Source organism: Falco punctatus (assembly GCF_963210335.1).
Source record: "Falco punctatus genome assembly, chromosome: 6".
Taxonomy (NCBI): Eukaryota; Metazoa; Chordata; class Aves; order Falconiformes; family Falconidae; genus Falco; species Falco punctatus.
The window spans coordinates 39248377-39756127 of record NC_137585.1 but is presented as its reverse complement, the minus strand read 5'-3'; the positions used below and the strand labels follow the sequence as shown (position 1 = coordinate 39756127).

The following is a 507751-nucleotide window of genomic DNA, read 5'->3' as shown; positions in this document are numbered from 1 at the left end:
GAACACACAGCACATAGAGATCCCAGCCAAACATCAATGCCTTAGTATACCCTCTGTATTTCAATATATAAGATATTATAAAAACACACAAAAAGATACACTGCCTCAGCGGACCTTGCAGTCAACTTTGATATGATCTAGTCTTGCTTCTGAAGCAGTTCCAAGCACTTTTTGTGCTCTTTTGTAACACCACATGAGAGAAAATGCTGCATACGCAGTTGGATTTGTGTTGAAGGCAGTGTCCCATGATAAAGAATACATGAACATCTGCCGCTAACATCCATTCATTAATTAATGTTTTAAGTACCTTAAAGGTAGAAAGTGCTATATGATGATATGGCTTGTTGATGACTTACAATGAGTGTATTAAATGAAGGTCTCTGCTAATTCACGAAATCTCAGAATTAATCTTTTCATGAACGATTAAGATATTGGAACATTTATTCTACAGGTAAACAGAAAACAAAATCTGGCCATTCGTTTCTAGCACATCAGCTGTAAGATGAATTAATTTCTTTAAATTAAACAGAAGAAAAATGAGTTAAAACAAAATTAAATGCTTAGGAATTTTACTTATTGTGTCATATATTTTTTTTACTTTTTTTACTTCTAACAAATATCTTCCATTACCAAATAGTGAATCACATTTCATTGGTAACTAAAAGCACTGTTGACAGTTTTCAGTGGATGTAATTGGGAGCAGGATCAATTACTGTCTGTGACTCTCTGTCAGATGGCATGGATAACAAAATGCTGACTGGTTTAATGACCTGAAGTACACAAAGCATGCCATTAATCTGAAGTGCTAGCACAATAATTTGCTAATTTCAACCACAACTAATAAATTCACTATCAGAGAAAAGACAGTCTCTTGCTTCCTCAGATGAGACCTGCATTTGAGAAAAGAGCAACTCAGTTTCATTGTTTTTCATCACTGAAAAAGGAACATTTAGTTTAAGGATTTCTATTTATTAAAAATGGTTATCCGATTTATTGTAAAATACGTTGATTTTGAACATATGTGAGAATAATATAGACACAAAAAACATGCAAATGAATTTTGATCATTTAATAAACTTTGTTTGGGGGGGAAGGGTAAAAATGGGCTTCATTTCGCAACCTCATCATTAGCAATATCAAGAAGGGGAAGCAGGAAGACAAACATTTTTTCATTCTAGGACAGGACTGAGCATTAATTTCCCCAAAGAGCCTCCTCAAAAGTAATCTCTACAATTTATAGATCAATGTTAACAGTTGCTCCCATTTCAGAGAGTATTATCTGCATTGATTCATAACTTTGTATATTGTCCTACTAGAGTTGTTGATGAAGATGTTTAATTTTTTTTTCTAGATTTTCTAAGCTTTTGTCTTAACAAAATTCTAATTTTCAAAGTTAATCTGATTCCTTTTCATAGGAGCATTCAAGTCCTACTTCTGGAAATATATGGGAAGAAGTAAACATGCTCCTGTCTTCAAATAATATGCTGCTGTCTTTCTGTTAGAAAATTTGTGAGCATCCCTGCATTTCATACCTACAAATGTGAAATATTTGAGAGTAGAGATTAGGTACTGCTTGGCTTTAGCAAAATATGGTTTTTTGCCTGTCACATTTTTGTTTTGTCTCCCAAGTGGATCAAACAGCCTAGTAAAATCTATTTCTTAATTTACATGAGCTATGAATTCTCTGGGGCTTAGGCATGCTGTCCCTGAATGCACCGACAACAGCAACTGTTGCAGTGCTGCACACACACATGCACATGCTCAACACCAGTCCGTCGCGTGACAAAAATGTTGAGCCAGAACAGACTTGCAGAGGGCGTGAGTCTGCTAGTGGTGATTTGATGTTCTGCTTTAAGACAGTAACAAATTGGGAGGAAAGGGAAGTTATGAGGCAGCTGGAAAGGCTTATGGAAAGGAGATGGTCAGTGTCAGGTTCACTAGGGAGGGGTGGGGGGTGAGGGTGGGGGTGGTTGTTTCACATGGAGTTGTTAGGGCAGGTGGCTGAGTCCACTGTGGCACCAGCCAGGAGGCAGACAGCAGCTCCACTGTGTGTGCAACTACAGACATTTCTGCACAGGGTTGTTACATCAAATCATTCAGTAACCACATAAAGTGAACTGACGGTAACAATTATGAAAGTGCCCACATTAGGAAGTGGCAGAGAATATTTCCACCAGAACTTCCTTCCAACAGAAAACTAAGCTTCCTTAACTAAGCAGTACCACTGCTCCTCTCAAAAGCATTATACTTGTCCTAGACTAACAATTCTTTCCCAGATAGTTTTTACTGAAATTAATTCCGGTACATAAAATCAATTATCCAACCTATGTAAAGGAGGAACTTTCTGATAAGTTATCATTTTAAAAAATGTGACTATGTAGTGAAGTCATGATGTCATTTCTTACAATACTTGAACAAGTGAAAATACAGAAATTCACCTCCCTGTAGAGATTTTATTATACAGAAAAATAATGTTATTAATAGTGGTGATACTAAGATTAGGATAATTAATAGTACCCTTTACTGTTATTGATAGTTCTCTAAATTATATTGATAGTATAGAATTGCAGATTGATGTGTTACTGTGATAACTAATCATAGTTTAAATAAAAGAAGTAAAACCTCTAAAGATTATTTTAGAGGCAAGTGGAGGCAGCAGGAGTAGAAAGAGTATTTACTGGTTATTATAAAACATTATTTGAATGCAAATAAAAAAAAATTATAAATCTATTTTAAAATGATTAAGTGAAAAGCCTTGACATTAATGGCAGAAAGTTGAGAAGCATTTTGAAATTTTTTTCCCCTATTTGCTCACTGAGATGAAAATTTCTGGGTCTACAAATACATTATTCTTAGAAAGGAATGCTAAATATGATGAGAACTCAAGTGTTCAGTTAAAAAAAAAATCATGGCTTTTAAAAATAACAACTTTCAATTCCAATCTCCCTGTTTACATTCCTTTAAAATTTTGCAAGAGAAAAAATTGCATTATTAATGGTAAAACCAATAAAGAAATCTGGTTCTGGTTTAAAGGGACAATTAAAATATTTCTGATGAGGAATCTGGATGTCTCAAAAATCATTGCTTTAAGAATATACATCATAATATATTAACACAATTGGTGTAGTATATGAAAATAATTTATTTATATATGCCTTAAATGTCTTTGGCAGAGAAAATAACCATTGCAGTAGTCACTACATGTCATCCTTCTTGCAAGTTGTACTGCAAAGTAATGCTAAAACTTGACCGGAAATTAAAAAGTCATCACCTCCTCGAATAACCTTTCAAGACAACGCCCCCAACATCCTTTTTCTGGCTTGAAAATGCTTTTCCTGAAACAGCTCTTCTTACAGTTGTATGATTAGTATAGTAGCAATGACATAGATTGTAATTTTCTAAACTGTGAGCCTCATTTCTCAAAAATAAAAAAAAACCCCTCACTTATCCATCTTACCTCTGTTCTGATGGTAACACAAAATACTATGGCTATAAAATAAACATGTGTAAAACCACCCTCAGACCAGTATTCTCGGGATCTGTGTCTATATCTAAGATCATGCTGACCCTTCACATAGGAGACACAAGTGCAGCCTAAAAAGATATACCTAATATAACTTAAATTTAGCAGGATATAGCAATCAAAAGTTAGCAGCTCAGATTCTGTATGGGCATATGAGGACATACTTTCAGAAACTTAACTACAGGTATAACTTTTGTGGAATTAATGTTTCAGCTAGCTAGATGAAAGAAAGCTTAAGTATAGTTATAGTTGCTGCAATCATGCCCCCAGTTGCAACGCAGACATAATGTAAGGCTTCCTGAGGAGAGGTAAATCAGGAATAAATACATTTGGTTTCTCGGATATGTTTCAAGTAATTAACAATTATAAAATTTGCACAGTAGGACTGCTGCTTAAACATGATATAAGCTCTTCTACTGTGCTACAGCATTTCTCTCTGCAAAAGGGAAAGCAAGGCTAAGAAGTTATTTTAAATTAGAAAAAGAGAAGCTAAACCAAGAAACTAAACTAAAACACTTTCAGACAGCCACAGATCAAATCATTTGTGCAATTTCAAACATTATCTTGAAAACAGAGCTAGGAAAATTTCCTTTTCTTTCTTTGATTTTTGTCCTCAACAGAAATCTGAATGACTTGAATCAACAATTTTTCATGCCACAAAATGCATAAACATATCTGCCACTATGATTAGGTTTATAGTTGCATTAATTTGTACAATCATATCTATTACTGATACTAATACAATATTTTTTACATTTCCTTTTTCTAATCACACAGAGAACAGTACAACACATACAAAAAATCTTTCTGTAATAAATATAATGTACAATGGAATATAATAGATTACTTCACTGTTTTCAGTGACAGGTTAAAAAATGATACACTAATTTCTTGTTTCACACATTACTTGATATACTTGAGAAGTTCAAAGAACAAAAATGAAGATGATCACAGCCTGCTCCTAATTACTAACTAATATTTACTACAACTGCACAACAGATGTATATTAGTAAGATATGCATGTTACCTCTGTGACAGATGAAGCTACAACACCCTTTTCATTTTAATTCAAAACTGTATGGAATCATAGAATCATAGAATCATTTAGGTTGGAAAGGACCTTTAAGATCATCATCTCCAACCATTAACCCAGGACTGCCCAGTCCACCACTAAACCATGTCCCTAAGAACCACATCTATGCTTTTTCTAACCACTTCCAGCGATGGTGATTCCACCACATCCCTGGGCAGCCTGTTCCAATGCTTGACCATCCTTTCAGTGAAGAAATTTTTCCTAATATCCAAACTAAACCTCCCCAGGTTCATCTTGAGGGTCTTTGCTCTTGTCTTGTCATTAGTTATCTGGGATAAAAGACTTCCACCACCTGGCTACAACCTCCTTTCAAGCAGCTGTAGAGAGCGATAAGGTCCCCCCTGAGCCTCCTCCTCTCCAAGATAAACAGCCCCAGCTCCCTCAGCCGCTCCTCACAGCACTTGTGCTCCAGACTCTTCACTGGCTTCATTGCCTTTCTCTGGACACGCTCCAGCACCTCTATGTCCCTCTTGAAGTGAGGAGCCCAAAATTGAACACAGTATTTGAGGTGCAGCAAATGGTATAGGATATAGGATGGTGTAGGATATAAAAGCCTTGGGACATCTTTTGTGAGACAGCACTTCAGGCTATACATAGTGTAAAACGTCCATTTAAGCAGCTTAAAATCTAAAATACACTCTCTGTGTAACAGTGCCTTCTCCCTGACTGCAAGGAGTTCAGTTATGAGGCACCTAGAATGACTAAAAAAGAGGTATTTTAACACACACTAATTCATACAGGATGATAAGGTGATAAGAAATAATGAATAAACTAAACAAGGCAAAATTATTCCTTGCACATGCCCAAGGTGACAGATGTTGTTATGTCATGTTTAGCAGGGGTCTGATCCATTATCTTCCGAAGTCAGTGAAAATTATCTGGCTTTATTAAGACTGAATGAGACTCACAGAGCACTATGGACTTTTTAATATAATATTAGGTCACTTCGCCTAGTAGTTAAATTCATAAAAATTCCTTTCACTGTAAGAAAAAAAAAATAGTTAAGAAGCACTCTGCTCTTTGAAAGAAATCAGATCCCTGCAGTTATTCAAAGGTATTTATAAACAATTTTGTGTAGTTTTATGTACTTCCAAATACCAGCTAAGGTCATATAGGTGTTACTATCACTATCTTGTGCTCATAAAATACTGTTCTTCACAGTCAATTATTCCAAAAATGTTAATTCTTTTGAAAATAAAGGTGCCTAATCTAAGTACCAGCAGCAAACACAACACCCCAGGAAGATGGACATTAGTAAGAGTTGTAGATAGATTAACATTGATACAAAAGTATCATCTGACTGTGGCTTCCTTAGGATCACCTGGATGTTTTGTGAAGAAACCAATTTTCCACAGAGGACACAATTTGGTCCTCCATTAGATTGCCATAATTTAGTAAAAGAAAGAACTTAGAAGAAATGAACTGCATGGATATTCTGTGTTAGTTTCAATTTAAGGGTATGTGTCTATGCAGGTAGATGTAGAACATGATGGACTCACTGCACACACACTCTGAGCCAGCTGGAGTGCACCAGCACGGTCTGGAATCCATGGAGACCTTACAGCACGGAGCCATGCTTCAGTCAGTGAGCTCATCCCAAGTAACAAAATAGAGGATAAAGTGAGGAGAGGGATCTACAAGGAGGACAAGGAGGTATATGCATATGTCCACACCCAGATCCCATGTAGGGTCTGTAGTACCGTCTAATACTTACTGCCTCAGGGAACTACACCTCTCCCAGAACCTCAGACCTGCTCCAGAGCTTACCCTCAAATTCTTCCTTCCCAGAACTTTCAAACCACAGTCTCCTCTATGCCCATGCCTCCTTCATTCAACTTAATGCACATGGGGCCCTACTACTTCTGTCTGAGTTCCTAGGCTTATTTAGCCTATCTGAGAGCTACTCAGCTGTCGCCAACCCTTCTTACAATATGTCCTCACAATGAATCATCCTATGAAAGACTCTTCCCATATTTGCCTGACTGAAGCCTTTCCATTAAGAACCTTGTGTATCTTTCATTCACATCTATGATCCTGGAGCTAATTCACAGAATTGCATTACATATTACCATGAACTCTATACTAAGTAGAAAAGTGTGTGTCCTAATAATACTGAGATTCCTGAAGAAATGTCAGTGACTTAGCAAAATGTATGGATCCCAAGACATATTTGATGATCTGGGCTTCAGTGATTCCAAAGGAGATGGAAGAAGTTAATGGCAGAGAGAGAAATCACAGAAGAATACAAACTGCAATACCTGTTTTTTTTAGTAAGTGCCTTAGTTTTAATAATATGTTGCAGAAAATTTCTTATATTCCTGGATATACTGCACTGAATTCTAAATTCTTCCAGTTTTTCAGATGTATCCTTTCTTCCAGACAATGCCTCCTTACTTATTCACCTTCTTCTCTTTGACTAAATGTCTGTGTTCTATTTAGCCACTCTTCAAACTACAGTCCTTAGCCCTACAAAAAATCTGCTATTATGAGTTTTGAACAGTAATGGGACTCAATGCTACAGCATTTCTTCCAAACAGCCTCTGATTTACAGCACTCGGAGAAAGGAATTAAAAGTAACAGATCTCTATGTATATATACTCCTACTGTTGACTTTCCCTCAAGGCCTTACATAGTCAGAATTTAATTTTGATGTTTCCAGTTGTCATCAGGACAAAAATATGGCCTTTTTGCTACAGTCTAAGTATTATACTGGGACATCTGTAGGTTCCCTTCCTTTTTTTTTGTAGGTTGAATCTTTTTTCCCATTGATCCTTTTGGTCTGCAGATTCTTATTCTGAGTAAAAGAAAATGTAACATTGGGGATCTGCTTCTTATCAAAGCCATTCTTTCACTTTTACTGCTAAAGGCCTTTTGTGATCTCTACAGTAATTTAGCTTAAATAACAAGCATAGCTGTTCAAAGCAATATATTTATTTTCTGTTATTCACAATGCTCTTCTCACTTTGGGTAACATTACAATTTTTAAACAAAGTTTCTAAATTTGGGGTTAAACTAAGAATAGATTAAAATTTCACAGTGTGTCATGTTTGCAATTTTCTATTTTTTTTTTTTTTTAGTGATTAATACAATGACCAAACTGTCTTACCTTCTTTTAGGTTGCCATTTAATCTTTTTTAGTCATTACTCATACATTAAAAATAAACAGTCAATATTTATGTGTATCCTGAGTGTGCTCTTATAAGGAAAGATTAAAATGTTCTCTCAGGAGGTCTAAATGATTCTGTAGGCAAGTTATTTTTAAAAAATGACATATTTTTGAGTAAGTGGAGATCCTGCTACTGTGGGAATATTTGACTGCATGCAATCTTGGCATTGATTCCACCCACTTCAGGCAGTTATTTATTATAATGCTTATCAGTGCACTATAGCTAGCTAAGGGCAGAGTTTCCTTTGTTTGCCTAATGCAGTAGAAACTTTTCCATCTTCATTTTTGTTTTAATATAGCAATGAGATTACTAAAGAAACTATGCTTTAGTTCTGGAAGCTATGGAAGTACATGAATAGGCTTGTGATGTAGATTCCAACCAAGGCATTTTCTGTCCTGCTACTGAGCACTCTCAACTGGAATATACCAGTAATTTTTATGCATATGAAACAAAACTGACAGTAGGGAATGAGTTATCTTTGAAACTGATGAAATACATATATACACATTTACACAATCTTTTATCAATAGTATATACCAGTTTGTAAAGATATCAGTCTAATCTGCTCCTTCCACATTAGAAGCAGGGTTAAAAATTGCATACATTTTGTGCTGCAATCCAAGTGATATGAAAACAGAAATAAATGCAAGTAGTAGTTTTTCTAGTAGTGGATCTATATGCTGTTTTAACTTGTAGCTGGCAAGACAAAAAACATGTAAAATGGAATTTTTGATGCTCTGATAAGCTTATTTTGGTTTCTGCCCTGTCTGCTGGTAAGAACACACCCACACAGTTTGGCTCATTACCTCCAAACATGACTGATTCATTTTTGATGGAAAAAAAGGCACAACACTACATTAGTCAACTGAAGCTATAACTGAAAGAAAGTAGAGCACATGAAAGACTTGCTTTGAATGCCCAGATAAATCCACTTGACTTTCACTAGTAGCATGTGACAAAGCTGGCAAATACTCTCGTGCTAAAAAAGCTTAAGACATGCATAAGCCTTTGATGCCTTATTTGTCAGAACAAGTAGTGGAAAATATTATCTGTTTCAGAGTGGGAAGGTGAACAGCATGAAATGTGATGAGTTTGGTTTGCTACGGTTATATGTGGCTTTTATTTAGTGAGTTACAGTAAATACAAGCTCCAGAAATTTTTCTTGACTTCAGCCTAGCACAATCATTTCTGTCCACCACAGGATCCTGGAAAACAGCCTGTAGTTTGCGTTGACTGTATTAATTAAGCAACCTCTTAGAATTTACAGTAGTACTTTATTTTTTCATTCAGTGTTACAACAGAAAGGTTATTGAGGACCTGACTCACACAAGTGAGATCAAAGCTCGGGAAATAAAATAAATTTTGGTACAAAATCATGACAACAAAAAAGCCCAATAACACTTAACAGAAGAAAAGAATCACTTTAAATTATTAGTATTTGCAGATGCAACGTGCAATCCCATCTCAGCTGAGAACTAACACAGGTGCTGTCTCACCAGAATTACAGCTGACTGCTCCAGGAATGCATCGATCCAGTTGGCCTGCATTCCCAGTCAATGGAGAGAAAGAGAAAAAGAAGTGCTTCTGAAGACCTACAGAGACAGATCCAGTTGTGCTAGGCTGACCCTGGCTGGACACCAGGTGACCACCAAGCTGCTCTATCACTCCCCTCCTCAGCTGGAAAGGGGAGAGAAAATAGAACAAAAATCTTTTCAGTTGAGATAAGTACAGGGAGAGATCACTCACCAACTACTGTAATGGGCAAAACAGACTCAACTTTGGTAATTTAGTTTAAGTTATTACCAATCAAATCAGAGTAAGATAATGAGAAATAAAATAACTTCCCCCACCTATCCCTTCTTCCCAGGCTCAACTTCACTCCCAATTTTTCTCCCTCCTCCCCCCAGCGGCAAGGGGACAGGCAATCGGGGCTGGGGTCAGTCCATCACATGCTGTCTCTGCTGCTCCTTGCTCCGCAGGGGACGCTCCTCACACTCTGCCCGTGCCCAGCGTGGGTCCCTCCATGGGAGACAGCTCTCCACGAACTCCTCCAGTGTGACTCCTTCCTACAGGCTGCAGTTCACGAACTGCTACAGTGTGGGTCCCTCATGGATCACAAGCCCTGCCAGCAAACCTGATTCAGAGTGGGCTCCTCTCTCCCCAGGTCCACAGGTCCTGCCAGGAGCCTGCTCCAGCACAGGCTTCCCACGTGGTCACAGCCTCCTTCAGGCATCGATCCGTTCCAGTGTGGAGCCCTCCATGGGATACAGGTGGGGATCTGCTCCAGCCTGGGCTCCACAGGCTGCAGGGCACAGCCTGCCCCACCATGGTCTTCACCACGGGCTGTGGGGGAATCTCTGCTCCAGCGCCTGGAGCCCCTCCTGCCCCTCATTTCTCACTGACTATGTGAGCTGCTGCTCTCACATAGTCTCTTAATCCTCTCTCTGGCTGCTTTTGCCCACCAGCTTTTCCCTTTCTTAAATACATTATCCAGAGGTGCTACCACCGTCACTGACAGGCTCAGTCTTGGCCAGCAGTGGGTCCATCTTGGAGCCAGCCGATGTTGGCTCTATCAGACACAGGGGAAGCTTCTAGCAGCTACTGACAGAAGCCACTCTGGTAGCCCCCCCAACTACCAAAATCTTGCCATACAAACCTAATACATCAGTCTGTCTAACAGAGCTGCTTGCTTTTTTTTTTTTTTTTAATTTTTATACTGCAGATGTATTCAACACATTTTTTGCTTAAACCTTAATATCAGCAGAGCTCTACTTGTGAGACAGGCAATGAGTCTGTCCAAAGCAACCACCTTTAAGTATCAACATCTGATGTTAAGTGCCAAGGGAACTATTAAACAATTAGGAAGAGTCCTGGAAAGTAGATGGACTGCATTGCTACATAGAACTATGAGAATCTTGAAATGGCTCTAATTTAGGCAGGATTTAGCTTTAGGATTTAGGATGAAAATCCCAATATACACTACTTTGACAATCGTTATGGGGATTCCTGGGAAAGAAAGTTGAGATAGTGGTACACAGCATTCTGAAGAATTTTACTCCTAATGACACTATGTTGGGACATTTCCTTTTCAGTTACTTCTGTCTGTACTCCTTCTCTCATTATGAATTTCAGAAGCATTATCTTTGATTAGATGTACTTATACATCTATGCTAACTATGTATGTTAATTATACAAATAAAAATATTAGTGTATTAAAGAAATCTACAATGTTACTGTGAGAGTATTTTTTACTGTGATTTATGCTTCTTCCACCAGCAGTTCATAATTTTTCACAATGTCTTAACAAGTCTTCTAACTTCTTCAGCACTGCAGTTATAATACTGAGTTGTATAATATACCAGCATTGTTAAGGTATCTTGCAAACCTGCATTGAACTTCTACCTAATACAGGTTTTCAGGTCTGTTTGTTTCCTGCTTACCTTTCAGCCTGGCTATAAGTCTGTAAATAGCTGTGGATATGATTTAAAATCTGGTTTCTAAATATCAGCAAAAGCAGGCCAAGCTTCAGGCTTTGTCATAAAGGTTTAGGTAGGATTGACTGGAAAATATTTGTTATTAATGAAATTTACAGCTTATATTTTGATGCCAAAATGGCACAGAGTAACTGCTCAGAGACGAATTCTGTCTTTAAGCAGCAAAGGTATTTATTTTGTGCAACATTGGGAGCTAGCTGATTCGCACTGGACAAACTAGCTCCAAAGTTTTCAGTGAAAAGTTAGGTATTTTATATAGTTTTCGTGAGAGGTTACACAACATCTTTACATACATACTCACTTGATTTTGACATCTAATCATTTCATTCACAATAGGTGGGATCTAGGTGGAACAGACCTTTCAATTTTCTTTGTTCAACGATTTCCTGACTTGATGGTCTCCTTATCTCCTTCAGGTGCCCACCTTATCTTTCCTAATTATTCAGAGTACATTCCTTTCTCAACACAAACAGAGCATCACCCAGAGCATTGTACCAAGCTCATCCTGACTAATCTTTTTATTTTAAGACCTTGTTCTGTCTCAATTTAAGCACTCAAAGAAATGCAATTATTGCAATTCTGCATATCGTGATCTCAAACCTCCTGTCACCTCACAGAACTGCCATCTCTGATTTAAGTGTGCAGTCCTGCAAAACTATACAACAACATGCCTAAAGGGAAAATCTGGAAGCAATGATTTATCTGCCTAAACCAATCATGAATTGGATGCTGGAAAACAGAGGAACTTAAGCGTCTACTCTCTGTTAAAGGTCAATGTCTAAATCTAGCCAGATCGGTGAGATACCTTGGTAGAAATTATCTTTTATTAATTGTCCAGAGATTAGGTTTCTGTTAAGAAGAAAACAACATTGTGTGTAACAGAATAGCCAATATCTTAGCATTTCAAGTTCCTCAGCTAAGTAACGTAAAAGTCAGTGTGAAAATCCTATTTCATCCAGTTGTACACAGGACTTCATCACCAAACAGTGCTAAAAACATTGGAGGTCTGGATAGCACAAACCCTCTTTCAGAGGCCTTTCCTCTCGGACTCTTCAGTGTTTTCAAATACTTACATCCAAAAAAAGTATTTAGGTCTCAGTTACATACACCACAGGTGAGGACTCTAGCCTCTAAGGTATAGTTCTGGCCCAAAGAATACTTTATTGGTTACGGAAAATGGAAGAATTTCAACATGAAGACAGATTCTCCACCTTCCCATTGATGTTCACCTTAAGAGCATTTGCCTAAAATACAGGCTCAGGTCACTACATCAGGCAGACTAGGAATCTGATACCAAATCTCTCATCTCAAAAGGGGCTCATAACTGATGTAAGCTTTTGCCCAGAAGCCCTCTCTTGTATAGGTTACACTTCACAAATAAGAGGTTTGACATGAAGCTCTGGCAGGACAGGGCTCTGGTCCTCAGAGGTGCTTGAGCTACGCTATCAGTTTCACTTAACAGGCTGTGGGACAGCATCAGTGTTTAGGTATCTTTCCACCTGCTCACTGACATATAGCCACTGGTGCACATGTCAGTGGTGAAGCTAGGGCCCTTGAAAGGTAAATTAGATCTTAAGTATTTTGTAAATCTCATTCATAAATTGAAATTATTCCTGGGCTTGCAGAGAACAGGAATTTCAGAGGACTTTTTTCCATCTCTTCATCACTGTTTAGAGGATGATGACAACAATATGAAATACACTTTTAATCAACCTGAATGGTGGTATCCAACTAGAATATATCAGAACATATACAAAACACATTGAATTCTATTAAGTTAATACACAGAGGACATATTATGCTTTTCCACTTAATGGACACTTTAATTTTTTTTATCCTTAAATGTTCTGCAGCTATGGCCCTGCATGCAACATTCTCCTTAAATACTAAAATATAAGTTTAGTAAAATTAAATACTTTTTTTTTAGTTGTATGCCTTTTTGTATGGGAGACTTGTAAAACTAATTTAATTGGAACTGGATTTTTGGATTCCTGCCCACAAAACTGACGTGTGTAAGTAAAATTATCACCTTCTCTCAGTTCAATGAAATAAGAATGGGAAATTTCTTAAAATCTCTGTAAATTATAAAAGGAGTTTTTTTCAGCTCTGCTATCATCCACTGTTCACATTCCCCAAAGCAACAGAAAATGACAACCAAACACATCCAAATAAAACCATTTGTACAATTCATGAAAACCTGTAGAAAGTGACTTGCTCTTGAAATAAGTAACAGTTTTCCTGTGATTAAAAAATCTACTAAGCAGTTCTGATTTCTATTCCAAATCACTCCCACACACTTACAAGGAGCCTGCTGTATTTTTCGAACTGCAGAAGATACTAGGATTTATATTTCTTCCAGCTGCACATGAGCATAAACCACATGGAGCCAAATTTCTTTTTATTACAACTCTTACTAATGTAAGGGAGTTACCTACTGAATAAAATGTCTGTTGCTGGTTCCAATTCTAAAGTACACCAACACGGCTAAAAGAATAATTACTTCAATGTATTTAGTAATGAAACTTACTTAATCTCATAACCTATTAATTTAATATTTTTTTTCCTGAAGCCATGGAAAAAACTCTGCATTATAAAGTTTAAACATGGAAAAATTACCCCCCTTTAATACAGGTATAGTTCTTTGTTTCAAATCACTTTCAAAATTTATTTTTAGATCCAGTCTTGTTACAGCCACAAGTATTAAGAGCCCTTCATATAATCTCATTTTTGATGTGATTCAGCTGAAGATGTAAGATATAATTTTAGTTAAACCACTGCAAATTTTATATCTAGAAAAGGCCTATGCTCCCACTGTTAAATATTTATTATTGGTAATAGTATGACTCATGAAGATACCACTGCTTGGTCATAATTCCAAGTGAGAACATTCATGCTTTCTCATTCTCCTTCCAACCATATCTAATACTTTCTAGTTTTCAAGCATTATTCATTTGACATGGGATATTAAGTAGTGACAAGAAATGTAATATCCACAGTGTTATTTTTACAGAGGTATTTCCAAGTCCACTGGTCATTTCTTAATAGGCCACAAAATTTGGCTGAATCACAGGTTATTAGATCACATATTTATTTCTAAGAATTTAATTGGCTTTTACATTTATTTTTATTGTTCTTGCTGGAATGACACTATTTTTGATAAATAGTTTTTTCATGAGGTTGTTTGTTTCATTGCCATTTGTGTTTGATACTCTGAAACCATTTTTTTTGCAGCTTTCCCAGTGTAAATTCAATTTTCCCTCACGGAAGTTACAGCCAGGAAATGGTTACACAGATATTCCAAAGATGGAACCTTTCCAAATTTTCTTCAAAGCTTGAGATGAAATATTTCCCTGCATGCATAGAGTAGAAAAAAGAATAAAAATGTCTGTAGGTATTTGATTGATGTTGTGTTTAAAAATGAACAGCATCCTTCATACCTCCAGCCTAAGGAGCTGTCTTCCTAAGGGAATAACACAGCACAGAGCAACACAGGCTGCACTCTTCAATGGCTGCAATGATAACTAAAAAGCTTTTCTTTGGTGTGTAAGGAAAAAAAGTCCCATTTTGGGATGTAAATACTTCATTTATATTAGACTATAGAAAATAAATAACCCTAAACCACCTCAGACAGAAAACATAATGCATTGAACTGCTTTTACCTTTTCTATGTACACCCATATCATCTTATCTAAAGATTTACAGTTTTAAAAAGAATGATCTGGTACCTTCTTGAAGTAAAATATATCAGCTCAGTGCTAATAGCACCTTTATTCCTGGGCTGCATTAGGAAACAGGCAGTCTCATGTTGTCACAATCATTTGTTTCTTCTTTCCTTTGTTAGAACTTCTGTTTTTCTTTCTTTTGTCCATTCTTACTTCATGTCTTTTTCAGCTGTGCAATTCACTTCTATATTTTTCATATTCTATATAATTATCTTTTTTTGCATCCTGCTTTTTTCCTTCAGTTCTGTTCTCAGTCCATCCTCCTGACTAGGAAGCTACACAGAGTTGGTATCATCCAAAGCCAAGTTCTGTAAATGTAGCAACAAGGAAGGCGACGCTGTTGTCTCCACAGCCCGTCAATGCTAATACAGCCTAATAGATGTCAGCACAAAAGAAGAGTAGAAGAAAAAGTAAAAATACTTATATTAGAAAGACAACCTGTTTTCTGTTTTTGCAGACATGATAAGGATGGATTTGGATTGTTTGTGATTATTTGAAAACGGTTTTCCTGATCCATACTAAAACTTTTCTATTTAATATGTAACCTTCTCTCCCAAAAGAGAGGACATCATTCTGTTCAATTTCATTATAAAGTTTGAGAAAGTTAAAAAAATCACAAAGAGGAAATCTGTCCAAGGCTTCATTACTGACTTGGTGGTTTTAAGATGATCAAAATACCTATAGTGCTATGCTCTAGCACAGTGCACACCACCACTCATTAAGGCATGCTAAATAAAGATGTGTAATTAAAATTGTAATGCTACTTTAGAAAAACGAAGAAGAATACACATACATATTTCCCAGAGGTACAACAGCACTCCTCAATTGTCCAAAACACTATTTGGACAACTCTGAACTCACTCTTTTGAGGGGCTTGATCATTCAGGTTTTTTGAGATGAGGAATATGCTCCTTGTACAGCATGTTATCTTTATCTGTGTTGGGAACTGTTTGGGGTTTTTTGGGTTTTGGTGGGGTTTTTTTATTTGTGTTGGTTTTTGGTTTTGTTTCTCTTAGTGTACCACATAACTACTTCATGGGAAAATACAGTATGATGTAAAAATTAGAAGTGGCAATGAATGCTTCCTCTGCATAAACCCCCCTGAACAGACCAACCTACTCCCAAACTTCAGACAACTAAAACAAGTTGTTTCTAAAGGAATGAATTCTGATACCACTACATGTTCTAAACATGTAATTAATTCACAATTAGACTCATCATCTTCAAGAAGGTGCCACAGTAGTTATTGAAAAAGGATGTCCAAGCATAATCCAAGAAAGAGGCAAGTGTGGTATAAAAGCACATGCAAATGAAATCCAAGCCCTGTAGCTGTAAATGTCATCTTGTGTTCAGCAAAATTTGAATACGAAAGATTTTGTTTCCTGCTCTATCTGCTGTCTTGGTGCAGAAGATATATACATGTACTGGGAAGAGATGATTAATTTGTTTTGAAAAGTGATATATCCAATGCGTTATTTGCTGACCATCTAGAATCATATTCTGACATGCTGAAACTCCTGCTGATTAGTATTTTACTTTGAGAACAGTTTCATTGATTTTTGGTCTGGCCCTGAGTCCAGGAAAAAGTGCCTAGTCTGTTTGCTATTTTCATCACTTTACAACAGTGATGGAGAATGAAGGACAACTCATATGTCATTTGAAAAGAAGTGATGTTAAGTCAGCATGTTTCTTTCTGCTCTTCTCCCATTTGCTAAAGAGTCACAAGAGCATATTTAGAATTTTGAAATTTGAGAACCCTTTCTTAGACTCTTTTTCTCAAAAGACAACCATAGATAGGTATCTGAAATATATCCCCCCACCCCCCTCCAAAAATCAGAGCAGCTGCTACTATTTGAGATGCTGGGTTGATGCCTGCAATGAAGGACACAACAAAAATGAAAAGGAATTCACAGTGATGCAGATACAACTTATTTCCACTGTAACCATGGTTTCAGCAGTGAGTACTTCTATTGTTAGTACACCATTTTAAAGGCAAAGAGGAAAACAGCAGGTCTTTCTGATAGCAAAACAGATTTGAATCCAACATGACAGAATCTCTTACATAAGGAAGACACAAGGCTTAAGGGAATGTATTATAGTTTTCATTATTGCCAGGACATTCCTGAATTACTGAAAAAAATCACATGCTTGAAAACACTATATGCCTTAACTGATTTCCTAATAGTTTGTAGAATACTCTGAAAATAGGAAGACTGCATAATGCAGTGAAAAGCTAAAACAGAACAATATATGCAGATAGTTTCTAGTACGACCATTAGTATTGTATAAGCTTATCAAATATTTTCTTTCAGTCATTTGTTCTAACAAGCAGTTTTGGATTAATGTAATGAATTTAAACTACATTCATTCCTAAACAGACATTTATAGCAAGTCATATTAATATATTCGGAATATATTTATGTTCCTCTTGAAATTTTATCTGAAACTTCGAACACAACATTTTTAATCTCCACAGTTGATATCTACTTCTGACAAAATTGCAAGGATTAATGCAATACAGAATGAAAAAACCAGTGAAGGAAGTCGTCAGAAGAAAAATAAACACACAGGAAGGCATCTCTATTTCCTAGAAATAATGACTACAAGATAATTAAACTTACTATATTGAAGGCTGAAAATTCAAGCACTCAGATGACAAGAAATTCCAAAAATAGACAAAAAAATACATGGGGAGTATTAGCATAGCTATATCTTACTATTCTGTATTTTTAAAATCCCCTACATACATATAAGTATTTTATATTATATATAAATATAATTTTATATAATATATATAATATATATATTATATAAAATTATATATATGAAATATGTATTATTATATATGTAAGATTTTAAAATCCCCTACATACATACAAACATCATATAAGTATGAGTTACTTATAAATATAATGGGTCAAGAGAGTCAACTCTCTGAAATCAAATAAAGTTGGGGTAGTAACTTAGCAAGAAAGTTTTATCCCTTTACATAGCAATGAAAGTGATGACAGACTCTGCCAAAGTAATGTGTTTAGAAATTCTGCCATAGGATTTTCTGTTTATCATCTGCAGAAGAGGTCTGGGCTGTGGGACAAACAGCTTACATAAGCCTCAGAACTGCTGACAGACAGACAGACAGACAGCAGTGTCTCTCTTGATTTTACACTTACACTTTGGAGGTGATGTTTAATAACATATATGATGTATCTTTAGGCCACTCTACCTGCTGTGGAATTTACTCTTTATACAGAGAAGTGAGGACAAAGGCTTAACTACTTCCCATGCTATTTTTACTTTCTTCCCTTATTCTCCCAGGTTGAGATAGCAATTTTGATCTCCTTGGAACTGTTCCATTCAGAAGTGCTGACCCACGTTTAAAAGGAAGACAAAACAATATGAAAGAAGACATTTATGTACTCAGTGCTTTTTGGGTTTTTTTTCACAAGCATCATCACTATGTCCTTATTCTGTCTCTTTCTACCTCTCTACTCAGACGTCCTACTTAAAGTACAGGTTTGACATGCCTATCAATCCAAATCCCGGAGTCATAAATTTGTATGAGAGTAAATTTATTTTTAAACAAAATATGAAACTCTCAGGTTCCATTATGTTGCAAAAAAAGCCTTGAAAACACAACGAATGTAACAAATACAGCGATATGTGAAGCAAACCTGAAACCAAAGTTCTGAAATCTGTCACAATCAGACAGAGCCAGAGAGGAGAGCGGGGACCTCACTGCCCTGTGCCCTCTGCCACCCCACACTTGTGACAGTGCTCCTGAGAGCTCACACCATGGACGTGCATCCCTTCAGCTCAGTACATCGCTAGTGCTAGCTGCACAGGGACCTAGCAACAGTGTGGCAGTGGTGACAGGGGAAGATAAGATGCCTCTCTGGAGGGAAAGGCAGAGAAACGTCCTCAGGCGAATGCCGGGCTTGCCCTGAGAGGGTTCCTTCAAGAGCCATTGACTTTCATTGCATGTCAAGGCCACAGAGGGTAGCCGTAAGGAAGCACTGGGTGCTGGCTGAAAGGATCAGTGCTGGGATCACAGGCTGACATACACGCTTGGTGACACCTCACTTGCCACAGCATACCAACATAGGCTTCTCCCAAGCTCAGTCACCTCAAATGCACCCTCACATTAAAACAACAAGAAAAAAGCAAGAAAAATGCATGTACTTCAGCCTCTTAGTTTGTTCCCCATTTAAGTGGCTCACTATTTAAAGCATTCAGTCTTTGTGTACAGTCAGTGTGAAGTTATTTGTAAAAATAATGTGTGGTAAATTGGCAGACAAGTACTGTTTAAAATATAGACAATCTGTTGAGTGATTTAGGATAGCTGCCATAAAATTTCATTTCTTGCATTATAATATGTTTAACATTTTATGCAACATAGTACTTCAAGAAAAATTATAAAATTAAACAGTAAAGATTCTTTGAAAATGCCTTCCCTGCAGGGCAGAGCACACAGTGCGACTGTCAGGGCACAGTGGGGCAGGGCTGGGGCAGCAGGGACTCCCACCCGGCGTGGCAGGGTACGGGGTGGCACCAGGGTCTGTCCCAGCCCCAGCCAGGAGTGGGGCAGCCCCAGCACCAGGCATCAGGGACTGGCCGAGGCTGGGACAGGACAGGGGCCCACGGGTGGCCCTGGCTCAGTGGGCCCATGGCCGGGCCGGGCTGTGGGAGCTGGAGACCGGCCCTGCTGGGGCATCGCTGGGGCAGGGGCTGATGGCCCCGGGGGGCTGCCATGGGGTCCTGGGCCATGGGCAGGGGAGGGGAGCCTCAGGGAGCGGGCAGGGACAGTCAGGGCTGATGGTGCCCTTGGGGCCTTGGTTTATTGAGCTTTCAAGGGAGGAAGAAATATTTACAAACAGTACCATTTTCACCTTTAAGAAAAGAAAATCTATAATTTATAATCTCTCTCTATATAAAATAATAATATATATTATCTATCAGATCTATTAGATCTATTATGTATCCATTATATCTTTTATATATATTTATTTATTTATATATATATATTATATCTATAAATCACAGAAAGAGATCTTCAGTGTGCTTTTCCATGGTGAAGTTGATAGTATTGTGATCTAGTGAGTTTATGAAATAATAAGGTTCCACTACTTGCACTGGGCTAGGAAGATTGCAGTTATCTTTAATATCTTTGTGGCCTGAGGGCCCTGACAGCAGCTATTAACAAATGCTGGTAACTTTCTACCGAGATACACCATTCCTTAAAATTCCAGAAAGACTCAGAAAACAATAATCACTTTCTACTCTCAGAAATTAATATGGGAGTCATCATACCAAGTTGTTCAAAAACACATGAAGAAAAGAGAATACCCATTTTTTTTGTAATTAATAATTACATAGACATAATGAATGATTCATTTGAACATCTAAACACCGTGAAATCCGAAGTCTGTTAAGGCTAAAACCCATGCCTACGTAGAGCCAGAATTCCACCCCAGTTCTTCACAACAATATCCAGCACACAATGTAGTCTCTTTGTGGTGTTGTCATTCTGTATTAAAAACTACCTCAAGAAAAGCAGCAATTACTTTAAGAAAAGCATTCTTACTTTATTTAGTTAACCTCAATAGGTTTGATTTTTAAGGAAAGTAAATGAACATTTTTATTCCGATGTTTATTAGTTTGATCTTAAATAATAAACACAGGGGGAGAGAACTTTTCAGGAGCTTTCACTACCTGCAAACTGTTTGGCAAAATACTTAACGTATTTTTGAGATCTGCAGAAACTTTCTCCATGTTTAAGCCTATGACTTACTATTGGTTAGCATTGACTCCATTGTTTTTCGTGTTCCACATGTATAGGTTTTCCTTTGTTGGTAAAATATTTTCTATGCCAAACTCGGTTTTTCTTAATCTTTTTCCTGAATGTTTTTCCCCATGTGCATCTGTAGCATTGAAGACCCATAGCAGGGCAGTTCTCAGCTTTGTAAGATCTAATTGGCCTCACCTACTCTTTAGGTCTGAGTTAATTGTTACATGAAGAGAAATTGTTTCTGATGAGATTCACACAAGAAAATGAGCTAAGGACAGTTTTTCTATGCCAAACAGCAGGAGATGCTTTTAAGGAAAACAGGGTTTAGTCTAGTATTTTAAAGGGGCCATACAGCATCATTGGGTGACGCCTCCCAATAAATATTTTTAAGTCAGGGAATGGGGAAAAAGCATCCTGTGCTTTGTCAGTGCTTTGAACACTGAACTCTGACGCTAGTAGTAGTCATTGTCTTTATCCTTTCTCTCCCCAGCAGAAGGAGAATTATGACAGTCATCTTTTTAACACAGCTTTAATTAAATTGGAAAATAAATGACTAGTTTTATTAATCACCCTATGAATGATAATGGTCGGGTTTTTTGTTTCTGGGAATGCTAGGTAAGACATGCTCATTGGTTGACTACATATCTCTTTCGATTTCCTGTCTGGTGTTTGAAATAATTGTTACTTGTGCAGAGCTTATTTTTACTTCAAACTGTGTATTTTTCTCCTTTGCAAATTTCAGATAGTCTTTTTCCTATAATTGGAAAGATTTCAATCTTTTATTATAGTTATCTGTGCGTTAGATTTTATTTTCTTTTATCTCAATAAAGGAAGATAGAAATGGACTACATGGAAGGAAAAGGTACAGTTGCTTTTTAAAAAAAATATTAATAATCAGTAATAGCTCTTAAGAGTAATCTTCAGCTTTCCAGTTACAAACTGGAAAATTACTCTTGCCAAAATGAAATGAATGCTAAAAAATTAGGAACAAAAAAAATCTCCAGGGTATAATGGAGACATGGAGAAATAGAATGTGAACAAAAGATAATTTCTTAGGTGTGTAAAAATTTTATTCTAAAATGGAACTTCTATTGGTCACATTTTATAATAAGATCTGCTCATTTTCATGTGTTTATATTGAAAAAATACTTAAATAATATTTGGGATTTTGATAAATTTGTCTGGTAATTTTCTGGAGAATACTTAGTGCATTGAGATTTTGTAGGCATGATTTTTTTTAAAATTCTCCTGGGGATCTGTTGGTAGGTGTGTATGTGTGTGTGCATGAAATGTGACAAGTCTCCTTCAGCTAGGATCTTGAGTTCTACAAACAATGGCTTTTTGTTCATATCGGCTCTTCTGCTTGCCTTTCCTTTCCTTCTTCTGTTAACTAATGGTAGCAGAAGTGTGAAGCTTGTCATGCATACAGATGTTAAGAAATCTTTGCCATGACTGAAAATAGTTTGGGAGCAACAAAATAAATTGCTAGAAGCAATGTACATAATTAGCAGCAAATATGACTCACATAAAGGGTAAAACTTAGAAATATTGCAGATACATGTATTTCTCCCTACTACTAAATTTCGTCCATTACTATTTTCTACTGTGAATTTTTATCCAGGTAATTGAAAAAAATTGAATTAATATTTTTATATTTTTCATTAAATATAATGGACATTAAATAGCACTAAAAGTGAAGCAAAAGTAACATATTTGACAATAATATATTACGCCAAGTGTGTTCTAGAATAGATTACCTTTTGTTTAACGTAATCCATAACAATCTAACATATAGACAGCAAAATAAAGAGTAGGCTCAACATAACGGAGTTTTATGTAAATTTAAATTTGTACTGCTACATGTTTAATGGCACCACAAGCACTCATAGTTCTTTGTTCATGGGTGGCTGATGATTCATGTTACTGTGTAAGTAGAGAGTACAGAAAAGAGCAAATCTAAGAGCCCTGTGCTGATGTGCAGTCTGACAAGGGGAAGCGGCTGAAAACTACCAGCCGTGTTGCAATGTACTTAATGCTGTTTGGGCTACATGATGAAACACACTTTTCGGCAAGAACAGTAGCATGAAAGCCACTTTAATTTCTCTCCTTTTTTTTTTTTTTCCTTTTTTTTTTTTCTTGTCTGTCATTTTTCTTATTATTTCAGATTCTTTTTCAGGTATATTTTGTGGATAGCAAACTCAACAGGTACATAATAAAACAGTTTGTGTATGAAAACATGTCAATACATGACCTACCAAAACAAGGAATTAGTTTTGGCTTTTTCTAGTCTCACACCTTCCACTGTTTTTCTCTTATTGATGACTGTGAACCTAAGCTTGTGCCATAAAGAAGATGTATGGTTCATATTCTGACTTTTCTTTTTCAGTTTTACATTAAGTAAGAAAATATTTTGTACAGATAGAACTTTCAGTCTCCTTTTTGTAGCAACAAAACTGGAAATCTCTCCAAACTACCTGGTTGTTAGCTGTTAGAATCCACATTGAATAAAGAATCCAGTTTCTTTTTCTTTTCTCTCTCATTTGTTTTGTTTTTGTTTTTTTTTTAAGGCCTGATTTCATAATTGGCCCCAATTACTAAACTGAATGAATTTACATTGTCCAGAAAGCAAGAAAACTACTTTCTTTTCCTTTTGCTTTAATGTAATTCCTTTAACAAAGACAAAAAAAAAAAAAAAAGAAAGACTAGAATAGAAAATGAAACAAAACAACCCAAGCTTTAGAACAGTGAGAAAGAGCCAGTACATGTATATCATGTATATGGTACAGCTAAAAAATACCTTGGTGGAAAAAGACTTAAATTTATTGCTAATTTTTGTATCATAAACATACGAATTATTTGTTTTTAAAAAAAACACTAAAAAAAAAGTTATTTTGCAAATCTGTGATGAAGATTTCCCAGCCACAACACAGCCCCATAAACAATTCAGCGTTCTTTGAAACTTTTTACACACAGTAGGAATGAACAACAGCAGATATTGGAATGCAGTGCTGGAATCTCCCAAACTACTGCCTTTTTCTATTGACAAAGCAAGGTTTTATTCTGTTGGCAACCAATTACCTTGTGAAGCTCTTTCCTAGCACCTGAAGTTACCATTCTCTTCACTGTACCAAAATCGAAGTGGGCATGCTTTGGCTACACATGAAAGCGAATCGTTGAAAGGTGGGGAAACATTTTTAAGGTAAACAGATCATTTTTTGTAAAAATCTGTTTAACGTTCCAGGTAAGGTATGTAACCTGTACAGTTCCTTATATCCCATTCTCTAGTATAATATTCATGTACTTTTGAAGTAATTCACAAAGTGCTTTCACTAACAATTGTTTTAACTAGCATCTCTTGTGCATTTTTCTCTTTATCTTGTCACAGACAGAAGGTGCACAATGAAGTGTCTTACTTCAGCATGTTTTCATCTGTGTCTTTGTATTGGCATGTTTATACACTGATACATTCAGCAGCTAAGAAAATCCTGTGAGGGTCCTTCATTTTGCTATTTTTGCTAGGTAGATAATATTTTTCCCAATAATGAAACATTCTGTTGTAATAAAAGAACATGTGTCAAACCCCAAACTTTAATTAATCTAAACTACAGACATCCCAAACCCCCACGGAATATTTAAAAGTATTGAGAATCATAACTTGTTTTAAAATTCTGTATCCCCATGCTTAAAATCTGGAACAAGGAGTGTTTATGTTTGCTTTCTCTGAGTAACTTACCTAGCTGAGGAGCCATATTGCATGCACCACAGTGCAGTATTGCATTTTCCTGATCATACAAGGATTTTTATCTAAATGAACAGCACTTTTGTAACAAAGCTGAAAGATTATTAAAGTCTAAGTAGCTGAAGCTATCTCATTGACATTACACTGAGTAGAGTTTACTAGCCATTTAGTGATGGAATTTTTGATTTGGATACTGCTTTCCATGGGTTTAGTGTAAACAGGTTCCGTTCACATGTGTGAAGGAGCCAGGCATGACCTGAAACACCTGTGAGATGAATCAATGTCTTGGTATTTCCAGACAGAGAGGTCATTCGTATTTACCTTCTTATCTTTTTTGGGTTCCTGATGGAGCAAGAATCTTGGAGTAGAAAGGTAGACTAATGGTGTCAGCTAGTTTGTCATGGTGCTGGCTATGATGTCTGTTTTCTTGTCAATGGTGTTATAGATTGGATTGTTTCTTAATGGTAAGATTCTTCATCAGCACTAGTTGTGGCTCATATTCTTTACTAATTCCTCTCGTCAAAATCTACTTTGTGGTCTTCATGCTTGGCTTTGGAATTAGTTCCCCCTTTAACTCACACTATGTAAGGAAGTGGATTACGAATTGAATGACCTTTAAGAAATGCATTATGATCACAAACTTTAAAATGTTTAAAGTATTTTTAAAATCATGATACATTGTTTCTTGGTCACAGTTGCACTTTTGATAGTTTACATGTTTTTACATTTCCATGGATGAAATGGAAGCTCCTTAACTGAGCAATCTGCATGGGACATGAATTTCTCTCTCACATACCTGGATTTCAATGGCTTTTAAAAACATCACGGTTACCCACTCAGATCTGTTCCATGCGCTTGGCAAAGACCGATTCAGACCAGTCTGTAAAAACCCTGAAACTAGACAAAAGGAAAAACTATGCCAGAAATGGGAAATTTTTTTCTTGCCTTCTTGCCTTTTGCTTGCACCTGTATATTAAAGATAATTAAAATAATAATTAAATTGTAGTCCAAGAAACTGATAGCACAGCTAGCTACTCTCAATACAGCTGAATGCCATTTTTATTTTTTTATGGTAATCATGTTAGAGTATTTCAGTAGCAGACTGAACTAAAATGTTTACTCATATCTTATGCCATTTTAGTTGTAAGCAACACTTCAGCTGAATAGCATGAGATAGAGTGGAAAAAAAGCAGAATGACTGCTCTTAAACAATGTTCCCCATCTCAGATCACACACACACAAAAAGTTCCTTTTCAGTTTTCAGGTCTCATATACAACACCATGTGAGTAACTGGGATTTTCAAGCAGGTCTTATATCAGCCCTTAAATCACGTCTCCAGAAAAAGCAGCCTGAATGAGTATAATAAGACCAGAAGATTCTGGTCCAATCAACCATTTGGTAAGCCAGGAACTAAAGCCTGCTCTGCAGATCAGACTGAGACAGAGATAAAAGCTCTTCTTTCCCAGCTGAGGACTTTCAAGCTGTACTGAGAAGCGCTAACTATGCTATCAAGCTCTCAGGCTTGTCTTTTATTGGTCTTCAGCTGACTTAGAACAATTCACATCTAAGCTAAAGGTATGTCCCTGTTCTAAACTTTCTCTCTTCCCCCATCAAATGTGTGCAATGAGAGATTTTTAAGGTTATCATGATGATTTTTGAGGCCATGTGTGGAATAGTTTTTTTGTGTGAGAAAATCAAGTTTATGACAGTCTTCTAGTGAAACACAGCAATCAAGTTATGGAAGGTAAAGCCCACAGCTGAAACAGGTAAGAAATGTAAAGTGAGGAACTACAGAGGAACCTTAAAGCTATGATAATATGCAGAGAACCTTTGGGAAATAAGCATGACTGTAATTGTAAAGTACAATTGGAATTATAATTCCAGTTACATTGGAATGTAATTTATTCACACGATATTACATTTCTTTTTTTCCAGTCTCAGCCAAGATCCTCTGAACTTTATTTTTGCACTCCTCTCTTAGTCTGTAATGACTTCTTTATCAAGGGAAGACTAGCTCTAACTATTGCAGCTTTTTTTTTTCTTCCTATGTAACATTTCTAAGACAGGTTCTCCTTTCTCCATCTTTATCTAAAAATCTTACGCAGGCCTTCATCGTGCTGTAGTAGCCATTGGCAGGCTTTAACAAATGAAGTGTTACATCACTGATATTATTCAAAACAGGGTTACAGGAATCACTTTCCTTTCTTATTGCCTTGACTACATCACATATCTTTGCAACTATTACCTGCTCCTCAGTTTGCACTGTATGTCTTGAGAGTAAGGCAAATCTCTTCCAAGTTCTTCACCTCCCTGTATCATCAGTTATTCCTTGAGAGTGCAGTGGTGTCAGTTCCCTCCTTTATCTTGTTCATAACAAAAGGTTTCATATATCTCCCCGTTATCTTAGTTTGTGACAGCATGTGAGAAAGACCCATGGCAAGACTTACACAGGGGTAGGAAGCCAGCTTTCAGATGTGTCTTTAAGGTATTTTTTATGTCATAAGATTGTATTTTCTATTTTGAAATAACCTGGAAAATAGTAAGGAGGACTTCCTATGGTAATAAAGAGTATAGTTCTCACTGTACTCTTCCTACCTGTCTTTACTCGCTTGATTTATCTCCTAGAAGTTCCCTGTGCTCAAACGCCAGCCAGCTGAAATGCAGCCAGCTGACAGAGACTGGGCATTTCTCACTTTGGGAGTAATGAATAGATTTGGTTGTCATACCTGGAGCTTAGATAAGCAAACTGTTTTGGAGATCTGATGGTCAAATTTGATTCAGGGGAAACTTGAGTTCATTATTAAATGGTACATTCAGCATCTTTCACTACTGCAGTTTCTGTAAAATATATCATTATGCTTTTATGCTCTTGATCAAATTTTCCATGCAGTTAAGATCTACCAAAAGATGCCCTCTGCTGTAGGGAACATTACCTTATTATGGCAAAGCCCAAAGGACTTGCTCTATCCCCGTTTTTGTGGTTCCTCCATAGTTCCTCATTTTCTGTTCTTTAGAGTTTTTCCTTCTTCTTCTTCCATATCATTGACCTCAAAAGCCTACATGCTTGAATAGAAGGAGACTCCTGTTTAAATTGGTACTACAAAGCACAGGCAGTAATTAGCAGCTTCTGCACTAAGCAGTAACCTCTGCACTGTGAAACACAATACTTAGCCGCTGACTCATCTGTGAATCTGGCAAAGGAGAAGCTAAGGGCAGCAGGTCAACTAGGACCGTACTATCAGTAGCAAATAACAGTCTTTCTGTGCTGGGTTTTTGCTTTAGTGATTGAAAGGCAGTAGAGAGGATGGGCATGAGGAGCTGAGAGGCCAACAGATCTCCCAAAGTATTCCACAAATGTTTATAAATCAAATTACTGTGAAGGAGGCCTGTCTGCTACACAGCCTTGCAAATAATTGACTCCTCCAGTCCATGGAACAGGGACTGGAATCTTGTCCAAGGAAAGTGCTGAAAGCAACCATCTTGGGTGAACACAGTCAGTGAGCTCAGATCTCCCACATACTTGGCAAATGCTTTTATCAGTAAGTTCCCTGAAAGAGGGGGAAAAAGGATGTCATCAGTGACACTCAGCTTTATCAATACTTAGACAAGTTTCCATGCATACAGATGCTGTTATAAAAAAGTGCTGAATCTGAAGCTGCAGATCCTAATCTGACCTACGTACCTTATTGTACAGAGAGTAGTGTGTTTTAACTCCAACGAAAGGAAGAAAACCCTCAATTAATGGAAAAAACCCATCAGATATGCCCTGCTTTGAAGAAGTTCATACTAGCCAGCCTATGTGGCTGCTTGCTGAATGTGCTCGCTCTCACAAGCACTTTCTGAGCTGCTTAGTTTTTCCTCACTCATCTAACTCAAAGCTCAGATTTGTTGTGATAACTACGTGTATAAGGCTCTGATGGATGATGGATCTTGCCCTCAGCTACAGCCTGACTGTCAGGCAACTACTCTAATGGCTTGTATGCTGAAGATAAATTACACCAGGATAAGAATCTGAAATGGCCAAGAAAAGTGACAAAAAGCCACTTGGAATAGTGGCACAGTTGTAGAGGAAGAGGTATTTTATTTTGGCTCTTCTAACCCACGCATTGCACTGTAAGACCAAGCTCTGGCAACACACTGGGGTGGCACTGGTACTTCCCTTGCACTTTGTTTTTCTTTGGGTTTTTTCAAATGTTCATGTTGGCAACTCTTCTCAGCTATTTGCCTTCTACTACTGGTGCATCGTCTGCACGTTTACATTTTCCACAGTACTGTGTCAAACCTACTGTGAGGCCAGCAGAGCAGCAAACATTGCTGGGCCTGGACCCGCTGCTGGCTGTGGCTCCCCCGCCTCCGAGCCGCTTCCTGAAGTGGCCGGGCGGGACCCGCTTTGGGCTTCTGAAGCAACAGTCACCTCACGGAGGAACCTCTTTTTGGAATGCGGGAGAAACATAAATACTGAAGTACTTCTGTCAAGAAAGAAGCTTGCATCGTTGACACCTGGACATCATCCTCAAACTGGGATGAACCTAATTTTGAACCAACACGCTGAAAACCGCGCTTTAAATGGTCTTCTAGTACTCATTTATTCGCGACGCCCAGCTCCTCCAAGCAGCCCCGCCACCGTCCCGCCTCCACACCCCTCCATCACCCACCCGCCTGGGGCGGCGTGGGCCGGCGCCGACGGGCGAGAGGGCGCACCCCGGGGGCCGCGGCCCCCCACCGCCGCCCGGCGCCCCCCCTCCCGGGCCGGCACGGCGCGCTACACAGCCGTTGGGCCGGGCGGGTCGGGGGTTCGCGCGCGGCGCCGGGCGGGCAGGGAGCGGCGGGGGGCGCCCCACGGACGGGCACGCGCCCGCCCGTCCTCCCGCTGTTCCTAACGGCCAGAGAGGAGCGGCCGCGCTGAGGAGAAAGCGCCGTTCTCCGTTTAGAATCGCGCCCTAGGGTCCCTTCTCCCCGTCCCCCGTCCCCCCCCGCTTCTTTTTCTTTTTTTTGTTTTTCTTAAGGAGTGGGCGTGAGGGAATCGGGGCCGTGCGAGCTGCGAAGCAGCAGTACCAGCTGCATCTGGGGAGCCGCCTGCGTGAGGCAGCGGGAGCAGACGTGATTACTTCAGAATTTATTTAAGGACTGGTGGAAACCACTGCAGCGGCTTCCAGGGGAAGTCCCCACCGAGGAGGAGCGCGCCGAGCTCAGCAGCGCCCGTAGCGACTCCCCCCGCCTCCACCCCCGCCTCTGCCGCGCCCGCCGCCGCCCGCCCTGCGGCGGGGCCGCCCGCCCGGGCTTCGGACAGGGGGAGCGGGACGCTGGCCCGCGCCCGGCGTATGCAAGTGCGTAATATTAATTACACGCCTAGACTATTCAGATTAGAGCATGTTTTGCCACTGCTTTGTCACGGTCGGATTACAGCAGATGATACGTTTTATTACACTGTACATTCGATTAGATGAGGCGTACTGGCGTTTGCCTGAACTCTTCACATGCCAGAATGCAGCAGTTCGCGCTCGTACCGCGCTCAGTACAGGCATCGCCGAACAATCGGCCCGGCCAGGGCTGGGGCAGCACAGCGGCCGGCGGCCCGTGGCGGGGGCTGGCGGCGGCGCCCCCGGGGCGGGGGCGGGGGGCGCAGGCCGGTGCGCAGTGTGCGGCGTGGCGCACGTGCCGTGGGTGACCTGCCGGGGCTGTCCCCGCTCCCAGTGCCGCGACGCCGGCGCCACGGCTTCTCTCTGTACCGCCGAGATCAGGCTCTACACGGTGTCTGGCCAGCCTGTAGGTTCCTTTCTGTAAAGCAGAAAACCGCGTTCGGTTTTCATCACGCAGGCAGTCGTTCGTGCGTGTGGACTTCAGTCACGCACAGTACCGCACTTAGCTTGGCAGGTATTGAAGAACCAGAGATGCCAGATATCGCTCAGTTAAGTTCAAAAAAAAGATGGGAAATAAAGGAAGGATGCTTTTGCCCTGGCCACTCCCCCCGTAATCGCTTGCCTCCAGCTGCAAAGATGCTGTTGCTGGAAAGGGGCTGCTGGAGCTTTAAGAGCCGTCCCCCCCCCCTCCTGCTCCCAACAATGGTCTGAACCGAGCTCTGCTTCCCAAAGCAAAATTTGTAATATGCCATTTTCCCATGGATGCTTCTCCTCCTGGCTGCTGACGAAGTGACCGAAGAAAATGCTGAGGTGCCACGCAGCCAGTCTTGCCGGAGGACGGGTGCAGGGGCTTGGGGTTTCTGGGAGCAACGCCTGTGTCACCATTGCTAGGAAGACGGTCCAGGAGGGCTCGGCTGTGTGAGTCCCCGCTCGAAGCCGGTGGAGACTGCGGTTGTTATTGATCAAGTGAAAGAGCAGACGCCGAAATAAAAGCCACTAGGTACTGAACGTTCTGAGTTAGACATTCCCTTCTTAGCTCCGATACCCTCTGGGAGGTGAGGTGCAAATGCAAAATCTTGCTGTCTGCCTCTTGCTGTAGTACTTGTGTGGTATTTAAATGCATTTCTGTAATGGGAGTTGGGGAATTTCAGACTAAAAGATGTGAAACCAACTTCTTTTTTTTTGGTGCGGTTGAGAGAGATACGAGGCTGGAGGGATGACATAAAGAATAATAGTTGAAATGAGTGCTTTTTTTATGGTACTGTGTTGATCACTGCTCCTGTGTGGAAGGAGTGCAGGATGCTTCTGTTAAAGGTGATATCATAGTTTAAGAGGAGACTGGCAGGTAAGGAGTTAACTAGGAGGAGGAATATGCATGTAATGCAACTCAGACAATAGGAAGGATTTTCCTTATGGAATTACACTGTGCTGCCTAAAGAACAATCTTGCCGAGAACATCTGAGAAGACATAATTGCAGTAAGAAATTATTTTATCAGCCACCGTATCTATTTAACGATGGGGGGGGGGGGGGGGGGGAAGAAGCTTGTAGATGCAAAATATCTGGAATGATCCAATGAAAGGAGTTTTCAAGCTGATGTCACTGTGGACAGGCTAGAACGTATGGTAGTTAGATTTCTACTTCTTTTTCTGCAGCAAAATTACAAGTAACTTGAAATGACTCCTCAACCTTGGTGTGCAAACCAAACATCTGAGTATACAGAAAACACGCTTTTAAAACCAGTTATGGACAGAAAGGTGAGGGAATGAAATTAGATTCACATCTAAGGTGGTAGCCTTCAAGGTGAGCAAAATGAATGCTTGTCCAAGAGCCTTTGTCAGGCAAAAGCCAAGTAGTATTCAGTCTTCTCCTTCCCAGAGCTTGCCCAAGTGAAAGAAGTCCAGCTGGTAAATTTTTCCCAGGCTACATGAGATCATAGAGGTGTTTGTTACAACGTTCACTTAAAAAAAAAAAAAAAAAAAATCCAAGTCTCTTGGACAATTGAAGTAACAGGCAATGTCAAATAGGGTGGGGTCCAATGAGAAGATGAAAACTTTTTTCATTTTCCACCTTTATAGGATAAGTACTACAGAAATTTCAAGTAGTTTTAGAAAAAGTCAGTATTGAGGATGCATGCACTTTTACACCTGGTCCATACATGGTTATCAGCTTCTGTAGATAGAAGGTAATATATGAGAATTGCTATCAATGTAGTTGTTAATGGAGTAGCTGCAGAAAAGGAGATTTATATAACACTTAACCAAGGGTGGGCATATCCTGTGCTGTTTGTTGCAGTTTTTGTGCATTCACTCATCTGGATGCAGAATTTCAAATTGAGCTAATACTGAGTTTACTCTTGATGGAGACATAGTGCAGCTAATGCTATAGATTTGCTGTGACATTTTTTCATACAACCTGAAAAATCTTTAATGCAATGACAATGAACCACATTCTTACCCTCTCTCATAGAACTGATCACTTCAAACAGTTGTTGCATTTTGCCAGGTCAATGTTGTGTGGTTAGAGGAGAAACCTGTTCATGATTTCTCGCAGTACTGTAGCGCTGGTCAAGTCACATCCTGCATGCTCCCTAGTCATGTGTAACATACATTTGTGATTTTTATGCTCCTGTTTGGAGGTAGTGAAATGATAGGATGTTGATAGCTTGCCTATGTTAGTGACTTTTCCAACCATTTACACTGATAACAAACACACTGAAGTCCATGGTAGAATTTCCGTGAATTTATGCAGTTGTTGGATTAGGCTCCATGCAAATGATTGGAGAAAACACTGAACTAGGAACCAATCAACCTGGAATATATTTTGCAGTAGATGGTGTGGCAGATACACAGTGGACAAGGAGAAGAACTTTAATGTGGTGCTTCACAGGCTGCCATTGTGTATGGCTATGATACCTGAGCACCTCAGGTCTAGAGCCACTATTAAAATAAGTGCTTATGCTTTGTTTCAAATTGGAAGACTTCTAAAGTTATTACATTGCCTAAAAGTCTTTTTCTAGGGAGCATGTATGTGCTATGTGGATTTTAAGGGAAGCAGTAATTTGTTAGTATCCTGCTTTTCCTTCAGAACCTCTGAGAGGGTTTGGGCTAGTTGCAAGATGCTACACAGGTTCAGTATTCATTGCATTCTATGAAATTTTTGGGTACTTCATGTGCTCCCTGAGCAAGGGAATTGCTCATGTCTGCTCCATGGCTCCTGATGAATCTAAGAAACAGTGTGTATTAACAGTAAAATGTTGGTGACCTAAAGTAAAACGTATTTCATTGAGGGATTGATTTAGTTACATTCAGAATACTGGGTAAAGTGGTAAACTTTTTACTGCAGAGATACTAAGTTCAATATCAATGGAGCTTTTGTTTTTAAAGAAAGGGAAACATTAAAAACTTATTCTTGTTGACTTAGATCAGTCAAGCACAGCTTTAATTAAGATATATTTTATAGGGCAAGTCAGCCTTTTTCTGGCAAGGGAACACTTTTTTTTTTCTTTGAATAAAGAGGTATATAATACATGTTTAGGTATTAAGCATATGTCACCTTGTTAAACGATTTCCTTCCACTCCTTCCTCTTTTTTTCAGTCCTGGCTGTATGAGAAGTATTGCACAGAATAATGTACTTGTGGGTTTATTCTGTTATCATGGACTTCTGTGGTCTTGAAGATATGGGACAGAATTGTTTAATCTACCACTAGCAGTTACTAACACCCACTGAAAGAAATTCCAGCTCCTGGATGGCTGTGTCCCCTCATATATAACTCAGCATGCCTGCTGTCATCATCTGACAGGGTGAGATGGCAGCCGCTTAGTAGTGGGTTACTTCTTTTGTAGTTATATGACCTGTTCTTCACTTAACCCTGAGGACCAGCATGGTTAATGGTCTTCATTATCTGTTCCCTCTCTACTTCCATTCATCCCCTAACTCCTTTTCTAATTCAGTTTTCTGGGGGCAACAGCCTGCAGTTCTCCTCTAGTGGCACAAAGAGCTGCTTGCTGTGCTAGGTGCATGGTTCGGCACCACTGCTATAATTTAGGGTTTGAGGTACCAAATTAGGAGACTAAAGGTACCAAATTAGGAGACCAAGCTGAATGCCTGAAGTAGTACTCCTTCATCTTTTCCTCCTTATTTCGTGTGTCCAGACGCTTGGTAAAGAAGTGCTTAGTAAACTACTTCAGTGGGAATTGACTCAGTGTCTGCAAAGCTTACTCCTGATAGCTGGTTACAGATTTCTGAGTATACTCAATTCAACACCATGTGTCTTTCTTTTCAGAAGAAAGCAAGCCTGTGTTTCCTGTGTTTCTTGGTTCTTCGGTTTAATCGAGGGTTAGATTGTTTGATTGATTTATTGAATGTTTTTGAGAGGATGATGTTAAGAAAGCTTTTTTTTTTCCTGATGAGAATACGATGTAGTCAGATTTTTATTTCTCATTAATGGCATAGTCAGAAAACTTCCTAAATGTACCAAGCACCTTATTCCTTTATGTATTTTGTAAATATTGTCCTGGTAACAGATTATGACCTTGAACAGGAACAACTTCAACATTGGAATTCTGGGCAAAAATATTTATTTATATTTATTGTCTCTTCCCTTTAGATTCTAGAAGGAGCATATACCACATATACCATATACTACTGCCATACTGTATATATGTGTTCCCCTGCCAAGCTACACTTCAATAGCTTTTCAATCTTTATTCTAGAACCAGTTTTTCATTATTTCCTTTACTGTGATTCACTGGGTAGGTGGAAAAATACAAAGCATTGAAATCTTTCTTCCAACCTTTCTTTAGTTTAAGCAAATTGATCGGTGAGTAAAACCAAAATGTGAGGCCATACAAGTTGCATTACAAGACTTCTCAAACTTTTAAATTTAAAATGTTCTGAGACATGGCATTTTATCATCCAATATAATAGTTTATTTTTGTGTGTTTATTTTCTGACAAAGTATAGTTTCCTACATTTCCAAAAATAGGCACAGAGTTTTGTTGAAATTTGATTGTCTAAAAAGTACGTGTTCATTTCTCATCCTCATGTGGTTATGGTTGGTTTTTTTCATGTCACTCAGAGATTAGGATTTTTAGTGTAAATAGCAATATCTGAAAATGTGGCTATACTTGTAAACCCTTACAACTGAAGTTTATTTTTTATTTTTTAATGACAGTTTTCTTTACTTGGAAGACTTTGACAAAAGTGTATAGATCCCCAAATTCTCCACAAGGCAGGCCATCCCAATTAAATCTTTTAAAAAATTTTTTATGAATGCAATGAGATGAGCCACAATGTGGGGTTTTCTGGGTTTTATTATTATTATTGTTATTTATTTGTTTCAAATTTTTCTCCAGTCTTATTTAAATTATATTAAATTTCAGAATCTCTCTGGTGAATGAGTGAATTCTTTGAATGTAAAGCTTTCTCCAGGCACATGGAATTATTGAGTATGAAAGGGACCTTTGGAGGTCATCTGTGCCAAACCCTTGCCCCGTGCTGGGCCACCTGCAACGTAAGATCAGATTACTCAGTGCAGGTTTGGAAAATAAAAAGAATATTCAGTGATCACTGTAAATTTCTGAAGTTTAAGGCAGATATTTATAGACTCCAGTTTTGGTTATATTTTTTCACATTACCTGAAAATTACAAGACATGTTACCATTGCAGTTAACAATTATGGCAATAAAATTCAAACTTTCTGTTGTAAACCTCAGGGAAGGGATTTTGGTGCTTCATGCACATTGTTGTCTTCACTCATCTTTCCTCTGCTGTTACTGTCAGCTCTGAATTCTTCTTCCCTAATAGGACTCATCAAAGTTATGTCACTGTAATTGCCTTGTAGTAGATGATAGGAATGTATTGATTAGTGAAAGGAATACTACCCTGGGATAACTAAAATCTTAATATAGGAGCTGGCACATGCAGACTGAATTCAGAGATTAAAATATATGCACAGACTCAATGAACATATTGTTGCATCTGACTTTCCGTGTGCACATGGAGTTGAATGAGGAACTAACAGCTTATTACACTGTATAAAACAAATTGAGAAGAGTAGAGGGCTGGAAAACTCCCATCCTGATTGTTGATCTTTTGGGGCTGACTCTGGTTATATAGTTATATGCGGCCAGTTTTATGGCAGGGCAGCAGAATTTCAAAGCATTGGCTGATACAAACAATTAGAAAATATGGAATATCCAAATATCAGTTTATGACTGTATTTGGTCTGCCTGATAGTTTTGGTTTAGAAGATCAAGTCCTATGAGCCTAACCAGTCTTTGAAGCAGTAAGAATGAAAGGCAAAAGGGAAGTTTAGAAATGTCCATTATTTAACCTGCTGAGGTCTGTTCCAGGTAGAATTGATACCTACATGAATTAGTAAGAACTGCGTACTTGAGGCAAATACTTGCCATATATGCATGCATCTGTTATTGCTGTATAGAATGCATCTGACCTGTCTATATGAAAACTGATTCATGCATATATAATGAAATGTATCTGAGATGTATCAAAAGTTCTGCACACTCACAGATCAGCCACAAAAATGCATGTGGCATGGTAGGTCTAAAATGTAATAGAAGTGGGCCTGCCATTAGCCTTATTCTGAGCCTTTAAGAACTGCAGCATTGAATGTGGCTGTGTCTTCCCTATAAATACAATTGAAAAAGCCATGTATTTTTCACAGAAAGAATGACTAATTCTGGTTATTTTACAAGAGAGATCACTTTCAGTGTCTAATGGTTGAAATCCTTCCTGTATAAAATATACTTTCACTTAACACTGATTTATGGTTAGTGAGGCAAGAGTAGGTAGTTACAGTAATTCCTTCTGATTTCAGTGTATGAAATAGTTGATTATATTATATAAGGTTAACAGTTGGACTTGATGGTGTTAAAGGTCTTTTCCAACCTCACTGATTCTCTGCTTCTATGAAACCAGAGTAAAAATTGTTGGGGTTTCGGCATTTTTTTAATCACCAAAATTTGGTTTAAAATTCAAGGCTACATAGAAGGAAAATCAGAAGTTGCTCTCTTTCCCTGTTGGAAATTTAAAAATGTGATTAAAATTACTCAGGTTATGACCACATTAGCAAACAGATCTAACTGTTCATAGCAATACTATTTTATGTTTTAATATGAACCCCTCAGTTTGTTACCATCTGCATTGTGTTGGTGTGGTTCTCTATGTGCTTTTGGTGTGTACAAACTGAATTCCTTTCACCTGTATCTAAACTGGAAGCTTACTTTAAATCTAATGTCCTGACCCCATGTATGAACCCCATTATCATGTGGTTAACCAAAGGTTGTCTAACACGTGCACACACCTTCAGAAGGCTCTGGAAACTTCAAGACCTTGTAACTCCCTGACGTTATTAATTTCCTATATAAAGATCCAGCCGCATATGTGCACTCTATTTGTCCTCAGCTGCCAGTCTTCCACTACTAAATTGTGATCAGGCCGTTTGCTGACAATCTTCCTTTACTTTTGTTGGTTTGAACTCCTCTCTGTGCTTTACCTACCTTAGCTTTTGTTGCAGACTCTCATGATGAACCTCCCTTTTTTCCTTTTTTCTTCCTTTTAAAATTCATCAGATATTCTCATATTTTGATTCCTTCCGGCTGTCAAGCAGAAGATTCATAAAGGTTGCAATAAGGTCCTGGGGAAGTGGCTCTATTCTTGAACATGTGCTGGAAGAAGGCCAGCATTTCTTGGGAACAGTCTTAAATGGTGGCAGCCTCAGGACATTGAAAGCATCCCATCTGCTGGCAGGTATAAGAGTGATAAATGCCAGATAAAATTAAAAAAAAGGAAAAAAAAAAAGAATGCTTTTCTAAAGGCAAGAAGACACAAATCATAGTAAATCAGAACAGCATGACATATGTGTCTTTCACAAAATGCTATAAGAAATTTTTCTTTGGGAGCCCCACAGCAAACCTGCAGTTGTTTGAAATTTTGTTCCTTTTTTCTGGGTTGATGAACTAGGAACACCCTGAGAAATCGAGCTCACTTCAGAATTGTTTCGGGGTTCTTGTTGTTGGCTCCCTCAAAAGATCCATGTGAGGACATGGCCCAGGATTCCGTTTTTCCCTGCTCCTTACTCTTGCAGGTATCAGTGCATCCCTTTCTGGCATGCTCTCCCAGCATTTCTGATCTAGTTTAGGGTAGCATACTGCTTTTCTATATTCACCTCCAGCTGAGGGTGGGAAGGGGAGAGGATGCCTGTGGTTTCAGTGGAATCATGGCATTGATCTCTGAACTGCTGGAAAGCAAGGTACATCATCAGTCTGACTGCAAGAACTGCTGTACCTTCTAAAGGTTCTCCTGGGGTTGTGAGCTATGGCAGAAAACTTCCAAACAGCAACTGCCTACAGCAGGAACTCCTCACCCATTCCCTGCCTTCTCTGAGGTCTTACTCACAGCCCAAGTTTGTTACTTGTGCCGTGTTGGGATAATGTAGCCCAGGCTTTCAAAATAAGCATGCTGCATGGACCACTTCCCTCCCAGAATGCAGCAGCTTAGAGGGAGCAGATGTGGTAATACTGCCATGAACATTCAACTCATGGATTCCATTGCTGCCCCACAACTACCTATATCTATGGCTTCCCACATCCCCATAATGACTACAGAGGAGATTTTCTATCTAGTTTGGATACGAAGTGCTAAGGTAGCAACAGCTCTCTGCACAGAGGTTTCCTTACTTGTTCCTGCACGCACACCACCAGCATGTGTCAAAAATTGCACCACTCTCACTCTGCCGCTTCCTGTGAGCAGTAGTAGTGTCTGCTGTGCTGTTCAGAACATAAACTTGATCTGCATGTGCAGGACATTGGAGGTAATTGGTTGAATGATGCAGGTTCACCCATGAGAATCCCCTGGGGCAAGAGGCATGCCTCATGAATTCATGAAATGTTGATGATCATGAAGCAGGAAAGGATCAGTGACAATCTGAATTGTTTTCTTTGGTCTTGGAGAATGGTTCTTGGAGAACCTTGGTCTCTGGCCACCTGCTGCATACTGAAAAGTTAGGATTAAATTCAGCAAGTGGCAGATGGGCTTGGATGTTTTAGTTATGCCTTTGCTCACTGTGAACTTGACCATCCCAAACTGGTTAGCCATGAGTGGGGTCTGGGTGGAGACACTCAACAGAGCGATGTCCACTTCCCAAGTGAAATGTACTCCCACATTGTTGGAGATTCGTGGAGGCAGGACAGTGGCTCCCCCTGCTGGTAGTCCCACATCTCAAGATATCTGCGGACTCTGGACAAAGTAGTTAGATAAGCAAGAACTCCCCCAAAACTGTTCTGTCTTTGCAGGGAAATTGAAGTGTAGGAGGATGGGTGCTCATTTATTCAAACTGTCTTTCTGCTGATGCAGCTGCAGTTTAGTTACTCCCCATCTGTGGTGCCTCACAGTACACACTGGCCATATTCACAAGAGGAGGTGGTAGGTACCATGAAGGTCTTGCACCATGGAGTGGTGCAAATGCGTTTAAACTTGAAGTTTTTCATGGTGATGGAGGCACTGATGTATTTCTCAGTAAGAAAGGACAATGTAGTGCTTCCTAGTGAAGCCTACAATTTAGGAGGGACAAAGGTTTCTGGAATAGAAAGTTTTGAACCTCATGAGTAATGGAAATATGCAGCATCAGATCGGATAATCCTGGGTAAATAAACCTGACCTAAATATATTTGAGATGTGAGGATCTTCTCTGTATCACTTCAAACTATTAACTGCTTCTCTTGCACCTAATTAATTAAGTGGATAATAGCCAGAAGTAACCTTTACTTTGCCTCCAGTCTAGAAACTTTAGAAACAGGATCAAGACCTACCTGAAACCTCAGTAATGAAGCTATTGCCTGTGAAGGCTATGCAGAAGTAGCTGATAATTCACACTGAAATACCAGTGTTTGGTGCCAGCTTTGCTAGTTACCACATCTGCTAAAAAAGTGAAAATTAAGGATACTAAGTTCTGCCTGAACATTCAGGATACGATCAAGGCCAGCTAATCTTAGTGAAGCTATGTAATTTTCTCAGTAAATCTTAGCAGCAAGCAGTGTTAGCACAAGGATTTCTTGTGACTTAGTGATAGTAGGAGGAGTTGGTTTAAATGAATTAAGTACAGGTGCCTTATCTCTTTTGTTCCCTGGTGTATGTCCTGTCTTTAAGTTACATTCTGTAACAGCTAGATCTTCTGTTTTTCATAAATTCCACTTTTACAAGTTTCATTTCCCTACTTTGGAAAGCAGCCCAGATTTATGACTATGTAGAGCTAATCCGTAATAGTATTGAGACTGAAATGGTGAGAATGTTACCTGATGCCGCCTTGGGCATAGTGATCACAAAATGATCGAGTTTATGATTCTGGAGAAGTAAGGAGAGAAGGTCAGCAGGACTGCTACCTTGGACTTCTGGAGGGCAGTTTGGCTTGTTTAGGAGCCTGGTTGGCAGAGTCCCTTGGGAGGTAGCCCTGAAGGGCAAAGGAGTCCAGGAAGGCTGGACATTCTTCAAGAAGGGAATCTTAAAGGTGCCAGGAGCAGGATGTCCCTATGTGCTGAGAGATGAGCCTGGCATGAGATGAGAGAATGGCAGCCTGGCTGAATAGAGAGCTTTGCCTGGAACTCTGGAAAGAAAGGAGAGTTTATGACCTTTGGAAGAAGGAGCAGGCAACTCAGGAGGACTATAAGGATGTCATGAGGTTATGGAAGGATAAAATTGGAAGGGCCAGAGCCCACCTAGAACTTAATCTGGCTACTGCCATAAAAGACAATAGAAATGTCTCTATAAATTCATTAGCAACAGAAGGAGGGCTAAAGAGTATCTCTATCCTTTATTGGATACGGGGAAACACAGTGAAAAAGGATGAGGAAAAGGCTGAGGTACTTAATACATTCTTTGCCTCAGTCTTTAATAGTAAGACCAGTTGTTGTCTGGGTACAGAGCCCCTTGAGCTGGAAGACAAGGATGGGTAGCAGGATGAAACCTGCATAGTCAAGGGGGCCAGTCAGCGACCTGCAACACCAGTTAGACACACACAAGTCTATGGGGCCAGATGGGATCCACCCAAGTGTACTACTGAGGGACCTGGAAGAATTGCTCACCAAACCACTTCTAGTCATTTATCAGGAGTCCTGTCTTAACTGGGGAGGTCCCAGTTGACTGGAAATTAGCAAATGTGATGTCTGTCTACAAGAAGGGCTGGAAGAAGGTTCTGGGGAACTACGTGCTTGTCAGTCTGACCTCAGTGCTGGGGAAGGTTATGGAGTGATCATCCTAAATGCCATCACATGGCATGTACAGGACAATCAGGCCCAGTCATCATGGGTTTATGAAAGGCAGGTCCTGCTTGACAAACCTGATCTCATTCTCTTGCAAGGTGATCTTAATGGATGAGGGAAAGGCTGAGGATGTGTCTACCTAAACTTCAGTGAAGCCTTTGACTCTGTTTCCCACAGCATTCTCCTGGAGTAACTGGCCACTCATGGCTTGGGTGGGCGTACTCTTTGCTGGGTAAAGAACTGGCTGCACGTCGAGCCCAAAGGGTGGTGGTGAATGGAGTTACATCCAACTGGCGGCACGAACAAGTGGTGTTCCCCAGGGCTCAATATTGGGGCCAGCTCTGTTTATATGTCTCTGTCAGTAATCTGGATGAGGGTACTGAGTGCACCCTCAGTAAGTTTGCAGATGACACCAAGTTGGGTGGGAGTGTTGATCTGCTTGAGGGTGTGAAGGCTCTTCAGAGGGGTCTGGACAGGCTGGATCAGCGAGCCTAGGCCAGTTGTATGAGGTTCAGCAAGGCAAAGTGACGGGTCCTGCTCTTGGGTCGCAACCCCGTGCAACACTACAGGCTTGGGGAAGGGTGGCTGGAAAGCTGCCTGGTGGAAAAGGACCTTGGGGTGTTGGCTGACAGCCGACTGAATATGAGCTGGCAGTGTGCCCAGGTGGCCAAGAAGACCAACATGATCCTGGCTTGTATCTGAAACCGTGTGACCAGCAGGACTTGGGAAGTGATTGCTCCCCCGTACTTGGCACTGGTGAGGCCGCACCTCAAATAGTGTGTTCAGTTTTGGGCCTCTCACTACAAGAAGGACATTGAGGTGCTAGAGCGTGTGCAAAGAAGAGCAACGAAACTGGTGAAGGGTCTAGAGAACAAGCCCTATGAGGCGTGGCTGAGGGAACTGGGATTGTTTAGTTTGGAGAAAAGGAGGCTCAGGAAGGACCTTATTGCTCTCTACAGCTGCCTGAAAGGAGGTTTAGCAAGATGGGGGTAGGTCTCTTCTCCTAAGTAACAAGAATAGGACAAGAGGAGATGGCCTGAACTTTTGCCAGGGGAGGTTTAGACTGGGTATTAGTTCACCGGAACAGTTGTCAAGCATTGGAACAGGCTGCCCAGGGATGTGGTTGAGTCACCATTTAAAATATGTGTGGATGTGGCACCTAGAGACATGGTTTAGTGGTGGACTTGGCAATGGCAGGTTAACGGTTGGACCTGATGATCTTAAGGTCTTTTCCAACCTAAACTACTCTATGATCCTGTGATTCTATGATGGCACTCTCAACAGTGCAGGTGTGTCAACCACATGTATTGTAGACAGAGTTCATGTCTGGAAGGTCCACAACAAACTCCTAAGTAAAATATTTTTAACTTCCAGTAGATGAACCAAAAGCACCTTGATCCCACTTGTTGGGACAAAAGGCTTTCAATAGTTACTACAAGAACAGAATTTCCAGAAATTAACTCTTAATTATTTATAAAGTTGTCTGCTGTACTTCTAGTCATACTAGAAAGACAATTTCTGATTCTTTGGGTGACTGTCATTGGGTAGACATCATCTATTATTAACACAGTCTTTTTATTTTTTTAAAAAAGTCTGAGCTTTGAGATCTGTCATGTCTTTGGTTGGTTTTTTGGATTTTTTTTTTTCCCATCTGCTGGACCCAGTATTTCACAGCATAAGCTTCTCCACATGCATGAACTGAGATTTAGAGATTTATGTAAGAAGCTTTATAATCAAAGAATTTGACTAGATATTATTTACTCTTCTCATGACTTCTTTTAGGAAACCACAGTGATTCTTTCCTTGGTAATACAGTTTGCACAAGATATCACAGGGATGGTAATTAGAAGAGAGTTTCTAGTTCTTGACCTCTTACTAAACGAGCTCACTGGAGAATAATTTCCCGAGGGTGGGAATAACTAAACAGAAAAATAGATTAACCTGGTATTGTTAAGGCAGTATGATACTGGATCAATGGTTAGCCTGAGCTGTACTGTAGAAATGCCTAGAGCAGGAAAAAATCTGGCAATTAATGGCAGCTATTGGTGTCAATACCAACAATTCAACAATGACATTAAGTGAGGGGAGAAAAACAGTGATAAAGGAGAGTACAATTGCAGAGGAGGTATTTGCTGTCATTTTAAGAGAGCATTTTTTGCAAAGCTGTTAATTTAAAATATTCTTTTACCTGCCATCTCCTTCCAGGCATTCTTCTCTCACTTTGGGAAGCACATTCAGTCTTTACTGTGTGGAATTAGTCACTGTATTTAATCCCTCTCTATCGACCATCTGATTAACATTCAAAGCACAAAGTTGAAAGAGGGAACAATGCAATAATCTACTACTGTGTCCATGTGACAGTTAATTCCTCTTATGAAGTCCCCTCAAACATTTTTCTACTGAAGAGCTTTTCCTTGATTTGTTTTTTTTTTTAAAGAAATGATGTGTGAAGTGATGCCAACGATAAACGAGGACACCCCGATGAGTCAACGGGGGTCCCAAAGCAGCGGCTCGGACTCGGATTCTCACTTTGAGCAGCTGATGGTGAACATGCTGGATGAAAGGGACCGTCTCCTTGATACTCTTCGGGAGACACAGGAAAGCTTGTCACTTGCACAGCAACGCCTACAGGATGTCATCTACGACAGAGACTCCCTCCAGCGACAGCTTAACTCAGCACTGCCTCAGGTATGCAATTTATCAAGATTTTTTTTTAGGTTCACCAGTTTTCTGCTTAATGTCACTTACTTTAACCCTAATCAGTATTTATTCCTTGAGGCCCAAATTCTGCTCCCATTGAGGTCGGCTGCAGATCTCCTATCAGTTTAATAGTAACCTGGTTTGACCTTTTGGGGACCTGTCTTCTCTTAAAAGTTGAGAGTAGGAGTAATGCTGTTGACTTCAAGGAGAGCAAGATGAAGGCCTGTAGCTACTGGTTCTTTTGGCTGTTGCTCTAGCATTTACAACAGATGAGGGATCATTTAAATTAAAGATCTAATGGTGGCAATGAAGAAAAAAGAATGAGGATGTGTCCTGCAGACTCTATTCCAGATACGAGTTTCTAACTAGCGTTGCAACAAATAAAACTAGCTTATGTAGGTTAAATAAGGTACTACACAAAACCACAAACACAACTGATTATTTTAAAATAATTATATAAATTTCATTATCTAAAATTACCTTGGTATTTTTTAGGAATTGCAAAAATAATTACTTCAGTTAAAATAATAATATTATATTAATTTCAAAATTATATATCAACATAACATTATTTTTCAATATACCAGAACTAAAAGCAAAGAAACATCTTAGTTCAGTCTGAATATCTGTCCAAAGGTTTGAAACATACCATGGTTCACAATGCAGTTTTTCTCCATGTTATTTTCTTTATGTTTCCCAGTTGTCACATACTAGAGAATTTGATTGTAGCCATGAGGGCCTGGATGTGCTTGCCTAAGCAAAGTTGTATACCTATTAGACAGTGATTAGAGAGGAAGGAAGAGAGATTGAGCCGTGTGGTGTGAATAAGGAGGTGGTACGGACGGATGAATTGAATGAATGAGAAAGTTCTTAAAGACAGAAAAGGAAAAAGGCACCCACTGAAGCAGGGACCAGAAGCAGCTGCGCTAACCCCAGCAGGTTATTGGAATATCTTGGGGTAGGGCTGAAAAAGAGAGACTGAATCATTTGAAGAATAACGTTAGCAGCTTCAGTATTAGCTCCAGGCAATAAAAATGACTACACTTGGCTCAGGTCAAACAAAAAGGAGTAGTTATGATCTTGATATACAGTAAAATCAAGGGTTCTTTTTGTTTTTCTCAAGTGTGTGGGCAGTTGAACTTCTTTTCCAGTGGTGTCTCTTTGTAGAAGCGTGTAAAACAATAAGTGAAAGACAGCATAGATCATTTCTTCAAGGACTTACTGCTAGAAATCTGAAGAAGAGAGGAAGTTCTGCATCTGTGAACCCATATTCGGTGTGCCGTTTGGTACAGAGGCACTCTCCACTCAGCCCACATTGAAGTATTTCTGTTGAGCACTAGCAGGTGTCTAAGCTGTAATGTTTCTTTGTGTCATGTAAGGAAAACTCCTGCTAAAATGCAGAAGACTAGCTAAGGAAAATAATATTCAGCATAAATGTGATACAGAGTCTAAAAGAAACAGAAATTCCAAGGAACTGGATATTTTAATCTTTATTTTTTGTGGTAAATGTGGGTGATTTATGTTTTTGAATGAAAGTCAGTAAACCCCCTAAAAGTAATTAATCTGTAAGGTGAACACTTTGCACTGCCATGTAGCATTACGAATGTATATTTCAGGTGGTGTTCATCCATATGACATCTGAGTGGAGATGTGAGTTTCCTGTGTGAGAAACTGTGTGACACACTGCTTACACTTTAAAGCAGAACCAGATTTTTTTCCCTTCAATTAGGTTGTCTAGATCTTCATGTAAGTAATTAAATTCTGTAGTAACTTTTTAATATTTGTATATAAGTACAGAACACTGGCCTAGTAGTATAACATTCTGGTAATACAGACTTCCAAGAAAATAACTTCCATATGACTGCCATACTATTTAGCTTCCTATCTGGACTTGAGATATTCTACATAGTACTTTTATCATTGTCTTTTTTGCTTATGGTTTCATGAATGGCAAGTTTACATTGCTATCTGCCTAACATAGCCCTATGACAAAATGCTACCCAGTACTTTTACCGTGAAGAGGAAGAATTCTGTGTTGAATCGATTTAAGAGAATACACGAATGTATGAGAACTACATGATAATTTTTAGTTACAATGTGACGTCTAATGAGTCTTACTTTATCAAAATATGATGGTTTTTAGCTCTGAATTTCTTGAGTAGTTTTCAAAATTAAATTATTTCTTAGCATTTACATAGTGCTTTGCATATAGAAAGTGTGTATTGACACAGTTATATTCCAAAGCTTTTTTGTTAGGATGTTGTTTTTATTTATTGTCTTAAACAGTTAAAAATATGATCTGGAAAAATCATTGCACTTTTCATAAATAGAATCTGAACAAAAAGAAACTGCTTGAAAACTGGAGTAATGAATGAGCCATTGAAAAATCTTGCCTGATTTGAAATAGGAAACAATTAATAACCTTAAATATGAAGCTTGAGCTATTAGTTATGCTGTTAGAGCTACAGCTGTTAATGCTGTAGCCAAAATGCAAAGTAAGACTGTAAATGGCTCTGAAGTTTTTATGCTGATCTATACTGCAGCAGAAAATTGTTTAGTTAACTACATCTTTCAGATTTGACTTACAGATAGTTGTCTCGCTAACTGCTTCCACTGAAGTAATTTTTCTTTCTGTTAGATTAGCAGTCTTAACTTTATGAACATCTGTGTTTAACTGAACAGCTATGTTTAAGGAAACAAGGAAAAAGTGAGCAGGCAATCACAGACCAGTTAGCATATAATAATAAGAGAAGACATCAAAACTTATTTTGGAGAAAAAACTAGTAATAAGTCAAAAAGTTAAAAATACAAAAAGGGCTCACCAAAATTATCTTTATACAGAAAAACTCAACAGTACTCTTTGGTACCAGAATTGTTAAACAAGGGAACTATGATATTGCTAAAATAGACACCTTTTGAAGTGGCCCCATTTAAATTACTAGTAGATGTGAAGCTAGGAAGAAAAAGTAAGATAATTGGTAAGGTGAGCAATAAAAGTGAGGGAAAATTTTTACTTACAGTAGACATTGACAGGATGAAGGAGGCTAGTAGTAGCAGTTGATTAAGAATGTGTTTTGAGATCAATTTTTGTTAATTTTGGCACAAGAAGGAGAAGCATGCTAGTGGAAATTTTGGACAACACAAGTGTTGAACAGTCAATTAAGGAAATGAATGTGATAGTACACAAGAACAAAAGTAACAGGTGGGATGATATTGCATGGTACAAAGATGAGGGCCCTACATCTATCATTTAATAACAAAAAATTTATGTTCTGACATTTTAGGTAGCAGTAGTAGAGAGGAAAAAATTATGTTCATATATGCTTATACATGTTATACAACAGTTGTAGGCAGCCAATGGTGTGTATCATTCTGAAATACATTATGTAAGAGATTTATATTAGATGTAGATAAGTATTAATGCAGTTAAACCAAGGGGTAGTTTGAACCTTATTGTCTGGGTTTTGGCTCAGTAGTGATTAAGAGTCAACATCAAGCTGGAAGAGATTCAGAAAAAGACTGCTAGAGAAAAAAGACAGTAACGCCTTTTGCATGAAAAGACAAATTGAAGTTTCTTACTTCTGGGCAAAACAGAGTTGAGAGGCAATATGAGTAATTTCATAAATTTTCTTGGAGAGGCAGGAAGATGGAGCAACTAGGTAAACATGAAATAAATGGTTTAAGCCAAAAATAATGTTGATGGAGGAAAAAATGAATGTAGAATGCCATGAATAAAGATACATCATTCATCAGAAGTTCTTGAATTATCAAGGAATGACATTCAGAATCCATCTTTCTGAGACAAAAACAGGGTGAAAACTCCAAACTGTTTTCAAGATGGCATTGGTGTGAAAGACATTATATATCATAGTACCTTTGGTTAACCTCTGAACTTGACCCAGAACACCCCTTCCTGTTCTTTATTTCAGACTCACAGTGGTGAGATTCTACTTTGTGTGGGATCATTCACGCAAAGAATGAAACATGAGACTGAATAGTTTTACTGAAACTATGAGAATTATGTGACAGTAAAGTTGAGAAGTGTTCTGTGTGTTGTAATAGGTCTTCTGATATTAAGAATCTGGTTCACAAGTAGTCTTGTTTATTCTTTCCAAAGCTGCCTTTTGACAGTGGAAACCTCTAAGGAAAGTGTATTTGGGTCTGCACTGCATGTTCCCTTAGAACAGGAGTTTATTGTATTTAGGTCGTGACTCTTGAGTCCAGCAAAAAAATAATAATTGCTGAATACAATACAACTCTACTCTAATGGTGAAACATAGGAACTAAATACTTAGCATTACAGTTTTATTTTATTGGAGTAAAATTAGGTCTTTTACTGTAGCATAAAAAAGTGCTCTACTAAAAAGCTTAGTAAATGTAGTTAGAAACTAACTCCTGTGTTAAGTGGTAGAAAGAGGAAAATGTTCAGTTACCACTTTCTGAAGCACATTTCATCATAATCTTTTCTAAGATGGATTGTCTAGAAAGTCACCTATATTAGTTGCCTTGTAAACAAACACTGAAAAAATGCAATTTATGTCATTGTAAGACTTACAACAATCATAGGAATTACAATAATTATAAATGTACTCTGATAAACAACACTGAACTAGGCTTGTTTAATGGTTGTTTTATTGTATCTTTTAGTCTTTCAAAAATAAGTTTCAAGGTATGGGAGATGCTGAGGTATTATTTTTATGAAGATGTTCATAGGTCATCACTCTCTAGTCAATTATGTGTGTTTTGTTCATTAATAATGTACTTGCTCAGTGATTTACTTGGAAACTAATCTAATATTCACAGAATCACAGAATGGTTGAGGTTGGAAGAGACCTCTGGAGGTCACCTTGTCCAACCCTTCTGCTCCAGCAGGGTTACTAAGAACAGGCTGCCCAGCACTGTGTCCAGATGTCTTTTGAGTATCTCTGAAGGTAGACTCCATGACCCCTCTGGGCAACCTGTGTCAGTTTTACTCACCCTTAGAGTAAAAAGTGTTTCCTGATGTTCAGGAGGAACCTCCTGTGTTTCAGTTTGTGCCCATTGCCTCTTGAATATTACATTACTGGAAACGGGCATAACAGGCCTCTAGCTGTGCATGATGATAAAGCAGAACGAGTTTGCAAGCACTTTAAAAGACTTTAAGATGCTAAAATGGATCCTGATGATTGTCAAAGTCAGGACAATTTCTCTGATAATTGTTAGTCTCTTTCCCCTGCCCTGCACTGGGAATTTAGCTAGACATCACTTTGCTCATTATTAAAGGATTGATGAAAATGTGTAAGATCTTTTCACTTTGAGTGAGTTACTTTCAGTTTGAATCTGGACTAGCAACAGAATTATATAATGGGTGATTCTGAGAAAATTACTAATTAAGTTTTCAAATAAAGTTGTTTAATTTTCAATTTTAATGTTTAAATAATTTCAATAAAAATACCAAATTCTTTTAAAGTCTTTTGAATAAAAAGAAAATATCAAAATTTTTTTTACAAAATTTAAAATCAATAATACTGCCACAATTTTTAAATTTTGTGCTTATTTCATAAAATCAGCATTTTAAAATTTTAAATGTTGCTAAAGAGTTTTTACACTTCAGAGTCCAATGAGCTTAGAGAAATGCTGTTGCAAGGCTGAAAAGCCTGTGATAATCACAATTTGTAATCAGACTTCACAAGTAAAATATTCTTCCAATTGAAAATGGTAGATAATGACCTGCATTCTTTGATTAGTTCTTTGGTATTTACAGTCATACATTAATTTTGTTCAGTCTTTAAATAAAAAATCTGGTTTTAGAGAAAATTCATAGATAATGGAAATGTCATGCCATCACTAACATTGCTGTAGTTATGCTGATATTTTCAAGTGGGTAACAGATGTTGGTACATAGGTTTTGTTACTTTAAACAATACATAAAATATCTAATTCTTTATTTACCAAATCTTCCCTTCATGTGTTTTGATCTCCTTTTCTGTGCAGTTGCTGGATTTTTGTAAAGAAGGTCTAAGTTCTGAATGCACTGAGCATTTATGCTAGCAGATTTTTTTTTTTTTTTCATGGCTATAACTCTTTTCATGTTCTGATGATTGGAATCTGCACCTATGCTCTGTCTTTCATGGTACAATTCATTCTGACTAGTAAAGCTGTCAAAAAGTTAATAATTCAGTCTTAATCATATAGCATCTCTATAAGAAAATGGGAAAATTAAGCCCTTCAGAAAAGGCATTTCATTCTGAAAGATGGGTAGGGTGAACCTGGAAATGCTCTGGTCTTGGTTTGTTTAGATAGCTAAACAGACATGAGGTTGATTCTTCTGTGCATGTGTATAAACCCCTAAATTTAAAGTGGACCTTTTAAAACTACAGCAGTCTAAATATGCTCTTCTTTGGTAGAGATCATAGAATAATTTATACTGAGAGGGACTATTGGAACTCAAGTGGTCCAAATCCCCTGCAAAGCAGGGCTAGCTACCCAGGTCTAGAAAGAGTGTGTTAACTGAAATACATATTAATCGATTCCATAGAATCATAGAATAGCTTGCATTGGAAGGGACTTCTGAAGGTCATCTAGTCCATCTCAGACAGCATCCTTCTCAGAGAAATCGTACAGCAATAATAAACAACTCTGTTAATACTAGCTAGCAAAAAAAGGTATAACTTTTAATTTGAATAATTATTTAATAAAAAATTACAACTTTATGAAAGACCTTCTAATATTACATGTAAAATAGAACAATTGTCTTGCCTGTTTCTATGCTAGCCTCTTTAGAATTTTATTAGAAGTATCTTTAGTATGAATTTTTAGAACAGACAGGGAAATATCCAGTACCAGTTCAGAATTAGTCACACTTTTTTTTGTCTTAATAAGGAACATGGAAGGGAAGTGGCTCTTTAATCTTTCATCTATGTTTGTTTATTTTTTTAATTTCCCACAACTTTGAGTGTATTGTCATTCCAGTGAATCACTCTGGTTACAGTTCTAATGAAGTATAAATTCTTCAAGATGTTGCAAAAATATTTTTTTTCTCTCTTAAGAAATATTATCATTAGCACTATTTGAAAATCTGTTTTTTTCTGGATATAAATAGTAGAATTGTTTGGGGTATGGGACTGCAATGCTAAAAAGAATCCTATGATGTCTGCTAGTAGCCCATAGATTTCAGCTAAACTCTTAATTGCTAGCTACAATAATTCAGTAATAAAAACTAGTAATAGAAATATACTGGTAATCATTAAGGTTTTCTTTCATCTAATAAGATACCACTTATTTAGAAATGCTTACTGGAGGCATGATAGAAGGGAAAATCCAAAGAGGGAAATGTAATGACCTTGCTTTATTGAACCATTTTATGTAATTTGATCAATATTAAGCTTTAATAGGATTGTGATTAAAGAATTTTGATGATAGCCTTGCAGTTTCTTTCAGTACTGATGAACAATGAATGTTTTACTGCCAGGGACAAGAAAGGTATAGGAGGACAACAGTAAGTCAGTAGGGCCTTGTTCTGAGGTTGTATTTTCTGTTTATATGTGCATGTGTATAGTGCATAGATACAAAAGAGTGGTATATATATATAGATACATATAGTGACATGGATGCAAAAATAAAATAGCCCACCAACACACCCACCCATCCCCACCCCAAATAAATCTTGTCCATTTAAGATTGAACACTTGCTATGTAATTTCACGTATTTGCTGTTTGGTTAGACATAATAGTTTGATCCACAGAGTTGTTCATCACAAGAACAAGAGCTGTTTTAAGAAGATGGAAGGATGGCTTTTCTCCCCATTTTATTTCTTTCTGGCTGTGCTGAAGAACATGGAGTACCAATGATACCCTGTATATTTAAATGAATAATCAGTACTTTTCTTTTTTGTTTAAGTACTGAAACCTCTTGGGTTTTGTACAAAGGGCTTTTGTAGGGCCTCTATCAATTTTCTTTATCTGGCAAAATAAAACATTTTTTTCTCAGATTTCCACAGAATAATTTAAAAAGAATTTCAAGAAGTGAAATAGAGATCCTGTCCTATGGGTCTGAGGGGGAAGTTCCAAGTTTTCTGTCTCATAAATCCAGTGAGGCACTCAGTAATTCATATGTAAATATTAAAGCTTAATCCAGTGCTTGTTGCTTAGCTCTAGATTTCCACTGTCTTAGAGAACAGTTGTTCAGTCCACCAAATAAAAATATTTTCATTTTCAGACATTCTGAATGCATGCAGTTCCCACTAAAGTAAGTGCAAGTAGCAATCTTCATGACTGCCAAAATCAGTTTAGATTGCTAAATATGAAAGTAAATATTTTCATAAAGAAATTGGAAAGATGCATTTTTTTGCTAGTTATTTCAACTGTTCATATCATCTGAAGATATTAAGGGAAGTATATTGATATCTATGCAGAAGACTAGATATTAAACATAACTATTAAATTAATTCTAATAGACTAAATATAGAGGTAAGTATATTTTGTTACAGGATTTAAATATATGATTGAGAGACAGAGCATCTGGAATTCAAAGGAGACTTGTCATTACTGAGTTACAATGCTTTAAGTGGAATACAATGCTGAAATACTAGTTTTGTCCAGCCTTAGAAACATTTAGGAAAAATTTCAGTGTTACCTTCCTCAGTTACTTTCAGAACATGTGTACATGGCTTTCTTTTTCTACATAAAAGAAATTTTGTTTGCATAGTATTAAATACCATTTTAATTAAGGTTGACAATTCCTAACTAATATCTGTCAAAACAACAAATCAGTGTTGTAAGTAGGACAATGCTTTAGCTGGCTTCTTTCTAAGCTTTTTTTTTTTCTTCTTTTTAATCTGCCAGCATATTCCCAACAGAGCACAATCATAGGTGTAATTGTACATATAAGTAACGACTTGAATTCTTTTCAAGTATGAGTTTATTTCCTTTCTCTTGTGATGTTCTGTGTATTCACTAGCATATTGCAAATATTTATAAGCAGGAGATTTTCTCTTGAAAGCTGTGGACTTTGTAATAAATACTTGATGACTGAAACAGACTGAGGTGACAGTCCAGCAGAAGAAAAAAGCTGAGATATGAGGAAAAAGACAGAAACATAAATATGTAGAGAAGGAGGAGCATGTGTTGAATGCCTGAAGCTAGCAACGAGAGACAGTACTCCCATTTCACTCTATGTCTGCTTCCTAAACATTGCTATCAGTTATTTTAGCTTGAACCAGGCACATCAACTGCTACATTAACTATTGATGGCTTATTATCTGAATGCATGACTGAATATGAGATAAAAATACAATGGTGCTGGTCAACAGAGTGGAGCACAGATGGTTATCCATAGTCCTTATATAGTCATGGGGTTTTTTTCTAGTTTTTGTAACAGCTATAGTCATGTCTGTCAGTGTTTAAGAGCCATATGGACAATGGCCTTATTAATATTATTTAACTTGGTCAGTCCTGAAGTGGTCAGGCAGTTGGACTAGATGATCATGGTATGTCCCTTCTAACTGAACTATTCTATTCTGGTCTACAGAGGAAAAACTGGAAAAAATAAAGCGGTTTTGTATTTATAAATTTATATTTCTAAACCACTCTGATGGGATGCTCTTTGCTCATTGCCTTGAAAGTGGATGGTAGAGGCTCAGCCATTATCCAAGAACAGCACATCGAGACAACAATGCAAGGCAAAACTGTAGCTTCTTGAAAATATTTATTCCTCCCTTAATAATTTTTCTATTAAAAGCAAAGAAAATGTAGAAAATATAAGAATCAGCTTTATAGAAGTGTCATATTCAGACTGTTTTCTATAGTAACAAATATTTGCCTATATGAACAGGTGTTTGCTCAAAATCATAAAATTCTATTAGGGACATGATTTTTTTTCTAAAGCACATATAATTTAGCTCTCACGGAAGTATGTGTAGTTTTCCTGTTGACTCTGAAGAAAACAGGCTTGCTTGTATTGTTGGATGTGTATCTGTCACATGATCCCCAGGAATCTGAACTTTTATGGATAGACGTTACGGGCCAGGCAGAGCAGTAACCTTATTTTATATCATATCATATTTCTACAGACTACTTAAGATTCTGCTCCAAATCATCATTTGCTGAGTATATCTTATCCTGTAAGTGTTGGCGTTTTTTTAATTAGGATCAGATTATGGGGTTTTTTTGTTTGGTTGGTTTTTTTTACATTATTATTGGTCTTCTATATTCTTTACCATATAAAAGTTCTAAAAAAATCCCCAATTAAACTGTGACAGTCAATTTGTTATGACAGTCAATCATCTGTCAAAACAAGTAATACTAAATAAATCTTGGAGACCTACAGTAAGGTCCTCTGTTGCGGGTTGGTTTATTTGAAATGATGAAGTACCAAAATTACAGATTTGTTTTTTTTTTCCTAAATGAGGGTTTTTCTTGTGAGGCTCTAAGCAGAAGGGAACATAACGACAAATAAAAGGAAGGATTAATAATGAAAAGGTAATGGACAAGTAGATAAACCATACCTGTGCATCAGAGTGGTAGAACTCATTAAGAAGGATAAAGGAAAAGACAATCTGGTCCTAGGCCAGAGTTCATGGAAGTATGGAAGTTTTTCCATTTATTTCAATCAATGATAGACTAGCCCTTAAAGAGCGTGTAGTTAAGGAGCAAACTGAGCAAAGTAGCAGAGAGAGGCTGCAAATCTGTTCTCGTAATTTTTTCACTAGCTGTTTGGCATTGAAGTTACATTCATTATCAAATAATTGCATTGCCTGTTTAAACAAGTGCATACAATAAAAAACAGCCCTGAAGTTTTATAAGAAGAAATTCATCCCGTGTCTTGGAACAACCTTCCTGTCTATCATTCCTTTGGAGCCTGATCTGCCTGAATAGCCTGACACACATCTACAGTCTCAAGGGTTATGCAGAAGACTGGGAAAATTCATGAGAATACATTGCTTCTTGAAATGCATGCAGTTATTTCTGGAGTTCTTTGGACAGTGTTTTAGACGTAGCCTAATGAGTTAAGGAAGAAATGTGCAGGGACTTCTGGAAAACATTTTGGTTGATCATGATGCGGCTTCTAGAAAATTTTTTGGTTGGGCAAGACCATTTGTGATTGTTTTAGCTTGCCTAGCTAAGCAAATGTGAATATTTGCACCGTGGCCACATCAAAAGTGCTCCTTGACATTGTCATATCCTGACAAGTTTTATGAGAGTAGTTGAGTCTGAGTGCAAAACTCTGCTTTTTGGTTGTTTTGGTTTGGTTGTTTTTTGTTTTTTGTTTGTTTTTTTTTTTCTGTTACAATGACAACTACTGTATAGGCATTGAATACTGAGATAAGTAGTATATTCAGAAAATAGATTTTCTGATCTTCTGAAGAAGAGGTTACTCTTACTTTTGTACTAATAGTAACTGTGCCATCTAGACAAATGTGTTTTAGAGATGGAATTTGGAAATTATATTTATACATTAAGTTTGTGTCTTATACTTCCTTTGCTTAATAGCATGAAATCCTTCATTGAAAATGCACAGAATGAATACCCAGGACACTAAGAAACACTGAACACATTTGTAATGTTTTCTTTACTAAAAGGCAAAGGATGAATACTATCTCACATAACTGGTGTGTTAGCACATTGTACATCTTTGGTAAAAAAGCACAGAAGACAGTATTTTTGAATTAATGAGCACTAGATAGATTTAATTGCCCATATCCAGTTAATTTGCCATTAGCAGTAAAATCTTGATATCAGAATATGCCAGGAAAAAATGAAGTATTTCAATAGAAAGTTTCTTATTGTTCAGTAATTACATTCGTATCAAATCCAGATACCTGACTATTATTTGAGTTGATGTTTGTATCTGCTATAAACTAACACAACTTATGTCAGCCAAAACACAACAAAAATTCTAACACTGTTTATTTGGAGAATAAATCAATTGACTTGTCTCTTTTCTTTTTATCCTGTTTTATTGACTGTTCAAGTAAGTTCTGAGGCTCATTTTCCTTTCCATCTAACTCTGCTTAGTCTCTAGGCTGTAATACAAATTTAACTGTCTCCTGGATTAAGAAAGAAATGTGTATTTATTTTTGTGTGGTCCCACTGATCCATTTTCAGTGTGTACCACCACTACTTCTGGCCACAGCTGTGGCATGCACATATGAGCATACAGTCACAACGTAATAATATCTCACATGTATTCTATAAATTCCCTACAGAGACCCAGTATTTGGATCCTATTGGTGGATTTCAGGAGGTATTGTTTGCTGAAAATAGTGATTTCAAGAAATCTGTTTGAAATTTCAAAAAACTCTTTCAAGAAGCACCACAGTTTCTTATAAAATTGATCATTTGATGCACTTACAAATTCTGAGAAAAAGTCTTCAGAAATAATGCTGTGCATGGGCAGATGGAAACTTCTGCATACTTTGTAAGGATCAGTGAAGATCATTTGGGAACCTAAATTTAAGTCTGAAAGTTGATAATCTGACTTCCGAAAACAAATGGTTACACAAGATCTCAAATAACCTGAATCACGCTTGCTAAAATGTGTACATTTGCCACTAAAAATATCACTATATATTTCTAACTTCACTATTTCAGCTGGTTACAGTTCTTTATAATTTAGTCATGCTTGAATCTGAACCATACACTTAACAGTTATTTTCTGTTTGAATACGTCCTTGATAATTTTGCTTATTAATTTTGTATTACAGAGCTATGATAGCTAGAATTGCAAGAAGATCAGTAACAATTTAAGGTAATAAAAACATCAATGTTTTGATCTATGTTAGAAGGTACAGAAAAGTAATTTTTTTGTTGTTGGTCATTAGTTGTATTCTTGGACATTATAGAAAGAGAAATGAGAAGGATCACTTTTGCTCTGGACAGAATAAAACAGAAAGTACTTGTCTCCTAGAAGAATACTAGCAGATAGGTATGAAACAACTAATATGCTATTTGTCCTAACCCAGTGCTGCATTGTTGAGTCCTTTATGTCTCGTAAGTCCATCATGTTTCTTTATTTTCTAAAGTAAATTTTGTATATTACCTAATTCATGATGATATGCTAATAATCCCCTCAACGAAGCAACAAAACTGTTTCTTTTTACTCAGAACAAAGAAAGAGTTTACACTTGCAAAGGTTTTCAGATGTGTTTTAAAGGTGCCTACCAGATGAGAGTAACATTCTTATTTCTCACTAGTTATTTGAACATACAAAAAAGTACTTTATTTAATATGACACTGAACTGAATGTAAGGCTGAAGTTTTCTAGGCCTATACATTAAGAACTGTTCTAGTTTTACAGGTTTTTTTTTAAATTTTTTTCATAGATGGAAGAATTAGTCCTAGGTATAACATATAGGCAAGTGTTGCCCAGTTCATAACCCCGTGGTGTGCATTTCTATAGTGCACACACACCTGCTGCTCACAAAGAGATGTCCAAGCAGAGGCCTAGTGAGAGGAGTAACAACAGGACAAGCTCTGTACTGTGAGATCTCCAGAATGCTCTCCCAGACTTCTATCATTGCAGCTGAGGTCAGGTTTTCAAATTCAGTTTCTATGTTACCCTTAAGATAGAAGTGTTTGTCTTCCAAAACTGGTCCAGTCACTTTTGAGCCTATGTAAAATTTTAAAAAATCATAGCATGGACTTCCTCCTGCTTTTTTTTTTCTTTTTAAATCTATCACTTAGGATGTCACCAGCCGATATCCTCACCTTCACAAAGACCTCAATTATATGAAAAATCAGTGTTGCTATCACAATTTCATCAATAAAGAAAGTATTTAGATATTTGTAAACATGCCAAACGTACATGAATATACTTGTCTGCATGCAAGCAATGAAATAAATGAAATAATTAATACCTGTTATTATTAACTACAAGCTACTGATGCAGATGCACTTAAAAATCTGAAAACAGATGTGACCAAGTCCAGTAGCAAGTTAAATTTAGTGGACTCATCAATTCAAGTATTTCCTGCAAGTAAGAAGGAAAAATTAAAAGGTATTGATACTGCTAAATGCAAAATACTTTTTGGATTCTCTTAATGACTCTGCTTCTGAGAAGAGCAAGAGCACATTATACATTGTCCTTGCAAAATTGTTCTGTTGTCATTTTTTGCACAGAATATCATTGAGTAGGAACATAACCTGCCTACCTCCTTTTTTCCATGAGTCAGTTGTGACTCATGACTATTGTACATTGTCCTCCAAAAGTGAGTTATTTGATGAGTATGAAGTTGCTACATATGAAGAACTGTGGCACAAGTCAAAGTCACAGTAGATATTTGAATATTCAGAGGGAAGGTTGTACCTTAACAGAATGTTAAATGGCTTGTGACATTTTCTGGTTTGAAAAGAATGATGCTCTACATGCCGAAGATAAGTAATGTATTTGGTTTTCTGACAAGGTGACCATTGTATAATGTAGTAGTAGAAGTTACATAGTTTAGTTATATTGTACCATTGGTAAACTTCAGGATCCTTCTTTTAATTTCTATTAGTGAAATCAGTATTATTATTTAGACTGTTATCAGAGATTTAGGTTTCTTTCCCCTATGTCCAATCTTTTTTCCCCAAAAAACTTCTGCAGCTTGTTGCTTCTGAAAGCAATTTTTGCGCTCATAATATACACAATTGTAGGAAGCAATTTCAATTACTCATGAGAGTAGGTCTGCATGAAATATAGATAAAACACTGACGGCTGCACATGTCCAGTCTCAGATATACTGCCATTACTGTTGCTGTTCTTGTAGTAATAATAAATGTGTTCAATTAACTGAGAATTTCTATTAAAATTCGGTTGCTACTGCACAAAAGTTTCTACTGATTTTTATTTAAAAAATTCCAAAATTAATCTGATTGTGTAGTGATCTTGTAAAGTGTAATTTATAATTTAAAACATTATTTTAAAAATCATTATATTTGGGATTTTCTACAAAAGAGAAACTGTTTTAACTATTACCAGTCTTTATTTCCACAGTTTTAGAAGAATATTTTGGAAGCATTTAATATAAATGCAGCTTTGAAAAAATAGTTTACTGGGAAAAACTGCAATTTTGTATTAGGAGCAGAGGTTGCATTTTATGAAGAAAGAAATGATTCCTTAAAAATTATTGTTTTAACAGCCAGGCCTATTTTTCAGAGCATTTAATTACTGGGATATTTTTTTGTTAAGAAAAAACCTAACATTAGAAAAGTTAAAGACTTTTTCTTACATACACTGAAAAATTTCTGAACACCTTAATGAAATGTTTGTAGTTTCCATTTAGGAATATTATTCTGTTTTGATTTGCCTATTTTAAAAGAAAAATATTACTTTCAGCTGGGATTAAACATTGCAGCTGAAATGAAAATAAGGTTTTGGCAATTTAGTTTTTGTTATCAAGAAAAGTAGGGAAAAAACCCTCTGTAGCGTAGAAGGTAAACACAGTTTATTGGAAATTAAAATTTGCAAACAGCAAATGGCTAAACTTTAATTTTAAAGCAATGAAATCAACATGAATATGTTCTGTTATTTACCATTGTCTATTTCACTGAATTCTTCTTACTTGTGTAAGTATGATGATTTCAGAAAGAAGAGTAGCTAGGAGTTTGGCTAGCCAGTCACATTCCACTTTTGGTAATGATTACTTTAGGAGGATGTGCCACATATGTGTTGTTTTTTATTTTGTTTTGTTTTGCTTTTAAATGAGACATAAAATAGATTGATATTTCTTGAAGGTGTACAAATTCCTATCTGTCCATTTCTCTTCTGTTTTACTAAAACAATGAATGGTGGTTATTTTGCCTTCCAATAAAATTATGTCTCTTGTTAACTTTCTTCCTGGAAAACACTTCCTGGGCAAATGTCAATTCCAACTTTACTTGGCATTATTCAGTGGTAGGGTTGATTGCCTCTGTTCATAGCTTGAGAGAAAAAGAAGAGGAAATACTGTGGTGTGATTTGATCTTTGTAATTCTACCTTTTTTTTAAAGGCAAAGTATTTGGAAATAAGGAGGGCATGCTTCTATTTAATTAGCTGTTGTTCTGTGGTTTAAAATCAAATATGTTTCCTCTTTGTTTTTTTAATTGAACTCAGCCTGTATGCCCGTATAAATTTCCAATATTTAGATATTTTGCACCTAGTTTATTTAAGAAACTGTCAGTAGATTATTTAAGGAGCTTTCTCTGCCCTCTACCATCTAATCAGTCTAGTCTCCTAACCCTTTTTCTCCAAAAGTAATTAGTAGACTACATTTGACATGAGTGGATTTATTATTGAGTCAAATTCTAATGGGAAGTCTTTTCTACAACTACTGTGGCACATACAAAGCTTTTGTCTTGGAAATCTAATTAATATTCCGTTTCAGACTTCAGAGACAATTGGCCTTTAGGACCTTCGGGAAATGGATAGGGTCATTTCTCATTGAACTTTTAGTAGAGATCTTCTGAAGATTATTTTACCACATTCTGTAAACCTGCAGTTCAGTGAACTAAAGCAATACCTTGCAGTTCCTTCCACATTTTGGTCATACTGCCAACTTTATTTCTCATTTAGTAACTGTGAGGTACTCAGCATTACTGAGGACTTGAAGAGGAAGGAAGGAGAACAGATTATAGTTGAAAGGTTTGCAACTTCAGCAAAGCGATTGGAGTCCGTTGGGAATAATGCATAGGATGTTGTCTTAAATTTTTGCCTCATAGCATTTTTGTAGGGAGCTTACTTTCAATTAATTGAAGCAGGTTGCCAATTTACATCTCAAAATATAATATGAAGTTTAATGCAACAATGTTTCATACTTTTTCAGTGTTCTATACCAGGGTAAAAGATTATGGAAATTAAAATGCAATCTTTCTACAGAGCAATTTACTGGTTTGTTGTTGGGGTTTGGTGTTTTTGTTTTTGTTTTTTTTTTAATTTTTATTACAACCTATTCTTGGTAGGAATGCCCCTGAAACAATTAAATTTTTCATTTGTCTAGCTGTCCCCTATAGAAGATAGCTCTTTTCCGTCATAGTAAACTGCTCTGAAAAACTGAAAAACTTGTATTTTTTCCTATCTTGAACACATAGATTTCGCTTCCATGCTTATTTTCATTTTAAATTTTAAAGTTTTGAAAAAGTTAATCTGCATTTCTACGGTAGGAATGAGGGGACAACCCACTGTAGATAATTTCTTACTTTCAGCTGGTAGAAACATTGCAGGAAAATCGAGAGTCATCTTGCAGCTGCAGTTAGTCAGTGATGAACAGATTGCCTTTGTAGATTGCAGATACTCTTTTCTTGTTCTAAACTGTCTACTGTCTCCTGCAAAGTGAAACTGAAGACAGTGAGGCAGTGCATTTTTTTAAAAGGAAAAATGTCTTAAATGTCCAAAAGCCTATAGGTCTCTTGTATCATATGAGTAATCAAACTATTGACCACTTCAAACAATGTTGCATCATTTCTATTTAGTTTTTAAATTACACTGATTTTTAAAGTTACTGAAACAAGACAGGTACCTAATTAGAAAACACAGGGGTTTTAATTAGAAAACATAGAGGTTTTTTTAATTAGAAGAGTGGCCGTATTTTGAAAGAGCAGCCTTCTATGGAATGTGTAACTTGTGCTTACAGGATAAAAGTACACATATAATTCTTCACGGTAAGTTACAGATAATGTGACTTTGTACTTCTACCTACGTATTTACTAATTTAAATAGAGCAGTGAGGATGGCAGTATTCACATTTACTTCTACTAGTTCAGTCCAGAGGTAGTTTGAACATTAAAAAAAAAAAAAAAAAACCCAAAGTGAAACTTTGTGCTTGGGAGTCTGTACTTGGGATATGAGTGCAGAGCAAGAAAGTGAGTCCAAGACACTAGACTGTGATTTAGAAAAGCTCAGGAGTACATAGGATTGCCTCTGATGCCCTATGAAACCATAGGTCAGTCACGTAAATTTGCTGTTTGTCAAATCTCTGAAACATTTTCCTTTTTGTTTCTTTATCTTTTTTAATGTTTCTTTACCTTTTTAATGTTTCTCAGGTATAGCCCAGGCTTTGATCTAACTAGTCACTTATTTCTGTGTCACTCAAGGAAATGCAATCTCTTCATACACCAAGATGCAAATTATTTTAGTTTCTTAATATTAAGCTCTTCTAAGGTATACAGTAGTCTTCCAAAGAGATCAGCAGAGTGGTATCCACGTGTGCTGTGTGAAACCAGGCTGCAAAAGTATTTTAAATAAAACCTTGAGCTGGCTTTTGGAACAGACTGTGTAGACCTTCCCATATCACATTTGAATACCTTTACTTGATACAACAAAGGAGCAAAGTTTTACTAAGAAACCTGTTATAATAAAGCTTTTAAGTTACTTTTGAAAGGGGAGATGGGGAGCAAATTAGTGTTAGCAAATAGGGAAAGGTAACCTGTGCAAAACCAGGAAGGTTTAATGCCGGTTCTGGATGACACTAAGTGAAGCTGATGCTTCTGATTTATGCTGCAGGCAAATGAGCACTGTAGGGTTTAGGTTATGGAAACTACTCAAGAGATAGCTAGGAAAGCAAGATTTGTATGTCATAGCTTCCTTGGTTGGTTCATTGCACAGCTGAGTATTTTGAAAGATATACAATACATTTTGGAACATTCAGTTTTGCAGCAAGTACTAATATTTGTGCAGCAGTGACTCTGAAGGAATGGAGCTCTGTATCTTTTATTAATATATGGTAATGAAATAATTTCAGTTTATAAATCAATACGCATCTTAAATCCATCTTTATGACCACAGGGAAATTTATACAGCATATAATTCCTACTTCATATTAATACTGATTCAGTCATTGATGCCATTCAGGTTTATAATAGGGCTAAATAAGTCTTTGCATTACTTACTATCCCAGTATGGGTGTATACTTTTCACATGTTCTTCCTTTCATCAAGCTTTCTCAGAAAAATGCCACTTGTTTTGAAGACAATTTGCAAACGTCTTTTCATTTCACATCTTTTAACTGTTCCATTTAGATGTCCATCAATTTTCTGCTTATTTTCAGACTAGAGTCTTAAAAAGAGGGAACTGTTTGCTGTCTTTTCTTAACATCACTTACTTCTAAGTTTAGGTGTGTAAAATTTCTAGCTGCCTTAAAGCAATAAAAAAGAGCCACAGATATGATATGCTGAAATAATTGAGTAACTGTAATAAAAAGCAAAGCTTTAGCAGCATTGGTTAATGCAAAACTGTGTGGGAAAATAATTTGCATTCCTATTAAATGGGTGCATTTAACATACTAACTCATTTTCCTGATACACTATCTTGCTAGATTTCTATGTTCTCTCACTCAGTATTCAAAAGCAATGCAAAAAATATAAGATGAGCTTTCGAAGTTATATACTTGTGTCATTTATATAATATTTTTTGTATTTTCAATATTAGCAGTCTTCGTATTTAGTGTGGTTCTGTGGTGTATGTACTGTAGATTTTTTTTTACCTTATTATTTTTTAAAAAATACATAATGCTGTAGATGTTTTTATGATATGGGCATATCGTGCCAGGGTGATACGAGAGCTGGGGGCTCCCAGGGATCCAGAGGTCCATCCCAGTCCCAGCCAGGAATGGGGCAGCTAGGGGTCACTGAGGCAGCCCCTGCCCGGTGCATCAGGGACTGGCCGAGGCTGGGGCAGGACATGGGCTCATGGGTAGACCCAGCTGAGCAGGGCAGGGCTGTGGGGAGCTAGAGGCAAGCCCTGCTGCAGCATCACTGGGGCAGGGCTGATGGCCCCATGGGGGCTGATATGGGGTCCTGGACTGTGGGTGGGTGGGTGGGGAGACCTGCAGGGAGGGATCAGGGACAGTCAGGGACAGTGGTGACCTAGGGGACCTGATTTATTGAGTTTTCAAGGGAAAGAGAAAAATGCTATCATTTTAGCCTTTAACAAAAAATTCTTTAACTGTTACTCTGTAATTTACAGAAATAAAACTTCAGTGTATTTTTGCAGGGTGGAGTTGATAGTATTGTGATCTGGTGAGTTTATGAAATACACTACTTGCACTGGGCTATGAAAGATTGCAAATATATTGTGAAACGGGAAAACCTCTTTATTTTGCCTATATCAATGTCTCATGCTTTGGGATTAATATATTTTTTGTGCATTTATCCCCACATTTGAAATACACAGTTCAGAAGGAATTTACTAATCAAGTTTTTCCACTGAGTTATATTCAAAAGCTATGATTTTGCAGGTTACAGCAAGTGGTAAGGTCTTCTATTCAGCCCATTTGTCTTCAGCGGGCTTCAAATAGCTGGTAGGGCAGTGCTCTTTTGAAGAAGCAGGGGGCCTTGGGGACTGCAGATAGGTAACATTCTTAGAAGTTTAAGAAAACTTGAGTTCTGCCACCCAGAGACTTAAAAATTTGGCTGCCTTTTTAAACTCTGCTAGCAGGAAGATGATGAGCCAAATTATATGTGCCCAGGTGACAAACCAGTATAAATTAGTGTGATTTGTTATCAATACCCAATTAGGTCATGTTTGGTTTGTTAGAGATGACAATTCTTACTGAGATTTTAAAACAAAAAAACTTTTCAACTGAGTCTTGAAATTCCTTCATATGGGATATAAATTAATCATTAATATACAAGTGAACTTGATCACAAATTATCTTATCTAGTGGTTTAGAGCTTAATGATTTGGAGGGGTTCCTTTTACTATACTAGAGATACTTCATGTAATTACTTGACCGAAGGCACGTAATATACTTAGGTTTATTAACCATATATGATTTTTACAGTCTTTGTTACTTCAGGGTTTTAGTGGTTGTCTAACATGCAGAAAAAAGGGCGCTTCCTTTAATAAGGAAAAAGAAAATCATAGGGAAAAATACAGTATTATTGTCCCTATAAATGATGGTTAATGCATACTTCAACACTTCGAGATAACTGCCCTTCCCTTCAGAGCATTTATGTTGGAGGGATATGGTCTTAATGTGACAGCCCTAATTATAGAAGTGTCACTTCTGGAAATTAATAAAAAATTTCATTAAGAGTTCAGTGCTTGTATTTGTGAAGATTGTCTAGCTAATTTAAGTTACAAAGGTACAGGATGCTATTAAGAAATTGGAAAGCAGGTATAGGTTAAATCGCTTGAGAGGCTGGGTGATTAACCTAGTTATAAGGCTCATACAGTCATTGCTGCTCCACATAACAGCAGTCAGATGGGCATACATCAGTAGGGCGACTTTGTGTCCTGGTGGGACAGATTGCCCTCATTCTTTGGGGCATCTGCAGCATCCCTGTTAGTTTCACTGACTTTAAAAAATGGCCTAGATCCTTAAAGGTATCTTTTGCCTAACTGCCTTTTATTTCTCAAGGAGGTTAAGCTTCATATGTACTGTTAAGCATAGACAGACTTGTTAACCAAATCTCCAGTCTTCCTCTGTGAGCCCTGTACCTCAACTTTCACATCCACTGGCTTCAGTGAAATATTCCTCAGTGTGCCAATAACAAGCTCAGGGTGCCTAGCAGCTGCAGTCTCTGCAGCCAACAGCCTATGCTGCTGCAAGTTCTTGAGCAAGGAACCTTGATTCTCATCTAAGTCATTGTCTGTTTGGGGAGAAATTAAAAACCTGTAATTTTGCTTCATTGCTTTAATGCTAAAAACTACAAACCTTTTATAAAGTATAGGTCTCTAGAGTACCATATGTTTTTTTGTTACATTTTTGTTTTCTACAGGCTGGCCAACCACCTATAATTGGCTGATTATAGGCTCAAAACTGATGCTGAATTGCATGTGAGAGAGGTCACAGAAAGAGCGCAGTATTATGCTGGCTGTTCATCTCCTTTAGGTAGAGTTATGCAAATATAACTGCACTCTGTCATCTTTCTTTTGAGTAGATTTATTTCAAAAGAAAGTGGTCTTTTCTGATCTGTAATCATGACTTAGCTTGTAGTTTAGGTAACTTATTCTGTGACCAGCCTCTAAGGAAATGCAGTTGCATGTAAAGTAAAACTAACTTTTGGGAGTAGTATCATCTGAACTTGTTTTCCTAACTTTCGTGGGCTTGTAGTAATACTCACATGAAATGGAACCAACTAAAAGGAAAAAAAACAAAGCAAACCACAACAAATAATCTAGCTCACCACTAATGAACAATTTTTCCATGTCTTCCTTCTCTCTAGAGGGAGAACTCGGTATCAGGAGTATATAACTACTTCTCATAATACATATGTGTACAGTTGTAACAGAAACATGCTAACTGGACTGTTAGCATTGTAGAGCGCTGGTGAAGCAGTAAGTTTTTCTCAAAAGCTTTTGAAGTATAGGCTTAGGTTTACAATAACTGTTAACTGAGTGTTATAGATTCTGAACTGATAATCTAATTTGTGAAACACATTACCACGCTGGATATGGTCATCAAAGTCAACCAGAAGATAGGAAAACATCTCAAAGCAGCATCTCTAGTAATTTTTTTTTCCCTAGGCTAGGGTGGGGAGCTGAAGTCACTAGGTCAGATGTGGTAACATGCTAATGTAAAATGCATCAAAAAACACACTGAGAATTTTTTTTTTTTTAATTAGTGGTTCATTAATAAGCCAGCTCCCATTTTCAAAACCTATTGAAATTATCTGTGTTTTAGATGCTAGAAGGATATTTTAAACAGGAAAAAAAAAAATTATTGGATTGAGATTAACCTTAATCTGTAAAAAGAAATACAAGACTAAGATTTCTGCTTTCTAATGGAATCCCTATAGTCTCCTAACAAGACCTAGAAGTTGATGTACAGCTAATTCGGATGAGGTAGAATTCTTTGACTACAGTCAGTGATGACAATACATCATTGGTGAGATAGTAAGAAAAATTGCCAGGGAATTTTTTTTCAGTTAAAGTGCTTCTTATTGAAAAGGAAAACTTCAGCTTTTTTCAAGGTTTCCTCAATAAAAGTTTACATTGGTTTTAAAAGCATATTGCTCCAAAATATTGGGAAAGTAGTAAGAGGATGAAATAATATGAAGTTATGTCAAATGGAATTGTAAACTGGCCATATAGCTAAGAGATGCTTATTGAAGGATACTTTACTTAACAATGAAAAATTAGAAAATTACATCATGCATTCTCAAGTACTTAAAATGAAAATGTAAAGACTACAGTTGAAAAGTGACATCTGTTTTGAAGTAACAAATGAAGATTGCAACTGATGGTGGAATATGTAATATGGTATGAAATAGGATTTTTTTATTACTATTTTAAAGTAAAGGTAGAAGGGGATCCTGTGGTATGGTGGTGCTTGATATTGCAAAAGATAAAAGGCTAGAGAAATCAGATAACCATAAAATTTAGAATGCACATGAACTTTGAATATTCATGAAAAAAAATAATGATTTGGGGTTTTAGACTGGGAGGGTTAGTCTGCATGCAAGTAAAAGAAATGTATCAAATAAAAAGAAATTAAAAAAAAAGAATGTAATGGAAATACCTGGTATAATACAAATATTCTGTTGAAAAGAATGTGTTACAAAATCATGTATAATAAAATGCAGCTAGTATCTTAGCAACTAGATGAGTGAAAATCAGAATAGGCGTGCAAATTTTTTTTTTTGATTGTTTATGATGATACATTGTGGGTAGGAAAAGGAATCAGAACTTCTTTCCAAAAGGTTGTTACATTTCTTCACCTGCCTAAAATGATAAAAATCTCCACCCTGAAGTTCTGCATAACAAAATGATGTTTGTTGGTCTAAAAGGCTATGTAAGGCTTCTGTAAAAAGAGAGATTTTGCAAAAATAAGGTCCATCAGTAATAATACTTTGCACAAAATCAAACATTCAGTTCATACACTGTGAGGTGGAATTGCTTTGAGAAAGGCCTACAGGGGGAAGACAGTAAAAGTAACAAGTGAACTAGAAGGAAGTCACACTGATACTTAAAGGCACAACTTAAAGCATTACAAAACAAAAATAATGAAAAAACCCTGATGCGTAAAATGGTTCCTTTGTGGATCAGTGGTTCTTTCTGCTGTTGATTTGTAACCAGTTTGGTTTCAGGGCCCTGAATTTATTAATGTGTTATAATGGTAGTCTGCATACACGTTTCCATATTCTATTCCTTTTGTTTCTCTGTTATAAATTATGTATCGGTATTAATAAAATAAAGCTTTTCTCCTTAGGCCGTATTTTTAACACAGTGTGAGGACAGGAAAGTGGTGAGTCTGTCTCATGCACCAACCCTGCTCCTGCCATCCTATTGTACTTCATGTGTGCTTAAAGCAAATCCCATGGACCTATGTATAAATAGAAACAGCAGCTTCATGAAGTGTTCAGCCTCATTTCTTTCTTTGTGATAAATGAGAATGTGACCTATTCCAGAGACACAAAATTGCCTAGTTTAGGAGGAATGATTTTGAAAATTAAGTAATTTTTGATAGTTTCATCATTTTATTCATTTTATATTATTATCTTTGCTTTTTATGGAAGTAAAAAGGTTTCTGATTTGACACATTTTATTCATTTTAAAACTGACTGCAGAAGTAGCGGACAATCAAGAAATGAACAGAGGGATATTTGACATTACTGATTTGTATCTCAGCCTCACTGAGTGCTTTTCTTGTCAGACTGTTGATTTACTGCTTTCAACCCACATCAACAACTGTGTGACACAGTTACCTCCAGGTCCCTTTAAATTGTATATATCTGAATGTTCTTTTTTAAAATAAAAAGTGCTTCTGGCACATAATATATAGATATACTCCAGTGCAGATAAAATTTTGATATATTTTGGTTTGAGAGAAAGTTCTTTGCATAAAAAAAGCAGAATCTGCAAATGTCATGATGTATTAATTAATATTAATTAAAAAGTGGCTGGTGATGGAGTAAAGAACCAATGATAGAAAGTGATTTGGAATGAAATCACAGGTGCTTTTTTTTTTTTTATTTTTTACTCATTTACAGAAAACAGACTTCTTGCATCCAGCGAACTCTTGGTTTGCATGTTCTTGAAAAGTGAAAAGGTACATGGCAGGCTAGCTACACCTGAGCAGTTCTGATGTCAGGGAGAGGGAGACAGTAACCAACTGGCAAGCAAAAAACAAGGTGTGCAGCTGGGTGTGGGAAGATGCTTGGTGGGTGGCTGGTTGCAGACTTGCTGCCTTGTTCAGGGAGAAAGCTGGCTTAGCCCGAGTCACCACTTTGCAGAGACTGTTAGATGGGTTTCCACTGTCAACAGGGTGGTTTTGCGCTCAGTGTACTTGCAGATAAAGGAGTTTTGAAGTGGGATTCTGCAGCACCTGAAGTTAATTTTTCTTGAAGAAGTTACATAAAAGTAGCAGGAGGAATAATGGAGTGGTAGTAAAATGGTTATAGCTGTTCTCATCTTGGTTATAGAGCAAACTTGTGCCTCTCCGCTGGCTCCTATGGGACTGGTTACTGAAGCCTGAGTAATAAATCAGGGGTGATGTTGCCATGAGAGCCGGAAGATGCTGCTGGAGATCTGTTAAATTCCTTATGAACTACTGGATGGTGACATGGTAACATGGTGTCTTGTTGCACCATTGTCACACTTCTGCAACAAGTTAATACCTCCTCTGACTTCCCTCCCCCCCCACCCCCACCTCCTGAGTACTTCCCTGTGCTAATGGTCTCTTTGCTTAATCTCTCATTTGCTTTCTTGTGACAATGCTGATATTATCATTAGTTTAGATTAATTTAACAGTGCTCCGTGCTGATTTAACTATAGTTACTACAATTTTTTTAATAAAAGTTCTTAGGCATGATTTTTCAGGTATAAATCCACAACCCTATGCTTTAAAAGCTCTTGTTTTTATTCTGACCTTCCTTACAGTAAAGCCAAAAAAACCCCACCTATATCTGTGTTCTGTCAGCCTTGTAAGTGACCTTCTAACTTGTGGAGAGAACTTCTTATTTCGTTCCCTGGGGAAGACAAATTACCCATACCTAAATTTCAACTGCCCTTTTTTTAATGACTTATTGATCATCCCAATAATTTGCCATTCTTTATGTTAAACTTGTAATTAAAAAATCTCGATGAAGTGTTGTTTCTGCTCAGAATCATCAGACAAAATCTTCTGTAGGACTATCCAACTCCATTATGCTGGCCTAAAACATGTCTAATTCTAACACTAGCTGGCTATATGCTGGTGGCAGTGAATTCAGAAACGTGTTACTTCCTTTTACACACAAAAGAATTCCATTAGAAGAAGAAAAGTAGTATTAGGATGTGCCTGTCTGTCTCTTTCTTTTCTTTTTCTGTTATAGAACAGTTGTTAGCCTTGCCTCTAATGACAACAGTATGGATACGTGCACACTCTTAAATTTGTTACTTCCAAAATGTGCTAGTTTCTTTTTTAATTTTCAGTTTTCCTTAAGAAGGACATATTCAGTTACCTTAGATTTTCTTCTTATTGTCTGAACATAATGTATTTGTTTCGTGCCTTATTTTAGTCAGGCAGCAACAGCTGTCTGCTTCCAATGGTCTGTAGAAATACATGCATTTTTTTTCTAATATCACCTCTTTTAATATTTGAAATTAGTATTAATGTTTAATATCACCTTAAGAAGCTAAAGCCTTGTAGTCGTATGTTTATGCTACCATTGAATTTCTGAAAGAATTAAGTATTTGGGATTTTGCTTACTGGTGCAGTTTCAAGTGCTTTTCTAGAAAAAACATTTGCTCCGTATTCAGTATCTAGTTCTCTGGAAATAATTCAATAAGCACTGAAATGTCGTTGTGGAGCTGATGCAGGTTCTACAGTTTTACATTGTATTATTTTGAATATGTGCCATGCCCTCCAAAGTTGTTTATTTTATTCTGTATTGTCATTAAGTTATAAAACTCCATTAATTAGCTTTATTACAGTAAGACCTTTACATAAAGTAAACTGCTTTGGATGATGATATAGTGAGAGGGCAAATGGAAGGGAGATAAATTTTATGTTTTAAGTGACTGTTCCTGTTAAAGGTAAGTATAGATTATTCTCTGAATTTATCCTTACAGCAATCTAGTATTAACAAATTAAATAATGTAAAAAGCTTGATTAATCTGCTGTGCAGAAAAACAACTCTAAACTTAAATTCTGGTCATTTTGTTACATTTTTTCTATCTGTTTGTTGTAGAAATTTGTATTCAGCTGAATGTACCACCAGGATAACTTTCTGTAGTAGTTTAGTGAAAGGAGGTTTTCTTACTGTTCACACTACAGCTATACAGACCTGTAAGTAGTGAAGTTAGGTTGGTATGTCTAATAAAAAAGTAAATCACTGTAAGTTTCCCTCTGGTTCGTAATGGAAATATTGGGGGATGCTAATTCTGATTTTTATATTGAAGTGGTTCTAGATTTGTATTTTGAAAATATCATGCATGCTGCCACTGAAGGTAGTGGGTTGATGCACACCTAATATCTTGTTATGGAAAGTACAAAAGAAGAGAAATACTTAAACTGAACTGCAGGTTTGTAACAATGATACCTAATATGAAAGAGTCCAGTGAAAATAACCTAAAGAAATGTTGAAGAGAGCTTTTGGATTTGGCAGCCTTTTTCTTGTGCTTCCTCAATGTGGTAAGTAATGGACTCATAATTCCAAGGTTTCTCCATTTTGGACACTGACATAATTTTTCATAAGGGTTTGTGGTTTTTTTTTTTAGCCATGTAAAAATAGGCACTTGAAGGTGTTTCTATTGACTTATGTTGGAGTCTAGAGTTCTGATAATGAAGCTTTCTCACAGAATGTAGGATGTTTGCTATCCTATTGAAACATACCACTTAAAAGATTGTTAGTGCTAAGCAGCAACCTGCATGTGTGTTATCAGGAGGTAAGCAAATAAAAATGCCTTTGTGAGTATATGGCTACATGTTTTTTGTTTTGCCCTTTTGTTTAGCTGCCTGTTGGTACATGGGGCAATTCTGAAAAGACTTGATTTCCCTTTTTGATTGTTTTACACTTAGAAATCTCGGTGATTTCTGGTGTTTTCTTCAATGAAATCAGCCTGTGCTTTTACCTCCAAACCTACATTGATACATTGAAATTTAAAGAATCAAATACTGTCCTGCTGCTTGCAGTGAACGGGTGGGATGAACAATGTGTTCAGCTCTTATTAAAGCTGATAGCTTTTTGCTGAGGAGGACCATATCCAAGAAATTTCTTCCTGGGGGGAGTGAGGCAGTGGGAAGAAAACAGGAGGGTAACATGTCTTAGACTCAGTGGCTAAATAAAGTTCTATTTTTCCCTTTCTGTCTTAATGTGCAGATTATGCATATTTGTATAGCTGTGGACAGTGTCGGTTCTGAATGATCAGGGGAATGCAGGTTGTCTATTTCAGTGACAAACTTCATTCTTTCCCTGTAGTGTATTACATTAAAGTGATGAGATGCGTAGTTTGTCTAAACTATTCTTGTTCTAATAAGGTACTATCCACAAAACTTACAACAGGAAGAAATTGAACCATTTTGTCTCCAACTGTCTGCCTTTCTTACTTTAACAAGATGGTTTAACAACAAATAACAAATAAAAAAAAAAACCCACTGGGCTTAAAGGTACGGTAATTTGTTCCTCAGTTCCTGGTAGGTAGCTTGTCTAGCATATCAAGTTTCTTAGATGTCGGTGAACTGAGAACACTCAATAGTGCTCAAAATCAAAACCAGTAGCATTTTACCTGAGGCTTTTTACTTGCTCTTGTTCTCTGGTTTCTTTAACTATGGGAGGGTTTTTTCAAGGCCCATGTGTGTTTGTATGTTACGTATATGCACAGCAATTATCTTAAATTCTGGCCCTGATCAAAATTACTGTGGATACATCTATTCAGCTATGAACATATTTAATCACAGACTGGTTTTGTCTGTCTTTTTTCACTTGGATCAGGAATTGTACACTCTGTTCCTCCTCACATCTAGTAGTATTTTAGTCATCTGCTCATTCCTACTAGCAGAACAGACTTATTTCCTTAGGAGAGTCTTTGGCTGCAGAGAAGAATGGTCAGCAGCCTGTGCTGTGTACTCCATGGCTGTCAACATTAAATCAAAACTCACTTTACTAAAAGCAAATCAGATGGGCAATTCAGACACTTTGGGTCCGAACTCAAAAAGACCTTGGAATTTTTTATTGTTAGAAATCGATAATGTCTCAACAACAACAGCAATAAGTGATTGAAATTAATAAACCCACTGGATAAAGCTAGAATCATAGAATCATTTAGATTGGAAAAGACCCCATTTAGGTTGGAAAAGACCCTTAAGATCTTCGACTCCAACCATTAATCAAACTGCCCAGTGTACCACTAAATCATATACCTAAGCACCATGTCTACACGTGGTCTTTTAAATACCTCCAGGGATGGTGACTCAACCACGTCCCTGGGCAGCCTGTTCCAGTGCTTGACAAGCCTTTCAGTGAAGAAAGTTTTCCTAATCTCCAATCTAAACTCCCCTGGCACAACATTAATCCATTTCCTCTTGTCCTATGGCTTCTTACATGGGAGAAGAGACCTACACCCACCTGGCTACAACCTCCTTTCAGGCAGCTGTGGAGAGTGATAAGGTCTCTGTTGAGCCGCCTTTTCTCCAGGCTGAACAGCCCCAGTTCCCTCAGCCGCTCCTCATAGGACTTACTCTCTTAGACCCTCCACCAGCTTCGTTGTCCTTTGTACATGCTCCAGGACCTCAGTGGCTTTCTTGTAGTGAGAGGCCCGAAGCTGAACACAGTATTCAAGATACGGCCTCACCAGTTTACCTTATGAAGGATGGAGTGAGTGGCAGTATGTGTCAAAGCCTGATGGTTTTGATTCCCTAAGGAATGCTGAGAAGTTTGTAAGCACTGGAATGCAGCTTAATTTTATTTCTCTAATACTAAAGTCATTCTGATTATTTGTTTGGCATGCAGTATAAAGTGCCCTGTTTCCCTTCTTCCTGCACATCTAAACTATAGCTTGTTTTTTGTTGTACTTCAGAAGCACTAGGTCTATCTGTTAACAATGAAACATAGATTATCATGGCCAGAACTTGTCTAAACAGATGACACACAAGTGCAATTTTGTTTGTTGAAGCAGCTGGGGTTTTTGCATAAGAGAAGAATTCCAGCTTCCTTGCAACACTGAAAAGACACAAATTGCAATGTGGTGGTTCTGTTACCTTCTGAAATTAATACATTTTGACATAATATTTGCATAGATTCTAATGTCCTATAAAGCATAAACATTAAATATCTAATCATATGCAAGTTATGCTATGCTGACTGGAAGCAAAAAGTTACATAGCAGATGCTCTGCAATATGGGAATTCATAATACGCAATACTGAGCACTTCCTGAGAGGTGCATGAGTTTCCTCACTTCCTACTAAGTTCTTTTTAATGCATTCCAACTCTCACAACTTACCGTTCATGTTGTTCCTCTGTTTAGCATTTCTTCCTATCCCTAACCTTTTTATCTTGGAGATGCAATGAGCCTTGAAATCTGATTTTATATGTAAAAATTTTAAAGGGTGATGTACACTGACATAGGAAAGCAGATCACGATTGTCTAGAAGACTGGAGATACTTCTTGTCTTACTTACCAAGTTGTGTGCAAGGGATACAAGTGATAACTGCCAATGTGTTTCACACACATCATTACTCTCCCCCTGCCAGCCTTTACATGCCCACGACTTCCAGTTTGTTGACTTAGTAGAGAAGGTTACAACAGGATTCTGTATGTGGAAGTTAAAACAGGATTAACTACAGCTAGCAAATAGGATGTAGATCTATTTAGATTCAGAGCTACCAAACTACCAAACAAATAACGAAGAGAAATTATTGTGTGTCTCTTCAAACTGAAAGAAGACAATGTGTTTTAAACAGAGGGACAGTATTAATATGGTGCTAATAGGACTACCAGACAGACCTTAGAAATTCAGTCTTGTGGAGGCAGGGTAGTGGTGGTCAGAAAAGGTCACCTAGTACAATGTCTCCGATTCTTCACGGTTCAGACTTGATTTCATTTAATCAGGAACTGTTTCATGCTTCATTATAGTACTTGACTTCTGGTGAATGAGTAACAGATTTGAAAGGTGACAGGCTCGTTCAATGTTTGTGATGCCATTGAGAGAAGCTCTGACCCAATAGTCCATTCCAGTCTAATCACAGGGTCCTTTCAGTCTAAGGGTGTAGAGTAACAGTGAAGGTGTGGAATGAGCAATGAAGCTTCATGGCTGCTGTGAGATAAAACCAGTGCAAACTGCACTGCAGACGAAGTAATTAATGCAGCTATGTCATATACTGGCTTTGCATTCTTCTCCCCCTAGCCCTCCTTGACTATAAATTGCACTGACAAACCCAGAAGCAGAGATACAGGTCGCCTGTATGCTTCTTGGCTCAAAGGCAGGAAGTCAGTTTGAACCAGTGTTCTCCTAAGTGGGAGGTAAGGGATGATCATATACATATGAAAACACTTGTGTTGATTTTGATGCTGCCAGTGTGGATTATTTAACAGCTGTCCCCCCGCCCTGCAGTCACAAACTACAGTTGTGCAGAAATTCTTGATCTACATCTTATTCTTCAAGGAGTGTGTTTAATTAAGAATTAACCATATATACATATCAGCGCTTGACAGATCACTAATTTTATCAGATGTAATTCTCTCTCCTACACACCCCCCACCCCTTAATTGTTCTGTACCTTGTATTAGAAAGAGATACTGTTTAGAGCATAATCCAGGATTTCTTAAAGCAACGGTAAATAAACTGAACCTTTGTGTGTACAGTAGAGATTTACTGAATAGGAGACACTTAACTTATTTCCTAACTATGAAAAGTTTGAGGTTTTGGGGTTTGCTTTTGTTTTCTTTTTTTGTTGGGGTTTTTGTTTGTTTTTTTTTTTTTTCCCCCCCAATAGAAATGGCTACATACTCCTCATGCCTTTCATTTATAATTCTAAATCATACTTGTCAATTAAAATTTGCTGGATCACTTAACATCAGCCTTAACTGTTTCAAGAGTCACAGGTCTTACCCTTCTTTCTCAGCTTCCAGTGGGTGAATGCCATAAACTGGGTTAAGAGCTCTGAGCAGCATTTTTTATTCTCCAAGATGGTTTCTTTCCAGTTGATCTGTTAAATTTACCCCCTAATCATGGTGGCTGGGAAACAGAATGTGAGTTGGGAATCAGGGAAAGTTGTGTATGCATCTGTCTTTCTGCTCCTCATTTAAGAATTCTCATTAAGAATCTATTCTTCATTTGAAATGAACTTTCTTAATTAAGAAAGTTTCAACTCTTAATTTAAAATTAGCTTTCTTAATTTGCATGGTGCTGCTTTAGTTATAGTTGTCTGAAAATAGTATTAAAACATTATTTTTCATTGCATAGAGTTAATTGCTATATAATTATGTTAGATGTTTCTTCTGTAAGCTTCAGATAAAAAGTAAACGTGAGTTTGGGAATTGCTTCATTTAAAACAGAAAATTTTAGGCGCACTCTTCTGCTCCATAAGCTACTTAAATCTTTCTTCTCTGCTTCTACTTATTATGTGATCTTAAAAAATTTACCTTAGGCCTCTCTCATCCCACTGGGAATAGTAAGGCACTAAAGCAAAGGGAAGACAAGTCAATCGCCACACAAAATGGAAGTGTATCAGTAGATAATGCTAGCCCTGTCAGTTCATTTTTGTGGAATGAAGGGTTTATGTGACAGTGTTCATCACTGATGAATGCTGAAATATAGACAATTTGAATTTGGGCAGGGGAAGAGAGAGAGAGAGGCTCAGACTATATCTGGCCTTGTTCATTAATATTATTTGTAAACCTAACTGGGTTTATTCCTTGGAAAATGTTTCATAAGGTCTCACTTTTTTGAAATTGTTGAATGGTTATTGTATTTCTTGGTCTTTAACTGACATTTCCTGGTACATCAGTTTTGCAGATAAACCAACCTCTTAGTCAGGAAAATGCATTGACTGCATAATATTTATCACATTGTAAGAACAGATTGGTGTTATTGTCAGTTTTGCCTGACCATATGCTTGGACTTGAGCAGACTGATATATTCCCTGCCTTCTTAATACGTTATATGTAAAAGTTTTAATGTGGAATACACTACAAATTAGGCAGGGAAAATTCTGAGGATTTTTTCTAAAGACATTTTAAACACAAAAGAATTATTGAAGTCAGGTAACCTCAGCTCATGTAAGCAGCTTGTAGGGTGAAGCAGTTGGATTGGCTGTATCATTCTTATTTTCTATGCATGCCCCTCATTTGTTTACCAGTAACAGACCTGGAAGTATTTTTATTTATTAATCTTTTACTGTCATGAGCCATTCAGCATTGTAAATAGTTTCATGTTATGGAAGAATAGAATGGCAACTTTGTCAGTTGTTGGCTCCACTATGATTTGAGTACTTTGTGTGTATTGGTGTATTCTCCCACTGACAAATGAAATGGATTTGCTGCAGAAACTTTCATATTTAAAGTAGATCATAATATTTGAAGGTGAGTTTTATTTACTTCAGTATAAAATTGTGTCTTTATTTCCTTATCCTGCATCTGTTTCACTATTAAAAAGAAATAGAAAATCAAAAAATCTTTAAAATCAGTAATTTTTGCTTTCCTGTAGAACTGTAGTTGATTTTTAAAGACTAAAGATTCAGGTTCTACATTCTGTGATCACCTGTTGTTTGATTCCTAGGTTTGGGGGTTTTTTTACTGCTTCTCCACACACACACCACCACCACCACCCACCCCCAAACCTTCCCTCCCCATTAAATTAAGGACTGATTATGGTAAAGAGGATTCCGTTTGAACTTGTATAAAAAACTGTGGAATCGTTGAGGACAGAAGAGACCCCCCCAGATTACCATCTAGTCCAATCACCCTGCTCAATGCAGAGTCAGCTAGAGCAGGTTACTCAGGGAAGGTGATTCTTCAGCCCCTCTCAGCAAACAGTTCCAGTGTTTTTATCACCGTTAGAATACCCCCCCCTTTTTTTTCCCCTCCTTATGTTTAAACAATTGTTTGTATTCCACTTTATGCCCATTGCCTTTTGTCTGTTCACTGTGCATCACTGAGTCTGGTTGCATCTTCTTTTCGCACTCCTGTTCAGTATTTATACACATCGGTAAGATCCCCCTGAGTATTCTCTTCTCAAGACTTAACAATCAAACTTTGAACTCTAAAAAATAGAGATATTACTGTTCATGTGTGTACCTTAGAATTTGCAAGTAACAATTTCAGGGAAAACATGATATTTTCATCTGTTTGGTAATTTTCTATTTGGCATTATGCCTGTACATTGTGGCTGATGTTTGCACAGCTGTTAGGAATTGCTTATAAAGAGACTTGCAGTAGGGACTCTAGCTCATAATGTTAGATACATAAAACTAATCTTTTTAAAATCTACAGATTTTAAATCCAAAAAGATAAAAAGAAAATCTCTTTAAAGTATTTTAAAGCCCATCCTTAGTAATGTTATTTCATTATATTCTATGAAGATTTTAAAAAACACATTAATATTTGCTGTGGAATTTAGGGATACTACTCACACCTGCTAGATGCTTTGCAAAGAACAAGGAGCTGATTTCTACACCAAAAATGTGCTATTAAGATAGGACAAGAGGGATTTAACTTGCTGGTGTTGATTGGCAGAAGACAATATTGATCATGGAGGAAATCCAGGTGTTCCCACTTCAGCCCTTACATAAGTTTTTTATTCTTACTGCAACAAAACAGAATTGTATTAGTAGATTTGATGGGAAGTAGTAAAGACACAGACATTTGTGGGGAATTCCTTTCAAAATGGTTTGTGGGGAATTCCAATTCAAAATGAGAAATAATTTCAGATGAAACTCAAAGATGTAGATTATAGAACATCACAAATAAGCAGAGTTTTGTATTGTGGTATGCTTAATGGTCAGCTGTCACTGAACCCCCCCCCAGAATTCCAGTTAGGAATTTGGGTAGCTGTTTTACTAGTCTGTAGTTTGGGAGAGACAGAAGTCAAGAAAAATCATTCCTTTTGGAAGATAAATGCATCATGAAGCAAACTACTTTTCACACTTCGGTGCCCAAGAGAAGTGATGTGGGGGTTTTTGTTTTGTTTTGTTTTCCTCCTAGTTTAGGCAGTCTCTGTTATGGTTTTGTAGCCCAATTTAATGGATTGTTTTCTGTTGCATTCAGTCTTCAATTCAGTGTCTGGTATTATGGGATTGCTAACTTACTTACCAGTGGGTAATTTCACAATGTATTTAAGACGCTTCTCACAAATAAACATCAAAAAAGTGAGCGTGTGTGGGAAGGCTCAGCTGAAAACTGTGTCTGAATGTATTTGGTGTGCATATGAGAAATGATTAGAGAGTTTCAGGAAGAAGCGTTTCTACTGATTCTGGGACACTTTATTTTTAGTTTGATAACTGAATCATTTCCAGCCAAGTGGTGGAGGCTCCCTTCCAGTATGTGTTTCTTGATGTCTTTCTCATGGATACTCAGAACAGAAAGGGGAATTTGAACATAAAAAATTCTTTCCCAAAATGAAACTCAGAAGCAAATCTGGAACTAAGTTCCTAGTTCTGTACGCTGGTGGAAAGGGATGGTTATATGTGATATATCCTTAAATTACAACTCAAAGTGAAAGAAAAGTACAGTGTAAGGACAATCCATAAGTTGGTGGGGTTTTTACTTACAGATGTCAGTGTTCGTTTTTATAAAAGGAAGAAGAATTTGTATTCACAAACCAGTTTCTAATGCTATTACATGGTTGTGAGAGAGAAATGATTAAGCAGAAGAACAAAGAGAATTAAACATTAAAGGCTGCTGGGTGTTCTGTTTCTGTAAACATTTCTGAATTAAATAGCATGCAGCTTTTCAAAACCAAACTGTTCTAACTTCTAGGCCAGATAGTGACAAAACTTAGTGAGATTTAGATACCATATTTGATGCAAAGTTCAGTTGAATTACATGTGTAATGAGCTGCCTTAGGGCCTGATCCAAGACCACTTTTGAACAACCTGTCACATCTCTTAAGATGTTTTGGCAAGAACAGCCAGATTGAATGAACACAGATTCCAATCTATTGGAGAACATTGTAATTAGCATTTCTGCAATTTGGCCATAGATTTGAATTAAGCCCACACTATCTTTCTGTTATTTTCAGTGACACACTTATCTCTGCTCTGTCCTTTAGAGTTGTAAAAAGCTTTCAACCACAGAGTGGGCTCAGTGGAATATTCTTTTGCCTTAGCAACTTTGGCACTAATATAGGGAAAAGCATCAGAAGCAAGAAGGATGGAGTTGCAAACTCTTGTACTTGAGCTGTAGACAGCCCTGCTACCCAGGGGAGCCCGGTATTTCCTGCTGTAACTTCGATGCGCCAAAAGCCATTATGAGCACTGGAGCACACAAACTTAGGAGCATGCAACGACCTTGGCTCTCACCTCCCTCAGGCCTTTCAGAAACAGTAATAATACCATACAGTGTGAGATTGCCTTGTATTTCTGGAGCCAATACAGGCACCAGCTGACCTTGATGAGAGCAAGTGGTGCTCATAATGCAGATCTGAGGCAGGGAAGTAGAGGGCTCTAGACTTGTTTTCACTCTCCATCCTTATCACTTAATACGTTAATCTATTCAAGTGCTGTCAAAAAAACCCATGGATTTAATCCCAGAACTTTTTAGTTCTGCTGTTCTATCTGTAAGCTATGTTCATTTGAATACGGGAAGACAGGCCAAACACAAATGAGTATTATGGGAACTTCCTCATCAAAGTTCCATTGTCCAGAGGAAAGTAAGTTCAGACACCCTCTATGGGGCAGATATGAAATGGTGTCTTAAAAAAGGCAATGATCAGATGTTTGTTTTTCTTGCAAACAAAAAAGAAGGAAAAAAAAATCAATTTAACTTCAAGAGTAATTAGAGTGTAATTAATTAAGAGTATGTGAATTGTCAATCATCTGCATTTTGTACGTTTTTTTGGATTTCTGTGTCTTTTTTCGTTGAGAATCAAAATATATTGCCTCCAGTTTTACTTGTCCAAAAATGTAAGTAATAAAAATTGAATGACCATAGCCTGCTGAAATATCTCAGTGTAGGTATGTTCATACCCAATGAAAAATAAAGGACATTATATTAGAAAGGCAAACAGCCATGAATAATCAAACAAAAGTCTTCATGTATACTGGGACTTAATCAGAGTAAGAGAAAGAAAAAAATCATTAGCAAAAGAACAGCTGGCAGAAACACATGTTTATTCTTTATGTCTCTCATGAGATACACAGCTTTCTTCTCTTACTGGAAAAATTAAACTGATGCTGTCATTTGTAATAAAAACAGTTCGTGTAACTTGAATTAATTTGATGTATATACAGCAAGATAGTAAATTCTTTACAGTTCTTCAGGATAGTAATATCTATTAATAAAAAAGAACACTTACTGCAAGCCACATAGTGACAATTGCATACCGGCTCTTGTAGATGATTTTTTAAAAATGAAAATCTGGAATAAGTATATTCTTGTTCCTGTCTGAAGCAATATGGTGTAGGGAGGTAAAATTATTTTCTCACAGCTTAGTGATTGAACCCTATTCATCGTTTCCTTAACCTATTCCACTTTAGTTACAGTCCTTCCCCGAAACTGTAAAATATGCTGAGACTGTGATTTTATTTTTTTTTATTTCTAAAGATCTGTGAACTTATTTTTTGTAAATGGTCATGAATAGAGTTTCAATATTGATAATTGAAGTGAAGGATCACTAATAAAAGACATTCTCTGCAGTGTCTGAAGGCTGTGATATTTTTCAGTATTAAAAAATTAAGAGGATATATCCTCTCTCTTTCTGTCCCTCATCTTTTAGTAGATACATAAAATATAATTGAAGATGCTAGTAAAGTGAGAAGTTTACTCTCTGTAATTTCTGTCATGTTCCCCCAAGATGGAAGAGCATGCTTGTATGAATAAAGTTTCTATCAAGAATTTATGATCTGGAGGGTGCAACTTACTGGACTGGTGGTCAAAATTGTCAATTTTACATAACATAATTTCCCTAGAGTCCTGCTGATTAAAGAGAATACAAACTATTTATGTACTTAATGTTTATTTTGTACATATTTTAAGGATGAGACGGGAAAATACTTCAGGAATTATTAATTTATCCTTCATTATTTAAAGTGGTATGACTTTTAATTACTTACGTTACTGTGCGTGACTGGGCAAAATCTAACTTTCATTTTTCTTTGCCCCAAAGAAAACCCCAAACACCTCCGAAATGCTGATTTTTAAGTCATTATGCCTCCTCAGTTTAAAATGCATTCTTTACTAGAAAGCAACTTAGTTATAAACGTTATTACTTTAGAACAAAAAGCCTTCCAAGGGCTATACTACATGACTGAGGATCCACTAGTGGACTTGCTTCCGCTCTGCCCCATCTGTTTTGCTGGTTATAGTCTGCCTGCATAATGCCAGTTGCTCTTATGAAAATACAGTTTAAAATTCCCCCAAAAGTAGAGAAATCAAGTCCTGAGAGTACTGTAAGGTTGGGGACCTTAGATCACAAGTGACTTTTAAGTCCCAGTCAGTGTTTCGCTGAAGCACTAGAATAACACAAAGCAAATGTCTTATAAAGCTCAGAAACATTAAGCAGTCTCATCATTACTGAGTTGAAGAATGAACTCTAAAGTATGCCAGGGAATTTATGTTACAAGTTTAAAAGCAAATATTTTTTTAAAAAGCTGTCTACTTTTGAATATGTATTTTTGTTTACTTTCTATCACTTTTTCCACTGGTAAATCTAGTATTTTCTTTGTAAATGGAAAGTACTTAGAAGAAGGTGGATATGGAGTAGATATGTAAGACTTGAGTTTGTTTTCAGGATAGAAACAGCATGATCCTAAACACTTAAGATTCTTAATCCTATCTGTGGTATTTCAAAAATTATATTGAGAAGTGATCAGTCTTTAGCAAGTGTCATCTCTGTGAGAGGAGCAGAACTGATGATTGTCATCATACTTGAAGCGTAGTCAGGATAACTGTCTCCCCTTCACTCCATCTGTCATGACATTTACATACCTGCAAAGGGCAAATGTACATACCCCCAGCATATGCAAAAATCAGGAAAAACCACACTAGACTGAATAAGTTGGTTTCAAACAGAAGCAAACCAGGCTTTAATTACTTCTTCAAACTTTTTTTTTTTTTTTTTTTTTTTTTTTTTTTTTTTGCAAGGGTTAATCTTTTGTTCTTTACTTTGGTGTATGTTTGTATTTCTTCTCAGTTTTTATGTACTGAATGCCAGCTTTCAATCATATTTAAGGTGTTTTGATGAGACAAGTGCAACAAGAAGTCCAGCCTGAGAGGCAATTTGAAGTAAATTACTATTTAAAGATGAAGTTAAATGTCCTACCTGGGCAATAGCCACTTTACAAAGGAGAGTGATATTTTTCTACCATATTACTGTGAAAGCAAAGATGTGAAACCCTTCAAGACAATTGGATGTATCTTGGTAGATTATTTTTTCAGGATTGTAAATGCCATTGCTTCCTATTGATACTTGAAAGTGAGGATGATACTTAGTAAAGATTCAGCTAAAGAACTTTTGCCTCTTGCTGAGGCTTCTGGTGTTTTAACTGCATATATTTCAAAACAAACCATTTAAAGGGAGTTTGTTGTTTTTATTGATGGGAGGCAAGATAGGTATCCCATTCTGTCCTGCTCTCCTTTGGAATTATTAACTCAAAAATTTCTGAAGTGATTTTCAGCACATACTTTCAAAACGAAACATTTTGGTGAAAAGAGCAAGTATGGAAACACGCAACTGCAGATGTTAATTTCTCCCACAATTATAAAATGGGAGAGGGTAAAAGAGCATTGTTATTAGAGGTGGTTTAATGTTGTTTGTCAAAGGCATTGTTCAACAAATTATTTGTTATTGCATAATTTGAAACACATATTTGATTATTTCTATAGCTCTTTGGAGGAAGTTCTCAAATTATTCAGTGAATTACAATTATGTAAATTGAATCCTTTGGCTGATTCTTTTTTTTTTTTTTTTTTTATTTTTCCCCTGCTATTTAATTTGTTTCATTAAAGAAAAAAAAGAAAAAAAATATTTACATCCTTATTTATCAGGAGCTCCCAGGGCCTGTTTGAAATACATAAAACTAAAAATGCTTTATATCTCCAAACCATATTGTCAGTGAAGACTAATAACAACTGTTTCTTACAGTGGCAATGGTTTAGTTATTCTGATTCTTAAAGCAGAAGAAATGGACTGGTTAAATGATCTTTCCAAAGACACATAACTGAAGTAAGACCTAGATCTATGCACTAACTGTTGCTTTAAAAAGAGATCCGAATGAAAGGCAGAGTTTTTTCAAGTGTAACCTTTACTTTAAAATACTGTCATTTTCTGGCAAAGGTAAGCACCATGTTAGTGCCTCTGATTTCAAATGTTGTACAATGCGAACAAATATTAGATTATTCACAACTACTTTCATATAATATGAATGAAAAGTAAATAGGCTAAGATGGCATGCATATGAATCACTGAATCATTTAAAATTATTGTTCCTGTAAGTGGAGACTTTACCAATTCTTCTCTGCTACAGTCCCTTCCTCATCTGTGCCCTTGGTCTTTCCAAGTTGCCTTGTTACTATGACCCCACCAGTCTGCTCCTGTGCAGAGTGTTTGTCACGTGTTCGATAATTTATTTATTTTTTCTCCTGAGGAAGGTAACTTTTGGCATTTGATGGAAATTCCTCCTGGCTTGTTGGACAGTCCTGTACTGGGAAAGGCTGACTTCTTCATTTCCTGGTAGCTCTCCACCAAACTGATCTCTTGGTCATGTGTAGTTAGACCGTGCCAGGAGCTGCAGGCAGAAGAGCCTGTGTAGCATCCCTGCTGCATAAGCATTCGGGGGATCGTTTGGGAAAGGTACTGGGTGTTCAACTTTCTTCCCTGGCAGTTACCAGGAGCTTATTTTTCCTTCTCAAAATATTTCTGGCCATAGCTTGGCAGTTTCTTCATTGAAAGAAGAGTATCATCTTTAACAGTTCAGATTTGTTGGAGGAGTTAGCAGCTCCTAAAACTTGGCTTTGAAGGCTGACCATGAGTCTGTTAAGTCCAGCAAATATACTACTCAGAGATTTCAGTGGGTTGTATGAAACATCTGGAATGAGTGACTGCTGTTGTGGCACAAGCCAACTGGGGGTTACCAATGTACTGTGATTTAGATATGTCTCTTTCCAACCTTTTGTTGTCAGCAGCTGTTCCTGGGGTGCAGTGAGCCACTGTCTAGCAGTACCCAGAGCAGGATCTGCTGGGTTTCCATCACAAATCACTAGGCAGAAACTGTTGGCAGTGAATTGCACCTTTCCTTTGGGTCTACCATCATGGCGTGGAAGAGTATTATTCTTGTGTAGGTGGAGAGATTCCTTCTAAAGACCAATTTGTCTTCCTAACAGACTAGGTGAAATTTGTGGCTGTGCCAAAACTGCAGTGCTTTCTCCTAGTCAAAGACATGCCAAGAGAGGATGCTCAAGGGTAGGATTTCATTGTAGCTAATGTTTTGGTTTTGTTGTCAGACAGAGATGAATTTCTATTTAAAGTTGTGTTTCCAGTGGTTTTTAATAACATGTAATGTTTGGGCTACTCTGAAAACCGTGCTGTTTTCTTCCAAATAAACATTATTTGCTATTTGGTCATAACTAATAAACACATAGCTGAGTTATTGGGAGACATTACTGAGAATTACACATGATTAGGGATTTTGTAGTGCTGTATTTTTCTTCAAGTTGGTGCTTCATTAAATGCATTACTTCAGGATGCAATTGCTTTATGCCTTTCTACTAGAGTTCAGGAATACATACCTGCAACTTTGTCGTTGTGGGTAACTTAGAAATACTGTTACTGCTAAGACAGTATAATATCTTCACTGCATTTGTATTACTTTGGTATGTCCTGTGTTTTCAGCCTGAGACATTGATTTCTTATATTTTTCCAAATGCAACTGAAAATATGCACTTCCAAAAGAATTGTAATTTTATTTGCTGCTCTGCTAGATTATACTACATGGATTGATCTACCTTATAGCTTAATAAAAATAAGCATGAATTTGGTTTGGTAGTCTGCCTACATTCATTTTGCTTTCAAAATAGATAAGAAAATTAACTATTGGTTTGAATACATGTATTTAACAGTGTGGTCACAACAATCAACCCATTACAACAAATTCAACCATAGTCCAGTTTACTTTTTATACACATTGGTGTTTATTTTAAGTTTGTGATTTTTTTTAAAGAATTCTTTTTGGTTTTATATCTTTCCTTGTTTCCTTCTTTCAGTGTGAGTTTTAAAGACTAAGTAGATACTCATGCAGAAGCAGTGAAATTCCAATAGCTTTTGCAGTGTACTGTCTCTGTATGTGACACTTGTATTTAGTACATTTTAAAATACCTATGCCCTGATTATGTATGGAAATACATTTTTAAGTAATTATGAACTAATATGTATGTACACTGTAAAGGTAGTACAGTATGTTCTGAAAAATACATAAAAACTGACATGGCTTTTCTGCTGGGTTGTTTTGAGGGGTGAGGTGGTGCTGGAAAACCTCGGTGTATACTACACTTCATTTGTTCATTTTTTAATGAATATCTGAGACCTTCTTAAATTGTGCATATTTAGATGAGCTGTATCTATAACGATGTTTCTGTTGCCTTCTCCTTTGAAGAAGATAACTATGGAATGATACTATAATGGTTGCACTTCAAGGATTATTAAATTAGTTATGAACCTGTGTGTTGTTTTTCTCTTTAATCTTTTGTCATTTCCTAGGTATATGTATGTATCATATCAAATGAGTATTACAAATGGCTTTCTCTTGTGTTTTGTTTTAGCAACGTTCCTTGTTTGGCTGGTGTAAAAACATGTTAAAATAGATTCAGTAGTTTTACTATTCAGACAAGCTTTTTTTGCCTCGTGCTTAGAAAACACTTCCTTTTTCTCCTGCAAAAATTGTTAGCATCACTGTTACTGTTCTCAGTTATGCAACAATGTGGTATTTGAAACCTTACCATGTACTTTTCAGAGATCAATTTTCAAGCGCTAACATTGTAGTAAGACACTACCCATCCAAATATGCATGTTTAGTATATAAAAAAGCATGTATAAATGGGTAACCTAGAGTTTATACTGATAACATGAAAAACTAATGTAAGACCATTTTCATCCAGTGCCTGCCTTTGCTGTGGTTGATATAACTGCATGTAAGTTAAAAGTTTTTGGGAGGTACTGATAAATCCGTGATACTAAGGCCTCATTCTTTTTTTATAAGAAATGATGTCTTATATCATATAAAATTCTATCATATAAGAAATCAGAGTCTGGATGTCTTAAATCATATAAATTCTATATCTAGTGAAAAAAATACTGGGTACTATTATTGGGAGGGGGAAAGAAAGAAAGATGGAATCTATCAGGATATTCATTGTTAAAATTGTTTTCCTGTGAAAGCTAGGAGGTATGTGATGTTCCCAGACCTCATGTGACTAAAGCATTGGTACAGGGAGAGGACTATTTGGTTAAAAATAAATTACAAAGAGCTGTACAGCAGAGTTCATTAAATGTTGACTTTCTTTTGTGTTTTTAAACAGTGAAATGGTGGATAAGAGGATATTTGAAACTATATTGAAACTATCTGCTAGATTTTTCATCCAAAAATTCAAATTTTGATATTTCACTTTGAATTAAAAATATACTTAATTAGATCCAAAACAAAAGCTTGTTTTAAACAAAGGGGGTGTGTGTGTGTGTGTTTGGTTTGTTGGTTGCCTTTTTTCTTTTCAATTTAAGGCAGTTTTGGGCTAATGATGATTAGGAATGGACAGGCAGATTTTTCTTAATGAAGATTTCTGTCCTTCATTTCTATAAGTGTAATGAAAAAAAATTGTTTTCTATGATTCCCACTTAAGTTTTGTTACATGGCCATTTTGAATATTGAGAAAAAACATTAAGTGTACTCACTATACATCATTCAGAATGCATACATGCAATAACAATAATGTTTCTGGAATTAAGATATTTAATTGGGTAGCTAACTATAGTTGGTATTTTAGAGTAGTTAATTTTAAAGCTTCTTGTGTGGTTTTAATGAAACCAAATGCACTGGCTTTTCTTGTCTGATGGGTGCTTGTTAACTCTGGACAAGTATACCTGGAGCTCCCCTCACACCGGTGTGAGAGAAAGCTGTTTCAATGTAGGACTAGTGAGGATTGTTTTAATAGGAAAGAAGGCACAAGGTGAGGCCTAGGTTGCTAATTAACCTTAATTAGGAGCAATTTGTTTATAATCAAAAGTTTTATAGCCTACTTTTAAGTACTCCAGTTCTCTCTGTGGTGGCTCTTTTCAGCAATTTCACCAGGTGAGCCCTGTATAATGCTTTGAATGCATGTTGTATCTGAATGTCTGTGCATGTGAACATCTGCAGAGTACAAAACCTTCCATTCCACTGAAGGTAAACTATTTTTTTGTAGTAGTAACTGCTGCTATGCTGCATTTTTTATTGTGTTCTCTGTTACAAAGTTCACATCAGCACTGTACAAACATTTCAGAGGTAGAACTAGACTTGGTGCATGCTTATGAGTTTCAGTAAAAAAAAATAATTTTAGGTAGTTTACAAAAGGTATTAAAAAGTCCCAAAATCTTTTGAGTAAGGACTCCTGAGTTTTTACAAGGTCTGAGATTTGGGCTGTGACTTTATTTCTCTTCTTGTGATGTTCATTTTTTTGCACTTTCTACTTGTGAAGTTTGTAGTAGTGTCTTACAGAGGGTACTGGAGACCTTTTGAAAGAACAGTAGCTAACAGAGAACAGTAGAAAACAAATGCAAAGACAGTGAGAGGGATTTTGGAGCTACGTGTAATCTGGCATATGTCATATTCAGATATAGTGGTTTCCATCCATGAAAATTTTCTTGACGGGATTGAGGATGCTATGCTTTTATAGAAATTCTTTCTTAAAGATATGGGGTAAATATTTTAAGTACCAGATGTGAGGTACTGTAGGCACAGAAAAATGAAAGGGCATGTAAACTGTAGGAAAAAAGCTTGAAAAGAAATACAATACTTTGTGTTATATCAGAGGAATGAGACCTGAAGAGACTGTTGTATTTAAAGGATCCTTTTTTCTTTTCATTGATATCTCAGTTATCATCCTGTTAATCCAGATATAGGCGAATGTCTCAATTATCTTGATTCCTGAAACCAGAAAATGCAAGCCAAGGAACAATTTACTTACCTGAATTAAACTGGAAGGAAAACCAATAACAGCTCTTTAGCACTTAAGTTACTGTTTTAAATTCAAAACTTATTTGGGAAAGTAAGAGTATAATACACATTTTATGGTAAAAGCAAACATGGTCACAAAAACATATACAAATATTTCTTCTCATTTTACAAATGCTTTCATTTGAGATGGCACTGTAGTGGTCTGTCTGGTGCACAGTAAGAAACCCTGAAATGTTTCACCAAATAAAAATAAGAAATTAGGCTAAGGTTAAAGACTGGATAAAGTTGTATGCCTCTTTAGGGTTAGTACTGCCATTCATATTGCTACTTCCTTTTTAAATTTTCCTAATTGCCGTACCTTAAAAGCATGGGCTTTCATCAAAGTGTTTTTATGGGTGGAGGTGAAGGAACAGGAGTTAAGGCTTCTGGAGCTGAGACTTTCTGGCAGCAGATTTGAGCTTGCTCACCCTATGTGAGCTGGAACAATCCCAGCTGGTAGAGAGCATGCAGCATGATTCCAGGCAAAGGAGCTGAACTGCTAGCTTAAACTTGGTCCCAAGATGCTGTCCTTGATGTCATTGTCCTCTAGAGAAAGGATTATCGGAACAGGAGTCATTGTAGTGCCCAGATCAAGACACCACCACCAAATTGCAGCAGTCAGTAAGCGCACGCAAGAGCACTTCCACTGGGAGAAACTGGCATGACACCCCACCGCACCCCTACCCCCACCCCGCCCACCCGCTGCAGTGATTCCGAAATCCAGTGTCAGCATGGCTGAACCTCAGAACGGACACCTTGCTTGAGGTGGAGCTGTCTTTTACCCTTTCTTGAATCATAGTTGGAGGAGCCTGCAAGAGGGAACAGCCTTCAAGCAGATAACTTCTGTTACAGTGCACTTACAGCCAGCGAGATAAACAATGTCTAGCCCCAGATCTTCTCATAGGGATAGATGTCATCTCTCCCTCCAGACTGACCGACCCTCACACAGTCTTACTCATATGAATGTTTGTGCATGTTTTAAAGTGAACTTAAGCTGCAGAGGAGGGAACTAGTACAGCCACAAGTAGATGGGAAAAGTACTAATGGAAATGTGAGCCAGCAAGTTTATTCTAATGCCTCAGTCTCCTTCTTAGGAGGAGAATTGTCCATTACAAGGTTTGTAGGCAGACAATTAAAACAAGGTGGCTTTATGGAATTTCCCCATCCTATCATGCTTTCAAACCCTTGAAGCGCTCTTTATGTTATTGAGAATTCAATTTATTTCACAGTATGATTTAGTCTCCCCTGTTTCTTTTAAGGAGGATAGAGTAGTATGTTGACGTAAAGACTGTGAAATATTGCAATTCTATGTATGGACCATGGTGTTATTGCAGCACAGAGTAGTAAAATACAGCTTTTCAGTTTTTCCACTACATATTCAAGGGAATCTCTACATTTTTAGGTGTATCACTTGTGTTTGTTCATTGCTGCTATGAGGCTGCAGGGTTTCCATTACTAACCCATCCGTGCTGCTTTCTCCACTCAAAATTCCTTTCTGTCACATCCCCATTCAAAATGCAGAGCTATATATTAAAGTACTGGTCTGTCTATTCCTGCTGATTGCCCTTCCTCCCAACCATTATATTTCTGTTGATGCAATAACTCTCACCTCAGGTGACCTCCTGGCTATAATAAATGGTTCCTATACAAATGAGAAAGTATTTAAAAAAATATTTCCTCACTGTGCTCTTTAGTCTGCAGAAGTCTGTAGTAATGCTGATTTCCTTGACTGTGAAACCCCTTGCATTATAATCCATTGGAGATCATCAGCAGTAAAGAATTACTTGTTTTCATCCTTTTCCTTCTGTAATCCCTTACATGCAACAACGTCCACAGACAGACATGTCAGTTTTTGACCTAAGTAAACAAGAGAAAAAGGCAATTAGGAAATGATACGACAGTAGCCTGCCTCTGGAATATGCCACTTAATAGAGAAATGCTTCAAAATAACAATTCCCTCTACTCGGTCTGTCCACCTACAGAAACCAGAAACATAATGCTTGCTTACTGAGTGAAGAGATTGCAAAGGAATTCTCTGTAGCCTTGTAAGATGAACTGGTGAATTAAATGCCACGTCTTCAATTACTCGAGAGATCAACAAACTCACAGGCAGGCAGGGCTAAAAACATGGTAGTCCAGATACTATTTCTTTGCCATCCTCTGTCTGAATAGATCATATATGGTCTAGTTTTAGGTAAAGCAGTACTCTCTACCAAAAGTCTTCCATATCCTGACAATAATTTTAAACATTGACATGGTGTTGAATTTATAAGAATTTCAACATACAGAATATTTTTAGTTGTGTGGTTGTTTTTTTTTTTTTTTAATTGAATGAAAAAATGTCATAAAGCTTAATCTGATTTTAATGTATCATGTTTGTGTTAATGATCTTTTGTTCAACTTGCAGTTAAAACCTAAATATTGGGGAGTGTTGGTTTTCTTTGATGGCCTTCTGGAGGGACAGTTTCAGGCATTGATAGGGTACTGTCAGAAATTCATACGTTATCCCAGATCAGGGGTCTGCCTGTCTGGAATACCAGTAGATGGATATACAGATACGGAAAACTGACTGAAGATTTGAAACTTTGGGTGTCATATGTATCACAAATGGTTTTGTTTAAGATAAACATTTCTGTCAATAGCTTTTGAAGAAAGAAGAAAATAAACCAAACAAAAAACCACTTTCATTTTTTAATTTGCTATAACATTTTTTTCTTTTCATTTGACGGTAGAAATCAGTCACAGATATAACTACATCTCAGAAGATAATTTTGTCCTTTGAGGCAGAGGATGTTGAAATTGATGTTATATGCATTTTTCCTCTGCATTTTCTATGTGTGTGTTTTCTACGCAGATTTTTACTGTGGTAATAAATTATCAATATTGTTGCCTTTCAGATCTGTGTTCTTTATTTTTGGCAAGGCTCAGGGGTACTTAAAGAGATTAAACAGGGCAATTATTAAGTAAAGTCTCTCGACACTATCTGTCTCGCAAATTATGTGTGCTTCAATTTAAATAAGAGATATGAAAACCAAGTTTTTAATATATCATAGTACCATAGAACATGATGTAAATGTGTTTGAGCAACATGATGGTATATTGAAAAAGGGAGTAAGAGTGGACATGAAGCAGCAAGATTGCTATGGGAAAATCTATTCAATCTTTTCATTGCATGCTTTGTAGCCTTTGAGGAATTGGTGACCATTACATGGGACATCCCTGAATTTGTGTTTCTTCATTTTTTGGGAGGATATGAGTCCTTTCTCCCTGCCCTGGATGTGGAAGGCCTGATGCTGCAAAACATCAAATGAAGTAACTGCAGTTCTTGCAGTGCTTAAGAAGTATAAGGAAATCATTGAACACAAATAAGATCCCTTCTACGTCCTAGTAAGTCTGACAAAATTAAAGAATGTAATGAGAGAAAAAAAAAGCTTCAATTTACAGAGCTTGGTCAGTTTATAAGATTATATAAACTGCTTGTCTTCATTGGCGCTAGGAGATGTGTCTTTCTGGCACAAGCAGATCTTGCGCAGTTCCATATTTTGCAGTAATATAGTTGAATTTTTGTCAACTTTTTTTAGGGCCAGGAATTGTGGTGATGGTTGCTTTTATTCTGTCTTCTTTTTTTGCCACCAGGGAAAGGAAATCAGATTGGTACCTAAATAAATAACACCCACTGGAAAGAAATATGAGGTTAGAAGTAGGAAATATTTTTTTAAAAAGCTAAAATGGATATTATTTGTTACTGTTTGAATTGAGGAAGCATATATAATGTGATTAAGTCTATTTAGAGCTGTTGTGTAATATTTCTTATTTATTAAGCTTGAAAAAAGAGTATAAATAAAAACTATTGCAGAGAATTTTGTAAGAGCTTAAATCGTTGACTACTCAGTTTTTACCGTGTCATGGTTTAACCCCAGCTGGCGACTAAATCCCACACAGCCACTCGCTCCCTCCTCCACAGTGGGTTGGTGGAAAAAATCAGAAAGGTAAAAGTAAAAAAGTAAAAAACCTCATGGCTTGAGATAAAGACAGTTTAATAGGTAAAGCAAAAGCTGTGCACACAAGCAAAGCAGAACAAGTTAATTCACTTTCTATCAGCATGCAGGCGTTCAGCCACCTCCAGGAAAGCAGGGCTCCATCACACATAACAGTTACTTGGGAAGACAGTCACTCTGAGCACACACCCACACCCACCCACCCCCCCACCCCCCCCTTCAATCCCCAGCTTTATATGCTGAGCTTGATGGTATATGATACAGAATATCCCTTTGGTCAGCTGGGGTCAACTGTCCCAGCTGTGTCCCCTCCCAGCTTCTTGTGCATCCCCAGCCTCTCGCTGTGGGGTGGGGTGAGAAACAGAAAAGGCCCTGGCTCTGTGTAAGCTCTGCTCAGCAATAATTAAAACATCCCTGAATTATCATTACTTTTCAGCACAAATCAAAAACATAGCCCCATGGTAGCTACTATGAAGAACATTAACTCTATCCCAGGCAAAACCAGCACAAGCCGTTATCTCCTCCTATGTCTGAAATTAAGTCTGTTTTAGATTATTACCACTACTTACTTTCACACTAGTAAATACAAATAACACAACTTCAGTATTTTTAGCCATTAGAACCATAACATTCCAGCTAATTAAGGAGACAATTTCGATAAAAGACAGAGTATTCAGTTCTGTGGATGTTGCAGCGAATATGTTGCACGGTTGAAATGATGTTAAAAAGCAGTCGAAACACAAAATAAATCCTTTTGTCGCATTGTTACATTGCTGCTTTTTTCCTTTGAAAAATTGAAGCCCAAATATCAAAGAAACAGAGTAGACAAAGGAGAAGAAAAATACTGCATTTAAGGAAGAAAAGAAGGGACTGTGATTACAGAAATTAATAAAAAGCAATCATACTTCTTGCTGTGCTATACTTCAATGAAATTGCTATTGTCATTTTATTCTAAACTTTTGGCTTTATCGAAGTTGTGCAAAAAGGGGGCAGTGCTTTATTAAGTCCAACGGTTGCACTTACACCCACAAAATGGCCAAATAATACTTTGATAGAGAAATCTGCATTGTGGTAGTTTAACCATTGTTTAAAGTATTTTCCATGTAAGCAACAATTAATATATTTAGGCTTTTTATTTTGAAAGGTTTATAGTCTTTACTGTGGTTTGTGGGAAACTGAAAATCTTATTTCGCTGTAACTTTTCAGGGGAAAGAGAAGCATAGGAACTGTGTGCTCCTCTGTAGACTCTTTCTGTCAAAACACGAAGTATTTTGTCCCAAATGTTGTAATGTGTCAGGGTTTTTTTGTTTGTTTAGCCAAATGAAAGAAATATTTATGTATTTGACAGATGTATTTCATAAATAAACATTTCCATTAGAGCACACCCATTTTCATTCCCATCCATAATCTCTCTGAATTTCTTTAAATATGCACTGGGGTCCGACATGTGCCCTCCCTAAGTAGGTACATTTATTTCACAAAGTCACAATGTATTTTTGAAATACATTAATTCAGATGTAAGAATTATGTGAATTATGTGCACACAATAAACCTTTTGCAGAAAAGAAATCTGTGCCTTGTACAGCAGATGATGTTTACATGTTTACTGTGACACAGAGGTGATTGATTTTTAAAGAAGGGCTTCATCTGCTACTTATTTGGATGCATTTTTTTCTTTTAAAGTGCTAAAATTATTACCGCATCAGAAACACTTCTTGTGAGCATTATGATACAATATTCACATGGAAAACTTGGTGCCGTCTTCAACACACTTTTATTTAGTAAATAGGACATAAGCTTCTGAAATTGTTTTTTGTCCTATGCATGCCCCCTTGTCTATTTAAAGAATAAAAACACAAATTATTTTAAGATTCAGATAGCAATTAAATACTGTGTGTTAATATTAATGTATTAAATAGCCTTGGAGCTGATCTAAAGAGTAATAATTTCAGTTATTTCATACTAACTTGATTTTTCAGGGATGTTTCTAGTTTCTGAGGGGAACCAGAAAAAATATTTCCAAATTCTATTCTGCAATCCTATGTGAGAGATACCCTGCAAACTAAGTACAGCTGAAGGATGCGCTTTGTTTCTCCTTTTATACTTTGATAGCTTTCTTTTGTTGTGCCTTATGTTTTACTTTATCATAATCAATTATCTTTGTACCTGAGCATGAATTCTGTAAGCTCTTTCAAAATTCCTTCTAATGTGTTAATGCCCTTTTAAAATAAAATCAGTTATTGTGGATATGCATATAGTAAATTACTTAAGTTGTTAATATTTTTCTGCTTTAATTTGCAAGCAATTCTTTCCCAGTTTGTAACAACTTTCCTCTAGTTTGGAAGAGAGTAATGGGAGCAATATTTCTGTCTCACTTTCCCCCCCAGTAGATAATTTTAATTATGAACAAACAAGTAATATGCTGCAGTGGAAATTCTGAAAATACAGATTTCTACTGTTTTTTCTAAATGTAGTACTTACTTCTTTAAAAGAGTGAAATACTGGAAATCACGGCAAAAGTGTCTACTTAACACGTACACTCATACACACACTTATTCTTACATCTGAACTATCTGGCATTTAGGCGAAGTATTTATTGTACCAAACTTTGTTAAAGTGAAAAAAGATTATTTTGTGGTAAACAAATATTCCTCTGCATAAAAGCCACCAAAAGGTAATCTTGTATATGATGAAGTTACGATGATACTGTGTGTTCCTGATCCTCAGTTAGGCAACCATGATTTTGCAAATAATTATTTAGAAAGAAATTTGAACTCCTGATTTTTGAGCAGTATCTCTGACGCTTCATCTCAAAAGTTCTGCCAACCTTCTTTAAGGTCCTGGGCTTTTATCCAATGAACTTCTCTGGTCTTGAAAAAATGTGATAGACTAGATTTAACTGCATTTGGTGACTAGCCATAGAGGAAATTGCCACTGTAGAAGACAGAAGTTTACAAGCAGTCCAGTTCATACATAAGTTAAAAAACAAGAAACCTCTTATGTGCCCTGAAAGACTTTTAAGCATAGTTTGCAAGTAGAAATTAGTAGTAGAAATTAGTTAATTCAAATTTTGAAATAATATATTTTGTAAAAAGACAGGTGATTTTTTTTTTTTTTTTTTGCTTGACCCGATATCTAAATATTACATGATCTCTTCACAGCTGGGATATTATTAGACAATCTGAATTGTACCATTCAGGTAAATAAAAAAATCTGCTTTTCTCTGCAGAGAAATAAATTGCATATTTTATGATACAGTGAGAAATAATAGTATACATTTATAGTGTGTTTAGAAGTGATTTTTGACAAAAGTGGGAAACTGCTGTTGAGGTAAGCAGCTTCCACTGAAATTGAATTTCTGATCCTCTGCTTGAAAGCCAGCTGTTGCCAAAATGCAAAAAACCTGGGATCTAATAAAGCAAGTGACAGCCATTATTTTAATCAAAACACTTGGCAGAGATAAAACATTATAAATAAATGCAATATATATAGCAAAATCATAAATACCTACTAGGAAAACCAGATACCTGGTAACCTGGTGTAGATATGAAATGCTGCTTGTAGACTGTCACAGAACCTCAGGTCCTGCTTTCAAACCACCGATTCAAGAGAAGTTCAGGTAATTCAAAACCACTGCTATGAAGTCTAATTAATGATAGTTTCACAGGGCATTGAAGTGAGGATTTATGTTTGGCTGTAGCTCATGTTTGTTGGTGAAACCTGAAGAGCATGAATAGAGCTAATGGATTTGGAACTTCCAAACTCTTGGCAGCTCCAGGAGGATGCTGTCCTGTTGGCAGAAGACTACACAGTGATTGAAGAGTCTCTTTAAAAATAGACAGAATGCCTGCAGACTTCAGCCTGTATTTTTAATTTTGATTGTAACATATATTTAATCTTTCTGTCCTTTTCAGAAAGACAGTCTGACAGAACAGTGTTTCTGTGGATGCTGCAAAGATCATGTGATACGCATTTACAGGAAACTCTGAAAACAAGGATAACTTTACCTTAAAATATGTCATGTCTTAAGTATTCAGCAAGACTTTGTCAGAGAAAATTACTTTCTCCCCTCCCCCTCCCCTGACCTCCCCTGCTTTGTGTCTAATTAGTAAGTGATGATGAAATGCAAATTATGAGTTAATAAGAGATATCTTATGCCAACTATAGCAGGTCTTAAAATTCACTAGCATTTAACTAGTTGTTTCTTTTCTCCATTGCATCCATTATCATGTACAGTATTTGGAGTGAATGTAAGGATGGATAAATATCAAGTGCTAACTTAATAATACATAACAGGAATGATAACACTACATGTGTTCACAGACTAAGAGCTTACTTGAATTTGTCTTTTAAGTAGCATAAAAGCAAGAGTACCATCTCTAGATTTGCCGTGCTCTGTAAAGATAAATTAGATGTTCTTTCTGTGTTGACAAATATAATAATGAAACACATCTGGTTTAGCTTTGCAACTTCTAAAGCCGTCATTAGATTTCTTCCTCTTATTAACAATAATGATACTCAAGATCAAATTTGCATAGAGTTGTCTGCAAAAAAATTTAGTAAGTTCAGTCACTGCCATAATATGGATGCGTGTTACTCATGCATCTGCATAGTTTTACAATAGGCAGCGATTACTAAAGTGATCCTAAGCAGATTATTTGTCCTTAGACTCTTTGTTTTAACACCTTACTGCCTCCAAAAAGATCTCTGATATGGGTTTAAGGAAGTTAAATCATATAGAAAAGACATACTCTTTCTTTCAGTTTCCTGAGTTCATAATAGAATTTTATAGCTCTGTTAAACACACCTTTACTCTTCCACTTAGTGGCCTTGTGTTTTGATGGGAAAATCCTGAAGTATAGACTTGCACAGGAAGTAAACCATCACTGATAGACAGAAAAGTTTGGGATCTGAACATTCTAGGGACTAAAATTGTAACCTTTCTTGCAAATCTACACTTACAGAAGTACTTCAGTGTTACTCAATAATTAAACTGCTTAATTTTAAAATTAAAATATTTGAATTTATTACACTTCAAAAAATAATCAGTTATATATATTTTGAATTTTGTTTGCAGAAATTCAAAGTGTTTAGTTTGGAAAAATGTTAATGGAGTATTCAACAGCAAGTTCTGTGTGACCTTTCTGCTCAAAGTTCAAGTGAAGTAAATGTTGAACATCTGTGTTCATATCAAATGGTTTATTTTCACAAACCTTTTTTGGACAGAAGAATATCACAGAATCACAGAATTACAGAATGGTCGGGGTTGGAAGGGACCTCTGGAGATTCTAGTCCAATCCCCTGCTAAAGAAACTTCACCTACAGCACGTTGCACAGTCGTTTCCGGGTGGGTTTTGAATGTCTCCGGAGAAGGAGACTCCACAACCTCGCTGGGCAGCCTGTTGCAGTGCTCCATCACCCTCAAGGTAAATAAGTTCTTCCTTAATTCAGAAGGAACTGCCTGTGTTGCAGTTTGTGCCCATTGCCCCTTGTCCTGTTGCTGGGCACCACTGAACGGAGCCTGGCCCCATCCTCCTGACACTCACCCTTAAGATATCTGTAGACTTTAATAAGATCCCCCCTCAATCGTCTCAGAAAATTATAAAATCCCCCTCTACCTAAATGGAGAATGAAAAAAAACCAAACCATTTTTAATCTTCTGGAGCAGTAGTGTCTCTGTTCTTGTATCTGCACAGCGGCATGTGATATACATTCACAATTTATTCTACTGCCCTCACTCCATCAAACAAGGTGTTTACGTTTTTCTCCACTGACATTATTTATTTGCACTTAAGTGATCAACAGCTGGGTTCTAATCTTTGCAGGAATCTCAGCGAATCAGTGCTTTGCTTATGCAGCTTGTGTATATAACACTATTCTCTACATATGTAGCACATGCTTTTTGCAACTATGAAGTGTGAGGTATACTTTGTGCTCTTCATCTGCACATACCATTTTTGTTTACTGTCTCTTCACCCTTATTCTGCTGTACTAATGCACATCGTGATAGTATAGAAAAGTCCTCATTCTATCTTAAACAAACCTCTCTTCTTGCAACCATCTGTCTTAATCTGTGCCCATTCTGTGCATTGTAAGCAGTAGAGTTACCTGTAAAATAAACCTCCTGGGAGTTATGGCTGTAACACAAATTAAATTAAAAATTAAAAAGGAGAGATATTAGTGTAGAGCTATTAGTGCTCTTGGTCTCCTCTTCTAGGCTCCCCATATGAGAGAATCTCTCCCAAAATAATTACAGCACTCTGAAATTGCATAAAGTTCATGACTTAGCAGCTAAATCTGCTACAAGTAAAGGAACTGCTAAGATTATTTTAAATTATATTGGCATTTCTGCTGTTACTGTTGCCTGGAGTTTCTCTCAGAGGTGTACAAGGAGTTTAACTCCTGGATGTAGTTTAGTCTAAGAGAAGTCTGAAAACATATTAGGACATATCTCTGACCGGCCACCTAGAGAAGGGTATGCACAGAAAACAGCCTGGTCAAAAGAGGAAAAACAGCCTGCAGCCAAAGAGGAAAAATGGATTTTTCACACTGATACTAACACAAGAAGCTGATGAGCTGCTCTGTGCTCATCAGTCTATTTCCTTATGTGAACCCATGTCCAAAGGGATAATGGTAATTTCTGCCTTGTCAAATTCTCCCCTTCTTCCTGATTATCTTTGCACCACTGATCCAGTCATCTGACATTCTGTTGCAGATTAATTCCCCCCTCATGGCTTTTTTTTTTTTTTTTTAAATGGAGATAAGGTATGGCTTCAATACAGAAATACGTGTTGAATAAGCGCAAGATTATAATTTCAGAATATTCCTTTATGGCCAAATGCTTTTATATCAGCAGAATGAAAGCAGAATTAAAAGGGAAGTAGGAGGGAGACAAATTAAAGGACGTGACTAGGAAGGGACAATGTGATGGCGAAATTGTGTTCTGGATAAAATTTCAAGAGGATGGAAAGTTGCTCTGGTTGTGTCACTTCCAGGATACTCCATGAAAGGATTAAATCACCCGCAAATATCAACAGTTTTGAGTGTTCCACCACTGTGAAAGGAGCACACACAAGCATTGAATTTTCAGTTATGTATAATTTCTTATTTCCTGTAATCAATCAAAGGTGAGTGATGTCAATTAAGAAAATCAAGCAAGCTGTAGGCAATAATATACCTTAAAAACCTAGAGCAACTCACTGGTATTAATCACTGAGGAGAGTAAGACACAAATACAAAGGTGAAGCATGGATCTTCACATTCCATTTTTATGCATTCCTCTCACCAGTAGTATCCAAAAAGCTCAAAGAGAGAGAGACACACATGAAGTGTGGAAGAACTGGAGAAGGCCTGAATAACTGAACAGCTCCATAGATTATTGAGAGACTTGGGGTTCTTCAGCCTGGAGAAGAGAAGGCTCCAGGGAGACCTTATGGAAGCCTTTTGCTATATAAGGAGGGCTTCTAGGAAAGATGGAGAGAGACTTTTTACCAAGGCCTGTAGTGACAGGACAAGGGACAATGGTTTTAAACTGAAAGAAGGTAGATTGAGATTAGATATGTGGAAGAAATTTTTTTATGATGAGGCTGGTGAGACACTGGAACAGGTTGTCCAGAGAATTTGTAAGTGCCTCATCCCTGCGAGTGTTCAAGGTCAGGTTGCACGGGACTTTGAGCAATGTGATCAAGTGAAAGATGTCCTTGCCCATGGCAGGGGGGTTAGAACTAGATGATCTTTAAAGTTCCTTTCCAACCCAAACCATTCTGTGATTCTACGATTATTATGAGTGCTAGACATACCACAATAATTTAGCTGTATTGTTACAGCTCAATACAGTAGCGTATAGCACTGAAATTCGCAGGATAGGTGATGCAACCATCTTTCGGGACTTCAAGCACAGCAGAAACTAACTGAAAAATTAGATGCCCTTTGAAAGCATTATCTACACATAGGAACTAACTGTGTCTTTTTCTCTCATGTTGGTGGTATCCAACCAGGAAAATACCAGATGTGTTAGTAAGCTCTGTCTCCTGATCTTATTGTTAAATCTTCATTGTGTAAAATCTTCACTGTATGTAACAAAGCTTTTCACCTTTTAGAGGAATTCAAGTGTAGGTATTGGAGAAGAGATTTAAGGATCAACAAGTATTAGTTCCATAAACTCCAGATGGAAAGAAGGCCCATAGCTCTTCTTTGGAATGTAGAACCTTCTCCTTTTCAAATACAATAGTTTAATTCCAACCAGAACTTTTTTAAACAAATATGTATTTTAGTCTTTCTTGGGAAGTATTCTTTAAACACATTAGAGGAGAATGATTGTATTTTTACCAAATTTTTGGTGAAGATACCATTGATAATAAGTCCTATCAAAAGGACCAAGCTGAAGATTTAATTTAAAAGTTCAGTGCCCTAAGTTATCATTCCACTAAAAGGGCAGCAGTTTTTACAAACATGTTGCTTAAGAGCTTTCATCTGAAAATAATTAATTACGAAGAATAAACACTACCACCCAAGAATGATAATAGGACTGTTTGCTTGCAATATACAGTAGATAAGGAATTTAAGGTAGTGAATGTATTGGTATAAAAATATAAAATGAATAGCCAAGTTTAGTGTCTTGCACAGGAAACTTGAACAGTTATGAAGATCTCACAGTTTGCATAGGCCCTCCAGATTTTGAATCCTTTTCTAATTAACCCTACTTTTCTGTAATCATCCCTACATGCACCATGGCATCTGTCAGATAAATCATGCATAGTATTGGGGAAGGTGAGAATAATTAAGTTATTAAACTATCGGGAATAAAATATTCCATGCATTAGGAGCACTGTGCTTTGTCCCAGTGAAACAATACAGTTATGAATCGAATGCAAGAGGGCGGTGTGAGATATTCAGCGTGGGAGATCCTCTAAGGACATAGGCTATAATAACTCCTGCAGTGAATCCGGGATGTTAGTTCTGGCCAGCAACAGCCACGTGTTGACAGTTCTAGAAAATCTCTAAGGCAGCCCATAGTATCAGCCCCAGAGAATATGGTAGGGGAGGAAGCCCTTTGCAGATCCTCTCCAAGTTTTTTTGTGTGTGCTAGAACTTAAGGTATTTTGCAGTTAACACGGAAGGTTGGGTTCATGTGATTCTGCTATGATTCTTAATTGTTAAAAAAACAATTATAGCTTTTTTATTTTGATGTTTTTCATTTCCTAGAGAGATTTGTTCCCAAACATGATGAGCCAAAGCCATGCTCCCTATGAAGCTGCTAGTGCTTGCTTCAAGCCAAACTAGTGATTTGACTGACATTTCTCTTAATAATAAAATAAATTCATTTTACTGTATATTTACATTAAATATAATTTTATTTATATTTATATTATTTATATTTAATGTATACTTACATTATAAATAAGTTAATACATTACATGAAAGGATTGTGAATACTTTATATGTTATGCATGAAGAATTGTTTCAATAATCTTTACTTTTCCAGTTATCCCACTTCCCAGTGGGAGCTGGGTATGTATTTCTTTTTGAACAGAAATAAAAAATATTTCTACTTATGTATGATCTTCCTGATTTTGAATATATTTATAAATACACACTTATAAGGGGAATTTATAGAGTATCAAAGGAGCACATAATTTATTAAAAATAATGTAATATTAGTTATGAAATCTGTATTTTTTTGAAAGAAAAATACAATTACATTTCTAAACAAAGAACTTAGGAACAGCTTGAAGCCTCCTATCTGGATTAAAGTAATTGTAATACGTAAGTACAAAATGTAAGGCAATGTTAGACACAATCATCAAAACAGAAAATATGCCCAACATGAGGAAATTTTTGATTACTTCCTTTACATGCTCCAGACTCTTGCTTCTCTTCTTGTAAAGGACTTGCATTATTATTGCATTACTTAAACAAAAAATCATATTTTTATAACTGATCATCACAGGAGAATGGAGATAGTAAAATGCAGTTATATTTGCGTTCCTGCTGCTGAATTGCATATAGATATGAAGGGAAAGCAAGTTTGTACCTTTAAGACACAAACCCAAACTGGGAGAAGCACAGCCACATTACCTCAGGGGAAATGCAGGGGGCATTGTGTGCCTCGAGGACTGAGAGACGAAAAGAACACCTCATTCAAGAGGAAATTGCTTAGAGCAATGCCCTGAGAAAGGTGTCATCCACCGCAGGAGGAGATGGGGGAGAGGAATAGATTGCTGTCTCTAATGGCTTGCATTGTTTGCAAGGCTACATTTCTATTTGTGCTACAACTCAGTGATCTGAGAGCTCCAATACTTACAGCTATCCTTCTGCCCGTGTACCTTACCTTTGACAGTGCCCTAGGAATGACTCCTGACTGTATAAGAAAAGGATGTGGCATGCCCTCCTCTGGTATTGGATCTCCTCTGTCATCAACAGCGGGTTGGAAGAATACAACAGGGGTGTTATAATTTGGGGGAAATTCACAGTATGACTGATCAGATTTTCTTTTGACATTTTAATCATCGTAAAGGCTCATTGCTGCTTTGTTGCACTGAAACCTTTGTTTCACTTTGTTGCACCGAAACCTATTCATGTAATAAATACTTGTCATATATTTGAAGGATGACTCCTTTCCCTGAAATTAAGCTTGACTAAATGTTGAAAATGCTGCAGTGCTATCAGTTGGCAAATAGGTTTGTTTCTCAGGTGCTCTTAGACTGTACAACACATTTATTTTCCAATACCATACGGCACTTATTTTAAAATCAATAGTGTGTATTTTCTTGACACTTAACTGCTAATGGACAGTTCATTTGAACAGGTAATTACTATGATAACCAACTTAATATACTATAGCTTTTCTGACAAATGGATTTCAGAACAATTTGCAGTGGATTTGGTAAATACTGGCAGGAAAAGAGATTAATAGCACATAAGCAGTTCTTCAAAAGTTGATTACTTGTAAATGCGGTAAAAAATCTGAATAATTCTGCATGACATAACACAGCACCTACTCTGTAGATAGTCCTGTTCAAGCTACTGAGACAAGTAAACCAAGTAGATTTAATTTTCAGACATTGCTAACAAACTTCCTTATGAAAGTCACATAGGAAAGGGTCCTCAGACTGGGTGTCTTAAATCAGCAGATAGATTTTTGAAACTCAGGCTTAGGTGTTACTTCGTAGTTAGCTGTGTCTTGATTTATGAGTTGCATGTCTACAAGCACTGATAAAGAAATTTGGGCTTTATATTTTAATAACAAGCCAGACATTATTTCTAGAACTTGACATTTGCCATGAGCATTTAAGAGCAGTTTTAATCCCATTGTTTCTGTATGGTACTTTTTTTTTATATATATCCTGGTTAATATGTGTCTGCTTTGCAAAAATATGTACACAACATACCTCTTTTCTATTTGCTTCTTGTCCAAAACAGCTTTAGCACAAATTAGTACATAAATAGTGACTATTATTAATGTTGGCATTAGTCTAGGATAATTTGTTATATCTACTCATCTATATTTTGCATGCTGATCATGCTGAAAATCAATGAAGCATGTGAAATTGTAAACGACAAAGTGGAAGCATTTGCAATTCTATCCACTTCTGCTCACAGACTAGCTATTTTAATCTTCAAAAAATAAAATCCCCATGATACTGAAGGCCAACAATATGAGGTCTAGCCATGTGAAATTTGTCATGCCCACAAATGGAGATTTGTACCTGTTGTACCAAAATTTCACACCAAGGGTTCAAATTATAAAGTAGCTGTAGTGATGTGTACCCATTTCTGTTGTAGATGCTTTGCACACATTTATTTATAACCACAGTGTTGCTTGTGTAGTATGTAAGTTTGTATTGGTAAAACAAGAGGAAAGAGAATGAAGCAGTGTGGCTGAATTGTTCAGGGTCACTTTTATGAAGTTAGTAGCAGAGGTGGGACTAGAAGTCGACCATTTTTGTAATTGTGCTGCAAAGCAGTCATTCCCAGAATCCTATCTAGGTGATCATATCTACCTTACATTACAGTGTCTTTCCTAAAGGGCATTGAACTCTAAGCTTGATTAATGGTGACACATTACTTTCTGTGACAGGAGCATAAGCTCTGAATGAACAATTATTTAAATGTTCTCAGCAGAGAATCATGCCCTCGTCATCCATGCTTGATGTACCAACATGGTCTCCTGACTGTCTACGCTTTTGCCCATCTGTTTGGATGGCATAATGCCTGTTCTCAAGTAGGTCATTACCTTGCCGTAGGGCATGTATGCCAGGCAACAATGGCTTTCAGTAGAAGACTGCATAACCCTGAAAGTGCCTCCACTTCTGCAGGAAGTCCTTCCTTTGGTGTGGGATTGAATCATTACTTCTTTTTATATACTTTCCTTCAGATATTGTAAAGCAGTATCTGAACAACAGGGAAAGGAGAGAATGGCCTAATGTGATGGAAGCGAAGCAAGAAAGCATCTTTCTTAGTTTTTATCTCCTATGAACTCTGAGAATAACAGTATAGTTGTTAATGTTTTAAAGTATGGAACCTGCCAGGCCAAGAGGGATAATCTGGTATGGTGTCTGTTGCATTAAGTTTCTCTGTCTGCTTCTACTCCACATATTCAGGCCCCTGATGCTGAAAAAAAGGGGGACATTGGTCAATGCACAGACCTCTGATTTCTCAAGACCACACACTGTAGGAGGTATAACATGGAGAACAGACTGTCTTAAAATAAATCTCATCCAAGAAATGACTGAGGATATGTACATAATTTTAATTAGTCTGACCTTAGGACTTGCCTTGTTTATATCTGATATGTAAAAAGGCAGCACACAAAATGTAGTAATGGAATTGCTATGTCTTATGACTTGCTAATTGTATGAATGCTTATCTATAGACAGCAACATACATATGTCTTTGCAGGAGATAGTGAAATGAGTAAAATAACTTGTATATGTTTGTCAGTGTTGGTCTTCTCTCAGTAGACTAGACAGGAGTCGATATCCTGAGCCTAATGGCAGTTGTACCCTGCAAAATACAAGCTAAGCTCTTTTAGGTTATATTAAATAATGATTTAAATTTTCTGTTACAAAATATTTGAGATGCTGTCACGTTTATTATATTTCCAGCCAGTGTATACTAGCATATCAATATAAGCATGAAAATAGTTAAAATTGTGGTTCAGTTTCAATGGCCGAAAGTCACTGAAAGGAGTTAGACTGGGCATCTGTCCTGGTTTTCCCCCTATGATTTAAGATCTTTGTGGTTTTCTCAGATAGATACTGATTGAAATTGATATTACATTAGTGTATTCATTGCAAAAAACCCCCAACAACACTAAAAGCGTTTGGAGTTCAAATACTGCAGAAAACTCCATACAGGTTATAGCGCACTAATTCCATGAAATATAAGGGAATAAGCAAAGTGTCCTCTAGTGTAAAAAGCTTAGCAATGCCTGGTTTTGGAGCAGGTATTTTATATATATACACACATATGAAACTGTCCACTCTATTTTTGATCTAGTAAGGGCATGGATAGAGCTGAACTTTCAACATTTTGCTGATAATTCATAACTGATCTTTTCACTAGCATGTTAGTCTGATTGATTGATTGATTATAAAAGCAAATTCAGACCCACCACCAGGAAAAATCAAACAAAACAAGAGTAAGTAGCTCCAAAACAGTATTAGGCATATGCTGTCCTAAAGAAACATCAATTTCCATTATAAAATACTGCTGGTCTTTCTTTGAAAAATGTCAGTTTTGGTGGCCTCTGCCAATCTGTTGTTTCTTCCTCTCCTTCCGGCTTGCTCCATGCCATAAAGCTTGAGCTGAAGCTGCCAGTGTCGTTGCCTGTCTAGAACAGACGGAAGTTTGGGAAGAGCTAACATCACCAAGGTGTGTACCTAAGCTTCCTCATACATACTTTATAATTGGTCAGCTTGTTCATTTCTACCTGCAAGCCAAAGCAATGTTTTAGGTAAATTGGCCAAGTTCTCCATATGAACAATGGATACATAATTGTATAAATCTTCAGGTGCACAGTCCAAAGCACTTAAACCAAGAGCCCGAGTCTCAAGATTAATTTCACATGTGGTTTTGCTCTGTATCGATGCATCTGCATGCTGGCCTGGAAGTCTTAAGACAGCTGGTAGGAAATGTTTGTTACGTATCAGATATTTCTGTGCACACATGTGACTCAGTGTTTCTCAGAATTATTCAGGTCTCCAGTTACCTTCTGAGATGAGAGGCTATTATTTAGTAGTCTAAAGACTAGAACAGGAGATCTGGAGTCTTGGTTGTGCTCAGCTTGGATTCATAACTGTGTCACCCTAAATGAATGACCTAGCCACCAGACTGCCAGCAGCTGTCATTAGGCCCCTCAGCATCCTGCCCAGAGAAGCTGCGAAACTCTGCAGCCACAAGTGCAAGGACCTTTCAGCTGGAGTGCAGCACAAGTCTGGTGAGACCAGCCAGCTGGGAAGGGGCAGCCCAACAGTTCCAGCAGCTGGTGCTTGGGCTGCTGGAATCACATAGCAAACCACTGAACTAACCTTTCAACCAAACGCCTGAATTTCTTATAGTGCCTTTGTACCAAGGTTCATCTTGCTGACCTTGTTTCTGGAATCTCGTATTGTTTTGCAGTCCCAGCATCAGCAAGAGCCAGGGAAGGAGCTCTCACACAGAACAGGCATTTGCCTGGAAGTTAAGGCTGTCTTCTTGAATTGGGAGCTCTGGTTGTCTGTTGTCTGTTAAGACAGCCTTCTAGGCTGTCTTAAGTATTTTTACCATTAGGACATGACTTCAGTAGAGTCACCTTATGTTAGTGTATTGTTTTGTCCATATACTTCATATACATCTAAACATTTTTTCAGGAACCTGCAGATGAAATCTGGCCTTCCAATAATGAAAAGAATAAGGGACTAGGAAGTGCTGAGTCCTTGGAATTCATCACAGTATACCTCCATGAAACAGAAAACTGTTAGAGAATCAAAATCAAGTCAGAGTGAGTGATATAAATAGTTCCCCTGATGATTCTTCAGAGCTGCTTCAAAACCACTTGTCAAGCTTGAAGATATATGTAGGGGTTTGGATATTCTCAGAGTAGTTTAAAAGGACTTTACAAATTACCCTTTTGTCTGCTTTCTCTTGCCATATCCCAGAAATAACAGCCTTCAAAGAAGCCCAAACCGTTGTGCTCAAAATGTTAGACCAAATATTTCTTAACAAAATTCAGGAATGTGTACTGTAGATGTCTCAGGGTGCCTTAATAGTGTGTGGTCAGTAATGATGGCCTGTTGCAGCCCAGGGAATTGTTATGATAGACCATAGGAAATTAAACAGCCCACTCTGAAGCACTACGGGAGAGCTGTTTTCTGTCTCGGTTGTCCTAATAAATGGTGGGCTGCAACAGATTTCCCAGTTTCATCAGAACTTTCTATAGGTTTATCTCTCTACAACTCTAGACCACCCTCCTTTAAGCTTATGATTAATTCAAGTTACATAGTCTGGAGGTCAGTCTGCAGAGGAAGATCTATAGAGGAAGCCTTGGGAAAAGTAGCTGGCTAAATGTTAAGGTTAGGGACTGTGAATAATCCTCTAGTCTTTTCATCCTAAATTTAATCCTTTCAGTGGCAGCATTATAATAAGGGCCACTTATGGTTTGCCTTGCACTCCTGTTATTAATACTAAGTAGGAGCCAGCCTTTTTACAGATCTTGCAACTTCCCAGTCAGCAGGTCTGTATTTATGGATGCTATTCTGAGATACCTAATTTCCTGTGCACTCTGTGAAGCCTTGGTGCCTAATACAGGGTTTTGGATTCCACCCCAGTGACCAGGTGCCTCCAAGTTACTTGTATAAGCGCCTGACACTTTTTTTTTTTTTTTTTTTTTTTGGGGTGTGTGTGTGTAGTCATTAAAACAGTGAGTTAATCACTGTTGAAGTTCAAGGTGTTATGTCCAGTGACATGAGGCAGCTGCATGTTAGGAAACAATAAGGTGAAGAAGTTCCTGATCAGAGATAAACAAATTTTACATGAGGAAGCAAAAAAGCTGTAAGTGGAATTATTTTACTTTAAAAACTTCAGAATTGTAAAAATCATAGTACAGGTCAAATCTACGCAAAAGTGTGTCAGCCTTTGTTTAAACATATTATTAAAGAGATTTAATAGGAGTAACAGATAACGAAAGCTTGAATTGAAGAGCAACTCCTTTTAAATTAGAAGTATTTCACAGAATGTTGAAACTTTGTGTAGAAATCTGGCCTGAAAATATGCAGTACAGGTTTTGGTTAACACCACATTGAAACATCTGAAATTAATCAGTATTGATAATAAGGATTCTTGTAGATAATAAAGGAACTATTGTTCATATTACAGGAAAATCAGTCAGGCTCCTGAAATGGAAGCTTAATCATTCCTGGATTCACTGGGTATGTGATAAATCTGGTAAAATGTGATTTAGTTTCATGAAAATCATTCAGACCAGGTTGCTGGTACTGAAAATCAAAAGTATTCAATCTGTAGCCCTCTGTGGCAGAGAGCTCTTTGCAGTAAAGGTCAAGTATCCATTCTGAAAACTGTCCTACTAAGTGAAACAACTCATGTTGTTGATATTCAGTAGCTGTATAAAATGGGGAAAAAATAATCATGCTGTCGTTATCAAGAAGCAGCAGCACAAACAAAAGCTTCTTTAAAAATGTAGGTTAAATCAAAACTCAGCAGGAAGGAGGTCTTTTATTTGGTCTTCCTGATACCATCCCTGCTACTTATGTTGCCTTTCCCCTTCTGTGCTGGAAGTGATGAAAGTTACAAGGTGAATCCCAATGTGCTGCATCTTTGATTGCTATTTTATTATATGCATCCCGTTTTCAGGATATTTTTTCCTTGCTGTTTATCTCTCAGCTAAATTTGGAAAGCTCTCTGCAGTCTGGTGTTCTGTTGAATGAGCTGGCTGCCTGAATAGATACGTGATGTGATTTTGCATTAGTTAGGGACTGTAAAATACTGTTCTCTGGCTTAACAAGGGCTTCTTTACATATATTAAATCTTGTCTCCTCATATCATGTGAAAAGGCAAACCTAACCAATAATCCATTTTTTAATTAATTTTCAGATTTAGCAGATAACTCATTTGGAGGTAGGGAGGAAGGGGAGATGCCTCACACTCTAAAATAGTGAACTCAGGACGTTGTTAGAAAGTAAGGCTAGAAAGGGACCACGAAGATCATCTACATAGATCTGCCCATCCTAGGTACAGTTCCTAGGTACTACAATTCCTCCTAGGTACTGTCATATGTTGTGTCTGAAGTGGCTGAAACCTCTTCATTTTAGAGACTTAGACTGAATATACGAAATACTGTGGTAACTCTTTGATTTTTCATTTCTAAACAGAGAAGTGTTCTTGCATCTTAATTCTAGTCTCATATGTATACACTACAGCGCCAGAGACAAGAATGAAGCAAATGTATGTCATATTTTTTATTTTGCCCTTTTTTTTCCCATGACCAAAATTAACAAAATGCTCAGTTAAATTTCATATACATTTTCAAAGTTGTCCAAGCTTGAGTTCACAAAGACATACAATTTCACAAGCTTTCAACACAAAGCTGCTTCTGCAGAAAAAAATAAAGCCAAGCAAAACACAGGGCTAGAGAAGAGATGATGAGCAGGAGCAAATGATAGAGAAGACAGAAGCAGGGCAGAGCTCCGAGGCACTTGAGCTGTGAGGATCTTGCTTATGATACAAGAGTGAATCGGAGATGTCTTTGCCTGCCTCTCTGGCTAAGTTTAAAGAGCTATGCTTTTGAAGTCCATACATGGCTCTGAGGGAGGTGCTTCTGGGAATCCTCTAATCTGTTCCTTTCTGGTCATACATTAAGCATCTTGTGAGAATGCCCTCATTTCTAGTCATCTTATTTTGAGAAATACGTAAAATACTGCTTTCCTAGTATTTCATTTCAGATACCATTCCAGTAATGTTTCCTTTATTAAGTGAAGGATCTGTCATATAAAAGTCACAGTTTTATGTAATGTTGTTGCAACTCTATAGTACAATAGAAACAAAATGAAAACACATAACTTTTTAAAGGCATCAGTTATGACTACCACTGGCAGATACCCAAAAATTCTGTAAAGGAAACTGCCACATAGCTACCGGCAGCTCATAACAAGCATACTGAAATCTTTGCATAATATTTCCAATTTAAATATGCTGCTTTTAACATCTGGAAGTAGTGCTGAAATTACTTTTCCCTGAAATTTTTGCAGGACAATACATAGAATTTTCCTAGTCCATATTTGCTTTTCACATACTTTTAATAAATAAGTTTATTAACAGGAATGTTCAGAATATGAGGAATTTTATTAGTTATGCAAAGTGAATTTTGTAATAATAATTTTAAACATCATCAGAAATTGATTTAAGTTGTGTAAAGATGTAAATGTGTCAGTTCAAAACAAGGGATGTCAGATGAGAATACTCATCCATTTCCAGAAAAAGCAACAACCAAGTGTTGTTCATAAAAATAATTAGAACCCCACCCAATATTAAATAAATACTGAAAAAACCTTCTTTTCACAGACTTCCAAAGCAGCAATATTATGAGTGAATAATTGTTCATTGTGTATTAGTCACCCTGCTGCAGTAATTATTATTACTAATAATAGCTGTCTCAGAATGTTTGGACCCTGAGTTTGGATTAACTTTTCCATCAGCTCATCAAATAAAAGCCCTTAATTAGGCAAAGACTTGGAAAGAATCATTAGAAACTGTTGATTAAACACAGCTAGGACTTTGTGGAGAAGTTCATACCTTTTTACTGTCTGTTCCAGAGCAAGGGCTACCCCAAAGTTATGGGAGATGTATTGTCATTTTCCCTGTGTGGTAGCTGTAGCATTTCCCTTATCCTCTCTGGCTTTTGTCCCAAACAGATGTTCACAGCATCTCACAGGATAAAATTGATACTAGTAGTATGAGAGTTGTCTGCATCACACTGTATTGGAATTATCTTCTAACCAAACATCATGGTTAGGAGCAGTATAACTTCTCATCGCATCATATGCAAAACAGCATCCCAAGTGATGTTTAAGTATTAAAGATTTCCTGTGCATCATGGCATACAACAATCCATGCATCCCCCACCAGCCCTGGAGGAACAGATCTATCCAGTTACTTTATCCTTGTAAAAGGCACTTGCAGTTTGAGGAGAAAGGAAAGTGAGAAAATGTGTGAGTGAAGGAGAATAAAGGAGAATGGTTCATGGAACTTTTACTTTCAGCAGTAGAAAAATAATTTTGTTTTGTTTTCTTTTGTTTTGTTTTCCAAGTCTCCAGAAAACAATACTTAAGATTAGAACCTTAACTTTAAACATGGGCCTGTGTTTGATTTCAAGAGTATACTATCCTAATAAAAAAATGTTTGTGTTTTGTGGTACAGCTTCAGACTGTTCTGTATTTCTGCAATTAAAAAAAAATAAAACATTCGGTTTTCATTGTTCCTCAAAAATACGGAAAAAAAAATATTTGTACTACCTTCTTGTAGCTTCCTGCTCTCTCTCCTTGCTCCCTGTTTAATTGGTTTTCTCTTGCCCTCCCCAGCTGCTTAGAGGCTGTTCTGTCCCTGTGGTTTTGCTCCCTGTGGCTTCACGCTCCTGACTTGCTCTCTGCAGTTCTCTCCTCTGCTGCTCTGCTTTGCGTGTGAGCCACAGCAAACTGTCATGGGCAAATCTCAGAGAACATTAGAGGCTGGGATTTTCGTTTTTTCCCCTTGCTGTGCTTACATGTGGAAAAGCAAGAAAAAAAGGATGGGGAGCATGTAATGATGTTTTTTCTATTTCACTCTCTATCCTGTCTAAATGATGATAAAGATTGTGCTTGTATGCGCCTAAAGCATAGCACAGTCAGGATACAGACAGCAGCAGTGTATTGAAACTAAATAAATGAGATAAAAGTTTCTCTCAAAATTTTTCAGTGATTTCCTTTAAAAGATTGCCATAAATCCCTATTTGCTTCATAAAAACAACTTTTGCTGCGTATCTGCAGCAAAGTTGCAGAAAGACTGTCTTAACACATTGCCAGAGGGTTTTTCTGGCTGAGCCAAACCATGTTCATAGAAGAAAATTGAAATTATAATCATATCGGGAGATTCTGTGATCCATGCTGAAAGAAATTACATTTAAAATGTAGCATTTATGTTAGACAAACCTATTTCCACTGTTGATATTTTTATTGATACTATATTTCAAGATAAATGAATTGAACTTAATTTCATAAAATGTTTGCTTAAATTTATTGAGAAGCAATAAGGTCCTGTGTGCTTGCATAAAGCTGTCTTATTTCTAGTATATTTAATTTAAAATGAAATAACACCCAAAACCTGTCTATAAAATAACATTCCTGCTTCGAATTTTTGCTTATGAATAAACATACTTCTCAGACATCAGCAATGCTCATTGCAGACAGTATAATAATATTAGGTGGAAATCTGGTTGCCAGAATACATGGAAAATTTAACTATATAAACTGTCATAGATTAAGGCAGGAAGTGACAACTAATTATTATTTCTGTGATTAATCTTTGCAGTTCAGTAGTGTAAAAAAATCTCAACTCTACTGTGCTGCTATATACATCTAACATGAAGACATGGGACTAAACCTTAAGTCTGAATCTTCCCACCCCAGACTGGAACTTTGAATTCTGATTTTCAAGAAGATTTAGTAATTTATCCATTGATTAGTTCCCATGTTATTGTTTACACCTACTATGAATCAAAATGAATTGAAATTACAGTCTCAACAAGCATTTTGATGCTGATCGTCTATAGATGCAGTTGGACACAGCTCTGATGTAAATGGGGAAAATGAGCATAGACCTTGCGGTGGGGATGGCCCTTCAGTAGGAAACTTCAGTTCAACTTGGATTCCTCTCCTAATTCATGCTGTCACTGAGCTGCCAGCACTCCTGTTTACAAAAGCATTGCTTGATTTCTCTGTTATCTTGGCAAATCTGCGAACCGGCTGAAGCAGCTAGAGACCTGCAGTGTCAGCACAGTGTCAGGGGGTTGATGGGGGCAGCAGGGTTATAAAGTCCCGTTTCTCTCCCTCAGTATTTTCTGCATACTGTAGCTACAATGTTGGGAAGTTTTCCCGCCAGTTGAGTGCTCTTGGTACTGGAATTGAAAGCTACAGGAAACCAGGCACCTGCAGCATTAATTATTGAGACATTTACAGCTACTCGGAAAACTTCTTTAGCTTCCTGGCCCACATCAATGCTGTAATTTCAAACAATTACTGGGTCATTCTGTTCACTGAACTAGTCGGCTTAGAACTAAGGAAGATTTTAAGTTAGCTGAAATTTGAGATACTGCAACTCATTAGTCATCTTGAACATTATTGATCAGAAAAGGATGTTGTAGTAAGCTTCCTGACATCTGACTTCTTTCAAAAAGAAAGGCTGAGCCACCAAAACACAATTCCCTTACCAGCAGGAGGGAGAGTAAAACTGCGAACAGCACCCTGTGGCATCAGAGGCAGTTGGCAGCTCTCAGCAACTGGCAGATGCTTGGAGCAAAGCTGCTTTCTTGAGGTCATGGAGGTACTGGTTGCATTCAGTGTTCAAGTGGGCATTTGTAATGCTCGAGACAGGTGATAATCCTTTCACATGCTGGCATCGTTTTGATACTTTCTTTGCAGGGAGAGGGGACAGGCAGAGAAAAACAGCATACATGATGGATAGAGCATACTGGAGCAGTTTCCTGCAGAATTAACTTAATCCGTATTTCTCTTTACCTGGGTCCACCGATACAAGGATCAGATTGTTTTGTGCGCGTTGATGCAAGTTAGAGCCATCACAATAAAAAAGAAGTAGAAAGAGGCTTTTCTGTGTTTTATTTTTGCTCTGGATTACTTAACTCATTGATGCAAGTGAATCTCTATTACTATTTTTTTTATGAGGTCACCAAAGAGAAAGGTACAAGTCTGGTTAGAGGGAACTATGCCTGGGCAGAGAGGATGCAACTCTGCTTATTCCAGCAGGCTGCACACATTCCTACTGCTCTTGACGTGGAGATGCTGTGAAGAGAAGTGGAGCCAATCCTTGGTAGCATCAGAAGTGGAAGACATTGGTCTGTGGACTTCTGACTCCCAGTTTCTGTCCTTGCAGCTGCTTGTAAGCCCTATGAGAAGGAGATGGTCCTGTGCTGAGCCCTTGCTGACATCCCAAGGAGTTGGGTGCCTAGTGTTAGTAAGGAAAGAGGATAACATGGGGGAAGGTAGAGGAGGGAGGAGGGTGTTTTTTAAATGGAAAAAGAATTCCTGAAGGCGCACTTGTCTCCCAGTCTCCCTAGCTTCCCCAACACCTACCGGGCATACTTCTACTTCACATTCCTATAGCAGTGTTTTACCCATGTAGCTGAGAAGTCTTAAAAGTATCTTTTAATTCTGCCCAGTACCTGCTTTCAGTGTTGTGCAGTATTATTTGCTGTTTAACCTGCTTTTTCATAGCACTTTAACAAAAAAGTAGACTTTTGGCTGTGAAGATACGATTGCTACAGTATCTGTGTTTGTTACCAATTAGAGTTCAAGTTTATTTGTTGGTAAAAGAATTTTTCACACAGCTAAGGGCAGTTCAGGTCACAAGAGGAAGATTATTTTTTTTCAAGGAAAACAAATGTCAACATGTGCAAATGTTAAGTTAATGAACATGGGCTAAAATCAATAAATATAATATGACATATCCCTCACTGGACCAGAGGTTCCAGTTCCAGTGATGTTTGCACAATTCCCACTGAAGCCTGTCTTTTTCATCAAAAGTAGAACTTTACCTATCAATATTTTACTTTACTATGTATGCTTCTATTATTTATCTGTTACTGAAACTCACAAGTTTACTGGATTTGTGCAGACCTCATTCTCATAAGATTCAGACGTGTAATCATCTTACATTTCCCAAGCAAGGAAACAAAATGAAGAGAGATCAAAATCCCAGTTTTGACAATTCCGCTTACCCTGTAGAGTTCCTGACTCTGGAAGTAAGTCCTGTTGCTGCCAATGAAGGTTTTCCACAGAGCGAATCACAGCTGTTACAGGCTTAAAGGGCATGTCTGAGTCTTTCTGGAACCCATCTGAGCCAGCTCCTTAGCGATGGGTTCAAAACCAGCAACAGCAAATGGACTCCAAGTTCCTGATACTCAGTCTGATACTTCGAAACCAAGCGGCCTGTTTCCATCACACGGTTTTGTAGGCAGCCTGTGTTGCCTGTGAAAGGTGTGGGGTGAAACTCCCCAGGACACAGGAGAGCTGCCCGCGGCTGCTCCCTCTCAGCTCCACAGCCCCAGCACCCCAGCCCCATGCCTCGACCCCTGCTGCTGCTGCTGCGGGACCAGTGGCACCCTCCCTCTGCTTCCCGTAGCTGTGCCGTGGTGAACATCATCTCGGGAAGTGAGGGACAAGGCACCTTTCATGTGATCTTGGCTGGATTGCCAAGAGGTCACTGGCCAGCGCTTTAAATCCTGTTCCTGCAAGAAATTTAGCCTCCTTGCAGTCATTTCCTTCGTTGTTTACCAGTCAAAACGTTTTATTGTCCAGGCTTCGGCGTCTTATCATTGAAAATACTTGCATAGGTAAAATGGAGTTGAACCTCATAGTTCCTTGGCATTTTAACGTGTTAGGCACATCGAAGTGGGAATTTTTTTTTTTAAGAAAGAGCACCATCTCGTGGAATACATGTTCCGAGCGTGCTGAGCGGCCACCGTCCTGCTGGGAGCTGTGTGGTTGCTTGGGCTTTGCAAATTTCAGCATCGGTAGTCTTTAGAGTTGCAGTGTTACTGCTGAGAATTAAGGAAATAAGAAGAATCAAAAGGAGAAGGTGAGATAACACATTTCTTTTGTATTGTCTTAAGGAATAATGAAGACTAATTTGGAAGCATAAAATTAATTTTGGTTCATTGAAGCAGATAAATGTCAAGATTAAGTAAGGAGATACTTCTATACATACTCTAGGATGACGGAGTGACAAAGCTATAATTGAGGTTAATTCCTGAGAATACAAACTTGGTGGTTATGATTCCTGCACAGAAATTATTTTAGACTGTAAGTTTAAGCTATACACTTGCATATAATTATTTGCTATACCAAGGCAATGGCCTTAAAAGGGAAGCTATAGTACTGTCCTTTGCAGTAGAGCCTGGATTTAAGCCTATAGTTCATTAATTGTAGAGCAGTCGCTTCTGTACTTCACTATAAAGTGAAGTGCAGACTTTTTAGACCTTCTGTTAATGTTTGATATTTCTCTGTACCTCTCTGTACTCTCTGGCCTAGTTTCACACTTTGTTTTCCAGAGTCATTAAGCATAAAAATGACAAATAGAACTGCTACATTAAATGGAAATGAGTTGATAAATTGACTCTATTTACATAAACTGATCAGTTTACTCAAGCTGTCACTTATTTACATAAAATCTAAATAAATCAGCACTCAAAATTTACATTTTAGTACACTTTTTTTCATGTGTATGTGGCACTCTCAGGTTGTCCAGTGTAGTTGCTAGGTCTTTTAAAAGAGAGCTGTTAACATAAGAATGGCTGCTGAAATCAGGACTGGTATTGTGTGCTTATGATCAAGTCTTTGTCCTGGCAAGATAGCATCATCCACCAGGCAACGGCATCACAGACACTGATCACTTGCTATGTCAGAAATAAAGCATAAGGAGCATAAAAGTATATTGCTTCAAAACTAAATACAGAATTTCTTTTGCCATCACTTAATAGCAGAAGAGATTCTCCTATGACTAATACTCTGTTGCACTGATATTATTTTAACGTTTTATATATATGCATACCTAAATATATATATAAAATACAGACATACATTTTCAGATGTATGCATATATAGACATATATACATCTCTGCAGAATAATTCCCTAAAGTTGATTCAATGAATAAGTGGACAGATTTTTATTTTTATGTCTCTTTCCAACATATAACAACCTTGCAGTAACTTTTGTTGGTGGAAATGCAGTTCAAAATGGGTATAACTTAATGACTTGCAAAAGTACTCAGAAGTTGTGTTTCCAGAGCGGATTCATATTCATGAAAATAATTTTTATATCCCTATTAAATGTCCTAGTCATTTTATGCAGCCATTGATTGTTACTGTTATTTCATGTCAAATGGTGTGTGTTTAAAGCAAGTAGTAAATCAGACTGAAACACACACTTTCATATGTGAATCGCTCTTTAAGCAGAAGATTTCCTGAAAATTTCCATTTAAGCTTTTGAAGGAGTCTGATGATTTCCTGAAAAACTTCAGACTGTAGTTTTATTTTTAGAAAGCAGCTTGTTCTTACAATTGTTGAAAGGTAACATGACTGATCATGGAGATACCTTTGTACCTGTTCAGGAGAGACAGGGAACTACTGGAGAGGGTCCAGCAGAGGGCTACAATGATGATGAGGGGACTGGAGAACCTCCTTTTTGAGGAAAGGGTGAGAGAGCTGGGGCTGTTTAGCCTGGAGAAGAGAAGACTGGGAGGGGACCTTGCCAATGCCTGCAGGTATCTTAAGGGCGAGTGTCAGGAGGATGGGGCCAGGCTCCGTTCAGCGGTGCCCAGCGACAGGACAAGGGACAACGGGCACAAACTGCAACACAGACAGTTCCTTCTGGATAAGAGGAAAAACTTTATTCTGAGGGTGACATAGCACTGGAACAGGCTGCCCAGAAAGGCTGTGGAGTCTCCTTCTCTGGAGACATTCAAAACCTGCCTGGACACAATACTATGCAACCTACTGTAGGTGAACCTGCTTATAGTAGGGGATTGGACTAGATGATCTCCAGAGGTCCCTTCCAACCCCGACCATTCTGTGATTCTGTCCTGGTAAGTGTGTTTTATCTGTGCTCTGGTAATAGCCGTGTGTGTATTTAGGATAAAAGTGTACATTAAAGCCTTAAAATTTGGTGTGTCTACCTCCGGTGAACACAGATCAAAATCAGCACAAGCCATACAATCCACTTTTATCTGAGAGATCAGTAAATGACACTTTTTGACCAAGTATGATAGAAAATCACAGGTGCTGCCTAGTAGAGGAGACTGGAGATCTAAGTCTGGTATGCCCTTTAACCATGCTTGGGGATACATACTTCCACAGAAAATGCAAGAAATTTTGAAGGAAATTTTGACTATCCATTTACTAATAGAAATTGCCTTTTTGTTGGTGGGGTTTGGGGGATTTGGTTTTGTTTTAAAACTTTGAATTAAAGATAAAAATTAGCATTTTGCACTTGGGTAAGCTATGATTTTTTTCCAGGGTTTTTAAAGATCTGTTTTATGTTACAATTCTAAATGTCCTGTGTATGTAGGTAAATTCTTCAGTTCTTTAACTTGAACTTTACAAAGTGCTGGAAGTGAGAACTCACAGAAATAGGCTGCACATACTCTAAATTCTCTGGGTTTGAATGGCTATTCTAATGGGTTTGGCATTTGTTACCTTTCCCTTTTTAGTTGCTGCCACTTTGCAGTTTTGGGGAGAATTTTGTATCTTTTATTTTGCTCAGAAATCTATCAGAACATGTTCTGAAATAAATGCCTGCAGCAGCTTCAGATATTGTCACCTCTCTACTTGGTGAAAGATACCTACCCTTAGTCTGGGTCACCTCATGTTTTGACAGAAATTAAGATGTACTTTTATCTCAGCCACTGCAATCACAATCCAGTGCAGCAGTACAAATCATTTTTATTAGCTATTAGTTTGAGCTAATGTTGCAGCCTATGAAGTGTAATGTGTGTGAGTGAATTTCTGTTTGTGAAAAGGGCAGAATACTGTAAATGTGTGTTGTCATGACCAGACAGACTTCCCACCTGCTACTCAGAGTGGGGAATCCGCTCCACTGGTTATGGGCCCAGGCGGTGCAGCCAAACACTAGGACTCACAGTGGATGTATCGATCTGTACACATGATAGATTTCCAGTTTAATTAGACATTCAGAACTGTTGTTCTACTCTGTTAGTCACATTTAAACTATATTTGCATGCAGCTGTCCCACAGTATTCCTGATAACTATGTAGGAATAGATTAGTATTGGAAAACAAAGAGGAGTAATATTAATTTATATCTACATCAAATACACCAAATGGTAAGCCTTTCCCAGAGCTGGTGGGCATAGTTAAACATAGCCCTTCCCCACTAGACATATTGGAGAACTTGTAGAAGCCTTTGATAATTTTGAATGACAGATTTTCCTGAGGTATAAAGATAGCCTTGCATTCCTGGTGTTTTCTTGATACATTTGGTTTAAGCATGATAACAATGATAACAAAAAAGATTCCTTGCAGGCATTCAAGTTCTGTCCACACAAGGCCATTTGCCCAGGAACAGTTGGCCATTATCTGCAGGGAGAACAGAACACAGCATCTTACTCGGTGGACATTGGACACCAGCTAGGTTAGAAAGAAGGGAAAATCCATCGGGTGTGAATTCAATGTGACTTTCCCGATTAAACTTTTGCTTCCCAGCCATAAATATTTTTTTGGACTAATACCCTTGGTACGTTGCCAGTGTTAGGCATTTTTACAAAGACTGGTTGTCCAGGATGAAAAGGAGTAGGATATTGTCCTGGCTTGGGATTTGTTTCTAGAGTAGGACAAGGAGCGTGGGGGCAAGGAGGCTCTCATTTTTGGACAGCCTCCACCACCTCCAGTGTTTTTCTAAATATACTGTCGTTGACAAGTGTAAATACCATTTGGGATTGCAAGTTTTGGCAAATTGCTTCACTAAGACATTTGTTATTTCAACAATACCATTTGCCTGAGGATAATAAGGGGTATGAAAATTCCACTGGATACTCTCCTCTTTGGCCCATTCTTGGACTACTGTGGCTGTAAAATGTGAACCATTATCACTTTGAATTTCTTCGGGTGTAGGTAAGGTACTGAACCAATCCTTTAAACACCCGACGGTGTGATTTCCAGCAGCAGCAGCAACAGCTGTAGCCATGGTAATACCAGATATTATTTCTAACCCTACTAATATATGTGTTTTCCTCTCAGAAGATCGTAATGGACCTACACAGTCAATTTGCCAGGTATGCCATAGTGTTTTCGAATTACTGATATGTAAACGGGGTGTCTTACTCAGAGGGTTTTATTGAGACATAAACAACATTGCAGGCAATGATTTGTCTGTGCATATAACTTTTTTGTGACTGGCCAACCTCGTGAAATGTCTTCCTGGTACAAATTAAGTAAACCAGAATGGCCACTTCTGGTGTGTAAGCACTCCAGCAAGCATTCCCACTCTGTTTCATCTTCAGCTACAGTTGCTGTGTGTATTCATGTGAGTTCATCTACTTGTTGGTTGTATTGGGCAGCTATGGTTTGTGAATGATCATATTCTTTTACCCATCCTATATGTAGTGTTTTGCTTTTCCCTACCTGGAGAAGCTGTTTCCAACTATCCGTTTGCCAGCCTGGTTCACCTGCCAATCTTTAGCTTCCCAATGTCCAATCCATTCTGTGGCCACTTTGAAAACTGCATAGGAGTCAGTATAGATACAGTCAGCCTCCTTTTGAACAACTAGTAGAACTGCTTGGAGTTCTCCTACCTGTGCACTACCTTCTGCTATTTCTGTTAGCACCCCTTGGGTTTTAATTTGTAGTGCCTCGGCTTTATATTTCCAGCGACCGTTGTCTCTATAAGCAGAGGCATCAGTAAACCGTACCCCAATCATATCACTGTATGCTGTAATTGGTGAGGCCTCTTTAATGGAGTATGGGGTGTTAGGTCGAACATGAACTATTACATTCAGATCTATGTCCTTTTGTAGTTTAGAAATCTTAACAGGCCCTTCTTGAATAGGCATTGGTTCAGATATTCCTTCAAGGTTTGCATACAGCTTTCTTACAGATGGCTTTTGTGCAATTCCAGCAGGTGGTGTGTGCTCTTTTGTACCACATCTAAGAGGTGGAAAGGTCCCCATATAATCATGTCTTGGTGGTATGTAACTGTTCAACCTGTTTTAGAGCTCTAACTAATGCCAATAGACCCTTTTCTAAGTCCGAGTACTGAGTTTTGGTAACCCTGAAAGATTGTGAGCTAAAGCCAATTGGTTTGCTGGGCCCTGTGGTCCCTTCTCCCACATACTGCAGCATGAGCTGTGTTCACTAAATCCCCGTTCTACATGGAGAGGGTGTGCCAAATGTACTAGTCCTAAATGTTGAAAAGTTCTTAATTCTGATACTAAGGTTTATAACGCCTGATCGTGGAGATCGTTCCAGTCCTATTTATTTCCTTTCCTCAGTAGGTTACCTAGACATCTTGTGATAATAGAGAAACCTGGGATATATGTTCTCCAGTGCCATAATTTTCCCAGTATCTGCTGTAGCTCCTCAACTGACTGGGGTATTTTCCCCTTTTCAGTTTCAGTTAGGGTGTCAGGGGGAAATGACACCTCTCCCTTTATCCACAAAACTCCCAATAATTTTACTTCTTGCCCAGGTCCCTGTTGTTTGGAAGTATGAATATTTAGGCCTAGAGTCTCCAACTTGTTTATTATTGCTTTCATGCTTTGGCCTACTTTTTTAGGATCATCCCCAGTTATCAAAGTATCATCAATATATAGATACACGACAATATTCAGGGGATGTTTAATTGTAGCTAGTGCCTCAGAAAGTGCACTGTGGGGAATCATAGAGGAGTGTTTATACCCTTGTGGTAACCTGTTAAAGGTGTATTGGCTGCCCTTCCAAGTAAATGAGATTTGTGCCTTATCTTCTTTGTGTAGTGGGTTCATAAAAAAGCATATCTTTAACAACTACTTCCCTTATCATCGTCAGAGTCCCAAATGTCTCCATCCCATACACTTGTGACCAACTTTTGGATCTCTGTGGTACTGAGTGAAGGTGGGATTTGAGAGACTAACAGGTTTAATTTGTCCTGCAGTTGCCTTTCTCTGTTTTTGGCTGCAGCAAGGGCTATTCTTAATTCCTCCTTTTCCTTGTGTGCTGTGCTTAACTCTTTTCTTACTGCCTTATTGGTGGCTTCCAGACTTACAGTCTGTGTCCAACAACTGACTGCTTCTAGCTTATAATTTTCACACCTTTGCTTTTCTTGTCTGAGTTCCTCTGCTAGCAGTGATAGTTTCATTTTATCTAATTCCGCACATATGTCTCTGTATGTTGTGTTGTTAGGGGCTAGTTTCTGTTCCTCAGGAGCACATGACAAACAAGCTCCCAAAATGGCACAAATTATCCCTTTTCCCTTGCCCTTCCTTTTTTTCTGCTCTTTATGGAGCACTTCTATCCTATTGACAATGTTATGGGGGTTTGTCCAATGATTTTTGGCCCACAGCATCCTCTCCTCCAAGGGCTGACACATGTATTTTTGTAGGGGTTTGCTTAGAGGCATGCTCGTCCTACTTCCAGTTTTCCCGACTTCACCCTGGGTACCACAGGAGTCAGGGTATGGCGAGTCCATGCTGGTTTTATGTAGAGGTGGATACACCGGTCGCGCTTTAGCAATGCCAGTCCACAATTTATTAGCACTATTAGCCCTCTTTCATCCTATGGAAATTTGGCAAGAGATGGACACCCTTGCATTCTAGCTGTTCCTCAGAGATTCGAGGGGCTGGGGGTGGCTGGATCAATCTCTTGATGAGGTGGTTGTGGCACTAAAATAGAGGTTTTGCCTAACATCTTTCTTTTGATTGCCAGTAATGGATTCAGTGTCTGCACAATTTATAGCACTCTATCCGGGGCAATCCTGCTGACTACGCCAATTTTCTGTTGTGACCTGACAGGCTTCCCACCTGCTACCCAGAGCAGGGAATCCTCTTCACCAGTTATGGGCCCGGGGGGTGCAACCAAACACTAGGACTCACCGTTTGATTAATGTGATTACTTTAATAAACACCACAAATCAATGCCCAGAAGCAAACCACTATCCCTATTAATATAATGGAGGCAGTGATCGTATGTTGATCACCCTTGACAGTATTATAATAAGCAGCACACAGAAAGGTAAAAAAATAGACTACAGAGTTGGTTAAAACATAGTAAGCTACAAGCGACTATGTAAAATAAATAATGTAAATTAAATAGACATAAGACTGGCTCAGAGGGAAAGTGCAGCATGACACTGGTCGGGAAGCTGAGGCTGGCTGAGAGGGAGCTCCATCGAGCGCTCTCTGAGTCGAGATTTTATATGCTTGCAGTCAGGTAGGCTTTTTGTATGGATAACTTTAATAGGCAAGCCTTTTTTATCAATTTAGGAACAACAAAAAGGTGTAACAACATTGGATGTGTGCTCCCCCTTAGCCAATATGTAGTTTTTATCTTTAGGGTTTTGTTCCCTTTGAGATGGAGGGTGTTATAACACATGCACAGTAGGGCCTCAGGGCCTCAGAAAGGAGAGACTACCCGGCCTGCACCCAGCCCGGGTCTTTTCTTATGGCTTCAGTGGCAGTTTCCCTTCTTCAGCACTTTTTTCGGCCGCCCCACCCCCCAACAACAGCCTGAACCTCAGAGGTATACATATCACTTTCTATAGTTTAAGAAAATCATTGCCTTTACTCACATATGTTCATGTTTAAGATGTGTGAAAAGTTTCTTAGTGTTAGGAACAGCTTTTTCTCTTTCGGTTGTATATGTGATGGGTGCCTGCTTCTGAAATCACACATCTAAATCCATGTGCCCGGAATCTAGCAACCACAGCTCCGCTGGAGACAGAAGGAAGGTAATTTTATCTTTATTTTGTCTGAGGGCTTTTTCTCCCGTGCCTCCTTGTTTCTTATTTAGAGGACTGCTTGAAGGTTTGTTCTGTTGTGTTGTCTTTTTCTCTTATGTATTCTGCAGATGTTGCGTAATATTGAGATTTCAGCGTGCACAGCAAATATACAAAAACAAAATTAGAAAGAAAACTCTTTCTTGTTCCCCTCCTTCCCAAAATATAAAAAAATTCGAGTTTCTATAATGATCCTGGATTTGTAGAGTTACTCAAACCCATAAAAGACTGTGGGATATGTATTCCTACCAAAAGTAGTTGTCAGCTTCCATTTATTCTATTTATCAAAGTCATTTCAAGAATCTGGCCCTGTATTATGTAATTTGTCAGGATTCATACTTGTCCAAAGAGGCCATTAAAACAATTACATGCAAGCTGACAAGAAAGCTATGTTTAAACATTCTACATGAAGCACTTACTTTTACATATGCTCAAGGAAATTTTTACTTGCCAAAAGCTGGGTCAAACTTTCGGGTGTGTTTTGATGAGGTGAATGTTAAGGTGGTGTCTGTTATTTGGTGAACAAAAAAAAAAGCAGTCATCAGCTGCTTATATTTAAGTCATACTCTTTGTGTGGCCAACAAAACACAGATTCCCTACTATACTGTGTGTTACCTTTGATAAATTTCTGTAGATTCGTGCCAGCCCTGGCAAGCACGGTCCCTGGTGCCACAGCCTACTGCTTCTCACTGTTAGAACCTTGAGTCGATAAGCTTCACTTTGCCTGTTCTTGTATAGAGCAGTCTTTGCCCAATTTTTTTAAAATCACAGTTAGTTATGAGATCCATTTGCTTTCCAGTGGTGCCCACAAGTTCTTTACCCTGATTATTCTTCTGCAGGCAGTCTGTGATTGCAGCTGGGCATTTGAGAGCTTTAAGAATATATGTAGAATACAACACATCTGTACATGTTTTATGCGTAAGTTGATTACTTCTGGCTCCAACACAGCTACAAGTCTAAGGAAACTGCATCTAACACAAATCATGCAGTTTCAGAGATCCCCATTGCTTCTGTTTTTTTAACATTCTCAGGTAGGGATCTTCGCGTTTCTTATTGGTTGCTGTAAGTTTGCTCAGTTCTGTTTGGCCTGGTTGGGTGCTGTGACGGATCCCCCTCCTGGGCCAAACTGGTCATGCTCCATTTGATCCCGTGACTCAGAGAAAAGGTGACTCCCACCCACATTTGCTTTCCTTCTCATGCGGTCTCATTGTATTTTGCCACCCGCTTGCAGAGGAGAAAACTTTCTGCCACATCACCAGTCCATCATTTTGCTTAAGGTTACTGTAGGGATATAGGAATCAAGATTGATGGCAGCAAATGGCAGAGTCTGCATATTTTGATACTCTGTGATTGAATAATTCCACAGTAAGAAATTCAACAAGAAATGTCAGCACTGATCTTTCCTGCAAAGAGAAAATTTTTGAAACATACTCCTAATGCAGGGACAATTCTGAGAAACTTTCAGTCTCATTGCACTTTATAGCACTGTCATATACAAGTAACATGGTACTACCTCTAGAGAACAGACATGATTATGTCTTTTTTACTGTGTATATTGCATGAAACAGAAGCACATATCATTCTGTACAATTTTTTCACAGGGGTTACGAATACTTGTCCCACTGAGGTGAGCTTTAAAACTCTTTCCAGTAAGACTATAATTTATAGTTGCTTTTTTAATGAGTTCAGTAGTCTCACAACAAACTAAGGACAATTTATGAGAAGTACTTGGTATTCCTAACTATCAGTGATTTTGGCTTATCTTAAACCTTTACCTAAAGTATGTACTATAGACTACTGCTGGGAAAAGTTGCTTCTCTGCAAAGATGTTTGCAAAACTGAACCTCTGTAGAGAATTATCATGAGTTAATGTTTGGCCTTTTGACCAAACTTTAAAATATACAGAAATTAAGAAAACAATAATCTAAAATTATGTCCCATATTTTTCTAAATTAAACATTTTATGTATGTATTAAAAATAGTTTACATTTTACCTTACTGCCTTTTTGCTTGAATGAGGCAACAAACCTATTTAATTGTGGTAACAGGCATAACACTTCAAAGGACCTCTGATTTACTTCCTCTGTAATTGCCTTCTGCTTCCATTAGAACTGTTTATCACTAATTTTAAGCTATACATAACACAAAGGGTTTCTAAACTTATTATAACTGTGTGCATTAGCTATGGAAGGACTATGAATTTGAATTAACTAAAATGTTGGCATGCCTTTTTGGCAAAAAGAAATTAAGATACAGCTTGAAGAAAAGTTTTAGTTTGTATGTAGTTTGTATTTATCACCTCTCCGTTAAAGTAATAATGAAACAGTAATGGACCAGTGACTGAGTTAAAGCTTTAATAGTTAATATAAAGCTGCCATGCTGATACCAATGAGTCGGGGGACATATTCTTAACTTTTTCCTGTTTCAGTGATCACCACCAACAATTATGGTTTGAAAAATCTGCATTATATAACAAGTGCCCATCTCTAAGCTGTGCATAGATTCCTTTTCCAAGAAGCACGACCAGTGGAGAAGCCCCAAGATACGTAATTTTTTCCAACATTATCCTGGTTCCAATGAAAGACTTTACATCTCCCCAAAATTAATCTCTCTCCATTTCTCTCAACCCCTTTTTCATTTACTGATGACCTGAAAAAACATCCTTAAAAGATCTCCCCCCTGCTGTGGAAGTCTGGGAGAAGACCCGTCGAGCAGCGCAGAGCAGCACCCCGCCAGCACTCGTGCCCCCCGTAACAGCAACAACCCCCCAGCAGCAGCAGCACCCCACCAACTGCCCCACCAGCAGCCGCCCCCCAGCGGCAGCGCTCGCAGGCGGCGGGCCGTGCCGTGCGGTGCCGTGCGGTGCCGTGCGGTGCCGTGCCGTGCCGTGCCGTGCGGTGCGGTGCCATGCGGTGCCGTGCGGTGCCGTGCCGTGCCGTGCGGTGCCGTGCGGTGCCGTGCGGTGCGGTGCGGTGCGGTGCCGTGCGGTGCGGTGCGGTGCGGTGCGGTGCCGTGCGGTGCCGTGCGGTGCGGTGCCGTGCGGTGCGGTGCGGTGCGGTGCCGTGCCGTGCGGTGCGGTGCGGTGCGGTGCCGTGCGGTGCGGTGCCACTGCGTCCTGCCTGACAGCAGGTGGCAGCCGCTGGAAGGGGATCGGGCTCGGCGCGGCTGTCGCCGTTCGTGGTGCTGCCGTTTGGGGCGTGCGGCCGATTTCAGAGCAGTCAGCCTTTCGGCTTCTCAGACCTGAAAACGAATGGGTTGCTTTCGTGCTTCAACATAGCACCTTTAACTAGAAATAATGCCTTATAATGTCTATCATATATCTATATCTTACAGTTTATCGATGGTCACTTTAGGTTTAAATCTTGCATAAGATGCTGTATTTTGCTAGGAAGATGTCTGTTTTCTTCGTGCCATTTAACGAGTAGCACTTGCCAGGAAGAAAATGAATCGTGCCCATAATTCCTCATTTCCATGTTCATTAAAATGAAAACAGGCCTCTAGCGCACCAGTGTCAACTTGGCTGTTCTTACCCTAAAGATTTAGTGCCTAAGTCCGTGTTAGATTTGTGACATATATTGCTGCATATTTGAGAAATCACCTGATTCACATGTATTGTGATGTTAGATGTTTGTAGATACCCGTTAACTGCATCCTGCTTGACAGTGATTAGAAAGTGGGCCCTAAGTTTTAAATAGGATATGCATATACTTAAAGAAAAGCCTACTTAGTGACTGAGGGGCCACTTTCTAATCTCAGATACATAGCATGGTCTGCCTGTTTACTGTACTTGGAAAACCATGATACTGAGCAGAGATTAGCCTGGCATTAAACCTTCTGCAATAAATTACCTGTATGACAATAAATATTTTAAAATAATTGGTTGAACTGTAGAGGTTTGGGGTTTTTTTCTTCTTTTTAAGTATATCAGCAGCTCACTAAGAATTTCCTAATACCTCTATTTAAAAGCCAGTATGCAATTGATGTGACCTTTGGTAGGATGATTCACAGGTTATTTCTGCATGAATAGTTTGATACCCACATGTGTTCTGCTTGTATCTGTAATTGCAAGTCATACGGGCATAATTAGTTTTCTTTCAGAAGCAACCCCAATGCAGTGGGGATGCTGCATCTTTCACAAAGGGTGAATTCCTTTAAAGTATCTTCCTTTTTCCTTGTTTTCTGCTTTGTTTTCCTTCCTTTCTTTCTGAAGACACATCCGCATCTTTCTGAAGGCATTTTCAACACTGCAAAATCAGAAAAGGCTGATTTTTAAAATGCCTCAAGTGGTAGAAACCCAGTGCAAGACATAGGGGACAGAATTGTATTTAAATATTTGTAAAGAGTGTGACACAAAATTTGCATCAGCACAGAAGCCAAAACTTTAAGCTTTCTTTTCCCATGATGTCATCTTTCAGCAACAAGAAACAAAAAAGTATTCTGGATTTTTGGCTGGAACCTTGAGAGAGGCAGCTATTCACCCCACACAGTGCTGTTGTACTCATGTGCTGCTCCACAAACCCCGCCGCCCTCTGCTGCTTCAATAGTATAGAAAAAGACTCCCTCTGCTACCACTTTTATTAGCTGAAATAGAAAAAGATACAGCTTCTTAACATTCATTGTGCCAGACAATTCCTTTAAACACCTATATGTACATTAAGGTGCTCTATACTGAATTGCAAGGAAAACCCAATGCAAGAGGGGTAAGTTCTCAATTGAATGGTAGCTGAAGGGGTTATTTTTTAGTGGTAACTGTGTAATTAGTTCACTGTTATTCCTTCATCCTTTTGTTTATGTAGCCTGGTTTCATGGAAAAAGCTCCTCATCTCTCAGTCTAAGCCATTTTTTTCCTTATGTCATCTTTACGATATCTTTGACCAATATTCTGTCAGCAGAAACACTGTTCTTGAGGCAGCCTTTGCTTTGTAACAGTTTTGAAATGTACTTATAGAGCATAACATTTGTTAAATGTAGCCTAGTTTATTATAATTTATTATGGGGTGCATTTGCTAGTTGTAGTGTTCAGAGAGAGAGAGAGAGTGTGCGCGCGTGTGTGTGTGTGTGGTATTTTGTGTATCAACTGCAGTACTTTCTTGTAGAGGAATGGAGGTGGGTTAATTAGCATTGATAATATACAGCTGTGGGCTGGCTTCAGGGCCGGTGGGTTGATCAATGTAGATAAGGTGCAGCTGTGGCTGGTTCTGTTAGGTGGTTGAGAGCCAATGAGAGGGCAGCCAAGGAAGAAGCAAGAGGAGCGAGAACACATGTCCTGTATGAGGTGAGATGAGGAGAAGGCAGCAGAGTGACTGGTATGATGAGTATGCTGGTATGAGATGGTAAAATACCTTGTTGCAGCTTGATAGTTTGGAGAGTGCTGTGACACTTTCTTAGTACTTTCTTTTCTCTGTGATGCTTCCAGGGCTGATGTATCACAGTCTAGAGAGCAGAAAGGGCTGCACAGAGCTGTACCGTTTTGGACTTTTCTGTGGATAGTAACATGTCTGAAGAGCCATAGGCACAACTTCTGTGTTCTGCCATCTTCAGAACAAAACATCAAATGAAATCTGAGCAAACTATGTTTTAATGAAGGTGGTATTTTTTTTATTGTTTCTGTAAAATCCAGTTCACTAAATCCTGGAGAAGCTGATAAGCAGAAGAAAGAAACCCCATGTTTATCAATGCTTAAACCAGAAGACTTGCATTGTATAACCTACCAAATCTATACAACAAAAACATTAATGTTGATAATAACTCTTCTGGTGGAAAAAGTCCAGTGTAGTTTTGACAGCAGCATTTTTAAAGATGTTGTAGTTAATTGATCTTTTCTTACATGAATGAGCAAAAACTTTCAGTGCCCTGAATTTAGCTACATTATCCTAGCTGAAACTCAGGTCCTAAATTCCCAGCCAATCATGAAGTAAATTATTATGAATTCATATGTATTACAGCTATAAAGACTTGATTTAGGAAATACTGAAAACCGTTACATCATGAACATCCTGTCAGAAGTTGTTTACCGTTATAACTGATGCAGAACTTTTTGTTCTGTACCTATAGATTTTTAGGACAATATTATTCACTACTGGAAGTTGTTTCTTTTAATGAAGAACTGATTACAAAATAAGAACTTATCAGTGAACACTTTTCATTTAGCACAGCTTGGCTGCCAGAGGAATACCTGTGTCCTCTCACTTACAATAGGTGCCGAGCACCCATCATTTCTGTGGAAGGTGATAGAATGATGAGGATGCTCAGCATGTATTGGAAGGGGCCTGTGGTTAGCAACACCTCCTGGCAATCATTAACTGAAACAAAAGGGGGAGAAAAAACAGGTTTTAATTAAAAATTGCTTCTCCAGAGTCAGCTGCTTGTAGCTGCGTATTGCTGAAGGGTGAAATCATTTGTGAAACAAGCAGACTGAAAAAAGAAATTAAGTTAAAAAAACCCTCAACTTCTGCAAGCAGAGATGCCTACAGTTTTATGCAGTACTTCTGTCTGCAAGATTCAATACGATCTGTACTGTGGTGATTAAATCAGGAACACTTGGTGGAGGAGTATGTTGTCTTTTGGACTCTGCTGCGCCACTGAGTACAGCTATTCAGATGGTGGAGTGTGGCAAGAGAGCAGAATGACAGAAAGGCTGCTTTCTGGCTAAAACAGTTGAATGCCCTGCTGCTTCTGCTAGACTACTTGTGTGATTTTGGTCACACAAACATAAGTCTTAACAGACAGTCAAGAGCTGGTCTTGACACATGCTCTCCGTTCTTAACTCTTGACATCATCTAAGGTTTGCAGGTCTCAAGAACTCCCAGTAAGAATGTCAGAATTTCTTTGGTGATGTAATACTGAAATAGCTGAAAAAAGTTGTGTAGGTATGTCATGTTGGATGTAAAATTAACTGGCATTATTTGCTGCAATTTGCCAATGTCACTCAATTTGAATTACTGATATGTACTGGAAACTTAAAAACAGCCTCATCTCAAGTTGTACAGAAGAACTGAGACTTTGAATGATTGAGATGCAATGACAAAATAGAGAAATACAGACTTTTCTGGGTGGGTGTTAGCAAGACCAAGTTAATTGTAAGACCAGGTCTTATGCAATTGAATACCTTTTCATTCAGAGCGCACCATCAGAATGGTGAATTTTAAATATTTTACATTCAATTTAAAATATGTAAAATATTTTTTAAACCCTGTCGGGAGAAAACAAAAGATATCAGACCACAAAGGAGTGTCATCATCCAGAGTAGTTCGTTATGCTAAATCTTAGGAAATTTTAAAAAGTCTGGAAATACATTCAATTTAGAAACTTTTCATGAAGATTTGTCCTGACAGGTCAAGAAAACAAGCCAACCTAAAAGCATTATGCAACTGCTGCTTTTTTATTTCCATAAGGTAATAAATACCTCCATATCACATGGATTTGATGCTTAGAATAGAATACATAAAAGGATTAAAATTATCAGAAGGAAAACACAGACAGGCTGGACCACTGGGCCGAGGCCAATTGTATGGGGTTCTACAAGGAGCAGTGCCGGGTCCTGCTCTTGGGTCACAACAACCCGGTGCAACACTACAGACTTGGGGAAGGGTGGCTGGAAAGCTGCCGGGTGGAAAAGGACCTGGGGGTGCTGGACAACAATGGCTGAACGTGAGCCAGCAGTGTGCCCAGGTGGCCAAGAAGGCCAACAGCATCCTGGCTTGTATCCAAAACGGTGTGGCCAGCAGGACTTGGGAAGTGATTGTCCCCCTGTACTCAGCACTGGTGAGGCTGCACCTCAAAAACTGTGTTCAGTTTTGGGCTCCTCACTACAAGAAAGGCATTGAGGTGCTGGAGCATGTCCAGAGAAGGGCAACGAAGATGGTGAAGGGTCTAGAGGGCAAGTCTTATGAGGAGCAGCTGAGGGAACTGGGGCTGTTTAGCCTAGAGAGGAGGAGGCTCAGCAGGGATCTTACTGCTCTCTACAGCGTAAGAGGTGAAAGGAGGTTTTTATTGAGGTGGGTATCAGTCTCTTCTCCCAAGTAACAAGTGATGGAATGAGAGGAAATGGCCTGAAGTTGTGCCGGGGGAGTTTTAGATTGGATATTAGTAAAAATTTCTTCACCAAAAGGGTTGTCAAGCATTGGAACAGGCTGCCCAGGGATGTGGAGGAATCACCATCCCTGGGGCTATTTAAAAGGCGTGTAGATGTGGCACTTAGGGACATGGTTTATTAGTGAGCCTGCAATGTTAGGTGTATGGTTGGACTCAAGGGTCTTTTCCAATCTAAATGATTCTGTGATCCTATATGGAATCTTTTATGGAAGACGGTAGCAAACCTTGGAATTTAAACGTTAGAATGTAGTTTATATGTATGGCTGTGTCCTGCAAGCCCTTCTGTCCTTCCCAAGGAATGCAATAGACTTCTGCTTCTGCAGGGCTATTTCTACTGTCTATGACGTAAGAAGTGCTATTTCTTGACCCAAACATATTCTGAAAGAATTAGTAGTTTTCAAAGGATGCCTTGAATAGGAACATCTTTCACCTTCTTGACCTGAAAAAAATGTGAAATGTTTTTATCACATATAGTAATTCTGCTCCTTTATTTCAAGAAAAGTCTCATTCCCTAAGAATAAGATCAAACATCTTAAAACTGAGCCAAACAACTTAAAAATCAACCAAACTACCACCAGCCCAGGAAGTTGGGTATGTTGCTCTTTGGCTTGGCTTTGGATCATTACATGATGATATATGATACACATTTTTCAGCCGTTTCTTTAGTACCTTATGCAACTGTTGTGGCATAGTTTTCAAGTTTTTTGTTATTTTTTCCTTTTTTATTTTTAGCATGTTCTTCTCATGTTTTAACAGCTTTATGTCATCCTTTTTTAATATTGCTAATACTTAGCTTTTCTAGGAATGTGTGCTTGTGACATGATCCCTCTTGGCTAGACCATGCACACTGTTGTATAAATTACATGTAATTTACATTAAAAAAGCTGAGTATTCTCCATGATCAGTTATTTTCCACACTGAACAACTGTTCTCCTATTTTAGGACTGAAATTTGCATCTGACTTCAAGATACTTCTAAGACATAGTCTTCCTTTGGTCAATTTTATTTCTCTATCATTAACTTTATTCACTTGAGTTCTGACATCTGATTACAAGGCACATGTAAACATTGTGCAATGTTTTATTTGTATCTTTATACATTTGGCTTTTCTTGTGGGTTCTTTGAAAATAGGTTTTCTCTTTAACCGGAAAAATATTGTATTATCTTTTTAATTTGTATTCTTTCCTGCTTTATCTTCTCATTTTTGAAGATTACTAGGATATATTAGTTTCTAAGTACTTGCTTGAAATACAAAATATTTTCTGTGCTCTTGACAGCTCCTATATACCTTGCATTGTATTGGTTTGATTTGGTTTTTTCTCCTGCCTGTCTGTTGGGTTTTGTCCCTTTGCATTTTCTGTATTTCTGTTATGTTTCTCATGTGCTTTTTAACTGCATAGTGCACATTATGTGCTTTGTGCTCTAGTTTGAGACCTCTGTGTGTGTTTCTCCTTGTTTGCTGCTTGTGGTAAACTCATACCTGAATCTTGAGTCACCTTTCATATGCTGTTTCATTAACTGTAGTGTCTTCCAAATATTCTGCATGGATAAGCATATAAAAAATTGTGAAGTTTTGACAACTTACACCTCCCCATTCTTTCAGGCTTTATTTCAGACTATGTGCGCTCTGTTTTGAGGAGATATGATTGCAATATGTCTAGATAATTAACTTGTGCCATGTTTGTTCCAGATGACTTGCACATAAAGAGCCTTGAAGAGTTGGCAGTACAGCTGCCAGGAACCGGTGATCTTCTATAGACAACACAGGCAGAGCACATGCTGTTTTACATCAACAGCTAGGGATAACTAAGTGAATTAAAGATATCCATCATCTATGTGGTACTAATCTGCATTATCTCCCCAGTTACAATGTTGTATTCTTCAGTCAGAAATGCAACTACTACACTGCATCCAGTATGATTTATCTTGATTGAAGTATTAGAAATAACTGATTAATGTTGCTCATTCATATCCGATCTTTAAATATTACTATAAACACCAAATGTTTTTCAACAGCAAGACTGGAAATGCATGAAATCTTTTATTATATGCCATAACTTTAAACCTTCTGGAAAGGCTTAGTATGTTTATACGCTAGTAAATCAAAGAGTACTGGGAAATGTTTGTGGATGGTCAAACACAATCATCTGTAGTAATAATCTGCTGGCGCAGAACCTGGCACTCTTTTCATTCACAGATTTACACTTTTCCCAGGCGATTCCTAAGTATGGTGTGGGAACAGGGCTGTTGCAGGGACCATTCCCAGTAAGCAGTTTGCATGCAGCCTCTTTGGACACTTCTTTGCATGCAGCCTCTTTGGACACTTCAGTGTTGACTAGCATATTTGTGTACTCTTCTGTGCCAGCTGGCCACAACAATTGGGAACTTTCCCAAGCACATTTAGTTTACTGCTATAAATAGAGCTTTCCTTTCCCCTCTAAAGATTTCACAGCCTCCATACCAACTTTGCTACCTCTTCTGTTTTAGCTTTGACAGGTTATGCCTGCTTCTTTCTTGCCCAGTTAATGTCTCCAGTGACTCAGTGAGCAGCACCAGAAATGTGCTGTAACAGTGAAACAAAGTAATTTTTTGGATGGGATTGATTAGGAGGTTGATCTTTGTCTAAACTGAAGAAAGAAACAACTGAGCTGAAAAAAGAGTCTGTGAAAGGGTTTCCATGAATCAGATTTGTGCTTGTTGAAAGTTACTGATAATCATAAAAGCTTATTTTTAGCCCTCATGAAAAAGGAGAATTTTTAATGATGCAGCTTGGTATAACATGGCATTTTTAATCTAACATTCAGTGTTCCACAATGGACAATTTGTTCTCTAATAACTGTTTACCATTTTACCTTTTAGATGCATTAATTGCAGAAATGAAATTGCAGAAATTATGAAGAATTTTTCAAAATTCTTGTAAAGCAAATGAAAAGTTCACCGGTTAATATGTGAACAGTTCAGAGACATATGAAGCAATAAAATACCTTGTTTAGCTTGAACAGAAACCAAGTTCATCTGTTCAAATATTATGAGGCGGAGTGTATGTAGTGGAAAATTATGGGGAGATATTCATGAATGAGTCATTTGGAATTTAAAAAAAATAAAATCACAAGTTTTATTTAAATTGTTGACTCATCTCTGATTTATTTTCCCAACTGTTCTATCTTGCTTGTCTGTCAAACCGCATCCATGGGTATTTTAGTTTTTTCAGTCAAAAAGGGAGTGCAATCGTAGAAAACTGTCGTTTACTGAATCTACTTTCTTGGTCAGTGTCCGAAAGCTTTCAGTTACAGTTTGTGTTTGTGCTTGTCTAACTTGGTTTGTATGCCACCTGTTTACTCTGAGGTGCAATGTTGTTCAATCTCAGCAAACCACTGTTACTGCAATTTCAGTGCTGTTTTCCGTGTGTCAACTAGAAGGTTTGAACTCTTGATAAATGGATGGGAGTAGGAGTAAGATAAAATGTTTTCTTTTGATTTCCGTCTGGATGTATGGAGAAGGAGCAAGACATATTCTGTCATGGTAAGCTGCTATCTGGACATGTAGACGCAGATAGTGAAAGTAATTAGGGATAAGAAGGAATTTTTAAGTGAAGAGAGGCTGGCAGGATTAGCATTGTTTGGTTAAAGAAGAAATAAACCACAACATATTTAAGTAAAATGTAACTGCTCTAGAGGAGCTGCACCAAATATATCTATTTTCTTAACAGAATAGAGGCCAGTGAGTGGAGGTGAGATGAAAACATTTAAAACTGATGAAGTCAAATTATATTCTGTGTATTATTTTTCCATGGGTCTTTCCCATAAGATACTGTTAAGAATACATACTATGTCAGACTCAGGAAGGACTAAACTTTTATATGGTTAATACAAGTTAAATCTGTGGTTGGCTTGCACCATTTTTTTTTTTCCCAAGTGCAAATTCTTCCTAATGCACTTCAGTTAGGAAAATTTTCTACATATGACAAATACTGTGATTTTACTCTTGTATTAGCCGTAGGTCCATATATTTTATATACATCTGAAGTTCATTATATGAACATTAAATAAGCACAGTGAACATGAAATAAGCACAGATATAGTCCTAGGAATTAGGAACTGCCTGGCCTGATGTTGCTATGTTAGTTAACCTTGTAGATGTGATTTGTTTGTGTCACATTATCTCCTTTTAAAAAACGTGCATAATTTTGCAGTTAATTTTGCCATGCTCTGTAATGTTCTATATCTTAGTCTAGAATGTTAATCTTGCATGTGATTATAACAGCAGGCTGAATCTGGCTAAGACTGTGAATTTGTTGCTGTGAATGTTGCTTTTCACATCATTTATTTTAGGAAAGTACAACAAGCCATTTTCAGGTTTGGGTTTTTGTTGTTTGTTTTTTTTTTTTTTTTTTTTGTTTCACATAGTTATAGGAATAGTGATTTCTAATATAGTAAATTTCCCTCAGGTGTACTTAACCAGTGGTGGGGCTTTTTGTCCTTGATCATAATATTTTCTTGTCATATTTTGATGACTTGTTTAACATTCAGTTCATGCTCCCAGGGTAGGATTCACTGCACCTAACTTCAGACACCTACAGTGTAGGCATTGCTGTCTTTATTGCCTCCCACCTCTGTGGTGTGATTCATTTCAAACTAAAATAGACATCTAAAATAGGTCAGAAGCAGTGCCCCTTGAAAGTGCCTGTCTATTGACTTTAAAGGGAGCCTGCAGTAACACACAAACTGGCACTTGTGCTCAAATAAAGCCCACCAGAAGATGCTGATGTTCATTCCTGCCATTGCTTCCTTGAAAGACAGACATGGAAAAGCTACCTTACATGCATTGGTTAGGAGCTTTCAATGTGGGGATGTAGTCCTTGCTTGACAGCAGCCACATAATTCTCAGCTTTCTGCCTGGTATCTCTCCACCTGAGGCTCTCTGTCCATGAATAATACTCTTTGTTTGATCTAGCATCTTTATAGTCTTACTGCTAAGCTTTCACTATTTTCAGAATGAGCTATGAGCACAGAACACCTGGCAGTAGTCATCTGCTACCATGCAGAAGGGACAAGATTCTGTTTGAAGATGAGAGCTGTACTGTGTCAGTACCACGGTGTTTAATTTAGGTTTGACTACATTTTTATGCTTTTGTCAAGTATCTATTTTTCCTGACCGTCCAGTCCGAGTGTATGTTTTTAGACTGTGATCTTTAATAATGACAGTTCTTTCTTCAGTTATTGGCACACACATTTCTTAATTATTGATCCATCTTCATCTTAATTTTCTAGCTGGAGATATGGCTTAAGCCATAAGAATGTTAAGAACATATATATTACACTGCTTATAGTTTTATGGCACTTTTTAGACATATGGCAAGATATATCGTGAATAATGCTGCTTAGTCAATTGCATGATGATTATAGAAAGGTATTTTTCCCCCTTTTTTTGTCATCTAGACTGAGTGCGGAAAAGGAATAAAAATACTTTTGTTTTTTCTATGTCTTATAAATACTATGTTACTTAATATCCAGTCCCATTTTTTTTTCCAAAAAACATGTTTAATAAAGAATAAAGGTGGCTACTAAGATTAAGACTTAGTATTTTTTTTAAGATTTAGCATGCTTTGAAGCCATTTAGCCCAAAGATTCAGAAAATGGTGTTTTTATGCTGTTGCCTTTCAACTTTTCTGTCAAAGTTTTCAGAAAGATAAATACAGTAATTGAAAACCAATATTAAATCAGCATTAATCAGCACAGCACATTGTATGATTACCCAAGTCTGAATTACGAAGGAAAAAAAAAAAAATTATTTGAATTCACATTTCCTAACACTGGAAAAGTATCTTTCAGCTGTATTTGTATATCATAATTTTCTTCCCAGAAAAATGCAACGTTTGCTTCTACTAAATGGGTATGCAGTTGCTGGATCGTTCTGTATTTTTATAATAGCTTGTAAGGGGAAATGAAAGTTTGCTGAGTCAAGAGCTGGAACAGCCATTTGCCCTCAGGACAGTATTGACTGTTTTGTTTTATAATCCCATATCTTTTCTGTGTTGGAAAGATGATTTTTAGACCGCATCACTACACAAACACTCCCACTGACTTTTGAAAGGGAAAATGGCATCAAGAGGTTAAGGACAACTGCAGAGGAAATAGGGTACATTTTTAGAAGGGACACTCTTTCTGCTTTCTGCCATCACTGCTTATCTCTGTAAGGCTGTATGTATGACAATGAAGAGATGTGCACTATAGCAAAGTCTTGCAGTCTTTTCAAGCTAATATGTTATTATTGATTTGTGGTATGTACTTCTAGAAAAAAAAAAGTGTTAGAAGGTTTGCATCATCTGTAGAAGACTACATTTTGTGAATAGAGCTGGAGCAACAGGTCTGACATATTCAGACTTGGTCAGTTACTCCAAGTAGTTGTCCTGTTACATGTACAACAGTGAGACCTGATGTTCAAAATGGCATATAATAGCATCAGCAGGGATGAAGTGACTTAGGAAGGCTGTTCAAAGACTGACCATCCTTGAAAATTAGAGGAAAGATGTCTTCAGTTAAACAACCTAATTAATTACTGCTTTTGGAAGTATGACTGCAAATACTGTTGTCTTTAACAGTCCTTAAGCAGATTCCAATTCCAAGGGTTGTAAACCAATTCAGAATCATTGCTCTACTTAGCTTCAGAACAGAAAAGGTACTAGGGTAAATCTACTTCTGGGAATTTTATTAGTGTCAGTGATATTTGAATTCTTGCACAATGTAAAAGAAGGCATGATTATGCAGTTTTATGGATTTTATTCTGGTTATTCATGTTCCTCCAGTTTATGTTCATTTCAATCAGAAATAAGTTCAGACACTATGGAAGTATTATGAAATTTTAATCGAGACAGAAAACAAACAGACCTTTTTCTGCAAAGGCCTACTGATATCCACAGCCCTTACTCAAGTGAGTATTCACAGTTCCCATGTAAAATACAGGACTAATCAGTTGTGAATTTTAGCTTTTGATTCAGACCTTTAAGTTCTTAGTCAAAGTACCAGTTTAGCAACCTGCATCACTCATTAAGACAAAAGATATTTTCCAGATGGAGCAGAAATAAATGACAAAGACGGTTGCCTTGGTACAAGCTTTCCTGACAACCTTTATTGTCTAGATATAATTCTGCTACTCATTTTCATTAGTAGTTTATTCTCTGAATAGTTTTTATACTTGTAGAACAGGATACATCTCACTGTATGTAAAGACTGCAGAATAGATATAAAATACATGGAAGGAGTGAAAATGAATAAAACAATGCTGTCAGGAAGAAAAAAATCTTTTTTGAAGGCAGGAGAGGCAGGTTAGAGAGGATGCCTATTCATAGTGTGCTGCGCTAAATTGTAGTGCTTGAACACATTATCTCAAATGTGTATCTTCTTTTGTTTCTCCATCATAGGCCCTCATCCTGTTTTTAACCTCATAACATAAGATGTTCATTTAAAAAGAAAAAAACCTCTCTGCTGAGGATGATACATAGACAATGATTATCCTCTCCTATGTACTTTCATAACTTCTCTCATCTTTAATGTACTGTGATCCTTTGCAGTAATTGATGTGATTTAGATTCTACATTTACTGGTAAGAAACAACGCTTATTTTGCCAAGTGCAGTGTAAACCACTGTGTATAATGTTACAATATAAGCAACTGAAGGGATGTAAATAACAAAAGTGATACCTAAGTGATATGACGCAGGGTGAAATAACAAGCTGTTTTCATTATTTCTTTGCAACATCTGGGATGACATTAGTTTCAAATTTTTTGGTCTTGATTCATCACAAGTTAATGTTAGATTTGACTGGAATTTTATTGAAAATACTCCAAAATGCAGTCACTGCTATGATTCTACATTAAAAAGTATCTTTAATTGCAAAGAGCCTCTAGACTTTTTCATGAAATATCTAGTTATGCCACAAAACAGAAACATAGTAATTCCTGGCATGGAAGTGAATGGCAGACAACACAGGTTGTATACTAAATATAAGTAAGTATCTGTGCTTTTGGCAGTTGAAGCCCAAGTCATGGAGAAAAGCGTGTATCTTTTCAAATCAGGTAAGATACAACTTAGTGTAACACAGATAAATCTTCCCTCAATTTTTGTTTGTTTCATTACATATTCCTCAACTCTGCTATCCTCTCCTCCTTTAACTTTCACATTATGCTCAATGTGCAGAACACTTTTCTATGTTGAAGCATTATGTTTTCATTCAGTTTCTTTTTTAGATTCACTCAGTGAGTCACTGTCACCAACACAACTTAAAAATAAATAAAACCCAGCATTTATATCAGGTTCATTTCAGTTACCTAATAAGCTTCTGTCTGTGTACAACCTTGATTTACTGGTGGTCAAGTTACTCAGAGAAAACACATATCCAGTGCTGAGAAATTGAAGTGTTTTAAGAAAAACAAAATGGAACTTTGGATATTTCATCACAGCTTTGTTGAACCATGTGGAAAGTGAATCAGGTATAGAACTATTTAATCAATAAGCCTTGAGAGCGTGAAAATTTCTCACACCTGTGATGACCAGAATATTGTAGGCCACTGCTGCACAAGAGTCCTAGCTGTGGTCAACAATTGCCTGTCTACAATGCACAAAAGGAAGGGAAATTTTGCTTCTACTCAAGTAAACAAATTGCAAAGTCAAGCATTTTGGACTTATTTGCATTGTGGTTGCATTTGGTGCTTGTTGATTATGGACTGCATACTTGATAAGTTGTAGAACACTGGATTAGCTCCTGTATTCATAAACTCACTTAGACATTGAGTCAGTGATTTTAATTTTAATGATGTGTTATAACATAGAGATAGTGTTAGAAAATGAATTCTGAATTTTGCCATTTAAAAGATAAATTGTTATGAAATTTTGAAGTTGATTGGTCAATATTGACTCTGTTTTTTTGAAATTAATTGCAATACTTGGTAAAATGTCCCAGTATACACAACAAAGCAAGGGTACTTCAAAAAGGAATTACATTAATATTTGCATTTCTTCTCAAAACTTCAGTCACTGTACTTGTGCTTGAAAGGGAAGCCGTTGCACAGAATACACCTGTTGGGACATGTTTTATCCTCTACTATTGCTGGCATACAGTTTATACAGCTAACAAGATACTTTGTTCTACAGTGTACTTGCTTTCATGGGTTACACAAATCTCTGTTTGAAGATAAATTAGGGCTCAGAAGTACATACTGACTTGGTACCAGTACTTCCTGTAGTAAGACGTGCTTCCTTGTACAAACATTGGTATTTGAATATTCAAGATACAAAGAACAATGATGGAAAATGTTGATAATCAGCTATTAATTACAGAAACAGGATGAGTAACAGACTTCACTTATCAATAAGATTAAACTGATCTATTTCTACAAGTCTCTCATTCTAAAAGTATTTTCTGTTTGTACCAAAAGGCTGAAAGGGAGCAAAAACTTCCTTGAACTGTGTTTCACTTTCCTTAATTCTCCCTCCCACTTTGCTTTCTGGGAGCTATAGGAGTTGGGAAGGGTTAGTTTCTGAAACTTGGTATGTATGAGTTTTATGTGTTCTTTAAAGTATATTAACTTGTCAGAGAAAATGTTTTTTGCATTGCTTTTTTGATGGAAAAATGGAAATACTTTTGGTAGAACTTCATTAAATGAGTAAAAGGAATTGTAAATGAATTTGGATGTGAACAATTAGATGCAATGTAGATATTCACTGCAATTTGATATGTAATTTGAATATCTTTTGTCTGAACTGTGGTAAAGGTTTAACATCTTTTCAGCCACAAATAGTTGGAGATCAGAGCTCTTTAAACATTGCCAGTTTTCAGTTTAAACCAAATTCAGGGAATTTTAGCCAGATGAATAATGTATCCTATAATACTCCTATATTGATGTCTATGACAGCAGATATTAAAGAAACATCAGTTGAAGTACAGTATTATAGATTTTAGCAGCTTAGTAGGGTTTCTGTGACTGTGAAGTAAAAATGGTGCGGTCTAGGTTTAATGTCAAAGCTCTAACGTTCTGAAAATCACACGCTGTCTCTGCTCCCGGAGGAAGGCATGTTTCTTTAACATGATTTTCCATGATAGTCAGAAATGAGAACAGTTTGTGATATAAAGTCCATGTTTCTGGATAATTACTCATCTAATTTAATAAGTGTTGGTGATATAAATCTTAACTCAAAACATCTGCTTTTCTATTGCACTACATATTCTGAAGAGAAACTATATCACACAAGCACTAGCATATTAAAATGCTAAGTGTGTTTGTCAGTTTTAAAAAGTGCATCTTGTCTCCGCAGTCAGATTTCAAAGTACTTCGCATAATGGTCTGATTGAATACATACACAATATATATACACACCTTTTTAAATGTGTAACTTAATGATTTTTCAATACATATATATCTACATGTGTCAACATATATTTATATTTTTGTATCTACTATAAAAGATAGTAGGCTATACATCGAAAAAGAACACCAGTTTTTTACAAGAAATTATACCCACACAAAGTTTTGGAGAGGGACATGTAATTAAAATGAAAAGTCAACATAACACATGTAATACAGATTCAGAGCTTGGTAAGTAATACATTCAAAAGTAATTGGAACTAAAGCCATCTCAGGAGCATTGCCTCATCTCATACTCTTATTGGTTTACTTTTTATAGAGGAGATTTTTTCCTCCATTACAACTCTTCTACTTCATGTAATAATTAAATCATTCATTGGAAGACACCCTGGAGCAAGTATTTGAATTGGGAATACATCCTTTGTGAGCAATTCTACTGCTGATCTGTGGTCATGGTCTATAGGCCTGTTTCTCCATTTGTCCTGTTGGTTCTCTTCAGTTTCCTTTATTCTCTTCCACTTTCTGCTTACTTTCAGGCTGTGTTGCTTGATACCCAGCTTAGTGGTTGTGGCATTCAATAAGACCTGGGAGACCTGGTTTCAGTTCCTTGTTTCGAGGAGATTGCTGAACCCCAGCTTGGGGCTGCTGGATTTTCTGAAATGTGACTGTCTTTTTCTGTAATCATGAACACACATTCCACCATTCATCAGATCATACTTTACTGAATTTACCTATACCCCAACTAATTCTTGAGAGGAGGCTGCTTGTAGGTTTTTCAGAACACCACTGTTCTGCACAATTGTTTTCAAGCTGTTTGAGTGTTAGATCAAAATTATGTTCTGATTCTATGAGGGTCCTGCAAGAACATGGTGTTGGTTAGTTTCACAGTGAGCTAAAATAAAATCTATAGTCATCACTGGAAGCATTTCCATAATGAGGTAAAAGTTGGTGGAGAGATAGAACAACAGGTATGATGCCATGCCTTCTCTCCAGATCTATACTGAGTAGCTAGGGAGTTGTGTTTCTTGAAACTTAAATGCATGGGGAGGGGGTGTTGTTGGATTTTTATTGTTGTTGGTGGTGGGTTTCCTAAGTGCAAATTCTTTTACCTAAGCAGGAAAGCTAAATCAACAGATAAAAAGATTGGGAACAGTATTTTGAAAAGCAGTAATTCTTCCAAAATAATAGGCAGCTAAGTCATGGTGAACAGTGATCCCAGTAAGAGCTCCCAGTGGCAGGCTGCAGCTAGAAGATGATATACATTCCTTAAGGAACAAATAGGGAACTAGCGAGTAAAAATACAGCAGTAGCATTGCAATCATGGAAAACGTTATTGAGGCTTTCACTAGAGCACTTACGTTTAACTTTGGTATTGACCATTTCGTAAAAATGTTGACAATTTTTTTTTTTTTTTTTAGGAATGGATTAGCTTGAGGTCTAGGAAATGCTGATATGGGAAGATGAACTAAGTTTCCTATATCCCTTGTAGAAATGCGGATTAAAAAGTGAAAATTGAAGCAAGAGAAGATCAAGCTAATAGGCACCATTATTTTGTAGTGAAAGTAGTTGTCTATTGGAGAAATGTACATGGGATTTTGCACATGAATTCTTCAAATTATGCATTTGATGAGGAAACTAAGAGGTAAATTTCTGTCATCTTTCAGGGCAAATGATCTTAAGTGACCATAAAATAAACTTTTCATTGCACCGTGAGGAAATAGCACATATTTGGTAGGTAGCTTGTAAAGGTGAAAGTATCAGCTCAGAACAAAAGATTGTATACTCAGATTACCAGCAATCTGGTATCTTTCTTTTGACCAGTTGAGAGGCCCCTTTGCTAATACCAGCATCTAGATCTTCTGGAAGAGAATTCAAAGAGGAGAGAATAATCTGTAATCTGAAATGTAGGTCTCAAGAAGATATTCCAGACATTAAGTTTTCACTTTAAGTAAATGTTATGGAAGCAGTATCATGATAATGATAAGAAATTGTTGGATATAACTAGGATCTAAGAAGATTTTTTTTCTCTTTGCCTTACAAAATACAATTATTGTGATATGCACCACACTGACATATGCATTTAAACGGGCAGACATCTCTGCATCTATACCAACTCCTTTCATAGTCATTTTACTTGAGAAGCTGTATTATCTTCAGTTGCTAAAAGCATTAAGATAAAACAGAATAAAAAACAGAGTCAGCCTGGCAACTCACCAGGCTTTTAGATTTCTGACAAGTTTCATTTTGAAAGTGCTGTTTCTTAAGTGGTTTCTCTGTCTTTTAAATCTTATGAATAAAATACAAAGTGCTTGACAGAACATGTAGAGTTAGTTTTCCGACTACTTTACATTTTTTACCCTTTACTGAAACCTTACTTTTCAATTTTTGTAAATGGAACACTTATTTTTTTGTTGCTAAAAGGTGTTGAGTTCTTTGAATATAACTTTAACATCTTCACATAGTTCAAATTATCTGTGTGTGAAGAAAAAATGCAATGGATGTTCAAAGCAGGTTTTCACAAGTATTATTGAACTTAAAAAATAACTTTTTTTGAAGATACTGTATATAGCTAATGAGCTAAGCTGTAGGTCGATAGCTTTGTGAAACACTGTAAGGCTCAGAATAAAATTTCAACCTTCTACTTAGTAATGTGAGGTAAGTATTTGTAAATAGAGATTCAGACTGAAAATGAGAAAAAAGAATGAGGAAGGACTGATAAAATAGTCTTATAATGTGTATTGCATTTAAACTGTAGCTCTGTAGCAGTCTCACAGATACTTATTTTTCCCACTACCTGCAATCCGTAGTAGTACCACAAAATTTAAGAAATGTAAAAAAAATATTAATTTGCAGAGCAATACATTGTTTCTTTTATCTAGGCAAAACAGTCAAAGCAAAAAAAAAAAAACCCACGTTTGTGTTATTTAAAGCAAGCTGATATCTGTTAACGTAGCTGTCAGCAAGTAAAATGATAAAATTATCATTGTTATCAAATACAGCTATAAACTGAACACAAGACATGCTTCAGGTTAGTCAGAAGAGGTCCTCTGTTTTTCACTGTGCTTGCTTGCTTGAAATGAAACTGTGTGTTATTGGTTAACTGGGATGCTTAGCATAATCACTTTGCAAGGCTGTGGTGGAGGGAGGTGATTATCACTGAGAACAGATGGGCAGGTCCAAAGCATTGCCAGATTCTGCACAAGCTCCACATACTGTAGGTTCTAGCCCTCTTTTCTTCGGCATTTCTGATTTCTATTCATTGTGTATATTTTGAAGGGCTAGCTGAGCTAGAGGTCAGGGAGTGATGACCTTTAGAGTTTAGCTCACAGATGTAGGAATGAGGAACTCAAAGTGCTGTCACTATACGTCTAAACGGATGGGGCAGACTGCATTTTGTACAATTGCCTCCCTAAATATATGAAAGGATTTATCTCAGAGCTTAGTGCTCTACTCTGCATCTGTAGCTCACTGTGGATTGTATTGTATGTGTGACCAGAAATGATATTCTTGGATATGAACACTGTCTCTGCTTCTCCTAAAGTGCATCCTCCTAATGGGACCCGGTTTTATACTTTTCAGGTAAGTGAACTTTAATAAAACAGAAAGGATTTTTCTTGGTACTTAAAAATAGGTAAACTTTGAGTAAGAGTAGCTAATAGGTTAAGAAGCTTATGTGTTAATGAGTTTTGTATTGGTAAGAGAAAATATGTAAGAAATCAATATAATCACAGTAATTTTGCTGCCTTAAAAATATCAGCATGTAAATTGTTCCTAAACAAACACAAAATTGCATTCACAATGATTTTGCTATCGATTGTCTTTCCCAATAATATTATCATCTTACAATTAATTAGATTTATAGTTGTTTAGATGGACCCACGCTGTCTTCTGTTTAGTTCAGATAAACACTGTCTTAACATTATACAGAAATTCTAAGTTCCTATTATACAAAAAATATTTTTAGAACTTTGTATGTTGTACCTGTCTGGATTTTTTATATTTATCCTGAATGTAGCTTCATGCTAGCTAATGCTTAATTTGGTTCATGTGGATAGTAATCATACACGTGCAATTGATAGAACACTAGAATCTATTGTTAGGATTATTGAGGTTCTCCGTTTTAAGCTAAGTTTTGCCTTGTTCGGGTAAATAAGCTTGTGTGTGTAGTGTGTATGTAGGTAAGAATTTATTACACGCTCTGAATCTCATGTGCAAACCAGTCTAATTAAAACCATCTTTCAGCAGGACTTAATTAAAAGAAATCTTCAGTGCCTTTGCTCTGGAAAATGATGTAATTCTACAGTAAGATTTAACTATAATAAACCCCCCCACACACACACCCTGCCCCAGCTGCTCCTTATAGCACTCTGGCCCTGCAGGGCAACTCAAACACTCCACTACTTAAAGTGGCAGCAGTAACTTTTTCAGCTTAGCCTCTGATACAGTTAGGATTTAAATAACCTTCCCATTCCTGACAGTGTAACATTTTTTTCTTTTTGGTTACTTTATGCTATTGTAGAGTGATGTCTTTAATAAGTAAAAAATCCTGTTTATGCTACCAGAGCAATCTGAGGCAATTAAAAGTTGATCATAAAATGCATGGCAAACTTCTTTCAGAAAAATACAGGTACTCCTTTCTTTGGGTCGAATGACTGCATTTATTCGTGTCTTCTTTTAATCCATTGGTTTTAATTGCATTATCTTACCCTTCTTACAGTGATGTCAAATGATAGTTGAGGGCTGTGCAGAGAGTGCCATCCTCCTAACAGTGACGATCTGCTGGTCCTGGCAGTGATTCAGAGACGTGAATGCCCCAGGCCTGTTCCTCTACAGCATGACTACCTTATTCACACACTGATATCTAAATATTCTGTACAGCCTCCTCTATCTATGCTCTTAAACACAGTTCCTGATGTCAGGTATTCTTTCTGAGTGTGTCAAGTTGAAAAAAGTCACTAAAATTAGGATGTTTTGCTGCGATACCAGATTGGCTATTTTAGTGTGCGGTACTTTGTGAAAGTAGGCACTAAAAATTAAGTATATATATGTATATTGTATTTTTTTTTTTTTACAGTATGTATTGTTGCTACTAAAAATCTGCGTGATTATTGTAGACATTATCCCACAAACAAAAAAATACCTTTTAAAAATTATCTCCTGCTGATTTTTAAGCTGAGGGGACCATAAATAAAAGGGAAACAGAACTGAATTTCCTGTTGCCTTCTGGATACCTTAATGAACAACGTAGAGTTAAATGACCTTGGAATGTAAAGCTGCTAATTCAGGATAGTCTGTGTTGGTATTCTAGAACAGCTTGGTGTTATCAGTGCTAAAAGAATTCCTGAAGAATTAAAAAATGTCGACCAAAGAAAGGCCATATTTTCCTGCGGTGCACTTTAAAAATGATTTTTTCTATTTATTTGTTTACATATGTACAGTATAAAGAAAGAAATGTGAAGAAACTTTCCAGTTCTTCCCTTGGCTTCCTTTTTTCCTTATTTCCTAGGTTTTGACCACCATGTTGGTGGTATCTTCTCTTTCCCTCTTGACTTACTTCAGCCCTTGCTTACAAATATAATAGTTGCTGAGAAGAACTTCATATGACTCTTGTTAATTGTTTTGGTCCATTTCAAACTACTTTCACCTTTTGCTTTCTTACCTATTCTGTTGTTTCTGTATGTTACAGTGTAACCTCTATGAGACAAGTAATCTCTTTCATTTGAATAACTTGCAAAGTTATGGGACAGCTTAATCGTTCTTAATTCGAAATATATATGATGGTATTTAACCTAAATGTGTGAAAATAATCTTAGCAAAATGAATGCCCAGCATGTTTAAAACTGAACAAATAAAAAATTGAGAGATGAGGGTGAATTCTGACTGATGGAGGGTAGTGAGTGATTAAGCTACTGAATTGATGGCACATTGATTAAAAAATGCAACATATTCATTCTTTAAGCAACAAAAGTGGTACTGAAAGAAGCACAAGGCATGTTTGCAAGTTGTAACTTTATTATCAGCATTTCAATGATGTTCTTAGGAAATAAGACCAAATTGGCCTTTACTGGCCAAGGAATCAGACTGGCCATACAGGGATGCATGTAACATTGCAATTGGGCTGGGGAGAATCATAATTAGTGGATATGTCTACAAGATTTTGAGCACTGATTAAGATCTTTATCAAATGCTTTGAATAGTATATTTTAAAATCAACTTTATAAAGTGTGCTCACTTTATGAGTGAGCATTAATTCAAATCAGAAGTCTGCCATAAATTTTCAAATTCAGAGATTTTGTTGCCTGATTAACTATTTTTAGTAGATTAAATTAACAAGGAATTTCTTGACACCTAATTGGAAAATTTAAAATAATATTTTCACCTGCAATGACACGGGATGAATAAACAGTATTTTCTGCTTCCCCATTCTCTCCCACTTGTTGTGTTTTATTAAATTCTTTGGTCTCCAGGACACCTAGTGTTTAGAAAAAGTACTGAATTTGAAAATTACATCAATATCTGCAACTATCTAGAAACTATGAAATTCCTAGTACCTTTGTTCTGTTCAGGGAATCTGTTCTGAAATTCTTCAAAAGTTGAAAGTGTGATTTTGTGATTTTGTTCAGTATTCTTGCTGAACCACCTGCTATAATTAAAAGAAGCTTAGGCTATGATCTCTAGACTGTTTGATTAAAGCAATTAAAAAACTATGTGAGAGGAGGTCATATAAAGGAGTTATATAATGTATGAAAGGAAGGAGTTGCAACACTATTATGAACAAAGTTTTAGTTTTGTAATACCAAAGCTTAGTGCTTTGCATTTCAGTATCTCTGTACTTCATCTCAAATTGCTTGTGCCAGCCTTGGCAGACTTCTGCAGCTATATTGCAGAAAGCACTGATTTTCTTTCTTTTTGTCTTCAAGCTTGATGAAAAGATAGTGCTTCTACTACTCTATGTGGATAAATTAGTTCGCCAGCACTCCTACAGTGAGCATGTATCTTTCATGAACACTGTAAATATCAAAGTCCAAATAGTAACATTGACTTGCTCTCTGGTTGGTCTTGTATTTCACTGTATTTAGCAGTTATTTGCATAAAATAATGATACAGGTGGAAAAAAATGGATTCAAAAGGAGTTTTATTTTTTTGTTGTTGGTTGTGAAATGGGGAACAATGCACTGAAAAATTATTTTTTAATCAAGCTGTTTTTATAGAGAACTTGGGGGTCATTTCTTTTTTAATGAAAGCATAGCACAAAGGAACTTCATTTTGAAGTTTCAGATTTCATTTTTGAAAGTTGTGTAGTAATGCTTTGATCATTTAAAAACAACTTAAGTTTACGTTGGAGTTTATTGTATCCAGTAAATATTTTTTTGTTTTCTTAAATTGGCTGTCTACAGCAATACATGTGGCTACTAACTTGCACAACTTCTAAACATTCAAGATATCTTCATATTGTAGATATTTATTTGAACAGAATTTGAAATTGAAAGAGCCTTTTTTCTATTCCAGCATCTTTGGGAAAAAATTAAAAACCCACCTTGAAATTTTTCTATGAACAGCATTTTTAAGTCTTGTAACTTTCAGTTAAGCTAAGCACACATCTAAAACACAGATCTAAGCACAGACCTAAATCAGGGCTAAAAGACTTTGCCAATAGGCAGAACTTAGGAACTAGGCATGTGCAGTAGAGTCAGACATGCTCAACTACAGCAGTACACAAGGTGTCATGAATCTGGCTGAATCTTTAGCTTTAAAACCAGCAGTATGTGATAACAGTTTCCAGAAATGATAAACACAAACTTTCAAATATTTGCAAGCAATACTAGCCAATCATAGTCAGATGAGATTTGTGGTTTTCAAATGAACTCTTAGTACAACAGGTATACTCCTTTTTGCTAACAAGTAGTGAATTAAGGGCTGGTCTTTTCTGAAACCTTGGGAGGTTAAAGCAATTTTAAAAAGTTTTCTGATGATCGGAAGGTCTATAAAGATGGAAAACACTTTCTTACAGAACTTGCAGAGAAATCATAAAATATTCATAAGACAAAGATGTAAATACACTATGAAGTACTGTAAAATTGCATTGCTGATCAAAGGTTTGAAACTGGGTTACTGGGAAACTGGGAAATGTTTCTATACATAAAACATATCACCATGATACTGATTACTACTGTGTTTTATTTCTTAGCAGATGAATGTTGCACTCCAATGATAGTGAATTAACAACAGAATACAAACAAAAATGTTACTTTCTGGTACAGAATGTGATTTGAGCTGTCTGACAAAAAGTATATTCTATAAGAAATACTAGATGCACTCATTAATTTTCCTGTTAATTCCAATATTAATAGTTCAAATGAACTGTATACTTAGGCAGAACTTGTGGTTTATACTGTCTTGTAGTTTTAGTGTTTCAGTAATCCTATTGTTCTTTCATGTATCTTCTTATATGGAAATAGTAAATGAAACAAAAAGCTTCTCCTATCAGAGAAAGTATCTTGTAAAAAATTATAATTGCCCTGGTTAGCATACATTTATTATTAGATTATGCTTTGGGCAGGTATGCCATGCTACTCCATTTCTTTTTGATCACTTGGTTGCCTTGCATATTTCTGTGCAACGTATTTTACTATTAAAAATAACAGCTTTTGAGTTTCTTTGCAGAAATCCACAGTTCTATGAAAAAAAATATATGGTTTTGGTGATGGAGATGGGCTATTACCTTGTATGTGACATGATAATTCATTCCACTACAAAATTGTTGAAAAATGCGTATTGATTATTCTATTCCTACTCTATGCAGAATTAATTGCACATGTAGAAAATATGTGGGCTACAACATGCAGAATAGAGCCAAATATTTGTGTGTACTTTCAGAGCTGTGTCACCTGGTCCGCAGGAGAGCTGTGGAATCAGGTCTTATCTCAAAGCCTTCAGCTGGCCAAGCATGTGGGCAGCTCTTTCCAGCAACCCTCTGCCAGGCATGGGATTTCTCCCTTAGTTTTGTGTAAATAAAAGGTTTTTCTCTTCTAAATAAAAGTTTTTTTCTCTTCTTACTTAACACAGTAGTGTGCTATTTTTTAAAAAATATAATATAAAAATACTAGAGGCGTGTTCTTTGTGAAAGCTGCAAGTCTATAGTCGACTGGTAACTTGTATCAGTAATGATGGTAAATGGCACTAAAAGGCCAACTAGAACAGGAGTCAACTGAATAATCGGGTTTGTATGCAAAAAGTTGTGGCACAGATCACATAGGTTGTTATAGACTTCAGAAGGTTTGAAAGCTGTGTTAGTGAATATAAATAATAACAGTGGCAGAAAGGATGACAGTGAGGTATTTTTAAAGACTTCTGGTACGTTAACAGTGACAGAAAACAGTAATGCTGGCCCTGTAGAAAACAGTGCTTTACCCTGTAGCTAAAAAGAAAATCATTCAAATGTCTGAGCGGTGTCAAAGGCAGGAGACAATAATAAAGTGATTTGCATTGCAAACAGATTGGAAATATTTATAGCTGTATAAGTAGGTTTTATATAATTTTGGAATTTAGGAATTTTAGAGGAATAGCGTGATAATATGCTTACATGCTCTTTTACTCAGAAATAAATGACAATAAAGGATGGTCTTATGTCACAAGTGAGTGTTATTCTTATTTGCTATAAGTATTTTGATATGTATTTTTATTGCCTCTTTTGTGAAGAACAAACTTAAAGCTTTTCTGCTCAAATCCAGACATGTTAATTCAGTATTAATCTGAATGTACCCCAAAATATTAATGCTGTCTGTATTCAAACAATTATAAAATTTTGAAGGAGAAATATTTACAAATTTTATACATTAAAAAGTGAAAAATGGTATACCAAATAAACTTCCAATAAGTTTCATCTGGTAGTGCTGTTAATTTCTTTCTTTTTTTTTTTTCTCTCCTTTTTTTTTTTTTTTTTTAATTTTGTAGAATGGAGAAGACTGTGAGCATTTGTTAATCAGTCCAGTTATACTGACAAATAGTAGCTTTAATCATTTTACTGGGTTGGTGACAATGTGGTACTTGGACTCCAAAAATGGTACAGAATTATTCAGGCGGACATAAAAATAAGAACATCATCTAAGTGTTCACCTAAAAAGCCCTAGAACTGTGTTACTGGGAAGGGTTTAATGCAATGTGTCTTAAATATCTAGAGAAATAATTTTGTTTGCACAAGGGATTTTTTGTGTAATTCTGTTGTGCCAGAGAACTGTGGTTTGTGGCCATCAGAGCTCATGAAAGACAATATCCTCACCACCAGCAATCCTGTCCGTACCCGTGACATGGAGTATTTTTGAAAAGCTACTTGTTTTCTGGTTAGCTTCTGAGTTTTAGATGGAATCGTACTAAGAGCTGCACCAACTGCCACCACAGAAACTCTTCCTGATTAAAACTCAGTAGTGCTGCATGGCCCCCCATTTTCCATAGTTGTTGTTTGGTTTTGGTTTGGGGTTTGTTTGTTTTTGTTTTTTTTTTTTTCCAGCCAGTCAATAAAATGGTCTGTTAGTTTTTATGAATATGCTGTTCTGCATGCAGTGAACTGGTAAGGGTGATCTGACTGAACATTAACTGACTGTTTTGATCTGTAGATACACTTGCATCTTCCTCTGGGTGGAAACACACATTGCTTAAAGAAGAAATGAGAAATATTATGAAGATAAGCCTAATTACCATTAATTTAGTAGTGGAAATCAGGAAGATAATCCTTCTCCTCAAAAGCCACAAGGTGAAACTAAACATATGCACACACAGAGACACATGCTTTCCAAAAAATAAGAAAATAATCAAGCATAGGATTCTTTCTGTAGTACTTTTCAGTTGTAGAGACTTAGTAAATTGTTTGCTCCAAAAATATGATAATTAGAGCAAGCAAAGAATACAGGACCTTAAAATACATACATAAAACAAAATAGAAGGGCTTTGTGTCTGAAGTCATTAATTATGTGAATTTTTTTGGTTTGTGCCTGTCATACAAAAATATTTTATGCACATAATAACATTTTTTAATGTGTTGAAACCGAACAGTAACCAAGCAGAGCAGTCAATGCACCTTTCCCATGCAGATTTCCTGTCTTTCAGAATTTGGCCCATTCTGTTTTGCAAAGTAATAAAGAGTCAGAAGGTACCTTTCCTTTTTCTGCCAGGAGCACTAGGGCTAAAACGGAGATGCTGTTTCATTTGCATCTGAGTGGATGTGACCAATAAAAGCAGGGGACCAGTAGGAGGAATAGCAAGAGGAGTCCTTTCCTCCTGTTCCAGAAATAGGATCATGGTATGTTTTCTGAATCATAGCTAGAAACCATGTTTCTGGCTCAATTTCAGAAGTGCCTTCAGTGCTGGCTTATAAACCTGGGCTTCTTTCACCATAATAGAACGGAAAATAAAACTAGAGGAAGAAACGCACAGGTATTTTCCAGAATAGTAAGAATACAAATGACTATTACACAATAATGTTTATTGGTTTGATACTGGTTGGTCCATTCTCTCAACTGAACACAAGCTGTATAGAGTGATATAGCAGAATGTTTGGATAATAATCTTTCCTCACAGGGAAAAACAGAATAATACAGGCATAGCCTGTTCTGAGAGCACACATTGTCCCTGTAGATGGGTGTCCTGAACATCCAGTATCAATTGTGATGATAACCTTTGGAAATTACATGGATTTTCTCTTGATGATTACCAATCTTGCTGTGCAGCTCTGCTGAAGCTTTGCCGTCCCTGTCTGGGAAGGAAGTGTATGTGATGTGCTGATGTCATTGTACATTTCAAATATATTCCCAGTAGTTTTCTCAGATCTAGATCACACTGCCTCCTTCTTGATTTGCTGCTGCACAATGGACCGAGCAGAGGACAGTACCACTTACTGGTCTTTGTTAAAAGAGGGTGTTTTGACTGGAAGCTTTTAGTGCTGTCTTGACTAGCTTTTAGTACCTTGTATAACTTCAGCTTCAAAATTCTTCTCAGTATAGCTTTTACTGTCTGAAAGCCTGAATTAGTCAGTATAAGAACATAAATGTAGCCCTCTACATCAGCTGATAAGCCTATGTTAATTAGCTGTGCTTCAAGAGCTGGAAGTGCTGTATATCAGCACTTAAAATGTTTTTCATTTGGAGAAAGTTACTGTCTAAAGAAAGAATTAGTTGCACAGAAGCAACTTAGTGGACTTGCAAAAAATAAGTAAACGGAATTAGTATAATTACTAACTAGCACAGTATTAACTATTTTATATAAAGCATTTTGTCTTCACAGTCTTTTGTACATAATTAATAAATTTGTAAGGCAAGAGAATCTGTTCCTTGCATGTTATTCATGTAGCATTTACTCGTACAGTCTTCATTATCAACAGCATCAGCTTATGCTGTTGAAAGGTGGGTGATCTACCTGCAAATTTTGTCTTTTTCTTACATCTGTCTTAAGGCAGTGAAAAAAGCATGTGCAGGCAATGCAAAATACTCGGCATGTCCTGTGGTTGAAGGCAAGCAATAAAATGCATGATTTTAACAGTTTTAAGTAAGCTGAGATGTGAATAAACTCTTTTGCTGAGGAGCTTGATAGCCTATAGATATATATATTTTGGGGAAATTACTGTGATAGAAGCATTAAAGTAAATTTTACCTTTATTCATAGGTTATATTTCCATTTTGAATGGAGTAGCATTAATACACATCACAAGATTTTCAATACTAAATTTCTTAATAGTGATTTCAGTAAATAAATTGTATTTCTCCTCATCTATTCCTGTCTAGTTCAATATTCAGATGGCAGTTACTCTTAGAGTAACATTATGAAGGACTATAAGGCTAGGGTGGTTTTGAAATGATAGCTGACATAATTCAGCACAGTGATTCACTCAGATATGTAAGCAAATGAGAAAAATATGGATTCATTATTTCCACTGCAAGAATTACAATTACTGATTCATGGAAATTTAAGTGATCTGTTTTGTTTTGTTTTGTTTTTTTCACTAGGAGGAACTAGACAGATTTACATGACTAAGAATGTTTGTTCCTATGAAATGTGTTATTTCTAGTGATAGGTCTAACAAAGTATGAATTGATTTATTAATTTTTTTTTAAATTAGGTATTCTAATACTGCTTGTATGGTGGTGACACAGTGTGAGGATTGACGGTCTGTACCATCAGCCATAACACTGTTGGTGCTGAGCAAAGCCAGAGTGGTGGGGAGATGCCAATGGCACTGAAAATGGATTGAAGGTGTGATTACACATAGAGATACACTTGTGCTATAAGCCTAGCTGAGGTGTAAGGGAAGGTGCTTGATCCAGATTCCTGTGCTTGTGTCTTCTTTAGCAAGTAGTGTGAAAGAATAAAAGTTAGTCTCTAGAGCAAAAAAGGAGGATCTGATGTCTGTGTCATCCACGTTTGCAGACCAAGTAGGTTATTTTGGAATAGGTCTATTCAGGTCTCATTGGCTGAATATCCATGAATGGATGGAAAGCAGTATATGCACTCTCAGAGATCATCTTCCAGTTTCATTTTGTCTAGGAGGCATCCAGTTCAGGCACTCTGAAATCACTTCATGATACAAACCAAAGCAAGTTGAGACAAAGGGGAAATCTGCTTCAGACCTCCTGATGCAAACTAAAACACTAATGTAGACTTGATTTCTGTAATGGCAGGCTGTGGTAAACACCATTTCATAATAAAGGCTGGGTTCTGTGAATCCTAAATTGTGGTATGGGAGAGCCTCTGAAGGAGCCCAGAATATGTTGAGCTAATATTTGTCAATATAACTATACTGATAAAGATTAAGTTGACTCTCTAATGTCATACAGTCATTTCAGATTAATTTTTTCAAGGTTTGCAGTGTGTTTTATTATTTTCCTAGGACTCTACTACTAAAATATTATGTGGAGAACATTATTATTATGATGTTAAGTTTCTGAGCAAATAAAAAAATATTAATATACAGTTTTGAAGAAGCAAGAAAAAGATTTTTTGACATTGTTTTGAAACCACTTTTCTTTACCATACTTTTATATTATTAATAGGCAGACAGAAAATTATTTCAGGTTAGAAATTGAGTCTCTAGTTTCAGGTTGTTGGGAACCTGAATTCCAGATTGGCTTAGTGGACAGATTTGATGTATCTTATCAGGTTTGAAAACATATATGACCCGTGTTGGCCTGAAGCCTTGGATGGCATGGCTAGCACTGTAATGAACAGCGGAGCATAAAGCTAAATATCTGCTAAACTGTGCTCAGTAAAAGAATGAAATTAGTAACTTACACTAAACACACACATACACACACCTATTGCTTGAAGTAAAGCTGTCAACGTTAACCTTTGTGCTTCAAATAAAGATCTGATGTCAGTAGTGCGTATGCTCATCTCCACAGGCTGGGAACATTGTAGCTTGCTTGAGGTGGTCTGTGAATTTTCAGCTAGTCAGTAAAAGAGACCAAAAGATTTTTAAGTTTGAATAAACCGAAGGGTGGTATTAAAACTGAATTTGGAATTCTCTATCAGCTTCCAGTTTAGTACCAGAAGAAACAATCCTCTGTCCTTTCAGAAGATATAAGTCACCATTATGTTTCTCATACACATAAAAGTGACGCAGCTCACATACAAATATAAGTGAATGAAGAAAGAGTGAGTAGTTTTGGAACAGTCTCAGAGACATGATCAGAAATAGTTTGTTGTTTGCTGTTTGGTGCTTTTTGTTGTTGTTGTTTGTTTGTTTTAATTTCAGATAATGGTATAAACCTCAATGCATTTAACCAAACTATTAATCAAGGAGCCAAGGAAAAATTCAGGTCAGTAGGGAACACAAACACAAAACTAAAATTTACCCATTAAACTAAAGAATCTGTCAATTCTACATAGATTGTCCCTCAAGAAACGCTACTTTTTACTTCTGTTTTTAAACATAATATCTTTCCGAGCACACACAAAACTTCTCTATAGATAGCAATTGTAAGGGATTTAAAAGGATTCCTAGAGATATGATGGGAAGCTGTAACGGGTTCATTATGGAGGAGTACTGCTTTGAATTGCTTCTTGGAATTGGATTGCTAGAAAGTTGTTGAATACCTATCCTCTTTTAATCAAAGTAATTTTGGAAGCATCATTCATGCTTTTTAGTTAAAGCTTAATTGGATTTTGCATTTGCTATGGTATAATCATGTTTAGTACTCAGTATGGTTTCTTTTTCCTCTTTCAGAAGTCACCATTTTTTGTTGCATCCTTTTGAATAGTAAGAAAACAAAATGTAAAAGTTATGTTGAGATATTTTCTACTGTGTTCCTTGTTTAGAAAGATGACTGAGTGAATAATATGCAGAATACAGCTGCTACTGAATGCAGTAGAAGCAAGTATCTTTTCTTCCAATACGGTGCTCTACCAGCACAGCCCGTCTTTGGTGACTAGAAGGTAGACAATACCTTCATACATTCATAACAAGTATGAAAGGCTGTCCCAATTTGTATGTACTTTCAAGGAAGTCTCACTTTTGCAGAGCTCTGCCACTAAAGAAGATGTATCTGAAGTCCATAATGAGTCTCAGCTTTGTCAGTATTCACTATTCACTGGCACTGATTCTGGTTTTCTGGGCAAAGGAACTTCAGAAAAGTGATCTTACCTTTCAGTGGCTCTCTAAAATAGATAGATGCAAATGGACACAAAAACTGCCTTGGTCAAGTAACAAAATTAATTTAACTTTTGTGTAGCAAATGAGTCCAGCAGTATTTTAAATAGACATTTGTTTTCTCCTGACAAGACAAAGTTCTTATTTTCCACTGCATTTTGTTTTACTCTCTCACTAGCAGTATTTCAGACCCAGAAGGACACTGTGTAGTGCCCGGCACCTTTGGTGTTTGTGGAATTAGAGCTTGTGAGGGTGATGTCCCAGGTGGACTAGAATTGTAATGTTTTTTGGCTGTTTACATATTAAATATTCTTTTTACATTTAACCCAATAGTAAAAACCTCCTAGTCTGGTTTTGCTGCCTCCTAATGATTACTTTTATTTGGACTCTTTATGTAGTTTTTACTCATCTTCAACACTTTCACTATGAGGTTTTCTAAAACCACCAAGCTTTGTGGCAAAGTTCGCTGATAATCATAATTTTTAGACCGCTGTCTTATAGGGCATTTTCTTCTCATAGACTTTTAATGATTTCAGGTCACAGTTTAAAGCCACACACCTTTGGTCAGGTATCAGTATGCAGTTGTTGTCAAGTATCATTTTGGGAGTTAAGACTGCAGATAGGCCAAATAGCCTTTATGCACAGTTACATTCTTAAGCTCAAAGCAAATCAGCAGGGACGGGGGAGCGGTGTGGAAAAGAAAAAAAACCCAACCAACAACAAAACTATTGTTGGAAGTTTCTCACAGTTCCCCACTTGCTTTTTTACTCTTCCAGGAACATCAATATATGGCAACACTTCACATCTTATTACCCTGTTCTGAGCAGCACAACTCCTTTGGAGGTTTGAGGTTCAGGACAAGTTCAATCCTCTCTCTCACCTTTGGCTTGTGAGGACATTCATAAAAGGTCTCTCAAACCAACTCTCCTTGCATTACACATGATTTTTAATATCCATAGTCTATTTCTAGAGGGTTCTCTGGAAGCATGAAAGTATCAGTAATGTAATAGTGTCAAATTTAATTTCTATTTTTTGTAAAACAACAACTGAGAGACTAGTCAATCTTTTTAATTCAAGTGGAGGATTTAATTATTATCTAATTTGAAATGCCCTTCCCTCTTAATGTAGGTGTCTTTTAGTTAAATGTAATGCTTATTTGTAAGAATTTTTAACTGTGATTGCTGGAAGTGGAAAATAAAGGAAACAAATATATCCCCCCCCCCCCCCCCCCCTTTAGTCTATATTTTGCTGCAGTTTGCATCAGCTCTTTGCTTTCCTGTATAAACAGAGAAATCTGATGTGCCTTGAAGTCTTCTAACACCAGCTCCTGTTTGAGTCTCATTGATGTTCACTAGAATATATTGACAACCTGTCTAAACAGCTCTGGACCCATAGTCCCCCGATTTGTGGGCTTGGGCATCTTTAATTTAAAAACTATGCTAAGAAAATGTGGTGGCCTGACCCTGAAAATAGGCATTATTAGGTCTAATGATTACACCTTTAGGTTAATTCTTATCTCTAAACTAAAGTGAATGTGATTTTACCTCTTCAAACAACTGCTACTTTCTGGAGAAAGAGCAGTTTGCACTCTATAGTTAATCAAAATCACCAAATTAAATTAACATGACTCCAGCAAGGTCTGTGACTCTTTCTAAAGTAACAGTGGTGGCCTTTACTAGAACAATAGTGTATCTAGTGTATTGTAAGTGTTTAGGGAGAGAAGGAAATTCAGAAGTTCAAAGGAAATGCTTATGAGAAAATCCATGCTTTTATTTATCAGTCTTTTAAAATAAAAGTTTAAAGAGTCTTCTAAAATGAAAGTTTAAAGGGGGATATATCTGTCCATTTCTGTTATAAAGTTTATTGTTACAGTAATTTAATAAAGACCCTAACTGCAAAAAATGTAAACACATGTAAATCTTCCCCCTCTGTAAGCATCTGTGTATCTTCATAGGACCAAAGCCTGTCTGCCTTATGAATTTGCTATCTATTCAGCTTATGCAAAAAATGATATAGTAAGTTAAGTGAAATCAGGAAGATTGTTATTTCATCAGATACTTTTTTAAAGAAGTGGCACTTGCAGGTATACCTGAAGCTCAGTTTGCATAGTCACTATGCTTAGTAATATAGTGAAACATGGCTGCTTTCAAATATTTCTTGCTTTCATTGCAGAACTTGTCTGCTGTTTTAGTTCTCTGGAGTTTTTTTTCCTGAAGTACCATAATGATGCTGTGAAACTTTATCACAAGTGTTTTGGAGTAGTTTCTATGTCAGTGGTAAATTAATCCATTTATGCTTTCAGGAGTATTGAATATTTTTAAATGATACATATTTTGTATTTTAAGGTAAACCATATGAAGGAGATCAGTACTTCCAGAATGTTTGTGAGCTGATACTATAGATTTTTTTTCTTGCATTTATTCTGAAATGACTCAGTAAAGCTTTACCCTGCAAAATTTGAGAAATGCACTTGAGAAATCTGTATTATGGCAGTACTTATGTAGTCACCTTTTCACTGGAATATATTTCCCCAGTAATTATATAGAAACTAAATATATATATATATACACATATACATATGAATTTGAATACGTGCATGTGTATATAAATATTTTTTTTTCACTCACTATGAAAAAATAGCACTTTGGAATCTGTTACAAACAGCAGGACATCAGAAATCATTGAAGCACTGAAAGCATTCTTAAGAGTAGGGCTTTTTTGGTAATTTTGAGGGACTTCATCAGTCAGAGTGTAAAAATACCTCTGAAAAAGCATGAGCTCTTACACCTATGCAGCTGTCATTAGATGTCACAGACCGCTTAAATATGGTGCTGAGTATTATTTAATTACTGATGCTATTTATAAAAGTTTTGTGGTTTTCCAGACACATTTGTTGGTATGGCAATCTAGTCTTGCTTTGCATAGGTACAGTCAGCTAAAGGTTTATTGTGTGGCCTTTGAGTAAAACAATACACTAATAAAATTCTAATGTCCTGGTGGAGGTGCAACGTGAGCGTCTGATATGCCACTGGAGTAAAGTCCAGGATAGGAGCTTAGCCCTGCATGCTGGATGCTGTAATACCTCTAATCCTGTGGGCAGTAATATCATCTGTGTGAAATGCTTGCACAGTTCAGGAACTGCTTTCCACACTGTGTGATGCTTCATAAATAGGACTTTTCTATTCCTCAGCCTTTTGACTGCTTTCAGAATATCACTGGGTAAGGCTGTATAGAAAACTGGTGAACAGAGAGAGCTTACTTCCATTTCTCCAGAAAAGAATGGATTGTCTAGGCAGTTGTTTCTTATCCCCATTTATTAACTGAATGAAGCTAACTTCACATTAAGACTTCTACTTCTTGGAGACTCCTGGCCCTGAGAAAGCTGGGGAAAGTCAGCATATCATAGGAGCTGATAGCTGACACAAGTTTGCATGTTTCCTGTCTGTGTCTGTGATTCATTCATAGACTGCTGTGTTTCAGAAAACTGCTTTTGAATACTTGATTTCAGTTTCAGTAAAAAAATCTATTAGTTGATCACCCATCAATGAAGAATGATTTCAGAGCTGTGAGATGAAGAGCCAAGGGCCAGATGCATAAGGAGATATTGGCTTCACCCTCACTTTGGCTCACAGCTTTCACTAAAAAGGTAGGAATGCCATTGCAAGTAATCATGAGAGAGAAAATTTGGATTAACTAAACAATTAAGCACCTGTAAGACTTGAAAATCACATTTAGCCTATCTTCCTTCCCCAGCCTGAAGAAAGGAGTGAGGTACGTTGGCCAGCACAGTTCCATCCATAAATATGTCAAGACCAAATGCATTTGCTTTTGGCAAGTCAGTATTTATGAAATCATCTCTGGTAATTCTCTGTTCAGCAAACAAAAACTTAACAAGTTATCTCCTAGACTCTGCAATTGAGCAAAGGGCTAGGGTTAGGTGTTTTGAAAATCACCATTCTTGTAAGAGAAAGAACTGAGAGACATAAATTGTTTTTATTAAAGACAGGATTTCACCAAGGAGACAATAAGCATTCATTTTGATGTTGAGATGCTCATGTGGGAAGGATGCATGGCGTGGTTGAAGAATATACTGGAAGCTTTCCTATGGCAGCTGCAGCATGTGAGATTCAAATCACAAACTGGATTGCATTTCTCTTTCACACAAAAAAGGATATGGGTCTTTTCAAATTTGTCCCACTCGTTTTGTGTACCAGCTGCTTTATCACCGTTTAGTCTCCTTTTATTCCACTTACTGTTCTGATATAGTTACAGTTCTTTTAACATCTCATTGAACATGACAAAAATATACATTCACATAGCAGCTGAGTATACAGTATGGTATGACTGGATGGTATAATCTACTAAAGGAATAATAAAAACATTTTCATTCCATATGTTCTGCATATTTGTGAAAACCAGGCATGTTAGCTTTGATTTTTCACCTCACATTTGCATGAAACCAGTGTAAGAATGGAAAGTCAAACCCATTATTTCCTTCCACTTAATTTCTTCCAAATAGTAGTGTTATATTATATCCTGACACAGTTTAATTAGTGGCTCTGGAGATATTTCCTAAACTAAGGTTTGAGATTCTTCAGAAAATTCATTGTGAATTTTTCTGACCAGGAGAAAGCTAGCAGGCTTCTTCTCATCATTATTTTATTTATAGTGTATATGTATCTTTGTGCATGATGTGTGAGAGTTAAAATCATTTCAGTTATATGTAAAAATTTTATAAATGGCTAAGCACAGCTAAAACCTGGTTTTTGCTAAGAGAAGTTACAATTCTACTCTTTTCAGATACAAATTTGGATTACAATTCAAGGGAAATACAGATTCCCTCCATTTGTCTGCGTTTTGAGGTCTTCTGAGGACACATCTTTCTAATATAGAAGTTTCACCTTCACTTTCAGGGCAAGGTTCATCTCACTTGATATTCTGTGTTGGTATTGTGAGGCTCTACCCAGACTTCTAAACCTACTTGCAATTCCATCAACCTCTTTTCTGTGTACTGCGTAAAGATATGAACTACTCTAAAAGTACCTGTTTCTAAGATATTAAGAACAGCTGAGGACAGTTATCTTTGATTTTTTTGTGCTGATTTTTTATCAGGTCAAACTTACTGGCAGTGTCCAGAGGCTTAAAAGCAAATATTTGTTTGGTTTTTAAACTTAGCTTTTATTTTTACATTTTGAAAATTTAAGGAGGACTGGGTTATTCTTGATAAAATTTTAGTTTGTGTATTTACTGTATACTTACTTGGAGGAAAGCAAATCTGAATATGAAAAATCTATACTCCAATCACCTTCTGAAAAAATGGATGGAGGTAAGCTGACAGCAAGGTTAAATGTGTGGTTTTCTGATTCTTTCTTGCCTAACATTATTTTAGAAAGTGTGATATACACATGGAAAACTGACTTTGTGCTGCTGAAACCAACACCACTCAGATTTTTATAGTAAATGTTATGTATATAACCACTGTAAGACTGGGGTTTCCAGTGAAGAACAGATGTAGTTTGGGGTTTTAGATCAATCTTTCTTTGAAGAACACATCTAAAAATACTGTTTACTTACATTTGTAGTAGAATTGGCTATGCTTTCCAATTTGAATAATCTCTCTACAATATGTTTACTTAGCTTACATTGCGGAAGGAAATTTATGTCTGTGTAATATTAAAAATAGTTTTGATATTATCTGTCGAGAGTTGAGAGAGCAAAACAAAATGAATTATGCCAAAGTTTACCTATCAAGAAATTAATCTTGACTTAATAAATAATTGTACAGTATGCTTTATAAGAACCATATATTAAAACTGTCAACCTTTTAAAATGCTGTATGATCCTTTTTGGATAAAAACAGAGAAACTATGGAGATCAATTTTAATAAGTCAGAAGTCAGAGAGTCTGAGGAAGAACTTCTTTGATGTTTGTACATTTTGTCTAATTTTGACATCAAACATCAACTCTAGGTCAAATGAAATCCTTCTGCTTGGTTAAAGGAATACACTCAGGTTTGTAAAAACAAAAATTAGATATATTATTGCTGAAATTCAATAGATTTTTTCCCTTTTCTAAAGTGATAAAGGGAGATATTTCTTCAGAATTCAAGTAATGATCTATTGAGCAAACAATACAGAAGGACTGTTTGGTTATGGAAAATGAACATTATAACTTGTATTAAAAGCATAATTTTAAAATAATTGTAGTTTTCAACATGCAATATGGCTGAAAGTTAAAAGCCATCTCAATTTTGCTCTTTCCTGCTGTCCTATTGATTCCATACTGAAATCCATCATAGGAAGAAGATAGTAAAGTCTACAAGTGCATCAAATAAAAGCATACATCCAATAAATAAAAGCATACATCAGGCGTAACAGATTAGGAGGCAACTTTCCTTTTGTCCTCTGGATCTGGAAAGTAAACTTTTCCTTACGTAGCAGTAGAAAGACCAAAGAACTGCAGCTTTTTCTCTATTTCAAGCCATCTCTGATGGTCATAGCAGGATCTACAGCAGGTTACAAATGCAATGACCTGCATGGCAAGATAATATATGTTTGGATCTACTTTGTTCTTGAAATCTTTAATGATTTGATTCTAGAGTAGTGTAGTTAGGTGGTTCGTAGCAAACAAAAGCATTAGCTTTAGATAAGCAGCTGCCTGGAAAATATTTTACCAGGTCTAGGAAACAATGACCGTTCTCTAAAGAAACCAACTCTGCATAACTGCATGGTCTAAGGACTTCTACTGAATCTAGGAACATCAAATTAGTAAATAAGTTAGTGTGTTACTGTCTAGAAAGAGGAGAACTGGTCAGTGACTGTCACAGAGTAAAAAATTACATTGACCCCAGATTTTCAGTCTGAGATTTTACATGCCTAGTAATACTTTAGTTTAAAAACCACATTCTTCAGGGTTTTTTTGTTTTCATTGTTAATGTTAAAACTTTCCTCAAGATCTCAGATATTTAAAAGTTCTGTATTTCAAGTGAGTTGCTTTGAATGGAAATTTTTTAGCATCTGCTGGTTGAGTATTTGATGCAGAAAGTGCTACAGTCCATTAGTCAAGGATGGCTTCTAGAGGGACAGAAAATGCAACTTGTTGTCAAAGGCATTCTGTGGGATTTATCTTTCCAAATATCAGTTCTCTCCAAATCTCCCTTACTTAAAGCCAAAACTGTCTGAAACCCATATAAAACAGAAGGAAGTATGGGGGGATTTATAGATAAAAATATAAACTTTTCGTTCAGCATGGGGTGGCGGTACTTGAAGATTCACTTCAGGGGCTGGTTAGGCATGTAGCAAGATCTGTAGCTGTGACACTCCTTCATTCACAAATGCAGTTCACTCCCATGTAAAAATATGTGTCCTGAAAATGGTTAAAAACTGAACAGGGTCTGCCACAATATCAAATGTTTCATACTTTTAAATCTATAGGTGAAAGGTTTCTTCTGAATATGCTATTAGATAAAAGAAAAATTGATCACTTTCATTATCTAGGTCTTTTTCCAAGCTAGCAAGTAAGTCACTTTCTTTAATGTCAATTTGAAAACGTTTAAAGAAGTTATTTTGTAGAAGACAGTAATGCTGGAGAACAGGGGCTCCAAAACAAAATAATCATCTGTTCTTGCAAAGCAGGTGTTGAAATAGAATTATTTTGTTTGTAGACTGACAAATGCAAGAAATAGTATTTATTGAAGCCCCTGGCAGAACAGATGGAACTCTGTGCTTCTCAACTCGCTAATAAAACACAAATTAAATCTTGTTTCATATCGGGTATTGTTTGTCTTTCTCTTCCTTTGTTCAGAGCAGTGACAAGAAGGCATATAAATCTACTTTCCCTCTCCTCTGTTCTTCCTTCTGCCTACCTTATCTGCTGATTTCCTTACGAAAAGCTAAAATTGTACATTTATTTTTTTTTTTTTTAAGACGGGAAAATACTTTAAGAAATCTAAGCTTCCTTCACAGCCTAAAATTTTTGTATGTTCTTGTGCTCTGTGCAGTAGAAAGTACATTTCCATTTGAAGTCCTGCTTTGGCAATAATTTTACCACATACAATGTAAGGGTAGATCTGTTGCAAGCATTCAGAATGAACAACTTGTAAGCTGACCCTTTCCGTCTCTCAAAGAAAGGGTTAATGGTAAAGGTTGGCATGTCTTCTTCAGATTGTCTGTTTTCAAAGACTACGAGCCCCCAAAGCTTTGCCACTTTAGTGGAGCTTACTCACTGTGTAAGTGACATATTACACAAAAAAAAGGACTACTCTGTAGGAAAGCTGATGGAAATACATGAGAAATTACTTCCTTATAACTGCTTCTGAATATTTTTAATGTAAAATTTTATTTGAAACCATGTCAATATATTCAATGAATTAATGTTACTGAATTTTCATCAAAAGACACATTAAAGTATATAGTATTTTCATGCTTTCCATGAAAATAAATATTATAGTCTGCTGTCATTATCTTTCTATTGTAAAATTACAAAGCTTTAAGGGTTAACTCTGTCAGTCTTAGAAATGCTGGCATTTGATGGCAGTATTGTAACTGAATTATAAAATGTATGAGATACCTTGGCTGACGTAGACCATAGCTGCCAAGGTCCATAAATATGTCATTCAGTTATTAATTTTTATGATATATTTCCTTAAAAAAATCCATTGTCCTGCTGTTTGCAGTTGTTGTAAATTAGCAATACTAAAGGCATGATATTAAAAATCAATAGTGGTTCTCTAACTTTCCCCATAATCATGGAGAACCTCTATTTCCAATATTCCTACAACACTGATATACTTCATTGGAGGTATTAGAAATGATCCTTATTATTTGCCCTGCCATAGTGCATTTTGTTGAGTATCAGATTACATATCCTATATGTAATTTCTATAGATGGAAAATGGCAATTGACTTAAGGGGTCCTCTAAATGCTCCAAAATAAGCTCTTCTATATGTGTTTAATAGTGCTATTTTAAGACAATAAGACCAAATAGATAAGACATTAACCTAACAAAGCTACATTTGATTTTATTTCCTTGTTACTGTTTTATAGGATGTTAAAATATTAGGGTATGTAATTTTCACATATTTTCCTTATATTAAATATTATTAAAGTATTTATATATAATAATTTAAAATTATTAAAAATTGTGCAGTATTTATATACTGCCTTTTATCAAAGGCATTTAGCTTTTTTCCCTTCAATATATATCAGAATCATAGTTTTATCAAAACCATATTTCAAATTAATATTATGAAAAAAAAATAAAAAAAATGTTTTGCCTTATTCATGTACAGAAACAAAACTAAGAGTCTCTTTCTGAAAACACTAAATAATATTAGCTAGCAGTGCTAAACTTTTACAAACATTTCTGCTAGAGAAACGTAAGCAACATTTTGTTATGTACTGTGTCTCCTTTGTGAAGAACACAAAAATGCTTGACACTGGTCAGTGTGTTGAGCAATGCTTTTGCTATCAGACACTTTCCAGAAGTTTTATTTGAACCCTTCACTTAAGTGGAGAAAAACAACCCAAACAAAAAAACCCCAAAACTGAACAACCAAAAACCCCCCACCCCTCAATAAGACAGTATAATTAAATGTATATATAAAATAAAATTCAAAATTAATTTTGAAGATTGATACTAGAGGGATCATTATTAGAATATAACTGAAGATATTAGTGATTTAATGCTTTACCCCGAGAGCAAAATAAAATAGAAAGAAATGGGATCCTCCCTTCTTTTTTCCTTTCATATATTTGAAACAAAGTATTTTCAAATGTTACCTAGACAGAATTCTTTTTTTTCCCCCCTAAGCCAAGCTGAGCTGGTAAGCAGATGTGTAGCCATTAAGCATAACATTGCAATTATTACCAGATCATAATCGAACATAAACATTAAATATTTCTTCAAAAGATTTTGAGAAATAGGCTAGATGTCTTCTAAAAACCGCTGCGGTTTTTCTCTGGTTCAGCTTGATATTTAATAGAAATGCATCCACGATTCAATCTAGAGACATATTTCCTTACAACAGGAATATAAAGATAGGAAGGATAATAAATTTCCTGTGTATTGCCAAGGAGCAAAGCCACTACAATAAACAAGCAGCTATGACTTGGACTTCATCTTCAGCATCGTTGGGAGCTTACTGGTAATTGAAGACTGCTAGAACTGTCAAGCAAAATAGCTAAACTTCCTTTTCCAGGAGAGGGAGAAAAATTCAGGCTAGTGTCAGGAAAAGAGGCAGAAAAAAGCAGTCAGCATGGATCTGTGGTTTATTGACTTTCTTGGCTACCTCTTTCAACTTTCACTTTCACTCTGCCAAAGGATCACATCCTATGATGCTATAATGACTGCTGCAGCTAGTATTGCATAAAGGACAGTATACAGAACAAGACAAAGAATTTACAAACCTCTGTTCTCTTTTATTAGGAATGTAAAACTTCCAGTAGTTTCAGCTGTTGTTTTTTCCCCTCTCTGAAGCTTGTCTTAAGAACAGACTAGGTTACTTCTCCTTAGGGGCCTTTGTGATCCAGGAGCAATGAGAGGCTTTTGTGTTTTGTACGCTATAAATACAAAACAAAATACTAAACCATAGGGGATTTAATCTCCCCTAGTTAAAAAAGAAAATTCCACTTTCCCAATATTTTTCATAATGCATTTAATAACAGTATAGGACTACAGAACAAGTCCATGAAATTTTTCTGGTTTCTGAATAGCTCTCTTGCTGTTTTTTTCCTGCTTAGAATTTATATCCAGTTTCCTTCAGCACTTTGGCTGTATTATGAAAAGTATTTTAAATAAGCAACCCAGAAAGACCATATTTTTTTTCTTTTTCCCTCTGTCTGTAACTGACTTATTTTATATATATATATAGATATAAATATAACTGTAGTTATATTTTATCTTTTTATACCATATTTTCCTTATATTGGTGAGTGAGTTTTTGAAATATATTTCTTTAACTGTAGAGTTAAGAAACTTTTTTCTTTATATTAAAATATACACCTATAATTGCACACTGAAAATACGTCTTAGTTATGGCCTAATATGCCTGACTTGAAAAAAAAAAGACAAATTTTTAAAAATGCAACATTAATAATACATGAAATACAATAACACTTATTTTGCAGTAGATTATTTTTATGTTCTAGAGTGTGTGAACAGGTACTTTGATTTAAACAGTAAAAGCTTTCCAACATTTACATGGAGAGTTTGAAAGCACATCACCAAATGTGGTTTTTCATATAATTCAGCATGTGTGACGAAGCTGCCCAGAATAATAAGTAAAAAGTTTCATCTCATTTTTGATCACTCTCCTGTATTTTAATTTAGGCTTGACAATTATAATTAATTGCATATTATCAGACTGCTACTTCAAAATTAAAAAATCTATCAGAAAAGTAAACTTTGATCTGTGAATGTACTTTGAATCTTCTGGAAGGAAAAAAGATTTACCAATTCCTCTCAGTCTAAACTTTTTCAGTGTTAATTTCAGTAAGGTGTGTGTTGAGGGAATAGTGCAAAGCATTCCATATCTCCTCTACTTTTCTTTATTCACCTTACCAATTTTTCCCACTAAACCTCTTATATGGTCTTCTGAGAACAGGTATTTTGGAAAGGACATTATCTTTAGACATATCTAATGAAACATTTTCAGTGGGGTCCCAACATGAAAGAGCACGGGAATCTCAGAAGCTTTTAGCTATGTGAAAATTTTGGCACCTTATACTTAGTGGGAAGTTTTTTTGCCAGACACTGATGCTATAGTTCAGTTAAAATTAAGCAGGCATGAGACTGATGAGACAAAGCTAATGTTTTGAAGAAGCTGAAGTTGTTCCATATTTGGAAGCCTAACTCTAGGTAGGAAGCCATTTCTTGTATTAGATTAGAAAGATGGAAGCAATTTTAAAAAACATGTCCTACTTTTTCATCGCTTTTTCCTAATTTAGACCACATGATGCAGTTTTGATTTCTTCTGTTCAAAATTTCAACTATATAAACTTTTTTTGAAGAATGTAATATACATCAGATGCACAGTTGATCTTCCAGTCTTTTCCTCCCTGCTCTGGCCTCCTTCCCTTTTAGAAGCAGAAATCTGCTACAAGCAGCAGGCTGGGAACTGGAAAAAGCTCCACAGCTTCTCTGCCCTTCTTCTGCACTGTTCAATCATTCGAATAAGGGACTTGCAGAAAACTGGTAAAGCACTTTGGAAAGCTATGCAGTCCAGTGCGTAGTGTGGAGCTCTGTATTAAATGTGCTGTGATTGAAATTGCAGGAAGAAAGCTCCATGGTTGTAAGAAATACAGAACCTGTGTATACTAGACAAAGTATGGAGCTATGTATGAAGTTCCATTGAACGCTTCCAGCAGTTATATCTATTCATGCTATTTTGCACTGTTAAACCCGAAGAATGCCCTTCAAGACAAGATAGCTCTGTAGCCTGGGAAACATCCAGCTGTCCATCGATAATCTGCCCAGCGCTTCTGCCATTTTTCAGAGCTTTTATCAATGTTTACCAGAACAACACCTTTGACTCAAGCTTGGTTATCCTGATGGAAAAATCACCATTAGCCACTCTGAATTTTTGATTAAAATTCAGCAGCCTGACCTGACAAAAATGAGTTTGTTCTGCAAGAGCAGGTCTTCCTGTCTATCCAAAGCCTGAATCTTCTTTCAGTTAGTCCTTCTTCAATCTCCCTATTCACTCACAGAAACTCCCATTATTGCAATATTTTGAAAAAAAATAGCCTTTTCCACTTCCTCAGAATGACCTGAGAGGAGGACATAATTTTTCTCGGACAAGTATCAAGCACCACTACTGTCATTTCAGGTGATAATTTACTCTCAACTTACTGTTGAGATCTGGAGTTGCATGTCTCAACTCTAACACAATATAGAGCACAAGGCTTCTGCCTGTTGCTGTCTCAGTTGAAATATGCACACTAAACTGAGGGACATCAGATGTAGAATGATGCTGTACATTTTTGAGAAAGGATCAAATATATCTTAAGGAAGGGTTCAAGGAACAGACTGGCTTCATGAATCAGTTAAATTGATTGACTGAGATGCAATCCTGAAAATCTGTTGCAAACTTCTTATGCAGACTCAGGCAATTTATTGACCTTCCTTTCATTCTGCAGTTTTTTTTCCTTCTCAAGTTTTTGGTGAAAGTAATCCCACTTCAAGGGATTGACTTTGCCTATATAGTGGTATGACCAGTTCCTTAGAAAATGCTACCAAGGAACTGTAATTTCATTTGTAACTTCTTGGTTAGTCATAGACAAGGCATTTTCCTTATAGAAAAGCACAGAAGAAAAGGTCTGAAATAAGATGCTCGCTGCATAGGCTTTTCTGGGGGCATGAGACAGAACAGCAAACCCCAACATAGAAAAATAACTGCAGAAGTCCTATTTTCAAAGTCACTTTCCAGCCTTCTGGATAGAAAACGTTTTTGTTTAGGATTTTTAGGATGAAGTATACAAAGACTTACCAAGTAAAACGTTCTAATTCTCTGGATGGACTTGGAGATATGTCTCATATTACTCTCTGTATCAATAGATGCTGAGAAAAATACACTAGCCTCTAGAGCCTGCGCTTTAGCAATGCAATAAACGAGACAATCATCTAGGGGACAGTCAATTCTAAGGTACGTTGGAGAGATGGTATAGGCATCTACATTAGAAAAACAGTGGGGCACAGCGATATGGCATAACCTGGCATCATGGAGTAAAACCTAGTATGTAATACCTAATAGTTATTTAAAAATACGATAACAAACTGAGAGAAAATTTGTTTTGAAATAGGTAAAGACAGACTGAATCTTGTGCATACAAACAGAGTTACTTATTGGAGCAGCTTGCCTATACATTTCCTATTTGGCTCCAAACTTTTATTGCCATGTTTTAGCCCATAATTAATTTTTGAAAAATCTGAAAAAGAGAAAATTGAATAGAATCATTTTTTTTTCCTTTGTGTGGTTGGTTATATTTAGATAAAAGTTTCAGAGGTCTACATCTTGTGATTAAAAAATTGCTCATTTAAAAAAATCAATAAGAAAAGGGTATTGATCAGATTGTGAAATATGATAGACTTAATTTTTATTTGTAATTTTCAGCATATAAAACAGATGTCTTTGAGCATCACATTCATATATATATATATATATAAAATCAAACAGCTAAGTAGACCAAGGGATGTCAGGCTTGCTTCGCATGTCTTGTATGCAAATCACGTCTTGTAAATTTATTATAATTAAGGTGGATAATTCTTTTAAATGGTAGAATTACATGAATAAATCCAATTGCGTTGCTACCACAGGAATTGAATTCAAAGTCCACTGTAGGCCTAGGGGAGCTGGCAGTGTCCAATTAAATGAAAAGCATGTCTAATACTAAGTGGCTAATAGAAACATAATTACCATGGATAACTAGAAATAACAGGATTAGAAATGAAAATTTATGCATTGTAATTCTGATCCTGAATTTATTGTCCATGAATTCAGTAGTGAATCCATGCATAGCAAATATCAGGATTGGGACTTAGATGAGAATGGATCAACTTTTATTGTCGTCTCTTGAGGAAATATGTACTAGATGGTGTATACACATTTACCTTCCTTCTACTAGCCTAGCTAAAACCACTGCTGTAACGCTGTAACATTGCCAAAGTCGGGCTGCAGACATGCTTAGACCAACACAGACCCACACTTCAGTATGGTCTGATTCACAGGTTTGCTCTTGCTAATAGCTGCAGCTGTGGGGAGCCTTTTTACGGCTATGTAGGATTTTTAGGGGACATTATCAGCTTATTGAAATGAAACTGCTTTTGATACAAAACCTGGACTGGGTGAACTAAAACTAGGGTGATTTCATTGTGTTGTCAAAAATACATGCTCTGATAAGGCCTATTGTGTGCTGCCTATGTGCACAAAGAAGCTAATGAGAAATAACATGTAGGTAGTGCAGTACTAGGAAAAAATATTTTTAACTCCCTTTTAAGAGGAGGAAGGGAAGAACCGGCCATGAGGATCCATCCTTCCTTTGAGTAGTTGTGAGAAATAGACTACTATTCTTGAATTTTACTTATAAATTAATCTAGTTTGTGGTTTTTTTCCTAGATTGCTCTACTTTCCACGGTACATTACCTAGATAATCCATTATAACACTTACGCAAAAGACTGTATAATTTGATCTTGAAACATTTCTATTTATACTGAGCTTATCCAATTAAAAATAATAAACACTTAATTCTTACAGCTTTATACAACATGGTTTCGTTACTGCAATATAGTATTGGTAAGAAAAATATAATTATATGTCTGTAAAATACCTACTGGTACTAACAGATTCAATTTAACACTTTTTTGGCCCAAATGTTTATGTCCTTATTCTGAGGAAACTTCTGTCAAAGGTGTCCATAGTTTTTAATACATCCAGAGGAAGATCCTGTAAATAAATTCTCTTCACATGCAGGAACAGCTAAATCTCAGTCTTGTGATGCTCTGTGCATAGATCATAGATCAGAATTGTATTGTATTAAGGAAAAGTACATCAAGGTTGCAAAATCAGAACATCAAAGAACTTACACATTTCACAAAGCGAATCTCTTATTTTACCTTCTCAAGGATACATTACTATTAAAAGGCACCATGTACTTAGTTTTGTTTTGATTCTTTGCTTATTGCAGAACATATGAAGTATTTGTAAATAAGCTAATAGCTTCTATTTCTATATTCAGGCTTGTCTTATTCTCCTCTACATTCTTAATAGTTTTATCATTCTGACTAGTGTGATACTACAAATACAGCAAACAGGGCTTCCATGATGTAACAAACCCACCTGCTTCTGTAACAAAAATATTACTGAGCTTTCAAGTTTTGTGACCATGTGCCTGTAGTAAACAATCTTTGAGTATAACTTCTAGAAGTAAGGTACTTCAGTGAAGTGGACTAACCTGGACATTCACCCAGGACCTGCTGCTGGGTTTGAGTTTTATGATGCTTGGCCTGAATTTGATTCGGTTTTCCCCAGGCTGATTGTGCTGCAGCTCTCTCTGTCCTTGCCCTTGTCCAGCTAGATGCCTGCTTTCCAGTGGCTCAGCCTCCTTGGCACGGGTACAAGCAGTGTTCCACAGCCCTCTCATCCAGAAATGTCTCCTGTCTGACACACTGCCCAGTTTCAACTGTTACTGAGCTTTGGCCTTTCATGTCTTGTATGAACTGCATATACGAACCACAGCTCTGTAATTTTCCTGCAAAGCCTCCGTTGCTTCCAGAGGTTTTCCAGCTCCATCTCAGTCATCCATCTTTCCGAGCAGACTCAGAAGTCATGCAGGTATTACAACACTGATCATCTCTAACTTTTGCTAGCCCAAGAAAATAATGATTTAAGCAGAACAATGCAAAAGTTGGATGTGTTTTCTCACAGAAGTTAATTACTGCCAATCATACATTCTCTGGACTTGGAGGCTAAGAATAAACATCCAGCGGCCTTACTTTCTTCCTTTTCTTCTTTCAGCATCTTTTTCTTTTAGAGTATGGATCTCCACATTCTCTTCTTAGCAGTTGCTTTTTTCTTCTCTTATTCTAAACAACTGGAGAATCTTCCTTTATAGCTTCAACCTTTTTCAGATAGTCCTTGATTGATTTCAGTCAATTTCCTTACGCATCTGTTGCCTGACCCACTTCTCTGAGTTTTGAAAAACTTCTTAAACTCAGAGGATTGTTTGTTTATAGTTTCAATATATTACTATTGCATCATGGTTTCATACAAAAGTTAAAAAAGGAAACAAAAAAAGTTACACATTCAAATAAGTCTTGCAGCCTGTGATTGAGCCCTCCAAATCAGTTTCAATTATTAACTTGTACCCTGACAGGCTTCTCAGCTGTCACACAAATGTGGAAATCAGAAAAATTGAATGCTATAGGAATGCAAGATCTATACAAACACAGCCTTTGAAGGTCATTTTTTCTTTGAAGGTTAATTTTTGTCGCTTAATATCTGGCTATTTATTTAACCACACAATACACAAACATAATTCAGTTAATCGGTACATGCACACCCTCCCTGCAATCCCCAAACCTCTTATTCTGGGACTCAACATCTGAAATAATCCAGAGTGTCTACTGAAAAGTTACCATGAAGGTAAAAGATGTCCAGGAGGAGAGGAGAAAAAAAGGGTTACAGAGCAGAACATTAATTATATCACATGGGTCCCTGCTTGTAACTTAAATGCCAAATCTAATTTCACCACCAATTAAAATGCACATAAGTGCTAATCCATGGACTGGCTGTCAGGGGAACAGGTAATTCTGAAAGAGGAGGGATGTCTGTCAGAGCACTGCTGCCAGGTCTAGCGGACTTCTCAGTACAGAATGCAACATGAAACCCAGGAGGCTTTGGTTATCTGACTGGCTTACTGAACCATAAAGATGAAAATGTTCAGCTTAGGGAAAGACTGAAAATTGGTTTTACCTTTTTTCTTGCCAAAAATCAGGTTGAAGTGGAAGCATAACATAATGTTTTAAGTTGAACTAGGTGTTTCTTATAGGTATTTCTTCCAGGTGTGAAATACTGTCCCATAAAAGTTAAATACAGAGATTTTTTTTTCAATATCTAAATTAGTATTTTGAGATAAAAAAACAAATAATTTTGAAGACATCAAAATTTAGCAAAATCTGTCATCTAATGAAAGTAAACTTGTAAATCATTTTGTTGACCTGAATTCTGACTTTTTGGTGTTACTGTTAGATTGAACAATAGGTCTGGTTCCTTCGATTATTTTTCCCATGACATGATGGTAAAACTATTTTTATAGAAGGTTGCCATGGGCCTACCTCTTTAAAAGTCTACAATAATAAAAAGTTTCATTCTTCTCATTGCTTGCAGTCTTTAAATACTTCATTCAATCTCAACCTCATACTTTAACTTCTGATAAAAAATTACTTCACTGAAATATTTAAATGATACTATATGTAGTATTGTTAAAATGTATAGCTACATTTGTATTAGAAAAATATATTTCTGCATTTTGTATCATACAAGGTAGTTCTTAATCACTCAGCTACACATTTTCATTTTTGCCCATCTCTGTTTTTCTCATCTTTATATTCTCTCTCTGGCTTGACTCTGCTTCAGAAAAAACACTGTAGCATGTGCATAAGTGCTTGCCGTAGCTGATTGAAGATGGGTTTTCATACTGCTAGAAAATCAAGTCTTCTTTCTTAGCTGAAGTCCCTGCATTCAGCTGGTCACACACTATGGGTCAGCTTTTCAGGCATATCACTACCTTATCAGGAAAGTAAAAAAATCAAAAACATTCACCTTGCAAGCCACCAGACCCATCTTTCCTTTCTACATTTAGTTCTTGCCTTTAGTGTATGCATACCAGAACCTCGATGATAGGGGGTTTTTATCATTTTATCCTGGTGGTAAAACAGCTATCAGCTGTGTCTGATAGCTTGCAGGTTTATGGGGTCAAAGGGGCACCATCCCAGGCATCCAGTGAATATGGCTGCTTCCCTGAATTTGTGCCGCTTTTTGTTATCTTATTCTGCCTTTTTTTTCCTCCCATTTTTAATTTTTTAAAAATTCTATTGTTTGTACTTCAAATCAGGATGCCTATGCAAATTTATTTTCAAATGTAACATGGTGATTTTTTGTGCCATTCAAAAGGTAGTAATAGTAATTACTACTACCAGAAGGCTTACATCTGGGAAAGCTCTGAAATCTGTGTAACACATTATACCAAACTACAGTACTCTGTTAGTGAGACCTGGAAAGCTTTCTTGAAGCTAGCTGTGAAATCAAAGAATACGCAGGTAGTGAAATTAACCTCTGATAATAGCCAGAGCTAAAACTGTATGCTACCAGACACATCAGAATAGAGTTAACTGAATTTCTGTATATAGACAGATTTTTTAAAAAAATTATTTAGCCTAGCCACAGCTTCTTGATGGTCCACAGAGTCTGTAATTCACCTACTCTGAACTGTATCGCCTAACAGAAGTACCTGTTACTACCCAAACACCTCTACAAACAGCTGCAGCTGTGATTAAGAGAAGTATAGCTGTAAACCAATTTACTAACCCATTGCTGCTTAATTTAATTTGAACATCCCTTATGGCTTTAGTAATCTAGTTTTATTATGTAATGTTTTATTTGATCCAAATATGCTAATGAAGGAGACTGGAGTGTGTATGAAGACAAGGGAAAAGTAGCAAAAAGAGAAAAAAATACAATAGTGGGAGAAGACAATTATATGTTTGCTATCTTTCCTTGTGTTAGTGGGCTTTAATCCTAAAACAGATGTGTAAAGAATGTTGAAATATTTTTCAGGCTAATTCATAGCAAAGTGAAGTCACATTTACTATTTTTTAATCAACACATGGTTTTGATTGGACAAAAGAAGCCGGTTTTGTTAGTGAATTATAAAGACTGAAACTTCAGGTTCATCAAAGTGTATTAGACATCCTTAACTTACTTGAATGTGATGACCTTCTGAAGCTGATGAGATTCCATGTGCTTAAAATTAAGCACATGGTCTAGTAATTTGCAAGCTCAGACACCTTAAAGGTTGGCACTCATAAAAAAAAGTGAAAGAGGAGTAAGTCTGGTGTGTCAAGAAGCTGTTAAAAGTATTCCATTTTTAGTAATAATACTTTTCATAAGCACAGAATCTCCTAAATGAATCTGAGGTATTTGTCTAACTTCACATAATTTACAGAAAACCTATCCAATTTAAACTCATTATCAGTCTACAAAACAATTCATTACAAATATAAGACATTCTGGCTATAAAAAGGAAGGCAGAGCTAAGCATGAGACATCTTGGACATGTATTAAAAAAAAAAGCATCTGGTAGAGAATGAAATTAACCTTCAAAAAATTAGATAAACAAGATAAAATTAGGTGGTTTTAATCCAGGTATCACAGGAGGTTTTTTTTTCTTTAAGGTCTCATTGCATATTGAAAAAATTCTTATGTAGCCTGTACTTGCAAGTATATTTTCTCCCAGGTTTCTTGAGAAAATAAATTACTCTGTATCTTCCATATGTTGTACCTCATTGCATAACACCTACATAGTACATGCTGCACTGCTATATACTTCAGGAATGCCCAGTATTGAAGACAGGCGGTTTGACTCCAAAAGAGGAAAAAGGTGCTTTAAAGAACAAGCCTGAGTACCCTTTCTTTTCCCACATGCAATCAGTTTTCAGGTGGTTTGGAAGAGATTTTGGTTTCATTAACTGTCTGTTCCCTTTGCCCAAGACGGGCATTTGGCTGTTTGAAGAAAAGATTGAGTCCTCTGCGCTGACTCTTTCTGGGAGCACTGTGCAACATTTATCTTTTGCAGGGTGGACAAGCAGTTCTCCTTTCTTGACTGATAAACATGGCATGGATTTTCACTCTGCTTTGCAATGGCTTAGTGGTTTGATTTTATTTTTTTTCTTGCCATTGTTCAAGTACAAATCAATAGCTTATGCCACTTTCTTCCTTCAAAGCATCTGTTTGGCCAATTCCAAGAAGAATCAAGGCTTTTAGTTGGCTCTCAACAGTTAGAAATCACTGTTCTGAAAACTTAAGTGCTCCCACCTGTTGGTCAAGTGTGATATTTTACTCGTTTAAGGTCAAGTAAATGCTGCTTCAGCTCTCCATTGCATTGTGGAGAGGAGAGAGATTTTTGTTTCTGGACAGTTACAGAGGTCAGTGGTCAGGAGGCTGCAGGTATGGAATAAACAGTTTGTTAGCAGGAGGTAATTAAAAAAAAATCCTGTGAAAGCTGACTAGACATCTAGGAATATTGTTCTGTTGTTGTTGTTTGGCTTAATTTTCTGTATTTTTTTTTTCGTTCTTGTTGACGGTACAAAATCAGAGAGCATCATAGTGCTCCAACTGTGCTGTGGCCTCCAGGCTAGGCTATTTGAAGTCCCAAAACCTAGCAAGCTCTTGGGACTGCTGCAATCACAAGAGTAAGTACCAACAGACCAAAAGTTGGTTGGTGGACCATGAGTTTAGGAAACCAGGTTAATGAATTTTAGGTCCAGCAAATGAAATATCTTACGTCTAGTGTCATCCCTGTGGGAATTAAAGGGTTTTTGCTCACAGGTCTATGAAATAAGAATGGTGCTTTTGTTACCAAGATCTGCATATGCACACCTTATTCCTGGTTATTATTATTTCACATGTGTATCCAAGAGAGCTGTGGCCTCCCATTTAAGCTTTGCCCTGTGTTTGTGCCATGCTGCTTTGTGTGTCTAGGCCAGTTCAGCATTTTCAGAGTCCTCAAGTATTCAGCTGAATTCTGAGTACAGCTCTCTGGGATTGTTATTCAGGGGTTTGTTTTGATGCGTACTGTTATTGTTCTCCGCACGTTGGTTTTATTGCATGAAATGCAAAATTTCTTGTTTATTTTCTGACAAGGGATTAGCTTCATCCCGAGTAAAAGAATGCTTTGGATGAGCTTCTGCTGCTAACAGTGAGGAGGATCCTAAGCTCCAAGTCTTTAAATCTTTTTATGTGAAGTGATCAGTGGGGATATTTAAGTTGACTAAACTGATGGAGATTACCATACCGAACAACCCTCAAATAGCTGAAAAGGTTAGACATATGTTTCAGACAAATGTACATTGGTAATTGAAAATTGCAGTGTTGAAGAGTTACAAAAAATCATAAGAAAACTATAGCAAAAATGGCATAGGATTTTTACAGAGAATTTTACCTGAAAATTAATGTGTTAAGTGTAATGTAATTATATATGATAAAAAACATTTTTTCTAATACATTTGGAATGCCACTTTTTAACTGTAAATTGTATAGAGATGTAATCCATTAGCTAATTGGATTAAGCTGTAACTGAAAAAATAAAAGATGCTAAATTATCTAGGTACCTAAAAATAAATGTCAAGATAATGTATTTGTTCAGTTAATAAAGCCAATCTCAGATAGATTTTAGGAGGGTTGTTATGAAATCCTAATTCACCTATCTTTTTGTAATATATCCACATAGAATTTATTGTTAATATATTCACTTGGAATTTACTGTATTCACGTACTACTGCAGGACTTAACTGCCAGTGATATTTTATTCAGACTTTAAGGTGGAATGACTAAAGGAAATTTTTAATAATGAAAAAGGTTACTTATGCATTGTTAAAGATATCTAAAGCCCTTAAAAACTACAGTCTACTCCTGCCCATACATTGCAAAGCTGCTCAAACCATACTGTGCATCTTCATTGCATTGGGATTCTAGACAGGAAAGTTGGCTGGGGAGAGGTTCCTCAATTTTGACAAGGTTAGACTCAAGTTATTAATGAAAGTGGTTTTCTTCACCAAGGTACAACTCTATTTTCTAGAGAAAACTCTAAGACTGAAGCTGCAAACTCTAAGTCTATATCTGAACAGTTTTAACTTCAGAAACAGCTATATTTCTCAGTTTGAAAGGGATTTTTTTTCCTCACGGAATGCAAAAAATATATACTGGAAAGTTTTAATTGTATTTTAAGAAGTTGAAATGAGGTTTACTACATACCATCACGAATCTTTTTCTTTGGCCTTCAGAACTTGGGCACTCAGGTTGACTTGTATGCTTAGATAGGCAGGGGAGACCCAAGGCTGCCTTCCAATGACACTTCTCCGGTGATCCAGCGTAGCACACCTAACTCAAACTACATAGTAATTATTGTACTGTAGGGTTACACAAACCATTTCCAATAATTATAGCTCTGTGCAGAACACCTGTAAGATAATGTACTTATCATCAAATGAAGAAACAGTTGAAAATATCTGTGGCAAATTTAATATTATAGAGTTCATAGAGGGGAGAATGTTTTTCACTCTTCACAAATCACTGCTGTATAAAAAATAAAAGATAAAGGTACTTAATTTGTGAAGCAGTAGTCTCTTTGCTGAAATGAATTCCATTTTTTCAGGATGCAGCAATTAGAGAATAGGAGAATGATTAGAACTCTGCTTTTCTTTTGGTATCTTGATGCATGTTAGTAGGGCTGTTAACCTCTATCAGCCAGATATCCACAAATTAGGGAAAGAACATGTTCTGGCAGGACTCCAGGCATGCTACTGCCAATGGATGCACCTGTGTGCTGGGTGTAAGCTATACAAAGGGTCCAGAAAGTAAAAGAGAATGTAATTCACTGTAATTGTGGTGGGGTTGTTTTGTTTGGTTTTGGGAGGCTTTTTTTTAAGCCTTGTGAGGAATAAATTACCTTATGATGGGAAATGTCCCTGTGATATGAAATAACAGAGGGTTGTGTTCTGCTTCAAAATGAGCAAAACAGTCTTATTCTGCTTTATTACTCAAAAAACCAAAAAGGGCAGGGGCTGGGGAGATGGGATTATACAGAGCGTTCCCATTGCTTTTGAGTACCTAAACAACGTATTGCATGCACACTTCTTTTTAGGTACTATTTGTTGACTCTCAGAGGTAATTTCTGTTTTTAGAATATACACTAACGAACATATTCCTGTGCTTTTAAGTGACTATGTCTTTGCAGAGTACATTCATTTGATCATACAACTTCTAAAAAATTACACTGATGCTGGCCAAAAACATCAGGGTTTTTTAATTTGTAGATGTTCCAGCATTACCTAAGAAAAGTTTCAAATATATTATTCTCACCAAAGGTGTCTGTTGGTTTGGCGGAGGCATGCCAGATTGAGCCAAAGCTGAAACTCGGGAGCAGCTGTGAAATGTCTCATGCTCCCTTGGAGAATTGGCAGTATTTCTAATGAAAAGCTGTACTAGAATTTACTTCATTTATTTTTTCATTCTTCCAGAGGAACAAAGGGTGCACATTAATGAAGTGGTAAGAGCTGTGTTTATGCTTACGCCTACTGCAGAAGCAGTAAGATGGTACAATGTAGAAATGCAGACCCTCTCATGAGTAACCCTAAAATTTTGTAGGCTTAAGAGAACCTTTCCTGTAAGTACTTAATCCTGTGTAGAGTTTTCATGCTTTTTCCATGCAGCATCTGGGAGATTATAAACCTTGTAATTCTTGGGAGAGCTATACCTGCAAACTCCCTAAACTCAAAATCATGAACTGTGAGTAATTCTCCAAACTTTCCCTGTGTGAGGATATGACCTAACTGTTGCAAAAAGGTAGGAGGATAGGTGGAGGGTAGGTAGATTCATAGATAATAAAAAAAAAAGTGTTGATGTGTACTGAGATGATAGCTACGTTTCATCTCAGTCGAGATGGTCCATATCCATATGAACATATCCATAGAGATAGTTGGATCTCTCTATTTTCCTATGTTCCCTGCCAATCCTTTTTGAAAGACAGAATTATTTGAAAGGATGTTTCACTATATAACCTTCTTTCCTTAATATTTCTTATAAGTAGAAGCTGCATAAATTTCTAATTTGTGTCATGCCAGTTGGACACACAGGGTAATAGAAATTAAGAATAAACTTTCAGTTATATTAAAATAAAAGAATATTAGGTTAAAATAAAAACAAAAAAAAGAATTTACTGAAACAAGAGCATAATAGTGAGAACCTTGTGAGATCATAATCTGAAATTTATATATCATTAGCAAAGCAGTTTTACAAAAAAATTACCAAAATAGGGGCTAGTTCTGAGATCATGGAGGTGTAATCTGGCCATTGGTCTGTAAGGGCATTAGAAGTGGGAAGGGACATTTTAGACCTCATTAGGAATATTTTCTGTCTGAAGATTAGTTACCAAGTTGATATAAGTTTGATTTCCACGGGTACCAGAGAATGGTGGGATTCGGTGGTGGTGAAGTTTAGGTTTGATTCACTCAGTGCTTTGTGTTGATGGTGTTTCAGTGAGATAGTGGGGAAGGTACGTACACTGCTTGCATTGGGTGTTTAAAGTAGCTTTCCTGGTAAGGGAGACAGAGACGCTCCTCCAGAAGACCAAATTTAGGACTCACCTGCCCTAAAACTGTGATTATGCAGCCCTCTAACCTGACATACCAGCTGCCTGCTGTCCATGGGACAGTCATGGACCCCTGTTCGCTGTGGCCTCAAGATTCTGGCTATCCGTGTGCATTGCCAGGACATTTTCTGGATGATTTAAATCACCAGTGGGGTGATTTAAGTGGCAGTTTGGGTTTTTTTTTTCACCCTGAAAATGTCTGGGTTTTATTAAGTCATCTCACAGAGGAGTCAAGTAAGCTGCAGAGGTGTATATGGTCAGCATATGGGAATGGGACCTACCCTTTCAGAACCTGTAAACTCTTATGTTGGCTTGTTATGTCTCCTGAAAGTGTACTCCAGCAGAAATCCACCTGGACACTGTCTGCTGGGGATGCTGCTGGGGCCATTTGGCTTCCAGCTTGCATGCCACTGTTGGGCAGCTTTAGTATTGCCTCCCCCTGCCAAAATCAGTGAACAAGTTGGTTTTCTTTGTGGCAGTCTTGCACTCTTGCCACTCTCAAAAGTTGATGACCTCTTTCTAATCTACATAGAATCTTCAACTGCTAAACTTGTGTAATTTATCGTGTCATTGCAGCTGCCTCTGGAATCTTGTATGGGAATTTTGATTATTTTAATCACAACATCATTTTAATTTATGAATGATACTCTTTAAAACTTAAAATTAATTACAGAGCATAATTTACATTTGTAAAAAGCACAGTTCATAATCGTGAATGAATAATACATTTACTTGACCTGAAGCTTTTTTGGTTATGGTATAGTGATACAGAGAGTTTCTAATATATTTTGTACTCTGTGTTTATTCTTAGACCAGTGGGGTTTGAGGTTTTTTTTGAGGCGTTGGTTTTTTTGAATGTCAAGCCTCCCTAGAGGCTAAAGATTAAAAGAAAAGACTCCCTGAGGCACTTCCTGTAAAATAACGAAAAAATGTCCTTGCCTAACTCCAACCTACAAGCCTGCAATTAATAAAATAACGTAACTATTCTGTTACATATTCCCGTATATAAGCTAATCTATTTGTTCCTATATTTTTATCAGTGTTTTGTAGTAGAAGATAAGATGCCAAGGATTTTCTAGTGTGCTATTAACTTGAGTGGATATATTTTAGTATCAACACAAATCATAGATGCTGCCTCCTATACTAAAAATGTCATTGGAAACTGGCAGTCATAGAAAAATAAAAGATAAGATAAAGCTTTCTATAACTTAATACCATCTTTTCCTGTTGGTATTCTATATGTAATGAGACAAAATAAAATATGCAACTTCTTTTCCCAAATAAAAACAGATGCTCCAAAATTAGCTCCTCCTAATACCCCAAATCTGCTTTTGGAAACCTGTGATTGGTAAGCACAAGATTTTATTTTCTTCTGCAAATAGATTATGTCCTAATACATTAATATATAGATATTTATGCAGTTAAAGAATAATCTGCTCATTTTTTAAATTTCTTTTTAAAAAATATATTCTGAGATAAGGTCACAATTCTAAGAGATTTGAACAGTTAAATTATAGGTCAAATTATATTTCAAGAGGAAGCTGAGGGTCAGATTTTTCTCTGACCATGTATGAAGTGATAATAATTCTGCTGCTTATTTTCTGGCTATGTCATGAGAGTTTTTGTCAGAGAGGGAGTGGGCTCACTGTACCTGCATAGCAGATTGACACAGTTGCACTAAACTAATGTTACTCGGAGACAATGTTAGAGATACTGTATAGGTATAAAGCCAGCTGCTCTCCAGCAAGCTTCCTTGTATTTCAAAGTCATAGTATTTTTTACCTTATTTATCTCTCAGAAATCTGACCTGGTGCAACTGGATTGAAATAAAACTTAACTAACTTGACATATGTGATGAAGTGATGGTCTTGTAAATCCCACTCTACAATAGTGCAGTGCTTCCATGCTAGACAACTAGTATTCATTTTTCATTCGAATGATTCCATTTTCACCTACTATGAGATTATATTTGGGATATTTTTAGTTCTTAATCATTGGATACAGCCTCCTTCCCCAAGCATATCCCCTAATCTTGCCCCCAAACCTCTTCATATTCTGAAGTTGATTTTGTTGATGTGTTGATAAATTAACTGGCAGGAAGTAGGTGTTGCTATAGCTTAACTGTCAACACAATTAGCGGACAGATATGAGTTTATACAATTTCTTTTATCTTGATGCTATTATATAGTCAAAGATTAGGCTAATAATTTTGACGTTTCCCCTGTTTCAGTTTCTGTAACATTAACATGCCATTGCCCTTCCTATTACTTCCATATGTTCTAATAAGAAAACAATAGGAAGGCACAAGTGCATGTGAAATGTCTTTATTAAAGTAGCATATGAAAGCAAATAAATGTTTTTCTAAATAGGTGCTTCAGCATTTGTTTATTTTATTTGTGGATAGAGTGTGAACAAACTAAAGTTATGTACTACTACTTCACAGAAGGTCTAAGATAGAATGTAGTCACTGTTAACTTAGTAGGCATAGTCTGGCCATCATGTTCTTTCCTTCATTGTTACCACCCTGTTCAGATTTACCAGAATTAAAATTTACTTGTATTACAGGAATGACTCTGGCTACATATAAAAGGGAATAGGGCTTTTGGATATTAAGACTAGAGTAGAGCAGTGTATCCATGAGAACATTAATAGATCTGACATTTCTTTTTGTAGTACAGGGAGTTTGTCTGTATTTATAGATTACATCTCCCAAATGGATATATGTTTTGAGATAGGTGTGAGAATGGGCACCCTGTACCAGCTGTAGGGAGGCAGGCACTGAACAGCCACAGCTTGGCTCCAACTGGTATTTGCACATCTTGCCTCCCCTTAGAAGAAGTTGCCTTTCTTAACCAAATATTTACATTTGCTTACTGTGGCATATAGTTGTTTTTTGAAAGTCACTTTTGCACTTTTGTTAAGCATTTGTCATAGAAGACCATTTTTCACATATGTTCACAGCAGTAGGTATAACTAGATATTAAAAATAATACATTAAATGAGTTTAAAGATGCAATACAGAATTCAGTGATGCCTGTGTACAAAGCTACAGCAGGATACAGGATGATTCTAGAGCATAATATAACCTTTATTTAATATTATTCATAATACACATGAAGTGCTAATTCTTCTAATTATATTTAGATACTGTTATTAATACCTTTATATACATTACTTGAACAACACAAAGAGACTATGGTAGTGATTTCTGTACAAAGGCATTTTCTTTGCTTTCAGCTGAGGAGGTGGAAATAGCAACAAAGAATAGGAGTCTACCAAAATGTCCCTTTGCAATTCTAAATAATGGTGTAAGCATGATTTAAGTACTGTCTCTCCAAACTACACATCTATCTGCTTGATCAGGTTGCCTGCAAAATTTTCTATTAAATCCGCCATTGTAATATCATATATATTTCCCACTGCTTCCTCAGCAAGCGAGTAAATAGTGCTTAGGGAAGGGGCATATATAGAGACTCACAGTACATGCATTAAGTAAACGATCATGTTATTTAATTTGCAGTATTTGTTTTAATGCAAAAAAACCCCTAGGTACTAGGTTTGTCACTAGTCTTATGAAATACTGTAGTAGTGGTAAAATTTCTTCTTTAACACATTTCTGAAATGAGGCATCTCAAAATTTCCTGCACAAACACATCCTCTTTCTTGCACAGCATGTACTTAAGGCTATATTTAGGAAATTGGTGCTCCGTATAACTATCAGCTTTACTGTTGTGAATTTGTGTGTCATCTGCTGAAAGTTGTCTCTGCTAAACATGATGGAGGAATGTGTTTAGGACTCAGGCTCTCAGAGTCCCCTGATGAATACAGATACCAACCTCTTTTGTAGGGAAAAAGTCAGCTTAGTTTTGATAATAACAAAGAGTGCTTTAAAGTATAACAATGTTTGCAGAAAGTGAGAAGAGGGCAGGAATGATTCCATTAATTCAGACACGTTCTAAATTTCACTGGAAGAGCTCTGCCAATGGTATCACAGTCCTCATCACTGTCACTAGCTCTGAACTTTGAAATGGACTTTAACTGGTCTTGTGGTGCAGAGAAAGTCAAGGACAGATTAAAAAAAAAAAAAGATTGTGATGCTTTTTGGAAGATTTTTCATACATTCCTGAAACCCATGAGGCATTTTTGAATAGCTCTTGAACAAAGTTGGTTTCCTTCATGCCAAAGAAAATCCAACAGATAGAAGTAAAGAACACCCTTAGGAATTTGTTTGTAACGATGACAAGGAAGCAAGGAGCAGAGGTGGAAAATTAATAGAAGAACCAAGTGCTGATCTATAGCTCCTGATAGTACTTACCTCCATCGTATATTGTCATGGCTACTGGGTAGCTAACACCCTAATAACTTTAGGGTTATTACTCTGAGACTCCAGACTACTGACCAGTCCCTCAGCCCCACTTGAGATGGCAAGTTCTGGCCAACTTCAAATCTTGCATACGATGATTGGAAAACCAACGACATGGATGCTGCATGCACTTATTGCATATTTGAATGCAACAACTGAACTCAGCATCTCAGATGTGTCAAAAAACAGCATTCTGCCCACTTTATAATCCCCGAGAGTTTTCACTGTGTTAGGCTAACCTGGGATTGCAACGTGAGGAGACAATCTAAGTGTGCAGCCTTACTCTGGTTGTAAAATTACCTTAATCTGGCTTCAAATAGGAAGGAACAAGATTCCTTTTTTGCTCTTCCCTGATGTGTTTGTGCACATAATTGTGCAGAAACTACTAGATAAATATTGCAGGCTTTCTGTGTGTGCCAGCTATGACCCTTACTCACAAAGCACAACAGCCTGAATTTCTGTGCTGCAACACGTCTATTACTACAGAGTTGACTCTCCATGGTGGTATGAATCTGCAGATCCAGTTTAAAGCTGGATGCTACTGTGGAGACTATCTAATGGAAAAGTTAGTTCTGTTTTGTTTCAAGAGCTGGTGGCAGGTGTGGTGGTGATGTCAAGTGATGGGTAAGTGCTTCAGAGGTAGAATTATGCTGTCTGAAATTTGATCGGATGTTGAATATATAGAATTGAGTGGTTTTTAGTGCTCAAATTCTTCTGTTTGGCACAGGTCAGATGATAAAAACTTGGAAAACCAAAAAGGCAAATAATGTCTGTGAGGAAAATTGCATAACTTCAGAGCATTAATAGCAAATAAAACCCTTCTAACTTCACAGTTTAGATGCAACAGAGTTCCATTGACATCAACACTATATCCTAATGATTACCTGTGAAATAAAACTAATTTATATCAATAAAACAAAATAATTGATTGTAATCTGCTATTAAATAAATTTGTGTACTCAGCCCCCTTTTGAATACTATTTTACAGTGGTAATTTTCTTTTTCTTTTGCCTATTAGTAATTCTAATGACCTGTATCTTTCAGTTAATAGAATGGTTTATATCTAAAAACAATTACTGATTTAAAGAATAACACACTCTTATTGAAACAAGAGAAAACATTGATTCTGAGAAGAAATTATGCAATCAACGCAAAAATAGGGCTAGCTACTTTTACACCATTACTTCCTCCAGTTCTCCAAATCATTGGTATCAAGGATCTTCCACATGGAGATGGGAGCAAGAGAAGTGCAATACAGCTCCCTCAAAGGGAATTTTATGGAGAAAATAATGCAGAGGGAATAACGGAATCTTAAAAATAATTTCAGCCTTACAATGTCCTGTTACCATCATAGCTTTCTGACTCTGTTGTCAGGCACCTGATACCAGGAGATCAAGAGAGCAGACAAAAGGCTTTGTATATTAAAAACATACAAACTGCACTGAATGCTTGCACATTTATAGTTAGGGAATATTATTGTGTGTTTCTGAAGGAAGAAACTCATGTGAATAAATACCTGTTTCAGCAGAAAGATAAAGGAAAGAATTTTGCAGCTTGAGGAAGTGAAAGGGACAATATCAAATTTATGTATTTATATATGTTATAACTAAATTTAGCCTCTCGCTGTCACAGTATTACAGTAATTATATTTTTATAGTTATAATTGAAAATAATCTTGAAGCATGTCCTTTCTGTAAAGGAGCTGTGTATAAACAGCACCTTCTCGTTCCACTGCTCTGTCTCTTGCACACATTCCGAGTAATGCATATGCACTTCAGGGACAACTATTTTTTCTCTGTTTTTCTCTCCTCTGTAAAACTCTAATATCAACAGCACTCCAGGGAAGAGAGGTGCTGGCATATCCACCTGGCATATCATCACCGTTAGCACTGACTCCATTCTGATTCCAAAATGTTAATTGTTCTCAGTGAGCAAGATAAAATTAACTATTTCTAACTTTCAGATTCTGCTGTAAACCTGCATGCAGTGGATTTCTCTATGGCTTTTAACTGAAGTATGTTTTTCATACTACAATTGGTTTTCCAGTAATTTTGAATAGTAATCATAATAACAACTGTTGTGCCTTTAGTGGAGAGAATTTTTGCTACGTTTCTTTGTGTTTTTCAGAAATCAGTGCAGAGAAAAAGCCCCAATCCAGCATTTATTTTGAAGAAAGTAGAATTTTAAGTACTTTCATCATCTTTCCCCTTTCATTTGCAAAATGATTCTTGAGGATTTTAAGCAGTTTTCATAAATTTAAACTTTAAGTACTTTTCTAAAGAAATGCATGAGATATAAGTATATAAGGCTGTAAACGTTTGTAGCCACACATACATACATACTCTGCAGAGTTTAATTGATATGAATAGTTTTCAGTATTTGCAGACTTTCATACAAGGTTTAAATTATTTTTGTAGTTCTGATACAGTTTCATATTGTTAGGCTTCGGAAGATCTAAAGAAATCTTTAGGAAGACTGCTCTTGGAGAAGTTCCATAGTCAAACATAGTCAAACACAGAAATTCAAAAGCAATCACTAATCTAAAATTATATTGTTTACTTTTCCAGCTGCACGCTGACTTACTAGTATACCTGAAAGAGAATGGAATATGCAGCTTGTTTCTTATTTTAATGCTTTGATGCTATCTGCAGTAGTATCAAGATAAGAATGGATTAGAAGTTAAACCACAAAAGGATTTTCCTTGGGAATTTTTTAAACTATATTCCTATTTTCTTACTTATTTCTGTGTTTAAATGAAGTAGAGACATAAAACTGCATTCATTAGTAGCTCATCTGTTCAGAATCTGATGGAATTGAAAGGCTTAAATGGTTGTAAAAGGAGAACGGCTGGAAATAGGTTGCTATTAAATATAAAATGTAAATCTATGTAATTTTGTTTTAAACATGAGGGTTAAGTAGGCTGCCATAGCACTGTTCCATTAAAAATGTCTTATATCCCATAGTTCTGCTATTAAAGTCTGTCTGACTTAATTCCACAATAAAATTGTTCTGTTAAAAATTATTGTAACAGCATATGGACAGGGTTTTTTGTTAGTCAAGCAGATGCACACAGAATTCTAATATGTGCTTAAGGAGATACCCTTTTAACAATATAAAGACTTAACCTATATTTACAGTGGGATTTGCATGAGGGTTTATTCAGTGAGGTATTAGTGGCCATCATCATGCTACACGTGCAATTAATTTTTTTTTTTTTTTGTGGGTGTATTCAAGTAAGAAAAACTCAAATCAGCATAATGAAGATTATGTCAGAAATACGCTTGTATTTTGATTTATATATATGTATATTTATATGTGTGTATATAAAACGCTAAATCAAACACAGGCTGTGAACAAATAGTATGAATGCTTTTGACTAATTCAGCACACTGCCAGCTGTCAAAAAGCCTTTAGTCTGAGGTATGTTTTCCAGTACTGCTCTAAAAAAATTCTGAATAGCAAGTGATGTTGTTTTTAGAAGTGGCTGAGATGCCTAAACATCTTATAGCATCAAGCTCTCAAACAAAGTGACACTCATGAAGCTTGTGAGAAGGGGATACAGAGCAGTGGTCACAGGATGTGTGACATTTATATTGGGACTCCCTTTGAACTTTAGATGTTCCTGTGGGCCCCAATCAAGTATTTGGTTTTGCTGTGCTAGGCATTGGACACAAAGTACGTACAACCCTAAAGGATATGCATATTAGGTTAGACATTTTATTGTGGGGTTAGTTAAGACAATGTCTTTAGGAAAGGCAACAGGCAGTAAGAATAGCATAATGGGAAGTGGGCAGGATACACTGCGTTTTGGGTGATTGGCAAATTACTTTTAGAGGTTACAAGAGAATATAAAGTGCAAGGAGTACCAATGCGTAAGAGCTGTGAATCTAAGTGGAAGACTTCTCAGGTGTTTAAATTGCTCCTGGGCAGAATGATTTACAGTATTTGAGGAAAAAATGGACTGATACATGACAGAACAGCAACTGCTGGGAGATTAGAAATGAGAAAAAGATGTTAGGAGTATTTCAATAAAAACATGTGCAATGAAACAAAGAGATAGCTACCTAAGCCCGTCTATCTCAGCAAAATAAAATTACCATTTTGACAGTATCTCTTTGTTCATGTAGATAAACCTCATGAAATTCTGGACATAATATTTTGGATTTAGTTTATAAAATAGAGTAGAATAGAAGATTTAGTTTATATTGTTTATGAGTTTTTAGTTTAGATTAGTTATGAATTCCTCTGAGCTTTGTATGTGAGCCCAGAGAGGGTATGTGATGGATATAGTATAGGCATAATATATATAACATAGCAGATATTTTTATTAATGTATTTGAGAAATAGAGAAGCACTCTTACAGCCTGTGCATGTCACTTTTTTTTTCTTTCATAACAATTATTGTGTTTTGTTCTGTGAAGTAAAATGACACCATTCATTATATACTTTCAGGTTTAACCTAGCTGTGCAAAGACTGCAGTTCAACATATTTTGATTTCCAGTGGCACAAACTTATCTCCAAGCTGGACACCTATACAAAGGACTCTTCCTCTTTTTGCACATGTCCAAACCGATTCTTCAGCTTTTCAGTTCTTTAACTCTTGCAGAAATGCAGAAGTGAAGCTTTCTAAAATGGGCAGTTGGCCAGCAGTAATCAGCTGTGTTCAGAAATGCTGCCTGCTGCTCTGCTTCTGCCTCATGATTTTATAGATCTCTAATCCACAGGATCCTCCTTAATCCACCCTTGCTGGCTTTCATTTTTAAGGTTTTATTATAAGGTTATACCTCGTGTAAAGACCTTGAACTGACTAAAATTTTTTATACATTCATCATTGTGACATATAACATTTGTGCTCTTCGAAAATATCGCATGTTTTTAACATCAGGGCTGTTAAGTGCTCTATGTAGTATACACACTTTTCAATATTGGTGTTACTACTTAGAAAGTCTGATTAAGGGTGAGGTCCCATTTTTCCAGGCAGGGGAGAATTGTAGTTGTGGCTACAAAGACCACGCTGTAACAATTTGACGTGTCAAATTAGGGGAAGGCTGGAACAGAGGTGTAAAAGCAGAAAATAATACATTACTGCATAAGACATGTAATGCGTATTGTACTTGTAGAGAGTGTTTGCAAACCTGTTTCACAGTGGGATTTCTCAGCAGTGGATGTGTCTGTTTCTGAAACTATCATTTGTACCCTTAAAGCTCAATATCCAATAGTAATTTGGGAAAGATAAAATTCTGTTAGACAGCAGTGGCAGAATCATGTAGTTCAGAAGATAAAGAGTAATGAAAGTCTTAAGTGAAGTATTCAAAACCATAATAAAATGTGAGCAGTGAAGATATGACATTTCATCCCCATCCAACAACTGTTAAAATCTAGACATCACTCCATCTTGCTTTCAAAGTGTAAGTAGATTTTTCCATGGAAATTCTTTAACTTAGTGTCAGGAAGTGACATGGAAAAAACTATGCATGCAAATTTGTGGCTATCACAAAGGAATATCTGGGTTTTTTTTCAGTCTGAGTTCACTTGTAAGAAAGTGATTTTGTTCTAAACCAGTAGATTCTCCTGAGCGTGGTTTCAGAATGCTGGAGTACCAAGTACAGCATTGCAACCTCGCGTGTTTGGAAAAGCATCGGATCAAAATGGAATGAGGGGGGGGGGGGGGGGGGGGGGCGGGGGTAGAGTACATCACCTCATGCTGACAGCTTTGAAAGTTTTGGAGGTCTAGAAAAGATAGTGTATTAACTCCACAGAAGGGTATATATTGGTTACAATTCTTGAGATGACAGTCTCATCTTTCTCTTAAAAAAATGAGGTGAGCTGGCAGTAATGCTGATTGTTCTGACAAGACAGTTGTCTATTAAATCTTACAAAAGCAATAGTTCGGAAGGTATTTGTTAACAGCTTTTCATTTCACTTTGTGGAATAGGAGCATTGGATATATTGATTCTACCTTCATTTGGTTACAATAATGTGTTGAGCAAAAGTATGCGCTTGTGATGGCTTCAAATGTTAAAAGTTATTCTTGTAATCACCCAGGTATTTTTTATATTTCAAAAGATCAATTTTGGAGAGATGTTAAATATTTTTTATAATTTATATTTTAAATAAAATATGTTTTATTTATATAATTTAAAATATAAATATATATATTTATAAATATCTGAAATTCCCCTAAAATGATCCCCAGCTATTGAAAGATTCTGAGAACATCTCTTGTGATTTATGTTGACTTAAAGCTGCAAGTCAGGTTTCAGAACAGATTTACAAAAGTAATCTTAAAAGTTATTTATCAAGAAGCAAAAATTGCAGTTTTTCTGTCTCTTACATGATTGGAAATAGACAAAAATCTGAGAAAGGAACTCTGATAATGGTTCACTCATAATATTCCTGAAGTTACTAAAAGTTTCTTGTTTCACTTCTCCAAAACTGGTGAACCTGCTTCTGCTGATCTTGAATTTGAAAAATGAGTGAGCTTCATTCGCGTTTTTTCCATTTATTTTGCATTTCTGTTGATATGACAGACAGGGTGGTTCTTTTGGTTTCTCAGTATGCATCCAGTAATGTTAAAAGGAAAATTCTGGAAGCCTTAAAGCCAGTTTTTTGATGTATGTTCAAAGTGTTACAGGGAGCTCTTCATACATCATGGTTGTATGAAGATGGCATGGCAATATGGTTTTGAGGAGTTGCACTATGCAGCCTCCTCTTTACTGCAGTTCGAGGGCCCGAATCACATACTTTGAAGTAGTTGGTTTGACTGTCTTACCTGTATTTTGAATTGAGCATGTTTAGAGCAGTTTTCTCATGTGGGTGACACGGTTTTATTCTGCACGGCGTGCAAGGATTTAGTGTTCATATTCCATATGACTTAAAGTTCAGCAGAACTGGTTCAGAGCAGTAGATTCTTCTGTTCTTCTTCTGACAGCTGTAGGGATTATTTCTTATCGAGAGCAATATGTGCAAACAGAACATTAATTTGCAACAGGTAATGCTATCATTATTGAAATGAAATGGTTAAAACTGAAGCCCTGTACTTAAAAATAAATATAAGCCTACATATATAGGTAAAAAGAACCATAGTATTTGATTTCTTATTGGATTAGTCAATAATATTTATACTAATAATCTCAATGATAATAGGAGTACTATTATATTCTCTAACGTAGTATGATATACAACCATAAGAAGCAATGCTGGAAACCTGATAAAGTAAGTGTTTAAAATCTGAGGACTTTTGTACTTTGCAGTGCTGACATTTTTTTTAAAAGCTTTACTTGGGAATCACTGCCTGCATTTTTTTAAATGCAAGTTTCTGTCTTTTTTAGTTTTGAAGGTTATAATAAGAGTCAATTGAGTCATCAGAGATCTTAGAAACAACTAATATGAGGTGTGAACCATTTAATCTCTTTTGGAGCCTCATGAGTTTATACAGCTCACTGCAATCCCAAGGGAGCTAACACCTCAGCAGAGCACGGTGCAGAGCAGTGTAAGAACACCTGCTTTGTATCAAAAAGTGGGATGTTATTTTGTTGTTGTTCCTGGGTTACTGAGCGCTCCTTCTTCATAGGCGTCACGACCCACTGGTATGGCTATGCTGCTTGCCATGCTTCCCATTCTGGAGTTAGGTCATTCAGGACAAATTCAAGGGTCTTTATTGCACAGCATAGCTGTGTTCAGAGACTCTAGTCTTTGCACTGCAGAACTGGTTTGTGTGTCTGTTTGGTACAGTCTGAGCTGAGCTTCTTTCTGACTCTTACTTTTTGCCTATGCTTATAAGGAATAAGTCATAAAATGTACTTTTTGTTCTGTGTGCAGTTTGTGCTCCAGATGAGGACACTGAAGTTAGTTGGCCTAGAAACCTGAGCAGCACCTGAAGTTTGAGGGCTGCTGGCACTGGCTACAGATACAAACCTTTACTGGTACCTACTATTGCCAGGCTACCTGGTGATAAAACCTTATCAAAACTTAGCAATTTCCTCTCTAAAGCCTGCTGATGAATACTGCTATATGTGAGCAGGGTATTCTTGTTTTTCTGCTATGAGAGTTAACAAAATTTCATCCATGTGTAAACACTGTGAAAGAAAAATTAGCTATCCCATCTGCTTTCCTCTGACTAACATTTCTTCCATCACATGTTTACCACTAAGCCTCTCTGGAATTAAAAATAGATAGCTACATCTATTCACTGACAGTCAGTCTTTGAAACTTACAACCATAAAATCACTGGAGTAACAGATCTAACCAGACATATATATATAAAGCAGATTTTCATTAAATGCTCCAGTTGCACTGCTTCTGTATCTTATCCTCTTGGGAAAATTCTGTTGGGAAGTTCAAATCTGAAGATAAATTGATGAGTCTTATACAAACTGGAAAAGTGAAAAGGGTTAATTTTAATTCCTCAGGATGGTGAAAGGCAGAAGTAAGAGCCCATCACTGCAGTATCTGATCACCTCAGAATCACTGTTATTTTGACACTGAATAATTGATCTTTTTGTTTGGCAGTACAATGCAAAAATGGAAGAGGGTAACTGTTCCACTCTGAGCTTGTCACAGCCTACCTGGCCTGTGGGTGTGTAGAGATTGCAACTGTGTGTTCATAGGACACAGCTTAACCATTAAAGCTCTAGTCTATTGCAGATTGCCACAAATACCACAAAAGCTAATAAGTATACCTATGATTAATGATGCAAATATATGTATATTAAGCAATTACAAATTATCAGCAATAAATAGTATAGCAGCAGTCAATAATAGAAGCACCCAATAACAGCAGCAATCAAGCATATATATAGTATTATACATCACTAGAAACTTAGAACCAGTGAAGCAAACAATAATATAACAGCAAAAATACTTATTACAGATTACTTATGTGTGGATATATGGTACCAAGTGCATTAAACAGATCCTGGAAGGGGACAGCCTATCCCAAAAGAAGACCCAATCATCCCAGAAGTGGAATGGAGGGTAAAATAAACCTACTCCGGTTTATTTTTTTTTTCTCCAGACTCTTTTTCTGTTCTTGCAGTTAGAGCAGCCAATGGCAGTTACTGATTCTTACTTCCTTAGGATATTTTCCCCTTTTTTCTGCCCATTTTTCACACTTTTGGATGGTAAATTGCTGTTACAGTTCATTGGTTTTGCGCTTATTGATGGTATCTCAGGATGTCTCTGGTTTCAATGTACCCAGCTGTACTCCAAAGATGCCAGCTGCGCTTCTCAGGGATGCTTCTGGTTCACAGGCCTAGCTCCCAGGCTAACAGCTCTCAAGCTGGCAGGCATGTTCTGTGTCAGTATTTCAAAAGACATTTTCTTCTAATTCAGTAATTTTCCCTTCTAACCAGGTTGTTTTTATGGCTGCTCACATCAGAGCTGTAAGTGCAAGTTTTAATTTTTCTATTAGTAAGAACTTCATCAGAAGAAAGTGAGATACGTGGTTTCAAAGTTGAGTTTATGTAGGTATTTTAAGTAAACTAAGAATGTGTGATGTGGTCCTCTTTTTTTTTTTTTTTTTTTTTACCTTTTGTTTAGTAGCTGTGACATTGATCCAGGATCAGACATAAAATCCAAGCAGCCTTTAGATTCCTTCTGTGCTTGGGAAGATTCGCATCCACCCCTGCCATCCTCTGGCAGAGGGTGCAGCAGCTAGGCTGTCCCTTGACCTGTGCTGATCTCCTGCTTGGCCCCAAGTCATCATGCACAAACCATTAACAACCAAGTAGGGCAAGGACAAAAATCCAAGTGTGCCATTACTGTGGGAAGTGCCCCAACTGGTCTGACAGTAATTTTCTCTTCTGGAAGAGAGATGAGAGGTATGTAAAGGGGAATAACTCCAATAGGAGAGATTAAAGTTCTCGAATATTTTGTAAACTTAATCCCATGGATATTCACCTGTGTGTAGCAGACTTTGGTTCACACCGACATTCTGAAAATGGTAGAGATTAACTCTGACATGAGTGTCCCCCCTGTCGTGTGACTGTCTTAGCTATACTGTGTATTGACATGGGGATCTCTGTCTTATATTGGAAATGCTCTTAGTAATTAAGACAGAAGTAAAAAAGATACTCTTGCAGGGTGATAGTGGAGGGCAGGAGACAGGCAGCTGTAGTGCCTGAGTGCTAACTGAACTCCCACTGAAATGTCACATACATATTTTTTTTAATTATTTTTTTTTATTTTTAATAACATAGTAGTTCCTAACAGGATTTCAAGTGTATCAAAATTTTTGAATATTAACAGCAAACCCAAACTATGGACATAGATACATGGAACTGAAGAAGGTGCATAGCCACACAAACTTTCTTAAATAAATATGCATGTAATTTGTTTTATTCTCAGTTTCACTGAGATGATGGTTGAAACCATGTTTTCAGAACAGATTGACCTGAATTCTTAGCTATGATTTCCTTAAAATTCCTGTCTCATTGTAGGAACATTGGGATATTTCTCTTACTATACAGTAATTATACAGTATCACTTGAATATTTTTCTTTCCTTATAGATGTTCAACATTAATCCCATCACTGCATTTGAGACAGCTGGATGAGTAAACCCACAAAGCTGTTCAAATTGCGTTGAAAGAGGCAGAGCTGTTGGTAAAAAGAGTGGGATTCTGAGGTAGAAAAGATGGTACTTCTGTTAAGTAAGGTTGCATGACACTCATAGCTAAGACTATCAAATGACTGTACTTATTGATACAATGTATGTAATTTTGTTCCACAACAAATGTTGTGTTAATGATTAAAACCACCACACTTCTGACTCGTATATTATTAACTATGTCCTCTGCCAGTGTTAATCATGTATTCCTCTGATGCACACAATTACAGATGCCAAGCCATTGTCTGGGGAGAGTATTAATACATGTATGGTGAAATTCTTCGTAGGTTTGCTTTTTTATATATAATTTAAAGTTTATATACTGTATTTAAAACATTATTTAGTCAATTGCACTATTAAATTGAAATATAAAGTATAGACTAAATATTAGCTTTTTGGTAACCATTTTTTCCTGAGTTCATTTCTTGTGACTACTGCTACAATTTGAAGTAGTTTCTAACTCCAAAAATTGTAGTGTCCCATTTTAATTAATGTCGTGCACCAAAGTGCAAGCAAAAAAACAAAATAGAAAAAAAATCATTAATTAATCATACTTTGAAGTCTTGTGAGTGAGTGGGTGGGTGGGTGGATGGATTGATGGATGGATGGATAGGTGGATGTAAGAAAAGAAAAAATTCATAGTGCATACTAACAAAGCACCTTTTCCATCTACACAAAAATTATAATGATTAGAGAAATACACTTTAAAAAGTTAAGTTATTACTAACTGAAGATATTTCTTATTTATATGAGATACTTCTTTGCACTGATCCATTCATGTCTATATCACTAATGCTAGCTTCAGAAGTGAGCTCTTTGTAGCATTCAGGCCGATACAGAACTCTCACCATTTCAGATACTTTCTTACAGTCAGTGGCAACTCACTTGGGAAACACTTGTACATGCGGATTTTGGAATGTGACTGCCCCATGCCCAATTAGCACTTCCTCTGGCTTTCCACTTTTGGGAACATCAAGCTGTGGGTCCCCCCAGGGTGTGGATTTGGCAGCTGTGCATCAGTTACCAACAGAAACTGCAAGATAATCATCTGTTTCCCATCTTTATCCTCCTCCCTACCAAATGCATAAAGTGTTTTCACTACTTTTAAGATACTCCTTTTAAGGCATTCCTGTGAGTTTGCCTAGCCAGGATGATTTGTTTACGCGCACTGTTAACTGGTAGTACATGCAAGCTAATGCAACTTAGTTTAAACAGCAGTGAAAAAAAAGTTACTTGAATTGTTTCAAGTTCTACAAAGTCGAATTGCTTTACATTTTCCACAAGCCAAGAGCAGGCAGTCAATCTGCAGTGCCTCTTTTGGTAAATTTACTGTCATCTGCATCTGCAGTATTTTAATATCGATTAGATATATTTCGTTTTATGTTTTATGTGGGATTGTGATATTGCAGATTACATTAAAGTTAGCCTTTTAACTCCATTTGCAACTGAAATACGGAACTTCTTGGAGGAAGGTTTTAATACTGAGTGAAATTAGGGTTTTTTTGAGAGTTCCCAAGGTGGAATAAATTTGCTATGGTTAAAACCTGTAACTGTAAGGAATACAGTGTGATTTATTTTTTTATAGAAAATATCACTGTCACTGTTCCTCAGTAGTCTGATTGTCTAGACATTCTCTCGGTTTCTGAACGCATCCGTTACAAATAGGTATCAACTCATTTATATTTTGCTTGAGATGAGAACTCAGTTGAGCTTCCCTCTGACAGAGATGTAATCTTCAGTGCCAACCAGAAAATCCAGTGTATTTGGCACCTGCTAAAAATTCCTTCCCCATGCTTGCCTGTGAGCAGTGATGATGCAGCAATGGTGAGGAAAGAGCTTTTCAAAGCAAAGTATTGTGTTTTGCCAAGATAAATGGAATTAAATAACAAAATGCCTTGTTTGTAGAGGACTGTACTATATTTAAACCATCCAGCTTTAGGCAATTCACTCAGATGTTAAGAATCACCTTTGAAAGTACCTGCTTTTCTCACTCACAGGTCAGGTATCTTGAGCTTTTAACTTCAGGTGCTCTGATTTACGTTTAATTTAGATGAGATGTGCAAATAATTCAGTTTCAGCTTTCTTGGTACAGATTCTGGATCATAACTGCTCTTTATTGATCTGTGCTCTCCCCATGTCTTCTCTGTGGGACCGATCTTTTAACTGATCAGGGTATTTTGATCTGCCCTTTCCCAACTGTTAGAAAACTTACCCTACTAACAAAGCTAAGATCTTCATCATGATGGCTGGCTGTGTGTTTTATGGGGATTCTTATTCTGAGGGCTATTAGGTCATATCTTTCTTTTCCCTTTCTAGCTATGTTTTATGAAGATTTTTTAGCTTACAAAAATAATACTTGAAGTACACATAACATACAGATAAAATCATATGATAATTTACTAGGTTGTTACAGTTGCCAACTTTTCAGTGACAATATGATGTAAAATTTTGATTATTTAAAAAAAATAATATTGGAAAGCTGTATTTCTTTTTTCTAGCCCCAAAATTATGTTCAACATATTCCATTTTTTATTAAAATTACAAAATATTTTTAGTGTTGTTGTCAGACCCTCATGGTTTAAATTTGGATTTTTATACTAATCAACAAAATACCTCTATTTTGCAAACTAGATTCTATATTTTTATATATGCATTTGTCTATATCTGCAGTTATGATTTACTCAAAAATATTGGTTTTGTCTGGATCTGCAGTCTTTCATGTTGCTGTGTGGGTGAGTGTGAGAAAAAATATAGCCAATATTTATTCAGTGATGCTTTGATGCTAATTCTTTGGCTGTTTGAGTAAGTGTTGCCAGGGTAATGTTTTACTCTTTTTGTTATATTCTTTTCATCATAGTCAGTGAAGTGTATGCTCTTGAATTTAGCATTTTGAGTTGTGCTATAGTCTCAGTTTTATATGGGCATGATAATTATTGTTGTACTTTAAAATCTTGGTGCTTAGCTGGGTAGAATAGCTGCACACAGAGAAGCAAGATCGTAGGTATCAGGAAATCTTTTCTTCCCTGGGTCACTCCTTGGTCACTGCTGCAGCATCAGGGACTAGTGGCAGTGGAGCAAAGGAAACTGGGCTTGTGGACATATCCAGCTTTCTTGCTTACTTTCCTCAAGTCTCCTGGCATACATGCATAAGCACCTTTGTCATTATTTTCAGCATCCATTTCTATTCATTTTCATTAAAAAAATGTAGCTTTTCCAACATTGTAAGGAAATTTGGTCTGAATTATGCTTCAAGCAGCTGCAGGGAATATAACGTGGAGAAAATAAGCTACTTCAAGAAAAGTTCCCAAAGCTTTTTTTTTTTTTTTTTTTCTTGGAACATTATAGATTTGGGCTTTCAGTGTGGTGTTGAATTATAAACAAGTGTCAAAAATGACAGTTGAAAAAGAGTTTTAAAAAGCTTTTTGTGAATAAACATGCTATTTTAAAACATAAAGATACAAAATCCTGTCTGCTTATCTTCATCTGCCAAGTTTCATATTTAATTTAAATCATAATTGTTTCAGTTCTTTCCTTTACAATTAGAATTTCATTTCAATTTTTAATGTGCTCTTCTTAATAATGCTTTTCATGAAACCTTTTGTGGAAAGACTGGGTAATCTCCCTGGCCTACGTAGCCAGGTCCTCAAATGTAGAAATCCACATTTGAGCTATAATTAATAGAGATAAATAAACAGTTTAATGTACATTACATTTAATCCTAAAATAGATCCTGACATAAGTCATATATATATATATATATATTTTATTTTTTTAAAATGGTGTAGATTATTTGGGTTTGGGTTTTTTTGACTGCTTGAACTCTGTGGATGGACACATTATGTCCCTGCCCTGGTGCAATGCAAGAGATTATACTATATCTAAGGTCTAATGCAAATAATCTTTAATTTTTGATCACATAGCTATAATATACTACTTTGGAGATTCTTTCAGGAGATAGTAAAATAGAGGCTTCTGTTTTGCCTCTCCCTGACTCACAGCTTCTTTGTTATTTTCAGTGGTAGTGACTCCACCTCCTTTCCACTGATATCCCCTACCTTTGGGCTGTCTTTCCAAGTAGTTTCACTGCCTGCATCTGCCACTACTCATGGCTTTTTCAAGTGACATTAATGTGAAGCTGAACTGATTTCTGACATCTGGCTGTTGCCCAAAGGGTTATGAACAGCTGAGAAAAAGACCAAAGTCTTGTTAATTTGTCTTTGCTGCTGCTTTGCAGCATCATAAGCAGCCTTAGTTCCTGAAACTGTGTTTAAATCATGAATGTATCATTGCACTGCTGTGTATGTTTGGTATCGGGATGTCTTCAGGTATCTCAAAAGATTGGGGGGAGAGGTGTGTATTTAAATGCAAAGAAAAATACTGCTGCTGAAGTCTGTGTCTTTGGCTTCTATATTCACCAGGAAAAGCAAATAAAGCAAAAGTAGTGAAGTGGATCCAACCAATCTACACATATCCCAAGCATACATGTTTTATACATGTGAAATGTTCCCTTCTGCCTTTTTTCAAAGAAGAAAAATTCTCAGAGCTGTACTTGCACAGTACCTAGCAAACATGGTGTTAAGTTAAAATATAAATTACTTCAAACAATAATTGCTGTAAGATAGCAAGAATGTATGTGATGGCCCTGACCTATTCAGGACTTGCAGAATATTGTACAGTCATCAGTGAGACAGGGAGGGAGAGAACCAGATTGTTTGGAAACTGGCCCTATAGAGTAGCATTAAATCCCCCAGGAATTAGCATTATCATATGCCTGTCCCACTTACAGCTTGCTTTTGAAGATACATTTTTTCAACAATGTCTTCTTTAGAAGGATAAAAATTTAAAACAAACCACGAAACTAAGAACAGTTCTACCAAAACACCATACAGACTGCAGGTATTTATGTATCTGTACATATTTTTCTCTGAAGGGAAAGACTATGAGAAAAATCAGTATGCAACAGTGTTAGCCATATTTACTGGGCATGTATAATGAGGTTACAGTTGTAACAGTGGTTCTTAACTCCCACGAAAACAGAAAACAGTATTACACTCTTTTTGTGGGATCTAGGATTAACGCTGATAATCTCAGCAGACCTATTGTTTCTGGAATTAGAATTGGCAGAGCTTTAATAAAGAAAAAAAAGCCTCCTTTCTTTTGCATCATCAGGCAAGACAGAGTGTTTTTATGTACTTTTTGGTTTCCAGCTCTGTAGTTTTGAAAACTGATTTGTCTATTCTCCAAAGAAAGATAGGGCAGAAATAAATTTTCTTAATCCCTGTGTAACCAAGTGCCAAAGGGGAAATCACAGTAAATGAACAGAAACACGTTCTTTGTTGTGGATAGCTTTCCAAAATGTATTTCAATGAAAGGTGGGGAGAGGGAAGAAAGTATATGTTCATTAACATCCTTTTTATATAGTATTTTCTCAGATAATGTTCAAAACTGTCTTGGTAGAAATTACCAATGATGTGGTGATATCTAAGATTGAAGCTTGTTGTTCGAGAGGATGGTAACTGTACATTTAAAAACTATTTCAAGACTATTTTCAGTTATACACTCAATTTGTACAAAGTTGTTTTATTTCACTGTGCATTCGTATCCTTCATACTTAAAATCATCCACACAGTGTTAAATGTGGCCCTTCCTGTATCCCCCATCCCTGAGCTGTGTTGTAGTCCTGGAAGGCAGATGCAGAGTCAAAGTCAGCCTCACTCTCGGTTTGTCCCTGTGGTGGCTGGAAGTTTTCCCCACTAACTCACTCGAGGTTTATGCAGGTCTCTTGACACAGCTGCACTGAACACAGGTGTGGTGGAGGTATGGCCAGTCCTTCAGGACTGGCTCCCTGGCCACAGCGGGTGGACTGTGTCAAGTCATTTCTTTTTCATCCTGAACCACAGGACGGAGTTCAGGGAAGACTTTACATCCCTATTCCTTTGTAAAAGGAATGAAACAGTAGTTTTCAACGTCACTGGCTGAAAAGAGGACTTCTCATTACCTCATTGTCATGGTTTAGCCCAAGCCAGCAACTGAGCCCCACGCAGCCACTCACTCACTGCCCTCCAGTGGGATGGGGGAGAGAATTGTAAGAGTCAAAGTGAGAAAACTTGTGGGTTGAGATAAAGGCAGTATAATAGGTAAAGTAAAAGCCATGCACACAAGCAAAGAAAAACAAGAAATTAATTTATTACTTCTGATTGGCAGGCAGGCGTTCAGCCATCTCCAGGAAAGCAGGTCTCCATCATGTGTAACCGTTACTTGGGAAGGCAAATACCATCACTCCAAATGCCTCCCCCACCCCCACCCTTCTTCTTCTCTCAGCTTTATACGCTGAGCATGGCATCATATAACATAGCATATCCCTTTGGTCAGTGGGGGTCAGCTGTCCCAGCTGTGTTCTTTCCCACTGTCTTGTGCACCCCCAGCCTCTCGCTGGTGAGGTGGTGTGAGAAGCATAAAAGGCCCTGACGCTGTGAACCACTGCGCAGCAATAACTAAAACACCCTTGAATTATCAATACTGGTTTTAACACAAATCCAAAACACAGCCCCATAATAGCTACTATGAAGAAAATTATCTCTATCCAAGTCAAAACCATGACACTCATATGCCTTCTTTTAGTCTTACTAGGAGTCACCACCGGTTTACAGTTAAAGTCTGGCATATTGGGGGTTCGTAAACCAATGTAGCATAGATGGAACAAGCTCACGTGTGACAAAACAGGCAATGACTTGCAGATGGGATACAGTAGGAAGTTCCCAGACAGGAAACTAAACTAATACAAGTTGTATTGTTATACTGTTATGGCTCTTTTTTTCAATCTGAAGGATAAACCGTTACCAAAGTTTAGCTATGATTAAAATCTCCAGACAGACTTATCCTGAAGACTGTTTCTGAAGGACCAGTTTGCAGTTGGTCAAAATAGTTCAGTCTATGTTCTGATGATTTGGTTTGGTGAGGATAGTTCAACTGGTTAGAGAGAGCGCATTTTTTTTTAATGTATATGTATGAACAGTTAAACAGTAAACATGTTAAGTGCCTTTGAAGAGTACTCTAACTTGTATATTCCTCAGTGAATACATAAGCCAGAAATAGCAAAATACAAATCTCATTTTACTTTCTCCTTGCCCATGTTAATCGAGAATTGAGGTATACCCTTCTGGGCCTCCATAATGTAGATGGGGGGGTCATAATGTTTGCTCCTTTTTTTTTGCTCAAACTCATACAGCCTGATCATGGCCCAGAGTTCTCCACAGCCCGGGCAGAGCCGAGTATCTCCCAGGAGTGCAAGAAGTGGCTGCATTCTGCACTCAACCAAGGGCAGCTTTTCTTCTGCCTCGACTTTCTTCCAGGAGATCAGAGAGCCGATTGTCCCTCTGTTTGCAGGAAACTTGACATAGTGGCACATGCATTTAGGGAAATGAGGGAAATATTCATTACTACAAAATAAAAGCATGATTCACTCTCCTATTTTTTTCTCTACATAGAAATCTGAGGATTAGAACAGGAACGGATTTTTAATAGGCTTCACCTGACTTTTGTGACCAAAGTTTTATGCTGTTGTGTAAAATTATTTAGGCATGCTTTTTGGCTTTGCTGTCTGCTGCAGTCATACAGTAAGAATGAAACTACAGAAAGCAACATTTTCAAATTAGTGCAAGTATGATTCACTGTATTTTGAACATGTTTTCAGAATTTTGGCTTCATATTGCCTTTGACAAAGCTCTGATAGTCCCAGTGATTTATGTCATGTTTTTGAGATTTCTGTCTCCCACAAGATCCATGAGGTTTCTGAAACCTATATAGGCTCCTCAGGTGCATTCAACCTCTGCCTAACCTGGATCTGTCAGAAGTCTGATCTCCTAGGACCATGTGCACATAACATAATTTTTAACACACTGTCCTAAACTATGTTTCTTTTATTCAGAGCAGTATGCAGGCATGTGTGAAAGGCAGTATTTTCTTTCCCTACAGCCTGGGCTTCAGTGACAAGAGAGATTAATACTGTAGGCTGGGAACAAGTCTTGCAGCTGGGTGATTAGAGGAGCAGGATTTCAGGGAGTGCAGGAAAACACTGTAGGTGTATTTGGTTGGTAGTTTATTTTTTCTTTTCTTTTGCTCTTTCATTCTCTTCACCTCTCTTTCCTTCTTTCTTCCTTCCTTCCTCTCTCCCTTTCCTTTTCCCTTTCCTTTCCTTCCTTCCTTTCTTTTTTCTTCCCCCCCCCCCCCCCCCCCCGCCTTGCCTTGCCTTGCCTTGCCTTAATACAATACAATGACTTGGAACAGCACCTGGAAAGTAAATATCAAGCTCTTCATGCTTAACTAGATAGAGCAAAAGAGTAGTCAACATGATTTCCACAGACTTAGTTTGAAAACCAATTAGCATAACATTGCAACATGTTCATATATTTTCATATTTTTACGTGATATTAAATGAGCATGTCCTTTGTTTTATACACTTGTAATAAAAAGCATCTTGTAGTTTGAAAAGACTTTATGCAAAAGGAATGCTGACAATTAGGCAAGGAAATATTTTTTCGTTTTGACTAAGAACCTATTCAGATGGTTCCTTTCTAGACTTTTTTTATTAACTAAAATTTTAATGATGGAATATAGGCCTGAATTGTTTCTTTGCCTCAGTACAACACAGAGGCATGATCTTGAGATATTTTAATGGCTATATGAACTCAAACTCTGCTTCTCTAATCACTGTTCTGAATCTTTATTTGCTATAATAAATTTCTTCTAAGTCCAATATATTTAAATCAGTATTTTATAGTGTAAATATAAGAGCTTATTTTAACTACAAAATCACATCATAAAAAAACCATTTAAAATTATTGATCGAAGAATAATTAGACAGTTCAGTCACTGTGAAACTGGTAAGCAAATAAATATGAATCTTATTATATCTTTAAAATGCTCACTTAATGATGTATACCTTACCTAATATCATCCAGTGACAGTACTGTGTGAAGATTACTATACAGGTTGCAATATCTGTCTTTCTACATCCTAGGTTTTAAGGGCTACATCTTGCAGATTTTTACATGTAGATTTAACTCTGCAGTGATAAGTTCCCTATATGTCAGTGGGAATATTCCCATGCATGAAGTGTATGAAGGTCAATGTACACACCAGACAGCTCACAGTGATATAAATGGTTGTAGAGGGTGGTTTTTATTACTTCTTTTTACTTTTTTTCTGCAGGCTATCATCATCAAGCATATAGTAGTTATTTTATGTGTTGTTTTTGTACATATATCCATGGGGATGGATACAGGTGTGTGTGTTTATGTACAATGTATATCAAATATTAGAATCTTAAAGGGACCTTTAATGGTCAACTAGTCCAACCCTTCTGAAATGAACAGGGACATCTTCAAATAGACCAGGTTGCTCAGAGCCCCGTCCAGCCTGACCGTGAATGTTTCCAGGAATGGGGCATCTATCACCTTTCTGGGCAACTTGTTCCAGTGTTTCACCACCCTCATTGCAAAAAAAATCATCCTCATATCTAGTCTGAATCTATCCTCTTTTAATTTAAAATCATTACCCCTTGTAGTATCATTACAGGCGCTGCTGAAAATTTTTTCCCCATCTTTCTTATAAGCCCCCTTTAAGTATTGAAAGACTGCAATAAGGTCTCCCCGGAGCCTTCTCTACTCCAGGCTAAATGTCCTTAGATACTTCTTTGTATATATTGCATCTTATATATGCAAAATTATTTATATGTACACACACATGCACAGACACACCAATTATGATCATGCAAATGAGACTCCATTTGATTTGCTTAAATTCAGAATATAGGCACTTTCAACTCTGTTAGCTTAAAAGTACTAAGTTGGTAATTTAGGACCATTCATTTACTGCCCATATTTACAATATCATTATAGGTAACTGAATAGTTAAGTGAATAAGAAAGTATAGTTAAAGAACAAGGATCATATATTAAATAATTTCTTTATATGGAGGAAGAAAAATGAATTATATATACTTTGGTTTAACAATAAAAGACCACTTTCTGCACAAAATCAGCGGAGAGCTTTGGATAAGAGGCCTCTCACAAAGATGACTGATATACTATGGACAGCTGATAGTAAGATGGAGCAACATAAAGCATTGATGGGTCTGTTGGATTTTTTTGAAGAAAATATCTAACATTGTCTTCCAGTACAAATGTTAAAAGAAATCACAGTGACATTATTTTTTGTTTAATTTAAATGATATATTAAAAGGTCAAACTCTTTTTCAGGGATAGCTATGCATTTCTGTGGAACAAACAGCAGTGGGATTTTACAGAATTTACTGAGAACTTGCATGCTATACAAGTTTCATACAGGCTGAGTCCCAGTGTTAGAGACAAAATCTGGTTTTGCTGTATACCCAGAAATGTATTTTACTAAGATTTAAACATTAGTTGTAGTTACTTTTTTCAATTTGAGATACCAATGCCAATATGTAATTTCCAGAAGAGAAAAATTTTAATGCATTTATGTGAGGGGCTCATTTTGAAAATAAATACTGAGTTCTTTAGTCAGTTAAGTCTTCCACTTGAATAGTCAGGACAGATTCAAATGTATCCTTTACATTTTTTGTCCTCCCTAGTTATGTGTCTGTTACACTGAAGGAGCATCCTCAACAGATCTAAGTGTGGCACAATCTCTCTTCCAACTTCTTTTCCACCCAAAAATCAAACTTGCAAGTAGGCTGTGAGTCTGAGCTACCTGGTGTCATTCAGCTTTCCTGGTGAGTCTCAGACTGTTGGTTTCTAATGTGCCCCAGAGGCTGCAGCCAACCCCTACCTGAAAGCATGCTGCATATGACTGGCAAGTTTGGTCTTCACTGGGATTGCAAGGCTTGTCCTCACTGCTGCGTTGTTTCTAAGCCAGCCTTTACAGACAGTTTTAAGACTTAACGCCTGCCAGTGGATCTCTGAGGTGGCTGAAGAGGAATGACATGTCGTTTGTTCATAATGGTGTTGGCAATGAGTTGACACCTGAAATCACTTGTTGGTTGTCACAGACTAAATTTTTCCAGAGGAAGCTCCAAGAGCTTCATTACTTGCAACTTCAGGCAAGTGCAGAGCTGTCACTAGAACTATTGTCAGGGTTAAAATTCTGTCTGGATTGTTAGGGAGAGACTGGGTAAGGTGGCCAATTTTCACATCCTTCATCCTTTGTTCCCTCCTATTGTAGAAGCTCTCTGTCTTGCTCAATTTACAGGTACCGTATCAAGCATAATGAGAACCCTATGTGCTGTAACACCAAACAACATTTAGTATTGAAAAATAACAGAATCATAGCATAATTTAGTTTGGAAGTCATCTCTGGAGGTCATCTAGTCCATGCATGGCTAACTTTATAACTAGATCAGGTGTCCCAGGGTCCTTTCCAGTAAAGTTTTGAAATAGTCTTCCATAAATGAGAACGCATTGATGGGATAATTGTTACAGACAGGTATTCAGTATGCAGTATGTGAATTTTAAATACACCTTTGAGACTATTAAAGTAATCTTTGCCAACATATGGATATCACACTTCTCTTTAGAACAGGAAATATGAATGGCAACTAAGAACATATTTTGTTACTGTGAATTCACATGATGACTTCTCAAAATTAGTGTAATAGATTCATACTATCAACGACAAATACTATCACATGTATCTGCTGTATCTGTGGTATAATGTACCATGATATGCCATGATGTCCTTATTTGTTTTGTAGCATTACTTCCAGTCCAGCCCACACTTAAAAAACCCAAACAAACAAAACCAAAACCAAACAAACAATGGATTCTGCATTAGTGTACCTTTGTCTACGTGTATGTATGGGTACAATATAGATTAAACTGGTTTCAGCTTGAGTTGAAGGTACTGATTGTTAAAGTCATCATGTGAGATGCTTGGGATATTACGTGCAACAGGCTTCACTTAGGAAAGGCTTAGCTGAAGCCACTTTCTTAGACTGAGTGCAGAGAACAGGCAGTGAATTTCACTATGAAATATAAACTTTTTGAGATATTGTACCTATGCATAGTGGTAGTGTTCTTTGTGGTTTTATCTTTTTTTTCTCCATCTACTAAAATAACAAATAGAATACTTTCTACAAGAATGGTTTTAGAAAACAGGGAACAGGTCTATTCCTTTTGGGTTTTTTACCTTGATGACTGTTCAGATGGCTTGCTAAGCATGACCTCAGTTAGCTCCTTCACAGAGATGATACATAAGGGAAGAAATGGTTCTTTTCTGACATTGCCTAGTTTCACTAATTAATGTGAGTAAATAAAATTTTCAATAGACTAAAACACCTAAATAGCATTTTGGACTGTGGTGAGTGATATCAGACTTATAACCACAAAATTCTTGTCAAGAAACAGGAAATATTGCTCTGAGGGATTTTTTATTATTATTATTATTTCTGAGAGCAGGTTTATCATTATTTTTCTAGTAATTAAGTTCCACCTACCTCAAAGAAGTCAAAAAATTGGGGAAGACTCTATGCTGGTTTCTTCAGTCTGTCAACAAATTAGATTTATTTGGTGAATATCTTTGAATTTGCTAGCAGCTTTGGATACCACCAATTGTGAAACCCGACTTTCTTTTTTATTCCATGTCCTTATCTTAGACATGACCTTGAAATTAGTGCTGTACTGCTCACATCATAACTGAGAACAGGAGTTCCTGCTCTAGTAGAACTTTGACTGGGGGCTTGCTAAATTTGGATTACAATGATGTTGGTATTTAGAAAAATACAATGTGTTTCATGTGACCTGTACAGCAAGATCACTTGAAAGCTCGGTGTAACTAACCAGTTTGGTGTAAGCTCAGGAATATCAAAGTTAGACTTCATGAATTTTCACCTGTTTCTCATAAGTTAATTTACAGGTTTAGCTAAAACATTGTTTGACTTCAGTGCTTCCACAGAAGCTTGAAATTGTAATCTCATGTATCCTTTGTCACTATTTCCATCTAGCTGTGAAATGCAGGCCAGTTTGGTGCCTATGTGGGCCGTTAAATGTGATTATTGTCTCATGTGGGCTTGGAAACTCCAGGAGGTGTAGCTTGGGTGTGTACATACCTAGAGGGCTTTTGGTAGGTGATGCATTTTCTGAAAATGTTTTCAGACATGCTACAGCTTCACACAAGACTTTTCTATGTGGAAAACCAAAAGAGAGAGGAGAAGGAGCCTGGAAACATTTCTGGGTCCATCATTTAGGATACAGCTTGAGAATTTGTCCCTGTGCATAACAAATAGCAGCTAAAGTGCACATCCCAAGCAAGAATACATGCACATTCTAGAGCTTCATTTTCAGAACATCTCTCCCTGTTGACCCTGTTTCCTCCTCTGATAAATTTTAATGCTAATGCATTTTCTCAAAGGGACCAAACTGTATTAGAAAGTTTCAAGAATATTAATCCTAAAAGGTTATAGTTACTAGAGTACAAAGTACTCAGTAGATGCTATAATATTAGATGCATTCCTGAATGAAATAAATATTTTATCAACGTGCATGAGATGGGAATTGCTGCGTTACTTACACTGCATAACTCATTCATGGATTTGGCCTCTCAAAGGTTTACCAGTAAAATCTTCATGCCAATATGATGTATTCACCTTAATATGCATAGTTTGAAGACAAACGATTTTAGAATTATTGCACAAATTTTGTAGTTTTTATTGAATATTTTTCTTTCATTTCTTTTACATGACATTTTAGGTACTATGAGTCCAGTTGGACAGGAAATTACCATCTCTATAAGGAAATAGCCTTACAGCATTGAAATACCAACCAATTACATAAAGTTTCTCATAGTAGGCCTGAAGAGTCAAAATACTGGATCAAACCTACCAGCTGCTAGAATTGAACACTGTTCATTTTATACCTTTCACCAATAAACTTTTAATCACAGTTTTACAAGAGGAAAGAGGGGGGAAACTGTTTACAAGATAATTTGAAAAATTAGGTTAACGTTACTCAGGGATTATTGCTGTTAGCAGGGATGGGCAGTGAAGATGAATTAGTTAACAGAGCTCAGATGCAGCAGTCAAAAGTATACAGTAGATCTACCTTTTCACACAAAAGTGCAAAATTATCAAAAAACATCATATAGTAGATGTACATAAATTGAGATGTGCAAAAAATGTGTAAACTATTTACATATTATCCAGTTGTATTTGTTTCTACCCTTTTTTAGTATTTTTATATGTATGAACATTGAGATTAAATTTAATAAAAAAACTGTTATTAAAGATGTGTGAGATGATGTAATGAATGGATAAAATTTATAATGTGTATGTATCCTTGTGCTGAGATATTGTTTATTTAAAACGGTGTCATGCTGACATAACATGGATTGTGTTTTTCTTGCAAAATTCTAGAGCAACAGAATTTGTTAAAGATGGTCTTAAAGATCCATCTATGATGCATGAATTGACCATGAAGTTGCTTTGCATGGAAATACCTTTTCAAAAGTAGCTGCTTTGTATGAATTGAAACCTCCTTTAAAAAATAATAAAAAAGTTTTCAAATCTTTAAGGGTGTTAATCTAAAGAAGGGAAATCTAACAGAAGTTAAGAACTTGCCAGCGTAATGGAGAGTTTTGTTTAAAATTCATTTTTTGTTACCACTAATAGCATAATTCTCCTTTAAAACATCGAAAGTTTAAAACTTTAAAATATTTAAAAAGTGGTACAAATCACAATGTAAAGATCATCAGCAATATTTGGCTTCTAGATAGATGAACATGGATACATGCCTGTGGCTGTTATTAAACATTAATAATGTGCACATTTTTGTTTACTGCAAAAGTAAGTCTTAATATACAATCAGGCTTAAATTCCTCATAAATTATAATAGTAGTCATTATAAAACACATCTTACAATGTGTTGTATTTTCCAAATGTTATATTGTGCTATTAAAAATACCTGAATCCAAAAATACTGTCTTTTTGTCAGGTCTGAATTCCAGGTATACTGAACTGAGTTGGTAAATAGTCACAAAATAAAGCTTAGGTCAATGTTTACTTTGAAAGACGATGAAGCTCAACTATAATTAGCATGAACGTTGAATGTATTGTTACATATGCTCTCAGCAATAGAAAGAGTGTTTAGACATTTAGTCTAAAACTGTTTGGGTTTTTTGAATGGCAGTCAGGATAGATTGAACCAGAGGTTTAAAAAGTACTTCTAGAACTTTTTGAAAATTTCTGTTGTTGATTTCCTCTGAAGTAAATATTGAATCTGAAGAAATGTCATCTGGTCAGATTGCCTGCTAGTCAGGGTCTTTCTAAAGAAGAATGTTATATGTTGGGCTCTGCAAAAATAAATGAAGAAGTCATGAAAAAGGAGGAAAAATAATATTAAATGCTAAAATATATTCTTCAGACAGCTGAAGACACTTCCAGATTTTTAACTGCACATAGCTTCTTTCCTGCTATTTTGCCACTCATGAATATTTGGTACAACAGAGAAGTATGAGACAACATGGAAATTTTATCAATTTCATAGATATATTCTACCTAATAATTTAATAGGTTTACTTCTTTTAATGTCTTTCCATAAGATGTTTTAATTTGAGGGAGAAGATTCTACTTTCTTCAGACCTCACAAACAGTAAACTTCTTGCTTTATGTAGACACCTCAGATTAAAGTTAACCATGGAACTATGATTATTTCTCCATAGTTATCTGACTGTTTGACAGTGCTTCAGAGTTCGCTTCTGCAAATGCAGTACAGAATGCTGAGGTGACTTGCTATCTGGTTGTTCTCAGCACCTCATGAGCCAGGAGATGTAACAATACTTTCAATTTTTTTGTGTGAATTTCAGTTGAGCCACATTTTTGTTCTCTTAGATCAGCTTGCTTGAATGATAATAACATTCATCTTGTTAGCATGGTATAATTTAAATATAATGTAGCACTGTGCAAAATTCTGTTCCATTCAGGAGAATCTCTGTTGCCCCCTTTTTCAGATGACGGTTGCTGCTGGTACGAGCATTGAGAATAACATTCAAAGGACCATATCCTGCCCTAATGTATGTTCAAAATATCTTGGATGTTTGCGTAATTTAATTGCAAAGCCTCCTTATGTGAATTTGATATTTTTTTGCCCACTCAAGCTTGTGCATCTTGAGGTTACTTCACATTATATGTTTCAGGGTCAATGAATATTGTACTACAAGTGAGGTCTCAGCCTATCAAAATCCTGAATTACTGTCATTTTTTTCCATATGGTTTGATGGTGCAGCTGAAGAAAGACAATGATAATATATTCACTGTTCCTTCTGCATTTACCTTGCTTCCCACCCAGCTCAATGCTCCTGTCAGTTGAAATCAGCAGAACAACAATAGGCAAAATGAGGAAAGCAATGAGAGGCTGTATTTTTTCTACTTAACCTTGTTCTAAATTGGCTTTTGATATAAAGATGTGTAACACTAAATTTGGAAGGAAGGTAATTTCATTTTTCTTGCTTAAACAAATATGTCCCATGACTTAAAATAGAAGAAAGGAGGAGTTACTATTGCTCATGAAAGGCAGAATAAGAAATATAATTTGTTAACAAAAGATTCAAATCATTCACTTGTAGTATAATAGTTCATTTTTCTTTTTTTGCTAGAACTATTCAGATAATGGCAAGTCATTGGGCTAAAATTGAACCTTTCTGCATTAGTAGGGTAAAATTAATGAGAATTTGGGATGTAGCACTGAGAAAAGACCATGGTTCTGCATTATATAGAAGATATTTTTTATAATGTAATATGTTTAATAATTTATTTTTCAGCTAAAGATTATCATATTTATAGGGGAACTGATAGAAGTAAATCTGGATAAACATTTCCATAACCTTAAATTCTTTTATGATATAAAAATAATCAAAGTACAAGCACAATATAGTTAAAGTATCTAATAGCTAAGAGAAAAAATACTATGCTGGTAAGAAGTTAGTTTGTTCTTCCTATCTGGGAAAAAAAATCAACATGTTAAAACAATCTTTTTTCTGGAAAGTTTGTGCACTTAAGGGAACGTAGAAAAATTCTTTACACTGCATTCTTAGAAGATACTGCATCTTACTATCTGAATCATTGTTGATTTCTGAATACATTCCTTGAATGGACCAATATTATAAATTCTTGTCTATGATTACAGCTTCATGGAATCAGTTCAATTCCAGTTTCAGACTTGCTTCTATGCAGAGGAAAAAAAGCTTCCTTAATACATAGTGTATGATTAATCTGCAATATCTTCCAGATTTGTAACATGCCTTTAACTTCTCCAAGGCAATTTTAGTATTACAGTCTTTAAATAGTACAATTTTTTGACAGAAGATAGTAATATGAAAGATAATAATATGTCAGAATTGACAAGCGTGAAAAAATGCAGGGTTTCAATTTTAGTTATAGAGGTATATAAATATATATACCAGTACATATATCAGTATAAAAATATACAATATATATATATATTGTACAATAACAATTACTTCAAAATTGTTTGGTTTCTTTTAGTTTGTTTTCTGTTTTTGAAAATTTAATTAAGACAGGCTCTAAATAGATGATTTCTTAATGAAATAAATCAAAAACTCTGAGGTTATCTGTTAATCTTTGGAGTATATCCATTGCCATTAAGATCAGTAAGCAATTCATTAACCCATTGAACACAAACATCCTTATTCTTACCTTTAGAGATCACAAGAGCTGTCATTGTAAACTACAGTTCTTGGTTATCCCCCATTTTTTATTTTGTTCCTTCTCTTTGAACTGCTGTGGGGATTTTTTATCCCCCAAAGAAATATATCAACCTCCACAAGAAAAAGGATAAAGTTTAGAATTCATTAAATGCTTTTCTAACTCAATCTCCTGATTTTCCTGTCTAAAGTTTAGTGCTGAATTTAATGTTGTTTCTGCTGTAGAGACAGTAGAGGCTAGTCAGTCTCACCTGTTGGGTCTCTGACAGTATCAGTCTTTTTCTGTTGACTAAAAAGAGAACCTAAAAGGCCATATTGGCTTAGGTACCTTGTTTGTAGGTGGTTAAAATGAATACAAACCCTGGTTTCCCAATTTAAGATTGTGTTTAGGACAAATATTACCTCACAAGACTGTATACTCCTAAAAACTTGGTAGTCAATTGAGTTATGATGCAATTGCTTTCAATCAAGAAAACAAGGTATATACCATGTGAAGAATCATCCCCCCTTAAGACAGCTTGGATGGATTGTCATTGAGGGGTCTTTTTACTTAAGCAGTAGGTTAGGTGAACAGCTTAGCCTAGACATTAAAGACCATTCCTAAAGCTGAAACTCTGGAAAAAAAATGTTTCTATAACAGTGTAGAGAAAAAAACCTGTTTCTATAACAGTGTAGACAATGTGTAGATAACAGTGAAACTTCTTGGAATTCAGTTGAAAGACTAGGTTTTAATATTTGTCTCTGAAATCTCTCCGTGAACTAAAAGTTATTATTAAATAGTCTTTAATAAAAAATTAGTTCCCATTGTAGATTTCACTTTCAGTATAAAAAAACTAAAAATAAAGACTTTCATGTTTAAAACTACTGTTTATTTCCTCCCCAGTGAAAAATAGCACCATTCAGTCACAACGGTGAAACAAGCTCTTGCCATTATTATTTATTTACACCCAAAGTCATTGTGAAGTGGTCACGAGGCCTAATTTTAAATTCTTACTTTATAAATAGGTGCAAACAACCAAAATTCTTAAATCTGAATACTTCTAACAAGGAGACACAGCATTCAATCCGTTTCAGGAAATCCAATTAATTCTCAGTGGAAGTTTATCTTATGTAGGTGGGGGTTTTGTATTTGAATTCCTCAAATTACTTTCTGGTTTTATTCGATTTTTTAATTTATAATTAATAATGACTAGAAATCCTGTTTGATATGGAAGAATCCTTTTCAGAGACAGAATATAATCCCTGCCAACACCTACATGTCATCCAAATGCACAAAGTCTTCAGCAAGAGCAGTGTCACCCTTTCACCAGCATCTTGTGGGGACAACAGGAAGGGAAGGTAGTTCTGCTTTACAAGTACTTCTCCTGGCACAAGATCTTCTTGGGGCACTGTAACAATTGCAAAAGCAGATCCAGCTTCAGTTCAGAGAAATACTGTAACTGAAAAGTCATCTAAAACTTGATTAATAATTGGAAAGTGTTTTATTCATTCCTAAATCCTCTAGTTTCCTGATGACTGGAAACTGTTTATATAGCTATTCATTACTGAATAAAACCCATCTCCTTAGGCTTTTTCATAAGTACACTTTTATATTATGACTGATTGTTCTCATGCTAATTAGAAAAAAAATTGCTAAAGTAAAAACTTAATGCACTTTGTAATATATGAGAAAGAAAATTAATTAAACCATTTATTTTATTCCATTGCATTCCAAACCCACGGTTACCTGTGTGAACCAGAGTTTTAATAACTGCCATTAAGGCTGTCAAATCTACAGCTGAAACTGTTTGAATGCATGGTAACTTTTCAATTATTGGGCTACATTATTCTGAAATGTTTTCTGGTTTCTTGTAATTACTGTTAATTTCTCAACTTTGTATTTCTGCCTTTTTTAAAAGGGATAGCTATAGAGGATTCTCAAAGGCATAAAAATTTTGGGTAGTATATATTGCGCTGGTTCAGCATTTTAATTACATGGTATTAATTATACAGTTGTAATGAATTCTAAAACTCAGTTGTTTAGCCAAAAAAAGGCACAATACATTTGATCTGAGTTTTCTGGCTCTTAATCTCAGACTTAACATACGTTTCTGGAAGGTCATCTAGAAGCAGAGTTTGAGATGCTAAAACTGTACAGAAAACATACATTGTTTGTGGGACATATGTTAAAATATTTTAGAAGTCTTTATTAAGCCTAAGTAATGTTTCTTAATGTTATTAATAAAAAATGTAAGCATGTTTTTAAATATTAAGGGTGTATAGTGTATAATTTTGCTTAGTAGAAATACACTGCAAAACCTGCAATATAACTGAAACTCAAGAAGAAACTGCAATATATTCAAAATTGAGAACTCAGATATTATAATGATTTTCAAGGTACAATTTTGTGGGCAGTTTCCCACAAACGAAAAAATCTAATTTGCATGCTGTTGCTCTGTGAAGTTTACACCTCCACAGTCTTCATTATAGGCTTCAATTTACCTTTACTCCCACACAAACTTTCTGTTTTCTATCTTTCATTATTATAAATTGTTTACATGAGAGAAGCTGAGTGAAGAAACTGAGATTATAAGCAATAGTAATACCCTATTTCAGTTTATTCCCTTCTCTTATATATTGTTTAGTGGGATAATAAAAGCCACTTAACTGCTAGGTTTGCTGTCTTATCATGTACGGTATCTCAAATCTTGACACTGTGTGTGTATGTGTGTGTATATATATATGTATGTGTGTATTATTTTTATAGATTAGTCTTTACACAACCAATACAATTGCTATATACTTTGCAAACACTGTTTCTTGATAAGAATTAATGTCTGCAGATGTACTCTTACATGTGTTCTAATGTGCCTGGACAGAAATTACTGATGGATGTAGAGTAATTTAGACAGAACAGTCTATCATACTTTGATATCTCAATGCCATTACTTGATGGCTGGAAACACTGCAAACTAATGGTCAGAACAGACAGGACACTTTGTATGCAGATCCAGGTGCATGACCTTGAGCTTAGTATTAACACTCCTTTTTCTTTATTGCTCTTTGAGGTCCACTTTAAAAATGTGAACAGCAAAACACAGAAGAAAGTGGTGGCAGGTATTAAACATGCTGTTTTCTTCATTCGAAACAGCAGAACTTAAGTCAATGATTTCTAAAATGAAATTGCTCCATATAACAAATGAAAACACTTTACTGCATATAACTGCAGAGAAAACTAATTATTTGTTAAGTGCAAAACCAATGAATTTTGCTATTGCACTACTTCTTCATGGAAAAGTCACATTTGTTCTGTATAAAGGGAAACATACCTTCAGGAATTCTTCATAGAGCTACTTACAAATTTTAGAGTAATTACTTTGAAAATACACGGCTTTTTTAATTCCAGCATATGTGAATCAGGCTGTTGTGTTTAGTTAGATATTTTATTACTTACATAGCTTAATGTGTGTAAATTTTTCACATATTTTTTCATTATTTTATGACTTTAGACAAGATATAGAGCATATATAGAGAGACATTTTCTACAGTAGTTCTGTAGGAAAAAAGCAGTTTGCTTATATTTTATAAAATTTGGCTGTTAGAAGCATCTTATAAAACTGCTGGTTTTCATTCAGCAACAATCTTAATTCTTTAAAATATTTCAAAAGGTGGTTGGGGAGGGTTACATTAACTGGGGGAGAAAGACAGAAAGCTTTGTTAATGTATAGATACCTTAAAATATCAGTGTATTTCTTTTTCTCCCAAATGGTAATGAAACTATAATTCCTATGCTTTCTGGATACTTCTTATTTTTCTATCCAAGATTAAAACCTGCTTCTTTTCATAAGTTTATTCACGTGAATAAGTTTATTCACGTGAATAAACTGAGCCTGGTTTTTTTGTTAAGTTTAAGCCAAATGCCTATATTCTTAGGTAAGCTGAAGCAGAAATAATATTTTCTATCCTGGGAACATTTCTGAAATTAGAAAGTAAAAATACTCCAGAACTACTACACATAGGAACAAAAAGTCAGAAGCCAAAACATAATTACAAGCCTCCAAACTTTCTCAGGTTGCTATGAAAGCCCCCTGAGCTTTCAGCTCAACTCCTTCAGCTCGTTTTTGATGATCAGATGATTCAGTGGTTTACCAAGTGGTGGCCTACCCCCTGAAGCTACAAACCCATTTCATGTGATCACCTGGTACTTTCAAGTGTCAAGACACTCTTGGCACATAGAGGTCTTAGTTTTTATCCATGGAGGGAAAAAAAACACCTGTAAGGAGGTTTCTTTTTTTTCAAGCTTTTACCCAAACTACATAGTTTAAAGTCTTCAGGAGTTACTTCATTAACAGTTGCAAACAGAAAAGCAATTTCAGTTTGTTCTCACTGCCAGTGACTGTGCAGCCTTATATTTTGAGCATGACACTAATCTTTTGGCCCTCATCTTCTGTTTCCCTGTGCAGCTCAATGTTTCTGCCTCTGCTCCAGACCTTGTGACAGGCAATTAGCTGGCAGATCTGCTGCCTGGCCAGCTGTGCAGAGTGTGTTAAATTGTAAGCTAGAAAGTGATAGCAGCAATGCACTGCAACCAGGAAGATGCATCACTGGCAAATTCATGTCTTAGCAACAGCATAGTGCCCTGCTCCTCAACTATGTGGCTCCATACTCATGGTGATGCTGTATTATGCACAGCATCAGTGTCCCAGCATAGCTTTGAAAGCACTCCAAAACTTTACAACATTTTGGACTGACACAGGCCCAATGCATTGATTCTACTCATCTGAGAGACTGAAAATTGCAAAATCAGAATCAGGAATTAGGAGTTGTAGATGCGTTAGCAAGGGATTTGTCCACACTCTTTTGATTTTAATTTTCGTGTATGCACTGGGAACGGACACAGTACCACACGGTTAGCTCTGTTTTCAACTACAGCGTGTCAATATATAGATGCTTATCTGTTGCATCCTGGGAAGCAGCTTTATAATCAGTACTCGATATCATTGCAAAGAGTATTATATGAAAGAAAATATTGCCTGGGTGGGTTCACAGAAACTAGATGTTACCAGACAGCTTTACTGAGCAGATCTGCTGGAGCACAATACCCAGGACCCTTAGCTGGGCATTCCTGTCTCTGCGGCCCACTGAGGGGCTGAGTTGTCATTACAGGCTGACCTTTGCCAGCAGCCAGGTGCCCACCTTGCTGTTTTCTCGCTCCCCTCCCTCAACCAGACAGGGGGAGAAAATAGGATGAGAAAGTTTATAGGTAGAGATAAAGATTGGTTAACCATACCAGTTACCACATGGACAAAACAGACTTGACTTGGGGAAAATCAGTTTAATTTGTTGCCATTTAGAATAAATTTGGATGGCGAGAAACAAAGACAAAAATTAAAATAACACCTTCCACACACACCCCCACTTTTTCCCAGGCCCAATTTCACCCCTGCCTTCCCAGCCCCTCCATCCTCCCCACCCCGAGTGGCAAGTGGGTGTGGGGGATGGGTGTTGGCGTCAGTCAATATCTCCTCTCCACTGCTCCTTCTTCTTCACACTTTCCTCTGCACGGCATGGGGTCCTCCATGGGCTGCAGTATGGATATCTGTTCCACTGCCTGGAGCATCTTCTCCTCCTCTTCCTTCTCAGACTTTGATGCCCACACTGTAGTTTCTCACTCCCTTTTTCTTTCCCTCCTCTTTGCACACATGGAATTGTTTTGCCCCATCTTTAACACACTTTCCCAGAGCGGCCACCCCCACGGCTGGATCCAGTGGGAACCGGCTGTGTCCAGCACAGGGCAGCCCCAGCCGCACCTCAGGGGATCCCTGAGGGTCCCTGCAGCCCCCTGCAGCCCCCTGCCACAGCCCGGCGCCTGCGCCCAGGACACGTGTGTAGCCATGCTCTGAGCATGCCTCACACAAGTCTACACACCGTGTGAGCGCTGCCCACATCCATCCAGTAACTGAGATGGGAATCTCCAGCTTCCAGACTCCTCTGAGAGCCGCCATCTGCAAGAGCAAAAAAACCCCCAAAAACCAGAGGCTACATTTCAAACCAGCTTCCATGAGCTTTTAAGAAAGGAGCTGAAAAAGACAGAAAAACTTACCTAGGGTTTTCTGTTTTCTTCTAGACTTCCTCACTGGTTTTCTCTCTTCCCACCCCCACCCCACGCCTTTTTTATTTTTTTTATTTCCTCCACTGCTTCTGAGATGCATCTTAAGTGAGGAGGATTTCAAGACACAGAAGGGAGATCTAGATTTGGAAAGAACTATGCTTTGTCTGACTTTTAAAGGAAATCTATGCATATAAAGATGTCCTCTGGGGAGAAGAGCAGATTTTTATTAGTTTGGTAACATTTTGCCTCTGTATTACTAGTGACAAAATTCTTAGTCCTATTAGCAGAAAATAGATGGAAGGGCATCGTTCCATGACAGAGATTTAATTCATAGGAAAAAAATTTCTAGATAATAGTGATGCTCCTAGATACTTTCATTTACTACTCTTCTGGAATTTATATTTGTCTTAGAAACAGAGATATAGAAGAGCCACAAGCTGTTAGTGACTGAGAAATAACTCATTTGGCAAAGGCCAATTGGCAGATTCCTTTGCAAGAACTAAAGAACACCATCCATCCCTTTGCTGTACCCTCCTGCTCTGCTCTAAATGTTACTTGCCTGACACTTTTCTGAACACATTTAAGAGAGCTAGAAAGAGAGCTTGACTCTTTGCTGCAGCCATTAGCCGGCTCAGTCATCCTACCCTTCTAATAACTCTATCTTATTCAGTTTCAAGGAGCTGTATTCCCTTCGACACCATCATGTATCAAAACAAAGTATACATCCCACTATTCTTACTGGTCCTTACAAAAAAAAACACCAAACACAAAGCCAGCAAAGGTCAAAACTGTCCCCCCATCAATGAAACACTGGGAGAAACTGTCCTCGAAAGGTGACTAGTGTACTTGGCAAATAAGAGCCTAAATGGATTTAGAAAAACTTTTAAAATTTTTATTTATCTGTCTTTGCCACGTGGCTGTCAAGTATTGTGATTTTATTAATTACAATTAATTAGTATAAATTACAATTTAAACTAATTTTTAATCTATTCAAGGCATGGACAGTTGCTACTCACTATGATCAATGAAAGTTTGTGATGAAATGGCCACTGACTGTCCTCTGAGACTAGTATCTAGATTACTTGGGGTATCTAGCAGTTTCTTAGTCATAAACTTGTTTGTTTGTGTTAAATACTGTTTATATGCTGATATTTCAATTAAATGGAAGTATCTGACTAAACATCTTCAGCTCTCATTTTAGTAAAAAAGAATTAACTCCAATTACTTGTAACTCGATCAGTACATCAAATCACAGACTTACTTATGTAGTGCTCTTCTTTCTTGCTTCAGTTACATCTAAATTTTTATAGCTACTAAAGATGTCGACTGACTCTTGGCAGTTTAAATAGCCTATTATTATGAAAAGGACGTTATTCAACATTTACAATACTTTTCAGTCTCCTAAAAGATGAAATCTCCCCAAATAGCAGGTTATGTCATTCCCAGTGTGTCTGAAAATGGGTTGACATTTCCTGTTCTGCACTTTCTCTGCACTGCAGATTTGGAAACTTGTAGCAAGTTAGGTTCTACTCTGGGTAAGTGAGCGAGCAGGGGCTTAAGACAGCAACGTGAGTGTCCTGGTCCTGAAGAGTTAGGACAAGGACCTGCGAAAAAGAAATCACCTCAGGTTTAGTTTATTTTTATGTTCAGATCTTGAGGAATCCTTCCATTAAGCTAAGTAATTGTAGTGGAATGAAGCTGGGCTAATTAGCATTGATAATACACAGCTGTGGGCTGGCTTCAGGGGCGGCGGGCTGGCCGGTGTAGATAAGGTGCAGCTGTGGCTGGTTCTGTTAAGGGGTTGAGAGCCAATGAAGAGAGAGAGCAGCTGAGGAAGAAGCAAGAGGAGAGAGAACACGTGCCCTGGATGAGGTGAGAAGGCAGTAGAGTGACTACACAAAGAGTATGCTGGTATGAGATGGTAAAAGACCTTGCTGCAGCTTGATAGTTTGGAGAGTGCTGCAACAATGAAAACTTGAAAGATCTTATTTTCTTGGGGTTTTAATTAACAACATAAGCAACTTATAGGTGGTGGGGTTTTTTCCTTCCTATTGTATTGAAATAATTGATGGCAAAGAATGTAACTTTAAATAGCAATCAGTTGTTTTTTCATTATAATATTATAGAATGCTAAAATATAAAAAATATGCTTTTAGAACTAGTGTCCAATAGGTTGAGATTGTTTGAATTATACTAAGTCTCAAAACAGTTATTCAAAATCTTAATAATGATGAAGATTTAAGCTTACATAAAGTCATGGACATGCTATTTTTTTACAAAATATGATAATGAAGGTTTTGATTGAATCTTCTAACAAATGTTAATGTTGAAATTAAATATATATATATAAAGGATGAACAGTCATATTCTAATATGTGTTTAGCCAAAGTTTAAACACACACCCCCTTTTTTTTTAATCTATGTTGAAATCTTTAGTTTTTATTAAAATCCGTGCCTAAGCTGGATAACAAAAGTGTAAATGCACGGCCACAAAATGACAGTAAATAACTAGTTCACAGAGCATCAGTATTAGTCATGTTCATGCTACTTACTTTTAATATTGGTGTTCAACAGTTCAGCACTGTTGTCCTGGTCCTGAACCTTCACAGGGGCAAATCATGCATTTCTCTTGTAAAGTCTGTTAACACAAGGGTTAAGTTGAAATTGCACTTCAGGTGTCTGATGGGTGATTATGTCCTTCCTGTGGTCCTTGTTCGATGCTCATGGCTGTGATCAGAGCCTGCAGCTGTTCCTGCCTGCCCTGCCTGTAGGGGTGTTGCTCTCCCCAGCAGCAATGATTGCAGACCTAAACCACTCTGATTTACATGGGGATATGCTTGAGGCACATCCAGCCCCACAACTGGAAAGAGTATCTTTTCCCCAGCATAGGCTGAATATGTTGCCAGGCAAATTTGCTTTAAAATGGAATCAGTTTCTAAAACCATTTAGAAATTGTTTCTAAAAATGCAGCTATAATCTATGTAAACCCATCTTAATTCCTCAAAAGATGGTAGAATGGTTTCTGTGTGACACAGATAATGAGAAAAATTAGTTGCTTTAGTGGGTTAAACCAGCGTTTCTTCAATCTAAATCCCATAACGTGAAATTTGTCATTTAAAATGTCAGTAGCTGCTGCTATTGTGGTTGCTAGCTATAACAGCACTAGGGGAGTTTGAGAATAACATGTGAGTTTTGAGGGCAATGTGAGCCCTATATATGTTCAGGAAACCCCACTCAAGCCAACCTTTGCCTCTATGATGAGTGTTTAAAGCTACTCACAGAATGAAAATAAAAATCACTGTAGACTGTAAACCAAAGACATTTTGTGGATTAAATAATCAGAACAGAGCTAGGACTTCAGCACTGCTAATAGTTAATGTTGATTGATGCTGAAACCTACTTTTGGCACTGGGGTCTCCTGGTCTGTCTTGCTTTTGGTGTACAGCTTTTGCTTAACCAATCTGGGAGCCTTTCTGTCTTCGCTGCTGTGGCAGCGTTGCTGTCACCAGGCGGAGGCAAAGGAGGAAGCTGTCCCAGGGAAAGGGGAAAAATCCTGGACTAGAAGAAAATAATGCTTAGATTAAAAAGGATAGCCAAGAACTGTAAGGGGGAAAATAATGATGAATCATTAAACATGGAGTTGGGGCTAGTGGCTGTGGAGGAGGGACATGAACTGAGACAGGTGAGGAGTGGAGGAGGAAGTTTACAGTGCCACAGGTCTCCCACCTGAAAAAAGCAGATCACTGGAAAGAAAACTGTTCCTGGAAATGTATCAAGTTTTATACGAAAGATGTCTCAGGTCTAGAGACTGAGGGGGGAGGGAAGGTGCAACAGAGGAGTCCTCTGAGAAGGTATCCTGAGTTCCAACAGACAAAACTGTGAATGATGGTATAATAGTGGCTTGTGTGTATGAGGCACTTCTGTAGACAACTGTAATCCTGGTACTGGCACCTAAATAACACTCTTGAGCTATTCTAATATAGCCTTTTTACTGTAAATATATATACATATAAATATATCACAATTTGAGTGGTGAGACAGAAATTTTGTTGTAATTGTTTCCCTAGCCAATAGTTCTGGCTTATTAAATTGCTAATAGTTGCCTGCTAAGAATAAAGAAACATGGCTCAAGAAAGAAAAGGAATTATTTTAATAATTCAAATTAATATTTGAAATTTTAATTTCAAATAAAAAATAATTCAATTAAAAAACAACTTAAATACTTGTTTTATGCTTAAAGCAGATTGCAGTTAGAAATAATGGGAAACCATACCAATATTGCAAGTGATGCCTCAGAGGAAAAAGCTTACACTAAAGATTGTTTTGAATTTCCTTAGTGTCTCAAGGAGGTCATTGGCTTGGGAATGCATAAATGCTTTATACAATAATGATTGAATGGAATACTAAGGCAGGAATTAAACTTGATTTCAGTTTCTCAAAGGAAATGCCAGAGGAAAAAAAATCTATACTGTGAGAACTCTGAACTGTATATCTCAAATAGAGCATATTTGTTTTCTTTGTCTGAGGAACCATGATGACAGACCATTAAAAGAAATTTGTTAAGAGAAACTCCCTCCAATGTTACCTTTACATTCTAATGCTGCTGCAGTGTGGATTAGTTTATGCTTGCAAAAATATAGGAGTAGGAATATGATCCTTCTGTAGAGTTAGAATTTCACCTGACCTTTGAAATGCACCGTTACGCTTACTCCACATGAATGAAAAAGTATTAAAAGTTACCTGGGGAGGATGCAATGTATTTTGCAAATCTCCTCTTTTCTGATCAAATTGTTGATGCATTTTAATCTAGGTAAATAAAACAGCACAAAATCTTTAGGAGAGCTTGTCATCCATCAGTTATTAGTTTTCTGATCTTTGTATGTATGTAAATATTTTATTTTTTATCTAGATATGTTCGTCCTTTGTGTTACACATCCTAGAGGCCCAACAATATCAACTTTATATAAACTGGCTTCTTATTCCATTATTCCCTATCTTGTATTTTCATCATAAAATGCATAATTGTACAGTAAGCATAATTGTAGGGTAAGGGAGAAGTGTGAAGAGTCAGACAATTTGAAATAAGAAAAATATTTAAAAATTAAACAAAGCACAAAAGGAAACATATTTAGGGACAAGTGAGCAGAAAGAAACTTCATAAAATGCCTTCTAGAAATGCATCCTGCTATCTGCTAAATATATTACGCTTTTTCTCTTTTAAACATATACTTTTTCCACATGAATAGATTATTCCCTAGACAAATAATGAAAAAAAAATAATCTACCGTGACTTCTTGGGTTTTTTTGGTTTTTTTTTTGCATATTGGGTTACTTCTTGGCTTTATTATTTTGAAAGTTGACTTAATCCAAATTATATACAAATGGAAAAAGAATCCTTTTCAGATCTTAGTTTTAAAAACTTCTCAGGATTAGTTTGACTGTCTAAATTTCTGTTCTGAGAGTAGTATTAACATAATTCTGAAAACTGGGTAGTGAGAAAGCATAATAAATTTTACATGAAGTGAATAGTTTCTCCTTTTTTTTTAGATACTAATTTAAAAAATATCCTTGAAGAAATAACCTTATTTTATTTTTATAAAATAAAAAGTAAAATGAGTTCTTCTGTCTTCTTTATGGTCACATGCTCCAGGTAAGGATCAAAAACTATTAACAATTTTTTTACTTTTGTCATGATTTATGGAATTGACTAGTTCTTCATTTGAGGAATAGATTAATTTTAAGAGAATTGAAAAAGGATCAGTTGAGGATACTTTGAAGCATAGATCCAAGTTAGGTTTAGATTTGGATGGTGTGCTTGGAGGCTGGCTTGCTCCTGTAAGTCCTTCTTGTCACGAGCTCATTCTGTGCCTCCCCTTGAAGGACATGATCCCTACCAGGGAGAAGGGAAGGAGACCAAGAATGTATTTGGTTACAAGTTTATAAGAAGAGAAGCAGAACTCTTTCCACTTTGCAAAATTATCAAAGAAATAAAAATAGCTTGTGCATATTGTGAAAAAAGCCTTACTGGATTTCAAGTGATAGAAGTATCTCTTAAAATAGTCTTAATTTTTCTGGCAAATAAGCACTTTGCTATTGACTTCAATATATTTTGCTCATTTTCATCAGATGAAAATTTGGCATGTTATCTCTTTGATCTACTGTTATAGTAAAGCAAAATTGGAAAATTACTGGAGTATTATTAGCTCAAGCTTACAGTGGAAATCTATTTGTTCTTGCATTCATGCAAAAGGAGGTTTATGTTTCCATTTAGTTTCAGAAGGATTTTTGCATTTTTTTTCAGGCAAGTATCATTACTGAATCTTTATTAGTAACTGTTACCTTTAAATTAGTTTTCTTTTCAAAATTCCATCCTTAAATTTCATAATACATGTTTATTTGTTCCATAAGCAGTGTCCTTAAAATTTCTCTTAAAGCAGATGAAAACAGATACAGAACTAACCACTTGTTCAACTCAATTGATTTTAAAATAATGGGTAAGCAACAGTATTTATCTTGAAAAGGAGTCAATTTTGATTGATAACTATATGTTGTAAACAATAAATCTTGAGAAACTACATCCTTTCAAAGATATTGTTTCTATTTGATCCAGTTAATCAATTAATTACCTGCCTGACTATTTAAAAGACTATGGTTTGTCATAAATTACATGGACTGTAGCTGGAAAGTCTGACATGGGGCTATGCAGTCACACTGGTAGTCTTTCCTCATTTTTATTTTGTCACACACTTACCCCTGTTTTAACTCAGAAGCCAAATCCAAATGAAGTTGGTAAAAGCAGATGAAGGATAAAAATTGGACTAAGAGGTCATAATCTGTTTAGTATTTCTAAATTGAGATATATAATGTGATCTATAAGACATAGCCTGTATCAAATTGCATTTTGCAGTCACAATTAGCCCATGGTAGTTCTATTTTTTTTCTCCTGGAGGCAGGAAAACACTGGAAATGATAGTGAGTTTCAATCTTGTGAATGACACGTCACCAGAAGCAAGCATAGTACTTACACGTAGGAACAACATTTCTTCCTGGGAGCTACTGTAGGAAAAAAAACCATGTACTTCCTTTTACCATGTTCCCTTTTACGTCTTTCTTCCATAGCACAGTCTGGTCTTATGACCTCCTGCCCACAAACAGCATAACATACCTGTTAATTTTTCTTTGTTTACATCTCTTTGAGGACAAGTTTGACCTGTTACAGTGGTACAGTTTGAAGATCTCATTTAACCTCCAACTGCAGGACCAGCTGTCCAAGTGGCATATGCCTGACGGCAGCTTTAGCTCACAATGGATTTAGCTGTTTCTGCAGAGAAAATATGCCTCACAGGGTAAGGAGACAGGTTTTCAGGGACTATCTTGTGTTATAATTCTTTTTTGGTAGCTATAAATGTGTGACCTGTATCTTTACATTTTAGCTAGGCAAAATTCTCTAAAGGTATCCCCGAAGGCATGTCATTCTGTCCACTTCTTGATCTCCCCTTAAAATATTATATTCTCACATGACAAAAATTATGACATTTCTGTGGTTGTTCATTTATTAGTGTGTTTAAGGAACAGAAAGGGTTTGTCCAGGGTCTCATGGAAAATTACATTTTAATGAAGATCTGACCTGCAGCAAACTGTGTGCATTTGTTCTTCACCCTAGAGCTTCAGACTATCTCTGTCACACCTCATGGTATCCTGCACTCTCCAGCTCTGAGCAGAGGAGATGAGGTGTTCTGATTGTACAAATGAACGCTATTTGTTCTGAGCAAAAGCATTTGCCCAAGATCAGAACCAGGAAGGAGAGTGAAGTGGCAATGCTATGGCAAACCCTCAGGAATTCCTAGCACAGTCAGGGAGTCGGGGACTGGAAGGTGCTGCAGGACATCTTGATATTAAATATCAAGCAGATACTACAGCTGCCGCCTGCAGATTATTTTTTTTTATTCTGCCAGCCATGTGGACAGCTCATGATACAATCATGGAATTGCAGGCTATGGACACAGGCATGTCTGTAGCTGGCATGAATGTACACAGCTGCTGATCCCAGAAGGCACCCGAAGGGAAGGGAAGTACAGAACACTTCTTTTCATGTTGTTGTATCCTATATTTTTCTGTCCTTGGATGTGAGGATCTCGTAATTTGTCATTTGGTTTGGGAGTTGTTGTGAGCCAGAGATGGCAAGCCACTGAGCAATTCGCCAGTAGTTACCCTGTTTTGAAGGATGAGGGTGTGTAATTAGCATAGGTTTGGCCAGAGTATGTAATTTTGCCTTTACCCTTGAAGTGTATCAAGTTTCCACTTGTAGCTTTTGGTGGGCTATAGAAGAACGTATTTGTGTTGTCTATGTCTTCATAAGCCTAAACAGGCACAGTTAATTCTCATGCCTGTCAGAAAGCCCATCTGCCTTGCAATAATATATTTGTATGCTCATACAAATCCTTATATTCTTCACTGCTATTTTAATATGGTTTTACTTAAATGTTACACACATTTAATTAATTGTTGTGTCATTCTGTTGTAGAAGATTACTGAAATCTGGAGTTTACTTTTGTTGAATTTCTTATCCTGGGATTCATTTGAGGATATTTTCACTTACAACACTATTAGCTGCTGTTTATATATTTTACTTTTATTCCCATCAGCTTCAGTTATTGTCATATTTCTGCCATTATTTTGTTCATTTGATTTCCTGCTTACAATTTAATGCATTTTTTCCAAGCTGCTTCATCTTGCTGAAAAGAAAACTCAACTGTTAATCAGGAAAAGGAGCAATGTATATCCTATGTTTACACTCATAATGTTATTTCAACTTAAGATGAAAAAGAGAATGGAAATGAGAGCTCCCTCTGGAAAGTGAGCTGTGTCAAAAGGTAGCATGGCCTGTGTTGCTGGCCCACAACACTGTCAAGGAAGAGTCAGCAATCAAAGCACTGAAGGAAAGTACACTCATTAAAGACCCATCAAGCTCTAGATTCTACCATATGAAAGCCTGTAATTCAGCTCTGCCCTGTGATTACTGTTTGTTTGTCAGCCCCAGTGGCTGTGATTTCTATCTCTTCTAATTTCTGTTGATTTATCAGAAAAAAATGATTATGCAGTATGTAGCTGAAGCCAATTATCTGTCATGTTGTCACATTGTTTCTGAGTTGTCCTTCGCAATTTACTGCCTCTTTTTTTATGCCTAGATTTTAAGTTCCTTCAGAGAGAAACCGTATCTTTATCTGTTTTCATACCACAGATTATGATGAAGTACTAGGCCTTGAGGTAGGGTTTCTAGTGCAAATTTATTTAAATTATTTAATATGACATAAATTTGTTCTGTGTATGGAGTGTTATAGCATAACGACTGAAGGGAAAGTTATGTTACTTCCACTTGGATCAGCCAGAGACAATGTCCAATATAACTGACTTTAATAAGAAAGTGTTTCCAAGTATTGTGCTGCTGGTGGCAAAAATTTACAAAACTATATATGCATGGGATGATATATTTGGGTTTCTTAATATTGTCAAATAACATAAAACCAACAGCATTCTTTGCAAATTTTGATAGTTTAGTTCTTGTCCCTTCAAAAGAAGGTTACTGGTTTAGACTTCTAAAGCCTAACAGACTTTTGAGAGACAGCTGAAGTCAGTCTCGTAAGTCAAGATAGAGGAATCCCTGCTATATAAATCAGTAACTCCACCCCTGAGGAGGAATCCATTCATTGGATTTAGGTATCAAGTTGCAGATTACTTTTGGGAATTAAAAATTCCCAAAATATAAAGGTATTCTTGGGATCTAGTTTGGCAAGATGTGCTATGACAGGCTAACTTTCTGTTGTGGTTAGCCTTGCCACATTAATAGGTCTGATGGAGGGTATGGCTGATGATGCACATCTCTCATCTGGGTCCCAGCATGATTTTTTTTTTTGATTGAAAATAGTGCAGTAAGTGCTAGAAGCATTGCTGCCTGGTGCTTTTAAACCATGGGGAATCATTTATGACATTACTGCTGCCATAGAAACCTATTTAAACTCAACAGAAATTCAATTCATAGAAAAAGCTTTTCGGTCTTAATCACTCATGCATTGTTATTCCTAAGAGGTTTGCCAATGGAGTCAGGATTTCTGGAAACATTTTGCAATCCCTCAGAGCAGTAGTTTTTCAGATGCTTTGAAACTGACTGTATCCGCAATGTGATCCTGTGGTCTGTCATTTTAGTAGAGCCCCAACGTAAACTAACATTCTACACACATGCCTACATAATATCAGTTTCTAAAGAACTGAAGAAATATGAGCGTGCTGTTGAATTTCTACTGCTGAGTTTTCAGAATATTGGATCCCAATACTCTATGACCTGGCTCTTTTAGATATTACTTATGTGGAAGATTTAGTGTTTAATACCAGATTTACTTGTGTAAAGATATTTGACAATACCTGGCATTTTGATTTGGAAAAGTGATACAGCAATATTCTGAAATTGCAATGCAAGTACTTCATAGCAATTGCACTATACAGTGAAATCGCATAATGAACAAAATTCTCATTATTGTTCTCTATATGCTAGCTGCCATGTCGCTGGGCATTCCTAGTTACTAGGAAGGAATATGTAGGTTGAAGCCAGCTCAAACCCGTTGCTCAATTCAAAGTCACTTCTGCTGTTTGCTCAATACTTATACTCTTTATTGTGCTGAACCACATATGCAACTCCCCTATGCTGGTCTGTCTGGCTCAGGAAGATGCTGCTTTCTAGTGAATATTTTAGAGAGGTCCATTTACGTAACCAGTTGACCCCTTTAACTGTTACAGCCATTTATCTATGATAAAGGCCACCCTCCTGTCTCCTTGGTGTTGGCATAAGTTCAGCTTCCTTTATGATAGCTGTGGCCACTTCCAACATTCTTTTCTGAGCTTCATGAGCACATCATCCTTGTCTGTCTTCTCTGAACTTTCTTTCATTGTAAGCATTTATTGATCAATCGCACAGAATCAGGAATATTGCAAATTACAGCAAACATTCTAGGAAGAACAAACAGAACATGTTAAACAGTTTGTACATTCATCTCCCTCTTTCTTTAGCAAGTCCAAATGACCACATTTAGATAACAAAGTTTGTCAGATTCACCTTTTTGGTCAAGTCTTCTGGAATACAGAAGTCCTAACATGGAGATTTCAACAATAGACAAACAAATAAGATATTAAATATAGGAAAGGTGAAGAAGACATCAGTCATATGAATTATTTGTTATATATATATTTTTATTTCATAATTCTCTAATACCAAAAGGAAGATTTTTTAATGTTTTACAAAGGTATCTATGAACTACTATCCAGTTTTTACAGAGAAGGCCTTTAGAGAATAATTTAAAATAAATCAAGCATTTAATTTATATTTAAAAATTAATGTGTAAGTTCTTATGCAAACTGTTGTTTGAAGACCCAGTAAAGACTGCATGCTCATTTGTTTATATAGTTTTACTTAAGCTAACTAATAACAGCAAATACAATTATTTAAATCTACACATAATTTGTAGAAAAAGAGCAAATCAAGTCAAATGGGCTTCCTGAGGCAAAACAGAAGGTGCAACTTTATGCAAAGCTCAGCGTGATCAGAGGGGAAGGATTATTTTCAAGTATTTTTATTTCGGCAGATATGGGCTTATGTGTCTATGTATATAAAGTGTTAAAAAGGATAGATTTGTTATTCCCTTTACTTTTGCTAAGCAGCCTCATTCAGTTCTCATGTTGAGAAAGTCATTTGATATGATTGCAATGCTTGGGGTTTTGGTTTGTTTGGGTTTTGGCTCTTGGTTTCCAACAAGCAGGTAATGAACACTGAAATGTTGTCACTGCATTTTAATTCATTTAGCTGTGTTATTTTTGGCCACTGAATGCAACTGAAAAATAACTCCAAAATTTAAAGAAGGAGCTGTACTTTTCTTAGATGTCCATTTACTCCCTCCCACTTTAGAATGCATTGCTTTCTTATTGTAGAAGGCATATATATTTCACTTCAAATAAAAATACTGTATTAACATATTATAGCTCAGTGGCTTATGCATAAAGGTGGTACTAAAATTTTGTGTAAGAGAGACTGGAAATGGAAAAGTTAGTGCACAACTTTACAAAGTATTAAAAATCTATTGATTCAAAAAAGATGAGAAGGAAAAGAGGTGCTTCAAGGTGCCACCTTCAGTTCCATAATAAGAAATCATTTTATTGTATTCCAGTAGTGCTAAAATAGATGTCTACCTACATAGATATCTTCAAGACTTTCAGCAAATTCATATGTGATGATTATATACTAAATTGAGTGCAGGCAGCTAGCCTTTTGGGTGATGAAGTCAGATTTGCAGTTCATCAGGCAGGTCAAGACACAGACAGGGTGCTCAACCCAGATATACTGAGGCATTATCTTTCCAAGCTGTTTGGTACTTTAGCACCCAGGTGGGGATTTTGCCTGCCAGGTTACCTGCAAACAGTTTACAGACAAGCTGTGAGACAGCTGTGGTACTTGTGAGAGCTGGAGGTGGGCTGAGTTGCAGGCTGCATGGCCACACCTGGGACAGTGGTTTACAGCCAGCTGGGCATGTTAACTTTGGCATGTAACCAGAATCTCTAGACTTACCTTCTGCTTTATTTTGGATGCCTGTGATTCTTTCATTTTTTATCTTCTCCTTGTCACAGACTTTGTAAAACAATATGAACTCAAAAGTGCTAAACTAAATGTCTGCCTGAAACAGATAATGTTAAAGATTTGTTGTAAACTAATGGGTGATGGGTATATACTAAATATATTCCAGGCAATTACCTTTTTGTGATGACAGAGATTTCAGGGCTTCAGACTGAGAGGATTGCATCTCTCTAAATCAAAGTTTAGTATAGTATAGTATGATTGCTGTAATTATTATTTATCTTCGCTACATTTAACTAAGTCCCACTGCTTTTATTAACCAGTAGAAAAGCACATAAATTCCCTAGAAAAGGGGAACTAGTGAGGTACCATTTTCTGCAGGATTTATGTTCTTGCTGTTTAGAAAAATCTTGCTTTTATGACCAGGAAATTTATTTCCATGTATGAGTGGCATGATGCAATGCTGTAGCCTTAATTCATTATCTTCTTTTTTCCATACCAAAAGTACCAAATCCCATTTCTCCTGATTGAAATATTTCTCTACAATTATAAGAAATTTCCCCCTTTTACTAAGGAGCTATAAGGTAAATGTTTAATATAAGCATCTTACTGTAGAGTTCTGTTGATAATTTATGCAAACAAGCAACTTCGGTTTTACCAACTTTAAACTAGTACAAGAAATTCTCTTCTGGAATATCTGCCATCTAGGAAGTTGTGCTTTTGACTGAATTTTAGTATCCTCTTGGTTGCAATGATCACTTTTTCCTCAGCTTTCTCACCTGATGACTTTTTTTTTTTTTGGTAGCTATGCCAAATGAGGGAAGGAAGATTTCTTTATTTACTCTATATACTTATATTTGTTTTCTGTTTTATTGAAGAGATTATTCCAGATAATTATTGATAAATCTCTTCCTTTTGCCCAGTTGCCCATCAAAGAAAGCATTAACCACACTCAGAAACCTGACATAATAAGCTGTTTGAGCAAGTAAATTGCTATTAACTATTAATTGCTGTTAACTACTAATTGCTTAACAGTTTATGAGGACAAGTACAGCATTTAATAAAGGGTTACCATCATGGATACTTAAACCTAACAATCTTAATCTCATTTGTGAGTGCTGGCACTTAGAATCAGGCTACAGTGTCATGATCTCATGCACTGCTACCAGGCTGGGAAAGGTACCACAGTAAATCATCCTGACTAGAGATGGAGGAAAGAGTGCTGGGGTGGGCTGACCATAATGACATGGGCTCTAACTGTGGCTTTCTACTCAGCTACAGTAAAATTTTTCCTCTTAAGTTAATACATTTTTTTTCAAATGTTAATTGTCTTCAAAGTATTGATGGGTGGGGTCTAGGGACTGGCTTTTCAGAAGCTAAGTCCTTCAATTTTTCCACTGTTGTGACTGAGTGTGATTTCTTTGCATCTACAAGCTTCAGGAGGAGTGATACTAGGGCCAAAGAGGGAGAATACAGCCTTAAGGTTCTGAAGCGCTCTGAACTGCTATAAAGACCCCAAGCTTCAGCACACATCTAGTTGTGTATTATCATGGTTGCTCTCTTGTGGTTTTCATAAGAAATATAAACAGCCAATGTAGGAAAGATAGAGCATTATCTGATTTAGCCATATTGCATGATGATATACCAGTTATGCAAACAACTTTGGGAAGATTTATAAGGTTACAGTACTAATGCATTTCAACCCAGCTGGCAATTATGAGCATGCTCTGAAACAAGTGTTCCACTTCTGTTGGAATTCCGGTGTTTGCCTTTGTTTGAATGTTTGCTTGTTATTTTTATAATGGTCTTGTTTCTGGAAATATACTGTAAATAAATATACCCAAGGAAAACTATGTATTTAGCATACACTTCTTTTTATACATGCTAGCTGGTTTGGTTTTTTTTTGTTTTGGTTTGGACTGTGGAATTGGGGTTTTTGTTTGGTTTTGGTTTTTAGAACCTTTGGGATTAGCACACTTTGGAGAACTACATATCATAAACTGAATATTGTGCAGTAAAATGCAAGAAGGTTGTGAAGTGTTTCTATGCAGTGAATCTGACACACGTATCTATGGAGAGGTAGGAATTCATCTGTACGCATTCCATTTCACGGGGGAGGTATAATAGATACATGGTTTGTTTATGTTGCAAATACACCAGAATTACCGAGAATCAGTAGTATTAAAAAAAGTTTTCTATTTCTCTTGAGGTTAGCTACTGCAAATGCAGAATGATAAAAAAGGGCTAAGTAACAGTCTGCATCTAGTGGGTTATGAGTTTTAAACATATCTGGTGAAAGTAGTCGATAGTCTGTATGGGTTTGTGAGTGTGCATGTATTTCACTGATATGCTGCCTTAGAAAGGTAATTTTTGTTTTCTCTCCCCTTCATATATCTCTTTCAGAACTTGTGGTGATAGCTGTAATCCTAAACGGCTTTTCTGAGTAGAAGAGCTCAAAGTTGTCATGTATATTCTCTCCTGAACATTATCATTGCTGTTTAGTTAGTTATCTGGAGACACAATGTAGCAAGAGGGGACAGATGCAACATTGAATTGGTAGTTATGTAGTAGGATAATGAACTTCAAACAGAACCAGTAGCTCTACAGCACCTCAAAGGTAACCGTACTTGTTTGATGTGTAACTTCCCTTTAAACTTTAGATCTGGATCAGCAAATCTGATTAGGTTTCAAAGTGACAGCCACACTTTAAACAAGCCCAACTACTTCTGAAGCGTGCATGTGCAGATTAGGTAGCAAATCTTTCTATGACACATACTTGTAGCAAATATTCGAAACATAACTTAAAAAAAACCCAAACAAACAAACAAAAATCTCCAGGTTTGCCTGTTTCTGAGTTTTTCTTTTTATAGAGAAACACAGACAGCGTTAGGTGGAGTCATCTAAGACATATAACTAAATTAACAACTTCTAGTTTATATATTGTGTAATGTTTATGTGAGGTGATCATACACGTGTGAGTAGTTCTGGCAATATGTGCAACAACTGAGGAATGTGCATACAGTTGTCATCAGAACAGATAACACACCACTTTAGAAATCATGGACTAGGTCCCAGTTTTTGGGTACTGCCCTGCTGGTAATTATGCTGTTCTCTGGTGTTGCACAGGGAGCATGCCTGAAGCTCTCAGTAACAAGATGTGGACAAAGAGGCGTGAATTGCCAGGGCTCTGGGGAGAGTCAGCCCCTGGACCACCTGTCCAGTGAGCAGCTCAAAAATGTATAGCTAATGAGGCCTTACTTTGATGTAAACTTCTTATTTATTGAATACAATCACTGGTGTCCTGCGGAGCTTTTGATAAGCAGCACTTTTTCTTATATAGTGAGCTACTTCTGTATTATTATTTATTGAACTATACCCTAGAATACCTAGAATATATCTAGAAAAAATAGAAGTAATTTATATTTTTATTATCCTTTCATGAATGCAACATGCTATTCAACTTAAGTGAAAGCATCCTTTCATCAAAATTTCTGATTTAGTGTCCTGTTTTTCTGAAATGGAGAAGATTCTTTCTAGTATTTTTGCTGACACAAAATAAAAAATTCCTTTAGGATAACAAATACCTTTAGTAGCATCATGATTAACTATCGGGTTTTATCAACTTCTTTCTTTAGAAAGAAAAAGATAATTTTACTCACTAAATTTTCAGAATAGAAAAACTGCTATGTCTTCTACATCAGTGTAAAAACAACAAAAAGCTTTAACAACATATGGATGAAATTGCCAGTGTCTGAATGTTAACATCATTTTAAGACGTTTTATTACTCCTTTATCTTTAATATGTGAGATACAGAAGCTAATCAGATATTTGTTAGTTGTATGATTTCTGATATGGAAGATGCCATTCCTTAATCTGGTGTTCTTGGCATCTGTAAGCATTGTATATTTTTCCTCAGGACAAAAACTATGTCAGTAATTACCAGTTCATCATATTTCTTGATGAAGAATGCTTGCAATTATCTTATTTTCTCTACTGAAGTTTTTAATGTTTATTGCAATAGTATAGACCAAATGAAAGACTACTGTTAACAATCTCACTATATGAAAAAAAGATTTGAGCAAATTTTAATGTTACTTCCATTGTACATAAAAACCAAAATGTTTTATTAGATTGCTGGAAAAAGCAAAATTTGGATTCCTTCTTGATGTACCTATTTGTATTTTGTGGCTATTAGATAACTGTTAAGACTAACTGGAAAAAAATCAAATCAGCATAAGAAGAAATAGTAATTTGTTTTCAGTGTAAGGATGAATAGAACATTTCTACAAAGCAAACCACTTAAATCTTACATTTCTTATCAAACAGAAAGCAAGCTAGTGAAATCCATGGCTTAAATTAACTCCAACAGAGACAAAGGAAGAGCTATGTGTAAATGCAATTTCATCATCAAAGTCAGCATCTATGGTAGTCATGTAAATTACAGGATCCACCAACAGAAAGTAAAGTTGAATTCACAGCAGTGAAACTGTATATATGAATTCATTGTTGTGGACTCAAAAAATGGAAATGTCTTCCAAATGTTATTTATTCTATCTTCATTCCTTGAGACAATAAACATTCACAGATATTTGTCTGAATTGTTACTGAAACCATGTCACTACTGTATAACCAGGTTTGTTGCTTAACTATTCTTATAAAAGGTTGTCCTAATACCACCCTGATCTGCTTTGACTACAATCTAACCTAATTATTTATGCTGCAGTCTCAGTGCACGCAGAGAATAATCATTCTTGTCGTCATAACTGTTAAAGGAAAAATTCCCACAGACATGGGTACCTCTAGGCTTGCTTTAATCACAGCTCAGGTTTGGGCCACCCACTCAGTGAGTGGCAGAGAACAAAGGGATACAGCACAGCTTATATACACTTATCAAATCATTAGTCAATGTCTGAAGTTTTAAAAAGTTTCCTTTAGTCTTGTCAGTTCTGCAAATCCATCACCTGACTGTCCCAGTGGATTCATCTATTCTGTTCCAGTCTCTGCCTTGGTTCCAAGCTCCTCCTTGGATCATGATCTTTCTGCTGCTTTAACTCACACAGTCCTTCAAGCACACTCAGTCTTAGAACAAGCAATATCTATTCACATATACTAATTTTTCTAAGAGCATTTCTGAGAGCACCTGTGAACACAAACTGATCATCTATTGTTTTTCTAGTCTCCTACGGATTAACTTGACTAGGTTTTAAACCAGCCTTGGATTAGAGCTATGCAAGGGATGAAGCCTGGTTCTGCCATTTAGCAGCTTCAGCACTTTAAATTTATTAATTCAAAATACATTTTCTTCAACAATAACAAACAACAATTTGCATATTGAAGCAACATTACTTTGTCAGCAGTTAAACTTCTATTCTAGAAAAAAGCAATCTGTCCTTTTTAAACCATCTTACAGGCAACCTCTCCCCTAAGTTTCATTAAATTCTCATTAGAACTCCTGGTATTCATCCTGACTCTAGTCACTTCTCTTCTTGTCTTTCCCAAGAAACAAACTACCCCATAATGTTCCAGTTAAATACTAGCACCTAGAAGAGTGGGATAATTACTACCAGTTTATATTTGTTATTTCCACAATTTTATTTTTGGGGGAGAGGTGGGGGAAGTGATTTCCACCAGTGATACCAAGTATAAAGCGGTCCCTGATAGCTAAAGTTGGGAATTTTATTTACTTCTCTCAAGCAAGCTTTAGTTAGGCTGGGACCAATCAGACCAGAAGCAGAAATCTGTAGTGTAGAAGAGGTAGTTTCCCCAGTTGCGTTTATCGAAGCCTTATGTAGAAAAATAAGGAATTCCAACATGCCATTCTTTTCAACTCAAAAGAGATATCTAAATCATCTATCACATCCTGAATGATAGATACAGGTAGCTATCACATCTTGAAAGTACCTTTAGTCCCCTTTGCTGCTCTTGGGTGACCAGCTTGGATGCAGATTGTAATACAACATACTTTTCAAATTACGTGAGATAAATTCAATGCAGAAAATCTAAATATTTAATATCAAGCAACACTCAGCATTTGTCAAGAAAAAAGTCCAATATAATTTATGTGAAGAGAACAGTTGATGGATGGGGTCAGTTAGTAGATTTGTTTCTGGGTTTAGTATGAATTTTTTTTTTTTTTTGAGAAAAAGAAGAAAACCCCCAACTTCTTAAATTTACTGATTTTTTGTTAGAACTGAGTATGTATACTATTCTGAAGTTTGGGTGTTGTTATTCAAAGTAATAGAAGTAAGCACATTTACATTTTCTCTGTCCTCCTTTTCTGTAATTCTTTACACACTGAGCAAATTCATGAAAAAAAAAAAAAAAGAGTAGAAAACAGCCAAAATATCAGATGCTTTTCACTTGATTTTATAAAGTGATGAAAAAATATTTTTAATTTATAAGTGTATTAAAAATATTAAATTCATTAATGTCAGTTATTTAGTATACTATTTTAAATTCTGAAAACAGGAAAAAAATATTTTACTGGGGAAGGATGTATTCTGAATCAGAACAGCAGACTTATTGACCTATTATTAATAACTGAATGAGTGATCATGAATAAAATTTACCCAGAGACAGTGCTGAGGAAGAAGAGAAAGAGACAAGTGTCAGAACAGTACGTGTCCTCCAAAATGAGGGAGAAGGAAAGGTCATGCTGTATTTTGTCAAGTTTGCCTGGATATACTGTGTGGAGAAAGTCAAAGCTAAAGAAGTAAAGAGTTTGAAAAGTGAGTCAGGCATGGTAAAAATCAACCAGACTTCTAAGCTGGAATTGGCACCAAAATAAGCTGCACTTTCCTCACCAACATTATAAGACAAGGCCTATTGTGTTTACTGGTAAAGCATGTGTTGCTTCTTACAGTCACCCTTCATATATATCCTCTCTGTCAGGATTCAATTTAGGTTATTTCTCAGGGCGATGTACTGACCTCAATCTGCTTTATAATGAAAATTGTATATATGTGTGTATGTGCTGAAGCCATCGTACAGTCTGTAAAATACTTCAATAATTTGCATATTGTCCAGTATGATTCCTGTTATAACTTTGTGTTTGTTTTAATTTTGGTGGAAAAAAAAAAGAAAGATGATAAGCATAAAATGAGACACTGTGCTGGTAATGGGATATTGTAATCTTGTAAAACAATATAGCAATCTATTCTTCACTTACGCTACTGCTGTGACCATTTCGGCTATTTGATATTTAAATATCTGGAAAAATAGACTTTTGATGAATTGGAATAAAATCGATCCCATTCTCTATACAATTATTTTAAAAATTGGTTGTAGTCTGTTGGTTTAGACCATGTTTTGCTCTTTATTGATAAATGATACATTTCTAACTGTGGAGGGGTTTTGTCATCAAATTGTTATCAGTTTTGATCCAGTACAATATTAAATCAATCAAGACATCTTAAAGAGTATAACTTGAAAATAATTATATACTCTGCAACAGAGCTATATCTGCAAATTATTTATGTACTTTTAGAAGAGAATATGAATATCTATAAAACAAAGGCATTGATTATTAAATGGGAAAAAAAGTTGTCGGTGCAATTTCCCTTATTATATAGCTGATTCCCTTCCATACTTCAGTAGTATGGTTTGAAGAAAACATCATCGCAGCCCCAACTAACACCACTTCCATCCCCCTTCTGAAAAGTGTGCAGCCGCAGTGTCTTACATGAGTAATACTTCTACAAAAAGGAGTACAGTATGTCTAGTAGAACATTCTGAAATATGACTAATTAAAACACATTGTAAGGCAGTCTGCAGTTTCATCCTATGCTATCTATAATATTATGAGTTGTTTAAAAGTCATCCACCTGCAATACAAATTCCACTTTATTATATTTACAGATGTTTATCTAAGTGATGTTTTATCTCATTTCAGTAATAATCTGACAGCTGTTTAATTTGGTTATAGATCCTCTGTGCCTCTTTGTTTCCATCAGTCAGGGGCAAAGCACTGAAGACACAACTGTTGTTAATTTCAAAGTTAGAGTATGCTGTCCTTCACTGTGATAGCTATTCCAAATTGAACCAATCTAGTTAACATGAAATGCAAAACAGGAGAATTTTAAATTTTCCATTTGCTGTTTTTTAGGGGAAAAAGAAGACTTTAATATCATTCTTGTTCATAAATATGGGAGGATGACTCTCGTTTGGTATAATTAGATTTGCTATATTATAAAAGAAATATTAAAAGGTAGGCTATACTTTTATAATCTTTGAAATTTACCTTTTTTAGGGATGGAGGCTGTGAAGTACTTTGAAATCTCAGCTTTATAGTTTAATACTAAGGATGATAAATAAGGAATGTTGAATTTTTAGCATCTGCTGCCTTGTGCTTGAGATATTTATTTTAAAGCTTTTGTGAGCTCACATCTGTTATCATAATCTGAAGACTCACAGAGCACAGAAAATTTTAGGTAAAAAAGTAAAAATCTGTTGTCGATTTTATCATGCCCTTTTCCCCTGATCCTTCTGTTTCATTATTGCTATAAGTGTGAGACTTGGCTTTGTTTTAACAGACCAGTACCCACTGGGTGGACATTATTCTTCAGAAAGCATAAATCAGAGTTATCAGTATACAACAGATAATACAGAGCACCAAATCTATATTATTTAAAAATAGAGTGGGAAAACATCACTAAAACAGCAAATTGCATGCTTTATTCAGAAGTTTTCCATTAAAGAAATTGACTCTGAAAAAAATGAGAATGTGAACTGGGTACTTTTTAGCTGGTGTCGTGTAAAACTTAGATTTTTACACTACAATTTTGCAGGCTAATTTGGGAAATAATGGAACACAGGTTTGTCTTTGGCTGTTTGGTACTGATGAGAGAGCTGTACTTGGGTTATTGTTTGTTGTTGGACTACTTTCTAACAATGATTCTAAACCCACATGTATTATTAAGAAAACTATCATGGCATATTTGTGTCCATGTCTTCTGTGTGTAGTGTCAGATTTCTTCCTGAAGTAATCCTGTGTGAGAAGATCATTGCCAATAATTGACCCATTGTCATTATACTCTTGTTGCTGGGGAAATTTCCTTTGGCTTTAAAAATCTCTGGGAATTAATCATTATATGGCAAGTGTATATTACTGCAGGAAAATTTGGCAGATGACAACACAAGTCCTGACAGTGATACATTCTTCCCATTACCTTTAAATCTATTGAGAAGTACCATCACATGGACTAACATGTGTACAAACATTTAAAGTTTCTTTTTGGTTGACTTTTGAAATACAATTTTGAATACTTTTGGTACTTCTAGTAAATCTTGGGAGTAACATGATACAGCTGTTGAATTTAGATGACATTTATATAAAAGTCAGGTTACATATGCTGCAAAGCTAAGCCAAAATATGTATATCCACATTCATTCAGTATGTTCAGTGGCCTTAATCGGATATAGAAATTTTACCTATTGTAATCCTTAGTTCTCTATTTGTTTGGGTTTTTTTTGGGGGGGGTGTCATTTTTAGAAGCAAGGTTTTTTGTTTTGTTTTGTATAAGACACTGAAAGAGAATTTGGGGGATTTTCTTTTTGGTGAGAAAATACAATTATATCTCTTTTAATTTGGGACCACAGTTATAATGATAAATAATTCATTCACAATAGGAGGCTATCCACAGAGACGCTACACTGGTTTGAGATGATTTCTTCAACCTAGACAGGGATGCCTGAATCAGTAAATACTTGCAAGACCTAGTTCAAAATCTGGTGTAGATTCAACTGAGTATTTAAAAAAGGAATTTCTTCTTGATGGAAAGCTGTATAGCCATTCCTCATTTGTCCAATTTTCTGTTTGGTGAATATATTGGGATTGTTAATTATTGTAGATGTTAACATGGGTTCTGGGCTTCTAAAAAGGTTTTTTCTTTCTTCCAAGAAGCACTGACTGTGTGCTTATGTGTGTCTACATATTTCAAAATTTCAGTCACTGCCCACATTTCTGAAAATAAAAATTTAAAATAAAATATAGAGTGTGGGGTCACAAGTCCACTGTGTTACTGAGTTAGTTCTCTTAGGTAACAGAACTTTCATTCTCTTCATTTCTCTGTGAATTAATGAACTCTCACATTGTCACATTTAATCACACTTTCCACATTTTAGATGTCTTGCAGACCAATAAATAACCCAAACCAACATTGGTAATTCCTTGATAGTTTGAAGCATGTTTAGTGGTTATGTAAAGAAATGCTGAGATCACACCTATGAAAGCATGGTGTGAATCAAAGTAACTCAGTTCAAACTAGAGATTCAGTAGTTCCAAATAATGTGGCCCACTCACATCACACTATTTATTATAAGATTTACTAGTAGTGGACAATTTTCTTGAAGGTGTAAAAAAAAAAATCCCACTGTATAAAAATGGGGAAAAAAGAAACAATAAATTTTGCTTTACATTTATTTGTGGAGAAGTACAGAAAACTCTCCATGCTAACAGCACCATAGTGCAAATAGATCTGATAATACTTTTAAGAGACTAATTCAGAGACTGTTCTACAATTTTGAAAGTATGACTTTTTTTATCTATGAAGAGACCAAAATTTTAGTACTGAGATCCGAACTGATTTCCTGCTTTACCTGGGTCTTGTTACAATAAAATATTTCAGGGTACATGTTTTCCAACCTAAAACTTGTGTGCAAATGAACTCTCATTTTGAGCAGAAATGTAATAATAGACATTTCAGAGGACTGACACCAAACCCACATACTTAAATCTGGCATTCAACCTAATCTAGAATCAAGGACTATTATGTCTTTTCTGTAGTAAGAAGATAAACAGTGAATTACATTCAGAATTTTGCAGTGTTTTGTCTTGTTAATAGGAGACAACAAGGCTGAAATCTGTGTGCTGTTAATGGCAATTTTTTTAAAATAAATCCTTGGGCATTTAAAAGGTCATTTAAAAGTGGAGAATTTTCATCAAGTGCTCCAAAGAAGGAGTAATAGGAAAAGAAAGAAGGCACATTTTTTTTTTTAAAAAAAAAAAAAAGCATGAGACATGAACGGTTAAAACTCTGAGGGCATTGTAGTAGATAGTAATTTCCTACATTAAATGAGTTACATCTAAAATTGTGGGAAAGCAAATCAGTTGACATAGCTTATGTTGAATGTAAAACAAAAAAGATTAAGCTTTACAATTTCTCCATACAGAGATTAGTTCACTCACTCATTCCTGAAATGAACTGAGGTTCAAAGATGGAAAATCCAGAGGAGGAGATTTGAAGCTGAATCTCCCCAGTGTCTCTGAAACTGAATTTTATGGATTTTTTTTTTTTCTTTTTGTCTTACAAAATGTCTTCTTTGTTTCAGTAGTTATTTTTTTGTGGGGATGTTGATTGACTGCATTTTTATTTCAACTCACGTTGTACTGGACTGTGTACAGATGCTGAACAGCTGAGCATTGTAGCTATGAGGTCTCATCATTTCTGTGGCATACCCTCAGCTTGGAGACTAATTATATACATTTTCTGTGTTTTTTGGTCGTAAAAAATCAAACCTTGTGGGCCTTTCCTGGGAACAATAAGCAAAGAAAGCAGCATTTGTTAAGGCAGCCCCTAGAGGCAGAGATGTAATGGTAAGAGAGCTGTGGTATGTCCCCTGCACAGTCCTGCTGCCAACACATCTGGCAGCGCTGTCAGCCCGCCTGCCCCCATGGCTTACCACTGTCGCGGGCACCCTCCAGCCTCTGCTCTGGCTGTATCTCAGCTGCTTCACCAAGGGAAGGCCTTGAGGTTTTTTTATTTGTAACACCTAGCAGTCCTTTTGGTGGCTATACGTTTCTGTTGAATTTGTTTTAAAGGCTTCTGCCCTCTCTTCAAAGATAAACATGGGATAAATGAAGAGCTGTCATTCCAAGTCAGCTATTTTTCAGTCAGACAGTGTTATAGCCCAAGTATTAAGAAAAAAAGGGAAACAGCAGATAAGATAGGTTCTGAGATTATGTTTATTCAGATGCTCTTTGAACAAAATCATGAACAAATTTTGTTAGTGTCCTGATGTCATAGTACAGTATAAAAAAAGTGCAATCAACTGAATAATTTTCATAGTTTTAATTCATTTCAGTTCTTAATTAGCTTTTAAGCCACACAACTTCTGCATAAGCTTTAAAGGTGCAGTTGTGCTTGTCAAATCATATTAGTTATGCAACAGATACTACTTTAGGGCTCCCAAAGTATGACTGACCAGGCAAGATTTCTGCAGTCTCTACAATAATCCCAGATGACAGTATTCCCTTGATCCTTGTATATATGGGAGGGAATTGCATGAGCAGAGGTCAATATCATCACATGTTATTTATTACATAACTGGATAAAACAAAAATATGCTATGCTTTGCTTTGCTTCTAGTATGTAGGAGATACATTCCCTGGAGCTTTACATTGTTCTGTCTCAGGGATACCTTGGATGAAAAGGGTATACTTAAAATGAGGTTTACTTGTAGTTTTGGAAGTATGAGTTGAAAATCAAGTTGTTGTGAGGTTTTATCCTAGTTATCAATTCACCAAAGCAGATGTGACAGAAATGATAATTTGTAAAGCTCTAGGGCAAAGTCAATTTTACTTTGAGACTTTAACTGTAAAATGCTTATGATATGAAGACCAAGAAAAAAATCCACCCTCTTTCTGTCATCATTCAATCCAGAGAAGGCAAAGCTCTTGACAACTGAGCAGTCTCTAGTACTTCAGATGAAAGTTGGCCACTTTAGCTCCAGAAGTATGGAGATGGCTGTTGTAATTGCTAGTACTGTAGATATGTCAAGAGCACAGAGGAATTTCGAGAGCAGCAGCACCTGAATAATTAAGAGGCCTGAAAGGTCTGTGTCAGTGACTCAAGTAAAAAGGTCTAAAATACTGGATGCAGGTAGCTCAGCTGAAGTGAACACTAACAGTTATTATGAACATAAGATAAAGATATTTCAAGGGTGAGAAGACACTGTGTTAGGAACGGAACTGTCTGGGAGCAGAATTTTGAATAATGATTTGCTTTTAAGCAAGGGAAAATGAAAGCTGGTGACCAAACAAAATTTCCCTGAGAATAAGTTCCATGCTTCTCAGCAAAATAGTAGGAACTCCATTCCTTAATTATTTGTGATTCTATTGACCAAAGCATTAGGGACTGTACTGCTGGTAGCTGGCATGCCTTGACATAGCAAAGAATGTACGTTTTCATAAACACTATCTTTTTCTGTTTCCAAGGAAAACAATGAAAGCATGTTATCAGACTGCTTTGCCTTACTGTAGTTAGGAACTGGAAGTCACTAGATGATACTCGTTATCCTTTTCACCACCTGTCACCCATATGGCATATCCAAAATGTCTATTTTAATTCCAATTGAAACAATACAAATAAATGAGAAAATGTAAAGAACAACAACATCCTACATAGATTGCACAGAATATTTATTCTGTGAGATTCTGAAAGTATTACGGATATTTATCCATGTCTATAAACTGTATGTAAATTAGTAACAAGACTTCTACCCTGTAGTGCTATAAAGTTTCTCTTAGAGGAATATGAAGAAAAAAAAAAGTGTGTAAATATGTGTGTATGTGTGCTTTTGTGCTTAAAGATTTTGATTTGAGATCATTGGTTTTATATTAAATATGATATTTTCATTTGGTATGTAACATTAGTTATAACCTAAAAGACAGGAGTTTTTTGTCTGAACAGAATAACACTGCTGGACTGGCAGCTTCTGAATCCTAAAGTAGGATGTACAGGCAGAGTTTTAATGAATCTTTTGAAAAGTGAGAGAGGAGGTTTAAAATTTAAATCTCATTTTCAAAGCTATGTTAAGGGCTTTAAAAGCTATGTTTAAGATCAAAGTATGCTGCATAGCCTTACAAGATCTTGACCACTAGGGTGTAAAATTAAAATATTGATTAGGAGGTATGACAGAAAACATCGCTACATGGTTCATGTGATCAACAGCTGATACCTAAAACAAAATCCACTGGGGGTATCAGAACAAGACTTTCCTTACTACCATGCAATTTTCCTGAAGGTTTACTGTGCATCCAGTTTCAGCTGCTGATAAATGAAAAAAGAAAACCCTAGTTACACATTGTCAGAATACACTTGAAATCTATTTGAATATTTTTTGTTATATTATTGATAACACCGTATACCATTAACTATTTAGAAACTTGATTAAAACAGCATGAGCCTAGGAATACCTACCAAATGTCTATTGAACAGCACTTTAGTTCAGATAAAGGCTGCTTTCAGCAACTCGAGGGGAAGCAGCAAAGCAGACCCTTTTGAGATCATTGCTAGCTTTTGTCTTAAATAAGTAGATTTAGTCTCAGCTTCATCCTACTGGCTGATAAGATAAACCACCTGGACGTGTTTTTTTTCTTAAACTCCTTTTTTTTTTGTGGGGGGGTGGGGGGGTGGGGCAGAGGGGAATTAAGAACGACCGGCTGCTTGTGGGTCAAGCAGTCAAACTAATATTAACATTTTAAACTATGTATATATCTTTGTTAAGCAGCAATGCTGTTCATCAAGACATCTTTTCTTTTGTGACACATTATCACAAATTTAAAAGGCTTTTAAACCTTTACCTCACTGTTTTTATAGACATGTAGCATCTCTTTGCTGTAAGGGATAAAACTAACCACTATGGTTTAGTATATGTTGTGCCTGTCAAAAGAAAACACATATGAGTGAAACCTTTTCAATATTGAGCTGAATGACAAATCTGTGACTGCCCTTTGTATAGACAAAAATTTATGTATATTGTTGAAGACTAACAGCAATGGTAAAATTAAGACATTTTAATAGGAATTTTGACAACTGAAGAATGCGTTTTTCAGAAAACCTATTAGTTGCATGTGTAAAACTTAACATTGGGAGCAACTTAAAATCCAGGGTTTTTTATATTGTTATTTCACAGGAAAATCACTCCAAACTAACAAACATGATTATTGTTCTAACACATCACAGCCTTTCACTATAATGCGCAAATAACTTTTAGTAGTTAAATTCAAAGTGAAAATAATGACAGTATTTTTTTCACAATGCATATATTACTTATGCTAATCTGGTATTAGATAGATTTTGATCAGTGAATACATTAAGTTGTTTTTTTTTTCCCCCATATTGCAACAGCTGCCTTACAGAGAGGCAACACTCACTAAGCAGATACATTGAGTTGAACCTCGTTGTGTGTGCAAAGTAGTGTCTCTGTTGCTATGAAATAGGCCAGTTCTGTTCTTCTCGTGTGGTTCTGACAGTTTATGTATGGGGGATATTGCCGTCATCTTGAACCTTCTTTTGTTTCCAAACTTAAATTACTGTTTTCCATAGGCACTTTTTATTAGATATGTCTCGACTTAAATTGTTTTGGTAGATGCTGATGCTTACATATGCTATTTTAGTTTGTGTTGATGATTTCTAAATATTATTTAAATCCTCAAACTCTAGAATGCATATGGATTTGATTATTCTAGTGCTTAGGTCTTGATTAACTTGAGTATATAATTTTATTTCACAGGAATTTGCTGCACTGACAAAAGAATTAAATGCATGCAGGGAACAGCTGCTTGAAAAAGAGGAGGAGATTTCAGAACTGAAAGCTGAAAGAAATAACACAAGAGTAAGTATACAGCAGACCTTTTCTGGATATTATGTACATGTAAAGCAGGAGGAATATACATAAATTTAGATCTTCATTTGTATAAATAAGAAGACAAATTTCCAGCCTTTTAATAAGTACATGAAACTTGTAAGGTTCTAAGTAAAAAGATGTATCTGCCCTGCTACAGTCCTGGAGGAAATGAGTGTATGTTAGCAAGATATATTACAAAGATAGCAGATTTTGTATATAACATGGTGAGTACATCAGTTTAAATATTTACTAAAGCAAGGGATTTATGCAGCCTTCCAAGCCCTGGGGCCTCCCTAAGTAGCTTGCACATATCCTCATCTTCTATCAATGCAAAAGGCAATGTTACAACAGACCCAGCTTTCCCTTGTGCCTTAGATTTGAGCTGAATAAGGATGAGATGAAGGCTGCCACACATAGCACAGTCTGTTGTTTAGTCTAGATGCAGCCATGTGACCCTTGAAGTAAATGTCATTCGCCATACAGCTGAGTGAGGACAAGATTTCACCCTTAAATTTACCATGTTCTACTTCAGTCAGATGTTGTTCTGTCTGGGAACAAGAATATGTGACAGCACCTTCTGAAAATTCTCAAATGGCGTACAGAATGGTTTTCAGAATAAAATAATTTGCACATGCAACTGTCTGGACAAAGGCAGAATTCATCAAGAAATGGAAGAAAGGAGCAGAGGAGGCTTTATGAGGGGTGGAAAGGTATGAGAAAAGAGATGAAACAGTCCCAGATCACACAGGACTCAGGCTGGTAATGAATATATGGAATACATCTCAGACAGACTTTGACAAAAAAATACTATATGAGCTAAATTTGCAATGTCATCTTCTTGGTTATCCTCAGTTCTTGATAAGTATACACACAAAACTGTCTACCTAGCATAACGCTTTATCCGTTTCACTACAAAGCCCGTTGAACACCAACTTTGGTATATTAAAACTGCAGTGTACCAACACTTACTGTGGGTCTGATATAAGTGGCGCAGACTAACAAAAATCCCAAGACAGCCTCATAGCCAAAGATAGTCACTTGCCAAACAACTGTGAGAGAAAAGGAAGATGAGTCAACTGCAAGTCATCAGCTAAGTCAGACTGAGCTCTGTCATAGGCACTTTCTTTGCAAATGAAGAAGCTTAAAGATCATCCATTCTTATGTTTCTTGTTTATATAAAAGAAAAATCAATAAGAGATTTTCCAGGAGAACTAATACCAACAGTTGAGAGATATAGAGTGTGATAATCCTTGCGAGAAGCCCTTGCAGTTAAAATTAGTAAACTCTACCAGTGTGTTTTCAGAATAAGGATGAAGCTAGGTATTGGTGATGAAGAGATTTAGGCCATGAAAAAAATATAGGAAATTCAGGAGATGTTACAGTAAACAAGAGGTTAAGTTATAGTCCAAGTATTAAAGGGAAAGGAGGGATTAAAAATCAGAGACATGCCTTACTCCGAGCTCTAGCATTTTCATTAATAATCACTCCACCATATATATATGTTCTTGCCAGGCTCTAAGCTGCCATATACTACTTAGTTGCCAAAGTTTGCTGTAATAATCATGCTATCTTCTATAGGCTCCTGTACACTTCTCTTATAGGGAGAGATCAGCATTCTGGATCCAAAGCTGTTGTCTTCAGAATAGTCTCAATGATAGGCTAACAATGAGATGTCTAGCAACATTGATTGAGAAGACATCACCTATAAAAGGCACTTTTGAAAACTGAGATTTATGCAGTTATTAATGGAAAAGAGCATTAATATTTTGTAAGAAAAAGTTGCTCCACATTTTTTCAGTTAATTAAGTAACATTTCTAATAAAATAATAATATTTGGATGACCACTGATACACTTTTGCAGTGAGGAAATTAAATGTCTTTTCTAAAACATAAAGTTAGTTAGACCAACTAATGCTTCTTTCTTCCATCCCACTAGTGTTCACACTTAACCCAGCTGTAGCTTAGCTACACTAGCATTGCTTACCTGCCCTCCCAGGACACACTCATGCATAACCACATGTAGTGGAATGAATCAGTACAACCACTTCTGTCCCAAGTAGCACTTCCTACTACTTTTAAATAAGGAGGTTCAGTTCCAAATTCTCAGATTGCTGTTTCTGATTTTTTTTTTAATTCAGTCTTTTATCTCCCTGGTCTGAAGCTCCCTAGCTTAAAGATATTGTTTGAAGTACCTACTGCTTCAAACTGAAATCAGCAAGAAAAAGAAGTGGGAACTCTGTCGGGTTCTGAGTACACACTAGCTTTCTGGCTCCCTTTCACATTTTCAGTTATGCCTAACTAAATTTTTTTCTTTACTGTAGACCTGCATCTATGTATTTCTTTATTTCTTGGTAACAGCCTCATACGGTTTTTCCCAATCTCCACAAAAGACACACACACACCCAACACCCCCACCCCCCCACCCCCGAAAAACACCACCACACATTCTGATTTGCCACTCTGTCAAGCAACAGTGGCAGACCCTGACAGTAACATATATTAGAGAGAGACCATGATGGAATTACATTCTTCGGGACCCATACACCAGATCTCAGCCAAAATACCACCTTTTAAAACTTACCACAATATTTAATCAAGTTCCTTCTAGCAGAATTCTTAAGCAAAGCTTCCTACTGACCTTTTGCTGTTGAAGTTCTATTTTTACTGCCTATAGTAATTAACTTTTTCTGGCATATTACAGTAGAAATATTTTCATGTCAAGAACTTAGCTGGCAACTTAATCTGTCAGTTCACGAGGCAAAATAGAAAATGCAGGAGCATATGTATTTGTATTGATTGGTGTGGTGTTGCTGACAGGAAGACAGGTTCTCTCTGGAAAATCATTGCATGAGACTTTGAAAGCATACATAAAAATATCGTAATAGAAACTGATACAGTTACTTCTCTGGATATTCTCTAGATAGAATGATCAGCTATAGCATGTGGAAAGGCAACATCTTTTCTGAAGCTGGAAAACAGGTCAATGTGATCTAGCATATTATTTAATGGAAATTATAAAATAATACTAATTTGGATGTGCTAAATATAAATTAAAATTGAAAGTTATTTTTGTCTCAGTCTGTATTCTGTAAAAGTAGAAAACGTTTGTAGGATTAACTTATTAAATCAGAATATGATTATGAGGAAATTTAGACTTTGGTTTGGCAGTTGAAACAAAAAATTATTACAATACCATTATGGATTAATCTGTGGTTTTTTCAATATAACAAAAAAAAGACACATGCATAATATTTTTGTATGTAGCATACAATGTTATTTAAATTAGTTCAAGCAGTTTCAGAAACAAGAAAAATTAAGCCTATGTTCACGATGAAACAGCAATAACAGTGTCATCATCTTTCTTTTACTTAATACCTCGACTTGAAGCATTTATTAAAGTGAAAAAGGCTGACTTAGATTGAATTTTATTCATATTTTATTGTCTCAATTCCTTAGTGAAAGCTTTATGAAATATTTTCAGTTAATCAATGCAGTCTCATAATACCCATAGATCAGAACTTAATCCTATATTTTATGATTAAATTTCCCTTTTATTGTACTGGAAAACTCTAAGAATATCTTTTAAATATGGTTTTAATTCCTTTTTTAGCTCATTTTCTTGGAGGTCCTGTTACATAGATCAGTTTGATAGCTGCTGAAACTAAACTGGGCACTCTGTTTTCTTTTTTCAACATGATAACAGGACCTCTTCCAGTCTGAAAGCACTGTACACATGAAAATAAATATAAATGTTTCCTAAAGTACTGTAAAGGCAAACGCATTATGTCACTAATGTAAATGACAGTAATTTTCATTATTTTTACCTCAATATTATGATCTATCTTCTAGACTAATGTGTTTCTTCTTTCAAAATAAGAACTTTGTCACAGAAAACAGGGTGACAATAGATAGTAAATGTAGTGTGTAGTAATTCTATACCTGTATCTTCAGACACTGTATAATCTAATAGTTATTATATTTGTATTCATTGTTCTTATAAGACCTATTTTATTAATTTTTATTACTTTGTGTCATTATCCTGCTTATTATGTTTTATTTCATACTTTTGCTTCACATGTGTGTGTTTCCATTAAGGTTTTTGGTCACCAGTATTCTCTTCTCTGTCTTGGACATATAGAAAGACAGACACGGGACACATGCTATAGTTAGGCTGTAATTTTGTTTTTTCCAAGAAAGATTTTCACCAGTAATTTACCAGTATAGCTGTCTGAGGTCACCTCAGCTGACCACGGGTGCAAATTGGTTTCCACCACTGTGGAACAATGCTGAAGAAAATGACTGGGTTTGTGACTGGTTTTAGAGATAATCTTCAACCTCATGTCTGCTGATTTTACCTGTCGTCTTTGCTTTCACCAGAGATGGAGATTCACTGAACGATGTGCATTCTAAATATAGACTGAAAGGACATTCAATTTTGCCTGTGCTGATTAAATATTTTAAGCTGGACCTTGAAAGAGAATTGTCTTCTTAGTGGGTTGCCCCATTCCTCTAAGGAATCCCTTAGCTGAGTCTGTCTCATTTTATTAAATCTCTTATCTTTTATATTTTTTCCCTGTATTTCATTATTTATGCCTCTCCTTTTCTCTCCATCACCCTCTCCTGATTCTTTTATTTTTCCATTTATTATCCTGCTATGAACTTCTTTTACAAACAGGTTTGCTGAGAATAAAGTTAAGATAAAATATTTTACATTGATTAAAATCCAGGTCCTGTAGTAATACAAACTCTATTGAGTCACGCTAATTTCAACTAACTGAGTCATCATTCCTAAAAAAGAATATTTTAACTTTTTTTTATTTTCCATATGTAAATCATTGTCCATGTAGTAATGATGGTATAGTATAATATAGGTAGTTGATAACCTACACCAATGTAGTTGATAGTGTTAAATTTAAACCATGCATTTCCTTTCACAATAACTCACTTCCATAAGTGCTTTGGAAGTGATTTGAAAAATACAGGAAGCTGGGTATATTCTAACAATTTTCTCTATTCTTATTGTTTTAGTTCTAATTAACATTTCAAAGATGCTTCATTCACTCAGAAAATATGCACTAGAGCATTTTAAAGTTTTTAATTTATTATTTTTAAACATTCTTTATGTTCATGAAGGGTTCAGAGCTCTGGAAAACTTCATCCCATTTAGCTAAGGTACAATTATCAGCACAGCATCTTGAGCATCCTAAAATTTGCCCAGCATAAGAGTAAAATTCTCTTGTCAGATTATTTCATAATTCATTGTCAAGTTCATGCTTTCCAGTAGGAAAAGCATAGTAATGATGCATGGGTGATTCTGTCCCGCCTGCTGCTGTTGATCTTAATCTTCTTTTCTCTGCAAGCTGCCTGTCCCTCTGAGTGCTTGACAACAGTAGGAACTTGTCACAGTGTGAGGGAGCAGAAAATGCTCAGTAGCCCATGTTCTTTATTAATGCCAGAGTTTAGTTGCAACACGCTAAAATACCTAAAGATGTTTCTAACAATTCTTTTGTAGTTTAAATGAACTACCAATATCATTACAATGTTATTTTGACATAAAATTTTATGGTTGTTCTCACAGATATTTGTAATACTGATTCTTGAATTATACAGGGGAGAAAGTTTCCAATATGCCCCTATACCCACAAGTTATTGTGATTTCCTTCAGTCATTAAACTTAAATGTTACTTGAACACACCGTTACCTTCAATGCCAATTTTATATGTTTATATGTCCCTTCCATCATCACTGTAGTGCTGGGACACTTCATAGTTCTGTCAGTGTCATTTGCTCTTCCCAGGGAAGTAGGGGAGATCTGTTACCTTTTTTTTTTTTTTTTTTTTTTTTTTTTCGGTCAGTATAATTGTAAGTGGGGCAAGGACAGATCAAACAGCAGTACCATTTCAGCAGAGCAGGGGGCAAGGCTTTGCCATCAGGTGCTCAGTCACAGTCAGATGTTCTATCCTTTGGGTTGTTCTTCCCTTTCAGCATGGCTGGGAGTAATGTGGCACTGGGAGACCTGGTTAATAATACTCTGCTCAGCTGTATTTACTGTAAGCAGTGCTCACAGAATTTGTGGAGAAATAAAGCTGATTTTTCCCGAAAAGCAAAAATAAGAAAGTTTTAGAAGCCAGAAACCTATGTCAGCATGTCTTCTTGATTATTCTTAGGGCTGACTGTAAGGAAAATTCCATTGTTCAGAGATAGTTTCCAGAAAAATGAACCACTACATACCATTGGCTGAGTAGCCTGAGTGAATAAGAACAGAAAGAAAACATATCAAATGTTCACAAGTAGTGCAGAAATTCTTAACTGCGATGTCAACTCATCTGTCTTTATATGGTAAAATAGGCAACACAATATTTTGCACTTGATTTATTTAATAACTATGAAATATATACAGACATTGAAATATGGTTTTGTCATCTCAAAACTGGTAATTCTAAGCTAAAGGCAAAATTAGCTTTAGTGTATATTAAATGGGTGACTTTCAATGGTTTACTTTTATGTTATGCATGTTTCTAACATGGCAGTAACTTAACCTAAAGTTAAATATGTTATCTCTCGTTCTACAAAGGGCCAGGTTGCTGCACTGTTCATCCCACATAGTAAACTCGTCCACGATCATCCCACTCTGCTCTATTCTTACACTTGGAAACCTTGTTTAACTTTTTGTTTGCTCTTCATTCTTTTCGATCTCCATTCTTCCTTCTCTCAGTAAGGATCTTGTCTTTCTTCTGTCCATGCTGACTTCAAATTCCCTGTCAAAATTGTCTGTTTACATCAGTTCAAAATGAGGTTCTGGATGTATATTAGTTTTCTTCTTGTGTTCCACACACAGACACACACGCCCACACACACACCCCCCACACACACATTTCTGCAGAAATTCATAGCATTTTATCTGGACTTAGACTGTTCCAGAGGTAGCTATGATGCTATGGTAGCTATGAAGCTATGGTAGCTATGAAAAGTTTCTGTATAAAGGCAGACAAGACAGACAACAGAGCAGGATGAGCCAGGCTCTGACAGGATCAGCCAGCAAGTGGGAATGACTGTGGAGAAATGTAAGTCCCCAGCATAAATCAGAGTCAGTATTTGGCGACCCCAGGAATACAGAGTGGGGCAGGGTCCACCTGCAGCGGGAAGGACATGTTGCAGTCACACAGTCTCTTTGGAGAGATGTGGCAGAGAGTAGGCTGTAGCATTAGCTACACCAGCTGTTGACTTGCTTTTCTCCAGCTATCTCCTAGATAAACTATGTGGCTTAGAAAAATCATGTAAATATATGAATTTAGGCCAAAATTCAGAAATTCAGTTCTATTCATGATGGCAATTAACTGTGTGTTTAAGTACTGCTATGAACAGAAGTACTCTGTAAGTATTTGGAAGCTATTCTGATCTCATTTGAGTTACAACCTTACCACAGCCCTGTACCAAGTTCCTGATGGCTCTATGATGAAGAGGTCTCTTCAGATTTGCCTGTTACTTTGGACTGCCTGAAATAATTAAAAATTTACCTATATCTGCTGCCAGCCCTACAGGGATTGGATGACAGAACTCATTAATTCCTTGTTCATTTGCTTTTGATAAATACAAGCCATCACCTGAATTCAGAAATGGTAGAAATACCCTCCTTGAATTGCATGGAGTCATTACAGTTCATGATGTATGAACGTGGTTTGCATATGTGATTGCTGACTTTTTGTGAATAATACAGTTACTGTAACATAATAACCAGGCAAATCCAGACACAAGAACCATGTTTGAAGCAAAGATAACATCAAAGTATTACAACTATAATGGTATTACAATCTGGTTTTGCTCTTCTTTGTCTATTAATTCATGTAACAATAAAGGTCATTATGTGACTGAAAATAACTATGGAGTACAGATAAATATATATCTTTAATAATAGTAACTAAACTAAAAAGCATATCAGAGGAGAAATAATAAACAATTATCCCTGTAACTTTCAAATTTCCAGTTCAGTGACTTAGATGTAATTGTATGTTGTAATTACAATACATTTAACATGCATTGTGAGTCATGAATTTAGCTATCCTGCTTTAACCTTACAGCTAACCAATTCTCTTTTATTTTCAGAGTAAGAACAGAAATGATAGCCCTATGAAAGTAAACACAAATGGGGAATTTTCTACACAATATCAACATATAATTTTAATTTTTCATTTCACCTCAGTAATAATGAAAAATAGTTATCATATGTTTTTATATTAGGTTATTTACAGGTTATTTTACAGATATTTACAAAAATGTGAAATTCCTCTGTATGGACCTTTGTGTTTTCCATCATGTTTGTAATACAACAGAGACAGTGAACATTTTAGAGCACATACTAGTGACAAACACCACTAGCTGTGGCATTTAGAATGAATAGTCTTAAAAATTAATAAAATATACTGTTTATTTTTACATAAATTTGTTAAGTAACCTTCAGTATACATTGAAAATACATTAGAGTTAGGGTGCATTAATTATGAACTTTAGTATTTTTGCATGATGCTTTAGGCTGGCTTTGGTTGTTATTTGTTAATGCTCATTAATTGCTATCACAAATAATACTGTAAATATATACTTAAATTAGTGATCCTATGCTGAGTGATTTGTTGTTCTCACTTTTCATAGCAGGGTTTTAAGTGAAATCATTGGTAGATTTCCTATTATTCTATTTATTCCACCTGATTTAGAATCATGAAATATTGTCAATAATTCCAGCAGTCTCTCCTAAATGAGGTTGCCATGAAAATCGCCATTTATTATCATGCATTTTGTAGTTAGAATTTCCAAAGTGTTTGGCTGCACAAAAATTAATAACCTTTTATATCATGTCCAATAGCTGTTACTGGAGCATTTGGAGTGCCTTGTCTCAAGACACGAAAGGTCACTGAGGATGACCGTGGTGAAACGGCAAGCACAGTCTCCCTCAGGAGTTTCCAGTGAAGTTGAAGTCCTCAAAGCTCTGAAATCTCTGTTTGAGCACCACAAGGCTTTGGATGAAAAGGTACAGTATGGAAAAAAAGCTTACTAAATACACTCTGTCTTACTTAACTGTGCCTTGTGACACAGTAGAACAATAGTACTGTTTATTTACTGTTTGGAATGTCTCCTATATTAATAGTATTTACACATGGCCAAAGAAATCCATACGAATGTATGACCAATAGCTGTAATCCACTTCAGGTCACTTCAGCTATCTTTTCTAGACAATAGCACTGACTTTCCAAAATAAGCAAATCATACACCTACCAGACATGCTTCTCCTATTTAGCACTAAATAAAGATGACAACATGGAATTTGCTGTCTGTATGATATGGTTTTAAGTTATTGTGGAGAAAATGTAGGTATCTCAAATTTCAAAAACACAAGAGTGAAAAGGCAGAATGACATTTCTAACTGCTTACAGGAACTTGTCTCTTAAAAATTTTTAGGAGGAACACCTCCTAAGTTTTAAGATGTTTTTAGCATTTACACGTAAGCACAGTGTTCCCTCTACAAGTAGGATGACCTAAAATAAGTAGTAGATCCTTCTTTATTAGAGGTAATGAAAGGCTTGCAGAATCAAGATAAAAACTACCACAATAACTGCATCTAGTCATGCTAATTAAGAGGGTCCTTCCTTCCACTGAATTCCTTCATGTGTCCTGGGCTGGAAAGACTCTTTTGTGTAAATGAAACTTTGTACAACTATGAGGATGTACAACACCTTGCGCATTGCTTATATGAATTCAGAAATCCAGTTCACATCTAGAAAGAATATGCTCAGAAGATGATGTATCTCAGTTAATAAGTGCCTCAAATCTACACATGCAGGGAACACATAAGAACTACCACTGACAAGCAAAGAACGTAGTTCTTTGTGGGCTGTGTCTTGGCCGATTTGCTTGTGTTCATTGCTGTGGCTGAGTTGCTTCTCTGTTTGAGATGGTTGGGTAAGTCGGGGAGATGTGCAGCACAGCATCTGAAACCATTGACTGCACAGTTAAGCTGTGTTGTGTAGAACCAGTTCAATGGTCTCACAGTAAAAAAAAATATATTTTTTTTGTTTCAGAAATCTACTCAGAAAGTTGGCTATATTTAAGGAATTACTATTAAAAGAAGCAGCTTTATGAAAAGGGTAGCTGTAGTCATTGGTAATAAGGGTGTGAAACACAGGGTTATGAGTCATATTGGGTTAACTATCGGGTTCAAAGTTAAATGAAGTTTAAGGAACTTATGCTGAATCAAAACTTATTTTGTGTTTAGGCGTATCTAGTTGCATATTCTGTTCAGTTACATATCATGAAAGTATATTTAAAGAAAATCTAGAAAAAGAAATGTAATGACTTCTAGCCACTGTAAGCAATTGTAATAAGCTTTTGGATGTCATTAAGACTTACAAAATCCTGTGTTATTAAAAATATGTTTTGACGATTGATAGGTTTTATGGTCTGAGCTTTGATCTTTAAACCAACACTTCAAACATTGATACAACTATAGAGTAGAGAGCTCTCCTGCTTTTATACTTATTGACACTGTGCTGGATAAATATGAGAAATAATAAAAACTAAAGTTTAAATAGTTTCTGAGATGCAGCAGTTGTATACTTCTTACACTTTTTCTTTTGTGAATTTTTTAGTGTTTAGGTACTATGCAGTTTACCTCTCATGTTGAAAATTATTGAACAGAATTAGATTAAAGCTAAATATAATATTTTGACTTATATTATGAACATTCTTTTTTTTTTTAATGTAGCAGGTTAAAATCAGTAGTCAGTTAATTTAAAAATGTTGGAGTATCACAGGTACATATCTTATGTATATAATGGGTCTCTGTACCAGTGGCAATGATAATTGCCAATGTAGAAAAATCAGACATCCGCAATCATATTAACAGGAGATTTGTTGTATTATAAAACAAGTTTTAAAAGTGATTGATCAAAATTATTTTTTCCTATGTGCTACTCATCTATTGAATCGTTTTTATTTTGATATAATAAATCATGGTTTTATTGTAAAACATTACAAGATCAATCAAGGACACAGTTTAGTAAATGATTTTAAAATTATTTGTTACAAACCTAGCACATGTTATTTTCAGGTACAAATCCTGTATAAAATTATGTGTTTATGTTGTAGTGTCTCTCTTTAGAAGGAGTTTTTATGTCATCCAGTTACCTGATAATATAATGCTATCACATTATAGCACACATTTTCAACATTATTGAGATTCTTATTAAAAAATAATGGAAGTAAGAAAGACTTCATACACCCAAATTTGCAAAGAAAACTTTATGGCATGTAAGTCATCTATTCTATATTTTCTTTGACAGAAAAAATATGTAAATTACATTTGTTTCAGACCCTTCAGAAATAAGATATGAATCCACCTATGAAAATTTGCTGAAATTATTCAGAGACTGGTAGAATAACGGAGCTGCTAGAGGACATCTGGCCCAATCTCCAGCTCACAGCAGGGCCAACTGTTTCAGGTTGCTTAGGAACCTGTCTAATCCACTTCTGAATATCTCCAGGGAGAAAACCTATTCTGGTGTTTCATTACCCTCATTGTATTATTTTTTTTCCCATAATACATAGCTGGAGTTTCTATTGCTGAGTCTTGCACCTGTTCCCTCTTGTCCTGTCACTGTGTTTCTCCAAGAAGCTAGCTTTGTTTTCTCCACATGTTCTCATTAGCTAGTTGTAGACATGAACCTTCTCTTCTTGAGTTTGACTAGACCCTGTTCTCCGAGCCCCTTCTAATATGCCATATGCTGCATCCCATGACCAGCTTGGTGGGCCTTCACTGAAGTCTGGCAGTGTCTTTCTTCTACTAGGGAGCCCCAAAACAGATGCATCCTCATAAGTTCAGAGGCGAATAATGATTTCCCTCAACCTGCTGACTGAACTGTGTGTCTGGCCTTATTCACCCCTAGGTCCTTTCTGCAAAACTGCTCTCTCTTCCCCAGGCCTGTCCTGTTCCCTGGAGTAATTCCATTCATAATAATGGGATGCCACTTGGACTTTGTGTCACTGATAACAAACCTCTGAGCCTTGCAGTCTAGCCATTTTTCTTTGCAGTCTATAATACATTTATCTAATTCATATCCCTTTTCTCCTAGAGGAAAAAAAGTAGACCTTGCACAAAGCTTTGGTATGGACAAAGTGAAAATCGTTCACTGTTCTCCTCCCCTCATCCATGGAGCCAGTCATCTCATCACACAAGCAATAAGGTTGGCCAGATGTCATTTGCCTTTGACAAAGTCATACTGGCTCTTCCCAATCACTCTTGTCCTTTATGTGCCTGGAAATGGCTTCCAGGAAGATTTGCTCCGTAACCTTCCCAACACTGGCCAGCTTGTACTTCCCTGGATCTTCCCATGATAATTCCTGCCTTTCATGAGGGCGGACACAACATTTGGGTTTTTTCCATTATCAGGAATCTCCCTTGACTGCTGTTAACTTTCAAAGATGGAAAAGGCCTCACTATGATGAGTCAGTCAAGTCTTTCAGCACCCTTGGGTGCAGCCAGTCTACTCCCTTTGATTTACGTCTGTCTTTTCCTCTGCATTGTGGGTTATTTCTCATTCCCGCAGACTCTTCCACTATGCTCAGAGAGGCTTGAAGGCAGAACTTTGCAGTAAATACTGAAGTAACAAATGATGATATAGGATAAACTGATGTCATTACATAGGTTAATAGATAGAGTAATGAAAACTGTCTAAAGTGCTTTGAAAATGTATCACAACCCTTTGCAAATGAACAATGGATAAATTTATTTAATTTTTTTCTTCACAAAAATTGTTGATGTTGAAAGTAATAATTTAGTCGTTTAAGCCTTGAAAAAGCATAACAACATATTTCGTAAAAATATTTGCCTTTTAAACTTACAAAAATCCCAAGTCTTTACATTCTTCCTAAATTCAAATTTTCTTTCATGTTTTCACTTTCTACACTGCAACAAGCTCTGCCGCAACACTTGACTGGTCACGCAAGAAATCCTACGTACTAAGTAGAACAACTACAAAAATGTCCTCGTTACTGTAACAAAATACAAAGAAAAATATAAAAGAGACTGGAAAGTGGAAAATAAAACCTTTCAATTCAGGGTTCATATCTCCAGGGATGCCTGGTTGAATATAAGAAGCACTAGGAATGATCCCTTAGCTTATTTCAAAAAGCCTATTAGCCCCATATATATTATATGAAATCTGGGGTTTGCCTCTATCTTTTGCCCAAAAGAGAGATGACCATAAAGAGATCCCAGCCATGATTGCATTAGTCAGAGAAAACATGACTGTCTTTGACAGTTATTTCAGTGTTTGACAGCTCCTTCAGCATCCCTTCACCCCCTGTAGAATGAAAGCTTGTCACGATCTTCCAATGCTAGAGAGTCAGTACACAGAATAGGTACATCCTAGTGCGTAGAAGGTAGTAATAGTGTGCTGTTATTCTCACCCCATTCTCCATATGAGATCCTAGCATTTCCAAACAACAATCTTCGTAGTCTGTTCTTGCATATTTGTAGTGCATTTTGTGAGAATTTTCATTTAAGAACATGGGGATAATGAAAGAGTTAATTTAGTTTATAAATATTTATTATTTTATGTGTATCTCAAAGAAATCTCATTGTCTTTCCTTGGGTAAGTGACACAATGTCAATTATTGTGTCACAATAAATGACATTGATACTGCACTAACTTTAGTAGTATTATTATTTAGAAATTTAATTTGACAGAAGGAATAAGTATTTGCAAACATCTTCATGTATCTAATTATGCTAAAATTTTTAGAAATCTGAAAACACAGAACATGAACAGTTCTGCTACCAACTCTTGATTTTCTTCATATTCAAAGTTAAATTTGGTGATTGTTTTTTCTAAGTGTAAGGTTAGGTTATGTCCCACAAACAATGAACATTGTTAACAAATGGGAAGTTTAACACCCTAGAGGTTAGTATTGATTATGATTGGGACCAATGTGAAATTCGGACTTAACATTTCTAATAGCCTTTGCTATTGCATAAGTCACTTTAAATTTGCAGCTGTATTGATAGGGAGATAGTCTGAGCGGAAATTTCTCTTCAGTTAATCTCCCCTGACCTCCTTAATGCTTCAGATCTCAAAGATTTCTCTTACTGCTGCTAAGTAGCTGATATTTTCCTTTATTTCATGCAATGAAAAGTTGTAGAAATAATATAAAACAGTGAAATATTTTGTGATATTATGTATCAATATATGTGGAATAGTTTATAATAAAGCAAATTAAGGTGAGATTTACTAGACATCGTTAGACTTGAATAGAAAATAGAAGCTCAGATTAAGTTCATGGTTAGAATAGACATTGAGTATAGAGTAGGTCAGGAAGTACATGTTCCTTATATGCAATTTAGGAAGAACAAACCCTAGAAAAATGGTTATTTTATTTTACAATTTTATACCTATAATTGACATCTAATATCTGTCTGAACATGCTTATTTTCCTACAGACATTTTCCCTATTTTGCTTTAAACTTAGTGTTCAACATTTAAAATGTGCATTTGGAAAAAAGAAACTTTGAAGCAACTTCTCCAAGCCCCTTTTTTTGGTCGATTTTGGAAACAAGTGTCCCATTGATCTCCACAAAGGATAGCTACCAGGTGTTATTGTCCTAGCTAAGATTCAAAAAACACTAGTTCTATTTAGGTTAATTCATGGCAGAAAAGTACACCTAATATTCTTGAAAATAAAACCAACCTATTCATGTCAGTATTTTCACTATCTTTTTATTCATTAACAGGTAGCTAGGAGATCTTTTATTCAATAGTCTTTTCTTGGGGAAAAAATGATTCAATTCTAGCATGTGCAAGTGGTTTTTAAAAGCTCTTTGGGGGCTGCAGATCTGGAGTAAATGAAGAAAGAATTTGACAGCAAGGAAAAAAGTAGGAAGCAGTTGCTAGGAGATGGAGAAAGATGGGTGGTGTTTTGCACTGACAGCAGTGCTAACCATGACATTGACTATGTTACATTTCAAGATAATGTGGTTGCATTTAAAAGCCAGAGGAATACCCAGTCATCTGGGCACATGTTGGATACACCCTCTAACACAGAGAGAGCAACCTCTTTCTGTTGTGTCTGTGGCATTGTAACAGCAATCTGGCCTTTAAAAATGCATATTATAGTATGTTCTGATTGATCAGGTGACATCTGATTAGTCTTACTTTGTCGAACCTTATTTAGTAAAGATTTATACCATGCCCAAGAGAATAGAATATACATTGAAGGCGTCCATGAAATTTAAGTAGCCTGTTATTTCTGAATTGATAAGCACAATCTCACTAAGATAATGCTTACTTCTATGAACTATAGTTACTCACTCACTTTCACTTCCAGAAAAAAACAATGTAATATTCTAATCACTAACTTGCATTCATTATATGAAAAAAAAACCCAAATTATCAGATTAAAAAAAAGCATTTGTTCCAGCTCCTTTTTCTCTAGCAGGAGAGTGACCAGGAGCAACATCCTTTCCTACACCTGTCAGAAATTATGATGGTTCTGTTTGTTTTGTTTGCTGTAACATAAATTTGAAGAGGGAGTCCAATACAAAATTATTTGCAATACATTTGTATATGGCTTTTCAGAGGCTTTGGCTGTCGCTCCATATTTAGATTCAAAGGTTATTCAATATGAACTTACAAAATTCATTAAAACATTGATACAACTACTGACTGGTAAATATTGCTCAGAGTAAAATATTTTTCAAAATGTTTGTGTACCACGTACATTAGTGTGGCATTCGTAGCCTGTATTCTTTCCTGGAATGTGAATGAACAAACCTGAAATCTTTATTCGGATTTTGCGTTCTTCCTCAAGTTTATTTTGAAATCAATTAAAGACTGAGAAAGAAATTTAAAGTGAGAAATAAAGTTACAGTTTCTGGGCAGTAAACCAGAGCTGATCTCTCCTGCAGATCAGAACACTGATGTAGTGCTTTTCCTCTTTTTTCACTGATAGAATCAAAGATTTCCCTCAACTTTAACAGCCACTACGCGTGTGTTTGAAGAATTAGTTGTAGCATTTCCAATGCCAAGGTGGCAAATGTGAATCTGAATTAGTTGTTCACTAGTCAGAAAAAGGAAAAGAAGTGTTCTGTGCCAAGGCAGAGTTGCTTTGAGTTCCCTTAGCAACTTTTATATTCAAAGAACAAATAAGGGCCATCAGACTTCAATTTTGGTTAGGTCATTATAAAAAAGGTAGTGCATTAACTGTGTACATAGAAGGCAGGGAAGGCAAGGCAAGGCAAAGGAAAAGACTTCCAGCTGTTGCTCTGTGTTGCACTGGTGCTGTTCCATGCTGTTATTGATAATAGGCCAAGAATGAAAAAAAAATGCATTTTAATATAATATCCTGATAATCAGAATAAAGATATCAATTCTGTACCTATTTTTTTCTGGAGTGCCGTGTAAAATATGCATCTCCTAAATTTTCTTTGAAAGAAATGCCTATTATTTTCAGGGAGTGTTATTTTCAGGCTTTTAAATGTCCATATAGAACCCACTAGGATTCAGTTCTACAGTGCCACAGTGTGCAAAGGTTAAGGATAATTTTTCTGGAAACAGCTCCTTGTGAGTGTGACCTCCTCAGTAATGTGCCCTAGCTGGTTTGCAGTTTCTAACACTATTCAAAATGAATGCCAGTGTTGGACATACAGTTTTTAAACATGTGTTCTTATTTATAAAACACTTAGGCTTGGATACATGAAAGTTTCAGGAAACTTACGAAAATTTAAGTAAAATTACCAACTCATTGCATTTCAGCTTTTAACAACTGCTGTCTTGTGATTTTTCTCTCAACCATCTTGTCCCTCAAAGGCACTTGGAGCTAAAAAGACTGAAGACAGAAAGATGACTGTCATTTTTCCTGTATATTTTTTAAAATCTAAGCTGAGATTTCCAGTAAGAAATTGTTGTCTGCCAGCTCCCACTGTGATTAAAGAGGTTGAAATCAGGCCTCTTGAAGACAGGACTACACCCCTCGCTGGTAGGACATGCACTTTAGTAGTGGAGTGCTAGTGAAAGACAGAAGTTGTGGTGGGAAGAGAAGAGGATACAGAGAGCTTTGGGATGCACAGAGGGGGGACCCCTGGGAAGGCAGAGAGCATGGAAGGAGCAGAGAGAGAAAAAAGATGTGAGTACCAGGTGGTGGACTCATACTGCCTTGGACTTTTCATCCATCTGAACAGGGAAGCATGTCATTGAGTAGCCATGGAAGCTGGTAGAAGAACTGAAAAAATAATACTGGATTTCAAGCAGAAAAAGATTTAAAAAATAGGAAAAAGGAAAGGCAAATGAAGAAATACTTTTTCAGCTATTTAAAAAAATATTTTTTCAATTACAGCCAGAATAATTGATGCATTATACATCTGGTGTGAAGTACTTTTATGAAAAATAGAATTAGCTGGAAATTATGCATAAATTATAATTAGTAAATTCAATATTTCAAATTAATTTTACATATTCCAAATTTGTTATAATTTAATAATAAAAAAGATTATATAAAAATGACTGTGAATATCTTGTGTACTGCCATAAATCTGAAGCTTTATGGGGATGTTTCCCAGGAATTATGTAGCTCATTTTGAAAAGCAAGCTTTATTTTTAAAGATTTTTATAGAAGTCTTTGACAAAAAGTAGTACAGACATTTAATAAATGGCAGGAACATTTTCAGTTCATTGCATATTCCTACTGCATTCTGTTGTTCTGGTGTATGAAAACAGTTGAAACAGTCATGAACATTTGTAGTAATTTTCACTCTTAACACAGAGGTGGCTCAGTCATTGCTACTTCAGGATGGCTTGGGCTTCATTTGCATCAGGTGAGGAACAGGCAGTTACATAGTCACACCCTAAAGGAAATGTTTGTTTAAGCTACAACGTGCATCTCTGGGAACATTAAGAGTTGATTTTCCTCAGTCTTATAGTGCTGAAGGAATAGAGGGTAATTAATAAATCAGAAATTGAAAAAAATAATTGAGGATTCTTTGTGATCTTTAGAGCATCTTAATATTTCTTATACCTTAACACTCTTCAACTCACTTTTCTTTCACTTCTTTGAGCAAATCACTTGTGATTTCCGTTCTGTTAAGGCTGGCAATATTGTTTAGTGCATAGTAAAACTATAGTTACCTGAGAGCATTCAAATAATTCTTGTGAATACATGAAATACATTTTTAATTTTTGTTTCTTTTAATAAAGCTGAAGTACGTAAAAAGGACCAGAAAGTACTTCATAAGCAACTATATTTGCATTTGTTAGAAAGACTGAATAGTTTTCTTTTTCAGTGTTAATTTCCTGAATATGTATTTGATCTTTAGATTTAGTTAGTTTTAAAGTTTAGTGAACATGCTTTGTTATAGTTTTGCCAAGTAATTTTCATCTATTAAAGTCTAAGCCATCCTTGGAATGTAGTGAGTCTCTTTGCAAAGTTTCGCTTCTGTAAGTAGTAATGGAAAATAAAGTATTTTCAGAAAGCTACTATTTGTTAGACTAGGAGATGCCACTGGAAAAAGTATGAAAGCATTAGGACATACACAACATTTTCAAGGATCTCCTGTATTTGTCAAGGGTGTGAAAACCACTGTACATACATGAAAATGTACAATATTCCATTGTATACAAAAGATTGATTTTTGTTTTACTTTGTTGTTCAGCTGCATCTCTTGTCCTAACATAATATGCTAGCTTTCCTTACAAACACTGCTAATAGCTTTAAACGTACCTGGATCCATCAGCTGGAAGATCATTGCCACCATGTAGCTGGAACATGTGTATATATATATATATATATATACATATATATACACACTGAGTGATGACTGATTAGCCAGGTTGTAAAGTCATACAGTGTGAGGTGCCTAATAAAGTTGTGTAGATTAGGAGAGGAGTTGCCATAGGCTGCCTTCACAGTCAAGAGAAAGTCATCTACACACAGCAGTGAAGATCACTGTAGGTCTGATTTGCTTTTGATCATGCTGGGAGACTGGCGACTGTGTTGCCAGCTTAGCTCATCTTAATGCTACAGAGGTGATGCTGAGCCAGAGCATTCAAACAACAGTAAATAGGTCTTCAGAGGTATTTATTATTATTATAATTTATGAATAATCAACATTTAGTAATAATAATAATAATTGACTAGATCATAGGCATCCTTAGAACAGAACAGGTCATCTTTGAAACTGGTACAAATACAGCAGTCTTTTCTACTTATGAGAGCATATCTTGTTTATGACTTTTTGCAAAACCCAAAGAAACTGCATGATGATACAAAATATCTTAGTATGTGTGCCTGAAGGCAATGCTACAAGTTATTTTTTCAATGAATTTGTTGTTCAATTAATATGAACAGAGTAGTTATCTTCCATGGAATGAGCTTAAAAAATCTGCAATGTTTTTTTCTTTATCCTTTGTAAAAGTTGCTTGCAAACAACGTTTTATTTTTATGACTAGTGTGGTTCTAGAATATTTGCATTTGCTGTGTATTCCATAAAACTATCAGCAAACTGTGGAACAGCAGTATGGCATTTAAAATTTGACACCTATTTTCATGCGTTAAATCTTCCTATAGTTAGGTTTAAATGTTTACTACACAGTATGTCTCATGAAAGGATGCAACACACATGCCTGCAGACTGGCAGGGCGTACAGTAGTGCATATGGGAGATTATATAATCTTTAAAGACTGATAGAAATTACGTTACTGCACATATTTTGATTTTTCTTCTAGGTAAGGGAACGACTGAGGGTTTCTTTAGAAAGAGTCTCTGCACTGGAAGAAGAACTAGCTGCTGCTAACCAGGAGGTAACATAAAACACTTTCTCCCCTTTTGAGGTTCAGTTTTTCTAATACTCTGTCCCATATGTTCCCTGTCACTTTTCTTAAAACTGCCAGGAAAAAAAAAAAAAAAAGAAAAAAAGAAAAGATAAATTATGTTCTGATTAAGCTGCTCAGTGAGGTTTGTTTAAGGTGGTTGTAAGATTAATACAACCTTCTGTTTACTGGTTTATTCCCTTCTGCTATTCCCTTGTGAGCAAGCCAAAATCCAAAAGCTAGTGACAGATTCCCAAATATCTTATTGGACACAAAAAAAGGAAAGAACCAATGAATGTGTCAGATACTATAAACAATTCAATAACCTGAATTTCCATTTTACTATAAGCATACACACACACATATATGCGCACATAATATAAATGTTAACATTGATGCAAGGATTATGGATGACCTTGAAATTTAGGTTTGTCTCTTCCCTTTTAATTGCAGTGTATCATGGTGAACTGTGGGGCCATATAACTATTGTGAACTTGAACAAGAGATATTTTTCCTGTATGGTAGTTTGCAGACTGTTCTCTTTTGTTTGAAAGGCTGAACAGCAACACATAATGGTATTGCACACACAACTGTACACACATATACAAAGGAATTTTGCACGCCAGAGAGTTGATTCTGAGGCAAGAAAATATAAATAATGGAGACTGCTGATGACTTTATCATTCCCATCATGTTCTGAATCTCCACCTGATGTGTGCTTCTCACACTGTTAAAAATAAGTCAGACAAGCAATAGAGTTGGATTAAAGCTATTTTGAGTTATGTCCATTTACTGGTGTCATTTTACGCAGGCTTAAGGCAGAAGCTGAACAGAGCCACAGACAAACTTAAAGTACTACCAAATAATTCTGTAAAAATTTAATATCTATAATTCAGAATAATGTGTGATAGTGTAAAATAGAGAATCCTAAAGTGATTTTTTCCTAGTATTAAGTTAGAAAAGTTACTTTATTAAAGTAACTTCTTTAAAAATAGGATCTCCAATTAAGATATTAGTACAACCTTTTTATGAACTACGAACTACATATTTGAATCATCCCTTTCTTTTCTGAAGTGACTGCACTTTATCCATGCAAAAATAAAATCCCTCTTTTATTTTTCCATTTCATAATGTCCAGAACACTTGGGTTCAAATGATTTAGTTACATTGTGTTGCATAATCTGTTACACTAGTGTTTATTAAATAGAATGCCATTCTTTTGGCCGGTCAAGCCAACTGAGATGCATGACACTCCTCTAATCCTTCCCATTCATGGTCCAATTAAATCCAAGTTCACTTCACTGGGCAGGGGATCAGGCCTTCAGAGCACTGGCTTGTTTTTAAGAGTTTAAAAAAAAATAGTGATACTTGTATTGACAGTAAGGAGTAAAAACATACACAATTAAATTAAATTAAATTGAAACAGGACTTTCATAGCATTTCTTGCCCCAGATCCTTAGAAATGTTGTACAAACTTTGTGTCTACATGATACTAAAAACATTTAGAAGGACATTTAATCAACCAAGCATAACATGACCACCAACACAATCTGAATACTGTTATTACAATACTGAATACTGAACTGCGAGGAACAGTTAAAGCTGAAAAATGGAAATTCTATTAAATAACAATGAAAAAAAGAGCCAGGTGGTAAGAGATGTGGAAGAGAATGAGGATTATTTTCAAACAGTTAATGCCTTTGAACAAGAGTTCAGATAATGTTCACAAAATTGGTTACTTAAATGAGACAAAATTACTTACAGAACTGCAATGCAGAACTGCCTGTTTTTATACTAGATTCCACACCAAATGCATAGACAATAAAGAGCTTTAAAAAATGATTGTACTATATGTGAAAGTAAATGGGCCAAGCTTCCAAGGGAATTGAATATATGTTTTTCAGTAATTTCTGTATTCCTGTCACTCAGTGTCTGTTCTCCCAAGAGAATTAATATTTTCTTTTGTAGGTTTTTTTTTCTCACACTGATTCACAGAGTGTACTATATATTCAGGACTATATCTAACATAAAATAATGACAGTAAATTGGTCCCCTGATTAAATGAGTATATGATTAAGTATATAACAAGTATCAGATTCAAGGATAAAAAAGAATAGAAATGCGTATTTTAAGATAAAGCATATGGCTATGGCTCTAACCCAGAGCAACAATGAGAAACTGCAGACACTCATGAGTGCTTATTGTAAATATCCTTATATAAATGAGAAAAATTGAGAGAGAGATACTATAGCTTTCCATCATTGGATGGTAAATAAACTCACTTAACAGTCTTTGCAGCACATTACATACATACCAAAGGGAGTGAAAACAGCTGTAGTTCTGGCAAAGCTGATTTCAGCTCTAGTAGCCAACACTATCTTGCAAAGCACTTCATGTTTGATGGGGAATAGTAACACACATGGGCCTTAAACTGCAGGGGCCAGAGATGGACAGTTGGACCCACTGGGTGAACTTAGCTCATTTAACTAATATTTACATGTAATCACACCAGAGTAATACAGAAGGGCTTTGGTCTGCAGTTCCAACATTGACTATTGATATAGCATAAGTCACTGTTGGTTCAGTTGAACTTTTCAGAAACAAGAATGTCCACCAATAAGTTCATTACTGGTTTGATTCTGTGAAGGCAATAGTTTCTATAACATAGTGAATATGTAGTTCATCTCCTTTTCATATAAATGTTACACAGAAATTATTTTGATTTTATGTAATATTTTTAATATACTAGCAATTTGTAATACCAAAAATCAATTTTCACTATAAATTACAATATAAAATATACATCAAATTTTTAAGGGAATCCTTATGTTTACTACAGATTTAACAACAATGTTATAGGCACAGAATTAACCAAGTCAGTTACATTAACTATTCTCAATATGAAGTCTTGGTTTTAAATTGTGCCAAGCTGGAGGATACTTACAGGGTACATCAGCTCCTTATTAAAACGTGCTTGCAAACACTAAACGTTATAGTGTATTTTAGAGAGCGCAGGATTCGACTCAGAATTAGGACTTGAATTTGAGTTTCCATGTGTGAGCCAGTATTTAAAAGCTGACTAGTCTGTGGAGCTCGAGTAAATGCAGTCTGCCAGCTAACCTGGTGGTTAATCTGCCAGGGCTGCCAGATGCAACACAAAATTGATAGACAGCTGTGTCTGTCTGGAGCTATAGGTGGGGAAGGAATACCCCTTATCACTACAATGGCACCAAATGCCTATGTTAGGTAACTGACTCTCACACAAGCTCATATGTAGACACCTAAGGCACAGACAGCTAAATTTAGGTGACTTACTGCTTACAAACAGCAGAAGCTCTCCGAGTTAGGCAGTGGGCATCTAGATATGAGGGAAATAAAAAATGGGGCTATATTGTGTTTAAAGAGTGGATTGAAAATTGTTTAAGTATGTTTTACAAGGGGGAAAAAAAGTTATTTGACTGTATGTTTTACTAGGGGAAAAAGTTATTTGACTATGTTTTATTTTGCTGCAGCTGATTAGTGGCAGCAGAAGGGACCTTTAAGCATAACAGCAATCTGATTTGCTCTTAGTGATTTTTCATGCAGACTAGGGCAAGATAACAGTCTACAGTAATTAAATTCCATAATAGTCCTTATAATATTTGCTTTCTATCAGCAGTTATCACATGATGTACCCAGATTTATTCACTTTTTTTTTTTCTTTTATGCTTATACTGGAAGCCATTATTTTTTCACAACTGGTAGATATCCTATTCATTGTGTTTGTTGTAGCTAAGATGAATAGTAAATATTAACAATTTTCTGAAAAAAATTACCTCCCATTTTTAGTTAAAATTGCTCTAAAACATAGCTATATTTGCTTACCCCTCAGGTGCTTTTAAAATTATGCTGTTTTTCATCTGGTTCCACATAACCCATGATCTCTCCAAATAGTTTTGTGGCTGAAGGTTGTAATTTGCAATTAGCAATTAGACAAGCTGTGAGTGGATACATCCAATACCAAAGCTCAGTGGTACAATAGGGCCTGTCTGTGAACATTTTGTAGGCAAATATGATGTTTTTCAGTGAATATGTAAACGTCAAAGTTCAACAAAGTTCTGCTAATCAGCTTCCTTTTTACATAGTAATTTGATAAGAATTAGTCTTATTTGCAAGGGAGGCAGGATGCAAATTTTCCTTCCCAGTTTTGTCATTTACTATTGTCATGGAAATAACTGAGAAGATAACCACTATTGTTCCTCAGATTTTGAGATCCTCCTATTAGTGTTACAAGTGTGAGTTTTTGTTGAAAATAGGTTAAACTACAGCACATGCAAACAACACACTAAGCTATTTCATTAGTGCCATATATCACCGGTTGCTCAAGGTTTAGTGGCTTCCACAGGGCAAGGATACATAGATTATGTACCATGGCCCATAGTGATGCTTTTAAATCCATTTCTGCTGTAATGTACAATGTTAAATGACAACTGTTGCCATTTCCATTAACAGACTCAACAAATAGTTTCCCCAAAAATGACCTTCAGAGATTTTTTCCCAAGGCTTGTATGTAAATTGAAGATTTATACATAGTTAATACTATGCTGGGAAAAAATATTTTTTAAATGATTGCACTTATTATGCACATCAGTTTTCTCCTGCTCATCTTAAACATTTATCCAGCCCTTGTAAGATCTTCCTCTGTAAATGACTGTATGATAAGTGGCATTCCAAAACCATTTTGTTTCTGGATAATATGCTGGCTTTTCCAGCTTTTCTCATTAGTAGAAAACGTGGCATCAAAAATACAGCTTTAATTACATTTATTATCTCAAAGATATACTTCAGAAACCTAGAAAACACTGGGACTGTGTAGAATATGAAATCAGATAAATTACTGGTTTGAGTTTATATATCACTGTACTACCATATGCTTTTCTTCATTTATTGAAAATGCCAATGGTGTTTGCAAATGCGAAATAACATTATATTTCTTCTGTCAATTGACACATAGATTATATTTAAAACACACAAGCTTCCTTTCAGAACCTCATTGTTACAATTTTCACTTGCTGCTACAGAATTTTGCTCAACTTTGAGGCTAAATTTAACTCCCAGAGCTATCAGAGTGCTTGCAGGAGTTTTGGACCACAGATCTCTGCTTCATGTAACTGCATGCATTCTTCTATTTGGGCAGTGAGTTTCTTCCTGCCAGTGGGTTAGTTTATTGACTAGGGTGCCCTGGTGCTATTTTTTATCGCATCCGTGAAAGCATTCATAAAAAAAATTACATCATTGAAGAGAAAGGATGATCTGTGATTTATGATTCTTTATATTCTATACCAAAGACACCAGAAAATGTAGCCATTCATTCACCAAAGAACTTTCAAATACCAAGTTAACTGCCTAACTTTTACTATGCAGGGCAAGTCAAGAAACCAGCAAAAAATTCAGATGCTTTTAACAATTGAGGACAATTTTGACTCTGACCATGAGAGATGCTGCAGACAAGACTGTAGTATTGTTACTGTTAATGAAATATTCTGTAATATTTAATATATATGTATTTTAAAGTAAAACCTCAGCTAACTGTGGCATGTCCTTTTTATCCATAGTTGCATGTGAAAACATTTTTACCCCCAGCTGTTTCAGGTCCTATTACCTCAAAGCACTTTTCATTACAGGAATTTATTTTTGGCCTTAGCTTTTTTACATAAATAGAATGCAAAGTGATTTTTGGAGTAGAAATGCTGTTAAAAGAATAGTTTGTTGAGAAAAATAGCATGTGCGTTTCTTGAATGTATAATATAAACAGAATTTCACCAATCCGAAATTCAGAAATTATGTATGTCAAATCTCTGGATGAAACTAGATGAAGCTCAGTGATTTTTTATTTTTTTTTTAAGAAGGCCAAGTGGATTGCTTACACCTATTTCTGATGACTTTAAGTACTTTTTTGCAAATCTGAAGCAGCCTTCATCTATAGTAGCTTGTTTTACAACATATTCTCAGAATGGTGTAACTGAAAGTTACTGCTTTGTAAACTTTCTCCTACAAATTAGGTTTTTAATTTTTATTTTTAAGCTAGAAATTTACACAGGTCTATCTCTGGAGAGATCTTCTTTGTGATCTGAACTTTAATTTTAACTGTCTATGTGATTGTGCCAAATTATATCTTTTCTGCAAAGTTGCACATAATTAAAAATACCTTGGTTTGAAATGTAATCTTTATGTGCTATATGTAGTTGGTTTTCATTCTGCCTTTAACCTTAGCCATCTAGTTAAATGTTAACCCTGCAAAAAGTTATTGTTGCTCTGAAGTTTTAAATACAGTAATGAAGCAGAACAATTTTTTGGTGGACATTCCTCATACTCCATGTTCGACAGCATTCATTTCTGTTGCTACACAATTCAGTTAGGACGTGTGGTATGGTAGCTGAAGAAGTTGAAAATTACTACAGCACCACTACATCCTTGATTGCCTTATTTTTTTACAAAGTCAAAAATAAATGAGCACAAGAAATAATTAGTTAAATTGCTATAGCTATTTCATTTTATGTTTTCAACTAATTCTAGTCTGTTTCCAGAGGAAAAAAGACACTAAAATTCTTTGTGGATATTGAGGCCAGCAGGGCTGATCTTTGCATTGCCATCAAAAGCAGAATAGGTCTAAAAATTCAATGCATTTTTCAGATAGTAACTTAAGAAAGTATTTGAGACATCAACTATGTCACTTGCACAAGTGGTTTCTTAGTATAATTCTCATAAATTTCTACAACAGAGAAAAGTTTTCTGATTTTGAGTATAAAACAAACATATATTTTCTACAGTGAGAACAGAAAATGATTTTGCACGTATTTTGGTGTTGGTATACAAAACTCTTGACAAAAATGCTTGTAGATTTAATTTCTCCTTTTATAACCTTCCTTAGTGACTCAGTCCTGTTCATGGGTTGGCCAACGTGTACCATTGGTAACCCAGTAATATATGTTAAATAGTTTCAGCAACTTTGGTCTTCTCTGAAATGATTTTGCAGACCTGAACTAAGTAGCTGCCAAAATATTTCAGGGTATTTTCAAAAGACATCCTGAAATGCTGTGTTCTCTTACCCTTCCATTTAGCATGTGACCAATAGTATGTTAAAATTTTGCACTGACTTTTCATCTAATTTGAATGCCTCCTATGTATTCTTTAAAAGAAATTACTCTGTAAGACTGTGATTAACAGAAAGGACACATGGTCTGTGTTCATGGAGATTTTCTTGAGCAAAAACATAGCTGAAAGGGGAAGCTATTTGTTCCTTCATGAATCCAGTGTGATTAATAGTTCTAATAAAATCTTTGATCTTTATCTCAGTATATATTCCTCTCAATATCATGTCATAAAGACGATTGTTACTTTCTATTTTTATTTTCCAAATATTCTAAGGTCTCAAATATGAATGGATTAGGGTCCTTCAGGATGTTACTGCTGTTAAGGAACAGATTCTTCACCTGAAATGACAGATTCAGACTGCTAAGGATCTCCACTGCATTTCTGATGTTTTTCTTAAAACCTTGTGTCATGGCCAATACTTCTCCTTCATTTTATTTACCTGTAAAATTTTTCATGGGATTTTGTTATATAAAGATTTATGACTACAGTGCATCCCACTGTCACAGATCAATCATTAAGAGTAGAGTTTTACACAGGTTTTACTCCAGTTATTCACAAAACAGCCTGAGAGCTATTGCACCTCTCAGTTTTCTGCTATGGCACATCCCTATGTATCAATTAGCATACATACATTACTCTTATGCTCCTATAAACTGTTAATTGCACTAAGCTGTGTAAGATAATGTCTAAACCAGGGGTCCTCAAACTACGGCCCACAGGCCGGATACGGCCCCCCAGGGTCCTCAGTCCGGCCCCCGGTATTTACAGACCCCCCCCACCCCCCGCCGGGGGCTGGGGGGAAACCAAGCAGCCGCCGATGACTGCCTGCCACTTCATCCATGCCGCCCCCCTGTTTAAAAAGTTTGAGGACCCCTGGTCTAAAGGGACATGGGAAAAGGTAAAAAAGCTATGTAAATTTTTGATTTGCTAATTCTTTCTTTACTCTTCCCCCAAACCTGCTGCGCAGCTATGAAACAATTGTTTAAATATTAAAAGAGCAGACAGCTATATCTTTGAGATACATTTTGCAAATCTCGTTAAATCTACTTCATCTTTTTGTCTGACATAAACCTTTGACTTAATGAAACCTTGGTCCCTCATGATTAGAAACATGGGTGGTTTAATGCTTTGGTTTTTTCTCTGAATAAATGATGACTAGAGATTAAAAATTCCCAGTTTCCTCTCAACCTTGCAGCACAAACTCTTCATAAAATTAGCATCTTCATCAAAATGAGCATAAACTGAATCCTCTGTGTGTGTATGGATTAAAAATATTTCTAGGATGCTCATTCTGAGAACAAATCAGGTGCTACAATGTTACAATGTAATCTTCCTTTGGTGCACTTTCTGGCAAACATAGGCATGTCCTAAATTCATTAATGTATAACAATTTAATTTGAACATTTTCTGCAAGAATTTGTGGAGATCCTCTTTCTACCTTCTTGCTCTGACTACACCTTCCATCAGCTGGATCTGCTGAGTTTCTCCTTATTCACTTTTTCTGAAAGCAGAGAGAGGCTTAGCTTTGCTTTTACAGTCTCACACTGACCTAAATGTTTTCAGTGATGTCACTCATTTCAGTCCTCAGCACATGAGTTCTCCTACACTCATTTCCTCTCTTGGATTTGCAGTGTTTTCTTACCTGTTGCTTGACAGCAGAAGAACTAGTTTTGAGTAACACTTCTTTATATCACTCCTTAAGCATCATTCCTGTCACCTTCACTACTGATTGTTGTTAAGCAAGCACTGACAAATTTTTAGTCTTTCACATCTTTTCTTTTTTTCCAACTCTGTGGTCCAAATAATTAAAGAAAAGTAACTGGGAAATCTATGACACATATTCATACTATTATTTTGTCTAAATGCTATATTCTCATTTCTATAATACCTGTGGCCTAAGTATTCAGACTTGTGCCTTTGGGGTGATACTGTATTTCTATTTGCATTAAAAAATGTGGCCTAATCTTAATTACAACTTAGAGTACTGCAAAGATATAAATATTTCTTGGTATATTTAGTAGCAATACGTTCCATTTTCACATTTATATTGGAATGCTTTTATTGCACATTTTTGCTACGATTATATTGCATTACTACACTCCCAGCTGAGCTCTAATAAAGGACCAGGCCCTCATTTTGTTGTAAAAAAATATTAAAACATGGTTCCTGCTTTATAGTATAAATTTGCCTTTTAACGTATGTTGCTTATACAGCTATGGACAAAAAGCATTACTGTAAAGCCAAGGTAGCACAGTAACCCATGCAATACATGTGGCAGTCATCATTTACCCTTTTTACCATCATAGGATCTCTGCAAATATCTCTCAGAGGACTCAGGTTAATCTGGTCCTTTTTTAAAACATTCTTGTCCCAACAAGCATTGAGGTTATTTTCACTGGGGTGCCTGGTTGACTATTCCTACAGTGCCAGAAGTATAGTGCAATCCAATAGAATTCATGAGTGCAATGATTGATTTCATAAGTATCGGTGGATGAACTTGGCTAAATTGCATAACTTCATTTTTGACAGCTGATGGCTGTAGTAGCATCTACTCAGGTGCACAGTCTGCCACATAATTGTCCTGGTATACCGCATCAGCCCCACTACACTGCATGAATGCTGGTGTGCTCACTGCATCATAACTCTGGGCTTGGGAGCTAAATGCTGAGCCTGTCCTCCCCCCAGCTCTGTGCCTAGTTTTTTAATGGAGGAAAGGCTGGGGCTGCAGGCAGGGAAGGAATGACAGTTCTGTCCATGAGGTCCTGAGTCCAAATAATTCTAGGACATAGTGTTAAGGGCTCTTTACATAACACAACTGCTCTGCAATTAATCAGCATGTATGGAGAGTTTCCATTTTCTGGATCTCCTGAGGTGGAGTTATTGGCAATATTTTGGGGGTCTCTACCATGTTCTATATTCAGCAATAAATAGGGATCACAGAACATGCCTGATATTTCTGTGCAACAGCAAACAAACAGATCAATATATGACACAGCTGTGAATCTGAAGAACATACCTCAGGGAGTGATAAACGGATCTTCTGATATCTTCTCTATTTTATTCTAGAGAACTAGAGAACAGGAAAGTGTTGAGTTTCTAGCACAGGTTCCATGAATTTCTTATTTATCACATATTCCTCACCCAAAGCAGGAAAAAGGGAGAAAGAAGAGATGGGATAGCAGCTGAGGAAATCGAAGCTGAGAGAACACAGGGATGGCAGGAGCCAGATGTGTGGCTGACTATACTTCGCAATCATTTGCCTACACACCTGAAAACTCCAGGGGATTAATGAAACTGGAAGGGTATTTGTATATGGTTATTTTAGGGATTGTTCATAGTCAGCATGAGATTAGACACTGGGATAATTTTAGATTGGATTTAATGTCATATCTGGCAGCCTATTTAGGAGGCTTAGCAAATCAATGGAATACAACTCTCAACGGCCTTGGTTTCATAAGGTTATGTTAACAAAAGCCTTATTCTAAACACACCAACTTGCTAAAGTAAAGAACATAACATATAATTAAAGGTATGCCTAGCTGATTTGCATTGTAGAGCTCACTATTAATTGTACAAAGGATATCAGTGAAAATTTTAATGTCTACTGTTTAGTTGGCTCAGGGTATGCACAGAGTGCCTTTCATGAGACATCAGAAAGAATACATCACTTCTCTTTGATCTGTTATTGTGGGATTCATGAACTTTGAAATGTATGCCATTTTATCCTGCACCGGAGGTATAAATTCAGCTTTAAGAACATAGTGGATTATCTTTCTGTCTGTATCAGCTTCAAGGTTATTTGTCATTTGTCAAACAAGATGTTCATGTGGATCAAGGTAATTTCACTGCAAGAATCAGTCTTGTTGATTCTTTATCGTTAACAATCTTGCACATCCGTCTTGATGAAAATGCAAACCACATACCCATTATGCTTTGTTCTTAATCTGCTGGAATGATGTATTGTTTTAACATTTGTTTAATGTGCTTCTTTGGAATGATTATGCAATTTTGTGTATATTTGTTAAATATGACATGATTTGTTAAGAACATTTACATTCAGTAACTCCCAAACCAGATTTTATATAGTATAACAAGATCATATTATGGTTTACGCCTATTACTCTCCATAATAATCCTTTGAATGTATGACTAGGTCTTACATTCTGCATTTAAATAAAAGATTTAAATTAATGACATTAGCTTATTAATAAAATCAACATTAAACTTCAATAGTTTCATATTTATTAATCAATACTCCCCTTATCATATGAACCATAAAATTTATCGTGTTTTCTTATTAGATCACCTGAACCCAACAGTGCACATGCAGCTCTAAGACTATTCTGCAAATTCATAATGTAGTTCACTAGCAAGACAGTAAAAACTAATGTCTGTGAGCAGCCAGCAATAATGTGAATTGAGTAATTTGCCACCCAGAGGTCTGTATTGGCCCTCCATTCTCAATAGGCAGAGCAATAGGCAGACCAAGGTCTGCAAGCATGACAAATTGTTTCCACATCTGTTACTGACAGACTATGAAGAAAATTATTGCCATTTTGCTACTGGTCTGCTAATGCTTATAAAACACCTTAGTGATAAAATATTTGTGAGGAACAGAGACTGTGCTGGGGATATGCGAAGGATACATGTATCTTGGTAAATGCTTTCCTAAGTAACCATATCAGAAGATTTTTGCAATCAGGTTTCTTTTTAATTTAGTGCAAACAAGTTCCCAATACCTAAAAAGGGACAAAATTAGATATTCTTACTTTGGGATCTTGTTTGGACAATGTCAGCATTGGGAAATATTAAATATCTTAATTCATATTAATAGGCAGTACCGATGTATAGATGGAATTGTTCCAAGAGGAGCTGTAGAAAGCTTGTTTTACTTGATTTGGTCATAAGAAATGATCAGCTTGTTTGACATTGCTCCTAGAGAGTGTAGTTTGGACATCTTTAATTGTGTAGAATCTATGGTTACAAAATAAGAAGATAAAAAAGAAACCGTATGTCTAATTCCTTTGCATTAGAAAATGGCTATCATGTTAGATTCTTTTCTGCAGTAGTCCTAGAATTAAAACATTATTTAGAAGTTCCACATATTAAGAATGTTTATTATCATTAAAAATCTATATAAAATTGTATCAGTGAGGACCACATCCTTGATTTTCACTGGAGAAATCTGTAGGAAAAAAATTACTCCCTCTAAGAATGTCATTGAAAAGTATGAAGATGTTGACTAAAATTAAATGGGTACATTTGGTTTAATATTTGAAATATGTACTTTAATTCACTCTACTGTGCTTTCATTTCAACATACTGGGGTTAGATTTAAATTGGGATTTCTTCAGTTTGTGCATACAGATCAGGGCTTTGATATCCTTTAATTGTAGTTCTGGGGTGAAGTTCCTTTCCTGTCTGAATTTTCACACGTATCCTATCTATCCATTGTATTTTCATGTTTTGTACAATCAGTATCACAGGTGGTGATTTTAATACAGATATGCTGTATAGGAAAATTTAATAAAAACTGACTACATATGCAGAATTGTGTTGTTTTCATAACAGATGTGTCCAGTCAAAATAAATCTAAACAATCACAGTCTCTAGGTGACAATATACAGAGTCCAAAATTTCATTGTAGGAAGACTGTTTTTATTGGAGGGAAATATATTCATGTAATCAGAAGAGGAAAATGGATTTTCAGTGCAAATAGCTAAATACTTCGTTTTAACCTGAGCAGGATTCCTGAAACCAAATTACATACCTTAAGCATGGGTAGTTTTCAATTAAATGCTTATGTACTAAAAGCAACTGCATAAAGCCCTAGAGGCACATGATTTTATTTATGGTCAGTGGCTTGGATACTAAAAATATGTTTGTATGAGTAAACATATATAAACATATATAATCGTATACACAAGGTATATATAATTATATAAATAAAATACCTATACTATCACATATATCATATATATATATATACGCACACTATGTATATATATTTCAATAACTCCTGTGTTGTTGAAAACAAAGATCATAATGCTTCTGACAAATCCATCCTCAGCTCTGACCACCCTGTACTACCAATGAATTCCATGGCTTTTGTATCCTGGTTTGGGTACATTACTAGTGTCTTTGTGAGAGTAATAATGAAAGAATAATTTTGCTACCATTTTGTTGAGCTTGCTTAGAAAAAAAAAAACACCAAGAGAAATTAGTCAGCAGGTGTCAAATACGCATTATAATACAACCATGTAATTGATATTTGTTATTATTTTTCCATTGTGCGAGTCTCTGTAAAATTTCTTTCAGTGTATCCTATTTCATAAAATTTTTGTGACAAATTAGAAGTAGTACATTTTTATTTAGTTAGATAAGGGTTTCTGAAGAAAAAGTATTGAAACGTACCTGGTAATCTTCTGTGAAAAATCTTGACAGATATTGTTTTTCATAATAGCAACTACACAGTGGCTTTAAGTGACTCCTGTTTTGTTTTCAAAGTGTTGCCAGTACACCACAGAAATAAATGGTATATGTGCTCGACTACATGCAATAGCACAAGACAGTTATTTACACAGTAACAATTTGGTTCAGAATTCATCATGAAGGAGACTAATAAATCCTAAAGTGTTAGTGTATTATTACATTTAAAGTATAAAAATGACTGTTGATCCAGGCAATCCAGGCAGAAGGAGTCAGGTCTCAGTGATGGTGTAAATGGACATCAGAAGGTCCTGCAAGCAGTCCCCTCATGCAGCCAGCTGTGTGCCACAACTGTCAGCTACCCCTGGACCACATAACCCTTGTAATGAACAGAAGTGACCCTTCGTGTCAATAAATCATTAATAGCCAGAACCTGTCCATAGTTACCATGAGCATAAAGCACCCACAGTAAAGGATCACACGTGGTTAGTATGTTCACGTTTTCCAGTTAAAGTTATGAAGCTGCCACAGATTCAGAGCATCTCCAGTCATCTTTGCATGCATTCGTTATTTGCACTTCAGTGACATGAAAGCAGCCTGGAAGTGCTAGCTGCCATATAAGCAGGGTCACAGAGAGCAGTACCTGCATCAGTGTTATAAGAAAAAAATAATCAAGACATACCTAAGCTGCAGAAGCTAGATGTTTTAGCTTGCTCTGACAAAATTTGAAGCATAGAAGATAAAGGCTTACTTAAACCATAGAAGAACTGTAACTGGGGGCTGGAGCTCAGTGTACTACCTCCTCCTTTTACCACAAAATAAAGTCCCTCCAACTTTTAAGTTAACTATCTTTTACAACGCTCCTCTGACCAACTTTAAAAGCATTGCTGTAAGTCTGAGTGTACGTTCTCTTGCAAGCTCGCTATCAAATGCTGGTTTTCTAGTAATGATAAGACAATACTTCCCGGCCCTTCAGGAGTAAGAATATAGAGGTTCTATTTCAATTTCTCCATTTTTTACTCCGTACAGCATACAGCATTTAAACCCCATACAGCAGAAATGTACAAGATCTGTTTTCATTAGGCTTACTACTGCCTAATCTCCAAGGGGTAGAGAGACTCCCTCACGAAGATGATTTCACTGTAATGAGTATTACTCCATAGATTGCTATGAATATGCATAGAAAGCTAAACAGTAATATTAATAAAAGTTCAACAATCTCAAAAAGGAAGAGAAGAATTTATTATATAAAAATGTTGAAAATATATATTGCTTATAACTACTACAGGTTTTTTCCATTGATAAAGTAGTATTTTTCTTGATATGTCAGGACACATTTTAAAGGGCTCAATTGTATAAAGTTTCTGGAAAGCTCACTACTTAAATAACAATGAAATACACTGGCAAATATACCAGGCAAATATAAAATAAACCTAGCTGATATTGTCAGTCAGATGTGAACATGTAGTCTACAAGTGAATTTTCAGAGTACTATAAAAGCTCTACTTGCAAATTTGTCTAATTCTTTTTGTTTTAAGTAGTTGAATGGGAGAGAAGGTGCTGAGTTTAAAAAAACACAAAGCTTGTGTATCGTTTTCTTCCATCAAAGTGAGCCCTAAGTACATTGTTAGTGCTGGAGGTTTCGTTTCCTACCTTGCAAAGTTATTTTTGCAATCTGAAAAGGCTTTTTTTCTTTTTTCTTTTTTCTTTCTTTCTTTCTTTTTTTTTTTTTTTCTATCAAAGTCTGGCTAATTTTGATTACAATGCTGTGTGGTCCATAGTTGGTTTAACTCCTATCTGTTTTGAAAATAAACTCTCAAATCCATACTTGCACTTTTAAATGTAACTGGTTGCAAAGCTCAGAATCTGCATTGCTGAATGGAAAAACTAAAGCATTTCAGCACTAAAGCCATCTTCAGGGAGATTCATTTTTATCTGTTTTTTTAAACGACTCTGTATAGATCTATGAGAAGTTTGGTTTATGAAGTCAGAAGGTGCATTTATGATAGCCTGAAGGGCATCTTGCATTTACTCTCTCAAATGCTATGTATATAGCCAGTCATCAATTCTAAATAGTTCATTTGATCATGATGCTGAAATATACTGAGATTTCACCTACCACTCTGGCAAGAAAGATCCCCTCACCGCAAGCCAACACCACACTTTTTCATATATATTTATTAATTTAGTTTTGTACATGGATAGGTCAAAAATTCTGTTGGAGAAAAAACAAGGAAAATCTGTTTCTTGATTTAAACCCTTCTTTATCCTATCTACCAAAGTCAGATACTTTAGTAGATAAGAAGGAAATTACATTATTAGGCAGGGTTGTGAATCTTAGACTTTCAGCTACTGTTGCCTAGGAAAGATTGTCCAGAAGGTGGTTGAGCCACACATACCACCTCTCCCCCAAGTTTCCAGGAACACTTTGGTGGTCTAATGACTAGACCATCTCACTAGTACATGTTTCATCACTGTTATTCAAAGATGAGGGAAGCTCCCTACTTGGGCTCTTCTATTGATCAATGTAGAAAATGAAGCCAACCAGAATTTGTGACTCAATCCCATCGATTGCTGGAAATAATTGAAACATGGTTGATCTTTATGACAGGCTAAGAAAGTTGTCATTAGTGGATGACTAAACAGAGTGGGTTTGGTCATGTTGATTAGTATAGAAGTTTTTATCCGGAAAAGTAAGTCTTGTGAGAATTTACATGGCAGTTTTCAGGATGATATCTGCCAAAACCACCTAGGGCAGTGCACTCATTAACGTACTGAATTTCAAATAGATCTTGTTGCAGTGCAGTCAAGCTGCTGATCCTGTGATCCTTTGTAGTGCTCCAAGTGTGCCTCTTCAGAGCAGCTAGCACTTGGTTGGTGCCTCTGCTTTTTACTGCAAGAGCTTGTGATCCAACGGCTGCCCTGCATGGCCTGTGGTTGCATCCATTTCCATGCTATTTGCTAGAAGACTGTGTAACTTGGCACATGCAAGGCTTCCTCTGGGATCCTACAAGATGTGACAGCATGATGCAACTTAGAAGTGGTTTCTTTCATGCGCAATATGATTTATTGTGCCAAAAGGTTCTATGTCATGATTTTGCTACTCCTGTCTGGTTTCCTATCTCATTCCAGAGCACATAATACAACATAAACAAATATGCAGGGACATGTGCAATACTCATACGTATGAATGTAGGGGTTTTGCCTAGTTCTTTACCATGAATATTTTAAGCATAATTGAAAATAGAAGTGTTCAACTGGAATATGTTTAAAGCTTATAAATGGCTAATTTTCTTGCCAGAAAAAAATAAAAATCATAATAATGTATCTGCTTTCAGGCAAAATTTAATTGCTCATTCAGAAAACTAGCCACTATACTGTAAAAACAGACTCACATTCAAATCCTTTTATACCAGTTTGCTTCTAAACCATCACATTATAACACCTATACAGTCATCTTGTGCATGATTTCCTGAGTGGTCTGTTGTGCAAACTTATCAGTGATTCATTCAGTAATGTGAATATGTGTCAAAACATATGCAGGTAAGCCTATACTATGCTATGCTGGAATTGCTATATTTTGGCAATTGTGAGGCTGCAAGTGATTACAGAGCAGTGGAACAAGAAAGGGCATAAGCTGGAAAGTGGGGGATAGAAAGACTGACACCGCTGGGACAGTCTTTTTTCCTTTGGTTTGTGAATTGCATTAACTTTGTAGAATGGAAGAATCTGCTAAGAAATTTCAAATCCCCAGTAGATTTTTCTCTGTATTTGTATAACATCCCCTACCCCTATAACAGAGAATGGGTTTCTTTACCTCAGGTACCACATTTCCTTGTGTTGCTTCCCATATGAAACTGTGTATAAGTGGAAACTCATGACCAGCAACTCCTGGGGACTTGCTCATGGTGCTTCTGATATCCTGCTGATAGACTCAGAGGATGGAGGCACAAAAGTACTGCAGCTAAATCTGTCACAACCCAGCTGACAGAGTCATTAAAGTTGCAGCAATAGCTTAAATTGTCCAGTGGGATTCTAATTGAATATTGAAAGTATATTTTGAACAAGATTATTAAAAGATCCCTTTTAACTCATGGAGAAATACAATTAAAATTAAGAATTTGACATAGCTACATTTTTTATGTAAGTCTTGTTTTTACAGTTTACAGCAGGCATCCAGGTGAGTCCCACTGAATAAGATGCATTCTTTCTAAACCTACCCTGAGGAGCACATAAAATCTCACATAATTATCTTAATTTGGTTAAAATGTCCTTCCCCTCATGAAAAATATCTCCTCTTATAAACCTGTTTCTTATTCAGATTCGAAAAAAGATCAATTTGGTTTTCATGGGAAGTTTTGCAAGTGTGCATCCCAAGCTGTGTTTTTCCAGCACCAGAGAATGAAATATAGTACATTGTTTATACAAGATCCTGATAATACAAAATAACACAAATTAGAAATGTAAAAGATGGTATTTGTGTTTATGACTCAGGATTTAAATTTCCATTGAGGCAGTCAGTCTCTAAGCATCCTTTATTTCCCATGCCACACTTAATATTTATGGTATAAAATTATAGACATTGATTAAAGCTTAACACAAACTATCCCTGTCAAAATCAAAGCAAAGTCAGAAGGTGGACCAGAAGTCTGAATTATGTTCTCAGTAGACTGAAATCTGATATTTAACACTGTTTAAATATAGACACTTATGATAGAATACTGTAGGAGGACATCCAAGTAGGCAATTTCACTGTTCTCTGAAAGACTTACATAAATAAGAGCTGGATGGAAAGTTGACACAGTATAGTCACTAGAGGTTTGTTTTAGCATACTGTCCATGTGAAAAGAAACACCTTCCCGGTAAGAGGAGATTACAAAAAAAGCCTTCTAGATCTGTCAGCTTTAGCAAAGTAAAACATTTTTATCAGTGAGCTTAATTGCCTAGGACAGGTTTGTTTCAGTCTTGGAAGATCAAAGAAACAAGCTCAGTGGTTTCAGGTATGGCAAGTTCAGAAGCTTAAAATAATTGTTCCCCTTTAATGCCATATATTTTTGAAGTGAACCAAGTTCTTACTGGTTTTAGGAGACTGTCTAACATTATATATGTGTGTTTAGAGCCTCTGTTAATAGCAGAAGATTGTATTTAACTTGTTCCAAAACTATTGAAATACATTAAATAATTTGAAGTTGAAAAATTGAAGTAAAAAAGATTACTCTTAAATATTAGAAAGAAACAAAAAGAAACCTCTGTGAACATTTGGCCTTATATGTTTATTAATTAAATTACATATCTTTATATGTCTACATACTGTAATCATTTATTCAATAGAGAACAAAATTAAATCGAGATGGTTATAGTAATTACATTTAAATCCTTTACTGGTAGATGGTTTTAAATACAATTTAAATAGCAAAAATGTTAAAGTCAGTAGAGAAATTGATTATGCAGCTAGTTTAAAAATTAGAATAGGATTTCATTTAGCCTACAGAGAGGCCATATACTTTTGAAAACATCTAACTATTTTTTTTTCTCTGTACCATACTGCGTACAGTATTCCATACATACACACTGTGAGAAGGGAAGTATGCATCCATAAAGTAACTGGAACAGTTTTCCCCACTGTCTCTGACAAGTGGGCAGGACCAGGTTAGTGTATAGTACCATATTACAGGCATGCTTTTTACTTCATAGAGTTATTTCTGGAATTTCTTCAGTGTTTGATGGTATTTATTTTGCTTAAATGTAGCTATTATGATGGGAGCCTCTTAGTTTAAGATAATTGACTGTTTTCCCTTCACTCGGGAGAAAATATATGTATGTCGTTCGTTCCGCCTTTGTCACACATTAAAGATCCCCTGGTGACGTTTCTCTCTCCAACATGTATCTCTCCAACATTTATAGAAGGAATCAGATAACCACTTTAAACTAAGCGGTCAACATTTTGGCTTTTCAGTGCCAACTCTGTACCAGCCTGAAAAGGTCAAGATTTTCAGCTCAGTTATTGTAATTCAGCCTTAAGGGACCAAGTGATACAGGGCGCTAAAGGTTGAAACAGTATTTTTGCTCTAAGTAACCATGCTCTGCGCTGGGGTCAGGTACGGAGTGCTCACTTTTTACAGAACAACAGCACTGGGAACACAGCCCCAGAGAACAAGATTTCAAGCAAAGGAAATTGCTATGGATAGGAAAAGTACCCAGTATACCATCTTTGTAATTTACAGTATATTACATACATTGATAGTAACTACAGCTTCTCCCTGAGGATGTCCAGACACCTACAGAGAAAGCCTAGTGTCAAGGAAGTTATTTTGCCTGGTCCCTAACTAGCCAATATTCTCTGATTCACCCCTAATCTTACCAGCTAACACCACCAGAAATCATCTAAGACTTCCAAATTCTGAGACCCCCTGAGCTTTCAACTACAAAATCATTCTTCCTGTCAACAGTGATCATTCTTCCTTCCTGCAGTTGTCAGTGCTACTTATGGACCAACTATCACCATGATCCCTAACAGAAAAAGAAATGCATTTAGTTCCTTTCTACCAGTCTGGAGGGATTTTAACTTGATATTTGAACAAGGAAATATTTTCTTACATATTTATATCTAAATCATATCTAACAAATTTCTTGGTGTTTTGTAGGTTATGTGCTGCTTTCTTACTTGGTTTAAAGTAATTTGACCAAGAAAATAAGAAATTAATTCACATTTGTTCTTACACATCTGGTTGAAAAATAGCAGTCATTTGTCTTTTAGTACATGCTCACAAAAAGCCTAGAACACTAAAACACAGGGCAAAAAGAAGCCAAAGCCTTATACATCTCTGAACAAAACCATAAGGTGTTGGAGAATGCTTACGCTTTGAGAGAGTCTGGCAGTGAGACAATTACTGGTCTAGAATATCTAACAAATTGACGCTCAAGATATCTGTACAGTAGGAAAGAGACAAGACCAAAGTTCTGTAAAGGTAAGACAGATTTTTGAATGACATTAGACTATAAAGACCAATAAGTGTGTGATTAAAAAATGTATCTATAATAGGCAACTGTTAATTAAAAAAGTGTAATAAATTGGTAGTTCATTTTCATTGCTGTTATAGGTAACTACATAAAATATTCATAGCAAAGTTAATTACCTGAAACCATAAAGAGGTAATGAATGGCCACTCAAACAATTGGAAGCAGAGAACTGGTTAAGTTTCATTAGGAGAGGTACCCTGTCATTTACAATTTGTATGCTTAGAAATGGATTTGGATCTCACACCTCTCAAACACTTTTAAATTGATTATTTTGTAAAATACCCAAAGTAAACATGTAGAGGAAATGCTTCTCCTGCTTCATTTTGTATCTTGTGAGAGACTTTTCACTGTGAGTAAATCCATTGCATCTTCATGCATGTATAGTTTATGTGTTCCAGTTTACTTTTATTTTGGCCCATGAGCCTAGTTCAAATGTGGTCATTTTTTGTGTACTGATTTTTCCTTTCCCTTTGGGTTATCCTTCATTAGATTGTAGGTTTTGCAATTGCAATGTGAATCTTTTCTTTCTTTCATTTGTATGTCTTACTGTCCTACTGTGGATAGTAATCAGACTGTTTCCCTTGCTAAATAGATGGAATTTATGCTATTGCTTACTGATTTATAGTCTTACGTAATCTGTATTGGTTATGAAATTATTGGCTTACTACATTGCCCTTTTCACCAGCATGGGTAATGGATATAGTTCTATAACATCATGTACCTTTTCAGATCAGCTCTGGCTTATGTATTGATATTGTGTTCTATGCTGTATTTCACTGTTTTAAATGACTAGTCCCTTAATAGCTGAATTCAGACTATTTTTTTTTTCCATGTGTATAGATGTGAGATATAGATTTGGTCATGTATGAAAATGAAGACCAGTTCTAATTTTGAATCTGAATTTTTGAATACTAACTTCATAAAAAACCGTATGATTCAGTGATGTCTATAGATAATGGACATAAATTAGGCTAAGATTTTGAAGGGAATTTTATGGATAATATAGGAGGAATGTTTCCCAAAACTGCAGTCCAAAAAGCTGGACTTTAGGAAAGTTGAAAATATTTTAACATTGAGACAAAAAGGTAAAAGTTGTGTATATGTTCAGAATGACTATGACAGAGTGGAGCTTTAGCAATTGTGCCATTTGTTTCTATGGGCATTTGAAATCTTCAAGACAGATTGTAAATTGATGGAAGTACTTTGAAGTTTCAAAGTTATAAAATTGTCCCTTGTCAGTCATAAAAACTGACTACAAAAGTGAGAAGAATGTTGAAGATTAACATGTCTATGAGAGGAGAACAAGCTAAGGGAATGTTTCTTTCGGTTATAGGATATTTTCATGGGATTAAGCCACAAAAGTTAGATAGGTTAAACTAGAAAAGTAACAGTCTACATTTTAATCTTCTTAAATTCACAACCATTGTTTCATTTTTCTCAATCAAAACCAACTTTTCAGTTCAGCTCACTGTTTGGCAAAATTAGCCCGGAGCCCAATTTAGACTTGCAACAGGAAGCTATCTTTCGACTTAACTATGGAGAGACTAGAATGTCTGCAATTTTGCACTCATCTTAGATTAGAGTCACATTGAAATGTGTTCCTGTGGTCCAGGTCAAATGTTGGCAAGCGTGCTAAATAGGAAAATAATATCTGTGCCAGCAATTTAGGAAAGGAATCTATCATTTGAGGTCCACAATCACAAGCTGATAAGGAAAAAAAATATGTGGTATGTTTGATAATGTTTTAGCAGGTTTTATTTGGACTTGAATGTTTAGGTTGAATGTCCAGTTTGGGGTACAATAGTGGTAAATACAATGGTATTTGTCCACATTTATTTTCTATTAATCTTTTAACTTTTTGGATTTTGCTTTGTTTCGTTTATAACAGATATGACTCCATCCTCAAGAATATTACCTTTTACTTTTTCAAAAGAGAACTTGGCATGAAAATCATTAAGAATTTAACCTTAGAGGGTTAAATAGTATGTAGGTACTTGGAAAGCTGTCTGTAAACATGTTTTGTAGTAATGTTAAGTTGGATATCACAAACATAAAAACATCAGTATAAAAACTAAGCATCTCTCAGAAGTAGTAATACTGAGTTTTATCTAAGTTGAACAATTGGTTTCTTACTTGTGATATTATCACTGTCTGGTGTTGTAATGATCATTAGACTTTAAGAAGATTCAGAGGCTACACAGGAAAAAAATTAGAGTTGTCTGTGTCTTCATGTTCACCTATTTCATCATTATCCTCCATTCAGCTGTGTTTTGGCTACCTATGTGGAAAGTTACACAAATTGTTCAGTGATTAAATTAGCATATTTACAAATAATTTACAAATTATTGAAAGTTCAAGTTAAATAAGAAATAAGTAATAAACAAGAGTATGGTAGCAATTAAAAATCTTTTGCTTCAGCAAACTGAAAAGTAAAAAATTGTGTTTATTTGTAAGACACAGGAGAGTTCCTATGCTTCCTTAGGAGCATTAATTCCACCTTAATTTATTCTTTAAATCAAAAAGAGAGAACAAGTATGAAAGCAATTTAGCTGTGTGGTTCTTCACAACTTTGATCTGTTATCTGATGATTACCCTAGTGCTGAAACTTGTAAGATGTGCCAGACTTCAAACTCCATGTTGTTGCTTTATATAGTCACTCTGTATTCATTACCATAATAAAACCATTGAAACAATAAGCTTTAACAATGATGGATTTTTGGCAAGGAAATTGCTCAAAAACATTAAAAAAATCAAGTGAATAATCAAAAATAATGATACACAATATTGTGTTCTTTTCGTTGCCTTTGACTTTGAAGGAATAATTTAATTAATTAAGACAGTGGTAATCCTAAGGTATCTAAAAACCAGCAGAGGCTAAGAAGAAATAAACTGTTGTGGAATATGTGATGAAATGATAAATACTTGCAGTAGCGTTTATACAATATTCTTACTGACCTAAAGGATGATTAAGGATTTGTATTAGATTTGATCATTCAAAACAAAGGCATAGTGAAGTCTGTGTTTTAATGGATCAATGAAAGATTATCATATGAAAATTCAGATCTATTGGCTGCCAGTTAACATATCCTGTGATATTAGGTTTGTTTCACGTGATGTATAATTACTCTCCATAAATCATGATTTTATAATATACACATTGTAGTATATCACTTAATCTGCCTGAAAGTCACACTTAGCACTAATTGATGGCTACTTTTGCTTGGTGGGAACCATATTTTCTGTATTTTAGATATGAGAACCATTTGGACCATGAAAAAAAATAAATCAGTGAAAGTATTCAGAAAAACTATTAAATTACTGATTACTGTGTACAAAGGGAGTCAGTACTAATGAGGTTATAAGGAGCTTTTTTTCTGTTATTTAAGACAGACCCAATTGTCTTGTTTAAGCAAAATGCTTTAAAGCACAGTGTATTTGTACAACTCCAAAAGACACAGATTGTCTCAGTTTTAATTCCCACTCTTTTATGTTTTCCTATAATTGCTTTGGGTGAAATGTTGCCCTTAAGCCTTGGTCTTGGCACTGAAATCAGTGGGAGTCACACAAATTCTACAAGGGCTGTAACTTGGAGTTTAGTGAGCAGTGAATCAGCCTGACTCATATCACAACAGTTTTCAATATTTATATTAAGGAAAAGTTGTTTAAAATGGTCCGCTCCTAAATTCTATAATGCTAGTCAGAGCTGATTCAAATGGTCTTTGCAGTCAGAATTTAAACATAAGTTAAAAAACACATTTGAAGAAGTTTTTTTATTATTATTATTTTCAAACTAAATTATTCAGATCAAAGTAAATATATTTTTAATGTAAATTAAAATTTAACGTCCCACAAAATCTTGGCTGCTGTACATGCTTACCAGGTTGTATGTAGTACCTTAAATCTTGCCTCCATCCCCACTCTTTTGTATTGTAGGACAGGACAGTGTTTTAGGGTGTTTCTGACTCAGGATTTATGCCAACACATTACAGTGACAGAAGCCTTTAAATTTACACCAGCTTTCCAAAAGTGCCATCTATATACCCTATCAGTGTTTTACTGTGTTTAATACACAACATTACCCATTCAATAAATCATTTATTATATGTGCTCATGAAAGCAGAACACTGCAGAGAGATCTAACTGTGCAATTCATCAAAATAAGTTTTATGTTAGACAGATCTTCCAGCTTCTAATAGTATACCATGTAAAAACAGGACCTGAATCGTTCCATCCTGTGTATTGACTGGGAGGAAGCTACAAAGTCAGAGAAAGCAGCTTATTTTCCAGTAGCTGCATGGGGTTTTTAATGGCACTACCAATAAATACAATAATTGTTTTAATACAATAAACCCTACTTGTATATGCACTAAAATAGTCAATGGATACCTCAGTAGAGGACTTTTACGTATATGTTTTTCTTAACAAAAAACACTTAAAACGAATATTGCACCTAATATCAGATGGGAAGTTGGCAGAAAGCTAGCACTTCATTTTACATCACTTGGTTTTGCTTCATAGCCCTTTGGCGCTGTTTCCCTATAATGACAGTTTGGCATCCATTGCGTTCTGTATGAAAGAATGAGTCCTGTTCTTGTAGTGTTACAAAATCAATGCCTAACAGCTCTTTCATCTTTCAAGTTAAGAAAAAAAGGTACCCTAGCACAAAATAAGGATAAAAAGATAAAACAAGATAGTGTTGACTATCCTCTCATTTATTGGTACATTTCTGTCCTTAACAGCCTTTAGTCATTATTAACCTGTTTGGGTTTTAAACCTCTCTGCATGTGCAGACATAATTTTGCAAATGCTACAAATGGCCAATATAGGATGGAAGTGTTAAGAGATTTAACAAATTGTCTGCTCAGTAATTTTTTCAGTTTCTTGTGTGTTTTGACCACTTATTTTCTTTCTTTTGCAGATTGTAGCTTTGCGTGAACAAAATGCACACATTCAAAGGAAAATGGCAGCTGGTGAAGGGCCTGCTGAATCAGAGCATATTGAAGGAATGGAGCCAGGGCAAAAGGTTCATGAAAAGGTATAAAATATTGGTTTTCATTGGATCAAACAATCAATATGAGAAATAATCAGGTGTTAGATTTTTGTGATGAGAATATTTCATGGAATGTATCTTTAGAATGTTGTCTGCCTACTGAAACCAGTATCAAACAATGAGTTTGTTTAAATGGAAAAAAAATATGCAAATTGACATGTCCTTGCTCTTTGATAGGGTATTGAGTTAGACCCACAGCTTATAACAAATTTTTCATGTAATGCTATAATTAAGGACACTATATCCTACTGAGTAATGCTCCGTATGTCACGCAGAGAAGAGCAAAGTGTATATGTGAAAGGGTATATATGCAAACATTGCTGCCAAAATAGTCCATAAGGGAATGACAGAGACCTAAAAACTAGAGAAAGTCATTTTCCTCTGTGCTACCTATAGATACTCTCCAAATTCATGTCCATGTTGATATAGTGAACAGTGAAGAATATTTCACTTACTTAGCACCCTTTCAATAAGAAATAGGTATATAGAATTTAGGCTAAGTATTTGCCACTTAAGGCTGAAAGAGAAAAATGTTGGAGAATATGTTATATAGAAACGAGGTTTTTTTCTAAGCCTTAAGTTTGCAGATTGATAAAAAAACAAGTTGCATGTCTTCCCCCTTTGCTTCACTATCATTAATTTAAAATGCAAGCATAACATAACATTTGGCAGACAGCTGAAATGAGAAGAGCTGCTGCTTAGATCTTTAATTGTGCATTTTTGTCTAATGGCATGTGATGAACAGTGACATAAATCATACTTGTAAAAAACAACACTCATCATTATTTATTTATTTTATATGCAATCCAATTTACAAGGGCACGCTTGCACTGCAAGCATTAATTTTACGTGTTTTGCTGTTTATTTTATGTGTCTATTTTTCTTTGAGTAACCTATGTGGTTGAGAAACCTACAGTAAACAAATACTGTTTAGCTACTTTCCTCTTCCTAGCAAAATCTTACTCTTTGACACATCTGTGAAATTTTGTTAAAACAGTGAGCATCCCGCTCACTTGTGCTTTTAAATACAACCACGCTGCTTAGCTGAGTATCTCTATTTTTTGCACTTTCTTTGCAAGTTATGTCTTCTGATTTGAGCCATTTGGACCATTACTTATTAGCAGAATTAAGTGGAAATGAGATCCTCTGTCCTTTAAGAGATCTGTATATTTAAATATTAATGAAATATGAATAAAAGCCAAAGTAACACATTCTTATCATTTCATATGAAGTTTTTCTAGAATATTATGTCCAGAAAACATCTAATCAAAACAATTTAAGTGGGTCTTGTTAAGCTGAATTAAAGGCTTGTGCCTAGTAATTTTTGCTCCTTATAGTAATGGAAGCATATTGTATAGGGACTTAACAGGAGGCTATATTAACACCAGATCAGCCAGTACACTCTAATTCACATCCTCCGCACTAGCTGCTCTTTACCTTTCTACTATTACCTCAGTGCCTACCATCAGCTCCTTTTTTTTTTTTGAAGACAAGACCCCACTTGATAATATAATTCCGCTTAAGCCCAAACTATAATCATCCATTTAGAAAATATTCCTTCAACTTCAGCAGTAGGGATGAGAACAAAAAGCTATGAGGTAATGGTTTGCACCCTCTAATAACACAGGAGATCAAGGTTCAGTTTCAGTCAGTCTGAGTAGATCCAGCATTTTAGGTTTCAACGTTGTGGCTGAGATTCACAACAATTGTATAGGTAAAACTTAAGCAGCACCTTCAGGAAGCCAACACATTCATCATGCTTATCTTCTGGGACTTCCCAGGAGATACAGACATGGTAGTCTGTGCAGACAACAAAATAGAGCTTGCCTAGGTTCCCAGAACCAGTAGTCCCAAACCGGTATAGGCAATTAGAGGACTCCTCGGGTAAAAGTTACCTACAGAAAGTGTTACCAAGAAAATGTTTCCATGGCTAACATGGAAAACTTGAAGACTGGGCTGTTCCCTGAAATTTAGGTGTGTCAAAGTTTTACATCCATTCTGAACCTGGAATACCTTCTCGTGTATTTAGGAAAAAGGTGTCTACATAGATTTCAGTTTATTTGTAGCATCAGTACTGAATGATTACTATACTTTTGGGAAAAAGAAAATATCTGACTGCATTTCAGAGCAACGCAGAAATATTTTGTATTACTTCAATGCTTAGAATAGGTGCTGAAAAAAGCGGTTATATAATTTTAGGCTAGTTCCTATCAAAAGGATAGAAAGAACAGTCCAAGAGCTTTTCTGGACCACTCATTTTCTTTTTTAAAAAATCTTGGAAAAACAAGACATTGCCAGAGAACTGAAAAGTTAATGTAATGCCAATAATTAAAACAATATGACCAAAGTTGTGTTAGTCTATCTACACTGACGTTAGCAAAATTATAAAAAAGCTAATAGTGAAAATTGAGAATTTTTTTTAAAATCTCGAGAACTTGAAAATCAAAGAATATTAAAATGAAAGTTTATACATTTTATAAAAAGTAGTTTATGTATTTATATGTATTTTATAAGACAAAAAATTTGGCTCAAAGGAAATTTTCCTACTATACCATAAACTGATTTCTCTAAAGCAATGGCTCAATACATAGTATTTTGTCTTTAATTAGCAGTAAGAGAAATCAAGGTAGTTAATCTTTAAGAAATAAAAATCTTATTAGTGGTGGCAGGGTGTAATTGTAAAGGGAGACTTATTATCAAGTATAAATGAAACATCTCAAAAGAAAATAATGGTAAAATAGAAGTGATGAGAAGTATTAACTATGAATATTTATTACTTTAAAAAAAAAAAAATCCCAAAGGAAAAATTGTAAGGGAGCAAATGCCTTTTAATTATGATTTTACAAAATTCTAAACTTTGTAAGACATCTGCTGTAGGAAAGTATTAGGGATTTCAGCATGGAATTATCCTCATATAAAACAAAACAGAATGGAAAAAAAAAAAAGCTGCTTAGGTCTAGCTTTTTGTGCCTGGAACAGACTGCAGATCATGCTTCAAGTTGCTTTCATTGGCAGGTGGATGCCAGGTCATTAAACAGGTAAGGTCACACATGTTCTCTCAGGGAAACCTTGACCAGGTATATTAAAGTTTCTGCTCTATGACAATAAAGCTTCTAAGCTATATCAGCTAAGCAAGAGAATTTAAAAGCTAGCAAATACAGAAGCGTGCAAAGAGGCCAACTTGCACAAACAAAATATATTTAAAGGCTTTGAAACATTAAAAAACAAACAAACAAAAAAAAAAACACCAAACCCTGCTGTTGGAATTAATATGCAACAATTTCTATTATCAGATATTCTCCTACCTAGATCTGTGACCACCAGACACCACTTGCCACCACCCAGATCCTTCACTTGATTTGTAAAGGCAGTAGCCTGAGTTCACCACAAGCGAAAGGCAGAATTCCCAGTGAACAAAGTCCTCATTGGAAAATATGTTAGGAAGCAAGTAGGGAAGCTGCAAAGGTGGAATCAAACAGCCTTTGAGATCAAGATGATACAAATGAAAGATGCATGCAGAGATGTTAAAGCAGCTGGGCATATGTGAAGCTCTGCAGTGGCACAAACGGTGAAGGAGTTTTCCATTTTGCAGAGGGGTAGCTTAAGTGCACCTTTCTCAGTATTGATGGTTTCCCATCTGAAACAGCCAGCAGCGAATGATAACAGATGAGCCCCTCCTAACAGTATGAGCAGGGTTTATTAACTACACCTGATGTACCTCTGGAGAAACTTGAGTTCAGGGCATTAGTAAAGTATTACCAAATTTCATCTGCCACCTCAAATTATTGCAACATTAATACTACAGGAGGTTATTCATCCTAAGCGTGATGATCATGATGATCCTAAAATGATTATGAAGTTTGGGTCAGGAAGGGTTGGCGTTCTCATCAGTCCTTGATAAGCTTTGTAGCTCAGAAAGAAAGATACATCCTGGAGATGAAAATGTGGCTGTGCAGATGGTGTTGCCAAGTGACCTTTGGTTTTCTTGGCTCTGGAATAATGCTTCAGGAGCTGATTGACAAAACCGGTCTATATCTCATGTAAAAGCAGGAATGTCATTGACCAGTAAATTTCTACCTTAGTGAGAAAGAACCAAAAAGGGAAGCTCACAGATGCATTTTACCACAACGCTTAGCTTGGAAGTATATGAATTTTCATAAAAAATCATAAATTTAGATGGTTAATGGGGCAATGTAGAAAAAGATTGTTATCTGGTAGAAGACTAAGTAGGAAAAACTCACTATCCATTCAGGTAAGGTTCTACTGTACATCACAAAGTGGGAAAATGAAATGGATTAAGTGTTTTATAAGCCATAAGCAGATTTATTCAGAAAATAGAACCTACACTGAAGATAACCTAGGGTGATGTGACTGCTAGTGACAAAGGTAGGATCTCAACCTCAGGTAGGAAATAAGCTTCATCCCTTGGTATGGAAAGAGCTTTCTGTTGAAACCTCATGGTTATATTTTAATTCATACAAGATCTGAGAAGTCTAGAATGAAGAAACATAGAACCTACATGATATGGTAAACAGGTTTTTTGTAATAATTTTGTAATAATTCCGCAGAAATGGCTCTGGAGATTAATGCAGATGATAAAAATATAATGGATCAATACTATAAAGGCAAATGCCGTGATGGGATAGTTAAACGTAACTAGAACCTGCAAAATGTGAAATATCCCTGGACTTTCCTGGGCACCAATAAGGCTTCAGCTGAAGTCTTTTATCCAGCCTTGGGTCCCACTCTTGAAGAGGGATGTGGACTGTCTTGAGAATTCAGAAGATGGCAATTAAAACAATCATCAGAAATCTAAAGAACATAGCCTGAAGAATTTTCAAAATGTAGGTTGAAAGCCTAGAGGAGAGACTAATGGACACAGTTATCTTCAAATACATAAAACGTGCCTTCACACATACACACATACAAAGAGAACGGATCAATAAATCTAGTGAAAGCAATGAAACACTAGAACAGACTGCTGAGAGCAGTTTCCAGAATGGGAAGCTTTAAAGAATTTTTAAGAGAAATAACCTACAATTGAGATAGGGTACAGTGCTGAGGAGTTGGTGGGCTATGTGGCCAGCTCTGTGATTCTGTGTCACAGGGCAGCTGGAGCATCGTTTTAAATTCTGTAATCACAAGCACTGTCCTCTGTGTGAAGCGCCAAGGCTTCCAACAGTAATATATTAATTCCCAATTTAGTGGAAAATATATTCAGTAATGGCTTCAGAACCCTGAGTGAATACAAAAGCAATTTTGTGAGATGATAAAGCAAGGCCTGTGTCCTTCCCATTGACCACAACATGGACAATTCTCTTGTATGAAGGTTAAGGGAAACTTTAAAGTAGAGAAAACAGACAAAAAAAAAAACAAAAACCAATGATTAAACTAATGAAACAAAAACAAGTACTAAATATGAGAAACAGTAAGTATTTAGAGTAATCCAAGCATATACAAAACTTCAGAACTGGCTTTTATTGCCAATTACAGTAATAGTGTAAAACAGTTACAAAAACACTGTAATTGATGTGAAATAAAGAAATCATATTAACCCTTTAAATCTATAAGAAAAAATTCAAAGGAAAAAGGAAATAAAGAAATTATGGCATACCAGTGATCCAGTTATGCTAGCACTTTTTATTCTCAGTTCCAAACTGTGACATGTTTAGAGAAAATCCTTCAAAAAAATTATTTCGGATTATTCCTGTACAAGTTTTTTTCAGAGTACTATTTTTTCATGCGTAGAACTATATCAGAAACATTTTTTCTGTCCTATCTGAAGTCAGTTTGAATAGTCTTATTATTCAAATTATAAACAAAATATACATATCTAGAGAGGAAGATTCTACATTACCGGTATAAAAAACATATGTATTTTTATGGAACTTCACTTCATCATTTGTTAGTTTGCTTTGCAGGCAAATGACTACACAAAGACTAACGTTTTGGTTTGCAGAAAAAAAATTGTACATACCGACACCAGCATCAGATTATTCATCCATCTAACTCATAACCCATTGTGCTGTTTCCTGTGTAAATTTGTCAGTATCATTCCTTCTGATTTTTAACAAAAAGCAATAAAAAAGTCCTTGTAACTGTATGAAGTAATGAGTTACTCGAGGAATCCAGTGTTTCTACTTTTATTTGCCATTTTGAAGTAGCAATCATTTTCATCTGTATCCAATCAATGATCATGGTCAGGAAGGAAATACTTTTCCACAATGTTTGAAGGATAATTTGTCAAGATACTCCAAATATAAGATTTTCCATACTAAATAGTAACTAGCATATTTAAAGACACATAGGGATGCCTGAACCTGTGGCTGAATCTCATGCACCATTTACCATGTGTAATTGGAGCAAGAAATAGGAATGAGTCTCAGTTGCTGATAGGAAGCCCAGTATGCTCTCATTTCTGGCTATAAACTGTGTGCCTTTAAAGTGGTGCTTGCTGGACTCCCCAAAATAAGATGCTGTGAACAAATAGTTTGTTTTCAAATAAAGGCATTATTTCATACTTGTAATTATTTCATCTTCCACAAAAACAATGGAAATTTGATTTTTTAATTGGCAGACAGAATGTTTTTAAAAATGCTGATATGCAAATTGGGAAGGATTGAAGTTTCTTTGGAAAACATTAGATCTTCTGATGTTTGTATACCTTAAATGTCCACCATTAAAGTATTCTCTTCGCTTATAATGATCTCTTTCTTTGACACTCAAAATTCATTGTCTGTTTCTGGCCTGTATTGGAGAATTTTCCTCCATGAGTTCCATGCCACATCTTTTATTTCAAACATATAAGAAATCATTGCTATAATTCTTCTGAAGTTAGTGGAGCTTTACTAGAGATTAATTGGCCTGGGGAATGACTACTTTTATCCTCAAAATTGTTTTGTAAGCATAGGATCGTTCCTGCTTGACAAATCCAATTCTGCATGGATTTCTGTTACACCAAAGGCATGAAAGCTGAGCATTTAAGTAGGCTATATCAGAATGTTTCTCCTTGGAAGTGCACTGTTTCTATTTTAAACTTTATTGCTGACATTTGTAACCGCAACTTGTAAACAGTAGTAAAATACAAAGCTTGTTTGTCCCTATTTGGTGCCCTTTTGTTTTGGTTTTGGTTTGTTGGTGTTTTTTTTTTTTTAATCTATCATGTCCCTGTGATACCTATACCCTGCTAATAAGGGAACTCTTCCTTGTTCCAAGATCCATAAATGTACCATTAAAACTTGTTAACTAGTTTTGTGGTTTTACCTACTTTTTCTAACAAGTATACCACACTGGTTCTACTACAGTAAGGGCAGTTATACCAGCATAGTTGTTCACTTCCCCTCAGAATAATAAACCAGAATATTTTAGGCACATGGAAACATATATATATACCAGGATAGGTAAAACAGTCTTATAGTTCTGGTGCAATAAACAGCTTGCTTTCCTAAATTAATGCTGTGTTTTATGAGGAACTTGGAGCTGTATATAATGACTTTTTATATGTATTAAACAGCTGGGGGTGTTTTGCTTTATAGTATATCTCAGGAAGTCACCTTCGGCTTATTTAAGAGTCACATTTTTTCTTCTTACTTATAACACTAACATATTCCAATAATTAAATCAAATGCCAGTAGTTTACTAAAATCTGTTAAATCAGTCACAACAGTTATAGACGTTGTATCCTGCAAGAGTAAAAAGTGTTTCGCCAAAGCAAACACCATGGCCTAAAATGTTCAGAGTGCAAATCAAATACAATTAAAATTAAATAATATAATAAAAAGTAACAGGTCTCCTTCAGAGCAATCATCAGAACCTGTTCCAGTTTTGGACTTGACTATTTTGGGATTTTCTGATAATTTTGTATGGTTAGTAGAAAAATGCAGAAGAAAACCTTCCATTTCAATTTTTACTTATGAATGTGTAACCCATGTGCTCCTTTGTTTTGGATTAATAGATTAAAAAGAATCTTTTGACTGACAGCATAGTGGAATGGCAGAGAAAGGAGCGAAGGCAGGACATATGGGGCCCTCATCAGAAGCACCAGTTTCAAAGAGAACTTAGCAAGGATTGAACACCAGCCATCAAAGGGGTGTTTGTAGCTTAGAGAGAATTTGCTGTAAGGGGGGGTTTATTTTGCTATTTACTGAGTGCAGTCAGAATGCATGATGTATAAGAAACAGTGGGAGACACGATCCTTGCCCCAATGCATTCACATTCTGAATTAGAGAAATAACACACTTCAGACACAAAACACATTTGATAACCAGATGATGGGTCAGTTTCCAGGCAGTGCAGGTATCTTTCTGGCTTCCTAATCGTCTCTTTCTGGGTTAATATTGATAAAGCTAATTAAAGAAGCATGTGCTGAGGGGCACTTAATGAAGATTGATGGCTTGACCCACCCAGGGAGGTGAGGAGTTTTCAGAGTGAGAGGAAATATGGATAAAGGCTTCAGCTGGGATTAGAGGTCTTCATGAATCTAAGGAATAAGCCTAGGAGAATATGCAGTATTCTTTTTGAAAGACTCGGCAAATATTTTGTAAGTACAGTTCTGCTTAATAGTCTCATATGTCTGCATGACTATGAATACTTAGTCCTCAACACTGTAGCACAGGGATTTTATCATTGAAGAGCTGTATTACTTGTATGTTACTTACAGGATAAATCAATAGATTCCTCAGTCAGATCTCTTAATTTTTCAATAAATCAACTCTTTGTTTCAGCTCTTTGTCTGTTTCATATAAATTCATCTTTCAGTCATACAGACTTCCTTTTTACCTAATAGAAACCCCATATACTTCTACATATCAAGCTGTTAAAACACTGCTTTAAAAGCCTTGTTACCTCCCCAGGGGAATTTTACACTTCAGGCACTGTGCTAGCTGACAGCATTGGCTGACTGACCTTTGCTGGATGATTTACTGCGAGGAGTCACCAGGCCACTCATTTTTAATAGCAGGCTGGTAAGACTTCTAAGAAAAAGGAGTTAGTCAAGGCAAATGGGGGTGGGATTTGCTTGTATAATTTGGTTTGGGCAGCTAACTAGCCCTTATAATAAAGAAGCAGTACCTGATTTCTCTCTCCTGTGCAAGATCTCAGAAATTCTTCTAATAGTGTAAAAGAAAAATAGTCAGGTATTCTGGAAGACACCAGCAACAAGAGGAAAAATGTCCACCCATCAAGTAAACCTTGCCCCCCCCTCCCATTCTGCAAAATAACTAAAGTGTGACAGGTGATTACAGGCATTGGAAGGAAGAGTAAGAGCTGAAGGCTGATCAGGAAGCAAACTTACGCCAGATCTTTAAAGTAGTAATATAAGGTGGAGTCCTTTGATGGCTTGGTAGAAAAAGCAAGAAAGTGAGGAGATTTGGAGAGAAAAGTGCTGGAGAAGGTAGTTCTTTTTATATCAGTATTGGGATGGGGAAGAAATATTTCAGTGGAGAGAGAACATTGGCTTTGATAGTTGCTTAGAGTTTGAAGAAAAATCAGAGTAAATTAAGAGGAAACCTCTAATGATTATGAGATCGTTGCCTGACACAGAACAAAAGATGTAGAACAACCTAGAGAAGTAGCATAGCCATCAAACATAATGAGGCAACCAGCCACTTGGACATGACTGTGACAGCTTAGGTGTAATGGTATTATATTTGGCATAGCTTTTCAAACTGTGTTTTCTGTGCTGATTATATGAATGATGATCATACTGCTTTTGCTTGTTTAGTTGTCACTTGTGATTGGGCTATTGCATAGCTATGTACTTGTTAATATCATCTAATTTCTCTTAAAACTTTGGCATGGGGCATTTGGAAGGAATAGGAGTAGGATTATAAACTGTAGTAAAAAGCATCTCTTGGTAAATTGTTCATTTATTTTTTACATCTCAAACAACATCAGCAACCATTACTTTTTGCAGCATTACATTTATTCTTACTCTCATAGAGTCAAGTGACATGTATAATTTAGCTTCCTTTGGTGATTATTTTACTTTCCTTTTAGTGTTTCTGTAATATGATATTCAGACAAGTTTATTTGACCTGAGAAATATACAGTATTTCTGTCTTTCCCTTGATGATCTAGCCTTCATGGCCAGCTTTTCTAAGTCAGAAGGAACATCTCCACCACTACAGAGCTAAAAATAAATTTTTTCCCTGGGATTTGGGACAAAATTTGCCAATTTGTCTGCCAAACTGTTTTAAAAGCTTTAAAACAAACAAACAACACTCTCTTTTGAACTTTATGTGGCATTTATTTCCTACTCTTCCTCATGTTCAATTTTTTATATGTGTATTATTTGTAGGAATTATCTGGCTTTAAAGAGAGTCTAAACATAACTTAGGTTTGAAAACTGGCACTACTACTGATCCTGTTATATTTCCAAAGTGATTTATATCACTGAAATTCTGTATAATGCATATGAAGTACAGGAAAGCTTTCATATCTCAGCTGCCACATAGGCAGTTGTCTGAGCAAAAGTCAGAGCAACTAAACAAATGCAACCATATTTTATAAAGCAACAGCTGGCATCTGCCTTAGTAGAAGATGAAGGGAGAAGTCTCACAAAATGAAGTGAGTCAGTGATGTTTCTGTAGCTTGAGATGCCATTCTAGAATAACAGGGAGTGAAAAAGGGGTATCTTGAAGTTCAGTCACCATGAGCGTTAGGGTCACAGGCTTATGGCAGATATGAGGATATGTCATATCTGGAGGTAGGTAACAGTATGTTCCCGTCTCCAATAGCTTCTGCAGCAATGACATTCTTTTATTTGGAAACAATTCTGTCTAATTTTTATAGCCTTTTCTAAATATTTCGATTTTTCTGAAAACAACTCCTTGCTGTAACTTAGCTTGTATCCATTGCTTTATTTTTTATGTATGCTTTAGATCATTGCTTTCCTGTACAACTTCATACTGGCAAAAAAAAAAAAAAAAAAATGCCCTGATTAGGCATGTTGTAAGGTTCAGAGAGAACCTGCATAAACTTGTGTTCTTTGATTAAATGTATTTACAATATTTATATGGACAAATAAACCATCACATATTTAGTAAATGAACTTACTATATGCAGAACTTTGAAAAGCCATTTTAATATTAGATTTTCTGTTGCATGTCAAGAAAAAAATATGTATAATCAAAAGGATGTTTTTAACAAAGGTATTCATGTTTTTAAAGATAACTTGATTCTGACATAACTCTAGTATAACACGGTGCTAGCAGTCTTCTGGGCTATGCTATTTGCCAAAGGTAGCCAGCCAAACTTACACAGACAGTTGCTTTGAACATTAGTAGATCCTGAGAGAAATTTGTTCAGAATGAACTCTCGAAAACCACAATGACATTATACTGACTTGAGAACGTGGTGAGGACCTCAATTTTGACACTAGGGATTTATTGTGCAATGAACTTGCCAGTACTCCTTTAAAAAAGAATTTAGGGAGTGCCTTTGTAAAGAGTAGGCATAAGGCACATACTTCTAGGTTTAAAAAAAGACAAACCACACACACAAAAAAAAGAACTAGAACCCAGTCCTTATAACATAAAAATACCACTTTGTTCTATGAATTCTAAAAGACTGGACATCTGAATTTTAAGATTACTGTCAATTATTCAAAGTTACCTTATGGTTAGACGGAGCTTAACTTAGTCCTCAGGCATGGAAATGCTTATGCACAAGGGCATCACTTGAATTGCCTGCACTCTTACTGCCACAGGCTGAGAGACACTGATGAGGAACTCTATCAAATACATGAGTTCTGTCTCCACTGCTGATTGTTCAGAGGTAACCCCATGACATTTCCCCCCCTACCACCACCACCATTGTCAGGTGGTATCAGGTTAAGTTTTGGCACAAAATACATAACTGATTACTGGTTGATAGTACTTAAACCAAACATATTTGTGTCAGATGTTTGACACACTTGGAGGTTTTGCTGTACTTGGGTTTTGCCTTTATAAAATTAGGTTCCTGTGTATATTTTGCCACGTATGCAGTTCACTGTGAGGTTCTTCCTACAAAATAAAATACACAAGTACTTTGCAATCAATATCCTGGGACAATTGTACAATTTCTTTGCCTACTGCTGTAGTCCAGTGCCCTTAATTTTTTTATTATTTTTTTTTACTTAAGTGTACCTCCACTCAGTCTGCCTTCAGTATTATTGCTAAGGATTAACTGAAAAGGCTATATGAAATGGATTAACAGAAGCTACAATATTCTGGGTTAGTCTTGTTTATACTCTCTCCTGGTGTTCCTTTTACCATCGTTCTTTTTTTTTTTACTAGTAAACCAGTCCACCACTGGTTTTCCTTTGATTATTTCATAGGGGAGAGAAGCAATGATCTAGGGCAGATTTATTGCTATGTGTAATGCTCCAGTTTGCGACCTTCTCCCTGCTGACGCTCCTATACAAGCAGCAGATAGCCTTACTGCTGCGCTTTTTGTATCTTGAAAGAAAGAAAATCTGATACCAGGGATGCTGGTTGCATTTTCATACTGTTCAGTGTTAGGGAACATGAACATTTATTTCCCTCCTCCATTTCCACGGACCATAAGCAGTTCAAAGACTTTTATTTTTATTTTTCCCCCACCCAGACATTTCTTGTTTAATCCACATTACCCTTTATGGCACTTGGTCCTACAGGGTATTTTTTGAACTTTGATTTCCTCTGCAGTATGCTGCCTCTGTTACAGTTAGTACCATCACTGTCATCAGATTTACTTGATGATTATTTCATCTGTTTCTCCTCCTAGTGTATTTTGCTGTACTTCAGTAAACATAAAAGCTTTCTTTATCAAGTAAGGGTATGTCTGAAGCCCTTAGTACAGACTGCGATTTCTCAGTTATTCATCTGGCGTATGGTGATATACCACAAAAGAAAAAAGCAGCCCTCCAAAAACCCACAGCAGGCCTTCCTAGTGCTGCTGCTCTTTCCCTTGTTATTGCCACTGATGAGAAAACAAAGTGCTACATGGCTAGGTGCAGATGTAGTTGCCCATTTACCTTTGTTTGTTCTAAACTAGTCCAAAAAAACCCAAAACAAACAAACAAACAGACAGACAAAACCACCAAAGAAGACTTCTGAGGTTGTATTAGGTCTTTCAAGGTGATGCCAACCAGATTTCTCATCTGGCTGAAAAACCCAGGGAAGGGGGTAGTGGGAGGGGGCAGAGACCCTTACAGTGTGTGTAGCAGGCATACACATGTTGCAGCTACGTGTACCTATTGTGTCTGTAGAAAGCAAAAATGGTTAAGTCAAGAATATATGATGATACCATTGCTGCAGCATCAAGGTCTAAGTAAGTAAATGTGATAGAAACAGATGGGCTGTCTTTTATTAGATAAACTAATTAGAAAAAAAAAAAAAAAAAGAAGCATTGGAGCATGTGAGCTATTTGCTTTTTGCCACATTTCTTTTTTCAACAAAAAATAGCCATTGCTAGTAGATATTTTTATGTGAAATCAGTGAAATTAAGGAATGTGGCCATATGCACCTTTTTCATGAACACGTTTGATAGACAGCATAATGAAATTTTTTGAAAACTTCATCTGGATGACTAACTTGTAAGCCAGATCTGGGCAACATGTAAAATGTTATTTTTCTCTGCTAGAATGTTTCAGTTGGTTAGAAAGCTTTCTTTATTGTCCTGCCCTCCTTTAAAGACTTTCCAATTGTTTCAGTTTACTTTCAGTATTCCCCCTGCCCCTCTACTAATCTGATACAATAACTTGTCTAAATTGGGTATTTTGGGTAGTGTAGGGGTATAACAGTTGGGAATGTCTACTTTGAAACTTTTTTAGTGCGTGCCCTTTTGAGAAGTTTTCCCTTAGTGCTTCAGGTAGTAATTAACAGAGATCTATTCAAAGCTTAGACTTCATTATTATAAGCATTTGTCTAACTGTTTATTTACAAATGGATCACAATTAATATACAGCATCATCAACAGGAAAGTCTTTGAGTACCAGGAAATATTTCAGCACTAAAAATTCAATCAGATTAAAAAAAAATTCTAGTCAGCCAGTAAAAAAATATAAAAAAAATAATAAAATAAAGATAGATGAGGGACATGAACATTCTACACAAAATCAGTAATAGAAAAGATGCTGCAGTTCTGTCCCACAACTTATTCTGTAGGGAATTCCTCTCGGGCAGGGGATGTTCCTGCTCCTTTCACTAATTCAGAAAATGTGTTTGAATCAGCATTGTCTACAGAATGTCTTTTGCTGCAACCAGCATAGCGTATTTTCACATTCTTATTCAAGCTTTTTTTTTTGGGAGGGAAAGTATGACCATAAAACTGTTGGTAAAAACCCTCCTGGGAACCTGAGGTATGTTATATCAGATAGTTCTTGAATTAATGCTTAATAACTTCCTATCTGTGGTCTTCTGGAGTGATTACTTCACAAGATGTACCCATATAATGGATATATCGTAAAACAATATCAAAGCATTAAAATAGACAAAATGTCAGTTAAAATTCCTAGGTAAACTTTTAAAGTATGCTTCCAGCTTCCAAAAATACCAAATTTTAAGCTGATCTTTGTATTTTTAATTGTATTTTTAAAGAAAACCTGGTTTTATTCCAGTCATACTAAGAAAAATTAAAATGTCATTTTTGGTAAGTTAGAAATTTTAAATACAAACCAGCTCTAGATAAGAATACAGGAATAAGGTAAAGCAAAAGTGAACAATGGCTAGAATTAAAGCAGCTTGTACAAAGAGCTCATCAAAGAATTATGAGGGAAGTTTATGTGCATAAATCAAAATATATTGTGCATAAAACAAAATATACACATGCATAATTGGCTATCATAGCATTTGTCTAGTAGTGTGAGATTAATTCTAATTAATTTTTTATTTGTTTTTTCAGGAATCTCAGATATTAATTAAATTATAAAATAATATATCTTTCACATTTAATTTCTGTGTGTTTTGGTTATTAGTATCTTATGAAAAAAAGTTTTGTTAATGAAAAGAAAGTATTTCTCTGCCGCTGAACATACTTTTAGGTATCACAGCTTGCCATTTCAGAATGACCATGTTTTATAGCACATAAGGTACATGATCACATGCCATTTATTGCTTTTCAGATTTGGTATTTGCTTATTATAACTTTACAGCAATTCCTGGACCACTGTTTCAACAGTTTTAGGGCAAATGCAATGCGAGATAAAATTTGTTCATCTGGGACAACTGCTAAAATTGCTGTATGAGATTAAAAATGTAAAATAGATAATAGTTATCATAGATAAAAGAGTTTCTTAAATTTACACAATGGAATAAACTATGATGGTTAAATGTTTTCTCCTATTTGAGTACTATTTTGTTTACATGAGTGACTGCTGTATATTAATGGGGTTTTGATTCAAGTAGATTAACTATACACTTTCCAAACAAAAAACTGAGTACAAACAAGTTTTTAAATTACTATTGTCATTTTACCATGGTGTCCTGAAAGTAGATTAATGATGGTTCTGTAGCTATCGTAAAGTGTCAAGATAATATGATTAACTAGTATAAAGAAAGCAATTTTGGAACTGAGTTATTTGATGTAATGAATTTTTAGAGTAAAATAATTTTATTCAATGATCTGCAGAGAGGCAGGTGGTCTGGATCTGGGTTCATTTTATGGCTGATTGGGGAAAGAATGTTGTTAAAGCCATTAAGCAAAGTAATATTCTTTGAATTTGCTAGAAGATTTTGGTATAAATATATTTAGACAATAATAGCACAGAAGTGCTAATGAAAGCAAGCTTGGTTTCCTCTCAGATCTTGCTAGGAATATTTCATATGTACATTGCTATACAACCTACCATCTGAAGGATAACAATCCCCTTTTAGGACCAGTATTCCTCTATGATGCTCTTTGAGGTCCATAACCTATTTAAAATGACAGTTACAGCGAAATACTTTGTTCCCATACTGCATAATATAAATTTAACTCATGAAATTGCACCTAACCAAGAGAATTAATGACAGGTTGGACTACTTTGATGTTATTTTTTCATGTTATAGGTCAAAATCCAATCATTTTGATTTTTCTTGTTCTTTTTGCCTATTTGTTTAAAATGAAATCTTTGCATTTGTATGAAGCCTCTGCTGAAAAAGGATAGTGTGACTATTATCATGACACGATGCCAACAAGTCTGGCTAGTGAACTCACTTCTTTCCTGAAATAATTTATTTGCAATATAAATCATATTCCTGAGATTATATTCCAAATGCAATGTGAGTTCTGGACTCTTGATTATTTTTTTTTCTTTATTACTGTAGTCATACCAGGGCTTTCAGCAGCACACAAATTACTTCAGCAGACCTTACTTCTAATGTAGACCTAACCAGTATGTTGTCCAGTCTCCAAGCACTTTCTGGTGCAAATTGGAGAATTTGTGATTTTTTTAGTGTTGCTTCCTGTCTACAGCGTGGCCTGTGTTGCAAACAAAATACATTTTGATAAAGTTTAAATGCTGTGTAAGTTTAGCTAAGATGTATGCATGCAATTTGGTGCTTTTTAGAAGTAGTATTGCTGCCATTTCTACTTGAATAATCATAACGTCAAACTAAAGCTATTTTTGTGTGTTATTTTGCTCTTAATGCAAACCTTTACTTCTCTGTGTGATGATGCATTCTGGAATTCCTTGATATGAATGAATACTAATCTTTTGCAATTTTTTTATAACTACACCTGTCTTATCTACCATGAAAATGAATGTGCTTTTCTCTTCCTACCTAGTTGCTTTTGCAATTTTTACAATATTCTTTGGCTTAGAAATTCTATAAGTAGGGTCCATGTTTAAAGATAAGTAATGTCACTTCTCTATTAACAGCGCCTATCAAATGGCTCCATAGACTCAAATGACGAAGCCAGTCAAGTTGTTGAACTTCAGGAACTACTGGAAAAGCAAAACTATGAAATGGCGCAGATGAAGGAGCGTTTGGCGGCGCTGTCTTCCCGGGTGGGAGAGGTAGAACAGGAAGCAGAGACTGCCAGGAAGGAGCTCATTAAAACAGAGGAAATGAACAGTAAATACCAGAGAGACATTAGAGAGGTAAGGAGTTCACTACACTCACCTTGTATTTCTGGGCTTGTTCCTGTGGTACCCGCTATAAACTGATAGAGGCCAATGAATATGAGCAGCAAAAGTTGAGCACTGATAAAAGCCCTTGTACATAGGAAACACAAAATTTACATTAAGAAATAGTACTAGAAATCTCTTTATAAAACCATGTTCAGAAAAATGGGTGTGTATATGTACTGATAGGGGGAAAGCCAAATCCTTTGTGGTTTAGCATTACTAGAGTGCATTCTGGCAAGTCTCCAGCTGTTTCAGATTTTTAAGATGGACTCTCAAATAGAGATTCTGGTCATGTAGGTAGTCTAAAAATGTAGGTAGTGAAAAAAGTACATTTTTAAAACTCCTGGGCTGTTTTATAAAGCGATGTTGTTTATCTAATCAATTATAATATTTACTCTTGTGTGATAACTTCATTACTCCTGTTATAATGCGTTATTCCCTTCTTTCAAAAAATGCAAATATAATTCAATTTTCATTTTATTTCCTCCTCTTAAATTTGTGGTGCTCCTTAATACCTTCCAGAGGACCCTCTTTTCCATGGATGTTCTCAATATGTGTGGGTGGTTGGCTTCTAGAATCTATTTTAGTTTTCTGAAATTAGAGTAATTATCTTCCTGTTACACTGCTTCCTACAATCCAGATATTTCATATGTATTTATGTATGTGTGTATGTGTATATAGATGCATTTGTATGTATGTATTTAACCTCTTATTAATAGCATTCTGGAAGCAAAGTTCCTTCAGAAGTTCTGATGCATGACACAGTCTAAGTGTCTTCACACCTTTGTACTCTGACTCTTTTGAGTATTGTATCATTGTTACATGGTTACAAAGAATAGTTTGCTCTGTTTCTCCTTTTCCACCAACACCACATTATAGCACTAGGGGTTCTCTAACCACTGTCTTTTACCATTTGAAAATACTGCTGTCTCAGGGATGCTTGATTGCCATTTGCTGTTTTTCTCTTAAATAACACATTACACCAGCTACAGGCTTATTTGCTTTCAGCCCATTGCTTCCTAAGCAAAGTGGCTGCTAATACATTTACATCTAGAATAATTACCAAATGTCAGTGCAAAATCTGCTGCGAAAGGTATTTGTAAACGTGGAAGTATCTGTCTTTGTTATTTCACATTGCCACAAAAGATAGTCTTCCCAATGCAGAAAATGAAATACGTGCACCAAGAGGTAGTTTAGCATTGTGTAACCAGATAAGTTACTGTATTTTTGTGTGTGTGCCTTTAATTAATTACATACATAATTACTTTTTTTTTATGTGTTCTTTTGATGAACAGCAAGACATTCTCATCAGTAAATGTTTTCATTGTGAAAGATTACATGGCAACATATAAGTCTCCTCAAGATCCAGGCACAAATTCAAAACTATATAAAATTTTCTAATTTTGCTGATATTAATTGAAGATAAATAAACAATATAATAGACTAATTGATAATCTACTAATTTACAGCTATTGACTTCACTGAGGCCAGCTTGTAATACTTGAACAAAACCAGCTCAAGATTTTAAAGAAATTCGATCCATAACATATATGGATAACATACACATATTTTATGGTTATGTTATGTATCCAACATTGTAGTCACTTGTTTTCCTGAAATTTCAGGACATTTTACACGTTGTCTATTACATGTACTTCAGCAAAAAAATTTTAGCAGGATCCAGGAATAAGAGTAGAAATCTGCATACACCTAATTTTCCCCACATCAGTGCAGTATGTTTCTACTATTATGTAACTATATCAGGTTTTCTATTTTCTGATCAAGGGTGCTGTTGTTTAAGAAGCAAGAAAGTAAATGTGAGCTGCATTCACTATGGTTTTTTTGCAATACAAAATATAGGAACTAGAAAAATATAAAAAAGGTGAGGGTTGTTTCTGTTTGCTCTACTCAACTACTACTGCTTTAAATCTCATAGTTGCAAGAAATCCCAGATAAAATATATTATCTTTAAAACAGAAAAAAATACTGCTAAGCATGCCTTACATCCCTGTCTACTGTTAGCATGGAAATTAAACTGGTATAAAATTATGTAGCATGGTTCTTGATAGTTTTTTTGTCACATTAGGCAATGGCACAAAAGGAAGATATGGAAGAAAGAATAACTACTCTGGAGAAACGCTACCTCAGTGCTCAGAGAGAATCCACCTCCATACATGACATGAACGATAAACTGGAAAATGAACTGGCAAACAAAGAAGCCATCCTACGTCAGGTACGGTATCTGCATTAGTTGGTTGCTTTCTTCATACACAATGAAAATTAATGCAAGAAAAAAAGGGGGAAGATCTACAGTAGGAGGTTTCTATTAATCTGCTTAATTTTGATCAACAGATACATTAATCTAAAAGAGAAAACCTAAGTTGTTCAGTGTCTCTAAGCTTCATATCAGCTACTGCAACAGTGAATACCAAATTAATGTGTATTCCAACATTAGAAAATAAGCATTTTCTGATAGTGTACTGCATAAATGCACAGTCACATCCCCTAAGTGAAGGATTATCTTTGCTTCTTGCATAACAATTTTCTGATTTTTTTTTAATTTTCAATAATAGTATAAACAGAAGAAATTCCCTTCCGCAGGAAAGATCAGAATTTGTATACAATATATTCTAATGATTTCACATATTAGTAGTGTGTAAGTAAAATTTTACAAAGCTAAACTATCTGTGAATATGTTTTAAAAAAAGAGCTTAACATGACTGTGTAGCTTTTGTGGTACTTTGTTTCCACAGTGATTCCAAAAGCTGAAGTGTAAAGTGAACAGAAAACACTGCTTTGTAATTTGAAGAACACAACGAAAACTGAAAGCTAACATGAAACCAATTTAATTCAAACTGTAAAAGATGAAATTGCTCCTCACTGTCAGTATCAGACTACTGTATTTTTTTTCCTGTGGTGTCTTCAGATATAAAATGCTATATGGGAAATAAGCCTGTATGATCTGAAAATCTCTGCTTCTATGACTGTATGCAGATATATTTATGCACCCATGCACACTCCCTCTGTATGTGTGTATATACACACACATGGCTACCTCCTCAGGGAAATTAGAGCATCAGAACTCAAACTCATCAGCTTCCTTTGATTATTTTAAGTGGTATCTTCAATTGTTGGAGGCAGGGGGGAACAAACCACACCCAATAATGGAAAAGTAAGGTCCTGAGTCTGAGGTTTTTATTGCTGCCAGTGTAAGTCGTGCTATGCTGCAGAGGTCTACCTACTCAAAGCAGTGATCGATAGAACTACGCTTAGAATATATACAGGCAGGCTTAAAGTTGATTTGCAGCACTGTGATATGAAAAGCCTACCTCTTCATGCTTTTGAAGGATTAAGAAAGACTCTAAAAGCACACTTCTTTTTCATTGTGTCTTCTGTTACCGGGAATGGACAGGAAAGCATGAAATCCTTATCAAGCCATTAAAAAACTCTTAATCATGTGGTGTGTCTCAGTAGGCCAGAGAATACTGCAGTTATTGAAAGTCCTCCTGTTTCTCTTTAATGGTTATGACGTATTAATCAATTTCACCTTTGTGAACCTACAATTACATCTCATTTCACAATGAACAATACCACTGCAACCTTAAGCAAATAGCAGCCAGGTTGTGATCATGAATAAAATGTCAGTTTTAATATTTCCTAATGTATTATTGGCATTTGGCAATTTGCTCAGAAACTTTGCTGGGAATTCCATCATTTTGGAATTGTACTTATTCCCATTTTAGCTCATACATAAACTTTTCTGTGAGTGGACTCAATATTTCCATTTCGAAAATTCCCATTTTACTGAGCACCAATACTTTTATTTTCTTCAGATAAATAAATTGATCAGAGGAGCTTTCTGTTCGTCTTCATTAGTTCCATTTTACACTCATTTTCTTTACCTTCATTTGATCCTTGAGCCTCAATTCACTCATCATTAGTAAGGCTGGCAGCCTACACTGTTCCATGCTTGAGTTAATAGCTCTCCAGTAAGTTCTTCCAGGTTGTGGAGTATCTGTGCCCATGTAACGAGTTTTGATTGCTTCCCCAATACCAAAGAAACTGAAGGAAAATCCTCATTCTGATCTTGTTTGGGTTTGGTGTTTTGTTTTTTTTTTTAATACCTGTTTATCTATCTTTGGCATTCAGCTGGAAGACAAAAACAGACAGCTGCAAGAGCGACTAGAGCTGGCTGAGCAGAAGCTGCAGCAGACGATGAGGAAGGCTGAAACCTTACCCGAAGTGGAGGCTGAACTGGCTCAGAGAATTGCAGCTCTGACTAAGGTACTGCCCTGAGGAATAGGTTCACTTCAGAAGCCCCATTGTTTAACATTGATTTGCATCCCAATTCCTCACCTCAAGGACGAAAGGAAAAAAGTAGTATCAAGCTGATTTGAAAGAAGAAAATGTTTCCTCATAAGTGTGTGCCACAAGTTTAACCAGGAATGGTCTCAATGCCATGCTTGTAATTCTTAGCATTTTGGTAACAGGAAAAGTAGTTGTCTGTAAGTTAGCCTAGACTATATTTACAGAGGAGTCATATATGTCCAATAGACATGAGCATTATTTATCCTAGGAGGATTCCTTTTACTGTGTAACAGTTTCTAGTTTAAGGGGAAAGGAGTGGGGGGAACTCCCATTCCTACACTCACTTAATTCTTCTGGACAATTTCATACACCATGTATATTAAACAGCAATGATTTTCCTTCCAATAAGTACTTTTAAATCAAATAGTGCCTGCTGGGATCATTTGTACCACACAAATGAAGCCAACTTGCAATGCGTACTTACAAGGTTTGTTTTGAATGATTCTTTGTATCAGGTGTCTGCAAAGACAAATGTGAAACTTTGAGAGGACTTCAAATCATTTTTTCTGATGAATTTATTACATGGCAGCTTTCTTGCAGAAAAGCAAGATAAAAACAAATTTCCAGTTGTGTGGTTTTCATATTTGGTCTCTAATACTTTCAGGTGTGCACATAGTTAGCACTATAGCTCAGGTACTGTCAGCTTCATAAAGACATATAACAATAATACATTTATTCTTTGTCTATTAAAATCCAACAAATAAAGAAAAATGCATTTAAGAGATTGTATTACATATCATTCTGATCTATCTAAGCTTTCCTTTCTCTATTGCCAAGGAGAATTTCTAGCTATTTATGTGCGTAACTATTTTTAAATATGATGGATTTTTTTTAAATTCTCATGTTTTTCTATTTATAGTGAAGCCTTAAGTGCTGAGCATCTCATTAATAAAGTCTGGGTTATAAATAATTTAGTTAAGAAGTATAACAAAAGAAAGAAAGAAAGAAAAAGAGAGGCTTTGGGGGGATTTGGGTTATGTTTTTTTTTATTTTATTAAGGCAAGGTAATCAAGATTTTGTGCTGTCCACTTTAGGTTCATATGAATGGGTGGGAATCTGAAAGAGATACTGAAAATGGTGGGGGAAAAGAAGAATCAGCAAAAGTACAACAAAGTATCTATAATGCCAAACAAATACTGCATTTTATTAAAACCTGAGGTGCACATAAGAGCAATCCCTTGGCATTTTAACATATTTTTTTCAGTTTTTTCTAATTCAACAAATAATCACATATTCTAATGCCCTCAGTAGCTTGAAAATATTGTTTTCTATTTTAAGAGGATTTTTCCTGAATAATTTCTCCAGCAATTAGGCACCAGTAAGTATTTTGCAGTCTCAAGCATGTCTTTTCTTGCAACTGCATTTTTCCTTGAACATGTATTAATGAAAAATATTGAAAGCAGAAATCCCATTTCAACCATGCAGAGCACTCGGGGACTTCCATGAGATACTGTTGTTACTGTGACCATAAAGCTGCAGTATACATCTCTGTTTGTCTTCTTACATTATTTCATGGGATGTGGCTAGAGAGTTGTGAACAGAGCTGACTGTCTACCCCATTTTACTTTGATGTACTTTATCAAAGTTTTTGCTAAGTGGGAAACTCTAAGAAGTATATTACACTGTAATGCCAGTTCTGTTCACTTCTCTGTGATTGCATTAAAAACTGAAGAAATTTATTTTATTTAAAATTGTATCTTCTTGGAATACATGACATGAAGAAGAATGTCAGAATTTGGCCAAAAGACCAAATAAGCCTGTGTTTTATTTATCTTGTATACATCTTTGCAAACTGTAGAGCTTATTATAGTGCTGATTTGACAGCTCTGCAGTTTTAAAGTTCAGTACTTTTCATGGATCACATAAACGTAGCTTGGAACCAAGAACAACACTGCAGCTTATTTAAGTAGTTTTAAATTAGCTAGCTGGTAAACTGTTACCACACTAGCTATTCAATGAAAGCTGCAAGATCTACCTAAGGGGCTGAATGATGCTTAATTGATTTTGCCTTCGTTGAGCTTTGTGCCAGTATACATGTTGTCAGTAGGCCTCAAATTAGCTGGCTTCAGACTACCTTAAGTCTGTCTACCTGAGCTATGATCACTGCAATGTCCATGTAGGCGAAGTAAAGGATGAATCGCCCAAATCAGCTAGTCTTTCTGCACTGCAAAAAAGTCAAAACTCATTCTTCTTTTTTTTGTACTACCTCAATGAAAGTGGCTTCTCTGAGATTAATGGGGTTACAATCATATGAAAGAGGTGAGTTAAGCCTAATATGTTTTACATGTTTTTTAAAGCAAAATAGTACGGGATAACTGAAAACCATGACTGCTTCACTGTGGGTAAAATACAAGACGAATTATTTTCACGTGGAGATAAAACAGAACAAATGTTCTGGATTTGGATGTGATTTTTTTTTTAATTTATTTTTCCCCCTCATGTTTAAAATATGCATGTTATAATTCTGCATTCAATTTATTATACTCGTAATAAATCTGGGTTGGGATTCTGCAAAAGAAGGATATAGAATGAGATCCTTCTATGGTGTCAGTTTTCAAAAAGACTTGTTTTTCTTTTAGAGATATATATATATATATATGGGCTAGTGAATGTCTTTTGCTACTTTTCCATGCCCAAACTAGTTCATAAGGAGTGAACTTCCAAAAGTTTGGACTATACAGTGAACACAGATAAGTACACATAAATTTACCTGAATCATTTGAAATTTTCTTTGGCTTTGTTTTCACTGTGTTCTGCCCATTGGGTGAGCAACTGGAGGGTTAGTTAGCCTGTGGCAGACTAACCTGGAACAGCATGATCCCATGTACTGTGCTGTCCTGCCTGGCCATTGCACTGGTATCTGTCTAGTCATGACAAGTAGCACAGCTCCTGGCATGTATCCCAAGATTTAGGTTGTCATGACTCATTGAGCCACCTTGTACTCACTCTCAAAGTATTGGTCTGTTTGCTTGCCCTGGAGAAGAGGCAATCGGTGGTAGAAAGAACCTCTCTCCAATATTAACTAAACCTTTCTTTATCCTGCAAGATGTTTATTTTCCTTGGAAGGGACAGATATTGGAGCATCCAGAATCTTCAGATGGTTAGTCTGTCAAATACTGTTTCTCCTTGCATGTATTCAAGGAGGGGTCTAGTAGAGACAACAAGCATCCACCTACTTTCATTCAATCACTCCCACTAGTAGTCACTCCTCCCCTCGGGTGCTTGTGCAGCAAAGGTACCATGTCACTGCTCTGATCACAAGACAGCAGTCAGCATTTTACTCCATCATTCCTGTATGCAGGTCACCAGAAATATCAATAGTGCTTTTTAGCTGCATTAGAGAAGCACTGAGATGGAGAAAAGGAAACCATAACTGTAATAAACCACATTTAGCATAGTAACACCTTCAGCTAATTTTAAAGGTGATAAAAAATTACTTGGAAGTTGGAGGCAAGTGGGACACAGTGCTTGTTTTGTGATAATGTGAGAATATGGTTTGCATGAAGTAGGGAAGCTGAAGTAAAGTGGAAGGAGAAGGTCTGCAGTGGGAAGGATGGAAAGGGAGGAAAGTAGTTCTCCTGCAATAGGTGGATGTGGCTAAGAGAGAAACCTCTCTGAGAACAGCAGAGCAACAGATGTAATCTGGAGAAGGAAGCTGATAAATCATCTGGAGGGGAAAAAAATTATCTATGGGGAGGGAAGCCTGAGAAAACTCCATATTTATAACACATCACTGTCTTCTCAAACCACCCTCTTCTTGTGCTTTCCTTCCCACAGAAGATTTTTTCCTGATGGGAGGAGAAATGAACAAATCAAGTCTGACAGACGTAAATGGAAGGAGTTGCTTACTAAACCTATGAGATGTAGGAGGTAGTGGGGAAGTGAAGGAGGGGCAAGAATCTGTAGATCTAGTGACTGAAAGTTTGAGTTTCAGAAAAAGGGGTGACTTAAGCCAACATATTTTGTCACATTTGTAATAGGTTAGAAGTGAGCATGTGAACAAGTAGCTGATAACTTCGTGAGCTGTTGTGACTCAGTCACCATGATCACCTATTTTCACTTTCAATTGCATAGCTCATTTCAATAATGCATTCTTTCTTCTTGAGTAACTCACTCATTCAAAGGATAGCCAAAAGAATGTGTTCCATAAGAAACCAGCAGAAAATCTAGAGACTGCAGATGTTCAAAAGCCAAGGTCTCAAAACTGTGGAAATTGGCTTGTGCAGTTAGAAAAGTTTAGATTTGATCCTGCAGCTCAGCACGAGGAAGAAAAATTATAGTGGCTGTACTGTACAGGTGCTTTCTGCATCTGAAATGGGATTTTTTTTTTTTTTCAACTAAGATGCAAAGACCTAGAAAATGTGCAGTGCCAACAGTAAGAGATGATGTGAAAGCAACATTCTTTTTGTGGGCGCATTAGCAGCAGGAGCAGCAGCAGAGTTTTAACAGGGTTGGAGAGCAATAATACAAGCTCCTTTGGTATTCCCTCAAAGCAAAATTTTTCCATTACTGTCTTATACTGGCTATTTCATAGCATATATGCAAAGTGAACATTAAGACTCATGCTGGTATCTCATAGGTGTCAGACATTGTTAGTTTTTGTCCATATATTTTTAATCCAGTCCAAGATGCACAGTTTCACAAATCTATTTATAACTGGCTAAATGCTTGAAATGCTAGTTGCTGAATACCATGCCATTTTTCTTACTAATCCTCCTGTACGGTATACTAGTGAGCAGGCATACAAGTCATATATTGAAAAGAAAAACGTAGAGTAATATCTGCCAAGCAAGTAGTCACACAAGTTCCACTTTAGAAAGTTTTTAACTCAATTCTTAGCAAAGCAAGCTGGAAAAAATCCAACTTCTGTTTCTGAACCTCAGACTCTATAATTGTCCCTTCTGTCTCTCGTGTATCCGAAATTCTGCTATGGGAACACAGCTGTCACTGGTGGCTCAGCCTCTACCTTGTCCCTCAAACTGCACTGCAGAGATGGAGACATTCAATATTTTTGTGGTAGGCTCCAAAGTCTTTTAAAAAGCTTATTCAAGTGGCAGTGTCTGAGGCTGACTAGCACACATGGACAACAAAAAAGCGTAGCCACCACAGTCATATTGGTCCTAACAGTATGGCCTGGGGAGGTTTGTGCAAGAGCCATTTGCAAATCCCTTAGGGAATACCTGAATTACTAGGTCTTTTTGTCTGAAAGGGTCTCTTTGAGACCTAGGTTGGGGCCTTCCTCAGCATAAATGGCAATGAGAGGTGTTGAAACCCTCATTTTGGGAGCATGTTCCAACTAGGCACACCAGGAGATGGAGGGGCTGCTCTTTCCTATTGCAGCACTTTGTCTACAGATGTATTTTGGCAAGTGAGAGAAAAAAGAAGTATGTGCTACGTGTGTTTCTGTGTTTGTAGACCTTACAGATGACACCTTTGTGATTTAAGTCCCTGCTGCGGGGGCTGCTCATGCATTTGGCACACAATAAATTAAATCCTTAAATAATTAGAGCCCAAAGTAGGTACTAAGGCTGCGTACCTGTGCTTGTTCTCTACCAGACAGGCAGTTGAGCCTAACTGTTTAACATCTCAGTTATAAAATAATTTGGTTCTTTCAAAGTAATACAGAATACACTCTAGGAACAAACAAATGAAGTACACATAGATGAAGGAAACAAAAAATTCAAATACATTTTAAGTGTTTAGAATAATGACATTTATTTTGATTCTAAGGCATATTGAATTTTAACTACAGTCTTTTTTATCCTACTAAAGAGATGTAAAGGGAGATGAATGTGGAGATCAGGTCTGTTTTCTTTTATGCTGGAAAGTGAAGTACAGGCACTCTGAGCTACATTCAGGAAGATTTTTTTAACGAGAATGTACCTATGAACATTTTAATACTCTTAGTGAAATAACTGAAAACTATCATGCAAAAAGATTTAAATATACTTAACCATATACCTAACTGAATTATTAAAGCAGTAGGAAGTTATGAAATAACAGAATCGTATAGCTATAAGAATCTTAAAAGAACACCATGTTCTTTCAAGAAAGTTTTCTGTGTAAGAGTTCAGATAACATACATAATTCTGACAGCAGTTTTATTCCTCCTCTTCCAAATAATAGTTAGACCTAAAACCACAATTATTTTATGCATTGAAAAGACTGTTTCCTGCTATGGAATAAGGTGTGGCATGGTTTGGACTGAAAATTTATTTTTTAGTTTGAAAAACAATTGTAAATGACATAGCTAGCTAGACCAGCTTCTCAAGGACAGGTTATGACAGCACCACATTTCAGAAGACTTGGATGAGATCCCCTTTGAACCTAGAAGTATTAGTTTGGTTATCTTCATATTTTGCATTAACCTGGAATTAAGTGTATAGAAGCAGTGAAGTTTATGTAACTTGCTTTTAACGTTTGTAGTCAGCTAATGAAGCTTCTAAGTAGCTTAATTATGTAGGATGATACCTGCAATGGGTTCTGTATCCTCCTCAATGAAAATGGTTTCAAAAGAGGTAGAATTACTTTAAGCCTTCATCATTAGCTCAGAGCTTTGATGATTTCAGATCTTCTCCTGACCCTTTAAGACACATTAAGGGAAGGCCTTGAAGCAATAGTGCAGCCAGGACTCAAAAAGGGGGAAAATTTATCTTCTACAAAGGAGGATAAAGCTTGGTCACTTTGTGGAAGGGATAGCATGATCTGGTTTTCTGCAATCACAGGTACATAACTTTTTCAACCCTGTCTTTCTATTTATCCAATTGGGAGAGGAAGCAGTGTGTTAGCACTGGTGTGTTGACACAAACTAATATGTAAAACTGAAAGTTAAAGAAAATCATAAAGGGATTGTCACTGGTCCAAGTCCTAATAAATAGACAAAATAGTTTCAGATAATTAATAAGTTCAAATATGCCACAATACACCTGCTTTATGATCAGGAACAATAACTGGACTTTATTTGATAAGCTTACTTACGAAGTATACTGACTTTCCCTTAAATTTTGCAAGAATCTGAGTTTGGTGAAATAGACAAGAATAGTAGTGATCTTCAAAGTTAAGCATTATTCTTTTGTATATACAAAGTAGGATTTTCTCATATGGATGTCTTCATATCAAAAGCTGCAATTTATATTTATAAATCAGTAGATCACAGGTTTGTGTTCTGTCTGATCTTTCAGTCTTGATAATACTACTGATTTTAAGTGATGGGTATTTTAAATTATGATGTACATCTGGAATTACTTTGGTACCTATTCCTAATTATTCTGACAATTCATTATTAGACAACAGTATGAACAATCTCACTAAAAAAATACAGTTGTAAAATTAGTTGAAAATTGTACATATTCAAGTTGGCTCATCTGAAGATGGAGTTCAGGATCTCTTTCTGAGAGAGGGTAAATTTGACAGAGTAAAATGTCATTTGACAAGCACAAGCTCACAACTCAAAGTCATCAGTAGCACTGTCTATATGCCTTATGCATGTTCCTGTTTCCATAGCAGCAAATCCAATACAGCATTTCCCTTTCTATAAGGGCTTTTTTTTTTTTTTATTTTGAATGATAACACAGACTTGTTTGATATGACAATAACATGAATATTCATATTTTGCAACAGATGACCTAATTAAGGTCAACTTCTGTCAGAAACAGTAATGAATCTTTGGATGGATTACAAATTCTATACTCAGTAATGACTTTTCATTCCTATTAATGAGTTTTTATTTATAGGTTCTTCTTTTATCTGATGACCTTGATCTTCCAAAGAGATCCACCAGGGTGGATCCTTTCAAAGGGGTGAAAACTATACTGTCTATTTGATTGAAAGGGCTTATGTAGTGTATTCTAAAATGGAATACTAAAGCTTGAGCCTTTTCTCTTTAGACCTTCTGTTTTCTAGAAGTTAGGGAATGTACCATAACATTGCATAGTTCTGTAACTGACTGATCCATTAATTTAGTATTTATGCATTGTGTTCATTCCTAGAAATGATAGAATTATAAAGGATTTTCTGACATTGGCCTCGCAGAGTCCTGTTCCGGTGTTTAGTTTGCCATAAAAAAAAAAAAAAAAAAAAAAAAAACACACCAACCAACAACATTAGATTAGACAGTATTGCTTTGAATCCACTCTGTAGTAATATGTCATCAGCCAGCCATCACTAACCTTGAACCTCCATTGTAGGTTGATAGCTTTTTTAGCATTCCATTATTTTCAGTTTCTCCACATCAACTGCATCATATTCACCAAGTATCAGTGTAGTTTATTCCATGTAAAAATCTGTCAGTTAAGAGTATGAAATTTTCAGTCACACTTTTCTTTTAAGCATTCTGTGCTGTGTTCTGTTCAGTGTCAGTGTCTTTAGTTCTGATTTTTCAATTTTGTCCCTCTCCTTTTCCTTGACTTGTTAGTCTGATCCAACCTCTTCTACCTCATCTGATGATTATCAATATGTTATGGAAGCTAAACTACAAGAAATGATCTCCATACGTAGGAAGGTAGTCCTACTGGACTTTACTTTCTATTGCTAAATAGAATCCATCTGAGTTGTTTTCATTTTCTTTAACTTATTTTATTTTTTTTTTTTATTGATAATCAACCATCGTGCAGTTCAGTGCTTCAGGAGCTTACAATTTTACGATGGCAGGTTTGTGTTCAAACCATGCACAGTCTGCATGTTACATTTGGCTGATTTCATTGCTCATAAATAAATCCAATGTTTTGCTGATGCTTGGATGTAACAGGCCTTTGTAGCTGACACATTTCAAGCAATGCTGTTCAGCTGCCTGTTTAAATAAAGTTTCTTTTTGGAAAACTAAGTTTGCAGTTAGTAGTAGCTTGCTTTATGTTTTGTTTAAACTTTACTGAGATAAAAACTTACGAAGTCACTTAAATTATAGACAGAGTCTTTCTATTTTTTTTCCAGGCAGAAGAAAGACATGGAAACATTGAGGAACGTATGAGACACTTAGAAGCTCAACTTGAAGAGAAGAATCAGGAACTTCAAAGAGTATGTGTATCGCAGACACTTTCTGTGCACTTTTAATTTGTCAATGTAGTGCTAATTATACACTCCAGCACACAAATCTATCTATCTACTAGTAAATGTTTCATAGCAGTGATGGCAGCATCTTCCCACTTTACTTAACCACCTCCATATACTCGTTTACATCTAGCTGCAGTGTTCAAAGTATTTTGCTGACACAAAAATGAATGTGCATTAATCAGTAACTTTAATTGTATTTCCTGTAGAATTTCTTCAGTTAGTTACCATAACTTTTTTTTATTTATTTTTTAGTGATACAAGTCTATACTGTTTAATTTTGGACCCTATCAGTTTTTCTCTTCTATTCTATATTAAAGGCAAGGCAAAGGGAAAAAATGAATGAAGAGCACAACAAAAGATTATCGGATACCGTAGACAGACTTTTGACAGAATCCAATGAGCGTCTGCAGCTGCACTTAAAAGAGAGAATGGCAGCACTCGAAGAAAAGGTACAGTGCAAAGGGCAGTATAAAGTTCAGCTTAATAAGGATTCTCCTGTATGAAACATTCTACTTTTATCATGAAGCATCACGCTGATTTTGTATTACCAATTACCACAGTGATGGTTTAACTTACGCATTCAACTCTTAGTTCAAGAGTGCGCCCAAGCACCTTTTCAAAACTACTGAAAACTGGATACGCTGAATATTATGAGTCCTGTTTTATCAGGGGGAGCCTGGTGGAGAGCCTGTGAAGGCCCAGTGCGCGAGGTGCCATGAGGCAGTGAGAGGAAGCGGGTGGGAACTGAGGATTGGCCACAGCTCAGACATGCTGTCGTTCCTGTATTTTAACCTGCTGATTTTACCCAGCTTCCTCTGGAAAGCGTAAAGTCCTGTCACCACAGGAGAAGGACCATCTACCATTGGAAAGGGACAGGTTTTCTGTCATGTGAGACACACTAGGCCTGAAAAATTCAAGTGCCATGACCTTTATGTTCACCCTCCTTAATCCCTCCCTCTTCTACTTATTCACCTTCAGTTTGATTCTGAGGGGAATCTTGCAGTGTCTTTCAGAGGGATATTTTAGAATCTTACAGAGGATGTACTTCTGGTTTATATCATTGAAACAAAATGTTGTACAAAGGAAGAAAAAGGCCCGCCAAAAGCAGAACCTGGGAAAAATCCTTGTGTCAGAATGTGACAGTTACTCAGTTCGATGAAGATGCAAAGTTTTTGCTGTTCTTGAAGAATCATGGTCCTACATATTTGGATTATTTCCAGCGTTTAAAATGTAATATATACTCAAACTGGAGCATTAAAGGATTTTAATTTTACACTCCAGTGAATATGAACTTTGCTAACATGTACATGGAGACTACATGTATATGGTGATATATAATATATTTCTATATGGATATATAATATTTAACATGTCTCTAATTTTTTTCTATTTTTTCTTTTCTTCCCCCCCCTCCCTCTCTTCTTTTTATTTCTAGAATGTTTTGATTCAAGAATCTGAAAGTTTCAGGAAAAATCTGGAAGAGTCTTTACATGACAAGGTACTATAAAATACAGTGATTTTATCTTTTTGTCAGAATTTATATATTTATTGTTTGGAGATAAGTATATGGTACATTAATTATTCATCTAGCATGTAAAAATTTCCTGGCATCAATGATAATTCCTTTAATTACCCAGATGCCTTAACTAGCCTTTGAGGGTCTCCAACAATTGTTCTGAGCTAAGTTCATGGTTGAGATCCTAGCCTCAGGAAATCAAAATTCATATTGATTTTACTGACTCTGGAATTTTTGTTCTATCAGTTTTAATTCTGAAAAAGTCTTGTTTAACCGAGAAGTATGCATAACTGGTTACACTTTCATAGTGAAGAATGTAATTGCTTGATTTGATGCTATTCTTCTTAACAGGGGTGGTACATTATGCTAAATAGAGCTGAAAGTGACCTTTCTTAGTCCATTGCAAATTAACCCCTAATACTGTTTAGTACATCAGTCTAATTATAATTATTTGTTCCAGTCCCAAATGTTAGGATTCTGTTTTGAAGTTATACTTGTCTTGAGTTCAGTAGAATACACAACTGTATTGGCATTCAGATTCACAGAAGTGGTTTTGTAATGTATGAAATCCACTTAAAAGTGATTGTACAGAATTTAAAAATAGCTCCATTCAACTCAAATATATCATACGACATCAAAATCAAGAACTTTGAGAAAAATAACAAAAGAAATATCTGTTCAAATAAATTGTCATTTTCATCTACATTCAGGTAACCTTGTAGACAGGCAGCAAGATTATAAAGTCTGAAAAAGGAGCTTATAGTGCCTTTTAAATAAAATTTCTGTGCTGTACTACCACAGTTATAAGGTGATTCAGATGTTGCAGAATCACGATCATACTTCACCATCAATTTAGATGACAAAAAAGACATTTCTAAAGCTGTGTCAATGAAAACAAAAGTTTCTATCATTTTGCTACCAGAGAATCTAAACCTGAATTACAACTACCAGTTTTGTCTGTGTAAATAAGGCATTTTTCCAATATTATATCCAAAGGAACTTTGTTGTTTTAATAGTGTTAGAGTGGAAGTGAATACAGTGGCTAATTCTTCTTCAGTCTGTTTTCTGGCTTGAATGTACTTATCAACTCTTGAAAAAGATGAAAAATCTGGTACAAAAATCTACATTTGTATCAAAAGTATTTTTGTGAAGATATTTTTATTTATCATTTTTATTGATTCTTGCTTAAGGGTGGGAAGTGAAATAAATAGAACACCTCCACTGCCACTCTGTACAATTGGAGGTGAGTTCTCTTCACACACAACCACATACATCTGATTCCAAGGCTTCTAAGTTCCCACATGGAAACATTTATTTGTTCCACTGTGATGAAACAATTTCAGTTAGACGGACACAACAGCAGATGTTAATAATTTCTAAATGACTAGTGAATGATACAAGTAGAGTGACCACCAAGTCATCTCAGTAATTCTATTCAGCCCAGAAACAGTGTAAAAATACCGTGTAAGAATTACTTAATTTGATATTACTTAAGTGGAGATCCTTTTGCTTCCTAGCTTTTTGGAATCCTGAACATTTTAAACTCTAGGAATGGCGTTTTTATGTCTTCATCCCATTTTCTTTTTTAATTTCTTTTTAAAATTCTTTAATTTCTTTTTATTAGTAGATGATAATTATTTGTACAGTTTGGGAACAGGTGCTGTTTTCCCTAGTGGTTTCTGTCAATAGTCTTATTGTTGGTTCCAAAAATCCAGCTTTTTGTGGCACACTGTCATTTTTCACCAACAGCACCTGATACTGGAGTTTTGTCAGCTCCCCAGAACAAGCTGTAAAGCTGCAGTTCAACACTTAAAATGGGGTTGTCTCTCAATATGTGTCTATCAGTGAATAAAGAGGCTGGGACACAATCTTGATCTCTAAAGGGCAAATCGCTTGTCACACACTGAAGTATTGCTGGCATGGAGAGTGCAGTGTTAGTACACTAATTGGTGCTAATTCTTCTTTTCCTCACCCTAGCTTTATAAGAAGAAAAAAAAAAAGTTTCAAGGAACAACTTGTCCTGCCATCCCTTCCAGTAGTGTAAAAACAATAGAGTGCTATAAAACTTCCTCTTGGCGTATGTCTTATTAGCAATACTGAGACTTGAAAGAGTTCACTGCCTTTTCTTATAATCACTACATTCAGTGATGCATCTTTTCTTACTTGTTTAGCTTTACAAGAGCAGGATCTCATAAAGTAAATGTATTTTATATCACAAATAAGTATATCTTACTATTTTCATTTCCAGGAAAGACTTGCTGAAGAAATTGAGAAACTGAGATCTGAACTGGATCAAATGAAGTTGAGGGCTGGTTCTTTAATTGAACCCACCTTGTCAAGGTATTATTTAACGACAAAAGTTTCCTCACTTTGACTTGAAGTCTAACATAAATATGTGTCAAGCCTTTACAACAGGGATGTGTTCAGTCCAAGCATAAAAAGAGCCATTCATTACTTGTAAAATGTAAAATCTGTGCAATTATTGTTATTATTACTGTTGCTTTTCACTCTTTTCATAGGTAAATGGGGCCTTATAACAGTAAGTATATACTGAAATATTACTGAGATTAAGGAAAGTCTTTTCAATTATGGAATGTTTTCAAAAGTATATCCAAAGACTCATTTTTTCCCCCCAGGAAATCTTAAAAAATAAGGTTGAAACATTCATCTTTGTTTTCAGTGCTGAAGCTGATGAGCATATTTATGATCATATTTATTTATTCTATCAATTATATCTAATAATTATTTTTTATTAGCAAGAAATCTCAGCTTTGCTTATTGCGTAGCATAAGACCACATATCTTCAGCTAAAGGTGAAGGCAGTATTCAGAAAGATCTGAAAATATCATAACAGGGCGTGAAATTTTATGCCTCTTTCTGGCAGAAAAGCACTATGGGAACAATAGTGAGACAAACCATAAAAATAACCAACAGGATACTAACTTATAAATCTAGAAAGTCCTTCTTGCCTAAAAGTATCCCTGAAAATAAAATTGTTACTCTATTGATAATTGTGTGCTATGTTCTATTTTGATAACAAGCAACATGTAAACTTTGGAAGTCTGCCAGCCAAAGCACGTGGACAAAGACTAAATTCAGATCTCTGTAATCCTCTAAAATTAGCCTTGTTGGGTTTTTTTTTTTTTTTTTTTTTGTTACACCAGGTATTGTCTGCCCATTGTTTCCACAGACATCTTGCTCAGTACCTGCACATGGTTTCTCCCTCAGCCTTTTGCCATCTCTTGGAATAAGATTTTTCTACACATGGAAAAGTGTAAATTGATGAAATTCAGAATATGGTGCTTTTAACTGTTCAAATTTTTGTTCCTTTGGGAGTGTAAGTGTGACTACAGGCAGAGACAACTTTTCAGAGTACTTGTGAGGACACAGACTATTGAATTGCTGGGACAAACAGCAGAGATTTTTTTGGAGCAGCCATCCCTTGTGAACAGCAGCGTTTTTTGCTGGGTAGATGAGTATCATTAGCTTGTGCTTTGTAAATAGGAGTCTGATTAGCCCTTGTCAAAGGACTCTTAGGACTTGATAAGCTGTCTAAATGTCTTGGGAATTCAGCAGGTTCCCCTAAAATAGTATAAATCCCCTTCTGTGGTCTCACCTCATGAAGCTACCAGCCCTCTCAGGAAAAGAGAGCTATTAGCATTAAATACTAATTGTTCTCAGCCCCTGTTCAGTTCTATATTTGCAGGAGCTTGTTCTTTCCACAGAATAATTGAGCTGGTCAGCAGATAAATATCTGCTGCCAGAGACTGGAAGCTGGGCTGTTTCTTTTCTCCTGCTGACTGACTGTACAAGTGCTAAGTATCATCAATTATTGGAGCAAAGTTCTATCACAGAAAATACTGTACATAGAAAATAAAAAGCAGTCGCTGCCCTGTAGGGTTTACTATGTAACAGATGAGAAACATACAGACAAACTAAACACAAAAATAAAAAAGATTACTATCTGGTGCTATAGACGGAGGGCTCAGGATATTGGTAGGCCAATTGTCAAGTTTTCTTATTAGTATAATGATTAATGAGTTTTAGAGATTTTTTTTAAAGGTAAATTTGTAATTTTTGTAATATTATGGAAGTTTCTACCAGGCATGACAGGAAGAATAAGAGAAGACAAAGTGATGGTTGTTCAGAAAAAGACATTTATGACAACAGTGTGAGCTCTGATGTATGCTTTACCCAGAATATAAGTTCTAAAATATTATTCAGCATCTGTGACATTTTAATGTATCTGATTTGATTACTATGGCACATACATTTCAGGAATTCTGGTACATCTTTTTAAAATTTGTTTTCTTATGGTATTTATTTTTTTGTAAAACAAACTCTATTGGTGCTTGAAATCCTTTCATTACTATTTTAGATTTGTCACAGTACTTATAATACCAGACAGTAATTACATTTCTTCATACCATTCTGTTAAGTAGCCTGTAGTAGAGGCTTTCATGTTTTTCCATTATCTTAATGCATTTCGCATTTATCAATAAACAGGCACCACAGCTGTAATATTTTATCTTTCACTTTTACTTTATTAAAATGACGTTTGAAACTAGAGACCGATGCTTCAGTCTTCCAAGAGTATGTTTTAATTTAAACTAGGTTCTTCGCAAGGAAAATCTCTACCTTTAGAAACAGACACAGAAGCATAGCCCAGAAAAACAGTCATGCTTACAGCCTGCACTTTCAGCATAGATATATGTGTTTTTCTGAATTATTTCCTTCCTTGTGGGAAGCAGACATTCTTTCGTGTAGCTTTTTTATGTCTAGGATTAAAGCCATCATTTTCTTAAACAGCATTCTTTTCAAAAACACATGTTTAAGGACAAAACTTATTCCTATTTTGTTTCCCAAAACTGATTCTTAACATTGTTGTGCACCCTATATTTTTCTGTAAGTGATTGTAAGCATTTTTCCCAAGGTTAGAAAAATGAACTCTCAGTACAACATTGACCTCTCGTTATGCTCTTACAGATGAAATGTCAAGCATAGTATGTATTTGTTTATAGCAAATCCTAAAATCAGTTGTCTTATTAGTGTAGTACTTGTTACATTTCATTTTTCTACTATAGTCATACTATTCATATATTTTTATGTGGAGATAGCTTATGTGTTAAGAACTAGAAATGATTCAGGTCTCCACTGCTGTGGTTAGATGCTGAAATGGTGCACAGAGCCTTTGCTCTTCTGAGTCAGCTACACAGCCGGCCGGCAAGATGCTTTTATTGTACCACGCAGGAAACTACTGCTGCTATTTGACGAAGGACAGAAAAGCCAGGGGCCTTTGTCTGCAATCCAGAAAAGATATGATGAAGTCCTCACATATATGCCTCACCACAATGTCCCAAGACTTACCAGGACTACAGGAAATATTGGGGGTTAAAACTGTCAGAAACATCATCAAATGAAGATGAATCATTCATAACTGATGTCATATATCACAGGGCAGTTCACTAATATTTTCATAATGTAGAGCACAGACTTACAGTAGGAAAGCATAACAGATATCCTTACTCATGAACTTGTATCGTGCTTACAGTAACTTCAGGTGCATTTATTCATAATTGTAATGGTAGAAAATATACAGGACAGTACATTCAGCAGCCAGTTCTGTTGTTAATCCTGAAATCCACTTGTTTTTTCATGGCAAAGATTTGGATGATAAGTTTTACCATGCAAGTCCTTCACTTTGAAAAATCAAAGGGTTTGTTTGTTTGTTTGTTTCCTTAATTTTCTAGTAATGTGATTTCAAGTTTTCACTTTTAAATTTTAATTTTATGTGGATTTGTAATTTATTATATGATACATAATAATTTGTTTTAAAAAATATATTCCTAGACTGAAGGTCATTGGATTGTTGTTATTACTATTACTCTCTCAGTCTACTTCTGTGGTCCTTTTTATAGGCCTCACCTTGACACATCGTCAGAGCTGAGGTACTCTGTGGGCTCACTGGTGGATACCCAGTCTGACTATCGGTCAACTAAAGTGATAAGGCGACCTAGAAGAGGCCGGATGGGAGTACGCAGAGATGAACCAAAGGTTAATCCCTAATTTCTTCTCATATATTCCCTGATAAGAGAATGTTTAAGGCTGTTAAGCTTAGTTTGTATTTTTCCAGAAAACAATAGCAATAAAAAACCCAACAACCCACCAAACAAGAAAACCCAACCCAAATGTCAGGGTTATTTTCTATACATGCTCAAACAAGGGTACTGTTGTACTGAAATGAAGGCAGAAAAGGTTGAAATTCAGACATCAAAGTTCAAGCATGCTTCATGCTCTATCTTTTCTGGGTATCTTTTTGTGTAAATTTTCCTAATAGTAATTTTACATACCATGAGAAATAATTTACAAAATTTGCAGTAATACTGCAAGTATTAATGGATAATTAATCTTTGAATAAGTATTCTTAAATGTTAGTTGCTTTCCTTTCCCATGTTATAGAAACTCAACTATGCAGTTGTTTTCCATAGAATAAGCCATATACATCCTAATTCCTGCTCAGGTGAAATCACTTGGAGATCATGAGTGGAATAGAACCCAGCAGATTGGCGTTTTGAGCAGTCATCCATTTGAAAGCGACACTGAAATGTCCGACATCGATGATGATGATAGAGAAACGCTTTTCAGCTCCATGGACCTCCTGTCACCAAGTGGCCATTCTGATGCCCAGACTCTGGCCATGATGCTTCAGGAGCAGCTAGATGCAATCAATAAAGAAATCAGGTGTGTAGCCTGAACCAGCTGAGATGCATTTATGAATACAGCTTCAAGCTTCCTTTAGTGCATGAGTTTAGGCACATAGCAATTAGGAAACAACTTGTACTTTTAAAGGATTGATAATATGTCTGCTTTTTATAGGATAGTATTGATTGTGAGGCAGTAACAGTGACATCTTCATTTCCTAACTATAGAAATGTCTTTCAGAAAATGTTCCAAGTGAAGAACTGCTGGCCAATTGAAAAGAAATACGTTAGAGAAGGCTAACACATGGCAGATTTGACAGATTACTATTCATAGTCCTATTTTCAAGGTCTTTTTAACTGTTCTGCATGACTCCACTTACTCAGTAATGACTTTCTATCAGAAATATTTTATTTCAGTACTCTTCAGGCTTTATTCTGGTAATTATTTCTACATTGCATCTAATGTAAGCCATGTTTTCTAAGACATAGTTTTGATTTTCTATGGAGACATAGAATGTGATTTTTCATGCTCCAGGTTGGGTTATAGTGCTTGGAAGTAGGTGGTAAATTGAATGTATGTAATAATTTCTGTACAAATTTAATTGAGTGATAGAGAATCCAATATCATATTTTAATTAAGTGATTTTTATAAATGAAACCATGTTTTAGGTTTAAAGCATTCCTATATGCTTTTCAGGAAGGGTAACTTTAGAAAAACTTGGTGTATAAAAAACATCCTCTCATTAGTGACTGTTTCTCTAGAACGAGGTGAAGGAGAAAATACTAAATGTTTAAGTGACTTTCTGGTAATACTATAGACAGAAAAGCTGTGGTTAGAAATATAATCAAAACCAGATTAGTTTTTTGCCAGATCTGTCTTTATCTGACAAAGTAACTTTAAAGGGAGAACTCTATTGGAATATATTGAATTTGAATAACTTTTCTATTCAGAGGGAAACTTTTTGTTGTAGATATACAGCTTTTCTTTATTCAGATAGGATTACACTGCAATTTTCTCAAACGTCTTATTACCCCTGTCCGAATAGAGAGTCAAAGAGAAATTTTGTTGTTGGGAGGGTAAATATCAGTAAAACAGTGTACGTAAGAGAGAATCTTACCCATATTTTCTGGTTTTACAAAGAAGTCAGCACTGTGACCGGTTCAGGAAGCTGTTAATGCCGCAAATGTATTTGTTTTTCAAAATACTTATATTTTCACATTATAACAGGTAATTATGTAATACCGTAAAGTTTTTCACACAGAGTTGTACCTGCAGGTGACATAGTAGGATATTATATGTGCCGCCCTAAATCAGATCACTGTTTTACTTAACAGAGGATCTTGACTTAGATGTTAGGTATTTTATCTCAAAAAGGAAGCAAGGGTGCACATTTTATATAGGCATTTTTGAGAGTAGTTTATTTCCCCTACTGCTAAGCTTATACTGAAGTATAAGCTTTTATTACCATCACCATCAGTATTAAACAACCAGGTGACTAATTTTGTGGGGGTTTCTTTATGTGTTTCAGGAAAAAATGGTTCTACAAGGATAGTCTTACAAACTGTACTGCATTTAACATTTTCATGTTTTTTTCTTTTCTTTTTCTTGACAAACGCTGTAAGGGTTTATAAAATTATTGGAGGTACCAAAGGAGATTAAAAATGTATTTTGCCTTTGATTTGTTTTATTATACAAGATCATTCAGAATTTAGATTACTCAAATAAAAAAGACTGTTATAATTCCCTTTCAAAATATTATTTGCCTTTAAGTTTCTACCACATCTCATTTCAGAAAGAACTGTAGCCATTTTAAAAAATTTTTGAAATGGAGGTTCAGAAGAAAGATCTATCACAGCATGGAAATTTGTAGTTTTCTATTTTCAATGTATTATGGTTTCATTTATTGTACTTGCTGCTTTTCACTCAGCAAAGCCTGATTCACAGTTTCAGCCTTCCCTATTGAGGCTATAGATGTTTAAGCAGCTTATATTTGTTGCTGACAAGAAAACTATTTTAATGAAATTTACTTAAAAACTCAGTGCTTTTGAAACACCTGTCATTTTTTCATCAATTTGTAGGGATGAAACTGACAATTTGTTTGGTATACATGGATTATCTTAGCAGTTCCCTTCTTACAGGCCCAATTTCATTTGACTTTAAATTTGTGTTTGTGCTTTAGTAACAGAAAATCAGATAAGACCAATTTAAGGTTAGGCTTTGTTTCCTATGGTAAATTGGATTGCTAACACCCTCCCTTGTACTTTCTCCTTTGCGAAGGAACCAATATTCCTGAAATGTCATATGTCAAGTCTTGTTGTTGGGCAGATTCTTCAAACAGTTTTTGAGGATGGAGGAATTGAGAAAAAGAATTTTATAATTCTGGTGATCAAAAAAAATACTCTTCAGTATTATTTTGGAGTTTATCTATGATACCCATCTTTGTTTTCTTTCACTTTCGAATCTCCTTTGAGATGAAACATGTTTTAGTTTTCCTTTTGGAGTATGCAGAGACAAATACAACCACATTATTTTATTTAATAAGGTTAATCCAAGAAGAGAAAGAGTCGACAGAACTGCGTGCCGAAGAGATAGAGAACAGAGTAGCTAGTGTGAGTCTGGAAGGCTTAAATCTAGCCAGAGTCCACCAAGGTACCTCCATTACTGGCTCAGTGACAGCATCATCACTTGCGAGCTCATCTCCTCCCAGTGGACACTCAACTCCTAAACTCACCCCTCGCAGTCCAGCCAGGGAGATGGACAGAATGGGGGTTATGACACTGGTAAGAAACTTTGTGATGCCAATTTTAGGTGTGAAGTTTCTAGTATTAATTACTTCATATTTTCACCATATGAATGGCTTATCTCTCTGATTCTTTATTCACTTCATCATATATACAGATATTAAAATCCTTAGAATATGGATGTTTGGGTGGGTTTGGGTTTTGTTATTGTGCTTTTGAGCATTGCGTGATTCACCAGGGATATAATGATCTGAGGATCAATAGCCTTCAGCACACAGGTGGTGGAATTAGTAAAAAGAGAACTGATCACTGGAATACTGTAATTACATATAATTACATATTAATTTACAGTTTAATTAATTAAACTGTAATTAATTTATATGTAAAAATATTTACTGATTAAAAGCTCTGAAGTTATACAGTTATTACACAGCCATCTGTGGAACTATTGCTGAGTTTAAACCTCCAAGGAATGTCTAGAAGACATTAAAACCTTCTACTACTTCATACATATAATCATTAGGATATACTTCTATATTTGGTATACTCTTTTGTACTTGCAGCATGCATTTTTCATGACAGTGTATCAAGGACTTGAAATAAGTGCTTTGTTTCCCAATAATTAATTTAACTGATATATTTCAACATTACAAGCAGCACACAAACAGATACCAAGCCATCAAATTATCATGCAAAGCATTTTTAACATTACAGTACCTTTGAGGACATATTCTGAAATGGCTGGTTGAAAAGGGGTTTGCAAAAAATTTAATTTTGGACCTAGACAAAAATAAACAGTACAACAGTCAAGTAAGTGAAGGTAGTATGTGTTGACATACTCAAGATGTACAGCTCTGATATTGAGTAGAGTGCAGACACAGTTTGTTGTCCAGTCTGTGCTGCAACCCAGTCTGGAGCCTGTACAAATTCATCCCTTTAAGCACTAGGAGAAAATCAAAGCAGCCCACTCTGCTGATCTTCACATACAGGGAGGAGAACAGGGTATGTGTAACCTCATTTTTTTTTTTTTTTGCTGTTTCTCCAATAATTGTAGTGTCACCCATATCCCCTTATGGCCCATTCCTGGGAAGAAGCAGCACTGGTTCCCTATGGAGCCTCTCAGCAAAGGGGAAATGAGCCTTGACCTCAACCAGAAAGCATAAATCAGCTCTTCTTGCAGGAGAAGGTTGCTCAGAACAGCTGGGAGTGGAGCCTTGCTGTTTATTCTGCTTTTCTGGGAGTAGGGACTTCTGTCTTACCATCATCTAGCTGACTACTCCCTTTTCCTGGGAGCTGACAACTACTCATATCCACCTCTACTTCTCCCAGTTTAGGATGGTGTTTGCTGCCTTCTTGGGAACTAAAGACACCAGAGTGGAGGTCAGGGCTGGCACTTGTGGCAGGCTGTGGCACTGATTCTCTGCTGCCCCCAGTTCCCACTGCCAAAGTGCAGAAATGAAAATATTGGTGGTGCAGACCACTGTGAAGGAGGTGGGTGCACAGACAGCTGTGGTGCCACACACTTCACTGAAGCAGCACCTTCCCAAATATGCAGTTTGGCTCCATTTCACCAGCTATTTAAACTAAACCATCCCGCTACAGACAAATAGCAGTGGTTAAACTGACCTTCCAGCAGACACCTGCACTGCCTGGTTGTCTTGGTTGGGACACAGCAGCTTTGGGTCAGTAGGTTCCTCAGATTCAAATACAAAATGACAGCACAGTCCACAACTTTGCTCACCCTCATCAGCCATTTCAGAACACTTCTGGACTGCACTGTTTCAGCAGGAGTTCATTGTTGAATACTCCTCCTTACTGACTGGGGACAGACACAAAAGGCTATCGGACACCCTCTAAGTGGAAACTTTGAGTTGGGAAGAGTTCTGTAGAGGTCTTGTCTCTAGAGCCCAAATTGCCAAATGATCCTGTAGAGGTTGGCTGGAGAAGCAGTACTGCATGAGTTTCCACAGCCCAAGTCCATACATTAATAAATTCTACAGAGTATCTTCAGCTTTCCTTGTATGAATGAGACATCTACCAAAAATAAAAATGAAAAGAGGGTGGAACTAGACACATTCTAGCAGCCTTCTTTTGCCGAATAATGCTGCAGTACAGAACATGGGTGAAATTGTATCCATTGACTGAAAATGCCAGTCACTTTAATATGAGATAACTGGAGAGAAAAACCCCTTTTTCAGGCATGGTATTTGCTGATGATATTTTGTGTTTATACTTGGTGAGACACCAATATATTTGTAATATTAGATAAAACTAAAAAAACATATTAAATTTCCTGTGTTGGGGATAGTAGAAGGATTTATATGAAAACTCAGAAAAGTGCCACTATAAGCTTGCAATGCCCTAGTGTTTGCTAAACTTATGAAAATGAAGGAGATTGTAACTTTAAAAAAACCCTTGTTTTCCCTGAATGGCCTGTTTGTCAGGGGTTGTCTTATGTTATAACGCCAAGTGTATAGTTAGTATATTATATGGGTAGTTTTAAATTAATGAAATCTCTGCTTCCTACTTCTGAATGTGAGAAAAACAAATGTGTGGCATTTTGATATGCTTAAATAAGATTTATTAATCATTCCTTTTTTGTTGTTGCTGCTTTTGTTACCAATCTAAGCCAAGCGACCTAAGGAAACATCGGAGAAAGGTATGATACTGGGTGGTTTTTTTAAGTTTGAGAGGACTCATCTATCATATTCCTCTGCTAACAGTGTTCCTTGTCAGCCATTGATTGCATCCTCCCCACTCCTTTTTGTTTGATTCCTGAATATAATCATTTTAATTCTACCTGGAAAAGCTTGCAGGGATCACAGGTAAGCCACAGAATCAAGGCCCACAAGCAATACCTTGGCATAGTAGCCTCTACAGCACAAACTTAAAGATATACAGTTTAAAAAAAAAAAAAAAAAAAAGTATGGACACAAAAGAATTACTTTCAAATGTATTTTGGCCATTCATCTTGCTGGAGGAACCAGAGTCAGATTACTTGAAATCTTCTGGAGGAATATAAAGTCGTTTACAGAATTGGTACTGAATATGGGATTTATATTTACATGAGACTGTATTTAAGATAAATCATTATATGCTGTGACAAAATTCCTTTTCTGTTCATGCTTATTTTCAAGCATTCTGGCCATGCTGTTAACAAGCTATGGAGAGAGTCATCCTGTTTCTGTCTGTATTTACTTTCTCCCTTACATCCTGAGAAACTTTATTTACTTGAACAATCCTGTTTAATGCAAGAGACCTGTTCATGTCTGAGGTTATTTTCATGTTTAGATTTTCACTGAATCAATCTGTTTGGCATAAATGGTATTAATTTCTCTAAGTGTGATTTCTTTTCTTTCAAATATGTACTGTATGCTGCCATATCTAGGCAATTGCTCTTTCCCAGTAGCCTCTTTCAAAAATAACAATCCTTACAATTTTCTCAAAAAATTGTACTCAAAACCATATATCTTTCAATTCACTTGACAAATTCATGCAGGATACATTTAAACTTTCTTGAAAAGCTTATCTTCTTTCAATGGAATCTCTCTCCCCCAGATTGCAGTAGTTGAAGAAGATGGGCATGAAGATAAAGCCACAATCAAATGTGAAACTTCTCCTCCTCCAACACCAAGAGCTATCAGAATGACTCATACCCTTCCCTCTTCATACCACAACGATGCCAGAAGGTAAGATGTTTGTAATAAATTGGCACTTCACAGTTTTACTGCTTATTATTCTTTTTAAAATATGCTGTTCTTTAACTATTCCAAAATGACCTGATTTTTTCCTGTTTCTTCCTGGCAATTGTTTCCCCTGCCATGAGAGAGAAAGCCTTACCCTTTGTCTCTTGCATGACCAGGAGAATGTTTGTCAATGCTAAAGTACATGCTGGATATTTCTGGTTTGAGGTACAGTTTTGATCACTACTAGAAATAGTGATACTGCAAATCCTACAAAGACAACCAGCAGGCTGATTCCTATATTTTTCATCAATTGTTCTTAGCAATTTAAAAAGATTTATTTTCAGCCCTTTTTTTAAAAAAATAAGGTCCAGTCAGTCTGAGGGAGGAAAAAGTGATCTTGTATTGCTCTACATGTTGCTAAATCATTTATAGAAGAAGATATGATTGTGTCAGTTGTTGGGAGAACATAACTAAAGTATAATCAGTTAATTTGTTTGCAGAGCTCAGAAGAAAATAAAAATTACCTGCAAATGCTGGCATGTTATCTATTCCATTTCTTTATTATCATTTTGTAGTAGTTTGCCTGCTTCATTGGAGCCAGAAAGCATTGGTCTTGGCAGTGTCAATAGCAGCCAGGACTCCCTGCACAAAGCTCCCAAGAAGAAAGGAATCAAGTCTTCAATAGGACGTTTGTTCGGTAAAAAAGAGAAGGCTCGACTTGGACAGCTCAGTAAGGAATTAGTGGTAACAAGCCAAGGTCACCATTTCACAGTCTTTTTCCATTTTTAATTTTGCTTCTTTTCAGTTTCCGATTTGCTTATTTTTCTGTTTTGTCTAGCAGAACTTTCCCATTAAACTTCATTGCTATCAGCAATTATATTTGTCAAGAATTTGCTATGACTATAATGCAAATGAAAGGAGGCTTCCAGCACAAAACTAGCGTCATGCTCTTCGCTGAACCTACTGCCTCAATAGTCTCAAATTAGGGTAGAAGTGTTAACAGTGTACTCTCTAATAACCAAATAAAGAGGAGGTGAGAAAGTAGAAAGTAATAAACCACTGTAAGAGTTGTAACTATGTGCTATGGAAGGTCCTTGCAAGTAAGTGTAGCTGCTGTCCAGATTTCAGTGTGTCAATTGATGTCTGCTAGTGCTTATCACTGAATGTCCTCACCATACTCTTTCAATTACTTATGCTGCTCACGGCAACGCTTTGTTTTCTTCCTACTTCTGCCCTTTTCTCTTGCCGAGACCTTAGTCTAATTCATTCCTGGTAAAATTTTTTCCTCTGTGATTATTCCATAGGATATGTCTCTATGACATGCAAAAAACAAACAAACAAACAAACAAAAAAAAGCATAACTATAAGCAATGGAAAGTCAAGCGAGAGTCTTCAGCAAAGGCTCATAGTCTGCGTGCCCAGACAGGCAAATACATCCTTATCTGCAGTCTGTATTGTTCTAAATTGGTCTAAATCTGATTTAGCTAGATTAAGGTTAGCATATAGACACATGCCAACACAAGCATCAAATTGGAATAGATGTGTCAGTAAAAGAGAAATATTAGCTCTTTGCTAGTCACGAACTGTCACATAGTATGAATTTGTGAGGCATTAAATTTTTACTGCCATGGTGACCACATAACACCTGTAAAAGAATTTTAAGGGTTTGTAGTAACTGTAAATGCTTAAGCAATATGTAAGCCTGAAATTAAAAAATACTGAATTCATATTAAAACACATCCTTATCACAACTAGCAAACCCATCGCTAAAATCGTACAGAATAAAGTAAGGTAATAGTTAGGTCAAAGTATCGGAGTAAAATCAAAGAACTGAGCATTCTGCATTTATACTCCAATATTTCTCCTCTCTGCCCATGAGAACCTTGTGCTCTTGAAAAAAAAATAACTAATTTCTAATCGCAATTTAAATTCCTTTTTTTCACACCATGGGAAGAATAGAACTGATTTATTCAGTATTTTTCATAGTTTAATCTATTTCAGAATCTATTAAATGAATCTCTCAAATACACCTACATGTAACCATGTGCACTGATGGAGAATTTTATAAATTTAGGCTACATTATTAATTCCTGTTTACTTTCCATAAAACCAATTTTCTGATATTGATGGATTATGCATAATAATCTATGATTTCACTGTAACTCAGGAACACAGAGGAAAAAGATGTAATAAATGTGTTAGCTTTCCCTGTAGTTCCTTGCAATGTGGAACAAACATAAAATAACAACTTTAAATATTACCTCAGGAGCCATGTAATCTGTCAATAGATTAATTTCTTAATACTCACCATGATTAATAAGACATATGTATAATTGGATAAAGTCTATTTGTAATCCCAACAGTAGCTCATGAAATCGCAAAAAGATATTAGTGAAAATTTGCAGTTAAATGAAATTTTTCTGGTTTACATCCTTTAGTTCCACAGCAAAGATTTCTGTAAAATGCACATTTTAATTAAGCAAGCTAGGTTTACAAGTATGTATAAAATTAACAGTAGGACTGTTAACTGACTAAAAAGTGGGAGCAAAATATTTTTAGAAAGTGAAGTGACATTGAACAGCTGAATTATAGGGTGGTTTTTCTCATCTTTTAAGATACCAGAAGAAAAACAAATATTAAGTGGCAATTGCCATTCAACAGCAGTACTTTAAAGACAAAGCAAAATTTAAAAACCAGCAGTCATGGTAGTACTTGAATCAATTCCATGACAGGTACGCTATCTGTGCAGCGATATAATTAATAGTTCTATTTATAAGAAGATACTATATCACAGAAATTTAAATACTAAGTCCTATCATTACTGCACTGCAGTATATTTGTACGGTTTTCATAACCTAACCTTATAATGCAAAATTAATAAAAGAATCTCATTTAATTTATTGCTTAAATTAAACATTCTTATTTGATATAGATATGTATTTCTTGTATTTTTTAATATGTAAAATACCTTTTTCTTCAATAGCTTGTCAAATACTAAAAAGATAATAAATGTAATTTTGAGCCTCAGAAACATTAATTCTTTTTCCTATATGCATATTTGCACATGCACACAATTACAGTTAAAGGAACACTTTAAAAGTTTATGTCAATGAAGAAGATATTAGGGATATAAATACACATAATACTTCTGTAACTAATACTATAGTATTTCTAAAATACCTGGTAATAGTTATTCATACTTAAGAAGCAATATTGGAACTTCCCAAGTTATATCATTAACTTCAGCAGCCCTGCAAAACTCTGAAAGCATTACCTTTCAACTGCTAAACTTGCCAGAATTTTTTTATTTTATAATTTGCTACCTTTAGTGTCTCTGCTAAGTCAATTGTGTTATTGTTCAAAGGCAAGTTCATTCCTTAGGAGATCTTAGAAACAAGATTTCTAGATCCTTCACGATTTCTTTATATTATTGGAGAAGGGAAAAGGAATGTTACAGGGAGCACAGGTTCCTTTTATTTATTGATTTATTTGATTGATTGATTTTGAACTCATCCAGTCTTCTTTCACTTGTGGAATACCACACTAGACACTTACATATTCTTCTTCCCATGTTACATTTAAAATATTCTCATCCCTAAAACAAACAATACATTGCAAGTATTTTTAGCCCTGCCCAGGCAAGCTGGTCTCTGTGGTGTATGCAAAGGTCAGCTTGTTAGGGAACATTTATTGTGGCCATCTGCATGCCTGAGATACTGACAGGCACAATCACCCTGGTTTATTCAAAGGGACAGATGTGTTTGTCTTACGGTGAAGTCTGTTATGCCAAGAATACTTTCCAATCTGTGATAAACCCTCATTGCACTGCACTCATACCATCTCTGTCTTAACATACTGTGAGCTGCTCTCTCAGAAAGGTGTGGTATATTGATACAGCAGTTGGCTAAATTAAAAACTTACTCCAGAGTCTGCAATAAACATTTCATGAGATATTCTGTAAAACTTTGAAAGGCAGATGAAGTAAAGCAAAGTATACATTCATGTTTACTGTGTTTGTGAATTGCATGCATCGTTCTAGTCATGAGACTTGCAGAAGTTGTGTCCTCTTTAATAATGAAATGCGTATAGACAAGCAGGAGTGTTAAAACTACACCTGCTTTGAAAGGACAGCTTAAAGCCAGTCTTTTCTAAGTTAACATCATAAACATGATGCAGCAGTAGGTTTTGTTCTCACTTGATAGAGGTGCATGTAAATGTTACTTGTAAAAAGGAGTGAGGCTATTTCACCATGTAACATTTATACATTGTTTTATGGTTAAAATCAATGAATCGGAATACTGTGCTTTAATTAATTAAAAAATAATTTTATTATGCTTTCTTAATTGTACCAGTGTTTGCTCTACAATTGTTCACTATCTATTAGCTGAGAAATGAGAAGTTGCCATTGCCAAATGGAGTCAAGCACCAACATTTACCGTACTGTTGTCTTCTTTCTTGTGCCAGTTACACACTTTCTGAATAGCAGCACAGGAGGAAAGCAGCCCTGAAGAAGTGCTGCAGCCCCTCTGTCTGCACACATACATTCAAACGAGAGGACAGTATGGAGCCAGGGCCAGGAGACCATACTGACAGCTCCATGAGCAGGTCATTTCTTCCTTGAATCCAGGCAGCGACAAAAAAGTCTGAGCGTCTTTCCACTTCTGCACTAGGAAGGTCACATTAGTGGACATATTGTATGATCAGCATGGATCATACAATAGCAGTCATGTCCTTAGTTTATAGTATGATTTTATTTTGGTCCAGGTGTCCTTGCTTGCTGCAAGCTTCCCTTGTCACTCTATGCAAGTTATTCAAGTTCCCATGACTTTGACAGGAATTAGATGCCTACAAGACACCTCCAGAGAGACCTATGAGGTTTTTTACTTCTCTGACAGATTCTTTATGTCATCTCTAGCTTGGGAGTTAGCAGGGATAATGACATCAAAGACTCAGACTGTCTATGAAAGCAAAACAAAAGCTTTAGTATTAGGAGACTAAGTGATGCTGTATTGTCTATAATGAGGCAGTTTTGTTTGTATATTTCCCAAATAAGATTTAAAAATTGTGAGAGCATTGCTTACTTAGGACCGTGAGTCTGAGCCTCCGGAGGCAAAAAAAAAACAGGCAAAGGAGATCAGGGTGCTCTTCTCATACATTTCTGCTAAACGGAAGGAGGAGAAGGCGGCAATTTTCACCTCTACTTCTACTCTTTTCCATGTAGTAAACACTCGCCAGAATTTACTTTTGTAAGTGATAGATGTTCATTCACCACAAACACCAGATGTCATGGCTTAAGGAAATGAACACAGATGATGGTGGCAGGTGGGAGGGGGATTGAAGAGTTGAGAACGAAACAACTGAGAAAAAGCTATAGGAAAATCCGGTGGGATTTGTTTTGTTTTGTTTTCCAGGAGGTTACATGGAAACAGAGGCAGCAGCTCAGGAATCTCTGGGATTAGGCAAACTTGGAACCCAAGCAGAAAAAGACCGAAGACTAAAGAAAAAGTGAGTACCTTTTTCGTGTGACTTTCATTGGCTCAAACTTGATTCAAATGTCAGATTTTGTGTTTGCTTTACACAGACATGTAATGACAAGCAAGATCATCTACTATGGCACTTTAGCACTTAGTGTGGGGTTTTTTTCCAGCATAGAAGTTTTTAAAGCTGCATATGAAATATAGTGAAAAATGTTTAGTCTGTCAATTGTACATTATTGTTTCATTTGTGAAAGAAGATAGTTTTATGAGAAAGAGACATATTCTATTTCACATCATGATTAATTCCATGCCTTTTGCCTTCCGTGCAATTATTGAAAACTAGGCAGGCATTTAATGACTTACTACATAGGCTTTTTTCAGAAGGGAGAAAAAGACTTTCTGCATTATATATTGAACACATGATAATTTCTGTCTATAGAATTCAAAGGCTCCCCATAAACCCTAGCAGCTTTGCTTTCTTTTTACCTGTCAGCAAATGGCAACCTAGCTTCTTTTTTTTTTTTTAATTTGCATAAATTATATAATAACTTAATGGTGTCTTTGGTGCACCTCTTGTAAAACCAGTACACTGACTCATAGTAGCTGCCAGGAGCTATGGAGAACTATTAAAACACAGATACAAACACAAAAGAAACCTCTTCGCAGCATCAGTTCCAGTGTAATTAGAGGGTGTCAGAGAAATAAAGATGGTACTTAAAAATTACTTTGCAGATCCATCCTGAAAACAAACAGGTTTGTTTTTCATCCATAACCATTAAATTTAGTGCTATTATTTGAATTCTGAAAGCTTCATTTTTTAAATTTGCAGGGGTTTTGGTTTCTTTCAGTCTTTTAACGTTCCTTTGCAAAGTTTGAAGGGAATTTGCAAGTCTAATCCAAATAATTCAGTCATAATGTTTCAGGTTCTCTTTAAATTTTAAATTTATATGTAGAATATTTTTAATCACTACTTTCATATCAAGCTCCTGATGAAATATAACTTTAAATATACACATCCATGGAATATACAAATGTAAGTGTTCCATTCAAATCAGTCTTTACTTAGCAATTAAAGATAGAGAAGCAGTCATTGTGCTGAGAGGGAAGAAACATTTTAAATTCAATTAAGAAATTTACAATAACATTCACAGGGTTAATTGAAGTTGATGAGTCGTCCCTGTATTTCTTATTTATACATTTTTATCATTCAGTCATTTAGAAATATGTGGATGTAAAAGGTATGTTACTATACTTTTTTACTAAATCTATAAAATGTCTTTGAGACAGTCATTGTAATTTGTAAAGAATATCATTGAATTTTCAGCAGCTTATTTTTTGAAGGCCCTATTTTTCTTCCAGCTCTAAGGACTGAAGGTACCACAGTTTCAAAATCACTTTGAAGGGACAAATGTCTTCACTTTGTTTGCTTTCTCAAACTAAATTATAAGTTCAAAGAACTAAATAAAATAACCTAAGACTTGACACACCACTGCATTCATGACATGACTACTTCATATATGAGAGTGCCAACCAGTTTATGGTCTGGAAGTAGTAGGTGTGCAGGTAATCTGTTATTAGACTTCTGTCTAATCTCACACAACCCGAGTTTTCCATGCTTTCTGCTTTTCAAGTCTTTCCTTTTTTTTTCTCCTGTGTCTGTCTGTCCTTGGATTAGATTCTTTATGAATTAGACATAATCAAAATGTTCTCTGCTGGAAGGAGAGGAATCGTTCCTTTGTGACTATGAATATTCACCTAGTCTGAACTGCATACTATTTATCCTAAGTATATGTTATATACCTATGTCATGAAGACTTTCAATTTTTTTCCCCTGTTCCTTTAGATTTATCTGTCTTCATAGTTTCTCATTTTATATGGTATATATATATGGTATAGTTGTAAAGGAACTGTAATATAGGAAAAATGTAATTTTTTAATTAAAAATTTTGTTAGACACACACATGAGATTCTACTGAATTATAAAAATCATTAGGGTGCCAAGCTATCAATAGGGTATAAGAGAATTAACACTTCCTTATAAAACACGCAGTCATGTATTTGCATGTTTTACCTTGGAAAGTATTAAGTTGAAACAGTCCAGAAAGTCAGTTAAATGAAAAGTTTGTCTCAGTAAGTCAGATTCCTTCTCACCAACACTTAACAACGCATAACTCCCTCTGGAAGTAGAGCCTTCACATATACAGTAGCTGCAGGATTACCAATCTGGGTAAGGTAAATTAAAATACTATGCTGTGTAACATTAAGGATGATAGTAATGTGTATAAGGTTTATAAGAGGTAATAAGATAAGTCTGAGCATCGTATGCCATCTTGTGATGTAGCAGTGAGATTTACATTCAAGCTTTTGATTCCTTTTTGCTGCTAAACAAAACTGCCCTACGAATGCTGCAGAGACAGTGAGCCCCCAGTCACTGGAACAGAGCGAGCAGAGCACTTCACCTTGTAAGAATTTCTGTGGCTAACTTAGGTTAGGACATAAAGCCCCAAGAGAAACAGGGCCACTGACAGTGTAGTTAAAGGATAGGCTAAAGCAGAGAAGCACTCCTTTGTATTACAATTTGGGGGTGTGAGAGCTTCACTTATACTGACTTTGTCACTTCCTTAAAAAAAAACTCCAAAACCAAACCCACCCCACCCCCCAAAAAAACCCCAAAATCCCCACAAAAGCCTCAAAATGGCGTCTCTCCTAGACGTGAAAGCAGAGGTCTGGTTCATCAGTGATCAACACATCAGTACTGTGAGCAGTATGCATGAGTTTCACCAGAGCGCTTTGAGTTAGTAAATTAAAATTGTATAGAAGTGATTATAAAAGGATGTATTCCTGTTAAAATGCTATCCATGGTATTTATTTCAGTTGAATTAATATCTTAAATGAAAACTATCTTAAAATGCTGAATCTCTAATTTTGCATTTTGAACATATTCAACTTCATCGGTTATTCAGCAAGGGTGTTCCTACCCCAGGGATGAAGCACGATTTTTCAGATTGTCAGCTGCTGCAGCCAGTAGGTACTAAAGGTCCACCAGGTCTCCTGGCCTCCTGCTCCCTGAATAGCAAGCACGTGCACTGAGCCTGTTCTAGCCTTGTGGAGTTACAAACACACTGCAGCATGCTATAGTATTTTAGTGCCATTTATATGCATGGAATAGATTACTGAATAATACATTTCCCTCTGAAAAGTTTCATGAGGGAACATAATTCTGGAGACCAGTTCTCTCTCTGGTGATTATAGTGTCATTAACCCAAATTTCAACGTTTTCCTCCTTCTTGCTTAGAAGATGCTATTTAGATGTAAAATTTCATTCCATTTCAATTGACTACTTAGGCGTCATTAAAATTTAATTAGTAGTTTGTCTTAATGATATGCTAGACATTTATAAACCTCAAACAAGAGTCTCTATTAATCCAACATTTGTTTATTACAGTAGATTTATTAAGAACATGTCTTTCTCCTAAGGCATCAAAGAGAAATTAGGGAAGCTGTGTAGAATTTTTAAATTAGACCCAACATGTTCCTAAAATAATCTGAAAAGATGAACTTAAGTTGTCTGGTTCATCCATAGATGTTTACTCTCAGACATTAAATATATGACAGCTCTAGTTAACATTAAAACTTTTAAAGTCTTGCTATTTGTAAATTGAATGTGGAGTCCTAGAAAACAAAAAAATAATGTCAGGGATATTTGGAGCGTTTAAGGTATTATTCCATTGTTTCGTAAAAATAATTGATGTCAGGTGTGACAAAGGATAATGCACTGCATTTTTATTATTTAAATTAGCCTTTTAACTCTGCTTCACTTGTTCTATACAAAAGCTGTTAATATTTTGTATATAATGTCTTCTGCCTTTTGTCTGATTCTTAGAGCCAGTTTGCCTAATGAGTAACTTCTTCAAGAAAACTCAGAGTTTAGGACTAAAATTATTAATGGCACTGATACCCTCTATGTCACCATTACCTTCATTTAAGTGTCCTAATGATTCCAATAATTTGCACTCATCTAAATCATAAATTTTGATCAAGGTATACTTTCCAGAAGGCACCCATCACTGAAATGAAGAATGGAGCTTTTCTCGTAGTATTTTTTTTCCTAGTGATTAACTAGTCTCCCTCTGAAAAATGGTTACTTAATTTCCAATTCTGAATTTTGTAGTCAACTTCAGCTACCATTTATCTGTGACAGTGTATACGCTATCCCAGCTGTTCATAGCATCATCTCTCGTGGGTATTTTTGCACCAAATAATATGACTGTGCACAATAACTTGGCCTTGGCATTTGCTCAGCGTTGTCATGTTAGCCCAAGCTGGGACTCAGCATAGGATGTTTCAGGTCAGTCCAGTTTCTATTGCAACACATAAAGGTTTGCAGAGGGTTTGGACAGAGACATAAGTACCCCCTGTATAGCAAAGTTGATCAGCATGTATCCTACAAAATGATTCATACCTCAGAGAAAGGGTAGATAGCACTGTGCCTAAAATCAAATAATCTGTATCTCCCTTAAAAATGCATATCCCCACTGACCTCATCTCGGGTAGAAAATTAAGACACTTAATAAAAGCTGTATAAATGTTTGACTGTCCTTTTCACTAAAACACCATATGAGGAACTCTTTATAAAATCTTCTTTAACAATGAACTCAGCAAAACTTGAAATACTATCAACCAATATAGCCACGTTTGCTTCCCTTTTTGCTGTGTCTGTCCTAGTGAACGTCGATTGTATTCTCCTTGTCTACAGTTTTTTTCAGGAGTTATGTCAAATAATCCTTAGCCAAAAGCCTCACCGATGGCAAATACAGCTCCAAAGAGTCTTGCTTTGTCTTCCAAAGTGCCGTATAGCTCTGGGTGCCAGTAATGTATATCCTTTTCGAATGTAATGTTTGATTTGATCTGCAATATGCAATGGAACAGCAAATAAGAATCTGCCTGTAGAAGGGAGCTGCTGAGGAAAGACATGACATGTCTTCTATGTTGCATAAAAGTATGTAATGATTTTTTTTATAATCAGTGATATTTCATAGGATGTGTTTAATTCATCCTGTGCAAAGCACTAACATAAGGCAAGATTCAAGAGACGAAGTGCTATGTAGTCCTAGATTTGACCTTGTGCATGCTGCTAACGCAGTTTGAGATTGCCCTATGCCATTGCTTCCCCAGCAATCCCAAATACAAATCTTCCCCATGAAAAAAAACTTTGCATGCATGTCAGCTAGTCTGGATCATACTGACAGGATTCCAGCCCAGAAGCTGATAAATTCCCCAGTTTATTATTTTGAGTGTTGGAATAACAATCACAACTTACCTCATAGCTGATGAAATAACTGCACTGTGTCATAATGCCATCACTCAGAGTCATCTGGCAGTGCAGAGCTTTAGCTTCACTGTTTCTTCAACTTTGTTTGATTTGATTCTGGAGAGGAATCTCTTAATTCAACATTTTAAAAACTAGCATAAGATGTGAGAGTTCTATTTTCTGACGGAAAAAAAAAAGTAAACCTTTCTTTCCTGTTTTGGGGAGATTTACTCCATAGGCACAGGTGTGTGTTTGCCAGATATAGCCTCCCACCTTCAAGTGGATTGCATAAAAGCCTTGATATACAAGGACACATATATAAGCTTGCATACATGAATAAAGACTTGTAAAATCGAGGCCTAAGTAATTTTCATATGTAAAATTATGGTGTAAAAAAATAAATTAGTATTTGTGGCCTTATCATTAACCTTGCAGAGAGAATTGCAATGCTGTTAAGTCTCAGATGACTACAGTGATGTACATATGAAACAACAGTAACTTCTACATGATCAGAAGAGCATGTTGAATTAACTGGCTTTTCTTCCTTTCTAACTAAAAAAAAAAAAAAAAGAGATATAAATGTTGGCAAGTTCCTCTGATAAATTTGACCAATTCCTCGTTATGCTTCAGCCCTATGCTTTTGTTGGTTTTCAGTTGTATATATCCTTCAAAAATTGGCAGGTGATAGAGAGAAGTCACAAAAAATAGGCCTCACATTGTGGTTATCCACACTTAAATAAAATCAGTAAAAGAAAAAAGAACACTGTGGCTTCCATTTTTTTATGGGCATATCTAACTTTTAGATTCCTGTCAACAGGCTACTTGAAAAAATGTCTGTGTAGACCTTTTTGTGGAATAAGAGTTTGAAACACTGTAGTTATCATTTAGCTGTTCTTGAATCCGCACAATGTCCGTTTAATTAGGCTTTATGTGTGCAAATGTAATTAGAATTTGACATAGTGTATTTGTGACTAGAAATAAGCTCTCTTTGCAGTATACAAATAGGTGTTTCCTAGTAATTTTCTTAATTGCACACATTTTGATAAAATTAATCCAATTGGTTTAATTAAGATCTTTTTCTGTGCCATCCATCTAATGTTCCTATATACTTAAAGTTTGCTAAACACCATTATATCCTAAAGGTACATGATTTATTTTTTTACAGTAGCTCTTAAGAATATAATGCTTTTTTTTTCTCCAATCTTTTACTTACAGATTCTTCAGAAAAATTATGGTTTTGCGTTTAATTTCTTCCCTTCTTATCTCATCTATGAGAAACTAACTGATGTTAGTAGTTTTCAGACTGGTCTTTAGTTCTTCCTCTAATTCTAGCAAATAACACTGTCTTCAGTAGCTATTTATTTGCTATTTTCTTATTCCAGTGGAGGAAGGAGTGGTATTCAGTGTTCTGATATGTCGTTTAGGATTGTCGGCTGTGTCCACCATGGTTTTCTCTTGGCTGGATCGGTGTCTAATCCTTGAGACATACATAAAGATGAATTCTCTTTTTCAACTTAATACCTTTAGCAAACATTTTTAACACTATCTGGAAGATCCTTTCAAATCATTAGTCAGTCAAAGCTTTTGCAATGTTAAAAATGTATCTTGCTATTTCATTAGATACTTGGAGCCTTTTTAGCATTACAAATGTAAGGATATATGGGTATTTCTCTTGCAGAGATTATTAAACCTTACTCAGATTATTCTGAAGATTGAAAAAGTTGATACAACATATTTTATGCTATGTCTAAGTTAAATATTTATTTTTTTAAAATCTTGTATTTTAAAAAATAGTTTTTTTACCCTTTGCCAAGTTTTTTTTATTCTTTTCCTCATAAAAGATAAGGATATGTGTATCAACAAGTTGCATGGTTTTGATCAAACAAAAGCTAGACCAAAGCCCCAGTCCTTGACTTATCTACATGTATAGGGCTATCTATTACAATTGTGGATAAATATAAGCATCTACCCTCATGCATGCAGCTGTCTCTCTAAAAGATGATCTCCAGCAGATGCAAGTGTCCTGTCAGATTAAGGGATTTAAGGGAAGAATAAGTAAAACACAGCAGAGGAAAACCAATTCTACTTAACTTTTAGTTTAACGTATGTCTAAGGAAAATAGTGTTCCTTCAATAAAATGCTGATAAAATGGTTGTTCTATAAAATGGAGAAAGCTAGAATTTAAAGATCCATTTTTTCCTGCTGTATTTTATTATTCTGCATACAAGATGCTCAGGAAGTGAAGGAATGTCCCTTGATCCTCCGCTTCTATAATGGGGGAGACTGGAATGGCCTTCAGGTCCCATAAGTTATCTCCAAGCAACTGCAAATTGCCAACTCATTAAAGCCGACAGAAAATTACTTGCATTCCAATTAATCCCCCTCTTTATTTCTCTCTACCCATACCCAAAGGAGTATTCAGGGGAAGATGTAAGAAGTGGGAATTCTAGTTCAATAGGCTCTAGAAGGTCCAAAATTAAAAGCTTTTCCAGCTTTTTAGTTAGCTCAGTAGATTCTACTGAGCTAATTTACAGTTAGCTCAGTAGAAAAGGAGCATGAATCGTGAAAGTGTATTCAGTTCTAGTGCTACTTCCATCAGATTTGGTAACTGAATAGTTCTCTAGTCCTTTATTTATATTGCATACCTTCATTGTCCTTCCCTTCCTTTATTTCCCTTTCTTAAGCTTTCTGTGTATAAATTTGTCGTTTGTTTCCATCTACTTTTCTATATCGCCCTTTCTCTTCTTTCTCCCAGCTGTTCTGCTGATCTCACACACATGAAAACCAAAATTTAAGATATTGAAACCAGGGCCCTGCGGAACTCACTGAAGTGTCTGGAACCTCTTCTTTTCACCCCCGCATTTTCTACAGCTATGTCTACCAAACATTTTTGTATCTCTGTAAATCATTTGTTAATAGAAATATAATATTCTGAGATGTCTGAGTTTCATTCAGGCATATAATTTTCTTTTTATGATGGCAATTAAAGGAAGCTGAAGAAGTTTATTATTGGCAACAGCATCCTGCTTTCTTCTACAGATACTGTTACCAAATATATTGGCAAGAATAGGTTGCCTAGAGGGCAATTCACTCATACTGGTATGGGTACTGATCTAATGTTAGTATGACTGCTTAAATTAAAAAATTGCATGGCATAACTAACTATACTAACTGACTGTTAGTCACCTATATACATAAACTCTGCATAATTAAGGGGAAAAAAAGAACCAAAAAAACAACAAAAAACCAAACACCACAGAAACCCCAGTCTAGGTCATTTATCATTACTATGAGTTATTTTGCTAAAATATTAGTGACTTCCACATAGAAAAGTAAACCTTGGGGCTTACTTCATTCAATTTTACAGTGTCTTTATGGTAATTTGCTTAAATTCAGAGGTTTGGGATTCTCAGGATTTTTGATGTTACGCAAAAATCATTATGAAATCATTCAAATCTGGGTGAAATGCTTTGATTTGAAAATCTATTCAAGATTCACTGCTTACAGTTCTTTGACACAAATATGTATTGTACATGGAAGATGTGCTGTGCTAAGTGGTACCTAATAAATAACCAACATCAGCATAATGAAAATCTCATTTGAACAGATGTACTTGCTCTTCACAAGAACATTTAACTTCTTTAAAGCATTCAAAGACCAGTTAGAAAGATTTCTGTAGTTATAATGGTGGTGGTATTTTACCTATCATATGATTATTTTTTTTTTCAAGACTACTATATGTTCATTAACATTTATGTGCTTTTTTTTCCATTAATCTCTCTCCATCTCATGAAAAGCATATCTGGGTAAGTTAAAACACCATGGCTGCTGAACATATTCATTTTCAGCACCATGTTTATTTTCTATGTTTTCTTCTTATTTCTTTTTTTTCTTCTGTGAACATTGCAGAAAACTAACTCAAATGAAACCTTTCAAAGTATTCAAAATAACGGTAACCTGCGAAAGCATATGCAAGTACAGGTCAGGACTTGCTTGTGCAGGGCTTAACAGGATAGTTAACTACATTGAGAATAACTTCTGTCATTTTTTTGAAATAAATGTGTTTTAGAAGGTATGAAGCCCAGAATCACAAAGATATTTGAAAGTTTAAGTCAATAGAAAAATTTTGATTGTGAAGGCCTAGACTAACAATTGCTGTTAAGGCATAAATTCTGTTTAATTAAATCACAGAGGACTCCAACTCATAAACACTCCAGTAATCTGGAGAAAAAAAGTCCTTTTTTTCTGTTTGAGCCTTCATGCTCTGTAGTCATACAATAATATTTCATTTGTGTGTATAACTTACTATTTTCTTTTTTACCAGTTCATTTTTTTTTTTATGTTTGGGCTTTGGGTTTTTGGGGTGTTTTTTTAGTAGTTAACCTGATAGCAAGTTTAAAACCTTCACCTCCTCTTTTATCTATCATATAAATGTTATTTTCTTCTTGAATAATTTTTGGGTCTCGGGGAGAAAATTTTCTCCATTCAAAGCATATATGCACTATAACTTTCTAAAGGTGTAAGGATAAAAAACTCAAAGAGAACAGGGATTACCACATTAATTTAGAATATGTGATTATGAAATAGTGTTATAAAAATAGATTTGATAACATTTAATCAATCTGGGTGCTCCAGGGGTCTTTAATGTTGTACAGTACATTCAATATTGCAAGGCTATCTATTATGCAGGTCTATTTCACAGGTGGTTGTTTGGTTGTTTTTTTTTTTTTTAATAGTGGCTCTACAGCTCTAATTTGTTAGGGTCTGTATTAAGCATTCCTGAACATGCCCCACTTTGTTTAATATACATCTTCAGAAAAAAGAATGCTGCCCTTCAGTTTGCATACACTTAAAATGTACACTGTTAAATGTGCTTTGCTAATCTGTGTTATCTGGGTTTATGTTAAATTTGTCCTTCCTGATTTTATAGATTTAAAAACAGATTTATTAGCTGTATCCTGATTTCTGTTTCAGTCATTTTTTCTGAAAACTCCTTAAAGTTTGATATAAACATTTTGTAAAAAAAAAAGGGAATTTAATTTTGTCCATTGTCCTGTCTGACTATAATATCGAATATCCAAAAGGAGAAAGAATGAAGATTTCAAATGGTTTAAAAACCAATCACTTAAGTGCCAAAGCTGAAATAAGATCTGGCCCAATTTTTAATTAGTGCAGTCAGATGGATCCTTTCAGATTAAATTAAATCAAATCAGCACTGTATGGCAATATCAAGTCTGAGTCTCTTCTCCCACCACCACCACCACTTTAAAAACATCTATACTATTGCAGAACAAAAATAGATGAAATATAGCTTCTTATTTTTTATTAGACACTTATTATAATTATGAATTTATACAAATGCCTTTTGTCATGTAATGGTCTTAGCTACAGGATTCTAGACTCTCTTGACTATTTATCAAATGACAGTAGTAAAGATGACATTCAAGACCATATTTATACATTAGAAATCCTCTCTCCTGAATTTTGAAGTGTTTCAATGTATGTTACCTTTCAAGAGGCAGGTGCATTTAATTTTAATATTATGATATGAATATGAAATCATAGGATTACTCAGACAAATACAGTATACTTGGTCTTTCCTTTCTGTCTATTTCTCTTCTAGAAACTTATCAAGTATATTTTGTTGTAAACTAAACATTTTAATATTGATAATAATAAAAGTGATAGTGTCAGTAATAATAATAATCAGGCGATCTGCTAGGTAAACAATTTCATCTGTTGTCTTCTTAAGAAAATGTCTGGGAGTAAAGGCCATTTCATAAAAATCCAAATTAGCAATTAGGCAAATTTTTTTTTACAAAATCTGCTTGTATTTTACAAACATGATTTGACGTTTTACTTCACTGTGCCTCCTTTTCAATTTATTTCACATTTATGATTACATTTTAACTAAGAGACATTACAATATGCAGAATATAATATCCCATGAGGGCTCTTCTCCACTAGAACTATCAGAGTAAATGCTATTATTTGCAGAAATACGAATATCTGTGCTGAAACACTGTTCAGGTTTCATCAGGACAGTGTCTGGACTTTGTGTACTACAGAGAGCGTTTGCTTTATGTGTATCAGAAATACTATGCTGTTATTTCTTGTTTGCTTCATAGGGGTAGCCTCATCTTTGTAAGGAAAACTGAATGTCACCGAATGACGTGTTTTAAATCAAGATCTTGTTAACTTCCCACACATGTCTATTTAAAGATTATTCTTCTTTTAATGAAGTTCATTGAGTTTTATGCAATGAGTTGGTTAGGGCTATCTATACAGTACTAGAATTTTCCTGGTGCAAGGGAAAGATAAATATAAAATAGAAAATTTGCAAAATAACAACATAGTTTTGCTCTTATCATTTTCCCCTTCCTTTTGCTCCCATGTACCTCTGTCGTCCAGAGGGATACTGAAGCATTCATAGTCCACATAGTATGAGACAGCTGTGCTCTCATCTTGATAGGTTGATTTGGGCAGCTGCACCTGGCTCTCAGCAAAATGGTGCCAAAGAAAATGGCCCAGTGTAATGGTATCTTTAGGAAGGAATTTTGGGGACGATTAGACATTAGAAGTCAATGCTAAGGAGGCAACCCTGCTTCTCTGACACACAACTCTACAACACAACTTGATGTGATTTTTCTTTTCTGTCTTTGATAAAAGAGTGAAGACAGCCTAATTTATGAGGCACTCTTTCTAAAACAAATACAAGCATATCTCAGATTTTGGATGAATGCTAAACAGCTGATGTTCACCAAATTTCCTTACTTTGCAAAACCAGGCTCAGAGTGATGATATCTTTTAAACAGGATATTGCACTTCCTCCCATAATGTCTCCAGGAAGTAGATTTTATTCTTGAACAGTAATAATGTTATATTTAAAAATACAGCTTTAATTTGGAATTCATTTCAGTGGTGGTAAGTGGTTTAAAGCCCTATCAGCAAAATAATAGCATTTATAGTAATGCCTAATTCATGTAAATTCTTCCTTATTGGTTTGTTTTCATATGTTGCCAAAAAACAAAATGAGCATGGAAATAATTACGTTTTAATTCCCTACCTCCTTACCAATGTGAAGTGGAAACATTATAACATGTAGTACTCTTCTGACAAAGTCTTAGGAGGAGAAAATCCCTACGTTCCCTTGCAAAGCATCTTCCAAATAAGAGAAACTGCGTAATCCTATTCACAATCTCCAAACCCTATCTTTGTAATGCAAGAAAATAAGATGAGCTTTAGGGTATTCATCTCTTCTTCCTCCTGTGATCAAGTGTATGTCTTTGTAAGGAAAACTGAACTGCAGTAGCCAATATTTGGCTTTAGGGACCTTCTGTTTTCAGGAAGCCAGTGACTATCCCACAAGGACAATAGTACATTCAAGCTGTTCTAAAATATTTGGGTTATATTCCAAAATAGGCAGATCACTGGATTAATTTTTCTGATAATTTGCACTATTGATCAAAGCAATACTTCCCCCGCCCGCCCACCCACCCACCCCTTACATGGCACTTTGAACTTATTTTGAAAGAGTGGAGTTTTTTCTGTAGTGCTAGTTCATATAAAAAAAATCCCCAGAATTCTCTTTGACTGCTGACTGAAGAATATCTCTCTCAGTCAGAAAAACAGAAATTCTGGGTTTAGTTCTGGTTTAGAAATTGAAGGTTCGTGTTCTTCATATCTTCTAGTGTGTATTAAAAAGTAGTCAAAGAATACTGTTCAGGAAGTAAAATATAATTTAAAGTAATCTTTAATATTTGAGAGGTGTTTAAACATCTAAGGGAAGGAAGCATAAGTTCTGAGGCATAAAATTATTTTTTAAAGGAAAAGAAATATTATAAAAATAATTGTAGTCTTCCACACCAGTAAGTGAGGCACAGGCCTTATGATGGCTGTAGTCCGTGTGCATGTCAAAGTATAGGATTTTAACTTTACACTAAAAATATTTTTAATCTGAAACACTTTCCTTCTACATGCCAAGACCCTTTGGATTATGTTAATCATACTCTAGTCTTTGGCTATAGCATATACCTAGGGCATTCCATTTCTTGCCTGGCCCCATTTTCTTCAGGCAGAATCAACAACCACAGCTAGATTTGCTTCCAGCTCTGTGAGCCAGGCTGGCTCTGAGGTAACAGCGGTGCTTTCTGACTTTCGGAGGCTGTATTTGTTTAAGAAGCACTGGAATAATGCTAAACTTCCACACCAAGCCTCAGGCCAGTTCAGATGTTGCAAAGTCACAGAAGACTGTCTAGAAATACATACTTTATAATTCCAGCATGAAGGAATTAAGTTTATCATGGAAGTGAGACTTTAAAGTGCTAATGCCTCTTCTGGAGGCACCTCGGTTCCTGAAGCCACACAGGGATTTAACACCAAATCAAAGAAATAGGCTAAAACTTTGTTCCCATCTCCTTGTAGACCATGTGCTGCTGCTGCAGGAGACCAACACAAGCAAAGGCAGCCAGTGGCCCTGAAAGACATAGCCTCCTTTTTTTACTTACTATGTTAGCCAGCCCTGCTCTTTCAGTTGGGATGGGTGAAGAGAAAAGCCTAGATAAGGAAAAATCTGAGGTCAGATTCCTCCAAGAACAGTGTCTCCATCTGCAGAAGGTGCAGATCCCTGGGCTTGGGCTGACTTTGGGGAAGGAGCAAGTTGCACAGGGTTTTGCACAGTCCATGCTCTGCCTTAGGTCACCAAAACCAGCCAGGTGAGGAAGAGACATCCCTGAAAGCTTGGCTCTCTCTCAGGGCAACCATGCCAGCTGTAGCCCTGTTGTGGCACATGATGGAGTTATAGCACTGCTGTAGCTTTGCAGGCACCCTGCAGAACCAACTCCAAGGGAAGGCTGCAACCCACATACCTCATCCACAGGTAGCTGGGAGGTGGCCAAGTCTGGACATACCTTAATTCTGCTTTCCTAAGCAGCTCAGTGTATATGTCTCCCTGGGAATATGGGATTCCTGTACCTCCACCAGCTACTGAAGGTAACATGGTGTTTGTATACCCAGAGCGCAACTTCTCATTTTACTGGGGATTATGCTTTCACAGAAAGCAAGGATAGCTCTACAATGTCTTTGGACATCTGAGTGACAAAGGATAAAATATGCTGCAAAAGATGTGTGGGAGGAGAAGTCAGATTAACTTCGATAATGCTGTCAGGTATTTGTAATGTTACGTATTATTATGGCATAAACACAGAAAATCAAGCAGCTGTCTTTCTATTAATATCCAGAGCCAGGGACTTTATCATGTATGCAAAATGGATATTTGAGTTCCATTTACTACTAAAGCCAAATTCTCTCAATCTGGCCCCTTGGCAGTGCAAAAATCCCAGAAGGGAGTACTCCTTACAAGTAAGATCACCGCATCGCTTTTATCTCCTGTATTTTTATAGTACATATATTTGAAAGGCTGGTAATGCAGTTAAAAATTGCCAAGGGATAATTGAACCCCAAAGGCTGCAGTAGCGAAGGAGGACAGAGCAAAACTGAAGCTATAATTCCAAGGTTTCCTTGTTATATGGGAATGTAAGCAAATTTTAATACTACATTAGCATAGTCCCTGTCTAATTTGTTTTTCACTACAACTTCTTGCTGAGAGCATTCTTTTGTGTTTCACTCAGTAGGAGGCAGCTGAAAATATGTTGTTAAATACCAGGAAAAAAAAAAAGACTTCTGAAGGACTGCTTTTTCTATGCTGCCGCCACAGTGGGTTCTTCATTCCTGCTCCAGGAACAAAAACGTCTGGTCAAATGGTTGAATGTGTTTAATATAGACCATTTTCCTCATATTCTACTTGGCTGGTCTATACATAACTTTACCAAATATTTAATGCCACTATATTAAAAGTATATTTTAAGCTTTGAGAATTATGTTTTATATACACACTCATTGCAAACCAGAGAAGCTGCAGATGCAGGAGGTGGATTGGTAGCTGATCAACTCAGTAAAAATATATCTATGTATATATGTATATGTATAAAATTGAGAAGCCACATCAATTCTATGATTATAAAAACAGATATATCAGTAAACCACGTAGATTTATTTTGTATATAAGCAATAATGAAAAAAAAAATAACATGGAATTATTAAAGGTACAAGCAACTCTTAATTAGCCATGGCTGGCTTATTTAAAATGCAGAATAGCTGTACTCTAGAGACCCTAAAATTGTGCATAGCTGGTCCAGCAAGTTTACTGTTTCAAATAGAGAGACCTCTCAGAGCCGGCTGCATTACATCCATGCTTAGCTCAGATTTAGAAGTTGGCAATTTCAGGTCTTCCTGGGTCACTACCAAATCAGAACTAAAGGATTCAGATACTCAGGAGGAATCCTTCAGTTTTGTCTCATCACCAAGGTCTTCTATTATACGGATGATCCTTTTATACAGGTTATCCCAATTCTGTATTGCTTCATCTAAGAAAGGGCAGAAACCTTGCCTTTTCTATGTTAGTTGTTTAAAGGGATGTCAAAATGCACCAAGAAAAAAAAAAAAAAAAAGAAGGAAAAAAAAAGAGGTGGAAACAGAGGAATACATTTAAAAAGGGGAAGGAGCTGTATTATTCACTGGTGTTTTCTATGCCTTTTCTATGCCATTTCTATGCCTGCCATCATGCTTCACTGTTGTTACCCTTAACAAAAAGGCACAGTTGCATCTATATTGTCCCTACACATACCTCTTGGTATTTAACATTTTCTTCATCCATTTTCAGACATGAACTTCTGGAAGAAGCTCGGAGGAAGGGTTTGCCCTTTGCACAGTGGGATGGGCCAACAGTGGTTGCCTGGCTGGAGGTAAGTGTCGGCTATAACTTGGAAATGTGAGTCACATTTGTAGACTGCTTCTATGTGCTCATTCTTACAAAATCCAAAAAAGACTGTAAAAGTCTCCTTCTCTCTCTCCTGCGCACTGTCCCATGAACACTAAGCAGATTTTGACACTGGATGGTGTAAATCAAAGACAAGGCAGAAAGTAACGATATTCTTATACAAATACACAGTCACCCTTATGTGGCAAGGCTGTGTTACTTCAGCAGACGTACAAGCTCTTTGTTGGCTCAAGGAACAGGTGTCTATTCCTTGTCTATATCAAGCATCCCTGTGTATTCACACCTGTTCTTTTTTCTGTTGTGGGTATCATCCACTGATTATCAGATAGAATTCACAGAGTTTTCCCCTTCAATTAAAAAAAAAGGTCCCTTTCTAAAGCTTTAAACAGGAATATGTTCAGGGAATAAAAGACTGAAGAATGAAAGCAGCTGATGTCTACAAAATTTCTGCTTCATATTAAAATTGCTGAAGGTACCTAATGAAAAAGATGAAATGAAAACTGCAGAAAGGCAGCTCAAGCATTTGTGCACGACCTTGGAAAATGGGATGATATCTTCCTTCCCAAAAATTATCTCTGTTAATATGGAACATTCATTAATTTGGCTGCTACCTGACTTTTTCATATGACTGAGTTGTATAACCAGATTTGTATCAGTAGGAAATATTCAATATTACAGTCAAAGTGGATTTGCTGGAAACACGAACATACAAAGGTCTATACATTTCTGAATACTGAGAAAAATCTGCCCTTGATGTCCTCCAGGGTGATCCAAAATATGAAGATATTTCTGACAAGTTAAGCCCTAATCTTTTTTTCTTTGATTCTTAGCTGCAGAATAGGATATGCTTCCCACTGTCTCAGAGAGGGGCTGTAAAGAGAAATTGATGTCTATGAACTTTTGGGGAAATATGATGAGATTAGCACAGGAAAACCCATGAGGAAGTTTATGTTGCAGTATTCAATGGAGATTGAATACTGATGATAAAAAGATATGAGGCCAGAAGTACTGTATTTATGCAGTGAGCATCAGTGTATTCAGTCAGCAGATGGACACTGTGCATTTCATACTCTCCTGGGGAAAATATAATTTGTGACCTTTTGACTAAAAAAAAAAAAAAAAAAAAAAAAAAAGTAATATTAAAAGAGACGAAGACCCAAATTAAAGAAGTGTATGTGGTCACAGTTGTGACATTTCCAGACTTTTCAGGATGTGACATTTCAGCCTTAGCATATTCTGGACATTCCTATGTAGCACAGACATAGCTGAGATATATTTTAAGAGCTGTGGCTTTTCTTAGCTAATTCTGGAAAAGTATATAATTCTTGATATCTGGGTTCTCTGCCTAGAACAATTACTGTGCCTTCTTTTTAGAAACTATTTTCATCTAACCTCATTTCCTGGTAGAGACAGCTGTTTGTTAAAGAACTAACTTACCTAATTTGTTAAAGAACTGATTTACCTAATGAGTGGCAAACAATTGAATCTATTTCTGCAGGCTGAATGACTCCCAGCATTTATGCTTTCCTGCTTTTCAAGTGCATACATGAAAAAAAAAATGTCAAATTAAATGAGAATATTAAATACATTTTAAAGGTATGCATAGATTCCTCATGGTCCTTTGTTTAAGCACAGCTGGGTGTAATCTATATAATTCTTGGTTACATTTTTTTACTTTCATGAAACTTTGTATTTTGTTATTATGGTTAGTTGGAATTATATCATACTTTTAAGGTCTGTACTAGCATGGATGAAGGGCAGCACCTCATCCCGTCAGTGAGAATGGCTTTTTGAAACACAATGCAGTCATCCCTCAAGCTCTGCGATGCATCAGGGGTCAGTACAGAAAAACCTGACTGAGTTTTTTTGGCATCTGACATTCAAGTCTGTTTCTCTGTGACATGAAAGTGATCGAACAGCTGTTTTAACCAAATATTTCCTAGATAAGGTATAGACTTGTTAATAACCACACAGTACTTCCCTGTATTTTGAGAAATTAAATAAAAATCCTTTCAAATTGTCACTGCTTTCCAGATTTATTGGTGAATTTACTGATGGCATATTTTGACTCATTCCCTTGACCTTGTGTCCTCTTTCAGTAAACCATTATTAAGAGAAAAAAAATAAAAAAACTGGCTAATTCTGATGGCCTACTCAAGATGCACCTAGCTAGGTCTGTCTTTGTGTTCCATTGTGTTATCTCAGTGATTATGGCATTCACTGCTTATGTCCTTCTCACAGTTTTTGCTGTATTTCATACTGTGACAAAAACTTCCCACATGCATGTATTGCTGCTCTGGAATTACCTCCTTCGGGAGCAAAGAGCTGTAGACCCTGACAGTCATATTAATAAGGCAGCGCAAAATGAGAAAGCTGAGAAAACCAAGAAGAATTCATACTCGATAGGTCCCAGGAAAGACTGCTAGGAGTAGAGAGTACCTCTTACAAGGAAAGACTAAGTGGTGAGGTGAGAGGCGGTTGCTGTCCTAGGTGGTAATGTAGCTGTGCTCACATTGTACTGCAACTTCTAACCAGTATTTCTAGTTAGTATGTGACACCATACCAGGTTGATCCCAAATTTACAGTATTCTCAGTCGTCACTAAGTTGGTTTTCTGAACTGTGCTTGGTTCATTTTTACCAAGAAAATAAAAGCTGAGGAGTGTAAGATTGAGTACACTATGGGGATTAACAAGGAAAAAGAAAGCCAGTTTAGTACAAAAGTGAAAAAATTACTTAATTCCTCTTAGTTTGTTTCCTGTATATGATAAGACTATCAGATGGGCGGTAACACTGACTTTTGCCATTACTTGCTCATTAAAGACCTAGGAAAGGAGTAGCCCAGGTGATAGAGGTACACAGCTCTAATAATAATTCAAAGTATCCCTTGCTATAAGGTTCTGGTTACAAGAAAAGCAACAAAAAAGAGTTCACATGAAGCCATGGCAATTTCAAAGCTTCTGAAACAATTTTGTTTTGTTAAAGACTATGATATACATACTCATTTTTGTGTATTACCATGCTTCAGGTTGATAAGTGCCTTGATTAATTTTATTTGAGAAATGAAGCAATGCTTTGGATGAATGTGTCCTTTCTCTCAACAGCTCTGGCTAGGCATGCCAGCCTGGTATGTCGCTGCCTGCCGTGCCAACGTGAAGAGCGGAGCTATTATGTCTGCTTTGTCTGATACTGAGATTCAAAGAGAAATTGGAATCAGCAATCCTCTTCATCGCTTAAAGCTTCGACTAGCAATCCAGGAGATGGTATCGCTGACAAGTCCATCAGCACCTCCAACATCCAGAACAGTGAGTCCTGTTCAGCTAACTTTTTCTTCCCTGCCTCACCCTGCAGGAGTCTGCAGAAAGACTTTTGCAGTATGAGTGGCTCTATGGTAATACACACTTCACAATCAGTGAGAACTGTCCTATAGAGACTTAGAAGGACCTGCTCATCACTTGCTTGATAGTTGATCGCTGATATCTTTCCTTATAGCAGATATTATTCTTTTTTTTTAAGCCGTGCTTTTGATTAACCTTGATGTTATCTAAATGATCAGTATTGAGCATCTTATTTGTAATTTTACCTGTATTTTTTTCCTTTCTCTTCCTTCAAGTAATTTCTCCCAACCAAATCAGATTGCATTTCTCTTTTTTTTGTTTGTTTGTTTCTCTCTTTCTTTCCTTTTTTTTTTTTTTTTTTTTTTTTTTGAGGGGGTGCAGGGGGAGGGGTACAGGGGGATAAGGCAGGAGGGAGGAGAGGTTATGTGGGAACACAGCTCTTTTGATTCTTATTTACATTCCCCTTTTTTGCATCCTTTCAAATGTTATCTAATCTGAGTAAATTCTTTATGCTTTTAAGAGAATCAGTGATTGGAGGTATGAAGGGAAAGTCTGGAAGGGAGAAGTGGAGCATGTGCATTTGGTGAGGAAGGGAGAGAGTGGCAGCAGATGGGAAGGAAGCGAGTAAAGAAGAAACACAGAGATACAAGTCTGAAAGGAAAGGGGAATATATCAAAAAGAGCAAGAAAGTAGATTAGGGGAGAGTAAGAATATGTGCCGTAGATAAAGGAGTACCTTTTAGCTTTTAGTGGAAAATGAAGAAAACCAGGCCAAACTGATGAGAAAAAGAAACAAGGTAACAAAAGGGGAGTTTCATTCTGAAAGGCTCATGTTGATAGCCATGAAAGACACAACAGAAACTGTAACAAAACCAAAAGCAAACAAACAAACAAAAAAAAAAAAAAGGCTTGATCAGATGGGAATCATGGTGTAGAAGTGAGGCAAAAAGACTACTCAAGTAGTGCAGCCCAGACTTCTAAAAGTAAGACAGTAATAATGATGTTAATAATAATGATAAGAATGATGATTTGTAATCTCTTCATGGAATTAATGGAGAATCTTTTGGTGGAAATTAGAATTGAAATACTTTTGAGGGGTGCCAGATCCACTGAGCTACACAAGTAACTGGGCAACAGGACTCTAATGTTCCTATTGACTGGCCTTTTATCTTCATGTTGCTAGGGTTCTTGAAGTATTATAGTTCCCCATCTGATTATTTTCTCGCCTCAGAACAATTGTATATGTCATAACCATGGTAATATTATGTATCATAATGGATTTCACCTATGTAAAGTGGTATGTATTCAACATGATGTTGAATGCTAAACAAAATTCATTTTGATTTGAAAAGCATAAGAGCATATTTCAAAGCCTAAGAGCACTGACTGACACGAAATGAGAAAAGGGTACATTCAAGCTAGTAACATTGGGAATAATTTTGCCTTGTGTTTTAATTCTTCCTGAGTAATTGGCAGCACAAAGCTGCCCTGCCCTGGAACGTGCATTTCTGAGTCCCAAGTCTTTCTCAGGGAAGGAGCTCTTTTACTTCAGCTCTCAGGAAAACACAGCAGACTTCCATACCCCCTCCCTGCCTCATTTCATTGTCCTAGTAATAATCTGACTGAAAACAATAGGATGAGGAAAAATAGTTTTTCAAGTGAATTCTCTTGACGTTTTTGATTTACAGAAACTTGGCGGAAGCAATCATTATTTAGATGACAATATGAGCATGTGATGTGTGCAGAATATTTAGGCTGGAAAATCTTTGAGAACTGAAGTTTACCTCCAGACAGAGCTATGAGCTAAAGGTTATATTTGCCACTTGAAATGCAGCTTAAATTATCATTCTTTCCTTTGTGACGGTGCTCTGCTGGACTTCATCCATCTGTTCTAGTTGAAATACTCCATCACATCTGTTCAGAAACCTCTAACAAAATATATAAAACAAGTTGTCTAAAGTTGTCTCTAGTTGCAGCTTGGTAGAGGCAAGAACATGGTTGTGCTGATGGTGATGCTATACGCTGTTAACTTACAGTGGTGCTGCCTTTCTTCTTTACCACTGCTTACCTAATGTGGATCCCACCTGCCTTCCTGTGGGCCTTGTCCATAGCCCTCAGGCAATGTTTGGGTGACCCATGAAGAAATGGAAAATCTTGCTGCTCCAGCTAAAACGGTTAGTCTTTCCACTTCCATTTAAAATGGTTTCAGTGCTTGAAAGAGAACTAGGATGTATCAGCTTTAATGTATATGCCGTATCTTCTGTAGGATGCTTCCCAAGCATGCCATTAGAAAATTGCAGGGAGTAGTGAAATTGAATTTAAAGAACAGTTACATTATTTCTCAGCAAAAGACATTACAAACTGTACTGCAATCACAAAAATTGTGTGAACGTAAAACTGGTATTGGAGTTTGACAGTACATTATAGTTTCACTGCCAGTGTGAAACCACATTTAGTGAAATGAAATTGTTGCAGTTACAGCTGTGACATTTCCCCTGTACTCTACTCCCTAGTACCTCTCTAAATATAGTTTTATATCTGCTGAAATAGAAAAATAAGTACAGGCTTGAGAAGGGTGCATTACACAACTTGGTGTTTTCATTAATGCTGGGTCTTTCATGTCCATACTTGTGAATTCATGCTCTTTGATTTAGGGTGCATGGTGTTATTTATTTATTAGTTTTTGTCAAACCTCTCCCTGCTTTGCAGGGACATAAATAAATATTAATGGATTTTATTCAATAGTTCTCTCTTTTTACATTGAACATATGTTATTTTAGGTTTTGTTTTTATCATAACAACTTCATAACAGTGCTTATAAAACATGATATAACCCTACAGTGAGTCTGGAAACCTGTCTTCAGTTTGGAAAATTTTGTAGTCAGCCAATTCATAAATGGTGAAGGAGGTACTGAAATTAAAATTTGATGCAATAAAGACTTATTTCTTAGAAATTTATGCTTGCTATGCTATTTTAAATTTTGTCATAAATGTTCATGAAGCAGATTCTCATCGATAATTTATTTTTGTTTACAACAGAGCTCATTTTTAATTATATTATTCTTGGTAAAGATAAATACAAACATAACAACACTCAACTGACCAGAAATAGAGTTGATCCTGTTTAACTGGCCAGCCAGGAAATCTAATTTTGCCATAAGAATTGTTACATAGAAAGCTCCTTTACAATACAGTCACAAGAAGACAGCTTTTTATTGTGAATGTCGCATAATCTAACTAGAAACAAAAAATGGCATCTCTAATGCCCAGCTTTGTAAGTAAATGGTTGTGATTTGATTGTGAAACCATAAAAAGTGTTTAAGATAATGCTGTAAAGTTTCACCAAGCTATAATGATTTTATATCCTGAAAACATAGTGAGATTTGCCCTACTAAGATTTTATGGGTTTGGTCTTGTAATTTTAAAGGTATAGCCTAGGGCATTGCCACTGCTGGAGTTACTTTATCAGCACATTTTATGTGTGTGTTTTCATTTGTACTAAGATTAACATACACATGAAAACCACATCTTTTTATAACTCATTTTTATTGTCTTTTTACCTGCTTTACTAATTGCTTCTTGCTGATAACAGAAGGAGTCTGAAGAAGGCAGCTGGGCTCAGGTATGACACTTTCACATACTTTTTTTCAATGAAAAGCCAATAATAATGTAATTAACAGTGTATCAATATGCATAGAGTATAGTATTATGACAGTATCTCAACGATTGAATTATGATTTACACATTTTAGAGTTCTCATACAAAAAAAAATATTCTCTGGACAGGTTTGCTAGGTAAAGCACAAAGAGGCATATATGCTGCAAATATTTTTCTTGAAAGAAATGGTTACATTCCAGAGACCCATTCTACCTCCCAACTAAATCTAAATAAATATTTTCCTCATTTTTGAGAACAGGCTAATAAAATATGCCAAGAGTTTGAGATCTAACATTTCTAAAATTACACTGGACTTTTTCTAGGACAACAGTATAAATCACACCCAAGTATCAGTCTACAAATAGTCTTGTATAATTAGGAAGAAATTTTTTCAATTTCATTAGACTATTAGTTACTTCTATTTTTAAACTTCTTTCTCTGCCTTTAACATGCACACTTACACAATCTTACTGTCTTTACTTATGGCATTTCTTTCTTCTTCAAAATCTCACCAGAATGAGAAATGAGGGGACTGTCTTTTCCCCCATAGAAAATACATCCAGCTCACACTGTGTTACCCTTTTGTGTGTAATAACAGGATACGTTAAAAACAAAACCCGAAAAATAGTTAGGCTTGAAAGCGATGCTCAAAGCTGAGCGTGATCCTATTGAGAAGGTGTTAATCTTACAATTTATGAGTTCTCTTTTCTGTTAAGCTTTAGTATTACAAAATAATTGGCCATAGCGAGATGTAAAATCTATTTTACGTCTTGATTGTGAAACTCCTATAAAAATAGCTCAACATGCGTGTGTTTTTTTCCTTACCCTATTGAAATTTCAACTGAACAGCGAAGTAGCTTAATGCCTGAATACTGGCTTCTAGGAGGAATCTGATTTGCTCCTATCTTAAAGAATTAATCTCTTGAGCACCACATATGATGCACTTAGGTTTAAACTGTTCACAGTTGAAAATACCTGAGTATTAGAATGTGTATGCTCACCTGCTCTGACTGATGGTGAACAAAAGCCTGGCTGACAAACAACTGAAGCTAACTTGTAGTCTTGAAAGGACTACATGTGTGTAACCATGAAGTGTCATTAGGTCCTATTTAGGAAATCCTAGCCGCCGCTTAAACAGTGACACAAGCTTCAGTTGATTCCCTGGGGCCATGTTTGTATTACCAAGTTCAATGTAGGATTTGCCTAGCATAATATTCTAGAAGGTCAATTGAAAGCAAGATATGAAACAAACACATTTTGATTGTGTAATGTTTGCTTGCATTTAAAACTCAAAATTGAAACTATCATTTCTTATTACAAAAAATTGCTTAAAATTTACAGATAGAAAACAAGCCACAACAGGCAAAACTGCTGTCAGTAACAAATATCTCACAGTGGCTTCTAGCCCCAATGCCAAAATGATGTAAAAACAGAATGCTGGGAGGTTTTTAGACAGGGTTTCTAAGCTAGGAAGTCTCACTAGAAATGAGCATAGTAGAGAGATAGTCTGTCTTTAGTCTGTGGTGCAACCTTGAACAAACTCAAGAATTTATTCCCCTCTACCTTTTTTTTCCCTGTAGACCCTGGCTTATGGTGATATGAACCACGAATGGATAGGTAACGAATGGCTCCCCAGTCTGGGCTTACCTCAGTACCGAAGTTATTTTATGGAATGCCTCGTAGATGCAAGAATGTTAGATCACCTGACAAAGAAAGATCTGCGTGTGCACTTAAAAATGGTGGATAGCTTTCATCGGTATGTTGGCATAAAACTACACCTATAAAGAACTTTATGTGTCTGACATAGTGCTCACTGCTGCACAGAATAAAAACACTTACTTTCTGTTGTTCTGGTGTGGAAAACCACACAGATAAGTGAGTGCTGAGTGTCAGAAACCTGAATTGAGAGAGATTCTTTTAGTAATAGCAACCACATGGCAATTATGTCTCTCAAAACTGATACCGATACAGATAAATTTCACAATAAGTGGGAGAACCATTAATATATATAAGGGCCTGACAATACAGAAATGGTAATAATTTATTAAGTGCTTTAAAGTATCAGAAAGTGGTAGACTAAGATTTGAAGCCCTGAGTTCTCATAATAATGAAAAGCTACTGTGTGTAGTACATAAAAGCTGTTAACAGTACGAGCAAATTGACAGTTGTTTGGGTTATCTAGGGATATAGCCAGGAAGCTAAATTGGAAATACAGAAATAAAGGCATTTAGACTTTAGGGAGAATGATGTTTATGTGACAAGAAGTGGATTTTTTTAAACATGGTGTCTGATTTGTCACTTTTTTGAGGCCTGATTTGACAAAACATTTGATGGCTTGCAAGGGCTGACCTTTTCTGAATATGATTTCTAATGTTTGGGGTTTCTTATGCTAGAAAGAACATACTTGTTTTGGTTTTGTCCATTTCATTTTTGAATTTGGTGGGGTTTTTTGAATGGTTTAGCTCTCCTCGCTGTCCTCAAGATTTGCTCTGCGGACACCATGAAATACCTCATATGTAATGCCAGAAATAACACCCTACGTACATTCCCATCTTCAAAATTCTCTTTATTAACTCTGTAAATGTTTCTCTTTAAATAACAGAACAAGCCTACAATATGGAATCATGTGTTTAAAGAGGTTGAATTATGATAGAAAAGAACTGGAAAAGCGAAGAGAAATGAGTCAGCATGAAATAAAAGGTGAAAGTTCCTGGGAATGAATACTGGGAATGTTTCTTCTCTTGAAGCTTGACACTGTTAATCCATTGTCATGCCATTTTAGCAGAGCATTTGAGCATGTGTTTTAAGTAAAACTTAACGTAAGTCCATCTGTCTTCAGAACACAAAATATCTCCTTAAATCAGGCACAGTTAAGTACTTCGCTAAATTGGGGCTGCAATTCCAAATGGTGCTTTGATACATGTGTTTTGCTAAACTGGACTGGGGGGATGGATCTTATCCTAGCCTCTTTCAGTCTCAGAAGCAGAAGACCAAATAACCTACAGCTCAATAGGATGTGCTGGGGGCAACAGTGGGAAATGGGAGCACTCAGGACCCTGATACTGTGCTCCTGCTTTTGAAAACCTTTGTCTGTGATTTCTTTCTTCAAAATGCTTATCATAAAAACGTTGCTTGGAGGGGTAGCCACTGAGGCAGCTGGTTGGATATAAGAACAAGTTCCTAACAGAAGTGGCCTTATTAGAATATTTAACAGCTGAATTTAAAGTATTTTTCTGTGTAAAGCTCTCTAGAGCAGTTGCAGGCTCGTAATAATCAGAGTGGTTGGGTTTTTTTCCATTATCAGAAGTGAATCCTTTGACTCCTTTAAGCATTTCCAGCTCTAGCAAAGGTAGCAGTTAACACTTCTCAAGCACAATGCTGATTGGAAGAGCTAAAAAAAGGGGGAATTAATTAAAAGGAGGAATGGCTACAGTGAAAATGTGCATTTGGTCAAGGCAGATGATGGCATGCGCTGATGCAAAGACTTTGCCTTGGATGTGTGAGGCATCAGTTTCAGTACAGCTGGAGACTGATGCGGGAGCGTCTCAGATTCTGGTGTTGCTTCAATGCTAGCCACTGCTAGAACAAGGGTAATAACTCACAGCCTCTTCTGTCTGACTTTCACTCTGTCATGCATTGGTCAGTTAGACATGGTCCCAGGTAGAATTCGGTTTCAGTGATCCCTGGCTGCCATGCTGTGTTTCAGCAGATCCTGACACTAAAGTCTGGGATGTTCTTGGCAGGCAGTGGAGAATGCCATTCCCAGAACAGCTACATTAGCTTGATTTGCAAGATTTCAGGAAAAAGCTTCATCACTTAGTAACACAAAACTCAGTATTACATTTCCACTTGCATGTAAAAAGATCAGTATAAGTAACTTTTAGTCTTACAGGCAGGATAGGATATTTTTTAATATAACAGTCAAATCCTCAAAAATAGTTTCCTAGCTCATTTTGTTGCCTTAGCTTTATAATTGGCATGGACCTTAACAGCTCAACCAGCTTTCTGAGCTAAAAATAGTTTTACTCTCTAAAACTGTGAACTTGTCGTTTGCTTTATGGCATGTTATAAAATGGTAGGTGCTGACCTGGTGCTCAAAATGTTTAATACAAAACTCTCAAGTAAAGCCTCGAGGAATGGATATTTTTCCTGTGCCCTGGCACTATTAAACTGTAAAATCTTGCCTAAGAATTGAAAAGGGCCACAGGAGGTGGGAGGAATTGCATTCTGGAGATGTCCTCTGGAGGCACGTTTCTCCTTTGGAAACATTATTTAGAATACACATTTAACTGGAAGGTTGCTCAAATCACCCATTTTTTTTGAATAGCTATATGAATAGCTTTAATACAGATATATTAATAGTTTGCTGGTATTCCTCATTTAAGAAATAAAGCAGTATGACATCCACAGTGCATGCACAACTGCATGCATTCACCTGTACAGTTCAGAGGTTACTGGGTATCAGGAGACTGAACCGGTGTTATGTCCTTACAGATGTGCTGGTATGGAGCAATGATCGAGTCATACGCTGGATACAAGCTATTGGCCTCCGAGAATATGCAAATAATATTCTAGAAAGTGGCGTACATGGTTCACTTATAGCACTGGATGAAAACTTTGATTACAGCAGTTTAGCTTTATTATTACAGATTCCAACACAAAACACCCAGGCAAGTTTGCTCATGCTACTTCTGGTTAATCTGTACCCATTATTGCCTTTTATTCATCTTCAAAAATTTTAATTTTTCACTTTGGTATCTCTAGGCACGGCAGATCCTTGAGAGAGAATACAACAACCTTTTAGCACTAGGAACTGAAAGACGACTTGAGGAAGTAATTAATTTTATTTTCAGTATTTATCAAATATCACAGTAAAATATAAAAATTAAATTGAATGTATGAAGACATTTGCACATTGTTAAAGAGTCAACTTAGTAAATGCCAGGCAAGGTTTTTAAAGTAACCTCAGTATGGCTACATATTAATCTAATTTTGGATGCTAAATTTGGCACTGCACTCTTACCTTAAGATGAACATTTTCCATAGAGGAAACATGCAGAAAGAAGTGGAAGATTCACTGGCCAGAGCAAGTGGCAGGGGGGTGGGATACCTGTGCAACCTATTCTGTAGGACCCTTATTTTCTTTAAAAATAAAGAAGAAAGAAGAAAAGTGGATTTTTGGTGGGGTTTTGGTTTGGGGGTTTTTTGGTTCTTCAAAGTTAATCAATATGCAATAGAATGGGATTTGGGGTAGTTATCTAGGATGGAGAATCTCAATTCCACCTATGGAAAATACCCATCTTAAGGTAAGAGTCCAGTGCAAAAATGTTCATCTTGGACTTCTGCATGTGAGGAGAAATAAAACTTTTAAGGACTTGCTGAAAATGTGAGATACCTATGAAATCTGTGCATGCACATGAGTGTTTAATTCTTTATTAGCGCTTCACATAAGCCTCCTAATGCAGTAACAAACCACTGAAGTATCTGTCGCTGTATTTGCAAGACATCTGACTTATAAGAAAGTTCTACTTTAGCTGATACTAAAACCCTCTAAATGTATCAAGCCAGAGATTTAAGAAGAGTTTCCCACCCTAGCATTTAATATTTTCTAAAGCATTTACTTTTACAAGAGTGTCTCAAATGCACTGCAGTTACTGGATGCAATGCAACAGAGCATGTAGTCGTTGTGGAACACATTTGACAGTGGGAGAGGCAGCAGACAGCAGGATAATTAATCAAAAAAATTCATTTTGCTTTATCAAATACAACTCTTGTGTTGACAGAGCGATGACAAGAACTTCAGACGTGGCCCGTCCTGGCGACGACAATTTCCTCCACGTGAGGTTCATGGGATCAGCATGATGCCGGGCTCCTCGGAAACGCTGCCAGCTGGGTTCAGATTAACCACAACATCAGGGCAGTCACGGAAGATGCCAACTGATGGTATGCAGTCATTTCTGCACTTAACTGTTGAAAAGCAAGAGGCTTCTTCTAAATTGACATTTACCGCCTGTCCATATTGCACCAGAAAGACTGCATTCATGTAACTAGGATGAGTGGAGTCTGGGAGAGTTGATATAGGGAATGGAAAAGCACTGACTCGGCCCACTATTGATTTTTTCAGGTTTGCTTTGGACTGTCAGTGTTTGTTTAAAAATAAGAAAAAAGCCATCTAGCCATCAGAAAGAGAGGAATTAATTTACTGACTTTCACCTAACATTGCACATAATGTCTAAACAATTTTTTTAGCTCGTTACCCTCTCTAGCAGGTGGAGTCTATTTTAGAGAATGAATTAAGAAATGGCTATCACCTTTATTTTCCTATTTGAATTTTAAACTAACTAGCTTAGCCTTGACCATCAAATAACTCAAGCTGATAAAAATTAATAACAATCAGACAGGTGGTATAGTTAACAAATACTGAATTTCAGGTACTGAGTTACTGTATACCAGTCTTAATTTTCTCTGAGAATCTTTTAATTTCCAAAAGATTCACTAACTCAGCAATGATTGGAAAAGTAGCAAGCAGATCATATATAAAAAAAATAAGTAAAATTTGGAAATCATTGCAAGAGAGCAAGGAGAAAATTCCATTCCAGCTATTCCTTCAGGTATGTGGATGAGAAAGCCATGTATACACGCCTGAAGTTCTGAGAAGTACTAGTACAGACTGGCCCATTTGAAATACTGCTGTTTATTTCCTCATGGGAGAATTTAGGTCTATGCATAGACTTGTCCCAAAGTAATTTAGTACACTGCTTGTAGTGTGCTTGTAGCGATTACATTCTGTAACTCTTGAATGAACTTGGTATGACAATATTGCCATCTATAGAGCCATCTAAATTCCATTGAAGTTTCTCACCTTTAAAAACAACTTTGTAGTTGCAATTACAGATTGAATAATTTACTGATTGCATCACTGATTTCCATTTTCACTGCTCATATGCACGCTTTGCTTTTAATCCTGCACTTTTTGAAAATGATGAAGCTGTAAAACAAGAATCCTTTCCAAGGCACGTTCCGTGTACAAATGAAGATACTGGCTCCCTAGGTGTTTCCATGGCCTGCATTACTCTAGTAGCTAAGAACCTTCAAAACATTCATCTTCTAGCCATAATATGATGTAGAAGATATTATTACCATTTTAAAGATGGGCAACTAAGACACAAGGGAGGTTTAGTGATTTACTTGAGGTCTTCCAGGCAGTTTGTCATTGAACTGGGTACTGAACTCAGTAGACTTAAAGGTAGGTGTCTTTGAAGACCTACGTCTTCATCCAGGATCTCACTTCCTACCTCCCAGTGCTAAGAAAGCAGCAGTATTTAAACAGCAGGATAGGTACAGCATTAGGACTTCCAACAAAATAAAGACAAAATTGAGTTTTAAGCTGCATCCACTTAAGACAGATTTCAGTAGTACACCAGACATGAAGAAACGGAGTTCTGAACTAGACCATGCCCAGATCATGTTATAGTAAGCCACGGAGCAATTGAATAGCCACCCTTGCAGTGGGAAACAGACTGCTTTGTTTTCTTCATGATTCTAAAGAGGTTCTGGTTTGTTTCTTTTTTTTTTTTTTTTTTTTTTTTGCAATTTGCAGTTGCTTCATCACGACTGCAGAGGTTAGACAGCTCAACAGTTCGCACATACTCATGCTGACAAGGCCTAGCAAAGAAGCCAGCACTGAATTGTTGTGAGTATCCATAAGGGGCCATCATGAAAGCTCGTTGTAACTGTATGCTACACCAAATAATCCTTGGCATCATTCAAGCAAGAGACAGAACGGAGCAGAGGGCTCACTCAGACTCGCTAGGGTGGTCATTTGATCACAAGAGTCTCAAGCTCAGTCCAGGAGATGCTATGCTATTCTTTTCCCTATCTCAAAGAGCAGGTTCCTTCTGCTGGAACCATTTTAGCAGATAAGACAAAAGTTTTCAGACAACTCTGTTCAGATGATGGCTCACCAACCATAATGTATTTTGTATGCTCTCAAACTTAAAGCTAGAATTGGAGAGACAGCAATAGGCACAGGGAGTCAATTTACTTCATGAGATCTTGAAGGAGTTCTGCCAGTAGCTAGAAAGGGGGAGGGGTGGGTGTGCACGTGTGTGAGGAAAAAAAAAAAGCTAGTAAAGCAGAAGCAATTTACTCTTTTTTTTTTTTAACGAGAGATATGGGTCACATTAGAACATCAGGTAGCTGCCTAAAGTTTGAACAAAACTTCCCCTATACAGAAAATCTTCCAAAGTTACCTATTTCAGAGATTCTTGTAGTTTTCAAATCACTCAGAATTGACCAGTGACAAAGAAAGGATATTCTGAGCTGGGTGCAACTTTGGATCACATTTAGTGATGGAATTCATGTTGCATTTCCCCCCACTTATCTTCTGAATGTGGCTATGAGTCTCACATATTCACATTTCCAGAGCTCTATGGGAATACACTGGTTTCTGCTACATCACAAGTTTTGCAAAAAATACTAACATGATGAGCGCTTTCATCAGTCTGGCACCATTTCATGCTAATATTTTGTCAGCAAAACTGTTTTCCATTTAGTTACTCAGGGGATTGTAGGGGAGCTGGAAAGAATATTTGGATAGTGTGCTTCAATAGCTATTACATATTGTAGGCAAGACATGCCAGGATCTGCAACAAAGGCCTTTTTTTTTTTTTTGAGATCCCCAAGTCTGGGAGAGGCTTGGGGCCATCAAGATTTTACTAAACCTGGGCAGGTTCAGAAAGTGCTTAGGAACAGCAAATGTTACCAGCGGAAAATGTAGATTGCTCACGATCCTGCTGATGACATGAGCCTTACTTCATAGATCTTCAGGAGACTGCAAGAGTATAAAATCTTAATCTAGTAAAAAAGGAACCTTTACATGTCACCACTTAAAAATAAGTATAGGAGATATTTTATCTTTTTTTTCTAAAATAACTAAGTTTATCAGCTAGTCCTACAAAGATGATGATGAAACACTTAAACTACATAAATCTTTTTATGTGTATGTATGTATAGATTAGAGCTTGGTGTTACGTCAGGAAAGTCAATAACAGTACTCTCACTGTGTTCAGCAGGGGTAGAAACTGATAGCAGAGATGCATATATTTTCTCCTCTATGCTTCAGAATTGCAAAATTGAAAGCAATAAAGTATGACCAAGTAATTAAGTTGGAACACCAAGCTGTCTATTAGGCCAATAGTAATGGGTCAGGCACGTGAGATGATGCTTTCTAATAGGTCTGAAGAGTGCAACAAGGGCAGAAATTGAAAATTGGTAGCTTAACAAAAAATAATTTAAGATTATCCAAACTGTATATTCCTGCTGCATTCAAAAATTGTCTAAAAAGTAGCAATCCACAAACAGAAATACAGTAGCAAAATTTGCTGGCACTGTAAATATGGGAGTTATGTATTTTGAGCAAAAATATGTTTATACAAAGTTACACAGGCTATAAAAACTGAAATTTCTATAGCAGTATTAGTAATGTTTCAAGTATCATTCAATTAATAAGTATCATATCAGTACTTGCTGCTTTTCCACTATTTCACTGATTACACTCCAATCTTAAATGCTTGAGAGATTCGTAAGAACATCAAATTTACCTCTAAATTGTAAAGGTTAATATATGAGGATGACTGACACTAATATACTACTATTTCCTTTAACTTTCCATATATACTCCTTTTAGAGAAGCAACAAGATGGTATGGACTAGACAGAACATACACTGTTACTGTTCATAAGTGCAATTTCAAAATGTCATGCAGGTTAGAAACCAAAGAGCAAGTTAAAATAATTTTGGATTTCAGTGAATTATATAAAAAATATGTAGGGAAAAATTTCCTTCGTTATTAAATCAAACTTAAAACCCATTACCTGACTCTCAAGGATGAATGCATAAACAAAATCTGCTCATATGGGGGATGTGAGGTTGGTTGAAGGGCAACAGAAGAGTTTTCAGAATTTTGTGATCACAGTTCCTGAGTAACAGTTTCTTCGCGGGAACTGATTGATAGTGGGACAAAAGGGACAATTATTTATTACAACATGCCTCCTGAAATTTTCCAGATCCAGGTCAGACTGAGACCCAGGCTTGTAACACCTTGCCTAGAATACAGCAGAATACTGTGTTACTCTGGTGACTAAACCATCTGCATGCACAGAATCAGGGACTGATTCTAACTGAGAAGCAGAGGGGATGGACAGCTGGATGAGCTATCACAAAATAGCAATAAAAGAGAATTTCTAATATAGCAAAAGGGAATATGCATGTGAAGAGCAGACTGAAAAAAGAACTGCAAACAGGTTGCACGTGGAACAAATGACATGGCCTGTGATCACAGCAGGTGCATTATGCTACTCACCTTTCTCAGAGAATGTCAAAGCCTCGTATTTCAAAACAGTTTATGCCAACAATATCAATTGGATACAACCTTACAGTGTCTTACAGTGCCTTCACAATAGCTGTGTTCAATTAATATGCTTTCAAGTTGTGTTTCAGGTATTTTTTTTAAACACTTGTTGAAACCACCATGACAAGCTGCCAGAAACCATGAACTGACATTCTCAGAACAGTTACATAAGCATATTCCGCACAGTCCAGTTAAGAACTTTAAGACTGCTGGTGTCTGGCCATTTAATCTTGCAAGAAGTTTACCATAGAGCACATGGGACAGGTAAAGCTTTCTGCTGTGGTGACTGTTGCCCAGCTGAGCATCTGCAATGCCGTTACACAGCCAGTGGATGTGGCAGTCACACTGTCTAAGCTTTCCCAACACTCTTCTCTTATTAAAACGCTTGTCACCACCAAGTCAGAAGGCTCAGTCAGGACAGTTTCACTGCCATAGGCTGGGGCAATAGAATACACTAGTTTCACTTCTATTCTAACAAAATGTCAAAGGAGATTTGGCAAAAACCAATGGTGTACGTAACAAATGAAGGTTTCCAAGGAGGATGTGTAGACAGATGGAGAAGAAGAGTTCCAAAAAGTCGTGACTGATAATCTGGAAACAGCTGATCCATAGCAGAGAAATCATCAGGGTGAAAAAGATAAATGCTATCAAGCTGCAGTGAACATGAGAATCACAGAGTACATCAACAAGGTCTATACACTTAAAATGTGTGTTCAGCCTTGTGCCAAACAGGCAAAGGTCTCCAGATGCAGGAAACAAACTGCAGTGCTGAATCTAAACAGCAAGAAAACAACTGTAAAATTAACATAAGCAGGAGCCTATTTTGATCTAGGACAACAATAGATTAAAATGCATTATTAATAGATTTATGTTGCAGAGCTAAAATTAAACAACAAATGCATGTCTCCCTCAGACACTCAAACCCCATGTTTTAGTAAAACATTCAATAGCTTACTTAGTCCTATAATACTTTTCTGGTGTCATTGCATCCTAGACCAAATTAGAATCAAAGAATCTTTCTAATTAATGTTTGTTTATTTTTTCTCTTAGATGTCATCTCTTTCTTCTACTTTACCTGAAGTGCACTACCACTACTTAGGAAAAAAGAGCATTAAAACTCTCTGCAAGAACAGGGTAATAGGGAAGAGAATACATACAGTTTCTCAGACAAAGAGTTATGATGTTCCTTTCATGTATTGGTTAGTTTAAAACAAGAATAAAAAAAAATACCTAAATTACTACCAAAATAAAAGAAAAACAAAACACCCTCCCCCTTTCCTCTCAGCATCTCTGTCATCAGAAATTTGGCAGTAGTGCACATCCAAAGCTTTTATCAAATGAAGCCACTCATTTTTACATTGTTCCATCTGTTTTACTGTAAAATATTAGACATTTATGTATTTCCTGTGTATGTATTTCTTTTAAAATGTGTAAGTCTTATGTAAATGGATATAAATATGATTTTTTAAAAATAAAATATATGGTACATGGGGTCTCAGTGCAAACATTTGACAATACAGTGTCAATAATACTGTTTGTATCTTTCCATTTCACCATTTTTACAGTTTTTGGATTGTAACAGTCAAATTAATATGTTTAGCAGAGTTAGAAGCTTCAACATATTCCTACTGAGAAAATCTGTCAATACTTAAAGCTGAACACCTGCCTCTGATGATGTATAATAGAATGACATAACCTGGAACTGGAGCCAAAATGGATCTCTAAAGACAAAATAGAAATGTTAGATATCTATAGAGAAGCACCATGATGGCTCGCCTCTTAAAAACAAATAAACAAACCCAGAAGAACTGTTTACAAAAAAAAAAAAAAAAAAAAAAAAAAAAAAAAAGGAAAAAAAAGGCAATTTAATAAAAACATGATTTATACAAAAAACCAAAAACTTTCTTCTATGTTACCTGCGGACCAAGAAGAATCTTGCTTTACCAAGAGCCACCTTTTTGTTCCAGGATCTTCAGACACCAGCCAGCATTGGAAAATTAAATCTAATATGTGCATAGAATCAGATTCTTGTTTCCAGATATACTCAACAAAGAAAAAGAAAGAAAAGAGAAGCCAACCCCCACCATTTCTTCATTACAACAGGGCATTAGACAGGCTCCTGTCTAATGTTACGCTTTTAGCCAAGATGGCCTTGCTGAGACTTCACAGAAGTCAGTTTTATCAGAGGAAATAACTGAAAGACAGAGTGATTAATATATAGTGTATAAAAGTTTAGAAGAGCAACTATTACCTGCTGTGGCTTTATTTGGTGGTGTTATTGTTGTTTATTCTTTGTTTAAATGGGAAGTTTCAAAGTAAGACCTACTTAATAGTCATTTACCTATTTGCTATTTTTCTGCTGCTTGATCTTAGCACAAGACCTGTCTTTTAGTTATTTCTTTTAGCAGTTTGATCTGCAATGTTTGCACGTACATAAACATTTGTTTTGTCTATTTTCATTTGGCAAACTTCAGTTGATCAGATGGTGAAAGATTCCCCCCCACCCACCCACCCAGTGTCAATAAAAAAGAATTCAGTGCTATTTGTGTTTATAAGTCTATTAAGCTTGGTACATAGTAGCATTAAAATAGTTTGGATGCCAGATACGTATAGCTAAGCACAAGCACGTTTTGCCACTAACGAGTTACGACGGATTTACTGGTCAGAATCTGCCACGAGAGGGAGCACTAAACTTGCTGATGGGTACGATATGAGGGCTTGGGTTAGCACACAACTCTGTACAGACACCGGCTCTTTCACTCACAGTTGCTTGGGCTTAACTGACATCATTGCTGATGCTCCTTCTTCTCCTCCCTCAACCTCCTTTGGAATTATTTTGGTCCAGAATGTCACGAAGTAAAGCACTGCAAACACCATGTTGAGTGGTTGCGGTATCATTTGAACACACCTCCCCTTGTAACCGCCAGCTCCCATTTTATGGAGTTTCTTTTACCGCCTGCACTGTCATAGCCCACGCTCAAATTCAGGGGGCGGAGGGGAATGAGGTGTGTTGAGGAAAAGAACGAGCAAGATCTTGCAACCAAAGCTGCAGTTATCCTGCCCCATGAGTACAGCACCCCCAGATTATTTATTTCACAGTAGAAGAAAACAGACCAAAAGAATTAAAAATATATATTGAAAAGACTATTATTGTGACTACAGTTTTGATCTAATGCTAACATATAAAATCTCCTAGTACATCCTTGTGTCCCCCACGTGAGCTGAAGCTGTACTCTCAACAGCTAGAAATTATGGCCATGCTAAATGTTGTCTAGTTAGCTCCAACCCTTTCAGTATGCTGGGAACAATCACTACATCAACCCCTTCCAGCCAAGTTTCCATAACCCCCTGACCATTCAAATCTACCTACATGCTTCTCCTCTCTAAAAAAAAAATTAAGAAAATGAGTGCTCTCCTACCACTTGTTAAAGGGGCTTGTTCTTCCTTGCTGGTATAACCAGGTTGTTGGGCAGCACCAGAGCTGTGTCCTTCTCCCTTTCTCCAGCTTGGCACAAAGCTAAAGCTGTAGAGACAAAGCATCTGCAATCACATTTCCTCAGCAAAAGGCTGCTTCTGGGAAAAAAAAGCAATGCCTGTAAACCAACTATTTTTCCATACTGTACTTCTGCAATAAGGTGGCTTTCTTTGCCTGGGTTTTCTGAATGCTGATGAATGAGACATCTGGCATTTCTGGAATTCTTCACATTACCAGATCAGTAGCAGAGTGAGTACACCTGACCACTCTGCTCCTCTATTTTATCCCAGTCTTGACCTTAAATGATTCCCACCAAAACAGAAAAAAAAAAGGGGGGGGGGGGGGCACGACATGGGAGGAGAAAGAAAACTAAAAAAAAGCTGCTCAGCCTTCCATAGAAAGCAGAAGTTATTACAAATATTTTTGTCATGGATTAAGAATGTTAACTATTCAAGCTCTTCACAAACAGTTCAGAGGACAGAAAATTGTTTATTGTCAGTATTAATATGAGCAAATAGCCCCTCAGAAAGGTAAGTGCCTAAATATCCATTACTAATGTTGCTGTTGGGTTTTTTTAAAAAAAAATGTCTGATATTAATTCTCTCTTCTTTAAAAAAAAAGAGCCCCAAACTAGAAAACAGGTTACCTTTCCTTACAAACAGAGAAACTGGTGTAGGAACATAAGACGTCATTGTGTAAACCATACAAGATCTAGGAAATTAACTCTCTTCTCTGACACCTTTTTGCAGTATCTTTACTAGAGGGCTTGTGCTCTGACTAATTAGTTCCCCTTCCCTGCTTATGCAATTACAACATGATGGCAGCAGCCAGGATAACTACAGCAAACATACACGACATCTCAGCTTTCACTGTATAAAAAAGTAATAGCTATGCACCTCATGAATGTGCTACAGTTTCTCTGGGCTAAGACCCTTGAGGTGTCTCATTGACTGAAAAAAAACATCAGTGACAACTCCCAAGATCTCTCTCTTGCCCTGTAGCTGTTCGGCACAGGTTGCTAAGTTGCAGCACTGTGAAACTAAAAAACACTCAGTAGTCTCTGCAAAGCATTCTGTTATTTGGCATGGGCCTCCTACTAAAGCCTTGATATTTGAATAATCCATCCAGAAGAAAATAATACCTTCAACAAATTGCAACTTATATATTTTGGGAAAGTTACCAGGACATCTCTGAGGAGCAAAATATACTCCCATATATAAATCACTAATGTGTAGAGTTAGCATATCTACTGTAAAGCATCAGTAGCCTTCACTGAGTCTTTTAAGTGCTTTTGACTCCCTGTTCAGATTATGATTTTCAACTCAAACAGCTGAGCCAGGTGGCTATGTTATGCAATTATTTGGCAAAAAAACAAGTACAGCACAGACTCAGTCTAGCCTGGTTTATATGACTGTACAACCTGGTTCAGCGTGGTTGGCTCAGCTGCATGCAGTCCCTGGCGAAAAACCACAGGCACATTTTATTTATTTCCTACGTAACTAACAGAGCTCATTGACTACAGAAAAGTCACAGGCACAAAGCAACATCAGGGTTTGGCTCATGTTAATTAGCACTTATCACCTTCTAGCTCCTACATCTATCTGCCGATTTATTTTGTCACTTAAGAGGCCTATCATCCTTACCTCTATCCAGTGGGAGATAACTATTTTTGGACTCTTTCAAGGACACACTACCTTAGCAAAATAGGCCTAGACTTAACTTCCACCTTAGCTTCACCAAAGTGTGGAACACCTCTCTTTTATACCATCATCACCTGAATTTGCGTACTGCTTACTGTTTTCTCCTCTGGAAAGCATTGCCCAGTTTGAGTAACTTCTGTGCTTTTAAACTTTTCTATGAATGTGTATTTAAAAAAGGATTTTTATGTATTGTTCAATTAAAAGCCTGCAGCTTGAGAAGTAATGGATGCAGCGAATGTATCCTCCATCCCTTCGTTTGTTGAGAATCCTGTAAGTACTATGAAACAGCCTATAACGTCAAGAATGGGCTGCCTAGCATCTGTATTTGCTGAATTTCTTGCTTATATATATCTCAGTGAACCTGAAACACCTAATTATGTCAGCAAAAGCACATTTTGGTTATCGTTATCATAAGTGGTACAAACCGCAACAAAATTATCAGAAAATGCAAAGTGTAAATTGCCTGTCTTTATTTAAAATACATGGGGTTTACTGAATATTACTATGGACAAATCAACATTTTCACAGAGCCGAAAGCCAAAAATTATCCAGTATTCTACAAAAAAGACACTTCAGAAAGTTACTGAGTAAAAAACCTATAGGAATCTAATTTATAGCAGAAATACTTCAGCAAAAAAAATACCCCTGGAATCAAGAAAATTAATTATAAAATTTATAAAAATTTAAAAGATGTAAAGGCTCATAGTTTACAAGTGAGGACAATTTATGTCTGCAATAATTTTCACATTAGAATTCCTATTTATGCTGTCCTCAGGCTTACTTTTTGTAAGCTGTTTTAGCCAAACTCAAGTTACTGTTCACATTATACAATAATGGACTGAAATGTAAAGTTACATGATATCATATGAGACAGATAATCCAGTGACTCCTTCCTTTTAAGGCTATAGAAATGTGTGAATTCTGTTTGCAAGTCTTAGCAATCTTAATATCCAGCATATAATGACAACCTGCAGAGACTTCAGTATGCTTCATTGCCTGTGACAATATGGTAAAGAACACAGTAAAATTTCTGAAGTTAAAAAAATTTAGTCCCAAATCATTACTAGTTTTTTGAAACGTGGTATTTCCTAACAGAAAGGCTCTTTGTATACTTCAGTAATTTGTTACCAGTGTTATTACCCCATTTGATTTTTCTTTAGCACTTCTTCAATGTGTTTAAACACGCTGGCATCTTCAATGGTCGGTGTTACCTGAAAAGGAAGAATATACAAAAGTATGGGATAGTAAATTGTGGGCCTTCAACAGTGAAACAGAATTTCATTCAGAGAACCTTCTAAATATAGCCTTAAAAAAATCAAGAAGAAAGTATCTGGAAAGCCCTGGAACATTAAATTACAGTAGAAACAAAATATAATGTGCTACCTGAAGTCACAGACCAGTTGCAGAACGGTCTAGAGAACTGAAACCATAATGTTGTGTCTTCAGATGTGCATGTGTGCCTAATTCATGAAAGAATGCATCTCCAGCTTACCTTATATGGCTTCCCGCTGACGAGGGCAGAAAGAGCTGAACGTGGTATCTTGCCAGAGCGTGTTTTTGGCAGCTGTTTTACAAACACCCCCTTCTGGAAGGCTGCTACTGGACCAATGTTACTTCGAACTTGCTCAACAATTTCTTCCAAAATCTTCTCCTCTTCTGTCTTTATATCTAGTGAAGAAGTTCATATCCTTTACTTTTTAGGGAACTTTTGCAAATCTTAGTAACATCAGCACCAGTGAGCTCTCACCTTCTCGCAGTACACACAGCGCAAACGGGACGTGTCCTTTTAGCGGATCCTCCTGGCCCACCACAGCACAGTCTGCCACAGCAGGATGGAAAAGGACACACTGAGGGACAGAAAACAGAACTAAACTGAACTAACAATAACTGAACGCTTCAGTGAAAAAAATCCATAGGCATGGATGTAAAAACCAGGCTTATTTCTTACATTTTGACAGCAAAAAGTATTTAGTCAGTACACCTCAGGATTCTAACTACACGTTGCAGATGCATATGCGTATACTTTCATACACACTTATGTGTAGTTTGTGAACAAACATCAGAAATAAAAACTATGGCAGCACAAGATACAAATACAGAACAAAGCAAAGGCAATTTCCTTACAGCTTTGAGAGAACATCTTTGGTTTTGCTAGTGAGATCTTTGGTGGAACAAATAACATTAGCCTAACATTACGAATAACATGGAGTTAAGTGCATGGAGTAAAGACCAAAACCACAGAAGCGCTCCTACTATAGGGCTATAAAGTCATACTGGGTCATTCTCTCTGACTTGTATCTTTTTCACTCCTTGCTGACCAAAGGCATAGTTTCAACAAAAGCCAAATCCAGGCCCTACCCCATCTTGCAGCCGGCCTAGTTCAGCTCACTCTGGGAAACACTGGGTCAGCCTCCTTAGACAAAAAAGGGAATCAGACCAGAGTCCCCTCCTTCCTACTGCACATTTCTGCAATTATACAAGTGATGGACAGTAGCACTGATATCTCAAACTCTCTTTTATGAAATCAAGTGAGAGATTTTCTTTTCATTCCACTCAGCTAAGGTTCTCATTTCCTAGGGAAAAAAAGTCACCAAGATGTCTCAGTACATTCTGAGATGTGTGTCACCAAGTCTGAGACAAAGCTGGACTTAAGATACTAGCAGTTGTGAATCCTCTTCCAAAGCAACTGAATCTTTTCATGTAGGTATCACTGTCCCTTGGGGCATCTTGCTGTCAACAGTACTTTCAACATTTCCTCTGTACTCAGCCACACAGAGGACCTAATGTGACCCTGTACACAGGCCACACAGAGGCCAACATAATGTGACTGTGCATATTAATTTATCTGTGCATACAAGGACTACATCTTTGATAATAACAGATCTTCACATAATTTGTTGTCAAAATCAGACAGTGGGATGACTGAAAGGAAGACTAACTAAAATAAGTTTTAACAATAAAGGCTTTTTTTTTTTTAAGTAAGTAGGAACACATCATTTGCATTGCCTACTCAGACAATGCCGTCAGCATGAGGAAGATGACAGGAAAGGTACAGAGAAGACAGAAGAAAAAAATCCTGAAGGAATGGAAAGCTGAATCACTGCTGTTCCAATTAACAACAGGAAGGCTCTTGAGTAACCTGGCTGTGAAACCAGTGGTGGCAAGAACAATTCAAAGGGTCTCCCATAACCCATCCTCAAAACAGATTTTAACATCCTTTGGATTTACAGACACAACAGGAAGGAGAAACTGGCTGTCTCGTGTCATGGTTACTACAATACACAACAAGTAGTTTTTAGCAAAATAAATCTGCACGGTGTTTCTCGCATACTTTAACTGAAGCTATACTCATTTCACAAACTACGCTCCTAGAAACATCCCATGCTACAAAAATACAAACAGGAAACAGCTTAATAGTAGAGGAATGCTCTATCAAAGCACAAAAGCATGATATTTTACATGCAGCTTTTGAAACTGTGTATTTTTTAGAGGAATTAAATGGGACGTGCATAAGCCATATATAGAACAGCAAGCACAACAGACAAGTTAGTTCTGGCTGGGCTTATCCCAGAACTAGAAGGGCAGAGGAGCCTGCTGCAAAAATGCTGAAGCTAAATATGCACACGTACACTTGAATTCAGATGCAGCCTACTTTGTCCCAAAGTCATTGTATCCAAACTGACAAATCATACAGGAATGAGTCTTACACAACTCCAAATTTCCATGGTATTTCAATGCATCACATATTTATGCACTTTGGTTGCTTCTAGTCCAGAGCCTCAAGAACTCAATCCATTTCCTGCTATAAATACCCATTCTTTGCTGATCTGACTTCTTGACCCTGACCACAGCAACTTGATAGCCATATATAACCAAAAAAAAAAAAAAAGAGGGAGGAATGAATTATGGAGAAGTGGACTAGTAAGGTCTTCAATCAAAGTAACTATTATTTTCCACAGAAACATAGGAAAAAGGTCTGTAGTAATCCAACATTACCATCAATACTATAATTACCTATTGGGCATTAACAGGATGCCTATGGTGGAGATTTAAGTGTTGCCAACTCATTTTGTAGTAGCTTGTTTGTGTTACTCTAGTCTGCCACTTGTTCATAAAACTATTACGGTAAGCTGCAATATTGCAGTCAGTGTATTTTTCTTCAATCTATCCAAAATCCTATCAACTTTGAGACAGCTAATTTTAAATGATTTAAAATGTAAATATTAATTCTAAAACTCTCCAACTTTGTAAAAAGCTGAAAAAGACTCATCACAGTTTAAAAATTGTTTACAATTAAGAAAAATCTCAAGGAAGTGAAATGGCATTCCTGGAATGATCACTGGGCACAAAGACAGATGTCTAATGCAGCAGCAGACAGAAACCCCACCACGATGAAGGGGATTTCTCATCCTAAATTCCTTGATTTCAAGTCTGTAGCCTCAAGCAGGCAAGGTTTGATTTGGGCTCTTTCAGAAAGAGTCAAGGCAAGCCAGGGACACCATAGATGTACAGAGAAAAATGATGCATGGATCAGCGTAAACTGAGGTTATCATAATTTTTAACCTTCACTGACTGGCAAGGTAAACGGTAACACATACTGCACTGCAGTAAAGGTGAAGTTCCAATGATACTAACAAATACCTTAGACAAAAACCCTAAATGTTTGGAACATAATAAAGCTAAAATTGTTAGTCAAAGCACTAAGTAAAAACTCATTAAGCTTGTAATGCAGCTATAATGTAAATGCAGACAATACACTTGCTGAACAAGGTGACTGTCACTTAATTAAATGGCGATTCAGTGAACCCCTAATTCTGTATTTACCGATCTTACTGAAGAGCTAATTGTAGTCTTGTTAACGCTTTCCCATTTAACTAGCAATTTGCTGTGCACACACCAACAACACTTTTTAGCTTTGTTCAAAAGGTGAATAGAAAACCTTCTAGAATTTTGTAGTGATGACACATTTTTTGTTTCTAGCAGAAAGACTTAACTAGCAGGGAGAAAAACAGACATCAGGATTGATGGATACGAAGGTAATACAGCTGAGGAGATGATCCAATTCACCATTTGTTATATTACCTTCAGATTCAGCCTGAAGCAAAAAAGCAATGCTCTGCTCAGCCCAAGAGCAGTAGAGCAGTAAGGAGTGGGGATGAGATTCCCTGCTGTACCTTAGTAGAGCAACACCAAAAATATTACTTCAAAGAGGTTTAAGCGGACTGAAAGCCACCTTTACATCTCCATAGAGTCGAGTCAGGGCAGCAGCTGGTTCAGCTCCCTGGCTGACCAATCCTCCAAGGATTGCCTATGTTTATCTGAATTTGTTCACTTCTGCGTAACTAGAATTTCTTCTATTCTCTTTTAAGTTTTTTTTATAGCCTTTTAAAAAACAGTCACTAGAATAACAGACATTATAAAGCAAAAAATGACTAACAGATTAGTTTGTGTTTTAGTGAATAGTTAATTCAGAGTTCTTAAAAGTGTATTTTTTCCTTGTACATGTCCGGCACATCTCTTCCTACGCTTCCTGAATAAGCAATTGGTATGTTGTCAGGGAAATTTGTAACTGGCAATCAATCGCAGTGGTTCCAGAGAGGTGAGGGAACAATGGTATGAAATTCTAGTACTGTTATGAACTGCACTATTTTCAACTTTTTGAGTTCCATGGGTATTACATTAATGACTTTCAATTTAACAGCAGGGGTTCTTTTACAGAAATTTTCATTGTTCGTTTAGTACCGCTCATACAGTAAGAGACAAAACAGCTGTCAAGAAACTGTGACGGAAACACTTCAAATCAAGAAAATGATTTGAAGAATCAGTTACCAATATCTGAGTGAGCGGAGGTTATCTTTATTCGGCAGCGCTGGGTGCATGGGGGATCGCTCCACCAAAATCATGCACCTCATACAGAACTTATTCATACATATTCATTAAATATTCATGCATAAACATAGTATTTCCCAAAAATCATTAACATACTCTTGCTTTGTATGTTAATTAGCTTATCCGTCCTTCGCGCTTGCACAAATTCTTCCAAGAATTGTGGGCAGGGGTCTCTGGGACGTGGGCAGTGGTCTTTGGGAGGAAGGCCATAGGTCTTCCTCATGGTGTACTTTTCACCTTTTGCCTGGTATCTGATGGTCTTGCAAGTTTGCAGTGTTCTTATCAGTCTGAGCTAATTTATGTCCTTGTCGACCATCTGTTTCTTCTGCTTGTTTCTTTTAGTCGCTCCCTCTAGATAACTGATGAAAGGAGGAGTCTGTTTCTCTAACAAGGGGCCTGTTTATAAGTTATTTCATTAATTATTTCCAACAAACTATGGTTACATGACCTAATTACTATACCTACATTCTTTGAGTAAATATAAGTTCTTAGCCTTGGTACAGGGCTGTACAGAGGATTTCACAGCCGCTTTTGTTGTGCAACTACTAGTTTCATTAGAATATATTTCTTATTCCTCTATATTTCTATTAAAATTATTTTAGCAAATCTGTAACATTTCCCCCCTTTGAAAGAGTTGAAAATTGTTATTTCAATACTTTCACATTATTTACATAGCAGTTGTTTCAGCATATTTTGGTGGTGAACTGTATCTTGGTGGAATGGTTGGTACTTTTCTCATGATCATGCGACTGACTGCAATTCTATTGATAAACTGTTTCTTCAAACAAGCATATATTAGCATGATCATCAGAAAGACAATCAGTAACAGAAACAAAGTTTTGATTATAGATTGTATCCAAGAGCTTAGATTCCATCCCAATTTGTTAAAAATTTTCCCCAGCCAACCTTCTGACATTATCTTCTTGAATTGATTCTGTTTCCTTTTCAATTTTACCTAATAGGTCTAGATCATCTTCCACATCTTGAGTTACATTTGTGTATGTAACTCAATGTGAATGCAGCAGTGGTCCTTCCCATTTTTCGTCCAAAGGTTTTCCTGAAAAAGTCTTTATATACACATAGTTACCAGGTTTAAAAGGAGTGGATTGGTTGATCTAACCCTCTGGCCCTTGTTCCCAATACTTGTTTAACTGTCGTTAAGAATCAAGAATCAGGAGCTGGGCATTTAAATTTTCATGGCCCTTTAAGGTTGGGTCCAATTTGTGGCTGCGCATGTGTTTTTCATTGTGCAGCTTTGGTCAGGGTGTTAGCCTGAACCTCGACTAGGAGGGTCACGGAACAATTTGTTTGTCTCGCCACAAACAATCTTTACCATTTGAAAAGATGGGAGCAGGAGATGACACTCTGCACGGTTTTGCTGTTCAGCCTTTGCATTATCGTGACTACAGTAACCATCAGTATGTGTTTCTGTGAGTGCTTTTGGTCACGCCGGTATAGAAGAGTGCGATCTCCTCCTCGCAATTCGTCCTGAATAGCGGAACTCGTGGGATATCAAAGGAGAGTGCAAGAGACTGTTATATAAACAAAAGGAAAATGTTGATCTCCAGCAAAGTTACCATGTGACTTGTTATTCGTTTCTGTTCATCTTCATCAATTTGTGAAGAGAAATACCAAGGACCAGGCACAGACTACCATGGAGGGAACAGATGGACCCCGACATTATTCAGGACTGTGATGGATTCACGAGCGAAGTAGTCTGGGGTTTTTTTGCATTACATGAGACTTTGCTGGATTGTTATTCCATTATCCAATTTCTAGTTCATGTTTGTTAATAAATTGTTATTTGTTGTTTACTGGCTGTCGAGGAGTTCATTAAATTTATTGGGTGCCTAACACACGGTTTTCAAATCAAATCAAAAGGGTTGGGTAACCTATAAAAAAAAACTTAAACCAATACTTAGAGCAAAAATCAAATACTATAGTTGCTTAACACATTCCTTTTTCACATGCGTCACTATCATGACTGGACGGACTATAAGGATTTTGCATGCGCGAACTTTCCAGATTTTTCTAATACATTCTGTGGGGTTTAAAATTGCGCATGTGCATGTTCAAAGGTATACACGGATCATTCGTGTGATAAAAAATGGCTACTGCGTGTCCAGATGAAGTCCCAGACCCATTTCCCGACCTTATCACTCCGGTAAGTCTGTTAATGGTAACATTTATGGCACTATGGTCAAATGACAGGTCCCTGTTTTCAATGTAATGTTTTCTCACCACCAGACCACCGCGTCACCTGCCAGGGAAAAAGGGTCTGGAGTGCACATTGCCCCCTCTGAACGTTCTGTATGGTGAGTGTTCTCAAAACGTTTAACCTATATGGTTCATTACAAAGGGGAACAAACCTTTTTTTTTCCTTCCTGTTGTTGTTTAGGCAGAGGGTGCGTTTTTCTGCTGTCACATGAAGAACTTATGGCGGAGGTGGAAAAAGGCATTACCATATCCTCATCTACGCTTTTCTGGCGGTTTCTTTCTTTGCTATTCTATTTTTATTTTTAATCAGCCTACACTGTTATATGAATTGTTAATAGTATTTCCAGATTCTTGTTTGTTATTAAATTGTTAGCAATTTAATATTTTTAATAATTTAATATTGTTAGCAATACTACTCAAATTTGTTTAACACCATTGGGTGAAACCATAGTAGCAAATTGCATGTTAGTTATAACATGTTGAATTAATCTTATAAAACATGGAACAGCACATGGCAAAAACAATAAGGTGGCTAATCCACATAACAAATAAAATAAAATTTGTTTTACCCAGGGGCTCCCGGGAAGCCAGGAAAACAAGTCAATGTTCCAGTCTTTCCAAGTTTGGATATGTGATTTGTTTAACTAACTCACCATTGTCATCAATTTTCAAACAACAATTGGAAACATTTAATTTACCACAAACACCTCCTTCTTCGGCTAGCAGGTAATCGAGAACCATCCTGTGTTGATAAATTGCATTTTACATCAAGAGCTTTAGCTGTTTGATTAGTAATAATTTCCAAGACAGCTTGTAGAGGAATGACACTATTCAGATTGTAGATAGGTTCTCGAGCACCACTAATGAGTTCATTAGGATTCCAAGTTGCAGGTGCATAATACTGTATGATACGTTGGGGTGTCCATTCATGTAATAAATATTGGTACCCCCCTTGGGAGTTTGGAAAAATCAGCTTGCCACTGTTGCCCTGGCTAATTTTCAAACACAATTCACATTGCTGAGTCACCTGTTTTATTACAGTATACAAGTTTCGCCCTATCAATTTCTGATTTAGACTTTTATATAAATTATCAGCTCCCCAATGCATCTTATTACATTCTGTTAGGGTTCTGGTCCATATTAAATTGGATGGTACCACTATACGACCATCCCTCAAATAAATCCACTTATTTATTTTATCATTCACGTCCTGAATTAGCTTTAAGTTTTCTTTAAAATAGTTTGGCTCCTGATCTGTACTTATAGTTTGGATTTTACCATCTGGTATTAAGGATAATTCCTCCTTTCCTACCTCCTCTGCTACTTGTCTGGCCTCATGGTTGGCCAGGCAGTTTCCAATTTCCAAATCAGTGCCTCAGTGGGTCATCTTATGCTCTTCCTTCCTGGATGACCCTCTTATAACGGAGGAGGTCATTCCTCACATCAAGGTCTGGCATGGCATATGTTCCCACCGCTCAACGCCTACTGGGTTGCAGCCAACAGCAGAGCTCAAGATTCTTCTTGGTGGCAAACACCGAGGCCAACCCAGTCTTGCCCTTGATTGTGGCAGGAGGCACTTGACCAACCTTATTCCTTGTACTTTGTTGTCAATGCAGAGTTTCATCTGGCATCCCATAACAAGTCACTGTCATGGTAAAACACACAGATTTACATCAGTAGAACTACTACAGAGTGTATTTTATTTTATTTTTTATGACAATAACCCCCACAGCCCTGCTGACCACGGGATAGTGTTTTACCTGAACTAGGCAGGCCTCCTGTTTATCATTTTTACTGTAACAGGGAAGGCATTTTTCACCTTACCTGGAATTTATTTCCAGATATACCTGGTTAAAGATTTATTTTATTTCGGGGAGGTCCTCTCTTTCACTTTTCTGTTGAATTAAAGATAAGCTCAACATTTTAATTAATTGATCATTTTTTTTGGTTTCATTAAACCTTTTCTTTCATTAAACCCTTCTTTAAAGGTCTAGATGTTCTAATAAATCTCATCCCAACAAAGATTTTGGTGAATTTGGCATTCTTATTTGTTTTCGTACTTTAAAGGTTTCAGGATGTTTTCCTGGTGGCCAGCAATCCCCACAGCTGTAACAAATTCTTTTCACTGAAGTTTAACACCAAATAAGTTGGTTTTGTATTCACTAAAAATTCCACCTCATTTTACCTAGTCCCTAGTTCACCAGAACCCCTTGCTGGTTCTTTAGTTTAGGGCAATCTCGCTTCCAATGTTCACCTTCCCTACAATATGCTCATTCACTTCTGCCTGATATTTTTCCTCTGTCTCTGCTTCGCCTCCTCTACCAGTTTAGCAATACCCAGCTCTTCTTCTCTTACCTTCTGTACAGTTCCCTGTTCCTTCTATCAACTTTTCTACATCACAATTACCTAGTAACAATCAACTCGAACCTTTATCCAGTCCTATTCACAACCAACTTTCAAACATCGAAATTTCCCCATCAAAGATTCACCTTTATTCTGCTCAGACCCGCTGCCTGCCCCAAAGGGGCCGTTACCGGTCCTGTTGTACTGCAAATGCTGCAGCAATTGGGGTGACATTGTCAGGTCTTTCTGCTTAATCGTCAGCAACAGCAACCCCCTCCTCCTCACCATCGGGAGGATTGGGGGCAGGAGATGCTCTTCCTGCTCTGCAGGTTACACAAGCCTGCCTCTGCAACAGCGCTTCTGTTTTAACTCTTTCTTACCCTGAACGCAAAACTGTTACTTGTTGCTTTAAGTCTGTGTTCTTACGTATCAGCCTTCGCGGGCGAACAGCAAACACCCTGCCGTGCGTCCAGCAGGACTCAGCCGCACCTTCGAGGGGGTACGGGGGGTTGTACAAACTCACTCCAATACTTTAACACTTTCACACGGTCTTTGACTCTCCACCCCCCACCCACCCCCTGCTTCAGATCTTACATACATTAGTACAAGTTTTTATCTTACAACGTGTTTCATTCTGGTTGCTCCACAGAAGGAACCACAACCTGAGCTCTCTTTTTTTTTTTTTTCTTTTTTCTTTTTTTTTTTTTTTTTGTACACAAATATTTCAACAAGAACATCTTTCTAGTTTAGGTCTCAGTTGTTTTTTAGGTTTTTTTCCTGTCCTTTTCTAGAGCCATAATCAAAGATCAGGTGGTGTTAATCCCACACTCCTCCTGTCACAGAAACATATCAGCATACATTACTTCATCCCATTTTCCTCTCACCTCAAGAATAACATTTACTGTAATAAAACATTATAATTCAGTGTCCCATTTAAGGGCCATGTCTCTCCATCCCTCAACTTATACAGGGGCCACCACTGATTACAGTACTTAACCAAAGTTCTCTTATTCACACTTCTCCCAGGCAGCCCCCCCATCTCCTTCCAGTGACTTAAGACACATCCCAACAGACTCCTTCTTACTATTCCACCACTTTGTTATCTCAATCCCTATCCCAGCCACAGACGACTCTAATTTCACTTACAGCTTTCTCTCTTATCCCAAGGCATCCAAACCTTACAGTTAGGGCATTCAGTTTCTTGTCCTCACCATACATACAATAATTCTTTACACCATATACACTTTAAAACATATAGAGGTTCACATTCACCCCTCGGATGTTCAAGACAATAACCACATACCAACATTTATAATAAAATTAATACAAAAATGTTCTCACATTTCCAGCATAAATGAGTATAACAATTATTAATAACCTTATAATTATTAATTAAAAGGCCACTTTTCTCCACATTCCAGCTTATAAAGCGGCCACCATTGATTACAATATTTTATCAATGTTTTCCTATTCACATTTCCACCAGCGGATCCTCCAATATCCTTTCAATGACTCAAAAAGGGCTTTTCTTTAAAACTCCACCACTTTGTTTTCCTCCCATTTTCCCACTTCACACTAACAGAGTACACTTAACACTTACAAAATGCAGCATGCAGGTATCTCTCTACAGCAACACCAAGAACCCACTATTATTACCAAGAATATTGTTGTGATTTTGGCTATAAACAGAGTCAAATTCCACATTCCGTAAGTCAGAAAACCGGAATAAGCGAGACTGTACCAAACAAGCCCTATAAGCAAACTTGCCAGGCTCCAAATGGCAACTGAATGCCAACAAAATCAAACAAAACCAAACGTACACTTAAGGTGCTAGCCACAAAAGTGTACACCACCCTGCAGAAGTTTAACTTTTGACTTACAGGCAGTTCCAAATGACCGGTCTACCAACCAAACAAAACAAAATAAAGAATACTGTCACTTACAGCAATGGGGTCCTTGTCTGCCGCCGCAGTGATCCGTTGAGTCAAGGAGCCCCTCTGGGAAATCCTGGGGGTACCCTGGGGAGTCCTATCCCCAGCGGGTCCTACAGCCCGGCAGAGAAGTGTCCCACCTGGGTCGCCAGATTGATTTAAAGAACGAAGTCAAAATTTCTTAGTGACTAAGTATCCTTTATTGGCAGTGCTGGGTGCACATTAGGCGGAAGGATCCCCCGTGCATCCAGTGCTGCCAATAAAGGATACTTAGTCACTAAGAAATTTTGACTTCGTTCTTTAAATCAAAAAAGCACTGAGTGTCAGTCTATATAAATTCAGCCAACAACAAGCAATTAAAAAAAACACAACTAAACCCTGTATTTTAGGAATAAAAGCTTCTGCACCTAAGTAACTACAGTAGCTGGTGAAACTGCTTGGCACACTGACCCTAAATTATCTTAATGTATTCCTAAATAAATACGTTATCAGAGTTTACAGGAATGCTTTCCATGCTACCATATTGCCCCTTAACTCCACCTTCAAATGTCAAATCACTCCTGTCTTATCAATCCCATGGAACAAACTCCTTATTATTGACTAGATTTATTATGGAAAGCACCTTAATAGGAAGGGCTTGAAACAATTGTTTCGCTTAAAAGCACCAATGGAAATGCAAACAAAAAAAAGTAGAAAGAAAATGAGAGATTTTGTGAGATTTTCAGTCTTAGCTTTCTTCATTCACTCTTGTAAATTCACTCAGGCAATGCTAACCTCTTCAATTGCACCTGCAGAAATTCTGTGTCCGGCAACATTGATCACATCATCCGCTCGAGACAGGACGTATAAATAGCCATCTTCATCCATATAACCTGCATCCATAGTATCATAATATCCCTAAACACAACAAAACCAAACATAAATTCAGAAACAGTACTAGGAACATCCATTCATTTCCCATGAAACCAACAAACAAAATTGATTGTTTCAAATGAAACACACTTTTGGTGCCTGAAAGTTTTAGTTCTGTAATATTTTTCACCCTTCTTACGTCATAAGTGTCATTCAGTGCAGCTCCCTTTCCAGAAAGGTTTTGTAGTCTTTGTTAAAACAGAACATAAGACAATACATAAACCTCAGTTTTTTCCAACTCTGCTTTCTTTGATCCCTGACAGCCTGGAGAAGGATGTTGTCTGAATCCACCTAAGGAGAACGGAATTGCTACAATATAACAACAGTTGTCCAATTGTTCCTAAAGGTTGGTTTTTTTTTTTTGCTGGATCCCAACATATATCATCATCATTATGATGCAAGTGCACACAAAAAACCAATCTGCCTTATCAAGTCACTTATTTACTTTTATTGAATTAAACCTTCTATTTTGGACATTGACATAGGACCAATCTGTCTATTTCTATAAGGAAAGAAGGAAGCCAGTCCTTGGATAGTTCATCTGACAAGGAAACTAATGCAGTTAGGAGCATTAGATGCACAGTGGGCAAGTGGATATTTTGGACTAATACTATGTTAGAATGACTGCACATCAACAGAAGTAGCGTTATTTGAAGCTGTGATAGTTTAAGGTTGTGAGGCTTACATCTTTTATTAGATCAAATGACATAAAACAACTTTTAGGTTCAGAAGGTTGAGGTTTGCCGCCTTCTGTTTCAGATCTGAAAAAATAAAAAAACCCAGCATGCCCAAAAGCTTTAAAGTACGAATGAAGAAATTTTTACCTTGAAACATTTTTAATTGTGTAACACATATATCAAAGATCTCTCATGAAAATAATGCATGATAATTTTGTATGTTATGCAGTTTAGATCTACTATCATTCAGTTCTGCAGGATTATGAAAAGTTTATATAATCAATTTCATAATTCTTACTGGAAATTTCTGGAAATACAACTTCTGGAAAGTTTCCTGATTTTCCCAAAGACCTGAGAATGCTCCAGGAGGCAAAGGCAACCTTAAATTAAAAAGAGCAGAGGCAAGTAGTAAGAAACATAGGTATAATTCACGCTCTCCGTTCATACTTTATATTCAGATAAATAATTGTTGGCTATACAGTCAGAAAAGAGTTCAGCTTAATAATATGCTGATAACAGACCAAAAATACCATATATTTGTTGTGATCACATGCATATAGCATTGAACTGATTCCAGACCATACCTTTTATACAACATAAGCACCTCTGGCATTCAGTAAAATAATGTTTGGTCTAGTAAACACTATATAGCATACTATAAATATGTTATCTGCATTCATCTTTCAACATTTCCAAGGATTAAGTATCTGTCAGAAATGTGTGCATGTATGCTATGATACAGACAACTTCAATATTATAGGTATCTGTCCTTGTTTCAGCTGGGGTAGAGTTAATTTCCTTTTTACTAGCTGGTACAGTGCTGTGTTTTGGATTTAGAATGACAACAGCACCCTGATGTTTTAGCTGTTGCTAAATAGTTCTTACTCTAAATCAAGGCATTTGCAAGGTCCCCATGCTCTGCCAGTGAGCAGGGGCACATGGAGCCAGGAGGGAGCAGAGCCAGGACAGCTGACCCAATCTAGCCAGAGGGATATTCCATACCATAGAACATCAAGCTTGGTATACAAACAGGGGGAGCTGGCTGGGGCCTGCCCATCACTGCTCACAGACTGGCTGGGCATTGGTCGGTGGGTGGTGAGCAGCTCCACATGAAACGATTGTGCATCAATTGTTTCTTTTATTTTGGGTTTCATTCCTCTCTCCCTCTCTCTCCTTTTCATTAGAATCATTATTACTGTATTTTAATTATTAAAAAAGTTCTTATCTCAACCCACGAGTTTTACCTGATTCTCCTCCCCATCCCACTAGTGGGGGCTGTGGGGAGTGAGCAAGCAGCTCTGTGGTACTTGCCAGCCAGGGTCAAACCACAACAGTATCTCACTAACACATGTACACATTCACACATGCATAGACATATGAATTGAATTATCAGACACACAGAACTTCAGTTTCTGTAAAAAGATATAAGTCAAATTACTTCAGTCATGAGAATCTGAATAAAAATACTTTTTTATTTAGATTGTGTATAACATTACTGGAATTATTGGAGGAGTTGTTTGAAAGTCTATCACTTCTAGAACTTTCTACAATAACTTATTTTTATTTTTTCAGGTGAAGCTGCAAAACTCTGTATTGCCTTATTAGTTGAGTTTTCAATGTGTACCATACACTCATTCTTCAGTCCACAATACAGGCATGACAAAATATGGGACACTTCCCATACAAACCTGCTGAAAGAGGAGAAGCTACAGAAGTCTCAGCTAACAAAGAAGTGGTTGTTTCTCCATTCAAAGCCCTGACAGGGTTAAGCACAGCTTACTTGAACTTCCTAAGAGATATATATTTGGGCATATCAACACAAGTTTTATGAAGATTAACCCTAGTAACAGAGAAAGAATATGCTTGCTTGCATGATCTTTTATACAGACAAAACCAGAAATGCCTCATACACATTTTAGTAGCATATGCCTGCATTCCTAACCAGCAAATCTTTAGCCAGGGGTATTTTATTTTCTACTCTGATAGTGTCTCTGTGACACCAGAAGGCAACACCTCTAGCAGTGAAACAGCCCTCCATAGCATTGCCACACTGGTATCATTGTAAGTCTCCTATGATGTTCAGGTCACAAGAACAGGTGCTACCAGCTCAGTGACATGTACATTCCCAACACTACATTTACAAAGAGTTATATATATATAAATACAGACACAAACTTTTTTTTTTTTAATCTAAATATGGTATAAATAGTACAAGTCATGTTAAAAGGCCATGTAATCTAGTACAGATTCAAATCCATGTTTTTTTTAGAATCCCAGTTTTTTTCAGCTTAATTCAGCTCGACTAGCATAACAGAATACACCACTACAAATACTACTACTTTCTCTGAGGATTCTGACTCAACACATGCCATAAATCACATTCCCTAAAAGTATGGTTAAGGTAAGGCCAGAAATGCCAAAACACTTCCCAGGTAGTCACCCTGGCTTCAGCAGGGCAGCTTAGCTTCTGCCCATCTGGAGAGAATTCACTGGCCTTTTTTAAACCTTGCAAGCTTAGTAAGAATCTCTGCGGTACATAAACATGACCTGCAGAGAAATTCTCTTGGAAAAACAAGTTAGAAAACCAATATATTGATCCTAGTATTTGTGCATGTATAAGTTTAAAAGAAAAATCTCTTGTTTAGATTCAAGAAAAACTACTAGACAATGGTAGTTACTATAGTTGTTGCCTGGTTGCTAATAACACAACAACTTACAAAAGCTTACGTCACTGCAAATTTTGCACTTTAAATATATTTACCAGTCTGAAACATCCTTGTGATGGGAGAGAAGGGACAATTCGTATTGATGAAGTCCTCTATCCACAGTACTTTGCAGTTAGTCATTAAATAGAAAAACCAATTTTATTGCTGAAATCAGAAAAGCATTTTCCTTTCTGCAACTGTAATGGTTTAGAAATCCTAACACAGAAGTATGTAACATATCACCAAAAATCTCTGCTCCCACCATTTGGTTTTGTTTGTGTTTGGTTGGTTTTGTTTTGTTTTTTTTTAGGGAGGGTAGCTTTTGTCTTTTGTTTCTTTAAAGGAAAATTGCATTGGTAAGTACATCCACAGTGCATATTTCAAGAGTCTATGAAAACCAGACTGCTAAACTACTGGCTGCCACAGATACAGCTACGGTGCAAATCATAGCACAATACCAACACAATCTGAAAATGCACTTCCATGACTCTCTGTAAAAAATTACTTGCAGTTAGGACTGCATTCCACCCACTAAGCAAAAACTGAATGCTGTCTTCCATGTATCCATCTTTCAGGAAAAATAATTCCAAAGCAATCGGCACATACAATTCTTCAACAACAATGAAGTTCTTAGCATTGTGACCGAATAGAATTTCTAGGTGCTGTGCAAAGACAAATAATTAATAAAATTAATAAAGGTAGAATTCAGCTTGCCAGAACATAATTACATGTATTGCAATTTTGCCAGGACATCAGAATGAAAATACCCAGAGCCAAGAATACCTCCATGCTGCTGCTGTCAGTGGGAATGCTGCCATGAATTCCAATGGGAGCTGAACTGGATCATAATTATGTGCAAGGAGCCACAAGAGTAAAAATGAGACAGTCAGAAAACAGCAGCAATCTGGAAGAAAACATTTCTTCCTTTTCTCAGCCCCTCCATAAAAATGGAACATTTTGAGATGTTTGGTTTGGGTCTGTTCTCCCTAGGAAACATAACACACACCTACAAAAGTTCTATAACACACACCTACAAAGGTTCTATATTTAAAAACTGTTGCCTCTTTGTCCAAACACTGAGTTGTCAAGGTCTTTTGGGGTTCTTTTTATTCAGAGGATACATTGACCAAAAAGTGCCAGGTACAAGAAAGTAAGCATGATCGCCCCAGAGATGCTCCTGCTTCCATTTCATAAGCAACAGGACCACAGAAGACCAAGACAGGAGGAGGTAGGTTCCTTCATCATCATTTTCACAATATACAAAGAAGTTGCTTTGTTTGGTTTCCCTTTGGGACATATTTACTGTATTTCTCTAGCTACCCGTTAACTTTTCCCTCTCTCATCCTGCATGCCAAGCCACAAACCAACCAGTGCTGAGCCTCTGCACCTGCTATCGATTCAAAGACAAGCCCTCCCTTACACTATTCTTGCCTAGATTTTACATGTGGTCATAACTCTAGTAGCTTCTTCTGTCTCATCATTGTTTCTTCTTTCTGGAGAGGACAGTCAAGAGCCTCAAGAAACACAAATTCAAGACAAGCTTGCCAGCTTTTTCTAAAATATGAATGTGGTACCAGCTATATTGGAGCAGGCTAACTACAGCCAACTCATCCCGTTTAACTAGCAAAAACCAGGCACCATTTCAAACCCAAGTTGAGGTTCGAGAGAAAAACTTACACTGAGCTGAATCAAAACACGTGAATGTGAGAAAGTTTAGCTTTGAATTTCAAACTTCAAAAAAGATGTATAGGTCTGAATTTTGAGCTCAGTCATGCCAACTTTTCACCAGCACAGCAACAGCAGTACAAATAATGCTATTCTCCGTTTACTCCAGTGAAATTAAGATGACGATTGTAAAATTACAGGAATACAGTTCCAGGCCCATTTTGCATTTCAAGGTTGAATACATTTAGAACAGCATCAGGAAAACCAGGTAAACTGTGTAATTAATTATGTAAATTATATGGGTTCATTTTACAAAGACCCACTCTAGTTACATTTTATAAAGATAAGAATGTAATTTCATTATAAATTGGAGAAACTAAGATTAGGTGAGCTTGGCACCATTACACAAAAACTCTGAAGTACTTCCACAGTAACTGTTTACTGCTAGGGAATTTTAAATTACAATCATTATCTGGTTTTTAAGAACTCTTTCACAGTTCATTTATTTTTCATAAAATGGTGGCTGACCATTTTATGAAATCACATAGAAAATCACAGAACAGCCCATCTTTAGCTTAGCCCAAGAAAATCTAACTCCATGTGTCACATCCTTTCAGGATGCCACTCATCAAAATTCCTTGCTGACAGAACAAAGTAATTATAGACACAGCACTCAAAAGATAATTTACACAGAAAAACAAATTTCTGAAAGTACAAATGAAAGTCAAAAACTATTAGAGATGGTACCTTGCTGAGTTTCAGAAAAGACATCCTTTTATTTTATGGCAGACAATGGTACTCACAGGCTGTTCATTACAGCCAGTCAAAGCAAGTATAAGCCATTGTTAAATGAGTTTGGGCTTGGAACAGAGCTAAATCATTTTGATTGGCAGCTATATTATTACTTAGCATTTATGTAGTGCTGTGTATAAACATTACTCTTAAAAAAAAATTGATTGCAAGTTTGAAAGCCATCTGGAACCTGGAAGCTTTTTCAGACAACAGGGACAACAGCACAGGAAAGAGGGTGGAGAGGAGGTAAGAGAAGAGGATCTCTAACATTCATCAGTCTGCGTGAAATGCTACTTTAGTTAGCTGAAAGGGGTCACAAAAGTAGTTAGTCTCAGTGTGGATTTTACAGGGAAAAAAATATAGTTTAGTGGGGAAGAGAGAAATCCATTAAAAACTAGTGAAGTGCTTGGAAAAGGTTAGAAGAAAGTTCAAATGTCTACTCACAGGTACTCCGCCTGAGATTTGGTAGAAAACTCATCTATAGCTGAATTGCTCTCACATTGGAAGTCCTACTCACTGTTCCACTTTTAAAGGGAAAAGACAAAGTTGATAAATATGTGGAAGGCTGGCAGGGAGAGAAAGCTTTTGCACAGATTCTTCATTATATGTAATCTGACTTCCCACACAACATAGGCTAAAAGATGCCATCTACTAAATCCTGCCTCAATCCCATAACTTTTGGTTAAAATAGATACCCAGGTTTGACCTAGAGGTGTCAAAGAAAACCACCACATTCCCAAGAATATTTATGTGATTCTGTGCAGAGGAGATTGGTAAAATAAATTTGTAAATACTTATCCCATAAACCTCCATTATTATGGTACAAAATTAACTATACAAACACTAGCACAAGTGTAACTAGGATCTAGCAGGAAATTCACTGGCAGGCATTACTCCCTGGATAGAATGAGCGTAAGGCAAATGTAGTTCTCTTGCTGTTGTAGGTGAATATAAAGAATAATGCTAGCTAATGAGACAGTGCTGACAACTGCTTCATAAAATAAACATAATGGGTTTGCGATCCTTACAATGTACAAAAGCAAAACTGAGTTTCCCACTGCACTGGAATTTAAATGGGATTTCTCTTTATTGATGTTCCTTATGAGAACAGACAACTTAGAAAATTCTCACAGGTAATCATGATTACACATACAGACATACACACATTTTCAAGTTTGTATTAATTACAGGCAAGTCAGAACAGTGCAAGCAGAAATATATCACTAAATCAGACTGGTCTTGCTAATGGAAATGGAGGTCATCACTGCTATTATTTTCACTTCAGAATAAATTGTCAGAATCTTTCATGCCCAAAGATTCTAGCTAAAAAAAAAAAAAAAAAAAAAAAAAAAGGAAATTTAGAAGCCCACCCTCATGAGCTGCAGTCATATTCATTTTCCCTTGTCCTTTTGTCACAAACAGTGTGACACTACTTTTCATTACTTTATCTTGAAAGACTTGTGAAGTCAAACCTGTTATTGCATTGCCCGGGTAAATTAACCCATATGAGAATTCCTGTCAGCAAAAATCTTTCCAAAGGGCATAGATGATGGTTATATATAGAAAAAAAAAAACAAAACAACAAAAACAAGAGGTATCAGTTGGCAGATGAGTGAAGAAAATAACATACTTAGAGCAGGAAGATGGAGTAATTAGATATAAAAATTACTGTTGTACACTACTTGACTCCTGCAGGATAAAATTAAAGTTTAAAAATCTGTTTTAAGAATAGATATTTTAAATACTATACTTATGAACACTGCAGGTCTCAAGCAGCCCCCAACAGTCTGCTGGGAGTTAGACTGGGATAAAAATAATCAAAAGCAGCAGCACACCACTTGTGCACAGCTGCTATTGTGAGCAGTGTGTAGCCATTCTCCTCTCCAATAAATACCAAATAATATTTCTCAGCTCACATATGCTGCAGATAAAGCAAACACCTGTGTTTTTTTCTGAAATGGTACACCATATTTTGCTGCTGAGTGTATGGCTGAGTAAAAGTCAAAACTATCCTGACTTCCATTTTCTTCTGGCTGCATGGGGACGTGTCCCTGGGGTGACAAACACACACTGGTAGTAACAAGGATCATCCCCGCTATTTTTCAGGGGTCTGACCATGCAGAAACCTGCTGAATGATGCCTTGACCTAATGGCCACAAGTTTTTATGACCAAAAAAAGCAACTAAACACTGCAGCAAATTGTCACTTACCAGAATGAAACCTGGAACAAAATGTTTAGACACTGTGAACCAACTTCTGTTAACAGTCCAAAGTTTCAATCATTAGAACTGCTAAAAAACCCACAACTGGCCTCCTAAAGCTCATCAATACCTTTGTCTTGTTTACTTGGTCTGGGTTTGTTGTTGTGTTTTTTTTTTGTTAAGCGAGGAATGAATTTTAAGAGATCCTATTGTCTCAAGAGGTTAAGTCAGAAAAAAGGCTGGATGTTTAAGAGGGGTGATAGTTGAGCTACCTCAGAAATGGTTTCATATTGACAATGTTAAATGCTACAACGTAATTTCTTTCCCCCCTACCGCCCCGCCCCCAGTCATTTTAGAATGGATACTACAATAAACATGAACATGATAAATCAATATTGTCCCTGTGCCATTACTCCTTCTTGAGTGATGCAATGCAAAGAAACAAAACAAAACAAAACGCCCCTCTTTTCGCCCATCTATTTATTCGACTGCAGCAAAAGTCATGCTGGGCAAGATAAAAAAAAAAATCATCATCAACAACAACATCAAAATCAATGTATAAACACATTTATAATCCCTTAAGATAAATGCCTAAACGCGGAGCCACATTGGGGAAGATAAATTCTGGCCTTAAGAGTTTGACAATAACCCCAAAGAAGATCTTCTAATATAGCAATATATACTCCTGAGTGCCATTTAAAGATAAAGACAGAAATGGCTCAGGAATGTATGCACATGTCTACCAACATTACTTGTTAGTAGATATAATTCAGTCTGTTTGGCAGAATTGGTGAAGGTGGAGTTCATTTCACTTCTCCTTTGGCAGATAAGGCTAAGTACCCACCCTAGGCCAGCCCTGTCACCCCTGCAGTCACTGCAGAGACACGAGCCCGTCTGGAAGGCAATTTAATCCATCCTAGCTGAATGCTTAAGACAGCTAATATTGATTTTCATACAAAATACCTTTCTCTCTCTCCATTGATTACACGACTACATTTTAGTATGGCATCAGATACTACAGAGGTGAGAGTTTTGAGAGATAGCCCTCCACTGTGACCCGAGTGACTGATACTGCAGTTTTAATTATTCATACTCGGCAATGGAAATGTACAATGTTACATGTGTAACATGTAACATGAAAACTACATCTAAATATGAGCCTGCTGATTCAGGGGAGATTGTGTGTGCACTTAAACACATGCCTGTGTGTCCCGGTGATGTAGCCTAAGATGCTGAAAATCAGGCAGGGTACAGACTTCACCCTGAAAACACACGTCTGTGTCACACAGTACAGTAACTTCATGTCATGCTCACTACCTTAGTCTCTCCACAGTGGCCTGGTTACATTAGATCAGTAGTAGAGCTGAGCAAAAAACCTCCACCCCTTGGCAACTCCAACTCCCAAGCAAGTGCCATTGCAGCCCAGCCGCCCGCATTTCCCATGCCACACACCCACAGCATGCTCCAGTGCCTGCAGCTCTTACGTGGCTCATCCTCAGCTCACGTGGCCACTGCCCCAATCCTCAGCTAACTTCCCTCTCCAACAGCTCATCACAATTGGGACATCTGTCCCAACACTTTGGCTTTTGACAGTATTTCAGTTCACTGAAGGTTAATGCTAATCTTCATATTTCCTTCCATTCATTTAAGCAAGCAGCGAAGGCTGAGTTACCACAACCACCCTAAATTTTCCCACAAAAGAAGTGAATGAAAGCATCTGTGACTTGTATTTGCTGGCAGTTAGGAAGGGTTCAGAAGTGAAGTATTTTCTGTGACTGAAAACTGAGGCAGCTACAGCTAAAGTGTTAATCACAAAGCAGGTTATCTGTCCAAGGAAAATGCCATTTGCCTAAAAGCCCATGAAACACCCAGAACACAGAGCTGGCAGGGGCTGTGGGGAGCTGCAGCCTATCAAGCTTTACTGAAGCAAGGAAAGGTTCTGGCAACAGTGAGACTGCAGAAGGCAAGATAAACGTAAGTGATGCTCACAGTGCTATCCAAACAGAGGCCCCTTTATCTAGACAAAAGGTGCTGAGAAAGATGTACTTTCAAAAAGAATATTAAAAGCTTAGGGAATTCATCTGACAGGAATCTGGCAAATGGTAATAAAAATCACCTACATGATGCGTACAGCAGGGGTTCTTTCTTTCTTCCTTTTTTTTTTTTTTCTGGAGTCTTTTACTGTATGTATTTTTTCAAAGTACTACCATAACAGAACACCATTTCATGCAAAGCACACGCAGAGACATCTTGCTGTTTTTACAGAAAACAGAAAATATACATTCTCCCTCTAAAAATGTGCATCAGTTGGGATTACAAGGTAGTGAAATAGGCAGCATCACAGACAACGCATGTCAATCTGCACTGCTCTACTATTTCACGAAACTGAAAGACAAAACAGTGAAGAGAATGATTCAGTATCTTGCTCACACATCACAACAGGAAGGCTTCATCCTGTTCAACGAGCTGGTAATTAAGAAAATTGTAAACTCTGCTGTAGCCTAAGCAAAAAACCAGCAATCCACACTCATACACGCACACAATTTCATCTGCAACTTTCCAGCATTAATGGACATTAAAAGTTACGGCAGTTTGGTATCAATATCAGAGACAGTCGTGCTTTTCAACCCTCACTACTTCAATTACTGTTTTATACATATATATATATAAAATCAGAAAAGTCTTCCGTTAAAAGACAATCAATGCATGTAGGGAGTTTCTCTTAACTGTAAGATACTTAGTTTGCTTACTTTACCACAATATTTCCCAAAGTCTTCACCTTCACTGGTTCCTTATTTTCATCCAGAATCATCACTGTAAAAAAGTAATATAGGAAGAGAACTCCTGTTAAGAAGTGTATTTTTAGGTGAAGGACAGCGTTTCTCTTCATGGCTATCAACTGAAGTCACACTTCGGAATGGCAATATACCAGTGACAGAACAACTGGGATAGGAAACTGAAACGATGAATGGACATACAGAAGACACTTATGAAAAACAACAAGAAAGCATATATAAATTCCGTTTATAAACTGTAAACACATTTTTTTTAATATATTTTTAGATAGCGAAGAACATAGCACCATTAGATTTGGAGAATTATGGCTCAGAACACACAACGAAAAAGACCTACTCACATGTAGCTTTCAAAGCTTTCTCTCCTATTTTTTCCTATTTTTATGATACTAAAGTAAATCTAATCAGTTTATTGTAACTGTTTTATCAGGGTAGCAATTCCAGCATGTATCCTCCTCCCTGCAAGCAGTGTATTCAATGTACAAAAATTTGGGGAAGGGAGACACACTGCTCACTCCTGAATTACCGAAGAACTGACTTAATTCTTCAAAATGTGGGACTTGCATCAGTTTGAAAACAATGCAATGAAATGATCTGAAAAGTGTTCAAGTAGATCAAAAGGAAAACATAATATAACGTCTGATTTAAGGCAACAGAATCAGAAATTAATATGGTATCTTGATTCACTTTTAAATGCAATTTGTGCCACTGCACTTTGTTATCATAGCTAAATGCTGCTTTTATTCTTTACATTCTAAAAAATCAGCAAAGAAATCAGTTTATCTGAGCAATACTGTGACAGGAAAAAAACTGGCTGTATTTTAAAAAAAAATAGATTCTGTAACTTTCTATTTGTATTGCAGCGTAAATACAACATAACTTCAGCAGTGCCCAAACCATTAAGACTTGCATGTATAATTTAAAAATACAGCATCTATCTTCTATGGCATAGGGATCTCTTTTAATTAACATAGTAAGAGCAATAAACCAACATCAAAACCAAAGTGGGTGACAGCATGACAGCTGCCAGTATAGAGTAATTTCAAGATGCACTATTTCATGAATGGCTGCATTACAGGACATAACTGGCCTCAAACCAAAGACTGAAAGAGGTAAAGTTTTTTCATAAATCTTCAGTGACTTTTAGTGCTTATTTTATGTTTCCCTTTTAAGGCATGCTAAAGACATTTCCTTCAGTCTATGTGAAGAAATTCTTTACTTACACTAGCCCCAATGTTCTAAAAAAACTGAGAGGAAATTTTTATATTCTTACTAATACTTTGTTCTAGGCCTGACTATCATTTGATAGCATGTGTGATAAAATTACACTCTTCCACTCTTCCCTGTTTATTACAACTCTGGACAAACTTCATGGGTTTGTTTCAGTGTCGGTTTTAAGCTATTGCTTGTTTTCATGCCATAACTGAACACTAAAACCCAGAGCTGCTAAAAATGTGGGGTTTTTTTCTTTAATGTTCACTTCCACTTGTATGTATTAGAAGAAAAAGCAGCTTGGTTCTTTCTGCCCAATGATGTGAGAGCCTCTCCTGAAGATGGTTTGATCTCTGAAGTAACTATTTTTCTGACTTCAAGTAATTCTTGAAAACTCTGTTAAAATCAGGGTTCCCAGGTATGAAAATAGTTTTGCAATCTTAATTGTCTGGCTGCACCTTCTGCATGCAAGTACCTTCCAGATAGTAAGTGCTCATCCTTTTAAAGTTGGTCCGTAGCCTACTATTTATCCCAGCTGTAAATAAAAATGCTCCACAAGTACTTCAAGATAACGTGCTTAACAACTCTCTCAAATATGTGAGTTCATATACCTGTACAAAAAGGTAGAAAAAGTACTTTGATTTTCTTTTAAAAAGTATTGGATGAGTTCAAATAGAAGAGGTATATCCTGGCCAAGCTGCTTGTTATCTCACTGTGATGTATTTGTGGAAGACACAGACCGCAGTAAGAATGTTCTTTATGCACTTCAGAATACTTCTTATATAAAACTGTAGGGCCAAAAGAAAATCTAATCACTGTGTCTCTGAGACATAATTATTCAATGTGCTTCTCCCAAATCAAAACTATTTAGACTCTGAAAATTGAAAATACAGGTATAACAGAACACTCCGAGTGCAAGTTACCGCTATTATTTGTCTAGTTATAATTTCCTCTTTTGCTGATGGTTTTTACTAACATTTTCTTCCTGACTTGCAATACAAATTCTACTGCTGCTCTCAGTTAAAGCAGTGCAACTGTAGATAAAGCCTTAAAGGACAGTATATTTTTCATATCTTTGCTATATCCAGTGTAGCAGTATGCGCTAGCCCTTGTTAAGGAAAACGGCACTGAAACTGTCTGGAGTTAACTGCTTAGCGTTAGTAGCTACATTTGCTAAAGCCTTAGGCCACAAGCTGTGAACTTTCACCCAGGTATGTCAAATTTTTACCTAATTCTGTGAAAGTGGGCCTCGAGCCTGTTGGGGCTGGAAGATAAGGAAGCAAGGAAGGCTGCTACACTCATCAGTAGAAGCAGTAGAAGCCACTTCTTAGATAAGAAATAAGAAACTGTCTGCCTAGGGACAATGAAGAGACCCAATGAAGAGCAAGACGACCCCAGACCCTAATATTACTACTGGTTGGAACTGTCACAAGAGAGGTGGAGAATTTAGATTGTAAAGGTATAATTTCCCGGGAGTTTCTTTGTTCAGGGACCCTCCCCAGAAGCACCCAACCTGAGCGGTTTCTACCACTGTACCACTCAAATAAATTACCCTATTGGACTTAAAAGCCAGGGACTGTGCTGCAGGATACTTAGGGTGGAAAAACTTCTTTAGCACCCTTTCATGTAACAAAGGTGGGTGTAGTTTACCAATTTTCTTGAACATAACTCTGTATTATTTCATTATTTATAATCATATTCCACAACACACAAAAGAGCAGAGCTTCCCGTTACAGGGAGGAGGAAAATGTGTTAGTAGTAAGGCTATAATTTCCTTTCCCTATGAGGTATGAAAATTAAAGACTGCTTACTCAGGAACATAACACCCTTTTCTAGTAGGATGTTTAGGACAGTCTTACCATTGTATCCTGGCACTGGTTTTCCTGCCTGCCCAGGTGGAGGTGTTGTAGAATTCCCCAAACCAACACAGGAAGCAGTAATTGCAGAACCAGATTCTGTTAAGAGAACACAAACATTGTCAGTTAAGGTTGATCCTACTGCCATTTAGTATTTATTGGTTCTAGATTTTGCTTCTAGTTCAGCAAATAAAAAAAAAAAATAAAATTCCAAACAACTGATGTAAGATTTAGAATTCAGGAGCTTTTATGTATTATCCTATGTATGTAGATTCATTACAGAAATTTGCATCCTTCAAAGGGGAAATTTTTCATTCCATAGAAAACAGTCAGAAATAAATATTTTCTGTATTATACCTGCAAGTTATTCTGCTATGGGCATAAGGTTATACCACACTACTAAGAAACTGCCTACAGTAAAGCCATTATAGAAATACTGCATAGAGCAGATGTAATTCAGGAGTTACTTCACATGCCAATATGCTTGGGAAGAACAAATTCCAGAAGAAAAAGCAAAACAAAACAAAACAACAAACACATCAATCCATTCTTGGTCAATTATCCCTGTAAAGCAGTATCAAAATGTCTGTTCTTCTGTTTTGGAGCTACACACTCAGAGGTCTGGAAGGTGAATAAATGCCAAATCTCTATGACAGTATCGGTCAGGAAGATCAGAGAAGAGGTAGCGTCTAATAAAATTGACTGTAAATAATGAAGTAAACAATATCTTTTTTTATAATCTTGGAGATCTCACCAGTATTTCTTGGTGAGAACGATTTCAGATGACAAAAAGGCTGAAAAAGAAACAGGGTTGAAAAATCAGACCTAGATTGTCAGTGTTGTCAAATAAACTCAAAAGCAACAATCTAAGGAATAAGAATCAAACTGCTGCCAGATTTTGTGATCATCATCCAGATGTTTTCTCATTAAAGTTTTACTAACCACAGCATTCAATTGGTTTGTTGTTTTGCTTTTTTGGTGTTTGGTTTTTTTTTGTTGGGTGGGGTTTTTTTTGGGGGGTTGGGCGGGGCAGGCAGAATGGGAGACAAATATCTCTTGGTTTTCGAATCTTGGGAAGATACTCATTCATCTAACTGCTGACAGCTAAAATGAAGACTGGCACTGCATGCCTTTGGTCCCTGCAGGTCTGGAATCCCTGCTGAATCATCAGTGTGAAATACCTTGTTTGGAGCTTCCAAATGAGACAGCACAAATATCCCCTGTAATGCCTATGCCTTCCAAATTATCCCCGCAGTTAGGCAACTATAAATTCCTCCCTTTTTTCTTAAGAAAGCTCAATTTCACATAGCATTTTTATACTACAAGAGTTGTTGTTATAGAGGAGAAATAAAAACTATCAAGTAATATGACAAGTCTAAGTTTGAAATAAGACCAATTGCTCTTTTTCCCTCTAAGAAAAAAAATCTATAGAAATTACTTTTAAACGCTACTGTAACTCTGGGCTACAGAAAACAAAGTGTAGGTTGTTGTAAATATTAGCAGGAACGCAGTATGAGACTATTGCTTTAAAAATGCGGCTTTATCATTCCGGAGATGTCCCAGATCTCAGGGCACTTGGCCTGAAATTCATAGTCTATGTCACCCTCAAGTGTCAGCACAACACAGTAGGTTTTTCTTCAGCTCTATATTTATATCTGATCTGTACAGTCAAAACTATTTTCAGTTCCCTTGCATTAGAAAATTAGTTGGTTTTGCTCAGAATTTTCTCAGCTTCCATAGCATTCATCTGCCACTTCAGAAGTTGTTAAATGACCATTCAAGTACTAAAAGAAGCAAGAACAAGAACAAAATTGGAGAAACCTGTGGTGGTTTTACATTAGGTGTTAGTAAGTAGCTGAAGACTAGCATTAACATATCATAGTTAAGCTGTGGGACAGAATAAGAACTAGCATCCCTCAATGCTAATAAAGACAGGCTAAAAAGCTTACTTAGTTGTTTCCCCATCTTGTCCCTTTCTTTCTTCTATTCCACACACACTCGTGGATCCTGATCTTTTCTTCCTACAAGCAGAACACTCAAGCTACAACTACAGTGGTGGCACAGTATCAAAATGATCTAACACAGCCCATCTATGATCCCACTGAAAGCTGCAGGAAGAGAAACACAATTTATTCAACACTTCAGGAGCTTCACATTCTTTCTGCATAGTACCTATACTGAAGACATTTTTCCTCGGAACAGATTGAAAAACAGTATTGTTGTTAGAGTACAGTGAATTTGAAGAAAGTGGAAGAGACAGTTTCTTTTTTGACTGTATTAGGAAGAAAACAAGTGGTAGCATGGAGTGTATCGTGCTTTACATATTGCATGGCAAGAGCTAAAAAACATACCATAATGGATCAGGTAAGCAAGGTATTCACCAAAACATGGTAATTAGGTTTGCTGCTGAGAGGTAGGAAACACAGCATCACTGTTAACCTGATGTACCAGTAAGATTTGCATGAACTGGGAATTGAGAAACATTTCTAATCAAGAGCTCTCAATCAAAAACTCTGAGGGGAGAGGGAGAATCTGAAAACTCTGAAAATTAGTTTGGATTTGCTCTCTGATACTATTGTTTCCATTAGCAGTGTAACTAGAAAGGAAACCTCATCGTACTAATTTGTCTGTATTTGCCCCTGCTTTTTGGATAACAGTGAATAAGACTGAATGAAAGTCTACTTATTCTAAACAATAATCACAAGTTCTAAAACTTTGTGAATAGGTATTTATAATTGCTGCTCTGTCGTCTATTGTCTTCTCAATTACCAGCGGATACATCATTTTCATATTTACCCAGCGCGCTAATCTCTCAGCCATACACTCAGTTCCCATGGGTCAGTAAGTTTTTATATACATGAAAAAAATACAGGGTTTTGGTGTTTGGACCACATATTAATTCAGAGAGGGAATCCCAAAAGTTTCTGCTCTTTGTGCTCAGTTAACAGTTCCTGAATGCTTAAGATTCCCTTACAGTGTAGAAACACAAGGAAGTACTGTCAAAGGACAGCATCAATGTGCGCCACATGTTTCTTGAGAAATCAATGCATATCTTCCAAACGGGATGCTGGATTGAAATATCAGTTTCCCAAACCTATCAGAAAACAGCAACCCCTTTCTAGGACTGCATTTTTTATTGCGGAAAAAAAGTTTGACTGGGAAGTGGAATTCAATTCAAAATCCTGCTGAAAAGAAATCACCACTATTCAGAAGAATACAGAAAACTAAGTACTGATGAGAACTTTTATTTGCCAATTATGTTTAATACAAGTACTGTGTGGTCCTTTTATATATTTCCAATAAGTAAAGTTGCTTAAAAATCTTTGGTTTGAATTAAGGTTGATTTCTTTACAATGGAAGTCAGGACCTATATGCAGGTTACAAGACCTAGGTCTGAAAGTTAAAACAGCGACAAGAAGGATAACACTTGTCAAATGGACATTGTATTCCACACACATCAGATTTCTGAATGTATAAATAGACATCCCTTACCTGACACTCACTTTTCTATAGTTTCAGATTCTCTGAAATTAATGCACAGCATCTAAACAGATGCCCAATGTTGAAGTCTTTAGGAACTTCCATATTTTTAATATAAGGAACAGAACAGTAGATCTGTCTTCCAGTCAGTCCCTTCTGCAAGTGTTTAGCCACTAACCTTCCACTCACTAGGCTAGCAAGTTAGCTCGCCCTCCAGCTATGGAAGGCTTTTCAGGGACAACTGGATCATAAAACCAATTTCCTTCCTGCATAACACCTTATCATGTGACGGTGCAACAGCTATTTAGAAGAGCAATGTTTTGCACCAGAAGAGCAATGTTTCACAGCTACTCTGGTAACTACATTCAACATCTGCTCTGAGTTATAATAAAATGAATAGAAATACCTCTGAGGATAACAAAAAGCACCTCGCTGAGACTTGGAAAACAGAGTTAGGGAGAGATTGCCTTCAAACCATAGCTGTTAAAAGTGTCCCAAGTCCCTCCTTACATTTTTACTTTCAGGATAAGGGCTGATGTAAAGAAACAGCCCTCAAAATTCAAAGATTTGACCTTCTTTCTTTTGTTCCACTCCACATGTAGAGTGAAAGATACTATTTTAAAGATATTTCAATATCATTGAGATATACTGGATAGTTAATTAACAGTCCAATACAGCAATTTTTTTGCATTTGTGCCTCTGAAAGAAATTCTTATATCCGAGAATTGCTGCTGATGCAAAAGGAAAAAGTACCCTCTCTGAAGAGTAGCAAGGGGAGTCCATAAGGGTACGCCTGACTTCATTCATCAGAAAGCTTCTACATCCCCATGTGCCTGAGTTGCAGAAGCTGTGCTCTGCCAAATGATGCAGAGCAACAGCCAGCATATTCTGTGCTCAAAATTGTCTTGCCCATTCACAATCAACAGTCAACTTCGATCAAAATAAACAGTTTTGAAATAACTGAGAACTTTAAAGATGAAAAATGCCCCACAACCACTTACATTCCTGATACATTATAATTTCTACACCATGTTCCTCAACATAGTAGACTGTCACGCTGCTGAAATATTGTATTTTCTGCTAAGAAGTACTTAGGGAAAATACATTGCATTCTGACATTAATATTTGAGTTTGGGCTGCACTAAGTGAGTAATGTAATGCTGTCTGCTTGAAATTCTTCTGATGTAACAGACAGACACTGGATGCATGCAAAAGAGGTGGGAATTTTTTATGCAGCAGGGAAAAAAAAAGAGAAAAAAAAAAGCAGCAATTGTCATTGACTAACACATTAATGAATGCAATAAATAGAATACCCTAAAGTCTCATTGTGGCAGTGCTGTTTTGAGCCATTCTCCAAGCGAAGCTGTCATTTTGCTTGAGGAATATTAGAGGAATTACTATAGCAGAACACAGCACTAATAAAACAGAGACGAGGGTCTACGGAAGAGAGCTTAGGCAGTGACTAGTAACAAATCAGACCACCTAGCAAGACTGCAGCTCTGAAGAGACTCCTTGCACACGCTCCCTCCGCACAGTAGTCACTTTAATTATGCCAAAAAGGGTGGAAAGAAGAGTTTGATAAAGTAACAGCAACATGCTTTCTAGTATGGCAACAACTATTGGGCATCCAGGAACACAAAACCACAGTACCAGATGAAATACAGCACTCAAAATCTGCATCACAGCACACCATACTGCCTCCTTACGATAAAACCAAATCTAACACATCGCAGAGACAGTATGTACTGGGAGGGTCCTGAAGATTCAGGGGATGGATCACCAAGTATTCATACAGACCTCCTCTCCTTCATCCTTCACCATATGATCTTAAAGGTCTTTTCCCACCTAAATGATTCTATACGACTGTACAGAGCAAAGAAGTCTTCGTCACTAAAACGCAAGCAAGTTTCTAACTGCACTAGCAGTAGGTGGCCTCACTCAAAGCTTGTGATTTAGTGCTGTTAACCCTGACAAACTCTGTCTAGACAGTCATGCTACAGGCTGGTAGCCCAAGCACCACTTTAGCCTCATGCTTACTGGTCTTGGAAGATCGTTTTAGATAATTGTTTTAGCCTTTGTACAGTACTGCTCAGCCATGCCTTCAGTAAGGACTCAAAAATATCCACTGTGTAATTTTGCCAGGAAGTTTTCTTCATCTCTTCCCTAGAAGAGATCTATGCTCTCTGCCAGCTCTAGGTTAGTGCAGTAAGACATGATACAGTATTAACATGTAGAAAGACCAAGTACACCTGCCTAGTGTTTGTGTACTACAAACACTTGATGCTAATTATCCATCAACACTAAAACAAGATGACAACACCTGGCCGCCATTATCCCAGGGCACTAAAGGGCACAGTGGAGAACAGGTTGGATAATCCCAAAGAAATGTGATGTGTGCTGCTGGGCTGTCAGCTGGCAGACTGCCACAAAAGTCCACAGTACAGCTGCACCCACATTGTTAGTATATGTAGATATGCCATGATTTTTACCACCTTCTAAGAGTAAAGGCTAGTGAAAATTACTTTTCAGATCTATGGTAATTATATCATGAACTTCCCCATGCATTTTACTCATTTCCTCTTCATTTTCCTTAAATCTCCTCAAATGAAGTAAAATTTAATGATAGGTTTATATTTAATTAAATTCTCATCTTCTAATATATTTAGCATGGTATTGCAGCAAATTATAACAGAAAAGTGAGAGGAACCACAAGGAGACAATGACTGAAGAATCTGGAGAACTGTAAATTCTTAAGGATTCCCTGATTCAGTTTTACCAACTGTCAGCAAGCAAGTGAGCAAGTGTGAAATTAAACCCAATTCACACATTATGCACAATTAGGTTAGATTAAAGGCAATCTGTCATCCTAAACTGTGAAAGGTTTTGCTAGCTAGTAGTGAAACTTCAAAAATTCTTTCATGCACCATTTGGTATTTCATGCACTCATGATTTTTGAGGAATATGACAGATGCAACTAAAAAATTCTTGAACAGTGACGATAATTATAATTTATTTTTTCTCCATCTGACTGCATTCTTAACTTAATTCTTATGAATTAAGTACGTGCAGCATCAACACAATAAATATCAGGTGTATACAGAATGCCAAAAAATGGTAAAGTGAGTAGCAGGGGTCTATCTTAACAAAACCCCAAAAAAGTATCAAATTTTAGGCGAGGTTATGCAAGTTGAATGATTTGCAATCAAGATTTTCATGCTAACCTTACAAGGAGTTTTTCCAACTCCTTACAAACTTAAGTAAAGGTAGGGTAAGGAATATGCAGTAAACCAACTGGGAAGAATCTCATGTAAGACTTTCTTACTCCAAATATTATTTAGAGACAATATCACATCTAAACAATAATCAGGCTGCTTACAATGTAGATTACAGTCATTTGGCAGAAGATCAGAACAACTTGTTACCTTGAGGTGGGGTGGCTGCAAAACATGTTCGTTCATCCCACTAGTACTCTACAACACAGAATGTAAAACCTCTACAAGTTAACTGTAAGCCTCATAGAAAGAACAACAGTGTTATTCACCTGTTGTTCACATCCAAATTAAATAAAACTTGACCTTTCTCATTTGGTTAAATTGTATACGGAGCCTTAAAAAAACTCTGCTTAACTTTCTTTACTCAGAAACTGTAATGCAGAAACTTCACTCAGAGAACATGGAAAAGGGATATAAACAGGAAATGAACCAATGCATTTTTTGAAGGGTGCCTAAGGAAACCAGAAAGATCCGTTTATTAAACAGACCCTCCAGTACAGATGTATTTGTACAACAGGACCAGTGCATTGCACAAAAATTTGCTTCTTTTCTGGTTCTGACTTCTCACTGTTCAGGATTCACTTCCACTTGAAGTTCTCCTTATTCTCTATATTCTTATTGTATGGTAGCACCAAGGGTATTCAGTCAACAACAGGGCCATACAATACAGACACCACAGAAAGAAATTACTGTCTGAAAGACAGCATAGACAATAGCTAAAGAGGTCAGCGATGTGGCAGTCATATTCATTTTCATTATCCATTATATGAAGAAGGATGATTTTGTAAGTAAAATGTACAACTGGACACTGCACAGCTGACAAGCTAATTTAAATGCACATCAGTGAAGATAACTGTAAAAAAAAAAGTGTGGTCTCATTATCCTTCTACACCTTGACTGTACATTCTCATCTTCCTTTTCTCCCCATTTTTACATGGAATTGAACGGATTCAGATTTACACATATACACACACAGAAACATACACACACACATATATATATTCTTTCTTTGAGCTAGGTTAGTTTTTGCCAAATCAATGCTCTGACTCTGCTCGCCATGCAGCCACACACATAGTAGGACTGCCCTAAGAGCAGGTTACAAAGGCAGTGAAAGACATGAAGGAGGGATGCTCCACTCCCTCTTTCACTGGTGGTTTGCACTCACATAGGCTTAGACCTTTCACAAATCACACACCCAGTTTACACACCACCACCATGCTATTTTTCTCAGTACGTTTCATTTAAAACAGGAATAGTATCACAAATATTTCCTCCCCCCCAATCAATTTGTGCATTTAGTCTAATTCAGGATTTAGGATATCACTTTACATTTAGAATGTCAAATGCAACACAGGTACGCTTTTAAGTGCTTTCATAAACCAGACTGTTTTTCTGAAACAGAGCTTTAGTGACAAATAGCTTTCTGAATGCTTATCTATGTAGTTACTCTATTGGTTTAACCTTATATAAGATCCTAACCTGCAGTGGTATTCATGAATATCTCCCACCTCAGCTGGGGCCCTATTTCCAATCTTTAACAGGAAATACTGCATTCTATTCAGTGTTGCACTAATTGAAGTATATTCATATTTAAATAAATGGGCAAGCATTCCCATATTCTTATGCAGGTATACCACACTGTGAATGACAGCTTCAAGCTCATTTGCACAACCTAGGAATTATGACGTTAGCATTAAACTGACTGTGGAGCCACATTAATAGCATACAACAACAGTTGTGTGCAGCTAGCAAGAAGCAGAGCGTTTCCCTCATTTCTTGCAGATGGACAGAAGCATGGGGAGGGGGGGGATAACTACAAAATAAGCTAAAGGCATTTGAAAATCTGAAGCCTGTTTCTCAAGATAAAATCATTTTTGTTTATAAATTAATGTATTTTCTAAAGTACCTGAGTTTCCAGGTTTATTGTTAGAATTTAACATCAGAAGAGAAACGTGCAATTCTTTTAGTATTTTCTAAATGCTTCAAAGCACTTGTAGTCATAATGCATTTACTACCATGAATATATATTATATTTGTGAAGGCCAAATACTTCTTGTATAACAGTTCTATTGCTATATTCAATTCAATCATTTGAAAACAAGAATCAACCCCCCAAAACCATTACAATTCCGCCAAGGCTTCTTTTCACAATCCTATCCGAACACAGAATATATTTACAAATTGTGCTGCTTGTGGTATCATACATATACATAAGGCTTATGAAGATTTCAAAGCACATCCAAATAAAATCTGCAGAATAAATGTACAAAATGTAACTGTGAAGAAGCTCTAACTAGCCTAAAGGTTGGTGGGCCATGATAAATATTAAAACCAAAGAAGGAAATAAGTTCAGTTACCATGAACTGGCAAGCCAATCATAAAGCACTAGAAGTTTATGCATTCACTTTCTAGGTATACCAGGCTCCTTTGCCTCCAAATGGTAATTTATAATGTACATCTTATAAGTTGCCTATAGGAAAACGACAGCCAAGATAATCAGAGAACAGAAAGCTTTTGGGTCATATATTGAAGATGTCAGATGGCATGTTTAAAGATGTCTTCAGCCGGGCAATGCATTGAATTATATTTTCAGACTAAAAATGAATTTCAGATGTTTATTTTCCTCCTACTGTAACAGATACATGATGAAATACTAAGAGATAAATGGAGATTATAAAAAGTAATTACACATCTCAGTGCTAACCATTTACTGTTAATCATTTTGGGGAATCTTAATATATTGTATGCCTAAGTCCTCGTTTCAGCTGGGCTAGAGTTAATTTTCTTCTTAGTAGCTGGTGCCCAGCTGTGTTTGGGATTTGGTGTGAGAATAATGTTGATGGCACACTGATGGGTTTGTTGCTGCTGGGTGATGTTTATACCGAGTCAAGGACTTTTCAGTTTCCTGGGCCCTGCCAGAGAGAGGGCTGGAGGGGCACGGGCAACTGGGAGGGGGCACAGCCAGGGCAGGTGACCCAAACTAGCCAAAGGGATATTCCATACCATATGGCATCATGCTGAATATGTAGACTGTGGAAGAAGAAGAAAGGAGAGGGATAGTCAGCATTATGGCATTTGTCTTCCCAAGTAACTGTGACTGAGCCCTGCTCTCCTGGGGATGGCCAAACTCCTACCTGCCAATGGCAAAGAGTGAATGAATTCCTTCTTTTGCTTTGCTTGTGTGCATGGCTTTTGTTCTACCTATTAAACTGTCTCTATCTTGACCCACAAGTTTTCTCATTTCTTCTCTTCCAATCCTCTCCCCACCCCACTGTGGGGTGAGCAAGCAAGCAGCTGTGTGGGGTTCAGTCACCTGCCATAGTAAATACTGCCAAGGTGGAAAAGACAGATAAAATTACTACTGTGCAATTCCAATATTTTTTTTTTTGTATCAGTGTCTAGCATGTTAGAAACTCATGTTCTCTCTCTTTCTGCCTTCACTGGGCAGCCTTAAATCCTGCAAACGATCATTCCTTCAATGCAGCTTACTAGTAGCTTTCCTGTTTTAAATCATCAGGAAAATCATCTACTTTACATTAATAAGGACTTTATTCTCTGAGCAATGAAAAAAACACTTGACATATGACAAGAATGAGATCAGCAGCTGGTAACATCTTCACACACTTACAAACTGGAGGTGCTGTCAAAGTTTGTCTCCTTTAGGCAGATCAGACTGCACTATTATTTAACATACCCATTCCTAAAGCTGTCCCCTCTTCTTCATTTGTCTATTCAGTGCACACTAAACATTGTTCATGGCTCAATTCTTTAACTTAAGACTGCTTTACAGTTCTTTTATTTTCAATCATCTAAACTACATCAATGAAATTTTAAAGAGGAGGAAAACATTTTAAATACTTCATTCATATTAATGCATGTCCCTGGCTGCATATGGAAAGACAATCAGAAAAGATTAAGATTAATAAGCACTGAGAAACTGAAGTCAAATGGGAACAGAAAAGCTTAATACATAGTTTCTATCAATTTTAAGTTAGAAAATGTCAGCACAAAGGAGACAGAGTGGCAATGGCACAGCTGATACAGAATTTGTATCAACACGGAGGAGATGTTGACCAGTGGAAAGAGAAAAAAACCCCAAAAAACCCAGAGTACTGCCAGGAGGGAAAGAGAACCTTCCCAGCAATTTAAAGAACAGAGGTGGGTGCATGCTTTTTTTTTTACTAGAAGGACCTAGTGTGCCTACTGACTTAACCATGTCCAAATCGTAACCAATTCCACAAGTAAAAGGGATCCATCTTTTTTTCAAGCCACAACACTCCTCCATCTCTGGCCCAGTATCATCTTTGTGACACGGCACATTTCCCAAAATGCATAGAACTGAAAGGAATAAGAAATGCACATCTGAAATAACCCTCAAAATTGAGATTATTTTGGAGGACAAAACACACTTCTTGAAATGGGGGAGAGAGTGAACAGCACTGAAGACCACAATAAACCTATGCAGCTGTAATGATTCATTCAAAGTAAAAACAGCTTAAAGAATATGTATATAATCCAGACATACATTCTTTCATGTCCAACACACACATAAGCAGTACATAGTAATAAACAAGACATTTATGTAAAAAATATTTCTCAGCTAAACAGATACAGCCTAAATTTCTGAAGGAGAATTCTCTTCACATGGATTCTGCAGAGAAAACTCATGAAAATTCAAGACTGGAAGATGAGTATAAATGACTGTAAGACTGAAACGCTACAGAGGCAACATAACCAGGGAAACAACGTCACCTATTCTACTAAGGCATGTCATGAATCACATACGATGGAGATGCTGAAATGCACTGACATGAGCAGAGGTTCAATATTTTACCATCAGATTAACAAGGACTACACCAATAAAATGCCCAGTTCTAAGCACCGTCAGTCCCCAACATTTAACTGTCTTCTCTACCTGCCTGGAAGCAGGGTGCTCCAAGGTAAGGTTTTCACAAATAAGCAATTATTTTTTCAAATAAAGGTTCACTTAAGAAACTTCTGTAATTCTGACATTCCATGGGACTGTCCATACGAAGGTCCAAGTAGTTTACATCACAATTAAACACCTTTAACAAAAAAAAAGGTGGGGTGAGGAGAGTGAGGCTGAGGAAATTTTGTCTCTGCAATCACAGCACACTTCTGGGATATACACACAGACTGAGGGCTCCAATGTTCCACACTGAGGAGGGGCAGGATTCCCCACCCTGCCCCCACATCCGAGTGCTAATGTTACTGGAATACTGGAACAGAGAGGTACAACTGCTTGTCACAGGTCTAAGAGACTTGCTGGATATCCCAAAGCGATTTAGCCCAAATTACCCGCCTCATTAGAAAACAAGAGTGCCAAATCCTCATTTAAATCTATATCACTCCTTTAAGTTATGTTAAATTAAGATAGTAAGATATTATTATGTGTTATAGAATATGTTAAAATAAGATAAAAATTTCAAGAACTATCAGTGCTCCAACCTCAAGAGAGAAGCCAATCATCAGGATATGTTAGGAAAGAGCTCCCTGATTTTGAAAATGGTTGACCAGACAGAGATACATACAAATTCTGTTCTTTTTCCTTTCTCTGAAGCTAATGGCAAAGGCCACTGTACAGAATGAGACAGCCAAACACTACTGAAAAGTCAGTCTCTGTGCATGGCCCCTGGAAAAATTTTCCTCTTCTCTCTCCTCCAATAAGGACAAACAAAAACGCATTTGAACTGGGTGTCCTAACGTGACACTGAAGGAATGATGAGCTACTGTAATGACACGCTGTCCATATCTGCACAGGTCTGGTTACTAAACAACAAACAATGGCTGAAACAATCTTTATGTTCACACCTTTAAAGGACAGAATGCAAGCCCCCATGCAGAGACATGATAAATGACCACTTCCCTCCTCGTTCTCTACATGAATACCTGATATAGGTTCAGTTATTCAGAAAATTATGCTCAGAGGACTCTTTCATTTAGAGCAGCAGAGCCGTTGATGGTGCTGCAGAGTAATTCCCGCTTCTGTAGAACTTTTCTGTGGGATATCAGCTTCCACTAAAAAAACATGATCTTAGTCTTGACAGGATCAACATATCTTTAAAAAGCATGAACTGCATCTACACTGAGGCACCACCTGATAACCTAAACCAATAGCCTGGACTTTGGAAGAAATTTGTTTCATCTCTTTCATTTCAGCTCCAGATTCTTGGGCTTCATAGCTCCATAGCTGAGTTTCTGGCACTCAAAAAAAAAATATATAGTTAAAGAATAGACTTTTTTTTGCTGCAAATTAAACAGCCACCCTTTGTGTAGTTTACTTTTTCTGCTGCCTCTGAAAATTTTACCGTAATAAAGAAATGCACTGGACTGGAATGCATCATATTAAGGAATGCACTGGACGGATCTGCACAGTTTGGAATGGAGTAAAGCAGAAGATGACTGAACAACAAAATCTGGAATCCAGTTGTCAAATGTGGGGAGACAGAGATCTAGATTAACAAGGTAATTCACCTAAAGAACAGTTCTGTAGTGGAAATGTGGAAAAATTAGCTCACAGAATTCAGTTGCAAAATCCATCTTTCTGGATACTCATGAGAAGAAGATTCGGCACAACGTTGCCAAGACAACACAATGGAAGCTGAAGACTGGGGACCACAACATGCTGCCTGGGACCACATTAATACACTCTTCCCCGTACATGGCTGTGGTAGGAAGTAGTTCATTAAAACATACCGAGTACACTCAACTAGGATTCATGTTTTACACTGAATTCAATGACACAGTTGTTTTGTTCGTATAGTCCTAATAAAAGATCTGTATAACCATTAGCCCTATGTGGAATTACATAGTAACAGCATGTCCTAGCAAAAATATTACCAACATAGCACTTGAATGTTTTAGAGGTAAGACACACAGAAGGAACAAGAACAATTTAAAAAGTGATAAAGTATATTAATTAATTGAACTACTGAACTCGGGGAATTCCTACCAGTAAATTGTATCACACTATGTCTCAGAGTATCCAAGATGTCATTACCATGTGTGCATGCTATAACTTTCTGTTTCAGCAGCTATAATGTAGCAAGCGCTACGTGATTTTTGTCCTAATGCCTGTTGCAGACACTGGATAAGGCAGCTTATTTCCAACAGCAAATGCGCACGATCTTCCTCAATACACAAAGAAACGTGAGTCTGGGTTACCTTGGTTTTGGAGCTGACATTCAGGACATAGCAGATATCTCCAATTTGAACCTCCTACGCCTGCAAGCTCTGTGACCTTGATTCCCCTAGTACATGATCAAAAAAAGTTGTATGGAAACATGTCTTTTGACTGAGATTTTATGCATGTCAAATTTTATCACTGAATTTTCAGTTCCAGTTCTGTTTCATCTGAATATTCTGTACATCCTCAAAGACAGAGTCTCAAAATATTTTTATTTAAAAATAGCAAGTGAAAAAAACTCTTTACATCCTATACTTAATATGAAGAAACAGAAAACTGACTTCTTACCATTTTTTTAAATGTCAAAAACAATGTGGTAGTTTCATTTTATTTCTTTTTACTACAACTTACTTAATAGCTAACATAAAGGCAGTTAAGGTTGTTCAACACCAGCTTCCAGAGCCTTCATGCTTCCACAGCTCATCACCTTACGGCTGTTACCACTTTTTTCTTCTAGAATTCAAGGCTAGCTCCAAAAAGGTAAACCGAACTCACATTTTGGTGTGTGTTGCGGCCCCCCCCAAGGATGGAACACAGCAGGTACAACCCAAACACTATTTAGGCTGTTTCAAAAAGATTTGGTAAGGTGCCCTATAATGTACTTACCTGGAATACTGTAACTGTACCATTTCCTTAAAACATAACTATACACAGAGACAGAACAAGGTCCAAAATGAGTATTCCTGTTACCTTCCAGACAAAATATCACAAAATATATGTAAATATGACAAGAAAAATTATCTCTGAGCAAGAAAAGCTCTGTTTTCTAAAACTGAATTTGCAATGGCTTCCTGGATAACTTGAGGCAAGATATTTGTCTTTCACAATTTAATGTCTGCAACACTGGAATAACTGCTTCACAGAGGTGTCAAAAGAATTAATTGCTTATGTTTCTACAACTACTTTGAAGATTAAAATTGCTATTTAAATGCTAAGTAGCATTTCATATAAATAAGCAAAAACTAAACACCTGCAAAATTCCAAAACAAAACTACCCTCTCTCCATGTACAGATGAGGATCCGAACGTAACATCCTTTCATCCTTTCCCATGTCTCCAAAGAAAACAGCAAGTTCTTATCAGTTCTTACTGCCTCAAATCCTACTTGCTGCTCATTGATCCTGTGACATACATTTCACAGCTTGTAAGATGTGCTTGCTATACTCGTAGCACAAATATTAACATCTAAAATAAGTGTTATTGATGAAGGCGTATTGACACAAATCCAAGTTTTAACCAGTCAGGCTCTCCAGGTGTAGCTGCTTTGAAGTCCCCTTAATGAAAGCTTTCTTCTGTTTCAAATTACTGTTTCAACACACGGTGATTTCATATACTCCATAAATCTTCCAAAGACAAAATGAAAGAAAACTCTATCTACATTTCTTTGTCCATACACCTTTATTTCTAGTTTCAATATACAGTAAAGGGGCCAAGAGCTTTGAAGGTAACTTAATAAACCTGAAGAAGCAAGTGGTTTACAGTCCCTTTTTATTTCATAATACTTTTGTTTGTCAGCCTTTCGTTTCCCTTCACTCATACCCATTTCCATTACCAAATAATGACTCAGTCGTTTCTCATCTCTACAAAGCTGATCTTTTCTCTGCTTTTCGCAGTCATAAACAAGGGAATAGAAACTACCCTATCACAAAAGAAACACTAATTACCCAGATACTGGGTTGCCCTCCTCCTCCATCTTCTGCTTTAGCCTCAGCTGAAAGAGCCAATGACTAAGACATAACTGCATAACTAAGATCTACAGTATTCAGGTAAAATTAAGCTGCCAACATTTCTCACATTTGCAGTGCTCTTGTTTTGGAAGAACGCAGACAAAAATCAAATTGGGGAATAAGTAACAATTTGCCAGATTATCAAAGGTCTAAAGTGTTTTCTTATCTATAAGCCAGAAGCTTTCAATCTTGGGCATAACAAAACAGCAATTTATAGCTTCAGCTGCAATTTCATTACAAAATAGGTAATTCATAAAATTCAATAGTTTTTCTATTTTGAATTTATTTTTTATTAAAAATTCTTTTTTAAAAACTTACTAGTTCTACCTAAGATAGCTAATTGTCTCAACCTCTTCCTGCTAGAAATGATTAAGGGTTTTTATTCTGTGCTTTTAGTTGTCATTTTTTATTTTAGAGATAGTTCAGAGAATCGTTATTTCTGAACTTTTGGGTCCTCTATTCTGTCATAGGTCACTAAGCTTGCATATTTCGAATATGAAGTGAAACAGCCAGTTATCTACTCTGTAAAATACTTCACATTCAGCATGCACAGGTTTAACCTAGTGTACTGAAATCCAGCACTACTGGATTGAAAGGGCTTTTCCAGCACAGAAATCTGCTTTCAACAATACTTTACTGACGTGACACAACTGCTTGTTTTTTCATAGTTAATGGGATACATTTTGTATTCTGCTAAAAAAAGAGGGTGACTGAACAGCAGAAGGGAAGGCTGCTTTCACGTGCTGCCCCGGCTGCTGTGCTCCAGGACAAGCTAAGCCTTGGAGGAAGGAGGACTCACCTCTTCCCCCTGAGCATTTGAGCATGTTGTGGTGGTGTGCTCCCATCCCACCCCTACATCCTGACCTTTGTTTCCATGGCAATGCTCAAGGGATAACCATCAGTAGTGGTCGTAATGGATACGTCTGGAATGGATGGGTCTGGTCGTGATGGCTGTATCTGACTCAAAGTGGATTCAGGGGAGACAGACAATGACACAAAAGTCAAGGGCTAATTTGAATAATGTGCCCACCTAATAGTGCTGGTCAAGGTCTGACTCAAGCCAAGCTTGAAAGAAACTTAACTTCTGCAGTCAGGACGCAAATATGACTCAGAGGTAATTACCTTACGCCATACAGAGTGGGCAGCCCAGAGCCCGCTGAGGTCTCCTGCACAGCAGCAGCCTGCACAACGGGATCTCCTCTAGAGCAGGGACGCCTCTCAGGGTTACTCCTCACGTTTCAGAGATCGTTGGTAAGTGATTATAGCACGCTAAACTCTGAAATCTTAGCTAAGTGGTATAAAGGATTGATAGTGCACATATAACGCTTTAGATATAAACTGCTGACCAAGTCTGAGACTAAGTCTAGATCTAGCCACACCTAAACGCCCCTCTGAGGATCCTTTCTGGGGTCCTTTCTGAACCCCATGACTCAATTCAACAGGAACCTCAGGAAGTTAATAAAAGGAAGTGCAAAATCCAGTATCTGAGAAGGAATAACCCCAGGCACCATGCACACTGGAGACCAGCCAGCTGGAAAGAGAAGAATCTGCAGAGAAGGACTTTAGGATCCTGGTGGACAGCATGATGACCATAAGGTAGCAATGCATCCTCACAGCAAAGGCAGCCAACAGCATCCTGGGCTGCAAAAGGAAGAATGCTGTCAACAGGCTGAGGGAGATGATTCTTCCTGTCTGCTCAGCACTGCTGGGATTACATCTGAAGGGGCCAGTTCTGGGTTCCCCAGTGCAAGAGACTGAGCTACTGGAGAAAATCCAGTGAACAGCCAGGAAAATAACACGAGAGGCTGAGAGAGCTAGGACTCTTCAGTCTGGAGATGGCTCAGGGGAGATGTTATCAATGTGTATAAATACCAGATGGGAGGAAATGAAGAAGAGGCAGACAGACTTCTCAGTGATGCCCACTGACAGGACAAGAAACAACAGGCACAAACCAAAACACAGGATATTCCAGCTGAGCACAAGAAAAAACATTTTTACTGTGGGCAGTCAAACACTGGCACAGGCTGCCCAGAGAAGTTGCAGAATCCCCATCCATTGAGATATTCAAAACTGGATGGCTGTGCTGCTGTTCAGCGAGACCCAGGCAGGCTGGAGAGTGGGACGTGGAGGAACCTAATGAAGTTCAACAGAAGTGTAAGGCCCTGTTGAGGCCTGGGGAGGAATAACCCCACACACCAGTACAGGCTGGGGGTTGACCAGCTAGAAGGCAGCTCTGCAAAGAAGGACCTGGGAGTTCTGGTGGACACCAAGCTGACCATGAGCCAGCAGTGTGCCCTGGTGGCCAAGGAGGCCAGTGGGACCCTGGGGTGCATTAGGAGGAGCGTGGCCAGCAGGTCGAGGCAGGTGATCCTGCCCCCCTGCCCTGGTGAGGCTGCACCTGGAGTGCTGAGTCCAGTTCTGGGCTCCCCAGTTTGAAACAGGGAACTACTGGAGAGGGTCTAGTGGAGTGCTATGGAGATGATGAGGGGACTGAAGAACCTCCTTTTTGAGGAAAGGCTGAGAGAGCTGGGCCTGTTTAGCCTGGAGAAGAGAAGACTGAGAGGGGACCTTGCCAATGCCTACAGATACCTTAAGGGTGAGTATCAGGAGGATGGGGGCAGGCTCCGTTCAGTGGTGCCGAGTGACAGGACAAGGGGCAACGGGCACAAACCACAACACGGGCAGTTCCACCTGAATACGAGGAAAAGTATTTTTACCTTGAGGGTGACAGAACACTGGAACAGGCTGCCCAGAGAGGCTGTGGAGTCTCCTCTGGGAGACATTCAAAACCAGCCTGGACATGATTTTGTGCAAACTGCTGTAGGTGAACTTGTTTCAGCAGGGGGCTGGACCAGATGATGTCTCAAAAGGTCACTCCAAACCCTGACCATTCTATGATCCTGAGCAACTCTCTTTGACGCTGCTTGAGCAGAAGGGTTCAACTAGATGACCCCTGGAGGTCTTCATCAACCTCACCAATTCTGTGATTCTTCTTTTTTTTTTTCTTTCTCTCTGGAAATTCAGTTCTCTGATAGGAACTCTGACTTCATACATTTTTTCCTTTCAGACTGAATACCTTGCTTACATTCAACAGCACACATTTCTACAGAAAGCACTTGGAAATAAAAATAGGTCTTTATTCTAATCAAATTATTAAATGCTCTCTCAAACACCGTATTTGAAATGGCCTTAGCTCATTAAGTCCTGCTACAATTTAATTTAACAGCATGGCACGAATATAAAAATCAAGAACCTTACTGTACTCTGAGCTGAGCTCACAGTTGTCTTTGAAAAGTCTCTCAAACACAGTCTTACCTCTACACATTATGACACAACTGCAGCCACATACTTAAGATCTCTCACTGATACCTGAGATACATCTGAATCAACGCAGTAACACTACACCTTTGTGTTAAATGTATGTCAGAGCTATAGGCAATTACATATCTATGTACACAGACATAGATAAAAACCACATGCAAAATTACACAGTTGCTTACTCTCTGTTCAGTTCAGTAGGTAGCCAAAGACAGTATTTGATCTTTTAACCTTTTTAAATTAATTGCTCAGTCTGCACCAGTAAGGCCTGTTCTTGTATACACACATGAGGATCATAGAGAAGTGAGCAAAATATAGGTCTCATCTCTCTTCTTTATCAATTAATTAGCAGATTAAGTCAAGATTAAATACAAAATGACACTACTATTTTCCAGTACTTTCTCAGTACTTGCCTTAGACTGTGGAGTGTTCTTAATACAAATGATGTATTTTGAACCTCTTCAGCTAATTTTATTACATAACGTGTATTATAGATGAACTGAAGAGTTTTCCACTTTTTATTCTAATCTTACATATCTGTTATCTGACCCATCAGAGGGAAATCAAAATGGTTTCCTCCATAGAGAGAGAGACCAGAGAAAATCTGTATCTCAAAACAACAATGCATGGGAAACAGAATAGGCTTTCTTGGAAGGGAGTGTAGGACGGAAGGGAGGAGGGAGCTTTTGTAATACACTTCCTTAGTTTAAATAACAATAATGTGTGTAAGAAACAACATCAAAATCTCATCTTGTAATAGTGAAAATTAAAAATATATTAATCCATAGTTATAAGGAGATACATTTGATCAAACTTCAATCCAGAATTCAACTGGGATTTTTCCAGTTACACAGACATTGGTACTCTGATTCCCTTGTTGCAGTCCAAGTAGCTAATATCCCCCCCCCAGTGAAATAAATGGGAGACATTCAAAAATAATCAATAGAAGTTCAATGAGATCCATACAGAACAATATTAAAGATCAAAGAGACTATGCCTCAGATTGATTGTTTTTAATTACACAAAAATATACATGCAAAAAATTTAAACCTGAAAGCTTCCCTAAATACCAGATTTTATGTTAAAAATAGTCACATATGCAGACAATATAAAAACACATCTGGAAAAAATACTGACACAAACTTTTTTTAAAAAAACAGTCATCAGAAAATATCTTTTTTTGCTACACAGCTTTTAAAAATGTTGTGTTTTAAATATGTCCTGAAGTCACTTTTCAGACCACTTCTAAAAACATTCCTCCTGTCTGAATTTTTATTTTCACACTTGGTCCTGCCTGTTTAAATGTTCATGGAAAGAAAAACCAGTTCTACCTGCAGACTTGGGAAACAAGACTGAAAATATCCCCTTCACTGTATTTTAAAACACTCACCAGTTTGCCACCAGTGGTCCAAGACAGGCACTTTGAAGACCTTTTTTGACCATTCTAGTGTGTCCACATCACAGTGCTCGCCAGCTACAAATAATGTTCTGAACCTTTAAATAAAAATAAAAATGTATATATCTTGATCTGATGGGGAAAGGGAAACAAGGTAACAAATTCAATAAATATGTCCTGTCAGTACCCCAGATAAGAAGGGAAGAAAGATTTTTACTCTTTGTATGATCCTTCCTACTAAGTAACAATTAGAATCTTAGCAATATTACTTTATGCTACTTAATACATCATGTAAAAGAAGCTTTCCTTTCTGAATGCAGTAACAGTGGAAGACCAAAGGCAAGCAGCTGTCGATGGAAGTGAAAAATAATTAAATGCTCTGTAAACAGGAACTAGGTAGATATCCATTAAGGAAAAATAAGAATTAAATACCAAAAAAGGGTCAGAAAGAGACATCAGAACAATTAATAAAAAAAATAAACAGAACTAAAAGGAAATACCCGTAGCATAACTCTTAGTTTGAAGTTAATAATGTTTCATTTAAACAGATTTTAGTATTTTTTGAACTGTTGAGCCACCTTTTTATAGGCATTTGGAAATGAGTTTTTGGAGACAATGGGACATAAAGCCATTTTCCTGTGGAGAGGCAAATTGTATGTACATAAATAGAAAGAGTAAAGTAATCATTCTAGACAATGCCAGTCAGAACAACATTCAGCAGCCTTGGGCCCCTGATTGCAGCACTATTTCTTCAGCTCACTTGGCTGGACATTCCACAGCCAGCTTTGGCAGAAAAGAGATGCAACGCTCAGCAGTCCTGAAAGATGTGATCTGCATGTTTGTACCATTAAATTAGGTAGGGCTATATACCTGAGTATTCAACCCACACAAAGACTTTAACTTCATAATCTTTTACTGGATGCTTAGTCACATTTTATCATCCTTCATTAAGCATTACAAATTCACTTCACGCCCTGTTTAGAAGGATAAGGTCTTCTATGTGAATGGTAGCTTTCTTCAATCAAACGATCAGTACTCAGAATCTAGACATTACCATACATTACTGCATGCTGCTAAGGTTTTGATCTAACATTTGCACTATAACTTTATTCACGTCATGGCAGATTTTTTGCAATTACTTCCTAAAAGGCAATTTAAAACCGTGTTAAACAGCAAATGGTGTGGCCTCACCTTGAGTGCCGTGTGCAGTTGTGGGCCCCACAATTTAAGAAGGATGTGAAGGTGCTTGAAAGCATCCAGAGGAGGGCAACAAAGCTGGTGAAGGGCTGGAAGGCATCTCCTGTGTGGAGCAGCTGAGGACTTTGGCTTTGTCTAGTTTAGAGAAAATTAGGCCAAGGGGTGACCTCATTGCTCTCTACAGCTTCCCGGGGTGGGTGGGTGGGTGTGGGTGTGGGTGTACGCGTGTGCGCGTGTGTGTGCACGCGTGTGAAGGTGGTCAAACACTGGAATAGGCTTGCTAGAGAGGTGGTTGATGCCCCTTAAACATTGACAAGGCATTTGGACAATGCCCTTAACACACCTTTTTGGTCAGCCCTGAACTGGTCAGGTAGTTGGACTAGATGACTATTGTAGGGCCCTTCCAACTGAAACATTATGTTCCATTCTATAGTCACAGATACTCATGACACTGGCCAGTCACCATCACCTAATAAGGAGTACTAAAGAGAAGAATTATTTACAACCTTGCCCCTACACCTTCAATAAAAAAATAAGCAATCCTCTTCAGGTAGAAACACGGAACAGAAACATTCAGGTTCATGACATACAGATGAAAATGAACAGCCAACTATACTCAGATGAACTGCTGATTTACATTCAATACTTTGTCATTAGTACATGCCTAGCTTTACAGTCTTTGTTGTGACAGCATGATTTCTATTGAAAGCAATGTATGATACTTATCTTACTTGGCTCTTATCCAAAAAATATGTCTATGCTGAACTAGCTCTCTAGGCTTCATCTATAGTTCACAAAGACAGGCAACCTTACGGAGCAATTCACCTTTAAGAAACTCAAAAGGATAAGGTTTCTTTTTTACATAACAAAACCAAAATGAAAACCAAAATGAAACAAAATTTAAGGCCCTAGAGTAACACTAACAAACACATGACTAAGCCACAGCATAGAGACTTTGTTCAGCTACTGTTTAAAAAAATAGCAATAGACACAGCTATTAAGTTATTGCAATATAACTTGGAAGAGATGTTCCTGCACCTCAGAAAAAAAAACAAAATCAGGAATGTCTGAAAGTCTTGGACATTCTTATTTTGCTGCACACTTAAACATGTTCCTATTTAAGCACGGCTTTGAATAGAAATCATCTATTTGGGAAATAAAATCTAAACCGGAGGGAAAGTTAAGATATAACATTTCTGACTTCATTTTACAGATAAATCACAATAGAAAACCGCACTTCCTTCCCTGGAAGGCTGGTGTGGCAATCTGAAACACTTCAGCCATGTCAATACCTGTTTGTAACTACCAGGTGCAATCCTGCCACGAGGCATGATGTGAATTCTGAATGCAGAACTGCCATATACATGCCCTGTCACTACAGACCAAAGAACTTGCTTCCTTTCTGTAGTATCCACACAGGGTGGGCTGATGCCTCCCCTCTCCCAAATTCCCCCTGCTCAGCATACCACCAACAAAGCACTTTCATTTTACACAGAAATGCAATTTAAAACTTCAAAGAGTTGAGGGAAGAGAGGACTCCACATCAGAAGAATTCTGTTTACTAGCAAATAACCTCATCCTTTCTTAGAGTGAAAATGTACAGGTATACTCACGCTACAAGTGACTGAACATTCCACAGCCTGTCACGCCAAAAGAAACTGCAGAGACACTCTATCAAGTTCAGCATTAATCCTCAATGCTTCTGAGATGAAAGAATATCTAATTAAGATATGAATGGAGCTTCACATGGCCCAACATTAGACCCCAGAATTAAACATACTTCTCAAAAATGTCCCCTTGTTAGGATTGCAGCACACTTTACCACAGCCAGATCAATGTCAGTGACAGCTTATTTCACTTCCAAGTCTTCACACAGTCCACTGTGAATGAAGACAACTGCCGAACAAAGGGCTTGATTCTTGTCCTTCAGCAATGGACACAAACTGCAATGATTTTGTAAAACTTGTAGACTTGTGGCCACCAAGAAAGAAATTAATTCTTAGACATGGTGGGATTAAACAGAGTTCACTTCAGAGGCCTGTAATTTAGAAAGAAAACTATGAGATTCATCTTTCCATGTAGATAAAATTCAGAAAGCAATTTAGGAAATTATGAGAAAAATCAGAGCAAGTAACTCAAGGGTGTCAGAAATGAGAAAGAGAAATGCACAGACCAGCCTGTCTGACCACAGAACTGGGAATACCTCTAAGAGGGAACCTAGATATTGACCTCTTATCTAGAGACCATAGACATCCCACAAAAAGGCTGCCCAAACCAAAAAGCATACTTTGAATATTCACCCCGTTCCTCTCCAGAGGATAGGTATATCGCATCGGCATAAAAGGCAGCCTCTCTCAGTGTAAGGACCAGTGACCTGTTTGCTGTGTAGATGCAAGACAAGAAAATGTGCAGAGTAAAGCTACGTCTGAAAACAATATAAGTAAAACGTGGGATGAAGCATCACAAAGTGCAATAAACCACGTGCCCTAAAATTGAACTGAGTTTTTTTCACAGCGATGCTTGGCCTAGACATAAAAAATTTGGTAAGTTTACATCTTTTAGATCCATTTACAAATCCAGAATTAGAATAAAGGAAAATAAACTTCCACAAGCAAAAGATTGCTTGTGTGCATGGCTTTTGCTTTACCTATTGAATTGTTCTTATTTCAACCCTTGAGTTTTACATTCCTTTCTAACTCTCCTCCCCATCCTTCTGCGTGATGAGGCAGTGAGTGAGTGGCTGCATGGTGCTTGGTTGCCAGCCAGGATTAAATCATGACTGGGAATCCTAATTACCAAGGTAGCGACCCCTGCACCAGCTAAATATTACAACCTGAGAACGGTCTTACCTGTTAACTAAGCAGAAGTAACAATCGTAGTGGTAGCCATAATAACAACTCTGATATATGAACATCAATTCACTGCAGAACTAGTTACAAACTTATGAAAGTCAGAAGATCTTGAAAACTGTTACCATGTTGAACCTGAACATGCAGAAGAAAGAATTCAACTTCCTCAATTTCAGGACAGCGTTACAGCCAATCCTCCTTTCTGACACCCCAAGATGACTTGGAGTGTCTTCTTTCTTGGAATAGAAGGCAGGGATTCAAATGTGTAAGCACCTTTCACATCAAATAAGCATAGTTTTCTGTACTCAAATAAACAACATCATTTTGGTAAACTGCTTTCTGAACACGTCCCACGTTAGCAGATAACAATTATGAGTGTGACCCCAATCACTATCTTGCACCTGAATGTTTTTTATTGTAAAGCACAAGCTATTGCTGGTAATTATAGTTGATAGCTAACTGGAAGATATAACAGATAAAAGTTTATGACAGAAGAGAATGAAATACTGTGTAAGTAAAACCCACAAGTATTTTTTTTTTTTTTGAAAAGTTTTTTAAGACTCACATTCACATGCAGGGCACTCCTGTTAAGGACTGAGCAATTTACATTACATGGAATGTTCCGCAGTTAGGGATGTTAAACACAACATTTCAGCTATGATGTAACAATTCAATTTATTAATTCATTGTATCAACTGCTGAAAAATTCTGTTAAGCATCCTTGTTTTAAAAATAGGGCTATTAAAACACCAAGAACATAAAAGACTTGAAAAAGTGTCCTGGTCTTGGCTGGGATAGAGTTAATTTTCTTCTTAGTAGCTGGTGCCGTGCTTTTGGTGTTTGGGATTTGGTGTGAGAATAACGTTGATGGCACACGGATGGCTTTGGTTGCTGCTGGGTGATGTTTATACTGAGTCAAGGACTTTTCAGTTTCTTGGTCCCTGCCAGCAAGAGGGCTGGAGGGGCATGGGAAACTGGGAGGGGGCACAGCCAGGACAGGTGACCCAAACTGGCCAAAGGGATATTCCACACCATGGGATGTTATGCAGAGTATATAAGTGTGATAGCCGGAGCCTGTGGATCATTGCTTGTGGATCACTGCTTGGGGACTGGCTGGGCATCGGTCAGAGGGTGGTGAGCAGCTGTGTTGTGCATCACTTTTCTTTCCTCCCTTCCCTTTGGATTTCATTCCTACCCCTTCTCCCTCCTTTTCATTATAACTGTTATTGTTATTACTGTTGTTCTTTCATTTTTATTTTATTTCAATTATTAAACTGTTCTTATCTCAACCCTCAAATTTTACATTCTTTTCCAATTCTCCTCCCCATCCCTCTAGGTGAGGGGGCAGTGAGTGAGCAAATGTGTGGTGCTTAATTACCGGCCCAAGTTAAAACATGATGAAAAGTTAAGACATGTCACCACCTGAGCCAAAAGCAGAATCCCTCTCTTTTGAATTGCCAGCTTTAGTAATCATATTGCATAATCTGCAGGCTCAAGAGCAACCTTATGTTGCAAGAAGGACAGGGATTAGCTCTTTGGCAAATTTATAGCACAAAACCATCAAAAAGAGTATCAGTGTCGCAAGTCGAACAAAGCCTAAGAACTATGGACTTATTTTCTCCTATCAAACAGCATGGCAAGAAAGAGGTGGCAATGGTTATGAAATGTCCCACTATGAACAACTTTTTAACCATCCACTTAAAACTTCAAAGCATGTCAGTGCACCTATTACTGCAATCATCTATCTCTGCAATGCAGTTAATGGGGAAGAAAGATCTTAAAACCTCTCTTAAATAAGTATGTGCTAAGCTGTTTTTCTGAAAACCTACATTCCTAACATAAAATTCAGTGCAATCAAGCTTTTGGTGCTATTCGAGAGTCCAGCAGAGTGGACTTGAAGTGTCACCTGACACATGGGACAGATCAAAGTCCCTAATGGCCTTGATGCAATCCAAATTGTTCAATACAGCATGTACATTTTGGTGTCACTCCAAGCACAAAAGAAACTGCATCTCCAAACCACTTCCCAAAAGCCAGAGTGTTCACATGGGTAATAATCTGAGCTGCACTTTTCCAAATTAAAAGATCACAGAAGTGTTTTTCGCTCTGGAACACATACACCAGCTTTCTCTGGCAAAGAAAACCTCTATCTGCATCACGTTAAATAAGTTTTTTTCCTGAAAAGACATTGAGGAAGGTTCATTTGCACTTAACACAAACTGGAAACTTACTAATTCTTTATGCACCTGGAGACTGCAGACACTTAAACATGTAAAATAAAGAAGTAATATATTCAGGTCTCCTGATTTTTCTCCATTGACATGTGTGTGTGTTTTCCTCCTTGAACAGATTTCACCTTGGTCACAAGAATCTGAGCACGGGAGGTGTGGGTGACAGTCAAGAGAGATGCAGAACACAACTGCAGCTCATCTTCTCACAGTGTGGGTGAAAGGGAGCTCCACAAAGGCTCTTCACAAACACAGCTCAGACCTCCAACAGGAACGGCCAAAGCAGGGGGTAGCAGGAAGACTGCACAATGTACTTCAATTGTCCTACATTCTGCGTCTTAATCACATATCCTCTAGCAGCATGTGTGAGACATCAATTATATGAGAAAGTATTTTGATCTAACAATTTTGCAGATTTGCTACTTTAATTTCACATCCTCTTGTTCCTGTGTTATGAGACAGAAAACGGGAGTTTCTAATCTACTTTATTGTATTATTTCTGCACAGGTTTTATGCAGTCTCATATTTCTTTCTAAAGCAAGTGTATTAATACCTGGTATCAGATGAACAACCTAGAATCTATAGATTCTCTTGACATAAAGTGGCATAATATACACAATTGACCAAAAACCAAAAAAGCCACAATCTGCTGAGTTGTTGCCCCATTTCATGCAAAACTGTCAGTTGCCAATCACTTGGAAATCAGACCTAACCAGTTCATATAACAATTATGTCAATTAAAAGATGAAGCGTGATTCCAAATATGGGAAGAGCTAATGGCTTGGTGTTATGGAGTTACCTCATGAAGATGTGAACAGATACCAAAATCTGAACAGAATATGCTCAGGTACATGAGGGTTGCAGAATTTGAATGTTAGTTGTTTTTCAAGCACAACAGGCAGCAATAAGATCAGACAGACTGCTTAGCAGCACCGTGTATTATTAAAAGCTGGGTCTTTAGATCCTCTAGCAAGAGTTTTTCTCCTAGAGTGCTATAAACGGAACATCTGTTTTACTTAAGACACAGGTGATGTTTTGTGTCAAAGGGAAACAAATCTCATTATTTGAATCCAATAGCCAACAAGGAATTTGAAGCATACACACTAGAACCTTTGGAAACCTCACAAATAATTTTGTGCAGAAGCCAGTGATGCCACCCACATCAGTTCTTAACAGAAGTCTATTTAACTTATGTCATTTCAAAAGAACGTAAGTCTGCTTATAATTCAACTTCTGTAAATCAAGTACTCTTGTATACTAGAAGCTGGCTTTGCCTACCAACTCTGTACTTTATCAGTAATTGTCTTTTGTAACAGGATTTTTTAAAAGTGACATCAACCTTTATCAGTTTTTCAGTAGAATTTTCCAGGAATGAAATGTACCACTTTCAGGACTGCATTCCTGGACATGTGGTTTAGAGTCTAGAGTAAGTAAGGATACGTCTGGCCCAAGTAACAGAAAGACATCTCATTTCAAAGATTCTGCACCATGTAACAGAGAAAAAAGCATCACAGATTAAGTAAATTAACTAAAAGTAAGACCGACTTCAAACTGAAACAGACAGAATTCACTTGACCTTGGATAGAAAAGTCCATCCAAGTAACACCCAAACCCCAGGATTTTCCTAGAATGGAAATTTAAATCGCCTGTTGGACTCCATTTCTTAACAACTACACCTACTATATACTAAATGCTGTGCTAGAGAGTTTATTAAAGAGAAGTCACATACCAGGGAATGACATGGCGCAAAGCTGAGTGAATTATGAGAGAACTAAACCTGCAGACAAATGGAGAAGCTCATTAACTATGCACTGAATAGGAATGATGAAATACCTCTTTATATCTGGGGCAACTGATATAGCAAGGAGACTTATCTGGAATTCTCATTTGGCCAGAAAATGTGACAGCTTACAGAGCAGGTTAGCAGATTTTCCATTAAATGAATGCTCTAAAGGCAGATTAAAGTCATTTTACTCATTGCTCAAAAAATGCTGAGGAACAGCAATTAAATTTTCTAGCATCTGAATCACTTTCTTGTCAATAAACAACATAGAAGAATGGTGCATTAGGGTCTCAAATGAGCTTGTTTCCTATTTCTAGGAGTGGTAAGAATTGATGATAGCACTCAAAACAGATGGAAGAAAATAATGACAAACTTGTAATGAATACCTCAGGAATAAATTCAGCTTACTAATAAATAAAACTTCCCTGAGCAATTAAGAATATAGAGGTCTGATGAAGATACATGGCTTTGCATCTTCCCCTTCTCATTGGACAAGTGTGATAAAAGATGTTCTTATGACTGAATACCACCTATACAGTCTGACGGAGTCCTTGTTTGACGCTGAGTAAATTACTCAACTTCAAGATTAGATGTAGTCCAAACCCATGTATTTTTAATTTTCAGAATGTCTGCCATAGGATACAGAAACTTGGTCTGTAGAAGTACTAAACACTCACAGATGCAAGTCAGCGTGAGAGGCATTCTATTAATATAATGCTAATAACACACTTGAACCATGTAATGGTAAGAACTCCGAAACAGTGGTCGTTCAGCGGCTCAGACTGGATATTCAAAACTAATAGACGACTTTGACCTTAATCTCTCTGTAACTCAGCTTCCCATCTGCAAAATACAGATAATACCACTCTCTCATCTCACAGGGGATTTGTGAGGATGAACTCAGTCATGATTTTGAAGCATGCTGAGACAGTATAGTGATGGACACCCTAAAACCAGTACAAGATAGCAAATAGCTCAGTCATTGGAGCACATAACCATAAACAGTAACTAAGTTATGGGGAGAGAAACAAAACATTGACTAGCTGATGATGAACACTAAAGATTCTGCGCACTCAATGAAATGAGAGGTCATGTGGGAAGACAGTACAGGATCATGTAATCCAAGACAGTATTACAGGGTATATAAGCACAGTGGAGTAAAACTGAGGTTGAGCGAATAATCCTAACTCAGTAAGAGCTCTTAACCTTAGAATTGTAATCTTTTTAACAGCTTTCACCTCCTCCAAAATATCAATATAAAATTACAAGCAAACAGACAAACACCCAAATTGTCAAGAACACGCTTAAATTCTGCTATACAGAGGTGGGCAAAGCCCCAGACACTCTGCTATTCTTAGTTCATCCAGCCCATTTCTGTAAGAAACTGTTTCCAGTGTATCCTTAGTTTACCTTTTCAGAGAGTACTGCTTTCCCAAGGCTGCCTCAGGGTCCTGCTGACGGATTGCTCTAATTGCGCTTGGTGAAGTAAAGAAGGCAGCTACCTCATGCTCTGCTAGCACACGGAAATAGGCACCAGCATCTGGCGTTCCCACAGGCTTCCCCTATGGAAAGAATAATTTAAAATGTCACAGAATAAAAATACCTCATAATTCCTTGACAGTTCAAGGCTTCAAAACACAACGGTAGTGGTAGCACAGCAACAGAAGTAATTTCAAGTAAGACTTTAAAGAAGTGTTTGTTAAAAATAGTAATAATACTGTGAGCATATTCACTTGTAGAAATAAATTCACAAGCTTTGGGCACAATCTCTTGAATGAACACAGCACATACTAGTTGCTACTTAGAAAAATAGGACAAACAGGCATATGAATGAAAAGACAGCCAAAACGAAAAGCCATGAAAAGAGCTGTTACCACAGTGGTAGCAGAGGGAGTCATGCCTACATCTACCTGTACTGCAAAACAGCCTGTAAAGCAGCCAGAGTCATCCCACTGAACCAGGAGTCTCTGGACACAGTGGCACTGCAGCTAAATCCCCAAGCACAGGTCTGTGGAACATAATGTCAGCTTTTTCTCACCTAGAAATTTCCTCCCAGTTCTGGAAAAATTCCCACTTGGCTGCTTACAACTAGTTTCCTGGAACCTTTGTGCTGCTACTCTAGATGAAGCCTGGACAGAAGCTGAAGACGCTTTTCTGTTTTAGTGTGCTACCACTGTGGTCTGGTTTGTGGTTGGTTTGTTTTTTTAAAACGAAACATTGCCTTGAGCTAAGGGACTTAGTCAAGAGAATTGTAAACAGAAGTAATCAGATGTGACAAATTGTCCAATGGTAAGTAGTAAAAATAATAAAAAAAAAATCAAAAATACTTTTTCTGTGGTGCTGCAAATATGAACAGCAATTGGCACAGGATCACACAATCACTATTTTACCGTATATAATTAGCACGGTGTATGACCTGCTCCATACATATTCTGAAATTATGAAAAGATGACGTTAATGTGGAAAGAGTTTTAGCTTTACAGGTACTGGCATAACCTTTTCACCATAACCTTCACGCACTTAGAAGATGGACTTTGACAGAGCACACAAGTTAGAGACATATATACTTTTCATACTGCAAATAGGGCTTTGTCAACGCTTTATCAAGAAGCCACAAACACAAAGTTTCACTCCTGAAAAATCACCATATTTACAGCAGTTCACCAGTCACAAGACAAAGTCATACCTTCACCATACTTGTGTACATGCACATATGGAATGGATAAATAGGTCCAGTGGGAAAAAAAAGCAGCATACAAAACTAAGTAATACTTTTCATTTCACCAAGATGCAGAAGTAACAGAGGCATTTGAATACCCTGAAGAATTTACCAAATACAGTATTTTTCTTCTGATAATGAGGCACTAGTAAAACAGTACATGCCTTTATGAAAACACACACTAATCAAGTTAGTTGCCCCATCCCAACATAAAAAGCAGCACACTGGCTGTGATGCAGGCTCACATAATTCATCCCTCGCCCTCCCTCCCATCTGCCTTCCCCACTGCAGCCTTCCCCACTTGCTCTGCATCCAGCTGTGCCTGAACATGGGCAAGAGCACCGATGAACCATTTGGTTGATTTAAAGAACACAGGATGCCTGAGGTTGGATACATACCATTGGCTTTACAGCCCTATGGCGAGATACTGCTGGTGAGATGAGTGCTGGAGCAGAGGATCACCGTAAAAAGAAAAAAAAAACAAAACGACAAAACAGAACGTACAATTGAAAAACCTTTTTAAAGGATGGAGCAGGCGGTGAGAAGCAAATGGAGAGAAAACAAATAAAAGAAATGGTTCCCAGCCGAAGCAGCAGGAAGAAGTACCATCAACACCACCACTCCCCTTTTGGCTAATAGCCTATCCTACACTACGAAAAAGAAATGCAAAAGAATGTGATCTGCTTGCTGAAAAAGTGAGTTATGTCCTTTCTTTCTGTCAAATAAGCACAGTTCCCAAAGAAAAATCTTCCACCAGACTGTCTTCAAGTATCATCCTTGCAATCTTCATCACAACTTTCATGTGTTCATCAGTATTTGTTCATGAACTATTACTCAAGTTGATGTTTTCTCTCTATAACGTTCACTATACCTGCAGATCTGTAACCACCCCGTTAGGAGTTCAAGCCCACATCAGTAACTAATGCTAAAACAAATGGTCTCAGATTGAAAATTTCCAAATTTCTATAAACTTCTCATTAACTAATTATGTAATTGAACTAGTATCAATCATCTTGGACAGTAAAAAACCTAGCTGTGGAGCAATCTGAAATTCATTAGTCTGACACTAATAAGGTAGGTTGTTATTTTTAACCAAATGGAAATGCCCAGAGCCCATAAAAGGGCTGTCTGACGCTGAGCACACCCACTCCTTCCCCGGGGCTTGGCTGCCAGTGCTCAAGGCCAGGTTTGCCGTGGTACATCTGCGTAACCTTGGATCAGACCACTAGGAAAACAGCAGAATTATGATAAGAGCTGAAAGGAGCCTACCCTTCTTCCTTGGGAGGTAATTTATGCTCAGGCCCTCACCCTTGACCCCGGCTCGAGCTACATCGCAGCTGTGCCTGTGCCTCACACTTGCAGCAAGCTCCAGCCTGAGCCTCAGCCCGAGCGCATCTTCAACACAAGCAGCTAAACCTTTAGGCGTGCATGGATAGGCATGCAGGGCTCTGACAGGCTGGTACTGTCACAGCTAAGCCACAGCAGCTTTGGTTTGGGGAAGTACCGTTCTCAGATCTACGAGAAAAACAAAACACAAAGAGTGGAAGAGATAAAAAATTCACCTGACAGCTGATAAGAAACAATACTCAGAATAAGGCAACACTTAAAATACTCATTTAGGGGGAAAAAAAAGTCTGGCCCAGCTGTAAAATATTCTGATTCTGCAGAAAACCTTCCCCAGCGCCTTGGCAGCAGTTTTATGCATTTGCTAAACTGAACAGACATAAGCAAAACAAATCTGAGACACTGCAAATTAATTTCAGAGCCCAAAAACCTACAAATAGAATTGCCAAAGAGAGTTCTTATTTATCATACAAAAATTTTAAGAAGTACTGCAAGATGCCATGAGAGGCTTATCAACACATGCCATTTTGATTTATACAAGTTCGCAATATAAACCATAAAGCAGAGGGTAATTGAATTCATAATAGGCTGACAGATTGCTGAGTCAATTGGGGACTATGAGCAAATGAGATGCTTCCACTGGATTTCTGCAGGGATCAGTTCAAGACCTGTTGCTATTCAGTATTTGCATCAATACTGGAGATCAAAATTTATTTTTAAAGTTACTGGCAATAATATCTGTGGTTGGCAGAAACTAAGAGCATGGTAAACAACCAGGCAGGCAGAGAGCGATCTGCCTCATCGAATTTAAAAAAGAAAAGTAGAAGCAGACACTTCTTGCATCAGCTAGGATGATTCAAGTAGAAAAGATTTTCTTTTAATAACCTACAAAGACACTCTGAGACAGACAGACAGACAGGAACATCTTTCTAGAAGTACCCAGATTTAGCCTGTAATTTATCAGATGTCTACCAGCTGAGCAGACATCCTGAGGCAGAATGTCCTGATGGATAACACATGATTATGAAAGAAGATTCATAGTCAGTCAGCAAGAACTATCAAGGGGATAGAGAGGTTCTCCTATGGAAAGTCAGAGGCCACCAGGATGGGTTACTTGAGAGAAAAAGACATGAGAGGAACTATAATAAAATAACAAACAATGCATCAGTGACAGCACAGCAATTCCCTTTCTGTCTGACCTCGAACAACAAGGGGCCCTTCAACTAAAGATAAACTCGAAATCATGAGGAAATTCTCTCTGCATAGCACATATTATACATGGAATTCGTTGCCTCTAAAACCTGCCGACAACAAAGCACATACAAAGTCCTGACATACCAGGATTCAAAAGAATATGTTCATAGAGGCATTCACCCTTCTGCTGCTGACCCTGCTGCCAGACCTCCATTAAGGACTCGAAATGATCCATCCTACTGAATTCACTCCACAAATACAATCACTATGGGTCATGGCAGAAACATCACAAAACCGGCAAACTTCAGAGACAGTGCTTGCTTTCTAAGCTGATGATAATGGCTTACAAGAACGGCAAAAAGGCTGGATGCCTCCAAGAACTGTGCAAAATGAGAGTAATTTTAAACCTGTTGCTGTTGTTATTTACCGTGCAGATTTGTTGCAACAGCAGGGACTGGAAAGACCCCAGCAAGCATTGTAAGGAACGCTCCATGTGCACATGGGACAACAGCTCCTTCTCTGTCCTAGTCTACTAGTCCTTAATGATGGCCACTTGGCAAGTGTGGGCATCCTCTTCCTTACCTTAGCTCCAATTCAAAGTCCCAAGCACTGAAACTACAGCGCTGCCTTCTTCCTGATGCCACAGGCAGCAGCTAGACTTTCTCTTCACACTGCCCTGTTGCTTACAGCTTGCGATCCCATCAGCAAGAGTAACCCAGAGTGAGCTCTGAGACTTCAAGTAGCTTATTTATAGCCGAAGTTTATCATGCCTTGGAAAAAACAATCCAGGACAGATTATTAAAAGGAAAAACAAAAAACAAAAAAAAACAAAAAACACCCAGTCTTGCTGTATTCAAAGGAATTCATTACTGTTTTCACATTCCTGACAATGGTGTTACAGCAAGTAAAAATTGAAAGCATGAGGTTTCCATAGCAATTGTTAAAATGACAAGTTGCACCTACTAAGTAATTTAAAAATAAACAAATCACTTTAAGAATTGAGGGTATGAAGTTAGCACAGTTTATATTCAATATCGGTTGTCCTTAGGCAAAGGGGATGAGGTGTTCTTTCCCCACATCTAAACAGCATATTGACACTCCCTAACCCAACAGCCATCATGTGGCAATCATTTAGGAAACTTTGGCTACAGATTTATTAATATCCACTGTTAAGACAGTATTCTGAACAGAGGAAAAATGATACACTATTTCTCTTTGTAAACATTATTTTTCTCCCTGTGTGTACAGAAGTCTTTCTTCCCATTTTTAAGCCTCAAAAAGACGACACTGTTGTCATGAACACTGTCTGAAGACTTGACTGGTGGCATCTCAGAGAAAGAAAAATGAGAAACGTACTATTATTGTTTAATAATTTTCTCACCAAGAGCAAAAATGTAGACATGTAGGTCAACCAGATATAAACTCTGATTTCTCTTTAATATTCACTTTAAAGAAAGAAGGATCTTTACTCCTTTTACTTTCCAAAACCAACACATTTTAAACTGAGGTGCCTTTATAATCACAATAACCATCTCGACCCCCACACATTTACACAGAGATAAAACTTCAATGTAAGACTGTGTGAGAGAATGCTGAAGGAACTCATTGCTTTCCTCCCTGTTCTTTCTTGTCTTACTCTGCACCTGCTAGAATGAAAACCTCTTCACTGCAGTGGTTCTCTTCTGCTAATTCATGCAACAATTTTATTGTGGCCCACTATCAGTGGTCAAAAATAGTGACTATAAAACTATCAAAGTCTTTTATCTCCAAGAAATTGCAGTTTTTCTCACACTGCTTTCCTCTCCTGCTTAACTAATGGGGTGGTGATGAGTTAATCCCTTTGGAATGAAGAATCTAATTAACGTCTATTAGGTGTTTAAACATTAAATAGACTATAGCAATTTAATATTCAAGCTAATATGATATTTCATTCTATAAATGTGCATTTCTGCTGTTGGGTGAAGTTTTTGCTCTTTGTTATTCAGAATCTCAGAGAAGTCAATCAGAGTGGTCCCCAGCCTTACAATTCTATGAATTTACACAGAATCACAGAAGGGTTCAGAGTTGGAAGGGACCTCTGGAGATCATCTAGTCCAGCCCCCTACTAAAGCAGGTTCACCCAGAAGAGACTGCACAGTCACATCCAGGAGGGTTTTGAATGTCTCCAAAGGAGACTCCACAGCCTCTCGGGGCAGCCTGTTCCAGTGCTATGTCACCCTCAAGGTAAAAATACTTTTCCTCATATTCAGGTGGAAGGTGGAACCGCCTGTGTTGCGGTTTGTGCCCATTGCCCCTTGTCCTGTCGCTGGGCACCGCTGAACGGAGCCTGGCCCCATCCTCCTGACACTCGCCCTTAAAATACCTGCAGGCATTGGCAAGGTCCCCTCCCAGTCTTCTCTTCTCCAGGCTAAACAGCCCCAGCTCTCTCAGCCTTTCCTCATCAGGGAGATGCCCCAGTCCCCTCATCACCTCCGTAGCCCTCCACTGGACCCTCTCCAGTAGTTCCCTGTCTCTCTTGCACTGGGGAGCCCAGAACTGGACACAGCCCTCCAGATGTGGCCTCACCAGGGCAGGGGGGAAGGATCACCTCCCTCAACGTGCTGGCCATGCTCCTCCTGATTTATTTGGAAATCACTGGGGTTTTCCCAGACAAACTAGAAAACGGAACTCTTTTTGTAATAGAATTAAACTTGAAAAGGAATAAAAACTATTTCTTTATTTTTTTTGCTATTTAATTTCTATTTTCTAGTGAAAGTCGTTTAACTGCAGTTCTCTGTTTAATTATTTGTGGAGATTCTGAAGCCCCCCAAAATTGCATACTGGAACTATATTGAGCATATGGAGATGAAATAAAGATGGAGATGGGGTTTGAAAAGTATCCAATATTAGGTAAATAGTGCAAGTTATAAAATCAGCCTAGAAAGGAGCTCAATTTTTTTCTTCTCCAGATTTCAGCTGAACTCACACATTTAGTGTCAATGCACTCCAAATAGGTATGTTATGTGTCCACTGCCTCCAAAAGTTCTTGATTAAAATGCAAAGGAAGTTAAAAGAAGATTTTATTACTCATAAAGTAGGATTCTAAAATAAAAAAATAAAAAATTAAAGCAATACTTTTTGACTAGTGGATAGAACGCTTGAATAAATGAACTGAAAACTGCGGATAATTAAATACACTTAGAAATAAAAGGAACAATCATGCACATGAGGGGGAAAAGAGATTACTATCTATACAGGTATACTTACATAGCATATAGGCTTACCTTTATGAACACTCATCCGCATATGGGAACGCACATCTATGACACACACTGACACTGCAAGGACGAGCTCTTAGCAGCATATGCTGAATTTCTCACACTCCTACACGTACAAATAAGAATGCAGTCTACAAACCCTTTAGTCAAAACAGTTAATAGTGTACTATTTCATGTACTGCAAAACCAGCAGCAATCCTAACTAGCGGACTATTATATACTTCACAGTTAGCGATCCACGTAACAGCTGACTTGAGAAGGTGCAGCCCTGTGCTGTGCTTGTCTCTCTCTTAACTTTGCCCAGATCATCTACTCTGTGTGAGTCTACCCAAGCAAAGAAAGCAAAGATTTCCAGCATATGTGTAGATCTTATACAAGAAAATTAACCTTACGTATTGGTCCATCCCATCAAACACAAAAAATGCCATCAACTGTAAGATCAGCAAAGAATAGATATCATTTTCCTAAAGTATACTTCTGCTTCATAAATCCTGAATATACTTATTAACTCTGATTATCTACATAAATAAAGTTCCTGGGAAAGTAGAATCAAGATTGAAGGATGGCATGTTAGTACTTAATTAAGTATAGCTTACAGTGATGTCCACACATCCTTTTAAGCCTTCATTTCCAGACAACAGAACAAGGTCAAAATAAGTAACAGGGCTTTCTTGTTTAAGGATACTGAATTTCCAAAGATTTCACGGGGTCTTTACATACTGTAAAGATGTAACAGCAAAGAGAAAGAGACAAATGGAGTCTTGTGGGATTTAAATACAGCACACAGACTGTTATCCCTCACCCTTTCACCTCAGGAAAAGGCAGGTGAAAAATCCACACTGAATACCTCAGTATGTAAAGCCATGCATACTTCAATTAATTTTTTGGAGCCAAAGCTTACTTCTTTTGTTCACAGTGGTCTCTTCTGCCACCACAATAATGCATAGAATTGTCCAGACTGTTTCTCCTCTTTACAGGAAAAATGATCATTTTATACACAACAGAAAGAGCATAGTAGTGATTGCTCTTTAATAGTTAATTGAGAGCCTACATGACTTAACTCAGGATATTAAAATCAATCCCCCAATTATTTAGTGAACTTTTAGCAGTTCTCACAGATGTATCCATACTTGCCCTACATAAATGAATACCACACAGGAAGAATCTGACAAGCATGACCTCTGGGATGAGTAAAAGATGTAGGACAGCTGTACAGTATGTACACATGTGCTACAAAGTATCACAAATCCACCTCTGCATCTGGAGTTATTTGCAAGTTCAACTACACAAGTATCTAGTGTTAATTCTTCTGGACATCTACACAAATGTATGTATTTTAACATATGAACTGCAGTAAATTTACCATACTTGGTTTTCCATAGAAAGAAATATTTAGCTACTGAGGAAACCCTTCTGCATAAAAGTCTACCTCATGAGTTCAACGTATTCTCTCTTAGCTGTTCCTGTTGAATTCTGCCTCTTTTTCTTTTCCCAGGATTTTGCACTACTGCTTTTAAACAAAGACCTTCCTCCTTTTTTTAAAAAACCTACTTGATTAATTTTAGTTTGCAGCATCCTAGAAATAACCTGGTTTCCTCATGTCCTTCAGAACTTGTATGTGTACTACAAACCAAGTGTTACTCCTGTAATCAGGAAGCTGGAAATTCTCATTGACTCAAAAGCTTTCAGAAGTTCCACAGTGAGCTGGTTTGAAAATTCACAGAAGCAAGTGGATTCCACCAGATCAGAGACTCTTTTAAAAAAGAGCTAAGCATAAGCAATACTCAAACGAATGGCTGATTTTTACTGCCATAGTTGCACTGTAGATATTCTCTGCATCATGTATTTCAATAATGCATTCATTGCAAGCCTTCATGCTGAACACTGAAACTAAGCAAGTCAGTAAACTTTACCTGGACAGCGTACATTGAGATTCAAATTAAGAATAACCATTTGTTTAAGTTTTCTCTGGCTGCTGCAATCATTGTCTGGGAGTTTTAAGGCATGTGAGCTTCTCTGTCTTAGCCATTTAGGGAAAAAAAAACCTTGTACTTGTTATCACTTTGTGTACTTAAATATTTAATTAAAAAGACTTGTTTTGCAAACCTGCTTTTCTGAAAGATTATTGAAAAATCAATCCAATGACTAGAAGCTAAAAGAAGTTATTTGCCTCAGATCCTACAAGTCATAACAGATTTTCCTATCGCATAGAAAAAATTAACACTACCCACAGTCCTTCCATTAAGAGAAGAAAAAGTTAACATATTCCAAAACATATTTTAAGACCTCAAGATTTGCTTTGCTTTTAAACACTGTATTTTGTTTCTTATTTTACATTTTTTTTACAAAACCAATAAACAACAGGTTTTTTTACAAAGAAACATACACAGGTGTCACCTAGTCACAATCTGCCATTCTATGAGAGATTATCAATCTTCTTCCTACTACATGCACTGGTAAAAATAAACTCAGTACCATGTGAAAAAAGACCATGAAACACAAATATGAGCACATATGGTGTCACAGACTTTGTTTACATAGCAAGTAGTGAGGTGAATTAGAGCAGATTAGCAGATCAAAACATTTAATGCCAATGCTCTTTACTTCTTCCATTAGATGCTCTTTGAGGTTTATTTTAGACTAGACTTAGACTTGTTCATTAGACCAAAAATGCAGCTCAAAGTTTTATGATGAAAAGCTATCCTAAAGATCTTTGTTCCTCGACTGAAGGGACTCCTCTTCTAGGAAGTGTCACACTTCCCCATTCATGTTTCCTGCAGATGACAGTAGCATGTCAGTTCACGCACTGCCAGTAGACTCCACCATAAAGTTTCTATATCCCCTATGTTCCATATCTCTGGTCACAGAACCAAAACATATGCCAGTGCCTTCTTGCCAACAACAGACAGGATCATTCATGATGTCCCCAGTGCCAATGAGCATCATGAGTGATAGTACATACCCTTGCGGCCCTCTGCCAATGGTGCAGCACAGGCCTAACTTAACTGTGCTATTACTGAATGCATCATGGAACCGCAACCTACATTTGGGCATCTGAAAGACACTGGGCTACATAGGACAAACACTGTGCAAACGTTTCCAATGCCCTCCAGATTCAGGGTATCACTTTTAGTCTGAATGATCTAAGAGGACATCTTTGAGACCTTCCTTCAGACTGAAACACTCAGCACAGTTTCTGCAGTACCTGTATGCACAGTTCTCTGCTCTCTTTGTCATAGATGGGTCATCCAGAAATCCATTTGTATCAGGACTTTGCTCCTTCACTGCAAACAGTCATCAAGCCACTCAGCATTCACAAGTGCATGGAGTGGAACGGGAGGAATACCACTGGACATCAATGTCTCTCAATTCAGCAAATGTTATGCAACGATTAAAAAGGAACTGATTCCCAATACTTCTCTCTGTCCTTAGTTTTCCGCTCCTCCGCAACTGTGTGCTTCACACATTCCTTTGATGCATTCAATCGATTTTTGGGGGGTAAACCTTGTTAATTCAACTATGCCTTACCACAGCCTGCAGTGCCCTTCCCTTTATAGCCTTTCCAGAGTGTGACTTGAAGCACAGGAAGAGATAATTATATTGCCAACAACCACTATCTTAACCACTGCATTTCAAAGAAATAGTATCATCCTGAATGATAGTTGTTGTGCAAGCAGATAACTGCAGGGCAGGGACAGAATCTGACACACCAGAAGTACCAGCACCACTACCACCACAAGGTAGGTCCTTTATACACAGTGTTTGAGGAGAGAAAGACAGTGTGGCTGGGGTTTTGTGCAGAAGCCTAGGAGGGCTGTGTTATCGAGGCACACCATGTACATGACTTCTGCAGTTGCCAGGACTATGCCTGGCACACCGGCAGAGCTGGGACGGGGCAGGTGGTCTCTGATGGAGCTTGTTGCTCCACAGAACTTCCCTCACAGCTCACAGCCCCTGAGGAATCACCTCTCGAGGCACAGCAGCTCTCGCAGTCAATGCACACACTCATGTCGCCTTTCCACAGCTCTGGACCAGTGCCCTGACTTCACCTGAAACCTCCTAAGCACAGTCCCACGCTCAGTACGTGTACAGGAAAGGAGCACGCACACTCACTCAGGCAGGCATCTGGACCGCTGATTTTGCAGTTCCCATTGCCTGCCTTGGCAGAGGGAGGGTGCTCCTACATGTTGTCTTGTGGGTGTCCTCTGGGAGTTGCAGGCATGTAGACATGTAAAACACTGTAGGTATATTTTTCCCTGGACTTTTCTCCCACACTATTGGTCCTGGGACTGAGGGCATGGATGTTCTCTAGAGCACCGAGTTTGGTGGAGTGCTGTCCCCTCCCCTAAAGATCTGCTCAAGATCTTTCTAGTAGAGGCACATGTACCATGCCAGCTCTGAAGCATGGTCTTCCCACCTCATCAAGAACATGGTCTTCATCTACTTGAAATGAATCCAGCGCTGCTTGTCAGTCCTCTCTCACTCTGCAGCAGGCTTCACATTGGCAACAGGGTGGTTTCTGGAAAAACCTTTGGGCCTTTCAAACCACAGCCTGTCAAGGCCTGGGTTGCCCCTGCTCAACATTCTGGGAGGCCAATGCAACAGTTGTCACTATTGTAAAATGCAGCAGTGTGAAAGGAGGTAAAAAAGATGTTCATAAAGGAGGAACAGCAAAAGAAATAGGATGGGTGAAGATGACAGAAGCAAAAGCTTGGGAGCAGCTGAAAGTCAGAACAAGCAGACATCTGGCAGTCATTAGCAAATATGAAGTCACACATACCATTTGGCCCTTTTGCATAGCACAAGAAGTACTTGAGAATAAGGTGAGAGCTCTTGACAGTTTTAAAGCTTTCTGTCGGAATATGTACTTTTCATTTGTTCTAGAAATCTTCACAGTAGTGCAGTCCCACTCATTGGATCCTTCCCTTTTATCACAAGTGGCAAAACTTCTCTCAGCTTTCTCTGTAAAGAGTAATTCATATGTCTAAAACCCCTCTGTGAACTAAATCAATAAGCAAGGACAATCACAGGACTTATTTCAGAACTGCACTACTTCTGTGATTTGAAGCATCATGTAGACACCCCCCTAATGATCGTTGCTTTTCTGGACTTTAGGATTCTTGACCTGCTTCAAAAGGTGTCTTCTGCTTGTGAGAATTTCTCTTTTAAGTTTATAGAGAGAACTTCCAGCAGTCAAGTATACTTCTGTCCTCCAAAACAGGATGCAGCAAGCCACAGTCCATTCTGTAGTGCCTGATGCAGTACTACCCAAACAGTTTTGGACACAACCTCACCTCACTGCAACTGCCCATGCTTCCTCAGTATCCCCAGGATTCAGAAACATACTTATTCAAAATTCAGGCACAATTCCAGCACAAGGTATCCACCAACAGCAGCATGTAAGTTCATAACAGTGAAACACATCTCAAGCAATACCAACTTAACTGGTTGTGCAAACACCAAAGGGTTGTTTTGATAATGCTTGCTCCTGAAAACAGTAACAACCCATTTCTGTTCTAGTATGGTCATCTTCAGTTGTATGATGTAATAGCAGGAAAACGGAGAAAGTTTAATCATAATACCCACTTCCTCATGCAGAACTTCTGCACCTATGGAGGTCTGTAAAACAGTATGCTTCCACGATGCCATGCTGACTCCCCTGCTCCAGAAGCACTAGGTACAGATGGTTCTCTAACAGTTGCTATATTCACAATATCATCAAAGCTTGTTTCATCTGCTTTTTCATGTCCTCAGTGTCCAGCACATTCACTATACTTTTGCAGTTCTTGGATGCTCTGAGTTACCATTGGATTTCCCTTAATGGTTCACATGTTTCTCATTACCACCACAAATCAACAGAGGTGATTAACATGTCACGATGGCAGAGCAAAAACAACTTCTGCCTCCAGGACAGTCAGAAAAGACAGAACAATTACAAGGTGGTTGTCATGCTGCACAGCATTGGAGAAGTCTAGATATACCCAGAATTCCTAATGTCAGGTGAATGCAGACAACCAAGCCTCAGCATGCTTAAGAGCTAACAACATTGGTGCTTTTACATAGAAAGTCTTTCACTGTCATTGATGGATACTGGATTCACTCCCTGAACAATAAAGAGTAAGGTTCAAGCAACACTGTATCTTCTTGCCTGGTGATTAGACAATCAACAATAACTTCTCAAAAAAATAACAATGTAAGGCAGCATGATTGCTTTTTTGAGCAAAATTAGGATGCAGCAGGCCACTCTAACTGGACTAGTCTCCTCTCCACCTCACTGAGTTTCATCCCCCAAGGAGAAGGACCAAGCCCTGAATGTCATCTGAGTCTTGGCTTCAGATGCTTTGAGTGATAGAGGCAGGAAAGAAGAGGTAAGTCTCTTCACAAGTTCTTGCTCCAACCCAGATCCAGCAAGAATCTGTCACCTCCAGACATGCAAAACACAACATCCTCTCATAGATCCATAATAAAGATAGCCTAATGGCCTGTGGCTGAAGCCTCAGCAACACAGGTACTCTCCACCACCCGCCATTTCTAGGTTTGTTGTTTTGGAGTTCCTTGCCCCACTGAACATCACCAGTCACACAGATTAAATAGACAAGTTTGAAGAATAGTGAAGTCTTCCTTCAGAATTACTGTAACAGATGGGAGAGTATAAACATTGAAGATATACACACAATTTAAACATATGTGGCATGAAGAATAGACAGGCATAAACAGGACCACCAACTGGAGGAGATGCTGCCTTTTCAAAGGCTGGCTTTTTAGAATGGATCATACCTCATACAAAACTGTAGTATTCCCATGAAGGAGAGGCCCATAGCAAATGTAGGAATGACCAACAACCCAGCCTAAATCAGAAGCTGCCCACCACACCTAAAATGAAAAGAAACCATAACTACAGTGAGGAGTTTTTAAGAGGAGTTCAAAAACATTTACATGACATTTGAACAGAATTACCTCACCAGGTTTGAGTCCATATACAGCTGACATTGTCCAGTTCAGCATAACTGCATAGCCACCTGTTGGTCTGACAACACCCTAAATGAGAAAATGTGAATATTTAAGATCATTTGCAGGATGCAATGATATTCCTGTCTTCAATGAAATTTTGGGGTTTTAGCAGCAATAGACTTAAAGTCTAATTCCAACACCTCACTTAAGAAAAGGACCCATTCCAACAAGTACACACGTGTGCTAGCATTCCCACTGAAGAAGTAACTTTGGAAAACAAGCAAAATACACAATAAAACAAACATAAAATCCCAGCCCAAGGCCTAGATGACAATAATTTTCAGAAGATAACGAACAAAATTAGAATTCTGTCATTAAAATTGGACATACAAACATTTCTTCAACCTATGCTGACAAAAAATAAGAAACTATTTATTTCACTGAAACTACGGCCATCTAAATGCTAGGCATGTTTTAACTTCATTGCCTACACTCTCTGTATCATCACCAGAAAAGATAAGCACCTGTGGTATTGCTCACCCCAAAAATAACTGGGGAAAATTACTCCCTGAAATGTACCCCTCTTTCTGCAATTTAAAGATGTCAGAAAATTGGCTTAAACAAGATGTCTGTTCTTGAAACATCTAATATCTAGCCTGAAGTATACATACGAATGCAAAACAAAGAACATCCCAGTCTTAGTCTAGAAGAAGGATTTGAAAATTAGAATGAGAGAGTATCAAATAGCATCATGCACCTTGGTAAGCCAAAAACAGGCTCTGGAACATTGTTAATAGGAAAAAAATTGAAATACTTTGTAATATTACATGTCTAATACACATTTCATCATCTTCTAGTATAGTGTTTCTGGAAGAAATAATTAAGTAAACTATATCCTGATGTTCTGAAGTAAAATTCAGATGAGATTAATCGGACCAAACAAATGTCTACAGTACAGACATTACAATGCAGCCGTCCGTGCTAGGCACAGTACATTCTCTTCATATAGTTAATAGGATGAAACAGACACTTTCAGGCCTCGTCTAAGAAATCAAGGACTGTAGAGACATATTAACTCATTAAAATGGATATTGCCACAGCAGAGAATGGTTAAATAACATCTCACAAATTTCAGAAAGCAGATTGCCTTTGTTAGTCTCAGCTTCTAACTTAGTCCCTGCTCTGAGATCAACAAAAGTTTTTTGAAGGTGTTAACTGAGTGATTTTACTTACATGGTGATTTAAAAGCAAGTTCCTTAAATGAAAAAAAAAAGTTATTTTATTCATTAAGTTACTCACTGTAGCTTAGCACAAGTTGACAAACTCCCTCGTATAAGGGTGACCCTTTCAAGGTGTCTATGTTTTCCTCCAGAGAGCCAACACTGTGAAGTAAACTTCTGAGAACTTTTATCTCTGAGATACTATATCTTGAAACTAACAGTCTAGGAAAATACCTGTTGTAACAACGGATGTTATCGTGGACCTTTTGACAGTATAATTAAATAATTCAAGACACATATGTTGCTTTGAAGTGCCCACGTTCAAGGCAAAAGCAGAAGACATTTTTATCAGCAAAACTGATGTTTGTTTTCCCTTATCTCCCCATAAATTCTGAACTTTATAGACAACACCATTAAATAATTTTCTAGTAGCAGTCTAAGCACTGCCATACGCAGGGATGCATGATACTGTCTCTGAATTTGTACTGCTAAGAGCACCGCTAGAAAATTATATTCAACTTGTCTTCTACACTTCAAAAGAGAATTGTTAAGTACCAAGCAAACACTCAAGAGTTTGCTTTTAAAATTGATCATTAAGACTGAATGACATTTGAAAGCAAACATTTTCAATGGATGCCCTATGTTATTACTCAATCTGAACTTTCATTTTCATGGGAATTATGTTCTCAGAACTATTCAGTAACACAAACCTTCAATACATGCTTCATTCCATTTAATCTGAAATGTCACTGACTGCATCTTATCGATGGGAAGATTAGCTAATATGTAAATAAGGAATAAGCAAAGACTATTCAGCAATAAATGCCATCACACAACTGATAATATTAACTAATGTTGCAGTTAAGTGATTATATTAGGCTTCTCTGAAACAGTTAAAACACAGAAGATACTAATGGATAAAAAACATTCTGCTGTCCTCAAAAGTTTATACTGCACAAACATTTTGATGTAAATGCAGTTTATATTACTCTATTTAAATAAACAAACATGATTTATTCCTATGATTTTAAAGCAGTGAAATGTGAATAAATTAGATTAAACTATTTCTAGCAATGTTTATCATTTACAGCAGTGAGGTCTGGCAAATATTTTCAACCTTTTTAATTAAATGTTTTCTCAAGTGGAACTGCAAATAGGTTGGACACAGACAGACTACAGATAATCCTTTACCTTGGGCAAGCCTGTTGTTCCAGATGTATACAGAATATAAAGTGGATGGTCTGAGGGAACGGAGACACATTTATAACACTGTGCTTTTGCAAGCTCTTCTTCCCAGTCAAGATCACGACCTGGGGCAAGAGGAACATGGCCCTGCCCATTGAAAAATAGAAAATTTTTGAAAGAAAAACAGATGGAATAAATGGAATTGGGTCAAAAAACGTCCTATGCAATTTTTTGTACAGTAATCTCTCTGCTGAATTAGTTATATTTACTATTTAAATTTTATGAATAAAAAGTTCTCTCATAAAATTAAAAAACAAACTACAACAGATACATTAAAAATTTTACTTGTAAAAGAGAAAAGGCACATGCGATACATACACATCTGAAATATAACAAAGGCAAAACAACTGTACACCCACCAAATTAGGTCGCTTGTAAATGAGAACTTTGTCAGGTTTGCTCTGTACCCTTGCCAGTGCTCCTTCTAGAAGGGATATGTATTCCACTTTCCTTTTTGGTTCTACTCCAAAACTTGCTGTTACAATAAGTTTGGGCTAAAATAAAGAAGTTAGATTGTTAATATACACATTTGAAATTATTTTATATAGGTAAGCTAATATGTTTTCCATTAAGTCCTTTGATTAATGATGCTCTGCATATAAGATCTTTTTTTACATAATCAGAAACAGAGGGTTTCAAACAGTTTTGTAAGGAAATCAAACCTGTGTGATCTTGCTGTCCATGCATCTGGTTTTTTGTTCAGGAGCATATCAATAACTTCTGACACTTCACTATTTTCAACCAAATTTGAATAATAAATTAACAGTATTAAGTTCTTGCAAGCTGCACAAAAATTAATGAACAGAGAGAAAACCCCATCTCCATCTTAGTCTCTCCATTAAGGAAAAGTGGTACAGGGATGTCAACAATCATCTGCCCCGTTTGGCCTGCTTTCTAATTATCTGCCTGCACCCAATGGTGTATTTCAGAACTAGCTGTAGCACTTTGCTGGCTCTTTTTCAGCCTGCAATTAAACAGCACTGGAGGGGAAACAGGAGCAAGAGGAAAAAGAAGGCAATCAAGAGATGACAGAAAACTAGAAATACAGGAAGAGAAAAAGCTGAAGTCATAAGGCACATGAGGGAAGTCAAGCTAGAATCTTTCAAGCGATGGTTGCAGGACTCAGGATGCAAAACCACTAAAAATCAGATTTCCATAGTTCTAGGGTTTTTTAGAATAACTTTTATTTCCAAATGTGGATTTAGCATATTTGTCATTAAATTAACCTCAGCTCTTACATAAGATTTCCTAAGTCAAGAAATCTGCATACAAGCTTGTCGTGGTTTAACCCTGGCCAGCAACCAAGCACCACGCAGCCGCTTGCTCATTTCCCCCTCACCCAGAGGGATGGGGAGGAGAATCGGAAAGGAATGTAAAACTCAAGGGTTGAGATAAGAACAATTTAATAAGTAAAGCAAAAGCCGTGCATGCAAACAAAGCAAAACAAGGAATTCATTCACTATTTTCCATGGGCAGGCAGGTGTTCAGTTCAGCCACCTCCAGGACAGCCAGGCTCCATCACCCGTAACAGTTACCCAGGAAGACAAATGCCATAATGCCATATGTCCCCTCCTTCCTTCTTCTTCCCCCAGCTTATATACTCAGCATGATACCATATGGTATGGAATATCCCTTTGGCTAGTTCGGGTCATCTGCCCTGGCTGTGCCCCCTCCCAGTTTCCCTGTGCCCCTCCAGCCCTCTTGCCGGCAGGGCTCAAGAAACTGAAAAGTCCTTGACTCAGTATAAACATCACCCAGCAGCAAGTGAAACCATCCGTGTGCCATCAACGTTGCTCTCACACCAAATCCCAAACACAGCTGGGCACCAGCTACTAAGAAGAAAATTAACTCTGTCCCAGCTGAAACCAGGACAAAACTATTTTGACTTAGATCCCAAGATACAGTATTTTTATTTCTTGTATTTCAGGAAATAAAATGCAGCACCAAAAAAACTATGTGTTAGAACACATTTTAATTGGAGAAGACTGAGTCTTCAATCTCCTTGCTTTTGGAGTTTTAGAAGTATATTTATATTATGCTCCTCAGTTTGATCAAGCTAGTTTACTAATTGTATGCATTAGCATAAATCTCATTAACTAGGCACAAACCGCAATGACACAGTTTAGGCTGCATTAAACTCAGCACAGAAAGCACAGATTAAATTGTTTTCTTGTGCAATAATAAAACATTTCCTGTCCAAATGTGTCATTCAGGGAAGTTTGCTAATTAGTGTGTATTCAAAATAAAGATTTCAGATGAGCTTTAAAATTTCAGCATTTGTCATCTTTCTCTTTTGGGATGCACTGATTTTAATAAAAGATGATACAATACAATGCAGTTAAACTGAAAATTAATCTGGAGGCTACCCTGAAATTAGACTGTAATTAATGTAAGATATTAACACAATTCTATTCAATTGTTAAGATGAAAGGCTGTTGTCAACAGCAGGTTTACAGTCATTTGTAATTGGTGCCACCTCTGCTTATCAAGTGCTTTGAATGCAGTAAAGAAGCCTGAAATAACCAATACTAGATTGGCTAAGGTGATGTATTTCCCAAGTGAGGGTTGCTACTTGGAAGCATCATGGATTGCAAAGTTCCATTACTGGCTTCACCTGCTGTTTTCTAGTGTTTTACCTGTCTGCCTACTGATAGTATTTCCCCTGCATCTCTGCTCCAACAGTGCTTTTACATATCAGTTCCCACTTCTTCATGCAGCCCTACACAGTAAGATTACATAGGAATATAACTAGTTTGAAGAAAACAGAAAGTTCAAAGGTTTGCTGAAGAAGGAATGCTGGCAATAGTGAGCTGTAGGAAAAAAAAAACAACAAACACACAACATAAAAAGGTAGAAATGAGATAAAGCAAGGCCCAACAGAGTCCAACAATTTTACTCTGTTGTAAACATTCCTCCTACAAATTCTTCTATAGTCTCTAATAGCATACAAGGTAAAGTTTAGAAAAAAACAATAAATACATTTTATTGGGCCAGTTAATAAAGCTGCAAAACAGCCAAACTGAAAACCAGCTAGCTTTGGGGCACAAAACGTCAAGACTGTCACCAAGATGTTTACTGAGGTTTACAGCACTCAGGCCCTCATTACTGAACACACAAAGCTCTTTCACCTTCATGCCCCAGCCATACATCTGATCATAAGCCATGCTCAAACTTACCATGCCTTTGTTGTGCCACACTCCTCAATAAAAAAAGTGACACTCATTTTAAAAAAATCCAGTGCTTATGCAGTAATTATATAGCTCCACTGCACCTGCTGGTACTGCACCAGCTTCATTGTTAGATGATCCATGCCAGACTGCCATGCACATTAAGTTCTGTCAGATATTATACTGTGGTCTAAAGAAGGAGACCTGAATCATACCATACAAGTAGTTAAAAATAAAATGCAACGTAGTGCCTTCTAATCTACAATACATATTCCAAAAATAAACAGTGCTTCAAGACAAGAAAAGAGACTGGACTGCAAGTACGATAAGGCAATTGTGCATCCTAAGTATCAGCAGCTGAGCTTGCTGCCTAATCACTCAGAAGGTTTGATCATCTAATGATGAGAAGTCAGGGTAACCTATCATAGCTATACCTGTGCACCAGAACTATGTTTTATTCAGAATAAATGAAACAAAACAAACAAACAAAAAAAAAAGACAAAAAAGAAAAAAAAAGAAAAAATAGAGCTCATTTTTTCAAATAAGTCTTGTTAAAATTTCCAGATATGTCAGCTGTACATAAGTGAGCAATACACTGTTTCCAACCTCAATAAAAGACAGTAACACTTCTGAGCAACTTGGGTGTCTTGTACATATTGTATTTCAAAGAACTGTTGTCCACTTGCAAATCGTAATACTGCTTTAGTGAAGCGTCTTCAAAAAACACATCTGAAAAACTTACTTCTATTTTATTTTGCAGGGTTTGGATTTAAAATCTAAAAAGTCCTCCAGAATTGCTATACAATTATTTTGATTCAAAAAACATGAGAAAAATTGATTGTTGAAGACATAGCAACTACCTTATTAAAGAACAGTACACTTATACACCTATTAAGTAGCCTTCTCAGTTATCCTAGTTTACTAAGATAAAGTGCTTAAACAGATGTCATGTTCATTTCTCAAAATATAGTTACTGTCCTTTTCCATCTGCTGGAAAAGCTGTAGGCAATCCAAGAGACTCCTGGAATGCACTGAGGATAACTTCTCAAGCCAGGTAGTAGATAGCCCTACCAGAGGGGATGTGATACTGGACCTGTTGGTCACCAATGCAATTATCATTATGATAAAAATAATAATTTTTTATTATCTGAAATCAATTATAATGATCTCAATCAGTGACATCACGACTGGAGGCAGCCTGGGATGCAGTGACCATGCACTGGGGGAGTTTGCACTCCTGATGGATATGGATCAGGCAGAGTAAAGTCCGGACCCAGAATTTCAGGAAAGCAAATTTCCAGCTCTTCAGGGAGTTAGTCAATAGAACGCCCTGGGAAATCACCTGCAGGGGCAAGGGAGCAGAACAGACCTGGTAGTTCTTTAATGACATTTTCTATAAAGCATAAGAGCTCTCAATCCCCAGATGTAAGAAATCAGGTAAGAAAGGCAAGAGCTCAGCATGGCTGAGTTGAGATCTGCTGGTCAAACTGAAGGACGAGAAGGAAATGCATAGACAGTAGAAGCAGGGACAGGTATCCTGGGAAGAGTATAGGGATGCTGCCCTATCTGGACTTCCGTAAGGCCTCTGACACAGTCCTCTCTCCAAACAGGAGAAATACAGGTTTGATGGGTGGATTGTTCAGTGGATGAGGAATTGGTTGGATGGATGGTTACATCCAGAGGGTAGTGGTTAATTGTTCCATGTCCAGATGGAGATCGGTGACAAGTGGTGTCCCTCAGGGATCCACAGTGGGACCAGTACAGTTTATTATCTTCATCAGTGACACAGACAGTGAGATTGAGTGCTCACTCAGCAAGTTTGCAGACACCAAGCTGAGTGGTGCAGTTGACAGGCCTGAGGGATAGGATGGTACTCAGAAGGACCTGGGCAAGCTCAAGAAGTGGGCCCATGTGAGCTTCATGAGGTTCAACAAGGCCAAGTGAAAGGTCCTGCACCTGGGTCAGGGCAACTCCTGGTATCAATACAGGCTGGTGGATGAAGGGATTGAGAGCAGCCCTGTGGAGAAGGACTTGGAGGTATTGGGTCGATGAAAAGCTGGACAGGAGATAGCAATGTGTGTTCACAGCCCAGAAACCCAACCATATCCTGAGCTGCAGCAAAAAAAACCATGGCCAGCAGTTCAAAGGAGGTGATTTTGCTCCTCTACTTCACTCTGGTGTGACCCCACTTGAAGTAGTGCATCCAGCTCTGGAGCCCTCAGCACAGGAAACACAGAAAGACATGGACTTGTTGGAGCAGGTCCAGAGGAGGGCCACAGAAATAATCAAAGGTAAGGAACACCTCTCCTGTGAGGAAAGGCTGAGAGAGTTGGGGCTGTTCATCCTGGAGAAAAGAAGGCTCCGGGGCAACCCTGCTGCAGCCTTTCAGTACTTAAAGAGGGCTTATAAGAAAGACGGGGACAGACTTTTTAGCAGGGCCTGTAGTGATAGGACAAGGGGTAACGGCTTTAAACTAAGAGGGTAGATTTAGACTAGATATAAGGAACAAATTTTTTGTGGTGACGCACTGGAACAGGTTGCCCAGAGAGGTGGTAGATGCCCCATCCCTGGAAACATTCAAGGTCAGGTTGGACGGGGCTCTGAGAAACCTGATCTAGTTGAAGACGACCCCATTCATTGTTGGGGGCTGGGGGGGGGGGGGGGGGGGTTAGACTAGATGAGCTTTAAAGGTGCCTTCCAACCCAGCTATTCTATGACTCTATGAAAGTATCTTGTTTCGATACTGCGAACTCTGCACTCCCAGATTCAGGTGAAAGATGACAAGAAATGCCTGTTCTCCCATTCTGTACCACTGCCATCACAATTCACCACAGATGCCAACACTTGACAAAAGTAGAAACTCCTAGACCTGTTTAAAATTCAAGATAAACTAGTAAAGCATATGTACACTTTCATAGTCACTAGGATGTGCTTGTTATTTCTTTCACTTAGATCTTCCAATAAAATGTGAAGTTTGACCTTTCTTCCACAAGAGACCCTCACAGCCAGCCTTCCAGTGCACATCTTTAATGACTTCTAATTAATCTTACCTACATTAGGTTCTATACTACAGCATCTAAACCAATTCACATAAAAGCCTAACAGAAAGGTTAGGATGTTTTGACACTGATTCAATTAACTTCTGGGTGCAGCAGAATACCATCTATCACAGCTACTTGTATACATAACTTAAAGATCATCTCAGTAGTGTCCAATTCACTTTTCAAAAAGCCTTACTGTATTACAAAACTGGGGCACGTTTTCAAGTTTAGATTGCGGGTGTGCCTCTCCTCTTCACTTATACTTTGGTTACACGTCAGATGGGTCAAAAATAATCCATAATATTTAGATCTGTCTTTTAAAGAAACAGAAAGGCAACATAAATAAGGATTTAATCAATGGCCTGCAGTAATTCTATAGCTAACCCTTTGAATCACTTAAACCTTCTCCATTTTATTTTTAATGATTAATTAATCCTGAAGCAAGGATTATGATTACTGCGCCTTCTCCCTTTGCTCCTCAGAGAAAATCCATTGGGATTAATTAGTTAATATTTGTGAAATAAAGTAAACACACTGGATGATTTGTATTGTACCAACCTTAATTTTAAGAGTTATAATTTTTTCTTCTACATATACTTTTCCCTAATTCTGTGAGTTAAAATTATTTTTTATAGCTTGCTAAAAAAGTGGGACAGTGGGAAGAAAGACAGGGAAAACTATGGAGCTGTTGTTAACTTTCCCCCAGCTTTTTTTTACAATTCTAACAAACCCCTTCAGCCATTTCATTATCTTCTTTGTTAAAATATCATGGCGGAGAGGGAGAATGCATTCAACTTTCTACATACAGATATTCATAAAATTCAAGCCTTGGTGATCTGAAAAGCACTTCTGTACACAAAAATCTAAGCAAAAGTTCCACAAATCCTGTGGACTTTACCCTGCGTAATGTTTTGGCTTACACATCTAACCAACATGATTCAGTGTTAGATGGCTATCACAGATGGTCTGAATGATCCACGTGACTAAGCAAGATGACAAAGACTTTTGTCTTGTTCGCTGGCAGAAAACAAGAACAGAAACTTCCCTACGAAATTGTTACCTCGTTTGAAATTAATGCATAAACAAGCTACTAATACACATATAAGCTACTAAGTAGGTTAATGAAGTACTATTTGCATTTTCATTTACAAAGACTTAAATAATGCTTCATAAGCTCAACTTGTGCTGAACTTGGAAGCCTTTAAAGTGTTCACCTCCATTAATTAAGTTCTCTGCAGAGTCACTTAAAGCAACTGGTTCCCTAGCTGCCTTGATTCATGTAGAAATTAGATTATATAGATTTGTAGCTGAAAAAATGTATTATTTAATTTGTGTAAACATCAAGTAAACCAACGAAGTCATTTAGGATTAGCAGCATTTTCCTCACAAACTTGAGGAAAATGCTGGGTGAAAAGCCAGTTTTAAGGTGATGCTTTATAGAAAAAGATTGACAAACGGGAAAAGCAAGAATGCTCTAATCAGACAGCAGCATATTAAACTCATGCTTTTTTGAAAGAGGTCAAAATTTGCATCTCAGTGTCTTCTGCAAAAGTATCAACCTCAGCTCAGACATAGTATTTTGTTCATATTGCCATGTTAGGTATTATAAACAAATTGAGACTGCGTGCCACACAAAGAGAAATGTTGTTATCCTCTGGGGAAAAAAGAAACAAACAGGTTTTTGACATAGATTTATATGAGTAACTAATGAGATGGTTTTGTTCCAAACATATATTACCTTTGCATGATCAATGCGAACAGAAAGCTCTTTAGATGCAAATCCGCCAAAAATCAGGCTATGGATGGCTCCTATTCTTGCACAAGCCAGCATACAGTACACTGTCTGTGGAATCATGGGCATGTAGATGACCACACGATCTCCTTTCTTCACACCATGTCTGACCATGACATCAGCTAACTTGGAGACCTGTACTGACAAAAGATTCACAACATATTAAAAGTTTATCCCGATCTGCTGTTGCCTTGTAAAAGCCAACTTTCACACAATCAACAGATGCAGAACATTAAGGAGACAAGCCAGTATGATATGGAAAGTTGATGAATGATGCAACCCAGACTCCATAAATTTAGGACAATTTCCTTGTTGCAAAAACCACTACAATATGCTTTTATTTTGTAAAATGAGAATAGACTGAGGCTAATTATTTTACACATTAGAGCAAAAAAAAAAATCATTAGCAATGTTTTGCAGATTTTTAAATGAAACTCTAACCACTCATTTTTTTATCTGCATAAGTGCTTATATTTCTCAATTTTAGCTTTTAAGAATGGATGTAAACAGGGCGTTTCCTAACACAAATTCTGTCTTAACTAGCTATGTTTGAAACATAAATCAGTATGTAGTAATATTTTCTCTACTACAGTGTTGTAAACTTCTCAGAATCTGAGACAAGAAATCTTACTCCCTAAACCAAATGTAAATACAAATTCAGATAAACACATTTAGATTTAAAAAGTCATTTTTCCTCTCATTTTCACATTTCCATTTTTGTTATGCAGAAGCCTGAAGACTGACTATGCATGGCATAGCAGCAAAGCTCTGGAACTCAAGAAATGCGACAGATCAGCAGCAAAGTCAGCCAGCTGTATCACCATAAGAAAATACTTATTACCTCGACAGTATATAGTATTCTGTCACAAAACTAGTACTGAATGTTTCATTAGTACACCAGGACAGAAAATTTACCACATAGTAAGTTCTGTAAGAGCATGGGAGCCTGTGACAAACACCGTGCACTTGCCCCAAGCTGCTTGTTGCAGCATGGAAATGTGACATCTTCTGAAAGAAAAGCAAATTTTTTTGCTGGCAATGGTTCTACATTAGTGGCAAGATTAAAAGTTGAATTCTCTAGGAAGTTCTTGGGATATCTGAAAACATATAAATCTAAGTTCAGAACAAAGGAGTTGCTTTGTCTTACAGGGGCACCTACAGTAGTAAAACTCTTCTTCAAGAGGTTGCCATTCAGTAGAAAATACTACAGTAAACAGAAGATGTCCAAACATTCTAATTTCTTTCACTATCAATATAACATGAATCTACTCATATATGAATTCCTCACATTTTACCTGTACTGTATTATTCCTTGTTTATTAATTATATCACATAGATAAGGTTTCAAGTAAAATTTACTCTCGTGAAAGACACTTTTGTTCAGGTATTATCAGACTGGAGAGAAAGGAAAGGGGAGAGAAACTCCTGGGAGCAGCAAGGGGGTTTTGCCTGTCAAACAAAATACCCAGTACCTAAATACTGCTTCTGAAGCAGTAAGAGATGTTTTCAGTGACCCAGCAAATAATAAAAAATGATCTTTATCTTCACTGCTCATGGGACTCTCAAGCACAATGTTGACAAAAAGGCCAGAGGCAGTGAAAACAATATTTAATGAGTTATTTTATAGTCATTCTAAGTGTGGATCGTAGGCAATAAGTCGTTAAACACAATGGACAAGTATTATTATTCATTATTCTTATTTTATTAGTGATGATAAAAAAGGCAATGTTTTTCTGCTAAAGGAAAAAGGCATCATTTAAAGATCATGATTAGTAATTTTGTAAGAGAAGACTCCCAGCGTCTGTAACAAGCTATATAAATTTGGTACTTGGCTGTAGGAAGGAGACGTAAGGAGATCTGCATGTACTTAAGTAAATTTTATTGAAACCTATCACAGGCAAATATTACTTAAAGCAGAATATATGTAGCATGTCACAGACAGGAACCGCATGTCTTACACGCAAACCCAGTAATCACTTGTCTGCATTTAACCTCCCCACCCTAGAGAGTTTAATGTCAGCAAAGACAATAACCCAGTACAACACATGGGTATCTATGATGTTCCTTGTGCCCTTTCCCCTATCCTTCTGACAGCCAGGGAACATTTGGCCTACGTAATAAAACACTGTCTCTATCTACAACTATTTGGAAGACTAGAGAACATCAAAAGCAGATTTACATTGCCCTTAAGATTGATGTGGATGGAAACCCTGAAACACCCAAGCAATCACTCTTTCTAAAGGCAGGGGGGCTGGGGGAGAAGAGAGAGTAGTGACATTTCATTAAACTGTTACAAGCCACAAAACCTTCCACTTTGCTACACTGTGTTGTCATTTACAGTATACATTAAGACAGCGTACCTTATCACTCAAGATTTTACAGTTTCTATTTTCCTACCCGCATGCTATTTCTCTGCTTTTTTTCCAAGTTTAAGATTGCTCTTTCACTTTAATATATTTGACACTTCAGAAATAAAATCACTTGAGACCAAGTGATGCAATAAGAAACTCAAGTAGGCTTTCAGCTTTGAAGATCTGGGCTTAAATTACACTTCCATCAAATGCAAATCCCCAGTGAGTGTGGCTTTATTTTCAGCCAGCCACCAAACAAATACTACATCTGTATTAGCAGTTCAGGTTTGGAGAAGTAATGCAGTTCTGAAGTATATTACCCAGCTGTCCCTAGCAGTTACAAAAAGCAGTTTTGGTCCATGCCAAAAGAATTCTTCTGAGAAGATACTAAACCAGAAAAGCACTCAAAATGCTAAAAAGAGGTATTTCAAACCTTCCTGGCCTGAACAATGACCAGGTCTCACCAATATGGAGTCCTTCAATGCATGCTAAACACAAAAGGATTCTTCAAATACCAAGAGCTCCTTAAACATCCTGAAATGCATTTCATGGCGTAAAAAGAACCATGTCACATACGTATTCCTCTAAACCAAAGGCAGCAAGTTGCCTTATGCTCTTCAGCTTCTCCACTGTGTTGTTTATCCAAAATTACTAAAGAAAGTACTCCCTATTCTCCCCACCTTCTCAGACTCTTCACTCTTCTATTACTCTTCTTGTTTCACCCTTTCCCTACTGCTGGCAAAAGGTTCTCCAGCAACTGCACCTCCCTGTTGCCAATGTCAAGCCTGCTGCAGAGTGAGAGAGGACTGACAAGCAGTGCTGCATTCATTTCAAGTAGATGAAGGCCATGTTCTTGATGAGGTGGGAAGACCATGCTTCAGAGCTGGCACAGTATGTGTACCCCTATTACAAAGATCTTGAACAGATGTTCAGTGAGGGGGTAGAACACTCCACCAAGCCAACATGCTTAACCACAGACATCCAAGGACATCCACGCACTTGGTCTCAGGATCAGCAGTCCTGGGACACATTCTAGGCAAAAGCATGGCAACAGTGCTGCAAACATCTACATGCCTGCAACTCCCAGAGGACACCCACAAGACAACATGTAGGAGCACCCTCCCTCTGCCAAGGCAGGCAATGGGAACTGCAAAATCAGCGGTCCAGATGCCTGCCTGAGTGAGTGTGCGTGCTCCTTTCCTGTACACGTACTGAGCGTGGGACTGTGCTTAGGAGGTTTCAGGTGAAGTCAGGGCACTGGTCCAGAGCTGTGGAAAGGCGACATGAGCGTGTGCATTGACTGCGAGAGCTGCTGTGCCTCGAGAGGTGATTCCTCAGGGGCTGTGAGCTGTGAGGGAAGTTCTGTGGAGCAACAAGCTCCATCAGAGACCACCTGCCCCGTCCCAGCTCTGCCGGTGTGCCAGGCATAGTCCTGGCAACTGCAGAAGTCATGTACATGGTGTGCCTCGATAACACAGCCCTCCTAGGCTTCTGCACAAAACCCCAGCCACACTGTCTTTCTCTCCTCAAACACTGTGTATAAAGGACCTACCTTGTGGTGGTAGTGGTGCTGGTATACTCTTCCACTAATAACAAAGAAATACAAATCAGGATGATTTCTATTTCTTTCTCATACAGCCAGACAGCTTCTGTGATTGCAGTTAGTTGCGGGAATTTCTCCTTCCTTCTTTCAGATGCCAGGAAGTTCTTTGGGTTGAGAGGAAGCTGGGGATTTTTGGGAAGGGCTATTTTCCTTCCTGGTTTGGGATACTGGCTGTGGACTGTGTGTCTCCAAGGAAGGAATGGGATGTGACGTGGATTCTGTAATACTTACCAGCTTAGCAGGGATTTGATGTTTGATCAGAAGTGATGCCATGGCATTCACTCCACAGAAGAGATGGGTTCCAAACAACTATCTGCCTCAAAGGAGTTTCTGGTACTTGAGAAGGATAGCCCATAGTATTCTGCACAACTCCTACAGCGTCTATGTTCCCCTAAAAGGCCATTATTTGGACAACATCCACTGGGAGTGGAGAGAGAAATCAGGCAGAAGTAAGACAGATTAAGGGTGAGCATGGCACTTCCTAAAGGAACCCACAAGTCAAGGAAGCAAAGATTTGTGGGATACCCACGTTCAGATGGCTTTGAAGTGAGCTATGGGACATTCGGTTCAAAGGATGAAACTAAACCTAGTTGAAAGTAAAATTCACAAACCACATATAGTGGAAAAGTCAGGAGCCTCAGCAGTTAATTCAGGATGGCTTTGCTTCACTTAACTGCCCAAGCTGCACCAAATAAGACTTTACAGTAGGCATCACTGACATTGACATGCTGCAGTATAACCATCCTCAGTCAGGGGAGGTCAAGTTCCAGGTGCTTCTTCAGACTTTTACAGTGTCATTTGGAAGTATTTTGTGTGGAATGCGAAAAACCCAACACACCACTCTGTAAGCTCCTGATTAGTCTCATCCTTTAAAGAATATTGATATTTTTTAAGAGCTATCCAAGTGACATCACAGTTAAATCTTTCTAGGACATGCAATGAAGAATGCCATTTGAGATTTAAATAAGATACGGAAAACCAGAAAGAAGTTTCATCAAGATAATGTTTTACCTAACAAAGGATAAAAGTTTGGGTTGTAAGTCTCAGTAGAAGTTTTCTGTCTGTATTATAGTTTTGGTTCTAAATCAGCTCTTAGAAAAAATATCTTGAAAGAAAAGTCACTATTTCTAGATAAGAAGGAACTCGTCATTTTTCAAGGCAGAAGGCAAAGAAAGAAGATGGAGTAAAGCATGAAGAATGGGAAAAACTACTAGAAAGAGAACAATCTGGGCAATTCCCCGGGCATATACATAGAGGAGATATGAGCATATCAAGACAGACAGACACATAAAACCAAATTGACAATGGCTAACACAGCTGTTTTGGAAGAAGATGTTTTTAGGGTGGGTAATTATGGAAAAAACCTTCCTAGAGAAGAAATCACATCCTAGCCCATTGTTGATAACCTGAAACCGTTCTTTGTCACTCATGTTTTTGCAACATTCAATGCTGTCAGAGGTTTGGAGGGATATTGGTTTTACTAACCCCATCATGTTACCGCACTCAGAAATTACTTAAGAGTACTGAATTCAACGTGTTAACTGTGCATTGCTATTGAAAAGATTCACAGAAAGAAATCATAGTGCTTTTATGTTCATGATCCATCAAGCATCAGCAACTGCAAATAATATGACTCTCATATTCCTGAGATTTCTTTTTAGCAGGTGAGGCATTCTAGAGAATACAACCAATGATGTAAACAGAAGGGTTTTTTCACCTACCTAACAACCTTTGCCTTACCTTGAAAATGGCAATATTTTCCAACACAATCAGAAAATTTGTTTTTAAATTAACAAGCCATTGGTCCTTATTTCTTGCAGTTATCTTTATATTTCCCTAATACTACACAGCTTCAGAAATATTTCTAACAGAATTTGTCTTTCCCTCATCTTTTCCTGCCATCTCACTACCGGTATTAGAGTCTCCCAAGGCACTGTCAAAACTTTCACTTACATCCCTATTTCACTGGCTTCAGTCCAACACCGTAAGCCTCATTTAAAGGCCTGTAACAGGCATCGGTACAGAAAAAAGACCAGTCAGTACATCCTGGAAGACTGTTATGTCTTAAAGTTGCCAAATTCCTTCTCTCTGCATTTGGAAGATTTCATCTGTAAGTACATATAATTAACACACTGAAAATGCAACTGCATGCACTACATGCAATCTCACTTTAACTGTAATTCCCAAGACTTTCCAAGTGTGAAGTCAGTGCATTTGTACACAATATGAACACAAACCGATTTTGCGATTATTTACATCAATGAAGAATTGCTGAAATTACCCTGCAGTCCTCCTATTCCAGCTCTTTAAAAAAAATAATAAATAGTTTCACACAGGATGGGCACTAAATATCCACAAGCTTCCAACTTTTCTCTCACTTATTTCTAGTTCAGTGGTGCTTAACTTCAAAACTGCAGCATCACTGTAGCTCTTAGATCTCAACAGCAGTGCAGGCAGTTAGGACAGAGATAATTTTAAAATAGGCTCCCTGAGCACTTCTCAAGCTATCCCATGCTTCCTAAGGGAGCCTTCTTATCTCCAGCCAAGCATCTATGTCATTTTTTTTTCAGCCTTACCATGAGTTTGATCCAGCCATCATCTTACCATGAACAAATGATCCAACCTGCCACAAAACTCTGCATTTTCCCATCCTGTGATCCACAGTTATCCTACGTAACTTCTGGTGAATCCCTCTAAAAACTCCACCTTTATCACCAAAAGCCAGAAAGCATTCCACCACTTCAAGAGCTGATTTCTTGTAGAGACATTTTGAACATGCAGCCCTTCTGAAAAGACATCTTCATTACACTATCACCTTACTGGTCAGACAGACTACTAAACATTCGTTGGATGTGGACAGTCCAAACAACAGTTTGAACACAGACACACACCGTAAGGCTATTTTAAATCAGGAAAGAAGGCAAAAGGCTTCTTTCCCCACCAGGAGGTTTATCAACTTTGGACATATGTCTGATGTGCACTCACACTGATCTATAATGAAACATTCAGAGCACTGGAAGTCTATTTCAAAATGACAAGATGCAACACTTTTAGTTTACACTGAGCAGACTAAGAACACAGTGACAAGAAGTGACTGAGTGCTGTAAGCCAAACGTCATCACCCACACTCCACAGTGGTTTTGGTAAGCCTTTTCTCAAAGTCTCTCCTAGCACCTACAAGATCTATGACACAAAATACACCAGCCCACAACTCTCCCATTTTCATTAATTTTGTGAATACCTTTGTTATCAGGTGTCCAGTAGTTACCAGGCAAATCAGTTAAGTATATTCCACAAGAGTGGACTAGAAAGCTTGGACAGATAAGTTATTAATCTCAAATCCTGCCTTTCACTTATATTCCCTTTTGATTAAGGAGAAGAGCAAACTGTAGAGAATTCAACAACAGTATTTAGACAGGACTCAGCTACCAGTAAGATTATATGAACTCCTGAAGTGAGTTCCGCTACATACCCCCAGAAAACTTAAACCAATTCTTCCACTCAGTTTAGTAATACTGATGTAAGAGGAAATGTGGAAGAAAGGATGTGTATGTCAACTAGCAAAATCTTCTCATTCTGGATTAATCTGTCATATCCTAAAACATTTAATATGCTTCTAGAGAATACAGACACAAACTTAGGAGACTTAATACCAACATGAAGCTCAAAAATCAAAACAAAGGCTACTTTTCAAGTGCTTTTCAGACAAAATTTCTAGAGTTCACCTAAGACAATTTACATTAAAATGTTGCATTATTATGTATCTATGTATAAACTGATTTCATATATACATATATGTATATATTTTGATACAAAAAATTGTATATAAAATTATAATTTAGTATTTTATATATATAATATGTAAAAAAATAATAAACCAGATAAGGAGCTATACCCTTTTAAAGTCTTCTAATTCCTTAGAACTCTGAAGCTAGTTGTTCTAGCTCCACTTTACTGTGCAGTAACTTCCAAGTTCTTTTCTGGACTTGGTAAATCAACAGAAAACTGGTGAGGAGTAAATGTTTTCTGTATTTTCCTTAAAAGGCAGAATGCAGTACAGGTTTATCATTTTTTGTAGCTGTATGACTTCTCTTTTTCTTGCAACAGTAGAATAATGCTCAAACTGAATTACTGGTTTGGGGGTGGGGAGGGGTATTTTTTTTTTTTAATACAATTTCACATTATCCCAGACATTACGTGCTTATCTGAAGTAGACTATGTTCCATTCACTGCAGTCATCTTGCACACTGAAACACATTAAGGAAAAATATGAGTATGACTGCAACATTTCTTTATAAACACTGTTAAATGCAACTGCTACATATAACTGGAAGAAAAAAGTCAGCTAAAGAGAGAATCAATGTGAGGGCAAACCACCAGCTGAGAGCCATGAGAGCAGAGAAACATGAATGGAGCAGACTTCAAACAGCCATGGTGGCAACAACCCATGGTCAGGCACTGACTAAATCTCAATGTGCTACTGCAGAAATGGATATTCATGACCCCAGCTGGGGTTAAGCTACCTCAGCTGATGGGCAAGTCAAAATCCACAGACTGTCCAGACAGAAAACTAGTGCAGGGCCACCAGCTCCACCACTGCAGCCTACAATGGAGCAGGTGACACAGCTTTTTTTAGAGCTCCTCCCCGTTAAATTTCACTTGGTTTTACACTCGGTTATGTGCAGCAATAGCCAAGGTACACATCTTCATTTTTACATAACTGTATTTTTGTTCATCACAGCAATGGTCAAGTGACTTGACTAATAAAATGCTTTACCATTTAAGTATGAAATAAGAAATGGGTGGAGGGATGCATGTGTGTCTGTAAGAAATCCAATAGAGAAAAGTCTAAAATTTAACCAAAAAGGAAAAAAAATATTAAACTGCAGAAGAAAAAGATGAACTAGAAAAAGAACAAAACCTCTTAGATGCGGTATAATTGGGTGCAGCTAGTAAAGCTTATAAATCAATATATGAGCGCAACAAAAGGAATAAGCTAGCAAGGTAGACCATCTCTATCTCTGTAGTATCTACCTGCTGTGCAATATTTACTGCCCATTTTCAGTAACAAGGTTATTCTCAAACATACCTGTTCAAGAAGTTTCTTATATGTTATTTTTTCTTTGGTATTTGTTACAGGACTGTCATAAATAATGGCAGTTTGGTCTCCTCGTCCATTCTCAACATGTCGATCTACAGCATTGTAACAGATATTCAGCTCTCCACCTACAAACCTAAAAAAGAAGTTGGAAGAATGTAACAACCAGCCTTCCAAACCAATAAGACTATTTTTTTGCATTTTTTGTTTTGGGTTTTTTTTATGGAATGAGAACACTCAATTAAAATATAGCTCATAAAACTTTATACTCAGTTCAGGAAGTGATTTTTTTATTCTATAACTTCACAATTTGCTCAGAAAGCTATATGCCTATCAGTGAAAATTGTACATTACTGTACCTTAATTGACTTAACTAATAATCTACTTAACTTAGTCTTGATTTAACTTACTTTCATAGAATCACAGAATCATTTAGGTTGGAAAAGACCTTTGAGATCATGAAGCCCAACCGTTAACCTAACACTGCCAAGTCCATCACTAAACCATGTGCCTAAGTGCCACATCAACACATTTTTTAAACACCTCCAGGGATGGTGATTCCACCATGTCCCTGGGCAGCCTGTTCCAATGCTTGACAACCCTTTCAGTGAAGAAATTTTTCCTAATATCCAATCTAAACCTCCCCAGGTGCAACTTGAGGCTATTTCCTCTCATCTTGTCATCACTTATTGCTTGGGAAAAAGAGACTGACACCCACCTCACTACAACCTCCTTTCAGATAGTTGTAGAGAGCAATAAGGTCTTCCTCAGCCTCCTTTTTGCCAGATTAAATAACCTCAGTTCCCTCAGCTGCTCCTCACAGGACTATGTACTCCAAACCCTTCACCAGCTTCTCTGCCCTTCTCTGGACACGCTCCAGCACCTCAGTATCTTTCTTGAAGTGAGGGTCCAAAACAGAATACAGTATTTGAGGTGCAGCCTCACCAGTGCCGAGTACAGGGGAGCAATCATTTCCCAAGTCCTGCTGGCCACACCGTTTCTGATACAAGCCAGGATGCTGTTGGCCTTCTTGGCCACCTGGGCACACTGCTGGCTCACGTTCACCCAGCTGTCAGCCAGCACCCCCAGGTCCTTTTCCTCCAGGCAGCTTTCCAGCCACTCTGCCCCAAGCATGTAGCACTGTGGGGGTCTGTTGTTACCCAAGAGCAGGACCCAGCACTTCACCTCATTGAACCTCATACAACTGGCCTTGGCTCATTGGCCCTTGGCCTGCCCAGATCCCTCTGCAGAGCCCGCCTGCCCTCAAGCAGATCAACACGCCTGCCCAACTTGATGTCATCTGCAAACTTACTGAAGGTGCACTCAATCACCTCATCCAGATCACTGATAAAAGTATTAAACAGAACTGGCCCCAGTACTGAGCCCTGGGGAACACCACTTGTGACTGGCCACCAGCTGGATGTAACTCCATTACTGCCACTCTTTGTGCTCCACCGCCCAGCCAGCTTTTAACCCAGCGTAGAATACACCCCTCCAAGCTATGAGCAGCCAGTTTCTCCAGGAGAATGCTGTGGGAGACAGTGTGAAAGGCTTGATTAAGGTCCAGGTAGACAACATCCACAGCCTTTTCCTCATCCAGTAGGCCAGTCATCTTATTGTAGGAGGAGATCTGGTTAGTCAGGCAGGACCTGCCTGCCATGAACCCAGGCTGGCTGGGCTTGATCCCCTAGTTGTCCTGCACATGCTATGTGATGGTGCTCAGGATGATCTGCACCATAACCTTCCCCGGCACTGAAGCCAGGCCAACAGGCCTGTAGTTGCCTGGATCCTCCTTCCTGCCCTTCTTGTAGATGGGTGTCGCATCGGCTGACCTCCAGTCTTCTGGGATCTCTCCAGTTAGCCAGGCCTGTTGATAAATGATGGAGAGCATCTTGGTGAGCTCCTCCACCAGCTCTCTCAGTACCCTCAGGTGGATTCCATAGACTTGTGCATGTCTAAATGGAACAGCACGTCACAAAACGCTTCCTCCCAGACTGTGGGGACTTCATTCTGCTCCTCCTCATTCCTGTCTTCCTGCTCAGGGGGCTGAGTATCCAGAGGGAACCTGGTCTTGCTATTAAAGACTGAGACAAAGAAAGCACTAAGCACCTCAGCTTTTTATTCATCCTTTGTGGCAATGCTCCCCACCGCATCTACTAAAAGATGCAGATTATCCTTGGCCCTCCCTTTGTTTTTAATGTATTTTTAAAAACATCTTTTGTTATCTTTTATGGCAGTGACCAGCCTGAGTTCTAGTTGGGCTTTCGCCTCTCTAATCTTTGCCCTGCATAACCTCACAACATCCTTACAGTTCTCCAGAGCTGCCTGCCCCTTCTTCCAAAGGGGATTAACTCTCCTTTTTTTCCCTGAGTTCCAGTCAAAGCTCAGCCAGGCATTTTTTGCTAGCCATACTCTGCATCAGTCATTCTGATTTTTATTGCTAAGGTTTCACAGGAAAAGCACACCTTCACGTAAAATAATTTGACATTATGAAAATGTTATTACACTACTTTTCATAGGCATGCACACATATCCTTTTTAAGAACAGGTTCAGGATTCAAAATATTCTTATTCATCTCTTCGCAATAACAGTTAAGCATACAAGCATCTGTATCTAAATGACCCCAACAGTTATAAAATCTTGTAAATTTGTCTGGCATTCATAATGCATTTGACATTACCGTGCTTTACACTAGTGATTCAAAATCTCCTGTAAAGCCATGTGAGTCATAGCCTCTTCAACAGTCAGACATTTACAGAAAATTCTCATCTTCTAATTAAAGAAAAACACTTCACAAACTCAGGTTTCATTTGTATTGTCATTTTAAAGAGAAAAAGAAAATACAAGTGCAGCATAATCCTCCATCAAGAAAACACAGAAGGCACCAGACACAAAGATAACTCCACTAACTGAAAGATGACACAGAATCTAAAAATTAAAAGTTCAGGCTGAATAATGCTTTTTGTGGGTTTTTTTTCCTATCTGCACATATCTCTCTACAGCAAAAACAAGAACACCACACAAAAAAAAACAGTTGAGAGTTTCCAGAAAGTTCTACGGGGATGCTCTACTTGTATTGTTATAAAGTAACTAGAAATAAAAAGATGACCTAAAGTAATCCACTACTAGTTAAAAAAGTATTTCCTTCTTCACCTTTCCTGTCTAGTAAAGAACTAATATAATATTATTATATATATTATTCATATATTCATATGCACAGATGCCATGGGATAGTCTTTATTGTCAAAAAATGGCAATTACTAAACCAAAACCAGTTAGGACACTTAGGATGCCACAATCTTTTATTGCAACTCCATTACAATGCCATTAATAAGGAAACAGCGGGGGACCAGGAAGGTAACAAAAATGTGCTGTAATATAAACCCCTTCCCACAAAAGAACTGTATGAACAATAAAGGATTGGGAGTTGTTTCATGTAATACAGAGAAACTCTGTCTTACTGTTACAAAAGCTGTGTAGGATTCAAGTCATCCATTGATTTTATATCAAATTACTGTAGGAAGAGATGAAGAAAGGAACAGGAGAGCGCAGACCACTTAAGAATGGTCAAAAAATAAGCAAGCACAGGAGCTTTGATTCTTCTAAAGATACATGGCAACACTAACACTACTACATAAATTTTTAACAATCACTTGCTAGGAGGTATGTGAAAACGACATGACTGCAGGTTGAAACAAAAAACAAGACTGCCTGGGATAGCGTGATGAGAGCTTTTCTACCCCGCTCAAAAGGAGCAAGGCTCTTACAGGATCAGAGAAGCAGAGATGCACCTACCATGACAACAAGCACAAGACACACTTCTCTACGGTCACCCAAGGACATGCTCAAATACCTCATTCCAGTTGACAAATAAAAGCTGTCTGGCTTTGAAAAGCTGGCCTGGGCTGCTGCAAACTTCTGTTGATCCAGTGATTCTCAAGATGAATACCTGTGAGGAACTCTGATTTGCCTGAATAAGTTTTAGTTCGAAAGAACCAGCAACATGAAACGAGGACCCAGTCTTGGCATAAGGACATCAGTGAGATGCCACTTAAAACAGAGGTCTAGAATCAGAAAGTAAATATTCCAATAGTTTGCAGAAAGATCAGAGGTGGATCTGCAGGATGTTTGTCACAGCTGCCAGTAAATGTTGCCATAATAAGCAGGACCGTAAAATGCTAATCTGTTGCTACCAGACAATTATCTCAATGCAGCTTACCAACTGAATCCAAGTCTGAAGAACATTGTCTTAGGATGTGTTCCTAATGCTGAGAAATTAATAACATCAACAAATGCAGCAGAGGAAAACAAATAAAAAAGTGAACAGTAACAACTCTAATACATAAAAGAAACTGCATTTAGCTCACTGGCAGTCTCTCTGAAGAGTTCATCTACTGTCCACTGGTGCCAAGGTGGAAAAAAACATGACAGGTTTCTTCCCATCAAAAATCACATCATTTATAATACACATTATATTATATCACACATTATATATATATAAAATACACATATATATAATACACACATATATATAATATACATATAATACACATTTGATATTATAACACACATTGTTATAATATCAAAACAGCTTGCTTCACAGCAACATTTTAAACCAATATTCTGACAATATCAACCTATCCTTTTGATAAGTCTTTTTTCCTGTCCATGAAAACAGCAGCCTTTCATAATCCACGTTACGCATAACTTCGTTCTAATAAGGCATCTTTTTAATAATTTGAGTCTGGTTACCCACATTAGGACCCTCTTTAAAGCTGCCTACAACAGTAACCTAGGACTTACTGCCCGTTTATGACTGGGGCTCAGCACCTCCAGTCTCACCGGGGCCCTGAGGTCTTGCAGAGTTTCTGTTGTTTTACAAACAGGAATCTCATGCATATGTACTTACCTCTTTAATCATACTTTAAAATGACTACTATTAATCTTGTAGAAGTAGAAGAGGGTACAAAAGCGCTGATCTTCTGTTCAAGTTTACTCTTGGCAAGTCAGTTACTTGGGTCTTCCACAGCAGGACTCCTGTTACATACAGCTTAACAACCTATCTATGGCCTGGGAATTTTTTGTACTGCATTCAGTATTTTCTTCAATGTGACAACAGCCTACTTGTTAGTAATAAAACAAGTACAGTAGTGAAGAAGGCACCACATAATTATGCCTTAATTCACTCAAATATTCAAAAGTTTTGAATTCCCAACATTTCCAATATTATCTGCTATCTTAAGAATCAAAGTAGCTGTATTTAAAGACAATTTTTAGTCTTCATTCAATGGCTCAGAAGCAAAGATAATTAAGAACAAAAAAAGAAAGTAAAGGCTCTGAATAAAGCTGACATATATGCAAAAGAAAAAACTACATTAAAATTAATTTGCACCACATCTAAAAAAAAAATTATAGTTAACATCCTTTTATGTCATGCAGGGTATATGTACTTCACCAAGCCAGGTTCCCAGGAATCAACTGGATTTTTTAAAAAAAATTTCTAGATGAAGTGAGAACAGAACCTGTTAGACAAAACCATGACATTATAAGATATTTTGAGATAATATGTTAACTGATCCTGTCACATTTTTAAGTGTAAGCAACACTTGAAGAGCAATCTGTGTAACATTAATAAAGTTCAAAGGGGATTTTACATTGCACTTTTATGACTTAGAGAAAAAACATAACTTGCAAAATTGCCCTCTGCCTGCATGTTAGGAAAAACTGTTTACACATTCCTAAAAAGATCCTTGCTTTAACCTTTCTAAATGGGATTCCACAGGAATCCAAAATAATTTGTTCAAGAGTTTCACTATCTTTAGCATTAAAACCATTTTTCTTTCTAACATCTAAAATGTACATATCCCTTGTTGCAGTTTAAGACTTCTAGTTTTGACCTCTTCAAAGCAAACTCAAAAGAACATTTTTCCTTCAACTTTGTAGCCAAGTTCTACATGGTTTTAAACTTAGGTCTCATTTTGGCTTCTACAGTAAACAATTTTAATTCCTGTATCCTTTTCTTGACCAATCATGCTTTTTTGCTCTTCTCATTACTTCTGATGTGGGCAAAACCAGATGATGTTTTGCACTGTACCAGCCACTGATGCAGATTAGAACAGTCAATGGTACCCGGGATTACTGCTTCAACAAAACAGTCAGGATGGTGACACTGATCACGTACCTTTTGGAAATTATTTTGCATCCCATTGAGAGAATATTGGTATTTCCAATGGCAGAGACTAAAGACAACACACTAGGGCATGCCGGACATTTCTTCCATGCTCTTACAGTATTTAGAGAAGTCAAAAATTGGCATTTGCCTTATAGCTACATTTTAAGTGTTAACCACCTCCTTCAGCTTCTTCAACCCAAGTAAATGAGACTGGAAAATATATGAAAAGTATCTGTTTCCGTAAGTCTCAGGTTTGGCAACCAAAACCAAAGATATTGGGGGAAAAATGGATATTTATTAGTGGACCTAATAGTATGTCTCCAAAATAGGAGATGAAGTCTAACTCATGAAGCACATAAATGAACTTCTTAATACCATTTTTAAGGTCTCCATAAACTGCTTCCTAAGTAAGCCTCAGATTCAGAACTACATCCCCACCCTGTTAGACCAGCAAGCTATATTATTGTTGAAAGCCTGGCCTCTTCCTCAGCTATGTTCCGTCCTCTTCGCTTTCTCTTCAGCATGCCCTCTGAAGAGCCTCTTGTATACTCTTTCATATATTCAGCCTTTTCCTCAAAAAACATACCTACCTGTCATCCTGCTGAGCACACTGAATGCTGGTAACTGTCTGGGACTTCAGAGGCATTACAGTGCTACACTAGTATCACATACAGCCTGTTATCACTTAAGGGGAACTTAAATTAAAAAAAAGAAATAAAATTGCATGTCACATCTTAAGAGGCTTATGCAAACTTGAGTTGCTCAGTGTTCTATTATCCACAACAAAGCGACAGACACCTGACACCCAAACAATAATTAGGGCCTGATACTGAGTCTTCAGAGGTTTGCATCTTTGTATAATCCCACAGAATCACAGACTGGTTGAGGTTGGAAGGACTACTGGAGGGCACCTGATCCAACAGCCCTGCTTAAGCAAGGGCACCCAGAGGCAACAGAAGGACCTCCAAGTATCTCCAAGGATGGAGACCCGACAACAAATTCTGTGCCAGTCAGTGCTCAGTCACCTTCACATTAAAAAAGTGTTTCCTGATGTTCAGAGGGAACCTCACGTGTTTCTGTTTGTGCCCATTGCCTCTGGTTCTGTCACTAGGCACCACTGAAAAGAACCTGGCTCTGTCTTCTGTACACCCTCCCTTCAGGTATTTGCCCACATTAATGAGATAATTCCAGCCTGTGGCAATCTGCATTCACAGAGGGAGAAAGATGCAAGTGAGAAGTGAGCCCAGAAAATACCTTGGAAGACAAGCCTCATTTCAGTCCATGAACCTTTATCCAGTTATCCCTGCCATAAGGGCAAATTACTTCCATCTGAGAAGTCACAATGCTTTACAAAGACCTAATCATGTAACTTTCAGCAAGCAACCTCACCATGCTCAGCAAAACAAACCACATTTGTTGACAGAATCTAATAGCAAAACCATGCTCACTAGGGTGTATTATACTCCCATTTCTTAGTTCTTTAAAAGTAATCGTTGTATCGACTTCTTTGTTATTCTACTCAGGAATGCCAGAGCCAGTGACCTTTACTAGTCTTTAATCATAAAATCACAGAATCACTCAGGTTGGAAAAGACTTTTAAGATCATCGAGTCCAACCGTTAACCTAATACTGCCAAGTCCGCCACTAAACCACATTCCCAAGTGCCACATCTACACACCTTTGAAATACCCCCAGGGATGGGGACTCAACCATTTCCCTGGGCAGCCTGTTCCAATGCTTGACAAAAAAATGCTTTCGATGAAGAAATTTTTCCTAATATCCAACCTAAACCTCCCCTGGCACAACTTGAGGCTGTTTCCTCTTGTCCCGTCACTAGTTATCTGGAAGAAGAGACCGACCCTCACCTGCCTACAACCTCCTTTCAGGTAGTCATAGAGAGCAAGAATGTCTCCCCTGAGCATCCTTTTCTCCAGGCTAAAGAACCCCAGTCCCCTCAGCTGCTCCTCACAGAGCTTATTCTCTAGACCCTTCTTTGGACACTTACCATACAGGCAATCCCATCTTCACTTTTTGAATTGTGCTATGACCTATAAATGGTCAGTGGACCCTATCCATCCATTTTTGGACTTTTGACTGTTACACAGCCCTGCTGACTTAAAAGAGATTTATCTTGGCTGGGTGCTGGTTAATATACAGCTTAACACATATAAACAATTTCCACTAGTAGAGGTGCCAAGCAATAAGATCAGACAACAAGAAAGCAAGCTCCATTCTGCTGGTTCTGTATCTCTTCATTCAGGCAGATTTGAGAATTATTAATATTTTTTAATATATTATCAGAATGATTAGTATTTTTACATTAAAATAAAACCAGAAAAATATAAAAATGCAAAGAAGGTCAATGTACCAAAGATGACCCTCACCCTGTGTTGCCGTTTTTATCCTGTATCAGCTTCTCTTTGAGAAAAGATCAAAGAGCATGATGTAAACTGGCTGAAAAAGAGGCAATGGTGGTCAACACAAAATTTTAACAGGTAAATTATCTTTAAGAAAGTACTGTAAATCCTATCCGGTGATTTATAAGAAGGGTACCATACCCTGTCTTCAGGCAGTTTGCTGTTCATCAGATGGATTTATGTATTACGATGCCAATGCTTTTGCCAAAATTACCTTAACCACATCCTCTGAATTATGACCTACTGCGTTTCTAAGACTAAACAACTCTGAAAGCTACCGTTTCTGTGTTTTCATAGCTGAAAGTCACCTGTTACAGTGTACGCTAATCCCCCCTCACCCCAACACACTCGTCCACGCTGGTTTTAATCATTAAGCTTAACCAAATATAACCACTGAACTCCTCCATGCTCTTCAGCCACCTCTGTCACCAGCTGCAGCCCGCTGACCCCGAACACGGCCTGGGGCAGCCCTGTGTTAGGCACATGGCCCCCGCACCCGGCACACCCGCAGGCGGCCCCCTCCGCCACGGCCGAGCGGCACCCCCGCGCCCCGGCCCGGCCCCCAGGCGGACTCACCAGGAGGCGCTCCCCGCGCGGCCCTTCTCCAGGGCGCGGGCCCAGGGCTTGTACCACTGGATCTGCTCGGCAGCTGCCCCCCAGACCTTCTCGGGCTCCGCCACGGAGGACCTGAAAACTTGCTCGTACTCGCCCAGCGCCCGGGAGGAGGCGGCGCGGCCGCCGGGCGGCGGGCGGCCAGCAGCGGCGGCCCAGCCCGGGAGCGAGCTGCCCGCGCAGGGCTCCCCCGCCCGCCGCCAGCCGCCGCCCCGGCCCGCCGCCGCCCCAACAAGTTTTGGCAGCGCCGCTAGCCTGCCCAGGAAACCCATCTCCCGTGGGGAGCCGCGCCGGCTTCGTTACGGTTCCAAAAGGCCCTCGGACGGCACAAGACGGCGCGGCCGCGGCGGCAGTTCCCGGCACGGCGGGGCACGGCGGGGCTGCCCCCGCGGCGGGCCGAACCGCCCCCGCCCGGTGCTGCCCACGGAGGCCGGCTCCCCTTGGCCAGGGGGCGCGTAAGCGACTGGGAGCGGGGCGGCGACCGTCGCCTCCGCCCTGGCCGGAGCCTTGGCGAGCCGGGGTGGGCGGGCAGCTGCCGCTGCTGGGCCCCGTGGGGCCGCAGGAGGGCCCGGGCGGGCGCCATGTCGGGGCGCCTGGCCCTGTCGGCGCTTAGCGGGGACCGACGGCGGAGCGGGGCTGGGAGAGGAAAGACCAAACACCTGAGATTTTTTTGACTTAATGATTTGTGTGACACGTGGCCGTAATGCTCCCTAAATATTTATCTTATAATACATTCCTGCTTTGAGGAAACATCCCTGTTATAAAGTGAGGCATCCTGTTTGTACTAGGAAAGAAAGTTTATTCCTTTTCCCAGAAGACCTCCATCATCCATAGTGGATCTTTTGTTTTGCACATCTTAGCATATATTTAGAAACCCTTACAGAGTTTCAGTGATAAAGTTTCACAGTATAATGCACAAGGCCACTAAGGCCAGCTTGAAAGATGTTGATTTGTCGCTTATGGAATTATTTTAGTGCTATAATATATCTATCCATTACAGGTCTCTCAGGAAATTCTTCCTGTAATCACACTGTAAAAATGCCATACAGCTAAGGGGAACTGCATTGTATGATTTATATTCATGGTTGAGGTAGGCATCTGTTACCCGACTGTTGTTGAATTAGAGCAATAGGAACATAACAATATATATCACATTACAGGTAAAGGAATAAGAGGATGAGATGAACTAGACTCTTTACGCACTACAGTAGGTTTAAGACGTTAAATCAATTTCTTACCCTAGCTCCAAAAAACAAGAGGGGTGAAGGATTTGGCCTGTAGACTTCCCAGTTCATCAGAACTTTTAGATCACCTTCCAAAATCACTAGGAGTCTTTCACCATAGAGATTGGTGGCTACTTCTGTTTCTGAGGTAAATATAAATAACTTTGAGAGTTTCCCATGGCTTGCAGAGGCTGTTTGCGTTGCCCAGTGCTGTATCAACTACCTGTCCCATGCTGAACAATTCACCTCGCTTTCCTCCCCATTAGTACCACCATAGAATACAGCCCTGAGTAGCATAATGCTGTTTCCAAAATGTCCAAGTTAAGGATCAAATGGTTATTTCTAAAAGAAGTTAATACCCCCAAAACCTAAAACACCTGAAGGGATAAGTGGACATTTCATGAAAACCTGTTGTGGTTTAACCCCAGCTGGCAACCAAGCACCACTCCACCCCCAGTGTCAGGATGGCAGGAGGGAGAATCAGAAGACACCAGCACCATAACTCCAAATATATATCCCCCCTCCCTTGTTCTTCCCCAGCTTTATATACTGAGCATGGTATAGGCTATCCCTTTGGCTAATTCGGGTCAGCTGTCCTGACTGTTCCCTCCCAGTTTCTTGTGCCCCTCCAGTCTTCTTGCTGGCAGGGCCTAGGAAACTGAAAAGTCCTTGACCTAGGATAAACATTACCTAGCAACGAGTAAAAACACCAGTATGTTTTCAACATTATTCTCACACCAAATCCAAAACACAGCACTGCACCAGATACTGAGAAGAAAATTAACTGCATCTCGGCCAAAACCAGGACACTTCCCTACTGCAAGGTAAAGGCTACAGCAAGCCAAGAAAGCAAGAAAATGAAAAATACATTTCTTACAAAAAAAAAAAATGTTCTCAAATGTAATAATTTAGGTTATATTTGAGAACACTGCTTTCTCACACACTTTCATTACTGTGACAGGATAATTACTGTCAATAGAGTCCACTAGCCAGAATTTTAAAAATAAATATAGATAGAGGAGCTCACAGAGACTGTAAACACTGTGACACCATGATAGTCCTGAAATCAGATGCTATTGCTGGATGCCTGGTAGTATTTTATGCATAGTACAAATGTGCCTGAAGAACACAACTTCTGGTCAGGTCACACATAGTTGGTCTTAGCATTTTAAAAATATTTTGAGAATTATATCTTTTATTTCCTACCTTTATGATGGCTAGGCTCATTTTGACTTAAAAGAGCCATTCTGACTGAAAATTGTTACAGAAACATGATTAATCTTTTTGATGCCTATTCAGAAATCGGCACATGCAACCGTAGATTTGCGGGTGTTAACAAGCCCCCCATGTGGCTGAATCCAGCGCAATGACCTGAGGCGTGTATCTGGTGGACTTAACGAGAGGTATCGACTTCCTCAGCCCAATTTGTGAAGCCCATTCCCCTCAATCAAATTGTTTGAGATGTATCATGTTCACTCTTGAGGAATAACCCTTCATTAATTGCCTTACAAGCTACTTTCTCTGGATCAGCAACACTTTGATGCCTATCTAGTTAGGAAGGGACCAATAGCAATTGGAAGCAGCAGGCCTCTGGGTGGTGATAGCAATCTGTTTCTCAGCTGGTACAACATCTCCCTTTTCCCCACTGTGGACAAAACCATCCAGACCAGACTAGCTAAAATACTTACGTATGTGTATTCCATAACATGTTAGTTGTAGGCACTAACACTGAAAGAAGTATCCTGAGATTTAAACACCTAGTGGGTTGTGTCTGGTGATGCCTGATATTTCTTGCAGTGTTGAAAGACAGTGCTAACCATTTTTCCAGTGTCCATAGCATGTGTTTAATGTGAAGGCATAAGCATTTGACAAAGGAATTTGCATTGCAACAGTAAACACTCTTGTATTCATTTTGAATACACATCCTACTAGAAAAGAGACCCTAGAGGTGTAAGGGATACAAATGAACTTAATCGGAACATGAAGTACATTAAATTCCTATTTTAGCTAAATCCTAATATTTGTTTCCTGAAGGAATATTTCTAATGAGTACCTGTGAAACATACTTTGTTAATTAAACTCATGACAGCCAATACTGATAGCTAAAAGGGTGAAGAAGGGATTGCTAGTTCTCCCAATTGCATGCTAGTAATTCAAGGTTCATTTACAAATGCCATTATAGCAGACTTCTGAACGGATGAATTTTCCCTCTAAGGATTTTTTTTCTTTTTTGCAAAACTTGATGCTCCTGAAATTTGTAGTCACTCACAAAGAAATTTGAAGTAATGTCAAGTGATATCTGTAGCAATTACCGTTGTAGGTGTAGACCTCATTGAAAAACATATGTATGTTTCTAGGCATAGATCTAGCAAAGAAGAAACTGTGACACATGGCCTGGGTACTTCTGCAATAGCAAAATAATTTATCTGAAGCCTTTCTTTCATGTAAAAAAATGTTTTTTTCCACAACTGTATCCTTTAGTGTAAGGCATATGTGTTTGAAGATATATGTACATTGAAAAAAAGATTAGCAGCAAAAATATTATAAATATCATCTCCTGTATATTAAATATTCTGAGTGCCCTAGTGTGTAAGACTTCCAAACTTTGGTAAGTCGAGTTTCAGTTCAAGTCCTTCTGTAAGCACAAAGTAAAACTGTAGTTAAAGAATTAGTACATATGTTAAATCACTTTGCTATGGTTCTACACCACCTTTTGTCCAACTCTTAAACTGTATGTATCCCAAGAACTGCCAGTCTTGTACAAATACATTTCACAGTCCTGTATACCATTGATGTTTAAAAAATAGAGGTTGTCACAGTTTTCTACAATATTCAATATTGTGCAGAGTTAAGTTCAAGTCAAAATAAACTTTTCCATCTTCCTGAAAGGTGATAGAAGTAGTAGTGGTAACCAGCACCTTCTAAGGTACATAGATAGATATAATTATTCTTGCAGTTTAACATCCAGTCTTAGAATATTAAACATATCACAGCTTTACTTGAAATCCACTAAAAATATTTTACAGAATTCAAAATAATTAAATTGAAGAAAATACATATTTTGATAGAAATTTTCAAGGAGATCTTTTGACTGTTTTTAGTGAATATAAAAGATAGCATGGTTTGTTCTAAAATAGTAGGATCTGGTCATAGGGAAAACCAAACCAAAACAAGAAAACAAAAGCAAAACAAACAAAACCCCACAGAAATAGCTATACTCACTGCTCTTCTTTGTTTCACTGCTGCCTTCCAGCCCAAAGATGCCTTCATGTCAGAGGTCTGAGGTACGCTTAGTTTTTGCAGTACTCAGTGATGCAGTGCTGAAACCAACGAGTCCATAGTGGACCACCATGTGTCTGCTGAAGTGCTGGGAATTCATGACCTTCTGTTTATTTCTGTCTTCTGGAAATGAGTGTGTAGTGTGCTAGGAGAAAAATGATGAGAACTTATAAAAATGCTAAAATATCTGTCTCTGCAGGCAGAAGCCACTTTTTACAGACTTCTGGAAAGTGCTGAAATGAAAGTGACTCAATCCAGGTGACAATGAGTTAGAGATCCTCTGGGATGAAAATGTGATTTTAGTATCAATTATTACTGACCTTATCATTTAAGTCCTCCCTGAGGAGGTCTTACAGTTCAGGACAAACTGTATTTCATACATATATTTCCAGATCTAAGTTCTGTTTCAGAAAGCTTCTTGGACATATGCTGAGCTTTATTCATGCAAGTAGTCTTACTCACATGAGACCCTGGCTAAATCTGAGTCAAATGTTCAGACAGCTTTGATAAACCTCTGGGGGACAATGAACTTTCATACTTCTAAGTTCTAAGAAGACTTTGAAAATGTGACAGACAAAACCAGACAGATAACAGGGATTTCTTAATTAAAAAAAAAAAAAAACCACACTAAAAAAACAGCACACCACCTTACAAATCAAGCACATGAAAGCAAAAAAGTTTCATGCAAAAGCAAAATTCATGATACGTTCTTCAGTGTTTACACACTTGAGCAAAAGAGTCCATGGTAAATTTCATGGAGGACACGTACAAATTTAGCTTCTGCTTTGCATTTCTGCTGTTGTGGTTTTAACTTACAAACTTCAAGATGTAATTTTATAAAGACTGACATTGATTTTTAGGTAATCCATGTCCCTGAACTTCCCAGCTTCTCAAAATTGCAGATTATTGATTATTTGTCTCTACAGAAGTAAAATCTGCTGTTTTATTCAAAGGTATTCCTGGGGTTTTTATATGCCTCTACCACTGTTTTCCAGACCGCTGCATCAGAACTATCACAGGCACAAGCACCGTTATTACAAAATCTTCAACATATATGTTCTATAGCTTCAATATATATTCTTTGAAGGGGACAAAAGGACTTCAGGCCCTGGCATTCTTATTGATATTCCTTTTGAACTTGATAACAAAAATAACCACGGATTTTGCAGACTTTTTTTTACCCACAAATTTGTCTTTTTCACAGAAGTACAAAAGAGTCAATCTTCATGTTAATGTCACTATTGGCATAAAAATAAAGTCATTTCAAAACTACCTGTTATTTCAGTATTTGTTATCAGGAACACTTTCTCAAATTGAGAATACTGCTCAAGAAGTATGAAGTAGTTAGCCATTCCTGGAGGAACTCTATGCTTAAAAATGGCAATGACACTGAGTCCTATTTTTAACCTTCCTTGCCTAACATAAAACAGGAAAGCTATAGTTTTACCCAGACTTGCCTGGGTCTGAGGTACAGAGATTCTGTCTCCTGTCTTGAAGACATTAGGGAAGGTGAGGGGGATTTGACTTGTATGTAGCTAAAGATGGAAAGAAAAACACATATGCTTGACATTTTCAAAACAATACCTAAAATCTAGTACTGAGCTGCTTTTGCACTCAAAGCTGGTTTCACATGAGAGCTCTGGGTGCACGAAGAGTGTGGAACTTCCATTGTTGGCTGGGCTAAAGACTCCTAGGACACAGCTAGGAGCACAGAGTTAGTTGGCACAGCTTTAGTACTTATCTTGTTGCCTGTCACATCCCTCTGCAAGAAGCTATCAGTCATATTGCAAGGGCAGCAAACTTGCCTAGGGGTATGGCCTATGCAAATTATGGCTCAGCATATTAACGTATATGAAGGGCTTCTTTTTGTATAAATTATATTGGCTTAGTCTGCACCATTTCTGGTTATCTCCCAAAGTTTCATTCTTGCAATCCCATTCTCAACAGTGGCTTGGTTTTGTCCTTGTGACATATTTCATTATCCTTACTCTACTACCTAACTATATTCACTGCATGACAAGAAAAGCTAATGTTCAAACACTGTGGCAATGTGCTCATTTAGTTCATCTGCAGAATTATCTTGCAAGCAAACAAGAAATTAACACCTAAATAGACCAAGTACAAAGTCAATAGCATATTTCATTACAACTGTAATTTATTGATGCATGTTATATTTTTAAGAATGAAATTTCATCCAGAGCCATGCAGCAAATAATTCTGTGAATTTCTTGAAGGATCTCAGTTTTGAGCGGCTTGGATTGGTGAAGAATGGATGAAATTTCACAGCAGCTTAGGGAAGAAATAGTAGCTGTCACTCAGTTTGCCCCAAATAACATCAGTAATAATCTCTGGAAATAGCTTTTTCTATCTTGCAAATTAGCTTCTCACAGGATTCTGGAAAAATCTGAATAAGAAAAATAGGCATGAATTCAGGCCCAAGAATCATTATATGAAGTAGAAAAACTCCTCCTGGTAAGCCAGCAGCAAAACTATATGTCCAAATACATTCAGTTGTACATTCAAGTCCACATTTTTTCACGGCCTCACTCTCTTATGGTGCTGAACTAGGCTGCCAGATATTTACATTTGCACCCTCAGAAATACAATTCCAGAATTGTATTTCATGGCTATGGGGATTTTAGATTGCAAGGTAGAATTTTAGGTTCACTAAATTTAGAGGCCAAAAGCCATTGATTATAACAGAGAAGAGGCTATATGCCCACCCTCAAGATACTGGTTTTTATTAATTTGCAGTCTCTATGGTTATTTATACTAGCATTAAGTGAGTATAGCAGATTCATGGACACTGACCCTACTTTTCACACATCAGGGAGAAATTCAAGGTAAAAGCAGAATCTTCTGCCATCAGATAACCTATTTAAGTAAGCTCTCTGGAACTGGAAAAAGGCAGGAAAACCAATCCCTCTGTCAAACCAGTATCATAGAAGAGGAATTCAATGAGGCAGAAATCCAAAATTGAAACCTGGTCATTTGCCTTATCACTGATGTCCTATTTTTCCTTCTCCAAGCACCATGAAGTTTACTCAGAAGTACCTATATGGTTGTGCTTTTTCAGGGTCAAAGGAAGGAATCTGAACGTGCAATATGCATGTTCAAATATTTGCTCACTCCTGTTAAGGGAAAACCGTGAATGACTTCTAGGTATATGTTTTAGTGCACAATATTGGTCTTTCGGGATTTATTTTTCAGTAATAGCTTTAGGGGGCTTATACTCAGTATTTCTGCTCACTGAATTAGCTGGGTTACTTACAAATCTAAAGGACATTCAGCTGGTTCTTGCTCAGTTACCCAGTATATATATTTAGAATTATACGACAGATGTTATTTTACTGTGTAATTTAATAGCAGAGGCTAAATTTCCCATTCATTTTGAAGGTCTGTATCTCTAGTGGACTCTTCTTAAGCCATGTAGTTGTTATCACAGCATTTGAGAAGACTGAATTCATTAATATTTGTTTGAAATGTTTAGAGAGCAGCTTAAGCATCCAGTGTGAGCTTGGGAATTTGTTAGAATTTTAGAACCAATTCCTAGACTACACCTGAACAGGTTTTTTTACTGGCTGTCAAACCCCAACAGCCCATTTAAATTGTCATGTCCGTCTATAGTGGTCTGTAGAAACCAGAGTCCAAAGTTTGACTTCTTGGCATCTGGGAATATTAGGCCAGCAAAACCAATGTCCAGCCTTTACAGCTCATGGTGAATATATAGAAAAAGTAATCCCTGAGTAAAAGCTAAGTCCTTACTTTTCAAACAGATTTGGATTTCATCTTGTATAAAAATTTTATATGAAGTCATTAACAGCTGAAAATCATTTTTACATGCAGTTAATTCTTTGATATTTTAAAAAGTCTCTTTACTTGTATAGACCCACCTTGAAGGATAGCTCTCCCTCTATAGAACACTACAATATTTCATACAAAACAAACAAAAAGGCATCCTTGTAAAAATCAGAAAAGCTGGATGGCATCTTCCGTAAAATTAAATTCCCCAAAGTTGACCTATTTTCTTGACAGATCACATATTTAATGAAAAATGAACTAATGGGATTCTATTTTCCCAATAACAGTATTTGCTCCCTTTTTACACCATTTATGGTTTGCTACTAAATGTCATCTTTCCTTTTACTTAAGTATACGTAAATGTGGGGGGAAAAAAGCTAAAACCCTATCTCCTCTCATTCTGGCACTAACATAGACATGACTAGGTAAAACATTATGAATAAAATAGAAAAGCTTGCTGTATTTCTCCTTGCTAACTACACCATAACCTAGTATCACAAAGTTCAGTATTAATATCTATACAAACAATCTAGACCCTGTGAGCCACACAATCTCTGACCAACATGAACTACTCTTTAAATTGTAAGAAAGAACTTGTTATAAAGAGTATGAAACTATTGTGGATATTTTCTGAGTCTAATTTGATCTACCCTTACATTCTATTTCTGGCAATCAAGAGTTTTGAACACTAGCAAAAATGATGAAAACAAAATCATCTCCCCTTCCAAAGCTAACAGCATGCTCTAATATGTTACCTTTTTTAGGACAACTACAGGGTGGTTTTCTGTGCCATTACTACCTAATTTGTTACAGGATTTTACCAGTCTTAAAAACCTTCAGATCCAAGAATCCCCATGTATGGGAAGACATTCCAATCATTTACATTTCTTTACATTTTAGTAACAAAACAGCTTGACTAAGCACAAAGGATAGTAAAATATATGGATGAACTTAAAGAATTAAACTCATTTAAAATAGATTAATCAAAGAAAAAAATACTTTTTCATAAACTTTGTCTGATGCTATGTGGCAGTAACAGTCTTATTTACCTGGCAGCTCCAAACATAAGAACAAAATCACAGTCTCAGTATCAACCAATAGATTTATTTCCAGCCAGCAGATCAAGGATTTGTTAGTGTAAGGAGCAATCCTCTCTGATTTCTGTCTCAATACCTGTAGTGCTAATGAAGCAACAGGCTTGCCTAGACCAAACAGCTGAAAAGCAATCATTGTCCTCAGCTTTACCCCTCAGTAAAAAGGCTCATGATAATTCTGTTGTAATTTCAACTATGATATTTTGAGAAGGGAAAAATCCTTCCTCCTCATACACTGATTTTTTTTGCATACATTTTCAAGGCTTTTAGAATTTTTGCAAAGTTACCTCTAGATCTATTAACATTTTGCAAAAGCATGTTTTAATGAGGAAAAAAAGGCTTTATAATATATAGAATACAAAACAGTGGCAAAATCACAAGCAGTAGTTTTCTTAATAACTTACTTGCATCTTAGCCAAAGGAAGAATTACTCCATTATCATAGGTCTTCCCAGATATTGGCCATCAAATTTTGGTTTCTTTCTGCACTTCTATATCAAAAGGATTAGGTAGTGTCACATAGCAATAAAAAAAAAAAATCAGACTCTAGTATAACTTCAATTTAACAAGCTCCCCTAACTTGAAATGTCATTCTTTGTCACAAACTTGGCAACAAAGCAAAGAGATGCCAGTTCCACTTTCTACATTCCCCTACACCTTTGAACCTAAGACAGAAAGCTCCCTATGACAGAATTGTTTATGATCCAATTTCACCCATTCAGTTATGCAGAACGTCTCTTAATCTTCCATATTTTTTTCAGCTACCCTGACCTTTTGGGTCTTCTGACAGAGTTCAGTTTTGGCATTATTTTCTTGTTCTCTGATGGCTTAAAACCCTTCTCATTTTCATTGAACTAGTATATACATGATTTAGAGTATTTCATGGTCAAGTCCAAACTGTTTTCTTCTTTCTTGGTTTCTGTGAGCACTTCTGGAGCTCTGACTTTTGATGTATTGCAAATGGTCATCACTGCAGTGTGGAGAAAAATACAAGGGCTTGAATATGCCTCTGAGCACTTTCCTTATATTCAAAATTAGCTGTATATTGGATATGTCAAAATATTGCCATTTGAATGTTAAATGTCAAGATTCTCTTAGATAATAACTGCATTTTGAATGCCTTCATTTAAGAACCATAACCATCTTAATAAATTTATTTTCACAGTAACCCTGTGAGTTACTATGCATTAGAACCACATTTACATTAAAGTAAAATATTAAATACTCCAGTGTTATATGAATATAGCTCCACTAGCCGTTACAATTTTTTTCCCAATTTACAACCATCACAAACTAAAACCAGTCAGGCACTGCTTCTTAGCCAAAATCAAACAGAAAGGCTTATGTCTAAGAAAGCATTTAGTTATGTATTCAAATAAATATTTAGGCAGAATTTCTGCATCTAAATTCAAGAGAGCTATCAAAGAGAGCCCTGAGGAACCATAAACTATGCTACCACATTGCCCAGTATGGTTACTGATGACACGGAACATATGGGATACCTAGATCCTTCTCAAAGGCACTAAGCAACATAAGTTGGGCATCTGAGTTGCTCCCTAACTTCATCTCCTGCTGTATGAGCAAGCAAATCAGATGCAATCCAGGCTGCGGACAATATACCACCTCCTTCTCTTCCACCCTTAACAGCAAACTGTGAGTATTCTTCCGTTACTTGAAAGAACTTTTGCACACATTGATTTTTCAAGAAAAGGTTTGAGAGTCAAAAACCAATGGCAGCCAACCTTGACCTGGGTGCCTAAATTCCAGGAGCAAGAAGGAAAGGGAACTCGGACACAGATTTCTACTCATTATTTTCTTTTGGCTCTCTGTAGGAGGCTGTTCTGTTGTGGTTGTCTGAAGAATGTAAAGATACGTATGAAGGGAAATCTTTGTCAATTAAAGAAACCTGACTTTCTGTGAATCAAAAAAAACTGAAGCAGTCCTTCATATGAAGCAGCTGCAGCCTACACCTCCTCTCTCCTGATTGCCATAGCTAACCTGTGCAATGCAATTAGGAGAGTCGGGACAGGAGGAAGAAAAAGTTTCATTTTGTTGTCCAGCGGTAGGACAGTGACTTGGGGATAGGAGCTGGGTTTGCATCCCCGGCTTATCTGTCAGGGTTATTTCACAGAATTACAGAATGGTTGAGGTTGGAAGGGACTTCTGTAGACAAAACTGGTCCAAACCTCCTACTCAGGCAGGGCCACCTGGAATCAATAGACCAGGACTATGTCCAGATGGCTTTTGAATATCTCCAAAGATGTGCCAGTGCTCAGTCACCTTCACACTAACAAAGTGTTTCCTGATGTTTGGAGGGAACCTCCTGTATTTCAGTTTGTGCCCATTGCCTCATCTCCTGTAACTGGGCACCACTGAAAAGAATCTGGCTCTGTCCTCTATACAATCTTCTTTCAGGTATTTACATACATTGATGAGATCTCCTCTGAGCCTGCTCTTCTTCAGGCTTAACAGCCCCAGCTCTCCCCTTTCCTCAGAGGAGAGATGTTCCAGCCCCTTAATCATCTTAGTGTCTCTTTGTTGGACTCTTTGCAGTATGTCCATGTCTCTTGTACTGAGGAGCCCAAAAGTGAACACAGCACTTCAGATATGGCCTCACCAGGGCTGAGGAGAGGAGTAGGATCATTTCCCTCAACCTGCTGGCAGCCTAGGACACCACAGCAGCCGTTTTGGCTGTACAGGCACATTGCTGCCTCATGTTCAACTTGGTATCCACCAGGACCCCCAGGTCTTCTTCTGCCCAGCTGCATTCCAGCTCAGTGGTCCCCAAAATATACTGGTGCATGGGATTTTTCCTCTCCACGTGCAGAACTATACACTTCCCCTTGTTGAATTTCATAATGTTCCTGTCAGCCCATTTCTCCAGCCTGTTTGAAGTCCCTCCAGATGGCAGCATGACCCTCTGGTATGTCAGCCATTCCTCCTGGTTTAGTGTCATCCATACGCTTGCTGACGGTACATTCCGCCCCATCATCCAGACCACTAATGAAGATGTATTGACGCCTGGGGTACCCTGCTAGTTACTGGCCTCCAATTAGACTTTGCATTGCTGCTCACCACCCTCTGGGCTCAGCCACTCATCCAGTTTTCAGTCCACCTCCCTGTCTGCTTATTCAGCCCATTCAGCCATCAACAGCTTGTCTTTTGAGTATGTTACAAGAGACAGTGTCAAAGGCCTTACTGAAGTCCAGGTAGACAATATTGACTGCTAGCCCCTTGTCTACCAGGCCAGTCATTTCATCATAGAATTTATTCAAGTTTTCCAAGCATGACTTCCCATTAGTGAAGCCATGCTGATTACTCCTGATGATTTTCTTGTCCTTGATGTCCCAGGAAATGTTTTCATCACCTTCCCAGAGACGGAGGTGATACTGACCAGCCTGTAGTCCCCTGGGTCCTCCTTCTTGCCCTTCTTGAACATGAGTGACATTTGCTTTCCTCCAGTGTGTGGACACTTCTCCCAGTTGCCATGACTGACTGAAGATTATCAAGAGTGACCTCACAGTGGTATCAGCAAGCTCCCTCAGCGCTTGTGGGGTGCCTCCCATCAGGGCCCATGGACTTATATATGTCCAGATTGCTTAAGTATTCTCTGACCTGATTGTCTTCCACCAAGGGTACATTCTCCCTGCTACAGATTTTACCCATGGTGTCTGGTATCTGGGATTGCTGAAGGACAGTCTTGCAGGCAAAGACTGAAACAAAGAAGGCATTTAGCATCTCAGCCCTTTCCATGTAAGCAGGTGCCCTATCTCACTGAGCAATGGTCACACATTTTCCCTAGTCCTCCTTTTGTCACTTATGTACTTCTAGAATCCCCTCTTGTTGTCTTTGACATCCTTGGATAGATTCAATTACATTTGGGCTTTAGCTTTCCAAAATTCACCTGTGGATGCTCAGACAATGTTTCTGGATCCCTCCCATGTCACCCATCCTTCCTTCTACCCTCTGTATGCTTCCTTTTTTGTGTTTTGAATTTGGCCAGGAGTTTCTTGTTCATCCAAACAGACCTCCTGGCATTTTTCTGTGCCTTGATGTTTTTTGGGATAGAACTGTCTTGAGCTTGGAGGAGGAGATTTCTGGGTTTATTCTATTTGTTTTATAAAAAATCCACAAATGGGAAAAGAGAGAAAGCCATTCCTCACTTACTGCCTTGTCCACAAAAGACACTCATGCACATGAGGGACAGTGCTGGAGGTACTTGGTTCACTTTGCAAATTACACCACCTGCAGCATTTCCCCAGCCCCTAAACAGAGGAATTTCAGACTGCAGGTTTGGACTTAATTGCTTCATCTACCTAAACATCGATTTGGACACCTTAAACCTGTTTTTAAATTTTTTAAACCCCTTATTGTAGTTGCACTTCAGTCTGCTGAACCTGAGAACTTTTATATAGAGGGATGTACATTTAGGTGGTCTGTTGAACTAGAACTCTCAACAGCCTTGTAAAAAAAGGTGTACAACACAGTCATGTTAGAATGTGTCCTCATTTATACACAGTACAGCATTTTTATGCCTGTTTTGCATGGGTCTCGATTAAATAAAGCACAAAGCAATAACAAATAAGTCTTCTTTTTTGTTTTTGAACTTGTGATCTAGAGATGATTAATGGCAACTCATTAATCAGGCTGAGTTATTTATTTTGCTCTATTCTAAGACTCACGTTCTAATGAATCCTTTACAAGAAAAACATACTGGTCATGTTATAGCTGTATGTGCTTGAGAGGGCATTTGTGCATGTTGTTGCTTTTTAAGCACCTTTAAATTTACTACTTCTTGTGGTGGACACTTGTGTATTTGTAACAATATTCTGTTCACCCCTTAGATTATTCATGCCTGAGCAGCTAGCCTACTGCAGAAAAAGGTTTAATGAGGTTCAAGGGGATAGCACTGTGAAAACAGGGAAATATAAAACAAGTGCCTGAATACTAATGTAAGCCTCTAGGTAAAAAATATCACCCAAGCCTATGATAATAGACAGTCCTCCCATGATGTACCTCATTTTTTAATAGGATAACCTTATTCTTAATTGTACAGTATCTCCTTACAGAACGTCTTTCTAAATGGACCACACTGTAGCTAAGGATTTCAACAAAGCACACCTTAAAACTGAGATAGTTGCCCTTATCCTGAATTTTTTTATATAGAACAGCTCTACGTATTAGCAGTCTTCTATTTCACATTTGACTTTCAAAGAATTCCTCTGTTTTGTCATGGTGACAATGGACAACTGCCACAGTGAAATCCAATATTGCCATATTCATGTTTGAATTAGACACATTAATCCCATAATTTGTTTGCTTCTATTGTTTTTATTCAGGAAAATGCAGATTTCACTAAGCTACTTATTTCTTTTGGTAAACTATGTTTATTGTTTCTCCCAGTGCTAAATTTATATTTAATCTTCACAACATTTTATCTAACTATTTTTTCACAGAGCTCAATAACTTTTTTTTCTCAAAAATGCAAAATCAGAATATCCTATTTGCCACAAAACTAAAATCTATATATTCACACAGGTGGATTATATTTCCTATTTAATTCCTTCTGTCACTGACCTACAAGGACTTTGAGATTTCTTGAAGTTTGTATTTCTGCTCTCCTCTAGGATTCCTGAAGTCTTCTCTGATCTTGGTAGTGCCACAAAGCATCCTGCAATTGGCTTCTAAAGTTATTATACATGTTAAATACACTATCACAGCAAACTCTTCTGATCCTGCATTATCGCAGGCTCAAAAAATTTCTTTTCACTTCCTCCAGTGTTAATCTGGCCTCTCATTCTGCTGTCTTTGAAATGTAAAGTTTATTTCCACTGACTGCTACACAAAAAACTTCACAGTGCATGCCATATCTTCAGCTTTTCTTAAATGCACTTCAGTTTTTCCTGTTTCCTTTTCACCCACAGTTCTGCAAGTGAACAGAATGGAATCACCTACATGACATTCTCATCCACCATCTCTTGATGTCCTTGCCTACCTCTTCTTATTTCCAAAGGCTTTTTGTCTCCTTCTCCAATCCTTCAGTAAAACACGTTGAGCTTGAGGCTACCCTATCCCTTATCCCAGGTTACTGAATACTTCCTCCCTTGCTGTCATTGCACATCTGAAGAAACAATGCTATGAAAAACTGGAAGAAAATATAGAAGTTTTGGCTGTCACTTGAATCTGATACAAGATCTTATGTGCTACTATGTGATCTTTTCTGATCAATAAGGTTTTGTGTATTTCTACATATATATATATACATATATATACACACATATATACACACATATATATACAAGAGGCTGCAGAGAAAGGCCTTTATTCTACGTTGTCATTATACTGCTCTAACAAAAATAATGCATAGTAATGAACAGAAAGAAAATCAGTTGAAGTAATCATATGTGTGTCATATAATCTGCCACCTCCCATTTTAAGCAGATCTGGAAAAGCTCATGTTATTCTATGTATAAAGGTATTGCAGAGACACCATAGCCAAAGCTTAGCAATAGAAAAGCACAACATGGAGAGTCCTATCCATCACCCCGTTTTGCTGGAGACCTTGTCAGAGTTTTGTGTAATTTACAGCCTGAATCCTAAGCATTTGTACAGTTGATCCATTCATGGTCCCCCAAAATAAGTCAAGATCTCTGTGAAAAGGCACTTTCATAACAGAATGCCAGTTTTCTAGTTGTGGATGAAAGCTGACAGTGGGGGTGCTACTTCCATCTATTGCCACTGCAGGGTTGCTATATATGACCACATAAAATGAATCCAGGGCCATAGAAACCACAGGTTGAATTAGCCTCATGAAACTGCTGGCAAGCTAATAACTCTCCGCAGAGGAACATCATGCATCTACCGTACTTCTGAATTTCTGATACTTCCACTCCATCCAAATCCAGATGAATGACTTTTGATGGAATTCCTGCATTGTGGGGGGAATACAAAAATATTTTTAGCCCTATGGCCCCTTACTATTGTTGGAAGTGGTTATGAAAATAAGTGTGTGAGATGCACTCCTGAAAAGGTTTTTTTTATGGCCAAGCTTATACCTAATAGCTTTGTAATGGATTCTTAAACTGTGGTAAGGCTTCAGAGAACTCCAGAAAAGACATGGTAATATCAGTAGTACAATGAATAGACAATTGATAGGATGCAAGAGACCAGTGTTTACCACTGAGTTGCTAGCAAGTCATTTAAACTCTGTGCTTTAGCCTCTTCCTCTATAAAACGTGGGCTTGACAGTTACCTCCCTTGAAAGGGTTTTCGGATCAGTTGGTAACAATGCAGTGCAGCAGCCTGGCAATCGCTGTGCCCTCTACCTACAGGTTTCAACATCCTGCATTTCTTTGCCACTTCCTGCAGTTACCGTGGGCCACCAATATTAGGACTATTTGAGTAAGTTCATGCTAAAAGTTAAGACACCTCTGGCTGCTTTGCTTTTACTGTTGTGCTGGTTTTACATCAATAGTGCTTTCCCCCTCCTTCCACATTACTCACAACAATGCAGCCAGACTCAGGGATAACTGCAATGATGAATGACTTCTCAGTTGTATTAACTGGCTTTTGCTTCTGCATACATTTAGTACAATCAACAAAAAATCTAAGTCAAGAAGACTCAATCACAAGCTAGACAGCAGATCCATTGCTTCCCTCAGAACCAGCTGGATTAACTAATAAGAAGTGAAAAATTCAGAGTGTGGTGAGAGTCACAAGAACACAGCCTTCTCTTGCACAGCCCAGGAAAACTTCTACACTACTCCAAAATTCTTTTCTATTTCTCATCTGGGAATCCGGGAGTTTTAACAGATATTAAATGGATATTTATAAGTCACATGATAAATTATAAACATAACCTATAATCACAAGTATTTTAATTATAGGGGTAACCAGCCATAAGATGTGTGCAGGACTATATATGTAAGTATCCCAAACCGTAATGCATTATTAGAAGAGTTTCCAGGAAACCTGTCTTGGGCAATAGAGTTTATATTTAAGTTAACAAGTCATGGGGCACAACAGGAATAGATATATAGAAGGGAAAAACTGGTGCTGGGAACCCTAAAGGCTAAAATATCCTTTTCTTTTCTTTTCTTTTGAGAAATCTTACATTGGCTTCCCTTTAATCTCATCTCAAACATTAAAGTGCTGTTAACAGCTGAAATGTATGTAGTGCACCTTGGAGCCTATTTTCTGCTTCATCATCATCTGAAAGGAATTCCACTTGCCTGCCCAAGGTCCGGTCTGTCATGTGAAATTCCAGAAATTTGTCATTGTCAGAATATGCCATTGCTGAATTTCTTTCTGAACTTGTTACAGAAGTATTGAACTTCAGACTCTGGCTTTGCATAAAATCTTAAAATAAGGTCTTAAAGGTTTTTGTGGTACCAGCCTACCTCTTCTCTCTAACAGAAGTGCTGCCCAAGGCCATGAGCCACAGCTAAATTCACTACTGGCCAACTGGTGCTCAGTCACTGCTCAAATGTGTGACATAAGAAAGCACACTGCCAAAATACTTTCAGGACTTGAATGTACTAAATTGTTTTCTGATTGCTTAAGAAATAATTTTCTGGTTGACAAACAAGAAGAAACAGCTGTTAATTTTAGTGTGCATTTTCTGTTATTTGTTTAATATGAGTTACAACACTAATAAATAAAAGTCTTATTTCAGTACTGTTCTTGAAAAGGTGTCTGATAATAAAAGGCAGTTTCCTTCTGTGATTTTATTATCCACTTTCCTCTTCCTTATTAGTACTAAGGTGTTTTTATATCAACCAGCACTCTTCAGCAACAGAGCATTTGATAGCCCTAGTGCTGGTCATGGTGCAAGAAATGAGGTAAGTTGATCCTTACTAGTTCTGATGGAAGATCAAAATAAAGTGGCAAAGGAGCAAGAAACAAAAGTTTTTCTGACAAATCTAGAGCTCAAGAAGTCAGTATTTAAAATAAAGATACTGAATATATTGAGTTGGACTGATACAGAAGAGAAACTTGGTGAATCTTGTGCAGACGTAAACAAGGGGCAATCAGAGGCAGCAAAGAAAGAAGAAATTCAGTCATCCTTCAGCAGGTACTACAAAAATCTGTCCAACCACAATGAAAATTAGCACAATTAGAAACAGTTCTTTTTTCTGAAACAAACTTTCAAATAGAAAGATACATTTCAAAAAATTCTTTGTAGAAATGACTTTTTTGTTGTAATCTATGATTTTAATATCTAAGCTGATGCAATTTGATTCCTATTTGTGACGGAAATGCTTAACTGCAAAATTGAATGTTATATTAAGATAGCTTTATAGCCAATCATGGCAATTATTTTGCTCACATTAAATCATCTGCTGCTGTTTTTTTCTACATGACATTTTTATAGGCTATCTTTGAAACATTTATAATTTCTAAAAAAAGCCCTGATGAAGTGATGTGGCCAGAAGAATATTTATGTAATCAAGCTTGCTTTTGGCTAGTATCTGCAAGTTTTCATTTAATCCAAATATAAGAAATGCAAAGCCTGCCCATCTACAAAAAGCAATCAGTTTTTCTACCTTGGACTTGACATTCAAACGTAAGGTGAATCCTAGTAGTGAGGAAACATGGGACTTCAGTGGAGCCCATAGCTGCAAAAAGTTCACATTTCTCCATAACACAGGGAATCAGACATCTTCATCTTTCCTCTCATCTCTCAGACCTGAATTAAAAGCTGAGCACTTTCCAAGGCACTAACTCACTTCCCCAGCAATACTTTGGGCACACTGTGCTAGCCAAGAGAGCTCCACTTTCTACCACCCATTACTAATGGTCAAAACTGCTAATGCATTCCACCATGCTCACTTTTATGGCCAAAGCACTACCAGTGTATAGGATATTGCATTGTAGAGTTCTGCCAACGCGAAAACGAGATGTTACTGTGACTTTTGTCACCAAATTAGATCTCCTATTGTTTTTTCCTTTGAGCATCCTGCATCATCTCACAGCAATACATTGCATTGTCTCAGTTAAAAATTACTGGATTCCCATGATAATTTTGATACAAGCACCTGTAATGAATGTGTGAACCTTTCTGAACCACAAACCAAAACATTTATGGTCAGTTAATCATAAAATGCATACTTCATATGTGGAGGTCTAGGGAGAGAAAACTCAGAATTGCGTGAGTGAGGACCATAGAGCTCATCATTCCACCAAGAGCTGGGACAGAATTGAGAAGTAGGGTCTTAGGGCAAACAATATCAGCTGTTGGATGCTCACCTGGGAGTTCAGAGTATTCAGCAGCTTCCCATGTGTCATAGTGCTGCTGTCAGTTACAGGAGCTGCATTTTATCTACTTGTACAAGTATCCAAGACACACATGTGGGTCACCCGGATTTTGTTCTTGCTCATTTGAATCAATGTCTACAGAAAAAGTATGGGACCATCCTAAACCAGTAATGATCCACAGAGTCTATTTTCAAATCAGTGAAATAAATTGATTAGATTTGGTTCAGCAGCAGAATGGGATGCATGCATGGTGGACAGAGGGGACTAGAAACACCATAACATCCTTGCTGGCAGAAGTGCTTCAATCCATGCCATTTAGGATAATCAGGATACAGGGAGGGATTTGGAGTAGCTCCTTTTAAAAGTAAGTGTTGTACAGATGTAGATCCTTTATACAAACTTCTGTCAAAATCAGTTTACAACACTTTTAATTATATTAAAAAATGCACTTTTCCTTTCCTATTTTAAGTAGAAAACTGTCACGTACTTTATACTAGTCTTACGTTTACCAAATCAGTACAAGTATAATCAGCACTCTCCTTATGAAAAAATGAAGTTATCACAAAGACCAGGCAGTATTTAAGTTTTTAATTTAAAACAGCATAAAGCCTAACTTTGAAATAAGACGTGTCAACAAAACATACATCTTTAATTAGATTTTCATTTATTTGCATTTAAAAAGAATAAAAACTTTTGAGATACTGTTTTTCTCATTTGAAATTCTTGAAGTGTTTCTAAGGATGAAGTAGTCTGCTGCTTTGATATTGCTGCTACTTATTCACAGAATTATAAAACCTCAAGCCTTAAAAATTTACTACTTTTTCCCTAAAACTAACAGTATAATCACATTTTTTTAAATTGCAATTTTAATTTGATGCAGCAGATATATATATAATTTATATATTATATAGAAATTATTTGAGAATATTTTCCCAAGTCATTAAAAAAGAAAAGTCAAAGTAAACTGACTTCATAACACTGTACTTAATTTCTATTCAGTGGTATTGGACAAATTCATATTTGTTTTCTTTCCATTTTTTTCTAATTCTTGTGTATTACATTTCACTAGTGACTTATTTGTCCTAATTATAAATTTCCATGCTGCACTCTCTCCATGTTCTTTTTAAAGGGATGAATGTCTGAAAAGTTTTAAGGTCATCAGAAAAATAGCAAGATGGCCTATTTGGCTTTGCCATTTTCTAGTTATTTATGCTCTTTGTCTTATTTTAGGAGTACAGTGTAGCAGAAATATTTGTCAGATTCAAACAGTATTTTCTGAAGATCTTTCTGGAATAGAGATCCAGTGGTTCATGCCTTCTGATTCATTTGTGATACCTAAACACTCATCAGCAAACACTGACCCTCTTGATTTTTGTTAGGCTCATTTTAAAGTTTCCTAAGAATTCCATTGCACTGAAAGGGGTTATTTTTTTTTGCGGGGGATGTGAACTTTTTTGACAAAACATTGAATAGTCTTGCTATGGAAAAATCTAACATAGAAACATAAAGCCCAGAAATGCATATATAATGACTGAATCCCTCCTTTAAGAATGCAACTCAGACAATTCAAACATGCTTTTTTTTCATTCAAAGCTAACCTGGTTTAATGTTCACCTTCATTCTGTTTATTTAATTTGCTGAACTAGAAATCCTTTTGAAATATATATTTGAATATAATTTTTTTTTCTTCTCATCACAGATATTTCCTGAGAATTAGGGTAGTACAGTAAGGATAACAATTGCTCAGTGTCTAATTTTCTTTCCCTCCTGGGAACAGTGGATGCAGTACTTTACAGAATAACAGGACTGTTGCTGCAGCTGACGTATTTTGGACTGTTATCTCTGTCCCAATGTCAGTGTGCAGCACAGGCTGGTGTGGGGCATTCCAGCAGATTTCCTTACAGTAGCTGCTCATGCTGACATATGGACCACTCCAACCTGAAGTGCAAGGGCAAACAGAGCAGACATGGTCTGGTCAAGGTCACTGACTAGTCAAATACAATGTCTTCTGCAAGGCTGCCTATATAATGAAGGACACTCAATAGTGCGCTGTTGATTTCAGACCTTTTCTTTAGTTTTATTGAAATAATACTCTATGTGAGCACCCAAGCCAACTTTTCAGAAGCTGCCATGGCCTCCCATTCATAATGTTCTCATTCATTCACCTAGGTGAGTATGCATAACAGACTTCCTGAAGCATCTTCTAGGAAAGAGCTTGGCATCACCTTTATCCATAATGTTTTTATCTCATCAAACACATACATGGGATGGTCTTCCCTGTCTGTAGAGAAAAATCAGAAAATCCACTTTCTTATTTATCACTTTTGCCCAGTGTTTTTACTGTGGTAAGATGAAGGATTCAGAAATGTGTGTGTTTTTTCTTTTTCCTTTGTAGTGACAAAAAAAGAAATCAAATAAATATTCAGCAGGACTAAGAAAGAATTCACTTGCTCTCTTAACATCTTGAGCTCCTTTAAGTTTCTGTCCTTTCAGAAGTCTAGGAATGGCTAGGGATCCAGGTAGAAGTAATCAGTTCTCCTGGTAACAGAACTGCAAATGTTATTCTTGCTTTTCAAATTCAGAATATGGGTTCTCTGCTTAGTTTAGTACTTAAAGACTGACAGGTACTGCAATCAAG

At 37.0% G+C, this 507751-nt stretch overlaps 2 protein-coding genes and 1 long non-coding RNA gene across 17 annotated transcripts; 1 reads left to right on the top strand and 2 right to left on the bottom strand.

Annotated features, from left to right (window-relative positions):
• Nucleotides 1-25614: 25614 nt before the first annotated feature.
• On the top strand, nt 25615-381616 carry PPFIA2 (PTPRF interacting protein alpha 2). Of its 14 annotated transcripts, none has more exons than XM_080393253.1 (32): nt 25615-30884; nt 43601-43851; nt 214766-214828; nt 250700-250801; nt 259671-259835; nt 270574-270648; nt 296159-296275; nt 313113-313334; nt 315448-315594; nt 317511-317645; nt 326658-326741; nt 327095-327226; nt 328213-328275; nt 330542-330633; nt 334212-334347; nt 334814-335034; nt 337538-337775; nt 340366-340395; nt 341295-341425; nt 341998-342152; nt 346834-346927; nt 362931-363012; nt 366150-366350; nt 368494-368556; nt 369975-370004; nt 371620-371795; nt 372642-372739; nt 374534-374709; nt 374804-374872; nt 375823-375982; nt 377640-377732; nt 381501-381616. In XM_080393253.1, the coding sequence occupies exons 2-31, from the start codon at nt 43603-43605 to the stop codon at nt 377696-377698; spliced, it is 3765 nt and encodes a 1254-aa protein (XP_080249379.1). In that variant the 5' UTR covers nt 25615-30884; nt 43601-43602; the 3' UTR covers nt 377699-377732; nt 381501-381616. The 14 variants fall into 14 exon arrangements, with proteins under 14 accessions (XP_080249379.1, XP_080249376.1, XP_080249374.1 ...); XM_080393250.1 differs by having other exon boundaries at nt 341998-342179; XM_080393245.1 differs by lacking the exon at nt 25615-30884 and adding an exon at nt 326143-326229 and having other exon boundaries at nt 36330-43851.
• Nucleotides 377601-384250, bottom strand: LOC308066251. The gene is made up of 2 exons (XR_013929086.1): nt 383870-384250; nt 377601-383314 (listed from the first exon to the last, which is right to left on the bottom strand). It is a non-coding gene; the product is annotated as an uncharacterized lncRNA (long non-coding RNA).
• A 1824-nt stretch (nt 384251-386074) lies between these two features.
• ACSS3 (acyl-CoA synthetase short chain family member 3) lies at nt 386075-503890 on the bottom strand. Of its 2 annotated transcripts, XM_080393266.1 has the most exons (16): nt 485425-503890; nt 476250-476394; nt 467153-467341; nt 459566-459700; nt 459153-459293; nt 456748-456828; nt 456568-456663; nt 442687-442838; nt 433214-433317; nt 412824-412919; nt 409708-409771; nt 399893-399974; nt 398780-398902; nt 387373-387472; nt 387118-387293; nt 386075-386836 (listed from the first exon to the last, which is right to left on the bottom strand). In XM_080393266.1, exons 1-16 carry the CDS (start codon nt 485730-485732, stop codon nt 386762-386764), a joined length of 2067 nt encoding a protein of 688 aa, XP_080249392.1. In that variant the 5' UTR covers nt 485733-503890; the 3' UTR covers nt 386075-386761. The 2 variants fall into 2 exon arrangements, with proteins under 2 accessions (XP_080249392.1, XP_080249393.1); XM_080393267.1 differs by lacking the exon at nt 485425-503890 and having other exon boundaries at nt 467153-467346; nt 476250-476377.
• Between the last annotated feature and the right edge of the window lie 3861 nt (nt 503891-507751).

What these genes read in the sequence shown, in the direction of transcription:
- PPFIA2 (XM_080393245.1), top strand. Translation starts at nt 43,603, where the DNA reads ATGATGTGTGAAGTGATGCCAACGATAAACGAGGACACCCCGATGAGT. An exon ending in TAGCTGCTGCTAACCAGGAG is followed by an intron (nt 270,649 to 296,158) that starts GTAACATAAAAC and finishes TTTCTTTTGCAG; the next exon opens with ATTGTAGCTTTGCGTGAACA. An exon ending in TACGCAGAGATGAACCAAAG is followed by an intron (nt 334,348 to 334,813) that starts GTTAATCCCTAA and finishes ATTCCTGCTCAG; the next exon opens with GTGAAATCACTTGGAGATCA.
- ACSS3 (XM_080393266.1), bottom strand. Translation starts at nt 485,732, where the DNA reads ATGGGTTTCCTGGGCAGGCTAGCGGCGCTGCCAAAACTTGTTGGGGCG. An exon ending in TTTACAAGCGACCTAATTTG is followed by an intron (nt 459,294 to 459,565) that starts GTGGGTGTACAG and finishes TTCAATGGGCAG; the next exon opens with GGCCATGTTCCTCTTGCCCC. An exon ending in ACCAGTGCCAGGATACAATG is followed by an intron (nt 409,772 to 412,823) that starts GTAAGACTGTCC and finishes ACTTTTTTACAG; the next exon opens with TGATGATTCTGGATGAAAAT.